Here is a 576,716-nt window from a genome sequence, read left to right on the forward strand (position 1 = left end):
AAAGGGAAAATATCTGCTCAAAACATTCTGATGAATATGGGCAAAGAAATTCTCCAGATTTTCATTGAAAAAGCCAAGAAAGGGGCGCCTGGGTGGCGCAGTCGGTTAAGCATCCGACTTCAGCCAGGTCACGATCTCGCGCTCCGTGAGTTCGAGCCCCGCGTCAGGCTCTGGGCTGATGGCTCGGAGCCTGGAGCCTGTTTCCGATTCTGTGTCTCCCTCTCTCTCTGCCCCTCCCCCGTTCATGCTCTGTCTCTCTCTGTCCCAAAAATAAATAAACGTTGGAAAAAAAAAAAAAAATTAAAAAAAAAAAGAAAAAGCCAAGAAATAACCTTCCCTTTAATTTTATCAGTGCTTTTGCCTCCAAATCCCAATAGATAATAATCTCTATTCTGAGTACGTCTACCCTAATAAACATAAAGTTTTTCTCATATTTCCATTGACCACTTTCTTCTTAATTCTTTAACTATGCCTTTTAGAACCATAGGCAGTACACTGTAGAAAGAGGGAAGCATGGCAAATGGCTTCAGGCTTGAACCTGAGATCTTTTTTTCTCATCCCTGCTCTATCATGTACCACTGGTATGGTTTTAGATCCGTCTCTTGATCTTGCCAAGCTTCAGTTATCACCTCTGTGTTCTTCCTCCAATGATTACATGGCTCAGCGCATATGAGACCATTTTATACAAGGTAAAGTAACACATTGGTAAGAGCTGGAATCTTTTTATCTCAAGAAACCAGAGCTATACTTTGCCAATCCATGCTTAATTTCCATTAAGTTTCCTCTCCCCTTGCCTGGGCAAGAGCCTGGGCAAGAGCCTGGGCAAGACCCACCTACCCTTGAATATCTTTAATCCTTATTGTTACTCTAAGCACTAGAAAGCCTTCTGTGTGCCCACCCTGTTTTATAAACTCTCACTGGACAGATAATAACGGTTTCTGGATTTTTCCTTCTGAGGCCAAAAGAAGGACAGATTATCACTGATTTGCCTTCTCCTGACAATTATAATACTTGCTAGCTCACTATGCACTGATTCTGTGCTAAGCATTGCACTAAGTGGCACGTTAGCAATATTAATCTTATTTAATTTCTCTAACAACCTGTGACAATATGACTCACAATCCTCATTTTACCAGGAAATCGAGTGATGGTCAAAGGTAGAGTTGCTGATGGAGCTCCTGATGGGGCGCTGACTTCGGCTCAGGTTGTGATCTCAGTTCCTGAGTTTGAACCTCATGTCAAGCTCTGTGCTGACAGCTCAGAGCCTAGAGCCTACTTTGAAATCTGTGTGTCCCTCTCTCTCTCTCTCTCTCTCTCTCTCAGCCCCTCCCCCACTCATGCTCTGTCTCTCAAAACTAAAATAAAACATTAAAAAAAAAAACGTATAGCTGCTGAAAAGTGGCAGGCTGCCATTTGAATCCAGGTCCTTTGCATCTACTGCTTAAACTAAACAAACCCTCTCCCCCAGGTTAACCTGATCTCACGTATTCATTTAGATTCTTAATTTTTGTTAACAATAGAAGTCAACCTCTCTTACATTAGGAACCTGGTGGAAACAGCAAACATAGACCCTGGTTTCAAAAGAGAGCAGCCGTATTTGCAAACGCCCTGATTGTCTTCCCCTGTGGCTTCTACCCCAGAACAATTGGAACATGTGTAAAATTCAAGGAGCAACATGCTGTGTCCAAAGAAGTAACAGTTTCACAAAGCAAATGCTGTTGATTTAGTAGATGATTCAGTCAATCCACTGGAAGAATAGGTGAACAACTGATTGGGCCACGAGCAAAAAATAATAACCTTGCAACAGTTTTCAGTGTAATGCTTTTCTTAAGGCTATTTTCATAAATATTGTTAAATTCTGCCAGAAGATTTTCTCTACCCACATTCCCACTGGATTATGATGTGTCATACATGTTAAAGGAAGTAAGTGCTTTAAAATTCTTTTTCATTGTATGTTACACAAAGTGCTAACACTACTAATACTCAAAAGAGACCTGTAATCTCATTAGAAGCAACAATAGCAAACTTCCGTGTCTTAATTTTATTTTCTTTCAAGTAGCATGTTGATTAGAAAAAAAAAAAATCATTGGTCGCTCTTACCTTAATATCCTTTTCACGTGGGTATATACTAAATGCTGATACGTGGAAACTTCTGCTGGCCTCTCTTCGGGCTGTCTCGGAATATTCACTTATTTTCAGAAGCAGAGAAACAGGAGCTTAAGAGGGGCAGGGGGAAAAGCACCCTTACAATGGCCTTGCCATTATTCTCTCTGTGAATGCCTAGCAATAGAAGCCCAGAGACCAAGAAACTAAGATGCCTGAGGGCACTGACCCCAGCAAGCCTTGTGTCTTTTCAGTGTGGCATTTGATCCTAGAGTCTTACTAAAAAGTGTTATCCAAGCTGAAGGTTTAGTCACCATTGTGATTAGCATACTCCAAATAATGCAAGGCTAAGAGACTTTTCTCAAAATTCTTGAGGGCAACATATTTTCATAATTAGCAATATTTAAGCCTGCATGAAAGCAGGCATGATATGGAAATCATAGTTATTAAGATTTAGACTTTTAATTCAATCCCATTTAGAAACAAGAAAAATAAAATGGAAACTAGGGTAAACCGCTCTAGCTTTTTTGATTAACACCCTTATTGCAGCCCTGGGCTGCATTCCTGAGAGTATTTCATAGTCACACCTCACTGATAAATCTAATGCTAGAGCATTCTATAGTTTCTTGTACAGATCCTGTAAGTGGGTGGAAAATGAGTTCTTAAGAGTCTACATCTTAGACAGAATTTTTCTAAGACATAGAGAAATTTCAGTCAGCTGAATCCCTTTACTCAGCTTCTGTTTCAGCCTTTGTCACCTTTCTTTTGTTGAGTAAGCAGATCTTCCTCTGTGAGCTGGGGCCAGGGCCTGTGCTTAGTCGTCTTTTAAATTCTTCAGGACCAGTCTTGCACAGGATAGGTGATCCTTAAATATATAGTGTCTGCCTTGTAGTTAAAGTAGTGGAAACTTTGACATACGTTTGAGTTCTTCCTCACATATAATGTATTCCCTTAGAGATTTTTCTTTCCAATTAGCTGAAACTCCCCAACTAAGCACAATGTTCATTTTTGAAAAACAGTCTCCAGATTTTAGCACATTCAAATACCTTTGTGTGAAACATTTTGGGAAGTTTAGATGCATATGGGTAGAAGTTTGATTGTAACTACATTTCAGTGAGTTTTTAGTGTCTGCTTTTGAGGGACAAAAAAAAAAATATATATATATATATATATATACACACACACACACATATATATATACATATGTGTATATATACACATATATATATATATATATACATATATATCCATTCAGAAAAAAAGGAACAAAGTAGGTTTTTTGTTTGTTTGTTTTGTTTGAGGCCAGTATTCCATTAGCTACCTACCTTTTAGGAACTAGGTAGAACCATAACATAATATCATTAATCTCTCACATGAAGTAATTCATTTTTTTAATGTTTATTTTTGAGAGAGAGAGAGAGAGAGAGAGAGAGAGGGAGGGGCAGAGAGAGAGGGAGACACAGAATCTGAAGAGACTCCAGGGTCTGAGCTGTCAGCACAGGGCCTGATGCAGGTCTTGAACTCAAGAATCGCGAGATCATGACCTGAGCGGAGTCGGACCCTTAACTGACTGAGCCACCCAGGTGCCCCTCACATGAAGTAATTCAAAATTCGATCATAGAACTCTATAAAAATACAAAGTCGTGAAGAGCGTGGCATTCAGCCCTCCTCTGTGCTCCACTACACTGCCCTATTTAGAGTCTAGGTAGAAAACTCCCGAATTGCTTTGTAAATACATTATCCCATCACAAATAGGATGAATTAAATAGTCATAGGTGAATAAAAATATGTTTGCTCTGACACTAATGTCTGACTTAAACATTACATTGTAAAATTAAAAATTATGCCTGGATGCCCATAATTCCCCATAAAATTGAAAAAGATGAAAAGGTTTTTGAAACAATAATTGTTTGTTTTTTATGAGAAAATATAAAATGATTTTCATAGAAATATATAAACAGAACTATGTGAATTCAATAGAAAATATTGTGTGACCATTGGGCATGACAACATTGAGATTCTACTATTCAAATTATTCTAGTAAAGTTAGTATCTTACTCAAATTTTTTAAAAATATGAAAACTCAATATTTTTACATAATTTAGTATACAGCACATGTTATACAATGTCTATGTAGTATTACGTATGTACTATATCATATCTGTATACATGTATCCATACGTAATCTACATATAGCATATAGCATATATAAATGCATATAGCATATAGCATATAGAATATATAAATAATTTAGTTTGTGTGTATATATACACACACACACACACACAGAGGGAAAGCATATGTGTGTATATATATCTCAAATAACTCTAATACAAAGTAAAGAAATAAGCATTTTAAAGAGCCAAAAGAAAATAAATACGGGAGTCATTCAGAGGTCACTTTTCATCCATTCATTCTCATAAATGTATGTGCATGTGTGTATTTGTATGGAAAGAGAGACAGAATCTCTGTGTGGAAAAGTAACTTCGTGAGTCAAATTTTCTTTCTTTGTATCTCATCACTGTATCTCTAGAACGTGACACATTTATGTGTTTATTAAATACTTGTTGAAAGCAGTTTTCAAAACTAACGTCAAGTTTTCTGAAACTTTCTCAATTCCCAAATATCACTTTTTCTACAGCAGCCAGAGGTAATTTATGTAAAATGTTAATCAGATTATGTACACTCCTGTGCGTATTAAATTCTTGTCTTCCCCATTATGTCTAAAACACACCCCAGATTCTCAGATGCTAATGATCTTACCACTTCAATCTCATCTGACACCACTCTCTTCTCTGCTTACGATGTCCCTGTCACGTTGATGTTCCTTCAGTTCTCAAACTTGTCACTTTGTCATTGAACATTTGAGGCCCCTTGCCTACAAATCTGTCTTCCCAGTCTTCCCAAGGCTGCTTTTTTCTCATGATTAATTCTCAAATTATATAGTTCCCTCGTCCCTATAAGTATCTCCTTCAAATATGTATTTTATAATTAGTTGTTCATTTACTGTTCATTTCCTTCCTACTATATATCACAATTAGCTGTTATTTCATTTATTTATTTGTTCTCTTTTAAAAAAAAGTTAAATGTTTATTCATTTCTGAGAGACAGACAGAGCATGAGCAGGGGAAGGGCAGAGAGAGAGGGAAACACAGAATCCGAAACAAGCTGCAGTCTCTGAGTTATCATCACAGAGCCCAACCTGGGGCTCAAATTCACAAATCGTGAGATCATGAGCCAAAGTCAGACACTTAACTGAATAAGCCAACCAGGTGCTCCTTGCTTATTTATTAGTTTTTAAGCATTGTCCCCCAGATGAGTCACTAAATTCCATGATGGCAAAGGAACATGTTAATCACATTCAGTTATTTTATCTCATTGCTTAGCACAATATCTAACATACAGTAGGTTCTTAAGAATTGAAATTGAGAGGCACCTGCGTGGCTCAGTCAGTTGAGCATAGGATTCTTGATTTTGGGCTCAGGTAATGATCCCAGGGTCATGGGATTGAGCCCCGTGTCAGGCTCTGTGCTGAGCATGGAGCCTGCTTGGGATTCTCTCCGTTTGCCCCTCCCTCCTGCTTGTGCTTTCTCTCTGTCAAAAAAAGAAAAAAAAATTAAAATTGAGTGAATTAAAAGTAACTTCTGAATACCCATGACTCTTTATTTGTATTTCTCTTTAAACAATTCTTTCTACTTGTGTTAGAGCTATTTGGAATATAATTGGAATATAAAGTGCTCACGTGTCCAGGGCAAGACATGCTTTTTATTTCCTTTTTTTATTATCCATAGCACAGATATGCCGTCTTCTGAGGTAGATACTGTGATATGCTACTCAGTTTCCTCTCCAGGAATAGAGAATTCATTCCCCCAACTGCTGGAAGACAGCCCACAACCATCAGCTTTCTTTGAGAATTATCTCAGCCTTGCTCAGTGCCATACCTCCTTCCGACAGTTGCCTGCAAAAAACAATCAGAGTTGAAATATGAAGACTCAGCTTCCTCAGTCTGACTAGGGATGATTCTAAATGGGATTGACTTAAGTCTTCGCTGGGACTGAAAAGCATCTCACCTTGTCTCTCAATGCACAACTATTCCCTCAACCTTATGTAAGTGTTGATCTCAGGAACACTCTCTAATAAACTTCCTTGGAAGTAATCTCCATCTCATAATCTGTTTTCCAGACAACTTGACCTGCATTATCTGCAAATATTTATTTCCCCCTTTTCCACAGTAATAGAGACCCCTTTTTTTGGCTGAATTAAGGTCACATGTCCTAGTATTCCCTGCAGTCAGTTGTGGCCATGTGACTAAGTTTAGTGGGTTATAGCAGAAATTGTGTGTCCACCTGCCAGAATGTGTCCTTAAAAATTGCATTTGCATCTTTCTTTGCCCCTTCCTCCTTCTTACTGGATGGAATATCTGGAGTTACCTTAAATCCTGAGAATAACTTGGAATCAAAATCCATGCAGGGCATAGCATTAGCATGGAGGAGTCTGGGTCCTGAACATTGTGATCTATCACTCCAGTGCTGGACTGACCATGTCCAGACTTCCTGAATAGAGAGAAAAGTAAACTTCTATCTAGTTTAAGCCATGCTTAATGGGGATTTCCAGTGATTGGTGTCCAACCCAAATACTAACTGAGTACATGACACAGAGCTTCAAACATTGTTTTGAAAGTTGAATCAATAGGGGTGCATGGGTGGTTCTGTCAGTTACGCAGTTAATTCTTGATTTCAGCTTAGGTCGTGATATCGCAGTTCATGAGTTTGAGCCCCGCATTGGGCTCTGTGCTCACAGCGTGGAGACCGCTTGAGATTCTTTCCTCTCCCTTTCTCTCTCTCTGCCCCTCCCCCACTTATACTACCGCTCTCTGTCTCTCTCTCTTTCTCAAAAATAAATAAACGTTAAATATATACAAAGAAAGTTGAATTAATAAATGAATAATTACAGAAAAGTTAATATTTTAGGCAAATTTTCACTGTGAATGTGAATAAGAAATAATGGGAGAACAGACGAAGGCAAAGATACCTTAACAATGGGACTCATTCCTTGAATGGCACCTTAACAATTTATATTTGAAGGCAGAAAAAAAAGTAATATAAAATGTTATGCTCTAGTTAAATCACCTTGAATAAGACTATAAAAAATCTATTCTCTATAGTGCCCCAATTTCCCTCTTTGCTTGAATCTTTACTATAAACATGAATTTATGTCTTCTAAGATGTATTTGGTAAGGCCTAAAAAAAGAGGGTATTTTAGACAATCCTCTAAGAGCAATACTATTAAAATTATTCAATTTCAAAGGGAATAAATCATGCTAAAAATGTTGACATTCTCTCTGCACTTGGTGAAAAACAATTGGCTCCTAAGAAACTAGTGTGCTAGTAAAATATAACAAATTTAACTTTTCATCTGACGATAGAAGAAAAAGAGAATTTGATACTACAAAATGATCTTATTTATATTAGAATTTCATTGTGATAAAATACATTATACAGGGGAGAAAAATAGTCCCGGGTGTTGACTCTGGAGCTGGAATTCAGTCAAATCTGAGTTCAATTCTTGACTCCAGCATTTATTTGCCATATGATCTTGGTGAACTTTTTCAGGTACCTATATTTCAATTTCCTTATCTCTTAAGTGGGACATACCTACTAATGCTTTCTTCACATATCGAGGCTATAATAGGTTAACTTGGATCTTCAATTTTTCCTAATTCTTGAGATCATACTACTTATTAAAAAAAATAATAATGACATTGACATAACCCATCTTTTCAACTTTGTGTCCCCAAACTCTCTCAATGGAAAAACTCATGATACCTTACATTTAAAGCATATCTGTGGAAGTGAAAAAACAATTCCACCTATGGGAAGTTGATGTCATGATATTCAATGTTAGTCAGAGATCAATCTACATCATGAAAAATTTACATGGTGGCTTGAACGTGTCAGAATTCTCAAATCCCCTCTTCCTCATACTTGAGTGACACAGGAAAGTTTGCCATCAGTTAGCATACAACTTTTGGAAAAGGAGAAGAGGGTTAATTAAAGTTGTCTCCTTCATTCAGTTCAGATTCAATAATGTACACCAGAAGATGACACAAAATCATATTTTTCTGGTATTTGATAAATGGGGTCATCAGCATCAAATCATTTTCTACATTCTCTACACCAAGTAGTTTGCTATTGAAGAGTATTTAATGAAGGAAGGCGAAACTCAACACATACACGAAAAAAAGGAGAGAGAGAGAGAGAGAGAGAGAGATGTTATCATTGATTTTGAACCAAAAAGGGAGAGAAACTTTTAATTTTTATAAAAATGTATCTACAAGCTTGAGGAAACTATATGAAGGGAAAATTGGAGGCTTTTAAGATTCCTGCTAAGTGTTCATATGACCTAAATCAAATGCTACTTTGTAAATGCATTGCAATAATGTTGGAACTAAAACCTAACACTCCCAATTGTAATATATAAAATAAATGCTTATTTGAAAGGACACTGGGCCTCCACTTATCCCCACTGGGGCCATTTTCATGTTCTATGATTTAATCACCTGTGCTGCTATTTTAATTTTCTTTTCTGTAGTGATTTCATGTAAAGTTAAAATGTATCTAGGCTATATGTATGTAAGCCAAGTCCTTTATGACTAACAACAAATAATAAAACAACAGATCTATGATTTAGGTAATAGTATAATAAATTAGTTGTATTAGTAATAATAATGATATTAATGCATTATTTTTGAGCATCTTCATTTAAAGTCACATATAGTATAGAATTCAAGATGCTTGTAATTATAATCAACATCTTAGTTCCCTAATTTAATACTAAAATATTTTAATAATAAGATGATTCAAGGTGAGACTACATGGACAGTAAAATTGCCATTAGTTTTTAGGAAGCGTCATTGTGTTTGGATATTGGTGCAAACCATTTGCAAAAAGACGTTTTGAAAAATCAGGGAAATTTGGTTATGGACTGAGTGTTAGATGAACAGGAATAATCTGATATAGTTGCATGTGATAATGGTTTTATTGTTACATAAACATATGGCTCTGTTTTTAGAAATGCAGACTAAAGTATTTGGGTGAAATGGGTAGATCTGGAATTGCTTTAAAATATTTCAGCGAAGGAGAAAAGGAATACAAAACACAATTTTATCAAAATATTTTTTTGAGTATAGGGTATGTGGGAGTTTATATTATTATTTTCTCTTTTTCAAATACATTTTTTAAAGGAAGACTGCAAAAGCAATGAAAAATTGATGGCTTGGAAATGCATTAAAGAAAAGAAATATCTTGATAATTTTTTTAAATGCTATCTATTTTGCTTACTTATATTATTGCTCTTGCAGAAAATGACTTAAACCGTGAATCCCTCCATAGGGTTTTGTGTCATGTGTCACCCTAGACCACTTGATTACCTTTATAGAATGGCATATGTGGCCACACAGCTATACGCCAATCACATCTGACCATGACTCTACCCTTGCTTACTGTGAGCAGCACGCTGGTCTCTTTGGATGGTTTTTTTGTTTTTTTGTTTTTTTTTTAATTTTTTTTTCAACGTTTATTTTTGGGACAGAGAGAGACAGAGCATGAACGGGGGAGGGGCAGAGAGAGAGGGAGACACAGAATCGGAAACAGGCTCCAGGCTCTGAGCCATCAGCCCAGAGCCTGACGCGGGGCTCGAACTCCCGGACCGCGAGATCGTGACCTGGCTGAAGTCGGACGCTTAACCGACTACGCCACCCAGGCGCCCCTCTTTGGATGGTTTTACCACAAGGCCTTTGCACAAGCTGTTTCTTTGGTCAGGAACATACTTCTCCAGATATCCACATGCTTGCCCCCTCATTCCTTTAGGTCTTTTCTTAATTGTCTCATTGAAGCTTTTCCTGATTATTTTATGTATTCACTTATTTTTAAAATTGAGGTGTCATTGACAAATAAATTTAAGGTATTTAAACTGCATGACATGATGATTTGATAGACGTATACACTGTGAACAGATTCCCTCCATCCAGTTAATTAACACTTCTATCACCTCACATATTTACCTTTTCGTTTTCGTGAGAGATTTAAGTTCCATTCTTTAGCAGTTTCAATTATGCAATACAGTGTTATTTATAGTCACATTACCCATTAGATCTGATTATTTTCTTTAAAACAGTAACACCCACCTTCCCTATCCCAATATTCTGTATCTGCTTTATTTTTCTTATATAGCACTTATTATTATATCATATACTCTATAATACACTTATAATTTTGTGTGTTGTCTGCTCCTTCTCCACAGCACTGTAAACACCATGAAGGCAGAATTTTGTTCCTGGTGTAGTCACTATAGTATTTCAAGTACTTGTTAAATAAGTTAATGGGGCAGATTTTGAAGAGAGAAGAGTAGAGATACAGCAATTGTTACATTTTCATATCTGGTTACTAGGCAAGGATTTTGGCAATGGGAGAGGGTATTGAAGGCAGAAGAGAGGTTTTGCAAATGTGGTTCATCTCAAAAGGGCCAAGAAGCACAGAAACATTCTCCTTGTTCACAAATATCTCAGACAACATTCCACACCATAAGATTCCATTTGAGTCAAAGTTATGTTTTAAAATATAAGCTCTTTGTAGAGTTAAATCTTTTATTTTTTCATACTTTATGATGAATTTCTTAGATGAGATTAAGTACAGTGACAATCAAGAAATGATGAATATTTTCATGTGACAGTGATGAATGAAGAAGTCATTTGGAACATATACCAGACAGGATGGAGCACTTTAACCACAGAGGCCTGTGGGAGACAGAGAGAACAAAGTGGAAATGGGATCCCAAGTATGTAAAATACTGGCACTTTAATCAATTTTATTTTATTATTTCTAAATCAATTTTATTTTATCTATAAATATAACCTATAAACATAAAATATATCTATAAATAGCACATATAAGATATTTATACATTATGTATGTTTTGTACAACATAATATATTAATTATGAAATAAGTATAATACCTGTAAATATCAATATATACATTTTTATAACAAAATGCTATGTTAAGAAACCGATAGCTTAAAAAACATATTTGAAATCTGAAACCAAGTCAGCAAAACTAAAAGGCAATGCATGGAATGGGACAAGATATTGGCAAATGACATATCCAATAACAGGCTAATATCCAAAATATACAAAAAACTTATAAAACTCAACACCAAAACAACCAAATAATCCAATTTAAAAATGGGCAGAAGTTAAGAATATACATTTTTCCAAAGAAGACATCCAGATGGCCAACAGACACGTGAAAAGATGCTCAGCACCACTCATCATCAGGGAATGGCTAAAATCAACAACACAGGAAACAATAGATGTCGGTGAGCATGTGGAGAAAAAGAAACCCTGGTGCACTGCTGATGGGAATGCAAACTTGTGCAGTCACTCTGGAAAATAGTATGGAGTTTGCTCAAAAAATTAAAAATAGAACTACCCTATGCTCCAACAATCACACTACTGGGTATTTACCAAAGAATACAAAAACATTAATTCAAAGGGATACATGCACCCCTATATTTATAGCAGCATTATTTACAATTACCAAGATATGGGAGCAATCCAAGTGTCCATTAATTGAAGATATGGTTTATATATGCACACAATGGAATATTACTCAGCCATGAAAAAGAAGGAAATCTTGACATTTGCAATGGCATGGGTGGAGTTAGAGAGTATAATGCAGAGTGAAATAAGTCAGAGAAATAACATGATTTCAGTCCTATGTGGAATTTAAGAAACAAAACAAATGAGCAAAGGGGAAGAAAAAGAGAGAGAGAAAGAGAAACAAATCAAGAAACAGACTAAATTATAGAGAGCAAAATGATGGCTACCAGAAGGGAAGAAGTTTGGGTGATGAGTTAAATATGTGATGGGAATTAAGGAGTGCACTTGTGATGAACACCAGGTGATATATGGAATTGTTGAATCACTATGTAGAAAAGAAGGGGGGGGGGTCTGAAACCAGAGTCATCATCCTATCTGTAAAGTGTTATTAAATATATTTAATAAATGTATTATCTCATACTTCACAGAAATATTCTTTCAAATACCTTTATTTCTTTATGGTTTTCATATTTTCTGAAATTTCACCTGAATACATGCTTGAATTGTCTTGCACCTAAATCTGAGACAAAATTTTCATCATATTTAATATTACATTTTCTGGTCAGGTACCCATTTCAACAAATATCAGAGCCAGAAACAGATCCTAAGTAAGAGAAGTTTAATAAGAAAAGAGTATAAAGAGGAAAGAGAGAAAGCAACAAGATAAGGAAAAACTGATAGATGAAGACGATCATACTCATTTAAAGGGTTTTCGTGTTTTGATTTTCTAAACTGGTTTTTGCACTAGTTAGCAGTAGGCTTGAGAAAGTAGTAGGACCTCAGTTGCCTTAGGTATAAACTAAAGAGGCCCAACTAATGATCTCTCAAGTTAGTGATGGTAAAATGTTTAACCACTGTTTTTGTAGGGGGTGAGGAGAAGCCTTGACATCAAGTTTCAACTTGAAATCAACTGTCATTTGTCAGTTTCTTGTATATAAACACTTCTGCCATAGCTACCAATATGAAGGTAGTGAATGCAAATTTGTTTTCGTTAACTGGTGAGCTGGCTCCATCACACCACTGTGGTTCTCTCCAAATCTAAATTATGTGACTCCAGTCCATATGAGCATGGGTGTATCCCAAGACTTGAGCAGCACCTCTACTTTCTGATTAATTGATTCCCTTAATGGTGCCTTTCCCTTTGAACTCTAAATAGATACTGAATATAACCAAAGTATTTTAGACTCATGTGTACAATAATTTTACTGCATGTATGCATCTGCTCTTTAAATCTAGTTTGGTTTACTTATCTCGGGAGTTAATTTTTTTTAATTTATTTTTTTTAAATTTACATCCCAGTTAGCATATAGTGCAACAATGATTTCAGGAGTAGATTCCTTAATGACCCTTACCCATTTAGCCCATCCCCCCCTCCCACAACCCCTCCAGTAACCCTCAGTTTGTTCTCCATATTTAAGAGTCTCTTATGTTTTGTCCCCCTCCCTGTTTTTATATTATTTTTGCTTTCCTTCCCTTATGTTCAACTGTTTTGTATATTAAAGTCCTGATATGAACGAAGTCATATGATATTTGTCTTTCTCTGACTAATTTCGCTTAGCATAATACCCTCTAGTTCAATCCACGTAGTTGCAAATGGCAAGATTTCATTCTTTTTGATTGTCGGTAGTACTCCACATTGTATATATGTATCACATCTTCTTTATCCATTCATCCATCGATGGATATTTGGGCTCTTTCCATACTTTGGCTATTGTTGATAGTGCTGCTATAAACATTGGGGTGCATGTGCCCCTGTGAAACAGCATATCTGTATCCCTTGGATAAATATCTAATAGTACAATTGCTGGGTCATAGGGTAATTCTATTTTTAATTTTTTGAGGAACGTCCATACTGTTTTCCAGAGTGGCTGCACCAGCTTGCATTCCCACCAGCAGTGCAAAAGAGATCCTCTTTCTCCGCATCCTCGCCAACATCTGTGGTTGCCCAAGTTGTTAATGTTAGCCATTCTGACAGGTGTGAAGTGGTATCTCATTGTGGTTTTGATTTGTATTTCCCTGATGATGAGTGATATTGAGCATTTTTTCATGTGTCAGGTGGCCATCTGGATGTCTTCTTTGGAGAAGTGTCTATTTGTATCTTTTGCCATTTCTTCACTAGTTTATTTGTTTTTTGGGGTGTTGAGTTTGATAAGTTCTTTATAGATTTTGGATACTAACCCTTTATCTGATATGTTGTTTGCAATTTTCTCCTATTTCATCAGTTACCTTTTAGTTTTGTTGACTGTTTCCTTTGCTGTGCAAAAGTTTTTATTTTGATGAGGTCCCAACAGTTCATTTTTGAACTTGCTTTTGTTTCCCTTGCCTCCAGAGTTGCTGCGGCCAAGGTCAAAGAGATTTTTGCCTGCTTTGGGAGTTGATTTTTTAAGGTAGAATGTAGAGTATGCTTATGTATCCACAAATTTAGAAATATTCTTAAGAACTTCAGGGCATAGAGTCCAAATTATTTTAATGCCAAGAAAAAAAAGGTAAAATAAATTTATTTTCTTTCATGTTTTAATTGACACATAATCATCATACAATGAATTGCACATACTTGAGATGTATAATTTGGTAAATTTGACATATGCGTGCAGCCATGAAACCAACACTTTAATCAAGATGATAAATATATCTATCATTCCCAAAACTTTCTACATACTCCTTGCAATCCGTCTCTCCCACTCTCCCCATATTTCATCCTTATGCAAACACTGATGGTATTTCTGTCACTGTAGATGAGTTTGCATTTTCTAGAATTTCATGAATAAAATTGTATTACTATTACACTATTACACTGGTTTCTTGAGCTCGGCACAATTATTTTTTTATAGTTATCCGTGTTGTTGTATGTATCAGTAGTTCATTTGTTTTTCTTGCTGAGTAGAATTTTATTCTCTGCATATACTCCAATTCATTTATCTATTTATCTGTTAATAAACACATGGATTTTTTCAAGTTTTTTAACTACTACGAGTAAAGCTGTTATGAATATTCATAAATAAATCTTTGCATGAACATATCCTTTCATTTTTCTTGGGAAGATATCTCGTATCAAATGGCCAACTCATGTGGTAGGTTTATATTTAACTTCAAAAATTTCTTTTTAATGTTTTTATTTATTTTTGAGAGAGAGAGAGAGAGCAAGCAGGGGAGGGGCAGAGAGAGAAGGAGACACAGAATCCGAAGCAGGCTCCAGGCTCCGTGCTGTCAGCACAGAGCCTAATGTGGGGCTCGCATCCACAAACCGTGAGATCATGACCTGGCTGAAGCTGGGCGCCTAACTGACTGAGCCACCCAGGCACCCCTGTATATTTAGCTTTTTAAGAAACTATCAAATAGCTGTCAGCACAGAGCCCGATGTGGGGCTCAAACTCACGAACGCTGACATCATGACCTGAGCCAAAGTCGGACACTTAACTGACCCAGGTGCCCAATTTACCATTTAAATAATATGTTTGTCTGCTCTTGATATCAGAGTAGTGGTGGTCTCACACTATGAGTTAGAAAGTATTCACATCTCTTCAATGTTCTGGATAGATGTTTGTGTAGTATAGATGTTTGTGTAGTATAGATATTATTTCTTCCTTAAATGATGGGTAAAATGCTCCAGTGAAGCCATCTGTGTCTGGGATTCCTTGTGGGAATATTTTCATCTATAATTTCATTTCAATTTCTCTAACTAATATAGAGGAATTCAGATTATCTGCTGACCTAATTTCTTCTTGAGTGGTATCTGGTTGTTGGTGTCTTTCTAAGAGTTCACTTATTTAATCTAAGTTTTGAAACTATTGGCAGGAAGTGGCTCAAAATATTTTCTTATTATCCTTCTTACAGCTATAGATTCTCTAGTATTATCTCTTCCATTACTGAAATTTATTCTTCTATTGTCTACTTCACTGATTGCACTCTAATCTTTATTACTTCCTCTCCTTTTGCTTATTCTTGGTTTTACTTGCACTTATTTTCCTAGTTTTATTTCTTTTTAATATAGGCATTTAATGCTGGAAATGTCCTTACTTTATCTGTAATTCCCAAATTTTTATATGTTATTTGTTCATTTTCATTCATTAAAGGTACTTTGAAGATCCCTTTTTGTTTCCTCTTTGACTCATGTGTTATTGAGAAGTGTATCATTTAATTTCCCAACATTTAGGGATTTTCTGGGGAAGCTTTTGGTTGTTGATTTGTAATTTAATTTTATAATATTCAGAGAACATGCTATACATGAGTTTAATTGTTTTAAAATGTATTGAGACTTGCTTTTATGGCTCAGGATATGGTCTATCTTGTTAGATGTTCAATATGCACTTGAAAATGGTGTGTGTGCAGTTGATTTTGGGTGGAGTGTTCTAAAAAGATCAATTTGGTCAAATTTATTGGTAATGTTATTTAAGTCCTTTATGTCCCTAACTGAATTTGTGTATACTTATTTTATAATTATTGAGGAAAGAGTGGTGAAGCCTATAATTATGGATTTGTCTATTATTCCTTGAAATTCTAAGATTCTAAGGCCCCAGATCTTGCCTTGTGATGTACATGCCATATTATCCTGGAGTTTTTCCTCGATGGATCTCATTTAATCAGGTGAACCTGTAAAAGGAAAAAGCGTCCAAGTAAGAGGGATTTGAAGTAGGATAGGAATTCTGTGTGAGGGAGGCTCCCTGTTCCTTGCTTTGAAGATGGTGGGGTCCAGGTACCAACATCCAGACAAGAACTGGGGACCTTAGTCTTGTGGCCACAAGAAAGTGAATTCTGCCACAATCATGTCAGCTTGGAATAGAACACTGACCTCTAGATTAGAATAGAGGTCATCTGACATTGATTTCAGCCAACTGAAGCTGAGTAGAGAACACTGTGCCCAGACTCTGACCTATGGAACTGTGCGACCTAATAGGTGTTTTAAAGTCATTAAATTTGTGGTAATTTGTGATGCATCAGAAGAAAGCTAAAACAGTGCATAAACATTTAAGATTTCTATGTCCTCATAATCAGTTGAGCCCTTCATTATTATTAAATAAACTTATTTACCACTGGTAATATTCTTTGATCTGAAACCTACTTTGTCTGATGTTAATAGAACCACTCTACATTTCTTTTGATAAATGTTAGCATAGAATATCTTTTACCATCCTTTACTTGTAAACTGTGTTTTCTATTTAATTTGGATCTACCAGAGGCAGCATGCACTTACTGTTTAATCTGATGTTGACTGTCTTTTAATTGGGATGTTTAGACCTTTACATTACTGTGACTCATCATTATATGTGATTATTATATAGTTGGATTTAAAGTTGCCATCTTGCTATTTGTCTTCTATTCAACCCATCTGTTCCTTTGTCACCACTCCAAATCCCCTTTTTTTTGCCTCTCTGACTTCTTTTGAGTTAATCAAGTGTGTTTTATGATATACTTATGATTTTTATTTGTTGGCTTATTAGCGATAACTCTTCATATTATAATTTTAGTTTCTGTAGTGTTAATAGTACCTATCTTTAACTTATCACTGCTTCCCTTTAAGGGATGTTGTTCTACTTATACTTAAGTGTAAGAACCTTACAAAAGTATTCTTCCTATTCTGCTCTTCCAGAATTTGTGCTGTTTTGCTATATATTTTTCTTCTACATATGTTATGAACCACACAATATGCCATCATTAATTTTTGAATTAATAATTATCTTTTAAAGAGATTTAAATAATAAGACAAAGAACCTTTATATTTATTCATGTGGTAACCATTTATGGTGCTCTTCATTGCTTTGTAGAGGAATTCATTTTCATCTGGTAGCATTTTCCTTCTGCTTGAAGAACTTCCTTAAAATTTGCTATAGTGCAGGTTTTCTGCTGCTGACTTCTTTCAGTTTTCATATGCGGGACAAAGCCTTATATCACTATTATTATTATTATTATTATTACTATTTTACAATTTAGTGATACATTCATTATTATTTTTGAAAGATACTTTGGCTGAGTGAGGAATTCTAATAGTCTTTTTCATTCAGTACTATAAAGATGTTACTCTAAAGTCTTCTCACTTACGTTGTTTATGACAAAAAAAAAGAAGAAAAGAAAAAGAAAAGTACTGACATCCTTATCTTTGTTCCCCTATATACAATGTATCTTTTTCTCTAGCTTCTTTTAAGAATTTTTCTTTATCACTAGTCTTAAGTGATTTGATAGTGATTTGCACTGGTGTGTTTTTTTATGTTTCAAGGGCTTGTGGCTCTTGAATCTATGGGTTTAAAGTTTTCACCAAATTAGGGGGGCAATGACCATATTTTCTTCCTCCACCTTTGAGGGTTCCAATTACACATATATCTGGCCACAGTCCGTTGATTTTTTTTTCAGTTGTTTTTCACTCTAGGTTTCATCATGGGTAATTTCTATTACTAGGTCTTCAAGGTGATTGATCTTCTTTTACAATGTCTTATCTGCCATTAATAATCCCATCCAGTGTATTTTCCATCTTGGATATTATTTGAGTTTTTTTTTTTATCTCTTCTATGTCTACACTTACCATGTTTAATTTTATTTCTACCTTACTGACCATATTGAAAAGAGTTAAAAGCATTCAATGTCCTTGCCTACTAAATCTATCTTCTGTGTCATTTCAGTGTCACTTTTAATTGATTTGTTTTTCTCCTCATTATGTGTTATATTTTCCTTTACTTTGTGTGCCTGGTAAATTTCAATAGTATATCACACATTGCGAATTTTTCCTGTTGAGCAATAGATATATTTGTATTGCTTTAAATATTAAGAACTGCTCTAGGGTATGGTTAAAATACTTGGGAATAGTGTGCTCATTTCAATTCTTGCCTTTAATTTTTCTTAGGCAGAACCAGAGGAGCATTTAGTTAAGGGCTAGGTTTTCTTGACTACTGTGGCAAGATTATTGTTGGTATTCTGGCGTCTTGTGCAGTATGTTGTTTTCCACTCTGGGTACCAAAAACAGGCACTATTCTTGGCCCTGTATGATCTCCGACATTTGTCCCCTCTACATCATCTGCATGTTCCTTTTCCTGGCTTCAGATTGTTTCTTCATACGTTTATACTCAACAGTACCCAACTAAATACTTGGGGACGGCACTCTGCAGAACTCTGAAGGTTTCTCTCTGGATAGCTCTCTTCCCAACAGTACTCTGTCATGTAAGCTCTAGCCATTTTTGCTTTCCCAGTTTCCCAATTCCATCCACTAACTTCAAAGAGAACCCACAGCTCTGTTTAGGATCCTTCCCTGTGCCATGGTCTGGGGAATTTCTGCAGGCAGTAATCTGGGACAACCACGAGGCTCACCTCAGCTGTTGCTCCTGTGTCAATAATCACTGTTGCCTGAAATCCAACGTCCAGAAAGCAATTGTTTCATATATTTTTCTGTTTTTGTAGTTGTTTCAAGCAAGAGGATAGAGCCAATCCCCGTTACTCTATCTTGGATGGAAGCAGAAGTTTGCTAGTTCAGTTTCCTTTGGGGTTTATATCTGCTTGAGAGATATAAGAAGGAAGACTTTTTTTAAAAATTTGTTTTATTTTAGGGAGACAGACAGAAAGAGGGTGCGCAAGTGGGGGAGAGGGGCAGAGGGAGAGAGGAAATCTTAAGCAGGCTCCATACTGAGTATGGTGCTTGATCCCATGACCCTGGGATCATGACCTGAGCTGAAATCAAGTCAGGTGCTTGGGGCACCTGGGTGGTTCAGTCCATTAAGCATCTGACTTGGCTTGGGTCATGAAGGATCTCACCATTCATGAGTTTGAGCCCCATGCTGAGCTCTGTGTTGAAAGCTTGGAGCCTGGAGCCTTCTTCAAATTCTGTGTCTCCTCTTTCTGCTCCACCTCTACTCACACTCTCTCTTTCTCTCTGTCTCTCAAAAATAAATAAACATAAAAAAAGAGTCAGATGCTCAACCTACCGAGCCACCAATGTGCCTCATGGCATCATTTTTTATAGTTGCTAACTTCTAAGTAGATAGTTATATAATATTTATATTTATAAAAATCTCAAAGCTATAATGCCTGTTATACAATATAAAAGAAATGACATAAGCTCTTAAAGCCAAATTAGAAATATAGCATGAATAAAACACCATATATTTCTCTCTTTTTAATGTGTTGATAGCACAGGATAAGATGATCTTATACAATTTTTTCTTGAAACCTAGCAAAGAAATTGTAGCTTTAAAGGACATGCAATTTTATTTCAAAACAGCAGATGGCAGTATCAAATTCTAGATTCACCTTACAATTTTTTTTCTTAAACTTTTTTTTTTTTTCACTCATAATGCTTGGCTTACCCTCAGAAACACAATTAGCTTTAATTCAGGAAATACAATTTACAGGCATTAATTCCTGGAAAAAAGAAAGGTTTGCAGTATCTAGAACAAAACACTTTTTTTTTTTTTTTCAGAATATCTAACTGTAGTTAAAAAGCCAGTTGATCAAATTTTAGAGGCATTGACATCAAAACAAATGAAATCAAACTCCTAATCCAATTGATTACACTAACAGCCCTGGAACACTCCACTTTAAAACTAGGATAATCTTTTCTGAGCGTCATCAGAGATTCGTGAGGGAAAAGGCTGAACTAAAGTCCATGAAAACAAGGTGGCCACCAGGAAGCCCAAGGCCTGATGGTCCTCTAGATTCTAAAGGTAAACTTAAAATTAAGATATAGAATAAATTAAAACACTGCAATTTGCCAAACTGTTCTTTTCTTTCCCCTAAGAACTATAGTCCAGGGTAGAACATATGGGGAAAGAGCTGAGGAGAAGGAGGAAAGATGGAAGAATAAATAGTTTCATTCTCACAGAAGAGAGATATTCCAGTCTGGCATAGGAAGAACAGATTTATTTCCTGTGGAATTATGCCATAAACACGACTTCTTGATAGAAGGGTTTAGTCAGCGACTTTATCCCGATGACTCCCTTATTCTTATTCTGGTCCATCCTGGAGCCGCCAAGGAGGGCCAGGGGTAGAGTCGCCAACGTCAAGAGCTCATCTGTTTCTGTGTCTATGGTGTCCCACTTTCAGCAATGCCAGTGATGTATCATTCTGTTTTGCCAAGTAGTTTGCTTAGTACAACATTCTGGAAATTTAGCCTCAAATATTCTCTTCATCTATCGTTATCCCATTTCTCCTGCTTATATCTTTTTTTTTTTTCAACGTTTATTTTTATTTTTGGGACAGAGAGAGACAGAGCATGAATGGGGGAGGGGCAGAGAGAGAGGGAGACACAGAATCAGAAACAGGCTCCAGGCTCTGAGCCATCAGCCCAGAGCCTGACGCGGGGCTCGAACTCCTGGACCGGGAGATCGTGACCTGGCTGAAGTCTTTTTTTTTTTTTTTTAATTTTTTTTTTCAACGTTTTAAATTTATTTTTGGGACAGAGAGAGACAGAGCATGAACGGGGGAGGGGCAGAGAGAGAGGGAGACACAGAATCGGAAACAGGCTCCAGGCTCTGAGCCATCAGCCCAGAGCCTGACGCGGGGCTCGAACTCACGGACCGCGAGATCGTGACCTGGCTGAAGTCGGACGCTTTACCGACTGCGCCACCCAGGCGCCCCTATCTTTCTTTTTTTTAAGTGTACTTTCCTCTCTTTTCTTTATCACTCAAAAGTGAATTATTTACCTTTTTCTCATCGCTTAGCAAAGTATTAATAATTTGGCTTTTTCCACATTTCCTACCTCATTCTTTTCAACTTATTATGCTTGTTAAAATAGATTTCGGATGTAACTTTTAATTCCATTTAATATAAACTTTTTTGCTGTTTCAGTGCATCTCTACATGTGTAACTTAGAGGAGACCCCTGCTGTGGTGTGTACAATCACTGTCGTCACTTCTCTACTGAATTGGTATAAATGTCTTGTTCAATATTTCAACCGCACTACAAACTGTGCATTTGCTACACGGATTTAGTGACTTCAAGTATAAGATTTAATTGCCTCTACCTATATTCCCGGGGTTTAAAAACAAATAGCCTTAAGTAAATCACTCACTCTCCGTTCCTGGTTGTGCAGAACTCCACGGTGTTATTATCGTGAGATGCCACGACGTTTTCAAAACAAAAACAAAAACAAAAACAAAAACAAAAACAAAAACAAAAACATGCAAATAAACCGAGACAAAGTTCGGTGATGTCTGGAGCTCAGTAAGGGCAGGACTGATACCCCTGGCGCAGCGGTGGGAGTCCTGTTAACAGTCTGTATTCCACCAAGAGGGTAAAAGGAGGCACAGGAGTAGCAGATTCAAGTGTTCACAGTGACAAGTAAGTATAGACACAAGTGAAGGAAGATTAATTTTTCTTGAAAAATACACATATATGGTGCTGTCTTTCCTATTTGCACTTTTCACGGAAATGCGGCACATTAGGGTTAGTTTCCATTTCAAAACAAAACAAAACAAAAAAAACCCAGAGAAATGAAAAATAACAATTGGTTAAATAAAGAAATAATTTCTCTCTTGTGGAGAAGTTCAGAGATAGCCAGGTGCTGGGATGGGACCTCTGTTCCAGAAAGTTTTCAAAGTCCAAAGCCACATCTAATCTACTACTCTGCCATCCTCAGTATATGTCCCAAGTCCCCAGGGTCCAAGACTGCAGTAAAAGCCTTCCCCATTATATCTGTGTTTTAGAAAGTGGAATGAAGTACTACATGGAGAATAAAAGGAGGCAAAAAGCTGTGCAACAGTTGCCTTTATTTTTTTTTTGAAGTTTTTATTTTTTTATTATTGTTTTTTTTAATATATGAAATTTATTGTCAAATTGGTTTCCATACAACACCCAGTGCTCATCCCAAAAGGTGCCCTTTAAAGGAAGGTTCCAGAAACTGTCGTATGACACTTGTGCTAACGTTTAATTGACCAAAACTCAATCTCATATCCCACCAAGCTGCAAGAGATTATAGAAAAATGTGCCTTTCCTCATTCTATCTGAATGGAGATCCATTATCCCTGAATATTTCTCGACACAGAGATCTATGCAGCCAATATCAAAAAGTCAGTATGGACACAAACCTAGTCCTTTAACTTTGAGTAGAAGTACAAATGCTGTGTTGATTGTCTCTGTTTCATTTTTGGTTGTGACAATCAAATCCAAATGAATTTGATTGAAATTAAAATAAAATAAAATGCATTATATTCTGTTGTTATGGTAACTAGAATGGTTGAAATGCATGCATTATTTTCACAGCATAAATGATACATTTCTAACCATGTATTTTAAAACAAATTGCTGTGGGATTTGCCTAACAGCCAGAGTATAAAGGAGTACTTGTTTCTTAGTTGGCAAAAATCACAGTTTTGACTAATTTGACACATTTTTAGCAGTTCTGTAATCCATTTGATTTAATTAAATTGTCAACTTGTTTTCACAATGAGTAATGGAAATAAAATTTAAAGGTCTAAATAGAAGAAAATTAAACTTGAATTTCCTGATTAAACGACTTAAAATTTTTATTTGCAATTGACTAACTGAATGAATAACTAATTTCACTGGATATGAACCATCTCAAAGAGAATATGGCCACTTGCATGTCACAAAGGATTTAAAGTAAACTACAGACTGTTCTTAGAGTTGACAAAATGTTAAAGCCCGTATATTTGGAAAATCAATATTTTGCTTATGACACGTATGTGTATGAGATGTGCATATGGATAAGTGGATATAAAGTTGTAAAGATAAGGCAAATTTTAAACTTTTGACAACAGTGGTAACTTTAATGTTTCAAAAACTTTCAAATGCATTCTTTTGACAAATGTTCTATGGTTAAGTAAAATGTTAACAGAAGAGTGAAAGATATATAGGAACTCTCTGTGCTTTATAGCTCCTCTGTAAATCTCCTATTTTTTCAAAATAAAAAATGTTTTTAAAATGTTCAGTCTTGGAATGCATTAGAAATGTTAATTCAAACCTTTATCGGTGTTACAATTAATATATTAATATTACATACAGAAAAACAGACAGTGAAAAGGTTAATTTGAATATGACTGTTGTTTTAAGCCATTCACATTCAGCCTTAACAACTTTACCTTGAGTTGGTCCATATCACTTCCCAACTCAGACACATGGTAAAGTTACGGTAAACATTTAAAAGTAAACAGGGGCACTGAGATATCAAGAATTCACCATATGTCAGGAAATGATAAATTTCCACAACCTCTTAGCACCAATGCCAGGCTGTCTTAGAGAAATCATACCTCACATTCATCAACAGTGGACTCACAGCTTTGTAAGGCAAGTGTGAAAGGAAATATTTATTTCAGTGATACTTAAAAATGTTGAAAAAATAACCTCTAATTCAGTTTTCCTCTTCACTCAAGTTTTTTTCTTACCCTTTTTTTTTTCACAATTAAAGCTACCACCATTTTTCTAGATGTCCAAGAGAAAAAATTAACTCAGAGATGTATGATTTTTGTTGCTGAAATACAGGTTTGTATTTATATTCAACCCCTCCTTTCCATCAAACCTTCCAGTTCAGCGTGCTTGTAATCTGGGCACCTGCTCCCACATACCCTGTACCTTTTATTATTATACAATTCATTCCTAGAAGCACCATTAGCTTTTTCAAGTGCACGTCAATATCTCTGTGCCTGCCCTGATGCACTCCCTCCCAGACTCCCCTCCACACACACACATATTCAAAGATTTTAGGGCTTAATACTGAGCTCCAGCATTCATTCTATTCAGTTCAATAAATCAAAAGCACGTTTTACTACAGGCTGTGGACTAAACACTTTTATTCGCAAAGAATTAAGACCAAATGCCTGCACTCGTGAAAACAGTGGGGAGTTGGCCATCCAACATTGTATTCATTCCTATTGCCCAAATTTTTAGTCTATTTTAGGAAAAATGGACACTAAGCTCTCTAGATCTGCTCTCCACACTTCTTTCTGCACTTAAAATACCTACCCTTTCTCCATTTATTTTTTTTCCAGTTATCTATAAAGATCTATTTGAAGAATCTCTATTGCAATTTTTTTTTTCTAAACCATACAGCAACAAATGATCTTCCCATTTGCTTTTAAAGAAAACTTATTGGGGCACCTGGGTGGCTCAGTCGGTTGAGCGTCCGACTTTGGCTCAGGTCATGATCTCACGGTCTGTGGGTTTGAGCCCCGCCTTGGGCTCTGTCCTGACAGCTCGGAGCCTGGAGGCTGCTTCCGATCCTGTGTCTCCCTCTCTCTGCCCCCCTGCCACTCTCATTTTCTCTCACTCTGTCTCTCAAAATTAAATAAATTAAAAAAAATTTTTAAATAAAGAAAGAAAACTTATTTACACAATGAATATGTGCCTATTAAGCTCCAGGACACAAGACATTTAGAAAATGAAGAGATGTGATTATGTAACAATTTCAACTTCTACAAATCAAAGACTGCAGAAGCAAAGTTCAATAATAGGAAATTTTGGAATTGTTTAGACACAAAGAAAGCCTTCTGGCACATGCTTAGCACATTCTATTTAATAGTAATATAATCCTTGTCTGTGTTTTTCATCCTTTACTTGAGGAAGTAAGGATATTTTTAATTTTCTTTTTTTTATAATACTTTCCATTTTATCCCACACAGCCATATAATGAATTGTTTGTTAAATGTATCATAATCTATTTACCAAACCTAACAACAGATTAAATGTAGGCAACATGCTGAGAAACAATTCTCCATAGGTCTCTTATCTCTCTCTATGTCTTATAAGCAGGTGCACTCACTGCCTTAGTTTCAGAATGTATTTCCAGAGATATTGGTATGTGGAATGCCTTAGACTATGATGAGAGTGTCTTTCTCCAGAATAAGAGCAGATTTTATAACAGTTTTTGGAAAATAGTCATAATGTTTTATTCTAGGGAAAAGGGCAGACATGTATATTCTTCATTATAAAAGATTTGGGTGTCTCAATATAAAGGTTTTCCTCCTGTATGCAAACACCCTCATGCACAGGCAACACTGTGCTGTCCCGTGGGGATTTGGGTGTGTAGTCTGGCCCCTGCTATTACTAAGGGTAAGGAACTGTCTTTCAGCTCTGACCCAGGAATCTTGGATCTTCCATAGCATTTGTGAAACTGTGGCTGGCTAGAACTTGCTGGTTGCAAGTAGCTTAAAATCTTGGACTCTTTGTAGTTCTTAACTCAGTATTTTGAAAAATGTAGAAAATTGGAATTGGGGAGAACTGAGGCACACGTCATGGTCCTCTTCTTCAGGATAGCAAAAGTCAAGAAGGACAAAAATATCAAGTACTGACAACTCTCATCCACATCTGTTAAGAGTACAATTTGATATCACCACTTTGAAAAACCAGCAATCTCTACTAAATCTGAGTATATGAATACCTTATGATCAACAATTCCATCCCAGAATGAGGATCCCCAAAGACGCTCACTTCTCTCTGGGATGTATGAGTGTTATCTTAGCAAAAGGGACTTTAAAGATGTGATTAAGGTTAAAGACCTTGAGACTGGGTGCTTATCTTGGGTTATTCAGATGTGTGTTTGGTCTATGTCTGGAGGCTCTTTGTGTTTTCCTCCCGTGCTTTAACATTCCTTGATGTTTACACCTGGCGAACGTGAAACAGAGACCATGTGCAGTTTGCTGCTGCTGCTGTTTCGCTGGCAGAGGCAGCCCTGCACGTTGGCTCAGTCTAAGTGCCTGAGAACTTTTCCTTCGGTGCGTGGCTACAGACCTTATTTGGAAATAGGGTTTGTGTAGATGCAATCAAGTTAAGATGAAGTCATGCTGTATTAGAGCGGGCCCTAAATGCAGTAACTTGTGTCTTTGTCAAAGAAAGGACAGGAGGACTTGGATACAAAGGTGTAGACACACACAGATGTGAATACAGAAGCACAAACTGGAGTGATGTATCCATAAGCCAGGGAATGACATGGGCGCAGGAGAGAATTCCTCCCCGCAGTCTTCAAGGGGTGTGTAGCCTTGTGGACACCTTAATTTCAGACCTCTAGCCTCTGGAACCAGGAGAGGATAAATGTCCGTTGCTTTAAGCCAACCAGTTTGTGGTGCTTTGTTAAGGCGGCCCTAATAAATTGATATAAGTACCCATCTCACAGGTTTTTTGAGATAGGTTGATGACATGATTTATATGGCAGTGTTTGAAAAGAACTGTCCACTGTTTCACCTAAACATTCTTATGGGACTGAGTCTTGAGGTAAGATGTATTCCTCTAAGCTACACATCTAAATAACAGATTAATCCTCCTGAGACAGAAAAAAGGAATGAGGTGGATGGGCAGAGAAATATATTACAAAATCAGTTGACTGAAGGTTTTTATACTCCTTTAGCTTTTAGTTTTTTACTTATTTATTTATTTTTAATGTTTATTTATTTTTGAGAGAGAAAGACAGGGTGTGAGCAGGGGAGGGGCAGAGAGAGAGTGAGACACAGAATCCAAAGCAGGCCCCAATGAGTTGTCAGCACAGAGCCCAATGCGGGGCTCAAACTCACAAACCATGAGATCACGACCTGAGCCACAGTCAGACAGTTAACTGACTGAGACACCCAGGTGCCCCATCAGCTTTTTATTTTTTATTCTTCACATATGAAAAGAAGGGACATCGATGTGGGGTTCGGTGTCTAAGTGGGCCCAAAGTATAGCAGTGGTTTTCTTTATCTAGATTTGGAAATTACTAGGAATAAGGCAAAAGAGAAGAAAGCAGAGAATAAATAAAAATATTACCTGCATTAGTACTGAAGCTAAGTTGGAAATTGCAGTTTAATTTAAGAAAGCAACAGGCCTACTAACTGAATCACAGAATTGGTAAATTTACTCCCTCATTCCTCAGTACCACAAAACTACAACCAGCCTCCTCCAGGGCCTGCACAGGTAAGATTTAGGGCCGAGCCCTAGGGTGTTCTGGGCTTCTGTCTATAGAAAATTCATTTAGAAATGTATTACACAACCCATCGGTGCACGAGGGGTATAGTGATTTATTGATAAAGTTGGAATGGAAAAGAGGTATATAACTTTTCTTATTGTACATTTAATGCAGGTGAAGTTTCTTCACAGTATCAGACATCACTCTTCTTGTTCAGATCCAGGAACTATGTCTCCATGCTTATGGTCAGAGGCATGGTTCTGGGTAAATTTCATATCTCCCACTTTGAGAAAAAGGTAGTAACATGTTATTCACAAGGCATCGGTTCTTCAGAATCCATTTGTATTGAACTGATATGGGTTGCCTTGCCTCTGCAGTTGCCTAATAGCATTTATTTAATGCCGCTTACAGAATTACTCATGATGTAGCATCATGGTGGATGCACCACGCTGCCTGTGAATACCAGCTTCTGAAGACTCAAGAGTTATTACTATGCTTTCTAGATGAGGATCATACAAGTCAGAGTATATAGGAAAATGTGAACAATTTTTTCTCCCCCTCACGTTAAATTTACTCTTGGGAATTTAAAAAAAAAATTTTTTTCAACGTTTATTTATTTTTTGGGACAGAGAGAGACAGAGCATGAACCGGGGGGAGGGGCAGAGAGAGAGGGAGACACAGAATCGGAAACAGGCTCCAGGCTCCGAGCCATCAGCCCAGAGCCCGACGTGGGGCTCGAACTCACGGACCGCGAGATCGTGACCTGGCTGAAGTCGGACACTTAACCGACTGCGCCACCCAGGCGCCCCTACTCTTAGGAATTTTATATCATAAACCTAGAACAACTCATCTTCCACGTCTTCTCTTAAACTCTTTATGATATAATCACTGACTCTCCAGAGTGTGATCTCACCTTGCCTCTCACACATCATCACCAATGAGGAGGACAGGGGAGGGGTGGGGGGAGGGCTAGAGACAGAGAAAGCATAGAAGCCACATTTGCACAAGAATGGCCATTTTCATCTCTAGCACCATTTAAGACCAACTTCCTGGGGCGCCTGGCTGGCTCATATGGCTGAACATTGGACTCCTGGTTTCAGCTCAGGTCATGATCTCACAGTTTCATGAGATTTAGCCCCACTTCAGGCTCTGCACTGACAATGCGGATCCTGCTTGAGATTCTCCCCCTCTCTCTGCCCCTCCTCCACTTGCACTCTCTCTGTCTCTCTCAAAATAAATAAATAAACAAAAAAAACCACGCACACACAACAGACCAACTTCCTAAGAACATGACTTTGGGCTTTACCATGTTGAGAAGCAAGAGAGGACATTGATCAGAAAGACTCAAAGGCAATGTAGAGCAATTAACTTGAAAGCCCTCAGAGCAGATACGTGCAGCTACCTCTGGCAGTTCGCCTGATGGCTGGTCTGGAGCTTGCAGAGCGAGTGGCACAATGGCTGTGGACAAAGGGACCTTCCAGCATTTCCGTTAGTGAGAATTAGTGAGAGTCAGTAGGTAGCCCAGAGCCCTGAACTGGTCTCATGTCTAACATGAGTGAGTGGTCACCCTACAAAGGCACATCAGCACAATTCTGACTGAATCTTTCTTACTAAAGAAATACTTCTCTAGCCAGTGGGAAGTGATTCATGACATGCTCTGACCATAAGGCCCCAGAACAAACCTATAGATTGAGCCCTGGGATTCTTCAGAGCATCTGGTTGACTGTACAAGTCTAAAGGGTTAGAGAGTGAAACCTCAAAAGGGAGAAGGAACTAGCCTGTGAGAATCCTATTCTAGGCTGGGAGTGCCCCTTCTGGAAAGCACTGGTTACCTGGCTGATTCCAGCACTGAAGGAAGAGAGAGTTGGAGAATTTTGAGGAAGCACTCCAAAGTATGGGCAGTGTCATGAGTAGACTTCTGTCATGAAGAAATAGGAGGAAAGCTGCTATTCCCCATGTGGTAACAGAAGAGGTTGAGCCAAGCCCAATAGTTTATCCTTCCTATTTTTACCCATTGTTTAAATGACCCCATCTTCCTAGGGCAGAGTAAGAGAGAAAGAATTCAGGAGAATTTAGGAAAAATCTCTCCTTATGGAAGCCCAAGAAATGAAGGGAAACTGTTTGACCTTAACAGTAGAAATAGCTGCCTTTTCTTCAGCCATCAAAATAAAATTCAGAAAGTTCATGCATAACTACACTCTCCTGGTAACACCTGGCTCATCATCTGAAGTGAATCTCAAAACAATATGTTTTTAAGTTTATTTATTTTGTGACAGCACGGGTGGGAGAGAGACAGAGAGAGAGGGAGAGAATCCCAAGCAAGCCTTGTGCTGTCAGCATAGAGCCTGATATGAGGCTGGAACTCTTGAACAGTGAGATCATGACCTGAGCCAAAACTAAGAGTTGAATGCTTAACCAACTGAGCCAGCCAGGCACCCCTATCCTCCACCCTTTTCAATCCTTACTCTTTTCTGATTATCTTATAAATAATGCTTAAGAAACTGGCTTACTTAAATTATAATTTCAAACTCTCTTGCTGTGGGTTTGAAGGTACAAGTGCCTCAGTTGTTCATGTTCACCCCCTATGTCAACAGAGAGTGTGGTTCATGTGAAAAGCTAGCTAATTACAACCCACTTGGACAAGGTGAAATTTTACTTCTCTGCTTTAAGTAACTTCAGTCTGATGACCGATCTCAGCCACAAACCTCCGCTGACTTGTAAGAGGAGGAAGCCTTCAAACTAAAGTTTGGAGCATTGTCATATGTTCTTGGTATATAACCTCCTCCTTCCCCCTCCCTATTTGAGATCTTTGCCACAGAGCCCATAAACAGGGATTTACAGAAAGTTCTGCCATTTTCCAGGGAACAAACTGAGGACCATGAAACTGAAATACCCAGTGCCATTTAAATATATAAATATGCACAGCAGCTCAGTGTGCTTTTCACTGGATTAACAACATGCTGTTAAACCATGGTGCTGCCAAAGGACCTGATATTTCAAAGCAGGAAACATTAGTGCTAGACAAAGAGGAGCAGTAGATCTAGGTTATGTCCATGATCCCTTTGTAAATATGTTGTCTGCTTCATTGCCTAAAGCAGAACAAAAGAACGTGGCAAAAAAGAAGAAAATTCTGGATCAGCCCAACCTAGGTCCTTCGCCCCAATGTATGCCCTTTGCTATTCTGTTTCCTCATCTGCAAAGTGTGTATCATTATTAATACCCAACACAAGTCGGATGACTGAATGAGGTTAATTAATTTAAAGCACTTAGGTCACAGCTTGAGCCATAATAGGAATCAATAAACACTTAGCATTGATGTTCACAATCTTCACTTTCATTTGGATGATGGAACGATAGTATACTTATAACTTATATATTCATAGGATCAATGTAAAGAAAAGCCAATTGTTATAAAAATAGTCCAAAGAGCTAAAATAAACTGAAAGTAAAGTAGTAAAATTTTCATTTACTTTAACTTGTGTTTATTTGACATCAGCCAAGTGACCATTTCAGTCAGTGTAATTCAGGGGTTCTCCAAGTATGGTTCAGGGGCCAGTAGCATCAGCATCATCTGGGCAGTGAGTTAGAAAGGCACATTCTAGGGACCCATTCCAGGCCTGCTGAGAACGACTGATGTGATGTAGTTGGGGGAAAATCAACCAAAGCACTTTATTTAGCATCATGCAGGGAAAAAAGAAATCTGGTATCGATAAGTACTTCCTCAACCTTTAAGTACTTATTCTTACGGAAACCAGATCTGACTATATTGTTACAAACAAAGTTTTAAGTTTTTTTCACAATGTGTTTTTCTTTTGTGATCTATGTTTAGGGAAATGCTCATCCCTGAACCCAGATATAAACTCAGGATCAGCCTGTTTTCTACTTATATGTCTCTCTTTTCACCCCCCCTGCCGCCTTCTCCCTGGACCCCACTCTCCTCCCCTGCCTCCCAGAACTCATTTTCCTGGAGCCCTGAGCTTATTCTGCTCTACCCTTCTATCCAAATATGCTGTCCAAAGCATTCCTCTTCTCTTTCCCTGTCTAAACAGCCAGAGCCTTCATTGCTACAAGAGAGCCCAGAGCAGCTCCTGAAGACAAAGTCGCCACAGGGAATGAAAGATTCTCTGTCTTAGCAGTGGTGGCTCTGTGTCCATGCTGTGCCTTCTGCCCAGACCAATATTTCTTCATCTTTTTCACATCTTCACTCCGTCTCTTCAGTAGAGTCTCTGAACTTCCTCAAGAGTCCTTCTCTAACCACTCCATTATAAAAAGCTGCTCCCCTCCCTCCAAGAATTTTCCAAGACTTCCCTCTGCTTTGTTTTTAAATTAATTCTCTCTCTATTATGTAATATTTTTTATTGAATATCCTGTCATTAGATTGTGAGCAGGCCTTTTCTTCAAAGCAATACACGCCACAACACAGGCACACAGTGAACACCACCAGCGTTCAAACGTAAAACTCTGAAATGCCCACCATTTTTTGCAAAAATAGCATATACCCAGTGCTTACTTGAGTTCACAAATATTTATTGAGTGCCTACTGCCTACCAGACATTTGGCAAAGGACTAGGTAGAAACAATAATAGGGTATGCTCCTTGCATTGGAAGAGTGTGAACTCAAGTGGTCATTGGCATAATAACAAGAGCATACACGGTAGCATGGGAATGCTAAGGCCAACTTTACAGATAAAGAAGTGTTTTCTAAGAAGGGGTGATGAGAAGCTGAATCTATTTTAAAACTGGTAAATATACTTTCAAAAGGCAATAAGCATTTATAAGTTCTATCAATATTATAAGTACCATGCTTTATTCAAATTAGTTCAGACCACATTTTCAAGAACAAAATAGATTTGTCTTATGTATGTATGTATGTATGTATGTATTTATTTATTTTAGAGAGAGAGAATGGGAGAAAGCACATGAACGAGGGAGAGAGGAACAAAAGGAGAAAGAGAGAATCCCAAGCAGGCTCCATGTTTAGCTTGTAGCCCGACCTGGGGCTCAATCCCGGGATCCTGAGACCATGACCTGAGCCAAAATCAAGAATCAGATGCCCAACCAACTGAGCTACCCAGACACCCCTATTCTTTCTTTTAAATAAAAAATTTATTGAGTTAAAAGCATTATCAAATATGTCTTGTAGCCATCTTCTACTCATAATCCCTTAACATCCTCACAAATCTCCAATACAGAAACTGGAAAGCCTTTTGACTTCCTTCTCTTTCAGTTCTAACTTGCAAACTATCTTTTAATTATATCCAATACACCTCCTATGTTTGCCAAATATATTTCCTCCCTTTAGTACCTTCTCACCACCAGTGCCTTCTCTTTAGCTGGAGTTTCAGCTTCTAGACTAGGAACCATGAATACTGACATGAACAGGACCAAGCTTTGCTTCAAGGACTCATGGTCCACAAGAACAAGTCAAACATGTAAGCCAAGGTAGCCACTTTACTGACCAAATTCACCTTGTCTGAATACAAATGTGAAGGTTTTTTTTTTCTTTATTGCCTTTAACCATACTATGTTCACTTCTTCTTTCCAATCCTTTGGTAGAATCTTGGTAGAAATAATATTTTCCTGACAAATTTCAGCTATCCAGTTATTCAGTCCAGAAGATGTTAAAGCTTCAATAGTATACCAGTTCAAAACTTCCTCTTCCTCCACAGAATGCCAAGTCTGTGGCTTACAACCTGAGGTGAGGTGAGAGTATTTGTAAATACTCTCCATTTCAGGTCCTTTAAGGATTTTCTAACAGCCACAGTTGGTGATAATATTGAATTTAACTATAGTAGCAACAGTTTAGCTATTCTAAACATGAGCAAGTTTATGTTACCCAAAGCATCATAAAACTTTCCTATGGTGTGTAAATTTTTAAGGGTGACCGATAAACTAGACTGGAGCGTTTCTAATTCTGAAAGCTTTGTATAATGGAGCGTCAATGTCAATTGGCTATGGGGCTTGAAAAAAAAGGTGTTTGGAGATGAGGAAGAGCTACTTCTTGAACCTGAGAGATGACAGCACCATGAAAATCTTACGTGGAGTCATTACTTTTGGGGGAAAAATCCTACTTTAACCACTTGAAATATCGTTCTTCTATCTTGTGAACATTCCATATTTACTGAGAAAGTTGCTGGAAGGGGCCATTTGTCATTTTGATCACTTAAAATCTAGCATTATGAATTCAGTACTGCTAGCTCCTCTGAATTCAGCATACTCTCTAGGTAGAAACTGTCTGACACTTTTTCTTGTTGGAATTCCTTATATTTTAAGTAAACACTAAGTGTTAATGCATGTCAAATCTCGTCTTGGCATTTTGAGATTTTCAACACCTGTCAGCTCTGAAAGTTAAAATCAGGTGAAAAACATGCAATAGATTAAAAATCGAAATCTCAGAGCATTGTAGATATAGTTCAATAATTTTAAAAGTTCAAATGTCTTGCCAATAAACAATAAATAATAATTTATTATTTTGTTTTATTATTTATTTAAAAAAATTAATGTTTATTCATTTTTGTGAGAGAGAGAGAGAGAGAGAGACAAAACATGAGCAGGGGAGGGGAAGGGAGAGAGGGAGACACAGAATCTGAAGCAGGCTCCAGGCTCTAAGCTGTCAGCACAGACCACGACGTGGGGGTGGAACCCACAAATTGACACACCAAGACCTGAACCAAAGTCAGACGCTTAACCAACTGAGCCACCCAGGAGTCCCTAATTTATTATTTTAAAGAACAAAAACAAAGAATGTGTGAGACAATTGAATCACTCAAGCAACAGCTTTATTAAATTACTGAAATGAGTTCAGAGAAACATAAGATATTTATATTAATATACTTGGCTGTTTCTGAAAAGGGGATGAGTCAAAAATTTCTCGACAGTTGATACTAAACAAAATTTTTGTTCAGACACAAACGAGAATTTAATTTGGTGTTCTCAATTTAAATCATGTAGTTCAATTTAGACTGTCTGCCAATTAAAAATCAAATGAATCTACTATGAGAAAGCTATTTTAGGAACTAATATAGGTGATGAAAATTATGGTTATGAATTATTGCTATGAATTTCTGATGATCACTATGTTGACCATAAACACATGTACATTCATGTTTATGTATGTATATGATGAATGCTATATGTAACTAGAATTTAAAACAACAACAACTATGCATTAGTAGGAAAAAAACTTGAACTTTTCACAGATTTTAAAAGCAAACACTTGTGAAATGAAGAAAGAAGAGAAGCTAGAGGTGGAGAAAGAGCTGGAGATAGAGGAAGGGGAGGAAAGAGAGGAGGGATATGGGAAGTACCCCTTCAATAAACAGAATGATAAATTGGCACTCTGAAAATGTTATGTAATATACAAAGTGAGACTTGCTGGCAGCTACAGGTTAGACTTGTTCTTTGTGTAGTGACTGTATTGAGTACCAACTAGGCTAGGGATACAATAATAGAAAAAGCACAGGAACTGAAGGCAGGAGATCTGGTTGAAATCTGGGCCTGACACTTAAAGCTCTCTAAGGACTCTGTTTTCTCATGCTTCAAGTGAAAAGGAGAAAGTGATTAATGATTCATATCTCAAAAGGTAATGTGAGAATTAAGTGCTATATGAAGCCATGAGCATATTACCTGCCCCAGGTTAGTGTTCAAGAAATAGTATCCCTTTTCTTTTTCACTACAAGAGATAGTGGGTTCTTAATTTTTGTACATTTTCTAGTCTGTTTTACATATAGGTATGGGAAGGCAAGAAAGTTTCTTGAGTTATTTATAAATTTATGACTTGGAGAAAATATGTTTTCAATCAAATCATCTTTGTCCACTGAGTGTGCTATACTAGCTGGTGAAGAGCGTTAGTTTGTGAGATTTGGTGTGGCAATAGTAAAATAGGATTTTATACATCTGTCTGTTTAAGCAGGATTTTCACTGTGGAATTTCAAAATGCCTTTTCTTGTTTATATTCTCCTAATTCAAATGTCTAAATTAGTTACTGAGGTATAGACTAAAGTTTACCTCTTTTGGCCTTATTGAAAGAACTACAAAAATTACATTGAAAAACATACTAGAAATATTATTGCACATTTGATTAATTCATACATTTATTATTAATTATTTTAGGTACTAAATAAGGCTAATAATCCAAAAGATTTGTTTACTGAATCTGTTTATGTTTTTACGATAAATTTTTTGTAAACTATTGTATAATTTTATTAGTTAAGAATAGTGTCAACTTTCTTTTATCCATATCACTGAGTATATAAGTAAAGTTTTATTTAGGAAGACAGGATCAATAATAGATTTTTCAATAGAGACAACCTAATATAAGAATTGTTTACATTGTGTTGAAGGGCTGAAAAAGAACCTAATGGGATAACACAGAGATTAGTAAGTATAAGAAACAGGTGTTACCCATAGGGCTTGGGCAATGAAGGTCAAAGTTTGAGTTACCAGAACCTAAAATCTCAGAGCAGGACTCCTGTCAAGTTGGTATGCACACTTCTGAGGAGAGGGTGCTGGCATCTACGGAGCTCAGAGCTGCAATCAGACCCCTGAGGAAATGAGACCCACGAGGAAGGGGCAGTGCCTGGCTGGCTGGTGCTGATCACTCAGAAGCTCAGGAGAAGAGTCCCACCTGGTTCACCTCAGGCATTTGAGGAGAGAACACTGCCTTCCTCGTCCTGGAAACCCTGAGGGCAGCAACAAGATTGTTACCGGAAATCTATGAAGCACATCATGGAGCCAATTGCTCCTACTGGCATGAAGGAAGATGGTTGGAGTCGGGTGATAACAGCCAGCAAGTAAGGATCAAATCCCTTCTCTCCTGTCTTCCACTATGTCTCTCAAGTCCTCAACTGGTAGAATCTAACAGCAGGCAAAGGAACATGGTTTGTGAATCCTAGCCCAGCACCAGTGAGGAAAGAAAGGAAAAACACACTTGGACTGAGGAGCAGTAGCTTTGTAACTGGCACAGTGATGGGTTGTAAGTTTATAAAAATCTCTCTCATCATCAGTTTTGCTCGGCACATTCACTTATTTGGATATCAGTGCGTGTTGGGTGCCTGAGTGGCTCAGTCCGTTAAGCAAACATCTGACTCTTGATTTCGGCTCAGGTCATGATCTCAAGGTCATGACAGCGAATCCCTCTTCAGGCTTCATGCTGGGCCTGGAACCTGCTTAAGATTCTCTCTCTCCCTCATTCTCTGCCCCATCCCCTGCTCACACATGTGTATGTGCGCTTTCTCCCTCTCAAAATAAAATAAAATAAAAATGTATATCAAGGTGTTTATTTTGTGATAATTCATTGACAAGGAATGGAGTATTTGGTGTTCATGAAAAGCAAATTAATATCTTAATACAAGTTTTAATGCAATGTTAATTGTCTTGATTTAGATACAGAGAACTGTCAAATTACCGTCATCTGTTCGGTTACTCAAATATGAGAATCTAGTTGTAAAATTGGCATTCATTCTGGTAAATTATTATTTTTGTATCAAAATTTGGATATTCCTTAGTAAGATATATTTTCTACTTTAGGACTCTAAAATTTAAGTAATAGTTTATTATTGTTATCATCATCATCATATCATTACATCTACTGCACAAGTACCCTGCTATGGTCTTTATTCATACAACCGTATCCTGTGTCCTGAATTGGCCCAGTGTGGAAGTCAAGCATCTCTATTTAATGTGTCCAATGGAGGAAAATGTGACAGTGATTTGATTAGGCACATATGTATTTGTTTTTAGTATACAAAGGAGACTAACCCTTAAGGTTGCCAAACTGCTTCCTGCTTGTGTAATTATCTCTATTTTCGGTGCTTCTTTTCAACACCTATGAGCCTGCATTTATTTAAAAGTTCCACTTGAATCACAATTTTATCATGGAGTATACATAGCAGGAACCAAAACACAGTCTATTGCAGTTGGAAGGACAGGAAATCTGAGGAATATACTATAAAACCAACATAGTAACCAGAGTAGTCTAATGTTTCCCAAGGGATCCATGAATCTACACCTTACTGGATGGTATCTTTCAAGTTTTATTTTTCTTTGCAGAGTGTCCAATAGTTCTGTCTTTGAAAGTGTTTCTGCCAAGATTGATAATTTCAGAACTGAGTCTGGGAAGCAAACAATCTAACATCCAGGTAAAAAGAGTGGAGAAAGATTAATACGTTTTTCACGTTTGTTCTTTTTTTTTTATTCTGTTTTTTCACCCTACAAGAATAAATGATTCTACCGGCTGGATAAATTTGTTTCATCATAGAAGATTAAGAATGATAAAATCAGTAAAGGTGGAAACTACAGGTTAGAAAGGGAAAGAATCAAAATGCCTGAATGAACCTTATTCTAATGAAAATACCAAATAGCCAAACTAGAAAGGTACAATAATATTTTGAATAATATTTTGAATCAAAGTCAAAATAACATTTGAATATTTTCACGTACACATTTGCCATTTAAGAAGCTTTGGGGGCAAATTGCCAAGTTCTAAAGATATATACTGTCAAAGTCAAAGAAGAACCCTAGTCCTCACAGGAATCGCTTGGGTGAGTAGACAGTTTCCTACAAAAGGAAACAGTGGAACCAATGTCTGTCAATCATTTGACGTCAATCATTTCTTAAGGAGTTTTAATTATCAACAACAAAATTGAATGGTTTTAAACAAGTTATTCTGAGAAATTTGTAATAAATACAAGATGCACTTGGGCCACTTCTCTTTTGCTTCTAGGTGGACTCTTTTTGTTTATTTATTTATTTTTAATGCTTATTTATTTTTGAGAAAGAGACAGAGCATGAGTGGGGGAGGAGCAGAGAGAGAGGGAGACACAGAATCTGAAGCAGGCTCCAGGCTCTGAGCTGTCAGCTCAGAGCCCGACGCAGGGCTTGAACCCATGAACTGTGAAATCATGACCTGAGCGGAAGTCAGGACTGACTGACTGATGGACTAATGGACTGAGCCACCCAGGTGCCCCTAGGTAGAATCTTTTTGATGCTTCACATTTGTCTTGGTGCTTTTTTGCCTAACTGGGAAAGTGTCTTCAACCTCGCTTCCTTTTCATCCAGTTAGTAGCTCATTCCTGTCCAGAACTAAATCCATTCTTTACTTCCACAAACACTATTTCATCATAGGTGGCATTTGTCTCAGGAGATGAGCAGTAAAATGATTTTTTCCCTTTTTTTCCACTAAAGTATGCTTTATAAGTTAAGTAGAATTAGCTATTTCACACACCATCATGGTAGTTATTTACATACGTTAGCTCTACATTTTCACAAGTTTATTAGGTAAACATAGCTAACCTTTCCTTCTTAAAGAGCAGAGGGCAAATGGAGGAAAAAGTCAACTGCAAATATCTGGGCATATTGTGCCACTTAAGAAGAAAATATGGAGACACAGGCTTCATCATTTACTACTTATGTCACATATCACATAAAGAGTAAGTGGTCTTAGCACAATATGTAATCAGAAACTTAACTTGGAAAATTACATTGCTAATTTTATGGGAAAATGCAGGAATGTTCTTACAATTGTAGTAAACAGCATAAATACCTTTCTTTGAGTGTACTGAGGATAGATCTCATTATTTTCTGAGCATAGATCTCTAGAAGTGAAATTGCTCAAATGTACAGACATTGCATGCTTTGGGTACATATTTTTAAATGATCTTTTTAGAAAAGGTAATTCTTAACAGGAGAGTCAACAGGTTATCTCATGTGGCTGACACAGTGATACTTTGTCTGTTTTCCTTTTCTTGTATGCATTTATTTCTAATAAGCTTGTGCTATTTGTGTAACAACAAAAACTAATATCTGTGTATCTTTTCAGTCAGTCCTATCATGGAAACCCACTTTGATTTTTCACATGTGTGAGAGTGTTATTTTAATCATTTAAATGTTCCCTACAGGTTAAGACAATAATCCAAGATGATTAAGGAGATTGAATTCTCATTTAATTGATTGTTGTTATAGACACAGAGAGATAAACTAAGCCATTAAACATGAGTTGCTTTTACTACCTGGCAAATCTTTTCACTGCTATTCTTTCTTCACTGCACATAACATCTACATTATGTGTATATGTGTCTATTAAAATCTTTTATCAGTATTTTAATGATCTTATGGATGTATGCTATTTCCTTACTTGAAAATTGGCTGTACACATTTGAGTAACATCAATGAGATTTTTTTTTATGTGAATTAGATTTTCCTTTTGGTGATTGTGTGAAGATGTTTGAGTGTTATTTTTCTTTGTTATATATGAACTTGAAGACATACCTGTGAAATCTCTAGCTAGATTTCCTGTAGGAATTAAAGATTTACATATTGAAGCAGATTTATTTCTGCACTGTAAATTTTGATAATGTAAAATAGAAACATAATTTATTTTTTAACCATCCTCAAATGTTTAATATCCACTGCTATCAAAAAAATCCTTCATTGTGATAATCTGATTACTCAGAATTTCTTCCTATCCTGATCTACAAACAAAAACAAAAAGAGCTTTGAGTCTAATATTTTTGTGAGGAAAATTAAGGGGAATTTATTGATTTATTTTTTTAATATAATTTATTGTCAAATTGGCTAAAATACAGTGTGTAAAGTGTGCTCTTGGTTTTTGGAGTAGATCCCCATGGTTCATTGCTTACATACAATACCCATTGCTCACGAAGGGGAATTTAAGTCAAAATGGGCTCAGCAGAGAATCCATGAGACTTAAGGAAAAATCATTGCTTACCAGAGAAGTTGATTTAAGAGGAACTCATTCATAGTACATAAATATATATGAACAATTATTGGGCTGAATATATAGACAAGCTCTTGTCTCCTTCTTGTGAAGATAATAGAAAATAAATTGAATTCAAGTGATATTTATAAAAATTAAAAATGAAAATTAATTTTAAAAGGATGATTGATTACATACATGATACAATATAATTTTCTTAGTCAAGTGGTGTTACAAATATGTATTTATTGGTGTCATTATGTTTTAATGCTAAACTGTTTATCAAGTAGCCATTAAATAATAATTTCTTCTCTGAATAATTTCCTTTTCTTAATTTCTTAATAATGTAAATTTTTAATTTTGGGTCGGATAGCAAGCTTCCAAAATATTAATGACATGCTTTTTATATACAGTTGAAGAAAAAAATAAGTTTATTTTGAGACAGAGAGAGCGAGCACTGCCCTACTGTCAGCATGGAGCTGGGCTTGAACTCACAAACCTTGAGCTCGTGACCTGAGTTGAAATCAAGAGTTGTATGCTCAACCAACTGAGCCACCCAGGGACCCTAAGAAAAATTCTTACATGCCACTTATTATTATCTACAATCAAATTATCTACAGAGGGCAATATATTAGATGCCTGTATAATTTTGATATTAGAAGAAAAACATGCTCATTTTATTAATCTGCTGTGATTTCTGTTTACAAAGCATTATAACTTCAATTCAAAACACCACACAAGACATTATAATTTTTCCTAAAATATTTTTTTTTCATCCATTTATTTTCTCCCCTGCTGAACTCAAATGCTCCTGAAAAGTAGAAGCAGGTCTGTCACTGTGTTATCAGTCTGTCCATTTTTCACTCACCTGGAACATTAGAGGCTGAGTTTATCTCAATTGGATATTCATTCTGAAGTTTTTCAGAGCTGCTGTCTCAATGAGTCTGGAAAATTTGGAAACCATTTGTTGTGTCATTTTATTTTTCTCCCATGGCAAATCAACATAATTCATACAGAGTTCTGCCACCACCCTTTTAAAGAAACCAGGTTTCAAGAACGCAAAACTGCCGATAAAAGATAGTAAATGTTAATTCTATTGCTATCACTATTATTTCTTCAGGCTGCTGAAGCAAATTCTATGAATGATGTTGCTATTGTAATCCATACACTAAGGAGAGAAAGAGATACCCTCTCTCTAACATCCCACAACCTCTCTACCTGGCTGAAAATGTTTTACTTCCCATAGTAAACCAAAGTGATTGATACGTATCAGATATCTTAGGTATGTTGTGGGTGGGACAGGAGGTTGGGGAAGGCTTAGAATAATGTTGAAACTGCTGTAGTGAAAAAGTGCTTCCAAAGGCACCTTAAAATAGGGGGACTAGGTAATAATAACAACTACTTATACTGAGAGATTCCACTGTGCTTGGTTCTTTGCTAAGAACCATATTATTTATTCCTTACAACAATCACACAACTGAGATATCCTCATTTCATAGATGAGAAAATTAGAGGTTAGAGAGATTGGATATTTGCTCTCAGTCACTGCTACTCAGTGGTAGAAACTTGGTAAGTCTCTGTGTTTAACCTGTACCTAGTACCCCTATTCTCAGAAATCTACCAGGCTCACTAGGGGTTAGTGCATTTCTTGAGCTGATTAATATGTTTTTTTCTTCTAATACTAAAACATTTGAACTTTTTAAATCCTAAAATATTTAAATATCTTTCCTATCTGGCTTCAAAGTCTGTATCTTACAATTGTGCATGTCTTTATATACTTAGCACCACAAAAACCGCAGGGATATTCAAAATGATATGCAGTTTAATTTTACCTATTTCACAGGGCACTTTCTCATGGTCACAATTTATATTTATTCTACATTTTTGAGGATATATTACAATATTACTAGATGTGATAAATTACATCATGCTAGAACAAATGTCCATTATTTTTTGCTGCCTACAGTATCATAGAAACAGTATTGTAGAAGTTGTTGATGGGGTCAAATTAGAGAATCTTCTTCAGACACTATGCTCCCTCTTCATTGTTCTTCATATCTTTTGGAGTAATTCTATTGCCCTGTCTCAAGCTCAACCCCTTTTAAAAATCCTATGCAATGTCATCCCAACTGTATCCACTAGGCTTTCCCTCCTGTGCTCACTATGAAATTAATGATTAATTTCACTGTGAAATTACAAGAGAAGCCTACCAAGATACTTTTCACACATCTGCAGAAGATGAGAAAAAGGTACTGATAGAGAGTAAGATACAAGGGACCCAAGAATCAACATTACATTGCCCCTTGTGTCCAAAGATAGTAAAGATTGTATTTTCCTCACTTAAACACATTAAATCAGCTCTTATCAGCTCTTTAGTACTTGGTCCTAAGAAGCTTCCTTATTTATCATGTCGTTCCATTTTGCAGCACAAGCTTACCACATGGTACACCTAGAAAATTAGTTGTTGTAAGGGGAAGACAAAGAGAGTCTAGGTTAACCATGCATCTCATATAATGTTAATCTCTAGTTAAATTACTGTATTAAACTCAGATAAAACAATCCTATTAAAGAGTAGCAAAATATATAGATTTCATTTATCAAAGAGAAAAGCAAACATATATGTAGTAGTTGTTAAGAAAATGTGCACATCAGTAATGTCTCCCAATAGGTTATTCTTCCATATTCTTTATGAAGTACAAGCCATTCAATGAGTTAAATTTTTTTTTCGAGTTTAAAATTTAAAGTTATACGTGTACAGTTAAAAAATTACTTAAGAGTATGCTGTCAATCAATGATGAAAAGAAAAATAATATCTCATTAACTTCCAGTTTCCTTTTTTGTCCGTGAGTAGTTCCATTTCCTTAAGAATACAAAGCTAAGGGGCACCTGGGTGGCACAGTCGGTTAAGCGTCCGACTTCAGCCAGGTCACGATCTCGCGGTCCGTGAGTTCGAGCCCCGCGTCGGGCTCTGGGCTGATGGCTCAGAGCCTGGAGCCTGTTTCCGATTCTGTGTCTCCCTCTCTCTCTGCCCCTCCCCCGTTCATGCTCTGTCTCTCTCTGTCCCAAAAATAAATAAGCATTGAAAAAAAAATTAAAAAAAAAAGAATACAAAGCTAAGAGACTATAAATAGAACATAAGCGATGTCACTATTGATATCACCAGTAATTAAGTTTATTGAATGCTTACTATGTTCAAGGCACTTTGAAGGAAGAAAAGAGGAGCAGAATATAGAATTATAACTATAATTCTAAATGACAAAAAATTGGTTTACAATTCTTTCTTTCTTTTCTCTTTCTTTCTTTCTTCCTTCTGTCCTCTCTTTTCTTCTTTCTTTCTTTCTTTCTTTCTTCCTTTTGTTATTTCTTTCTCCTTCCTTCCTTCCTTCCTTCCTTCCTTCCTTCCTTCCTTCCGTCATCTTCCCCTACAAAGAATTACCAATGTAGAAAAGGCAAAATTTCAAATATGAATGCTCTGTTTTTTAATAACTTAAGTTCTTCTTGATTTCTATGGTCAAATCCAAATTCAAAGGCTATTGGGTCCCACCTTTTTCCTCCCACCCCATACCACATCCAATCTGCAGGGTTATAGAGAGTAACTGTCAATGGAGGAGACTATTGCACCTTTTGGAACAGTTCTTGCTAGATTATCTCAGGTTTGCCACTTTCAGCCTTTACCAAAATACTTCGAGCTTCAGATTTTCTGACTATAAAAGGTACATAATAAAACTTAATTTACCACTTGTTGTGATGAAATGATACAGTACATTAGTCTTTTGTGAAGCATAAAGTATCATATAAAGGTGTTTTGGTATCATGCTGTGCTATAAGAAGCACAAAAATTTAACAACCACTCCCAAATAATTCTCTCATTGGTCTGCCATGAGACCCAAGAATATACCCCTTTGACCTAAAGCACTAGGTTCCCAGGAGGTCCCTTTTAAACTATAAATATATCATATCATATATTAAATAATTGTCATAATAGTCTACCAAGGTAACTTGCAGTGTTAGGTCACAGTGGAAAACATTATTGCAGTAATAATAAAAAAAAAGCAATAAAAGGAAACTACTGACACATGCAACAACATGAATAAACTTCACAAATATGTTGAGACAAAGAAGGGGAAAAATTTCATACTGTATGATGCAATTTTTGTGCAATTCTAAAATACGTACAACTAAAAAGAGCAAAAGGGAATTTTCTGGGGTGATGAAAATGTTCTGTCTGCAAAACAGTGTGGATTACACTAATGCATGTTTTTCAAAACTAATTATTAGGAACACCGAAGATCTGATGATTTCACTGTATGTAAATTATAATTGAATTTTTAAAAAGCCCATCTAAGTGTTATGGTGGTTATTTAAAAATAGTTCTTATAATTTTATGCATACGGGATGAAATATTTACAGATAAAAGGATATATGTAATTCTTGGGATTTAGTAAAACATGTGGGGTGGTGATGAAAAATGGGAAGTGGTTGAGCAATATAGATGAAACATGATTAGCCATGCGTTGAAAAATGGTGGCAGTTGGGTGATATTCACATGGAGTCATTTATTCTTTCTGCTTTTGTTTTTGTTTAAACATTTTCCATAATAAAAAGTTGAAAAGAGAGAGGTCATCTGCATTAATCTCATTTACAAGAGAAAACTGTGAACAGAGGACATAACTTGTTTAAAGTCTCAAAGCCAGACTGCAAACCAGCTCTTAAGTTTAACCTTTTTCTGATCCCAAGGAAGCAAAATAGCGTTTGGAAAGGCTGCTTTTAAAAAAGGCAGACCAGGGGCGCCTTGGTGGCTTAGTGGGTTAAGCGTCTGATTTCCGCTCAGGTCATGCTCTCATGGTTTGTGAGTTCAAGCCTCGCGTGGGGCTCTGTGCTGACAGCCTGGAGCCTGCTTCAGATTCTTTGTCTCCCCCCATCTCTCTGCCCCTCCCCTGCTTATGCTCTGTGTCTCTCCGTATGTCAAAAATAAATAAACGTTTAAAAATTATTAAAAAATAATGAAAAAGGCACACCAATAATGCAAGGACTTTTTTAAGCTAGTTAAATTTGCTTCCTGTTTCTCTTGGTTTCAAGGGGTTGTTTTGTAGATTTAACTGTATTTTACTCAAATTTCAGATAAAACAAAACAAAACAACAACAACAAAAAACATACAGCTAAGACTTGTTTTTCCCCCTTTCAGTGCTAAAATCATCCTCTCAATTCAGGCAAAAACAGCAAATGCATTCTGTTAGAGGGAGGAGATTGCTTCTCCATTCTGGTGTGATCCAGGAACAGCTGTTTTCCCTCCAGCTCTGAAAGAGGTGAAAATGTGTTAACCAATGCAAAAATTGTCAAGTCCGCGCGTATGTATGCGTGTCTGCGTGCGGGATGGGGTGGGTGGGGTGTCAGCTCCGAGGGCAACGTGCATCAAATCAGAAAGGTGAGCCGTGTGTGGGAGGGACCAAGAAATTGAATGTGATGGTTCGGGAGAATAAACCCCGCTAGATTTGTCTCCTCCATCAGGCACTTGAGTGTGGAAAGTAAATTCCATTTAGAGACGAAAAACCTTACGACCGCTTGATATCGACGTCTGGGGAATATTGATTCCGTATTCCACGGATGGGGGAAAAAAAAATCGGCGTCTGGCAGCCGCTGATTGGTGGACAGGAAAATGGTGACAGTGGGGTGGGAAGAGGACTCCGAGAGCCTCCTCCTGCCTCAACCTGTAACTCTTCCTTACTAGTCTCCTCTCCATCCGCCGGACCCTTTCGAGCTCACCTGACGTTAAGAGCAAGGGAAGATCTGAAGGATGTTTGAACAAAAGCATCTTAAACATTGTGTCCTACGGCCGTTAATAAAAATCACAGCGATCCCAGGGAAACGTGCTCTTCTTGGGAGGGCTTCCTGAGCCGCCTGCCTCCTTCGGTAGCCTCCCAAGAGGACGGCTCTATCTTTGGTGGTCGAGCTCCCAGGCCTCCACTCCCCCAGGCTGGCTCCTACAAGGGGGTCCAGGGAGGAACCAGAGGGGAAGGCGGAGACAGCGAAGGAGGGGGGGTGGGAAAGAGGGAGAAACATCAGCCTAACAGCTCCCGATCGCCACGAGAGTCCCCTTGATCCTGAACTGAGGCGGAAGCGCAGACTACCCCACCTCCCCACCCCCGGGCCTAGGCTGGCGTCTGGAGCCGGAGGTGCGGCCTTCCCCCCGCCCCCATCCCCATCCGAGGAGAGGAGTGAAGTGCACGCGGCTGGGAAAGCGGCGAGCGCCGGGAGAAGGGCGGGGAGAGGCGCTGACAAATCAGCTGCGGGGGCGGCGAGCGGAGGAGAAGGAGGAGGAGAGAGAGGAAGAGGAGGCAGACCGCGACGACCAGAGGGGACCCGAGCGAAGGGGTGAGAGACCCAGCGCCGAGACGAGGGGCGAGGTGTGTGCTAGCTGCAGGGCGGACCCGAGGACCGAGCCGGCCCTTGGCATCCTGGGCGCTCTCTCCCCGCCTTCCCTTCCGACCCTCTGCCTCTTTCTCTCGGATCCAATTGTGCGGGGGACGGGGAGTGGCAATTCGACGACAGGTTCGTGGGTTCGCCTCCCACGCCCCCAGCCTCTCATCACCCGGCGGCGCTGACGGCAGCCTCCTCTGGGGACCACCCGGGTCCTGGTGCCGCCTCCTCCCTTCCTGTGCGCTTCTTATCCTCCCCCTTCCCATTTAAATAACATCGGGGAATTGTTTTGAACAATTTTGTGTAAGGGGCGGGTGGGGAGGAATTGTACTTCTGAGGATCAGAGGCACTCAGGTAAGGACCAATGGATCCGAACAGGCAGCTTTGGAAATGCTGGGGGAAACCCGGGGCAGAGGAGTCGTGCGCTTCTGGGAGGGGGGAGGTGTTGCTGCAATGAGGACCCGCTGGGTCAAGTCTCTCCGAGGTGGGTCCCTATCTCTCCAGAGAGCTGGACGAAAGTAAGTTTACCTCTCGCTTCCGACTCGGCTCTTCTCATCCCCAAAGACCGAGAGGTTAGGCTGCTGCTCCGGGGTGCGCTTTTCCCCTGGGGAAACGCGAGGATGCTCGATGGAGCGCGAGGTGCCAACTTTTATTTCTCTGTTACCTTAAATCCCCCAGTCCGCCCTCTCAGCGTTCTCGGTCAAGCAAGCAAGCTGCGTTTGGCAAATGATTAAATGGAAGTGCAGGGAAGGCAGGTCAACAGGTGGTAAGGGGTTAACAGGTGCGGGTGCCTGGTGGGTGGTGAATTCAGGCGCGCGGAGAACGCCCCCTCGGGTGGCAGGCGCGAGTCAGGAGACTGTTCCCGAGTGTGCACAGGCGCCTGCTCCTGGCAGATAGCTGGGGGCGAGCGTGGATGGTCGGGTAGATTAGAACGGGTGCGGGTGGGCTCGTGGGTTGGGCCACACCCAGAGTGAGTAGTTCTCTTCCCTCCCTTCTCCGGTATCAACCAGTTAGCCCTCTTCTGGAATTCATTTTAAGACTGACTCCGACCCCATGCCTCTAGCTTCTTTTCATTTTCTTTTCCTGTGATCTTTTAACCATACTTATTTTTATTTTTTAAGATTTTTTTTTAATGTTTATTTTTGAGCGTGAGTGGGGGAGGGACAGAGAGAGAGGGAGACACAGAATCCGAAGCAGGCTGTGAGCTGTCAGCACAGAGCTCTACGCCCGCCTGGGGCTCGAACTCAGAAACCCACAAACTGTGAGATCATGGCCTCAGCGGAAGTCACAGGCTTAACAGATTGAGCCACCCAGGTGCCCCTGAACCATACTTCTAACTTGTCTTGTCGCTCTTTGGACTCTGGGAAGTTCAAAGAGGGGTTCATCTTTTCATGCAACTACACTTCGAAGATACATTAAGAACAACTAGATGATTCATCTTAATCCATGTTTGGGCAGCTAGACTTTTACTAGCCAAGATGGATGAGGAATGCTACATTTTTAATGCAAAAGCTAAAAAAAGGCTCCCCCTTCCCTACCCAGTGGTTGAAATAAGAGTATGGTTAAAAGTGTCACACACTTTTGGGAGTTATACTGATCTTTCTGTGGTTTTTACCTTGGGTGGTTCTAATTTTATTATATTCTACTCACAAGTTCTCATTGAAATTATATTTTGTGTTCTCCAGTGTAGAGTAAAGGAATTCATTAGCCATGGATGTATTCATGAAAGGACTTTCAAAGGCCAAGGAGGGAGTCGTGGCTGCTGCTGAAAAAACCAAACAGGGTGTGGCAGAAGCCGCAGGAAAGACAAAAGAGGGTGTTCTCTATGTAGGTAGGTAAACCCCAAATATCATTTTGATATTTATTTATGACTGATGGGTTATGATGATTGATGCTCTAAAGACTGGTATTTCTTTCTTGATTCATTTTTGCATCATCACTTGTCAAAAGGATAAACTGAGTCAGGGGACTGTGTGAGTAAATAAATGCGTATATTTAGAGCCAATAGTAAAAAAGTGAAGATAATTTGTTTTCTCAGCTGATTTCATTTTTTGGTGTGAATGCTTCTGTGTATAAGTGACTATGTTTCAGGAAAAGTTTTTAAAAGTCAGTCTCAAAAAACAATTAACATTTTTAAGAATTGAAATCATTCATAGACCTTTGATTTTTTATCATCATGAATAATATTGGCAAATTTTAGTGTATTCACATTTTAAAATAAGACCTTTGATATGGCCCTGGGATATGTAAAAAGAGACCTACTGTGGCCCTAAAAAGGAAAGGACAGAAAAATCTTTGGTACAGTTCATCCTTGTGACTACTTGGTAAACTGAAGATTAATTACCCCCAAAAGTGCTTGAAGCCTGCTACTAATATCTCAGAGACATTTATATAATTCATTTGTCAAATGGCACACATACTAAATAATGAGATGGGTGCTTATTTCTACTTATTCCAAATTGCCACTTAGTAGTATTCATGCAGATCCTGATGCTCTTTTTAAATTGAACGGTGCTTGGTTGAGTGTTATTTTGTAAATCCCTTCGGCTTCTTTGGGGAAGGAATAGACACACACATAGACAAACACTCGTCCACATGGACACATTTCCACAGGCACACGCTCACTTTCGGCCCATTCTGCCTCTCCCTCTTTCTCTTCTGCTCCTCCAAGCTCTTCCACATTCTCCGGTGGCAGCTGTAGCAGCAGTAGCACAGAGTATGCATAAGGTGGAGGATGAACGTATTGGGCGGCGAAGGGCGCTATGCCTGTGTCTGTGGGTGAAGGACAGATACACTGTCTCTCCAACATGGATGCACTGAAGAAGAGTTACACTTGGAATGATTTTTAAAAATGCTTCTCATGTTATTTTTTCTCATTGTCCATAAACTCTATATTGGCTTGAGTTTACTGCAAATCTTCAGTTAAATTCTTCTTTTTCTATCTTAAGACATATTTTCAGAAAATCATTGAACTAAAGAGTGTTACAAGAGGAAAAAGTGATGACTTAATTTCAAGTGGTTTTGTAAAGTGTGAATTAGATCTTTTTATTTATTTTATTTTATTTTTTATTTTTTTTAATGTTTATTTATTTTTGAGACAGAGAGAGACAGAGCATGAACGGGGGAGGGTCAGAGAGAGGGAGACACAGAATCCGAAACAGGCTCCAGGCTCTGAGCTGGCAGCACAGAGCCCGACGCGGGGCTCGAACTCACGGACCGCGAGATCATGACCTGAGCCAAAGTCGGACGCTTAACCGACTGAGCCACCCGGGCGCCCCGAATTAGATCTTTTTAGATGAAATTTGGAATACTGAATCAGTGATGTGCAGATAATCGGTATCTTTATACTTGTCCTCAGTTTTCTAAATTGTAAAAGTGTATACTTAGAAATACTTTTTGATTTTAGTTTATAATTTTGTAACTTTAAATATTTTTTACAATGCTGGTATTTACGCCATTAGTTTGTAGTGAGTCCAGAAACTACTGAGTATTCATTTAATACATTGCTCTTTGCTAGGTAATAAACACGTTTCATCATCTGGAAAACTTTGTTTTCATTGTCAACTATGAGTTTGGGCAAATAGAATGATTTTATTTCTTAGAGATTAATTCTGTTATTTACTCTGACATTATAATATAAAATTATAATTTTTTATGTCACATGTATTTTTAAACCATCTTCAGTATTTATCGTGATATTTAATATGTAGTGCATTCTATAAATTGTGTATTGGTTGTGTCCTGAAGGATAATTAAAATTTGAACTCAAACAGAGGTTTTAGGATGAAAACTGACCCTAAGGAGACACAGTATGTAGGTCAGGGGTTGGGAAACTTTTCCTGTAAAGTGCTATACAGTAACTATTTTAGGCCATAAGATTTCTGTGTGAATTAATCAACTCTGCTGTTGTGGTAATGAAAGCAGCCATAGACAATAATTAGCTGTATTCCAGTAAAATCTTACTACTGGAACAGGTGGTGAGTCGATTGGGCCCATAGACTGCAGTTTACTGAGTCCTGGAAAAGTAGAGAGAACATAGACTTGATGTCAGACAAACCTCAAATCTAGTCCAAGCTATATCATTTATTGCCTTCAGAAGACTATAAAACTTAACTACCATCTATGAGCTTTACTTTCTTCATTTGTAACAATGTGATTTAGATAAATGCAACTACCTTGCAGAGTTTTTGTGAGAATGTCATAATAAAACAAAACACATGAGTGATAAAGTACACTTAAAAAAAAGAGACTTTTTTTTTGTAGTGGTTTAGATTCACAGCAAGATTGAGAGGCAACTAGCAGAAGTTTCTCATGTACCCTTTGCCCCCACACATGCATAGCCTCTCGCATGGTCAACATCTCCCACCAGAATGGTACATTTATTAAAATTAATGAACTACACTGACACATTATGATCACCCCAACCAAATCCATAGTTTAAGATTCCCTCCTTGCGCTATACATTCTCGGGGTTTGCACAAATGCATAATGAAGTATATCCATCATTATAGTATCATCTAGATATTTTTGGTGTCTTAAAAATTGTTTGTACATCATTTATTCATCTTCCTCAATCAACCCCTGGTAACCAGTGATCTTTTTACTGTCTCCACAATTTTACTATATCCAGAATGTCATATAGCTGGTATAGAGACTGTTAAGATTGGCTTCTTTCACTTAGTAATATGCATTTAAAGTTCTTCCTTGTCTTTTCATGGCTTTATAGCTCATTTCGTTTTAGCATTAAATATTAATCCCATTGTCTGGATGTATCACAGTTCATCTGTTCACCTACTGAGGGACATCTTGGTTCCTTCCAAGTTTTGGCAGTTATGAATAAAAATTCTAGTTAAACATCCATATGTGGGCTTGAGTGGATGTAAGTTTTCAGTTCCTATGGGTAAATAGGAAGGATCACTACTGATGGACCATAGGATAAGTACAGGCTTAGTTTTATAAGGACGTAACAAATTGTCTTCCAAAGTGGCTGGACCATTTTGCATCCCACCAACAGTAAATGACAATTCTTGTTGCTCCACATCCTTGCCAGCATTTGGTGTTTCAGTCTTCTGGATTCTGACCATTCTAAGAGGCATGCAGTGGTGTCTGATAGTTTTAATTTACATTTCCCAGATGGCAACTGATGTGGAGCATCTTTTCATAAGCTTATTTGTTATCTATATATCTTCTTTGGTGGGGTATCTGTTACGTTCTTTGGTCTGGTTTTTAATCTGATTGTTTATTTTCTTACTGAGTTTTAAGAGTCCTCTATATATTTTGGATAATAGTTCCTTTTCAGACATATCTTCTGCAAATATTTTCTCTCCGTCCATAGCTTTTCTCTTGACTCTTTCCTGGAGGTGAAATTTTTAATTTTAAGGAAGTTCAGCTTATTTATTCTTTATTTCATGGGTTGTGCTTTTGGTGTTATATCTCCAAGTCATTGGCATACCCAAGGTCATGTAGGTTTTCTCCTATGTTATTCTAGGAGTTTTATAGTTTTGTTTTACAGTTAGGTCTATGATCTTTATTGCATTAACTTTTTGTAAAGAGTGTAAAGGTGGTGTCTAGACTCTTGTCCTCCCTTTCCCCTGACTCCTCTTCCTTCTCCTCCTCCTTCTTCTTCCCCTCCTTTCCCTTCCCCTCCTCCTCCTCCTACTTCTTTTGTTCCTCTTCTCCTTCTTCTCCTTGCCCCTTCTTCTCCTTTCTTTTCCTCCCTCCTCCTCTTCCTCCTCCTCCCCCTTCTTCTTCTTCTTCTTCTTCTTCCTCTTCTCCTCCTCCTCCTCCTCCTCCTCCTCCTCCTCCTTCTTCTTCTCCTCTTTCTCCTCGTCCTCCTTCTTCTTGTGCATGTGGATGTCCAGTTGTTCTAGCACCATTTGTTGAAAAGACTGTCTTTGCTTTATTGTAGTGCTTTTTTTCCTTTGTCAAAAATCAGTTGCCTATATTTATGTGGTTTTATTTATAGGCTCTCTATTCTAGTCCAATGATTTATTTGTCTACTCTCTTGCTATTATCACACTGTCTTGATTACTGTGGGTTGAAGGCAAATAGTGTCAGACCTGTGATTTTATTATTTGACTTCAATATTATCTTGGCTATTCTGGGCCTTTAGAATCTGTTGATATCTATAGTTTTTGCTCTCCACATAAACTTTAGAATCTGTTGATATCTATAAAATAACTTGGTGAGATTTTTATTAAGATTACACTGAAATAGGAGCACCTGGGTGGCTCAGTCAGTTGAGCATCCAACTTCAGCTCAGGTCATGATCTCACAGTCCATGAGTTCTAGCTCTAGCTCAGAGTCTGGGTCCTGCTTAAGATTCTCCCTCTCTCTCTGCCTCAACCCACTCGCATTCTGTCTCTGTCTCTCTCAAAACTAAATAAACATTTAAAAATTTTAAAAAATATATTGCACTGAAATATACATCAAATTTGGAAGAACTAAGATTGCATTGGACTATAGAGTAAGTTAAGAAGAACTGACATCTTGATAGTATTGAGTATTCCCATCCATGAACATGGAATATACCTCTTTTTATTTAGTCCTCTGATTTTGTTCATCAGAGCTTTTCCCTCATCCAGATCTTATATTCTATTCTTATAGAATAGATTTTATATTAGATTTTATATTCTATGAAATGTCTACCTAAGTGTTTCAGTATTTTTTGGTGCTAAGATAATTGTATCATGTTTTAAAATTTCAATTTCACTTGTTCATTGATGGTATATAGGAAAGTGGTTGACTTTTGTTTATTAACCTTCTATCTTGAAGTCTTACAATAATTGCTTCTTTGTTGTTTTTTTTTTGTCATTGTTGATTCTTTAGGATTTCCTACATAGACAATCATGTCATCTGTGAATGAAGACAGTTTTATATCTTCTTTCCCAATCTGTATACCTCTTATTTCCTTTTTGTGTCTTGTTGCACTGGCTAGGACTTCCAGTATGATGCTTGTCCTTTTCCTGATCTTAGTAGGAAAGCTCTAGTTTCTTGCTATGAAATATGATGTTAACTGTAGGTTTTTTTGGAAATATTTATCAAGTTGAGGAAGTTCCCTTGTATTTCTAGTTTACCAAAAGTTTTTAATCATACATAGATGTTGCATTTTGTCAAATGCTTTTTCTGCATCTATTGATATAATCATGTGACTTGTCTTTTTTACCCTGTTAATGTGATGAATTACTCTAATTAATTTTTGAGTATTGAACCAACTTGTGTACCTGGTGTGAATTCCACTTGGTTGTGGAGTATAATTCTTATTACATATTGTTAGATTTTATTTGTTAACATTTCATTGAGGATTTTTGTAAAGCACACTTTTATATAGGAGCCATGGTTATTATTATCAAACAAGCTGTCCAACAGAATACTTACTTTGCCGACATATTTTCTTTTCATCTTTTCATTCTTCATTACAAAACTCATCAGTAGCTAGAGTGAAATACTGGAAGTGGCTGGAGAAAGTTTTGTAATTTCAGTGTGGCTGAAGATGTTTAGCACACTGTTTTCTTAAGCCTACAGATGAAAGTAATCTTATTCCTTTATAATATATTTTTGGCAACTACCTTTTAACTAAGTGAGGAACTACCATAAGAATCAGTGTTAGTTTATGATTTTTCTTCATTTGTGATATATTTGTATACAAACATTCAATCAATATACTTCAGTTTAATAAATAACAATTATCTCAAATGGGTCCGACATTATAAGTATAGAGTCAAATTGAAAAGCAAAAAACATTCATTTTCTTTATGTAATGCCAAGTATTATAACTGTAAAGGCAAAATAATTACCTTCACAACTCTCCCAATGCCACTTTGTTCAGCAAGCAGCAATAGTCAGGAGCATGGATTAATATCAAGCTCTCAAATCACAATATGCTCCAGCTGCATCAAGTTGACAGAGTCAACATAACATGTACAATAGCAGTATATTTGAGTTCTTGCAACTCCTAGGCATTACTTTCAACCTTCTCCACTCTGTGCCTTTGTGAAGTCATGAGAGATAAGATGGGATAGTTTTGGCCACCTCAGCTCATGCAAGCCATCAGCACTGGTCTCTCTTCAATTTTCTAGTCACTTAGCCACTTGATACCTACTTTGTAGCTATAGGTTTTCAATGACAGATTACTCATCAATAAAATGTTAATTATTAATTACAGATACTAACAAACAATTGACAGCAAACCACAGGTGATTGGTTTGATATGAAGCAACTTCGTTAAGACTCTCATTTATCTTTGAATCAGGATACATTCCATGATTTAGCCCAAGGTCAAATTCTCAGCTATTACTCAGGCAGAGAGGAAAGACCACAGACCAACTGTTACACATTTATTTCAAATAGTTGTTTTTAAAAATATGGGGTACAAGGAGTGAGTAGTAGTGATAAGAAGTATTCTCTTAAATAAAAGGTGTTCTCACCTTGTATAGTTCCAGGATGCAAGAAATTTCCGACACCACAGTTAGTTGAATAATACCAGCTCCTCACAACACAGTTGGAATTTCTGTTACCATAGTACATATACTATGATTACATACATTACAAACTTTGCTCCTAGCCCTTCAGCCCACAAAATGCTACATAAACAACAGAGACCCATTATAATCCATGATCAAGTTACATCACTTCTTTCAAAGTTTTTCAGTGACTGGTCATTGTACATCTGCTATTCAGCTCATACAGACGGCAAAGCCTCTAGGTGTCTTGCTTCTCCCAGTGATAGACCCATGTGATATTTCGCAAAATGCATAGTTGAAAAAAAGAAATTGGCCACAAAATATGGAAATGCAGCAAAGAGATGAAGTGAAAATGGCTGGAGGTAAAATTTGAATAAAAAATATTTTATTTATACAACAAATAGCTGACTTTGGGAATGGTGACACTGCTACTGTTCAGGAGATGGAATAGATAGCCAGTGGAACTGATCCAAGCTGACTGAAAAAATGGAAGAAGTTGTCATGAATAAGTTGAAGATGTTACAGAGGAAGTGCTGCTGCAAAAGTACCCCATATTAGAGGAACAGTCAGAGATAGAGCGTGATGCTAAAAGGGTAACATTTTGGAAACTGATCTAAACTTACAAAGGAGTATGACAATTTAAGACTTAGGAAAGATGCTCACTCCATATAGAAAGCTATACAATGAGAAGACAGCAGCACTGTTTCAACTGCTCTTGATAAGCTTTTTTTTTTTACAAAGAAATGAAACAGTTTAATTCTCAATGTCTTAAATTACAGTAAACAAAGTAAAGATTTTGCTAGTTTTTCACTTCCCTATAAATTTATAAGTGAGTATGAGAATTTTTAATGTTTTTAAAAAAACATTTAAAGGTCATGGGACAATTGTAATGTTTACCACCAATTAATTGTCATTTTCTTCATTGATTTTTAAGACCACTTTCTACAGCTTCACCTCAGCTTATGCGTGCTCACCTTACAATCCCACAGTACTGTGCAAAGTGAACATTGACTGTAAAATATGCACGTGTACATACGCGAACACATTGACACGTCCTATGATATAGATATATATATATAGATATATATATATATATAAAACATTATCTTGTATCCTTTTATATATTTAATAACTGCACAATTTCATTTATGTGAATTTTTGATTAATGACTTGTCCTACATTTAACCTACAAATCCCTTTACAAATATTATATGAAAATAATAATAATGATTTCTTACTATTTGCTGTGTATTAAACACAGTTTTAAGAACTTTATATGTATATTTCCTTTAGTTTCATGTTAACCAACATGATGTATATTTGATTATTGTGACAAAGGTTTAAATATAAGAAATCTAAACCCAGGGCCCACATTTAAAAATTTTAATTTAATTTAATTTTTATTATTGAAATATAGTTAACATTCAATGTTACATTAGTCACAGTTGTAATAGTGATTTGACAACTCTATACATTACTCAGTTCTCACCACGGTTAAGTTCAACCATCTGTTGCCATACAATATTACTGCAATATTGTTGAGTATATTCCCTATGCTGTATTTTTCATCTCTGTGACATTTATTTTATAACTAGAAGAGGTTGTACTTTTTAATCCCTTTTACCTACTTCACCCATCTCCCACCCATCTCCCCTCTGGCATCCACCAGTTCTCTGTATTTATGAGTCCATTTCTGTTTGTTTGTTTTGTTGTTTAGATTCCACATATAAGTGAAATCATATGGTACTTGTCTTTCTCCATCTGATTTATTTCACTTAACATAATACCCTCTATTGTCCATCCATACTGTTGGAAATAGCAAGAGCTCATTCTTTTTTATGACTGAGTAGTATTCCATTATATATATATATATATATATATATATACACACACACACACACACACACACACACACACACACACACCATATTTCTTTATACATTCATCTATCAGTGGACACTTAGCTTGCCTTCATATCTTGGCTATTATAAATAATGCTACAATAAACATAGGGATGCATATGTCTTTTTGAATTAATGCTTTTGTTTTCTTCAGGTAAATATTCAGTAGTTGATTACTGAATCATATGGTATTTCCATTTTTAATTTTTTGAAGAACTTCCATATGTTTTCCAAAGTGGTTACACCAATTAATGTTCCCACCAACAGTGTCCCAAGGATTCCTTTTTCTCCACATCTTTGCCAACATTTATTTCTTTTTGATATTCACCATTCTGACCAGTGTGAGGTGATATTTCATTGTGATTTTGATTTGTACTTACGTGATGACAGTGAAGTTGAGCATCTTTTGATGTATGTGTTGGCCATCGGTATGTCTTTGGAAAAATGTCTATTCAGATCCTGTATCCATTTTTAAATTGGATTATTTGTTGTTTTTGATCTTGAGTTGTGTAAGTTCTTTATATGTGTTAGATATTAACCCCTTATCAGATATATCATTTGGAAATATCTTCTCCCATTCTGTAGGTTCCCTTTTCATTTTGCTGATAGCTTCCTTTGCTGTGCCAAAAGCTTTTTATTTTTGTGTAGTCTCAATAGTTTGTTTTTGCTTTTGTTAACTACTTCAGGATACGTATGCATAAGTATCTTGCAAGGATTGATGTCCATTTTGACTTGATTTTTGCATATTGTGTAAGAAAGTGGTTCGGTTTTACTCTTTTGCATGTAGTTTTCTCATCACCATTTATTGAAAAGACTGTGTTTTCCCATTGTATATTCTTGCCTCCTTTTTCATAGTTTAATTGGCCATGTAGAGTGGGTTTATTTCTGGGGAAAAAGTACATTCTCAACTACAATGCTATAGTTTATTTTATGTTTTATCTTCTTTGGAAATCCGTAAATATATTCAAATTGAAACTTCTTAACTACTTTGAAATTGTTTTATTAAATATGGTACTTTTCTTGACTGTTTAGCAAAATGTAAGTTTAAATGCGATACATCCAAATTTCACTTAATGCCTTATTTATATATTTTCATAAAAATATTTAGTAAACAGTGAGAACCAAGCAATGTATGGAATTGTTGAATCACTATATTGTACACCTGAAACTAATATAACACTATATGTTAACAAACAGGAATTAAGATAAAAACTTAAAAAAAAAAATGTCTTCATTGGGGGTTAAAATTTAATGGGAGACAACTTCCTGCTAGCTTTGCTTTCTTCTATTTGTTGTGTGATTACTGGATTTCCTTGTTTTAGTTTTTTTTTGTTTTGTTTTGTTTTTTTTGTTTTAACATCTAAGGATATCTTTCCATATGGGCTTCTTCAGATTGAGAATTTTTTTTATTAGTTGTATTTAAAGCTAGCTAATCAGCAATATAAGGAAAATTTAAGACTTATATATGTTTTAAATTTGCTTTTTTATAGGCTCCAAAACCAAGGAAGGTGTGGTTCATGGTGTGACAACAGGTAAGCTCCATGGGGCTTATATCCAAGAATGATATGGAAACTAGTAAGCATTAATCATTCAGAATGTAATTGTAAGCAACTACTGTGTTCATAGGAAAGCATTCTAAGGGAACATCAGCTTTGTTTAACCTTAATTCTTTATTACATATTTTTCAGTAGGTCAATATTTATTATCAATAAATAAAACACAAAATATTTCACTGTGAAAAATGATGGCTCTGAATTGACCAGATAGGTTTAATTTATGGTAGTAATAGCATTTGAATATTCTGACTAACATAACATTTTTGGCAAACTGCTGCCATAAATTACATACAGGAATTGCCATGTTTCGAAGGATTAATATAAAATTTTCTGTAGAGTATATTGAAACATTCTGATATTGAACTATACTCAGTATAATATTTCCTTGATGATTCAGAAAGCATTTCTGGAAACACCCTTGGAATGATCAGTGAAGTATTTATTGTATTTATCTCTACTTGGCATAATTTCACCAAGAATCTGAATAGGTCTATTAGAAGATTATAATAACTTAATATCAAAATGATGAAAATGATGGTGGTGATGATGAGGAGGAGGAGTATGATAGGGCTAGAAATAGAAAAAATGATAGGGGAACTGAAGTTTAATAATCTTAAGAGCCCACAGACTTGCTGTGATTCAGTTTCATGTTGTATGTATTCCAGGCTGTCTGGCAGATGCGGTAAAACAGGGTATATAATGAGAAATATAATTCATAGGATCAGAAAGCAGTAAGTGTAATAGTGTCTCAGAAATATACCATGTTCTTATTACTGAATTAAAAATGGAAGTGGGGAAAATCAAGTGGGAGTATTAGTATAGTATTGTGGTTGATCCCATAACTCTGGAGCCAGACTTCCATGGTTCAAATTTCTGCTTATCGTTTATCAGCTGTGTGATTTTCTGCAGGAATCATAACCTTTTTGTGATTTAGTTTCCTCATCTATAAAAGAATAAAGAGAATTAATGTATACAAACACCTAGAGTAATGAAGGCAAGTAGTGTGTACTATGTAAGTGTTATTTATCCTCACTGTATACTGGGTCTATTTTGAACAACATTTTTACAGATAGTGGAGAAAAATATTTCATATGACTATTTTACATATACTTTTGATAAGTAAGTGAGGGTGCAAAATTAAAACAGAACCCTTTGAAACTGTTTCTGCTAGAAGGTAAATTAAAGTATGCTGTTTGTTTTGCTGTGTTGGCAATCCAATCAATATGTAATGCCCAGAACTAAGCAAGTAAATGAACTGTATTGCCTTGTAGGGACCTGTCCATAAATATGATGTTATGAAGCATGATTTTAATACGACCTGGACAGCAGACAGTTGGAGACTACTATCTGAAGGGCACAGCTAGATTAGTGATGTTCCAGTTGGTAGTTGAAGAATCCCTGTAGTTTAGAAAGCAGATAAGCTTGTGGCCCAATTTGGAGTCTGCCATTCTCCAGAATGACAGAAAGTAAATGAGTGTGTGTGTGTGTGTGTGTGTGTGTGTGTGTGTGTGTGTTACTGAAGTTTGTACAATAAGGTAACATTTTAGCCTGCCACCTTACGTTTCCCTGATTTTATAATATTGAGAAGTTTGCATATCATGTCTTTAGCATACTGAGGAATCTAAGATAACCCATAGTAATGATGTTTTCATAATTTAGTTTAATCCAGGGTTTCTCAAATGTATTTGACCTTATTTCAATAGTTACTAGGATTGAATGAAACCAGGGTTCCACACAACACTATGGAAAATGCTGCTAAGCTGCAAGGCCATGATGATTTTGATGTGGGTAATATTTACAGCCATTGTATCAATCAACTACCCTGGCAATAGTAAGATATCAAAAATGCCATAAGTAGTCTGACCAGGAGGAATGCATTGGGATAAATCTGCAATAAATACTACCATCCTTCTCCCATATCAGGTAATGAGTAGTATTATTTAATATAAAATCCAAATTCCAAGTGTAGGGATAAATAAGATAATTACCTCAATGGTTAAGGAGAAGAATTGGTCTTAAAGCAGAGAAATGAGAAACTACTATATAGAATATAACATTATCAGCTAATGTGAAAGGAAAAATTTCCTCAAGATTCACCCCATTACTTATTTTTGCAGAAATATCGGCTTCAATAAACTTACTTAGACCAGGAGTTTTCTACCTCAGAAATTCCAAGAAAACTAAATCCCCCCAGTTAGATAATCTCATGATAAAATCTAAAAATCGCTACCTTAAACCCTAGTTTTTTTTATCTCAGTTCATTATTGTTGGAGTGGTCAACTTAATGCATTATGTTATAGAAAAATATGAGAGTGTATTTAATCTGGACTTACTGAATGACAAATCTTTGAAAGTGCTTAAAAAAAGTAAATGCTGATTGGGGCCCCTGCGTGACTGAGTCGGTTAAACGTCTTGACTCTTGATTTCTGCTCAAGTCATGATCTTATAATTTGTGAGATCCAGCCCCGCAAACAGCTTTGTGCTGGTAGTATGGAATTGGCTTGGGATTCTCTCTCTCCCCCTCTCTCTCTTCCCCTCCCCCTGCTTGCCTTCTCTCTCTCTCTCTCACTCTCAAACTAAATAAATAAACATACAAGTAAAATAAATGTTGATAAAAGCTTACTTTTTTTTCTCATGGAAGTATGGTTTAAAGAAATTCCAACTATTGGAGATTTTCTGAAGGTTTTGATTCTTAGAAACAAAAGTTTATTACATGATAATAAACACAGCCAATTTCAACATGCTATAATTTAAATTACCATATTAAAATGTTTTATGATATAAATTTATTTTCATCAAATATATAATTTGTACTGTTAAAAGCTAGGTATTCTTAACTTTATAATTGTTTTTAATAACAAGGTTTGGTTTTACTATATCTACTTGAAAAGTTGGTGCCACGTTTCCTTTCTGAAATTTTATTTTTGACTTAAATCTAATGGTTGAAGTTAATGAATAAATTACAGAATACACAACATTTCTCTTAATACATTCAAATAATTTATTGGTGTCTGCTGTGAAATAATATAAAGAGAAATAACAGGATCTCTGATTTTAATGAACTCCAAATAGACTGATGGAGGTGGATAGACATAATGGGAAGTGAATAATTCTGGCACACAGTTCAATAGCAGAGATATATCTAAAATTTTATGAGATCGCAGGAGGAGGAACAGGACACCTGTTGGGAGGAAATGTTAACATGGAATTGGACATCTGAGGTGGGTTTTAACAGCAGTTTGAATTTGCTGAGTAAATAGGGAGATATCTGAGAAGGATCAAAGCTTCTGGCCAGAGGGAACTATATTAAAGAAATTGGGAAAGACTGGCACATTTGGGGGAAAATATAAAATATTATACTATCAGTAAGTTGGGAGGAAGTATCTGTTTTGACCCTGGTTATGAGGTCTTTTCCCTTAAAAATGAATATTATTTATCAGATGAAAAATGACTAATTTGAATGTGTCTCCTTTTGTTTTGTCATCTTTTGTTGGGCATATCAAAGGAGAAACAATGTTCTTAAGAGAGGGACTTGGGGCTTAAGATCAGTGGATAATCCACTAGATAAATCAAGTCCAATGAAATCTTTTAAAATGTGTCCATTATTGCTACAGGTATGCTCTGTCATTTTGTAATGTAGCTAATTTACTTATTCTTACAATGATAAAACCTGGTGAATTATAATAAAGTACAAAGTGCATTTTACTGTGAACTTTATGTGCATTAAAAGTAAATTAATGTGTATACATATACAAAGCATGGTCTAGATATTGTAAAAATAACCTCTCACGGCTGGCAGAAAAAATACGAGTCTATAAAAAGATCAAAATTTATTCTTGTCTTTGAGATACTGTAACAAGAAAGTGTTCATTTTTCAAGCAAAATTTTCTATTGATGTTCTTGGAAAAGAAAAAAATGACAAGTTAAAGCCCATAATTCACTATTTTTAAAGGATCAACATTCTGGAAATGTTTTAAAACATGAAATCTCCAGTACAGCTTCTGACTGACACTGAAACTGAACTTTGCATTGGGAATAGCCATTATTTGTTAGGAGGCATCAACGGTATCCCTAGAAGTGGCAAAAGGCAAATATCAAGCAACATCTTCTGGGGACTCTTCCTGCTTTTAGACGCTAGGGCCATTTCAATTTTGCCACGTTGCCTAGAACTGAAGAGTAAGCATCTATCCTTACAGACCACCTTACTTCCATGACCTGCTATTTCAAAAGCCAATTGCTTTGTCCACATTGTTCAATCATTGGCTTCCTCCAATGAGTGACATGAAATCTGTACAATAATCATGTGATTAGCATATCACACCAACTTAACAGCTGACACTGTAACTCATCGAATTCCTTGGGGTGGGACTTATCTGGGGAGGATGTACACAAGCCTAAAACATAACCTCCTCCCCCCCCCAAAAGTGTCTCTATTTGCTTAGGAGAGGGCCTGAGGAAAAGTATCACTCAAAACCCCAAATTCTTGAAATCTGGGGGAAAAGCAGGAAAGAGTTTATGAGGCAAAATGAAGGCAAACGTTACATAAATGGAGATAAAAGATGCAAGATGTAGACTTTATAAGTGTTATAAGGTTTAGATGAAGAGAGATTGTTTTATTTCTCTATCAACCTTGAGATTATTAACAGAGCAGAAGATCTTGTGTTTTGTTTTTTCATAGAAATCTTCATTTAATTGAAACAAACATTTTTATTGGAGTTTCCTTTATTTGGGAATTGCATGGAGGTAATATACAAAGATTAAAACAGCAATTATATTAGATATGGCTTTAGAGAAATTTTGATATGAGATTAAGTTTTTGCTTCCAAATCTAATCCCAAACTACACTGTCTTCTCTAAATTTTTACCTTATTAAAAAATCTACTGAATCACCATATTGTATTTTGTTTTATGAAAATAAATTATAAGTTTGCTCAACAAACTTCATTTTCATACTAAACACCTAGCTCTTTTGTTGCCATTAAAATTGTTGAAAATCAATCTTTTTATTTCAAACCCTGTTTCGACGCTTGAAGTTTCATAAAAGGATTAAAATTTCTTCATAACCATACCTTGCTCTATTGTTCATTTTTTTGGGCTTAAGTTTTATTTTAATTCCAGTTAGTAAACAGACAGTGTTATATTAGTCTCAGGTGTACAATGTAGTGATTCAATAATTCCGTGCATCACCTGGGGCTCACCATGACAAGTGCACTCCTTGATCCCTGTCACCTATTTAACCCATGCCCCCCCCTTTCCCCTCTTGTGACCATCAGTTTGTCTCTATAATTAAGAGTCTGCTTCTTAATTTTTTTTTCCAACGTTTATTTATTTTTGGGACAGAGAGAGACAGAGCATGAAAGGGGGAGGGGCAGAGAGAGAGGGAGACACAGAATCGGAAACAGGCTCCAGGCTCTGAGCCATCAGCCCAGAGCCCGACGCGGGGCTCGAACTCACAGACCGCGAGATCGTGACCTGGCTGAAGTCGGACGCTTAACCGACTGCGCCACCCAGGCGCCCCAAGAGTCTGCTTCTTGATTTCTCTCTCTCTCTCTCTCTCTCTCTCTCTCTCTCTCTCTCTCTCTCTTTTCTTTCCCTTTGCTCATTTTCTTTGTTTCTTAAATTTCGCATAGGAGTGAAATCATATATTTGTCTTTCTTTAACTGACTTATTTTGCCTAGCATTATACTCTCTAGCTCCATCCATATTGTTGCACATGGCAAGATTTCATTCCTTTCTATGTCTGAATAATATTTCATCGCATATATTGCATCTTCTTTATCTATTCATCAGTCAAGGGACGCTTAGTTTGCTTCCATAATGCTACTATAATCATTGGGGTGTATGCATCTCTTTGAATTACTGTTTTTGTACTCTTTGAGTAAATATGCAATAGTGTGATTGCTGGATCATAGGGTAGTTCTATTTTTTTAACTTTTTGAGGAAACTCCATCCTGTTTTCCACAATGCCTGCACCAGTTAGCATTCCCACCAAGACTGCACAAGTTTTCCTTTTACTCCATATACTCACCATTACTTGTTTCTTGCATTGTTGATTTTAGACATTCTGACATGTATGAGATGCTATCTCCTTGTACTTTTGATTTGCATTTCTCTGATTGTAAGTGATGATGAACATGTTTTCATATGTCTGTCAGCCATCCAGATCTCTTCTTTGGGGAAATATCTGTTCATGTCTTCTGCCCATCTTTCATTTGGATTATTTGGGTGTTGGGTGTTGAGTTCTATAAGTTCTTTATATATTTTGGATACTAGCCCTTTATCAGACATGTCATCTGCAAATATCTTCTCCCTTTCTATAGGTTTCCTTTTAGTTTTGTTGATTGTTTATTTCATTTTACAGAAGTTTTTTTTTTTTTATTTTGATATATTCCCAGTGGCTTATTTTTGCTTTTGTTTCCCTTGCCTCAGGAGACATATCTAGAAAAAAGTTGCTCTGGCCAATGTCAAAGAAGTTATTGCCAGTGTTCTAGGATTTTTATGGTTTCAGGTCTCACACTGAGTCTTTAATCCATTTTTTTTTTTTTTTTTTTTTTTTTTTTTTAAATTTATTTATTTATTTATTTATTTTTTTCTGAAATTTATTGACAAATTGGTTTCCATACAACACCCAGTGCTCATCCCAAAAGGTGCCCTCCTCAATACCCATCACCCACCCTCTCCTCCCTCCCACCCCCCATCAACCCTCAGTTTGTTCTCAGTTTTTAACAGTCTCTTATGCTTTGGCTCTCTCCCTTTCTAACCTCTTTTTTTTTTTTTTTTCCTTCCCCTCCCCCATGGGTTCCTGTTAAGTTTCTCAGGATCCACATAAGAGTGAGACCATATGGTATCTGTCTTTCTCTGTATGGCTTATTTAATCCATTTTGACTTTATTTTTGTGTAAGTGGTCCAGTTTCATTCTTTTGCATTCAGTCTTCCCAATACCAATAGCTGAAGAGATTGTCTTTTTCACACTGGATATTCTTTCCTGCTTTGCCAAAGATTAATTGATCATATAGTTGTGGATTATTTTCTAGGTCTAGTCTGTTCCATTGATCTAATTGTCTATTTTTGAGCTAGTATCATATTATTTTGATCTCTATAACTTTATAATTTGAGGTCTGGAATTGTGATGCCTCCAGCTTTGCTTTTCTTTTTCAAGGTTACTCTAGCTATTTGGAGTCCATTGTGGTTCTATTCAAATTTTAGAATTGTTTGTTCTGCTTATGTGAAAAATACCATTGGTATTTTGAAGGGATCACATCACACTGCTTTGGGTAGTATAGACATTTTAAAATTGTTTGTTCTTCCAATCCAAGAGCGTGAAATGTCTTCCCATTTCCTTGTGTTGTCTTCCATTTCTTTCATCATTGTTTTATAGTTTACAGAGTACAGATCTTTCACCTCTTTGGTTAGGTTTATTCCTAGGTATCTTATTATTTCTGGCGCAATTATAAATGGGATTATTTTCTTAATTTCTCTTTCTGATGCTTCATTATTGGTATATAGAAACATAAGAGATTTCTATAGATTTATTTTGTATCCTGCAACATTACTGAATTCATTTATCAGTTCTAGTAGTCTTTTGGTGGGGCCTTTTGGATTTTCTATAAGTAGTACCATGTCATCTGTATTGTTCATTTCAGAGGGTAACATGAGCACATATGTGTTATGTGACTAGGAAGGTATGGTGAAAATGGGCATGCTCGGTGAGATTAAAGAATTGGCATTGAAATTAAAATAAATAAATAAATAATTACTTCATCTCACAATAACTGCACCTGGAATCGTTGCTTTCTGTAAACTTTCCTTAATAAAATGTTAACCAAACCTCAATTGCTCAAAGGCTTTCAACTTGTGATCATTACACTTGAAGCACATTTTAATATTTGCAGGATTACAACAACATATCTTAGCAAAGATTTAATGTTTGTCTAAACGACACTCACTTAAAAATCTCTGTAGTTTTTATTTCTTCTGACACCTCAGTTATTTATGGTATGTGTAAACACAGGTCTTTAGAAGTTAACAGCTAGTGGAAGTGAAATTATTTTAAGTCCCAGTTGTTCCACTGTCCCACTGTTAATCTGCTGTTCTGGATTTATCCCAGTGGCTGAGAAGACCAAAGAGCAAGTGACAAATGTTGGTGAGGCGGTGGTGACAGGGGTGACAGCAGTTGCACAAAAGACAGTGGAGGGAGCAGGGAGCATCGCAGCTGCCACTGGCTTTGGCAAAAAGGATCAGTTGGGCAAGGTATGGTTGCATACATTTTATGTTGCATTTGCAAAGTCTCGGGATCACAATGCATTTTCATGGAAGGCAGGAATAAGATGCTTATTTGAGGGAGGGCTGACTCACCCTCCTCTCATTAAAAAAAAAAGATCTACCTTCATGTGTGCATTCTTTTTGGAGGCATTAATCCAGATAAATGCCGTGAAAACTGTACAGTAATCATGATTGTTTCATTTTCTGGAAGAAAGTTAATGAAATGAACAAATGTAATAAATATGAAAAGAACTATGACATTTCAGAAAGAATGGGTGCTTTCACGTTAGCTATGAGTCTTGCAATCTCTCTTTGTTGAAACATAACAAATGCTTTGTGCCCAAATGACAGATTTTCAAAATGAAGATCTTTTAGTTGATTTTTTTATAATGACATCATCTCTTATTAAATGGTACATTTGCTTATCGCATAGCAGTTCATTTGCAAATACATGTTTGTGGGAACGGAGAGACTTAAATTGTATACCAACCGGAGATTGTGCTTTTGGGGTGATGTTAAAATTCTCAGAACTTTGAATGCATTTCTTGACAAATATGAGACGCTAGTAAGAATATACAAAAGATACTATGACTTTCATTTTGACAGGTAAGTGATAGAAAATGAGATGTCAACTGGAATATGAAATTTCATAAATTTCGAGACCACAGCAACAGACATTTTTGCTGTTTCTCTGACACCATGGCCTCCTTGCTACTCCTTAAACAAACCAAGAACTCCCTTGCCCTGGCTCCTCTCTCTGTCGAGAAGGCTCTTCCCCAAGATTGTATACTTGGTTCACGGCCTCATCTTCTCAGGTCTTGTTAAATGACACCTTCTCAGTGAGGCCTACCCTGTACTATTTGAGATTGGAGTCATTCTCTTCACCTCTGGTATTCCCAGTCTCCCTACTGTTTATTTTTTTCCTTTTATACCAAAGCATGTATCACCTTTAAGAATCATGAATAACTTACTTTTTTTAAAATATCTGTTGTTATTTTCTTTGTCCCCTCCTAAAATATAAGCACCATGAGGGTGGAATATATTGATTTTGGTTCACTGATATTTCACAAGTGTCTGGAATAGTACCCGACACATAGTAGATAATTAGGAATATTTATTAAGAAGGAAATAAGTAAATAAGCAAAGTGATTTTTATTTCTGTATCTAATAATTATGTGGATAGTATAGCAACTGTGGCTATTCAACTATCTGAAAGTTATAACAAAAGAGATTTTGGAATAGATATTTTGAAAAACTATAAGAAAATAGCTTTACTTGCTGGCAAATTACTCTGGGTTATTTCCACTCCATACAATGCTATGTAGCAGGCCTGCTTTGATGGATCATTAAAACATTGATATTAGAAACACAGGACTAAAAACCTGTGACAGACTGAAATTTATCACATGTATTTATATCATCTGGGAAACTTATGCTAGTTATGGAAAATCTGGGCTGGGCTTCTAGTGAAGTTCTTCAGCCTACACTGAAATGTATGGCTGGTGAAAGTAGTATTCTTTTGTGTGGATTACGCTTTTCAAATAATCATATTTCTTGTGCTAATAGTCATACAAATTTCTACTTTCAGTCTCAATTTATAATTATATTTGTAGCTTTAGTAGTTTTCAAAAGTTAGGAGGGTCTGCAGGTATTAGGACAGAAGCAATTAACCTGTTTGGTGTCCTAGACTCTTCTGCCAAATCTGATAGAAGCTGTGGACTCTCTTCTCAGAAATATACACAATGAAAGGCTTAGGGGGGTCTTGGAAGCCCATAAATAGACAGAGTCCATGATTTAGACCAATTCTCTGTGCAGATGGGGAACATGAAATCTGCAGAGGGGAAGCGAGCAGTCCAAGATCACATGGCCAATTGTAATTGATTGGATACCAGTACGGTTTTTCCCATTCACTATGTCCCTTCCCTAATCACTTACCTTCCCTTTGAGCTTTTATAGCTGACTTGTGGACAACCAGAAATAACTGGAAAAATTCTGTGCTTCAGAATATTAAAAAAACAGGGAAACATGTACCATCCGCTTCTCACCCCTACTTAAGGCCTACAGTGTAAATTGCAAATAAGGCATGAAAGTGCTTCATTTCTTAAGAAATTGGGCTTGGTTTTTACTTTTCTAAAAATATTACTATTATCTTCATACTTTAAGCAGAAATCTAAATGATATAACAAAATTAACCATTTGGAGATATTTCTCTTATGTGTACTTACAAGTTCTTCCAAGTTTTTAATATGAAAATGAAGCCATAATACCTAGAAATTGCAGTATAGTTCTATAAAAAAAATTAAACTAGAATTTAAATAGCTGATTTTCATCCCTGCTCTATCACCAACAGGCTGGATGACCTTTTGAGAATCTCCTAAAACTCTTTCTCAAATAATGAGAAACTATACCAGAAAACTGTTAAAGCCCAATTTAGCAACAATGTTCTGAGTTTCTATTATAACTCAAGAAAGATGCTAATAATCTTTCCGTTGTGGCTGTATCTATGAAATCCCCAAAATGCTAGAGAGTTTAGATAAATCATTCAATTTACTCATTATGAGATTGTGAAGTAGTGTATTTTCATCATTTAAACTCTGATCAAAATGATTCTGGTAAATGGAAATAAGCAAATTATCGAAGCTTTAACCACTTGTTAATGATTCCATCGACATACTCATTCTTCACTCAAGAAATAATGCTTGCTCACTGTATGTCAGAAAACTATACACTGTTTTTTCTCTTCATTAAGCTTACAGTCTAGTGACAAAGATTAATAATAAGCATCTAATTGCCAAATGCTATGGAGTACATAATGCTGAGTATATCCCAGCTAGTATGCAATAGGGGTAAGGAAGAACATTACAAAGGCTTCCCTGAAGAAGTGATGTTTGCACTGAGATCTAGAAAAATGGCTTGCAATTAATAAGCAAGTGGAAGTTGGAGAAAAAACATTGCAGGCAAAAGTAACAACATGAGGAAATCTCATGTGGTAGGAGGGGACTATGGACTGTAGCTGGAGCCACAGAAAATAAGGTAGAAGGAGCTGGAGAGGTGTGTGGAGGTCACATCCTGGTTGGCTGGGTTGAGAATGTTGGTCTTTATTCTAGGAATGAAGGAACCTATTAAAAAATTTTAAGCAAGGATGTCAGCTTATAATTTTGCCTGTTGAATAGATGTCTCTACCTGTCAGGCAGGAAACAGATTAACGGGAAGGAAGAGTGGAAACCAGGGACAGTTAGTGGGCTATGATGGAAAGAGGAGATGAGTGCATATTCTAAGATGTTAGTGGGGGAAGAGAAAGGAAAGGATTAATTTGAAAACTATGTTGGAGGTAATATCAACAAGATTTGGTGGTTCATTTCATGATACTGGAGGGAAGAGGGATATGATTAGCAGGACTACTGGGTTGTTGGAGTGGACTGCTGACTGTGCCATTCTGTTGGCAGTTGGTGCTTCTCTTGAATATCAAGAACACTGCAAAAGGGTGGCTATATTGATGTTTAGCCCTCATGCCCTTTGAGGGTATTTGGCTCATTACTCCCTGATTAGTGGAACAAATCTACCCCCCACCCGCCCATTTCTTTCCTCCTTCCCTCTCTCCTTCTTTTCCTCCTCTTCTCCCTTCCACCCTTCCTTCTTTTCTTTATTTCCTCCCTGTGGTGTTTTCTCTTCCTTTTTCTTTTTTTTCTTTCTTTAATCAAGAGCTCCAGTAGCTCATTTTGGTTTTTCCGGTTTTTGATAAATTTATTTCTTTGGGAATGTTTGCTTTGGTGTACTCTATCTCCTTTTGATGTTAGCAGAGAGATATAATGACAGATATGTAAGTATTATTTTCAATTTGAATTTCATATGAATGAAGCTATCCTTAGATCTAATTTCTAATTATAAGACATTAGATTAAAGGACAAATAGGATGTCTTGAATTTTAAGAATTTGCTTTATCAAATATTATTAGCTCCTCTACTGAATACATTAGAATAATACATCTACTGATCTATATTTTTACCTGTGTGCACACAAGAGGTTATAGCTACACAATTTATTTCCTAAAGCTTATTTGATTGGCATGGTAGAAAACAGGCTGCAAATGCACTGGCAGAAATACTCAATCTTTAAGTTCAAACAGAGTTATATAGACAAAATTTGTTTACTACTTCTATTGAGAACAAGTTATCTGCTGATACCAAGACTATTACAAACAAACAATCAAGTAAGAGGTTCTGTAGTACATTTATGTGTGCATTATACAGCTAGTCACTACATTGACTCCATTACAACCCCTCAACAGTGCTTTGCATGTGGTTACTGCTTAAATAAATCCTTGCTGAACAAATGAGTGTTTATTTATTGATTTCTGGAATACTCTAGAAGAGCTGGATCCTCAGTGTCCCTGAAGTCTATACTTTTGTAAAATATATATATTTTTTAATTTCTAGAGAGTGAAAGTTCTACATCTCCTATAGAGCCACTGCCTGACAAATAGTACAGCAGTCAGCTTCATTATCACATGCCATTTAGGCATTGAACTATCTGCATGGAAATTAATAGGTTTCATTCAGGAAATAAGCTTGAAATATCTATAGCCTCAGATACTTGAAATATTCAAGTTCATCTGTTTTTATTTTTCTTCAGAATCAGAGTGAAGTGCCTAAACAGTATGAAACATTTTGAAAAAAATAGATCAGATTTTAAGAATTTTTTACTGGCTCCAGCCTAGTTATCTGGAAAATATTGATTTCAAATGGATAGTAGCATGCATACTCTGTGCTCCTGCATTAATTCATAAGAAGATAGCTAACCAAGTTTGTGCTGGAGGAGTAAAACAAAGCAGGAATGAAAAATAACAGGTTTGACATAATTTATAACATTTAAATGTCCTTCTACTTAACTTTCCTTTGACTTAGCAGAGCTACGATGTCTAGCTTGATGCAGACTTATTTTTAAACACTTGAGCATTACAGACCTTCTAATCAAATAATCAGATGATGGATGTTGACATCAGCTAACTCATTTATGCTGATTTCATAAATAAGCCAAAGGTGACAGTCAATCTTTCAGATTTCTTTGAAGAAGCATATACCTATTATAGGTATAATCTTAATAGTGTATAGTTTATAACAAGGTAACAGGAGATGTCAAGATTAACAGCATCGTAATCTTAGCTTAAAGCATGTTGTAACTAAAGAAAAAACCTAATTGATCTGATTTCTTTGTTTTAACATGTCTATAATCAGTAATATTTTGCAATGTGGCATATAAAAAATCAATATTTTAAGCTCATATGAAGGTCCACTAATATTACATGAAGTCTCTCCACTTGGAAACACATCTGTTATGTTGGACTTTATATCTAATAATATTTCACTGGGTTCAGGAAGGATTAATCATGATTCCTAATGACACTTAATCTTGTAAGGTTGTGAATGGGAAGGTGCACAATAATTGTACATGAAGTTGTAAGGAACATAGGCTTATGGTTATGTTTTCATTAAAATTCAATAGCATTCATTCATTTAATGGGTACCTTGTATGTGCTGGACACTCAGTTGGACACCATGAGGAATACAGAGGTGGATAACACACGGATAGCTCCAGCCTTCAAGAAATGTGGGGTCTTGGCATAGCACTGACATATTTATCCCTGGGAAAAAGGAGCATTTCTGCTCTTTGAGACTGTGTATGTATCTGTAAAAAGTACATATCCACCATAAGGGAAAAAATGCTTGTTGATAAAAATGAGAGAGAGATCTGTACTCTCAATATATATTCTACTTTAAATTTTGTTTTTGTCAGCAGGCCATGAAATTACCTCACACACATAGAGATAACAGCCACAATATTTTAGCTGTTTAGACAGAAACATAAAAATTCTCCCACCTGAGTCTAGGACCAGTTGTTAATAATGTGTAAGGATTATAACCCCACAATAGATACATGGCTACAAATCCAATTTCAGTCTTCAAAGAACCAGTTGTGATAGTAGTTGTGTTTGTTAGAAAATGTATTATAGGAAGAGTCTGATAGAACTGCTTCGAGGCACACCAGCAAATAGCTTTAAACCATATTTCTGAAATTGGCTTATTCCCTCATAAATGCTTAATGTGAATTAAAATTCAGTGAATGCACCGTGAAAGCAATAACCATACTTTTATGGATCAGTCTTTACTGTGCATGTGGCTAACACCTATTGCAAATGTCCCTTCACCTGCAAAAAGAACATGATAATTTGGATAGTTTCATGAATCAGATACTATTATATGTAGAAAGATTTCAAGCTAAGGTGTTTTCATTTTAAAACTCTGCTACCATCTGAGCCGTATTTCCACCTCGTAATTCAATGGAAAACCTGGAAAAAGAATATTAATATGTTTCGGTGACAGGAATAAAGGTAATAGATGTATTTTTTCATTATGACATACAGTAGTCATTTCCCAAACTTCAATGGTAATCAGTTTTTTTTTGTTTCTAAAAAGTAAGAATAATTTGAATTTCTGCCCCTTCAAATACAGGCTTTTAGTTTTCCAATTTTCAGGGAGATAGTTGATGGTGTTTGCTTTATCAAAAGAAAATGGATATTTAAAAAACACAAAAATCTAGGGCAAAATATATTTACTTGAATTCAAAGGAATAGAAATAAGGTAAATGAGATGCCAATTGTGTTTTGCATGCAACTACACAATTATGGAACTAGAGTTGAATGATATATCTCATCAACCCAATTGTTCCCTGATGAGGAGAAAATAAGTAGTTTGTAAATTCAAATAGGAGGTAATTCTTTTATAAGAAATTTTATCAAAACTTTGCAAAACATTGTAATATTTAAGTTACAATGTTTTAAAATTTAAATTCAAGTTAGTTAACATACAGTGCAGTCTTGGCCTCAGGAGTAGAACCCAGTGTTTCATCATTTACATATGACACCCAGTGCTCATCCCAAAAAGTGCCCTCCTTAATGCCCATCACCCATTTAACCCTTCCCCCCACCTACTGCCCCTCCAGAAACCCTTAGTTTGTTCTCTGTATTTAAGTCTCTTATGGTTTGCCTCCCTCTCTGTTTCTATCTTATATTTTCTTCCCTTCTCCTATGTTTAACCATTGTGTTTCTTAAATTGCACATATGAGTGAAATCACATATCTGTCTTTCTCTGACTTATTTTGCTTAGCAGGATACACTCTAGTTCCATCCACATTGTTGCAAATGGCAAGTTACAATTTAAATATTCCTCTATCAGGTGATTCTAGAATCACTAAACAGATATTTTGAAAATTCTCAAGGTAGTAACTAATTCTTAATATGGCTATGGTGGTACATTAATGCAAGGAACACTGAGCTAGAAATTATGTGTTTTGAATAAATAAATAATTGAATGAATAAAACAGTTTTTAAAAAAGAATATATATTTTATCTTCCTGGTTAGAAGTAGAAACTACCTTACTTTTCCTTTGTGTTCTTCACACTAACACAACATAATAAATTTATTTGGAACTCAATTCATAAGAATGAATTCATTTGGCAGCTTTTTAAATTGTGAACTATAATGTGTGAACTGTTAATTTATGAATTTTAGAATTTAAGAATTTAAGACTAGAATTTAACTGTCTGACAAACCATAATAGCAAATTATCTCCAATTCACATACATATACACACTTTATCCTATTTAATTGTTGGAAATCCTCAAAAAAGTGGAGAATTGTCCTTTAAATATACACTGTGCTAATTTATGCCACAGGAGTTTTCTGAGTATGTACATACAGCTTTGTCTGAAGGGCCCAGTTTTTGGCCAGTAGACTGTGTATTATTTGCTATCTAGTGAAATTGGAGAAAGCACGTGCTCCAGCTACATCACTGAGTTTGAAGATTAATATAATTGTCATGAAAAGCATACAATGGCATTAAAAATACTTCATCTTCAATTTTTACCATTATGATGTATGTAAAGTAGGCACCTTAAAAAGTAATCTTCACTAAATACTAATAACTGCTTAAAGTAATAACCTTGCCCTCGTAGTCTTTCTGCAAGGGAAACTAACACTTGGGAATTTAAAACAAAAGCAGTTCACAAGTTTTCTAATTAAAGCTGCTCTATATCTGTTCTTTTGACTCCCCATGATAGCCACTGACCTTTATCTTTGTACTGGGTTTCTGATTTACCTACATCATTTGATTTGGTCATGAGTAGGAAAGGCATGGCTCAAAGCCCAGGGCATGGGCTTTAAGTCAGGGAACATGGAATTGGTCTTGTCTCTCTCCCTCTGCTGAGTGATATCATCTCACCCCTCTGAGCATGGATTGTCTCATCTGTGAAATAAAAGGGCTGGATTAAATGAAGTCAAAATGTTTTAAGTATGTTTACTGGCTTGAATTTTAGGCCAGTTTGTTCAGTTACACATTGCCAGACCTCAGAATTCATTTAACCTTTCTAAACCAAAGCTACTTGAGTGTCTGTAACTGGCCAGCCACCGCACAGAGTCTTTGTGAATGAAGTGAAATCATGCACACAAAAGATAAACATGAACTGTAACATGTTACACAGTGGGGACATTTTATTATGAAGAGGCTGTATTTTCATTGAATTGTGTTAGATATATAATTATAGGTCTCGTTTATATAAGTAAATTGTAAACACAGAAAATGTAAAAACCATTCAATGAACATCCTACTTTATTTAGCTAAATAAAATGAAGTTACATTACTATTATTTTTCCTTTGATTTCCTCAATGGGGTTCTACTAAATATTACACACATGATATAAATAGAAAGAAATAATTTAGGGAAACAGGTGTAAATGAAGTTAAAAATTTTTTTTCTTTGAAATAGAAGAAAATCCCAGAGCCCTAATATCTTATTAGGAGTAGAGGTGCTGTCTTTTCTAAATGCCTTTTTAATCCAAAGCCATGGAGAGTAGTTCTGGGCATTTAGTGGAGCTCAGGTCTGGAGCTCAGGCTGACTGAAATTGTTCTCATTCACTCTTGTTGTCTTTTTCTTAATAAGGTTGGTGTGTAGGTCCTGGGTTAGAGATATTTAGAGAGATCACCAGGACTAAGCATCTCATATCTAAATCCTATTCTTTCATAGCCATTTTCTATAAAATCTCTTGAACAAGGCAAAAGAAATGACTTTCTTCATTCCTATGAAGTTTTTGTACCAAATGCTGATGAAGCTCCCTGCTGACCTGTATAGGGACATGTCTAAGATTTGCCCGTGTATCTTCTCGGCTCCTTCCCTTATACTCAAAGGAAGGAAAGTCCATTGAAGGGAAGAAGGCCAGAGAGTTTTTCCTGAAGCTAATCTTCTATGCCAAAACTTTCTAGAATGGGAGCTTCCAGAGGAGGTACAATCCCAAGCTTATCTGACTGTGATACCTTCATGATAAGCACTAATGCTTAGTTTATAACATTTAAGGCCTTGCATTTAATGTTTAGTTATTTCCCATGTTAAGCAGACTTATTGTATAAATATTCAACCAAATGCAAGGTTTACTTGTTGCCAGAACTTAACATGAGCTCAAAGTTTCCTCTCCCCAAGTTCACCTGAAAATGAGGTGATATGTCTGCAAAGGGGGAAAGAAGGAAGGATAGGAACAACAATATCCTTGCTCTTGAATGGGTCTGGTTTTCATTTAGCACAGCTATTAATGTCCTGGGGTGACTCTCTGATGTGGTATGTGGTGTGGTCTAAATGTGCCCATCTATCCACTCCTGTTCTCCTGTCATCCCCTGCTTCTGTCATCCACACTTGGCCACCAGAGCCCATATACTCCTCTTTTTACCTGATCTGGGCTCAGGGGAAACTTAGGAACCCCTGCCACACCAGCCTCAACTCTCAGGAATCAGGGGATGTAGGTGTGAGGGGAGCAAGATTAAACTCTCCAACTTGGTATGTCAGCCCCCCATGTCTGTGTGATTATTTGCTCATACTCTATTAGCATTAGGAAAGTTATTTGGTCTTACTCTTCAGGCAGAATCCCACCAGAGAATGAGATGTGAGCTTGCCCAGCTCACAGATCTCTCCAACTTCATGAGTTGCCACTCATAGAGAAATATTCAGAGAGAAGTATTCAGAGCAAAATACAGATTCCGACACTCCACTAATACTTTCTTTCAAATCTATTTCCCTAGAAATCTCTCTCCTCTTTCTTTTTATACTTTACTGTTGGGAAAACAATGGAAAAGGGTCTGGAACTTGAACTTTTATAATTTACTTTCAGTGGCTCAACTGTGATCTTATTTCACAGCAATCCTCACACCTGTTTAAATGTGGGATAGGGAATTGCCTATTACAGCTATTACCCAAGGTTACAGTGCCTTCAGTTGGTGTTTCACATTTCTGGCAACTTTATGTGACAGATGTCCACTCAATCACCAACATGATGGTTGGAGCACAAATTGATACATATCATTCTTGAGTACATGTTGGAAATCTATATTAAAGGCACTGAAATTGTGTATATTCTTTCAATCAACAGTTTCACTTCTAAGAATTTAAATGACTATTAATTTAGGGGCACCTGGTGGCTCAGTCAGTTGAGCGTCTGACTCCTGATTTTGACTCAGGTTATGATCCCAGGGTCATGGGATTGAGCCCCACATCAGGTTCTGTGCTAAGCATGGAACCTGCTTGGGAGTCTCCCTCTTTTTCCCTCCGCTCCTTTCCCCCCAGCTTATTCTCTCTCTCTCTCTAAAATAAAATTAAAAAAAAAATCATGAATTTATTTATTTATATTTTTTGTTTATTTATTTTTGAAAGAGAGATAGAGTATGAGCAGGGGAGAACAGACAGAGAGGAAGACACAGAATCCGAAGCAAGCTCCAGGCCCTGAGCTGTGAGCACAGAGCCAAATGTGGGACTCAAACTCACAAACTGTGAGGTCATGACCTGAGCTGAAGTCGGTTGCTTGACTGACTGAGCCACCCGGGTGCCCCACTGATCACGAATTTAAATATAAGGATATTCATCTCAGCATTGATTATAATGTTAAGTTGAAGAAAATTGTTAGTAGTTTGACAATAGGGTTTTAGATAAGGTTGATAAGGCCTAAGATATGGGTGATCCATACAGTGGTATGTTGAACAGCCATTAAAATGTTGGGGTAGAAGAATAGAATACTTCATGGAGTGGAATGACGCTCTTGTTGCATTAAGTGAAAAGAACAGATTACTAAACAATATGAACAGTTTGTATAGTATTACCTATTTCTATTTAGAAACCATCTGTGCCTGGTGTACGTGTGTATAAAGACCTCAAGTAAATGCATCAGGCTCTCAGTTTTTCTCAGTGAAGCACTCTTTGCATTTCTGGTTGGATAATATTTTGCTTTGGAGAACTCTCTCATTCACAGGCATTGCCTGTGAGATGCCAGCACTATCCCTCAGGCATTACAGCAACCACAAAAAGTCCTCCCACGATGTCCTTGAGGAAACACTACAGTAGACTTTTTCTGGGTCACGGATTATAGTCATTTTATTGGCTCCCCTTGCTTACTTATATTTTCTTTAATTTCCTTTAATAAGTATGTATCAGATTCATAACAAAAGCATAATAAGTGATATTTATAATATTCCACTATATTCAACATTTATGTGACTAAACATTCTGCTGGTTTGACCATAATTAGAACTTAAAGAAGCCAATTTTCCTTCTTAGTGTCCCAGTTCTGTTTATGTTTGTTCAACGAATTAAAAAAAAAATCAGTTTCATGGGTACTTAAAAATATAGTTATACTATTAGTTATTCATCCATTCACCCATTTACTCATCCATTCATCTGGTCTGTATTTGTTAAAGTCATGCTGTGTGTGAAATGCTATGCCAGGCATCATCAGAAATATAGTGATGTACAAAACCAATTTATTGTGCTCTAGGCATTGATATCTAGCTCTTCATCATGATGAGTATATGCAGGAGTTTGCTAGTCTATTGGTTTCACAGACTGCTTGAAGATTGCTTCCCCAACCTCCTTCCGTTTAAGTTTAGAGAAAGGCTGTCTCTGAGTGAGGTATCATAGCACTCATAGTCTCTTATTATTTCTCAGATATATCTGGCTATAGTCCTTATTTCTCTTGATCCCAACTGTCAAACCAAATTAAAATACCATTTCAGCGATTGTCTTTTTATTTATCTAATAATACTGGGTACTACACCCAAATTTCAAGATAAATTTGAACAAAGATTTTTGCAGAGTAATGAGTTATACTGCCTGAATGAGTTTAATGCTTTATTTGTTCTTTCATTTTTGGCAAGTTTATCTGATCATTTGGGGCCTTACAATTTGACTTTGCAAAATTTTAATGCAAATCTTTTGGGCTCTGAGAAAGCTGTCATCATTTTATATTCATGTATACTCAGATCTCCTTAAGCTTGCAAATAAACTTTTAATGTTTTTGTTAATCTGATGACATATAGAAAGTTGTAAAAGTAGGGGCACCTGGGTGGCTCAGTCGGTTAAGCGTCCGACTCTTGATTTTGGCTCAGGTCATGATCCTGCAGTTTGTGGGTTCCAGCCCTGTGTCTGGCTCTGTGCTGGCAGTGAGGAGCCTGTTTGGGATTTTCTTTCTCCATCCCTCTCTCTCTCTGCCCGTCTCCTGTTCGCACACACACATGCACATGCTCTCACGTGTGCACTCTCTCTCTAGAAATAAATAAACAAAACAAAAGAAAAAAAAAAGAAAATTGTAAAAATATACTTTTTTTAACTGGAGTTTACTTGTCTTGGAATTAGATAAATTCATCCACAGTGTACAATTTATTTTATATATGAACAAAGGCCTTGTACATGGACTAGGAAGACCTTCATATGCTTTAGTCTTTCCTATAACCTGTGATTATCTCATTAATAGACACTGCCTTTTGGTCCTAACTAGAAGATCTGATCATCCCAAATGCCTAAAGTCATATTTTAAAATGTATTTTTGGACCTAAGAGTTTATTAAAACATAATAAGAATGACATATGTATTGAGGAGATGTAGAATTCAGTTGCAAATAGAAATTTGAAAGTAATTGATACCTTTCTAAAAAGAAACTACAAACAATGTGACTTGAGGAAGGTACTATTTTATGCTGTGAGTGGTGGGTTAGTGTTGTTGATGTGTGTATGTACATGAGGGTGGGTGCGAGGTGTGTGTGTGTGTGTGTGTGTGTGTGTGTGTGTGTGATGAAATTTATGGTAGCAATTTAGAAATCTGCTTGGTCCTTCTCAGAGTTCAGCCATTTTATAAATGCATCTACATTGATCTATCTTTGGAATCTATGAAATGGCTTTTGGCAGTACTTCCCTTAACATAATTTGGAACTTACTAGCTAGATTAGTTCTGGAAAGATTAGCCAGTGGCTGTCCACTATCTATAGAATCAAGCCCCAAGACATAATCTTGTTATTCAAGACCAATTTTGTTTGGTCTCTCTTTCTTTTTAATCAGAGATGTCACAATTGCTCGACAGAACTCTTCAGTCTAGGCAGACAAGTGTTTTCAAAATACTTTCCAGTTACCTCATCTAATATGTAGTTTTTAACTCTGCTTTACCTTCGAGAAGGCTTTTAGGCTTCCTGTCTGAATTTTACCTGGTCTAAAAAGTCCAGCTCAAGCCTCCAGAAATATAAAACAGCATTCTGTAACTGCTGAAATGTGTAGTAATTTCACCTTACTTAGTGTTCCTAGCATCTGCAGATATACTATTCATATTTGGTTGCTTAGGTGAAAACATTGAAAGAATCCTTGATTCTTTTTCTTTCACATCCTCCATCCAATTCTATAGCTAATCAGTTCACCTATATTTCAAAATATACCCCTGATCTTACCATGGCTCCTTTCTCTGTTCCACCATCCTTGGCCAGGTGTTCATCATTTCTTCACCTGGACTCCTTCCCTGGCCTCTGAAGTGACCTCCCTGCTTCTACTCACACACCCCACTCTGTTCCCTACCAGTCACAGTAATTCTTTTGAAACAAAACCCAAATCATCCCTCCCCTGCTGTCAACCATCTAGTGGCTTCCTTTCACAGACAGAATGAAATCCAAATCCTTACTGTGGTTTACAGGCCCTACATCCGGTGGCTCTCACTAAGCTCTATGTCCTTTCCCTTTTCCACTGGTGCACTGCCCTCCAGCTATGCTGACCTTCCAAGTACATTTCCAATACATAATAAATATATATAAAATGAATTTTATTCATTTAAATAGGGACTGTTTTCTTCTTCTGAAAGCAAAGGCAAATGTTATAGTCTTCTGCAAAAAAACTAAATAATCAGAAAATTTTTTTATCTTAATTTAAAAAGACAAACTTCAAGAATGTATAAAATGGCAAAGGTCATTCTCTACTTCAGATTTCTGTATGATTTTTGGTGCATATTAGTAAGTTAGCATATTATAGAATATGGGCCGATTCTAATAAAATTACTTATATCTCGCATACTTATCACAAAAGTTCTTGCTTTTCCATGCTTGTATAACAATTCTAGTTGATCCTACATGGGTATGTGAAATTAACTTTCTCCCTAAGAACAAAGTAATGTTTTTACTCGTAAGATAAATCTTGGAGATTTAAAAAACTGTTTATCACTATATATTATTCATATTCCATTAAATGTTTTCCTAGTAAGTCACATAAATTAGATTGACTGTTGGACAGATGGGCAGATCCACATGCATCCAATATTAGGCAGTTGGTGAGCATGAGATGCCAGAAAGAAGATGAGGAATATCAAGGCAGGAGGCTTCCTATTGCTCTCGAAAAAGAGGATTCTTTTGCTCCTCACTCTCCACTACATGTTTTCCTTTGAAAGTAAAGCCTTCCAAAGCAACTTTCCACACTTTCTATCTAAACACACACTCAATGTTTTCTCATGATAATTGATATGTAAATAATAAAATGGAATGTTTAGGCAGATTGATAAAGGGATTTTCCCTTCCCTCTGCCTTTTATGCAATGATGACAGCTATGAAATGTGTTTCCTCTGCAAGGAATGTGACAGTGTTCAGCTATGAGAAGATGAGAGGGAGAGAAAGGCTGCATATGGAGGAATAGTGTGTCATTTGTCACTGCCTGGATTCATCAGCCATGTGGAACTCCGGGAGGCACTGGCTGAGATACCAGTCTTCTTTATTTATTTCTTCCAGAATACGTCAGCAATACAGATTTCATTAGGAGCAGAGAAAAACATAAAAAACCAGTTAGCCTTTGTGATGGGGAGCAGTCATCTCAGAATATTGATCAAGAGTCAAAAAGAAGGCTTTTTGTAACTTATTTCATCCATAGGTTACACTGATTTATCTAGAAAATTTTAATTTCAGGACGTATCTTTGGATACAACAAATGAGGATCTGTCTAAAACTACAGATAAATTCTACCTACTGTAATGTTTGATCTGGTCGAAACCATTTTAGTTTAACAATCCCTTCTCTATAAGAGGGGATCAATGGATACCCTACAGCAAAATTATGTGTAAGGGCCCCTAGTTTCACATCCAATGCAGATTTTGCATATATTTGATCTTTCTTAATCCAAAATATATCTCTCAGATCTAGATGTCAGTGAAAATTGAGTGAGCAAAAATGCTTCAGGGCCACAGTCTTTTTCTACTTTCTGTCCCCAGATCCCTTCTAATTGATTTAGTAAAATGTGATAAGCCAGAGAGCAGACCACTGTGGCCTTTTCCATTACACCTCACAAAGGTAGAATTAATGGCCACAGTGATGGTGATCATCCTCACTTTTTATGTTCAGATAAATTTGGATATTTGCTTGGAGTTAATACTTTCTACCACAGTAAAAATTTGGGGAAATTAGTTATATAAGTCAGTGTGCCAAATTTTGTTTTGTTTATCCATTTTGAGTGGTATTAATTCAGCGCTAAATTTTCACTTAGTTATTCTCTACCCAAACTTTGAACCCATATCAGCCAAACATATAGAAAGAAATGGCTTTTGCTGCCATCATGGTTAATTCTTCTTTTATTTTGTATTTTTTGGTTAATTCTTTTAAAATTACTTTTAAAAAATTGGTAAAATATACTTTAAAATTTATATTTATTGAATGTTTTTCATGAACTTTTTTCTTTTCCTTTGAATACATGTATAATTGATTTGTGACTTACTTTTTTGTTTGTTTTCTAATTTATATTTCTAATTTTTTAATGTTTTTTAAATTACAATTCTGGTATAGTTAATATAGTGTTATATTAGTTTCAGGTGTACAATATAGTGATTCAAAAATTCCATGTATCACCCAGTGCTCATCATGACAGATTCCTTCCTTAATTTCCATCACCTATTTCACCCATCCTCCCTGCCCACCTCCCCTCTGATAACCATTAGTTTGCTCTCTATAGTTAAGAGTCTGTTTCTTGCTCTCTCTCTCTCTCTCTCTCTCTCTCTCTCTTTCTTCCCCTTTGTGCATTTGTTTTCTTAATTTCCATACGTGAGTGAAATTGTATGGTATTTGCCTTTCTCTGACAGATTTATTTCAGTTAGCATTATGCTCTCTAGCTCCACCCGTGTTGTTACAAATGGCAAGATTTTATTCTTTTTCATGTCTGAATAATATTGCATTGTGTGTATATAGCACCATCTTTTTTATCTGTTTGTCACTCAATGGACATTTGGGCTGCTTCCATATCTTGGCTATTGTTAATAATGCTGCTAAAAACATAGGAGTGCATGTGTCCCTTTGAATTGGTGTTTTTGATTCTTTGAGTACATACACCGTAATGCAATTACTGGATCATAGGGTAGTTCTATATTTAACTTTCTGAGGAGCTTCCATACTGTTTTCCACAGTGGCTGCACCAGTTTGTATTCCCACCAACATTCCGCGAGTGTTCCTTTTACTCCATATCCTCACCAACACTTGTTTCTTCTGTTGTTGATTTTAGCCATTCTGACAGGTATGAAGTCATATCTCACTGTAGTTTTGATTTGCATTTCTGATGATGAGTGATGTTGAGCATCTTTCCATGTATGTTGGCCATCTGGATGTCTTCTTTGGAGAAATGTCTATTTGTGTCTTCTGTCTATGTTTTAATTGGATTATTTGGTTTTGGGGTGTTGAATCGTATCACTTCTTTGTATATTTTGGATACTAACTCTTTATCAGATATTTCATTCGCAAATATCTTCTCCCATTCTACAGGTTGCCTTTTAGTTTTGTTGATTGTTTCCTTTGTTGTGCAGAAGCTTTTTATTTTGATAAAGTCCCAAAGGTTTACTTTTGATTATCAACTTGCTTCTCATGTTAGTTTCTATTAACTTCTGAGTTCTAATATTCTTTGCTTAATTTGTTTTCTACTTGTTTCTTTTCAGACTTTTGAAAGAAGATTTATTAGGTTTTTGGGTTCTTTTTAGAATTATATCCGTTACTTTAGGGAATGTGTGTGTGTGTGTGTGTGTGTGTGTGTGTGTGTGTGTTTAAAGTTTATTTATTTATTTTGAGAGAGAAGGAAGAGAGGAGGAACAGAAAGAAAGGAAGAGAGAATACCAAGCAGGCTCCCCATTGTTAGTGCAGAGCCTAACATGGGCTCTCTCTCACAAACCAGGAGATCATGACTGGAGCTAAAATCAAGAGTCAGATGTTTAACCAACTGAGCCACCCAGGTGCCTCTGGAATGTGTTTTAAAATATTTTAAATGCAATCACCAGTTAATACAGCATTGAAGTTTTTCTTGTTAGAGATACGTTATTTTCTCTATGCCTTACTGGAACAGAAGTTGGCATGATACTGTTACAGTGTATTTAGCTGGCGGGGAGCCTGGGTGGCTCAGTCGGTTAAGCATCCGACTTCGGCTCAGGTCATGATCTCATGGCTTGTGAGTTCGAGCCCCGTGTCGGGCTCTGTGCTGACAGCTCAGAGCCTGGAGCCTGTTTCAGATTCTGTGTCTCCCTCTCTCTCTCTGACCCTCCCCCGTTCATCCTCTGTCTCTCTCTGTCTCAAAAGTAAATAAACGTTAAAAAAAAAAAACAATGTATTTAGCTGGTATTAACTCTTCTAAGGTGCATTGTTTCTGGGAATACCATTGTTTGGCTTCACTGGGGTACATTTAACACAAGCTGATAGAGCCAGTACTTCTTTTCAGGGCCTATTACCACACAGATGTTAAAACTTGGCAATCTTTCACCTGCCTATTTCAGAATCTTTATGTAATCTCTGTTAGACACACATTTAAGTGTTTAGTTTTCTTTCTTTTTAAACGTATTTTGAATAAAGGTTGAGGTGATCTCTTAAATAGCAACCAATAGTGATTCTAACAGCAAAATAACTTAAAAGGAACCTTGTTGCAAATATAGAACATAAGTGAACCCACAAAAATTATATGAAATTATAGTTACATCACTAACTCCTTTCACATCTGATATTCAACTGATATTTGATGAATTTCCATATGGTGCCATACACTATGGTAAATTTTAGGATACAAGAATGAGTAAGAAATGCTCTTAAATCTTAGGGAAAAAGAATATAGCATCTCTGTGTAATAGTTAAGCCTGAAAAATCTCAGGAAAGCTAAGGAATAGTTTTCTCAAATCTGTTTTATACTCTAGACAGTTCAGTGTTTTCTTTTTTTTTTTTCTCCTTATCAGGCTATAATCATTACAAACCTATTAACTTCTTGGAAACCATGAAAATGAGACATACAGGATACTAAATCTGCCACAAATTTATCCTGATATTCTATCAGTCTTACTTGGTACTGAAGGTCATAAAGAGAATGAGATAGTTTTTATGTGTGTTGGTCTTTCTTGCTTGCTTGCTTTCTTGCCTTCTTTCTTTCACTGATAGAAGAAAAACAAAATCAAACAGCAATAGGAATACAGAGACAATGTCTGGAACTGATTCTTGAGTAAATAGGGATCCTACCCTTAAGAATCTCCATGTAGGGATGCCTGAGTGGCTCAGTCTGTTGAGCATACAACTTCGGCTCAGGTCATGATCTTATGGTTTGGGTTCGAGACTCACGCTGGGGTCTCTGTTGTCAGTGCAGAGCCCGCTTCAGATCCTTTGTCCCCTCCCTCTCTCCACCTCCTCCACTGGCTCTCAAAAAAAAAAAAAAAAAAAAGAAAGAAAGAAAAAGAAAAAGAAAAAAAGAATTTCCATGTAAAGATCCTATACTTACCAACTATCAACAAGCTATGAAGTAATCTATTGTATGTAGTGCAGTTTGAATTATAGTTAATTGATTTCTAGAAATGGTCCCTTTAGTTAAGGATATATAATGTAGCTTTTTCCAACTTTCCATGAAAAGTGGAATTGTACTAACTTCATTAGCTTTGTTGTCATGAACAAATTGCTTCATTGTTCAGTTACATTCTCTATAAGAAATGAGAATAATAAAATTCACATCTAAGAGATGTGATAGACTGTACATGAGATAAATATGGACCCAGAACCTGGCACAAAAAAGCTTAGTATCTATAGCCTTCAATGATTCTTTCTTTGTATTCCAAAGGAAACTTGTACCACGTTTATAGCAGTGATCAGTTGTAATGTCATTAGTTGAGTGCTTTCTTGCTAAATTGTGAGCTCTTTGGGGTAAGGGCCATCACAGATATGACCCTATATTTTATATAGTGTTTTATGATTTTCAGTTGTTTGCATAGTATCAAATACATAGCATAGTTAAATGTATATTGTTATTACAACAGTTTCATGCTAAGATGGGCAGAATGAAAGAATATATTTTTCATTTTGCAAATGCATATTCGAGGCTGAAAGGAGTCAAGTGAACAAAGGTCACATGTTTGTGAGTGGCTCCGATGGAGGAAACTGAATCCACTGACTCTAAGTTCAGTACTCTACTCTCCCGTTGAGACTATCACATATCCCAAGAATGTTTCCAATGCTGTATCACATGATTCTCAGCTATATATTTGTATACATCAGAAAAAAATGTCCTGCTACTCAATATTGCTAACAATTATCAGGTACTGATGGTCATTACTGTTGAAATCTTTACCAAATGATACATTGATATCAGTGCAAGAAAGGACGAAGAGAGGTTTATATCCTGTGCATGTCACAAATCGACTTTCTTCAGTCTCTCGTTAGACAGTGAAACTGTTAGAAAATTCTTTATATTTAACATACAACCTTTTTATAATTTCAACACATTTTCTTGTCACTGTAATTAAAAAGCAAAACTTTGGTTGTCTGATCTTTTCTTGGCTACTCGCCTGTCCATTTCAAGCTGTAAAGCCAACTGTACACCTACTAGAATGACTAACACCAAAACACTTGCACCTCCTAAGGCTAGCCAGGATGTGAAGCAATGGGAGCTCTAATTCATTACTGGTGGGGATGCAAAATGGTACAGCCACTTTGGAGGTCACTTTGGCTTCTTACAAAACTAAACATACTCTTACCGTATAATCTAGCAATCACATTCCTCAGTATTTACCCCAAAAGAGTTGAAAGTACATCCACATAGGTTTATATATGCAATGGAATACTACTTGGCAATGAGAAAGAATAAAATCATTCCATTTTCAGCAACATGGGTGGAACTGGAGGGCATTATGCTGAGTGAAATAAGTCAGTCAGAGAAAGACAAATATCATACGTTTTCATTCATATGTGGCTCTTGAAAAACTTAACAGAAGACCATGGGGGAAGAGAAGAGGAAAAAAATAGGTACAAACAGAGAGTGAGGGAGGCAAACCATAAAAGACTCTTAAATACAGAGTAAAAACTGAGGGTTGATGGGGGGTGGGGGAGAGGGGAAAGTGGGTGATGGGCATTGAGGAGGGTACCTGTTGGGATGAGCACTGGGTGTTGTATATAAGCCAATTTGACAATAAATTATAGTAAAAAAAAGGAACGTACATCCACATAAAAACTTGAACATAGATGTTCCTAGAAGCCTTATACATAATTGCCAAAAGTTGGGAGAAACCAAGATGTCTGTCAGTTGGCAAATGGATCAACTGTAGTGTATTCAAACAATGGAATATTATTTGGTGATAGAAAGAAATAAGGCATCAAGCCACAAAAATATGGAGGAAGCATAAATTCATGTTTCTAAGTCAAATAAGCAAGTCTGAAAAGTCTAAAGACTGTGTGATTTTAACTCTATGACATTCTGGAAAAAATAAAACCATGGAAAGCATAAAAAGACCAGTTGTTGCCAGAGGTTTGGGGGAAGGACAGAGGGAGAATAGGTGGAGCATGGAGCTTGTTTAGGGCAGTGAAGCTATTCTTTTTGATTCTGTGATGGTGCGTGCATGACACACAATTGTAAAACTCATAGAACTATTCAGCAGAAAGAGTGAACCCTAAAATAAATGATGGATTTTAGTTACAGTAATGTATCAGTGTTGGTTCATCAGTTTTAATGAATGTATCATATTAATGTAATATGTCAATGATAGGAAAAGTTGGGAGAAGGGGGAAAAGCTGTATATGGAAATTCTCTGTATTTTCTGTACTATTCTTCTATAAATCTAAAACTTCCCTAAAAAATAAAATCAATTTAAAACATTGTAAAGCCAGATGAACTTTAGTACCAATATAGTAGGAACCTTATTTTACATTATTTCACCTATGCAATATATATAATTATGCTTCACTTTGGTAAGACTCACCATACAAATATCTGGATTTAAGGTTTATGGGGAAATTATTTGAATTCCAAAATAATCCTTAATTGTCTTCTTCTCAACTAAGACAAATGGAGCAGTTCATGTTTCGTTTATTCACAGAAGATTGATGCACATAAGATATGCCAGGAATGCATTTAGAAACTGGGAGATGGTATACTGACAGCTCCCACACAGAACTTTAGGGCACCGTGTGGTATTTTTCTCCTTCCTCCTTCAAATTTCATTTAGCCACACATTAAACTAATACTTACTGTGGGCTTGGGATCTGGCACCTCGCCGAGTACTGACAATACTCTCTTTGCCATCAGGGTGATAGAATGTACAAATACCACGTTTACCTACAGTCTTACTTTGGTTTTTGTTTGTCTGCTTGTTTTTGTTTTTTTCTGTTTTGTTTGCACCTCAGGAGATTGTAAGTTCTTCTGTGGATAAAGACTACATTTTAGTCACCTTTGTAACCTCCATAGTATCTAGTACAATGCCTTCAAAAACAATAGGCTCCAAGACTTTGTTGACTCAGTGAATGAGTACATGAATAAATTAACAAACATCTTCATATACTTTCCTGCTTCTTACAGAGTGTGACCATTAATACTGAAACCGTCTCATTTCTTTATGATCTCAATACTTTCTTCTTGGGAATAGTGCAGTTTTATAGTTCTACCTGCTTACTGCTCTTCATTGTAAGTTTTTTTTCCTTTTTGTTAAATTTAAATTTTAGTTAGTGCAATATGGGTTTCAGGAGTAGAATTTAGTTATTTATCACTTACATACAACATCCAGTGCTCACAACAAGTGCCCTCCTTAGTACCCATCACCCATCTAGCCCATCCCCCTGTCCACTTCCCTCTGTCAACCTCAGTGTAAGTTTATATCTCTATTTCACATGAGAGTAATAAGGGCAAGAAAGCATTCTTAGTAAACTTTTGTATTCATAACGCTTTTTGTTAAATCAAAGTGTAAGAGGTAATATCGGTGTGAATCAGTGATTATTTCAAGGCTGTCTGCACAAAACATTGCCATAATTGGGGCTAATGTGGAGAAAACACCTCAATGACTATTGCTAAAGCAAATGTAATTTGCTTTGCTGTAAATATTTTGATATGAACTTATTCTGTATCAGTTATAATTCCTGCAGAAACAGATGGTACACACAAATTAGGTAATTTGTGGAGACTTCCACAAAGTGAGTAGTTATGAAGGGTTGGATGGAATTAGGATGTAATGTAGTACTTCAGGATAGTAACAGTGTACATCATTATAACCACTAGGCCTAAATGAGGAGGGGCAGGAGAGGAGTTACAGGTTCTGAGGGAGTGGGAGGAGGAAGAGAACAGGTATATGTGCGTGTGGAAGGAGAGAGAGAGAAATTGAGAGCATGAGAGAGAGAGAAGGAGAAAACATGTGAATAAGCAGAGGTTGTTTAAAGACAGCTGCCTGCCAGGATCTGTGATATTTGGTTGGACACAGATTGCTTACACTGACCTGGAAGGGAATGGATATTTGGGAAACAAACAACTTGATCCTACTTTCCTCCTTCCATTTGTTCTTCTGATGCTCCCATTGGCCAAGCACACATGGTAGCCACATTGATATAATCCTATGATATAACCTTCTCATTGCGGGAAGATGAAGGCAGCAATTTTGTTCCCAGGGGACATGTTTGGTTGTTTCAACTTTGGGAGGAAGGAGGTAGGTGCTAATGGGTTCCAGTGGGTAGAAGCCAGGCATTCTGCTAAAGTTCCTCCAACAACAAAGAAGTATCTAATTCAAAATGTCACTAGTGCCAAGGGTGAGAAACCCTGATGTAGTTCATGCAAGTTATCTTCCCAGGGCGCAGAGCAAGAGTAGAGGGAAGTGAGTTTCTAAGGAGGAAAAATGAAGAAACCAGCAAATTTCACAAAAGAAACTAATAAAAATAGCAGACATGGGAAGAGATAGGACTGAAAACATAGAAGTGTCAAATATGTGACTGCTAATCTTTTACGGAGGTTATTAAAATTCATCCTGAAGTGCATAATATTTAGCAGACCAGGTTTGTCTTTAGAGAAATAGAAATCCTTGTGAGATTTATACAAGGGTTGATTAATAAAGGGCACACACAATCATCAGATTACAGTCAGTCATGTTATGCAAATCATGGACAAGGACATAATAGAACAAAGAATTTCATGAGTATGCAGGCAATTCTCTCTTCCTTTCATTTATGTACTCTGAAACTCTATGGTGTACATTGTACAACAGCCACGTAAAACGGTAAACTTGACATTTAGACGGCTCTATATGTTTGCACATACCGAAATTCATGGTCTTTCCACTTAATGGATATTTGATTCTTTTATTTATCTCCACTTTATTTCCTAGAGCATTCTTCGACAAAAACTGTTTCTCATGCTTTTACAATTTAAGGTGTGTAGGTTACTGACTTACTCTCTGAGTTTTGCTGTTTCCTCAGCAATATCATATATTCTCATTAATGTTTATCTCTTTATATATTTCTAGTGGGCTCTCTTTCTTAATATACACTCTCATATTTCTCTTTGGCTAGTGCACATTTTACTTTAGATATCACATCATCACTTTGGTCTAAAGTTGGGCCTAATCTTTTTCTCAAACAAGGATCCCCTCCATATCAGTTATCACCTAAGACATCAGTATTTTCTCTATGACCTATGGCATAAATCTTTGGTGTATTCACAATCTCCTTCTCACATTTGGCCATAATATGATTCTAAGGATCCTTATTTTTTCCGCTTGTTCTTTTAATCTCTTTCCTGTCTCTTCCATTATGGTTTGGATAGGAGTCTTATTAACTCATGCCTACATTAGTGCATAGGCACTCAGTTCATCTATCTGTGGCTTACCTTGTCCTCCCAGTAGATTTTTAACTACCATCTGCACTGATTCATACATCATTTTCCATTCAAACATATGCAAAAGTTTGCCATCAGATCAATATTTTAGTGCTCACATTTTTTATTACGTTGTTATATCTTTTGTTCATTTTTTATTCACACATTTAAGGGTTGGCTAACATTTGAACATCCACAAAATGTAGTATGTATCATATGAAGTCTCTAATGCCAGTTCATTCATCGTCACCAGAACATATCAGGCTTTTCTATGTTCCTGTATATACTTAAAATCTTTTCTTAATTCACAAATATCTCAGGCCTATACTTTTGCTCAAGATCACAAAAATTCCTGTCATAAATCTTTATAGAACCATTTGCCTACACTACTCCTATTGAACTTGTCAGAAATGGCTGTTCATATTAATTATCTTTTCAGTGCAAAATATTTTTCCCTATCTTCATTGTAATTACTTTAGTGTTGGACTGTGATTTTTTTCCTCTTAGTTTCTCTAATAGCTAGTACAATTTCTTGCACATAATAGGTGCTCAGTGTTTCCTGTTCACCTCCTTGTCTGCACTGTCCAATATGGTAGGCACTAGACTTACATAATATTATTAATCCCTTGAAGTGTAGCTAGCCTGAATTGACATGTGGTATAAAATACACATAGGATTTCAAAAACTTGAAGAACATAAAATTTCCTAATAATTTTTATATAGATGACATGTGGATATTTTGAATGTTACATTAAATTAAGGATAATATTCAGCTGTTATTTTTAGCTTTTCTCATGTGTTACCTAGAATGTAATTTCAAATTACATATGTGACTTACCTAATAATTGTATTGGACAGTGCTGTTCTAGGCAATAATGTGCATGAGTAGTTAGTGTGCACTATAAGCATGTGATCAGACAAAATATTTCATATCCCTTGATGGCACATTATTCTTAAAGTTGATTCTGTCGTGTATGTATATAGTTAACAATGGTAATGGGAGAGAGCAGGGTAATAGCAGGTTTCCATCCTTTTTACTAACTTGTAAAGCTATACGTGATACCCCAAGTATCTGAATACTTAAGTAATTTTCATTCACTTGAAGAATTCCAAGGATGTTTATGGACCTTCATACTGCTTTTAATTTTCTGTCTCAATGAGACTTTTCCTTGAACTGAGTATATGGTATTCAAACCTATCCCTGTTTTCTGAGATTGCCTTTTTATATCACTGTGATTTCCAAAAACATTTAGGGTTGTGCACCACATGTTGCACAATTTGATTGATTGCACAATGGGTACTACATGTATCAGATGCTCATTATTCTAATATTTCAAACCCCTGGGGTGTTTATTTGAGTTTTATATAACTTGTATCCCAGATTTTGCTGTTTTTAACCTACATATTTAAAATTTTGATTAAACATTATGGAATTTCTAAGTGGCTCAGCAAAAATAACTGTCCTTCCTATGAGGAGCTATACAGTGTAGTGGTTAAGAGTATTGGATCTAGAGTCAGCGAACCTGTGTTGCCAGTCTGTGCAGTTACACACCTGCTGTAGTACTGTTTCTTCACCTGTAGAGTGATGATAACAGCAATAGATTCCAGAGTGTTGCTACAGGATTAAATGAGATTAAGCATCCACACTATATGTGATGCATAGTGAACTTTCAAAGAATGTTAGGTATCACTATTGGTATTTTAATCCTTTAAGTATCTCAGCTTCTTCTCTATCAATAAAGCTAAAGTTAATATTTCATGTAAAACTTGTAGATAAACAATGAAAAGTTTCCAAGTACAGTGCACATTTACTATTTTCTGAACATTGATTTAAAATTTAATAGGAAAAGTATAATGTAACATTTGATCTTTTATTTATTTATTTATTTAATATTTATTTATTTTACAATTCTTTTTAATGTTTATTTTTGAGAAAGAGACAGAGACTGAGTGTGAGCTGGAAAGGGGGGGCAGAGAAGGGGACACAGAATCTGAAGCAGGCTCCAGGCTCTGAGCTGTCAGCACAGAGCCCAATGTGGGGTTGGAACTCACAAACCACAAGATCGTGACCTGAGCTGAAGTCGGACGCTTAACCAACGGAGCCACTCAGGTACCCCCTGACCTTGCATTTAGAGACTATCAAATTATTTACAAGAAATTTCAAGTAAAGTTGCACAAGGTAAAATTATAGTGTGGAGTTTTCTGAGAGCATCCTAAATCTGTCTATCAGTGCTCACAAGGACCCTGTCTAATCCCTTTATTATTAATCTTGTTATTTACTAAAACATTGGTTTTATTATTATTAACTCTTTGATTATTTTCATTATTCAAACATATTAATCATGTATGTTTATAAGTTAAAAAAAAAATTTAATGTTTTTATTTATTTTTGAGACAGAGAGAGACAGAGCATGAACAAGGGAGGGGCAGAGAGAGAGGGAGACACAGAATCCAAAGCAGGCTCCAGGCTCCGAGCTGTCAGCACAGAGCCCGATGCGGGGCTTGAACTCACAGAGTGTGAGATCATGACCTGAGCCGAAGTTGGACGCCCAACCAACTGAGCCACAGGCGCCCCTCTTTATAAGTTTTAAACCTAAAAGTCTACCAAGAATAACAGGAATTGAAATACTCAGAGGAACTCTATGTTGGAAATCTATTCAATTCTGTCCTTTAAAAATTTTTGCTTGAAAATCTTACCAATCCCTGCATTATATGTAGTGCACATTTTTATTCTTTCCTAATTAAGCTGGTATAATGGAAGATAAGAACTTAGATGTAGCACCATTTATAAAAATCGCATTACAAAAGAAACAGAAGTGGTCACCTGCCAGAGGCTGGGAATTTTTATACCTGCTAAAACCTAATAAACATTTATAGAACTCTCCACCTAAAATAAGAATAATAGACATTGTTTTCAAGTGTACATAGAACTTTGCCCAAGAGAGATCACATTCTAGACTATAAAACAATTTTCAATTTATTTAATAGAGTTGAAATCATACAAAGTATCTTCTGATCACAACAGAAATAAACTAGAAATCAATAACAGAAAGATGTCTGGGAAGCCCCCAAATATTTAGAAATTAAACAATAACTTTTTAATAATTACTGACTCAAGAAAGAAATCACAAGAGACATAAGAAATTATTTTTTAACGAATAAAAATGAATAAAAAAAATTGTAGAATGCAGCCAAAAGAATACTTAGAGGAAATCTGTAGGTTTAAATCCTTATGTTAGAAGAGAAGAGGGGCGCCTGGGTGGCTCAGTCGATTGAGCGACCGACTTCAGCTCAGTTCATGATCTCACAATTTGTGAGTTCGAGCCCCACATCGGGCTCTGTGCTGACAGCTCAGAGCCTGGAGTCTGCTTTGGATTCTGTGTCTCCCTCTCTCTCTGCCCCTCTCCCGCTCATGCTCTGTCTCTCTCTGTCTCAGAAATAAATAAACATTAAAAAAAAATTTTTTAAAGAGAAGAATGGTCCAAAATTATTGGTCTAAACCTTTATCTTAATAAGGTAGAAAACTAAGAAAAATAATTAAATCTAAAGTGATAAAAGGAAATAATAGCAATAAGAGCAGAGATTAACTGTGATAGAAAACAAAATATAACTAGAAAAAGTTTTAAAAAGCCTTTTTGAAATTTTGGTAATTTTGAAATTACCAAAAGAAGTGATAGAGACCAGGTTGACTGAGAGAACACAAATTACCAATGTGAAAACTTAAAGGATGCATATTTCTACAGATCGTACAGACATTAAAGGGGTAATAACAGAATAGCTTGAGCAACTTCACGCATACAAATTCAACGACTTAGGTGCCATGGGACAAGTTATTTTGAAAATACAGTTTATCACATAATATAAGATGAAATAGAAATCTAAAATTTATCCATTGCAGGCATTGTAGTAAGTACCTTAAACCTTCCCAAACCAGAGGAAGTTGGGTGGGGAATGGGTAAAATAGGTGATGAAGATTAAAGAGTACAATTAACCTGATGAGCAGTGAGTAATGTATAGAATTGTTGAATCATGATATTGTACACATGAAATTAATATAATACTGTATGATAACTATAATGGAATTAAAAGTAAAAAAAACTCAAAAAATAAGATGTATACAGAGGGGAGAAAGTTACCTTCCCACCCAGAAAATTCCTGGTGTACATGGTTTCACTGGTGAATTACATATAATATTTGTGGAAGAAAATGACACCAGTATTAATTAAATGAGCTCTTGCAGAAAATGGAGGATTGGGAAAATTTTCCCAACTCCTTCTGTGAAGCTAGCATAATCTTAATGCCAAACCTGACAAACATACTGTGAAAAGAAAATTAAAGACAACTATCTTTTATGAATTAAAAAAAAATTAATGTTTATTTTATTTTTGAGAGAGACAGAGAGAGAGCATGCCTAAGTGAATAGGGGAGGGGAAAAGAGGGGGAGACATAGAATTCGAAGCAGGCACCAGGTTCTGAGTTGTTAGCATAGAGCCCGACGCAGGGCTCGAACCCATGGACCACGAGATCAGGACCTGAGCCAAAGTTGGACTCTTAACCGACTGAGCCACCTAGGTATCCCTCTTTTATGAATTCTAACACCATTGGAAGTAAAATTTCTGAGCAAAATTTTCACAAATCAAATTAAGCAGCATTTTTAAAAGATAATGTGTAATGACCAAGTGGAGATTATCCTATGAATGAAAGATTGAATAAATATTTAAAAATAAATTGATATAATTTATTCAACATTTGGCCATTTCAATAGATTCAGAAAAGCATGTGACCTAAAAGAACATCCATTCCTAATTTATTTTTTTTTAAGTTAGCAAAGTCAGCAAATTAGGAATAGAAGGGAATTTTCCCACTCTAATAAAGGACAATTATCAGAAACCTGACATCATATTTAAACATGGAATACTAAACACTTTCTAAGATAGAGAATAAGGCAAGGATGCTTACTTTCACCATTTCTACTTAATGAGAATATTAGGAAAAACTATATGCCAATAAATTCGACAATGTGATAGTGGGTCCATACTGTAGGTCCTAGAAATACAATAGGGCAGGAAAAAGCAATTAAAAGCATAAAAATTGGGACAGGAGAATGAAAAGTGTCTGCATTCACCAATGATCTGTTTGCGTGTGTAGGCAGTCCTAATAAATCAATAAAACAAGTGGTAAAATGGTTCAAGTTTGCAAGACAGAAAATATAAGATCAATATACAAAATCAATTGAATTTTTGTATACTAGGAAAACCAATTCAGACCTGAATTTTTTAAAATGTCATTTCTAATAGTGTCAAATAATAAACTATTTCAGAGATAAATTTAACAAAAGATATACAAAACTTCTATACTAAAGACCAAGAAATTTCCATCTGGGTTTTTATAGACATTGACAAACTAAGTTTATAATTTATAAAGATACTCGAAGGACCTAAAGTAGCCAAAACAGGCTTGAAAGAGCAAAGGATGGTATGGTGTTAGAAGAGATCCATTAACAACTTTTAGAATGTACTCTAAAGCTACAACAACCACAACTGTGTGGTATTGTGAATTTGAGCCCGGTGCCAGGCTCTCCATTGACAGTGTGGAGGCTGCTTGGGATTCTCTCTCTCTCCCTCTGCCGCTCTCCCACTGTTTCTCTCTCTCAAAAACAAGTACATTTAAAAAACATTTAAAAAAAAATTTAAAAAACATGAGTAGACATATAGCAAAAGAATGAAACTGGACCACTTTCTTATATCACACACAAAAATAAACTCAAAATGGATTAAAGACCTAAATGTAAGACCTGAATCCATAAGACTCCTAAAAGAATACATAGGCAGTAATTTCTTTGATATTGGCATTTACAATATATTTTGAGATATGCCTCCTCAGGCAAGGGAAACCAAAGCAAAATTAACTATTGGGACTACACCAAAATAAAAAGTTTTTGCACAACAAAGAAAACCATCAACAACAAGAAAAGGCAAAACACTGAATGAGAGAAGATAATCTACAAATGAACTATCCAATAAGGGGTTGATATTCAAAACAGATAAAGAATTTGTACAAGTCAACACCAAAAAATCAAATAATTTAAATAAAGCATGATCAGAGGACCCAAATAGACATTTTCCAAAGAAGACATACAGATGGCCAATAGAGAATCACTAAAATAAAAAGCACAAAACATAACAAGTGTTGGTGAGGATGTGAAGAAAAACCAACCCTTGTGCACTGTTGGGCGTAGTACAAATTGGGGGAGCCATGGTGGATAATTATATAAACATTTCTCAAAAATTTAAAAATAGGATTGCCATACGACCCAGTAATTCCACTATTGGGTATTTTCCCAGAGAAAACAGAAACACTAATTCAAAAAGAGATATGCACTCCTATGTTTATTGCAGTATTATTTATAGCAGCCAAGATATACAAGCAACTGAGTGTCCATTGATAGGTAAATAGCTAAAGGAAATAATATATATATATATATATATATATATATATATATATAAACCTTTGACAAAGAAATGACATTTTTACAGCATAAAGTTGCTGTATTTTGTGAAAGGATTATTTTAAGATTTATTTTGACATTAAAACTTCAAACTAAAGCAAAAAGTGGGGGAGATGATCTTCCTGGACATTGCTGCCTTAGTGTGCCAAATTGCCTTGACCAATCTCGGAAAGAGGTGCATGTTAAGGGGAGAATATTTTAAATTTTTTTTTCAACGTTTATTTATTTTTGGGACAGAGAGAGACAGAGCATGAATGGGCGAGGGGCAGAGAGAGAGGGAGACACAGAATCGGAAACAGGCTCCAGGCTCTGAGCCATCAGCCCAGAGCCCGACACGGGGCTCGAACTCCTGGACCGTGAGATCGTGACCTGGCTGAAGTCGGACGCTTAACTGACTGCGCCACCCAGGCGCCCCAAGGGGAGAATATTTTAAAAGAAGGAGTCTGTAACTCAGTTTTCACAGCTGTATTTACCAAAACATTGAGGTCAAATGTAAAATTGATTACAATGTGTGTTCAGCATTATCTTATTTGAAAATATGGGGAAATCTTCACTTAGAAATACATGTTTATTAAAAAAATTTAAATATACATTTTATGCCTGGAAAAAATACTCATATATGGAGATGAGTAACTTGTTCTGTGATGTTCTGCAAGACACACAAACATTTGTAATAAATTTTAACTTGATAAATGAGTGAAGTCTTGTGATATGAGTAGTCCATGAAACTGAACATCACATGATCACAACTGAGCTAATGGTTCTTGAAATTCGCTTTGATATACAAGAGCTTTGGATTACAAGCATGTTTTCAGAACAAATTATGCTCGCAATTCAAGGTTTTACTATATGTATATATATATACACACACACACATATATATATATCATTATATATATAACTCAGCCATAAAAGAGAATGAGATCTTACCACTTGCAAAAACATGGATGGATGTAGAGGGTATGATGCTAAGTGAAATAAGTCAGAGAAAGACAAATACCATATGATTTCACTCATTTGTGGAATTTAAGAAACAAGACAAACAAAAAAGGAGAAAACAAAAAGCAGATTCTTAAATATAGAGAACAAACTGGTGGTTGACAGAGGGGAGGTGGGTAGGGGAAGGATTAAATAGGTAGGAAAAATTAAGAGTATATTTATCTAGATGAGCACTGAGTAATGTGTAGAATTGAATCATTATATTGCACACCAAAACTAATATAACACTGTATGTTAATTAAACCTTGATTAAAAAAATAATAGGCCTGAAGATAAGTGAAATATTATCATAAATCCAGATATAGCCCCACTTGTATATTGTCAATTTATTTTCAGCAAAGATGAAATTCACTGGGAAAAAGAAAGTCTTTTCAACAGCCAGTGCTAGAACAACTGGATATCCATAAGGGGTGGGGTGGGGGGGAAGAATCTCTACCTTTTCCTCATACCATATGTAAAAATGTACCCTGTATGGATCACAGATTATATGTAATATAATAAAAAATTTTGTGGTATATTGTACAGTGGAATACCACATAGCAATAGAAACGGAATGAACTGATAACCTCAGCAACATGGATGAATCTCAAATGCTGAGTATAAGAATCAGGCAGAAATGAATATATACTGTAATTCTAGAACACACAGATCTCATTCCCAGAAACAAAAAGTAGATCAGTGGCTGCTGGGGGCAGGAGTTGAGTATTGATTAAGTCATCTTGGAGGCAGATGACAAGATGGTATTAGAATTACAAGAGATTAATTGGGGGCAATATCCGTGAAAGCTAAAAAAAGAGAATGGGAGCAAAATTAGGCCAGGAAAATCTTGAGACCACAATGCAGTTTCACTATCTGTGCCAAGGGAGGTAGAGGGAAGTATTGGGTAGGAAGAGCCCCTGGCTGCAGGGCAGCTCTGAGGCAGTCATGGCTTCTGACAGTGGGGTATGGAACATAGATTGGTGGTTCAATCACGCGCTGGGCAGAAATCTCCCAGCATTAGTTTCCATGCTGTTCCCGGTCTTTGGCAGGAGGCTGCCTCGGTTCATATGCAGGTGGATCCCATAGCTACTGTGGCAGGAGACTGACAGCACTGCCTGTTGCTCTTTGGCTTCTGAGTAGAGATCCAAGAGATGTACCTTCATGGCCACCACACTGGGCCAGGGCTGAGGGGCCTGGGGAGCAGGGATTAACTAGAAAAAAGCACAAAGGAGATTTGGGGGAGATCAGAAAAATACGTGAGTTCTTGATTGTGGTAATGGTTTTTTGGAATTATACAATCAAAATCAAAACTCTAGAAATAGACATTTAAACTGTGTATATCATTGAAGTAGATTAAACCTCAGTACAGTTGACTAATTTTTAAATTATAGACTTTCCTTTATATAGGAGAACAAATCTAAGAGCAACCTTCCCTCTAAAAATTAGTTGCCTAGTAATCAGCCCAGCAGGAGTTACCTTATAAAAGACTAATGAATGAAACATGATATTTAGCAAGTGGAGGTGAGGGGGGGTGGGTAGGAGGCTAGACCTGTCCTAAGTTCACAAACTTCAAAAGGTCCGCTAATAATATACATTTTGAGAAGGCCACGGTGTCTTCCCAGTATAAATTTTGGGTCCATGAAAGGTTGAGATTTTACTTCGAAGATCTATTGAGGGGTCTGGAGAAGCAAAATACGAAGGATCTCTTTGCTAGATGAGATATTTGGCTTTCAGAACATGTGGGATGAGGTCATGTTAATTACACAGTGGTGCTTTCCTATCACTGGTCACATGATGAATTGATCCTCTTTGTGCTAGGCTTGTTCCCCTTCCCATAATCTGTTGTTTTCATTTTTTTCAACTCTCTCTCTTTACCGACTTCCCTCACTCACAGTCAGTCATAAAATCTGTGATTTTATTTTGTATATACAAAATTTCTGGGATTCACCTCAGGACTTCAAAATCTCTTTGGTGGATGCTTGCGGTTGTCTCCAACTCAGCTCTATTTTTCTCTCCCTGCAGCCATCCAAATTCATGTCTCATAACTTGGAGCTGTCTGCTGCTTAACATGCAGTCAGCAGCTCTCCTTCAGGTTCAGGACAGGATCCTAGGTATTGAATTTAGGAGCCCCTCTGTGTGCCAGCTCAGGCTTTCTCTCTTACCTCATCTCTTATCTCTGCTGCCCTGCATTTTCCCCTCTGCTTGTTTTGGTGCTCCCTCAGCATGCCCTGCATAGCTTATCATCTGTGATGATACATGGTAACTTTGTTAAATGCTGTTTGCCAAAATTTGACAAGGATCTTCCTAAAGGCTAGGATCAATTGCGTTGTTCTCATTCTTAAAAACTCCTCAGCATTTTACCAAGTTGTTAAACGGAGAAGAGCCCCAAATGAAATAAGTCAATTTTTATTTAGTGGGTGGTTTCTCTTTTGCTTTACATGATTTTAATAAAAAGTAATAGTTGTGATCTTTTCTATTATGTAAAATACATAATATGAGTTTGACATAAATTTTAGGAAAAATAGAGATATTTCTTCCTAAAAGTTTTCTTTCTATAAGCTTCCTGTTTTTCCACAAGATGCAAAATAATAGAAAAAAAATGAGTTTCAATATCCATCCATGAAGTGCTATTATGACAAATAGCACTCAGGAGCTATTTGAATTCTCACCACATTTATTAGGGGCAGACTCTAATCTAGATTTTTCTGTTCTAATGTCGAGTAGTTTCATTGGAACACTATACAAAGGCTTCCAAACTGGTATTTTTTTTCTTGGATAGTGGGTTTATTTTTTTCTCTTGGATTATTTAAGAAGAGGACCTAATTTTCCTAGTGAATTCCTCCATGTGAACTTGAGCCAATTTTAGTTGTCAGCCTTCCATCCAAAGAGAGCAAGATTTACCCTGCCCTGTGGGCACTGGAGGCTGTGTCATGTGAAGTGAACAGCTGCTCTTTATCTCTATCTGCTGCTCAAGTAGCTCAGAGTCTTTCCTTAGCCCCCTCACAATAGAAATAGGAATATTTGTCCATTGCATGACCTGGTGATATTTTTAGCTATAATACTGTACGCAGTTGTAATAGATGCGGTTCCATGGGCATTACGGGCTTTTTAACAGTAGTTAAGTCCACGTTTAATAGATCAAGGAATCCCCAAATAATAATCCTGTGGTAAATGAGGTCTAGATTGTAAAATGGTAAGAACTAAACTGGCGTTAAGTTTATTATGTCCAAACTAAATAGAGGAAAATTTCATTAAAGTGCTCCTGAACTTTTATTTCTTCCTTCACAATTTCTTCTCATAGCCCAGTTAAAAAAAAAAAGCTACATTTTATGTGAAAAATACACAAAATATGTGTCTATTGAGGATAAAAATATTGGAATCAGGATGATTTCTTCCCTCTTGCTCTCCAAAGCACCCAGACTACTGACTTGGCTTTGCCTAAGTGTTTTCTCTACCTCCAACATTCCATGTCTTTTCAGGTCTTCAGAATTTGTCAGTTGGCTTGTAATAATAACTTTATAATTGCTTTCTGTAACTATACACATTCCTGCTACATCAACATAATATATTGTATTGGTCGCACCCTATCACCTCAAGGTAAGAGCCTGCCCTAAGTGACTGAGACTTGGAACATCTGTTGCATTGACTAATAGTTTTCAGGACCTCTCAGGGGCCTTTGGGAATTATGCAAAATAATGTGAGTTTGGTAGGGATGTGCAATTTGAAGGAAGTGTTCATGCCTGCTTTCAGGTTTTAATAGGTTTAAATAACACTTAAAACATTAAGAACTTTTACAGTATGGAGAATTCAAACTTCTTTTCATCATCGTCACCAACTCAGCCATCACTCTTTATCCTATTTTGAGTTCTGCAACAAAACTTTTAAGAAAACACACACAGAACCAGCTTTAAATGGTAGGATAAAAGCCTCTCTGAGGTTCTTTTCCTACACACAACTAATACTAATTCAACAAATATTTTTTCATCTCCTACTTTGTACCAGTTACTATTCTAGGTACTAGAGATACAGAGATGAAGCACACAAGATTTTGCTTTCATGGGACAATTTATAAATGAGTAAAGAAATAAAGTAACTTGGATAGGTGTAGGTGCTATAAAGAAAATAAAGCAGGGCCACCTGGGTGGCTCAGTCAGTTAAGCATCCGACTTCAGCTCAGGTCATGATCTCGTAGTTCATGGGTTTGAGCCCCATATCAAGTTCTGTACTGACAGCTCAGAGCCTGCAGCCTGCTCTTGATTCTGTGTCTCCCTCTTTCTCTGCCCCTTCCCTGCTCATGCTCTGTCTTTCTCTCCCTCTTTCCCTTGAAAATAAATAAACATTAAAAAATTTAAAAAAAGAATGTATGTTACTTTAAATAATAATATTAATAATGATAATAATACCATTTGTTGATACTATGTGGCAGGTACTATGCTACAAGTAGTCCTAAATATAACCTCAATCCTCAAAACAATATCTTGGTATTAATACCTTTAGCTTACATATAAAAAAATCGAGGTTTAAAACTTCCTTCTGATAATATGGTTACTAAGTGACAGTATAAAAATTTTGGCTTTCATTCATTAATGCAAGTTGACAGAGCTTGTCCAGCAGTGTTCTAAGATACTAACATACAGTTAAGAACAGAACAAACAAAATGCCTGCCCACAAAAAATGAGCACTTTTACAGTGGTTAGGCAAACATAAAACAAAGAAAACAAGTATAATTACATGATGTTGGATTATGATAAGAGCTATGAATGGTCTTAGGCTAGAAAAGTCAAGGAAACATTCCCCCTGAGAGCTTCCAGAGATGAACCGAGCCCTGTGAACACCTTGACTTTAACCCAGTGAGACCCCTATAAGACTTCTAACCTGCAGAACTCTAAGCTCATCAATTTGCATGGCTTTAAGCTACCAAGTTTGTGGTAATGTATTTAACAGCCACAGTGGAATAATAGTATGTCAAAATAGTTGTATCATGGAACAATAAACTGTAAATATGGCAGTACCTATGGAGTTATTGTAAATGCTAAAGAAGATAATGGATTAAAGCTCTAAGGACAGTATTTGACATAAAGTGTTGCATGCTGTAATATCATTGTCAAAGTCTAGGGGCTAAAACACTTGGCATACATGTAAGGAGATATAAGATTTTCTTGCCGAAGTAGAGTTTAGAATAGAGTATATCCTGATAGATAACAGCTATCAAATAAGAAGAAGCTGAATGTTTGTTTGGGTTAAATCTAATTTAAAAGGCAATAAGAGATCCATTGTAGGCTTTTGAGAGGAAAATGCAGGCTAAAGGATAGATTAATCTCTGACTACAGTATGTATAAAAATAAAGACATGATGGGGGCGCCTGGGTGGCGCAGTCAGTTAAGCGTCCGACTTCAACCAGGTCACGATCTCGCCGTCCGTGAGTTCGAGCCCCGTGTCAGGCTCTGGGCTGATGGCTCGGAGCCTGGAGCCTGTTTCCGATTCTGTGTCTCCCTCTCTCTCTGCCCCTCCCCCGTTCATGCTCTGTTTCTCTCTGTCCCAAAAATAAATACACGTTGAAAAAAATTTTTTTTTAAAAATAAATAAAGACATGATGGAAATACCGGGAAACTAGATTGACACACTGTATATACGTGTGACAGTGATGGCCAGGGAATTAGCATAGGAATAAAGGATATCAGAAGTAAACCAAGGAGATTGTGTTAATATGTGAGTGTCCACAGAATGATTCTCTGGCCAGATATTGGGCTGTTGTGAAGGAATTTTGTACATACTACATCACTGGATTTCACCAGGGAATAATTGACCAAGATGGGCTTAATAATCCAGGTCCACCACTAGTTTATGGTGTAGGCAAGTCACTTAAACTCATAAACCTTGTTTTCATTTGTAAATATGAGGATGTATTACAGGATCTCTAAGGTTCTTTCTAGCTGTAAAATTGTGCAACTTCCCATTGTCTCCACAGTGGGCATTTACTGTTATATCGCAATTATTCTAAATGTATGGAATGTGAGGAACATTCATTTCAAAAAAAATAAAATAAAAAATAAGCATCCAAGAAATAAACACAAATAATGTTTAGTTTCTATATGTCTTTATTTCCCTTCAAAAGTTTCCATGATACAAACAACTCAGAGGTGAAAAAGCGTCATGATGTTCTTAGCACAAGTTGGAAAATTTTGCTCTCCTGAAGCTAGAAAGCCCTTTTCATTTTGAGTGTTTTTTATTTTCCCAAATGAAAGAAATTTGGAAGGGTCAATGTCTATGTATGAGGGTAGCCAGTTCAAAATTACTTGTTTGCAAAACATTTTTACCCATAGAAACCATTGTCATGTAACATAGAAGCAAGCAATTCAGTTGTAGGTATATTTATAAAGTGCTGGAAAATTATAATCAGCATGATTTGAAACAACTGTATATCATTACTTTTGAAAGTGGTTAGAGTTAAAAACATTTCACCAGGCTAAGTAATGATGATGGGGCAGGGTAGCAAGGGGACGGGATTTGTATTGTGCTTTCTTTGTGGACAGAGAAACACATTCTTCATTTTTGTCACACTGCTAAATCACAGCCGTGCAGAATTTATTAATGTATTCTTGTGAGGCAAGGAAAAATCCACCAGAGGAAATCAACAACTTGTTCTCCTCACACCCAGAAAGCAAGATGAGAAACATATCTATCAGTGACTTTACTTTTGACCTGTGGAATAACTCCTCTTAAGAAAAACAAATTAATTCAATGGCTCTCTATTTAATCTTTTGACCTTTATTTTATGAGAGATTTTTCCATATGACATGCAGAGCTGCCCCAATTATGTCAGCATGTCCCTGAGATAGGTGAGACAGGACCACAAATATTATATAGCACAAAATCTTTAACGACAGTTATATACCAAAACATTACTTAAATTCTGTATAGTACAAATAGTACTCATTAAATCAGAAAGCATTTTATAAAATAATGAACTAAAGCACTTAGAAATATTGAATAGTAACTATTATTTTGAACTAGTTTGTGATGTTCCAACTGTCAATATTAAATTGATAACTGATGAATGTGTGTGTGTGTGTGTGTGTGTGCGCACATGCATGTGTATGTATACATATACATACACAGCAGAGGTGATATCCTAGAGGGCGGGATTCATTTACCCACATAGGGTGTTGCTGAAATTGTCCTTTCTTCATCCCATTGTCTTTAGCCATTGTTTATATGTGTTCCCATTGTTCTCCTACCATCATTTGTCACAAAGACATGGTCCTCTCCCTGCCAAGTGCTACTAGAGATCTAGGATATGGAAATTTAGACAGCTTTCACTACCTACCAAGAATGAGACCATGAATCCTGCACGTTTGCTCATGAAGACTCAGTCCCTTTCTGCAACAGCCAGGAACCCCTCTCCCCTGCCTAGAGCTTCAAGACTTCTTATCTTGCTATTGAGAACTAGGAAAACTTACTGCTGAGGACTAGGATAACTAGTACAACTAGTCACTAGTAGAGAAACCTGGGTGTTGAGAATGGACCCTTAATATTTCTTGGTTAGGTATATAGTACTGATGATACACTGTTATAGTTTTATGACAGTGAATAAGACACCCTGTTGTGGACTTGCTTTGGGAACTAAAAAACATCCTTAATGTAATTTCTGTGGAAATAAGGTCATTGTTTCAGCAAATGACTTACAAACACAGTTTTGGAGCAGACACATTCATAATTGAGCAGACAGTGCCCTAGGCAACAATGTTCTCTTTCTGTTATAATCATGTCATAATTAGTTTTCTTATATACCCTCACATGTATTGGTTATTTTTAGCCCGGTTTGGTTGTAGTATTGCAGATATTACTTTTCTGTTAATTTATCAAAGTCCTCAGTAAAATTTTATATGTAGTCCATTAATCATGAGATTTCTTATAAGATTACTTAGAATAATTAATAGATGCTGAAATTATTATATAAAATCTAATTTATTATTGCATTAAATAAAATACTGCTAACCAGCCCTGTCTTTATTCATTTGAGATAAATTTTGGCATTTATTGTGAATATTCAAGGAAGGGAATATATTTTTAGCAGGAATCTTGTATATCTCCTACACAGAAATGGAATAATTACTGAAACAACTGAGACAAAATGTTTTAGAATGTATGCAATACACTTCCTATAACCTCTTTTGTGACTGCATTTGCTTTTACCAGAAAAATCATGTTGGCTTACACATATGTGCTATAAGTAAGCAGTGTTTTAGTTTGTGATTAAAAAAAAAAGATTAAAATTTTAAGCACATAAATAAGGTCTTCTTTGTAATCTGAGTTATGCTACTGGAAAATTGGGGAAAAAATGTCATGTTCTCATGTGGCCCTTGACTTTCTGAGTCTAGGAAGATATTTCATAACGAAGGGACAAGAGAATAAATATTTTTACCTTAATCTGACTGAAAAATACACTTTTGTGTGCTTGACCCTGCTATTTAGGAAAGTAGCAAGATGCTGGTCATCAAAGGCAATTATAAGTCTAGGCAGCCAGCTCTGATTTTTCAGACAACTCAGGTATTCTTTTCAATTCAGACAGAATTTTGAGAGAAATATAAATGTTCATATTAGGTAGTCTCTCGGGGGATGTTTTTACTATCAACTTTTAAAATGTTACTTGCTAACATTTTCTTTAATGCACTATGTTAAAAATGAATTAATTCATTCATCTTCCCATGTTCTTCTTGTTTTTTCTTCTTTTTTTCATTTCCCTTTCCTCTTGCTATGGAGACACACAAACATGGGTGCCTGATGTCTGAGCAAGTTGAGGAAAGGGGTTGCCAAAGACAGCTCAACTGCAGTGTGCCCAGAGCCAAAGAAGTGGGAGAGGGAAAGGAGAGAGCCCGAGATGGTTGGTGGAAGAGGCAGCCAGAGTGATTATCATATTTGTCACACTGGACAAATAATTGAACAAACCATAAGTGCATAATAATTTTAATACTCTGGCTTGGATGTTAGAGTTGTAGCATTGTTGACTTACTGTTTGTAAGAGTTGTATAGTGTCAGTTGGATGGTGTCTTTTTGTTTTGAGGAGGTAGATATTGGGGTATTTAGGTTAATGCACTATTGTGCAGGGAAAAAAGAAATGTGTGTGTGTGTGTGTGTGTGTGTGTATACACACACACACACACACATATATACATATATACACACACACACACATATATATACATATATATATACATATATATGTATATGTATATATATATATAATTTTTATTTAAACCCAAGTTAGTTACATTATAGTGTAATAATGATTTCAGGAATAGAATTTAGTGATTCATCACTTACATATAACACCCAGTGCTCATGTCAACAAGTGCCCTCCTTAATGCCCATCACCCATTTATCCCATCACCCCACTCAACACCCCACCAGCAACCATCAGTTTGTTTTCTGTATTTACGAGTCTCTTATGGCTTGTCTCCCTCTCTGTTTTTTATATTATTTTTGCTTCCCTTCCCCTATGTTCATTTGTTTTGTTTCTTAAATTACACATGTGAGTGAAATCATATATCTGTCTTTCTCTAACTTATTTCAAATAGCATAGTACACTGTAGTTCCATCCACGTTGTTGCAAATGGCAACAATTAGTTTTGCTAATTATTTCCTTGGCTGTGCAGAAGCTTTTTATCTTGATGAGGTCCCAATAGTTTGTTTTTGCTTTTGTTTTCCTTGCCTCCAGAGATGTGTCAAGTAAGAAGTTGCTGTGTCCAAGGTTAAAGAGGTTGTTGCCTGTTTTCTCCTCTAGGATTTTGATGGCTTCCTGTCTTATGTCTAGGTCTTTCATCCAGTTTGAGTTTATTTTTGTGTATGGTGTAAGAAAGTGGTCCAGGTTCACTCTTCTGCGTATTGTTTTCCAGTTATCCCAACAGTATTTGATGAAAAGACTGTCTTTTGTCCATTGGATACTCTTTCCTGCTTTGTCAAAGATTTATTGTCTAACATTTGTGGGTCCATTTCTGGGTTCTCCATTCTGGTCCATTGATCTATGTGTCTGTTTTTTTGTGAGTACCATACTGTCTTGATGATTACAACTTTGTAATACAGCTTGAAGTCCAGAATTGTGATGCTTCTATCTTTGGTTTTCTTTTACTTTTTTTTTTTATATGAAATTTATTGTCAAATTGGTTTCCATACAACACCCAGTGCTCATCCCAACAGGTGCCCTCCTCAATACCCATCACCCACCCCCCCTCCCTCCCTCCTCCATCAACCCTCAGTTTGTTCTCAGTTTTTAAGAGTCTCTTATGGTTTGCCTCCTTCCCTCTCTGTAACTTTTTTCCCCCTTCCCCTCCCCCATGGTCTTCTGTTAAGTTTCTCAGGATCCACATAAGAGTGAAAAAAACATATGGTATCTGTCTTTCTCTGTATGACTTATTTCACTTAGCATAACACTCTCCAGTTCCATCCACATTGCTACAAAAGGCCATATTTCATTCTTCCTCATTGCCACATAGTATGCCATTGTGAATATAAACCACAATTTCTTTATCCATTCATCAGTCGATGGACATTTAGGCTCTTTCCATAATTTGGCTATTGTTGAAAGTGCTGCTATAAACATGGGGTTACAAGTGCGCCTATGTATCAGCACTCCTGTATCCCTTGGGTAAATTCCTAGCAGTGCTATTGCTGGGTCATAGGGTAGATCTATTTTTAATTTTTTGAGGAACCTCCACACTGTTTTCCAGAGCGGCCGCACCAGTTTGCATTCCCACAAACAGTGCAGGAGGGTTTCCATTTCTCCACATCCTTGCCAGCATCTATAGTTCTGATTTGTTCATTTTAGCCACTCTGACTGGTGTGAGATGGTATCTGAGTGTGGTTTTGATTTGTATTTCCCTGATGAGGAGTGACATTGAGCATCTTTTCGTGTTCCTGTTGGCATTCTGTCTGTCTTTTTTAGAGAAGTGTCTATTCATGCTTTCTGCCCATTTCTTCACTGGATTGTTTGTTTTTCGGGCATGGAGATTGGTGAGCTCTTTATAGATTTTGGATACTAGCCCTTTGTCCAATATGTCATTTGCAAATATCTTTCCCATTCTGTTGGTTGCCTTTTAGTTTTGTTGATTGTTTCCTTTGCAGTGCAGAAGCTTTTTATCTTCATGAGGTCCCAATAGTTCATTTTTGCTTTTAATTCCCTTGCTTTTGGGGATATGTCATTAAGAAATTCCTGCGGCTGAGGTCAGAGAGGTTTTTTCCTGCTTTCTCCTCTAGGGTTTTAGTGGTTTCCTGTCTCACATTCAGGTCCCTCATCCATTTTGAGTTTATTTTTGTGAATGGTGTAAGAAAGTGGTCTAGTTTCATCCTTCTTCATGTTGCTGTCCAGTTCTCCCAGCACCATTTGTTAAAGAGACTGTCTTTTTTCCATTGGATGTTCTTTCCTGCTTTGTCAAAGATGAGTTGGCCATACATTTGTGGGTCTAATTCTGGGGTTTCTATTCTATTCCATTGGTCTATGTGTCTGTTTTTGTGCCAATATCATGCTGTCTTGATGATGACAGCTTTGTAGTAGAGGCTAACGTCTGGGATTGTGATGCCTCCTTCTTTGGTCTTCTTCAAAATTATTTGGCTATTTGGGGTCTTTTGTGGTTCCATATGAATTTTAGGATTGCTTGTTCTAGCTTCGAGAAGAATGCTGGTGCAATTTTGATTGGGATTGCATTGAATGTGTAGATAGATTTGGGTAGTATTGACATTTGGACAATATTTATTCTTCCAATCCATGAGCAAGGAATGTTTTTCCATTTCTTTATATCTTCTTCAATTTCCTTCATGGGCTTTTTTATGGTTTTCAGCATACAGATCTTTTACATCTTTGGTTAGATTTATTCCTAGGTATCTCATGCTTCTTGGTGCAATTGTGAATGGGATCAGTTTTTTATTTGTCTTTCTGTTGCTTCGTTATTAGTGTATAAGAATGCAACTGATTTCTGTACATTGATTTTGTATCCTGCAACTTTGCTGAATTCATGTATCAGTTCTAGCAGACTTTTGGTGGAGTCTATCAGATTTTCCATGTATAGTATCATGTCATCTGCAAAAAGTGAAAGGTTGGCTTCATCTTTGCCAATTTTGATGCCTTTGATTTCCTTTTGTTGTCTGATTGCTGATGCTAGAACTTCCAACGCTATGTTAAACAACAGTGGTGAGAGGGGCGCCTAGGTGGCGCAGTCGGTTAAGCATCCGACTTCAGCCAGGTCACGATCTCGCGGTCCGTGAGTTCGAGCCCCGCGTCAGGCTCTGGGCTGATGGCTCGGAGCCTGGAGCCTGTTTCCGATTCTGTGTCTCCCTCTCTCTCTGCCCCTCCCCCGTTCATGCTCTGCCTCTCTCTGTCCCAAAAATAAATAAAAACGTTAAAAAAAAATTAAAAAAATAAATAAACATTAAAAAAAAAAAAACAACAGTGGTGAGAGTGGGCATCCCTGTCGTGTTCCTGATCTCAGGGAAAAAGCTCTCAGTTTTTCCTCATTGAGGATGATATTAGCTGTGGGCTTTTCATAAATGGCTTTTATGGTGGTTAAGTATGTTCCTTCTATCCTGACTTTCCCGAGGGTTTTTATTAAGAAAGGATGTTGAATTTTGTCAGATGCTTTTTCTGCATTGATTGACAGGATCATATGGTTCTTATCTTTTCTTTTATTAATGTGATGTATCACATTGAATGATTTGGGAATGCTGAACCAGCCCTGCATCCCAGGAATGAATCCCACTTGATCATGGTAAATAATTCTTTTTATATGCTGTTGAATTCGATTTGCTAGTATCTTATTGAGAATTTTTGTATCCATATTCATCAGGGATATTGGCTTGTAGTTCTCTTTTTTTGCTGGGTCTCTGTCTGGTTTAGGAATCAAAGTAATGCTGGCTTCATAGAATGAGTCTGGAAGTTTTCCTTCCCTTTCTGTTTTTTGGAACAGCTTGAGAAGGATAATTATTATCTCTGCATTAAATGTCTGGTAGAATTCCCCTGGGAAGCCATCTGGTACTGGACTCTTATTTTTGGGGAGATTTTTGACAACTGATTCAATTTCCTCACTGGTTATGGATCTGTTCCAGTTTTCCATTTCTTCCTGTTTGAGTTTTGGGAGTGCGTGGGTGTTTAGGAATTTGTCCATTCCTTCCAGGTTGTCCAGTTTGTTGGCATATAACTTTTCATAGTATTCCCTGTTAATTGCTTGTATTTCTGAGGGATTGGTTGTAATAATTCCATTTTCATTCATGATTTTTTCTATTTGGGTCATCTCCCTTTTCTTTTTGAGACACCTGGCTAGAGGTTTATCAATTTTGTTTATTTTTTCAAAAAACCAACTCTTGGTTTCATTGATCTGCTCTACAGTTTTTTTAGATTCTGTATCTGCTTATTTCTGCTCTGATCTTTATTATTTCTCTTCTTCTGCTGGGCTTAGGCTGCCTTTGCTGTTCTGCTTCTAGTTCCTTTAGGTGTGCTGTTAGATTTTGTATTTGGGAATTTTCTTGTTTCCTGAGATAGGCCTGGATTGCAATGTATTTTCCCCTCAGGACTGCCTTCGCTGCGTCCCAAAGCGTTTGGATTGTTATATTTTCATTTTCATTTGTTTCCATGTATTTTTTAATTTCTTCTCTACTTCTGGTTGACCCATTCACTCTTTAGTAGGGTGTTCTTTAACCTCCATGCTTTTGGAGGTTTTCCAGACATTTTCCTGTGGTTGATTTCAAGTTCCATAGCATTGTGGTCTGCAAGTATGCATGGTATAATCTCAATTCTTTTATACTTATGAAGGACTGTTTTGTGACCCAGTATGTGATCTATCTTGGAGAAGGTTCCATGTGCACTCGAGCAGAAAGTATATTCTGTTGCTTTGGGATGCAGAGTTCTAAATATATCTGTCAAGTCCATCTGATCCAACGTATCATTCAGGGCCCTTGTTTCTTTATTGATCCTGTGTCTAGATGATTTATCCATTGTTGGAAGTGGAGTATTAAAGTCCCCTGCAATTACCACATTCTTATCAATAAGGTTACTTATGTTTGTGATTAATTGTTTTATATATTTGGGGGCTCCCATATTTGGCACATAGACATTTATAATTGTTAGCTCTTCCTGATGTATAGGCCCTATAATTATTATATAATGCCCTTCTTCATTTCTTGTTACAGCCTTTAATTTAAAGTCTAGTTTATCTGATATAAGTATGGCTACTCCAGCTTTCTTTTGACTTCCAGTAGCATGATAGACAGCTCTCCATCCCCTCACTTTCAATCTGAAGGTGTCCTCACCTTCTAGATAGCAAATAGAGTCTCTTCTAGATAGAAAATAGATGGGTCTTGTTTTTTTATCCATTCTGATACCCTATGTCTTTTGGTTGGAGCATTTAGTCCATTGACATTCAGTGTTATTATAGAAAGATATGGATTTAGAGTCGTTGTGCTGTTTGTAGGTTTCATGCTTGTAGTGATGTCTCTGGTACTTTGTGGTCCTTGCAACATTTCACTCACAGAATCCCCCTTAAGATCTCTTGTGGGGCTGGTGTAGTGGTGATGAATTCCTTCAGTGTTTGTTTGTTTGGGAAGACCTTTATCTCTCCTTCTATTCTGAAAGACAGACTTGCCTGATAAAGGATTCTCGGCTGCATATTTTTTCTGTTTATCACATTGAAGATTTCCTGTCATTCCTTTCTGGCCTGCCAAGTTTCAGTAGAGACATCCATCACTAGTCTTATCAGTCTCCCTTTATATGTTAGAGCATGTTTATCCCTAGCTGCTTTCGGAATTTTCTCTTTATCCTTGTATTTTGCCAGTTTCACTATGATATGTCATGCAGAAGATCGATTCAAGTTACATCTGAAGGGAGTTCTCTTTGCCTCTTGGAATTCAATGCCTTTTTCCTTCCCCAGATCAGGGAAGTTCTCAGCTATGATTTGTTCAAGTACACCTTCAGTCCCTTTCTCTCTCTCTTCCTCCTCTGGAATCCTTATTATATGGATATTGTTGCGTTTCATCGCATCACTTAGTTCTCTAATTCTCCCCTCAAATCCTGTATTTTTTAATCTCTTTTTCTCAGCTTTCTCTTTTTCCATAATTTTATCTTCTAATTCACCTATTCTTTCCTCTGCCTCTTCAATCTGAGCTGTGGTTGCCTCCATTTTATTTTGCAGCTCATTTATAGCATTTTTTGGCTCCCCATGACTGTTTTAGTCCCTTGATCTCTGTAGTGATTGATTCTCTGCTGTCCTCTATAGTTTTTTCAAGCCCAGCGATTAATTTTATGACTATTATTCTAAACTCATGGTCCGTTATATTAGTTAAATTGGTTTTGACCAATTTGTTAGCTATTGCTATTTCCTGGAGTTTCTTTTGAGGAGAATTCTTCTGTTTCATCATTTTGGATAGTCCCTAGAGTGGCGTGGACCTGCAGGGCACTTCTCCTGTGCTGTCTGGAGTAACTTGTGTTGGTGGGTGGGGCTGCAGTCAGACTGGTGTGTACCTTATCTTCCCTTTTCCCAGGGGCAGGATTCACTGTGGAGTGGTGTGGCCTCTATCTGGGCTACTTGCACACTTTCAAACTTGTGGTGCTGCTTTGATGGGATCTGGCATATTGGCCGGAGTGGATCTGCAAGGTGCACAGTGGACGGAGGGGCAGGCTTAGATTGTTTTGGTGTTGGTGGTCCCCTGCAGGAGGCACCCTGCAGCACCAGGAGGGAGGCAGACCCGTCAGAGAGATGGATCCATAGAAACAAAGCTTTGAGTGTTTGCTCAGTGCAAGCAAGTTTTGTGAAGGGAACTGGTTCCCTTTGGAATTTTGACTGGAGGATGGGAGAGGGAAATGGTGCTTGCCAGTGCCTTTGTTTCCCTGCCGAGCTGAGCTCTGTATTCCAGGGCTCAACACCTCTCCCTCCAGGTGTCTTCTTGCCCTCCTGCTCTCCGAGCAGAGCTGCTGACTTTTAACATTCCAGATGTTAAGTCCCGCTAGCTGTCAGAACTCATGCAGTCCGGCCCCTCTGCTTTTGCAAGCCAGACTCAGGGGCTCTGCTTTGCCAGGTGGCTGGGCTGCCCCTCCACCGCCCACCAGTCTGTGTAGCGCGCACCGCCTCTCCACCCTTCCTACCCTCTTCCGTGGGCCTCTTGTTTACACTTGGTGGTTTTCTGGATTATTTAGGCAGATGTGGGTGGAATGCAAGTGATCAGCAGGACGCGGTGAGCCCAGCGTCCTCCTACGCCGCCATCTTCTCCCTATTTATCTGATTTTCTTTTTCAACATTACTTTGACTGATCAGAGTCTTTTCTGGTTCCATACAAATATTAGAATTGTTTGTTCTAGCTCTGTGAAGAATACTGATGTGATTTTGATAGGCATTGCATTGAATATTATGTAGATTTCTTTGGGTAGTATTGACATTTTAATAATATTTCTTCTTCCAATCCATGAGCATGGATGTTTTCCTTTTTTGTGTGTTTTCTTCAATTTCTTTCATAAAGTTTCTATAGTTTTCAATGTATAAATTTTTTCCCTCTTTTGTTAGGTTTATTCCTAGGTATTTAATGGTTTTTGTTGGGAAAAATATTTTTATGCTGGAAAAAAATCTATAGTTATGTTGCATGCCATGTATACATAGGGATATACATATGCATATGCCTATACATATATAGATACATATAGGTGTCTTAAGTATTTTGTATATGTATTTTGAGTTTTTAAAAAAGAATTTGTTTTAAAGGAATTTGTTTTTTAAAAAATTAATTTGATTTAATAGAATTTGTTTGTAAAGAAACAAACAAAAAAGAATTAATTCAGTGAATATCCATTGAACATGTGTATACTAAAAATCATGCTATGAATTTCTATAAAAATACTCAAAAACAATAAAAGTTTATTTCTCATTCGTATAAGTCCATGGTAGGTATGTTGGGCTAGGGGGTGAGTTTCCTGCACAAGGTGACTGAGGGACCCAAACTGTTCCCATTTCACAGCTTCACCATCCTCTAAGGGGACATATCTATTCCCAGTCTGAAGTAGCATACATTATTTCCTCTCTTCCCCCACTGGATATTGGACACAATTAATTCAAGACAGACTGGAAAATGCAGTAGATAGCCACATGCCCTGACAAAGAAGGAAAAACAGATTGTACTAGACAACTACCAACCTCTGATACAACCTATTATTAAGCACGTTTATAGATACATGTTGACTAGAAGGAGATTCTTTTTGTTTCACCAAACATATACTGTACAACTTTTCTTTTGTTGGAACTGAATTAAGTTTTGGGGATATCAAAATTTTATAAACAGACATAGTAATTCTTGTCAGTGAGCTCAGAAAGGATGAATATGTGTAAAAATATCCTACCTACGTAGGGCTTGTGTCATTTAAGTAAAATGAATATTCATGAGTATAATTTTTAGCAGTAAGTTTCTGTGAGATAATTAAAAAGTCATCTTTAAATGTTATGCAAAGGAGAAGATGATTTGGGTTTGGAAGTTAATAATTATAGCTAAAAACAGTTCTTAAATTTTTTAGTCTTACTTTGCTATGTTTAAACATATTTATACCTTCTAACATTCAGAAGGTAGAGACTGTGGTTTTACAATCATGACAAAAATACAACATGGTAATAATGCAAGTGCTACATTTTTTACAACCAACTAAGTCACGTTACCTGCTTTGGACTGAATTGACCATTAAGATTGATCTGGCTAAGAGTGCAGACGTGGCCAAATGTGGAGAGCCCATCTGTGTTGTAAGTTTCCTTATGCATTCTTATCCAAATGCTCCTTAAATTTTTATTAGAAATGTACTTTGGAGACCAGACACCCTCTTGGCTGGATCATCACTTTTATAACAAATGTATATGCTATTCTCACTGAGATATTTTTAGATTTGCCCTACTGGGAGTTTTTTCAAGTAATTAATATACAGCTTTTGTAGCAGCTTGAACTTGGCTTCTTGGAAATAATTCACTCTTAGCAGAATCTAGTGCCAGAAGAACATTGAAAACTTCTATGGATGTTAGCTAGCTCAGAACTTCCTTTCTTTTCTTTTCTTTTTTTTTGTTTTTGTTTTTTTATTTTTTTAATAGTTTGTCTTGAGGACAGGCCTTGTTTAGTAGAAGAAAAGTTTATTCTATTTATTATCTTCAAGTTACCTCTCTGATTTTCCTAAAGGAATCCAAGGTACTATTTTGGTAAGTAAAATTTATGAAGAAAAACCAGGTGAAATATTGACTTTGGCTTAGCTCTTACCTTCTTATAAACTTAGCCTTAAGACCCTTTTTAACTCACTTAGTTTTGATATGAATGAGAAGTTCTGCATTCAGTTTTTAGTTCCTACCAGAGTATCATACTATACTGTGACTGCTCATGGAGAAAAGACCTTAAAAATATATTTATTTCTTCTAGGTTTATTGACATATGATTGATAAAAATTGTATATAGATTATTCAGCATGATTTTTAAGGTATATAATGTAATGATTTAATATACATATATATTGTGAAATGATTACCACAGTCAAATTAACTAACACATTTGTCACCCCACATAGTTTCCATTTTCCTTTTTTATACTTGTGAGAATGCAAATATACAATACAATGTTAATACAATGCTAATAATACAGTATTATTAACCACAGTCACCATGCTTTAAATTAGATCCCTGGAACTTATTTATCTTATAACTGAAGGTTGTACCATTTAGCCAACATCTCCCCTATTCCACCAATCCCTTGGTAACCACTTTTCTACTCTGTAGTTCTATGAGTTCCATAGTTTTAGATTCCATATATAAGTGAGACCATACAGTGTTTGTCTTTTTCTAGCATATTTCACTTACCATAGTCTTCCAGATTCATCCATATGGCCACAAATGACAGGATTTCCTCCTTCCTCATGATTGAATAATATTCCATGACACATATGCACATACACACACACACACACACACACACACACACACACACACACATACATTTTCTTTAATTGTTCATTCATAACGGACACAGGTTTTACCCATATCTTGGCTATGGTGAATAGTGCTACAATGAACATGGCTGTGTAAATATTTCTCCAAGATATTGTTTTTATTTTCTTTGGATATATACACAGAATTGGGATTTCTGGATCATATGGCAGTTTTATTTTTAGTTGTTTTTTTTTTTTTTTGACTAACTTCCATACTGTTTTCCATAATGGCTGTACCAATTTATATTCCTATCAATAGTATACAAGCGTTCTTCCTTTCTCCACATCTTCATCAACACTTATAATCTCCTTCTTTTTGATAACAGACACCCAACAGGTGTGAGGTGATACTTCATTGTGGTTTTGATTTGCATTCTTCTGATAATTAGTGATGTTGAATACTTTTTTTCATATACCTGAGCCATTTGAATATCTTTTTTGGAAGAAAAATAAAAAGTTTTTTCAGGTCTTTTGTCCTTTTTGTGATTGCATTATTTGGGATTTTTTTTGGTTTTTTGTTTTATTATTTATTTATTTATTTATTTATTTATTTGCTATTGAGTTGTAGGAGACTTTCATATATTTTATATATTAACCCCTTATTAGATACATGGTTTGCAAATATTTTGTCCCATGTTATATGTTGCCTTTTCAATTTGTTGATTACTTCCTTTTTTGTATAGAAGCTTTTTATCTAGTTCCACTTATTTAGTTTTGTTTTTGTTCCTTGTTTTGATATAGCCAAAAAATCATTGCCAAGACCAATATCATGGAAATTTTTCCCTATATTTTTTTCTAGAAGTCGTACAGTTTCAAGCCTTATGTTTAAGTCTTTAATCTGTTTCAAGTTAATTTATTTGTGACTGGTATAAGATAGACGTCCAGTTTCATTTTTTTGCATGTGGATATCCAGTTTTCCTAACACCCTTATTATTAAAGAGACTATCTTTTCTCCCTTGTGTATTCTTGGAGCCTTTGTCAAAGATTATTTGACCATATTATGAGCTTAATTCCGAGTTCTTTATTCATCTATGCATCTGCTTTTTTCCCCGTACCATTCTGTTTTTATTATTATGGCTTTGTAATATGGTTTTAAACCAGGAAGTGTGATCCCTCCAGCTTTGTTCTTTCTCAACATTGCTTTGGCTGTTTGGGGTCTTTTGTGGTTCTATATGAGGTTTGGGATTATTTATTCTATTTCTGTGAAAAATGTAATTGGAATTTTGGTAAGAATTGCACAGAATCTGTAGATTGTTTTGCGTAGTATGGGCATTTGGACAATATTAATTCTTTTAATCCATGAACATAGGCTATCTTTCATTTATTTGTGTCTTCTTTAATTTATTTCATTAGCATCTGGTAGTATTTAGTGTATATATCTTTCACCTCTTTGGTTACATTTATTCTTAAATATTTTATTCTTTTTAATGCTGTTGTATATGGGATAGTTTTCTTAATTTCTTTTTTGGGTAGTTTTTTGATAGTGTATAGAAACACAACTGTTTATTATATGTTAATTTTGTATCCTTCAAATTCACTGAATTTGTTTATTGGTCCTAAGAGGTTTTTTAGTGGAGGTTTTCGGTTTTCTATATATAAAATCATCATCTTCAAATAGAAGAAATTTGTCTTCTTTTCAATTTGGGTGTCTTTTATTTATTTTCCTTGCATAACTGCTCTGGCTAGGACTTCTAGTACTATGTTGAATAGAAGTGGTGAGAGTGAGTATACTTGTCTTTTTCCTGATCTTAGGGAAAAGACTCAGCTTCTCATCACTAAGTGTGATATTAGCTATGGGCCTGTCATATATGACCTTAATTATGTTGAGGTACATTCTTTCTACACCTTGAAAAGTATATTTAAAATTAAGTATATTACAAAGCATTTGGTACACATGGCAGCATAACAACCTATTATTAACTGTGCTATAACCTATTCATCCTCCCTTTCTTTTAGCTTAAAAAAAGAATTATTTTCATCACAATTATACATACATCCACATCCAACAAACATCTGGGAAAACCACCAGTACTGCAGTTAGAATATGACATAGAGTATCCTGGTAGAGAGAGTTCTATATCTAGTGATATCTAACATAAATTTGAGTCTCAAATCTGTCCCTAACTACTGCTGTGTCTATGATCAAATCATGTGACCTCTTATCATTTCAATTTACTTATGAATAAAATGCCACTCTTTATTTATAATTTTATATATTATAAATAATGTTGTGATAAACATCCTTACATTTAAATCTTTGTTTATATCTTCATTAATTCCTTAGGAAAGACTGGAGAAATAAATTGAAGATGCATGTCTGCTGCTCAAAATATTTAAAACTCTTTATGTGCAATAAATGTAATGATATTTAGTAAATATTTCTCATTTTTAAATTTATTCAGAAAAGGACTTGCTTAAATGAAAGTATTGGACTTAGCTCTTAAAAGTGATTGAAATTCAGGGCACATTTGTTTTGAATTGAATAGATGAACAAATGAATGAGCTGATATAAATGAACAAACAGATAAAGCAGATGAATTTTAGATTGTCTATAAACAAAGATTAGGCTTTTAATTCTAAAAAGTAGTGGAGTCAAGAAAAGATAAGTTAGCTTCTTTCTTTCTTTCTTTCTTTCTTTCTTTCTTTCTTTCTTTCTTTCCCTACTTTAGTAAGGAATTGAACATGTTTGAAGCAGAAAAGTATGAAGTGGGATGTATTAAATTCATTAAGAAAAAATTGGGTACATGTAAGATTTTGGTCTAGAAAAGTTGAGGAGAATGAGATATAGAAAATAAATGGAATTTTAAAGCCAAATCTTTTAAGAAAAAAATAATCTAAAATAGATTTAGGAAACCAAGGCCAAACAAAAGATTGTATAGGAAAATACCTTTCTTTAATGATAGGCTTAAGTTCAAAGTGGCAAAAATTAGTTCAGAGTGGATTTTCCTGTTTATAATGGATTACTGTGTTTTGTTTTAAATCTGTTCAGTTGTAAATTATGGGCTAAATTAAAGTAACAAAATACTTCTTCATGAAAAAAAAGTTATCCACCTTCTTGCTTTTGTAGTAGTTTCCTGAACAAACACATACAAAGTCACTAAAAAATTAGCAGAATTGTACAAAGTCATATAACGGAGTATTTCTTTTGATGTCTATATAAGTAGCTAATCCTGTAGAAATGTTTTAGGAAATATATTCAGTATCACATAATTTAAGAGCTCTGTGACTTTTTTGTGTCATTTACCATCCCTCAATCTTTTGTGTAATATGAGAATAATATTATTTAGCAGGCAGTGTTATATGAGAATCAGATGGAAACATACATGCAAAAGCACTTTACAAGTGGTAAAACAATATATATATTTTTATTACTGTCATTAATGTTTGATAGATAAAACTTTCAGCTTCACTGAATGATCTGTATTTTCAATTCCTGGTTACACTGGTTTCCCTCTAACATTTCCTGAGATCAATGAATAAGACATTTCTCTTTTTTTTTTTTTTTTTTAATTTTTTTTTCAACGTTTATTTATTTTTGAGACAGAGAGAGACAGAGCATGAACGGGGGAGGGGCAGAGAGAGAGGGAGACACAGAATCAGAAACAGGCTCCAGGCTCTGAGCCATCAGCCCAGAGCCTGACGCGGGGCTCGAACTCCTGGACCGCGAGATCGTGACCTGGCTGAAGTCGGACGCTTAACTGACTGCGCCACCCAGGCACCCCAAGACATTTCTCTTAAATATATTGGCCACTGTCTTTCAATGAACATACTGGTACATTTTTATAGTAATGCCAAAACATAGTGAAATTTTGAAGCTCTGTATACAGGATAAATTTATGAACAAGATTAAAACTAATGAAATGAACAAATGAATTTATATGAAGCATGTCCCAAAACATTTCATCTCTAAGAGGGGGCCAATTTCAAGAAATGTCTGACTTGTTTTTCATGGACATTTCAAAATAAACATAGCTCATATGATACAGTTTTAAGGAAAGGAAAGAAAAAAAAAGCTAAGAATTTCTGGGATCCTGCCAAAAGTATAATTTGGCATTTTATCCCACCTTCTGGATGCAGTTGATCAGCACATTACATGATGCCAAGGGCACAGTGGAACTAGAAGAAAACCAGAGAATTCAGTGTTCTTGCTTTTGAAGATCAGCATGTTTTGTTAATAGCAATAGAATTCTGTCACTCCGTACTGCAAATCTATATTATAGGATTTCTGGGACCAATCTCTTTTATGTTGCTAGACTTTCACAGTCTCTGCCCACACTAACTTAGAAAAGTAAACATTTCTTGATAAATATTGGTTGATAGTCCCATTCCATATTTCTAAAAATAGTTCCTTTAAAGAGAATTTATGTATTCAGATTAAAGTGATGAAATACATATTCATGTATTTCAAATAAAATATATTGATATCTTAAAAGAAAATAATTAGATTCTTAAATTTTTGGTCAAGTAGAATGATCAATCTTAAATAAGTATCTAAGGTTTGTTCAGCTTCCACTACCTTAGGAAGGAATAACTTAAGGGAAATTTTAATAAAGACATCTCTTCATACATGTGGCAGTTTTATGTTTAGGAAATACTACCATAGGCATTTTATAAACACATATTAAATTCTTGATACCCTTGAGAAGCTTCCAAAATGTCAGGGGGGGCGCCTGGGTGGCTCAGTCGGTTAAGCGTCCGACTTCAGCTCAGTCACGATCTCACAGTCCGTGAGTTCCAGCCCCGCGTCGGGCTCTGGGCTGATGGCTCAGAGCCTGGAGCCTGCTTCCAGTTCTGTGTCTCCCTCTCTCTCTGACCCTCCCCCGTTCATGCTCTGTCTCTCTCTGTCTCAAAAATAAATAAACATTAAAAAATTTTTTTTTTAAAAATGTCAGGGAAATTTCAGACATAACTGTGATTGCAGAATCTCCAGTCTTAGCATTGGAATGGACCATAATAGGCCCTCTTCTTCAGATTCGTTTTTCAACCCAGAGTAATTAACTAATCTTCCCAAGATCACAAAGCTAGAAGGTAGTGGCATGGGCACTAGCACAAGTATTACTCTCCTAAGTGCTATATAGTCTTCCTACTACTAAGCCTTCTATGTTTTAAAAGTATCGAAGACTATCTCTGCTATTGATGTTCTTTCATTGATATATTTCGTATTTTTTGTCATTTGTTTTATATTTTTAAGCAATTGAGATACAATCCCCCTGTTCCCTATTTCCAATCCAGCTTAAGGAACTTAGGATAGATAGATGATATATAGATATAGATATAGATATAGATATAGATATAGATATAGATATAGATATACGTATACGTATACGTATACGTATACATATACATATATCATCTGCAAGATGATTGATAGTGATGCATCCCGTACAAATGTTTCTCTCCAAGTCGGGGTTTTTCTGCTGATAATAGAAATATTATGTATTATTAAGTGTACAAAAATCTTCTTCAACAAGGAATTTTCATGCCCCCCCCTTATTATAGCTATCTGAGTATTGTGGTCCCATGTTCTCCTAGTGTCTGTGTTTAAGTCTTTTTGTTCACAGGTGAAGGAAGCGTGTATATGTAATTTGTCTAAGAGATTTGGAGTGTTCATGAAAGATGGCAAAGGGTCCCTTTTTCACTGATAAAAGTAATTTAGAAAAATTATCCAAAGATCATGTCATAGACTATATGACTATAATACTATGTCAAATTTATAGTTTAAGGTATTGTAAATACAGACATTGAAAAAAGATATAGATCTCATAAAAATAATATAAGCAGTTTTTATTACCTCCCTATTATGTGGGTCAATAATTTAAAAAAAAGAAAAAAATAGTTTTCTTTGATCTAAAAAAATGTGATCTACCAAAATTTAGAAAGAAATGTGTATTTTCTCAAGTCAGCTCTCTAAAAATTTTTGAATGTGAGAATAGAAGTTTGTCCTTGAAAATTCATCACAAACTCAATCTGTATGCCTTTCCTGTTCCGTGGTGGGCTGTATCAAATAACTGGAATCTGGAGCTACCATTCTCATTCTTAAAATCTTTCTTAACATTCTGTTGATTACTGGAATAAATAATTTTTGTCTTACCTGATTCCTCTAACATCATAGTGATTACGATCTTAATGTACCCTTTGGTCAGCAGAAAATAATTTAACCACTGATGGAAGCGGTAAATTAGTCCAAGAACAATTAAAATTAAGCTTAGAATTCTAAGGAGTAAAATAATTCTAGGGAAATTTGCAGTTAAGTCATTTGTATGACACAACATGTTTGCCCACGCACGCAGAAACAACCAATTCCATATGGATATTTTTATTCACAAATAAGTAACCACATGGGATCCCACTGTTGCTTCCCAGCAGCAAGAGTATTTTTCTAAAGGTAGAAAGATATTTAAAAAAATTATGTGTTGCTTCAGCTAAAGCAGGATATTTTCCATTGTTAGTGGCTTTTAAAATTAAAACAAGTTCATGGGGCGCCTGGGTGGCGCAGTCGGTTAAGCGTCCGACTTCAGCCAGGTCACGATCTCGCGGTCCGTGAGTTCGAGCCCCGCGTCAGGCTCTGGGCTGATGGCTCAGAGCCTGGAGCCTGTTTCCGATTCTGTGTCTCCCTCTCTCTCTGCCCCTCCCCCGTTCATGCTCTGTCTCTCTCTGTCCCAAAAATAAATAAATGTTGAAAAAAAAATTTAAAAAAAAATAAAATTAAAACAAGTTCAGTATGTAGATCATTAACCTTGGGTATGTTCTTTCTCATCATGATCTTTAACCATCGGGTCTCAATTCTAAAATTTTTGTTTTCTTTGCTAGATTATACTCATTCTCACAATACTGATATGATTTCATTATATTTAAAGACAAGAAAACTGTAAAAGTAACACCTTGCACATCATTATATTTAAAGATGAATTCCTAATGAAATACTTCCCTCTGAGATTGAGAAAGGAATCAAGTGACATCTATGCTACTTGGGTAGACTAGTTCTAAGTGGTTTCTGGCTCTTTTTTTTTTTTTAAACATGTGTCTTAATTTTTTTTTTTTTTTTTTTTACCGTTTATTTATTTTTGAGACACAGAGAGACAGAGCATGAACGGGGGAGGGTCAGAGAGAGAGAGAGAGGGAGACAGAGAATCCGAAACAGGCTCCAGGCTCTGAGCTGTCAGCACAGAGCCCGACACGGGGCTTGAACTCACAGACTGCGAGATCATTACCTGAGCTGAAGTTGGACGCTTACCTGACTGAGCCACCCAGGCGCCCCTTTTTGACACGTATCTTAAGGAAAAATAATAAAGTCAGTTATTCAGCTATATTTACTTTGAGAATATGTTTATAACATAAATATTAGGAAATGTTTTCCTTTTATGTTCTTGTTTAAGAGCAAGGTATAAAGGATTTTAAAAATATCTATGGCGAGTATATATGCCTAAAGTAAAGGAAAGTTGGGTGCCAATGACATTAGGTGAAACAGTGTACTATTATCTTACTATAAAGTTATTTAACTGAAAATATGAGTACCTCTTGTTTAGGATTAAATGTCAGATACAATCAGGATTCTACCTTCACTAGGATACATAGTTTGCTTTTTCCATACGTGGTGTTGAATGATACTGAGATACGTACCTCTTTTGTGGCCACAGCTTTGTTCTAGTGCAGGCAGCTAGGCTTAGACACGCTCTTTTAGTGTGTGAAAGAGTGATACCTGGTGTGAAGCTATGGGTCCAGAGGGGTGTGACTATGAGCTCGATGCTAAACAGGAAACCATAAGACTTCAGTTGCATTCGTACAAGTTAATGAAACATATTTCACTCTTTTCCCATAACATCTTATTTATGCCAATCTTGTTACAAACTAAAACCTGTTGATCAATGTTTTGTTTTTTATTTTGCATTAGATGTAATATATACGTAATGCCTTATTATATGAGGCTCTCTATACAAAAAAGTATAATTCAATTCATCAATCACGTATTGGACCTCTATTCAACTGCCCTTAGATTTTATAATCTAATTGACAAGTGGAGATGAATTAATCCATCACTTAACCATTTAAACAAACCAATTAATAACTAATACTTAATTTCTTTAATAATCGAACTATGATAAATTAAATCAATGTGTTAATAAATGTTTTATGAGTATTATAGGCAATAACTTTGGAGAATAGTGATAGTAAAGGGTTGGTTCTCTGAAAACTAGTCACACAATAGTGGATTTTAATCAGATTCTTGAAAACTTTTAATGAGAGAAATAGTATTGAAGGCTTCAAATATTCTGATGGCAATGCATAAAAATGCTTTGAAGAGAGAAGTTAGGGGTAGGAATAAAAATTTGAAGGCTATAACAGAGTCATCTGAAATCTCAAGATTTTGGAGTGCTTATTATATAACTGTCAGTTAAATATTTAAAGGATAGTTTCTTTAAGAAAAGAAAATTCTGCTAACAATGGCTTATCCATAATAATTTTAAAATAGTATTTTCCCTAGTTTATGCAATAGATTTAGAAAGGCTTTTGAAATGATTTTCATATTACTAATTGATGGACTTTTATAAAATGATAACCTGGTAAAGTATTTTTTAAGGTCCCTGTTATAAATAATATGTGAAATATTTGTCATTGGTTCTGAGGTACTAACCACAAACTATTCTATACATTCATATGTTTCCCGAAAACTCTTTAGAAATTTTTGTCCTCTTTAACACTTGTTATCTCTGTGTTCAGGTTTGGAGTAGGGATGTATATTTCCTAATAGCAGAAAAAACAATCAGTGTCTAAGGGGTATAACATGGGTCAGAAAACCCAGTGGCACCAGAGGTCTACACTGAGGATTTACCAAAAGGTAACAAAACACATGGATAGAGATCCTTGAAAGTTCTTCCTCTGGAGTGAAAACCATGCACATACCCTCACCTTCATACACACACACACACACACACACACACACACACACACACTGGACCAGTAGGCCTCTATGAGGTAGGAAGGGATGGTCATGATAGTACAGACAAGCATTCTGAATGGCCATTTAGGAACAGGTTTCAAGTTTCCACAGGAACATGGCATGGACCCAACCTAAGCTATTATAAGTACTTGGCATTCAGAGGCAGGATTCAAAGCAGGATCTTAGGTGTACAAATTGAGGAACCTTGGACAGGGGAACTATGTCACTGAAATATGGGTTTAAAAATACCCACCCCTCTTTGGACAGGGCCTTCCATCCCATGCAGGGTTTGTATGTGTGTTGTGGGACATAGATGGCAGGGAGATGATTCTATAAGCCAGGATGTGGCCATTAGCTTATGAACAGATAAACATTAAGGAGGACTTAGATAAAAAAGCAGATGCCCCATGACCAGTGCTGTGCACTTCCATAATGAACCTAATAGAAAGGTGACTTTGTGTCCATTGTGCCCCAGATCTGATCACCAAAGAGAAGTAAATTAAGAACAGATTATGGACAGGGGCACCAGTGGCTCTGTCACTTAAGAATCGGACTCTTGGTTTTGGTTCAGGTCATGATCTCACGGTTTCATGAGTTTCAGCCCCATGTTGTGCTCTGTGCTCACAGAATGGAGCCTGCTTGGGATTCTCTCTCTCTGTCTCTCTGTCTCTCTTTCTGTCTGTCTCTGCCCCTCCCCCATTCATGCTGTCTCTTTCTCTCAAAATAAATAAACTTGAAAATAACAGATATGGACAGAGAAATAGGGAAGAGACCCATTAAACTGTGATATCTTAGACATTTTCACCTGCTTAAGTATTTAGAACCTTAAATCAACCTGGTTCTGGAATGTGAGAGAAGAATAAGCATCATGGGAAATCAGTAGGTCTGGCAATTCCAAGAATTTCAGAGAAATGCTGTGGAGTAGTTTGTTGTTTTGATTATAACTAACCTCACAATTGAGATCCCAAATACTAAATTGTTGGGGATATTTTTAATATGATCTTTTGCCTCATTTTTTTAAACATAGTTTTCAAGATTCAACATAGTTTACAAGCATAGTTTATGAGCACATGCTTCTTAACAGCTGGGACTTTTTCTCTGCATATCTCTGTGATTCCATAACAGGAGGTTTGAAAAATTTCAAACCCACTTAACCATCCAATCTTATGCAACCCATATATTCACAAAACATTTGTGGGTCACACTGTGGGTTAGAGATACAAAGATAAACAGAGGTCATGGTGTCTCAAAGTATGCAATACAATGTGATAGGTATAGTATTGAACATCTGCAGCAGCAAATCACTTCTAACTAGGCTTTTTTTTTTTTTTTGCCTTGGTACCCTTGTACCAGTCTCTCCCTTGCCTTCCTTCCCCTTCTTTTATCCAACTCTTCCCTCTACTTCAAGACTTCCTGCAGACATCGCATGCTCCAGTCAAGTCTCCCTAACTTTCTTCTTCCCAGCCTGGCTTATTATATATTCTTCCTCTCTGCTTCCGTGGCACCTGTGTTCACTGCTGTCATTGCATTACCAAGTTACTTTACTACCTTTCTGTCTCCTCCAGTTAGACTCTGAGCTCACTGAAAGCAACAACTACTACATTCACCTTTGACATTCATCCTGGACACCATGCTAAGACCCTGAGAGGGAACACCCGGAGATGAAGCTGGGAAGTAGGGTTTGCCATACAGCGAGTCACTCTTTATGTCATGTGCATCTCAACTCTAGCCGGTAGCAATATGAACACATTGACAGTGTTTCAAAAGGGGTGAGGTGAAATCACATTTCGATTTTAGAAAGAAAATTCTGAAGACATAACATAGAATTAAGGGAAGAGATTAGAAATAAAAATTCCAATTAAGAAATTTAAGCACAAGTATGGGTGAGAGATCACTGCAGGTCTGACCCAGATTTCAAATGTGGCAATGGATAAAATAGGTAGTAATTTGAGTGTGAGGGGTGAGAGGAAGGAAAAGAGAGGGGTGTGAAGAATACTAAGTGTGGAACTGTTTTTAAGGAACAAATGAAAATTTGAGTATTTGAGTTAATCTGGCCTAATACCCACTTTTGGAAAAAGTAAAATGCTTTTTTCCAAAAATGCAACTTACATTTCAGCCATGGGCTAAGAAATATACATATAAATCTTCACTTCACAACCACCTTCATATACTGGATTTGACAAAAGAGTCCAGCCGGTTCCATTGCTTCCAAACTCCATTACAATCCAAAGCTAACAAAACAAATGAATTCTACTTACCCCAAGAATCCTATATAAAAAGTTATTGCCTTTTTTTTTTCTAACCACGTCTCTAAGTATGGGTAGAACTTTTACCTATGTTTTAATAAATTTTTACTATAACCATTTATATACATCAATGTTTCAAGTAAACAAATCATTTCCCTAACTAAAAAAATTATAACTGGGTAAAAGTATTTTTTCCATAAGAAACATAGAAATGTTGTAATAAATCATTTTAGAATTAATCAATTTTTTTATAATTTAAAAAAATTGATATTTATTTTTGAGAGACAGAGACAGAGAGTGAGTAGGGGAGGGACAGAGAGAGAGGGATACTCAGAATTTGAAGCAGGCTCTAGGCTCTGAGCTGTCAGCACAGAGCCTGACGTGGGGCTCAAACTCACAAAGGGTGAGATCATGACCTGAGCTGAAGTCGGATGACATTTAACCGACTGAGCCACCCAGGTGCTCCAAAAATTAACTAAATAATTTTTAAATATTTATTATGTAAAATATGACAGGTCACTTTAAAAGTAGTACGATTAAAAAAATACTTCAGTTTCATCTGCTAGCTATTTCAGGATGTTTTTTCATATAATTTCCCATTTTATACCACTATTACAGTTTTTTTTCTTCAAATCTTCATAAGATATACTTTTGTATACCCCAGACCACCATCCTGGAATCCACACTTATATCTAAATAAACATTATTAGCTTAAGGCTATTGTTAACATAGTTGTAAGAATATGCGTGAGTTTTACCATCAAGCAAATAATTGCATTGTATTTTATGTTCAATCCGAAAATACAAAATTTATTTTCAAACCCATAGAATGCTGATAAAGAAAATGGCCAGAAGACTCTGGGCTTGATTTTTAAAAATCTGAGACCATTCGTTGGTGGATTAGTGAATACTGTACAGGAAGATGATGAATAGTAAGAATTAGTGAATACCGCATAGGCAGAACATTAAGGCTGGCTGCAGGATTCAGAGGGTCAAAGAAACAGGGATGGATGCATGATCCAGCAAAACATCCACATCTGTGCTCTTCTGTAATGTTTTTCTGAAACTTTAAAAGACAAAGAAGAAACCTTGGGAAACACTAGGTATTGACAGCTCTGGGTGTTGATGAATAAAAATGTAAATTGCAGAGCGCTGGAAACTTGCCCAGGCACCATTGTATTGGGACTGCTTTGCAGCAAGGCTGACTGACAGAGGTGAACGAAAGTGACACTTGGTTCTAGTCCCTTTTTCCTTCAGACTGCACTTGACCCCTTCCCCAGGTTACTATCTGTAGCTGTGAATCCTGAGAAAAGATGCCCATCTCATTTTCTTTCTCCCTCACCACCTATCTCAAGTTACATTGGGGAAATATTAGTTTCTTCAAGACTTTGGCCATATGTGTTCTTTTGGTGAGTCAGCTTCCTTCATATTCTTTCATCCCACAAATATTTCTGAGCTGCCATTCAGTACTTGATGCTGTAACTGTTGCAAGTGGGTTTTACAGGTTTCCTAAAGCCCACAGTTGAACAAAAAGTTTACAAATGAGAATTCTGAGTTCATTTATTCAATCATCAAATATCTACTGGACATCTGTAGTTTGTCAGAGATTGTATTAACACTAGTGAGTCAAAGATGAACATGAGAAAACCCATACTTAAAAGAAATTTCTGTTGCTAAGTTTTATAGTAGAAGTAGGTTCTGGGACCTGAGAGCACAGAGGCAGGATATGTTTCAATAGGAGCGGGGCCTTGTCTTAGGTTTGTTGGAAGCTGGAAGCTGATTTTGCAGTATAGTGGAGGATGCAGGTAGTTTATCTGGGTAGAAATCCCTATGAAGAGGGGAGAGTGTGACAGGTCAGGTGAAAAAGCCAATATAAAGCAATATTATTGAGGGCAATGGAGTCTCAAATTCTCTGTTATCTCAAGAATCATATGGACAGTTTCCCTGAGTTATCTGTTGAAGGACAAGAGAAAGAAACTCATGAACTTCTATCTCCCATCATGTGAAAGCTGCCACTAGGATATGAATTCCGTGATTTGCTGCCGGAGTCCCTCTTAGGTTTGGCACTGCAGAAGCCCCTCGGCAGAAATAAAAAAGGCACAGCATTTTAAGGCAAGATGCTGGCACAAAATAAATCAAAGCCCATGGGAAACTGCATCCAGCACTGGCTGGAATCTGAGGAGTTGGCAAAGGACTGTGAGAGTGGCACTTTTGGTGTTCCTTTTGATCTGATCTGTAGTTCTTCCTGTGTAGAGGTGAGTAAAAGCATGCTGGACAAGTGGATTAACAAATGAAGAAACATGGCAGCAAAGAGTAGCTCTTCAACTCAGGAAAAGTCAAGATGCGATGTGCTTTTCCTGACTCTGAGAGTCAGAAAGCGAATGTGTGTGAAAGAGGAAGAAGTTGAGATAAAAAGTTAGGTGGGGTGAGACCTCAGGCTGGAGAGAGTTGACTTTATCCTACAGGGGAAGAAAAGCTCCTGAAGGATTTTAAGATTTGTATTTTAGAATGGGACCTTTCTCACCAATATTGAGGTCTGACTTAGGGGCAGCAAAACTAAGGGCAGAAAGACCATTCTGATGATTGATGATGCAGAAATGAGAAAAGTATCATCTGGAACCAAAGCATGAAGCTACCTAGGATATATAATCAAGAAGATTTAACAGGTTATATATGAAGGGAGAAACAGCAAACAAGTCATTTGTTTTGTTTGTTTTTGTTTTTGTCTTTCCACTTCTTCTCTCCAAGTGTGGATGAACGCTATACACACTTATACCAGAAAGTTCTGGGCATTCATACTTGTCTCTTTGATGAGACAAGTAAGCCCTTATATATTTAAAATGCATAAACAAGTTTAAATGTTAGGAAAAACATTTAAAGCATAAAAAAATTCTCTGGAGGGGGAGAGGGGAGAGACCTTGTTTAATTTTTTTGCTGGCAATAAGGTTTGTGATTTTTGTACATGATGCTTATATCTAGACTCACATTTTGCTAACTGGAAAGTGTTTCTCTTTGTAAGTACTGCTACCACTGTTATATGTTTTAATGTTCCATTTTTTGCAAACTTAGAAATCTATGATCAAATAATCATCTCTGACAACTTTTAAAAAACATATTTAACTATGCAATCTGCATGGCTAATATGTAGAGGCACAAAAAAGAAAATCCCGTCAGATTTGGGAAAAATCTATAGTTTATTTACTTGTAATTGCAGTTCTAGCTCTGGAGAAAGGCAGCTCTTAGGTGTTCAGTACAATGAATAATACAGAGGAAGAATTATCACTAGAGTATAGTTGAAGTAGCAGTCAGTTCTCAAGCACAAAGGCCAATCCAGTAAAAATGTCCTCAGCTTCCACAGCCTCAGTTGAAACGTTGGCCTTTCTGTAAAAGATGCAAACAAACAAACAAACAAAAAACAACTGAAAAGAATCTGTTGCAATTAAAAAAAAATTTTTTTTAATGTTTATTTATTTTTGAGACAGAGAGAGACAGAGCATGAATGGAGGAGGGTCAGAGACAGAGGAAGACACAGAATCCAAAATAGGCTCCAGGCTCTGAGCTGTCAGCACAGAGCCCGACATGGGGCACGAACCCATGGACCCTGAGATCATGACCTGAGCTGAAGTCAGACGCCCAACCGACTGAGCCACCCAAGCACCCAAGAATCTGTTGCAATTTTGAAATACCTTGAAATTTTATTGGGGTGAAGCCACCTTCCCTTAAATAAGGGACAATTTGCTGGTTGTTTTCTTCCTAGGCAGATGGGACTAATGCCCTCTTTCTCTATTTAGTCTTAAAACCTCATCTGTTATCCTGTTTCAGAAAAGCAGGACACCATAAGTGGAGATGTTATGTAGGGGGGTAATCTGAAAAGGGACTGGTAAGCAAATAAGGAGATTAGTATGGACACAGGTGGTTTGGAGTGGGGGAATGATTTGAAACCAAAGAAATAATAATTAGCAGAACCTGGTGCATGGTGTGTTTGTTGCATCAGAACGCAAGAAAGAGAAAAACAGGCAGATTTTTGTCTCTAATCTTCAATGAAGTCCTGGGACTCTTTTATTATTGGGGGATAAAGATGTCCCTGAGCATTTCATGTAGAATGTTGGTCACTTGGAGATGTCATATAAACATAAATTTATACTATATACTAATTAAAAACAAAGAAATTGCCTGAAGAATTTCAAAAGAAGGTGACTCAATGATTTTTAGAACTAGTAGTGTATGATAATTCAAAACATGGAGCCTGTTGAAGAAAATGGAATCCAGAAAATGATGAGATGACCTTTTATTTGTGTCATAGTGGACTCTTTTCTATGATTGTGGGACAGACCTGGAATTAAGAAAGGATGGTCAGCTGGAAGTCAGCTACTGATGGGTGAAATCTATATTGAAGCCAGTGCTGGGTGCAACACAAATGTCATCATTATTTAATATTATTGAAATAGTAGGACTAGTTTTGATGTTTACTGCTAGTACCCGTACATTTTACTACTTAATTAATGCTTGTTAATCTTAGTTTCTACCTAATTCCTAGTAAAATAGAAGGCATAATACTAAAAAACAAAAACAAAACAACAAAAACAAATTTTGTTTTTAAGAATGTCATATTGGGGCGCCTGGGTGGCGCAGTCGGTTAAGCGTCCGACTTCAACCAGGTCACGATCTCGCGGTCGGTGAGTTCGAGCCCCGCGTCAGGCTCTGGGCTGATGGCTCAGAGCCTGGAGCCTGTTTCCGATTCTGTGTCTCCCTGTCTCTCTGCCCCTCCCCCGTTCATGCTCTCTCTCTGTCCCCAAAATAAATAAACGTTGAAAAAAAAAATTAAAAAAAAAAAAAAAGAATGTCATATTAATGTGGTGGGCAGGATAATGCTCTCTGTTCCCCCCAGCCACCCCTTATTTGATATTTATTTATTTATTTATTTATTTATTTATTTTATTTATTTTGAGAGAAAGAGCATGCGAGTGGGAGAGGAACAGAAAGAGAATCAGACCCAAGTGGGCTCCAATGCGGGCCTCAATCTCACCAACCTGTGAGATCATGACCTGAGCAGAAACCAAGAGTTGGATGCTTAACTGACTAAGCTACCCAGATGCCCCTCCCTTCCCCCCCTCTTTAACCTCTAAAAATGTCCGCATCCTAATACCTGGAAACTGAGAATATGTTGTTTTATGGAAAAGGAAAATACGGTTGCATTTGGAATTAAGTTGCTAATCAGCTTACCAAGGATTGTCCAGGTGGGGCATATGTAATCACAAGGATCCTTATAAGTGAAAGAGGCAGGAGAGAGCTTCAAGGTGATGCCACTTGGGAAAGTGTTGACCAGCCATTGCTGGCTTTCCAAGAAAAGCCATAGACCCAGAGGGGCATATGCCAAGGAATATGAGGAGACTTGGGAAGCTGAAGCAGCAAGGAAATAGTTTCTACTCTAGAACCTCCAGAAAGAAATGCAGTCCTGCGGACATCTTCACATTAGCCTGGTGAGACCCATTTCTGACTTCTTACCTCCAGAATTGTAAGAGAATGCATTTCTATTGTTTTAGCCAGTACATGTTTTGTGATTTATTATAGTGTCAATAGGAAATGAATATAATTAAAAATCCTAAAAGACAATTCAGTGGGCATAATACTAAAAGAATTTAGAAAAGATCATAACAATTTCGTTACCAGTTAGGAATTTAAAATTCATTGTTCCTTTTAAAGCACAGTCCTTTCAACTATGTAAATATCCCTTTGAATTTCATAGAAATAAGTATTATTTGATGACTTGTGAAAACACAGAATTTAAAATGTAAGTTAATGCTATTAAAAAAGAAACAGAAAGAACATAGTACACAGAAAGTCTGTCTAATGGACTTCATATCATACACCTATACCAGTGTTCATGGATTCAGAGGTGGGTTATGAAATATGATCCTCAAACAAAAATCTTAAAGGAAAAAAATACATTATTCAATGAAAACTTAATGCACCCGTTATAGGTATAATACACCTGTTATAGATGCATCTTTTGAACATCAGGCTGTATTTATTTAAAATTTTAAAGATTAAATCAATGATGGTAGTAGTTCCTAATTTAAACATCTAATCTAAGACATAGTTCTGATGTGGAACAGTTGTTTGATGTTTAAAGAAAAGACAAGGCCAAAGAAGTCCAGCTACACAGTTATACTGTGGATACTCCATAACTATTAATTAAATTTTACTGGTTATACATTAGAGGAAAATGTTTCATTTTACTGTCCTTTAAAAAGACAAAACCCAGAATTTTTACACACTGCTAAAGGAAAAAAAATCAGTATTAAGTGTATGAAAGAGGAAAAGTATCTTTTATTCACTTGCATATTTTAGAAGTAAATTTTAACTGCCCTTTATGTGAAAAAAAATAGTGAAATAGTTTAAGGAAAGTCTAAGATTTTGATTTTAAATAATCCACTTAAAATAATATTTTCCTTAAATGTTCATGCTCTCTCTTCCACCAAGTCCAGGTTTAAAAAAATAAAACCTACTTGGACTTTAAGGTGGAAGAAAAAAATTAAGTGTTTTGAAAATATCACACTTTCTTGCCTCTTTTTATTTTTAATGCAGAAAAAGAAATTGTATGGATTCAGTTTGTCCTGGGATCTCACAAGTATCAGTATTTCTCTCTCTCCTTATCTTGATAACAACTTGAAATAGGATCTCAGTAACTAAAGCAAAATTGGGCTCTGAGATTTGGTTAAAAATTATTTGGCTGGGAGCCTGTTGCTGAGGGAAGAAGTAACAAATCCTGAGCATATTTTTGGAGCCAAATGCCAAATTGTCTGTGCTTAGTATCACAGAATCAGCCTTACCCTTCAAAATGATTCCAGACCAAATGCCAGAAATGTTCTGGTTCTGGTTACAGAATTTACAAGGAGCAAGAGGCAGAATGCCACTTCTATGTGACCCTTCATGTTTTTCAGATTCAGTGTCTTTTGCTTTTTAATCCTTTACCATTCTGATTTTCTTTACATTTCATAATTTTTAAGGTGATTACTTCTATAAGAAGCACTCTGTATATGTATATATTTTAAACACTCAAAAATTGCTCAAAGTATCTTGCAGTATAAAATAGATGTGGGGGGAGACTTAAAATGTTCTTTCCCTTTGCTGCCCCACTTTAGCATCTGTATTTTTTAAATTTTCCATTGTTAACACTTAGTTTAGTGATAGTAACTGTTACCAAGGCAACTCTGTGATTCCACCCAGATAAAAACAAGTCTTTAATCTTGAGGATGAGTTTCTGTGTCTCTGAGCATAGATTCAGGATGCTTACAATTGGGCAAGTTTGTGTGTGTGTGTGTGTGTGTGTATACGTTTCTGTGTCTCTGAGCATAGATTCAGGATGCTTACAATTGGGCAAGTTTGTGTGTGTGTGTGTGTGTGTATACGTATACACACACACACACACACACACACACACATATATATATATATGTATGTGAAAAATAAAAGAGAAGCATCAAACACATCTAAACTTTTTTATCAGTTTATAGTTTTTATACATTTATAGTTATGCCTTTTTAGTCTCAGGTTATACAAATAATTATACAAAGCAATTGCTCTCTGTGTAAATATCAAGTATTTCCAACAGACTGAAGACTTTATCTTTTATTATTATTTTTTAATATATGAAATTTATTGTCAAATTGGTTTCCATACAACACCCAGTGCTCATCCCAAAAGGTGCCCTCCTCAATACCCATCACCCACCATCCCCTCCCTCCCACCCCCCATCAACCCTCAGTTTGTTCTCAGTTTTTTTTTTTTTTTTTTTTTTTTTTTATTTTTGGGACAGAGAGAGACAGAGCATGAACGGGGGAGGGGCAGAGAGAGAGGGAGACACAGAATCGGAAACAGGCTCCAGGCTCTGAGCCATCAGCCCAGAGCCTGACGCGGGGCTCGAACTCACAGACCGCGAGATCGTGACCTGGCTGAAGTCGGACGCTTAACCGACTGCGCCACCCAGGCGCCCCTGTTCTCAGTTTTTAACAGTCTCTTATGCTTTGGCTCTCTCCCACTCTAACCTCTTTTTTTTTTTCCTTCCCCTCCCCCATGGGTTTCTGTTAAGTTTCTCAGGATCCACATAAGAGTGAAACCATATGGTATCTGCCTTTCTCTGTATGGCTTATTTCACTTAGCATCACACTCTCCAGTTCCATCCACGTTGCTACAAAAGGCCATATTTCATTCTTTCTCATTGCCACGAAACAGACAGCATGGTATTGGCAGACTGAAGACTTTAATAAGGCCACTCTTGTAGCCATCTATTTGTTTACCTTATTTCTTTCTTAATCTTGCTGCTCATTTTTGCTTAAGTCTTTCAGTAAATGCTTGTGACCTCAATCTTATCCTGTGGAAATACTGGTAATGACAAAGTACATATTTCAGATTAAGGTAAAATAGAAACAGAATGCCAGTTCATGGGGAAAAATCTCCTTCTGTACTCAAATAATGCCTTTTGTTTTGTGTTTCTTAATCTTCTCTTGCTTAATCAATTGTAACCACCTTGAATATAATTTATACATTTAGGAATAATTAATACAGAATCAAAGATAATTTAAAAGTGGAGATCTATAAAGAATTAAGTGAATTACAATAAATTCTCCTCACTTTCAAAAATAGATTTGCACTCATTTTTAATTTTCACTGTATTTTGACTGGGAGCAGTACCCCTTTCATCTAAGGAATTAACAACATCACCACATTTGAGTGAGAAAAACCTTTAGTATCTTCAAGACTGAAGGTCCCACATGACTACCAAAATAATAAATTTGTCATCTACTAGTGACTAGGCACTTTAATTATACTCAAACATGCAGTAAGAATTCCTCAAGCAAATTCTTCTTTCATATTATTTTGAGATCCTGTAGGTGCTAGCATCTCATTCTGTCCAGAATCTCTAACATCTAGCATTGTGTTGGTCATAGAGCAGATATGTGCTGATGGATTGAATAAGGATATATACAAGGGACAGAATTAGCACTGTTGGAGGAGATGTAAAAAGATAAAGAGAACCTTTGGAGGGTTCATCCTCAAAGCAAAAAGTAATATCTCCTCATTTCCTGCTTAATTGCCCTTTGATTTCCACATCAAAGGGCACATGCAGCACTATACTATTTCCGTGTGTCTTGAATCTAACACCTACTCCTAGGATATACTACTAATAATACTTTTAGAAGAACTTGGGGAGACAGGCAGAGAGGAGACTATATGTAATAATTTTATAAATGTATCCCAATATTAGAAACCAGGAAAATATGGAAAATTGTGGGTCATTGAATCAAAGAAACAGTATTTTAAACTACTTTGTTTACTATGACTTGGTAGCAAATTATTATAATCACTGACTTATATTGGGCACGTAATATGTACCAGGCATTGGGTTATGGCCTTTATATGTATTATCTCATTTAATTTTCACAATAACATAGGATGTAGGCATTTTGAGAAATTAGGCAAGTTGTCTTTGTTCAAAGACTTACTAATTAGAATTCAGGAATATCCAACTCCAAATCTCATACTTTTTAACCATCATACTCGCTACATTAGCTCTCAAATTTATTTGCAACCCAAATATTAAAAGGCAAGTCATAAACTTAGAGGCACCATTGTATCTACTTACTAAGCTTTATCTTCAAGCTGTGGTTTTATTTAGTTTATAGATTAAGAAGCATAGCATATTTTTATATTATGTAACAAGAACTTATTTATATATATATATGCACCGGCATGGTTACAGATATGTCTATCTCTTATGCTGTTTCACAATGGCAGAAAATAACAAAAAATGAAACTCTATACATAGATATTAGGCCTGTGGTATCTGAAGAGAAAGAAATACCCTACAACAGAGGAAGGAAGTATGTGAAGTATTCCAGTAAACAAAGGCCCTTCAGTCACAGACTTAGGAAAATAACAACCAAAACACACTTAAAATTTCTCATGAAAAGTACATAAAAAGACCACTTTGTTTAAACAAACTATGTTCCATAACTACTTAAAATGTTCTGTCAAATACTGCAAATTTTTTTCTGAGATCTCTTCTGCCTGTTTTAGATTAATAGGACATGACATACTTTTAATTTGCTTTAATTTCTTAGATGGCAGATAGCAAACATGTTAGAACAGTGGTCTCTGGGTTGGTGTTGATGTTAGAGTTTTGCTTTCCCACTTCCCAACTATGTCATCTTGGTAAGGCACTTTGCCTCTCTCTCAACTCTTCCCAAAGAAGAACAATAGGAATACTCACCTCAAACAAAAAGCTATTAACTGTTTAGAAATATGTCTTGTACACAGTGAGCACCCAATGCATGTTGGATTTTACTATACTCTGGAAATGGAGTGTGGGATTATCAAAGTTATGTTTCTAAAATTCTCCTAAGTGACAGATTTGGAAATAATTATGGGTCTGTTTAAGAGAGATTGGCATGTGTTTTTAGGATAAGACCATTCCACTTCAGCTTCTGATGAAAGGGCATATCTGAGTTCTTACCTTTCAATGTCAGCCTTCTTGCCTCCATCCTGAGATACAGAAGCTTTGATGGGACAAGGTAGAGTTTTCATTGTCTGCAAAAAATTTCCTAAATCTTTATCTGCTTTTTTAATTTTTTTTTCAATGTTTATTTATTTTTGGGACAGAGAGAGACAGAGCATGAACGGGGGAGGGGCAGAGAGAGAGGGAGACACAGAATCGGAAACAGGCTCCAGGCTCTGAGCCATCAGCCCAGAGTCTGACGCGGGGCTCGAACTCATGGACCGCGAGATCGTGACCTGGCTGAAGTCGGACGCTTAACCGACTGCGCCACCCAGGCGCCCCACTTTATCTGCTTTTTTAAAAGTTTATTTATTTTGAGAGAGAGCACACAAGCAGGGTAGGGACAGAGAGAGGGAGAGAGAGAATCTCAAGCAGGTTCCGTCTGCATTGTCAGTGCAGAATCCCACATGGGACTCAATCCCACAAACCATGAGATCATGACCTGAGCTGAGATCAGGAGTCAGACACTTAACCGACAGAGCCACTAGGTGCCCCTACTGCAAAAAGTTTCCTAAAGGAAGTAGACACCCCCCTTCCATGTAGCCCCAGAGTCTGATCCAGCCCACTATATATATAGTGTGTGTGTGATTATATATGTATGTACTTATATATATGTAGATATATATAGATATCTATATATAGATATATAAGTTTATTTATTTTGAGAGAGGGATAGCACACAAGTGGGGTAGGGAGAGAGGGTGAGGGAGAGAGAGAGAGAGAGAGAGAGAGAGAGAGAGATAATCCCAAGCAAGCTCTGCATTGTCAGAGCAGAGCCTGATGTGGAGCTCGATCCCATGAACCACAAAATCACGACCTGAGCCAAAATCAAGAGTTGGACATTTAACTGACTGAGCCACCTAGGCACCCTTAGATATATTTTTAAGTCCAGGGAATTCTGTGTGTAGTATATTTTTACTATATGGGTCTGCAGTTTCTGGGAATAAAATATTCAAAGTCAGGAACCAGAGTCAAAGTCATAAGTTAGGTCAACACATCACCGAGTCGATTTGTGTATCACTTGCATAAAAGCCCCAATTGCTACTAACTTGACTTTCGTTCTTTATTTACAAGCTATTCAACAAGTGCCTACTATGGGCCAAGTCCTTGACTTGATCTGCCTTTTCTTATATTGTTGTCTTCTGCTGCCCCACTCTTCAAACCATAAACATACGAAGTAAAAAAAATGAAAATCTGTCTTCTCATCAAAACCATGTTTTAAACAAGCCATATTTTTTTATTGAAAATGTATATTTCATCCTAATGAAACTAGTGTTTATGGTGTACTATTCAGAAAATTTTTGTTTGTATCTGGACAAATATATTCATGTACATAATTTTGGGGGATTTTCTTATATTAATGTATTGTACCCCATTTTGCTTTTTACCTGATTCCTTGATATTGTCTTAGTTGAGTCTTGACCTAGTTGAGTATTAACCTAGTTGAACATTACGGGACTCCAGAGCCTTCTAACCTGGGCTGCCTGGTATGAAGCATGGTGGCTTATCACAGGATTTCCTATGTAAATCTAAAAAGACATATTTTAAAATCAGGTCTTCTGCTGAAGTGGTAAGGTAGAGTTATGATACCTATTTTATTTTTGCAAATAGCTAAGTGTCTTGCAGATCACATAATTTTAATTATATAGGATTTGTGTGTACATGTATTAATAAGCTATAAATCCCTTTAAGTTATAGAAGCATAGCCATGATAATTAGTTATCTAAATTTGGTAAGCATCTGTGGTGCTCTAATGTTGCTTCAGTGCAAAGTGGAGTTTTACTTAGAATGTAAGGAACCATTTAAATCCTATTTAAAAAGAAGTCTGTCAGTGGCTGAAATATATACCAATACACCGGCAAACCTGCAACCTACCTGTTCAGTCACAGCTCAGCATTCTCAGACTTCATTTTCTTTCTCTCATTTCTATAATCCAGATGTGTTGGGTAATTGGAAAATAGGAGTTCTATTGCTTAGGGGAGCAGCCATGCAGAGAGCTCAGTCCAGGCAGAGAGTGGAATTAGGGCAAGCCACTTTGTAGTGCAGAGACTGTGATGGCCCAAGTGTTGGAGGTGTAGCCATCAAAGACTCCCTCGTCCCTCCATCCAGTTGATCATGGGGGCCTAGAAATTTCACTTTCCAAATATTTTTTGATTCCATTTTTCCTCCCAAGCTTATCAACATTCATGTAGTTCAGACCTCCTCATCTCTCCCCTAGTCTCTACCTAGGCTCTTTGAAAATGCAATTGTGCATAATCCCAGCTACAACACTTCCATAATTACTTACCACACACACACACAATAAAGTCCAGACGTCTTTTTAAGGCATCCAGATACTCTATGACCTAGCTTTGTTTTCTTCACACTAATTTTCTAGCAATTGACTTCTAATGACAATGCAGACCTAGTCATGACTGCATTATAAATAAATTTGAAGCTGAAGATCCCAAAAGATGATGCAATGAAATTTTTACATTGGTACTGCAGGAAGCCTTATAGCATAATGGGTGAAAGCTTGCTCTTTACCGTTTCACATACCATTTGCCAACTATGAGACAATGGGTAAGATGCTTTAATCTTTTCCTTTTTTTTTTAAGTTTTATTTATTTATTTTGAGAGAGACAGAGAGAGTGTAGGGTGGGGGAGGGGCAAAGAGAAGGCGACTGACAGCACAGATCCCTAGTAGGGGCTCAAACTCACAAAACTGAAGTAACTCACAAGACCCAAGACGAAATCCAGAGTCAGACTCTCAACCAGCTGAGCCACCCAGGCACCACAAGATGCTTTAATTTTTACGTGCCTCAATTTCTTTCATAAAGCTTTGAGCACAGTACATGTGTTAAGTGTTGAATAAGTGTTTAGCATAACAGTGACAGATTTAGTGGTAGTGGTGGTTATTATAATGAGAAGATTATTGATTTGTGCTTGAAATAGTTTGCTGGGTGTAGATCTATGGCTATAAAACGAAGGTTAATGACAGAATGACCTGGAAAGAATTCGCTTCGGGATAATCAAAGGTAGTGATGGCAGAATAAATAAGGACACCAAAGTGTGAACCCACAATAGCAGAAAGAATGAAGCCACTGGTCTTGCCGAACTAGTGTTGGGGAACGACAGATCAAAAAAGCTATCATGTCTTTTTGGCCTCTTTTGCCAAAATGGAAATGAGAAATTTGGGACTTAAAAATTAGGGCAATTGTAGCATCTGGTTTCCAGATAATTCCTATCCCTAAAAACGATTCTATAAGAAACCCAGAGGATAAGAGGCAACTATGGATAGCATTGCATTTCAAATCATCTTCTACTTACTAAAATTATAGCTTGTTTGCAATATGAAAATAAAGTTTGTAAATTAAAAGAAAATGAGTTCCAAATTTGTGACAGGTAACATGAGGATAAAAACCTTTTAAGAGATGAATTCCATCTCTTTAGAGATCAAGTACCTGACTTACCAATGTCCAATCGTGCCTCAGCTAGTATATTTAAAATCATAATTCCAAAATGTTAATGATGCCAATTAACAGTACAGTATCTCTGGATACTACTGAAAATAATTTGTGCAATTTTACAGTTAGTAAAACTGAGAGCAAGAAATGTTAATATTCTACCTGAATGTATATGGAAATCCAATATCAATGAAATATTATCTGTTGGGACTAGAAATAAATAAGAACTCTTATAGCTTTCCATTTTCTATTTTCCTCAATGGTGCAATCCCATTGAAGATAGTTCTGCATAGTAAGGTGTGTATATTCTTTCTCTGAGGTTAAAAGAGTGAACATACTGATTTCAGCATAACTATTAAATTAGTTTATAGTTAGGTAGCAATTATATTACTAGCTTTGGCCCTGTTACCATTTTCCATTTGATTTTATACAGTGGGGTTTTTAAAAGTTGAATGCCTTTTGGTATCCATAAACTTTACTGAAAGATGTTTTTATTTGTTAGAATCCACTTATTTTTATAATCATAATTTCACTCTTACAGATTTCTTATAGGATTACTACAAATGATTTATAAAGTACTAAATTTCATTGTACATATAAATAAGCTTTCACTCATGGGAAAAAATATTGATCTGCAGTTACTGAAAAGGCTAATCAAAAATGTTATAGCTTTAAATGTTATAGAATTTATATTTTGAAAGTTAGATGTTGGGAAAAATCATGATCTGTGGGTATATTAGAAGCTACCAATAATTCTATCAATTATATAACTATCCAATACCACATTCCCTTAGTGAATAATATTAAATTTAGTAGTGAAAATATATCAATGTTCTAATCCTACATAATTCAGCTAATTTAGAGGTGATATCTAAACCCATTTAAAATTTCATGATATTTTTCGTCCAACCTTCACTTATTTACTGAATGAACTTATTGAATGCCTACAATGTATAAGGCATTGTATTTAGCCTAGCATTTACACTGTTATGTAGGTTAATCTTTGAAATATTAATGAAGATACTGACAAATAAAAGGTCTGAGGAAAGACAAAGGGTTAATTAATTTTAAAAAATGACATTTGAGCACTAGTTTTTTGTTTTTTTTTTTTTGCATGGCATAAAGTTACCACCTTTACTAAAAACATTTTTTTTAACGTTTATTTATTATTGAGAGATAGACACAGAGCGTGAGCAGGGGAGAGGTAGAGAGAGGGGAAACACAGAATCTGAAGTAGGCTCCAGGCTCTGAGCTGTCAACACACAGCCTGATGCGGGGCTCAAACTCACAAACTGCAAGATCATGACCCAAGCCAAAGTTGGTTGCTTAACCAACTGAGCCACCCAGGCGCCCCAAGTTACCACCTTTACTAAGAGTAGATGTTTCAGATTTAGGATGTAATACTAAAAAATCAAGCTCACTGAATAGCTGCTACTCTGATGACCTTGTTACATGAACACGAAGTGATGTTGTATACTGGCTACATGCTTCAGCTTCCATAATGGTTAATTTCTTCCATCCTCATTAGTGATTTTTCTGAGCTTTGGGATTTCCTATATTGTCTAGAGTATAAAAGCCTATTTATCTAAATGAAAAACAAAGACTAAGATATAACAAATGTGAATGAAATATAAATGGCTTTATCAATTTATTGTAGCAGAAAATGGATGTTTGAGAAATTAAAGCTGACGCTAGATTATATAAGTGCTTTTTAGCTAGAAAATATCCCATGTCAAGTTCTATGTACTTTGGGGTTGAGAAAGAAATAGAATTTATTTTTATGCACTGTCATCTGTTTTCTAGAAGAGCTCTCTGATGAAGGAGCACCATGTAAATATAGTAGATATGTAATTATAGGCTTTCTTGACCTAGTTCCTAAATAATAGATGTCATTTTAGGAACGAGTCTAATACTTTCCTTTTGTTCCAGACTATATTCAGACACATATCCACTCTGAATCCCAGAGTGGGACCATACTGTTCACATACCCCGTTTAGTCCTCATTCATATAACTCCTACCAAGTGGACCGTAGGATAGTGACTGGCTGTGCCTACCCAGGTTCATGGTGTTTATTATTATGGTTTCATGGGGAAAGGCAACACTTAACAGATAAAGTAGCATGAAGAAGAATAATCCACCAGACAACTGACCCATTTATTTGCCATCTCTTCCCTTCAAATGGTTTTCTTCTGAAATTGCAGCTGGCACAGGTCAAAGTCAAGTTTCAAAAGCTGTGGCTCTCCACAAACCACTATCTTCCTTGGCATAAAAGAGCTTAAGATCTTAACCATTTCCTTCCTAATGGTAGTAGTTTGTATTTTCATGTTCTGTTAATAGTATCAAATATAATTATACTAAAATATCATCAAATATGTAAAATAGGGTTAAAAGGGTAAATTAAATGGGATATCTGTGTTACCTATATATAATGAAAATGATGATAGTATGCATGTATAAAAATAACCTATTGTAGAGAAAGGGGCCGCATTATAAATAAAAACACTTAGAAAACAGCACTTTTGGGGTGGCTTAGTTGGTTAAGAATCCAACTCTTGATTTTGGCTCAGGTCATGATCTTGTGGTCCTGAGACTCATCCCTACATGGGGTTCCACTCTATGTGTGGAGCCTGCTTAAGATTTCTCTCTCTCCCTTTGCCCCTCTCCCCGAGTCATGCATATTCTCTCTAAAATAAAAAACAAGCAAACAACAACAAATACACTTTTTAAAAGAGTACAATTCAGGCATAAGTCAGGAAACATATTAATAGATGTGTCTGTAATTCGGAATGTTTCCTCTGTGTGCATGTAAGCTTTGTCTTTTTTTTTTCTCATAAATAAGAATGCCAAAGTAGATAGCATGCTTTTTTTCTATACGTGTTTCTAAATGGATTCCTCAAAAGATGGATGATTGATTAGATTCTCTTACCCTGTGAGAATATATAAAAAGTTCCAGTTAAATCAGCTGGGGCCCTTATTTATTTCCTGGGGCCCTAAATAGAGGGAACCATTCCCGATGTATGTTGTTCCAAAATTCACAAAACCAATGTGGAAGTTAGGCAAAGAAGCTGATGTAGCCCAGCGTTTGCCTGCTTGTTTGTGATTATACAAGCACGATTAATGTGTAACATATGTTTAAAACTTCTGTAATAATGGCTTTTTTTTCCACATACTGCATCATAAAAAAGACTAGATGTCAAACAAATTTGATGATGGAAGGGATATGAGTGAGAACATTAGACTAGGCAATTGAGCATTGCTGTTTTTCACCACAAATCTGTTTTATGCTTTGCTCACTTAACGCTGAATCCACTTGAACTCTGATGGCTAGATTATATTCTTTGGGATAAATTTTTATGCTCCCATATAGTGCACAGAATAGCATTGATCATCGGTTATTTTCTTGTCTTTGAAGACCTCTCTTTCATAACCATCTTAGAATGTTTTAATCATCCTTAAAGTACAGCCAAAGCCCACCATCCCTGGTAGGGTTCACATGGACAAAATGTAAAAGGGATTTTAAGTGAAGGTCATTTTAGTCCTCAGGTAATGTTAATCACATTGAAAACAAATCTGTCACTGAACAGAACTCCAAATACTAGAGCTATTTGCCAAATGTGATCTTTTAAAATAGGAGTTCTGGCAGTTAAGATGTGTGTTCTGTCACACATGAGAGCATTTGGGTCTCTGAAGATTTACATGAATGCTTAGCTGTTATTGAAACATCTCTTCATAAATGACTTACTAAATGTCTGTTTTTGCATCAGATGATGGCTTACAAGTTAATCTCTGGCTCTCAGTTACACACACACATGCATACACCCATACCCTTTCTTCCCAAATAGCTTATAAAGTGGGAGAAAAAGACTTTGATTTCTGACTGTGTGATTTGATAATATTACACAGGCTATCTGCTCATCATCTGCTGGTCACACAGGCAAAGTTTATGGTATCAATGGTACTGAAAACAATGCACATATTAGGAAATTAGCAGTCTTCCGAAATAAGTTTTATTGTAGTTTTAAAATTATCCAATGTTTTTATCTCATGCTTTATAATATTTAATAATAGAACTGACAAATTCAATTTTTAACTGAACTGTTCAGAGTAACTATCCATAGCAACCCCCTAGCACCCAAATTTCAAATCTTCTTTTCCTGCTGTAAGTAGTTTGCCTAGAATAGGTAACATGGTCAGCTCCAAAAAAATCCATATCAGGATTCATTGCATTCAAACAGAGATTGTTTTAAAGGTGATTTCATGCCAAAGCTGTCAGTGAGTCAAGCACACCTTAAAAAGTGACCTAGAACAGTGAATTCCAACCTCTCAAAACACATACCTATTGTTTTTAAAGATATCCTTGTTCTTTCCTCATACATTGCATTATGCACATATTCCTTATAGTCACAGAATGTTTATATTTCATTTCAGGATCTCTGAAATAAACATCTATATTTTAATCTTTCTCATTCCATCAAAAATGTCTCGCGTAGAGATACTTCTGCAAGTGTACATACTGTGCTTACAACACGGGGTGAAAAGAGGTAACAAACAAAACTTCCAGTGTAAATGTGTGGGAAGTGTTTGAAACTATAGACTGAAACTGTTCCAACAAGAAATACATTTGTCCAGTCCAGATTGCCTTAGCCTCCAGATAAAAAATATTTTGGGGGGCATTGTATACCTGATTTTATTAAATGGCTGGCTCTCTTTTTATATACACAGAATCTATATTTCTGGCTATCTTTGTAACTGGTGCCTAAAAGCTATTATTGAATAAATGGCTAGCAATAGGGACCAATATCTATACAAACTCACCCTTTATTTGGGTGTAATTCACTATTTTCAGGTGCTAATCGCCTCTAAGAATGACAGCTGCAATTAGTTAAATAAACCGTATGTTTACTATTAGAACATTAGGCTGTTTATAAGCCCAAATAACTAATAAAATTTCTATCTCCTATTATTACTGTTTACATTATCAGATGCTGAATTTTATGGCCTTTTCCAACTATTCCACTTAATTTTTTGCTGCTCATCTATTTGCTGAATATCAGAATAAAACCAGTTAAAGAGAGAAGGGTTTTTAAAAGCCTAGACAACTGTACTTAAAATGAAAATAAATGCCTTATTTATAAACACTTATTTTTATATTGTATATTATCTAGGCCTTTTAAAATGTATTATTCTTATAAGTCAAGGATTCCTATAACATTTATTTAGACTTGGATGATTTTTTAAAATGTCTTTTAAATTGCTTTTGAAATTATTAAAGAATATAACTCTGCATTCCACATTTATGCCCAAACATTTAATTTTAGCAATTTCGCAGGCTCCCTAGAAAACCACCATTTACTCTTCTACAATGTAAGGAATATATGACAAAGGTCATCTTTCAACTTTCTCTAAACACTTCTTTTCCATCCCCTTTTGTTAGGAATTCTGAAAGACTAAATTTTGTCTTAAGTTTCACAAAGCAATGTAGGAGAATATTTAAGCTGAAATTCTTTTAAAGCTGTTATTTTCAGGACACATTAACATTGCATGTTTTGGGGTTATACATGTAATGAAGATCCCAAACTATTGGTTAAATAAGATTTCTCATTTGTTAAATATATTTACTAATTTAAAGTTATGAAAGGTATCTAAGTGTTTATACTTTTCCCATGCTAATAATCATAAAGAGTCTTACCCAGTGGTCATATAGGATATACTTTGTGGAAGTTTTTTTTATTTGTTTGTTTGGGGTTTTTTGTATACAAAGAATTCACATATTTGCCTTCATTAGTGGAGCTGATGAAACAAAAATATAATAACGAATATATTCTGAGTTATATTTGCATTTTATGATAATTATGTTTAGAACGAACCTTTAAAATCTTCCAATAATTTACTTTACATTTGTATATTTCTAAAAGATATACTTTTTACTGTCAAAATATGTGACTTTTTAGTTCTACTCAATGTTTTTAAATGTGGGTCTACAAACAGTGCACTTAAAAAAAAAATTTTATCAAACAATAGAGGACAGTTGCCTGAGCCCCAATTGGAGACAAAATGGATGGCTGAACTTTATCACTTTAAACCCCCCACTGTTATACAACATGGCCACACAAGTGAGCACACGAACCCATCTGAGCCTCAGTGCTATAAATGTTTTAATAGTTTTCTTGAAATCTGCAAATGGAACATTCCACAGATGATGCCTCCTCCTTTGAATGTCATTATTATGTCCTTTACAAGTTAATTAATAAAAAAAAAAAAACTTAGATGTTTCATTAGCATTTGATGAAACCTTATTAAGCCTTGATATTTTGATTCTGTGGGTGAATAAAAATCCTTGGAGAAATGAAAATCTTGGAACATGTGCAAGAATATCCACAAGGTATCAAATACAGTTTTTAAAAGGTTTGCAAACATTTACTATTACTTTTAAAACGTGTTACATGTGATTTAATATAAAGTATCATATAGTTTAACTTGTTTCGAGATTAAAAAGTAAATGTTTACTTCTTTGTTTAAAATGGTAATTCTAGTGATGAGAAAAGCAATTTGCCTATTATAGCTTAGTTAAAAATAATCTTTATCAGTTACAGAATGTAGAATTACTTCATTAACTAAGGTAATATTTCAAGTAGCTAACCCTAAAAAAAAAAAAAAACGAAAAATTTCCGTGCTCTGTTCAGTTTCCACATAAACTTATTTGTTTCATCTGTGGTGGGGAGGGGTGGAATCTAGCCATGGCCATAAACTCTACCATCATCACTTTCCTCTCCAATGCATCCTACTAGATCCATAGGGAAGTAGGAGAGATAGAAGATGGTTCATGATAGTTCATCAATATCACAAGAGAGACAAAGATACTGGTAGCACACGTTGTGCTGACAGCAGCATATGCATGCCAGTGAGAGCATATCAGTATTGTCAAACCAGTTGCAATTTTTCATGGTTGAGAATCAAATGAAATGCTTAAATGTATTGAGTCATTGGACTTAGTGACTAATTACAGCTAGATTTATGGCTGTGCTAAAATAAAGCTACTTAGAAAACAGACTAAGTTCCCTGAGATACCCAGCCTGACTGATGACTCACCTTAAATTTGGAAAGCATCATTTATCCTCACTTCTTTGTTTGTCTGTTTGACGGCTTGCCAGTATCCATTAAGTAGCTGTGAGGAAAGGGAAAAGTGCTGTGTGGGTGCATGACAAGACACTGGGATTGATTTGTGGCTTTTGATAATTCCTGGATGCTTTTATCTGCTTTAGTATAGAAACAGATCTGCAACTGCTGATAATCACTGGCTGTTACTATCCCAGGCGTCACTTACTTAACCCAAGTAACTTCAAATCTGACAGCCTGAGGATAGACATGATTCCCCTCCATTGCAGAACTCCATCTGCAGGGCCTGAGCCTCCCCTCTGGCTCCCCACTGATGTACTGGAATCTCCAAGGGTATCTCACCTGTGCTTGAGAACAAGTCTGCTCACTTTTATCTGCTTTGCTTTGCTTGCTGAAATCTGCTGCCCCCAAGTTACTAAGGGAGGAATCCTTCCACTGCCACCCTGGCCAGTGACCTTGCTTCCTGTGCCCTCAATCAAAACAGTGCCTTCAGCATTTGCTGTGGTTCTCTCTCTCTTCCTCCTTAAGCTCCCTAGAACCAAGCTGGCGAACAGACTAACAGACTACTATTTACACTTTTGCACCTCTATACCAGCACTTTTATCCTCCTGAGACTACCTCCCTTTTATCATTTTTTTTTTGAACAAAGCATCATAAAATAGATACTTTGAGCACATAATGAAAATAGGAGCCTATTAGCCATTTGGATTCAGACAATGCAGTTTATGGAAACTTCATACAGGAAGGTCACATTTAAATTGAGATGGAAAGAATGAGAAGGGGCTGACTATGTGATGAGAGAGAGAAAGAGAATATGAAATTTTGGGGTGGGGTGATGGAAATGCGAGACAGAAGGCAGGACATGTGAAGGCCTTGAGAAGGGGAGAATCTGGTCGTTTTAATGGCATGAAAGGGGCCAGACTAGCTACAAGCTTTGAGAGAGAAAGGGACAGAGGCTATAGATAAAAACGACCACAGGTTGTATAAGTTATAGTAAAAAGGATTTATGTATAGACTGGTGGGAAGGCATTTAAAATTTCTACAAAGGGGATTAACATTGCCCAATTTATGTCATTTATGATAAAAAACCAAAAATGTATGAAAACAAGTTTTTTTAAAAAAAGGAACAACAAAATCGTGGTGATATTTTTGGATGCAAAATGCTTATATACCCATTTTCACAATGTAAAAATCTTTTCATATAAATGTGAACATGTTTTCATAAATTTCTTCAAAACACAAGGAATCTTGAGTTTAAGTTATTAAAGAAATCTGACTGTATTATATTTTGAAAAAAACAAACTATACTTATAACCATATCATATAAAATGCTTTATATCATAGTGAAAAGGACTACCATTCTCTTTGTGCCTTTATAAGTATATCTGTCTGTGGCATCACAACTCTCCATTTATTGAAGGTTCTCAGATCTTGACCACATTGCCATAATAGTAATGTTTTAGCTACTGTTGTTCATTTTACATAAGCCTCTTAAGAAATAGACCCAAATTGGCACAAAAACAGTAGATTATCAGTGCAAAATTTCATTGTTGTGTACTTTTTTTTTTCCAAAAAAAATGTATGTTTGGGGCATCTGGGTGGCTCAGTCAGTCAAGCATCTGACTTCAACTCAGGTCATGATCTCATGGTTTGTGGGTTTGAGCCCCACATCAGGCTCTGTGCTGACAGCTTGGACCCTGGAGCCTGCTTCAGATTCTGTGTCTCCCTCTCTCTCTCTCTCTCTTTCTCTGCCCCTCCTCCACTCTCTCTCTCCATGTCTCTGTCTCAAAAATAAATATTTAAACATTTTTTTAAAATGTATGTTTTTCATACTTTTATCACAAATTTCTTTGGCTTTAAGCAATAAAGTCCAATGCTTTTCTCTTAGAATATCTCCCTCCTCCTTTGTAAGTTTTATACTTATTCACAAAGGACTATTCCCATATCGGATGCTATTGTCTGTGGTTCTTCCTGGAGCAAGTGTTAATTAATCTCTGTGGGTGTGTATGTAGACTAGAGATGGGGGAGGGGGGAGGAGGGGCCGCTGTCAAGGGAGTTGACCTCATCTTTATAGGAGAGCAGACTGATGTTCTATATAAAAAGCTTTTGGAAAAGGAAATGGAGCAGCCACTTCCCAGGGGCTTCCCCAGTGGTCAGAATCCTTCATTGCTTTAGATACTCTGGCTTTTGTCCTTCTGAGCCCACTTGATTGGATGGGTTGCCATTGTTCTTGTTCATATTTTGGCATATTTTTACCTGTGCTCTTCAGAAAAGATGCTTGGGATAGGATAGATACATGCTTTCTCTGAAGACACCAAAGTACATAATACATTCCAAATGGAAAGGGAAATGAAAGAGAAAATATATTTAAAAAATAATTTATAGAAACACCCCATGGGATGTATGTTTTTAAAAATCCATCTAATGTTCTTGCTGAGTTCCTACTAAGTGTATTATATTGAGGAGAACTTAGATATCTAGAAAATAGTTCATACCTTTGTATATATTTACTTTTCAGTGTGAAAGTTTCCAAAGAATTCTACTTATTGAATTCAGGTAACAAATTATATTACTTGGGGAGATTATAAATAAAACATTTTCTGAGGTTTTAGGTAATCTAAAATAATATAGAATATCAAAACTAAAAGAGGAAAAAATAATTCAACAATGCTTCGGGTGAATATAGAAAATGGTTTTTCTATACTGTATTATAGTTTCAACAGTAAAAAATGTCTTTCAGACAAAAGTAGCATGAATACAAGTCAAAGATTTTATTCAACTAATTAATAAAAGAGCCAGGAAGCCGGTAAGATTGGTTCAAAGGAGAAATTGAGGAATAAAGATTCACAGAAACAGTGAGTCAAAGAAATTCTAAAATGAATTGGCTAATAGATGCAAAACTGGTTGATATTTTACTTGTCAATGAACCTTTGGAATTATGTGTTCTACTGAATGAAAGTCTGCAATTTAACATAAAACTTCAAAGTGTTTGGGCTCCAATAAAATAGTTAATTGCAAAGTCTAACAGCTCTCGCCTCTTAGATAATTTAATTGTTGGCAAGCTGTTTAAAAATATTTTAAAAATCTATAGTAATCCTTTTTCTTTGTTCCCCAGCTTTAAATTTCCTCATGAGCATAAGTGCTATAAAATTTTTAAACAATAAAGACATCCCATAGGCTCCTAAACACCTCCAAAAAGGCATTCTAGTCTATGGTATGTATGTGTACTTACACATTTGTTTGTGTATCTGTATATTAACTAAATAAGTGATGCTTAGAGACTGTTATTAATTGATTTTATAGTAGATGGTGTGGTCGAGAAAGAAAGATGGGAGAATGAAACATTATTATAATAATTACTTACCTTGTATTCAGTTTGTTTTCTTTTTCTAAATTCTTTAATAGAAGTCAGAAGGTAGCAGTTTCTGGGAAATGTGGCAAGACTTAAAAGTCATCTTCAGGAGAAACTAGAGATTTTTGAGTGGACGTTAAATGGGGAAAGTGTTTCTTCTTCAATGTCTCTTGTACTTGCGTTTGATTCATAGAAAGGTCCTCACCTGTTAAATTTTAAAGGTACCGCTGAAAGGGATACAGACTATTAATGAATCCCACTAAAATTTTGATGGTTTAGAAGATACAAATATTTTCTCATTTGCCTGGAATTCCAATCATTAATGTAAACACTGGTAGACAGATTAAACACAAGTAGCATGCTGGTATGCATGTATCCCTAAAGGTACACCCACACATATCCAGGTGTTCTTTGAAAGGCAATGTGGCCTGGTACTGGAGAGCATGGCTTCCAGAGCTCACATACTTGGTTCCATTTCCTATAAGTGGATTGAATTGGGGTAAATTAGTTATGTTTGTAGAGTGGACCTCATCTTAGTACCTACATCCTAAGATTATGGGAAATAGCCCGATGAATAACAAGTAGTAAATTGTCAAAAAATCATTAGGTACCATTATTACCTGGCCTATAGTTTCATTCTATTATCAAGGTACTTTAACTTTAAGCATTATTTATACTCATTCATTTTTTGTAATTTTGAAAAACCACTTTTTTTTCCATTTTTAAATACTTTATAATTAATGCATTCCTTTTTTATCCAGAATGGACCATCTGTAATGGTTTTGGGAGACTTCTGCAAGGAAATTGGGGCTAAGGACTAGAGGCCACTTCACTGCCTTGGATGATATAGTCACTGGGATCAAGGTCTTTGTAGAAGTGTAATCTCTCAGAAAAGCTGATTACATTTTTATTTTCCCCAGAGAAAAATTCTTTTCTCAGAGAAAGGAAATTTAATAGCCAATGAATATAAATTTTGCAATAGCAGGTAAAAAACAAAGAGTCACTTTTAATCCTAACAAATCATCCTAAGAGCTTATTTTTAAAATTCAGATTCTTATTGGTTAGCCCCCCGAAATTCTGATTTAGTAGTAAACCATCAAAGCTTAGAAATCTGCATTTATAATGAGTACCTCAGGTGATGGGCATGCATATTGGCTTTAATGTACCATAAGTGCTTATACATAAAAGGAAAATAAATTTAAAAATTTAAATTTGGCATAAACATTTAATATCAAAAATATATATTTGTACGTATTATACAACAAATCATATTATGGGGCATTAGTATCTATTTTTATTTGGATCTGAATCCTAATTTCTGCTATAAATCACCAAGGGATTGCTATTTTACACAATTTAATTCAGTTTATTTTTTAATAACTCTTGGTTTTCTGTTTTCTCCACTGGTGTCTTTATATATATTTATTCATTTTTAATTTTTTTCTTGGCATTATTTGCTAGGCAAAGAACTATAGAAGATAAAGATGAATATGATTTTATCCCTGCTCTTAGGAACTTAAAACCTCCTAGAGGACATCACCTACACCAATAATCTTATGACAGTTTATGCTGAGCTAGATCCTTGGGGAAAGCATTTAGCATGACACATAGCAAAGGGAGATTAGCTCTGACAGAGGATATCATGGAAAATTTTATAGAAGAGGTATAGTTATTCAATGATTGTTTTTACTAGGTGCATTTATTATTCTAGAATCTAAGGATATGGTAATGATGAAGACTTTAGGTCACTCTTCTTAGATACCTTCTCTTCTGGTGGGCATGAGAACTGGCCTTAGAAATAGGTAACTAAGGAAATTGGTGAGGAAACCGAAGTTCTTATCACTCAGTTTGCTTGCTTTTATTTGCGTTTTTATTTTAACACAGCACAGTGTAATAAGATATCTTCCAAATATCCATGGGTCAACTTTGGTTGACATTCCTGTAACCAAGAGCCAGGTTCTCTGATCATTACATTAATCTGGGAAGGCCCCCCCCCCCGCATCCCCAAAAGTAATGTTGTACCACTCTCACGCTAATGAATTATCAGTTTGCTTCTTGTTTCGCTAAGTTTTCACATCTTACGGTGGTGATCTAGTCTAGGTATAACTTTAGCATCTTGATCACAACAAGCACCTGATTCATATTTTTTTACTAGCTCAGTTGAAATCTGATTAGATAAGTACATTACAGGCTATAAAATGTGTGCGAAATTCATAATGACCTCCTTTAAAAAATGTGCAGAAATAAGATTAAAGCACATTCCGGAGATCTTTTTGAGAATATCTGTATATCAGAAAATTTGGCTGAGAAGCAATCTTTTTCTTAATGTATTTTTTTCTCTTCTGAAAATGAAGAACTAAAAATACTTAAAGATGCAGAACAGCAACCTGTCTCCAGTGATCCTCTCTTAATTAATGTGGTGATCTATGTGGAGAAAAGGGACAATTGCAAGAGTCCCTTAATAATTATCTAGCCAAGGGCTTCAGATAATTACAGCAGGAAGATTTTCAAGACACAAAACACTATGACAAATTTGACCTCTCATTTGATTCAGGCATTTGTTTTAAAAATCTTTTATTTCGGGGCACCGGGGTGGCTCGGTCAGTTAAGCATCCGACTTTGGCTCAGGTCGTGATCTCATGGTTCGTGGGTTTGAGCCCTGTGTCGGGCTCTATGCTGACAGCTCAGAGCCCGTAGCCTGCTTCGGATTCTGTGTGTCTCTCTCTGCCCCTCCCCTGCTCACACCGGTGTCTCTCTCTCAAAAATAAATAAAAACTTAAAAAAGTCTTTTCTTTCATGTTGATGCTTATGCTTCATAAAGTCAGCCTGATATCAGATGGATCAGGAAAGAAAGACAGTGCTTAGTTCACAGTTGGAGGATTTCAATATAGTGAACCAGTCTTTAAAAAAACCAATAGTGAGGATAAGAAGATGTAGTGGAAAGAAAATCAAGTAATGCTCCGGTAGGAATAGGGAAACGTGGAGTGGAATAATAAAACATATTCAAAATAAGAAGTATTAACTCTTGGCAAGGGAAAAAAATAGTACCAGGAAATGATATGTTCCATTTGTGTAGATGATCATTAATTAGTGTTCTTGCTGTGGGAAACATTGGAAAAAATGCTGAACCATCACATTCATGAATATTAAACCACCCATTAGCAAAACTTCCCTTTTGCTTAATTCACAATTGATAGTCCAAATAATATTCAGTTCCCCCCCCCCATTGCAATTAAATAAAAAAAAAAATTAAGCCTTTGGGTGAGTTTCTGGACTTCATAAATTCAGTCAGAAACTGCATAAAAATACTTTGTTTTTGTGAAAAGCCAGCTTGCCTTTGTGATCTTTCTAAATCTTTAAAAGGCCTTTTATCAGCCCTCTCTCTAACGTGAATAATGGCATGTTTTCTGAAAATGATAAACTCTCTGCTTGGTGTGCCTCAAGATACAGAGAATATAAACCATCCTTGGAGATTGAGCTCTCAATTCTGAATTGTCCTTTGGGAGACCAGGCAAGGACACTGCTTTGTATTAAGTGGCCCCAGTATTAAGTATAGCCAGAGGCAACACTACATTTTCTAAATACCTTATATTCTTTTAAAAATGACTGGCATGTCAATGAGATTTAAGCTGAAAAATGCATAGATGTTATATTTTCAGTTTCCCATCTCCCCCCCCCCCCCCCGAGTTATTTCCCTATTTTAGCAGCCTTTTCTCTCAGGTGCCTTGCACTCCACAGTGGTGTGTGTTCACACTAACCAAGGCAGTTGTCTTACCTGCCAGAAATAGCTGTGACATTTAAAGAGAGGACCAGACGAGAGAGCAGTCTTTAACACCCAAGGCTGAATAGCTAATAGTGAAATTGGGACATCAGTTACAGAGATTTAGGGGTAATATGATTACAGGTCCATCTTTACATGTTTTATGGAAGTGATTTCTGTTCTAAATATGATTAAAACTAACCCATGTTAATCTTGTTTATTGATTTACTTATTCATCAATACATATTGTGCTATACTGTGAAGATAATAAAACTGAGTCTAACAATTCACATCTAGACACTCACTGTATACATATTGTATAACACCTACCTGTAACTGATGTATGTGTTTGAAAGTCTTGTTTTATAGGTATGCAGATGAAATACAGATTATCTAATCTGTTAAATTATAATTTATACCTTGAAAGAAGCTTCAAGTTTCTAAACTACTGATACCCTATTGTATCATGCTGCCCTTTTTCCTGAAGTAATGTTTGTATGTTTCTTTTGATGAAGTATGTATCTAGTTGATCATTGTGGTTTTCATACTTGCTTCGAGGAACTCTGTATTCCTTTGATGTGCCTAAATACCCTGTCCCAGGCGGAGAGGAATTGATGGAACCACATCTATTTACACAGAGATTTAAAAAACTTTCTTGTGAAGAGATAGTTATATTATACTCAATAACAATTATGCTATGATAATGATACAGAAGTTTAAAATGATTGGCTTGTCGGGGTGCCAACAAAAAGAAAAAAAAAAAAAAAGAATGCCAGAACATTGGAAAAGTTAGGGCAAGAGAAGATTAAATAGTTCCCCAGACTTAAATTCCAGAGATATTAAAATTAGAAGAGGAGTATAAAATGAAGGTAAATTGGGGCACCTGTGTGGCTCAGTCGGATAAGCATCCTACTTCGGCTCAGGTCACGATCTCACGGTTCGTGAGTTAAAGCCCCGCGTCGGGCTCAGTGCTGACAGCTCAGAGCCTGGAGCCTGCTTCACATTCTGTATCTCCCTTCTCACTCATGCTCTCTCTCTCTCTCTCTCTGTCTCTCAGAAAATGAATAATGTTAACTTTTTTTAAATGAAGGTAAATTAAGCAATAAAAGTTTGTATAGGAATGTGCAAAATAAATACAATAGTCATTCAGAATAATTAAATATAGATTTATATTGCATTGTTTTTAATCTTAAAAATCAAATTTCATTTCTTCTCATTTTAAAATGTATTATGGATAGTCTCTTTTGCATATGTCAATTTTATGCCAAAGTAGCTTTTTTTCTTGTTTGCAAATGCTTGCAATTATTAAAAAATGTTGTATGATTTAGGAATTTGGGTGAATAGAAAGTGGTTTGGTATATAAATATAGTGTGTGTACATACGTATGTCTATCTATATATCTATGCTTTAGACTTGGCTTTTAGTTAATGTAACAAGTCGGGCCATTCAAATGATTTGTTTAGAAACTAGCTATGGGTCCAGAAAGTCACTCTATGACAAGAAACTGGCAGTAGAATACTGTGGTGGTTTTTCATCTATTAAATCCTATTATTGCTGTAAAACAGTTGACAATGAACTCAATCCATGTGCATAGTTCAAAAGTTAGACTAAATCCTTTGCCTGCTAAAGAAAAATCAGGATATGGTGCTGGTTGGCTCAACGAAAAAATGATACCCAGATTCCACTTGGCACTCATTACTTCTCAGCAGCTGTTTCTTTCTTTCTAATTGATATTTCATTTTTCAGAATCCATTATAAAATTTTTCTATTTAAGACCACAACACCACCATAGCAATTAAAAACATATCTTTAGCATAAGATGATGCTTTTGAAGTCAGTTTTGCTGTTAAGCATCTTTGTGACTTTAGGCAAACATGCAATCTTTGATATTCATGTTTATCATCAATAAAATGAGATGATTAACCATGAGATCATCCAATAAACATAAGCTGCTTCCCCTGCCTTTGTCACCCTTAGATCCTTCATATTTATAATCTCATTACCTATCTTTTTGTAAAAATAGAAACCATATGTTTCAGGCTCCTTTGGGTTCTCTTGTTTCCATTAAGAAATATATGTGCAGACACATGTCCTGCTTCTTCCAAAGTAAATATCCTTGTGTTCTTGACTCCATCCTTTTCTCTCTCTTTTGAGATTTTTATGTTACCAACAAAATCCCTGTCTTGTGAAACTCTATCCCTATTGAAATCATTAAAATCTCTCCATTTCTTTTGTTGTCATTATTTTTGAGAGAGAGATAGAGTGCAAGTGGGTGAGGGGCAGACAGAGAGAGAGACACAGAATCTGAAGCAAACTCCAGGCTCTGAGCTGCCAGCACAGAGCCTGATGTGGGGCTCGAACTCACAGACCATGAGATCATGACCTAAGCTGAAGTCGGATGCTTAACCAACTGAGCCACTCAGATGCCCCTCTCTGTTTCTTTAAAATAAAAACAAAGCAACAAAACAAAAAACAAAACGCAAAAGACTAGTAGTCATTGCAAATCCCATTACCCAAAAATTAATTGTCCCAACAACTTTCTCTACTCATAACTTCTCAGTTTTGTCTGCCATCCTGGCCTCCCACTGTCCTATTTATTCTTTTGTTCCCTGAAATCTGACTTCTTCAAATTTTCTGGATTATTCAACAAACCTAAATATTTAATAAACATATATGCATCTCCATTGCATAAAATACTTAGTACTAAAAGTGTACCTGTGTTCTTCTCTTATTTTCTTTTTTCAGTTTTTGAAACCGCCAGTGATAGTACCAATCTGTCAGTAAAACTATTTTCATTTAGCTTCTAAAATATTGTTTCCTGTCTGCCTTTGCTTTTACCTCTTTTTCCTGCCTTGCCTTCCAGCTAAGAAGTTTCTTCATGTGATACTGTAATGTTTTCTTTTGCTTGTCTCTTTGTCTTTTAGTTTTGTGAGCTCTGATGACTTCTATGGAGTAAATATTCAAAATATACCTATATTTCCAAAGCCTCAACTCTAATCTCATATTTTCAACATATATTTATGGAGGCACCTCAGCGTCAATATAATAAAAAGTGACTGGCATTAAAATTTACTTTGTCCTCTTTTTCTCTGTTACAACTACTAATGGTCCCCATCTTCCTAGTCAAACTCAAAACTTGTTTTTATCCCTTTTTGTTGTGTCATCTGTGCATTCAGGTAATGTGGGAGCTTAAGAGCCTCATATTTTTGTACATTTTGAAAGCGAGGCACTAGCTGCCTTCTGTTGGAGACTGTATTTCAAGGATTTTTGTAAAGTGAACAGCCTTGGAAGATAAAGATAGTTTCTTTGTCTAAAGCAAAGGGTGAGTGTGTTTATAGCCTTGGTTAGAGATAATGTACCATTCTGGAGCAAAGGAAAGACATGTTCACTGCCTACTATAAAAGATTCAGGTTCCTAGACCCTGGATTCCTCCTCTGTAAATGCAATTCACTGACTGTAGTTGTCACCTGAACTTCCCTGTAGGAATTAGGATTTAGAGAATCAACTCAAGAAAATGATACTTTGGTTACTACTGTTGTTATAGGTAAAAAAGACATTTACCTCTGACCCAGAACTCTTGTGTTTTTGGCCAGTATCTGTAAAACTGTGGGAGACTACCTTGTTAGCTTGCAAGTAGGATAAAATCTCAGACTTCTCACAGTTCTTAAATATCAGTGGCTAAATTCTGTCCATTCAACTTCTACAACATCTCACCAAGGCAATCCCTTTGCTCCATTTCCGTTCCCATTCCTCTAGTCACCAGACCACCTCTTTCCAGATTATTGCTGTGGCTAATCCACTTCATAATCCTTCCATTTAATAATAATTTCTATTAGTTGAGTAGGTTGATATTGGCAATAAGATTGCCTGTTTGATAATAATATAACATAAAATTAATGGAAGCTCTATCTCTGAATTAGATTATAGAGAAACAACATTTTCTGTTTCATAATTTATAATTTGGAGGAATTTATAGATAAATAATATAAAAGTTATCATTGGTCAATTCATTGTACAAAATAGGGTTAATTCTACATTTGTCTTCTCAAATTGTATAGCCCCTTAAACACAAATACATTGCACATTTTTGGAAACAAGTCACAGTGTTACCAACTTATTGTGACACCTCCTCTTAAATACTAATGTTGCAATATTGGTATTTGCCATTTTTTTAATAATTTCTTTTTTAATTTATATCCCAGTTAGCATATAGTGCAACAATGGTTTCAGGAGTAGATTCCTTAATGCCCCTTACCCATTTAGCCCATCCCCCTCCCCCACAACCTCTGTTCTCTATATTTGAGTCGCTTATGTTTTTGTCTCCTTCCCTGCTCTTATATTATTTTTGCTTCCCTTCCCTTATGTTTATCTGTTTTGTATCTTAAATTCCTCATCTGAGTAAAATCATATGATATTTGTCTTTCTCTAATTTAACTTAGCATAGGTATTTGCCATTTTTAAGACCTCTGTACTCTATATTTTTTCCCATGTATGTCTCTATGTCAAGGTTATAATTGACTGATATAGCTGTCTACAGTGTCATAGACACATTACTAACCCTTCTGTGAGATTGACCCAAGAGTCTACAAAAATAAGTCAATATAGGTTTTGCTTTTCTTCAATTATGAGAAGTTAGTTATTGCAAGGATAAGAGGTGCTTCTTTACCAGCATTATAAACATCAAGAAAAGTACATTGTTCTTTAAGTACTGGTGCTGTGAATATTTCTTATCCTCGGTCTTGTCTAAATATAACATTACTTGTAAGTCTTTTAACTAAAGACTTAGTTAGGACAGTGTCCTTGTAGCATTTACACTGATATATAAAAGGCAAATGCTATAGAGCTATCTCACTTGGATGTACTCAGAATATAACAACCTCAATCTACTACAAGTTTTCAGCTGCATTTCTAGGCAGCTGAGAGAAAGGAGACAAAAAGGATGACTTGTGAACCAGTTTGAGAAAGGCAAAACTCTGAGGTCCAATGGAGAGTCGCATGTAGCCAGTCAATGAAAAAGGCAAAAGCTTCAATTCTTAAAACAGTTGTTTGTTTCAATCATTCCCCCCACACAAAATCTTTATAAAAATTAGCAACAAGATGAAAATATAACAGGTAATATGTATTGAGACAATATAGGATGTACATTTATTGGGATACTTAGATCACAAAAATAAAATGCTTAGGGGCAGCTGGGTGGCTCAGTTGGTTAAGTGTCCAGCTTCAGCTCAAGTCATGTTCTCATGGTTCGTGGGTTCAAGCCCCGCATCTGGCTCTGCACTGACAGTGTGGAGTCTGCTTGAAATTCTCTTTCTCTTCTCTCCCTGCCCCACCACCACTTGTGCTCTCTCTCTCTCTCAGAATATATAAATAAACTTTAATATATATATTATATATATTAATATATAAAATCAGAAATTTAATATATATTATATATATACTTATATATAATATATATATTTAAAAATAAAATGCTTAAGACACTCCAGAACCAAGTAGATGCCTAGTAAATATTTGTATTGTTCTGACTGCACTGGTCATTATAGGCTATTTTATGTATATCATTTCATTTATTACAACAGTCTGGGACAGGTTTTATTATCATTTTCCATTTGAGACATCTCATAATCTCACAGATACCATCTACCGCTAGGTCAGTTGGCTACCAAATCCCATGCTCTTAAAAGCGCATTTTTTCCTTGTCTTCCCAACAACAAATAATATATACAATTGTTGGAGGGAGGGGACTATGACACAAAGTATTTAGAGTGATTGTGTAACCACATTTTTAGTTCCTCAAGAGTAATAAAATTAGAAATCATCCTTAATGTATAGTTTCCAACACACACACACACGCACGTGAACCCACCCCACCTACTCTTTGTAACTGTAGAGACAGTTGCAGCATCTTAAATACAGAATATTCTGTGGTTTTTTTTCTCCCTTTTATACAGAAATTTAGGAGTTTCCACTTAATAAAAGCCAAAAAGAGATATAAATAAATCAAAGAAATGAGAATGGTTGAAAATTAAATCCAGAACTCCAGAAATAATGGATGCTTTAAAAGTGATTAAAGAACACAAATAAATATTTGGTGCCTAAAGAAAGGGAAAAAAAAAGACAACATTAAACAGAGCAAAGGGTATTCACATGTGATGAGGAAATAATCTTTGATTCCCCTTCAAATTCTCTGTGGGATAAGGCAGAGTAAATAAATAAACATCATAACTAAGTGTAATATCTGCCCCATGGACTTAGCGGGCCATTATGTTTTATTATGATAACCAAAATAAATTTGGTGTAGGGGCTTGGGAGAGATTGCCATTTCCAAAGTAAAGCTAAGGAAGACAAGGCTATGACCCAGGCAGAAGCTTTATTGGTTGATCAAAAGGATTGAAGAAGGAAGCTCAAGTGATGATATTGCAAAGCATTCTAAAAAACTGTGGTTTCTGTGCCACGTATTTGGGGGAAAAATGAACAGTATTTCTGACAATTTTATCATTTTTATTCTGTTAAAAGACACTAAGGAAAAGGTTTAAACCAGAAAAATGCTATGCATTGAATTAGTAATAAGCTATTTTTCTTTATAAAAATGAATTAGCTTAGTGTTTGCAGATTTAATAGCTATATGGTTAAAAAATACATTCTATCTGGTTTTGTCCTTGTAAATACATTTCTCATAGACAAAGAGATAGGCAATTCTTTTAGTTCCTTATTTTTTTCTATTCTGATAAAAATAGGGACAAATTTCTAAGTAGTAATAGACTTCAGATATTTAATCATAAAATATTTTGTATAGTGTTTTAAACTCTTCATTTTTCGAAACTTGATTTTATCTTGTGTAAGCTCAGATTAATGTTTCGATAAGAAGTTTCTTGTTGTTTTTCAAGAATCTTGACAAATAATATTGCATAATAGCTAAGTGCTTTTGGAGCCAGACTGCCTATTTCTGTTAATTCACTGATAAAATAGAGATAATAGCAGTAACTTTCTCATAGAATTGTTTTCTAAGATCAAATAATGCTTGTGAAACTCTTGAGACAGTACCAAATATAGAGTAAGCTATAAATGAACCTTAGTTGTAAAATGGAAAATTAAGCATTTTAATATTTTACTTGAATGACCTTCTAAGGATACACCCAGGCCATTACCTTTCTTGATAATCTTTTAAGTAGATTTCCTTTTATCTTCGATCTGTTGAAACATGGATAGAGGTTTTCAGAGGAGACTTTTTCTAAGTAACCAAAAGAAAGTAATGACCGTAATAGTGTGACAAAGCTTAACAATGAGAGAATTTACAGGATAAGGTAATTGCAACACCCACAGAAAGTGACAACTGTGGGGCCTTGTTCCCAGAGTTCTTTTGTCAGTCATAGATGCTACTGTGACATATACATGGTTTATGTACACATACACTATAGGATTCCAGATACTATGGAATATAAAGATATTCCAACTTGAAGGCTGAGATCCACTTGAAGAGTTTTTCTTCCATTTCTTCAAAGCCTTTCACATGTCACTGGCCTCTGTTCCCAGTAGTAAGGAGACTCTTGGAACCTCAGATATCACATGCATCTGATTACATGTACTGTGTTGTGCTCTGGCTTTCTTAGGGCCTTTCCTAGTCTTACTTTCTTAGATGAAGAAGACACATCTTTATATTGCTCTTTAAGATTCTCCTCCTAGATTTAACATCCACTAGTCTTGAAGCTACTGTATTCACTCTGTGCTTCAGAGCCCTATTGGTCCTATCCAGTCTTTGGTGTATGAGCAGTTCATTTTGCCTGACATATTTTCTCCCAGTCAGATATTAAGACCAGTTCCCACCCCCCCCCCCCCCAAGTTTTGAAAACAAATACCTGTATCTTGGATCACTAAGATTTTGATGGCAGATTTTTTCTTTCTGGGAGCCTTTTAGCATTCCCAACATCCCTAAAATATAGAAGAAGACTCCTAATCTCTAACTCCTCATTGATTCTGTACCCAGTTGCTAGTTTTAAGACTTGCCTCCATATATCAGTGCATTTGAAAGATAAAATGGCTGCTTCTGAGCTTAACACAAGAGATCTTTCTTAGGTTGACCTACTTTTATTTTGATGTCTCATTCAATCACTATCCAAGGGGGTGTTTTTAAAATTTTAAATAATAAATTTTTTAAAAATGTGTGTGTGTGTGTGTGTGTGTGTGTGTAGTAGCATTTTTCCTTAATTGAAGAAGAGGATTAATTTTTATATGTGAAAACAAAAAATAGTTTATTCCTAGACCTCCCAATGTACATTAGTGTTTGGAACTAGGTCTATAACCAAGTTAACAGGAAAAAAAAAAGCTGGCAGTGTTGCTCTTCTGTGAAGTCTTATTAGGTGAGTCAGCTAATTACATGGCATGGTCATAAATATGGCAGTGACTGAGCTGCTTGCTATGCTTACCAAGAAGAATAAAGTTTTAAGATAGAATATTACCACTTGGCTATACAATGGAAATTTCTTCTAAAATATGATTTCACACTAATTCTTGATTTATAGAACAGTTATTTTGTAATTTATGATTCAATGTATTTAAAAATGGGTTGAGAGGTAATACTGATAAATGGCATCCAAAAAAATTCCCAAATAGGTTAATGTATTAATTTTGCACTCTCCTTCATTTTAAGCCTTTAAAAAGTCAAACTAATTTTAATTGTATCTGTTACCTTTATCTTTCTCTCTCTGAGGGGATTGCCAAGACTCAAAAATAAAAGGGCAGAAGAAAATAAATAGTATGCTAATAAATTATCCAAAGTAGGGTATAAGTGGCTTCTAAATACATATTTCTATTGAAGACTTGTTTCTCTAAAAGTATCATTTAATTAAAATATATTTGAATTTTAAAAGTTTATTTACTTTGAGAGTGAAAGAGAGTGCACAAGCAGGGGTGGGTCAGTGAGAGAGGGAGGGAGAGAATCCCAAGCAGGCTCGATGCTGTCAGCGCAGAGCCCAACACGGGGCTTGAACTCACAAACGATGAGATCATGACCTAAGCTGAAATCAAGAGTTGGTTGCTTAATTGACTGAGCCATCCAGGTGCCCCTAGATTTGCATTTTTAATCTGAAAAGATTCCCCTGTAGGTATGAACTATGTATAGTGTATAATGTGTTTACTATACACTTATGGTGTTCATCAATTTGACTGTACCCAAGTGATACAGATGGTTGATGACATAGTAATTTGTAAATTTGCTGAGACAATCTGAGTAGGTGTATAACACATGAAGAGTGTAGGTTGCTTTGCCACTAAGAAAGCCTAGCAGATGACCAGGAGCTATATCTGCCCTCAGCCTTGTTGCTAGGTTTTGTTTACCGTGGCATATGCAATTTATGATGAAAATCATGTGCTGTAGTTGCACTTTTTATTAAGAGAATTATGATGGTCTCAGGAGCTAGCCTCAGAGATAATCAGTGGTCTAATATAATACATGTGGTATGTGTGTGTTTTCCCACATCCTAAAGCATGTCTTATACAAGTGAGTAGTAAATGTTGACAGAAAAATTGTGGGCTAAAACATCTAAAGGACAACAGGATATCATATTATCAAAACTAAAATGTTCTATCTTGTTGGAAAATTAGGCCAACAGAATCTAAAATACTATATTGAAAAAGCAGTGCAAAAAATTCAAAATATTGTACTTACAGATTTGTCTCTATGGCTGTACCAGGCCTATTACCTTTTAATTCCTGCTGATGCCTTGCCCTCCCACTAACTCATTCTCTTTTACATCTATCTCACTACATAATTGAACAGATTAGTCCAATAGGCTTCAACCCCAAGGTCTCTAATGGCAAATAGCCATTAATGTTTATCCTGCCTTATTTTATGCATTCCTAAAGGTATAGCATTGAATGGACCAATTCTGTTGATCATTTTAATTCTTCCCTAGATCTAAACCATAACTATACCCTACCCTTAAAAAATAGAATTTTAATTTAACCATACATATTTGGAAAAGGGGGTAGGAGTTCATTAAGTGTCTCTTTAGCTATATTTTTTCTTTAGGTGTTGATTACACCAGAATATGTCAATTTTCATGGTTTCTCATGCACTTAATTACTAGAATGCATTTAAACACTCTTTATAGTCTGGAAACAAATATGATCATTACATCATTTTTAAATTTTCTATTCATAACATTAAGACTTAAAATACCGTGGTGTTTCTGAAGTACAAATATTGTTTTGGTTTTAAAGATTAAATAACATTGTCCAAAGTTTTTTTATTAGTATTATTCAACTTCTTTTCTTTATAAAATTCCTTATTTTTTTAAAAAGAAAGAATCTGATTTTGAATCAGATGCTCTTTGCTCTCCATTTCAAATGACATTATTAGAACACTAAGAACTGACAAAAATTTGAAAATATTGAATATATTTTAGCCTTATTTTTAAAAACGATTCTTATACCTGCCTACTTCATTTTATTAGTTTTCAATAAAATCAATGTCGCTTAGCCCTGTCTACACACATTTCATTTACTTCCTTTTTAAAAATCAAGAGTATATGATATGCACATTATTTTAACAGTCTATGTCACTTTCCTTGGAACAGGAGTTCTGAGCTTGATTTCAAATCAAGCTATATCAAATACTGGATTCTTTAAGATGGGTGCTATGTTGAACCTTTTTTCTCTCTTAAGTTGGAGTTCTTTATTTAGTTTCTTTATCATTAGGGTTACTCTGTTTTGTTTGAGCTGTTGAGTTATTTGGGGTTGGTTAACATTGTTTTACAATGCAGCAAAATAACAGTTCTACCCAAAATATCTTTCAATGTAAACACAGTGAGGAAAATGTTTAAGGCCTAGATGCCTGGCAGTGGATGAAGCCATTATTAAAAACATGATCAGGTGTTGCTTCTTAGAGTCTTTAGAACACCCTATCCATTTGCCAACAATATTCATAGGTTTCCAACTGAAAGATTTTTTAAAAAGTGGTTTTTTGATATATTCACACTGACAGCAAGTACATTGCTCTACTGCAAACCAAACGATGCTGCAGAGTTTACAAACAGTTGATGATGTGGAGTAATAATTTCCAAGGAACATATAAAACATTCGCAGGGCCCTAGAAACCTACATTGTTAACAACAACCCCAGATGATGGTAGGTTTTGCTTGAGAGGATTGTTTGCAGAAGCAATTTTCATCTCCATTGTGCATTAGAATAAATATACAAAAAACTAAAAGTCCTACAATTGAACAAAAATAGTTTTGTTATGCCAAGTATATTAACTTACATTTGTTAAAAGATAAACTGAGGCATATTAACAATTTTAAGAGTTTATTTGAACAAAAAATTAATTTGAATCAGGGATCTTCCAATTTAGCAGGTAGAAAGGACCTCGAATTGTACAAAATAAAAGACTAGTAGGCAGAAGGGAGTGGGAACAAGGAAATTAATACGTAAGTAAAAAAAAAAGGTTGGTTATGGGAAGGTTACTTTCCTTTAGGAGATGGCGGGGCATTTATCAGGCAGTGAACCTAACTAGTGTTCATCAGGAGATTCCCAAATGACTCCTTTAAGATTCCCATTTCTGGGAGAGCTGAAACTTTAATGAAATTAAGTCTTGGTTTGGTGATATGGGGCTTAGCTTAAATGACTCCATTCTGGGCCTATCTCAGTTTTGTTGTTGTTGTTTGTTATTAACCATTTCCTCCTTTTGAACAGATTCTCAACCTAATTAAGAGATTTGATATTTTAAGGCATTAGCACTACTTCCAGTTACCACTCTGGAGCTCTCATGGTTTTTGCTGAATCTCTGCATAGTACTCACAGCTCACAACGTCAAGTTCAAATTTTTTAAGTTGGTCATTTTCTTTGTTCCTGTTATGATGTTCTATTCTTAGGGAGGTCATTTGCTTGGTGGTTAGCAGCTGTTAACATGCATTTAAATCTTTTGAGAAACTACAGTGCACCGGGGAGACTACTATGATTATTATGGGCAGGATCATTCTTGATGTGTGGAGTGCACTTTACAGCCATGGTCCCCAGGACCCAAACCAATCAGACTCAAGTCAAAGGAAGACCCCTTTGAAGGGGTCACATTTTTAAGCCAATTGGATTGTTCAGTAATCTTATGTAGCTGAGTCTCAGCTTCCTCAGAAATGTTAATCTAGGTGCAGCAAGTGCTGTTGGCCACAGGAGTGGTTCCTGAAAATAGATAGCCTCAGTTATACTTATTCCTAGCCAGGGGAGTAGGGATCTGCCAAAGCTAGTAAATCTTGAATCATGTATGCCTTCTGGTAATTCCTGTTTGAGCCTGTGGCTCAGGACTGGAAGCATGACAGCCATGGAGGCTGGTAAAATGTAAGGGTCTATAGACAACTTAAGTGGTTTTATTTTCTTTACCCTTGCCTTGTCTCACTCTCATTGTATAGAGCCTGGTTGCAAAATTCTCTGGATTGGGATTGTTAACTAGAGATAGGGAAATGGACCTCTAGTGTTAGGGAGTCTGACATGACAGAGATAGGAGGTGTGAGATATGCACCTGAATTTTTATAGCTTGGAATTTGGCTGCAATGTCAGTGGTCAAGAGTCCTTGGTAGGGTTCTTTCCATGAATCTCATTTTTGCAAAAGCATTAGAGTAACACAATGATGGTCTATAAATAACAAAAGACTTTAAAATGCCCATAAAGATCTGATGACAGTTCATTATAATGGAATTGATGAGGAATCTTGATTATTTCTGTGACATACATTTTAAGATAATAGCTGGAATTATGACCTATAACATTACACCAGAACATATATTTTTTGAATTTTGTACAAATTTGAGAACACATATTTATAACATGCATCTATTTATCTCTATATAGATGTATATATAGATATATATGTATATAGATATATATGTGTGTATAAATATATATTCCTATGTCCACAAATATAATCTAAGAAGGTTTATCATCACTTAGTTAATAATGCTTAACACATAATTTAACATACCAAATAAACCTAATTGTTTTATCATCTCTCTTTTACAAGGTGAGAGACAACCTCATTGAGATTTTCCAGGGTTCCTCTAGGAATTCTCAAAATTAGTTTGAAGTTAGAATTTGATTTTAAGAAAATGTCAAAAGGTTTGATTAATTAGGATTACAAACCATTATAAAATAAGACTTAATTATCTATTTAACAAAAGTGACAAAAGATGTTAAAGGCAAATACACAGGCTACATAGTGATGGACAAAAACTTAGCTCTCTTAATAGAAGATTGGGTCTTATTAAGTAATCAAAAACCTGATTAAGTCAATGTGAAGCACAATAAGTCACTTTGGTAAGACACAAGATCTTTGCTGACCAAGCAAATGACTTAAAAAGTAAAGAGAAACCTATGTTTAAAATGTCTTATTATGAGCAGACCAATAATCTAAGGGAATTTTTTCCTTTTAACAGACAAAACCAACTTCCAGTTTTGTACCATATACTTTTGATATTAAAACTATTTTTTTTAATTAAATCCATTCTGATCTTAGCCATCATGACCACACATAAAATTCCTTCTCCAATATTCATTTTCCACAAACCTTCTACAACTTTCATGTAGCCATTCAGATGTTTTCCTCTTTCTCATTCTGAAACAATTATTTTACATTCCTTAGCAACTTTTCATATATAGTGGTTTCCTTTGATCTTTATTATTTCTAAGTAGTTTTAACAACATACATTGATTAGAATTCTTAACTCTTAGAATTCTTCATTCCTAGTGAAAACTAAGAAGTCAGCAACTGTGGGTTGTTACACCAGCATTCTGTGGGATTGAATTTATAAACCATTTAACACTATCTAGAAGCATATTCTTCTTGTAGTAAATTTTCCAATGTGGCATCTTTACTAATAGACCCAATTATCTTTAATTCCTCTGTAAAAGAAGGTTTCTCTTACTACATCTATACACTCTATTGAACTTTGCATGCAACTTCTTTTCCTAAACATGCAGGTATATGCGTAATCTAGGCGTGTTTTTCCCATGTATCTTATTACTGTAATATATTCTGGCTTGATACACTATAATAAAAACTTGGGAACAAAAATGTTTCCAAAAGTGTTCAACATTTGTTATATAACTTTTGTTGTTGTTGTTTGTTTGTTTTTGTTTTTGGTGTGGTAAAAATGAATAGAAGCTGAATTTCATATTTTACGATATGGATTATGTTTTGAAAACAAGTCCTTACTATCCATAAATATGAAATATTAATGTTATTTAACATTCAAAGCATAATTAGGCACAGTTCTAAATTGGAGTTAAAATTGAAATTTATTAAGAGATAAAGTGGCAAATATATAAGTTAAAGATAAAATTATATCTGGTAATTAAAGTGTTTCTTGTGATAATCTCTTTGGAATAGCTGCTAAATGTTTTAGTATACTTAAAAATCTACTAATACATGGAGTTGGCAAATATAGATGACATAGTCATATTCTGAAAAACATATTAGTGTTAGAGACTACTGAAATGAATTTTTTTAAATTTGTTAAGAAAAAGGACATACACAACTGATCATCAACTGATAGATGCTGTTTCTCTCCATCCATTTCTCCCCACCCAAACCTGGATAATTTCAAAGCAAATACCTAGATATCTTATTTAATAAGCAAACATTTGATTATTTAATTTCTAAAAGTTAAAGACACTTTTTTTTAATGCAAAAGCCCAATATATGATCATCCTTAAAAAGTAACTCTCTACCCAGTGTTCAGAGTTCCCTGTTTCATATTTGCTTAAATCAAGATTCAAATAAGACTAAAATAACATTCTTAAGTTGCAATTTTCTGACGCTCTCATCTACTTTAATCTATAGCTTCTTCAAAGAAGAAGCCCTTGCATTGCTTCTTCAGCCCCTTGCATTGCTGTAAATTGTCAGATCTAGTGATAGATGTGAATCCGGTTCAGATGTTTGGCAAGGATATCTTATAAGGAACACAGAACGTGTGGTTATATCTCAAGTCTTGTTAGCAGCTATTGCCAATCATTGCCTAGATTCCATGTAAAAGCATGATACTCTATTTTATCTTCTTTAGAGTATATCTAAAGAGAAAAGCTTGTACTCACCAACTATTTGTTTAACCTAAAGTATAGTTTGTACAGGAAAGGAAAATACATTCCTGATGATTTCTGAGATTACATTTTTCCTTGTCAATTCTGACTCTAATTTTTTCCATAAAATAATCTATCTCCCACCTATTCTGTGCCTTTCTCATCCCACAGCATCCTATTCTGATTACCGTGTAATAAACTTTACTGAAGATTTTGGGACACCAGGCTATGAGGGGGGAAGGTGGGACAGTGAAATCATATTGTAGCACAGGACTCCATAGAAAACAGGATGTTGAATTAACAGTCATCCTTGTCTTTAAAGGATTTTGCTTACTTATGTAGCAAGAATCATCATGGGAGTAGGCCTTTTACACTGTCACTTCATTCCTACCAGTTCCTTGACCCTCACTAATTTCCCAGGCATGTCTTTGAGGTAGATTTTTATACACACAGGTGATTCATTAGAGTAGTTTGATAGAGACAATTTTCACCTATGCTTTAACTAATATTGTGTTTCCTTCTGGGTAGACTTCTATAATATGAAAGATGCAATGGCCCCATAGAATATATATTACTGAATAAAATTCTTTGATGGGTTCAGCAATCAAATTACAAGAATTTCATTTACCAAAAATAGACTCTTAACTAGGTCTTAAAAGGATAAATTGGACATAGGGACATAACAGAAAGTCAAATTTCTCAGTTACTGAAATCTGTACTTTTCAATTAAAACATTTGAATGCCAGAACTCTCTGAGAACTTCAGAACAGTGGTTTAGAGCATAAGTCACCTGTGCCATTTTAACTCTGAGTAAATTACTAAACCTCTCTAAGACCAAGTTTCCTATGGAAGATGTGGTTGAGGATAGTTGGTCCATAGTTCTGTGAGCTGTCCCTGTTCTATGTAATACAAAAGTTATTTAAGATTTTTAGTCAGTTAAAAAATTATTCAAATATTAATGTATTCAATAATCTCATTCTCCAGAGAACAACACTTACAAAGTCCAGCAGTCAGACTTGTGAACACAATATATTTATCCCTTTAATGAGTTAAAGGTTTCTGAAAGTATAAACCCGTTCTTGTTACATGCTGATAGTTGTTGAATACCCTGGGATTCTTTTTGATTGCCTACTTTTATCTTTTCCCCTCTTTTTTCTGTTAGATAACAAAGATTCAGCTGGGTATATTTTAAAGATCTAATTGGCTTTATTAAACAATTACTGAATGGGGCAGCATCCCACCTAGCAAGTAGAGGGAGGGTCCAGGGAGATACACAAAATGAAAAGTTTTCATAGAAAAAGTGTGAGGCAAGAAGGTTATTAGCAAAAAAAAAAAAAAAAAAAAAAAAAAAAAGAATTATTTCAGGTAAGCCCACTTTCTAGGGGAAAACACAGTCTTTTTCTTTGTTTTTTTTTTATTATTTTTATTTTTTTTATCATGCATATTACTCTTCCTTTGAGGGATGGAGAGGACCCAGGTGGCAGACTGATTGGCACTGACCAGTATTCCTGACTGGTGAAAACTACATTTCTGGGGGAGGTTGAAGCTGAAATTAGAATAGGTATCAAGCCATGCTATAGGAACTTAGTCTAAGTGACACCATTTTGGGCCTGTGGTTTTCTTCATAACAATTCTTCACTTTTGAGCAGACTCTGAGCTTAACTGACAGATGTTATCAAGCTTGAAGGCATTGGCTTCTCTCTAACCTATCTCACTGAAGTTCCTACAACTTTGTTTGCTCCTCTGTGAGGCATCAATAGGCCATGACATTTTTACTTAAAGTCTGTGATATTCATAGGTCACATTTTCCAGTTGACATTTTTTAAGTTGATAATTTTTGTTGTTGTTGTTCCTTAGATGTTCCAGTCTCAGGGGGATAATTTGCTTGGTGGTTAGTAGCTGCAAACATACATTTAAAGTTTTTTGAGAGAATATAATGGACCAGGGAGATTATTATGATTACTATAAGCAGGATAATTCCCCAAATTTAGAATATACCTTGGAACCATGGTCCCCAAGACCCAAACCAATCAAAGTCAAATAAGTCAAAGAAAATGCCCATGGAAAGGCATACCTTTTTGAAGTCAAGCAGCTTGTCCTTATTTTGAGTTTTAGCTTCCTCAAAATTGTCAACCTAGACATGGCAGCTGATGTTGTTCAAAGGACAGACACCTCCTTGATCACCTAAAAGATAATCAAGAGCTCTTCTGTTATCAAGGACAACTATGGCTGGAGAGTTTAAAGACGTTTGTTGGGCTACTATTACTTTGGCAGATTTTTTAATGATTTCAAGAAGTAGGGAGACATTTTTGATTGTAGCCTCATTTATATTTATCCCTAATTGGGGAAATATAGACCTGCCAAAAGGAGTGAATCCTGAGTCACAAAAGCCTCCTGAGAAGTCCTATTTAACTCAACAATGTAAATTTAGGAGAAACAACTAATGAGATGTCTTATTTTGCTTGTGAAAAATTAGGGGCACATAATTTTCTCTTTGCCTGAAATCAAAGACGTTATTCCCTGCCTTACCAATGGCCTGAGAGATACAGATGAGGGTGTTATCTTTCTAGGCCAATACCAGAGGAGAGGAGAGGAGAGGAGAGGAGAGGAGAGGAGAGGAGAGGAGAGGAGAGGAGAGGAAAGGAAAGGAAAGGAAAGGAAAGGAAAGGAAAGGAAAGGAAAGGAAAGGAAAAGAGGAAGAAGGGGGTTTATGTTCAGTTAATGTATTAAGTCTTAATCTGGAACCCTGGCAGGAAGCCATCTACCTCAATGTCAGCTACTTCTCTTCCTTGTCAATTTGATTTAGAGGTCTCTACCATCTTTTAGTTTTGCAGCAGTGTCAGTGGTCAGAGGCACTTGTTAAGGTCCCTTTCAGTGGGGCTCAAGGGTTGTCTTCCTCTGATGACATTTTAGACCAGCCACCTGGTCTAAAGAGGGTGACTAACAGGTTCTTTTAAATTAGGATCTAGCAAACCTTCTTTATGGATGACATCCTATGGATGACAGGCTTGAGCATAAAACATTAGAGATTTACAGTAGCTGATCATACTAGCATGAAACAACAAGGGATCAGCAAAAGGCTGTATACTGATAGAATTTCAAGTTGATAAAGCTTTTGGTAAGGCTTCTAGGATTAGGCCAGTGAAGTGGATGCCTTAATCACTGGAGATAGTGGAAAGTACACATAAATGGGAAACACATTTAAGTTTTTTGTTTTTTTGCTTTTCCCGTGAGGGCATCAGACTTGGAACAAGGAAAGACTTTAATCCATCTAAAAAATGCATATACAATAATAAGAACATATTGATAACCCATACTAGGTAGCAATTTAGTGAAGTCTAGTTGCAGGTGTTTTGTTGAATTTACAACCAATATTTCTCCGTATGAAATTTTCTCATTCAGAAGCAAACTGTTGCCATGTCAGAGGACATTAAAATGGCAAAAGTCTGGCAATGAGGGGCCATTTTTGCAGGAGAATGGACTTCATCTACATGTACCACAATCCTATAAATATAAAAAAGGCTTAGTATTATTTATTTGACAGTGCTTCCATGTAAATTACATATGAAATGCCCAATTTGTTTAACAAATCTTTTGGAATATTCCAAGTTAAAAAGGCATTTAAAAAAAATAATTTGATTTTGGGGGCACCTGGGTGGCTCAGTTGATTTAGCATCTGACTACAGCTCAGGTCATGATCTCACAGTCCATGAGTTCAAGACACCTGTCAGGCTCTGTGCTGACAGCTCAGAGCCTGGAGCCTGCATCAGATTCTGTGTCTCCCTCTCTCTCTGCCCTCCCCTGCTCATGCTCTGTCTCTTTCTCTTTCTCTCAAAAATAAATAAACACTAATAAAACTAAGAAAATTAAATTAAATTTAAAAATAATTTGATTTTGGAAGTTTGTCAAAAATACCAAAAAAGGGCTTTTAAATAAAGCACTTATCCTAAATAGGATCACAGATAATTATGAAACTTAATATTTAAAAGGTAAAAAATCTTCTACAATAATTTTACTAAAACCAGACTAAAAGTCCAAGAAAACTTTCCTTTTAAAAAAGACAAAACCAAATTTTAACTTTGCACCAGCTTTTGATATTAAATCTATTTTAAAAATAATTTTTTTAATCTTAGCCAGCTTGACCATATATTAATTTTCTAAAGGTTTGCTTATAATTATTTTTTTATATTCTGATGTTGTCCTTTGTCTTTTTATCCTTAAAATAACCTCTATTTAGGACAAAATTACTTTTTTTCCACATCAACAAAAAAATGCATCTTAATTTTTCATTTATTTTATTATTTATTTATTTATGCTGAAAATGTATCCTTTCCTGGCATACAGAGATGTTTCCCCTATTTTTAGTAGTTTTAATTACAAATATTAATTAGAACTTTAACCCTTAGAAAGCTTAATTTCTAGTCAAAACTAAGAATAAGCAATTGTGAAGGGTCACATCAGCATTTTTTAAATTTTCAAATTTATGAATATATGTTAAAATTTCTAGAAGCATGTCTCTTAAAGTTTTCAAATGTAGCATTAACATTTCCAAATATCTTCTAGTTTCTCTGTAACAAGCCAAAAGTAGAAAAACCTATGTTTATTAATTAATATTTTAGTATTTTGTCTTATTTGGAAATTAGATATTTATATTGTTATGGAACCAGGCTGGAACACTGGCAGAAAAACCAGGCAAAATTTGGAGATCTTGGTGGATTGGAGATTTATTTAACACCAGCAGGCTCAGAGGAGACCGTTTCTCCAAAAATCTGAGCGCCGAATGCAAGTGGGAAGTGTAATTTATAGTTGTCAGCTTCCATATCTGTGGTGGGTTTTCTCATGTGCAGCAAACAGGGCAAGAAGAACCGGGAAGAGGGGTCTCTAAGCTAGAGACCAGAGCTTGTTTTAGTCCCCTCGGCCATCTTTGGCGCAGTACTTTATTCATTTCTCCAACATTCCCCCCTTTGAAGCCTTTAAAAAAAACTTGCCAAATACTTGCCATCAGACAGGCCTACAATACCTGTATAATTGGGCATATTCCTCTTCATGAGGTCCCCCAAATATCCTGAGGTTCCTGCACCTGCCTGGAAGTGACCTTCATTACTCATCTGGTGAGGCTTCTGGGAAATCTGTAAGCAATGTATCAGGCCAACATTTCCAAGGGGCTTTATGGCTCCATGTTTCATAAAGCCAACCTTAGTTCCTTAAAGCTATCTGGTGATATCTGAGTCTATGAATGTCACTCTGAAATATGACATTCCAGTCAAAGCCTTGGTAAAATAACCAGTATTTCCAATGGTGAACTATTACAGAATGAACAGATTCTTATTGAACTTATGCAAACAATTGTAATTGCCATGAAACAAAGAATACTCACCGAGAGTTTTTGAATTTTAGGAAGTTATGTAGAGAGAAAAGATAAATGCTTCAGTTTTCTTTTTTTTTTTTTTTTAATTTTTTTTCAACGTTTTTATTTATTTTTGGGACAGAGAGAGACAGAGCATGAACGGGGGAGGGGCAGAGAGAGAGGGAGACACAGAATTGGAAACAGGCTCCAGGCTCTGAGCCATCAGCCCAGAGCCTGACGCGGGGCTCGAACTCACGGACCGCGAGATCGTGACCTGGCTGAAGTCGGACACTTAACCGACTGTGCCACCCAGGCGCCCCAATGCTTCAGTTTTCAAATGAATGCTTTATGACATTTCTGTATATCATAGATATCTTAAAAGAAACTTTCCTTATTCTGAAAGAGGAAACATTAGAGAACCAGCAATATTTTCAACAAGAATCATAAAACTATAATCTTCTTCAGTTCATTTAATCCCATGTTCCTAATTCTTGTTCAATTTGAATGCAGCTTTTTAGTTCTGGAAATTCTTACCCATTTTAGTATCAACCTTAAAGATGTTGAATACCTGTATTTGTCCCCAAAGTCCTTTTTATAAATCTCCTTGAAGAAGAAACACGTTTTGTGAGAGAATAAGAACAATTATAAATGACAAAATCTCAGAAATAGACATTGTTAAAGATCTGATGAGAGTTCATTATGATGCAATCGACAAAGAAATTCAGTTATTTCTGTGACACATAACACTTCAAGTAATCAGAATATTAAGTGATGACATTATACCAAAACACTAAAACTTTAGGAATTGCATATATATATGGGCAGTTACAGCATTTACCTGTGCAATACAACCTAAGGTTTACCATTGTATGACAGTGCTTTTCCAAGTAACTTAGCACCCAAAATAAAAGGGCCTAATTGGCCAAAAAGACTTAATTTACCATTTAAATCCTGGGAAGTTTGTTAAAACCTTAGGAAGTTATAAGTACATCCTGAATAGGATTACAGATCATTACAAATCTTAAAACTTTATTTATTCAACCAAGGTGACAATAAAAGATCCTAAAGGTGAATGTATAGCATTATATAGTTGTTACCAAAACCTATCTCCTTTAACATAATCAAAGACCTGATAAAGATGAAACCTAAAACTTTGGTTTTCCCGGAAGACAAACCTTTGTTTGCATTGTCTTATCAAGAGCAGATCAACAGTCCAAGAAAACTTTGTCATTTGAACAGAGAGAAAAGCAGAATTTCAACCTTATACCAGTGTACTTTTAAACTTCCATTCATCTCAACCTCAGTACATCCTGAGCACACATAAAATTCCTTTCCAAAGATTTCCCTTCATGAACCTTCTACAACTTTCCGTTGCCTTCAAACTTTGTCCCAAAGCCATTTCTCTCCAAATAACCAGTCTCATATAGGACAAAATTATTTTCTTCTACCATCAACAAAAACAAATTTCCATCCCTTATATCTTTCTTACATACTTCCTACTTTCCTATATACAGGGTTGCTTTCCGTATTTCCATCAGTCTTAAATACACTTAGCAGAATTTTAACTCTTAGGAAACCTTAGTCTCCAATTGAGGACTTAGTAACCAACTGAGAGGTGTTTACACCAGAATTTTTTTAGATGGTAAATTCATGAACCAATTAAGTACAAAGCATGTTTTCCAATAGGTCCAAATAGCCTTCATTTCTCTTCAGTAAGAAGTTAAAAACACAAACCTATGTTCAGTAATCAAAGCTTTAGCAATTCATTCTATTTAGAAAAGACCTAGTTGTCCAAGGGGGGTGTACTTTACTCCTTGACCTTGAGGATGGGAGGAGGAGCCAATGGTGCCTCAGGCACTGAGGAGGGTATAGGAACCAGCTATGTAGACCACACCTACGCTGATGCAGAAACAGCAGGGGGAGGGGAAGGCAGAGGAGGAAAACCTAATTTAAAACCTTAACTCAGAGGAGCAGCCACCATGTTTTTCCACCAAAGTGGAATATCCACATCAGGCCAAAGAAGACCAGGAATTTCCCTGAAACAAATGGAGTTTCAGCAACCGCTTGGGAACATTCTTTAAAGTCCCCATCCCGAGGCAGACTAACCACAGTTGGCCCCAATTATAGCTATTAACCTGGGAAAGGAGGGAGAATCCTTCACATTATTAAGCAGAGGAACAGGGAGAGAGAGTCAGTGTCCCCTTCAGTCTGATTCTCTCTTGGCCAGACCAATAAGGTCCCCTTCTCAGTGTTCCTCCTGATATCGGCTGGGTTTTGAGGGCCCCTTCCGATTCTGACATTCATTCTTCCAGTGTCCCTTCTCTTTGCACTATGCACATTGGTCCTTTGCTAAGAGGGCTCTGGGCTTCCCCCATTTTTGTGGTTGGGGTCTTCCCGTCTTTGCAGTGTCTGTTTCTTTTAGTGCTGCTGCAAGAAGGGTGGCCTTCTTTAGTCTTCTGTTCACTTCTCTTTCGGCTGCGGCTTCTCTGTTCATAAAAACTTTATTGGCGACCACTATCAGCTGAGTGATAATCATCCCGGCAAAGCCCTCCAACTTCTGGAGTTTGCTTCTGATATCTAGGGCAGCCTGTGCCACAGAGGAGGTATTTACCACTTGTTGACTTTCTGGTGTATACACGGTATGCTTCACATAGTCTTTCATAGTAGTCTCCGGGAGTTTTGTTTTCTATGCTCTAATAAAACTACTTTTTTGTACTGAATTTAAGGTTATTGGTCTAGATAGCTAAAGTTTCCTTTAATATTTGTGGAGGAGACAATTAAGATTTGTATTTGGGGACACCTGGGTGGCTCAGTAGGTTAAGCGTCCAACTGTGGCTCAGGTCATGATCTCACGGTTCATGAGTTTGAGCCCCTTATCGGGCTGTCTGCTGTCAGAGCCAGCTTCTGATCTTCTGTCCCCCTCTCTCTCTGCCCTTCCCCACTCACGCTTGTGTGTGTTGTCTCTGTCAAAATAAATCAACATTAAAAAAAATTTTTTAAAGATTTGTATTTGTCCTTGGCAAGTCAAGTTCTAAATGGCTTTAGCCCTTGTTTTTTCTTGATAAAAATTACCTCTCTGAAATTTGCATTTTAAAGAGATGGACTAATTTCCTGGAAAAGACCAGGCAGCACACTGAACATTTACAGTTCAATAGCATAGGAAAAAAAAAAATGCAACCACTTTCTAGAATGACTTACTCTCTCAAGGCCAGGATTTTTACAATATTTATACATATTTTGAGATAAATAGGTTGTGGGATGGGCAAAAAAGATTGGTGACCTTTGAATTGCTTCTGTAATCACTTCTGATCCTGCCAAGACTAAATTCATAAAATAAGAACAGCTTTTTTTTTAAATTCCTTAAAGAATTGGGTTGCTGTGTAATGATATTAAAAGACTGACACACCCATCCACCTATGAAAATGTCTTCTTTTCCTCTGGGTACTTTGAGCTTAGCTGAGAAGGCCTAAAAGTTTTATATCAGGTTCTGAATATCAGTTTCCAATTTGGCCAAGTTTCTGATTATACAGTTAAGTCTTTTCGAATATCTTCTCAGGTTTTAGCTAGGACAAACAGTAAATATTTCTGGCAATATCAAACAACTTCATGCACCCAAGAGGAATCCTCAAAAAAGGTGTAAAAGATACAATTTTTCGATATCTGGAATTACTCCCATAGATAGCCAAAAAAAGAACTGACAATCTGAATGTCCCAGGCAGGCAGAAACTCAAACCATTTCTTAAGATGTAAAATGAAAAAAGTACAAAGAAAATACTTAGGCCTGGGAGGGAAAGAATAAAAACCTAATAGGTCTAAATTTGGACCAGAAGGGATAACATGAATTTTTTTTTTAAGGTTTTATTGTAATCACCCAGTTCTCAGATCAGCAAATTCATTCCATAACCCTCATCACCTATTCACCCCTCCCCCCCCAGGACCCTCCAGTCTGGTAACCATCAGTTTGTTCTCTATAGTTAAGTCTGTTTTTTTGTTTGTCTCTCTCTCTCTCTTTTTTCCCTTTGCTCACTTGTTTCATACATTCCACATATGAGTGAAATCATATGGTATTTGTCTTTCTCTGACTTATTTCACATAGCATAATATATTCTAGCTCCATCCATGTCCTTGCAGATGGCAAGATTTCGTTCTTTTTTGTGGCTGAATAATATTCATTATGGATGTATGTGTGTGGATATATATACATATATATGTATCATGTATATATTTATATATAAGATACATATATATTTGATATATATATATATCTCACTTATTCTTTATCCATTCATCATCTATTGATGGACACTTGGGTTATTTCCATATCTTGGCTATTGTAAATAAGGCTGCAATGAACATAGGGATGCATGTATCCCTTTGAATTAGTGTTCTTGTATTCTTTGGGTAAATACCCAGTAGTGTGATTGCTGGATCAAAAGATAGGTCCATTTTTACCTTTTTGAGGGACCTCTATACCATTTTCCACAGTGGCTACACCAGTTTACATTCCCACCATCAGTGAAAGGGTTCCTTTTCCTCCACATCCTTGCCAACACCTGTTGTTTTTTGTGTTGTCGATTTTAGCCATTCAGATAGGTGTAAGGCAATATTTCATTGTACCTTTGATTTGCATTTCCCTAATGATAACTGATCGTGAGCATCTTTTCATGTATCTGTATGTCTTCTTTGGAGAAATGTCTGTTCATGTCTTCTGCCCATTTTTCAATTGGATTATTTGTTCTTTGGGTAGTGAGTTGTATAAATTCTTCATATATTTGGGATACTAACCCTTTATCAGATACGTCTTTTGCAAATATCTTCTCCTTTTCTATAGGTTGCCTTTGAGTTTTGTTGATTGTTTTCTTTGCTGTGCAGAAGCTTTTTATTTTGATGTAGTCCCAATAGTTTATTTTTGCTTTTGTTTCCCTTGTCTTAGGGGAATTATTTAGAAAAAAAAGCTGATCTGGACGATGTCAGTGAAATTACTGCCTGTGTCTCTTCTAGGATTTTTATGATTTCAGGTCTCACATTTAGGTCTTTAATCTATTTTGAATTTTTTAATGTTTATTTATTTTTGAGAGACAGAGAACATGAGAGGGGGAAGAGCAGAGAGAGAGGGAGACAACAGAATCTGAGGCAGGCTCCAGGCTCTGAGCTGTCAGGCACAGAGCCCAATGCAGGGCTCGAACTCATGAACCATGAGATCATGACCTGAGCCGAAGTGGGATGCTCAACCGACTGAGCCACCCAGGTGCCTGGTCTTTAATCTATTTTGAGCTTATTTTTGAATATGGTAAGAGAAATTGACCCAGTTTCATTCTTTTACATGTTGCTGTCCAGTTTTCCCAACACCATTTGTTGAAGTGACTGTCTTTTTCACACTGGATATTCTTCCAGCTTTGTCAATGATTATTTGATCATTTAGTTGTGAGATTCTTTCTGGGTTTGCTGTTGTATGCATCTGTGTGTCTATTTTTGTGCCAGTAGCATACTATTTTGATTACTGCAGCTTTGTAATATAACTTGAAGTCTAGAAATATAATGCCTCCAACTTTTCTTTTTCAAAATTGCTTTGGCTATGTAAGGACTTTTGTGGTTCTATACAAATTTTAGGATTGTTCTAGTTTTGTGAAAAATGCTGCTGATATTTTGATAGGGATTGCATTAAATCCATAGATTACTTTGGGTAGTATAGACATTTTAACAATATTTGTTCTTCCAACCCATGGGCATGGAGTGTCTTTCCATTTCTTTGTCATCTTCAATTTTTTTCATTAATGTTTTTTGTTTGTTTGTTTGTTTTATTTACTTTGAACCAGTGAAAGTGTGGGAGGGGCAGAGAGAGAGGGAGATAGAGAATCCCAAGCAGGCTGTGTTCTGTCAGCGTGGAGCCCACATGGGGCTCAATCTCACGAACCATGAGATTGTGACCTGAGCCCAAATCAAGAGTTGGATGTTTTACTGATTGAGCCACCCAGGTGCCCCATCAGTGTTTTATAGTTTTCAGAGTACAGGTCTTTTACCTCTTTGGTTAGGTTTGTTCTTAGGTATATTATTATTTTTGGTACAATTGTAAATGAGATTATTTTCTTAATTTTTCTGCCGCTTCATTATTGGTGTATAGAAATGCAACAGATTTCTGTACATTGATTTTGTTTCCTGTGACTTCACTGAACTAATTTATTAGTTCTAGCAGTTTTTTGGAGGAGTCTTTTAGGTTTTCTGTATAGAATATTATGTTACCTGCAGTGAAAGTTTTACTTTTTCCTTACAATTTGGATGCTTTTTGTTTCTTTTTGTTGTCTGATTGCTGTCTCTAGGACTTCTAGTACTATGTTGAATAAAAGTGATGACAGTGGACATCCTTGTCTTGTTCTTGACCTTAAGGGAAAAGCACTGACTTTTCCCCCTTTGAAGGTGATGTTAGCTGTGGATTTTTCATATAGACGTTTATTATGTTATCTTCCTTCTAAACCTACTTTGTTGGGGGTTTTTGTAATGAATGGATGTTGTACTTTGCCACATGTTTTTTCTGATGCTATTATAATGATTATATCAACAAGACAAAGGATAAAAACCATATAATACATCATGTTGATTGACTTGTGAATATTGAAACACCCTTGCATTCCAGGAATAAACCCTACTTCATCGTGGTGTATAATTTTTTTAATGTATTGTTAGATTCAGCTTGCTAGTATTTTGTTGAGGATTTTTGCGAGATATATTGGCCTGTAGTTTTCTTTTTGTGTGTGTCCTTATCTGGTTTTGGTATCAGAGTAATGCTGGTCTCATAAAATGAGTTAGGAAGCTTTTTTTAATCTTCTATTTTTTTTTTTTAATACTTTGAGAAAAGAATAGGTAAAAGGCTTCTGTAAATGTTTGGTAGAATTTGCCTGTGAAGCTGTCTGGTCCTGGATCTTTGTTGGAAGCATTTTGATCACTGATTCAATTTCATTTTTAGTAATTGGTCTGTTCAAATTACTGTCTCCTACTCTTACAACTAAAAGAGCTAGAGAAAGAACACACAAAACCCCAAACCAATAGAAGAAAGAAAATAATAAAGATTAGAGCATAAATGAACCAAATAGAAACTAAAAAATAGAAGAGATCAATGAAACCTGGATCTGGTTCTTTGAAAAGATCAACAAAATAGATAAACCTCTAGCAAGACTTATCATGGAAAAAAAAAAAAAAAGAGGGAGGACTCAGACCAAACCAGAAATTAAAGAGGGGAAATAACAACCTATACCACAGAAATACAAAGTATTATAAAAGTATGTTATCAAAAATTATATGCCAAAAAATTGGACATCCTAGAGAAATGGACAAATGCCTATAAGCATATAACCTACCAAAACTGAATCCAGAAGAAATAGAAAATTTGAACAGACCAAAATTTTCCTAATTTTTCCTAAGAAAAATTAACTTATACTTTTTATGGTTTCTGCTTTATTCACAGAAAATTTATCAGTGTGGTATAAAACATGTTTACTAATAGGTGCAAATATTTTTGATTCCTCTGTAAAAGTGAATAAGCCTATGTTCAGTGATTAATGTGTCAGTATTTTACTTGGAAATAATTTTGATACTTAATGAATTTAACTTAACTCATCACTTAGCAAAACTTTAAAGTTTAAGGTTATCAAAAAGATTTAGGGAAATGATCTTAAAATGTCACCTAAACTTTTTTATTTAATTTATGCCTATTCAGTTTGCTTCTTAATTATGTTTAGATTTGGAACATTAGACAAATCAGCTCTATTCTAATTTTTTTTTTCCTCTGAAAAATTTTGCAACAGAGTGTGAACCTGTTTGAATAGTAAGCCTAGGCAGAATAAAAAAGTCTATGTATTATAGTCAGTGTTGATAAGTCTAAGATATGTTTATTATAATCAATGAGCAAACTGAAATTACCTTTAATACTAAAACTTTTCCCAGGTCTGGTGAAATTGACAAGCAGTTCCTTTAGTTTCTATTATATTTCTGAGATTTTTCTAAAAAATTCTTAAGTTATAAGCACTTATATTTAGGCCAATTAAACAGAGCTCTTTACAAATGTTAGTAGTACCATCCAGAGGTAGAAAATATCACATTCTATAATAGAAACACATAAACATATAATCAGAAACCTTATTGTTTAAAAATGTTTAGCCATGAGATGAGTATGATAATGCAAAACTCACAGGGGGCCCTCATTCTAAGGTAGATATGGGAGTGCCTGTAAGGTCATTAACTTGATAGACTTCTGTTTATGCTCATGTAAGGCAATTTAGAGAGAGGAATAGGATGAGTATTGAACTAAAAGAGGATAGAGGGAAGTAGTAAGAATTGTCTGAGTCTTACAGTCTTTTGCATTACTTTTTGCATCTTTTTATTCTTTTATGTTTTTTGCTATGAAATTTTCAGTGAAGCTATTTTTGGAATTTTGAAGGTTTTACTTTTAAGTACACTTTTTAAATGATCTTATCTAATTGGAACATTCCTCATAGTGGCCATTGTAATTTTATTGTTTTAAATAAAATTTTGCCATTTCTGTAGATATTCACACATTCTGGGACCATAGTTTTTAGAAATAAGCAGGTGTGCTAGAAGGTGGTGTGCTTGACTGTTTAGAAAAGGATGCCAAGTCTTTGGGTTTCTCAGAGCCAAGCTGTTATCTAAAAGGGATATGCAGGTGGGTTGGGAATCGTGCATGTTTTACAGTGTACCTTGTTGCACAGAAACGTTCTTAAAGTCAATGGCTTACCTAGTATCTAACCCACTGTGTAACCAACTTATACTAATGTGGTAGTCTTTGTATTAGGTAGTGTGCACACTAACATCTCTTAAATGTTCAACCCATGCCCACCAATTTTTGCAGGTTTTTGGTGTACAAGATTCCCTTTAGCAATTAGTTTTTATCTCATGTGCACATTAACAGGAACCAATAGTTACCAAGGAAACAAAACTGTGGACACCAGCAGGAAGCAAAAAGGATTGAACTAGCAGACCTCAGAGAATGGGGACTCTGGACTAATTCCAAATGTAACTGCCACCAGCAGTTCTTAATGTGGAATCTGAGGATAGAACCCAGGGCCAGGTTTCAGAAGTTACTGTGAACTTGCCAATAGAAGTTCCTATACACATCAACAGCATTTCCCAATGTGGACTAAACCAGCAGACTCCATTAATGGAGACTGTGGACTGTAACTGGGAAAGGATTCCAAACTGAAATTGCAGACTGAAATAAGAGCTAAGGACTAGCGTTCTGTTAGTGATCCTCCTGTCGGTCTACACTGCAAAGGAAATTAGATTGGGAGCTAGATGCAAAAAGAACAGAGATCAAACTCAGAGGAATCACCAATGGCCCTCAGAAATGGTGAAAAAGACAACGAAGTCAAAAGTGTTGGTGAGGCATTTGGCTTCTGTTTCTTATCTCAGAACGTTGTCAGAAGTTTATGTCAGTTGTCAATACTGCCACAAAATTTGTTATAAAACAAAATTCAACTGAGTAAATTTGGAGATCTAACTGGCTTTACTCAATGTTTCATGAATTAGGCAAATGGAAAGGAGTTCCATAAGCTGCAGGAAAGGAAAGTTTTTTAAAGGCAGAGAGGGAATGGCAGGAGAAGAAAAAAAAAAAAAAAAACGTTGTTTAGGCAAGATCACCCGCTTGAAGGGAACAGAAATGGTCTAATAGCAGATTACTTCTAGTGTTGACCAAAATTAGTTTGGATGGTTAAAGTTTATATTCTTGGAGGTGCTAAAACTGCAATTAGGTTAGGTATTAAGACTGGGTTTACTGACATGGGTCCTTAACATAAGTGGTTCTATTTGGGGCCTGTGGTTTTCTTTTTAACAACAGGTTTGCCTTATTTTCCTCATACTTAACTATCACTAAAAGTTACCTAAATACCAGTAGTGGATTAATGATGTCATTTGCTCTTCCCTGTTAAAAAAGGTATTATTGCCCCATTTTTTCACTGTCTATTTGGTGCTTAGAAAAACTTAAGAAACTTGCTCAACATCACAAAAGATCTAGAATCTGGGATATCAGGAAGATATGGCAGAGTAGTAAGTTCCTAAATTCACCTGGTCCCATGGACACACCAATATAACAGCTACATATGTTATATGGTATAACAAACCTTCCATAGTTAATCATAAAGCGGAGGCCACATGGAATAGTGTAGAAGGAAGACACATAATTGGGAACCAAACCCCCCAATGAGACCAATCACAAATGGGAGAGACATCACAGATAGAAGAATGGGGGGATCAGCACTGAGAAGATGAGTCCCTCATAACATTTGGCTTTGAAAACCAGCAGGGCTTAACTTAGTGAGCTTTTGCTATCAGCAGAGCTTAATTCCAGGCACTTTTAAAATCAGTAGACATAGTTCTGGGAGAGCTAGAGGGTGATAAGATACTGAGTCCCTGTCCTTAAAGAACCAGCATGGTAAATAACCAATGGGAGTAAAAACATAGAAGCACAGTTAAAAAACAAACAGACAACAAACCAAAAAACTGTTATATATTATGAAGGAGAGTTATTTATTAATCTCAGAACACGTACTGAAGGGACAGGGATCTTCAGGAGAATTATCCAAGAACAAAAGTGCCAGAAGATACCACTTATCTTCCTCCTTGCAAGACTAGATAGCTGGACACTTGCCAGAATCAATGTAAACACATCCCACCTCTCTTGTTAGCACCATGTGCCAAGTGCCCACATTCCCCTGCAGATTCACCCTATGCAACTCACCTGTGTCAACAGGGCATCCCTCCAAAGCAGCTCCTGCCCCAACACACCCTGTAAGCAGCCTCACCAAAGGCTGTTGCCATTGCAAAGTGATTCTTTCCCTGGCATGAGGAGAAGAAAAAAACATATATACCCGTAAACTCACAGTTCCTGCACCTGAGTCTTTTAGCTGGCTGTGCAGGGATAGTGCTTTGCCTTTTGGTTCACCTGCAGCCCTGGCAGACATACTGGATGCAGACATTGGGTTTGACTGACAACCTTGCCCACCATTGAAAGCCTCTCAGGGGCTCCACAGGGAGAGAATTTTGCAGTTTGGTGCATGTGCACCTGTGGCAGACAGAGAGCAGACAGCAAACCTGCCTGCTGACATGCCCTACCTAAAAGCCTGTAGCATCCTCAGACAGACTTTTCAACAGCACAGCAACCAAATACTGATTATTGCATCCACAGTGGGAAAACTGGGTCATTACAGCTGACTTGACTGAATGCAAATGCAGCTCAGCCACGACAGGAGAGTACACACGCAGCCCACATAGGAGACACCCCTGAAATGCCTAGTTCTGGTGACCAGGAGACATTGTGCTACAGGGCATCACAGGACTTCTTCATAAGGCCACTACTTCCAAGACCAAGAGACATAGCTGACCATCCTAATACATTGAAACAAACACAGAGAGTGAGACAAAATGAGCAGAGGGATATATCACAAAAGACCAAGACAGAAGCACAGCAAACAAGCTAAATGAAATAGAGATAAGCAATATGCCTAATAGAGAATTCTAAGTAATGATAATAAAGAAACTCACTGGACTTGAAAAAAGAGTAGAGAATCTCATTGAGACCATCAAAAAAAAAACAACAAACAAACCAGAAATATAAAAAAAGAACCAGGTAGAGATGAAGAACTCAATAACTGAAATTTTAAAAATACACTAGAGGGAATCAATAGAAGATTAGAAGATACAGAAAAATGAATCAGTGATCTGGAAAACAAGGTAAGGGAAAGCAAGCTAAACAGCAAAAAGAAAAATTAAAAATGAGAATAGGTTGAGGAAACTCAGCAACTTCAAGTCTAATAACATTTGCATTATAGGGATATCAGAAGGAGAATAAAGAAGGGGATAAAAATTATTTGAGAAAATAATAGCTGAAAACTTTCCTAATCTGGGAAAGAGACATTCAGATCCAGGAACACAAAGAATGACTACCATCACCAAGGAGGTCCACACCGAGGCAAAATATTAAAATGACAAGAAAATAGTGATAAACAGATAATTTTAAAAGCAGCAAGAGAAAACAATTATATACAAGAGAACCTACATAAGACTATCAGCTGATTTTTCAGCAGAAATTTTGTAGGCCAGAAGAGTGTCATAATATATCCAAAGTGCTAAAAGAAAGAAACATGCAACCAATAATACTCTATCTAGCAAGGTTATCATTCAGTATGGAAGAAGAGATAAAGAGATTCCCAGACAAAAAAAGTTGAAGGAGTTCATCATCACTAACCCAATCTTCTAAGAAACATTAAAAGGAATTCTTTTAATGGAAAGAAAAAGCCATAACTAAAAAATGAAAGTTATGGAAGAAAAATATTCATAAGTAAATGCAAACATATAATAAAGGTAGTAGATTATTTATAAAACCAGAATGGAGATTAAAACACCAAAACAGTTAAATCAATTATATTTACAAAAATCAGTCAAGGGATTCACAAACAAAAGGATATAAAATATATCACATATATAAAAACTGGGGAGTCCATGATGTAAAAATTTAGTGCTTTTAGAATGAGTTCAACTTAGCTGACCATCAACTTAATATAGCCTACTATACATATAAGATGTTATATATGAACTTAATGGTAATCACAAATAATGAACTTATAATAAATACACAAAAAAGAGAAAGGAAACCAGGCATAACACAAAAGAAAGCCATCATACCCAAAGGGAAGAGAGCAAGAGAAGAAGAAAGGAACAGAGAAGGATGACAAAAACAACCATAAAACAAATTACAAAATGGCGGTAAGTACACACCTATCAATAATTACTTTAAATGCAAATGGACTAAATACTCCAATGAAAAGACACAGGGTCACTGAATAGATAGAAAATAAGACCCATCTATATGCTGTCTATAAGATACTTACTTCAGAAGTAAAGATACATGAAAATTGAAGGTCAAGGAATGGAAAAACATTTATCGTGAAAATGTAAATGTAAAAAAAAAAAACCTGGGGCAGTAACACTTCTCAAATAAAATAAACTTTAAAACAAAGACTAGCAAGAGACAAAGAAAGGCACTATATAAAGGAAAGAGGATAAAACAATTGTAAATATCTATGCACTCCACATGGAGGCACCTACATATATAAAGCAGCTATTAACAGACATAAAAGGAGAGATTGACAGCAATGCAGTAATAATAGGGGATTTTAACATTTCATTTACATCAGGGGATAGATCATCCAGAAAGATAGTCAAGAAGGAAAAAGTGATTTTGAGCAACAGATTAGACAAGATATATATAAATATATTCTATCTAAAAACAGAAGAAAACACATTCTATTCAAGTGCTCATGAACCATTCTCCATTATGATCACATGTTAGGCCACAAAAAAACATCTCAATGAATTCAAGAAGAAAGGAATTATTTCATGTATCTTTTCTGACTATAATGGTATGAAACTAGAAATCAATTACAAGAAAAATTATGGAAAGAACACAAACACACAGAGGCTAAACAACATGCTACTAAACAATGAATGGGCCTACCAAGATCAAAGAGGAAAAATAAACAGAAAAAAATGAAAATGAAAACACAATAGTCCAAAATCTTTTGATGCAGCAAAAGAAATTTGAAGACAAAAGTTTATGGCAATATAAGCTTACTTTCAACAAGAAAAATATGAAATAAACAACACCAATCTTATACCAGAAGGGCCTATAAAAGGAAGAACCCAAAGTGAATAGAAGGAATGGAATAATAAAGATTAGAGCAGAAATAAATGAAATAAAGATTAAACAATAGTAAAGATCAATGAAACAAAGATATGGCTCTTTGTAAAGATCAACAATATTGAAAAAAGAGAGAACTCAAATAAAATTAGAAATGAAAGAGAAATAACACCACAGCAATACAAAAAAAATCATAGGTAAATATTATAAAAAATTATATGCCAAACTGGAAAACCTAAAAGTAGTAGACAAATATCTAGAAAAATATAACCTTCCAAAATGGAATCAGGAAGAAATAGAAAATTTGAATTACTAGCAATGAACTTGGATCAGTAATCAAAAACTCTCAACCAAAAATCAGGATAAGATGGATTCATGGGTGAATTCTACCAAACATTTAAAGAGTTAACAACTATTTTTCTGAAAGTGTTCAAAAGAAAAAGAAGAGAAAGAGGGGGAAGGGGGAGAAGGGGGATGGTAGAGAGCGTTGAAGAGGGGGGAGGAGGGAGAAGAGGGGCAGAAGGAGGGGGGAGGAGGAAGAAGAAGGAGAAAAGGAAAAACTTCCAAATTCATTCCATGAAGCCAAAATTACTCTGATATCAAAACCAGAGAAAGACACTGGAAAAAAAAAAAGAAAACTACAGGCCAATATATATGATGAACATAGACATAACATCCTCAATAAAATATTAGCAAAACAAATTTGATAATACATTAAAAAATCATTCACCGCAATAAATTGGAATTTATTCCAGGGATAAAAGTGTTCACTATTTGCAAATCAACCAGTATAATACATCACATTAACAAGAGGAAGGATAAAACCATATGATTATCTCAATAGATGCAAAAAAAAAAAAATAATTGACAAAGTACAACATCCACTCATGATAAAAATCCTCAACAAAGTTGGTCTAGGGAGAACATACTTCAACATAATAAAGAATATATATGAAAAACCCTCAGATAATATCATATTCAATGGAGAAAAAACAAAAGCTTTTTTCCTAAGATTAAGAACAAGACAAGGATGTCCATCCACCACTTCTATTCAACATGGTACTGTAAGTCCTAGCTGCAGTAATCAGACAAGAAAAATAAAAAGCATACAAATTTATAGGGAAGAAGTAAAACTTTCACCATTTGCAGATGACATGATGCTATATATAGAACACCCTAAAGACTCTACCAAAAAACTACTAAAACTGATAAATAAATTCAGTAAATTTGCAGGATATAAAATTAATGTACAGAAATCTGTTGCATTTCTATACACTAATAACAAAGCAGCAGAAAGAGAAATTAAGAAAAAAGTCCCATTTGCAATCACACTAAACAGGATTAAATACTTAGGAATAAACTTAACCAAGGAGAAAGACCTATACTTTGAAAGCTATAAGACATTGATGAAGAAAACTGAAGATGACACAAATAAATGGAAAGAACTCATAGAAGAATTAGTATTGTTAAAGTGTCCATAATACCCAAAGCCATCTATAGATTCAATACAATCCTTGTCAAAATACCAATGGCATTTTTCACAGGACTAGAACAAATAATTTTTAAATTCGTATAGATCTACAAAAGACCCCAAACAGCCAAAGCAATCTTGAGGAAGAATAAAGCTGGAGGTATCACAATCCCAGATTTCAAGATATACTACAAAGCTGTGGTAACAAAACAGTATGGTACTGGTACAAAAATAGACACATGGATAAAGCAAAGAGAATAAAGCACCCAGAAATAAGCCCATGCTTATGTGGTTAATTAATCTACTACAAAGGACACAAGAGTATATAGTGGAAAAAAGTCTTCAATAAATGGTATTGGGAAAACTGGATAACTATATGCAACATTATGAAACTGGACCACTTATACTATACACAAAAATCAACTCAAATCAATTAAAAACCTAAATGTGAGACCTGAAACCATAAAACTCCTAGAAGAAAACATAGGCAATAATTTCCTTGACATCAGTTGTAGAAACACTTTTTTTAGATATGTCTCCTTAGGCAACGGCACTGAAGCCAAAAAAAAAAACTTTTGAGACTACACCAAAATAAAATGCTTTTGCACAGCGAAGGAAACCATAGTCAATAAAACTGGGACACCTGGGTGGCTCTGTGGGTTAAGCATTTGACTTTGCTCACACAGTTTGTGAGTTCGAGCCCCACATCAGGCTCTGTGCTGACAGCTTGGAGTCTGGAACCTGCTTCAAATTCTGTGTTTCCCTCTGTCTCTCTCTCTCGAGAATAAATAAACAGTAAACAAACAAAACAAAACAAAAAGGAGCCTACTGAATGGGAGAAGATATTTGCAAATGCTATATCCAGTAGGGGTTAATATCCAAAATATATAAATATCTTATACAATATAAAAAAAAACTAAAACTAAAACAATACAATCAAAAAAATGCGCAAAGAACCTGAGTAGACATTTTCCAAAGAAGACATACAGATGGCCAACAGACATGTGAAAAGATGCTCAACATCAGTATTCATCAAAGAAATGCAAATCAAAACCATAATATTTATTATCTGACACCTATCAGAATGGCTAGAATCCAAAAGACAAGAAATAACAAGTGTTGGTGAGGATGTGGAGAAAAAAGAACGCTTGTGCACTGTTGATGGAAATGAAAATTGCTGCAGCCATTCTGGAAAATAATATGGAGTTTTATAAAAAAATTAAAAATAGAAATACCATATGACCCAGTATTTCCACGACTGAGTATTTACCCAAGGAAAATAACAACACTAAAACTAGTGCATAAAAAGATGTATGCACTGCTATGTTTACTGCAGCATTATTTACAATAGCCAATATATGGAAGCAACCTAAGTGTCCATGGAAAAAATGAATGTATAAAGAAGGTGTGGTGTATGTACACACACACTCAATGATATATTACCCATGAAAAAGAATGACATGTTTCCATTTGCAACAATATTGATCTAGAGGGTATAATGCTGAGTTAAGTAAGTCAGACAAGAAAAACAAATACCATATGATTTCACTCAAATGGGGAGTCTAAGAAACAAAAAAAATGAACAAAGACAGTCTCTGAAATTCAGAGAATAGGTGGTTGCCAGCAGAGAGGTGGGTGGGGCAATGGATGAAATAGGTAAAGGATTTAGAGGCACAAACTTCCATTTATAAAATGAATATGTCACTGAGATGAAAAGTATAGCATAGGGCATATAGTCAGTGAGTTTATAACATTGTTTGGTCACAGATGGTGATTACACTCGTCATAGTAAACACTGAATAATGTATAGAATTGTTGAATCATTATGTTGTACACCTGAAACTAATATAACACTATATGTTAATTATATTTCAATAAAAGAATCTAGAATCTAGAAAAGCTAAGATTTGAACTCAAGGCTTGTGATGCTACAGACCTCATAGCTAACCACTATTCAATAGAACCTGTATTCTTGGTTTGTGCTAACAGGTGAAACACTATAAAAACAATATCTTTATTCCACATTTAAAAAATAAATGGGCTTTTTGGTGTATAAAAAGGGAGGGCAGGAGAAGATGATATATAAACTCCTCAGCCCTGCTAATGTAGGCATGAGCTATAGTTTGACCTTTTCTCGTGGGCATCCATTTTTTTTTTCCTTCTGCCTTCCTGTCAGTCACTGATAAAGATAGGAAGAACTATTATTTGCACAAGACATATTTTTAAACATAACCTACATTGGCTGAGGGACTATTTGATCTCTTTGAGTAAGTCCGTTTTAGGCTCCCATTGCCCCCTCTGCTTTTTCAACTTTCAGTGAACTTTATCTTTTTATAATTACTTTACTGGAATCAATGCAAAACAACAAAAGGTATTAATGAAGGATACTAGTAGAGACATAAGTTCAAGCTGAGTTTTATGGCATCTTGTTTCTAAAGAGAGAGATGTGGTAAATTTGAGGATCATGTGTTTGGTGTGTGTGTGTGTGTGTGTGTATGTATGTATGTATATATGTATGTGTGTGTGTATATATATATATATATATATGTATGGTTTCAGTTTTGAAACTTCAGAAAACAATTTCTTTACAAATGGTTATATAAGTTAATTTACAAAAAAGTAAAAACATAACTACCCGATAAAACGTACTTTTAATATTTTGTTGGGTTTTATCTTTTTAGCTTTGTATCTGAATTATACACTGGTGATGTCTATAATATATACAATTTTGTATCTTTCTAAACATTATATCATGAATATACTATCATTTTTTCACTGCTGTCATTGATCCAGTAAAAAGAAACATATTTGGACTATAGCTTTGGACTATTTCCTGGGTAGTGAATTACTTGGGAAAAAATTCTGTACATTTTTAGGTTAATAATACACCACGATAATGTTTCTGCAAAGGTACTGCATAGTTTAGAATTCCAGCAGTAATATTAAGGAGTACCATTTTTACAACATTCTTACCATTTGGTATATAAGATATTTTCAAAGTGTGCTTAATTTTTAAAAAGTAAAAAATGGTACCTCATCATATTCCCTTGTGCTTCCCATTTAGAATGAAGAAGGAGGCCCACAGGAAGGAATTCTGGAAGATATGCCTGTTGATCCTGACAATGAGGCATACGAAATGCCTTCTGAGGTAAAACTTTATATACATACAACTCTGAAAGTAAACTTCAGGAGTTCAAGTTGGGTCTTTCTAATAAGCAGTATCAAAAATCTGTCCCTCTCAGATTTTTGTTACATTTGTTTTTATTGAAAACTCTTTACTCTCTAGAGGGATAAGTTGGCCAAATCCAGAATGTTTTGTGAAGACAACTTGAAAACTAGAAATGGTTTTTACATTTGTATTGTTTAAAAAAAAAAAGAAAAAGCTACAGAGACACTATGTTGTCCACACAAACTAATATTTGTACTTGCTTAACCTCTACAGAAAGTGTTTGGTGAACACTGCATTGGAAAATTATTTTATTAAATATGGTGTTTTTTAATTTAAATTTTAGTTAGTTGACATACAGTGCAATATTGGTTTCAGGCATAGAATTCAGTGATTCATCACTTATATGCGACACCCAGTGCTCATCACAACAAATGCCCTCCTTGATACCCATCACCTATCTAGCCCATCTCCACATCTCCACTTCATCAACCCTCAGTTCTCTATCATTAAGAGTCTCTTGTGGTTTGTTCCTCTCTCTTTTCTTTTTTGTCCTCCTCTTTCTAGAAGTTCATCTGTTTTGTATCATAATTGCCACATATGAGTGAAATCATATGGTATTTGTCTTTCTCTGATTGACTCATTTTGCTTATCACAGTACATTCTAACTCCATGTAGTTGCAAATGGCAGGATTTTATTTTTTTGATGGCTAATATTCCATTGTGTATATATACCAAATCTTCTTTATCCAGTCATCAGTCAATGGACATTTGAGCACTATCCATAGTTTGGCTATCATTGATAATGCTGCTGTAAACATTGAGGTGCATGTATCTCATTGAATCTGTAGTTTTGTATCCTTTGGGTAAATATCTAATAGTGCTATCAATGGATCCTAGAGTAGGTCTATTTTAGTTTTTTTGAGGAACCCCATATTTTTCTCCAGAGTGGCTGCATCAGTTTGCATTCCTAACAACAGTGCAAGAGGGTTGCTCTTTCTCCACATCCTTGCCAACACCTGTTGTTTCTTGTGTTGTTAATTTTAACCATTCTGACAGGTGTGAGGTGGTATCTCATTGGGGTTTTGATTTGTATTTCCCTGATGATGCATGATGTTGAGCATATTTTCATGTACCTGTTAGCCATCTGGATGTCTTCTTTGAAAAAGTGTCTATTCATGTCTTCTGCCCATTTTCTTAACTGGGTTATTTGTTTTTTGGGTATTGAGTTTGATAAGTTCTTTATAGATTTTGCATACTAATCCTTTATCTGAGATGTCATTTGTAAATATCTTTTCCCATTCTATAGGCTGAGTTTTAGTTTTGTTGATTGTTTCCTTCACTGTGTAGAAGCTTTTTATCTTGATGAAGTCCCAATAGTTCATTTTTGCTTTTGTTTCCCTTGTTTTCAACAACATGTCTTCTTACTAAGAAGTGATTCTGGTTGAGGTCAAAAAGATTGCTGCCTCAGGGCACCTGGGTGGCTCACTCGGTTAAGCATAGGACTTTGCCTCAGGTCATGATCTCATGGTTTGTGAGTTCCAGCCCAGCATTGGGCTCTGTGCTGAGAGCTTGGAGCCTGGAGCCTGCTTCAGATTCTGTGTCTCCCCTCTCTGTTTCTCTGCCCATACCCCACTTGCACTCTGTCTCTGCCTGTCTCTCAAGAATGAATAAACGTTAAAAAAAAATAATTGCTGCCTCTGTTCTTCTCTAAGATTTTGATGGTTTCCTGTCTCACATTTAGATCTTTCATCCATTTTGAATTTATTTTTGCGTATGGTGTAAGAAAGTGGTCCAGTTTCATTCTTCGGCATTTCGCTGTCCAGTTTTTCCAAATCCATTTGTTGAAGAGACTGTCTTTTTTTCCATTACTTTTTCTTGCTTTGTTGAAGATTAGTTGACCATATAGTTATGGGTTCATTTCTGTGTTTTTCTGTTTTGTTCCACTGATCCATGTGTCTGTTCTTGTGCCAGTAGCATACTGTCTTGATGACTACAGCTTTTTCTATAGCTTGACATCCAGAGTTGGGTTGCCTCCAGTTTCATTTTTCTTTTTCAGGATTGCTTTGGCTATTCGAGATCTTTTGTGGTTCCATACAAATTTTATGACTGTTAGTTTTAGTTTTATGAAAAGTGTATATTTTGATAGGGATTGCATTAAATGTGTAGATTGCTTAAGGTAGCATAGACATTTTAAAAATGCTTGTTCTTCTAATCAATGAGCATGGAATTCTTTTCCATTTCTTTGTCTCCCCTGCAGTTTCTTTTATAAGTGTTCTATAGTTTTCAGAGTACAAATCTTTCACCTCTTTAGTTACATTTATTCCTAGGTATCATATTGTTTTTCATGCATTGCAAATGGGATCAATTCCTTGATTTCTTTTTCTGCTGCTTTGTTATTAGTGTATAGAAATGCAACCAATTTCTGCATGTTGATTGTATATCCTGAAACTTTGCTGAATTCATCTCTTACTTCTAGCAAACTTTTGTGTAGTCTTTTGAATTTTCCACATAGAATATCATGTTGTCTGCAAATAATGAAAGTTTTACTTCTTCCTTGCTGATTTGGATGCCTTTCTTTCTTTTCTTTCTTTATTTTGTCTAATTGCTGAGGCTAAGACTTCCAGTGCTATGTTAGATAGTAATGGTGAGAGTGGACATCCTTGTCTTGGTTCTTACAGTAAGGGAGAGGCTCTCAGTTTTTCCCTATTGAGGATATTAGGTGTAGGTGTTTCATATATGGCCTTTATGATGTTGAGGTGTGTTCCATCTATCCCTACTTTATTGAAGGTTTTTACCAAGAATGGATGCTGAATTTTGTCAAATGTTTTTTCTGCATCTATTGACAGGATCATATGGTTCTTATCTTTTATTTTATTAATGTGGTGTATCACGTTGATTGATTTGTGAATATTTAACAGCCCTGTAGTCTGGGAATAAATTGTAATTGATCATGGTGAATAATTCTTTTAATGCACCGTTGAATTTGATTTTGCTAGTACTTTTATTAAGAATTTTTGCATCCATGTTCATCTGGGATATTGGCCTGTAATTCTCCTTTTTAGTGGGGTCTTTATCTGGTTTTGGAATCAAGGTGATACTGGCTTCATAGAATGAGTTTGGAAGCTTTCCATCCATTTTTATTTTTTGGAACAGTTTGAGGAGAATTGGTATTAACTCTTTTTTAAATGTTGGATAGAATTCCCCTGGGAAACCACTTGAGCCAGAACTCTTGTGTTGGGAGGTTTTTTTTTGTTTTGTTTTGTTTTACTATTGATCAATTTCTTTGCTGGTTATGAGTCTCTTCAAATTTTCAATTTCTTCCTGTTTCAGTTTTGGTAGTTTGTGAATTTCTAGGAATTTGTCTATTTCTTCCAGATTGCCCAGATTGTTGGCATATAATTTTTCATAGTATTCTCTTATAATTATTTGTATTTCTGTGGTAATAGTTGTGATCTCTCCCCTTTCATTCACGGTTTTATCTATTTAGGTCCTTTCTCTTTTCTTTTTGATAAGTCTGTATAGGGGGTTATCAATTTTGTCAATTCTTTCAAAGAATCAGCTCTTAGTTTCATTGATCTGTTCTTTTTGTTTGTTTGTTTCCAAATCATTTATTTCTGCTGTAGTCTCTATTATTTGCCTTCCTCTGCTGGCTGGGCTTTATTTGCCTTTCCTCTTCTAGCTCCTTTAGTTATAAGATTAGATTGTGTATTTGAGACCTTTCTTGCTTCTTGAGATAGACCTGAATTGCAATATACTTTCCTCTTAGGACTGTCTTTGCTGCATCACAAAGGGTTTGGACTGTTGTGTTTTCATTTTCATTTGCTTCCATGTATTTTTTAAAAAATTTCTTCTTTAATTTCCTGATTAACCCATTCATTCTTCAATAGGATGTTCTTTAACCTCTGTGTACTTGAGTGCTTTCCAATTTTTTTTTTTGTGGTTGACTTCAAGTTTCATAGCACTGTGATATGAAAATATGCATGCTTTAATTTTGATCTTTTTGTACTTGTTGAGGGCTGATTCATGACCAGTATGCAATCTATTCTGGAGAATGTCCCATGTGCACTCAAGAAGAATGTATATTCTGCTGCTTTAGGATGAAATATTCTGAATATATCTGTGAAGTCCATCCAGTCCTGTGTATCATTCAAAGCCATGTCTCTTTGTTGATTTTCTGCTTAAATGACCTGTCCATTGTTGTAAGTGGGGTGTTAAAGTCCCCTACTATTATTGTATGATTATCAGTGAGTTTCTTTATGGTGTTAATTGATTTATATATTTGGGTTTTCCAAGTTTGGGGTATTAATATTTACTGTTAGATCTTATTATTGGATAGATCCCATAATTATGATATAATACCCTCTTCATCTCTTATTATAGTCTCTGTTTTAAAATCTAGTTTGTCTAATATAAGTATGGCTACTTCAGCTTTCCTTTGACCTCAGTTAGCATGATAGATGGTTCTCTATCCCCTCACTTTCAATCTGCAGGTATCCTTAGGTCTAAAATGAGTTTCTTATAGGCAGCAAATAGATGGATCTTGTTTTTTTAATCCATTCTGCTACCCTATATCTTTTGGCTGGGGTATTTAGTCCATTTACATCCAGAGTGATTATTGAAAGATATGAATTTAGTGCCATTGTGTTACCTGTAGAGTTTGTGTTTCTGGTAATGCTCTCTGGTCCTTTATAGTCTTTGTTTTGTCTTTTTTTGTTTTTCTTCACTCAGAGAGTCCCCCTTAAAATTTCTTGCAGGGCTTGTTTAGTGGGCATGAACTCCTTTAGTTTTTGTTTGTCTGGGAAACTCTTTATCTCTTTTCTTATTCTGAATGACAGCCTTCCTGGATAAAGACTTCGTGGTTGCATATTTTTGCCATTCAGCAAGTTGAATATATCCTGCCACTCCTTTCTGGCCTGCCAAGTTTCAGTGGACAGATCTGCTGAGAAACTGATCTGTCTTCCCTTGAACGTTAAGACCTTTTATTCCCTTGATGCGTTCAGGATTCTTTCTTTGTGTATTTTGTGAATTTGACTATGATATACCTTGTCAATGGTAGCTTTTGTTAAGGTTAATGGAGTTCTCTGTGCTTCTTGGATTTTGATATCTGTGTCTTTCCCCAAATTAGGAAAGTTTTCAGCTATAATTTGCTTGAATAGACATTCTACCCCTTTTTCTCTCTCTTCAACTTCTGGGACTCCTCTCATACAAATGTTACTACATTTTAACAAGTCACTGAGTTCCCTAAGTCTGCCTTCATGATTCATGACATTTGTTTCCCTCTTCTTTTTAGCTTCATTATTTTCCATAATTTTATTTTCTATATCACTAATTTATACCTCTGCCTCATCTGTCCTTGCTGTCATGGCATCAATTTGGGTTTACATCTTGATTATAGTATTTTAATTTCAGTCTGACTAGATTTTAGTTCTTTTATCTCTGCAGAAAGGGATTCTCTGGTATCTTCTATGCTTTTTCAAGCCCAGGTAATATCTTTATCATCATTTTAAATTCTAGCTCAGACATCTTACTTATATCTGTATTGATTAAATCAATAGGCCATGAGTTCTAAATCCTGTTCTTTCTTTTGGGGTGAATTTCTCTGTCTCATCCTTTTGTCCAGAAAAGAAGAGAGAAATCAAAACAAAAACAGAAACAAAACATTCCCCAGAAACAAACAAAAAAACAACAAACCTAGATCCTGGGTTTATTTTTGTCTGCTTATTAAAGGAATCTAGAACCAAAAATAAAAATAATATATATGTAATATATGTGAAAATAAAAATAAAAAAGGAATTAAAAATAAGAAAGTAAATGAAAAAATAATAATTAAAAAATAAATAATCAAAATAAAGAGGAAACTAGATCCTATTTCCCCTAGAGCTGAAGCTTTGGTGCACTCTATGATTAGTAGACTTGGTGCAAGAGACTCCATGCTGCTCTTCTGGGGGAGAGGCCTGTTGTACTGATTCTCAGGCTGACTTGTTTTCCTAGAAATGTGCCTCTAAGAGGCAGAAGGATAGGGCTCCAGCCTCCACTAGGTGGTGCTTGTTTTCTCCCTGAAGGCTTTCAGAGCTGATGGGTGGGATGAATATAGCAACATCCTACTCTCTAGCCTTGGAACTGAAAGATCAGTCCCCCACTCTTCAGGGAGCCCTCACAGAAGAGTATTCAATCACTCTTCTTGTGTTCCCAGTTTCTGTCAGAACCCTGTGTTCACTCTGCTGTGTTTGAACTTTTTTATCTCAGGCACATAACTGAGTTTCAAAACTCCAAATTGTAAAGACTCCCACGACACCTGCTCTGTTCCTCTGGGGGAGGGTCTTGCTGCATTTTTTGCAAGCCCATGCTAGGAAAGCAGTCATAAGACCCCATGGCAGTTCAGAGTTTATGTCAAAGAGCAGAAAGCTGGCACCCCTGCTTGATGCCCTCAGCCCAAGTCCCAGCTCCTATGCCTGGACACAGCTCAACATATTGGTGCCTCTCAGACCCATGGGATCCTCAGACCATGGGATCCATGGGATTCTCAGGCCACACTGCCACTCCTTGGATTCTGCCCCAATTGGCCATGCAAGCACCTTTAAGCCATGCACATATGCCACTGTGAGGGACTTCTAAAAGTTCAGATTTTGTACCCCACTGCTATAATACTTTGCAGTACCCTCCATAAGCAGGTTTCCTCCCAGCCGCCATACTCACAGTTTTGTCTCCCCCAAGTCAACACCTTGCATCTCCCACCTTCTGGAAGGTGGGTGCTTTTTTACTTGTAGACTTGCCATTTTTGTTCTCTCACACCTCTGATTGATTTCTTGGGTGTTATGAATGATTTGATAATTATCTAGCTGTGTTCAAAGGATAAGACAAGCTTCTGCCATCTTAACTCCCTTCAAAAACTTACTTTCTAAAATAAATCCCCAGATGGAACTTTGTATAAATCAACTGAATGCCTAAGGAAAGTAATTATTATTGCCATACATTTCCAGAAAGATATTTTCATAGTAAAATAAAAGTTGCCCACAAAAATTATAGAGTAAACATATGAGAAATGCATGGTTTGCAACATTGACGTATTTCAATTTAGCATTTTAAACAGCTAATTTACCTATGTTAATTTGTAAATAAGTTTTTTTTTAATAGAAAATTTATCACAAGGAAAATTGAAAAATACTTTTAGATTAATGAAGCTGACACAAGAAGAAATAGAAAATCTGAATAGACCTATAACAAAGTAAAGAGACTGAATTATTGTTAAGAAAATCTACTCACAGGGGCACCTGGTGGCTCAGTCAGTTGAACGACTGAATTTGGCTCAAGTCATGATCTCATGTCATGTTTGTGGGTTCAAGCCCCATGTCAGGCACTGTGCTGACAGCTCAGAGTCTGGAGCCTGCTTCAGATTCTGTGTCTCCTTCTCTCCATACCCCTCCCCTGCTTATGCTCTGTCTCTTTTTCTCTTTTAAAAATAAACATTAAAATATTTTTCTTTTAGAAAGGAAAAATAAAATCTACCCACACACACCCACAAAAATCCCAGGACCATATAGCTTCACTGGTGAATTTTATCAAACATTTAATTAATAAGTATTAATTATAATTAATACCAATTAATTTCTCTTCCAGAAAAAAAAAGAGGAAGCAATACTCCCAAATTAATTCCATAAGGGCAATACTACACTGATGCCAAAACCAGACATCATAAGCAAAAAACATGTAGTATTCATTAAAAATTAAGTTAAAACTAGTAGTAGTTAGGTTAGATATTGGCATTAGTAAAAGACATACTGATAATCCCATTTATAGAAATTGAAATTAACTTGTTTTTTTTGCTTAGATTTTTACCAATAATTTTGAGTATTTTTAAGTTCAGCACAATGCTAAACACTATAGAAAATACAAGAAGGTTAATTGGTAGTACCAGGACACAAGTAGTCCATCCTAATAAGTTTGATAAAAACAAATACAAATTTACTGTTTCATTTATTCATGATGATTCCTTTAACAGACATTGACTGTCTTCTATATATCAGGCATCACAGAGGCAAAATATGGAAGATACACAAAAAAGTATAATATTTTACAGAATCTGTTTAGAGTCATCGGGAGTTTTATACAAGAGTTGGTGTTGATTGGTGTCGTAGGGGATGGGAGATAATGATGGCCAAAATGAAAGGAAGATATTCTAGAACAGGTAATATTGGAAGCAAGGCATGTCTGAGCATGTATAAGGATATGTTTGAGGAACAGTGAATAATTAAACAGGATTTCAGTTTAGGGAACAGAGAGAATTGTGACAGATTAAGACTGCAGAGATGAGTCAACGACAAATTGTAGAATACTAGAAGAACCTTCGCATTTAAGTATGTACTGTATTCAGAAAGCAACTTGAATTATTGAAGGTACATTTATTTGTTTTAAAGCAGGATCTTGATTCAAGTTATTCTTTAGGAGGACTATTCTGAGCACTTTAGTTAAGGCCTTTAATATTTTTATTGTGGATGTTATCTACATATTGTTTGGGGAGAGGGGGATTTAGAATAAAAGTAATAACTGAAGCCAAGGATGAAGAAAAGATTTTCAAAACATCACTTGCCTTAATGTCTTTGTCTCCCTTTAAGAATTAGAACATTTTAGCCCTGGAAGAGGATTTTAGGCCACTTGATTTGGCTCTCATAACTTACAGTTGAGGAAACTGGGAGCAAGATAGATCACCTAACTTGTTCTATACGATTAGAACATATGATTATTGGGGCGCCTGGGTGGCTCGGTTGGCTGAGCATCTGACTTTGGCTCAGGTCATGATCCCACAGGTTGCGGGTTTGAGCCCTGCATTGGGCTCTGTGCTGACAGCTCAGAGCCTAGAGCCTGCTTCGGATTCCTTCTCACTCTGCCTTCCCCCCCTCACACTTTGTCTGTGTCTCTCTCAAAAATAAATAAGCATTAAAAAAAAAAATACCATATGATTGTTAAATAGCATCTGGATACCCTAACTCTGAGCAGCAAAATTCACTTTTATATTTGACAGGAAGACAAAACTGTTACAGAATAAGATCATATTGTGTATAACTGAATAGTTGCAGAACCTTTATTCAAGGTGGTGATCCATGTCCTATCTCATTCACCCTAAATCCTTGATTCCTGATGACTAATATTAACACTGCATGTTTTCTTTTTGGTTTTCTTCATATTAGGAAGGGTATCAAGACTATGAACCCGAAGCATAAGAAATACTTTTACTCGCAGTTTCTTGAGATCTACTGAGAGATGTTCCATTCTGTACAAGTACTCAGTTCCAACGTGCCCAGTCATGATATTTTTCTCAAAGTTTTTACAGTGTATTTTAAACTCTTCCATCAGCAGTGATTGAAATTATCTGTACCTGCCCTTACTCAGCATTTCAGTGCTTCCCTCTCACTGAAGTGAATATATGGTAGCAGGGTCTTTGTGTGCTGTGTGGATATTGTGGCTTCAAATCTAAAAGTTAAATTAAAACACCTAAGTGACTACCACTTATTTCTAAATCTTCACTATTTTTTTGTTGCTGTTCTTGAGAAGTTGTGATTTATTGTCATATATTATAAGATTTCTAGGTGTCTTTTAATGATTCTGTCTAAAAATAATGATGTATTGTGAAATTTGTTAATATATACAATACTTAAAAATATGTGAGCATGAAACTATGCACCTATAAATATTAACTATAAAATTTTACTGTTTTGTGATGTGTTTTATTAACTTATGTTTATATATAAATGGTGAAAATTAAAATGTCTCATTACAAAGATCTTATTTTTAATCCCATCTCATTTTAAATAATAAAATCATGCTTATAACGATGTGAACTGAGAACTCCCACAATTAAAGTTCTTGACAGCCATTTGAAGGAGAAGGAATTTTGGAAGAGTTAAGCAGACAAGATGGAACATTAACCCTACTCTGGGAATTCACTGAAGCAACACTACCCAAAGTATGTTCTGATGTGCAGTGGTTTCTTGAGAAGCTATACAGAAAAAATGGGTTCCACCGAACAGTGATTTTAAGAAATAATTTTGACTGTCTGCTTCAGATATTAATAAAACATATTAGTACATTAAGACTCTGAGAGAATCTGGTTAACTTTGTTTAACCCAGCATTTTATTTTTATTATTTCTAAAATCAAACCTTCCTATCACTCACCCTAGGAAATGCCTTTAAACATTTCTGGGAACTACCAGACCATTACCTTAAGAAATGTCCATTTAAGTGGATAAATTCCTAGAAATGATATCTTTCAAAACTAAATCAGGACGAAGTAGAAAATTTGAAAAAAAAAAAAAAAAAGATTACTAGCAATGAAATTGAATTAATAATCAAAGAACTCCCAACAAACAAAAGTATGGGACCAGTTAGCATCACAGGGGAATTCTACCAAATATTTAACGAAAAGCTAATAACTGTTCTTCTCAAAGTATTCCAAAAAATAGAAGAGAAAGGAAATCTCAGATCATTCTGGAAGGCCAGCATTACTCATTTCTCAATTTACAGTTGTACCAAAAAGAATAAAATACCTAGAAATAAATTTAACTGAAGAGATGAAAGACTGTAATCTGAAAACTTTAAGTCACTGGAGGAAAAAAATTAAACACTATACAAATAAAATTAAACACTGCACAAATAAATGGAAAGATATATTGTGCTCATGAATTGAAAGAATTAATATTTTTAAAATTTCCATACCACCCAAAGCCATCTACAGATTTAATTCCTATCAAAATGCCAATGGCATTTTTCGCAGAACTAGAACAAAGAATCCTAAAATGTTTATGGAACACAAATGATCCTTAATAGCCAAAGCAATCCTGAGAAATAACAAAAATGCTGAAGGTATAATGCTCCCTGACTTCAAGCCACATTACAAAACTATAATAATAACAGTGATATGATATGGCACAAAAACAGACCAGTGGACTAGAATAGAGAGCCCAGAAATAAACGTATGATTATATGGTCAATTAAACTAAGAGAAAGGAGGCAAAAATATACAATGGGGAAAAGACTGTCTCTTTACTAAATAGTGTCAAGAAAACTAGACCACTATCTTAAACATATACAAAGAGAAATTCAAAATGAACTAAAGACTTAATATAAGACCTGAAACCATGAAAGTTCTAGAAGTAAACGTAGGCGGTAACTTCCCTGACACTGATCTTAGCAATATATTTTTGGGTCACTTTCCTCACACAAGGGCAAGAAAAGCAAAAATAAACTATTGGGACTACACAAAAATAAAAAGCTTTTGCACAGTGAAGGAAACCATCAACAAAATAAAAAGGCAGCCTAGTGAATGGGAGAAGATACTTGCAAATGATATATCTGATAAGGGGCTAATACCCAAAATATATAAAGAACTTCTTCAATAAAAAAAAGCAAAACAGTTCAATAAGAAAATGGGCAGAGTACCTGAATAAACATTTTCCAAAGAAGACATACAGATGGCCAACAGACAAATGAAAAGATGTTCAACATCACTCATCATCAAGGAAACGTAAATCAAAAGCACAATGAGATATTACCTGACTCCTGTCAATGGTTAACAATAAAAAAGACAAGAAATAAGTGTTGGCAAGGATGTTGAGAAAAATGAACACTTGTGCACTGTTGGTGGGAATGAAAATTAGTACAGCCAGTCTGGAAAACAGTGTAGAGTTTCCTCACGAAATTAAAAATGGAAGTACAATATGACTTAGTAATTCCACTACTGGGTATTTACCCAAAGCGGGGGGGGGGGGGGGAGGAGAAAAAAGAAAACCTCCAATTCAAAAAGATATATGCACTTCTATGTTTATTATAGCATTATTTACAATGTCCAAGATATGCAAGCTTTCCAAGTCTCCTTTAATAGATGAATAGATAAGATGTGGTATATGGGATATTAGTTATAAAAAGATGAGATCTTTTTGTGTCAACACTGATGGACCTAGAGGGTGTTATGCTAAGTGAAATAAGAGAAAGACAAATATGATCTGATTTTACTTATATGTGGAATCTAAAAAACAAAACAAATGAAGAAACAACAACAACAAAAACAAAAACCAGACTCTTAAATACAGAAAACAAACTGGTGGTTGCCTGAGGCGAGGTGGGTAAGAGAATGGGTGAAGTAGGTAAAGGAGATTATGAGGTACAAACTTTCAGTTACAAGACGAGTCATGCAGATTAAAAGTACAGCATAAGAGATAATTAATGAGAAAAATATTGATTCTCTAGGTGTATAAAAATCTTATGACTTTTGAATTCTGCTACATATATGAGTCTCAGGATACTTTTTTAAGCAAAGGTTTTCTATTTAGGAAAGATTCATTAACTCCCTAGGGGTGCCGATAGTAAATTTGACTATGAAAACCCTATATGAATTAGTTGAAAAACTATTTGGTTTACCTTTTTAGTTATTCAGGAGAAAAATAGCAGTTACTTTTTAAAGTCACCAGTACAAAGTATATTTTTAAGTAAGAAGATTCTAGAGGTGCTAGGCAGTTTTTATGTGATTGTGAGTAATTTGATGTATATTGGGCATTGGCAAGGAAAGAGAAAGGAATGACTGTAATGACTCTAAGCATGATCACCATAGAAACTTCCATTTTTGCCTAATTGGAAAGGGACCTCTGTGACTGTTAAACCGCCTATGTGGTCTTAAATTGGAAAGAAGTGATGTCTCGTGTTTGATTTCAACACATTAATGAGCATTTTTAATTAGAACAACATGAAAAATTAAAATATATTTGTTCAAAAAGCATTCTAGTACTAATATACACCAGTGGTGGTTATCTTGTACCAAGCACTTAAGCAAAAAGTTGTATAAGACACACAAGCCTTTTCAGAAAGCTTATCTCCTAGCCACTGCTGAGGCATCCATCTGAGAAGTGGTCTGAACGTTAGACTGGTTCTAGGTTTATTTTGCAGATACCATTCCCTCAAGTTTGAGTTCTTCAGCCTTATATGACTCTATGGGGACTTTAACAAAACAAGTCAGGGTGGGCTTTGGCACCCAAATGACAACATAACAATCCAATATATGATTTGGCCTTATAAGTTGGATTGTTATCAAAATCTCCCCCTTATGAGATGCAAAATATGTTTTCTCATCTTTTTGGCTCATGGTGTAGGCAACTATTGGATTAAACACACACATATCTCATGGACAACCATCAATTTTCAGAGATAGTGCTGTCTACATCCGTACTGAGGAAGAAAAGCACACTTTTCTAACAGCAAACTCTAAAGACTCCTCTGTCCATTGTACTGACATTACTCTGTTTTATCCAGGATGTCATCTCACTGTATTCTTTGTCTTGGGCAGGAGGGCAATGGGGGTGGCATTTCCCTGTGAGTTCTGCCCTGGCATTGGAAGAGGAAATATTTTTTTTATTACTGTGTCAAATATAAATTTAAGTCATTTATCAATATTAGCTCATTTAATTCTCAAAACAACCCTAAGAAGTTCCATTATTATCCTCATTTTCTACATGAGCAAATTGAGGTTCCTGCAGGCTAAGTAACTTTCTCATAGCCACATGGCTAATAAGTCACAAAGCCAGGAATCCCAGTTATTATAGGGCCAGAGTCTGTGTTCTCAGCCCCTAGCCCACATTGTCTCTGAGAGTAAGAACATACAGCTGTGTGAGAGAACCCAGCTGTGTGAGAGAAGTTTAGGGACTGGAGTAGTGGCCTTGGTTTTCTACATATAATTATTAGAATATTCCTATTTTTCTTCAGATGTCTATGTCCAGAATAAGTGATACTCATATATATATATGGAGATATACTTCTAAGAGAAAGTAGTGAGACCCTGATTTCCCTGATTGACATTTCCTTGTAATTAAGTGTGCATATCCTGACGATAGAACTAAGTTATTTATTTTAGTAGAAAATAAAAATGTTAATATAGTAAAAAGCAGTCCTCAGTAAGGTACACTTTGTCATTTTTTCTGTTGAATCACAGGCCCTTACCTTCTGTCAAATGGCATATACATATGCCACACACAAAGTATACATATATATCATGTAAGTAGTATTTTCAATGATACATACTTAGGAATATAATGCCTGAATTTATAAATAAACTAGAAAGGGCAAGCATTAAGAATTTGTATTTTTAAATGTGGACACCTTAACATTTCAGAATGCTTTGAGTTTCTAGGTATATTTTTTTGATACAGTAATATTGCATTTAATATTTGAGTAAGCCTAGATTTACATAATCCAAAAGGAATAGAATAGATGTAATGCAAACTATTTCAAAATATAATATTAGTTCTGATGTTTCTTGTATAATTATCTAAGATTTCCTTTAATGTTTCTTTGTTGCTACAACACTATCTTTGATTATTTTAAGTCCAATAGCACAGATGGTGTATTGGAAGTAGTTAAAAAAATGTTTCTTCAAAAAGTGGGAGTTTGAGCCTCTAATAAGTTTTGCTGATATAATATACTTCTCAAGTCAGGTGGGATTGCATAGGGGATTACCAAAGTTGTCCTGCAACTAGAAGTTAATATACTGGGATTGCTTCTCCTATGAACCCTATGAAAATTTATCCTCAATTTCCATTAAAGGTCAATGACCAGAAATTCCCACTGTTTCTATGGCAACACAGCAAGATATGGTGCCTTGGAAATGTGCTGCATTTCAATTAGGTTCCTCTAGGGCTTCCTAACTGCCTTTTGTAGGTAAACTAAATACCAGGTTGCCCTATATCTTGCAGTGAGATGAAAGCTAACCCATGTCTGCAAATGTCAAAGCTAAGCTTGGCTCCAGTAAAGTCAGATCTAAACAAATAATAGTAGCAAGTCTATGTGTTTACCTTAGAAAAGAATATAATACCTTTTACCTAGAATAGTCGAGGATGTTTGCTTAATTAAGCTGGCAGGAGTAGTAGGAAGAATATTGGATTTAAAACCATTCTAGGCAGGCTTTCAGTTATGTCACTTCCTACCTTTTCTACTTTGAGCAAGTTACTTAATCTCTCAGTGCCTCTATCTCCTTGTCTGTAAAAAACATAATAATACTGCCTCAGAGCATTGTCATATGGATTAAATGAGTTCATATAAGTAGAATACTTAGAAATATGCCTAGCCCAAGATCAATGACTTAGTGATGCTATTAGGAGTAGTAATACCAGTAGTATGGTAGCAGTAGTAGGGTATAGAAATAAGAAATATTTAAAATATTCAGATATAGTTAGTAAGAAATATTTAGCCAAAGTAATAGCCAAAGTAATCTCAAGAAAGAAGAACAAAGCTGGAGGCATCACACTTCCTGATTTCAAATTGTATTACAAAACTACAGCAATCCAATCAGTATGATATTGCATTAAAACAACATAGATCAACGGAACAGAATAGAGAGCCCAGAAATAAACCCATGCCTACATATGGTCAACTAATTTGCAATAAAGGAGTCAAGAAAATAAACTGGGCAAAGGACAGCGTTTTCAACAGCCACATGCAAAAGAATGAAACTGGACCAATACCTTACACTATACATAAAAATGAACTCAAAATATATTAAAGACTTAAGTGTAAGACTGGAAACCATAAGACTTCTAGAAGGAAACATACACTATACGCTGTTTGACATCAGTCTTGACAATGATTTTTTTGGATCTGACACCAAAAGCAAAGGTAACATATGCAAAAATAAACAAGTGGGACTGCATAAAACTAAAACGTTTCTGTACAGCAAAGGAAACCATTAACAAAGTGAAAAGGCAACCTAATGAATGGGAGAAAACATTTGCGAATCCTGTATCTGATAAAGGGTTAATATCCAAAATATATAAAGAACTCACACAATTCAAAAACAATATGATTAAAACTGGGCAGAGGATCTGAATAGACATTTTTATAAAGAAGACAAACAGATGGCCAACAGCTACATGAAAAAGTGTTCCACATCACTAATTATCAGGGAAATCAGCCACAATGAGATATCACCTCACACCTGTGACAATGGCTATTATCAAAAATACAAGAGATAACAAACATTGGAGAAGATGGGGAGAAACGAAAATCCTTGTGCACCGTTGGTGGGATGTAAATTGGTGTGGTCACTATGGAAAATAATGTGACGTTTCCTCAAAAAAATTAAAAATAGAACTACCATATGATCCAGCAATTCCACTTCTAAGTATTTATCTGAAGGAATTAAGCACTATCTTAAAAAGATATAAGCATTCCATGTTCATTGCAAGATTATTTACAATAGCCAAGGTATGGAAGCAACCTACATGTCCCTGAATGGATGAATGGATACAGAAAATGTGGTGTGATATGTATATATAGTGGAATATTATTCAGCCACAAAAAAGAAGTAGATCTTGCCATTTGAGATAACTGGGTATTATGCTAAGTGAAATAAGACAGATAAAGATAAATATTGTATGATCTCATTTAAACATAGAATCTAAAATAGTGGAATTTATAGATGCAGAAAATAGGTGAGTGGAGGGGGAGGGTATAAAGGTGGAAAAGGTAGTCAAAAAATATAAACTCCCAGCTATAAAATGAGTAAGTCATGAATAAGGATGTAATATACGCTATGGTGACTATAGTGAATAATATTATATATTTGAAAATTACTAAAAGAGTAGATCTTAAAAATTTTCATCACAAGAAATAAAATCTGTAACTATGTGGTAATGGATATTAACTAGGTCTATTGTAATAATTTTGCAATATATGCAAATATTAAATCATTATGTTGTACCCCTGAAACTAATGTTATGTGTTAATTATATCCCACAAATAAATTTATATTTGTATTAATCAAGATTAGGATGATGTAGAAACACTTAGGAGACTTGAACAGAGGCTATTTACTAATAGCTACGGGAGCATTTTAATGGTTTAATAACCAGTATGGATACTAGTAGACTAGTAACTAGCACCAAAATACATCAGGCAAGTAAGAGGTAAATATGCACCAAAACCATAAATACTAGCTTTACAGAACACAACTATCTTTAGATTCAGCTATACTCACCAAGCCACAGTATCTTCGTATTGAAGTGATACATTTTGCTGTTCAATTTATACAATATGTTCACTGATTTTGGTTCTGATCACCAGAAAAAAGGAGAAGCATATATAAAATTAAAACACACTGGTCCAAAACAGGTTATCATCAACCACAAGGGGGAAAACGGCAATTGAATCCCCATCCATTTCCCAAATCTCATCCATTCCCTAATATCTTTCCCCAAACACCTGCCATTTGGTAGGTTCATCTTGGGCCCAAAAGAGGCAACATTTTACATGACAACTTCTGCATTACACTAGAAGCAACAGAAATACCAGCAATCAAATGGTTCCAGGAAAAGTACTGTTTCTCTTTATGTCTTTAGTCAGTCCCTGGATATCATTGCTGCAAAAAGAGCAAGTGAGCTGGTAAAATATTGTCAGATCATCCTCTGTAGCAAATACTAAACGTCAATCAGTAGGACCATGCACGCTTGTCCTTTTACCCTCGGGACTGTTTGGCACAGACTAGGAAACTAAATTATAGTAGCAGAAAAGTATTATTCAGTACTGTATTTCCCAACAAAAACCAACCCTTGTGGTAAAAATAACCGAAGACTAAATCCAGACAGATGAGCATCTAGAACATATTATTTGTGATGTGAGACCTCCCCCTAATCTCTATGGAAATGGTTAAGACAAGTTTTGAGAGGCTGCCAAACATTTGTAATTCAGCAGGACCGACTCCTACTGTTGAAGATGAAGTGCCATGTTGAATGGAGAGAAGTCTGGCAAGTTGTTTTGGCAAACGTCCCCAGCAATAAGCCATGGGTACCCCTGGTGGCTTATACCAAACTTTTAGCTACGACATTTGCCTGAAAATTATGAGCAACAGTGTAAAACTGAGATAAAGACCTGTTTCATAAATTTTAAAATCTCATCTGAACCAGAAGAAAATGCCTGATTTAAAGCAATTGTAAATTATGTCTTGTTAATAACTGATCCTGAGCTCTATCACAGCAATGTTTAGATATAAAATACAGTGGATACTCACTGCCATTCTAATAAGAATGCCATTCTAATAAGAAGTTTGGCACAACTCAAAGTTATGTCCACGAACAGCTCTGGAAATCAATATTAAGGAGTTTTGATCTGGCTGTTTTGTTACCGCCCACGGGGAGGATAGACATTCTAATGCTACACTCTGTTGGCTTTTCACTATCAGCCTGAGTTCCAGGCCATTAGACATAGCTTTCAGTCATCGTTTTCATGCCAACAATTCCTGGATGCACCAGAAGTAGTTCGTTCAAAGTAATTCTTTCTGGAATAAAAAGGATTTTCACATAATAGACACCTTTTTATAGATGATAACTCATATTGACAGTTTGTAATTGACTTGAATTCCTCGAGCTGTTTCTTTACTGACAAACCTTCCCATCCTTACTCCCACACAACACCCATCACCAGTTTAATACAGACCAATCTATAATGTTGCATATTTAACTGTGGAATACATTCAATATGAAGGTGTTGATGTTGTAATCTTTTAACACTTAATATCTGTATAATGTTTCTGACTCTGAATGCATTTACCATTTATATCAAATATACCTTCAACAAAGTCAGACAAGAATTACAACAAACAAACAAATCACCAAACCAATGAACAAAAAACCCATCACAGTGAATTGTAAAATAAGGCTGATATTTTTTAAGTGACAAATTTTTTATAGAGAGTTGATAAATAAATCTACTGAGAATATGGTGTGGAATAATATATTTAAGCCCTACACTGACATCTAAGTTTGTTGGTAGCACTATCTGAAAGGGAAACACAAAGACTGTATAATTTTCAGTGTCTGAAGAAGGAAGATATTTTGTTGATGGAGGTGGTTAGTATCGTTATTTTGCAGAGGAATAGAAAAGTCCTTTTATTTTTTCCTGTTTTTATATCCAGTAGAAATTTATCCCCAAACAACTATTTTAAAAACAAAACACAGCAAATGGAACCCTTCAAAATCATAACTCCTGGTAGTCAGAGACATACTTATAACCAGAATCATTGCTGAAGAAGAAATAGTGAAAGTCCTAGGCCATCCTAAGGATGGGTGGCTGGGAAAATTATACTGTCCTCCTCTTCAAAGCAGGCCCACATTATGGGCAGAACAGACAGGGACAGATGTTTCAGTTTATCATCTCTTCTAGGTTTCTAAAAGCAGTGAGCCAAAGTCCCAAGCACTGCCTACTCAGTGACAGAATTAAAAGCATTACTTTTCCTCGAGGAGAAGGCCCTGTGAGGTGATCCATACAAATTAGGAAGGCATCTCATGATATTCAGGTATAACAGGCTCAGATACTTGTAGTATAGGACATTATTGGGAGGAACAACATTGTGAAATTTACTCATGTACAGAAAGAAGGAAATGCTGGGAAGAAGTCTAGATAGAGAGGCAATAGGGAGATAACTGTACAACAAATGACAAGAAGCCAGGAACATGCATGTGAGATACAATACTAAGAATATAGGAACAAGAACTGTTTGTCCGGACAGCAAAAGGAAAGTCTGATAGCAGGCAGCTGCATTCCCTCCACCCCAAGCCAGGAACCTAGCAGTAGAATTCCAGAGCTTTCGATACATTGGCAATATTAGGGTCAGGCTACAGACCAAAAGACCAGGGTTTTGAATAGATTAACAAAAAGCTCTACTTAAAGTGCCTTATCAGCCTAGATAGCCCAAAATGTCAGCCTTGACTGAGAGGCACTTGGCAAAATACTAAGCAAAGTTCTTACCATGGTTTCGATACTCAGAAAAATTTAAAAATTTTAAGAATTAGTGTTGAGAATCTTATGTAGAAGCAAATGATGTCATATATATCTTAGGCTGAGGTAAAGCAGAAGTATGAAAAATGTCATTTTCCCATGTATTTGGGCCTACAATCTCTATGATACAATGCATATTTTAGTTCATTTTTTGTTTTGTTTTCTTGCAGGGAAGAATCAAAGCCCCCAACATATAAATTCCAAGGACCAGATTAATTGGCATTGTGCTTTCTGAAAATCCTCAAAGTACACATTTGAAAAAGTTTAAATTCCTGGCTAGAACCTTGACGGCATTTGTGTTTCCTGGGGTTATCTAGTTAGTTTCCTTTTTGGTGGATGCCTTCATCTTGTTAAGTTCATACAGGAGTTGTGATTAGGTTTATTGTAGTGAAATTCCCCCACATGACAGCAAAGAGAAAGAACTGTTCAAAAACAGTCTAGATTGTTAAAAGGTACAAAAACAAGGAGTGAGACCAGCTCAAGATTTAGAATCCAATGCAGATGTAGGAAGAAAAATCAATCTCCATAGTTCTGAACGTCAGTCTATCAATGAAGGCTGACAGCTTTTCTCGGAAGATTAATTCTACCTTTCCTCCCCCATTAGCTCCTCCCAGTAGTAGAGAAGCCCTGCCCACCATGACCACAAAGTTATGGGCTAAGGCTCAGAAAACTATCTAATTTTGTAATTGTCCAATTCCTTTATTTTATATAAAGAAGCAAACACCCAAGATTGTATGGTCTTGCCATTTTGGACAGAATTAAACTTTCAACCAATAAAATATTGCAGTGAAAGCTAATAAAGGTGAATTCTACCCTAATTCATAGCAATACTCTAAAACATAATTTCTAGAAAGCATAAAAATATTAACACTAAAAATCCTCCAACATACACTGGAAGCATAATAATGCTCCCATATGGTGATAATTATTCGTACAACAGATTCCGGATTTACTATTTCCTGGTCCTTGGAGCCACTGTATCCATTCCTGCCCCCATACTTTCCTTATTGCTTAAGAGGAAAAAATGTAATCCTTAAGTAATTTCTTTAAAAAGTATAGTAAATTTGGGGCGCCTGGGTGGCTCAGTCGGTTAAGCGGCCGACTTCGGCTCAGGTCATGATGTCGCGGTCCGTGAGTTCGAGCCCCGCGACGGGATCTGTGATGACAGCTCAGAGCCTGGAGCCTGTTTCAGATTCTGTGTCTCCCTCTCTCTGACCCTCCCCCATTCATGCTCTGTCTCTCTCTGTCTCAAAAATAAATAAACGTTAAAAAAAAGTATAGTAAATTTATATACAAATATACAAGAAAATAAACATAAATTTTTGTGTCTGAATTTTAAACACAAAAATAAGAACTAAATATACACGTAAAGAATGACCCATATACTCATACAAATGTTATCTTATCAGGTTCTTTACTGAACATATTCTCAGGCCCTTATAGTCCAGTTCCAGGTTGAATCTTGCAGACAGTAAATATCTGAATGAATGAATCAAGCTATTAGATGTTATTCCTAAACATAAAATATCTTGTCCTGGATATATTAAGATTGAGATAGAAAGAAACTCTTTTGTACATTCACTAAATGTGAAAACATGATTAAAATTTGTTATTTCATTCAGGTGTAAAATTAATATAAGTATGGCATGGATAAACTTTCAAGTGCCTACCATCAAGTAGAGTGACATTTACTTTTGAAATGCTACTTCTCTGTCCTTTAAACCATGACCAAGTTACCTTGATCCTTTAAATAAAGGGACTTTAGGTCACTGAAAAAAAAAAAGGTAAGTGCTTATCTTTAGGAAAAGAAAAACTCAGTCATTTCAGGACACCATCAGCTTAAAAGGAGGCAGCACTTTTTTGGGACTATGTTTGACATTTTCCACATATTTCAAGAAGGTCTTAGTGATCTAAAATTGTAGCAGATGGAATAGCAGCAGGTGTGAACTCAGCAAATATACAAGAGATAAGATTCTAAACTAGGCCAGTCACTTAAGGCCTTTGACAATTGAGGACTAGAAAAGATATCAAAGGATATCAAAGACAGTGGATAGACTAGAAAATACATCAAATAGTGTGAGTGTGTGTGTGTGTGTGTGTGTAATGCATTAAAATTTATAAATTTTTTTATGACATGCCATGGATCTAGATCCTAGTACAGAGACAATAAGCATGGGAAAACAGAGGTAAGAGATACCAAAGTAAAAAGAGGAAACTTATTCCTAACTACTATGTAAACTAACTCAATTACTGTACTTTTAACCTTAGGCAAATGCTTCTCTAAAGGCAAAATCTTATTTATTTTGAAAAGTTCATCCCAGATACTTGTTCTATCAGTTATTTTGAAATTGTCCAAAAAATGAAAACATATTGACTATTTTTAAATCAGAATCTTTGGGTTCAAGTCTTACCTCTACCACATTCTAGCTATGACATCCTAGGAAACATCTTAGTCCCTCTGAAAATAACATGTAAATTGGAAATAATGGAACTCACATACTTTGTTGTAAAGATTAAATAAAATCTACTATAATTAATTACTCTTAACATCTAGTATTTCTTCATTTCCATTTTCTCATCTTCAGTGTTGAGTCAAAATTTTAAAAGATGGAATATAATTAAAATGTTATAGATATTATTCAAATAAATATGAATTACAAATAAATATATCTGTTTGGGTTTAATGCATAGTAATTCCTTACATTACTATGGTGAATATTATAAAGAGGGGGAAAAACACTTTGAACAATAAGAGCTTAGGGCAGAAGAAACAGAAAGAAAAATGTTTTACATACATTCCAACTTTGTTATCAGTGTAAAATTACTTTTCTATACATTATGTTGGAGAGAACTGGGTAATTTCCAAAAAGCCTTTTGATTCAGTAAGAAACACATAAACAAAGAAACTTAAATTAAATTGCAAAGTAAAATCTTATTGTTTACTTACATCATCCTAACTTATGTAGAGGAAAAAGAAAAATGACAGAAAACTATAAATACTCCATCCTTAGACATACATTTGAAATAGACTGCACACTACCCAAATATAGTATGCATTTTGTACTTTTGGCTGTAATAGAGCACAGAAATGTTTTACAAGCTGTTAAACTGACTAAATATTATGCTTGTGAGTATCAGTAATATAAATTCAGTAAGGAAATTCTAATATATCTTTAAACTTTATCCACTAAAGAAATACATTTAAAATTTTGTATTCTAAATACTGTATTTCAGAATATATACAAGGGGGGTGGAAATAATGCTTGGCTTTCTTGTTCTTGGTTATCTGATAAATGCCTCTATCTTTCCACTTGCAGGTGATTCATAAGGGCAGTGACAAGGGCAAAGGCACACATTATATCACGTAAAGGGCAGGAGTAAAATTGCAAAACTTCAGTTATCAAGAGCTGACTAATCTTCATAGTAGCAGTTCCAAAAGGGAGGTTTAATTTGTGAGTGAACTAAGAGGTTCAAGTACCAATGGTAGGTTTTAACAATCACCGTTAAATATATGCCAAAATTTGAATTTTATATAAAATTTAATATACACATATATGTGTAGCTTTTTCTGGATAAAAATATTTATGACCGTCTACTTCTAAAGTGTATGTGACTCAGGAGAGGTTAAGAAATTAAATAAGGATGCCTGGGTAGCTCATTCTGTTGAGTGTCCGATGCTTGATTTTGGCTCAGGTCATGATCTCACAGTTGTGAGGTTGAGCCCTGTGTTGAGCTCCATGCTGGGCATGAAGTCTGCTTAAGATTCTCTATCTCCTCTCCCTCAGCCCCTCCCCACTCAAAACAAACAAACAAAAATAATAAAAGTGCATTTCCTGCCCAAATATTCAGTGATAGATAATCAAGGAAAAATTTTATAATACAATTCAAATCAACCAAGTTTTAGTGAGAAAAATAGCAACTGTGACTTTGACATCATGCTATTTTCCAACAACCAAATAACCATAGTTTTGAACAACTGGGTAAGCTGACTGCTAGGTCCCAATTGATGAGTAATTCTTTGCATATTCTTTAATTATCTGGGTAAATGACCTTTGAAAAGTATATTGCCTGGCTCTGTCGTCACTGGATCCTTACTTCTTCCTCCCTAACTGGTCACTAGGTGAACAGGAAAAACAACAACAACAACAACAAAAATCCAACACATCAGAAGAGCTAAAGACAGGGCAGAAAAAAAACAAAAAAACAAAACAAACAAAAAGACCTTTTTATCAGCAAGCTGCACATGTTAGAGTCATTGGGGAAATTTAAAATGTGATAAGTATAGCCAAGAGCTAGATTTTTTTGCTACAGAATTACCAGAATTTGAAGTTTAGTCCATTGGAAACCTATGTCAAAAACAAACCAAACCGAAAAGAAAAACTCTGCTGATTAAACTTGAAGAGGGGGGCGCCTGGGTGGCGCAGTCGGTTAAGCGTCAGACTTCAGCCAGGTCACGATCTCGCGGGTCAGTGAGTTCGAGCCCCGCGTCGGGCTCTGGGCTGATGGCTCAGAGCCTGGAGCCTGTTTCCGATTCTGTGTCTCCCTCTCTCTCTGCCCCTCCCCCGTTCATACTCTGTCTCTCTCTGTCCCAAAAATAAATAAACGTTGGAAAAAAAAATTAAAAAAAAAAAACTTGAAGAGGAGTGGATCTACATTGTCATACTTCCTAAGACTCAAACATTCTGTGTAACTGCTTCTAGTGTTACAAAGACCTATAGGACTGATGTCCCTTGTGAATGAGTTGGAAACACATTTTACTTCTACAAGAATCACAGCTGTAACCTAAAGAAAGAAAATAAGAGTGCAGATCATCCTTTTTTCCTACCTATTTTTATGAGCTGTTCAATTATATCCACAAACACCATTTAAGCTGACAACTGGCATTTTTCTTTTATTCCCTCTGCTCATACTAATGTTTTTAAGCTTCCATGTTCTCCTCTAGTTGCACCATCTTGTTTTTGCCTGCATCTGTTCTTCATTAGCCTCCCAGGGCGGTAAGTTTTTACACAACAATATTTATGGAGCACCCATGATGAGCACGAGACTGAATATCCATTTAGGAAAATTGCTTTCAAGACTCACAAAGCTAACGATCTTACAAGAGAGCAAAGGACAAAAATAGCTGCTACTTTATCCAACAAGAGTAAGATGAATTTTTTGATAAGTGGCTTTTTTGTGTGTGCAGTAATGAGATAGGGATTCACTTCCTTGATTTCTCATTCATAAAAGGCTATTTTGATATTACCTAAGGTTTGCTTTGGAAGCTATTACTTCTCATTTGTAAAATGGCAAGCAGCTTTACATTTAAAAAATAATTACAAATGTTTTTAGAAAATCTTCATTGTTAAAAAGCTGTATGTTACACATATAATATTATTTAAAATGCTGAGCTGATTATTATTACACTGTGTCCTTTAATAGCAACCTTTATACTGCTGTTATTAGATAGGATATTGAACTACAAAAACATTTATGTGGTATATTAGAAATGTACTGAAATGAGGTAAGGATATAGTTGTCCAAAAATATAATAAATGAATTGATTTAAATTCATTAGATACTGACTGAATACTTTCTGTATACTTAGATTAAGGGCATATTCTGTCAATAATTTTATTGCAATAAACTGTAATATTAAATTTGGACTTTGTAGTATGGATATCCTTGGAATTTTGTTTCATTGTTGTTAATGTAAGCATTCTAATTTGAGTACAAAATTTTGGAGAGAAGTATCTGTCATACATTTGTCAGGAGGTAGGAGAAATGTAAAGGGGGACATTAATATTTACAATGCAAAAATAGATGCAAACACATGATAAATACAGTTTAAATATATTACTTGAGATATATTTGTTTGCAAGTAACAGACACCAAACAGAGGTAGATTAAACAAATAAACATACTTTTAGGAAGATACTGCCACATCTCACACAAGCTAAGCTAGAGCTGAAGTAGGTCTCAGGTAAAGCAGATATTCTTTCAGAATATCTGAGCAGGTTCTTTCTGTGGGAGTTCATAGGCCTCAGGGTATTGCCATCAATAAAACTCAACTACTAGAAGCTCCTAGTCTCTGTGTCTCTCATTCCAGCTTCCTAAATCACTGGGATCAGGCAATGGTCACTGGTTACATGAGGTGTCCACCTCAGACCCAATCAACCACAGCAGGCCTATAGAATAGCCATGACTGGTGGAGACCCCCTTCTGTATCAGTTTCCAAAGGTAGAGAATAGTTGTCATCTAGACACTAAGCCAAAAGATGTTTCTTAAAACCAAAAAGAAAAGAGTGTGATAGTTTACCAAATTCCATTTTAATGATAATTAAAGTTGATGATTATACTTTTAAGAATATCTGTTCAGCAGTTATGGGCAGAATATTTCCTAGCTCAGCAACACAACTAAAATGTGTGTTCAGTCTTCCTTTGTAGTACACAGAGAGATACAGTATAAAATGAATTCAATTTTATTCATATAAGTAAACACTCAGATTTTTAAAACCCAGCTCAATAAGCTTTAATTTTTCTCTTTGTGCCTTCCAAAATCTTAGATGTGAAATGCAATCATTCAACTCTATTAAATTTTATAGAAAGTTGAAAACCTAATGGTATGAAAAAAGAATATGGTGACTTTTTTATACACTAATGTGTATATAAAGTAATATGTGGGTGTGCTAAATTTTAAGAAATAAGCTGTGGTGGGGGGACAGTGCCTGGATGGCTCAGTTGGTTAAGTGTCTGACTCTTGATTTCAACTCAGGTCGTGATTTTACAGTTTGTGAGACTGAGCCCCACAACCAGCTCTCTGCTGGCAGCGCAGAGCCTTCTTGGGATTCTCTCTCTACCTTTCTCTCTCTTCTCTGCTCCTCTCCTGCTCACATGCTTGCTCACTCACTCTCTCAATAAATAAATAAATAAGCCAGCAAGCAAGCAAGCAAAAAAAAAGAAAAGAAAAAGCTAGGGTTCCCTTTTAAACATTACAAAATACTAGAGTTTCTGATTGCTCTTAGATTAAAGGATGTTACTCTATTACTGAATGTACTTGATGGAGTTAGTGAAGAAGTTGTTTTTGTTTTGTTTTGTTACTTGCTTTCCAAGAAATAATAATACCACAGCCTCATGTGTTTTTAGCATTCAGAATTTACCAAAAACTTCAGTGGCTATACAAGTAGCACATAAATAAGCAATGAACAACAACAACCAACCCAGCAACAAAAACACTGAGTTCTTTGAATAGTTACATAATCTGCCCTTGGTTTTTAAACAACACAAATCTGCCCATTCTACCGTGGCATAATGAGATGACCAATAGAAATCATGGGTGATTCCTTATGATTACTATAGGTGAAGAAAGCTGATTTCAGTGGCTTGTGAAAGACTTCCACGGTCAAAAATAGCTGGATTTGTTTTCTCCCCTCTGATAATAACCAAGCACTTAACTCCTTTAATGAAATCCTTTTGTTGGATCATGAGAGTGAAGAATGGAAAGCAGGAAATTGCAAGATGAAGAGACAGACTCTCTTTGTCTGAGCAGCTGACTGCTGGGCCAGAGCAACATCGGGGGGGCTCAAGCCAAAACAGAAATGACAAAAAAATACAACAGACTGCTTTGTACATTCAGTGGCATGTTAGATTCAGGGCCAGATACTAGCAGTGAACGGACGACAGGAACCAAGCATGGATGTCTGTGAGGAGATGAAAGCCTTGCTGTTTTGCGCACTGGCAAATGACATGCATGGGAACACCAGGGATTTTTCACGAAGTTCCATCTTTCTTGTCCTGCCTTTCATCAAAGAAGGAAATCAATTAAATTGGGAGCCCTTGACCTTCACCCTCAAGGATGCAAATTGGCAAGAATGGCATTGCCTCTGTGAGAGCATGCCAAGCCGCCTAGAAAGGAATTGCACTGGGAATGAATAGCAAAGATTTCTGGCAATATAGATGAGGGAGGGTGTGAAAACAGATTCCATTACGTTCCACAGGTTAAGGCAGCTTTACTAGAATTTTGACACAGTTGATTCTAAAATTAACCTAGAACTATTACTAGGTCTGTCAAGAATCCTAGTGCCTACTTCTAATAAGCTTGAGCAACAGCTATGGCCTAGAGCTCTCTGGATCATACCCCAACACATCAAGTTGTCCTGGCTAGGCCAGTTTTAGATCAGTGGAAACCACTAGCTTAGTTGCAATCTATGTCTTATTGTGAATCAGAGGCATTCCAGTAGATAGAATCAAATTCCAATACAAGCTATTAAAATTAGCCTTATTCTATTTGCAATATATTAAAAAGTAATAAGTGATTAGACTTAGTGAAAATCCTCACACAGGTCCAAAAACATCTAATATTTACATATTTAATAGAGTAATTGCTCTTTGCTGAAGTAGGGGCTTGTAACTCAGTTTGAATTTTGTTTACTGGAAAAGGCATCAAGTAAAAAGATAGAATGAAGTTTGATGCAATTGGTTGTTATTAAACTTTATTCAGTTGAAATGGATGAAACGCCAGAAAAGAGAAATGTACAGGCTGGTACAACATATCAGGCTTTTGGAAGGTTCAGTGGAAGTACTAATTATAAGGACAATGGAATCAGATAGCTCTTGCTGAGCATAATTGATGCATTGGAGAAAGACACTGAATGCCTAAAGGAAATTTCACAAATCAAAAGCACAATGTGAAATTCAGCCTCTAAGGCTGCATATAAAGTAACTTTTATCATTTACAGTCTACAACAGAGAAAGTAGAGGATCCCAGCCAATAGCAGATCTCCAAGGGTTGAAATCTCAACTACATAAAGTCAAGGCTTTAGTTGTATAGAGGTGGAACTCTGAGACATGAGAAGGCCATGTAAGTAGAGAATATCAAAGCCTCAGATCCCCTTCAACACCCTGGGTCTATAGGAATTTTCTGCCCCTCTCTGTTAGAGGAAGAATCAAAGGGTTCTAGTTTCCCCTTGCATAAAGACAATGCATCATCCTCTAGATTGTACCCCATGCTGCCAAAAGAACATAATCCCACATCCCCTCCTAGCCACCAAATCAAGATGTAGCATCAAGACACAGCAGAGCATGGCCAGTCAAGTGCTGGGACTAGAGGAGAAGAAATGGCTATATCCTGAAAAAGCTGCATGATTTAGGCAACATGTGCTAGCAGAAGCCTAGAAATTATGTATGGGGCTGGATTCTGAAGGTGGCAGACCATGGAGTTGCAAGTGGGGAAGGGAGGTGGGGGTGTGGATGAAACAGAAGGTTGTATAATTAAGAGTTTACTGACAGCAATATCCTCCCATAGTACAGGATCTCCTAATCTGGCAAGGACCTCAGAAGATGGTGCTGGTATACTGATTTTTCAGTATGCTAATTAGAGGGTTCTAATTCTAACTTGGTTGACACTTAGAAGTTTGGAGAGAACACTGACCCACAGTATGTAAAATAGAAATGGAGTAACTGCAGTAGCAGATAGTGAAAGCAGGAATGCTAGATCGGTATCTACAGGAGTTAGAAAATCTACTAGCTGACCATGTTTCATCGGTGGAGTTGGAAGATACTTCTACCAAAATGATAAATTATGCCAGTGAGAGGAGAGCATTAAAACCACTATCAGTGGTTACTTTTCCTCTAGAAGAAAACAGTAGGAGATTCTGTTATAATTGGGCTCAATTGTAGAACTGGGAATTTTAGAATCCCAGAATAATAGATGCCAGGTAGTGGCACTTAACTGTCAGAAATAAAATAAACTCAACATTAGGCTGTTAGAATGAATGCAATGAGCTGCAAGGTTGGTATGGCAAACAGAGGACCTGAACCACAAGGTACCATGGAAACGGTTGATAAACCACAGTTTCCCTAGGGGTAATCTAGATGGGCAACCAACAAGGGTGTTGTTCAATCCATATAATCAAAAGAAATCAAGAAAGGAGATTAAGGGCACCAGGCCCAATAAAATATTCAAATGCTTGCTCAGATTTCAGATCTAAGCCATTTTGCAGATCTGAAATATTGACTAAAGTCCTCAGGAGAGAAAGGGCCCTGCAAGACTCTAAAATTGGGAGAATATGTAGAAAAATTACCCCTACAGGCCTCAGAGAGATAGACATTTACTCAAGTAACCATATAATAATGAGGAAAAGGGAATACAAAAATATTTCAAAGAAGGTTAGTCACGGGGCCTGAGTTAATGTGATCATCAGTAATGTGAAGAATATAATAAAGGTAATACTCTCTGAGGTTCAGTTTATAGGGAATTCACTGGGTTCCCAGACCATCCAATGTTTAGTTCTCTGGAACCTGGTCCTGAATAAATGGTTTTTCTTAGGATTCCCACATAAATTCCTTCTCCTAATTCATAGATTATGTTGTTGTGAGAAAGGCCACATGGAAGCATCTAAAACTGACATCATCACACCCCAACCCCATTGGTCAAGTCGGTAAATCAAAAACAATGTTGCATGTTGGAGGGAATGGCAGTGATTAGTGCCACATTTAAAGGTTCAAAGGACAGGAATGATGGCCCCCATTATATTCCAGATTAATTCACTAGTCCAGTAGATGAATTCTGTTTGCTGTGTAGGATATGGATAATTAACATGGGCTCAGATACATGGTGTGTGGCCATTGATCTAACTAATGTTTTCATTTCTATTCCTATTAAGAAGGAGGATAAAAAACAAAGTTGTAGAAATATGGAACAGACAGAAATATACTTTTATGGTCTTGCCCTAGGGCTACATTAACCCTCCTACCATCTTTTATAATATATTTGGAAGTGATCTGGACTGTCTGAATATTTATAGAATAGCACATGTGAGTATACTTTGTGGGTAATATCATGTTAATGGAACTGGCTGAGCAAGAAGTCACAAATATGTGAGAAGTTTTGATTAAATGCACAAACTACAGAGGATAGGAGACAGACCTTATGAAGAATCAGGGTCCAATACATTGGTAAAGTTTTGAGGGGCTCAATGACCTGGGTCATGCTGGATGTCCCCTACAAAACTATTGCATCTCACACCTAAGAGGATTTTGGTGTCATGCAAGCTAAGAAGATAGCACTTTTGAGTCTGTGGCAGAATATCCCACTGGTGGGAATAGTGCCCTGACCTTCAGTAGATGGCACGAAGCTGCCAAACTGGAATGGAATCCAGGGAAGAAAGGTACCCTGCAGCAAGTCCAAGCTGATATGAAAGCAGTTCTACAACTAGGGCCATTGTCATGTGAAACTACTATTTTCACATTTCTGCATGGTCCAGGTTAAAGTAAAGGATGGTTTAAAGGATGGTTGAATAACAACTCTAAAGACAGATATCCCCTGGAGCCATTTGTTTATATTCCAAAGTGGTGTAGAAAAAAACCTAGAGATGATTTCTTCTCCTCCCCGGAGAAGGTTTGTTTATATCCCAGAGCAAAAGTCTCTTCTGGAGAGGAAGAAGGCAGATGTGCCATGATTTCAGAGTTCCTCTTCTATATCGCAACCTCTGTATGTGCCAAGTAATATCTGTCCCTCACTGTGTGGCTCAAAGGGGAATTAGAGCCCTGCGAAAATGCTCGGTGAATAAACTGTCTTATCCAGAGGCCTGCAGTTTTTGTTAGTAGCTAGATTGGTAGAAGAAAGACCAGCTAACTCATTAACTTCACAGTAGAATAACATCTCAGATCCTTCACAGTTTCAGACTTAAAAATGTGACCCATCATTTGGGGTGGAAAAAAATATGTTTTATGCAATTTCTGGCAAGTCCTAGTTGGAATTACACAGCATAAATCCTAAAGATTTTGGAACTAGAGAATACTACCTACCTACAGCAGAGAATTAAACACCATTAAAAACAAAACACACAAAACACACACACACACACACACACACACACACACACACACACACACACACACACACTGGGTTGGTTTTTAGCCCCAACAGAGATGCAGATTGTATAGCTGGCTGGCATGAGCCACAAAATATCATAAAATTGTAGTAAGGAAACAGAAGACTAAGTCTAAAGTTCCAGTGAAGAGCACAGAGTGGGCAATGCTGCCTCTCAACCCCGAGAGATAAGAGAACATGTAGCTCTGCTTGAAAGAAGAAGAGGTTAATCAAGGTCTTCTAGGGAAAACAAAATTTATTTAAATCCAAATTATGCACAAAATATTTTGTAAAGAGTTTTGGGATCTGAAGTCCATTACTAATGGAATTGGAGACTCAGGGAAGGAGTGTAGGAGGAATAGAAGAGGGTGTATGGGTCAAGAAACAGAAACATACAGTGGTATTGATATGAGATAAGACAAAGCACCACTTACCCAAGAATCTACACTTAAATAATGGTTGAAAAAATAAGAATGGGAATAAGATTGATCTTAGGTCCCAAAGATCAGTGCATGATAATGAATGACAGGCATTTGGTCAATGAGATAGTTCATTTTATGTGTCATCTTGACTGACTGAAGGGATGTCCAGATAGCTGGTAAAACATTATTTCTGGGAGTGTCTATGAGAGTGTTTCCAGAAGAGATTAGCATTTGAATCAGACTGAGTAAAGAAGATTCACCTTCCCCAAAGTGTCTGGCATTATCCAATTCTTTGAGGACCCAAAAAAGAATAAAAAAGGTCAAGGAAGAGTAAATTCTTGTTCTCTTTTTTTGAGCTGGAACATCCATCTTTTCCTGTCTTCAGACATTGAAGATACTGGTTCTCTGACCTTCAGACTCTGGGACTTACACCAGCAGCCCTCTAGCTTTCAGGCCTCTGGCCTCAGATAGGGAATTTACATCACTGAGTACCCTGGTTCTCTGGCCAGTGAACTCGGTCAGAATTATACCACCAGCTTTCCCGGTCCTCCAGCTTGCTAATGGCAGACCATGGGACTTCTCATTCCCATAATGGAGATAATAAATAATCCCCTCTCATAATATCCACAAAAAGTATTTTATATTAACTATATATATCCTATCAGCTCTGTTCCTCTGGAGAACCCTAACTAATACAATCAGCTTGGGACTTAACAGTCACCAGAATGCAAGGCTGAGCATTAACAGCCTCACAACAGAATGAGGCAATTTTTAAATGGCCAGCGACTGACAGCAGTGACAAGAACATTGGAGGCAGGCATTCCTCTTCTCCCTGAGATGGATAGGAACCCAGCTGGGTATTCTTTTTCCCAACCTGACTGTTTTCAGAAAGAATTAATGAAACTCTAGAAGACTGCCAGGCCCTCAGTTCCCTTTTAAGAACAAATGATTGTCTTGAGCCAGCGTGAGAAAAGCAAACAAACCTCAATTGACTAGACACATTGCTAAAGTAACTATATTTAGGTGAAACTGCAGAGGCCAGTGCAGATGATAATGAAACTAACCCAAGAGATTCTTGGGGAGGCTTGAGAGGTCACACAAAGGTGCATAGAGAGGCCAACGTCAGTTGCCCTCATGCTGTATTCTCAATGATACTAGATTATTCTCCTAGGTCTCCCTGAAGCCCATTCTGCTAGAAGATTCCATGTCTGAGGATGGAGCATATACTAACACTCTCAACCCTATTTCCCCATGTGTCCACCCTCATTGTAAAGAAACTGGGTGGCATTTTTCTTATTAGTAAAAGTAATTATGCCATAAGAGCTAACATTTTCTGAAAGCTTAAAATATGCCAAATGCTAGGCTGTGTTTTTTTTAAGCTTTATCTTCTTCTATACTTAAAGATTTGTTTGGTCCTATTATTAATCTTATTGTCATATAAAGGAAACCAAGGGACAAGGAGGTTAAATAATCACATATATGGTAAATTGCGCAACTTGATTTCAAACTCAGGTGGGTGACCTCAGAGCCTGTGCACTGCAACCACTAACCATGTTGCACTGTGTTTTTCCTTTCACTGTTTATTTCCATTTTCACTTGGGAATCTCTCTGTTAGGACAGGTGAATGTGTCTAGTGCAGTCAAATATTATGTTTGCTCACGTAGAAATAAATAAAATTGCAAGATAGAGGTAACCAAAAGAAGATAACTGGTTAATGTGAATTGAGCCAATTCATTTAGAAGACAAACAATTTTTTGTTCAGAAGGGCAGAAAGTAGAGAACAATTAACTATCATACTTTAAACCTATAAAATAGAGCACAGGTCAGATGCCACCTTGAACACGTTTAGCCAAGTTGTAAAAACATGCAAGTCTGTTTTGGTACCATAGATACAAAACTTAAATTTCAATTCTAGATTTTATGTTCAATAAAAAATGGAACATTTGTCACATATATGCATTTTTTCATATATCAATTTCCATGAACTTTATTTGTCAAATATCATTTATATTTAGATCTCTAGGAAGGAAGTGATTAAAGGACAGATTTACAAGTAGGTTTTATCCTGCATTAACTCCTTCTCCTTCCCCATCCTTGAAACCTAGCCACTATTGTTGTGAGGATTCCCAGGCTATAAGGAGATGCCAAGTGTAAGTGTTCCAGCTGCTAATTGAGTATATATGACAAGGCTGACAGGTAAATAAATGGGCACACACTCAGATGATACCAGTCCCCAGGCTACAAGGCTCTTCTCTGAGTGTAAAACCTATCTTCTCATCTTTCAGTTCTCTAATTAAATGTTACTCCCTCACAGAGGTTTTTTTGAACTCTCATATTTAATTAAATTGCCCTTTTATACATTATCATAATACTTTGTGGATTCCCTCCGTGATGCATATGGAATAGAAGTATAGATCTATTTCTATAGTTATTCATTAAAAATTCTGTGCTCCCCACGGTAAAGAGGTCAGGAGGGGTTCTTTTTTGGTTTGCCCTGTGTCCCTAGTGTTGTAATTCAAATACTTAGGAGACATTCAATACATATTTGTTATGTAAATCAATTGTTATTCCAATTACTCCAATATTACTTCTAAGGAGCTGAGGCACCAATGTTCTGAGAATTCCTAGATGCTCAGAAAGACGATTGTGTTTGTTGCCCTAGGAGATTGAAAGGGTAATGGTAGAAGACTGAACAGCCCAATTTTCCATTTTGCATTCCTATTTTAGTTAAGCATATGTATGTTTGTTTGTTACATAAGGAAGTACCTCATCTGAGCAGATTTTATTGTAAACTCTTCTTCTTCCTTTGGAACATACAAATGACTTCTTTTAAAATGACCTTGCTTCTTTCTCTGCTGTGCTCTAACATCATTTATCATTCAGAGAATGAAGCTATGGTATAAAAGATGAAAAAAAAAAAAAGGAGGGAGTCCAGAAGACAAATTTAATTGTAACTAAATGGATGATGGGCTGGGTGACCTAGACCTGGATAGGTTTCAAAATTTCCTACATATGTGGCTCTGCAAAGCTGGAAAAGCCAAGGCTTCCTGATGGAAACAGATGCACATATATAGGCAGCTATATGTGTGGTGCAACTTAATGCCATGCAAAGTAGTGATAAAGACCTTGGAGATCTTTCCCAGGGGAAGCATGTTATAGTAGAAAGAAAAAGGGCTGTGATGTCAACAGAACCTGAACCGGACTCTTTTACTACTTAGCTGGGCCTCATTTCCAAAGGGGCCTAATGAAATTAGAATTAAATGAAATAATGCATATAAAACACAATATACATTAAGCTCTCAAAAATTTTAATCCTTTTGTCTGATAAATATTAAAGAATCAAATTTATAACAAGCTGTATGTATCTTAACTGAATCAATATAAATATTCTGGCTGTAATATTGTACTATATTTTCACAAGTTGTTAACCTTTGGACGAAACTAAGTAAAGAGGAAATGGGATGGCTCTGTGTTGCTTACAGTTCATGTGAATCTATTATTTTAAAACAAAAAGTTTAATTTTAAAAAGTCTAGTGAGAAGGAGAACCTCAGTTCATACAGTGCCAGAGCTGATAGAATCTTTAAAAAATTCAATTTTGGGGGAGAGCCTGGGTGGCTCAGTTAATTAAGCGTGCTACTTAGGCTCAGGTCATGGACTGGTGGTTCATGAGTTTGAGCCCCACTCAGGCTCTGTGCTGACAGCTCAGAGCCTAGAGCCTGCTTCGGATTCTGTGTCTCCCTCTCTCTCTGCCCCTCCCCTGCTCGTGTGTGTCTGTCTCTCTCAAAAATAAATAACAAAAAAAAATTTAATTTTTTACTCACCATTATTTAACAAATTATATAAATGAGTCATTCCACAAGTGTAAGTGTAAAGAAGCTCAATGCTGTTAAGTGACAGGCAACATGTAGCTAGTTATTGATCAAGTCAGAAAAAAATGTTGTGTCCTAGTTCCCAGTTGGTTTTATTACCCAAATATAAGTAGATTTTTGAAGAGGAGTCCTTGACATCTAAGTATGCTTTATTGTTCTAACTCTGGGGTTGCTGTATTTGTATCTATAGACTTTTATAGAGATGACTATTTTTTATGAACAATCTTTATGATTCTTAATATAGAATTTCATGAAATCACTTTATGTTATACATTAGGAAAGAATCTTTTGGCAAATAACCTTGAAATCTCGGAAACAACTTTGAATAACTTGTTTAATAAGATTTCTGGTGTCCATTTTCTGTTGCTGCTTTTAGACAGAAATGCCTTTCAGCGGTTATATGCATTGAGTCTTACCAGCTACAGGACAAGAATAATGCTATAGCCAGTAACATATCCATTCTCTTATTTGTTGAAATATAATGAATGGGAAAAATTCAACATTACAAATAGAACACATTGGATGTACTAATTTAAACACTTAACTTGAAACATCATTTAGGGCTAAGAAGGGCTTTGGGTAGTATGTCTTAGCATACCCCAGACATCCCCCCTCTCAAAAGGCCCTATTTCTTTGGCTGTCTTTAATATTGTCATTGTTTTTATTCCTATTGGTTACATCTGGATATAAACATCTCAGAAAAGGGTGTTTGGTTACCACCAGTGTTTTAGATTGCTTCCCAACAGAAGACTAGCTGAAACTAACATCCATCCTAAGGTTATAAAACACAGGATAATTAAATTTTGTTGGAGGACACATTAAACCATGGTAAGGAAGGGCTGGTCTTTATGGACCATTACGATGGGACCTAATGCAGTAACACATCTTAGTTAAGGGTAGAGGGTGGTAGAGGGCAGTAAATCAAAATGGGGAGAGAAATATTGAAAAGGTTTCAGAGAAGAACATCTTAGAAATACATCCTACTATTTTACTATTATTATTACTATTTACTATTACTAAGTACATTACTACTATTTTATTGTCATATATATAGTAAAATAAAATTCTTCAAAAGTGTTACGTGTGAGTCTCATAAAAAATACTAAAATTATTAAAATTAATATTAAAGTGATGGGATGGGGAGGTACAGGATATAAATGTCTTCCCATAAAAATTATTTGTATTATTAAAAGAGAATTGGCTATATTTTTTTAATGCACTGTAAGCTCTGATGTTATAATGAAATCTCTTTTTTTCCACTACTTGACTTAAGGTTCCAGCTAGAATAATATAAGTATACTCTTCAATTCTATAAAAACAATTATTCAAATTTCTTTTCTGTTATTTTGGCTATCTATTAAAATAGCCCTACATAAGTGGGTATGTCACCCTGAGCCCTCAAGAGAAGAATCAGGCTTAAAGCAAACAGCATAAATCAGTCTGACATGAAAAACTACATAGTAGTTCATTCTGCTGCCATTTTGGTATAGCTACAATCAAGCCATTGCTTGAATTCTATTTGAATTTACTGTCTTTGGCACTGCATTAGAAAACATGAAAGCATTCTTTAACATTTTCTTTCAAGTATATGCAATTCCTTATTACTGAGAATGCCACATCTAAATGAAACAATGTGTGAGGACAAATGATGCATGAAACTCATAATATCTTAGTATATGTGGCAATGTTTACCTAATATATTTCTCTGATATGGAGGAAATCTCTACCATGGTGAAAAAATACTTAAGGCATTGCTTTCAGCACTACTTGGTTTCTATAAACCTTTTTTTTTTTTAATCATAAATGGATTAAACCTCTAATGCTACAGAAAAAAAGCAAAACATGATAGTCTTTGTTAACCTTTACTCCATCTAAGGTTGACCATTAAATCATTATAAAAGTTTACTGGGTATTCTTAAAAGTCTACAATACCCACAGATCTTACATGCAAGCATGCACACGCACACACACACACACACACACACACACACACACACTATAGCATACTATTCACATTATTTTGTGACTTACTTTTTTACCCAACAGTCTATACACATTAGATAAATTGTTATCGGTGATATTTAGGGTATTTCCAATTGCTATTAAAAACATAATGGGATGAGTATCCTTTTACATATTTTTGTATATATGTAAAAATATGATTATGGTAGAGTTTCCTAAAAACATAATGCACTTAATTCATTTTTAACTTTTTAGATATTGCCATATCTCTCTCCAAAGAGGCTAGAAAACATTTACACTCCCATCAGTAGTCAATGAAGATCCATTTTCTTCCACCTCAATTTAAATCTTATAGACCACTTCTGCCCAATAGAATCTTCTGTAATTATGGACATTAGAATGTTCTATAATTATGGACATGTCTTATATCCATGCTAATACAGTAGCCATTAGTTACACATCACAGTTAAACACTTAAAATTTAGCACCAAAATTAAGGAATCAAATCTTAAGTTTCATTTAAATTATTTTTAAATTTAAAAAGCCACATGTGCCTAGTGTCTACATATTGAACAGTGCGGTTATACACTGTTCAATATGAGATGAGATCTGATTTAATTTTACTTTCTTGTTTATTCACAAAGTTGATCATCTTTCACACTTTTAAAGTGGTTTGTCGCTTAAACTTGTTTATCTGATAAATTTTGTATACTGTGCTATTTTTCTATTGTATTGTCCTCATCATGATTTGTAAGCAATATTTCTATTGTATGTTTATTTCTACTGGATATTTATTAACGTTTAGTCTACTATATAGATTATAAATCTTTGTTCCAAGTTTTTATTTATTCACATATATTTTGCACAGTAGGTACTATCATGAATTACACATTTTCTTTTCCAGTATAGTATCTCACTGCTAATGACTTGCATATATGACTATTGTGTTTTGTATATTTATTTTGTATCTTGTCACTTCATTTAACTATGAGTATTTTTGGTAATTTCATTAAAATTATATTCTACTAACTTATTTTCTCATTTTGTCTTTTTTTCTCACTCATCTCCCTCTGGGAATCCCAATTTGTATATGGTGTCTCACATGTCTCTGTTTCTACTCATTTATTTTATTTCTTTTCTGTTTTTAGAATAGATCATCTCAAAAGATCTGTCTTAAATTCCACTTATTCTTTCTTCTGCCATTTCAAATCTTTCATTGAGTCCCTCCAGTAAATTTTTTATCAGTTATTGAGTGAAATATTTCTACTTAATTCTTCTTTTCGCTTATTTCTATTTCTATTCTTAGTTTGAGATATAATTCTCATACTTTCCTCTAATTCTTTATATATGCTAACCTTTAGTTCTTAAAGATATTTGTAACGCTGATTTATAATCTTTGTCTACTAAGTCTCAGGTCTGGCTCTTCTTCAGGGGCAGTTCTATTGACTTGTTTCCTCTGTATATACAGTGGATACTTTATTGCAAAGACAGACATTTAAAATAACTAATTTTAGCAACTCTGGAAATCAGATGAAAATTACATGTCTTTCACTTTCCAAGGTTGTTGGTATTGTTGTTTGTTATTGGATAGTTATCTTTGTATGGCTTTCCTTTTGTTTGTGACTTTCCTGAACTAATTCAGTTAATCTGAATTAGTTAATCCCTGTTATATGCAGCCACTTAAGTACTTGTTTTGTTAGTTTAGTCATAAACTAATGATTAGACAGATTTTCTTAAATGTTTTGGACAACTAAGTCTCACACACTTTGTAAGGCTCTTTGTGTTAATGTTTTGGCACATCTTCAACACCCAAGCAGACAATTTACAACTCTGCCTTAACCTTCAATTATTGTTTATGCAGACTCAAAGTCAACCATAGGTGAGAAACAGCCCTCTCAGCTGTTTCTTAGATGTGATCACAGTCCTGCACATGTATCTAGCCTTTTAAATTATCAGGAGATATAGCTAACTTTCCTAACACAGAGAAACAGACACAGAGAGTTGGACACAGGAATATGTCCCAAATAAAAGAAAAAAACCACAGCAAGAGACCTAAGCAAAATGGATATAAGATGCCTGATAGAGAATTTAAATTAATGATCATAAAGATGCTCACTGGACTTGAGAAAAGAATGGAGCACAAGAGTGAGACCCTTAACAAAGCAAGCAGAGATGAAGAACACAATAATTAAAATTTAAAATGCACTAAATAAATAGCAGGCTAAAGGAAGCAGAAAAATGAATCACTGACCTCGAGGACGGAGAAATGTAAAGTAATTAAGCTGAGCAGATGTGAGAAAAACATTATGCAAAATGGGAATAGGGAACTCGGTAGCTCCATCAAGTGTAATAACACTTGCATGATAGGTATCCCAGAAGAATAAAAGGGAAAAGGGGGTCAGGAAATTTATTTAAAGAAATAATAGCTGAAAACTTTTCTAATCTGCAGAAGAAAACAGATATCCAGATCCAAGAGGAAAGAAATACCCAAATGAAATCAACCCAAGGAGGTCCACACCAAGACACATAGTAAATAAAATTGGCAGAAAGAGAATTTTAAAAGCAGCAAGAGAAAAAAAACACAGTTATATGCAAGGAAAGCCTCATAAGGCTATCAGTAGATTTTTCAGCATAAACTTAGCAGGTCAGAAGGGGATGGCATGATATATTCAAAGTGCTGAATGGGAAAAATCTGCAGCCAAGAATTCTCCATCCAGCAAGGCTATCATTCAGTTTAGAAGGAGAGATAAAGAGTTTCTCAGACAAACAAAAGCTGACGGAGTTCATGACCATGAAACCATCCCTGCAAGAACTGTTAAAGGGGACTCTTTGAGTGGAAAGGAAAGACCATAAGTAAGAGTGAGGAAAGTAGGAAACAGGAAAGCAGTAAAAATAAATTTATCTTAAAAAATCAGTCAAGGGATTCACAAAATGAAAAAAATGTAAAATATGACACCATATACCTAAACTATGGAGGAGAGAAAGAATAAAGAATAGTTCAAACTTAAGTCACCATCTATTTAATACATACTGCCATATGCAGATGTTATGCACAAAGCTAATGGTAACCACAAATAAAAAACCAGTAATGGATATGCAAAAAACAAAGAGAAAGAAACCCAAATGTATTGCTAAAGAAAGCCAGCAAACTGAAAGAGAGGAAGAGAAGAAAGGATTGGAGAAGAACTACAGAAGCAACCACAAAACAAATAACAAAATGGCAATAAATACATGTTTATCAATAATTACTTTGAATGTAAATGGACTAAATGCTCCAATCAAAAGACATAGGGTGATGTAATGGATAAAAATACAAAATCCATCTATATGCTGCCTACAAGAGACTCATTTCAGCCCTAAAGACACATGCAGATTGAAAGTGAGGAGATGGAGAAACATTTACCATGAAAATGGATGTCAAAAGAAAGCCAGAATAGCAATACTTAAATCAGACAAAACAGATTTTTTTTGAGAGAGTGTGTGCACGCACATGAGTGGGGGAGGGGTAGAGGAGAGGGAGAGACAGAATCTTAAGCAGGCTCCATGCCCATCACAGAGCCCAACACACGGCTCAGTCTCACCACTGTGAGATCATGACTGAAGCCGAAATCAAGAATCTGATGCTTAACCACTTAGGGCCCCCAAGGCTTTAAAACAAAGAATGTAACAAGAGACAAAGAAGGACACTGTATAATAATAATGGGGATAATCCAAGAAGAAGATATAAAAATTGTAAATATTTATGCACCCAACATGAATGCACCCAAATACATTTAAAAAAGTTCATAACAAAAAGGAACTAATCTCTAGTAATAGAATAATAAATAGTAGGAGACTTTAACACCACACTTATATCAATGGACAGATCATCCAAACAGAAAATCAACAAGGGCACAATGGTTTGAATGACACACTGGACTGCTGGATTTAACAGATACATTCAGGAAATTCCACCCTAAGACAACAGAATAAACATACTTTTCAAGTGTACAAGGAACATTCTTCAGAAAAGACCACATATCAGGTCATGAAACAAGTCTCAACAAATTTAAAAAGATGAAAGTCTTACCATGCATCTTTTCTGACCATAATACACTATGAAACCAGAAATCAACCATAAGAAAAATATATGAAAAGAGCACAAATACATGGAAGCTAAACAACATCTTCCTAAACAATAAATAGGTCAACCAAGAAATCAAAGAAGAAATAGAAAACTTTAAGGAAATAAATGAAAATGAAAATACAATGGTCCAAAATCTTTTCAATGCAACAAAAGTGGTTCTAAGAGAGAAGTTTATAACAATACAGAGCTACCTCAAGAAACAAGAAAAATCTCAGGCTCACCTTACACTTAAAGGAGCTAGAACAACAACAAACAATACACAAAAACAGCAGAAGGAAAGAAATAATAAAGATTAGACAAGAAGTAAATGACATAGAAAGTAAAAAGCAATAGAACGAATCAATGAAACCAGGAACTGGTTCTTTGAAAAGATCAACAAAATTGAACCTCTAGCCAGACATACCAACAGTGAGAGAGAGAGAGCAAGAGAGACAGTGAGAGAGAGAGCGAGCGAGAGGGAGAGCGAGAGGGAGAGCGAGAAGGACCAACTAAACAAAATAATGAACAAAAGAGGATAAATAACAAACAAAAACTGTAGCAGAATATTGTGAAAACCTATATGCCAACAAATTGGACAACTTAGAAGAAATGCATAAATTCCTCGAAACATATAGACTGCCAAAATTGAAGCAGGAAGAAACAGAAAATTTGAACAGACTGATTACCAACAATGAAATTGAATCAGTAAGAAAAAAAATAAAACCTCCCAACAAACAAAAGTGTAGGCCTAGTCAACTTCACAGGCGAATTCTAGCTAACATTTAAAGAAGAGTTAATACCTGTTCTTCTCAAAATTTTCCAAAAAAAAAAAAAATAGAAGGGGAAGGAAAACTTCAAAATTCATTCTATGAATCCAGCATTACCCTGATATCAAAACCAGATAAAGACACTACAAAAAAGGAAAACTACTGGCCAATATCTCTGATGAACACAGATGTAAAAATCCTCAATAAAATATTAGCAACCTGAATCTAGCAATGCATTAAAAAATTCATTCACCAAGATCGAGTGGGGTTTATACCTGGGAATACAAAGGTGATTCAATAATTGCCAATCAATCAAGGTGATATATCATATCAATAAGAGAAAGGATACAAACTGTATGATCATTTCAATAAATTCAGAAATAGCATTTGACAAAGTACAATGTCCACTCATGATAAAGCCCTCAACAAAGCACGTTTAGAGAGAACATACCTCCATAATAAAGGCATTATATGAAACATCCACCACTAACGTCATCCTCAGTGGGGAAAAACAGAGCTTTTGCCCTAAAGTCAGGAACAAGACAAGGATGTCCACCCACACCACTTTTATTCAACATAGCACTGGAATCCCTAGCTCCAGCAATCAGACAACAAAAAGAAATAAAAGGCATCCAAATTGGTAAGGAAGAAGTAAATCTTTCACTATTTGCAGATAACATGATACTATATAGAGAAAACCCTAAAGACTCCACCAAAAACTAGTAGAACTGATAAATTCAGTAAAGCAGGAGGATACAAAATCAATGTACAGAAATCTCTTGAATTTCTAAACACTAATAATGAAGCAGCAGAAAGAGAAATTAAGAAAACAGTTTCATTTACAATTGGACCAAAAATAATCAAATACCTAGGAATAAATCTAACCAAAGAGGTGAAAGACCGGTACTCTGAAAACTATAAAGCACTGATGAAAGAACTTGAAGATAACACAACGAAATGGTAAGACATTCCATGCTCATAGATTAGAAGAACAAAGATCATTAAAATGTCTATGCCAGCCAAAGGAATCTACAGATTTAATGTAATCCCTATCAAAATGCCAACAGCATTTTTCACAGGACTATAACAAATTATCCTAAAGTTTGTATGGAATCACAGAAGACTCCAAATAGCCAAAGTAATCCTGTAAAAGAAAAACAAAACCGCAGGTACCACAATTCCAGACTTCAATTATATCACAAAGCTGTAGTAATCAAAAGAGTATGGTACTTGCACAAAAATAGACACATAGATCAACAGAACAGAATAGAGAGCCCAGAAATAAACCCAGAATTATATGGTCAATTAATCTTTGACAAAGGAGGCAAGAATATGCAATGGGAAAAATATAGTGTCTTCAACAAATGGTGTTGGGAAAACTGGACAGCTACATGCAAAAGAATGAAATTGGACCATTTTCTTACAACATACACAAAAATCAACACAAAATGGATCAAGGATGTAAATGTGAGAGCTGATACCATAAAAATCCTAGAAAAGAGCACAGGCAGGGATTTTTGACACTGGTCATAGCAACATCCTTCTAGATAAGTCTCTTTAGGCAAGAGACACAAAAGCAAATATAAACTCTTGGAACTACATCAAAATAGAATGCTTCTGCACAGCAGAGGAAACAATCAACACAATGAAAAGACAACATAGTAATGAGAGAAGATATTTACAAATGACATATCCAATAAAGGATTAGTATCCAAAATATATAAGGAACTTATAAGACTCAACACCAATTAACAAATAATCTAATTTAAAAAGGGGCAGAAGACAAGAGCAGACATTTCTCCAAAAAAGACACACAAATGGCCAACAGAAACATGAAAAGATGCTCAACATCACTCATCATCAAGAAAATCAAATCAAAACCACAATGAGATATCACTTTGCACCTGTAAGAATAGCTAAAATTAAAAACTCAAAAACTCAAAAAAATGTTGTGAAGAAACAACAAATGTTGGCAAATGCACTGCTGGTGGGTATGCTATGGTGCAGCCACTGTCGAAGATGGTATGGAGCCTCCTCAAAAAATTAAAAATAGAACTACCCTGCAACCCAGGCATCATACTACTGGGTCTCTACCCAGTGAATACAAAAAACGAATACTAATTTGAAGGGATATATGCACCTTTATGTTTATTGCAGCATTTTTTACAATAGCCCAACTATAGAAGCAGCCCAATTGTCTATTGATAGATGAATGGATAAAGAAGATGTGGTATACATACAATGTAATACTATTCAACCATAAAGAAAAATGAAATCTTGCCATTTGCAATGACAAGAGAAATAAGCCACTCAAAGAAAGATAAATGCCATATAGTTTCACTCATATGTGGAATTTAAGAAACAAAACAAACAAACAAAGAAAAAAAAAGAAACAAATCAAAAATCAGACTCTTAACTATAGAGAATAAATAGATGGTTACCAGAGGGGAGGAGGATGGGGGATGGATGAAATAGAATTAAAAGCACACTTATCTTGATGAGAACTGAGTAATATATGAAACTGTTGAATCACTATATTGTATACCTAAAATTAATATAACACAGTATGTTAACTACCCTGGAATTTAAAACAAATAAATTTCTTTGTCAACTTTCTATGAGCTCCATATTTGTCGACTTTCTATGAGCTCCATATCTTCATCTCAGGAAGTCGTGATTTGAAATAACTGTCAATGATTGTTTTAGACACATACCCTGTGGATATGGCTAGATAAGCATAAAGTATGGAGTTTTTCAGACAGCTTCTATAAAGAAAGTTCTGAGCCCCTGTTCCCCCCTCCAATGACTTCTATGTTAGTGGTTTCACAGCTACCATGGTTGCAGTTGCAAGTCTGTTTGTTTTTAATGCTACCACAGAAATGGTGAGATGGGAATGAGAATAAGACATGTAAATATCATAAAGTTCACACTTTTTACCAAGATTCAATGGTTTTTCTAAAATAAACTTCTGGGGCGCCTGGGTGGCTCAGTCGGTTAAGCGTCCGACTTCAGCTCAGGTTGTGAGTTTGAGCCCCATGTCTGGCTCTGTGCTGACAGCTCAGAGTCTGGAGCCTGCTTAAGTTATTTTTAACTCCTCTGTGGTTACCTCTGTGTCTCCCTCTCTCTCTGCCCCTCCCCTGCTCGCACTATGTCTCTCTTTCTCTCTCAAAAATAAATAAACAATAAAATTTTTTTAAATAAATTTCTTCTAACTGTTGAATGTTTTTAGTTAGCTTCCAGGTTTCTAAAAAAATTTAATTTTGATAATTTTTCCCGTTGTTTCTACTTCTTTTATGAAGGAATGGTCTTGGAGGGCTTTACTTCACCATTCTGTCAATGTTTCTCCCTCTTCCTTTCATTTTAAACTTTTTTTTTACATATTTATTTTTGAGAGAGAGAGACAGACAGACAGACAGAGGGTGAGTGGGAGAGGGGCAGAAAGAGAGGCAGATAAAGAATCCCAGGCAGGCTCCAGGCTCCAAGCTGTCAGCATGAAGCGTGATACAGGGCTCAAACCCACAAACTGCAAGATTATGACCTGAGCTGAATTCAGATGCTTAACCGACTGAGCCACCCAGGCGCCCCATCCTTCTTCCTTTCATTTTTTTTTGTTTTTTTTTAACAATTATAGAAGAAGGTGAGGAAGGTTATATATAACATGTATATATAATATATACATGTTATATGTAACATGTATATATTATATATAATATATATACACAATAATAATGAAAATATGTATACTAGGCAGTGTTTATATTCAACAAAATAAAATTCAAGGTGAAAACATTAATGGCACCAACTGGACATCCATGTGCTAAAAAACAAATCCAGACACAGACCTTACACCTTTCACAAAAATAAACTTAAAATGGATTATGACGTAAATGTTGTTAAACACAAAACTGTAAAACCTGTAGAACATAAATAGGAGAAAACTTAGATGATGTTGATGGAATTTAGATACAATATCAAAGGTATGATCCATAAAAAAAAATCACTGATGAGCTAGATTTCATTAAAATAAAAAATTTCTGCTCTGTGAAGGATGTTGTCAAGAGAATGAAAAGATAAGCTACAGACTGGGAGAAAATAGTTGCCAAAGACATATTTAATATAGGACTGATATCCAAAATATACAAAGAACTCTTAAAACTCAAAAATACATAAACAAACAACAAAATAAATAATGAGCCAAAGACCCTAATAGATACTTCACTAAAGAAAATATGCAGATAGCAAGTATGCATCTGAAAAAGTGCTCCACATCATGTATTATCAATCAAGGAAATGTAAATTAAAATGAGATACCACAACACACCTGTTAGAATGACTAAAATCCTGATTGCTGACACCACCAAATTCTGATGAAGATATGGAGCAACAGGAACTCTCATTTATTGCTGGTGGGAACGTAAAATAATACAGCCACTTTGGAAGACAATTTGGTCATTTCTTATAAAATATCATATTTTTATAATGTAATCCTGTAATTGTGCTTGTTGGCGTTTAGTCAAAGGAGCTGAAAACTTATGTCCATACAAAAATCTACACACAAGTATTTATAGCATCTTTATGTTTAGTTTTGTAACTTGATAACAACCCAGGTACCCTCCAATGGTAAATGATAAAGATGTACATCTAAACAATAAAATACTATTCAGTATTTAAAAAAAGGAAGGAAGGAAGGAAGGGTGGGGAGGGAGGGAAAGAGCTATCAAGCCATGAAAAGACAGGGAAGTACCTTAAATGCATATTACCAAGTGAAAGAAGCCAATCTGAAAAATCTACATATGGTGTGATTCTAACTATGTGACATGTTGGAAAAGACACAACTAGGGAGATAGTAAAAATGTCAGTGGTTGCTAGAGTTTGGGAAGGAGGAGGGATGAATGGGTAGACCATGGAGGATTTTTAGAGAAGTGAAAATACTCTGTATGATACTATAATGATATATACATATCATTCTACATTTGGTCAAACTCATGGGAGGTACAACCAAGAGTGAACCATGATGTAAACCATGGCTTTAGGATGACAATTATGTGTCAATGTAGGTTCATCAATTATCACAAATATATCTCTCTGGTGGGGATATTGATGATGGGGAGGCTTTGTAAGTGAGGAGGCAAGGAGTACATGGGAACTTTCTGCACTTTTGTCTCAATTTTGCTGTGAATCTAAAGCTGATAACAAGAAGTCTTTAAGTATGAAAAAATATTAATGGCTAAAATAGGTATTTTATTTTGATGACATATGAAGTAATTATGGTGTTTGTGTTGTAAAAAACATGCTTTTGAAATCGAAAGATGTAGAGGGAGAAATAAAGCCATAATGGTCAAGGCTTTAACATACTACTCTTAGAAATAATTATACATAGCCTAACTTTATATAGTATTGTAGTTTAATATTATAACTAGGTTTCAGAAATCTTTACATCTTGGGACGCCTGAGTGGCTCAATCAGTTAAGCATCCAACTTTAGCTCAGGTCATGATCTCCAGGTTCAAAAGTTTGAGTCCCACATCAGGCTCACTGCTGTCAGCAGGGAGCTCACTTCAGATCCTCTGTCCCCCTCTCTCTCTGCTCCTCCCAACTTACACTGTCAGATCCTCTGTCCCCCTCTCTCTCTCTGCTCCTCCCCTACTTGCACTCTGTCTCTCAAAAATAAAACATTAAAAAAATCTAACTTAAAAAAAGAAATCTTTACATCTGACAAAAATTATAATTTACAGTCTTTTTAAAAGTCTTATAGAACAATTACAAAAATCTTTTTGACTACGAAGAAAATCTCTAAAAATTATCCTAAGTAGAATTTCAATGCATTGCATTTTCTGAGCACAATAAATCTCTAGTTTAATGGGGGAAAAAGACAGAGAAAGTAGTAAAATAAATGTACCTAATTTGAAACAAACAAAAAAGCACTTTTCTAAATAACTTGTAGGTTAAAGACAAAATCAAAACTGAAAAAAAAAAGATTTTCAAAGATATGACATTTTATCTTTTCAAATAGCTACTATTCTTTTTTGGATACATTAATTTGTTGAAATTCTCTAAGGATACAAATTTCAAACAAAACCTTTCTTTTTATACCTCCTCTTTCTTAAAAGCAGATTTTGACAGTACAATATTATAACATCCATAATCACATTTCCCAGAGGCAACTGCTTTTTCCACTTCAATTTTGTGCTATGCTGATGGCTATCTCCTTAACTGTGAATAAACTATTTATATCTCTATTTTGTGGATTAACAATTTTAGACATTGTCTATTGTCTCTTTTCAAAAGATCAGGATTTGCTCACATTACTCGTCATGTCTTTTTTATCTTTGTCATTTTACACTAGATATTTTATTTTTAACTCCTCTGTGGTTACCTTAGTATTTTTTTTTTTTTTGATAGAGAGAGAGAGAAAGAGAGAGAGAGAGAGAGGGAGGGAGAATCCCAAGCAGGCTCCACTCCCAGTGTGGAACCCAACACAGGACTCAATCCCACAACCTGGGATCATGACCTGAGCAGAAATCAAAGTCAGACACTCGGCCAATTATCCACTCTGGCGTTCCTTAAATAATATCTCTAAGCTTATGTTTGTTATGACAATATATGACTTTAGACCAGGAGCTCAAGTACCCACTATGTAATGAGAGGATATCATTGACCCTACAGCTTAATTTTCTTCTTGTCTCAAGCTTCCATGTAGACACTTTCATTATTATGTCAAAAGGATAATAATATTACATTTAATTTCTCTGTGCTTAGTCATAAGTTTGATCAAATTGTTTAAAACTAACAAACTGTATTTTCATTATATCTATGTATTGGTGACTCCTGAATCAAGTACTGTATTAGATTTACCCTTTATTTTTGATAGGCATAATGCATGGACCCCTGCGACTCTGAAACATCAAGTTCAAATAGATTCTTTACTCTTATATTTCTTTGACATCTCAAAATCATGCCACGTTTTAACTTTAATATTACGACCATTTTTTTGTGCAGCTTTTGATATTTTTCCTGGTATTTTTTAATTATCCTCCTTTTTGTTGTTAACAAAAAAATATATTTTTTGCAACATATCCTCAAAAGTATCAAGTCTTTTAGAGACCTTTGACTATAAATTATAATTGGTTGTGTTTTTCTTTCGGGCAATTGAGTTTTTGCAAATTTTTGGTGATCGTTTCTTTTTCTTCATTATAAAGGAAGAACTAATATGATTAATATTGGTGTTGGCAGAGGGTTTTATGGTCCTTATGTACATATGTTTCTTTATGGGTCTTCTTTCTTAAAAAATAAAAAAAAACATACAATCTCTGGACTGCATAAGGAAGGCTTATGAATTTTAGGTTTTTGTTTTAGAACACTCATGGGCAGCTCTAAGCCAGGCACACTGACCCTCACCTCACCCCCCAATAAAACGATTTGTATTTGTTTCTGCCATCTTGGGAACTGCTAATTGGGCACCTCTTTAAATTAAATTTTGGGTTGAACTTTTTTGAGTCCCACAGGCATTGTGGATTCAAAATTCTATTCCATGCCTCTATTGTCTAGCTTCTGATTACTCTGCTCAATTTTTAACATCATGTGTCATTTAAATGTGACTCTTAAAAAGAGTAAAAACTTATGTTTTTTGTCTTTGAAAGAGGAACTTATCTAATCAATATGTTTAAACTTTTTGCTGCCATCTTGTTGTTCATGTTCTTGAATGTTTTTCTAAAAAAAAACTTTTCTGTGTTTAATCTAACTTCGTTACTTCTTTCTCTCTAATGAATTGTAAATTCTATATCTTATTTTTATTATTCTGTTAGTTATCCTTAAATTTTGAACAAAGTATTTCAATCCATTTTTCCTCAATGCCAATAATTGATCATTTGAATTTCGATACATTATTAAAATTGTTTATTACATTGTGGATCATCTGTTTTATGAATTCTCTTTTGAGAATTACATTAAATTTTGGAGTAGCATCCTCAATAATTATTTAGTTAACTGAACATTTTTCTGGCCTTTTTGCTCATCGTTACTTCTTGAATCCAAAACTTTCCTCTTCCTTGGTTGTAGTTATCTTTTTTCTGATATTGTGTTCTCTAACCAAGTGTATGGGTGCCATCACTAGCTAAATAATGGCTGCAGAAATACAATCATGCTCCAGTCTTACTTAAAAGTCAACTATAAACCCTACATAGGCTCTTAATGCTTGTCTGTAATCATACTACATTTTCCTATTCTATTCATTCCTATATTCCTATATATGTGTGCTATCCAATGAAGTAGCCACTATCCACATGTAGGCATTTAAATTTAAACTTAACTAAAATTAAAGTAAAAAAAAAATATTGTTCCCAGCTTCACTAGCTATGGCTAGTGTCCAATCACCATATGGTGATAGTGGCCACACAACTAAAATGAATAATGGTCCCCCCAACATTATGTCCGCACCTAATCCTCAGAACCTGTGACTATGTTACCCTACAAGGCAAAAGGGGCTTTACAGATGTGATTAAATTGACACTGAGATTAGCCTGCATTTATACCGGTGGGCTCAATATAATCAGAAGGATCCTTAAAATTGGAAGCAGGAGGCAGAGGAAAAGATCAGGGTAATGAGATCTGGGAGGAATCAACAAGCCTCACTGGCTTAGAAATTTCATGAAGGGAGCAAAGCCAAAGAATGCAGGTGATTTCTAGAAGCTAGGACAGGTGCATTCTCTATTAAAGCCTCCAGGAAGGAATTTTATTCTGTCCACACCTTGATTTTATCCCAGTGAAACTGTGCTGGACTTCTGACCTACAGAACTTCAGGATACTAAGTCTGTGTTGACTAAGCCACCAAATTTGAGGTTAAGTTGTTATGGTAGAAATATAAGAACAACACAGCTTCCATATCAGATAGTGCAGACAGAAAAATATTTCTATCATTTCAGAAAGTTGCTTTGGACAGCATTGATTTATACAAATTTAAATAATCGAAGTTGTGGTAAATGGAACTCTCATTCACTTCCTGTAGTCTTCTATTTTTTTACATATGCTCATTTGTTTGAGCATAGCATGCCCAAAACTGAATTCCTGATTTCCTCCATTGTAGTCTTACTTACATAGTTCTCACTTTAGTTATTGGATATTATACAATTTTTAATTTATCAGAAAAAACAGGAATCATTTTTATTTCTCTCATAACATTTGTAGAACCTATCAGGAATGTTGTTCACCCTACCTACAAAATATATCTTGAATGCAATGGTTTTTGTCACTTCCATTACTACCATTCTCTTTCAAACAACCATCATCTTTAGTCTTGAGTACTGTAATAGTCCACTCTATTAGTCAAGGTCCAATGGAATAAGAAAACCTACTTTGGGGTATTAATAGAAGCCAATTAGTTACAAAAAATCTTAGAATATCTGTAAGAACAAGCAAAAGAGTTTAATTAATCCAGGTGATAGTTATTACAGACAGCTGCTACCCCACCCCTAAAGTTAGTTTTGTTTTTTTTTTTTTTTTAATTTTTTTTTAACGTTTATTTATTTTTGAGACAGAGAGAGGCAGAGCATGAACGGGGGAGGGTCAGAGAGAGGGAGACACAGAATCTGAAACAGGCTCCAGGCTCTGAGCTGTCAGCACAGAGCCCGACGCGGGGCTCGAACTCACGGACCGCGAGATCATGACCTGAGCCGAAGTCGGCCGCTTAACCGACTGAGCCACCCAGGCGCCCCTAAAGTTAGTTTTATTGGAACCCAAGATCCAAGACTACCCAAATAAAGTGGCTACCAGAGCGGTCTGCCCAGCAAGGACTAGACAAAGGAATATGTGCAACAGACACTAGAAGCGCAAACCAGAACCAATTAAGAGAGGGAGCAGTACCCTAGTTCTTCTTTCTTTCTGCCTTTAAATTCATGACAGTGTTTCTCTTTATTCAAATTTAGCTTTGAAACCTGTTAGCATCATAACCTGGGAAGTCTACTTCTCAAGGATTAGACTTCTAATATATAAATCTGATCAGAGGAGGTACCATGAATGGATTTGAAAAAAAAGAACATATTTCCTAATTTGGCCCCCAGCTTCCATTATATAGCTATCTATCCACTACCACTCTCCAACACACATGTTCTATTCCAACAGAGTAGGCAAAGTGATCCTATTATAAATAAAAACAAATCATTTCAGTCTGCCGCTCACAATTCTGTAATTGGCTTCTCATATCTCAGAATAAAAGTCAAACTCATTATTGTAGCCTACAACTTCTTTATGACCTGCTCCTTCCCTGCCCTTTGCCTCTTTGACCTATTCTTCTCATTTCTCCCCCGCAACTCAAATTTCTCCAGCCGCAGTAATCAGCTGGCTGTTCCTAGAGGACATGAATCTCTCCTAACTTGACCTTTCTAACAGCTGAGATTCTCTTCCCCTGATATCCTCATCTGCTTCAAAATATCATATTTTCAGGCTGAAGAGTGATCCTTGGTTATTAGAGCTATGTGATTAGAACAGTGAACATTACTACATTGTAAAAGAACAGAACTGAGAGTTCTGTGTAGTGCCCACTGCTTTTACTGATGCTATTGACTCCTTTATTATATTAAACTATACTAACTTAACTCACCTTTGTTGTTTTCTTCTCTGATTTGATATCTCATAAAAAAACATTACATTATTAACAAGGTAATAACTGTAAAAGGAATTGAACAAGCAAATGAAAATTCAGATGTCACCTCAGAACATTTTTGTTGTTGATGTTGTTCAATACAGTTCATTTCATGGTTCAATTCAGCACAGTATCTTGCTTGAACAAAATAATAGAGGAGAATGCAGTAGACTAAAGCAACAATTTCATTATTATACCAAAAACAAGTGCTATCTGAATGAATCATAGATTTGACAGATTTTCAACATGAAGAAGCTAATCTAGTAGAACAGTCTTGATTGTCTGTAGGTCTTTCTCATCTCTTTCTCTTGTCTCAAGGAAATTTTTATTAAATGCTGCCTGAAGCATACAATTGCATGCTGCTACATTTTAGAAATATCTTGTTTTTTCCTCAATAAAACAAACAACAAAAACAATACACGATTTAGAAGTACAATCTGCCGACAAAGCAGAGATTAATGTGTATATACTTCTCTGCCTCATGCCTGCCCCACACCACACCATATGAGCAATCCCTTACCTGAATGCAATATTAGCTAAATTGCCGCCCTCGATCAAGATCAGTTTTTCCAGTGTTGATCTGCAATCAATCTTCCTGGCCAACGGCAAACATGGCACTTTGCAAAAGTGATCACAATCCTCGCTACTTTCTGTATCCGTGCCCTTTTCAATGTGATTTTCAGCTCTTCCCCTTAAAAGGTAGAGGTTATTTTCTCATCTGTATACCTGCCCTGGCCTAGTGAAGAGAATGTGGTAGGAGTGACGGTGTGCCGTTTCCAAGCCGACATCTCCTGAGGCTTTGCATGTAACCATATATTTCAGAACTCTGCCACTACCGTGTGTGCAAGACCAGGCTAAAGTCTGCTGAAGGTGAGAGACGTCCAAATGAAGACAGAAACTGTCCCAGCTGAGTCAATCCTGGACAACCAGCCCCCAATCAACCCAATAGCAGACCACTCACACATAATTAGCCTAGAAAAACCATGCAGTTGATCGCAGCCCAAATTGTTAACCTGAAGATATGTGAGCTGAATGAATAGTTGTTGTTGTAAGCCTCTGTGGGGATTGATTGGTACATGGCAGCTGTTAGGTAGTCTTTTTTTTTACTGGCAAATGAAAAAAAAAAAGTTCCCGATTTCATCTCAAATTATAAGTTGGCTTTTAATTGGAAGAAGAAGCAATTCTCTTTTAGGTACCACAAATTATAAAAAAACAAACAACAACAACAACAACAAAAAACCAAAAAACAACTTGTTATTGCCCCACAGTGTCTCCTCACTAGACCATGACTCTACATGAAGGTGGCTGTCAAGAAGTCACCCCAGTGGCGGTAGAGGGAGTCCATCCCCATAGAGCAGAGTTGCTGTTGGAGCAGAACTATTACTGCCAAAGCCGCTGAGGCCATGAGGACCAAATCTCCAAAGTTAATCATTGTAACAGCTAACCTTTGCTTGATTGAATCATCTCTTCTGTGAAAAAGGAGGCTAAAATCCTTCACACACAATTGAAGGAAGAATTAAAACTGAAGAAAGAATTCATAAATCAAACACCAGAGCGAGGGCTCAGCTAATTTGGCAATACTGAGTAGGGAGGGAAGTCACTTCAACACAGTCCTCAGACCTGAATATAATTGTTGTCGTGGCTACAACTTGGGGAAGGGTAGGAGAACCATCCTGATACATTCTGCCAAAAAATGGACTGTGTGAATTTAAATCTCAGTAGCAAAAGCCTAAGTAGAAAGCAGACAAAAATAATGAAATAAGATATGAAAAACAGAATTAACAATCTTCATCTAAAAGAATTTCTGTGCAGAAAAATTTTTTGCCATGTACTTCCTCAAGTCTGATGGATTCACCTCTGCCCTAATAAGTGACCACAAATCCATTACTTGCCTCCCCCCCCCCCCCAGGCTCTTTTCTGTCTCTTCCTAATTTATCATTAGATTTTCAGGTTAAATGCTGATTTTTTTTTTTCTTCGGGAGAGACTTTGGCCTTTTTAAATTAATTTCTGATAGTGAAACTATTCTATGAGTATAATTCCATTTGAACAAACGAGCTAAATAAGATCCTTTTAAAAAACTTCAAGAAAGCTCCACCCACCGACTTCCTGTTATGTATTACAGGTCAGGAGTGTGTCACGTGAACTTTCACAGTTTAAAAAGCAATTGACGGGGCGCCTGGGTGGCTCAGTCGGTTAAGCGTCCGACTTCGGCTCAGGTCATGATCTCGCGGTCTGTGAGTTTGAGCCCCGCATCGGGCTCTGTGCTGACCGCTCAGAGCCTAGAGCCTGTTTCAGATTCTGTGTCTCCCTCTCTCTCTGACCCTCCCCCGTTCATGCTCTGTCTCAAAAATAAATAAACGTTAAAAAATAAAAATAAAAAAAAATAAAGGAAGGATTGATTCTTTCCGAAGGGTCATTCTTATAAAAAAAAAAATAAAAATAAATAAATAAATAAAAAATAAAAAGCAATTGACTTTCTCTAGCAAGGTGGTATAAATCCATTATGTAATATAAAAATAGCAACACTGATCATTAAACTATAGGAAAATAAAATAAATGAATATATACATACATGCTTGTGTTTGTGTGTGTGTGTGTGTGTGTGTTTAGCATGGTTCCCTATGATAGATAAAAATTGCCTCAGTTTAGGTCTCATCATGGCTATTAGTCTTAGGCATTTATAGTTCACTTTTATACTATTGTATCAAGTGAAAAATCTTTTTTTAAGGAAAACATATCATTACCTCACATAGGTCTTGCTAATTTTGCAATATGCTAAATTGGACTTTTGCCTTTTAAATTAATGTACTTCAAAATAAAATTAGAATCAAATGATGAAACTAAGAATCTTAGAAGTCATTTGGTGAACATCACATCATTTGGTGAACGTCACACCAATCAGTCTCCATCAAGAGGCTGAAAGTCTGAGATCAGGGTGCTACCAGGGTTGGGTTCTGATGATGGCCCTCTTCTGGAAAAGAAAAGTTGCAGACTATTGATGTATCATTTTATCCTCACATACCAGAAAGCAGAGAGCCTGAGCAAGCTCCTGAGTCTTGTCTCATAAGGTCACTAATCTCATTAATGAGAGCTTCACTTCTTGATCCAATTACCTCCCAAAGTCCCCACCTCCTAATACTATCACATTGGGGGTTAGGATTTTCACATAGGAATTAGAGGGATGATACAAATATTATGTCCATAACACAGTGTTTCTTGGAACACTTCTATTATTTGTTCACTATCTCTTATAACGTTTTTGTCCTGGTCTTCGCTTTAATGGCTGTAATCAGTTTTCATGCCTTCTTTGCCAGGAATGTAAAATTGTTTCACTATTATTATAATTTATGTCTTCCATTAGAATCTGTGGGGGTGCCTGGGTGGCTCAGTTGGTTAAGCATCCGACTCTTGGTTTCAGCTCAGGTCATGATCTCATGGTTCGTGAGTTCAAGCCCCACATCGGGTTTCACGCTGACAATGTGGAGCCTGCTTGGGATTCTCTCTCCCCATCTCTCTATGCCCCTCTCCTGCTCACTCTCTCTGTCTCTCTAAAATAAATAAATAAACCTAAAAAAAAATTTAGAATCTGTGAAACTTTGGCAGGATAACTTACTAATTTTCAAGAAGACTGAAGTTACATACACTTTTCAGTTCTTAACACAGAAATCAGAAAGTGGTTGCCTTCAGGAAGGAAAACATTTAAGTGGAAAGAAGCACAAGGTAACTTTCTGTGTGAAAGAAATGATCTATTTCTCACTTTGGGTGCGTACACAATTGCCAAAGGTGAACACTTAAAAAACATTTACTGTAACTTATAAATTTTAGTCAATGATAAAAAATAAAATTTAAAAATAAAAATTAATTAATTGAAAGCTTATAATTTATAAACTTATTTTAAAACAGATACAAATAAATTAACAAACTTAATTTTTCAAAGTTTCTAAAAATGCTATACTAAATGTCATTATATCAATTCCTTTTTCTGAAAATTTTAAAAGTTATTAGGAATATTATCACCATTGATACACAATTTTTAAGTGACAAAAATTAAATAAATATTTATGAATAGTTGGAAAGCAGCAGTTACCAAATTAATTAAATGAATGGCAACTCAGAGGGATAAAAATATCAGTTTTCAACCTTGAGAAAATTAAAAATAAAGAAAAAATCCTGAAAGATACCAAAAGAAAGCATCTTATCTGTAAGGGAACAAAGATAAGAATAACACTGGATGTCTCAGAAACTATACATTCAAGAAGAGAATAGAGTAAAAATTTAAAGTGTTGAGAGAAAAAAACTTCAATTTATAATTCTTTACTCTGAAAAATTATCCTTCAAAAGTAAAGGAAAAATAAAGATTTTATCAGAAAACAAAACTTGAGAGAATTTGTTGCCAGCAGACCTTTTAGGAAATGGTTAAAAAAAAAATTCCTGGGGCGCCTGGGTGGCGCAGTCGGTTAAGCGTCCGACTTCAGCCAGGTCACGATCTTGCGGTCCGTGAGTTCGAGCCCCGCGTCAGGCTCAGGGCTGATGGCTCAGAGCCTGGAGCCTGTTTCCGATTCTGTGTCGCCCTCTCTCTCTGCCCCTCCCCCGTTCATGCTCTGTCTCTCTCTGTCCCCAAAATAAATAAACGTTGAAAAAAAAATTTAAAAAAAATTCCTTAGAAAGAAACAAAATGATACGTCAGAAACTTGAATATATAAAAATAAAGGAAAAGCACTGGAGAAGTGAAATTAAAATGAAACCTTTTATTTTTCTTAGTCTTAATCAATCCAACAGACAATACTTTCCTCAAAATAATAATAGCAACAATATATTTGATTATGTATGCATATGTATATGTGTGTGTGTGCATGTGTGTCATGCACAGTCTAATGTATATTTATACAGAAGTAAATTAATGACATCAATGATATGAGAGATGGGAGGGAGGAATTAGGATTATGTTGTTATTATAATGGACTTGCACCACCCATGAAGTAGTATAGTGTGATCTGAGGTGGACTTGGATTAGTAGTAAATGCATATTGCAAACTTTAGAGTAACTAAGGCTAACTAAGGAAAAAAGAAAAAGAATACAAATTACTAATAGCAAAAATGAAAGACGAAATATCACTACAGATCCCATGGACATTAAAAGGAGAATAAAGGAATACCAAGAACAACCCATAGATATGATAACCTGGACAAAATGGGCCAGTTCCTTGAATGGCATAATCTTCCAATACTCACACAATAATAACTAAGCAATCTAATAGGCCTATATCTATTTAAAATTGATTTAATCATTAATAACCTTCCAAAACAAAAAGCACCAGGCCTGGATGGGTTCATTGATGTATTCTACCAAACATTTAAGGAAGAAATTATATCAATTCTCTATAATCTCTTTCAGAAAATAGAAGATAAAGGAATACTTCCTAGCTCATTCTATAAGGCTACCATTACCCTAATATCCAAACCAGACAAAGCCATTACAAGAAAAGGAAACTACAGACCAATATGTCTCATGAACATAGGTGCAAACCTCAATAAAATATTAGCAAATTGGATCCAACAATTTATAAAAAACTTATCCACCATGTCCAAGTAACGTTTACTTTATGTATATAAGGCTGGTTCAATATTTGAAAATCAGTTAATACAATCCATTATATTTATAAGCTAAAGAAGAATAGCCGACATGATCATATCACTAAGTGCAGAAAAAAGATGACAAAATCTAAAACCCATTCATGATAAAAACTCTGAGTAAATTAGGAGTAGAAGGAAAGGTCCTCAACTTGATAGAGAATATCTACAATCAAACAAGCCAACAAACCAATAAAACAACTTAATGGTGAGAAACTTGAAGCTTACCCACACAGAGTAGGAAAAAGGCAGAGATGTCCTCTCTCACCACTGCTTTTCAATATCTTTCTGAATGTTATGGTTAGTACAAAAAAAGAAAAAAGAAAATTAAATCAAAAGTATACAGATTAGGAAGAAAGAAACAAAACTGTCATTACAGATTACATGATCATTTATGTGGAAAACTGGATAGAACTGACGAATACACACCCATATCATCCTATACACTATTGATAAACAAGTGAAATTTGAAATTAAAAAGTAATACCATTTATATTAGCATCAAAAAAAGAAATACTTAGGTATAAATTAAACAAATTATGTACATGATATATATGAGGAAAATACTGCATATTTGATCAAATCAAAGATATAAATAAATGTAGAGATGTTTTGTGTTTATGGATAAGAAGAATCAGTATTGTCAATATGTCAGTTTTTCCCCACCTGATATATCGGTTCAATTTGTTCCCAATTAAATTCCTAGCATGTTATTTTGTGGATATCAACAAACTGATTTCAAATTTCATATGAAGAGGCAAAAATCAAAATAGCCAACACAATACTGAAAGAGAACAAAATTGAAGAACTAACACTATCAGACTTAAAGACCTACTATATAGCTATATTAATCAAGACAGTGGTATTGGCAAAAAGAACAGACAAATAAATCAATGGAACAGAATAGAGAGCCTAAAGATAGAACTACATAAATATAGTCAACTGATCTTTGCCAAAGGAGCAAAGGCAGTACAATGAAGCAAAAATAGTCTTTTTAACAAATGGTGCTGGATCAAGTGGACAACTACATTCAGAACGAGAAAGAGGAGGACCATTTCAACACAGAGTTTACACCATTTCCAAAAATATTAACTCAAAACAAAACAAATCTGAAATATAAATAAAACTATAAAACTCCTACGGGATAACAAGAAAAAATGTAGATAACCTACAGAATGGAAATGACTTTTAGATACAACACAGAAGGCATGATCCATAAAAGCAAGGATCAATGAGCTGGGATTAATTAAAATTAAAATTTTCTGCTCTTCAAAAGACAGTTAAGAGAATAAAAAGATAAGCCACAGATTGGGAGAAAATGTTTGCAAAAAAAAAAAAAGGTAAAAGACTGTGACTTAAAATATATAAAAAGACTTTAAAAATCAACAATAACAAAACAACCTAATTTAAAAGGCAAAGACAGCAACATACACCTCACCAGAGAAATACACACGTAACAAATAAGCATCCAAAAGATAATTTACATCACATATCATCAGAGAAATGCAAGTTAAAACAACAATTAGATATCACTACACAAGTATCAGAATGGCCAAAACTGTGAACCCTGACACAGCAAATATCATTGAAGATGTGATGCAGCAGGAACTTTCATTCATTGCTAGTGGGAATGCAAAAAGTTACAGCCATTTTGGAAGACAGTTTGGCAGTTTCTTACCAAACTGAACATGTTTTTACCATGTAATGCAGCAATTGCCCTCTTTGGTATTTACCAAAGTTGAAAACATGTCCACACAAAAACCTCCACATGGATGTTTTTAGCAACTATATTTAAAGTTGACAAAACTTGGTGGGGCACCTGGGTGACTCAGTTGGTTAAGCATCCGACTTCGGCTCGGGTCATGATCTCCCAGTTTGTGAGTTCGAGCCCTACATCGGGCTCTGTGCTGCTGACAACTTGAAGCCTGGAGCCTGCTTTGGATTCTGTGTCTCCCTCTCTCTCTGACCCATCCTCTGCTCATGCTCTGTCTCTCTCTCTCTCTCAAAAATAAACATTTAAAGAAGAAATAAAAAAATAAAGTGGCCAAAACTTGGAATCAACCAAGATACTCCTTAATAGGTTAATGGATAAATAAACTCTGGTATATCTAGACAATGGAATATTATTTAGTGCTTAAAAAGAAATGAGCTATCAAGTCATGAAAAGACAGAGAGAAATCTTAAATGCATATTCCTAAGTGAAGAAAGCCAATCTGAAAAGAATTCACACTTTATGATTCCAACCATTCTAGAAAAGCCAAATCTATGAAGAAAATAAAAATGTCCATGATTGCCAGGGCTTTGGGGGGAAGGAAGAATGAAAGAGCAGAGAACAGAGGATTTTTAGGGAAGTGAAAATATTCTTGATACTGTAATGGTGGATATATGTCATTGTGGATTTGTCCAAAACCATAGAATGTATAACACTAAGAGTGAACTCTGTAAAACTATGGACTTTTGGTAATATCAATGTAGGTTCATTGATGGCAATAAGTGTACCACTCTGGTGGGAGGAATTTTGATAATGGGCAAGGACTATGCAAGGCAGGGAGCATATGAGGAACCTCTCTATCTTCCTCCCAGTTTTTCTGTAAACTTGAAATTGCTTTAAAATTATGTATATTAAAAATTTGTAATTGAGCAACTATCTTCTTTGAATGAGATAGAGTCTAGATTAATAGATAAAATGCATACACAAAACAGGACATTAAAGAAGCCTGAGACATCATAGAACCAGAGTTAGTGAAATCTGAAGAAATATATAAATACAAAATATTTAGGAAGGTAGAGATGGGCTAGAGATTGGATGTTTAAAGTAGGAAAATAATAACTTCATTATAAGTATAATTTAAATTGTCCCAAACAAATTTTAAAATGGTGTATTATAAAGATGCTTTTGAGCATTTTAGAAATGGGTGATTCCATGAAACCAATGTATGTTCATTCCGTCAGTCAAAGCACATCCAGCCAATTTGAATTTCTCTTTAATCTAGGCCAGTCATTTTCAAGTGATAGTTTCTAATCTATTTCACAATTTTTTCAATAAAAGAAAACAGGAGAAAATACTGGAGTGTACTGCATGTGATCAAGGATAGTATTGTTTTGTGAAACTTGTATTTCCATTTTATATATATACATACATACATATATATATATATATATATGTTTCTGCTTCACAGTATAAGATACATTACTTTTTAAAAATTTTTTTAATGTTTACTTATTCTTGAGAGAGAGAGACAGAGTGCGAGTGGGGGAGGGGCAGAGAGAGAGGGACACACAGAATCCTAAGCAGGCTCCAGGCTCTGAGCTGTCAGCACAGAGCCCAAGGCGGGGCCTGAACCCACGAACCTGGAGATCATGACCTGAGCTAAAGTCAGACGCTTAACTGACTGAGCCCACACGCACCCCTGTTTCTTATTTTACGTACAAGTTCCAGAAATATTTAAAAGCTACTATTCTAGTTAAGTTTATATAGTATTTGAATAGGAAAGTGCTAGAAGAAGGTAGCTACTATAACTGATTTGTTCCACATACTAGCTTGAGATACAAACTGTTGTTTTTCATATGTAAAAACTAAATGACTCTGAACTTTCCGTCAGTAGTGGTATCTCATTTATCTTGTCTACAATTGCCTAAAAATAACAGGATGCAGCATTTACTTTATCCAAGGTATTTGTCCTTGTTAGCATCATCCCACTAACAGCTGCAAAGGATCTGATTGGCCATTTGCCTGGAGGGAAGAATTCTTAGCTTGTTTGTGTTATGTTCTCAAGGATGTGTGATATTGCTGTGAGACAAGGGTGGTTGACTGATCAGCACAGTGACTGAATGAGGCAGAAACTACCTCTGCTGGTCTGGCAGTGGTTTCTCTTTTTAGGGTGATAGTGAAAATGCTTCTCTTCCCCAGAGTTCCAGTAAGCAACGGTCACTCCATGCCACCCAAACCATGAGCTCTCTGTGTTAGATCATGTCACAGATACAGCATTTTTTGTTCTCTTCCACATAGACATCCAGTTTCTTTATGCAGGTGGATAGTGATGGAGATGTTCGATGGTCTATGCCATCCACATGCTGTGCTCAGAAACATCCTTTTCCTATTATCTCAGGGAGAAGGTGCTACTTTTCTAATGTCCAAAGAATCAATCTCACTAATTATTTTATGATGCTGGAAGTTAGACATGACCTAGGATTTTCACCATGGGGGTGTCAGGAGGTAGCCCAGAGACTTGGTGACAGTGTTGCTCACTCTGGCTTGTCTTCAGTGTCAAGGCCACCTCAACCCCCAACACTAAAACCATTCTTCCAGTATTCCTCCAGCCTCCAGGACCTGGATCCATAGAACGTCCTTTCCTCTGCTCCCTGCTTCAAGAAAAGCAAGCTCCACCGCATTTCCAGTCACATAATTTTTGGCAAGTGGGACACACTCTTTTACACATTCATCTGAAGTGTTTTGGGCTGCTGAGGCTTTACCTTTGCTATTTAGTCATACCCCTAACTTTCTGCACTCTAAGAGATTTTTCTATACCTGGAAGCAGGATATTTTGCTGAGTCTTTTCTCAGTCCTCAAATTACCCAGATTTGAGGTTGAACCCTGAATCTATTACTTCAAAGCTATGAGGGTATATAACTTTGGGAAGCTTGCTTAGCTACTCTGAACTTCAAGTAAGGTTATTTATGTTTAAATGCTAAAACCATAGCAGATACTCCCAAACTATGAATTACTTTTATCTTGTCTTTTGTCATCCAAAGGTAAACACATGGTAGAATCTCACTAACTAGTTGATTTGCCTTATTCCATTAAAAGAAAGAAAGAAAAAAACTTTTCCCAGTTAATAATTGATGTTAGGATTGGGATACCATCTGTCACTGGGAAATTACCATTTTGGTAGGAAGAACGTCAATCAAGGAATTATCTTTAAATTATTGGTAACAGTGAGGTCGTCAAAGGTTAATTTGGGAGTGGAAAGGGAGGCAGTTGGATAGAAATATGTCATGTTTTATGAAAGGTTCAATAAGAATGTGTATGCTTATGAAGGAAAAAAAACCCAAATGTACTGTGCTTTGAAGAGTGACAGGAATAAATTATTCTAGTAAGAATGACAATTACTAAAAATATCAATCCTGGCTGTGATTGCTATATTTCTGCCTGATCCTCTGAAAATGCTTTTTATTTATTTATTTTTAAACAGATGGCCATTTTAATTTACCGGGTGAGTTGTCACAGCTATCACCTTTCTGGATTTCCTCCCAAATTAAAGCTATTCCAATGTAATAAAGGAGAGCAATACAGTCTGTTGAATTATGTTCTCATGTCTCTCCTGAAAACTCTATAATGGAGGATCATATGGCCTCTCATGACCTTAAGGTAGAGAGGGGTAAAATGAGTTGTTGGCATTGTCTGCATTATGTATCTGGTGGCAGTAGCCAGAGCTAGTCTTATGCACAGATGAGGTATGCAGCTTTGTAGTAGTAGTAATCCTCTGTATTAGAATTAAGGGTACAACTGGAAGGAATGTATTTTCCCAATACTATATAATGCAGATCAAAATAGCATTAGTTCTCATAGGGCCTGTGAAGAAATTCAGGTCCATTTCCCTCAGTTTTTGTGGATTAAAAAAAAAAAAAACTTCCAAGAAAAAATTGTTTTTCAGCTTCACAAATCTTTTTACCATAGGCTTCTAGGGTACCTGAAATTCCTCTTTTAAAGATTACTTGCACATCATAAGGATCTTTAGTTAAAATGCAAACAGCCCCACTAGGCATAATATAATGACTGTTATCCTCCAACACCTGTAAAGATTTTCCCTCAATGGGATTATTAAAATAATACACAAAAGACAAGCAATTGTGATGACAGGAGGCTAAGTATATGTGTGAATGGCAGCATGAGTATTCTAGGAACTTGGCAGAGTGGGTCTGAGAAAGGAAGTTGTTTGGGTTGAAAAAGCAAAGCCCAAATCAAACTTTTTCTATCTTATCATTATATCTGGCCTCTGTCCTGAATGTAGAAAAAACTTAAAATTTGGATTATATAATAAGAAGATGTAATAATGCTGCTTCAAGGACCTCAAGAGGAATGGGCTTATTAATATTTCAAGTCTAATCTCAGACTTCCTGAGACTTTAAGGAGGAGGAGGAGTCTAAGACCACTGGATGCAGAAACCCTTTCTTTGCCTATAGGTCTTTCACCTGTTCTAACCAACTTTTATGCCTGACCAAGTGATCTGCTGATGGGTGCATACTTAAGAGAGAAACCAGGAAACCCACCAACCTCACAGCCAGTCCTTCTCATTGTATTCCTGCTTCCTCTCCAGAGTCTCCCATTCTCTGCCCTCCAGGAAGTGCCTTTTTAGTAAGGAGTCTCTGACTTCCCCCACCCCTGCCGAAAAAACGTAAAGATCCCTGGTTTAAATAACTATCTCAAGCAACCACATCTCCTGGATAAAAGCTACTTTTATAATAAAGTCTTATTCTAAGCAGAGCTGCCACTCACACCTGAACATTACAGTTTCCTTAAATACAGCTTGCTTTGTCCCCACCCAGGTGAGGATAAGCAAAACAAACCCTAGGCAAAGTAGTCATGTCTGCAAAGCTCATCTTCCAGGTTTGTCCCTGGTCGCTCTTCCCTGTTTACCTGCCTTCCAGCCAGCTTTTCTCTTTCATATGTCAAATACTCATGAAAGTCTCAACTTCCTTCACATACAGTGTGTACGTTGGAACAGAAAATACTGCATTTCTTCCTCTTTGACACCCCAGAATCTGTAAATTTCTCCCAGACCTTTTCCACCTGTTAGTCTGTTTATCATATTCCATTTGATCCAGTTTGGTTGTCAGTCTAAAGGAGCTCCCTTTCTGTAATTCCCATATCTTTCTCCAGGATCATCAACCTAAAACAATATCATCTGCCTGCTCTGCTCCCACCATTATTATATAACAGACACAAGAAGAGTAACCTAGAGTTTAGTTCTTACTCTTTGGTTTGCCGTAGTTATATTTTTTAGAGAATGATAATTAGTGTCTCTGGGCTTCAGTTATCTCATTTGTAAAATGGGTAAAAATGCCTATCTCATAACAGTGTTGTGGAGATTAATACATTAACATATATAAAGCAACCTCAGCTAAATAGTTGACAGTCTAGTCTTCAAGACAAATTAGCTCTTAAATGAAGAAAAATAATTTCCAGTCACTGCCTTTCATCAATGACAGGTTTCTTTTGCAGTGTAGGGGATGTTATGCATACATTATATTTTTTAGATATTTTTACACATTTCCGGTAAGTTTTTATCATATCATATTACTTCATCTAGAACTCAGTAGATGTCTAGAAAATTATGGATGTTTCCTGATTTCCACACAGAGTTATTCATTCCTTTCTTTGTTCACTTATTGAACTTTGTTCACATTATTATTATTGCCATTCCTACAACACTATACTATTAAAGTATTAATATGAGAATATAACTCAATTCTACCTTAAACTGAGAGTTCTTTTTTTTTTAAAAAATTTTTTTCCAATGTTTTTATTTATTTTTGGGACAGAGAGAGACAGAGCATGAACGGGGGAGGGGCAGAGAGAGAGGGAGACACAGAATCAGAAACAGGCTCCAGGCTCTGAGCCATCAGCCCAGAGCCTGACGCGGGGCTCGAACTCCCAGACCGCGAGATCATGACCTGGCTGAAGTCGGACGCTTAACGACTGCACCACCCAGGCGCCCCAAACTGAGAGTTCTTAAGGAGAAGAATTGTGATTTAATCACTTTCGGATTTCCAGTGTCCATTTTCCCTAATGGGTAAATAGATGTTTAATAAGCATTTGTTAAATTGATGAATATATTATTTAATACCTTCTGGGATGATTGAAAGTGAATGTATCATATTATGCCAATTATACTTGCATAGATAAAGGAATTTTCTTTTTTATGTATAATATGCAGGGTTATTTCCTAAGCTAAAGCATAAAATCTTTCTTATGGAAGGAAAGAAACAAAAATTCTATTTAAATGGCATAATGTAGTATATAATATTATGGATTTTGTAGACAGACTTCTACCTTTTTTTTAAATTTTTTTAATGTTTATTTTTGACAGAGAGAGACACAGAGCATGAGCGGAGGAGGGGCAGAGAGGGAAGGAGACACAGAATCTGAAGCAGGCTCCAGGCTCTGAACTGACAGCACAGAGCCCAATGCGGGGCTGGACTCACAGACCGTGAGATCATGACCTGAGCTGAAGTCGGAAGCTCAACCAAGCCACCCAGGTGCCCCCAAGACTTCTTCCTTTTAATGGTTATGTTACCTAATCAAGTTACTTGACTTCTCTATGTCTTAGAATACTAATTTCTAAAATGGAAATAATACTGATATCATAATGTTATTAAAAATAATAACACATAACTAATACAATTATTACCTACAGTTATTGTATGAGTAACATTTTCAATGTCTTCAGTCATATTGGTAGTTTATATTTTCCTGAAGTTTTATCCATTTCATTTAGATTGTCAAACTAATCACTAAAAATTATGTCAGTTCCTTTGTATGAAAACACGTGAATATGTGTCAATAGTTATACCCTCTTCCTTATTCCTAATGTTTGATCCATTGTCCTTTTTCTTTTATCACATTATCCAATGGTTATCTACTTTATCTTTAAGGTAATTAGCATTGTTTTTTATTGATCAGACCATTTTTGGTTTAGTTTGTTTTCCTTGTATACCTATCAATTTCTTTCTTCTTACATTATGTGAGTTTAATGTACTCTTTTAACTCATTGGTTCATTTAATGTTAAACATTTTTATTAATAAGTGTATTTTTGGCTAGTGTATTTTACATCTTAATAACATTGAATCTTCCAATCCATGAACATGGTCTATCTATCCCCTTATTTAGGTTTCCATTTCTTTCAGCAATGTTTTGTATTTTCTGTGTATAAGTATTGTACATATTTTATTAAATTTTGATCCTAATGTAGACAAGTTTCTTTATAATTTTATTTTACAATTATTCTTTCTTTTTCTTTTTAATTTTTAGTTTAATATATTGTATTAACAGAAAATACTGATATAATTTCTGCTTTGGAGAATTTCTTAGTGAATTAACATATGGTCAATTTTACAAATATCCCTTGGATACTTTAAAAGGAAAGGTTCTCTTGGTTGGGTACAAAGTTTAAGATATGGCTATAAATAAACCTTTATGATTTCTTTATTCAATCTTTAATTTTTAAATTTATTTTTATGTATTTAACTTGTTGATTTCTGAGAAAAATATGTTTATGTTCTCCATTAAAACTGAGAATTTATTGAATTATCTTTACATTTATATCATAGTTTTCTTAATTTCTCTTGATGATATATTTGGTGTCAAAGACTTTTATATTTGCTGTCAAAGATGTCATACATTCTTTTGTATGTTACTTATACCACTACTTCTACTGTTCTTGCTGCCTTTGCTGATTCTGAGATTTCTATTTCATCTCTTTATTTTCAGCCTTTTAATTCTTTTTGTATTCAGTATGTCTCCTGCAAACACCTTGTGGTTGTATATTTTATCTCTTACCAAATGTGATTAACCCTCTTTTTAATAGAGTAATTTGTTGAACACTTATTATGGGAAGTGATACATTTAGAATTATTTCTGTATTTTATTTTTTATTTTATAAATTTTTACGAATTTTTTTATTCACCATGTTTTTTGCCGTTTCTTTGTCTTACTATTTGTACAGCTTATTGGAATAATTGTGTTTCTGCGGTCATGTTTTTCTATCAGTTTATAAACTAATCTATTTTGTATTCTTTTGTGTGACCATTTTAATTCTTTTTTTTAATGTTTATTTATTTATCTTGAGAGAGAGAGAGAGAGTGAGTGTGAATAGGGAAGCGGCAGAGAAAGAGGGAAAGAGAGAGAATCCCAAGCAGGGTCTATACCATCAGTGCAGAGCCCATTGTGGGGCTCAAACCCATGAACCGTGAGATCACGACCTGAGCTAAAACCAAGTCAGACACTTACCTGACTGAGCCACTCAGGTGCCCATCATTTTAATTCTTAATTTAAAAAAATGCCATTAATAAATGTACAATTAATATTGGCTCCAACTATACCAGAAGCCTTATTGTATCTGTACTTTCCTTCACTATGTTCCCAAAGTACTACCTGAAGGCATTTTGAATTTAAATTTGAAAATGTTACTAATTTGTTCATAATTCCATTAAGACTTGAATATTGTTGTTGATTTTTTTTATTATCACTGTTTCTTGCCTTCCATCTCATCTTTCCTAGAATTTCTTCCTTTTTCTGGAATAAATCCTCAAATAATAGTTTCAAAAAGGATCTAATGGTAATGTGTTAATGAGGACTGTCTTTGTCTGCTAGTAAGATACATATGTAACAATAGCTTAGACAAATAGGGATTTATTTGTGTTTTGTAACTAGAATACTGGATATAGGTGGCTGATAGCTTCGTACAGGGCTATATAATAATAGACCAACAGCTCTACCACTTTCTTTTCCTCGTGATTATAGAAAAGTTACTGCCTCAGGCCTCAATGCAAACCTTCTAGTAGGAAAGACAGAAAAAGAAAACAATGGAATTTTCGTCAAGAAATTTTAAAAAAATAATAAAACAACCTTTTTCATGAACCCTATGACAAAATCCCTTATCATTAGCCAGAATTATATAATGTGAGCAAACTTAGCTGTAATTAGGCTATGGGAAAAGCGGATGTAAAAGAAGGGATGGGTTCACCAAAAAACATTTGATCTAAAAGGCTAACTTTTAGAAGACTTATATGATTGAACAAAAATTTTTTTGTCTTCAATTTGATAATTTTTGGGGGAGAGGGGTTATAGTATTTAGCTTCAAATTATATCTTTTCAATACTTTGAAGATATTATTTTATTTTATTTCTCCCACACAGTGTTGTTGAGGAGTAGACCATTGCTATTTTTGTTTCCTTGTAAGTAACTTGTCTGTTTGTTGATAGTAATGGCCATTCTGGAAGCTTTTGATTCCTTATTATTATTATTATTATTATTATTAGATGTTTTGGTTTGAATTTGAATTATATCTCCCCAAAATATATGTTTAAGTCCTAACCCCTAGTATCTGTGAATGTGACCTTTTTGGGAAATAGGGTTTTTGTAGATGTCGTCAAGTTAAGATGAGGTCATAAAGCATTAAGGGTGGGCCCTAATCCAATTACTGACTTCCTCATAATAGGAGATAAATTTGGACACAGACAGATACAGGGAGAATACCCTGTGATGACAGAGGCAGAGATTAGAGTGATGTGTCTACCTGCCAAATAATGCTATGGATTGATTGCCATCAATCATGAGAAACTAGGAAAAGGCAAGGAAAAATCCTCTCCTGCAGCCTTTAAACAGAACAAGTCTTGGCTGATACTTTGGTTTAAGACTTCTAGTCTTCAGGAGCATATGTCAACATAATAAAGGCCATATATAAAAAACCTACAGTTAACACTACACTCATTGAAGAAAAACTGAAAGCTTTTCTTCTAAGATCAGGAAGAAGACAAGGATGTCCACTCTTATCACTTTTATTCAACATAGTAAGGGATGTTCTAACCATAGCAATCATATAAGAAACAGAAATAGGAGACATCCATATCAGTAAGGAAGAAATTAACCTCATTATTTGCAGATGGCATGATATCATACATATAAAACCCTAAAGACTCCACCAAAAAAAAATGTATTTATTACTTTTAGTCAAGTTGCAAGGTATAAAATTAACACCCCCAAAATGGTAACATTTCTGTATACTAGCAACAAAGTAGCAGAAAGAAAAATTAAGAAAATAATTCCATTTATCATTGCCCACCAAAAGAATTAAAATACCTAGGAATAAACTCAACTGAAGAGGTGAAAGACAAGACCTGTACTCTAAAAACTATGAAATACTGATGAAAGAAATTGAAGATAACAGAAATGGGAAGACATTCCATACTCATGAATTAGAAGAATATTTTTTAAATGTCCATACTACCCAAAGAAATCAACAGATTTAATGCAATCCCTAGCAAAATACCAACAGCATTTTTCACAGAGCTAAGACAAATAATACTAAAATTTGCGTGGAACCACAAAAGACCCCTAACAGCCAAAGCCATTTTAAATAAGAAGACCAAAGCTAGAGGTATTACAATCCTGCATTTCAAGAAACACCAAAGCTGTAGTAATCAAAACAGTATGGTACTGGCACAAAAGTAGAACATCAATTAATAGAACAGAATAGAGAACCCAGAAATAAACCCAGAATTATATGGCCAATTACTCTTTGACAAAGGAGGCAAGAATATGCAATGAGAAAAAGACAGTCTCTTCAACAAATGGTGCCGAGGCATGCAAAAGAATGAAACTGGATCCCTTTCTTACACAATACACAAAAGTAATTCAAAATGGATTGAAGACCTAAAGACAAGACCTGAACCATAAAAATCATAGACAAGAACATATGCAATAATTTCTATGACATCGGCCATAGCAACATTTTTCTAGACATATCTCCTGAGGCAAGGGAAACAAAAGCAAAAATAAACTATTGGGACTACATCAAAATAAAATGCTTTTGTACAGCAAACAAAACCATCAACAAAACAAGAAAGCAATCTACTTAATGGGGGAAGATATTTTCCAATAATACATTTTATAAAGGGTTAATATCCAGAACATATAAAAAGAACTTATACAACTCAACACCAAAAAACAATTAATTAATTAGTTAATTAATTAATAATTAATAAAAAAATTTTAAAAAGAAAACAAATAATCCAAAAAACAGAATCAAACCTATAAACAGAGAATTACTGATCATTGCCAGAGGGAAGGGGGTAGGGGGATGAGTAAGATGGGTGAAGGGTAGTGGGAGATACAGGCTTCTAATTATGAAATGAATAAGTCATGAGAACAAAAGGTACAGCATAGGTAATATCTAACCTATTGTCAAAAGCCATTCTTGTTTTACAGGTTTGTGCTTCATAAATATATTTTCTTTTTGTTACATCAATAGAATTGCCAGCAGCATACGGAGTGAATGTGTGTGTTCAGTCAGTCATTATGAGTCAGGGCACTGGTGGTTTTTAATCTACTTATTTACTTGAGTTTATATTTTTTCCAATCAGGTCTTTCAAGCCATATTGGTATTAAAAGATTTTCTGTTAATTTTTTGACTTTGTCCAGGATGCAAAATTTGTGGCTGGTTCTGAATATAAACAGGTATTTCTTCCCTCTACAGGAGAATTATTAATTGATTTCATGCAAGCTTAAATTTAAAAATTCTCATGTATATCAGAAATAGAGGTTGTATAGTATTGGAATCATATTCCCAACCTAAGAATAATTCCTTAATATCCTTTAGTGTGCTCAGGTTTAAATTATCTTTATGTTCCAAGCTACTCATGTATATCAATGAAAGCCCTTAAATTTAGGAGACAGCTAATCTGTCTTTAGTAAAACTGCCAATTTTAAAAACTGCCGATGGTTTTCCAAATGCCACAAGTAGTCCAGTTAGATTTTTCTGGTTCCTAGAAACAGACTCCAAAATGTACAATTATAATACCTCCAGTATTATTTCTTAAGGTAAATTTAGTGCTAAAGAAAGATTCTCTATTTGCACTTATGCAGCCAGATAGTCTTAAATATGTGTAGCACAAAGCATCTCAATGATCCTCTGCTTAATTATCAGGAGTCAACTAAAACAAATGTAAAATGAACATGAGACTAAGGATTTCAAAAGTAAAAAGAAGCAAGCAATATATAAAAGAATATGAGATTTTTTTTCATTGTTATTCCATTTTGTTTGATATATTTTTTAAAGAAAACAGTTTTTCACGGATCTCCAATATATGAGCTCTAGGTAAATACTTGATATCTCTTAAAACTTCAGAAGCAGAGCCTAAGAACAAAAGGAATTAATAAATTTGTAGTGAAATGATACTTTTTATTTTTGTTTTTCTTTAGTATCATTTTACATTTTGTGATACTCTAGTCATTCAGAAAATACAAAGAATAATATAAGGACTATCTATGTACCAACCACCCACATTCAACAAATGTTAACATTCTAGCATATTTACTTCATATCTTTTTGTCTTTTTTAAAATATTTAAAAAATGTGTATTTATTTTGGAGAGAGAGAGCATGAGCATGCGGGAGAGGGGCAGAGAGAGACAAAGACACAGAATCCCAAGCAGTCTCCAGGTTCTGAGCTGTCAGTACAGAGCCTGACACGGGGCTTGAACTCATGAGCTGTGAGATCATGACCTGAGCCGAAGTTAGACACTTAACTCACTGAGCCACCCAGGAGTCCCCTTTTTGTCATTTAATGTGCAAAAGGTTAAGATATAATGTAAAACCCCTATTTCACTTCTTGCTTTCTGATACCCTCCCTACCTAGAGACAGTCACTATTCTGAGAGAGTCATTTCCTTCCATTTCCAATTTTTCTTACTATGCATTTGTATGGTTTTATTTTCCCTGTTTATCCATTTTTTGCCTGTTTTTCCTGTGATGTGCAAAGTTATTCCTTATCTTCCTCCTAAATCAAACAAGGATCTTGGCTTTACCTGCCTCCTCCCACCCAAACAATCTGTTCTTATTGACAAATATTTTAGTTTCATCTTTTTAGCCCCTATATATTTATTGTAATCAATAGTTAAATAAATTTGTCAACATTTTTTACCAATTTTCATGCTTCCTGTTTTTTTCATGCTTCCTATTCTTTTTTTTTTTTTTCTGGATTTTTTCTTCTTTCTACAGTACATCTTTGAATAGTTCTTTCTGGAAAAAGATGATTAGTAATTTTTATTTATTTTTACTTATTTATTTATTTTTTTTGCTTTCTGTGTCTGAAATTATATTATCCCTTCTCTTTTGAATATATCCTAGGTGAACAATTAGCTTACCTCAGCTCTTTATTGGTAAAGTATTACTGTCTTCTGGCTTGCTTTTCTGCTCTTGAGAAGTCTACCTGTAGTCTGATTATGGTTCTTGTATGGGAATCTGTCTTTCTTCTGTGGTAGATTTCAAGTGTTTTTTTCTTTATTTTTGATTATCCTAGTTTCAATAGAATGTATCTAGCTGTAGATACATTTTTAATTTTCTTGCTTAGCACTCAAAGTTAACTGCCAAGATTAAGTCTCTTAGTTTTATTAAAATCTGAAATATTACAGTTTTGAATACTTCTTCTCCCTCTTTCTAAAACCAAAATAAATGTTTTATTACTGAAATTTAATGCAATGGCTGTCTTTAAAATTTTTTCTCACATGGTTAGGAATATTGATTTGCAGGTAATATTGACCGTAATTCTCCATTTCAGCCCCACCCCTCCTGCCTAGAGATTTTATACCCAGTAACCTGTACAATACTGGTGAATTTGAGTGTGTGTGGCACTGTGATGTTGACCACACCTCAGAGTAGCCATTGAGCCAGGAGACCCTTTGGCTCAGGTCTTGACAAGGAGGCTTCCTGCTTCCTTCTCCTCAGGCCACAGCTGCAGGGGCAAGCCACAGCTTTGTTGAAATTTCTTCCATTTGAATGGAAATCTTTGGTTTCAGGCAGTGAACAGAGTTCTGTCCTCCATCTACAGGATGTGCATTTAGTTTCCATTATCCCAAAGTGTCAAATTTCCTAAAGCATCCACTTGCTTCTGGCCCCAAAGCCTTGTGGGCCTGCAAGTTCTACCTTATTTATCACTTTGTGTTTCAGTTTCATTTCTGGTCAACAAAAATACTTGTCATGTTTCTGAAAATAGCTAAGCCATAATAGGCTACTGACTTAATTTTGGCTAGGGTCATGGTCTCATGGATTGTGGTATCGAGGACAGCAACAGGCTCTGTGCTGAGGGTATGGAGCCTGTTTGGGATTCTCTCCCTCTCAACCTGCTCCTCCCCTGCTCACAATCTCTGTCTCTGTCTCTGTCTCTGTCTCTCTCAAAATGGGTAAATAAACATTAAAAAATGATAATTTACATTTGAAAAAATCTTCAAATTAATATTTTTAAATTTCTCATGTCCTTACATCATTATTTGAAAAATATACCAAGTCCCAGAAGTGTGTTTGTTCTTTCTTAAGTGAGGAAAGCTCTGTTTATTTTATGTCTTTTTGTGATATTTGAATGCAAATCAATTGGGGGACACTCACAATAAAATGTGAAGGAGTCCACTTATTTTCATATTCAGCAATTAATTGCTTATTTTCATGAGAATGAAAGTTTTACTCACTGAAATAAATAGTGCCATCTACTGGCTGAAGTTCTGTCATTAGATACACTCAAGTAAAACGAGGGTTGACAGGAACTCACATCGCACCTAATCTGATTCCTTGCTTTCACCTTCATATAATGGCTCAGTGAAGAGCTAGAAATAGAACTCTGATCTAAAACACTTAGTTGTTTCAGTTCAATAATGGCACCATCTTTCTAATGACTGAGACTATGGGACCTTGGAAGTAGCCATATTTGAACAGGTAAACAAGAATTTTTCATAGCACATTAGCTTTCTCTAATTCTTTAAAAATTATTTTCTTTATTGAAAAAAAATCTATTTTGAAATGTAATAAATTAAATATACTGAGTAGTATTTAGTATTATTTCAGCATAAGGGGGCACCTGGGTGGCTCAGTCTACCTAGTGGCAGACTCTTGATTTTGGCTCAGGTCATGATCCCAGGATCATGGGATTGGACCTCACATCTGGCTGGCACTTTACAGTGCCAGAGCCTACTTGGGATTCTCTCCCTCCCTCTCCCTCTGCCCCTCCTCTGCTCCAGCTCTCTCTCTCAAAAAGAAAAGAAGAAACACTTTAGCTTCTGGAATAAGGTGGCAGGATAGAATGATTGGTATGTTTAGCATATTCATGATAAAATGACTTGCCCCTTCTCAAAGGCTGGGGGTCAGTCAGGCTGCTTGGTGTCTGTGTCTACTTGAGGCTAGCTGTAAGTGAGAGGGAGGCAGCAGGTAGCAGGGATCAAAGCAGGAACTGATAAATACTAATAGAAAGAAAACAACTAAGTTAGATGGCAACGACATATCCCAAACAAAATCTTGGTATATAGGTTAATGTGTCAGAGTTTTAAAATACAATGATAATTTCCTATAAAATTTATGTCAGTAAATAGTTATTTACAAAATAGGTTTATTATTTCTCACTTGAATTTTATTTAAGCCAGGAGACTCAAATCCCACCTCTTGATAATTACAGGGATCTGTAGCCTCTAAAGACAGTTATCACTGTTTACTAAATCCTAAGATTATGGGAGACCTTAATATTTTAGTTCATTGATAATATAATTTCTCGTCAATATATCCCTTATTACAATCTCCACATATAATCAGCTACCTAGAGTCATAACCATAAGATTGATTAGCAATCAGCAAAATAAATCTAATTAGAGAATTTTGAAGACCCAATTTTTTTTTAAGCTAAGTGTTTTAAATCTCATATTTCTAATAAGGCAAATCCTAATTTTATTTTCAAAATTATTTAAGACAGCAAAATTATATACTAATTTTAAAGAAAAAATTAAAAAGCTTTCTTAGTCCAAGATCAGCCAAAACAAAACCAAAACCATAACTTATGAGTTGCTCGAAGAGATAGAAAATGAGGGTCAGAACAATCAGACTTGATTTTCTCATCCAAGAGAGAAAATCTCCCGAGTATTAGAGACTGAGGCTGGGTGATCAACACCACAGAATTTTGCAGGAACTTGGAGATGACATCTGACTGAGCCTCATACACCTACAGTTCATGCCCAGATATTTGCTACCTAAGCCAGGGAGCCCCCACAGACACTTGAAGTAAAACGTTTGTCCAGAAAAACATTAACTCAAGTGGTATAAGCTGTTGCTGTCACTAGTCAAGATAAACAATCAGCATGATTGTCCAGATTCTTCATTAAAATCAAACATTTTCCATATGGCGATGGAGCACTTTGGCCAACAGAATGGAAGCACCACAGCTTCTGGAGATAAATGTAATAATCACAAACACTAATGTTGAAATTATAAATGTGAAATGGTAAAGAGGTAAGCCTTTCCTCAAGTAATATGTATCAATGTGTCAGCTATGGAAAACCAATGAGAAATCTCTTAATTGATGGCTTTCCAATTTTTCTTCAACTGAAATGAAAAATAAAAGTTAATGGACCCAAATGTAGAAGTCTGATTCCTACAGGGCCCTATTAGCTTTCTTATCCCACATGACCACAATCTTATGAGAAACACATCCAACTGCTCTGTATGTTTTTAAACAAAATGATGTGGAAATCCAAATACAAACCAGTTATATTCCTGGAAGAATATTTAATTTCTTAATAGCCTGTATTTTTACATTTTACTTTTGAACATGTATGTATTCTTGTTTAAAAACTGCCATTTGAGGAAAAAAGTTGTCTACTAAGTGTTTTCATATATAACATATATGAAGTCCATATTATTATATATATCATATATAGTATCATATAGAATGACAGTGAACAATATTTTATTTCAAATTTTGAAAATAATATTCATTTTTGGATATTTTTGGTTGTACTTAGTTATCAAGATTTCTAAAAAGAGAGGAGGTGTTTTTAAAATTCTATCACCATAGAAGGGTATAAAATTGAGACCAATAATCCTACCACTAAAATTTTTTATTTTATATTGATAGATTAGAACTAAGACAAAAGCACACACACGAAAAGATAAACTATTTCTTTTATTCCAAAACTATTCAGGAAAATAAATACTTAAAGAGAAAATGTTCTACAATGTCTGGCTGTGGTAGTTTATTTGGAAATTATTTTTTTAGAGAAAAATTCATGAGTTTTATAAATATAACTGTGTAAAATAGTTAAATGTTTAGATATTTGTGATGAAATAATGATAATACATACATTCAAAGCTAAAAAAAATACCTGGAATTTACAAGTTGTGGTGTTTCTTTTTTGTTTTAAGTCTATTTTGATTTATTTTGAGAGAGAGAGAGACAGGGTCAGAGAGAGAGAGGAAGAGGGAGAATCCCAAGCAGGCTCCACACTATCAGTACAGAGCCCAGTTGCAGGGCTGGAACTCACATACCTCAGGTTCATGACCTCATCCAAAGTCCAAAGTAGGATGCTTAGCTTAATTGACTGAGCCACCCAGGTATACTGTTTGTTTGTTTGTTTGTTTGTTTGTTTGTTTGTTGTGTTGGGGAGAGGTTGTTTTCTAGAATAGATTCTGTTGATAATGAATGTCTAATACAAATGTAACAATTGCTTTCCAGATATTTCATTAGGTAATATTTTTTTTCATTTACTTTTGGATCTTTCTCCCATTGTCTTATTATCTCTTCCTTTCTGACTGATTTTATGGTTGTGCTGGAATAAGCAAGGACCTGGAACACATCACTTGCATTTCTTACTATCAAGCTAATTACAGACACATTAAAGATACTAAGTCCTTGTCTTCATTTCAGTACTTAAGCAGTGTATCAAGAGAACCTAAGTACTGTGGACAATGGAGAGGTCTGGCCTTGGCCAAATAAATATGACACAAGATATAAACTAAGACTAGATGGTGTTTAGACTGTTAAATTATTTTGATTTTAGGACTTAATTTTAAATGTTTATAGATTCATTTAAACATGTTATTATCCTATTAGAGTGGAAGTCACATTCTCACGTGACTATGAGTAGGTCAGAGGGCAAGATCTGGAGCACAAATTCAGGGTTTCTAATGGATTTGCACCAGATGTGCCTAAAGCCATGTACAGAGAAGTGGTTCCACTCACTCTGGATTGAGCTTCTCAAAGCACATTGTTCTGCCTGTGAAGCAATGACCACCAAGCATTGCTATCATACTGATCCGTGTCAAGATAGCATTGAAAACAGTTCTGGTCAATGATCAGAGTGAATATCACCTTTTTAAATATTCCATGGTCAAGCTACTCCAAAAAAGCAAGTGTCAAACAGTAATTACTTAGAATTGTGTTTAAAACATGACTGTCAGGGAATTTAATAAATTGTCCAAATAATGGTTCCATGAGAATTGATAGTAAAAGATTTTAAAAATACTACTTGAGAACTGAAAATAATTATTTTTTTCCCTTTCAGAATGAAAATGTAATGATGTTGTTCAGAATTTTTAAAAAAGCTTCAATTTCTCATTATTGAAGTTATAGTAGGTTAATTCTACAACTTTACTGTAATACTTTTTAAAAACCTTAAAATGACTTCAAAAGAAAAAAATAGTACATAGTAAGTAAACTAAAAGGGATGAAACATTCAAGTAATATACATTGGCCTCAGGGTACATATATAGATGTATATTCATTGTTTAATGAGTCAATCAACAAATATTTTCAAGTTCCTAGTGTTATGTCAAGGAGTGCTACTTGTCCAAGTGACTTTTCGATATTCTGCCTTGCAACAGTACCACTCAGTTCTCATGGTGATTAGGGGGGACAACCACCAGAAGATGAATGTAATTTAGGGATGTGTCCAAGTTTGGTTCTGGCCTCTGGATTTGGCCCAACTCTAACATTAAGATTCATCTTTGGTCTTATCTTCTGAAAGCCCAAACAGACAAATGTCTGCTGCAGTGTTATTTCTGGAATAGTCAGTAGGTGTATGATCAAATAGATTACCATCTATATCTAAGCAAGTAACATGATATGAACAAGAAACAAGGACATACACTTCTGATGCATCGTTAATGTCTCATTATTCACTTGCAAATATAGGTAACTTGGAGTGAAAATATATTTATAATAAAGTTCTATTGGTTAATTTAAAGTATGAATATATATTACAGTAATAAAATAGAGTAATAATTAGTGATGGTTGTGCAAGCTGTGAATTATATTTATATAAAGCTTTTTAACAACTTTCAACTGTGAAATAAATAGGGAAATAGATTTAATAGATTGACCTTTATGAATGTTAACAGAAAATGTATTCCAAAGATAAATTTTAGGAAGAGCGCTGTGTTCTTTTGGAGCCAACAAACTGCTCTAAGTAATTTAATTACCAATAAATAAAAAATAAAGACTAGATCATAGTATGTTTCTATCTTTGTAGAAGTGTTTGGGGACTAGTATATGTAACACTAAATAAAACAACCTCTAAGAACTGTATTTAATGTTCAATTATTTAATTCTCATTTTAACCATAGCATTTCAATAAAAAGTTCTATTTGGTAGTCCTGTAGTCTTAGAAAAGTTGATTTAACAGATGGGATACCAACTTGGCCTCCTTTGTTTATCACATGTGACAGGTGGCAACAGTATCATAAGCAGGAATCTAAGGAAAATGAACGAAAATATTCTTTACATCAATTTGCACCCCAAGTGTGGTGTGGGAACTGGAAGAAACAGTCTTGGACTTCATGGTGATGAGATATTCTTGTTTCTGTACTATTAAGCCAAACAATTAGTTATTAAAATAATTGACCTATATATTAAAATTTCAGAATTATTCTTTTATTCTATATGTTCATTCTAGAAGACAATAGACTGCTTTGGCCAAACACTGATTTTTGACACTTAGACATTTGACCTCTTTGTTAAAGTGTGTGCATCACATATGTGTGTGTGTATGCATATATGTGTACACATGCATATATATATAAGTATATATATATATATATATACACACACATATATATAATTATCTTTGGGGAAAATAGTTTTTAACTATGACAAAATATAGAATAATTGGAAATTCAGAAGAATTTTTAAAAAATACAGCATATTCCTACATTCCTACAAAAACATAGTATATAATTTTAGTTTTTTTTTCCCCATAAGTATAATTCACATGTACATGCACATATACACACACAAACACGTTCACTCTTTTGGGGTTATGTAGATAAAAATTCTAAAATGCTGAGGGGATACTTGTTTTAATTCTTCAGGGTATTTTTACTTTTTGTGAATAATTCTTTTACATTGTTAAAAATACATCTCTGTATTTGTTTACTAAATTGTCTGGAAAATTTATATATTTTTATATGAGTATCTCTTTACACTGCTGCCCTGAATGGGGAAAATGACAAATTTTCTTTTCATATTTTAGAGTGAGAGTGAGTATAATTGGGGGAGAGGGGCAAAGGGAGAAAGAGAGGCAGAGAGAGAGAATCTTAAGCAGGCTCCATACTCAGCACTTGGTACCAAACTGACCTAGAAAAAGCTGGATAGATATTTGATCTTGTGAGTATTTTCTATTGTTCTGTATGATTAAGATGAAATATATCACATTTGCATAAACATAAACATATTCATATACAGGAACAATTTAGTTTATATTTTGACTTTAATAATATACTCAATCAACCTTTGCTGCCATAAAATCAATTATGAATTAATATTCATGTTTTTCTTAAATATTTTATATTAAGAGGAACATGGTTATTTCTCTTCTTTCAAGTTCAGTTTCTAGCATTGTTTCTTCTGAAGTTAAGGTCTATTAATGAACATAGAGATAGATGTAAGAGGTTCACAAGAGAGCCATCTTGTTTTGTCTTGTTTTGTCCTCAGAGGCTAAAATTTAATGTCTACTCTCATTATGGATATCACACCTAATCTACTTCCTAATGACTTTTTTTTTTAACCAAGCTGTAATTATGTTCTCTGTATCAGTATCTAGTGATAAAAGGCCAGGTACAATTACCACACTGAGAGGGGCAAGCTCTGTACATTTTTAAGGTAATGTGTTCCCCTTAATTTCTGCCCAAACACCCAGAAATTGATTGGTTCTGAGATATCTTAGTTTCAATGGAAATCCATAATTTTGAATGAACTTTGTATTCCCTCTGTGATTTATTACCTGCCTGTGGTATTTGGGGTTTTTTAGCCAGAGAGAATTTACAGAGATTTGTACAACTTTGTGTATCAATTTATTTTTCATTTCAGTCAAAGCTTTAAGTAGTACAACTATTTCTAGGGTTATTTAAGATTATTTTTATTCTTCCAATTCTGAAAATCTCTAATTGTCTAGCCTCTTCTTTACATGTATACTTTACGAATAGTATTCATTAAAATGGCATTTGAAAACAACAGCAGAAGAAAATACTTTATAGAAAAATCTTAAGTAGTGAACAATAAAATAATTAGCCTGGATTGATTTACTTTGGTTTTAATTGTTATATATCATTCAAATTAAATGCTTTCTGTTTAATTATTCTAATCTGACTGAATTCAGGAAGAGAAAAAAAGAATTTAAGAAATCAAATGAATGGTAAAATCAACTTACTAAGCTTGATGTAGTTTAAAAAAGAATAAATAGAGGGACACCTGGGTGGCTCAGTTGGTTAAGTGTCTGACTCTTGGTTTCCACTCAGATCATGATCTCACGGTTTGTGAGTTTGTGCCCCGCATCTGGCAGTGCAGAAACTGCTTGGAATTCTCTAGCTCTCCCTCCCCCTCTCTTCCACTCCCCTGCTCAAGATCTGTCTCTCTCTCTCTCTCTCTTTCTCTCAAAATAAATAAATAAACTAAAAAAATAATAATATAATTTAATCATAATCAGTGGAATTTGATAATGAATAGATATTGACAAGCTCTCAAATTCATAGAATCCAACTACAAAACAAAAGCTACACTCCTCTCTTCACTGTTTTGCCTAAGGTACTTTTTTGAGTAGGCTGAAGCACCATCAATAAAACAAGTTTAATCTCTCTACTTAGATCTAATCATTCCCTTCTTTGTAAATTACAGACTTCTGAAGAGGTCTCTGTGTGGGCTATAGAAAATGCTTTTATACCTTTGTGTGTGTGCTTCTTGTTAGGTGTGCATTTCTAGAAGTCACCTTGTATTTTTAGGAGTTGTATAAGTACCTTGAATGCAGGTGAATCAAAGAACTTCTCCCAGTAACAAGAATTATATATATCTTTGGGAATCACCCTATTAAATATTTGATAATTCTAATCATTATAAAGTGTTGTTATAACGAGTTGAATTGTCTCTCCCTGTAGGATTTACTTAGAGACCTTGTTTTTGTTATTATTTTTGTTTTCTTGAGACAATACGCAAAACCCTAAACTCATTGGACATGGGTTATTTCATATGCAATTATTGAGGCAGTCAATGACATTTCCCTACCCTATATCCCTCTTCTACATGTTAAGTAAGTATCTCATCCCCATTTATCCCAAACTGAAATCATGGAGCATGGTTTTAATAATTTTAGAACCTCTTGGTTTTTCTCCATTAAAAGAAATTATGTAGGTCCAGATTACTTGGAAAAATGGTTCTCAAAAGTGAAATACTATGTGTTTGAACACATAAAGCCAGACCCCTGTAGTTCTAGAAACTTTATTTCCTAAAGGGAATGATCTGCTAGTTACATGTTTACATGTAAAATCTGACTGTATACTTACAGCAACATTGGGGAAGAAAAGCTATCTTCCACGTGAAGTTAACAGGTGCTGTACACATACACAACACATATACATAATTTGTTCTTTGATCAGATTAGCTTGGAAAACTTCCGGTTAACTCAAGTGCCGGCAAATTTAAATCTAAAAGGCTTTTAAGGGGCGCCTGGGTGGCGCAGTCAGTTAAGCATCCGACTTCAGCCAGGTCACGATCTCGCAGTCCGTGAGTTCGAGCCCCGCGTCGGGCTCTGGGCTGATGGCTCAGAGCCTGGAGCCTGTTTCCGATTCTGTGTCTCCCTCTCTCTCTGCCCCTCCCCCGTTCATGCTCTGTCTCTCTCTGTCCCAAAAATAAATAAACGTTGAAAAAATAAATAAATAAAAAAATAAAATAAAAGGCTTTTAAATAGAACACATCAGTAATTTTAACGTGCTACTGTGCCTGATGACTCCCTTAGGGATAACATGCGTAGTGTTTCCCAAACATTTTTGACACCAGATCCCTTTTAACAGCATGTCTTGCAGTGCATATTTTGAATTAGAATATTGTTACTCTTTGGAGCACGAAAAATTATGGGAGGCACACAGCCATCTGAAAGGTGAAACTGAAGTTAGTCATGCAACACAAATCTGACTAATTATCATGGAAGATTCCTATTTTTTAGTCCTAAATGCTGAACTGAATAGAAGTCTAGGATTTGTCAACAGAGTATGGTATTGGGCAGTTGGTTCCTGGAAAATGAGTCAAAAGATGGCATTCTCCAAGTGCAGACAAGTTAAGAGCTAGAGGTGACTTTAATTCTCCAAGAGGAAACTTTGGCTCTGTACGTACAAAGCGCCATGAACTCATTCAGGATAGAAAGCTCTTTTTAGCTTTGGGACAACCTGTAAACTGAGGCAGAGTTTGGGCCTTGGCTGGAATCTTGTGAGTGAAACTGTTTCTATATTTCTTGAAGTCTCTGATAATTTCTCTTGTGTTTTAGTGTTCAGTACAATCTCTGAAAATTCCAACCAGGCTCAATTTTGTAACGCACATACAAAACAGTTTTGTCTTTGCTAGTACTGGAGGAGAGCAATGCACACTAGCATTCAACTTTATGATGGACCCATATTAAGTGGCTGAATTCTGACAAAAAGGCAAAATGTACTGACAAGTTTATAAGGTCTGTTTTATCAGATGCCCTTCCCCATGTGGAGACCCTCATTTATTACTAGCTGCTAAAATCTGAAAGATTCTGCATGCATTAGTGGAAATGATTTTCTTACAAACTGTTAGTTCAGTCACGCATTACTTATCTCCTCCCCCCCCCTTTTTTTTTTGTCTGAGGGAGCCGCATTACCTATTGATTTGCCTTGAGCTGATAATTAAAGAAAACAACAAATCTTTCTTTTTATTCTATTTTCTTTACCTCTGTTTGCTATTTAGTTATCTTTACCTTTGGAACCCAAACCAAGAATTTATATTGATTGCTTTTAAATGCAATTTTAAGGATTTAGGCCAATCTTCTGATCTTTCTCCTTATTATTTCACCCAGCTTCTCTCCTCCAGTATAATGTTTTACATCCACAATTTTATCTGCAAATGTGATAAGTATCCTAATTCTTTATTCAAAGAATAAAATGTAACAGACTGGGATCAATCTAAGTGTCACAAGCACTTTATTTTCTCCTTAATTACATTAATATCTAGCCTGTGTTTCTTGGTATATCCCTAAGGATATCTTGAGATACCTTGTCAAATATCTCATCAATTGCAGATACACAAGGGAAACAAGAGCAAGCCACACATTTACTAATTGGGTAATATTTCTTAAAAATATTAAGATAATTTAAATGTCATAGTACTATTATCTTTTGCTTCTTAACAATTTTTTGGTGGAGCTCAGAAAAAAAAATAATCCAATAGTTATTGGCTTTCAGACCTTATCAAAATTATTTAAATATCCTGGGCTTCAGTTTCTTCATTTTTAAGTAAGGGATCAATCAAAATTATACATTTAACATATCTGGCAAAATCCCGGAACTTAGATTTTCTGCAAAGATAGGTTTTCTTACCAAAGTCACTATAATTACCTTGATGATATAAAGTATCTTTCTTAAAGATGTGCTGCTTTCCTGACTATTAAATGACATCAATGTAAATTCTAAGTATTGTATGAACAGAGATTAAAGTGAAATAGATACATTTATCAACTGATCAGTAGAAATCTGCACTTTGAATTTAGAAGTATAACACAGAGTAACATTCAAAATAATGTTATACAGTTAAAAAGAATTAAATGCCTACCATATATTTCACCCTCCATTAATATAGGGGACAGGGGAAAAAAAGATTCAAATCTAAGATTTAAAGTATGGCCCTTTTTAAAAAGTACACCACAATCTAGTAAAGAGAACTTATCGAAAGCAAATAATTACAACTCAGTAAGCTGAGTTCTTCAAAAGTAGGTTGTGCTGAGAATTTGAGGAGTAAAAAAAAAAAAATGGCTCAGTTAACTGTCCCCAAAATACTCAGAGAATTCAGAGAAGAGGCATTTTTGCTGTTTTATATAGCAAGTGGAAGTTTTAAAGGGAATAACATTTCTTGCTTAGGAAATGGTGAAGGGTTTAGTGTGGCTACAACATATGGCTGAATTGGACTCTCCAAAAAATTAAGCTCAATATGTTTTTGTGAACTTTATATATATGTTTACAACTTTAGGGCTTTTTTCTATAGGTGCCCTTGATTTAGAGAAAAAATACACAGTCAAGAAGCATTTAGGAGAAATAATGACATAAACTTTGGTACTAATTATTTTTGAACAATGAAAGAAGATCAGTGTGAATTTATATTTCTGGTGACTAAACAGATAATAGTAAAATAGAGTTATGAAATGATGCAAGAGTAGCAAATTGGAGGTATATGTGGAGCTTGAGCTATTCAAGAAAATAACAAATTGTCCAATATTCAGCAGCCATGTGTCAATGAAGCCCCTGTGCTCATAAGAGACTATAGCTATAGATTCAAATTTTATATACCATTTGCATCACTTGTCATTTTATTTTGATTATATAAGTCATATACATTATGGAAAACATAAAATGTATGCAATAAAAAATAAAAGTTCCTCCTAATCCTACCATCTGTTAATAATTACAGGGATAATTTAGGCTTATGTCCTCCCAAAATTGGAGTTATAATGTTTATTCTTTCTTCACTTTATATGATAAGCATATTTCCATGCCCTTACATATTAATTTAAAAATAGTTAAATGGGGTTGCCTGGGTGGTGCAGTCAGCTGAGCATTTATTTGACTCTTGATTTCGGCTCAGGTCTCAGGTATGGGATCACGCCCTGTGTCAGTCTCTGAGCTGAGCATGGAGTTTGCTTAGGATTCTCTCTCTCTCTCTCTCTCTCTCTCTTTCTGCCTCTCCCCCACTCACTCTCTGTCTCTAACTACACAAACATGTAAAAAATGAAATAAAAACAGTTAAATGCTATATTGTATTATATAGACAGATCTTAGAATTATTTAATTCCATACTACTAGATATTTTAGGCATTTCATTTGTTACAGTAAAATATTGTTTTTTTTACTGTCTTTTTCATAAATATCTGCACACATTTCTGATTTTCCCCTATTAACTACATTTCTAGCAGTGAAGTTAATTTAACAAAATATATAAAAATTTAAGGAGAAAAACAGAGAGTTTCTAATTGCCCTCCAGAAAGTTGGTCCCATTTTGCATTTACTTTCCCAAGCAGTAAGACCCATTTCAGTGGATTTAATTGTAACTGTAAAGTTGAATTTCATGTTTCCTAATTGACTCTATCTTTGAAAACAAGATGCTTATGACTGATCCTGAAAAGGGAACGCATGGCCATGTAGTAATAGCCTCTATTTTTATAATTATGTTAACACTAAAAACAGATTTCTCTTAGAAAACCCTTTTGAGTCAAGAAAAATGTTGCTATGGCTTGGAGCTACTAACCCAAATCGGGGATATTTACTGGTTTACCACGTGGGTGTGAGTCAGTGAGAAAGTGAGAGATACAAAGAGATACAAAAATACCATTTGGGGCGCCTGGGTGACGCAGTCGGTTAAGCGTCCGACTTCAGCCAGGTCACGATCTCACAGTCTGTGAGTTCGAGTCCCGCGTCAGGCTCTGGGCTGATGGCTCAGAGCCTGGAGCCTGTTTCCCATTCTGTGTCTCCCTCTCTCTCTGCCCCTCCCCCGTTCATGCTCTGTCTCTCTCTGTCCCAAAAATAAATAAACGTTGAAAAAAAAATTTTTTTTTAAAAATACCATTTATCAGGACACTGTTATTTTAAAGATAAAAGGATAGACGTGAAATATAATAATGTTAATAATTTAATTATTCTTAACTTTATTTTTCAAAGAAATTCCACAAATTGTTGAGTAGGCAAAGCTGAAAAGATAGTAAGTTTTTAAATAGAAGAATTTTCATAATAATACCTGAATATAATAGATTAGGAAACAAATGTTAAACGTGATATTTGAATTTCAAGAGAGTTTAGAAATTTTATACTAAGCAACTACTAATACAAAATTTTGTGCCTTAAGTGAATTTATTCCCTTATCACATTGAATTTTATACTGTGTCTGACTTTAATAAATTTACTTATTTTTTTGAATGTTTGTAATTGTGATATCTAAATTTAAGGGAAGGACTGATGTAACTCTCCTGTATTTGCAACGGGTATTTATCTTGAATTACAGGATTGCAAATATTTTGTTATCAGGCTGCTGGATGACTCAAGCCCTAGGGAGATGCTGGCCATTTGTACAAATTAGAGAAATTATTACCAGAAATAATAAAAAGGGTATGTACATGATGTAAGACTGTGTTGTCATTGATTCATTTCTCTTGAGACTTTTAATTTGTTAAGAAATTGTGAAGTTTTCTTTGTTGTTTTTTTTAAAGATTCCAGTTCATTTTTTAATCAGAATTAATGCCTTATCTGTTTTCATTCAATGTATCAAAGTAAACACTGAGCAAGAAACTTTATGGCAAAACAGTTTATTTATTTTTATTACCTTTATGTGATTTTATTTTTAACTTACATCCCCAAAGTTAAAGAGAAATCTAACTGGACCACTTAGTATCAATGAAAAAATTTAAAAACAATATAAAGGTTTAATAAAGTAGTTACGATAGAAAGAGTCACAGTCTAAGTACGTATCATTTATTGGGCACTCCGTGGCATTTAGAAGCTAAGCCAAATATATACCAAAGTCACATAGTTAATAGTGAATCTGAGGCTTGGATTTTGAGTTTTTCTTACCTCAAAGCCCATGCAACAGCCATGAAGTCAGAGTAGGATTAACTAACTGGTAACTGAAGGACTGGACTGGGAACTATGTTGATCCCAAATGAAAGGCTTGGGACTGCCAGGAACCAAGCATCTCCCCAAGGCATCCAGCCCCTCACCATGTTAAAAGAAAGCCAGAAAGGGTCAGAGAATCAGTCCAAGTAATCAGAATACTTTCTTACAGAATTTCTTATTTAGTTTAGCTTTCTGATCTACCTTTTACTTCACTGCCAATTTCTATCCAAATTGATCTGCCTTCCACCCCTGCTTTTGTACCTGACTCATACTTTCATTTGCCCCCATCAGCTATATTCTGTACACCTGCCCTTATCTCTGGACTATCTTGAGTTACCTGGACTATAATACTGAGTCCTAGTGCTGTTCACAGAGTTCAGGAGTTTGGATTATTTTATAATACCTCTATTATTTTTTTTTTTAATGAAGAATCTCCTAAAAATGAGAATTTAGCTCTTGCTGCTTTCCCATGTAGAGGCTCTCTTCTCCTAGGCATTGTTAATTAAAACAGGGATTCCAGGGTTAGGAGTGGCAATAAAGCAACTGAGAATCCTTCTTCTGAATTCTGATCAGCAACAGAATGAGTCCCTTTTAGAATTATCACTTAACTTTTCAATTACCCCACAGAATTTTACATTTGTTTTGTCAGAAATCAAAGAATTGGGTGAAAGTAAAGTCAGTAAATATCTCTATGGTGATTAATGAAGGGGAAACATAATATAGTCTGAAAATCAAAAGACCTAGTTTTTAGTCTTACTACAGAGCAATTTTAATTCAGACACACAACTTATGTAAGTTGTTAATGTCATTTGAGAAATAAAGGAAGTAAGTGATCCCTAAAGTATTTAACGGTCATAATAGTGTATAACAATATGATTCCAACGAGCAAAAGGGGAATCTAAAGATTACAAGTATACAGGAGTGGGCTTATTAACCAGGCCTCTAGTGAAGTAAGTGCACCAAGTTAATATAACAAGATGGTATACTTATAACTAGATCAATGTTATTTCATTTACTCCTGAAGTTTCAACTTGGCATTATGAAATTGTTTTTGTAGTCCTAATAACTGAGCCTAGAAAATATTAAGAAATGTTAGCAAAGTTCTCTTAATGTTCTTGGTGGAAAAATCTATGAATAGAAAATGTTTTAAGGAGTCTCAAACTTGAGTCCCAAGCACAGTTGATCACACATGATCTCATTTATGAATTTAAGCAGTTTAAGATGGACCTTTTATTGATTAGAAGCATAAATTTGATTATGCAAATTTAACTCTTTTTTATAAAAACAAAATTACCATAAAATACAAATGTAAATGACAAACTACAGTATGTTTTAGAATATATACCGCAAATAATTTAACAAAAAATAAACACTGAACATATATATGAAATGCTAGTTCATAAAATACCTGGTTCATAAAATACCTTCAATTCATTACCAACTGAAAAAATGAAAATTTTAAATAAAAATATACGATATTTTCTCAGTTTGGAAAAATTTTAAAACCCTGGTAATATTAGGCCTTAGTAAGGATGTGAGAATACTCATATTTTCATATCCTGTTGGAAGTAATGTAACTTGATACCACTTTTCTGGTAGACATTTTGATATGTATTATTCTGCCTGAATTGGCATTGTATCTGAATTAGGAATTTCACTTCTAGAACACTATCTAAATTTATATTTTTTTGCTACAGTATTAGCTATCATCTGGAAAATGTGGGGAAAGAAAACAGCTAAAAATATGGGTTAGTTAACTATTCGTGATATATTAGAATACTAGGAACATAGAAAAAAAGCCTGATGATATAGTTTTATATTTATTGATATTAAATATTATGAAATATTGTTAAATAAAAATCAAGTTTATTATTATACATCATTGTTATTACTACTAGTATTTTTTATTTTTTTAATTAAAAAAAAATTTTTTAACGTTTATTTATTTTTGAGACAGAGAGAGACAGAGCATGAACGGGGGAGGGTCAGAGAGAGAGGGAGACACAGAATCTGAAACAGGCTCCAGGCTCTGAGCTGTCAGCACAGAGCCCGACGTGGGGCTCGAACTCACGGACCCCGAGATCATGACCTGAGCCGAAGTCGGACGCTTAACCGACTGAGCCACCCAGGCGCCCCACTACTAGTATTTTTTAAATTTATTTTAATGTTTACTTTTGAGAGAGAAAGAGAGACAAAGCATGAGTGGGGGAGGGGCAGAGAGAGAGAGAGAGATACTGAATCTGAAACAGACAGGCTCCAGGCTCTGTGCTGTCAGCACAGAACCTGACAAGGGGCTCAAACTCAGGAATCATGAGATCATGACCTGAGCCAAAATCAAGAGTCATAACACTTAAGGCATCCCACAACGTTGTAAGATTTTAAATCAAAGGACTCTGCTAAATCATGTCTGGATTTCTGAAACTGAGATAATTAAATGTGTTGTTCTAAGCTGCTAACTTTGTGCTAATTTGTTACACTGAAATAGATATAAATGCATTTGTGAAATAAATTAATATGTCCAAGTTTCCCATCTGTAAAGTAAGAAAAAATAAAAATAATTACATTATGGACTTTTGTCAGGATTAAATAAAACACCTGAATGACTGTCATGCAGTAAGTGCTCAATAAATATTTGTCATTATAATGGGGTGGATAAAATTTTTTCTGTACTTGATTTCTATCTGAAATGTCTAGAGCTGTCATCTCAGGGGAATGGAGATAAAGTCAAAAGTAGAATAATAGGCATCACACTCCCTGATTCCAAACTATTTCACAAAGCTATGGTAATCAAAACGACATAGTACTGGCACAAAAACAGATACATAGATCAACTGAACAAAATAGAGATTCTAGAAATAAACCCACCTATATACGGTCAATTAATTTATGACAAAGGAGCCAAGAATATATAATGGGGAGGGAACAGTCCCTTCAATAAATGGTGATGGGAAAACTGCCCAGCCACATGCAAAAGGATGAAACTGGACCACTATCTTATACAACACTCAAAAATTAACACAAAATGGATTAAAGTCTTGAATGTAAGATCTTAAACGATGAAATAGTAGAAGAAAACATAGGCCATAACTTCCTTGACATCAGTCTTGGTGATGAATGTTTTTGGATCTGACACCAAAAGCAAAGGCAACTAAAGCAAACATCAACAAGTAGGACTACATCAAACTAAAAACCTTCTGCACAGTGAAGGAAACCATCAGCAAAATGAAAAGGTGACCTACTAAATGAGAGAACATATTTGCAAATCATATATCCCATAAGAAGTTAATATCCAAAATATACAAAGAGCTTACACAGCTTAAAAACAAATAAAAACAGCCCTATTAAAAAATGAGCAGAATGCTTGAAGAGACATTTTTCCCAAAAAGACATACAGATGGTTGACAGACACATAAAAACATGTTTACCATCATTAATCATTACAGAAATGCAAATCAATACCATAAAGAGACATCACTTCATACCTGTCAGATTAGCTATGCTCTGAACTACAGGAACCTCAGGAATCACTTCATACCTGTCAGATTAGCTATGCTCTGAACTACATGAACCTCAGGAATCCACCTTATCTCACCAAACCTCAATAATCAATGGGAGCAACTATATTGCCTTGCAGGTAGAACTGAATCAAATAAACTATGTAAGCACTTAGCGCAGTTTCTAATTCAGAACTAGCACTCAATAAAGAGCAGCAAATCTTCTCTTGCTTTCTTGAATGTCTTTGACAAAAAAAGGTTTTGTAATTCTGGAGCTCACAGCTTTCAAAAATATCCAATGGAGAAGTGGGACCATATTATTATGTATCTTTCATTATGGACTTAGAGCTGAAGTACCCTCTTGCCCTTTCTTGGTGGCCTATTTTTTGCACCTAGCACACATCTTTCCCCTATAAGATAGGGCCTCTTTGGGTCAGTTTGTCACCATCCAATATGATGTCAACTCATCTTAGTTGCAGGTGGCTTTCTGTATAGCCAATCTTAGTGACTTAAAGTAAATAGACAAACACAGTAAGTCCCAGTTTGAAGACTATATATTAGTTCTGTGGTTTACCCTGGTGTGACAACAAAAACATTGCCTTTGGGCTTAAGATTTCACATCTATAAAAATGGATTATATCCATCTCAAAGAATTTTGGAGAGAACTAAATGATATAAAATGCTATGCTCATAAAATAGTTGTTCAATGAATGACATCGGTTGCTTAGTTGTTAATGTCAATATTATCATGATTGCCATTATTTTTATAGCCACAGAGCTTAAAAAGGTCCAGAACAATGTTTGCATGTGACTGAAGGAATGTATGTAGTCTTACTGCTGCTCAAGTAGTGTCATCTGGATCTCTGAGGGCGAGCAACATTTTCTACTAAAAACATGAATTTCTATATTGGTAGCATTCATAGAACATATGGATGGTTTCAAATGGCATCTACTTGTAGCTTCTGATGACAATGCAACTCAGCCATGTAGCTGAGTGTAGTGGTGAGTGCTTAAAAATGCAGCTGGTTTGGCCTCTTTAAATAAAAAAAAGGCAAGAAAAAAGTGGAAAACAGATTTATTTATAAACCTTCCTACACAGACACAAGGTGCAGTTTTGTTTTTGTGACACACCAGCAACTCTTTAAATATTTATTGTCAACCTGGGAATTCATGTGTAGACTGAAGGCATATTTAGGCCTTTAATATGCCATCTCAGCAGAGCCTGCTTAAGGCTGCCCATCTGGAAGATGAAACTTTAGAACCAATTTTAAAATATTTTTTTATGGACATACAAAACTGTTTCTAGCTGATTTTTACCATGACATATGAAAGCAAACCTCGGGCTTTTTTATTTGAGAGTTAACATTTAAACCAGAAAGACAATTTATTTCCAGAACACCTATAGCAAACTCCTGTATAGTGAAGCCTAATTTAAATTCAGTTCTATAAAGCCAACTGGAGAACAATGTATGAATCAAAGTGGAGAGATATATTTTCTTTTTTGACACCAAAAGCAGTAAAAAAGTATAGTTAAAATTTTATTCTCATTTCTTCTCTTTAGACTTAATGGATTGGTTTAATGTGTTGAGTCTCTGCCAATTGAGAAAAATTGCTCAGAATTTTACCAAATACATTTCCAAATGAATGAGACAATATTACATTTCTCTTTGAATTACTGTTTTACCAATTTTTAAAATTCTTTAAAAAGAAGTTATGCTTATTATAGAATCTCAAATGCCATAGGACTCATCAGAACTCGTATATTCCTTTTAGTCTTTCACAAACACATCTCCTGTAATTTGAAGGGTTAGTCTTCCTTCCCTCCCCTATCCCTTCCTTCTCTAACTCCAATCATCTCCTTCCTCACCCCCTTCCTTCTTTCCTACTTCCTTTCCTCTTCTTTCTTGGATTTCTATTAGCTAGTAATATTGATGTGAAAGTGTGAACAATGTCTAAATATTTAACCCCCTTTCCTCCCTCAATAGTTCAAATTATATTCTTCCAGGGGCGCCTGGGTGGCTCAGTCGGTTAAGCGTCCGACTTCAGCTCAGGTCACAATCTCGCGGTCCGTGAGTTCGAGCCCCGCGTCGGGCTCTGGGCTGATGGCTCAGAGCCTGGAGCCTGCTTCCCATTCTGTGTCTCCCTCTCTCTCTGTCCCTCCCCCATTCATATTCTGTCTCTCTCTGTCTCAAAAATAAATAAACGTTAAAAAAATTAAAAAAAAATTTATATACTTCCAGAAGCTATGTTTAGATGATTTCTCTACAAAATTTTCCAAAAATGTTGTACAATATTTAATATGAGGTTAGGAGACATTTATGGAAGGTGGGGGAAGAGGAGAGGAAAAAAGAATGAGAGTAGAAGCAAGAACAAGACTAGACTGAGACAGAAATATAGAGACAGGGAGGGAGAAATAGAGAGACAGAGACTGAGAGAGAGAGATCATAAAAGTTCCAATAGGGACATTTAGGTCACTGACAAAATCCCAACCACATCTCAGAGCACAATCACAACGTTTAAGTGGCCACCACCACCTTCATACTAATGAACAAAATTAGTCCCACTAAAATGATTTTCAATAATCTGAATTTTTAAAAAGCAGTTTGACTTGCTTCAAAATCATCTTTTCAAGAATTGAGAAGAAACATGTAACATAGCTCTCTCTCAGTCCTTGGGATGTTACTTTCTTAAAGTTAATACTGGAATCAAGCCACCAATATTATTTAATAAAATTCACGGTGGTAATAATAGATGGCTGGAATGTTGCTCTTAATGTTATCTCTTTTTTAAATGAGGTCTGATGTTACTAGAACAAAGAACAGGAGCTGATTTTCCTGTTTGCAATATCTAGTTGCAGATGTGTACAGCCTCCCTATGTACTTGGCAGTTAGAGTGATTACTCAGGAGAAGTGAGTAAAAATGGGTCTCCGTTCAACTATTACCCCAGCTTTCACATAGTTTAAAAACATTGGCCATCATTAGCAGAACTCCTCATAGTCCTCTGTGCCACATAGTCCTATGTGCATTTCATAGTCCTGAAATGCATTTGCAATTGGAGAACCATATAGATAGGCAATTATTATCCTTACTGGGGAAGAAATTACCGGGAAAACTATTTTCCTAGAGGTTACATGGCTAGATTCCTCCTTCACTGCATTTCTTGAAAGAAAATGTGTTTGCAGTATGTCTCAAGTCTTTTATTCCCATCATTGTTCTTATTCTTTTTTTTTTTCATTTTAAAATATAAAATGGTGCACTGTAGTTCAATGTTTTCTAATGATTCTTCAGGCATTACTACAAAGCTGTATAAATTAGTGTCTATCTTAAAAGTTGTGAGCTATTATAAACTTTGTAGACCACTTCTCATTGGACTGAGTCTCCTAGTACATAGGACAAGTCCACCCATTTACTGCAGGACAGTTTCTAGAGATTTGTGAGTTTTCCTAAGTAGATCCAATTTACATGTATAAGAAATACACTTCTATAATGTTTAAGCTACTATTTTATTGGGTTTTTTGCTTTATTCATCTGATTCTAACTCTGATTCATCTGGTTATCAGGAATAAACACAAATAGTTTCTACCTTGATTCTAACACTTGGTTTGTGTCTTGAACTAGATTTTTAGCCAAGTAGAGTTTGTATTAGGGGTAGGCAGGTTGTTGTAACTATGGAGATATAGAGACACATTTTAGGCAAAATAAACGCTGTTCAAATGTACTGTAAGTACACTCAGACTCAAATCACTGAGGCTTGCCAAGAAAGCATCCGATAAGGGATTGCAGTGGTATGTCTACTCTCCCCAATTCTCCATCTTGCACTGTGTCACAGAAGGCTGACCTCCACGACCTGGATCAACAAGTTCCTTTGCCTTCAGGCTTCTGGTTGGGTTTAGTCAATGGAAGCACCAGTAGAACATCAGAGTAAAGAAAGAGAGTGAGGTCAACATATTTATTCACTCGTTTTTGTTTTTGTTTTTGTTTTCCTTTATGCAGGTTGGCTACATCTAGGAGGCCCTCTCTCTTTGGGGTCTATTGACTGCTCTGTTTCTTTTGTTCCTTTAAACCTAGGGGTGGTAACAGCATCCTGTTACTAGCCCAAAGGAAATCTTGTGATTTCCCTCCATATCGCCAATACTCCTATAAATGGTCTCTTTATTCAATGTTCCTCAAACAACTTCAATTTCAATATGTATTTTGTTTCATTTCCTGATCGGACTCTGACCAATAGAGTTCTACTTGCTTTGTTTTCCTAATGTAGAGTACTTATTAGAAACAATAGGAGCAAGCTACTGGGTAAAAGTACTTATATTTCAAAATACCTGGGGAGATTTTTGTAAACACAGCAAGAATTTTTTGAAAATGACTGAAATCGCCACAAGAAAATTGTGAGAATTCTTATTCTTTGGGTTCTTTCTCTGTTGGTGTGTGCCCAGTGCCAAATGCACACTATAAGGGAGTGTCACTTTATCGTGTTGGAGGTCTTATTGTTGAGTTTCTGCTAATCTCACTGTTTAGTTTTTTTCAAGAAATAAATCTTTTTTTCCCCCAAGAAATAAATCTTAACCAAATAATTTCTACAGAGACTTCCTTGCTCCCATCTTTTACTCTCTCTTCTAATCCACCTGTTCTGTAAATTGTTTGCTGTCTAAAACTTTCCTTGTTAACCCCTGAAATGACTTTCTTCTTTTTGTTCAGAACAGTAGCCATATTTCTCTTTGTCTCCTCTACCATGTTTACCATGTTGCTGGAGAGAAGGGAAGGATTTTCTTCTTTCTCTTTTTTTTTAATTTTAAGTAGGCTCCACACCCAACGTGAGGCTCAAACTCATGACCCTGAGATCAAGAGTCCGATGCTCTACTAACTGAGCCAGCTATGCACCCCAGCATTTTCTTCTTTTATTTTAGGAAGGGTCATTAGATTCTTGCAATCAGATTTGAAAAGAGACTTTCTATTGCACCACACTCCACAGTTCTCATGATCACCATTTAGAGGCTCCAAAAGCTCTGACAGTAGCTCTGACAGAGGTAAGTTAGGGTTATATTATATACATATACAATGGTGCTGATGCATGAGAGCGTACATGAAATACACTGGTTACATGTAGTGTCAAAGAAATACACAGGTTACATGTAGCTAAAGATGAAAATAAACATGAGGAGTCATAGAAGATGAAGATAAAGAGATAGGAAGGTGCTTTCAGGAGTATACCTGACTTATGAGTAATTTTTTTACTAAAGTTAAGCAGTAGACATCCAAGTCAGGAAACTTGTTGATGGAAGAGGAGCTTCACACATTTACAGGAATTCATATACAGCAACATATTAAACAAAAAGGATGGACAATAATCCAAATAGTTATTGAAATATTGAGAACCTACTATGTGCCAGAAATGATGAGGAAATTTCCCAACTTGACTTGTTCTGCCATTGTACAGTTTCTTTTAATCTTTAAAACCCTTGAAAATTCCTTTTCTGTATCTATTAACAGATGTTGGCTTTATTTCTCCATACTTTTATTTCAAATTATTTTGATGAAGTGTTGCAATTTCTTTTGAAAAAACAAATCAGCACTGAAAGCCTTATTTCCTTTCTTCTCTTCTCATTTTGTCAGGTAGTTCTTATTGTTGTCTCAGGATGGGTATGCCAGTACCAAACTACTGTGCATAAACAGCAATGTCCAGAGGTGGGACAAAGGAGAAAGGGGATCAAATCTTTGTGTGCCCTTTGAAGATCTAAAAAAATCTTTTTCAGAATTGCCAGCTATCTTCTCCTCATGTCCCATTGACCTGCATTAGGTTACATGGTACTCCTTAATCAATCATTGTGAATAGGCAATGGGATTACCAAAACTGGCTTAATCAATACATAATTATCCAATAAACATAATTGTGTTATCAAGATTTCGGCATGGGCAGGGGCCAGTCTTCCCTGAAACAAGCCTTCACATGCAGGAATAGTGACAACTGGGAGCCCCGGGGGGGGGGGGGGGGCGTGGAGGGGGGGAAGAATTCCATCAGTAAGAAGAGGGAAAAATAGCTATTAAGTAGACAATCACCAATGTCTGTGTGAGTGACTGAAAATCTAAAAGACCATGAAAATGTAAAGGACTATGCTTGAGAAAATAAAACACTAGCAGAAGTAGCAAGATTTCAAGTAATAATTGGGTAGGGGGAAAAATGTTTTTCCTGGATAGTTCCCTAGAGCTCTCTATTTAAGTAGCATGTTATCTTTTTTGGTAGAAAGAAAGAAGATGGTGGCTAGGGAATATTTATGTCCCACATCAAAGAAGAATTGAATTTATTTTTTATTTAATTATTTGTCAGGAAAGATATTCTGCAACTCATCCAAATACGGGTCAAAGTATAATCCAATTTTCCCACTGAGCTCATTGACAAATTCTTATCTTAACAAGATTAAGACTTTAAAGCAGAAACTCCTCTGATGTTTCAAAAGGCAATAGCTTTTTACTGATTTTTTTGCACATTTGACCATTTCTTGTCTTGTTAAGTTGCCATTTGTTCTTTAAAAACCTTTATCATTTGTACATTCTCAGTCTTTTTCCTTTCAGAGGCAATGGAGCTTTCTATTCGCCCTTTAGCTGAAAGGCCAGAGTGGCTGTCTCCTTGGATATGTGAAACTATATTATGAAAAATCTCTAAGATACTGTAAATATTATAAGGAAAATGTGTAGTGTAGAGCTTCCTAACAGCACAACCATGAATCCTAAGTCTAAATTCAGGAGTATAGTATAGTATAGTATAGTATAGTATAGTATACTGTAAGTACAAGATATAGAGGAAGATCATACATATAAGTTGAAAAGGTCATAAATAATAGAAGTGAAACAAATGCATCACCAAAGTAGTAATTAGTAAGTTATTATACATAACTTGCAGGGAAACTAAAGGGATTCCATGAAAAAAACTGTTTTTTTTCTTCCTTTTCCTACTTCTTTTCTTGCTTGGAACACAACCCTGCCCTGTACACATGGCTTATAGTTAGTAAGGAGGTATGTTCCCCTTGTAAAGGTCAAGGAGTTAATGATTTCTTTGGAGTCCTCCAGCACAATAGAATACACCTAAGGAGTGATCAGGCAAGTCCTTCATGTATGTTTTCCAAGACCACTGACTCCAGACACCTTGACACTAAGACCCATGGCTCCAGGGTAGCTTTTGGAGGACACCTGAGCAGTCAGTCTTGTTTCAACCAGTTGCTGGATGCCTGAGAGGACATGTACACCAGACTCCAATGAAAGATGAGGCCCATTCTCCTTTCTTTTCTGAGTCTTCCAGATACTCTGTTGGTATCTCCCCTCTCTAGATCTTCAATTAACTGTTTTCACTTCCTTCCAGCTCATGTTTGATTTCCATCCTCCTCGAAGCTAATGACCCTCATGGCTGATCCTGCAGGATGCCCCTCTGCAGCTAGCCTGCATCACATACACCAAAAGACAATTTGCAAGTTGGGACCACTTAAGCCATAACATGGGATAAAGTTCAGTGGTTTATTATTATTAAGCAGTTGATACAGTGAGAAAGCAGTGACAGTTTATTCTTCACAGGGATTGGTTATAATATCAAAATTTTCTTAAATGATAGGGAATTGTTTAGTGGTTACCTCCTATCAGTTTTAGATAACCAGTTCAAGTTTTGTTTATAATGTCCAGAGGCATAAGTAAGAAATAATCCAGGTTAAGTTAGTTGTGCAAAGTAAACTAAGTTGAGTTTTATTTGTACACCTAAACTGGTTTTGTCTACTTGAGTAATTCTCAAGACTGGTCTTTGCTTTTTATTTTAACAGAGAATAGTATACTGTAAGTAGAGAAAGATCCTATATATATAAGCATGAACTTATACTTTCATCCAAAAAAGTAAATATCTTGTCTTCCTTCATTATCTTTTGGTGAGTGGCATGTGAGAAGATCAACCGTCTCAAAGATTTCCCAAAAGCCTTTGTGGTGTGTGTATCAGTCATTTTATAGATCCATCTCCAAATAAGGAAGCCTGGGTTCTCTGGAGACCTGGCCCAGTTCTAAAAGGAAAGCTTAAAGTAGCCTGTCTGCTTAGGATTAGAGGTTATCTAATATTAGCTTCTGTCTGATGAAAAACAAATTGCCCTATCCATTAATCACGACATAACAGACTGACCTCAGAATGCAGAAAGGATTTTAAATTAGTGATAGTTGTATTTGAGGGGAATACACAATTGCATTTCATCCATATTAATCAAGTTTTCAAATGTGATTAAATGATCCTTTTCAATTTTTCCAGAAGAATCTGGTTTTTAAATCTTTTGATTTTATTGGAAGTTTGAGAAAATGTGAATGATTGTGTGGACTGTAGTTACAGATGGTCCCCCACTTACGATGGTTTGACTTATGATTTTTCAACTTGACGATGGTGCATGAGACATATGCATGCAGTAGAAACCATACTTTGAATTTTTATCTTTCCCTGGGCTGGTGATATGTGGTGGATACTCTATCATGATGCTGGGCAACAGCAGGGAACCAACCGCAGCCCCCGTTCAGCCACACGGTCATGAGAGTAAACATTGATACAGTCAGAACCATTCTGTATCCACACAACCAATCTGTTTCACTTTCACTTTCACTTTTCAATTTCACTACAGTTTTAAATAAATCACATGAGATATTCAACACTTCATTATGAAATTGGCTTTGTATTGAATGCCATTGCCCAAATGTAGACTAGTATAAGTGTTCTAAGTGGTTTAAGGTAGGCTAGGCTAAGCTGTAATGTTCTGTAAGTTAGGTATATTGAATGCATTTTGACTTATGATATTTTCAACTTATGATAGGCCTAAACAGGAAGCAACCTCATCATAAGTAGAGGAAGATCTGTATTGTAATATCAGTAGGTGGCAAAAATATGAGTGCTACCCACAATATAAGGAAATGTCTCTGTTCCTAATCAGAAATAACCCTTTTGCCCCAGAAAAAGTATATTTGGGGGAAAAAATAGGGCCTGAAAAGATGTTTTGGTCTGTTAGCTGGGACCTGAAGATTGGTGAAAGATAGTAGTAATTTGGTTAAGTGTGTGCATCTAAGTAAGACTGTCTGGGTTAAAATACCAGCTCTAAAATTTTTTGACTGTATGATTTTGAAAGATTTTTAAAAGTCTGTATACTTTAGTTTCCTGTCTGAAAATTTATAATGACAGAATTGGGTGACTGTGATCATTAAATTAGAAGTATAGATAAAGTACTTTGGGAGCACATGACTTAGCGTTAAGTATTATATCACGTCCGCCTTCAAGTCTAAGAATTTCCTTCCAACTTAGTTTTTATAATTTCTAATAGAGATATTTTGACTCAGAAAGTGCTTTACATTTCCTGCTTGGTACAGCCATGTGTTTATTGTTTTACATGAAATAGAAAGCAGTGGATTAGCCCCATTCAATCAGTAAGGTCCTGGTAAGAGACAGACCCTGTATTTGACAGTAAGTAGAAAGGAGAGAAAACACAAAAGAAACCAAATAAGCACTCTATGTGCATAGAGTTTACATTGCAGTTTGATCAATACAATCAATACACATGAAAACAATAGACAATGAACTAGAATTATAATTTATGAATACTTTATAGCTCTATTTCACCTCCTCATTGAAACAATGCCCCATAGAGTTAATGAGGTTGAAACTAGTAGAAAGTTTAAAGCTTGTTCCCAGAGAACTGTTTCCTTCAAATCTAATTGTGTATTTTCAAATCCATTAGCTGTCTCTACAGAAGCTTGAACTCAAAGTCAACTGATATGGTTTCAACCTATGAACAAGCAAGGCCCTGCATTTTAAGACCTCAATGAGTTTGTACTGGCTCAGCTCTCAGAGCATGCCTATAGCTCCTTCTCCTTGTCCTCAGATAAGATCCTCCTGTCGGGGGCTGAACATCTTTTTGATGTTAAGTCTTCACTCCAAAGTGAACATGGGATGTATGTTACATATATGTTTGCTTAATATGCATGCTCCATCTGCCCTCATGAATAGTCATAAGTACCCCTGTGCTTTTCAACAATATGCATGTAATCTCAACCCCTATTATTATAAAAAACTTATTCTCTCTCCCTTGGGGGGAGGCAGATTTTAGGCTTGCCTCCCATCTCTTCATTTGGCTGCCCCTCGAATAAACTTCTCTGCTACAAACTTGATATCTTAGATTGGCTTTGCTGTGTATCAGGCAGATAGACTTGGGTTCAGTTACACTATGATCTAAAAATTATCTGTTAGTGTCTGTCTGCCCCTGAGATTAAAAGTTTATTGAGGGCTGGTATGAGGTCCTGCTTCTCAGAGGTCTAGGTATAGAACCTTGTGCTCTGTAAGCAGTGAGTGTTTGAAAATAAAGGAACTTTGTAGTCAGAGAGACATTCACAGACACAGTGGAAAGAATGCTGGAGTAAAAAGGAAAGGAACTGAGATTCCTGAGTTTGTCTTTCTCACTAAGTATCTATAAAGCTGAAACTCAGTTTCTCCACCTATAAAATGAAAGAATCAGCCTAGGTTAGTGACATGTTAATGTGTGTGTGTTTTCTTTTTTTTTTTTTAAGTAGGGTAAAAACATTCTGCATATGAAATCTTATGAGTAAACAGGTAAGAGCAGAAAACCACAGCCTTCGTGTTGCAAAACCACAAACTTCCATAGTGTTTCAAAGAAGACCACCTGCATAAATCATTGTTTTATCTGAGTCCTGAAGGACAAATGGAAGTTAACCAGGAGAAGAGTTTGAAAATGAGAGAAGATTGTTCCAAAAGCTAGATAGAGCATAGAACTGAAATCCATTAACTCTGGTTGAATTCAAGAGTGTAAAGAGGGAGTGGAAAGAAAAGGCGCCTAAGAAAGTAAGCAATGCCAGAATATCAAGATCCATAAAAATCATGTTAAGAATATTGGATTTTATCCTTAAGGCAGTGGGTATCCATTAAAGGGATTTAAATAAGACAGTGATCTCAAATTTGCTCGTCAGAAAACTTACTCTGGTTATAGTGCAGAGAAGGAATTTGAGAGAAGCGGGATTAAGGCAAGGATGTCATTTAGGAGATTATTTCGATAAGTAAGAGAAGATGGTCATTTAAACCAAACACTCCCTTGGTTCTCTTGCCTGTTTTCTACTCATCTATAGCATTGATACTACAATACCGGCTAAATCTAATTCTTTGTCAACTCCATACCTGTACCTAAGACATTAAATATGACTGGGGATAAATATACATCTAAGCTAACTGCTCTCCTTTTAAATTCATGAAAAAAGCTGCCAATAGGCTATTAAAATGCTGCCTAGAAATCACATTCTTTATCTTTCAGGTCCCTTCACCCTCTCATTGTCCTAAGGAAAAAAAAAATTTTTTTCTTCTTTCTTCCCTTTCTTCAAACTCTCAACACCTCCTTCTCCATTCTCATTCTCAGCTTATGATCTTTCTTCTTACTTCACCAAGAAACTGAAACAGAGGGAATCTTCCATAGATTTCTGCCACTACATCTAACCACCTACCTGCTACTGTCCTTTTTTCTGTCTAGTAACTAGAGTTGTTTTCCATGGTCCTATCCAAAGCCAATCCCTCTGGTAGACTCTGTCTCTTCTCATTTCCTTTAGAACATAATTTAGCAATTCTCCCCTGTCTCATTCCTCATTAACTTTTCATTTTTACTAAATCATTTTTATCATCATTCAAATATAGTGTTATTTCTTCCATATTAGAGAAATCTTTTCATGACTCCACTTTCTTTGCCAGTTACCACTCTGATTTCTCGGCTCTTTTTTGCAGAAAATTCCTTGAAATACTTGTCTATTATTTCTATTCCCAATTTTTCATATCTGCTTTTCTTATAAACTCACTCTAATCAGGCTTTTACTCTCACCATGTCACTAAAATCACCATTATCAACGTCATTAATGACTTCTTCATTGTTTCTCAGTTATTGGTGTTGTTCTCACCTAATTTATCAGTAAAACTTGAGTCAGTTAATCATTATCTCCTTTCAGAAAAAATAAATATTATTAACTTGGCTTATAGAATAACACATTCTCTTGATTGGTCCATACTGGTATCCTTTTTTGATTCTTCCTTCTCACTCACTTAATATTAAAGCACTTCAGTGCTCAAATCCTGGGCCTCCTCTCTCCTGTATCTATACTCCCTTGTGGTTGTACCCAATCCAATGAGTTTAAATCCTCCATAAGTAGACAACTCCAAAATGTATATCTTCAGCCCAGTTATTTCTTAAGAATTTAACGGCTGAAACAAACACAGTATCTCATCAACTGGCTACAGTAATTGATTTAGGGGTAAGGATGCAAAATAAACTCAATAAATGAACTGTAGGACCTGTTCTGGGAATTCTGGTGCATGAATTCACGTATTTTCCACTGGGTATATGAATTTGGGGCTTAAAACTAAATCAACATTTGCCAGAAGCCTACTCCATGTCTATGTTTGGAACCAAAATAAAAAGAAACCAGATCCTAAAGATGGATCTTGATGATCTTGTTTGAAATCTGGATGAAGTCCTAACTCAAGCCAGATTTGCTCTTGGAATATTCAGTTCCATGAGTATAAATTCCCTTTTGAGTTGGGATTTCTGTTGCTTGAAAACACATGCATTCTATTTGATACACATACATTTTCTGTGAGTTATATATTATTATCTCTATATAAGAGGAAAAACCATGCTAAGATGCCTACATGATTTTCCCAAAGTCATTCATAAAGTAAGTGTTGCCACCAAGACCTGATCCAGATAGTCAAACTTAGGACTTCAAGTGTATAACTCCCTGTGAATAGGAGTTTGAAGATATTGGAATTTCACATTCTATGTGATGTACCCTTTTAAAGTGTGTGTGTGTGTGTGTGTGTGTGTGTGTGTGTGTGTGTGTGGTGGGGGGTGTGTGTATACTCTCACTGTAACCACAGCATTAGAACATTAAACAGATGGTCATATTTCTTTTTTATTTATTTTTTTTTAATTTTTTTTTCAACGTTTATTTATTTTTGAGACAGAGAGAGACAGAGCTTGAACGGGGGAGGGGCAGAGAGAGAGGGAGACACAGAATCGGAAACAGGCTCCAGGCTCTGAGCCATCAGCCCAGAGCCTGACGCGGGGCTCGAACTCCCAGACTGCAAGATCGTGACTTGGCTGAAGTCGGACGCTTAACCGACTGCGCCACCCAGGCGCCCCAGATGGTCATATTTCTTAAGAAAATACCAAAGAGTTGATTCTCATTCATTATTTAGCTTAATTTACATTGAAATATCCTAGTAACAAAATCAACTTTACTCTTTGATCTATGTCCTCAATTTTAATTTTGTTCTTCACAGAAGAATGGACACTAATCACCAATACGGGTTTTGTGTTCTTATATTTTCAGATATGCAGGCAATGACCAAGAATCTGGTTTCATAATGTCCAAGTTTTTATGGATAGATTTATCTTCTTACCCTTCAACTGATGTGAGCATTAGTGAAGAGGTCATTAAAATGAGCACAGAGCAAAGAATCCAGGAAACCTGGGATTATGCACTGATTCTTTATTTCTAGTGTGTGACATCATGCAAGTTCTTTAGTGCACTGGAGCCCTTTCTCCTCAGTAAAGTGTGTATCACAGACATCTATCTTACAGGAGTGTGGTGATGATTAAGTGAGATAACAAACACTTGATATATCATGCACCCTAAACAAATCAGAGTATTTTTACTATTTGCTTTTCAAAATTCTATAGGAATATAAATCTCTATATTAGCAAAGAAGATTCCCAAGCACCATTTTGTAGCACATTTATTTCAATAAATGTTTATTTTAACAAATGATATGGTTCATCACAAGAATTATCCTACCCCCAATACTTTTTAATTAAACATTAGTCCTGTTGACAGAAAATTAATTAGAGTGTGTTTTGGATGTTGAGCCATGAAGAATGGCTCAGAAAAGTCCTAGACAGAAAGAGAAGTCAGTCTGGCGTTCAAAAGTGTCCAGATATAAAACAAGAATGGATTTGCAAAATTGCCTCCATTGGCATTATGTGGATGCGCCTTGACCATTCTGTAGCTGAAAAAATCCACTCCAGACCTTGCACTACAGAGAATTCAATTTGACATTGTTTAATATCCTATGGGGTGAATGGGAAACTTATTGCATCTGCTATCTTATCTCAGAATGGGAGTGTTTTTCTTTAAGAATTCTCAGAAGGGAGTCATTCTTTGATAATTGAACTCCCTGTGGTGTTGGTCAAGTGGAAACAGTACTCAGAGGCTTCAAAGAAATGAAAGCTTAGAAAACAGAACAGAAGCTTTTCTGGCAGTGATGAGAAGAGGCATCTCTTTGACCTTTTAAATAATGAAAACCAATAGTTTAAAGAAAGCTCAGGCAGAAAACCCAGAACAGAGGATAGAGGAACAAAATTTCCCACCCCAAATTGTTTCTCTTTAGCATGTGGATTATTTTAGGTTGGTTTTTATGTTTTTGTTTTTGTTTTGTTTTTGTTGTTTTTTTGTTTTGTTTTGTATTTTTTTTGAGAGAGAGGGAGAGCACATGCAGAGAAGAAGGGCAGAGAGTGAGACAGAAAGAATCTTAGCAGGCTCTATACACAGCACAGAGCTCTACATGGGGCTCGATCCCACAGCCCCGGGATCATGACCTGAGTCAAAATCAATAGTCAGATGTTCAACAAAATGAGCCACCCAGGCCATGCCTATGTTGATTATTTTTAAGAAACGGAAGGCACAAGGACTTTTGACCTTCCCTCTGTCTGAAAATATTTAGTTCCAGGATGGGAGCTATTATTATAGAAAACTACATTAGAACTTAGCAAGTTCTGTTTATTAAAATTCATTTCTATGTCCCATTGTTTCTGTATGGTCCAGCAAATATTTTTTTTTATCTTCCTTTGAATTGTGAATTGATTCCCGTGAATTGATTTCCTTCCCTTTGAAGTCTGTCACCCTTACCCTGTTCTCCTTAGTTCAGGATGACATAGATATCTCATTTTGTCAGACTGTCTTTGGAATCTCTCATGTTTGTGTGAATTCCTAATATGTACATAATTACAAGTGTTTTCCTCTAGCCAGACTTTTCAAAAAGAGAGAGGGAGTGTGTGTGTTCCCAAATAAATAAAATCAGAAATGTAAGAGAAGTTACAACTGATACAACAGAAATGTAAAGGATTCTAAGAGACTAGTATGAAAAATTATCCACCAAAAAATTGGACAACCTAAAAAAAAGGATACATTCCAGGAAACACACACTTCCAAGACTGAATCATAAAGAAGTAGATCTAAGTAGACCAATCACAAATAATGAAATTGAATCAGTAATTTAAAAACTCCTTAAAAACAAAAGCCCAGCACCAGATGGCTTCATAGCTGAATTCTATCAAACATTAAAGGATAGTGAGTATTCATTCTTCTCCAATTATTCAAAAAGGGAGAAGGAAAGCTTCCAGATTCATTTTTACAAGACCAGCATTACTCTGATACCAAAACCAGAAAAGGATACCACCAAAAAAAAAAAAAAAAAGAAAAAAAAAAAAGAAAAAAAGAAAAAAAAGAAAGAAAAATTGCAGGCCTATATCCCTGATAAATATACATGCAATAATTCTCAACAAAATATTAGTAAACCAAATTCAACGGTATATTAAAAGTGTTATGCATCACAATCAAGTGAGAGGGATGCAAAATGGTTTAACATGGGCAAATCCACCAATGTGGATTTGTTAACAAAACAAAGGATAAAAATCTTGTGATCATCTCAATAGATGCAGGAAAAACATTTGACAAAGTTCAACATCTATTTATGCAAAAACTTTCAACAAAGTGGATATAGAAGAAATGTTCATCAACATGATAAAGGCCATATATGAGAAACCTACACTTGGTCTCATAACAGTAAAAAGTGAAACAGTTTCCACTAAGATCAGGAACAAGGCAAGGATGCCTACTCTCACTACTTTTATTCAACATAGTATTGGAAGTCCTAGCCAGAGAAATTAGGCAAGAAAAGGAAATAAAGTCACCTAAATCAGAAAGGATGAAGTAAAACTGTCACTATTTGCAGATGGCATGCTAATAAATATAGAAAATCCTAAAGACTCCACCAGAAAACCATTAGAATAAATGAATTCAGTAAAGTTGCAGGATACAACATCAACAGAAATCAGTTTCACTTGTATACACTAATAATGAGCTATCAGAGAAATTAAGAAAATAATTTCATTTACAATTGCATCAAAAAGAATAAAATACCTAGAAATAAACTTAAATAGATGAAAGACTGTACTATGAAAACTATAAGTCATCGAGGAAAGAAATAGAAGATGACACAAATAAATGGATTAAAAAAAATCAATATTGTTAAAATGTCTACAATTACCCAAAGCAGTCTATGGATTCAACATAATCCCCATCAAAACACCAATTAATTTTCAAAGAACTAGAACAAAGAATCCTAAAATTTACAGGAAACCACAAAAGACCCTGAATAGCCAAAGCAATCTTGAGAAATAAGAACAGAGCTGGAGGTTCTGTTCTTTGATTTCAAACTATATTATAAAGCTGTAGTGATAAAAACAGCATGGTACTGGCACAAAAACAGACACAGATCAGTGGAATGGAATATAGAGTCTAGAAATAAGTCCATACATATATGGTCAATTAATCTATGACAAAAGAGGCAACAATATACAATGGAGAAAAGACAGTCTCCTCAACCAATAGTGTTGCAAAAACTGAATAGCCACATGCAAAATAATTAAACTGGACCACTATCTTACAGCATATAAGCATACAGCATATAAAAATAAATTCAAAATGGATTAAAGACTTCAATGTAAGACTTGAAGCCATAAAACCCCTAGAAGAAAACATCGACAGTAAACTCTTGACATTGGACCTAGCAATATCTTTTTTGGACCACACTTCTCAGACAAGAGCAACAAAAGTTAAATAAGTAGAACTATATCAAACAAAAAGCTTCTGCACAGCAAAGGAAACCATCAACAAAACAAATAGGCAATCAACTGAATGGAAGAAGATTTCTGCAAATCATATATCCAATAAAAGGCTAATAGAAAGATAAAATATAAAAGAACTTAATACAACTTAATATCAAAAAGCAAATATTGGATTTAAAAATGGGTAGAGGACTTAAATAGACTTTTCTAAAGAAGACATACAGATGGCCAATGGGCATATGGAAAGATGCTCAACATCACTGATCATCAGGGAAATGCAATCAAAATCAATATCACCACATACCTGTCATATTAAGTACTATCAAAAAGACAAAAATAACAAGTGTTGGTGAGGATGTAGAGAAATAGGAACTCCCATGCACGGTTGGTAGAAATGTCAATTGGTGCAACCATTGTGGAAAACAGTATGGAAGTTCCTCAAAACATTAAAAATAGAACTATCTTTGCCTAATTTTTCTTACAACCAAAATTGACTTGCAGTTCTTCAAACGAAAAATAATGTCATTTTAGTCCTTTGTACTCCTAAGAAGGATACCAGATACCTGCATTTTACTTCCTAATTTTAACATGATGGTGGAGAAAAGAGAGTTTAAGAATAAAATGCAACCCACTTCTTGGGTTCTCAGCCCCAGGTGCTAATTTAAAGAAAAGTAAGCATAAATTTTGAAGAAAAAAAATCAGGATTGCATGGCAATTATAAATAATAGTCTCTACCTAGTGCTAGAATGGAATCAGAGTCACCCAGAAGAGTTACAAATTTTTCTTCTGCTGAATAAGTGTGAGAAAATTGCATAAATCTCAATGGTTTTGTTTACCTGGGATTAAAAATATATTTCATTAGGTTGCTACTACAATTAGGTTTTTCACAACTAAACCAGTTACCCATGATGTCAAAACATTAATCTTATGTGTTTTATTATATGTGGAGACATCCTGAATCTTATTAGGATTATTCTAACAGAAACAAAGTTTTACTTTTATGGGTTTACTTCTATTTTCTCCTCTGTTTATACTCTTCTTGTTTAAGGCAGAAATAAGAGAAGCATTCCCATTCCTGCCATATAATAACATGTTACATTTTAATATCCCTTTGGAATGCTGTGGTCCCATCAGGAGCAGTGGTTTGGCATTCGTGAAGGCCTGTAAGAGCCTGCACTATTTGAAGAACAGTAAATTGTGTTTTCGTCCAATTATCTGAAAGTAGATGAAATATTTAGCAACTGATCTGATGAAAGCTGCTGTTCCTAATAACCACAACTCCCAAGAGAAAGACCGTGCTCTGGTCTCTATTGCTAAGGAATTTCATCAGTGTCAGAGCAATATCAATCAACCAACTTCAAAATAGCTATTGAATGATAAGGCATCATCATAAGCAATAGTCGTAATATATGTGTATATACATATATGTATATATGTGTATATATAAATGTATATATGTGTGTGTGTATGTGTGTGTATATATATATATATATATATATATATATATATATATATATATATATATATTTAACTTGGCTCACTATGAACAGCATCTCCTGTTAGGCAACAGGGCTACAAAATGGCTCAATAATCTCATATTTAGTTATAATAACCTCATTTATACTTGTAATGGTAAAGCCCCTGCCAGAAAACTATGAAACTTTCTGAAAGGTTTTCTCTTTTCTTTATATGTTTCTAAGTTGATTTTTCAAGGCAGCCACTATCAACTTTATAGGAAAATTAAATAGCAAGAAAGATATTCTTATAAGTACCTTTCCAGGACTACTATACACTGGTTCCATAAAGGGAAGCAACAAAGCTGGGACTTTAGACATTTTGCCACCATGAGATAGAGAATAGAATGAATATCCAGCAACAAAATAATAGTTCATGGTATTTGCACTTATTGTATTTATGTCATCAAATTACATACATTTACCTGAAGATAGTTAATCACCGTTTACATATTAAGGTAAATGTATGACTCACATCAGCTTGAACAGGGCAAAAAATAGCCATTAAAAATTGCACTGGGACTAAAATCAGAGATATTTAACCACCCATTTAACACATGCCAGGAATAAGAGGCAGGGTGAACAGTCATATTCTTCTTTATAATGCAAAATCCAATACAAAAGCTAATTTTACTTTTCGTCACCCAGAAAACAGTACTATATTCCCTTCACATTGGTAAGCACACACCAAGCATTCAAATCAGCAATTGGCCCCATCTGATTGTGGAGAGCACAATTTGCTGCAGCTAATAAGAAAAACCTGCAGCCAAACCCCCAGCTACCCAAAAGGAACACATGCTTTTTTAGGTGGCATCAATCTAGTAATTATTTAACCTTTGTTAGTTAAGGTATCTCTTGAACTTGGAAAATTAGAATGAATTCTGTTCTATTCATAAATATTCCCAAGTGTTTTAAGATGATAGATAAATAGGAATAATAATAGCTAACACTCCTTGAGCATTTACCATGAGGGAAGTACTTTACATACATTATCTCATTTCATCCTCACCACAAACCTATGAGGTAGGTAACCTCATTAAGCATATTAAGCTTAGCTAACTTCATTAGGTCTTATAGCTAATAAGTGATAGAGATGTAAACTCAGTGCCAAACTTTTCAAAGCCTGCCTCTTCTGCCTCAGAAATCTGCTTCTATGAGTAGGAAATCAAGTATGTTCCAAGTAGGAAAAGTGATTTTGTTCCAGGAATTCTGCTCTAGCATTTAGATTAAGTCCACTATTTTTAGAGAATAAGCCCTTAAAACTCAAACAAGGTACCTGGAATGGATAATAGTTTAATCCATCTTAACCAATGAACCTATGCTCTGAGAAGAGGCAAATGTCTTAAGTAGGAAAGAGCGGAGACAGGAAGTGTCCTAAGAATGTCAACTCCTGAACAGGACATTCAGAAGAGGATTGGCCTGGATAGACAGAAGTCATGGACTTGAAGTAAAAGTAGAAGATAAAAAAAGATATAGGAGATGAGAATAGGAGGCAGCAGATGAAACATGGCAGGAAGGTGGAAGGTTAAAATCAACCTTAGGGTTTTCTTTGGAATACATACTTTCCATGGAACAGTTAAAGATATAACCTCACCACTTGGTATCCCATTCTTGGACAAAAAAAAAAAAAAAAAAGGACTTGTAGAATTCCAATCCATTGTTTTGTTTTGGAATACAGAATTCATACTTGAAATGAATTCTGCCTTGAATATTAAAATCTTGAAGGGAGAAAGAGAAAGCATGACATTTGGTAATTACTTATTAAGTTGTTTAATTAAAAAATCATTAAAATTATTCCAACTTATGAAAAATAATATCTCATAAGTTTTCCTAAACAAAATATGAAAAAGTTCAATGAAAGCAATTTTTTAAAAATGTTTATTTATTTAAGAGAGAGAGTGTACCACACATGTGCTTGCACACATGGGGGAGGGGCAGAGAAAGAGAGGGAGAGAGAGAATCCCAAGCAGGCTCTGCACTGTCAATACAGAGCCTGATTTGGGGTTTGATCCCAGGAACTGTGAGATCATGACCTAAGCCAAAGTCAAAAGTCAGCCACTTAACTGACTGAGCCACCCAAGTACCCTGGAAGCAATCTTTTCCATTTTCAACTCCTTTTACCCACATGAAGACAATGTATTCTTTTCATACGGGAGCAGTCCATGACCATTTTATTATACAATGAAATGAATTGACTTATATCTCATTAGCACTCTTTCATAAATTGGCTTTCTGACCAACTCAACTGTTTTTTACATTAATGTTGATATTCAGACTGTGTGAAGCAGAGTGACAAAAGCTGGATCACATCTCCACTGCAGTATTATCTTTTGTTAAATTTATTTTTGCAAAATGGCTTTTATTTATTTTTTTTTAATATATGAAATTTATTGACAAATTGGTTTCCATACAACACCCAGTGCTCATCCCAAAAGGTGCCCTCCTCAATACCCATCACCCACCCTCTCCTCCCTCCCACCCCCCATCATCCCTCAGTTTGTTCTCAGTTTTCAACAGTCTCTTATGCTTTGGCTCTCTCCCACTCTAACCTCTTTTTTTTTTTTTCCTTCCCCTCCCCCATGGGTTCCTGTTAAGTTTCTCAGGATCCACATAAGAGTGAAACCATATGGTATCTGTCTTTCTCTGTATGGCTTATTTCACTTAGCATCACACTCTCCAGTTCCATCCACGTTGCTACAAAAGGCCATATTTCATTTTTTCTCATTGCCACGTAGTATTCCATTGTGTATATAAACCACATTTTCTTTATCCATTCATCAGTTGATGGACATTTAGGCTCTTTCCATGATTTGGCTATTGTTGAGAGTGCTGCTATGAACATTGGGGTACAAGTGGCCCTATGCATCAGTACTCCTGTATCCCTTGGATAAATTCCTAGCAGTGCTATTGCAAAGGCAAGGGAATTAAAAGCAAAAGTGAATTACTGGGACCTTATGAAGATAAAAAGCTTCTGCACAGCAAAGGAAACAACCAACAAAACTAAAAGGCAACCAACGGAATGGGAAAAGATATTCGCAAATGACATATCAGACAAAGGGCTAGTATCCAAAATCTATAAAGAGCTCACCAAACTCCACACCCGAAAAACAAATAACCCAGTGAAGAAATGGGCAGAAAACATGAATAGACACTTTTCTAAAGAAGACATCCGGATGGCCAACAGGCACATGAAAAGATGTTCAGCGTCGCTCCTTATCAGGGAAATACAAATCAAAACCACACTCAGGTATCACCTCACGCCAGTCAGAGTGGCTAAAATGGCTTTTAAAGTAGTTTATATTGAAACATATTGTTAATCCAACTGCCTCACTAGTTTAATTTTCAATATGAGAAAGTCCTCTGAATTATCCATACAGCTTCCATCATAGTGTTGTCCTATAATGAATTAAAGATTATATACAATAAAACATCTTGAATATATGGGTACAAGCTTCCTATTCTGGATAAGAAAAATTAAGCAGATAGAATTGTATTCATTCTTCAAATTAAAACTATAACTTCATTTCTGTTGAGAAATGTAAAATATGACCACATGGTATAATGGGAAGAGCTTAGACTTTGATTTTATACAAATGCAGTTTCAAAATAAGCCTGTGTCAGCTAACAGATGTATTGAGAAGTGAACTCAAGAGTATGTACTCATAAGCAACTATCCATTCTCCCACCTATGCTTCAAATCCTCTTATTGGGCTAGTTCTTTCCCTGTCTTTGGATTTTAGTCTCTTTTAGTTCTATTTCACAAAAGCAGTGTCATTTTAATATGAACACGCAATCCTTGAAATAATGAAAACACTTCTGTAGTGAAGAATTAATCTTATCCAGAGAGAAGTATGGCCTTTTCTGCTGGCTCATGGGAGATAAATTCTAAACCTTTGGAATTTCTCAGAGGGTAGGAGTGTCTTTAACATTCATGGTGGGTCCTTGGACCACACCTTATAATTTATGTTAATGCAATGACTGTGTGGGTTGGGCAATATCAATAGTCTTAAGATGAGGTCTGGCCACACCAGAAAAACAACCATGTGATGAAAAGGTTGGAACTTTTAGCCAGATGACTTCCAAGAGGGATGAGGCTAGAGATCCAGTTCAACCATGCAGGCCATGATTCAATCAATCCTGCCTAAACAATGAACCTTCAATAAGGTCTCTGGACACCAAAGTCAAGTGAGCCTCCTGGATTTCAATACTCTATATGCTTATTACCACACATTACTAATGCCAAGGGAATAACATGCCCCGTAGACATGACCATTTCAAGTTTGTAACTTTCAGTTCCATGTCTTCCCTTTGCATTTCTTCTTTGGCTGGTTCTAATTTGTATTCTTTTGTTATAATAAAACTATAATCTAATGTATGGTACTTTCCTGCGTTTTGTAAATTGTTCTAATAAATTATTAAACCTTGGGGAGTCCATGAGGACCTCCCCATTTGTAGCCAGCTGGTTGGAAGTGACGGTGGCCCTGGGGACCCTTGAAATTGCAGCTGGTGTTAGAAGTGAAAACAGTCTTGTGAGGAGTTCCCTCTGATTTTGCAGGTAAATTAACTCCTTACGGTTGTTGCCAGAGTCTAGAGTAGACTTGCCCATCTAAAGAACTGTTCCTTAATCACCTTAACCTCCACTTTGGCTTCACCGCTGGTAACACCAAATTCTTATTCCATTTAGTTATCTGTTTCCTCAGCTTATTATTCCTTCAGGCTTATAAGCTGGAAGTGTAAGACTGGGGATTTCCCATAGGAAGAACTTCTCTCTTTACCCTGCCAGCTTCAGCCCCATTTATTAGCCACCATTTCCACTCAGTTGTCCTAGAAGAAGAGTGAATTCAAGTTTGTTTTGCATATTGTTATCTGGCGTTGGGATTCTCAGCAATTTTTTTGGTCTGGCTTACAGATATTGATTTAGCCTCTGGAGTGCTATATTACTTTGCCCCTCTGGATGACCTTTCTGGGTAGAGTCTTCACTTGGCTTAAGGTAAAGACAAATGTCTTCCTCACTCTCCTTATTTATTATTGTTGAAAAAGCTTCTCTCTCAACAGATCCACTTCTACTCTTGTATAAGCTGATGCTGAGAGAACTCATTGTACATAATGAAATCTCGTGGCATGTCTGGCATATTGTGTTTTTATTTTTAAGCTTGTTTTCCTAGGGGGTATCCTTGTATCAGTGTAACTTAGTGGTAAACCAATGATCAATCAGAAAATTTTCTTAAATGCCTTGCTGTTATATTTCCTACCCTTTGTGAAGGGGATCTGTATGTAAAGACATGCTTTGGAACTTCAATCAAAACCTGTAATGTAAGGATTTTTTTTTGTATATATATAATCCATTCAACCTATTTTTAGTGTTGCTTTACTTTTATCTCCCTACTTAAAATTCTGTTATACTGAACATAAAATCAATACCTTTAGACACATTTGAATTATTGAAGTTCGAGGAATCCTGCGTGCTCTCATCAATGGTGTCAAAGATGTTTTATCACTCTTGTGGAAGACAGATGGCCAAACTGATTTTGAAAAATTCACCTTTAGATTGCCTCGAAATATATGGATATATTAATCTATAAGAGTTTAAAGCAGATATGTAAACTTATAAAGGGTTCAGAATAAAAAATAAACCAGCCTAGCATTTGGCCTAAAACAAGTCCTAGTTATTTTACAAATGATCATGGGCAAAGTAATGGAAAAAACTACTGGCCTTGCAGCTGAGAAGTCAGATGGTTACCCAGGTCTCATGCTGTCAAGAGACATACCGAGAGATGTTGGCTGAAGTGGAATTAGAGATAACTAGGAGCAAGACCTTCAAACACGGCCTCTCACCCAGATATGCACTCTCTACATCAGAACACGTACATTCTTGCCTTAGCTTCCGTGTTATGGCTTTTCATGCCAACCAGGTCTCTAGAATGTTCAATGCATCTCTCCCTTTTTCACTTTCCCCCTCAGGATTTAGACATTTTTTTTATTGATATGCTGAGTCCAACCACATTTACCTACCACCCATGTAATTGCTTCCTTTTATCTTTAAATCCTCTAGCCCAACCACTTATTAATTTAAAAATTATGTATATCCCATAGAACAGATACTATCTGAGCTTCAGCTTTCTACCAGTGAATGAATTCTCTTAAGGCTGCTCACCCATTCTCCTGGGATGTTGGTGGACTCTCTAATTGCATCAGGATTTAGTGTTACCATAGAGGTTCATGGAATGCTTGCTATTACAAGGGTATACTTAACAGTTTTATCTTCTTTCACCTCTTGTATTTATTCCTGATGATGTAAAAAATGTATTAAAATTTTATTTACACTCTAATCTCAGGCATATAATTAAAAAATGACCAAACCTGTGAACAAGCAGTTACTAGTAGTTGAGAAAATGCAGATTACAATAATAACAGCAATCACAGCTCACCCATCAGACTGCTAGAAATGAAATAAATATAATCATCTCACTACTGGCAGGGATGTAGGGAAAAAGATGGAAATGTGAATAGTTGTGGGCTTGTTGGAAAGCCATCTGGCAGTGTCAATTAAAAATTTACAAGGTACATGTCTGTAAACCCAGCAATCCCACTCCTGGGAAATTACCCCATAGAAATAAGAGCATCGGTGAATAAGATTATATACACAAGGATGATTATTTCACATTTATCATGGCAAAAAGCTGAGACAAAGAGAAGCCATTTATGAGCAACATAGATCATGACACATTTCTATCATAGGGTATTCTACTGCCATATTTGGGGGAGCACTAGAGAGCCACCAAATAAAGTATAAATACTTCAAGAAAAACATCAAGTTGAAGAAACAACTTATCTAATATGATCCCACTTTCGTAAAACAAACTGTGACTAAAGGAAACCCTGTATGCATGTATTATTTTGAGCATGAAGATGCCCATGGAAAGTTACACATGAAGTTTATAACATGGATCACCTAGAGGTGGCACAAAAGGCTAGAAAAGAAAAGGAAAGGAAGAGAGAAGTTTAGGGGAAAAAAAACTAACTTGAAAAGATAAGTGCTAATACAAAATAATATATTTTGTGTGTATGTTTCTGTGTGTGCACATGCGTGGGCATAGAAAGATGCACTAAAGGAAAAGATCGCTAAGCAGTAAATAGGGTTTTCTCATGGTAGGGTGATTTCTGGTAATTTTTACTATATCTGTTTAGTTTTTTTTTTTTTAATTTTGACTCATTAAATGTTTATATAAGTTACATAATATATAAAACATTTCCCTTGTGAAAAGGAATGTCGGTGATTATTAAAATCATTTTCCATATCTGTTCTGTACAAATTGCTCCCACACCATTTTTTTTAAAAGTAGTCAATAAATCTAAACTGATTTACCGATGGCCTATATGTACGCTTTGTTGCAGATTGCCTCTCTCCTCAGTCTGGTTGTCAATAGTACTTGCTCATTTCCCTGGCCCTCTCTGTGTGTTCTTGAACCTCTACCTCTGGTTGCAGATCTGCCAGATTGAATCTCTAACTAAGAGACCTAACTCTTGCTTCATCATTTATAATGTGGCTTGCTACCTATACCAGCTGTAATTTTACATGATAAAGCTACCATCTAGCTGTCACATTGAATTTCTAGACAAATTTTCTCAAAATGAATATTATTATATTCTTATTTTTCTCTGTAATGTTGTCTACCACCTCAGCAGTAGACTCATGTTTTTCATTCCCCTTGACATGGATATTGCATTCAACTAAGTGAATCTGAAGCACCTAGAGACAAGGAAGAGTCTATGAATGAAAATTCACTGGTATTTTGGGGAAACAGGGAGTTCACTCAATTAAAAAAAAGTTCCAATGGAAATATGGTTTTCATTATCAAGAATGCAATAAAAGGATTTCATTAGAAGATAAAAAGAAAGTTACACCAGATTATCGCTGATTTCCTTTTCACTTTTGTGAAATTTTGTGAGTTCTGCTTACTGATTTACACATGTGGTTATTTATTTCAAAGGCTGGTTGGGTCAACTCATATCCTTTTTACAAGTACTGGAGTTTAGATCAGATGATCCATATGAGATTACAGCATATATATCTCATTCTTCTCTCTGCTCCTCCTGTTTGTGTTCCATATCTCAAAAAAAAAAATGCTTAAAAGCAAGTTGGCCAGGACTTGCTTTTGTTTTTTGGTGGATCCCTCCTTGTTTTTGGCTTTCATACTGTCCCACACCATTGAAGGTCATTTCTGAATATCTGGCCACAGTGTATATTATAGGAAACACATATCTGTAATCATGAAAAGAGCTTCATATCTTAATATTTTCTTCATTTTTTATTTCAATGCCTAAAATCTGAGCTCAAATTCACAGAAGTAAAACTATGCTGTTAATCTTCCTAATTATTCTTTTGGAAACCTCCCTTTCTTACTTAGCTTTTCAGAATCAAAGTAAATTCTCATTGCAAAGACAACATTGGGCAACACATACGGTCTCCCAAAATTTCCTCCAAAAATATCCTTATTAGCTTCTTGAAAATTATCTTTGTTCCTTTCAACACTAGCCCCCTTCATCCCCAAATTTGTAATGTCTTTCTCTGAGGAAGGTGTAGGCCAAAAAGAAAAATGTGACCTCCGATACCCTTGTCCAATCTTTCCCTTTGAATGTTGCCTAAGTTGTTCTGAGTTTTATAATGGATTATCATTCTCCATATGTGTGTGTCTGTCTCTGTCTCTCTCAATCTCTTCCTTATAATACCCCTTTTTTATCTTTTCACTTTCTCTCATTTCTGTACCTACTTTGGTTTCTTATGACTGAATCCTCCAAGAAGGGTTTTTGAGAGGTTGGACCTAAGTGCAGAAACCACATTGTATTACATTTGACCTGTTGCTTCCTGGGAGTTTTTCTTCTTCATTTCTTTTTAAAGTATCACCTTAACTGTATGGTTAGCAATTTCCAAATTGTTGTTCTTCTACAATCCCAGTACTATACTCCCTAGCAACCCTTTCATAGTCTCTATCTACTAAGTAAATAGTGACTCTACTTGATCAGTTATGCACATGACATACTTCTTTGGAACCAATCTGTACCAACTCCTTTATTCCAGTATAGTCATGCTTTTAATTTCCTAACACTTGGATTAATATTATTATTAATATTGTTAGTAATGGCCCATTAAATTCACTTAATTCATTAAGGGATAATGAAAAATACAATTTTATGCCTTATGTTGCTCTATAAGCTGTGATTTAATGGAATACATTCCAGGTGTTAGAAAACTGGTGAATTAGAAGAAGAGAAGAATTTTATGTAGACATTTCCCATCAGGAGGGAAGATCGTATCCAAAGAGATAATATCCTAAAGATGTAAGGTGTGAATAAAAAGGGAAAAAAAGTTGAGGAAGTTCTGGATTTAATAAAAATTAAAATGCTTCATATATTGAAAAAAATAAATAAAATAAAATTTAATTATCAAAAGAAAAAAATTAAAATGCTTCTATTAGACCCTAGGGTTGAAGCTTGAATAAAGGGAGGGATTTATAGGAGCACCTGGGTGGCTCAGTTGGTTGAGAGTCTGACTTTGACTCAGGTCATGATCTCATGACCATGAGTTTGAGCCCGTGGCAGGCTCTATGCTGACAGCTCAGAGCCTGGAGCCAGCTTTGGATTCTGTGTCTCCTCTCTCTGCCCCTCCCCCACTTGTACTCTGTCTCTCTCAAGAATAAATAAACATTAAAAAATTAAAAAAAAAGAGGGAGTTACAAAATAGTTTATGTCAAAGATAGTCTATGAGGTTATGAAATCATAGTAAATGTGTCTAAGTAAGATTCTTTTAAAAAGGGGTGGGATCCTATCCCAAATCCATTAATTAAAATGAAATGTGAAGAACTTAAAACTTTGAGGTGCTTATTGAGCATCACTTGCCCATGAGCAGCCAGCTCTTAGTACAATTTATCATCCTTTGCTCTTATGAAATACTTAGACATACTTTTATTTGAACTTACAGCAGTATCCAATTATTTCTATATCTGGAAAAGCACATAGCATGAAAGACAATTTTCAAAGCCAAGAACATGAAATAGACACAGTTCAGTTTAAATGGAGGTGGCCTTTTTTTTTTCCTTCATCTCTATAGATGAAGAAATATATAAATATGGGGAGGAAAGAGACTCACTATAAGGGGGAGAAGGAAAAAGTAATTTGGGGAAATTGCTGGGAAAACTATTGTAGCTAAAAAAAGTTTAAATAAGTCAAAAAAACTTCTTTACTGAGTTCGAAAATCTCTCACGGACTCCACATACCTGTTCAGTTAATTCAGACTAGCTCACAGTGTTTAACTGTGCCTTTATCAGCCTTTTACAATGGCTATTATAAAAAATCATTAAGATATATGTGCTTATAAAATTTTACAGAACTAAACAAAAGGACAGAAATCAAGCAAAAAATTATTATAGACAAGAATAGCCAACAGAGGACATCTAGTGGTGGTCAAGAGTAGTGCTATGTTCTTCTCCAGTATGTTTTGTGTTTCACAATTACACAAGAGAGGTCAACTGTAAGAAATTGTCAGATGCCTGCTTTCTATGTCACTTTCAACTGAGAAAGAGGTGCCACAAACAGTGAATCCAATTAATAAAATAAAATTTAAAAACTACTGTTTGATTTCTATTTGAGAATTTGTCTTAAACCATTTAAAAATGTAGTCTGATAGACAACAAAATTGTATTATAAACATAAAATTGCTTAGAGATTAGAACTTAATTGTTTCCACCCTAGAAGAAATGATAATCATGTGACATGAAAGAAGTGTTAGATAATGCTACAGTGGCAGTCATGTGTAAGTCAACTTACACAATGCTGTATGTCAATTGTATCTCCAATAAATTTTTAAAAGTATAGTCTGGGTGGGAAGTTGTAAAGCGGAACCTGTAATCACACAATAGATAGTTCTATGAAAAACAAACTTGCCTGTTCTTTAAGTGTCAGATTAATGTCAAGTATTTTTTTTAAACGGCAAATGCACTCAATAATTCCATAAAACAATGATGTCATTGTTATTACATATCATTGTGCCTATCATGAAGCTAGACACCATGCTGGGTACTGGGAGCACAGAATGAGTCTAATTCTAAGCATTAAATTACATACACACTCATGAACTCATCTGTGGACATCCAATATGTCCACAAATCCTTTTATAGTTCATCTCCCAAATGCTGGAGCCTAATTCCCCTCCCCTTGAATACGACTTAGTGACTGACTTCTAATGAATAGAGACTGGTGATAGTGAACGGCTGATCTCCCAGATTATGTCATAAAAGGCATTATAGCCTTCAACGGGCACTCTCTCTCAGATCATTCATTCTGGGGCAAGCCTGCTGCCATGTCATAAAAAAACTTACGCAGACCTATGAAAAAGCCCTTATGGTAAGGAACTGAGCCCTCCAGCCAACAGCCATGTGAGTGAGCCATGTTGGAAGATCTTCTCTCCCCAGTCAAGCCTTGCGATGACTTCAGCTCCACTCAACATCCTGACTACAACCTCATTAGAGATCCTGAACCAGATCATTCAGCTAAGCTGCACCAGGATTCTTGCCCACACAAGCTTTGAAATAATAAGCATTATAATTTTGAGCCTCTAAATCTAGAAATAGATTACTAAAACACCATCCTTCAAGCCATCTCCTTCTTGGCTCATGACCTAATCCAGAACTTGTGGACAATAATGCAGATGCAGAATTATTATTTTCTCTTTAGAGGTATGAGTATTTTTCTACCTCCATCCCTGCCATAAGATGGAAATCTCAATACTCACCCTCTCTCTAGACCTCCTTCTGCCTGACGGTGTTATTGTTAAAAGGCCTAGTTGCCATTTGAAGTCTACACAGCTCTTTTAACTAGTGTGTTCAGTCTTTATAGTTTAAGAAAGCAAACTTGGACAATCGCTGAACATAGCTTCCTCACAATTCTTTCTGCTCTTTTCTATAGCTTTGGTCAAAGTACACACCTTCCCCCAAGCCAGGATAAACTATTGTAGATGACTGTACTCACTACAACTCCTGATTAGCAGGCATAACTCAAAAATCCAGAACGCAAAGAAAGAGGCTCAGGGTTTTACTTTTTTCACATAAACATAAGGACTCTTTTCAATGCAACCACAAGAAGCTTTAGTCTCCCAAAGTAATTATAAACACCAAAATTATTAATGGCTCTGGATTAAAAAGACAAAAACAGTGCAGTGGAATTCAGGAATATATTGAATGTGAAAAGTCCTCTATAAAGTACTTTACACATTGTAGTTGTTGTTGTGGTTGTTGTTTTATTATATCGAGCCACCCATGAACACATACAAATCACTTAAGAAATGGTCAGATTCCTAGGTCTAAGAGACTTGTGACATTGCCAAATCTGTCTGTTCTCTCAGCACAGTGGAAGTGTAACACGATATGTGAAAACTGCAGAAAGCTGCATTTTCCGGAAGCTACCACCTAGCTAACAAAACCAGGGGCAAGTTGCTTGTCTTCAAAGGCCAGTTTCCTCATCTAGAAAATGGGTAAATGAGTTAGAGAACTTTAAAATAGCTCCTTGGGTGCTAGTAACTGTAAAATAACACTTGTGGTTAAATGGCAAAGGAAGAATTTTAAAAGTCAGAAAAATAGTCAGCATATATTTTTACCTACTCTATTAAGGAAATAATTTTTACTCTGCATTCATTTCATTTGAAACGGTAAGTGTGAAAATGTTCTTACATATCTGTTTTGATAAGTAGCCAGATGGTGTCTAAAGATACATTTTCTTTGTAGTTTAATGCAATTGAAATGAGTTCTCTAGTCACCTCTTGAAGCCTATGGAGCTTTAAAATCAATCATTTAGAATATGAAGATCCTAGTGAGGCTATTAAACTCTATGACTTTTAAATGTTAAAATCACCAAAGCACCTTTAATTTTACTGGTAATGACATATACAACCTTTTATACTGGATATTAAGTATTCATATTAAATCATAATAAATATTCATGCTGAACCATAAGCCACCTGATATTGCAAATGGTCATTTATGTTGTCATTTATGTACCAGTGTCAGTTCTGGTAGGATAATGTTTATAATTTATTAAGCAATATGTCACAAGAAAATGTCCATTTCCACACTATTTCCATATTAGTAGCAATGAATGTTGCCAGGGCATGGTGGAATATAAATTATTTCTCAGTTTGAACATGATGCTACTACAATAAAATGCCCATGGCTAAAAAAGTCATTAACATGCACTATAGAACAAGCTTGTCACACATAATACACACAGACACACACGCGCACACACACACACACACACACAATTAGGATATTTGGTAGTGCAGACAAAAAGAAATAAAAAAAATAAAAAGCAGTAAACATCAAAGCTGAAGGTCCTCTGATTTATAGCAAGCACAGCAGGGATGCATGGAAGTCTCACAATGAGATGCATGGAGAAAGGTTGGCTCCTTCATAGTAAGCCAAAGACTTTCCCTTTATCTACAAGGGAGCAAGGTTCAAAGCCAGGTCAGCCAGGGAAACTTGGAACTTAAGGGAACTAGAAAACAGAGATCTTTTGGAAATAGCTATTGCTTCCAATGGATAACTATGTGCCTAATAAAAATGGAAGGCCTTGTTAATTTTATTTAACTGTTAATCACCAGATGTTCTGAGCCATATGGAAAAAAATTTAATTTAATGTTTTCAGAGCAGTGATGTGTGTGTGGGGTGTGGTAGGATTTGTGTTTGTGATTGTGTGTGTGTGTATGCATGTGTGTAAGTGCAATACAATCAGATATTTAGATCCTCAGAAAAGGAATTTGTTTTATCAGGTCTTTTATCTCAACAGGAGAGAAGGCAGCATTGTGATATTTGTGATAATATCACCCTAGCACTATACAATATTTTTTAGTTTATAATATATTTTTACAGGTACTATTTTATCTAGTTTTTAACAACAATGCTATTATAACTAGTTTATTACAGAAGAAACTCAGATCCAGAGAGCACTGAGTCACAAAGTTCATAAGTACAAGATCAATGCTTAAAACCAGGAGATCCATACTCTCCACCAAAGTCCATAAGAAAATGTGGAGAAAAGGCATATAATGTGGAGAAAAGGCATATAATTGAAATAATTTTCTTGGTGCTTGAGAAAACTGTATTAGGTTATTTCTTATCAATGTTCATTTAAATTATTCATCTTCATAATTAATTAATTGATTTTAATTCATCTTCTTAATCTTGTCCCCCCTCATTGTCACTCTCTAAAGGCTGAAAATATGGGGGCGCCTGGGTGGCACAGTCGGTTAAGCGTCCAACTTCAGCCAGGTCACGATCTCGCGGTCCGTGAGTTCGAGCCCCGCGTCAGGCTCTGGGCTGATGGCTCAGAGCCTGGAGCCTGTTTCCGATTCTGTGTCTCCCTGTCTCTCTGCCCCTCCCCCGTTCATGCTCTGTCTCTCTCTCTGTCCCAAAAATAAACGTTGAAAAAAAAATTTAAAAAAATTAAAAAATAAAAAAATAAAGGCTGAAAATATGGCCCATATATTCACTCAACAAAATTCTTGGTATCTATTATATGTCTGGAATAGACACTGATAATATGTCTATGAAGAAAAACAAAAAACAAAACACCTGACTTCAGGTCACATTTGTTTAAAGTCTGCTAAAGGAAAGAGTCAAATACTTTTGGTATTTGGGCACTCAGAATACCTCTAACTCTCCCCAAAGATGGCAAGAACAAAGGCAAATATGTTAAGAAATCCTGGGTACCATGGGTATAAAACAGTCTGTGACATCCTGTGTTTAAAACTAAAGTTTAATGTGGGTTCTTATGTTCTTATTCATATTCTCATTTTATTTCTCCACCTCCACCTTTTTATTTTTTCTTTCTTTTACCTTTCCCAACCAATCAACATCACTGTTCTATCTCATCTGTCCGAAGTAAGTATATGTTCAGTGATCCAGGCTTTAGGAGACCAAATCTCCCTGAGTGAAGCTTCTTCTTTGGAAGGCCTCTAGAGGTGACACCTGCATCTGAAAGGGATTTGATGGTGTTTCTTGTGGAGGAAGTCAGTGTCTCATACTGATAAGGATTGAGATTCCTTTCTAAGTCTGAATCTCTATTGTTGAATCTCTATTGTTGAATCTCTCTAAGTCTGAATCTCTATTGTTGAATCTCTATTGTCCCTAATGCCAAACTGTAGGGACAGTTGCATGTATGGGTACCTTTCCATAGAGTGCACAGAAATCTTAGTTTAAAATCTGAATGAGTCCAATATGTTGATTTCAAACCCGAATCCTCACCTGCCCAGACTGGTTTAAAATTTAACTTCAACCACTTTACTATAATGACCCTGATGGTTTTATCTGTTAGCAAGACATTCCAAAGACTCCAACCATAAAGCATCTGTACTAGTTACCTCAGAAACTCCCATTGTGCCATTGTTGTCCACCCTCTGCAGGTCTGCGGCTCTCATCCTTGTGAAGAACAAATGAATCTTTGGGAAACCATACAGCCATTCCTTACTCAGGATCTACGCCACACTTACAGGTACTGAAAAGGAGATTTTGCCATCTCCAGTCTCAGAGGCTCACTCTTTTCCTGAAAGAGATTCTCCTTCTTTTGAGTTTTGCTTTAATATGCCCTTCTCTTCTCACCTTCAGAAGCCTACCACAATCTCCTCAGAGGGCTTAGACTCCAAAAATTAAAAGCCACGATATGATGTGCCCTTCATTCTTGCATGTACATTCTGTTTTCTTCCATGCCACAGACCTCCCCTCACACAAGGGAGCCATGGTGTCTGCTAGTTGTTTGAAGGCAGGTTATGGAAATAAGGAAATACAGAAAGAAAAATGTAAATCATCGTTTTGGAAATTACCTTACTTCATTAGTCTTGGCAGAGGTAGAGACGGACAGAGTTTGCACCTCAGAATGCTAGTGTGTCATGATCTTCACGGGCTACAATCTGCATGGAGTGAGTTAGATCTGGTTTTGATGGGGAAAGGGAGTTCTAAGGTCACAGGCAGATTTTAGGCTGGTGGTTGTGTTGGCTGTTGGAGGGCAGAACAGTTTCCTTGATGCAAACCCAATGGTTTTCCCTTCATATTTTAGTTTTATCCAGAGCTGAGAACCAAGTTCAGAGGGTCACTTGGGTCATATCATGGCAAAGGACAGGTAGCCACAGTGAGGTGTGAGCTGACATCATGGGAGACTAAGAGAGAAAGAGCAAGGTTTTTGATAAAAGCCCATGGCATAAGTCAATGCACCTCCTTTGCTATCTGAAGGTTCAGGCTTCAGACATATCAATAGACACAGGATAAAAGGCTTTAGTTAGTTAGTTAGTTAGTTTTTTGTGATTGCAATACCCTAAAATGATTTTATTGGAGGAAGAATGAAAATATCTGTAAAATAATATTCATTTTAAATATCAGAGACCCTTAATTTTCAAATAATAAGTTTAAACAACATATTAGATTTAAACTACTTGTAAATCATCGTCTTTAGAAGTAGCAACACCTCTTCACCCTTGTTTCCTCCTCTAGAGGAAATTTTTAGCATTAGGCTGCCTAGCTCGACCATAACTTTTGCATCTTTAATCTTTCTCTGCTTTTTGCTTGGTTTAATAAATATCCTTGCAAAAGAGGAAAATGGGAGAGGGAAGTTATAATTTATTTATGTTAAATGTTTTTTTCCCCCTTAGGATTTTCTTCCTCTTTCTTTCTTTCTTTCTTTCTTTCTTTCTTTCTTTCTTTCTTTCCTTCCTTCCTTCCTTCCTTCCTTTTTAAATTTAAATACAAGTTAGTCAACATATAGTGTAATAATGATTTCAGGAATAGAATTTAATGATTCATCACTTACATATAACACCTAGTGTTCATCCCAAGAAAGTGTCCTCCTTAATGCCCCTTGACCATTTAGCCCATCCCCCCACCCAAAACCCCTCCAGCCACCCTCAGTTTGTTCTCTGTATTTAAGAGTCTCTTATGGTTTATCTCCCTCCCTGTTTTTATATTATTTTTTCTTCCCTTCCCTTATGTTCATCTGTTTTGTATCTTAAATTCCACATATGAGTGAAGTCATATGATATTTGTCTTTCTCTAACCGATTTGTTTCACTTAGCATAATACACTCTAGTTCCATCCACGTTGTTGCAAATGGCAAGATTTCATTCTTTTTGATTGTCAAGTAATATTCCATTGTGTGTGTAAATATATATATGTGTGTGTGTGTGTGTGTGTGTGTGTGTGTGTGTGTACCACATCTTCTTTATCCATTCATTAATTGATTGACATTTGGGCTCTTTCCATAGTTTGGCTATTGTCAATAGTGCTACTATAAACATTGTGTGTGTCCCTTCAAAACGGTACTCCTGTATCCTTTGGGTAAATACCTAGTAGTGCAACTAGTGGGTTTTAGGGTAGCTCTATTTTTAATTTTTTGAGGAACCTCCATACTGTTTTCTAGAGTGGCTTTAAAATTCATTTGGATTTAGAAAAATAATAAGAGAAGAACACGACATGGCAATTTCAAAATAAAAGAAAAGCCAAAAACTTGGCTTTTTTTTATTTGTTCCCCACAAAAGACATGTAGTTGAGTGCATAAGCTATGCCCTAAGTAGAGCCTCCATATGGAGACGGCTAAAGAGAAAATTTAACCTTCAGGAAAGCTTAGATATTTGAGTATATACTGCCATAAATACTTCAGTTTTTTCCACAAGGTGGTAATGCTTGGATGCTGCTTTCCAAAGAAGCCCAGTTATATGAGAATTGACTTTCAAATCTCTTCTCTAAATACATGTACGACTCAATGAGTGGTTTGACCAAATAAGGTTTAAGTTTATAGGTAGTAGACTCCAAATAAATGGCAAAAATTGAATGTCCTGATGAAGCTAAAATAACAAAGCTTTGACTTTTCTTTCAGTTCTCTTTCTATTTACTGATTTCTTCAACTAATATGGGCAGCAAGCATTGGTGGTCTAGTGATAAGTATAGCTGCTTTCTAAATAATATGGGTTAAGCTTAATGTATTAGTTAGCTATAGCTGCCATAACAAAAATGCTACAGACTGGGCGGCTTAAACAACAAGAATCTATTTTCTTCCAGTTCTAGACTCTGGAAGTCCAAGATCAAGATGTCGTCAAGGTTTGTTTCGGTGAGGACACTTCACTTTTCCTGACTTGGAGAAACCCACCTTCTGTCTGTGTCCTCACATGGTCTCTTCTATGTATGTGGCATGGGGAGAAAGAGCAATCTCTTATGTCTCTTCCTTTTCTTATAAAGACATCAGTCCTGAGGTGCCTGGTGGGCTCAGTTTCTAGAGCACCCAATTCCTGATGTTGAGGTCATGAGTTTGAGCCCCACGCAAGATGTACAGATTACTTAAAAAATAAAATCTTACTGAAAAAATGCATCAGTCTTATTGGACTTGGGGCCCATCCTTATGACCTTAATTAACCTTCATTACCTCCCTAAAGTCCCGATCTTCAATATATAGTCAAATATGGGATTAGGGCTCAACATATGAATTTTGAGGGAATGAACACAATCTAGTCCATAACACTCAATATGAGTTTTATTAAAATGTTTTTAGACTTTGGGAATATCACTTCAGCTTTGACAATGCTATTTTCTTAAGGAAGTGGTAGTTAAGTAAGCTACATAGAAAAATCTGGTTCTGAGTTGTGTGGTAACCTCTTGACCCTGTAGAATTTTAAGTTTATTTATTTTTGAGATACAGAGAGGGAGGGGAAGAGAGGGGAACAGATGAACTGAAGCAGGCTCTGTGATGACAGCAGAGAGCCCAATGTGAGTCTCAAACTCACAAACCATGAGATCATGACCTGAGCTGGAGCAGGATGCTTAACCGACTGAGCCACCAGGTGCCCCTAGAATTTTAAACTTAAGATTCATTAAACATTTAGAATAAGTTTTATCTACCATTAGAAGTGACTCAAGCTTCACCAACAAGTAGAAGGTGGTCTAGGTATAGATGCTAAAGAAGGAACCAAAATTGACCCTTTGACTTGGAAAGAAGAAAGACTTGTTGTACATATTTTAAAATTCTAATTTCTGAGTAAAAGTAGTTTGAAGGACTTTTATTATGTGGGAGCAAATATTTAATTATAATATGAAGGGGGGTTGGTGTGATTATGTGTAGGTGTCAGCAAATTGGAGGCTTTGAATTATTTGACAAATGGTGAAAATAGCAAAATGTTTGAGCGCATGAACTCAGGGACCAGACTGCTCCGATTCAAAATCTGTTCTCCACTAACAGCTTGTGTTAAACTACTTAAACATTGTGTCCCTCAGTTTCTTTATCTATAAAATGGGAGCCATAATATTAGCTACTTCATAAATTTGAGGTGAAAATTCAATGAGTTAAAACATGTAAAATTCTGAAGCTTCTCTCTGGCAATACTAACTGTTCAACAAATTTTAACTTCTATTACTATTTGAGTATCATATGAAATATGAAAATGATGATATGAATTCTATGGAAACTCTTCATTGCAAATACAACCATAACTGCTGAAAATAAAATGTTTAAATACGATTTTAAGTCTCTAAATTATCCTAAGGGCATATAGAAAATGAAAACATTCAGTTAAAAAAAATCTATTAGATCTCTGTAAGAACAGTCAGAACGTGTACATTTCAGCCATGACGTCAACTTCAAAATGGAAGTTCCACTTACATGGCTGTGGCCAAGAAATGGAAATTCCTTCCCCCCAACTCCCACTCCAGGTTGTGGTGTCTCCCAGAGGGGGTCAGGCTGCCAGCATTTATCCCCTCCAGCTCTCTGTATTATTTCATTTTATTTTTTAATGTTTGTTCATTTTTGAGACAGAGGCAGACAGACAGAGCACAAGCAGGAGAGAGGCGGGGGGGGGGGCACAGAATCTGAAGCAAGCTCCAGGCTCTGAGCTGCCAAGCCCCACACAGGATTTGAACCCACAGACCTAGAGATTATGACCTGAGCCAAAGCCAGATGCTTAACTGACCAAACCACCCAGGTGCCCCCAGCTCTGTGTTTTAAAGGCTGAATCCAGGCAAGTGCAGAAAAGAGGTCAAGGATTGCCTTCTGCTACTCAGCCCTCACTTGTAGGTCAGAGGCTCTACCCCAGATGCAGAAGGCTGAGAATACTGGGACCCCATTGATCTTGCTCCAGCAAACATGTAGGGCAGAGATTTCACTGTAAGAAAATCCCCACTTAATACCCTGCTCATAAAGCAGGCACACCACTCTAAGAGAAATGACCACTGACCCTGCTTCCACATCCAGAATAATGGTGTAGGGATTTTGCTGAGGGGCAAGGCAGAATATAAAAGCAGAGAGTTCTGAAGCTGTCCCCATGGGAACTCAGTTTATTTGGAACAGAGTATGAAGAAGTTCAAATCTAAATATATCATCAAGATTAATGAAGATTTTGATGATAAACAATTAAGAGGAGGCTGGTAGCTCCATGAGAGCAATGAATTAAACTGTAGACCAATGGAAGTTCTCCAGAGATAACTAGGATAAAAATTATTAAGGAGAGCCCCACCCCACCCCAGGGTTAGAATAAACCACATAGACTGGCCTCAGACTATCCTGTAAAGGGGACTGAGTTTAAATAGATCAGAGTGTACGGGGCACCTGGGTGGCGCAGTCGGTTAAGCGTCCGACTTCAGCCAGGTCACGATCTCGCGGTCCGGGAGTTCGAGCCCCGCGTCAGGCTCTGGGCTGATGGCTCAGAGCCTGGAGCCTGTTTCCGATTCTGTGTCTCTCTCTCTCTCTGCCCCTCCCCCGTTCATGCTCTGTCTCTCTCTGTCCCAAAAATAAATAAACGTTGAAAAAAAAATTAAAAAAAAAAATAGATCAGAGTGTAGAGTAATTCATGCCAGGAACATTGTCAAGAACAATAGAGCAAATAGCATGAAACTGGTAGAGGCTAACAGCTGGTTGTGATACCAACAGGGACAAAGACCTTAACAACAATATCAAGGGAAGAGACAGTAAAAAGAGGCCAAATCATGGTCGTCCCTGGATGATTGGGAGCGTACCCAAGACTGCATTCTCCAAGCTGAATACTTGAGGGGAAACAGACTTCACTACAATGGTTCAGCCAAATCAGTAAAATATTAAGCAAGCAAATAACAAAAGGCCTCAGAAAAAAAGGTATCAGTTTCCAGAATTGTTATATTATCTAAAAATTTCACTTTTCAACAACAAAAAATAATAAAAGACATGCGAAGGAACAGGAAAGAATGATCTATAAGTAGGGGGAAAAGCAGTCAACATCTGCCTTTGACAGGGTCCAGATGTCCAACTTAGCAACCAAAGACTTTTGAGTAGCTATTACTCATATGTTCAAAGAACTAGGGGTGCCTGGGTGGCTCAGTCAGTTGAGTGTTCAACTTCGGCTCAGGTCATGATCTCACGGTCCGTGAGTTCGAGCCCCATGTCGGGCTCTGTGCTGACAGCTCAGAGCCTGGAGCCTGCTTCAGATTCTGTGTCGCCCTCTCTCTCTGACCCTCCCCCATTCATGCTCTGTCTCTCTCTGTCTCAAAAATAAATTAAAAAAATTTAAAAAAATTAAAAAAAATAGCTAAAGGAAACAATGCTTAAATAAGTAAAGGAAGGTATAATGACAAGTACGTAACTAAAATGAAAATTTTATTAGAACTTGAAAGGGCTGACAGAAAAGAATCAGCAAAGTTGAAGAACCAAACTTGAAGAATAGAGGAAAAAATAATAAAAAAAAAAATTTAACAGTCTGAGAAAATTAGAGGACAGTCTCAAGTGTACCACCGTTTGTGCAATAAGAGTATTGGGAGAGAGAAGAGAATGACAGAAGCAGAAAATATTTAAAGAAATAATGGCTGAAAATTTCACAAGTTTAAGGAAAAACATTAACCTACACATCCAAACACTCAATGACCTAATGCAAAAGATTTACATCCAGACATATCATAGTGATAATGTTCAGAAGCAGAGAGAAAGAAAAAATCCTGAAAGCAATAAGAGAAAAAGACTCATCCCATACAAGGGAGCCCCTGTAAATTAAAAGCTGAGACTTCACATCAGAAACAATGGAGGTCAGAAAGCAATGGGATAACACATTCAAAGAGCTGAAATAAAAATAAATAAATAAAACTATCATCCAAGTATCTTGTATCTAGCAAAACTATCATTCAGAAATAAAGGCAAAATAAAGTCGTTTCCCTATAAACAAAAACTGAGAAAATTTGTTTCTAATAGACTCAATCTACCATCTAAATTCTTAGAAAGTCATGAACTATCAAAAATGATTTAAGAAATTATAAAAATCTGATAAGATCGATAATAAGTAAAAAGTTGAATTAGTAATAAGACTTTCCATGAAAAGAAATTCAAATCTAGATGACACGGCTGATAAATTTTACCAAATATTTAAAGAAGAATTCTTTTCAAACTGTTCCAAACAATAGAAAAGGGAACACTTCTCAACTCATTCTATGATGCCAGTATTACCCTGATGCCAATGCCAATACCAATACCAAAGGCATCACAAGAAAACTATAGACCAAAACAGGTATCCCCAACTTTTTTCAAGTTCTCATTATGTAATTTTGCTTTTGCAAAAGACCTAAATTTGTGCCTATTTTTGCTAACTGAAAGAAATCCAAAGAAGAATTTTGCTTTTATGAAAAAAAAAGGTGAAAAGCAAAAATAGCATTCAGCTTTTGTTTTGCAGCAAGCCATTCCTTATGGAGGCAGCATGCACACAGAGCAGTAAGCATTCCATAACCAAGCTCCCACCCTAGAACTACACTCAGCATCTTAGAGTAAAGCTGTTATAGTTCTTGACTGTGTCTGTGAGCATCTATCTGTGCTTTATCTCAATTTATTGTGTGTATCAGTTACCAAAATGTTTCCTAAGGTATCAGAAAAGCCTAACAAAGGTTACTTTTCAGGTCCAAGAATGCTCAAAATTTTTCTACATAAATTAATTGCTTATCTGCTTTATGCCATTTCAGCTTCTGAAAGATTTCTTAGGAATGCTCTACTTTCAGAAAGTGGGAGAAATCTGCACTTCTTACGAATATAGGTGTAAAAATCCTCCACAAAATACTAGCCAACTAAACCCAACAATTTATCCAAGCTTGGTTTAACAATAAAAAATCAATTAATAAACCATAGCAATAGAATGAAGGACAAAAACCACATGGTCTTCTCAATAGACATGGAAAAAGCATTTGACAAAATTCAACACCCTCTCATGATAAAAGCAATCAACAAACTAGGAATAAAAGGGAACTTCCTCAACATGAAAAAGTCTCCAGTGCCTGGGATGAGCCAGGGCCCACAGTAGCCTCAGGATGGAATGCTTAATTTAGCCCAGGATTCCTGTAGGTCCATTGCTCTTCAGACTATTGTCAGGGTATTGTCCAACTCTACCACCACCACCATAATGTATGAGGTTGACCATATAGTCATCCAAAGACCCTGGGGCCTAATTTTGGAAGGGTGACCTGGTGATAACTCTCACTAGTCAGCATTGGATTTCTTTCATGCTGTCACACAAGATTAGGCTGTTGGAATAGCACTAAATTGCCTATATTGAGTGAATCTCACTCACAACACACACTGAACAACTAGGGCTCACAGCTACTAAAGGACCACTATGATCTTTGCACTTGAGCCATATATGTAGGTCCAAGGGTTAGCTCTCACTATTCTACTTCAACTGTTGTTGACCGCAGCCTCCTTCTCCAGTTTACAGCACCCAAGGACAGTGGTGGTAGCAGTAGATTTCCTTTACCAAGAGCTCCCTAATTCTGGTACCCAGGGCAGATGTCTCATCCTCTTTGCAGGCTTCTTGCCACATATCAGGCTATCCTTCAAGTTTGCCTGCCCCCATCTTTCAAGACAATTACCCTATAAGGCCAATCAACCTTCAGATTGATATCGTTTCTTGCTTATAATCAATGTGGTGATATGTGCTCTCTCCAGTCAGCTTTAAGCTATACCAGAGAAAGGAAAAACATTTCTCGAGTGACAGTTCTTGTTCAATCCATAGGCCCTTTTCCTGTGTTCCCCCATTGGTGGCATAATGTGTAAGGCAGGAGTGCAATCAATATTTGGAGAGATCACATTCTAGGATTGTTGTGATTATTGTTCTAGAGAAGACCTGGTTCTGCATTTATGCTATAAAATTATAAACAGTAATTTTAATATGACAAGGAAACAAGTTTTTATTTACATTTTCCTTGACACCCTGGGTAAGATTTGCATGTGTGCAATGAATCAATGAAGTGCAGTAACAACCTTTGAGTTGTTGAAAGCCAGTATTCACTAGCAGTTCCACAGTGAGAGAAAACTTCCCTGAATTTCTCAATATTCTTGTAAAGAAACCTAGCCTCTTGATAGTTTTCGTAGGATATGAGAATTATATCTCTAGCCATCTGTCTGGTTAAATGCTCTGATACAGCCTAGAGGAGGTCCCTATATTAAGCCCCAGGGTACAAGGAAAACTGAAGGCTATCTCTCTAAGTATTTAGATTTCAAGGAGGAATGAGGCCCTGAAATATGAAAATATCCTTACATTGGAAAAGCAGAGACATAAGGACTGACTCTTGGAGAGATTTTTATTTATACACCAAAGGTTGGAGTTAGGATTCAATCCCATTTATTTTTGGAGGAATAGGAGGAGGGGGAGAGGGAAGGGAGAAGGGGGGAGGAAATTTTCTTACCTCATAAGCAGAGAAATATTTTTTCCTGATTTCTCACCTATGGAGTATCCAGCTCCTCATGCAGGACAGGGTGATCTAGCTCTCATGTCACCCCAGGGGTCAGCCCTGGGACAGAGGACCAAGAGGCTTGCTAAGTGAATGGTTAAGAGAAAAGTATGCAGTAACCATAAACAGAATAAGCAATGTAGTGGGTAGATTAGAATTTTAAGTGAAATATGCAGGAAAGGACTCGCTGAGGTTGCATTGGAGTGAAGACCTGAAGGGGGTGAGAGAGCCATGCATTCTGATATCTGGAGGGACAACATTCTCAACATAGGGAAAAATGAAAGCAAATCCTCTGAAGCTTGAGTGTATCTGGCATTTTTTGAGGAAAAACAAGACCAATGTTGTTGGAAAAGAAAAGAAGGAGCAGGAAATAGTAGGAGAAGGGACCAGAAAGGTATCTGGGGCTAGAACTTCCAGGGCCTGTAGGCCATGCTGTTAAGATACAGAAGAACTAGTATTCACCATTTATGGAAGCCATGAATAATACTGACAATTACCTCGGTAAAATTATTGCAACCAAACACAGTAATTATTATTATTACGGTGGTAATGGATTATTACAAATTAATTCATAATAAAAGTAACAGCTTAGGAAGAAATATTGAAGAGCTATTGTAGCTTTTATAAAATCTCTTAGTTATGGATATTAAATGATTCTGCTATTGATGATCATATGATATGGGGACATGCCACACACAGCCATAAAAATGACTTGCACTGTGTGAACAGAAAAAAGTACTTTCTAAAATTATCTAAAAATCATACAAAAATCATGCCAAAAATAGGGGTAAAGATCATCATGCATAAGCTATGTGCTCTATTTTCTCATGATATGAAAGAGAGAGAGAGGGGGAGAGAGATTCTAAGAATTATCTTTCCCAGAATAGTAATTACCTATGAGGGAAAAGACGTGTTGAGAGGGGAATAGCTGTCATAGTGTGTTTTGTATCTCTCTGTACAACTTAAAAGTTCTATTTCTATACTTTTGTAGCTTTTTAATAACAGCAAGCGTTATCTAATGGGAAAATGATATTTTCCTATTTCGTTTTACTCTTTGTACCTACTGTATTTTTAAGGGAATAAGTGTTAACATTATAAAAAAATTCTGCAGTCTTAGTATGAGTATTTTATGAGCAATAACACTATAAAACTTTTCAGAACGTTTTAAATAAAGGCAAACGTTTCAACAAACTAGTCTTTAGGCAACTTCCTGGATTCCCAAGAAATGGCAGAACTGACAGAGCAAATGAGGATGGATCTAGAATTAGAGTGCTATGTATGGGGCACTTGGGTGGCTTAGTGGGTTAAGTATCCAACTCTTGATTTTGGCTCAAGTCATGATTTCAGGGCTGTTGAGATCAACCCCTGTGTTGGGTTCTTCACTACCAGCACAGAGCTTGCTTGGGAGTCTGTCTCTCCCTCTCTCTCTCTCTCTCTCTCTCTGTCTGCCCCCTCCCTCTCAAAATAAATAAAAAGTGCTATGTATATTTTAAAAACGAATATCTTTCCTAAAACAAATCTTCTAATAGCTCAAATTGCTGGAACATAGCATGGGCGTTTTAATTTGTTCTAACAATATAATAGTATTTCAAGTTCCATAGTGGTTCGTATTGCTTGTACTCATTATTGCATCAGGAAAGAAATCACTTAATGTCTGTTAGCTTCAGTTTCTCATCTGAAAAATGGACATAATCATGCCTACCTTTCAGAACTGTACAGAGTCTCCAAAACATGTCTGTAAAGTAGCTGACATACCACCTAGCACAAGGTGCTCAACAGATTGTAAGCAAATTAATGTCAGAGTTTAGGTGATCACCTGAGTTCACAGCTTTTTAGTGACCATGCCAGAAGTGGAATTGCTAACTGAGTGTTTTCTGTTATGCCATGAGTATGAGTCTAGGCACTGAGCTCTGGGCCTCTTACCTGCTCAAAATGTCTCATGCTGGTTCATGAGGGCCAACTGTGAGCAATACTTCTCAACTCTTCATTTGGTGACATTATATTGAAAATTTAAAATTGACCATGATGGGTATATTTATGCCACAAAAATCAACAAATGCTACAAATCAAGGATTTTGTTTATAAGAGAGCCAGTTATTAAATATTCACCAGCATACCACTAGTCTAGGCTTGTAGATCTGGCACTAGGGGCACAGATAGCATCTATTGTTTGGCTCACTATCATAAATGTGATGTAGACATCTCTTTGAGAGGCTACTAAGATTTTCAAGATTTTCAGTGTGTATTTAATTACCTTGGGGCAACTTCTAAACTAGGTGATTCTTACTCTATAAGTCATTAGACATCTTTTTTAAGAATCTTAGAGTATTTGTTTTCTGAATGTTGCCTTTCCCCACATTTCCTGAAAACGGAATAAAAGGCTTAAATCAGGGCACTCTTTTTTTTTTTCCATCTCTTTTCTGTTGCCAGTTCAGTGAAGCTTCCTCCCCAGGCAGAATTAATCGTTCAGGCTTCTGTGCTCCCTAGCATTTTGCTCAAACTGTTAATATTGCACTTATCACATTGTATTACTGTCAGATTTTTCCTGCTTCTTTTCTTGGCACTATCGTGAGCTGCTCAAAGATCTCTCATTCATGTTATTACCATTAGCACCTAAAATGCTACCTGGCTCACAGTAGGGCACTCAGTAACAGCATATTGAGTTCAGTTGAGCTGGCTTACAAGAAAATAGAAGGAGCCACCTTATTTTGATAGAAATCCGTCAATTAAAAGAGGGCTACAATTTTGAAAGCTAATGACAAATTATTTTTCTAGGTCACAAAATATTTAAATAGTTCCTTCTACAATGAAATTAAAATGACACAAGAGATGTAATAGAGAAGGAAATGATAGAACAGTGAAATTTTTGTCAAAAAGGTACAGAGGCAGTGCGCCCGAGCTCTTTATGTGTTACCAAGAGCCTTAGTGTTTTAAAACTACTGGCCTGAAGAGACTCTAGCTTTTTTGTAAAATGAGGATAATCATACCAACCATACCTAAAACCCAAGGCTTTTGTGAGAATTAAATCAGAAAAATGTTTCTGAAAGTTCCTTAAAAACCATAACACCCCAAACAAATACAAGGTATTATTCTATCTGCAGAGACTTACTTTGTAGAAAATCTGGAAATTTCTATAACTCTGGGCTCTTCTCAGAGTTTCAGTATTGCCTTTAGAAGCTTGTCTCCCCATGCCAAGATAAACACTCACCCAGAGTTATCACTGAATGAACCTAGTGTCCTAACTTCCTTTTGGGTTTTGCTATTTAAAAAGCATCTGAATCTGATCTGTAGTATCATACTAACTAGTTGGGACTGCCATCTAGTGACTTCCATAAACCAATCAGCTAACTCCAAAGAAATTTAGCTATCCAGATATTTAAACAAATCAATGCATAAATATCCCATTTTTCCAAAAGTGACATTTGTCTCTCATTTACATGAATTTTGTGTGTGTGAGAGAAAGCTACTATTGAAAATAGTTTTAAAAATAACATACTACTAATACCTTGTTGCCTAGCTGCTTTGCAGCATTATAGCATTATTTTATTATTAATATTATTATTAATTTTGCACTGTCTTAACTATTTCTGTCAGGTACTTAAATCTTGATATCCATATTAGTAGCATTTCTTTTTCTGCCTCAAGAGAGAAATTATTGTGGATCACGGGTAGAATTATTCTGGATTTATTCACACATTGCCAGTATGTCTTGACCCCCAATGACAGTGATCAAGCAGCTGGAATCTGAACAAACAACGCTGCATCCTGATTTCTCTGACACGTCCTCCTCTTGCCTAAGGAGCCCTGACCTAAGAAATGGAGTGGGGCTTTGTACCATGTCATGTGAAGTGCCATCTAAGGTCAATGTGTCATCAATGGCTTACATAATTATACCAGGATTCAGCCTGTGATGTGGGGCTTGCAGCCCACATGTTACTTAAGGCATGTGGCTTAGGAAAAGATTCCTGAGAGAGCTACTAATGAGAAAAGCAAACATCTGTTTGCCTCATCTGGAGTCTACTTTTTTTTTTTTCAATATATGAAGTTTATTGTCAAATTGGTTTCCATACAACACCCAGTGCTCATCCCAAAAGGTGCCCTCCTCAATACCCATCATCCAACCCCCCCTCCCTCCCACCCCCCATCAACCCTCAGTTTGTTCTCAGTTTTTAAGAGTCTCTTATGCTTTGGCTCTCTTCCACTCTAACCTCTTTTTTTATTTTCCTTCCCCTCCCCCATGGGTTTCTGTTAAGTTTCTCAGGATCCACATAAGAGTGAAACCATATGGTATCTGTCTTTCTCTATATGGCTTATTTCACTTTGCATTACACTCTCCAGTTCCATCCATGTTGCTACAAAGGGCCATATTTCGTTCTTTCTCATTGCCATGTAGTACTCCATTGTGTATATAAACCACAATTTCTTTATCCATTCAACAGTTGATGGACATTTAGGTTCTTTCCATAATTTGGCTATTGTTGAGAGTACTGCTATAAACATTGGGGTACAAGTGCCCCTATGCATCAGTACTCCTGTATCCCTTGGGTAAATTCCTAGCAGTGCTATTGCTGGGTCATAGGGTAGGTCTATTTTTAATTTTCTGAGGAACCTCCACTCTGTTTTCCAGAGTGGCTGCACCAATTTGCATTCCCACCAACAGTGCCAAGAGGGTTCCCGTTTCTCCACATCCTCGCCAGCATCTATAGTCTCCTGATTTGTTCATTTTGGCCACTCTGACTGGCGTGAGGTGATATCTGAGTGTGGTTTTGATTTGTATTTCCCTGATGAGGAGCGATGTTGAGCATCTTTTCATGTGCCTGTTGGCCATCCGGATGTCTTCTTTAGAGAAGTGTCTATTCATGTTTTCTGCCCATTTCTTCACTGGGTTATTTGTTTTTCGGGTGTGGAGTTTGGTGAGGAGTCTACTTTTTTTTCAAATGTTTATTTATTTTTGAGAGAGAGAGAGAGAGAGAGGCAGAGAGACAGAGAGAGAGAGACAGAGACAGAGCATGAATGGGGGTTCGGGGACAGAGAGAGTTGGAGACACAGAATACCCAAACAGGCTTCAGGCTCTGAGCTGTCAGCACAGAGTCTGACATGGGGCTCAAACTAATGAGCCATGAGATCATGACCTGAGCTGAAGTTGGATACTTGAACAACTGAGCCACCCAGGTGCCCCAATATGGACTTTTAATCTCACTTTTCTTATATCATGTTTTTACCCAGTGATCACTTTATTGCATGATTTTTTCATTACCACCAATGTTTCTAAATGTAGCATTGTATCATTTCCTATGTTTTAAAAGAATAAGTTAAAAAAATTAAAAAGAAAACCTGGATTACCAAAATGCTTAAGGGATTGTGCTTTGTTTTTTTTTGTTTTGTTTTGTTTTTTGTTTTTTGTTTTTTCTACTCTGATTTGCCCAAGAAAATCAGATCCCTCTCTCTTGTGGGCTAGTAGCACTGTGTCTTACTGTCCGGAAGTATTTATTACAATAGTAATTAATTTTGGCCAAACATTTGAAACATCTGCAACCCTGCTAGAATGAAGGCAATTTACCAGCAGGGATGCATGGCATCTGCCTTGGCCGTGTTTTCCTCCCCAGAGCCTAGCACAGTGTCCCCCTGTGTAAGTAGGCACTCTCAGAGAAATTTATTGAATGTAAAATAAATGACCCAATGTCTAAAGATTAGTCTTAAAATTATGTCTTCTGTACCTTATCTCTGTAGATTATAAACCATGCACAAAAAGTCTATCTCTACCACTTTTCTAAACCTTAGCTCTATTATCTTAGCTTTTTCATTAATGAGCTATTAAACCTTGGTCTTGTCAAGTGATCCCTTTGTGCTCAATTCCCTCATTTGTGAAATCAGAACGTTTCAGAAAACAGTGATAATTTTTTTAATTTCTTTCTTCATTTAATTATGTTTTATTTCTTTTTTAGAGCATATTGCCTTGGTCAGAACTAAAAGAACAATGTTAAACAACAGTGAGGGTGGAAGAAGGAGACCCTGGGTTTTTAAAGGCCTATGTGAAAGGCCATTTGAAGTACACCAGTGTTTCCCAATATGTGTTGTTCGAGTTCTTTTTGAGGAGTGTCTTCCAGAATACTCCAAACTCTTAAAGTCTAAGATCAAAATGAACAAAACTGGATAGAGAAAAAGCATAGTTCCTTTTAAACAAGCTGCTATTTTAATACTTTAAAATTGAATCTTGAATTATAATGCAGCAATAAAATCATCTGAGTGCAGGCAATTAGTTGAAAAGGAGAGATGATCACATAGCCTTCTGAGGTAATAATTTGCAGGAAAGCCCATAGATTCAATGTTTTAAGTACTCTTTTCATATTTGATCAATGTAATCTTCTTGTTCATTTTAATGATGATGTTAACATTAGGCTGTCTGAATCCTTTGATTTACTGCTAATTGTCAATTTCCAAGCCGTGCTCAGCAGATGCTCATGCCTGCATTCATAGATATAATTATATGAACCATCTTTTTAGCAGTCAAGGCCATAGATTTAAAATGTAGGTAAAATAGTAGCTTTGGGAAATAATTATTTTCAAAATCCAGGGTTTCTTTTTATGATTAACAAAAATCTATCTAACAATGTATAGATGAATGCTTTCCTTTCTAGAACCACTCTTAATTTGTTTCTTCCATATGCTTTTTGGTATTTTCCAAATGTTCTACAAAGGGCTCATAAACTTTAAAGAATGTTCTCTTTGTAAACTGCTTCACAAGGGAGGCCATTTCTCCTCAGCAACCCCTCCAATCACTCACCACTTCCAGGAAATTAATGAGACTCAAATTCCTTCATAGAACAACCACCCTGGTCATTGCTTAATGGGCACATATACAAAGTGGCTGTGGCTCAAAGGGAGAGGCCAAACTGCCAACAGCAAAGATTAAAATTGAGCCTCTGATGTAGAACCTTTCCCAAGGTTACCAGAAGGGTGAGATTGGCTCTTTCAATCAGGGAGGAAGCAACCATTTTTGTCACAGGAATGGAAATATATTCCTCATACAAATTTATTTTCTGTGCTCAAAATGTCTCTGCTACAACTGGAATTTGTGGCATTCCTTATTCATCATTACAGCTTCTCATATAATAGAACTTCTGACCAAGGAAATAATTTTATGGTGAAGGATGTACAGAAATGTGTCTTGCCCATAGGATTACCGGCTATAGACAAAAAAGAGGCAGAGCAAGATAGCCAACTAGGAGGTCCCAGACCTTGTTCTCCACTAAAAACTATGACCTAACCACTTCTAGAATAAAAAGAACTCTGGAAAAGTTCAGAGTCCAGGTTAGAAATTGCAACAAACCAGTGGGGCAAAAGAACTAAGGATAACTATATACAAGAGAGTGGGAAAAAATAGTTGCACGTTATCCCTTCCCCCAGGCACAGCTCAGTAGTAAGAAGAATCCTTTCAGCTTTGATTTCCCCCTTGGGGAAAAGCAGTATAGGAAGACACCAGCAGTACTCCCACTGCCAGGGACCAGATTCTTTGCTGCTAAGGAACCCCACAGTCTTCACCAGTAACAGCCCCCAGCTTCTGGAGCCACCAGGAGCTCAAACTGCCACATCTCTCCAGAGCTGCAGATATTGTATGTCCTCCCTAACTGCCACCACCGGGCACCACCTCTCAGCTGACACTGCTAAGTACCCTTAGTACCACCACATACCCCTGGACTTGGAAGCCCCAAATCCAATTGCCCACGTGCCCACATATGCTTCTGGAACCAGGTGTTACCATGCCCCACCTCCCAGAACTGGTACCCATACATTCTCCTAAATCCAGCACTCACTGGACCTGGGTGCCTCCTGGATGGGTGCCACTGCACACCCCATCCTAGACGGCAGCCTCATGCCCACCCACAGATAAAACTCCTTCCCTACTGAATCCGGTATGTAAAGGCTATGAGGAAGTCACTGCTTCTTCTAGTGAGCAGACACCAATCAAGGCTACAAAGAACACAAAAAGTTGGGAAGAAAGACAACCCAGAAGGAAGACAATAAAATTTCACTAACAAACTCCTGAATGTGGAAATCTATGAATTGCCTGACAAATAATTCAAAAATAATTATTTTAAAGAAGTTTAGTGAGCTTCCAAAGAATACAGACAACTCACTGAAACCTGAAAAATAATACACAAAGTTCAACATTAAGATAGAAATCATAAAAAAAAATATTTTCTGATAAGCACTCTCTTTCTGACTTGAAGATAGTCACCTTCTTGTTATGTCTTAACATGGCCCTTCTTCTGTGTATGTGCTGAGAGAAAAAGAAACTCTCCCATGCCTCTTCCTCCTCTTATAAAAACATCAGTCCTATAGATTAGGGCCCTACCCTTATGACCTCCTTAACATTAATGACCTCCTTAAAGGCCCTCTTTCCAAATAGAGTCAGACAGGAGGTTAAAACTTTAATGTATAAATTTTAGGGGAACATAATTTCATGCCATAACATTTTTCCCCCAACCCTCCCACCACCAACAAATTTGTGTACTTCTCACATGCAGAATACATTCACCATGAACCAATAGCTCCAAAAAATCTTCATAAAACCCGGCATCAATACTAACTCAAAATATCATCTACATCTCCTCTAAATCATGTATGGGTAAGACTTAAATTGTGCTTTATCCTGAGACACAATACCTCTCCAACTGTGAACTCATGAAACCAGACATATTAGGTACTTCCAAAACACAGTGCTGGGACAAGAACAGGATAGACATCCTCATTGCAAATAAGAGAAATAGGAAATTAAAAAGGGGGGATGTGTCTCAAGAAGGCCCATAACCCAGCAAGACAAATTCCAGTAGATTTTTTTTTTTCCCCAATAGATCTTAAGACTCGAGAATAATCATCTTTGGTTCAATGGTTTGCCTTCCAGGCCCACTGGGGCGGCAGTCTCACCAGCATGGCTTTGAGACAGTGGCCCCACCTCACCTCATCTCTGCAGCATAGCCTGGCTACTGACACCAAGGAAGTGGGCCCACCCTATGAAATTAAGAAGAAAGAAGCCTTGTATACATGGACTTGTGGATGTGAGTGGCAGCCTTGATTATCTCTGAAATGTCTTTATATACGTCATTTTCTCCCTTTCCTACAGGATATGGCATGCTCACAGCTGGATAACTCTATTGTTCCATGTGTGAAACCCCTGAAGTCTAAAAGCCTTCCTTTATTTCAACTGATCTCTGTCCCTTTCAATGCAAACTAGTAGCGTCTGTATTGGTGTAATCGCATCTTTATTTCTGGCTTCTGCTGAGATTGTTGATTAAAATTATGTGGCTCAGTCAGTTAGGCATCCGACTGGCTCAGGTCATGATCTCACATTTTGTGGGTTCAACCCCCGCGTCAGGCTCTTTGCTGACAGCTCAGAGCCTAGAGCCTGCTTTGGATTCTGTGTCTCCCTCTCTCTCTGCTTTTACCCCACTCATACTCTTGTCTCTCTCTGTCCCTCAAAAATAAAGAAACGTTAAAATTTTTTTTTAATTATGCACAATCTCTTTATGAGGTGATTGCCCAGGCACACTGGACAGTGATGTTCTCTCCAGAAAATACTTTCTCATTTTTTGCCATATGCATAGACTGAGAATTTTCCAAATCTTCAATTGTGGTTACTTTTTACTTAGCAGTTCTTTCCATTTCTTGCTCTCCTCTCACACTTTACTATAAGCATTAAAGAGAAACCAGGGGATAAGTTCAGCAATTTGCTTACAAACCTTTTCAACTAAATATTTATCACTCATAGGGCTAAAGACAAAGGAATTGTACCCAAGCACTGTACTTGAGTTCAAATTATGTTAATAATTCTGAAATCACAGTACACATATAATGGAAATGAACACTTAAGAAAATGAATGGCAATAGTGGGAGCCAGGTTTCTCATGGCTGGAGTAGGAGGAGGCAATGGGAGAAGACTATATTGATTCACATGGTAATGAATTAAAGTTCTCAACATCAATATGAATTCATGGTTAGCTTGCTATAGATACACATTCTTACATATAACAATATTTATGAACATGTCTCCTTAAAAAAAAAACAACAGGTCTAAAATGGAGTCACTTTTGCTAAGCCCCACCAAGACTTAATACCTAACCTAACTTCACTTTCAGCCTTTCTCAATAATAGAATTTTAAAACAATTAGTCTGGAATTTCTTGACCAGTACTAGTGAGGAAATCTACATGATAAAACCCCCTGCCTTTCCTTAAAGGAAGGTAACTTTCCCTGAAATAATGCACTCTTTTAACTTCCTTGTCCTATCCTCCTGCCTATAAACCTTTCCTTTTGTGCAACTCGTCTGAGCTCCTTCTATTTGCTAGATAGGATGCTGCTCAATTCATCAATTACTGAATAAAACCAATTAGATCCTCAAACTTACTCAGTTGATTTTTTTTTAATAGTATACACACAGGTTAGTATATGCACACATATTCTGCCCTGTCAGCGAAGAGGACCTAAAAGAAATGACATCTCACTAGCAATAAGCAAATCTAGTATCTACATCTTGGTTTCTGATACTATTTTCAAATAAAGAAAATTCAAAGAAAATTTCTCCTTGGAGAAATGGCTGATTTTAAGACTGGGGCAGAAAACACACTGGGTGAGCCTTGAAGCAACTGGTAAGTAAAATTGTATTGGATTATAACCCAAAGTATAAAATAAATATCCATAAGTCCATATAGGTATAAATGATTGGCTACGTAAATGGGTGGAAAGAGACAAATCACCGTGCAGAGTAATTAAAAATAATTTATATAGGTACTTTACCAGATGCTTCACTCTCAAGAAGGGGAGGAAAATTATCCACTCTTGACATGTGTGCTGTATACTTCCTTCCAAAGGCTGCAGTCTGAAAATAGTAGAAAAGAATAACTTTACATTGGAGAAGCCTAACAAGCACTACTTCAGCCAGATGATCAAAGTTGACATCAATCGTGATAAGTCATGTGAGTATGAGTTATCCTTGATAAGATATGATGAGAATCGTACTTTATCTGTTGTCTTCCTCACAAAAGCCTCAATACCAGTCTAGTAGTAAAAGACAAATTCCATCTGAAGAACATTCTGCAAAATATCAGACCAGTACTCCTGACAACTGTCAAGGTTATCAAAAACAAGACAAGTCACTAAAACTGTCATAGCCAAGAGGAGTCTAAGGGGACATGATGATGAAATGTAATGTGGTATCCTGGATGGGATTCTGGAATAGACAAAAAGTCAGTAAGTAAAAACTAATGAAATCTGAATAAAGTATGGACTTTAGTTAATGATAATGTATCAGTAGTGCTTTTTAATTATGACTAATGATCCAGACTAATATAAAATATTAATAATATAATTATTATGTTCTTATATTTATATTCAAATATAATATTTAAATAATATAAAATATTAATAATAGAGGAAACAGAGTATGAGGTATGCGGGAACTCTGTAGTATCTTTGAAATGTTTTTGTAACTCTAAAACAGTTCCAAAATTTAAAAAGTTCATTTAAAATAATCAATTAAATCCCTTCTCTCAAAATAAAAATATGTCTACCACAAACAGTTCAGTTAAAAAAAGCAGACTTAAAAAGATATTACAATAAACAATAATGATAGTAATAATTAAAATTTTCCATCAAATCCTTTTCAGATATTTATGAATGACTAGAAATTCCCAGAAATACCTTTGTCAGAGGCTTGCAATTCTGCAGCTGCCTTGCTGCATAAACTCAAACCTCTGTCAAGCTGGATAAATTTTTACTCTAGATTAACATTTTACTCTAGATTAATTCACTTATGTATCCATCTTTAAGTGACTTTGTGTATCTCATTATCTATACTAATTGTAAGATTTAGGACATTTTAAAAATTTATGCTCTAAGATCATCCATAATGTGCTATAATTCACTACTTATCATTATAAATGGTGAAAATAAAAACCTGTGTGGCTTGAATTGGTGCCCATCCTCCTTTGTCATAGGAGTCATGTCTGTCTTGTTAACACATCTGTACACACATCTGTGCACCTCTTGTAAATTTTGGTTAGTACTTTGAATGTTAGCCACATGGAATGTTAACTCCACAATGAATAAGAGATCCCTAACTCCATCAGGTCAAAATTCAATGTCCCTCCAAATGCTAAATTTTTGCTAGGTGGAGGCAGCCCTCCCAGTAGGGCATAAAGCACTAAGTCATTTATAAAGCCACATGGTCACTTAAATCTTTTGGGAGACAGAGTAGGAAGATGAATAAATAAATTAAACATAAAAATTTCAGTACTAGGCCTCCCCGAGACTGGAATAACTTGAAGACATAAAAATTTTTCTTACTCAAATTTTTACTTTTAGAATTCCAGTTTTCTCAGAAAACTATAATTTGATGAAAACGTGTTATTTGGTGACATAGCTATACATAGCATTTCATCAAATAGCAAAAGTAATCATAAATAGAAGTATAAAATTATGAAGAGATAACAATTTTATTTTTGTGATTACCAAGAAGGAAGCAAAGATTATGCACAATAAAAGAAATAATATAAGACATGTGTACAGTATAACAAACAGAATGGAGCTTACTCAACTGTAGTAATAATTTAGAAATGATATAAAGATGAACATGAACTTAATAATTACATACATTAAGATGACAATTTAAAAAACGGGCTTACATATACTAATGAGGGGCTTTTCTCATAATGCTTAGAGATGATTGATCAGCCTGCTCATTTGGGAAGGGGAAGAAGATAATTCAAAAGTGAGATAACCTATCCTCCATAGAGTCAAAGATCACAATTATGAACAAACCAGAGGGTTTTTTTCGTAGGGAACAATTAGCCCAGCTCTCTGAGACTTAGTCTTCACATTCAGGAATTTTAAGAATTGTTGCAATATTCAACAATTAAACAAGAAGCTTATCTTGCGCTCAAACAATTGTTTGAATTTGACAGTTTTTATTTTATTTGTTACTCCAAACTGGTTGTATATAAATTCATGAAAGCTAAATTTCTCAATTATGTCAAAACCATTTGGCATTATATTAGGCAATTCCTTGAGTGTTAATTTCTGCCTTTCTCAGACATTCCTTCTCCAGGTGCTGCCCTGACTTTTTCAACTAAGGCCAGTTAGATGAGCCATGCATAGAAGGCTTAGCTCCACTGGCTGGTGGGGTCTTGGTTAATTTTTGTTGCACTTAACCACCAAGGGTTAGTGCCTCATTTTCCACTAAACCTCAGGGTTTCTGTTAAACCCTTTCTTCTTATGCTCAGGATTCAACTTTTGTTGTTGTTTTCTGATCTGTACTCCGGTCTCCACCATTGGGATTTGATTGGTATCTCTGTCATAAGTTAATTAGAAAGCTTTATCCTGCACGTAAGAGATTCTTCCTCAGACTTGTACTACACATAATAACCTGTAAGAACTTGGTTATGCAGTAGGTTAAAACTGCTGTGACCAGTAGAGAAGAAAACTATGGTACTAACTTAGTTTGTCTCCTAAAATAGCAGTCTGCAATCCAAGTCTTAAATGGCGTGGATGGGTCAGGTTTGGAGTATATCAGTGTCAACATCTGAAACTCTGGCAAGGTGGGAAGAAAACTGGGAGTGGCCTGATTTAAAAGAGAAGAGCAAAAGAAGCAATGCTATTTGAGTCATGGCAGTGTAGCTCTACCTTATTTGAAGCAAAACCCTAGTGAGTAATAGGGATTAGAGCTACTTTGCACTTTGTTCAGAAGTGTTCCTTTGACTTCAATACCATTCTGAGACTGGACTGCATGGTTCATGACTTTAGAAGTATTGTAGTTGTTTATTTGACAGTCAAACTTTATTTTCCCAAAGAAATTATCCTTATTTGATTCTTCAGCAATGCTACTTTAGTTCACATGGCAGACAGTAAATGGTAAAGATACTTTCTGTGCACCAAAAGTTATGTTCTTTCCATAATATAGAGTTCTTGCCAGGATGCAGTGGCTAGGATAGGGACTACAGTCTCCAACCAATCTTGTGTCCAGATATGTCCATGTGACCTATTCTTAACTAGGATAATGTCATTTTACACCCGAGACTTGATTTAAAATTCATTATATATGTGTATATATATATATATATATATATATATATATATATATATATATATAGCAGCCTGTGGGAACCAGACTAGGTTCACAAAAGAAGAATAGAGAGGCATTTAAGCTGAACTCTCCACAACATACTCTAGGTTACCAATGAAAACAGGCCACAATAAAAATCTCTTCCAGGCAATTATTCAAGATACTCTCTCACATTTGATTCCCAAATCAGTAACTGAAATCATTTTCATAGCATCAGCCTCCTAGTTCCATCTTGCTAGATCTTACTCTGTGGCTATTCACTCCTACTGGCTTCTTTGGTACCCCAAGATAGCATTCTCCTTTTAGGACTCAGATATTTCCCTGTTCTGAATTCTCTGTCCTATGAAAGAATGAAACCAGTATCTGTATCTTTTTCTAAGAACAGAGTAAATGTGGAGGACAGAGAATTTAAAAGCTTTGATACAAGAAAATGATATTCTAGAATATACTGGCATTACTCCCAGAGAAAAAGATCAGCATAATTTTACAAGTTAACAATTGGAATCTAGGCTTTTGAAGAAATTAGTAATTAACATCAGAAAGCCACTTCCTTTCCTAGATTGGAGAAACAAAGGGATGAGTTTGTTTATCAGATACCAAAGTGTAGGGTCAAATGACAGTAGCTGTAACCACAGCAGGCCCAAACAGAGGGAGCAGGAAACAATGAGGAGATACAGCCACTGCTAGAGAAGCTCCTCTAGGTAGGGAGGGAAGAAAAAAATAGCCTAGTTGGTTCTTCCTTAGTTGCCCTCCAATCTCCATCAGTACTTCTAATTGGCCAAATCCAGCAGGAAGGCATCTGCTAGCATGGAGATCACTTAGTTTCCCTTCAAGTCTTTCTACTTAATAAGCTGGAGTCATTTAACACAAGAGATTGCAGTTCTCTTTAAACCATCAAAATAATAAAATTAGTCTGTTCATATAAAGGACTAGCTGCCTGTATTGGAAAGATATCAAATTATTTTTAGTTTGAATATCATAAATTATTGGGTAAACATATACAGTGAGAGTAATTGAGGAGTAGACTTCAAGGTGTCTAGAAGTTCTTTTGATTTAATTCTAAAAATTTCATGAAGGAAAAAATTATATTTTTCTTTCCTAAAGTACAGTAAGAAATAGTACTTATGCAGCACTTATAAATGCATTCTTTAAAATTTTTCTTAAGTTACTGTACCTCATCTAAAACTAGCTATGTGACATTTAAATTGTATTTATTCTGATGAAAATATTTGCAATAATTTAAAGAGGATCATTATTATGTAGAAAAAACAATAATCTTACTGAATTTCATTTAAAGTGATCTTTCAATAATCCCCTTAATTCTGAGAGGTGAGGACACAACTCTGTAGGAAGACCCTAATGAGTAGAGCCCTTAGGAAATTGGTAGAAAGAGGAAACCACTGCCCTCTAAAATTCCGCCTCAAATGCCAGTCTTACGGAATAGAGATAGAGTTGCAACATACAAGAGGTCACAGTTGAAAAAAGAAAATCACAGAACATAAAGGAAACAAGCCACCATGTATAAGAGTCAGCAGAAAATTATAAACAACAAACCTAAAACCACAAAGACATCTGATATTGTTATGTTTCGATACTGAATACAAAATAAGTGTGTTTACTATGTGAGAAGCAAGTTAAAAAAAACTGAAATCATTAGAAGAAAGAAAATTAGATATTGAATCTACACTCCATCTTAACCTAGAAGCTTTGACGTTATCGGTTGAAAGCTTAGAAATAATTCCATCTACACTGCAGAAAACTCAAAAAGTTCAGAACTAATATCAGGAAATAAAGTCACAGAGAAACAAAGAGATGGAAAATAATAAGAGATTATGAGACACAGAGAATCATAGTAGAAGGTCCAATCAACCTTTAAGTGGAATTTTAAAAGAACATATTGGAAACAATGTAAAAGGATAAATATGGAAGAAATAATGCTAAAAAATTATTATTAAAAAATCTTCATATAGAGGTATAAAATCCCAAGCAGGGTAAGAAAAATCTAAATCTTGATACACTGTTCTGCAGCCATATAAAATGTAAAAAATAAAATATTAAAACCATTGAGAGGAAAAGTTACATTACCTACAGGGAAACAGCAGTTAGATCAAAACTGATTCCTCAACATCAGCAAAACAATCAGAGAACAAATAAATCCACATATCAACAATCATAACAGACATAGGTACGATGACTTTCCAGTTAAAAGACTGGATATAAGTTAAATAAATAAGCAAACAAATAAATTCAGCTATGTGTTTATAAAAAATATGTACAACATAAGAACACAGGTAGTTTGAAATTAAAACTACAATTGAAAATAGTTGATATACCTATATTATTGTATTAGGGTTCTCCATAGAAACAGAACCAATAGGATATATAGAGAAGTAGATAGATATATGAAATCCATTATAGGAATGATTTGTGCAGTTATGGAGGTCAAGAAGTCCTACAATCTGCTGTCTGCAAGCCAGAGAACGAGGAAAACTCATAGCATAATTCAGTCTGAGTACAAAGGCCTGAGAAGCAGGAGTAGATGGGTTTCCCAGCTCAAGAAGAAAGAATAAGAATTTATCTTTCCTTTGCCATTTGGTTCCATTCTAGCTTCCCATGGATTGAATGATGCCCACTTACATTGGTGAGGGTAGAACTTGTTACTGGTCTATTGAATCAAATGCTAATCTCTTCCAGAAACACCCATACAGACATAGCCAGAAACAGAGAAACACTCATACAGACATAGCCAGAAATAATGTTTTAGCAGCTATCTGAACCTCCTTTATCCTAGTCTAGTTGATATATAAAGTTAACCGTCATAGTTACTATTAAAACACTCACAAAGATATAAGAGAAAATAGACATTAATATTGAAAGCAGTGCCAAAGAATGAGTCACTGTAACAGAATTTTCAGTTCATCAGGCAAAAATTAAAAAAAAAAAGAAAGAAAGAAAAATTAAAGTCATTATGTACCTAATAACCTAGATTCAAAAACTGAAAAATCAACCAATCCATTGTCATATTTGTACATTTTACCATCCTCATTCTTGACATATACAGATATAGAACTCTGTACACAATAACTATGGATTCCCACAGTATCTTCAAATTTATTTTTGAAACATTTATAAAAACCAAGCAGATATGAGAATAACAACAGCAACAAAAAAGGCTTAAAATTTTTCAAATAACATATATAATATAAAACATGGGGGGAGAGGATTCTTATAATCTGTATGTTATAATCTATACAATACAAATCATATGAGAGAGTGGTAGAAATATAACTTTGTAAAAGTACTTTGAAAGTAATTTGATCAATTTGAAGATAAACATGTTTCATGACCCAACAATTCCCCTCCTAGGTATACTTTTATTTATATGTAGCAGAAAACTTGTATAGAATGTTTATAGTATTATCTGTAATATCAAGAAAACTAGAAAGAACCCAAATATCAATTGGCAAATGAATGGAGTGCAGTATAGTTACACAATGGGATACTATATAGCAGTGAAATAAATAACTCATAATCATAAAAATCCAAATGTATGAATATCAGAAACATGTTGAGTGAATAAAGAAATATCAGAAAAATACATAGAGTATGACAAAGTTCATAAGAAGCAAAATAAAGCATTAAATTCTTTTAGGAGATACATATATGGAATAGAGATAGAAAAAGTTAAAATAATAAATATAAATTCCTGGTAAGAAATTTCTGGACTGGGGGTTCACAGGGGTTGTGATATAGGAAGTAAGTACAAGGACCTAGATCAGTATGGTGAATGCTCTATTTCTTATGTTGAGTGTTGGTTTTTCTAGGGTTTAATTATTAATCTTTACATTACATACTTGTCAAACATAAACTTTTATATACAAAATATTTCATAATTTTGACCAGAATGCAATATATGCAACTGCCACTTAGCACATAAAAAGATGTTCAATATCATTAGTCCTCAAGGAAATGCCAGCCCAAACCACAATGGGATACCACTTCACAACTATTTAGATGGCTATTATTAAAAAAAGAAAGAAAGAAAAGAGAAAAAAAAAAGGAAAGAAAGGAAGGGGAAAGAGCTAGTGTTGGTGAGGATGTGGAGACATTGGTACTTTCATGTATAGCTGGTGGGAATGTAAAATGTTGCAGTCCCTATGGAAAATAGTTTGGCAGTTCTTTAAAAAGTTAAACATAGAATTACCATATAATTTAGCAATTTTACTCCTAGGTATAGGTATACCTAAAAGAATTGAAAGCAGAGATTCAAACATCAAGTTGTATACCAATGTTCATAGCAGCTTTATTTACAATAGCCCAAAGGTGGAAACAACCTAAGTGTTCATGAACAGAAGTATGAATAAACAAAATGTGATATATACAATAGGATATTATTCAGTCATAAAAAGGAATAAACTTCCAATATATGTTATAACATAGATGAACTTGAAAACATGCTAAGTGAAATAAGCCAGACAAAGAAGGACAAATATTACATGGATTCAACTTATATGAGTACCTAGAATAGGCAAATTCACAGAGACAGAAAGTAAATAAGTAAACAGGAACTAAGGGAAGGAGGAAATGGGGCATTATTGTTTAATGGGTACAGAGTTTCTGGGTTAATGAAAAAGTTGTCGACATGGATGGCACTTATGGTTGCACAACATAGTAAATGTACTAAACACCACTGAATTGTACACTTAAAATTAGTTTAAATGGTAAATTTTAGGGGTGCCTGGGTGGCTCAGTTGGTTGAGTGTCCGACTTCAGCTCAGGTCATGATCTCACAGTCTGTGAGTTTGAGCCCCGCGTCGGGCTCTGTGCTGACAGCTCAGAGCCCGGGGCCTGTTTCAGATTCTGTGTCTCCCTCTCTCTCTGACCCTCCCCCATTTCATGCTCTGTCTCTCTGTGTCTCAAAAATAAATAAACGTTAAAAAAATTTTTAAAAAATAAATGGTAAATTTTATGTTATATATATTTAAACACAATGAAAGATTCTTCATTAAAAAAAAAGAATTATTCAGATCCAAAATATTGACAAGGAACAATCTCTCAGACATATTAAGTTAAAAAAAAGCAACATGTGGAATGGTGTATATAGACAATTGTACGGCTCTTAGAGAAAAAAGTGGGAGCTTCCTACACACATCTGCACATACATGCACACAAAGATATGTATACAGAGAGATTTTCTGGAAAGACACCCAAGAAACTGATAACTATGGTTTTCTATGAAGTGAGAGATAGGGTGGAAGAGTGATTTACATTAGATTTTTAATTTACTTACCACATATGCATCATCTTATTAAAAATAAAATAGATTTGAAAATAGAGACTTTTAGTCAATAGAATAGTAGGTATTTTGGAAAAATTAAACTTTTAGAAATGCACATGATTGATTGGATAGGTAAAAACCAGAGTTACAATACTATTTGACTGATTATTTTACTATTGTAAACATGTGACAGTTGGCATCTAAACAAAAACTCTGTCATTGGAAAAGAAATTGAGAAATATAAATATTGATTTAATAGGTATGAAGGATAAAGAATAAATGAAAATACAGAGATAAATTTCGGGGTCTGGTTGACTAAGAAATTGACAATCCCTTAATTATGATGAATAAATAATAAAGAAAATTCTCTGCATGTATAGATTCATTCCTCAAACATTTATCAAGCACCTATGTTGTGCTTCCAGACATCGGGCCAGCACTGGAACACAGAGTTGAGCAAACACATCTCCTACTATGGAGACACAGTTTTGTAGGGAAGACAAATGTGACTAGAAAATTACAGTGTAATAAAATAAATGCTGTGATGTCTTACCAATCGATGTAGAGAGAACACAGAGTAAGGGGGAATGATAAGAGCTTTCAAAGAGGGGTTACAATCTGAACACCAATCTGAGGGAGGATCTAGAACCACCCTAGACAAGGACAGAACTATCAAGTGTATGAAATGGGTTTGCATTTTTCAGAAGTGATGAGAACTTCACGGGTCTGGAGAGCAGAGTGTCATGTGGATAAGAGTGTAGGGAAGTGTTAAGTCTCCCAGATCCCCAAAACCAACACATGCAAAATGATAGTCCATGAGTTATCCACAAAAACCTGCTGCTCTTGCTAACTCAATAATTTGGTTTTAGGCATCACAGTCCCAAGCATATTCACTTGTGATTTATAGTTTTGATTATTTTGTGTTCTATGCCTTGCCAGCTTCCTCCCTAAGTTATATATATATATATATATATATATATATATATATATATATATACATTTTCTTCACTGAGGCCTTAAAGTCCTACTTGTTAAGTTTGGGGAAAGGAGGAGGTGATGAGTAAGAATAATCATGATTCTGTCTTTATGTTTCCAAGCAGCCTGAGGAAGAGGGAGGTTTTAGAGAAGATGGTGGGGACTTTTCAAAAATACATCCTTGAAGACCTCAGTCTTTCATAAGTTCTTATTAAGAGCTGTTGGGGGTGCTTGTCCAGGCACCCAACTACAGTGGTGAGAATGTCTGTGGAGTTCTCAGTCTGCTACCTCAGTGACAAGGCTGCAAAATGACATTACTCAAGTAATGAAATCAATACTCAGGTGAGGCATCAGTAAGTGATTGAGAGAATTAGCAGAGACATAGGAAAATACACTCGGTAGAGGATCACTTTGTGCAGCAAAAGTATTTTATTGTATCTGACGTGAAAATGTTTGAAAATGTTAATTTCCACAATTCTCAGCCTTCTTTTTTCCTCTCTCACCCTCTTCTTTTCTTTCTCTGTAGGGCAAACAGCATGCACTGACAGACAATAGAAATCAGCAAACATATTTATGACAAAGACCTAGTTGTTATAAGTACTGTCTTATGGGTGATAACAATAAAAATAATATTGATAATGGATAATATTTGAGAATGTACGGTGTTCTAAGTGTTTATTATGGTTTGGTTTGCTTTGGTTTTGCTTCACTACAAACCTTCAAGGTAGGTATCATTGTTACACCTATTTTTAGAGATGAGAAAACTGAGACATGAAAAGGTTGAATAAATTGCCCACGGTCACACAGCTAATAATGACAGAGCTGGGATTTGAACTAGAACAGTCTGGCTCCTGAACTGTTAAATGTGACACTATGAAACTCTTGAGTGACATCTGTTACTCTGAGCTAGCAAAGGAAACATGGGTATAGCCTCAAGAACCTTATTACAGAGAATTTTAATTGGTGAACAAATTTGTAGCGATGGGATCATACAGAGTCTATTACAATGGCCAAGATATTTATCTCCTAGATTGACCATTGAGATACTAGCTTTCAATATTCTTTCGTAACTTTATAAATTAATTGCCTTTGCACATAAAATCTCTGAAGTTAAAACTTTTTTATGAGGATCTTGGATATGCTACATTTTTATAATTAGAATTGAAATATACTAAGTATTTTTATAAAGAAACAGAAAATAAAATTTGGAAACAAATAATTCCCATGTTTTTGCTTATAAGACTCTATAAGTTATATTATGTCTTATCAAACCATAATACCATAAAACCATAGAAACCAAAATTGAAAAATCTTAGCTCTTCTTTTGCTTATCCTTTCTGCAATTGCTGTCATTATTTTTGGTTAATGGTCGAAAGGCAGCAGTAATCTCAGACTTTTAAATTTGTGGAAATCTGGGAAATAACTGCATACATTTACAAATGATACATTTTAATCTTTTTACACTTTTCTTCTCAGTATTTTTTTTTCTTTTCAAAAGGCCTTTATCCCTTTATGTTCGCTTGTTAGACACGAAGGTCTTTCAGTGTTTCAAAAATGCCACATGTCATGACGACATTTTATAAATGGCACATTTGCTCCCGTGACTGCATTTAGCAAAATACCCTCTTAGTGCAGTTCATGATTCTCACCAACGCTGACTGAGAAAGGGATGCTGTCATCAAAAGGTATTCATTATATTTCAAGAAGGCAATATTAAGTCAAAGGAAGGAGACCCATTTCATGACAATTTACACAAAGGAGAATGTCCTTGGAGACGGATGGCAGAGATTTGTAAAATGTATGCTATAATTAAAATTGTAACCACGGGTTCATGATTTTCTACAGATACCACGAGCTACATTAATTGACTAGGTGGAATTTCAAATGAGCAAAGTACTATAATCAAGATGAGGAGGGTTATAATTAAATGTGCTTGCTGGTAAGGGTCACCAAGTGAGACAAAAGTAGATTCTATTGGCTGTTGCTGTCCTTCAAATGATTTAGAGCAAAATTATGATGTAGCAACTTAAGCTAAAATATTGTCTTTAGTGATTTATTAGTTCAGAATCATAAAGGCATAAGGTGTGATGAACATAGGTAAGTGTGTAACATATGAAATTTAAACCACTCTTAAAAGGAGAAACACAGTGGAGAATTTTTTATATATGTAAACACATAAAATCTAACACATAATTCCCTATATATGATATATATTTTATAAAATATGTTTGTCATTAATATACATATTTATATTAAAATATATATAATATTAAAAGAAAAATTTTGTTCTATATATACTTAAATCCTAACCCACTGCTCCACTGGGAATATCGATGAATGAAAAATGTCAGTGTTCATGAGGGTAAGTACTCTTCCTTCTGTCACTTCATTTTTTTTTTCTTCCCTTTTAGTAAGAGGAGAGTATGTTGGAGAAAAGCCAAAATGTTCAGAGCTATTCTCACTATTTAATGGCTTTAAAGCTCCAAGTTTCAAGCAAATCTTTTCAAGAGCCCTTGGCTGAACTCATAATAGATGTTGATTCAAAGGAAGTGACAAAAGCTTGCCTAGTTGCCAAAAGTGTTTTTGTGGAAAACACGAAGAAGGCAAAGGAGGTGGAGAGTAAAATAGTATTCTCTATTCCAAGGCTAAATACAGGTAACCTTTGAACAGCATGGGGGTTAGAGACACCACGCCCCTTCCCCAGTAAAAAACCCACGTATAATTTTGACTCTCCAAAAACTTAAAAACTAATACCTACTGTTAACTTGAAGTCTCACCAATAGCATAAACAGTCAATTAACACATATTTTGTGTGTTAGATGTATCATACACTGTGTTCTTACAATAAAGTAAGCTAGAGAAAAGAAAATGTTATTAAGAAAAGTGTAAGGAAGAGAAAATACATTCAGAGTACTGGACTATATTTATCAAAAATATCTGCATATAAGTGGACCTTCACGATTCAAACCCACATTGTTGGGTGACTGTAGTCACAATTTTAAGTCTAAGAGAAAAGACTTATGAAATGTTTTTCTTTTTTATAGCTTCTTCTTTCCTCAAAACAACTTAAATGCATTTTAAATGTTGTCTTCGTCTTAATTCAGCACTTTTTGCAATTCCTTTATATTTTCTGCCTCTCTAATCTACTAGAAAGTAAACTACATGAAGGTTTGGATGATCTTACCTTGCTCACTGTGGAACTGGATGTAGATAGCAAGTGCTTGTATTAGAATACTGTTCCCCTTCATGTCTGTTCAGCCTCAACCTGTATTCCAGCCACAGGGGTCAATCAGCTTTCCCATCTGCAATTTGACAAGGCCTCACATTGGCCAGTACCACACACCCTCCTGACTCAGGACTTCCCTGCACCAAGAATGCAGCTGGAGGCACTGGCCTCCATCTTGGAGGAAACTCTTGGATGAATTAGAAGAACTCTCACAAGAGGGAGGACTTGAGGTCTGCAAGGAGTGGACCTTACCCAAAACTTTTCTGTACCACTTTTTATCCATTTATCTACCTCTTGTTCCAGCCCCTGTTCCATTCAAGAACCAAAATGATGAAGGTTTAACTTGCCAGTACTCACCTAGATCAGTACTACATATTTTGCCATTCCTACATGAAGGCCCTTCTAATGCTACAGTATGACTTCCCCAGGTGAACCCACTCAACCTAGCAGAAGCTACTGATGCACAAGCCAGAAGTGTGAGTTATTTAAATTTTTTTTTAATTTATAAATTTTTATTTATTTTTGAGAGAGAGACAGAATGAGTGGGGGAGGGGGCAGAGAGAGAGAGGGAGACACAGAAGTAGGCTCCAAAGTAGGCTCCAGGCTGTGAGCGGTCAGCACAGAGCCCAGTGTGGGGCTCGAACTCATGAGCTGTGAGATCATGACCTGAGCTGAAATCGGATGCTTAACTGATTGAGCCACCCAGGCACCCCAGAAGTGTGAGTTATTTAAACCTGTGGGGTAACCGCTGGCCAATGGAAGGCAGAATTCCATAGATAAATGTGTCTTCCTTTAATCCCTGGAGTGTAGAGTCCTGAGAAATATACATAAGTTTCCTCAAATTATCCCAGAGGGTTAAGCATTGGTTACCAGCAATGAGAGCCACCTTGATACTGCTCTCTTATTTCACTCCACTAATTCCTCATTTCTGCCGTCTAGCTGGGCTCACTTCTAAATAAATTACTGAATGCATACTTTCATCTCAGATTCTGACTTGGGGCCAACCCAAGTTAGGAAAGAGATCAACATATATTCTTTGAATGAACAAACAAACAAGTAAATATTGGTAATTCGGCACCTTCCCCATTCAGTTCTTTTTCTTTTTTTTTCTTTTTTTTTTTTTTTTACTTTCTCTTCTCAACATTAAATGTTGGTACTATCCAGACTTTGAACTTTCACTCTCTTTCCTTTTATGCAAATAAAATTCCCCTGAGCAGTCCCAATACACATCAAGGCTATGGCTAATCTCCATTCTGACAATTAGCTCTTGCCAGGTGCAGAAACTCCAGAACTGTGCATGTGTCAGTGTGCACATCAGCATATAGTGAATGCTGTAACTCTGTAGAGTATTCCCTACTGTTTTTCCACTTGAATACCCCATAACCATTTTAAACTCAATATATCCAAAGAAGAAATCATTGTCTTTCTCATAAAATCTACCCCTTTTCTGGGTTTCCATACACTCAAACCCACAAGTCAGAAGTTGGAATCTTTTTTTGATTCTGATCCATCACTACCATAACCAATTAGATACAAAATCCTATATACTAAGATATTTAAGAAGTCCATTCTATCTCTTAAATATAATGTAAATTTCTCCCCAATTAACATTTCACTACTTCCTTAAATTGAATGCTTATACTGCTACAACAACATTATAACCAGTTTCTCCAATTTCATTCTCACACCTGTATTTTGAAGATGTAGTGATTTTCCTAAAATTCTTATAATTTCCTTGTTTTAACTTCTTAGCAGTATCTCATGGCCTTTAGCTTAAAGGTGAAATTTCTTAACAAAGGTCCTTTATCATATAGGTCTTCCCTATTTCTCTCATTCTTTATCTTGTCCCTACACATACATTTTGTATCAATCATACAGAGCTCCCGAACAAGCCATGTTCTTTTCTACCTCTGTGTCTTTATACATCAGGGGTGCTTTTTCTAGAATAGCTTTTTTTCTCTTGTCCACCCATCTGATTATCTGTCATCATTCAAAAAGCAACTCCAGTCTTACTTCCTCTTAAAAATAAAATAAAATCTTTAAAAATAAAATCTTTCACCAATTTACCTCACATCTTCTCAATACCAAGGCTTAATTAAATATTATTGCTTTAAAAAAATTTTAAGTTTATTTATTTATTTTGAGAGATAGAGAGAAACAGTGCAAATGGGCAAGGGGCAGAGAGACTGGGAGAGAAAAAGACTCCCAAGCGGGCTCCTCACTGCCAGCGCAGAGCCCAATGCAGGGCTCAAATTCATGAAGCTGCGAGGTCATGACCTGAGTGGAAACCAAGAGTTGGATGCTTAACCAACTGAGCCACCCAGGCACCCCTGGATATTACTCCTTATCACACTCTTTTTTTAGTTCTTTACCATTCAATGTCTTCTTCTCTGATAGCATTATTTTAAGTATATTAGCTATTGGTTTTCTTAATTTTCTTTTACACAATATGCATCTTTAGGTTAGGAACTTAACTTTATATTTTTGAGATACATTGGAGTGTCTGAATATAACTCCTCAATTAATGCTGCCAAATAATATAATCAATATCAATAGAGACTATTCATTGTGTAATAACATTTTCAAAAGTATACTCTAAGAAAGGCATTATTTCCCACCATTTTTTGGAAAAGAAAAATGAAATTTAGAGAAAGTGAGAGACTCCTTCAAGTACACAGCTAGGCAATAGAAAATAGCAAAATTTTGCAAACCTTTGTCCCTATCATTATAAGGCCCATATCCTTACTCTATGCCACATCATCCTCCAAGGCCCAAATCAATTGTGTATGGAGAAGAAAGAGTCAGTATTATGAGAGGTAACTGAAGAAAAAACAAAATCCAAATCAAGCTACCACAAATATCTTTTTATTTCTACTCATATTTTTGTTGTTACTTTCCTGCTAGTTTATATTATTTAGACGAGAAAATAGATTCCTACTTCTTTTAACAAGCCACCTTAAGAACAGAATCTTCTACTGACAAAACCAAAAATTCATCAAGTCCTACTTTGCCTTAGTTATTTTCTTCCAAACTTTGGATGATCAATAAATGACTTGACTGGAAAAGCAACTATTTCCTTTTCATATCCACTAGTCTTCATATTTGACAAATCAAAAAGAAATGAATCAAACAATTTGTTAAACATCAAAGAAAACAGGATCTTATACAAATAAAAACAAAGACACATTTTTAACATTAGAATAGATCTTCTTTGTCAAACTGGTTAATGTAAGAACAGCTATTTTTTTCCTATTATTTTATTTTAGAGCAAGAGTTTTGTTTTAGGCCAAAAGTGCTATTTGTTTTTGACACTCTTTTGTCTCCTCTTGTTTTCCAGATATATAGACATTTAAAGCCTTTTGTCAGGCAATGCAAACAGTGGAGACATTCACCAAAACAAAGTGAAAAGGAATAATGTGACATTTATTTCCCTACTCTATAGATTTGCTTAGAATTATACTGTGGGAAAAAATTCTTCACATATATATTATATTCTAGATGAAGATATGAATTCTGAAATGTTTAAGGATGAAGTGTACTGATAAAGTGAATTGCCTTGAAAGCATAAAAAATTATTTGATATATTTATGGAAGATGAATAAGATGACTGGATATTTGATAAATAATTATAGCAAACTGAATAATCCTTTCAGTTTTTTTCTGTATTTTGGATAAAATTTATTTAAAAATGTGAAAAAAATCAATGGAAAAATATAATTGATCCTATGCACAATCTCTGGACTTAAAGTCAGTTTTCAGAGCCAGAACTCATTGGCTGAAAGAAAATTCTGGGATTCTGTGAGAAAATATCGTATTTAAAAACAACTTTTTTTAAAATGTTTATTTTTGAGAGAGAGTGAAAGCAGGGGAAAGGAAGGCAGGGAGGGAGACACAGAATCCGAAGCAGGCTCCAGGCTCTGAGCTGTCAGCACAGAGCCCGATGTGGAGCTAGAACCCACAAACTGTGAGATCATGACCTGAGCCCAAGTCAGACGCCCAACCAACTGAGCCACCCAGGCACCCCAGGAAACATCATATTAAACTACGACAAGTATGTTCACTAGTAATTTCCCCATCCTTCTCTAAATGGAACTACAGCCATTTTCTTCATTAACCACCTATTGGTAGAAGAGAATTTCTCCAAATGTTGAAAGTTAGGTATATATCGATATATTGTCATTGATATTTGGAGGTCTAGGGTGCCATCTTCATCTCTCTAATAGAATATGTAAAGATGCTATCTAGGTAATAAATGTTCTCTTAAAGTAGGTTCAACTCACAGTTGTGGTCACACCCAATAGTTATTTCTCATTCTCTAAATGTGTAATTGTATTAGACTTGGTTGGTAATTGGTAGAAGCCCCATATTAGTTCCTTGAACTGTGGTATAAGAGAAATAATAAGGAAAAGACCAAGTGGAAGCTACCGAAACTGCCCCTTTACCTCTGGCCAAGATAGTAAATATAATAAATCACGAGCAATAACATATTATCAAATGAATCAAAGAGATTAGTGCCACACTAAAGGCATAAACTATGATGGGGTATTGGTCTTCATCATATTCAACTCAATTCAAAAGTCTGGCCCCTACAAAAATTAAATAAATACAGAAAACTAGCTGACTAGGAGCCCACATTTCAGCTTCTGTGTCAGATATGGCATCTATGCTAGACCAAATTAACACAGCTCCAGTATGTATTATGTAGCCACTGATTTGCTGAATGCCTTCTTGTCCATCCTTACCAGTAAGGAGGATCAGAAACAGTTTATACTTATATAAGATAGACAACAGTATGCATGTATTATCTTACCCTTAAATTTTCCTGTTCTTCTCCGAAGTATAGTCCAGAGTGACTTGAGCCATATCAACATTCTACAGCTACTATATCTATGACATTATGTTAATTTGGTTAAAATGTAAATTGGCAGCTCAGGTAAGATAAATCTGCTCCAAAGGTTGAATAGCACAACCTACAAAGACTCAAGGTCATGCCTCATCAGTGAAGTTTTCAATCATCCAGTAGTCTGTGACATGCTGTGTTATTCCTCCAAGGTAAAGGAGGAATTTTTGTAAGTATTTTTTAAATGTTTATTTATTTATTTTGAGGGGGGGGAGGGGAAAGGTGGAGAGAGAGAAAGAGAGAGAGAGAGAGAGAGAGAGAGAGAGAGAGAGAGAGAGAATCCAAAGTAGGCCCAACACTGTCAGAGCACAACACAGCACTGGGCTTGAACTAACAAACCATGAGATCATGACCTGAACAGAAATCAAGAGTCAGATGCTTAACTGACTGAGTCACCCAGGTGCCCCAGGAGGAATTTTTTTGTATCTCAGATTTTCTAGCACAAAGAGAGACATATAATATCTGGTTTACATTTTCAGACTTTGAAAATAGCAGCTTCTGAAAACAGAGGAACTGTACTCTGACCTATTTATTGAATGACAAAGAAGCCTAGCTTTGACTGGAGCCCAGAAGAGGTAAGATCCCTCAGTAGTTTCAGGGTGTGATTCAAGTAGGTCTGTCCCTTGAAATAACCAGGATAAGAAAAGAATACATGTGGTGTTTATAGTAAGACCAAGTATCAGAAGATTCTGAGGGTTCTGAAGAAGTGCTATGTTATCTAGAGCACAGAAAGGATAGAGTCTTCAAAAAAAATGGTATTGAAAAAACTGGATAGTTGTAAAATAATGAAATTGGGCCTCTGACCCACACCATAGATAAAAACCAATTCAAAATAAACTAAAGACTTAAAATTTACAACATGAAATCATGAAACTACTATAAGAAACATGAGCAAAAAGCTTCATGACATAGGTCCCAGTAATGGTTTCATGGATGTGACATGAAAAGCACAGGCAAAAAGAGCGAAAGTAGATGAGCTGGACCAACTCAAACTAAAAATATTCTGCTCACTAAAGGAAACAATTGACAAAATGAAAAAGCAACCTGTAGGTTGGGAGAAAATATCTTCAAACTATATATCTGATAAAAGAGTAGTATCTATAATATATAAAGAATTTCTACAACCCAACAGCAAAAAACAACCCAATTTAAAAATGGGCAAAGGATTTTAATAGACATTTCTTCAAAGAAGACATACAAATGGCCAACAGGTATATGAAAGGATGCTCAACATCACTAATTATTACAGAAATGCAAATCAAAACCACAATGAACTATTACTTCACACCTGTGAGGATGACTATTATACACACACACACACACACACACACACACACACACACACACACAATCAATTTTTGAGAGGATGTGGAGAAATTGGAACCATTGTACACTGTTGGTAGTCATTTGGGCATTATGGAAAAAACTAGCAATGTTTCTCAAAAAATTAAAAATAGAACTACCAGATGATCCTGCAATCCCACTTTTGAGTATTTGTCCAAAAGAGTTGAAATCAGGACCTCAAAGCTATATTAGCATTCATATGTTCATTGCTGCAACATAATAGCCAAGATATGAAAACTTAAATGTCATTCAACAGATGAATGGATAAGAAAAATTGTGGTATATATGTATAATGTCATACTATACTACTCAGGCTTTAAAAAAGAAGGAAATTCTGCAATATCTGACAATATGGATGAACCTTAAGGACATTATGCTAAGTGATATAAGTCACAGAAAGACAAATACTGCATAATATCACTTAATATCAAGTATCTAAAATAGTCAAATTCATAGAATCACGAGTAGAATGGTGGCTGTGAGGGGCTGGGAGGGAAGCGGAGGGGAAATTAGTAATTCTAATCAATGAGCATTACTTTCAGTTAAGCAAGATCAACAAGATCTAGAGATCTACTTTACAACAGTATACTTATAGTCAACAATAATGTATACTGAAAAATTTGTAAAGAGGTTAGATTCATGTTGTGTTTTTATTATAGTAAAATAAAATTTAAAAAAAAATTATCCGATAGGTGTGCCTAGGTGGCTCAGTCGGTTGAGCATCTGACTTCAGCTCAGGCCATGATCTCACTGCTTGTGAGTTCAAGCCCTGTGTCGGGCTCTGGGCTGACAGCTCAGAGCCTGGAGCCTGTTTCCAATTCTGTGTCTCCCTCTCTCTCTGCCCCTCTCCTGTTCACGCTCTCTTTCTCTCAAAAATAAACTTTAAAAAAAATTTTTTTAATTATCAGATAAATGGCTGTTAAATGGGTTTAATCCCACATTTGCCTAATTTTAAATTCTATGCCCTTTCCATTAAAAATACTGGTCCCCTGAAAATTATTTTGATTGCAGAAGAGTCTTACCAAAATCTGATCTGCATGGGGATATGTGAATTGTATAAAATGTTGAAAGAGATAACATGAGTTTGGCCATGTATTTATCTATCTTCAACATATGAAAATATATCCAGTGTACAAGAGCTTCGCATTCCCTAGGGAAGATTTATTGTTGTTACTGTTTTGCTTTGTGTTTTAATTTTATGATATAGAAGTATTTGTCAAGTCTTAACAATTCCTGGACATTTTTTCCTTTAAAACTACCAAATTTCATAATTTTTTATTTGCTATGAAATCATTAAGGCCTATAATTTTGTTTACTCAGCAGGAAGGGGTACCCTAGGCAAAGGAAATGCATGCTTTAGTCATTAATCATTACATATTTTACTATAAATGAAGAATTAGGATTCTATGTTAGTCATTGTTGTCTCATAAATTTATTTTATGAATGAGATTTTGAAGGCCTTTTTAATAATTTCTCAACCTATAACACAGAGGACCAGCAACTGAGTGACAGAGGTACCATATAAACCAAACCTCCCTGCAGGTGTTTGCTATGAATTCTTTAACTTTCACTAATTCAAGTTGAATCTTATTTCATTGATGATCCACTTAATTACCTCAATTGATAGGCATATAATTCTTCCCCCCCAAAATCAGTGTTTGGTAACTGGAGGTAATCAAGTATAATTCATGACTCTATTAAAGTGGGAGTGACTAAAATGAGACAAATCAGAAACATTAATCAATAAGGCTAATGTATTTCAGACCACCAACTAAGACTTTCAATATGTATCCAAATCAATGGAAAAGTAGTATAAAGAGTTTTGTTATAAAATTCTTTACTATTGAAATACTGTGATTAGTAAAATCAAAGAAGATAGAGTGAATGGGACTGAAAACACACTAAAAAAATTCAAGTTTAAGGCTTATATTTACTCTTAATTGATGTGAAAGCACAGATAAGATCATGGGCAGGGTCAGACTCATCAAAATGACTGGTGTTCTGAAATTTCCAGTACCCCAAATGACAGGGAAAATCACAGGACATCTGGAGTGCCACATAATCATTAGCTTTATGATCTTGGTTGTAGCTCTACCTCTCTGAGGGTCAGTTTTTAAATCTCTAAATGGGGATAGAGTACTTATCTCTCAGGGATTTTTAAGGATTAAAGAAGATCATCCGTATGTCTATTGTGACAGAGTTACATTTCGCCCTAGCACACAGCTAAATTCTATTTTCCAGCCTCCCCTACAGTTAGGTAGGGCCAAAGGATTAAATTCGGAGCAATGGGGTGTTGGTGGAAATGATGTGTGCCATTTCCAATAGCAGCTCCTAAAATGTCCTCTACAATCCAAATTCTGTCTCCCATGTGCTTAGATGACCTCAGGACATTAAAGAGAATGGAGTATTTATCAGACTTGACCCCTAAATTAATGGACTTCCAGAAGACCCTCATTAGACAATGAAGTGAACGTAAATTAAATATGATTATGGCTATGGTTGTACATTGTTGTTTTTTCTTTTTCCATTATTAACTAGTCACATAAAGTTAAAGGGAAATCTATCTGACAACACAAATGCCATTTGATCTGGTTTAATTTATCTATTTAACAAGATTAATTGAATCCATATGTGCCCAAAACGGCTCTAGAAATTAGGAAAAGAATGGTAAATTCAACATAGTCCACACTCTTATATAGCAAATATTCTATTGAGTGAAACAATAAACAGGCAAATTTACACACACACACACACACACACACACACACACACATTATATACATAATATGTATTATTTAGAAGTTATATGAAGAAAAATATAATTGTATAAGAGAATATAGTATGATAGGGGACTATTTTAACAAGGCATTCTGGAAAGTTTCTTTGGGATACGAACTGAAGTATGAATGTAGAGAATAAACCACTCCAAGAAGAAGAAATTGCAGACGCAAAGGCCTGGATGGCACAGTTTGAAAATCTCAGGGAAGTAAAACTAGAGGCCAGAGGGTAAGAGCTAGAGTGGTAGGAAGTGAAGCCACAGACTTATCATTTATATGTATCATAACATGTATATTGATAATATATATAATGTATATATTTATGCCATATAATATAGTTATAATATATACAGATAATAATATATACAGATGGATCCATTTGTAATATATATGTCCAATATCCTATATATGTACATATGTATGTGTGTGTGTATCCAGATCACGTAACAACAAGGTCATAACAGGGGTTTGGGTTTTTTTATTTTTAAGTTTATTTGTTTTGAGAGAGAGAGCACAAGCATGGGAGAGACAGAGAGAGAGGGAGGAAGAGAGAATCCCAAGCAGGCTCCACATTGTCAGCCCAGAGCCTAATGTGGGGCTCGAACTCACAAACTGTGAGGGTGACCTGAGCCAAAACCAAGAATCAGACGCTTAACCAACTGAGCCACTCAGGTACCCCGGGTTTTTGTGTGAAACCTGATGGAACTATGTAAGAGTTAAGACAGGAGATAATATGGCTTACCATTTTAAAAAGTAACTAGCAACTTTGACTACTGTGCAGAGAACAGACTGTAGAGTGCAAGAGTGGAACCATGAAGAACTGTCAGGAGGCCACTGAGATAATGCACATGAGAAGGGATGCTGCCCGTGAATAGTGTGTTGGTGGTATAGGTGGTGTGAAGTGAAGGGCTTGTAATTCATTGCAAAGGTGCAGATTGCTGGTGTGTTGAAAAGATGTCAAGTGTGGCTCCAAGGTGCGATGCGTGAAACGGAGTTAAAACTGGTGCCATTTGTTGAGAAGGAATATACCATGAAAAAGATGATTTTGGAGTGGTCACAGGGAAGAATCAAGGATTTGGTACATATTAAGTTTTACCAGTAAAATGTCTATTGTTTACTCTAATACCCCAATTGTCTTAAGAAAAAAAAGGAAGTTTGAAAAAATTAGGCTGCTCCAAAGACCTTTCCCCAGTGGCACTATGGGCATCCAGGAGAAGGCCTACTTTTATCACTATAGCAGCTTTGAAGGAGGCCAGGACGTGAGTTCCTGTATTGGATACCTCCTATACCCTACCTCACCTCCTCTCGGCCCAATTTATATTCCAACCTTTGCTTCTGCAACTAGCTTTGTGTACTGTGACCTGATGGTTATCAGCACCTCTCTCATGCCCAGCTGTATTGCTCTGGGTTTCCCTGAGGTTTCAGTGAGGGACTGATATGAATGGATCTGGATGTATAAAGAAGCTAACACTCCATGGGACAACCACCAAACAAAAAAGGATGAGAACTGGTAGATAAATGTTTCCTCCTTCATCCAGGTGGGAAATTCTAAGGCTCTTTCCAGCAGTTCCCTAGAACTTTGTGGCAGGACCAAACTCCAAGAACCAGTATCAGTAACCTATTTATATGCCTGGCCTTTTTTCTTTCTCTATTGTACTATCTCCAGTCCCTTAGTCCATCTCCCTGGGATCATTTTCCAAATAAACCATCTCATGTGAAAAAAAAAAAAGCGTATCTTCTGTATGGGATGCTGGAATGAGATCACTCACTCATCACATAAAAGAGGAAGGTCTCAGGATGTAATAATTTGTTTCATTAACTGTCTGCTATTGTGTCTTTTTCAGGAATTGTTGTCAGATACTACCCTAAAAGCTTTGTGATGGACTGAACTCGAGTGTAACCTCGTGGTGCTAACTATGAACAGAATCAAGAGACTCTTATACCTTCCCTCACATCTTCCTGGCTGCCCTGCTTTCATTCCAGCCATTCTGGGGCAACCAGCACAGAGCAGATACAACCTGACAGCGCCTTGACCCAGCTACGCCTCCTGCCTCTTGCTTTCTCACTCAGACCTCTCTAACTAAACCTTGAAGGACTCCATGCAGTAGTGGTCTGAGACTTCAGATGATCAGATCTGCCAGATTCTGTGTAAAATAGAATCAGGAAGAGCTAAATGGTGTCCTGAGGCTCATTCCTGGTTAATTGGGTAATTGATTTTGAAATGCAATTTGATGTTGATACACAATAATTTCAGCACCCAGGTGCTTTTTCAGCAACAATTTCAGCTAATCAGAAACTATTTTAGTTAAAACTAATGTTTTCCATATTTTGAGCCAATGATGGAGTGGGAAGTGTTAAAGGAATATAGCTTAACTAAAGACCATTATGCTTTGCATATATAGATACTACTAGTTTAAAAAATTTTTTTTAATATTTATTTATTTTTGAGAGACATGGAGCACAAGTGGGGGAGGGGGAGAGAGAGAGGGAGACACAGAATCCAAAGCAGGCCCGAGGTTCCAAGCTTTCAGCACAAAGCCTGACGCGGGGTTCAACCCCACAAACTGCGAGATCATGACCTGCACCATAGTTGGATGCTTAATCAACCAACCCCCAAAAGCCCCAATACTACTAGTTTTAAATAGATATAGATGTCTAGAGTAATGAAATGCAAACTGACCTAAAAGAGTATCTGAATTCATAGTAGTGTTTGATTAGTATATATTTTCTCAATAAATGGGTACTAAATATACAACTACTATCACGGAGAAATGGTGCATAATTTTTTCTTAATGTTAAGAATGACTCATAATGCTCAGAAATATCAAGAGCTATTGTGCCAGAGGATGGAGTTTGCCAGAAATTTTACTCATGAATAATGTAAGGAGAAGTACAAATTGAAGATAACAGGCTAATTCTCCCTGTTAAAAATAATGTAACAGACTTATCTTCACTTCTTAGAGCATTTACTTTAGATAACTTGTAATTGTATTTACTTCCCCCTCTCTTAAATTGTGTAAGTCTCTTTGAAAAATAGGACTTTTGACTGCTTTAGGACACAAGGCTGTGTTACTCAAGGATCTGAGAACAGTCTCTTTGAAATATAAACATCAAAGGAGATAATACTCCCATCTCCCAGTTTCTGTGGGAGGGTAGGAGTGTAATTTCAGTGCCCTTGCTTCGAGTTGCAAAACTACCTCCTACCATAAAGACATGAGAAGTTTAGGGGTGCCTGGGTGGCGCAGTCAGTTAAGCGTCCGACTTCAGCCAGGTCACGATCTCGCGGTCCGTGAGTTTGAGCCCCACGTCCGGCTCTGGGCTGATGGCTCAGAGCCTGGAGCCTGTTTCCGATTCTGTGTCTCCCTCTCTCTCTGCCCCTCCCCCGTTCATGCTCTGTCTCTCTCTGTCCCAAAAATAAATAAACGTTGAAAAAGAAATTAAAAAAAAAAAGACATGAGAAGTTTATTTTTCTTCTGGATAAAGTCAATTTGTTACCATAAGATGGTCACCCCAATTATGAGATGAATTTAGAATTAACTGTGTGACAAATGGTGCTGTCATGTCCTCTTACCTGAACATTAGGTGTCATTTATCTTGAGAATGTAATGGGTCCTATCTGCTTAACTCTATAAAAGGGAGAGATTTCTGTCTTTGGAATATCTCAGTGAGTTGTTGCCTGTGATGTGCATCATATTCTCATGTTTATTCAATCATAAAACTGTTTTCTTGACTGCCTTTGTGGAAAGGTTTTACAGGTTGGGAGATCTTGTTTTTAATTATATTTTCCCAATAGTAAAGAAGAAAATTACTCTTTCAGTGGACCCAACATTTATCAGGCCAACACGGAAATGAGCAATACAGCAGATTCCATTACAGAATATCTACCCTTTCTCCCTCATCCCTGAGGTATCTTAAACAAACCTGAACCCTATAATCACTGCTCACATGTGTAATGGTAGCTCTGTGTTACCCATGGACCTTCCACCTCCTTTTCTGAATATAATGAGGCTGCTAAAAACATTTCCTCACATGATTACTCTTTAATTTTTCCTTCTTCAGACCTTTTTTGGTCATTGTCAGTTCTTCAGATTTCCCCCCACTGAAAGCTGGCTTCAATCTGAGCATTCATCCTAAGCAGCTATGCTCAGCACCTGCTTGTCCCTTCTCATTATCTTTTACTGCAGTCCCAAATTACAGCCACTGTTCAGAAATTCTCACCCTCATGCTTCAGAAATAACGTCATTTCAGAGTTTTTCCTTTACTCCGTTTTCAGATTAAGAATAATTTATACATTGAAAGAGATGCTATATGCTTGTAATAGCATTTTTCTTTCAAGGATGGTAGAAGGTCCAAGGTAATTCCACTATGCCTGGGGCAATCTTTTTGTATCAACAAGCCAGGACTACATTTCAGTTGGCAATTATCAGTGTGCCTACTGACTTAGTCTCGAGTTCTAGCCACCCTGTTTCCAAACTGTCACCAGTACTGTGGTATCCCAGGCACAAAATGTCATAACACTGGTAGAAGGATCTTACACAGCACACAGTATGGTAGGTGATGTTCATTAGCAATGTACTTATTTCCCAAATGTGATTCTCAGACTAAAGTAACACCCAGAACATCAGCTTGTTTAATTGGACTGTTCTGTTAGGCAGTGACTCAATCACATAAGGAAGAAATAACATGTGCTCTTTCAGAATTCACTGACATCTCAGTCACACCATTCCACAGTGATTTAAATGGAGCTTACAGCTGTTTTGTGCTCAAAAAATATCTCTTAATTTTGATGGAAGTCCCTGTTGACAGTCTCATCAGGAACACTGCATACCCTTTTCTGCTATTAGCAACAATTTTAACAGAGTTACCCATCACATATGTCTTTTCACTTTAAGACAATACATCTAAAGTTATGGTTCCTCTTTTGGCTTTCCATAATACAGGAAAAAAATTCCATACACAGATTACTACAACATTTTGAACTTTTTTATCAGTGATTCTTTGACTAGTGATAACAACTCCATGGCTCCTTATAATATACTCTGGTACAGAGCAAAGGAAAGCCATCATTTTCTTTTACCTGGAGATTTTTAGGGCAGCCATACACCAGGATGGATGATCAGGCTCTTAGCAATGATGCTACCCAATAAATATCTGGATTCACTGAACCGATTTGAAGTCAACGCAACAAAACTGTTGTAAGAAATCATCCCTTGTGAGGGGCGCCTGGGTGGCGCAGTCGGTTAAGCGTCCGACTTCAGCCAGGTCACGATCTCGCGGTCCGTGAGTTCGAGCCCCGCGTCGGGCTCTGGGCTGATGGCTCAGAGCCTGGAGCCTGTTTCCGATTCTGTGTCTCCCTCTCTCTGCCCCTCCCCCGTTCATGCTCTGTCTCTCTCTGTCTCAAAAATAAAAAAAAATAAAATAAAAAAATAAAAAGAAATCATCCCTTGTGGAGAAATTAGAACTCTTGTGCAGTGTTGGTGGGAATGTAAAATGGTACAGCTGCCATGGAAAACATTATAGAAGTTGCTCAAAATATTAAAAACAGAACCACCACATGATCCAACAATTCCACTTCTTGTTATTTATACAGAAAAACTGAAGAAAAAATATTGAGATCTGCACTGCTATGTTTATTGCAGTGTTGATCACAATAGCCAAGTTGTGGAAGTAACCTAAGTGTCCACCTATAAATGAATGGATAAACAACATGTGGTGTATACATACAATGGGATATTGTTCAGCCATAAAATAGGGAAATCCTGTCATATGCTATAAGATGAATGAATCTTGAGGATGTGTTGTTAAGTGAAATAAGCCAGTTATAGCGGGACAAGTACTCTGTGATTGTACTTATATGAGGTATCTAAAGGGGTTAAATTCATTGAAGCAGAAGATAGAATGGTGTTGCCAAGAGCTGGGATGGAGGAGAAATGGGGGGTTGCTATTCAATGTGTATAAAGTTTCAGTTATGGAAGATGAAAAAGTTCTAGAGATCTGCTTTGCAACATTGTTCTTATAATTAACAATACAGTGATATACACTTTAAATTTTTGGTAAGAGCATAGAGCTCAAGTCATGTGTTTTTTACCACAATAGAAAGAGAGGGAGGGATGAAAAAGGAAGGGAGGGAGGAAGCAAAGAGAAGGATAGAGAGAGAAAGGAGGGAACAAATGAATGAACAAAGGGAGGGAGAAAGACAGACTGGCTCATCTTTGTGGCCACTATAGTCAAAGCATAATTGTCAAAATGATGAGGTCTGAGTTATGACCTCTAATCTCACACACAATACTGTAGCTACCAATGATAGCACATTTCTCACCTCTGTTCATGTTCTATGAGCATCAGAGTGGTCATAAATGGCAACTCTCACACTAAATAAATATATTTAATGGTATACTTTAGTTGGTAAGTTTGTATGATCAACCCTGATATGTCTACATTTAATTGGACTTAGGTAACGTGATGACTCAATCATAAAGGGAAAAATAACATGGGGATTTTCATAGTGAACATAGACAGCAGTTTCTATTAGCTGTTCCCAAGTCAGTTAAAATACATTCCTGTTAACTTGTACTAAGTTGGGGGTTTTTGTTTGTTTGTTTTTAATTTATAAGTTGATTTTTTGGGAAAAAAAATCATTGATCTTTTCAAATGCTGTTGCGCATAGGTTGTACCAAAGTTTGGATTCTGGAATGGGTACTAGCCAAATATGGTGTTACTGTGGCTTCAGCTGAATATGAACTCATGTATGATCAACGGATATGTGATTATGTAGGAAACCTTCATTCACAGTCATTTTAATGTCATTAATGATATGAATAAGATACAATGGACACTGTGGTACATCACTGAGGCATTCATTCTTCCTGAAGCCAGGAGAACGGACTGATGAGGTGCATCGCTGAGTCCTTCCCCATGAGTTGGCCTCCCACTGAAGGAAACTGCCTTATCCAACCCCCTCCCTGATCCTTCCCCAGAGATCCTGGTCTATGATGTATGTTATGTTGTTTTAGAATTATTATTTTTCCTATTTATGAACATTTTTAAACATATAGAAAGATTTAAAAAAACATTACAGTAACACTGTATGTAACACTATGTACCTATCACCTAGCTTCTACCATTTACATTTTACTATACTTGCTTTTTCCGATACGTATCTATCCATGTTGGATTTATTATGAACATCTGAATATTTAATTTAAAATATTGGTAATCAACGTAAAGTGTAAGGTTGCAATGAAAACCTACCTCACCAAAACCAGGCTACATGTTATTAAGATATTTTAAACTACCTTATCTTGCACTTATTTAAGATGTTCAACTTAGATAGAATTAAAACCATCACATGTTCAAAGGCTACTTGAGCAAAGAAAGCAAGTTCATTACATACTTTGCAGATATAGCAAAAACTAATGGTTGCTTGCAAAGTTCTCTTCTGCTGAAACCTGGGGAAGAAATCAAACCAATACATCATGAGATGTATTTCTTACATGCTACCTGATGGACAGACCCTCCTATCACTCCATCATTCCTCTCCAGGAGTACTTGTCAGTGAGAGACAGAAACCTGAGTGGCAGATAGAAATTCAAGAACAATTTCACTATCCTGAAAGCCAGTCATATTTTTCTATTGCCAAAATTTTCATCCCAGGTTTAAGGACACATTTTTTTCAAGAGGTTTTGTGAAGCAGACAATGACTGTAAAAATAATTAGATATAAAAATATAAGTGAGATTCACAATTGCAAGACTGTTTCTGAAAATATTCAGGAAGTATCTTGTTCAGTGTTGATACAGAGCTTCAGTTTGTGGGGTCACATCATCAACATCGCTTTATCATCACCCTCTAGTCCAGAAGCCAAAGAGGTGGGAAACTTAGTTACAGTTTGGCAGGGGTACTGGGGGGTGGGTATTAATAACTTGGTCACATTATTACATCAGCTGTACCCTAGATTGTAGGAGTTAAACAAAGGAAGTTGCTCCTCCACTAATCTCAGCTGAAAATGAAAGTCTATTTAGTCTAACATGCAATATAATTACCGTAGGAGAAAATATACCAGCCACCAATGCTGAAAAATACTTCTGCTCTATAATGTCAAGCTTCCAAAAGCGATTACTAAAATTATAAAGAAAATCTCAAGAGCTAAACTTTATTTAGTAACATTTCAGATTTGTTTTGCATTTGACATGTTTTTCTATATTATGATACCCATCTTGGCCAACTGTTGATTTTAACATTTGAACATTCAACATTCAGTCAAAATGTGTATTCACTACATCTCCAGTGAACTTGATAGACTGTTTTTCCTTTGTTAAGGTGCCAGATTTTTATGTTGTTGGAAAAAAAATATGTCCTATACGTTTATATTTTAAAATTATATAATGCTCTTAGAGAATTCTTTCCATTTCAGAATCTTCAAGTACCTTTAAAAAGCAGTATTAAATTCATTCTCACAATTATCTCTTTTGGAATTAGTATAAGCTCCCATAAAATTAGAAATAAAAAAACCCAGATTTTGTTTTATTATTTAGAATATATACATGGATTTCAGAGCTTGTATGGAGTGATTTTTGGTTTCAAAATTTTTACTAAAATAGTGTGGTTCTACTTTTTGTGGACTGCATTATCTTATATAAAGTTCCATTTTTGTATTTTCTTAGTACGACAAAAAGTCAAAAGTTAAATTTTGAATGTATGGCTTTACTAATTAAATATCTGATACTCATTAAGGGTGGTCAGAAGACAAGGAGTGAAATGCAGAGCCTGTGTGAAAGAAATGGAGCATCTATGCAGTGGGAAGGATGCTGTGAGAGCTGGGTGCACAATGAGCCCAGACTCACTCCCATATTAGGAGCAGGTGCACATTTGAGCAGCTTATGTCCATTTTTAAGGCTGTTATTAGAAACAGCTGGACAAATATTTCACGAATCTCAGGAAATAAACTGGAAGAGAATGGTTGATAGGAGTAAATAATACAGAGGGCAAAGGGTATTTGACTCAAGTATGGACATAAGGAAATTTGCCAGTTTAAACAGGAAACAGAAAGGAAAGGTCAAGCTTCCTGACATGAAGCAAGACTCTGTTTAACAAAATGAGGCTCATCTTCCAAGCGAAAATGGGATTAGTAGGTAAAGAGCTAGCAGATCTTAAGTGTAACCATTTTATTGACCCAGAGGGAGGTCACAACTTCTAACTACATTTGATAGCTGACTTTCAAAGGAGTTGTTCATACTGAAGTTTGTAAAAATGGTTTAAAGAAAGTGTTTGCAGGGTGCCTGGGTGGCTCAGTCGGTTGAGCGTTCGACTTTGGCTCAGGTCATGATCTCACGGTTGACAAGTTGGAGCCCTGCATCGGGCTCTGTGCTGACAGCTCAGAGCCTGGAGCCTGCTTCAGATCCTCTGTCTCCCTCTCTCTCTGCCCTTCCCCCATTCATGCTCTGTCTCTCACTGTCTCAAAAATAAATATAAAACATTAAAAAATTTTTTTAAAAAAAGAGTTTCATTTCATTATAATGTGGGTGCCCACACAGAGGATTCAGTACACAAAATGTTCTTTAGTTTTTAGTAGTTAATGAAAGGAAGACTATCCTTACCCTTGAGATAATGTAGATGTAACCTCTTCTCTAAGTATATTGGCTCTTTAAAAATAATAATAATGTGGACTTCTTTCTACTCTGTATAAAAGAAACCTGAACTTTTAATTTATTTATTTTTTATTTTTTTTTAACATGTATTCATTTTTGAAAGACAGAGAGAGACAGAGTGAGAATGGGGGAGGAGCAGTGAGAGAGGGAGACACAGAATTCCAAGCAGGCTCCAGGCTCCAAACTGTCAGCACAGAGCCCAATGCAGGGCTTGAACGCACAGACCACAAGATAATGACTTGAGCTGACATCTGCTGCTTAACTGACTGAGCCACCCAGGTGCCCCACTTTTAATTTCTTATTAAGAACCAAACAAGCAAGTGGAATTCTTTTGAGTTCTGTATTGTGGTACAATTACACTTTCTCTTAGTAGCTTTCTTGTAGTGAATCTTGGCTCACAATTTGTTTTAAGAGAGGTAATGATTTCAGCTGAAGTTTCACCAATAACCTTGCTTAGCTACATGACTGGAGTGTGAAAAGGCAGGAGCATTTCTAGCAGTCCAGATATCAAATGTGGGTGTCACCTTGGTAGCACAAATCTCAAGGCATCGCTAAGACCCCAAGAGGAAAATCCTTCTCTGTGGGGAGCATTCACCATTGTCAGAGCAGATGTAATTAGGAATGCTAAGAGTATTTAGTCCCAGAGATTTTGGCTTGCCTGAACAAAACACGTGTTAGCTTTTGTTGGTTCCACATTTTGCCAATTTTCTCACTTTGTTACAGCTATTTTAATCTGTTCACTTTTCAAATGCTATGCCTGCCTCTGCCACCACAAGTGAAGAAAAAAAATACAATTCTCTTAAACGCTGATAGATCCAAGAACTGATGCACAGTTTAGACATTGACTGCCCAAGAGGTATAATTTTGAAGATAGTGGCAAAACCTCTCCCAAAGCCCAACTTAGATCACTGCCATATTGTTTGAAATTATACCCATTTAAGGCTTCATTGGATGGAAGAATTCAAACAGATCTTGTAGTGTATGTCTGTCTTTCAGAAAGGAAATTGTGTGAACCTTTAATGTTCAATGACAAAACCTGTTCCAAGAAAGGTCAACATTTTTGTTTCAGATAAGCTGTTTATTTCCATGTTTGGAAAGAACTGAGCCAAAAAACAGAATGGAAAATGGAATGAATCCCTAGTCCTTCTTGTGATTTGGGTTTATTCCAAGTATTTTCTTATATTGCAAAACATCAGACATAGTAATATTCAAGTATGATCACATAAACACAGCATTCAGCAAAAATATTAGAAAATTATATGCCGTTACAAAGAACCTTAATCTACTTCTTCAGTTCATTAATGAAGACCTGTGAAATCTTTTAAATTCCTTTTATATGAATGTGACATAGAAATATAGGAATAGCAGTGTTTATTACCCAGTGCTACCTCTCCTTGGATATCTGTAGGCAAACACAGAACTTACAATTAGATTTACTTGCCAGTAAATTTATTCTATATATACCGGCCCAAAGACTGTGTGCCCTCAGTGCGCCTATATGTGTGTATGTTCACATGTTCCTATGTGTACATTTTCATGCCTGTGGAAAATTCTGCATCGAGAGTGGTATATATATCTACATTTCGTTATTTACTGAGTTACGCTGATAACTCTAGATGATCTATCAGAAGTAACTTTGGCTACTTCACAATCACACTTCACATCTTCTCTGTCATCCATCTGTGAAAAACCCAAAATGACTTAACGTCAACCTTGAGAAAAATTAAGAAATCATGTCATGATTAAACCAAGGATTTAAAATCTAGTTGGCATGCTCTGTTCAAACCTTTTTTTTTTCTTTTTTCCTATTTAATTCACATGGGATTCTTCCCCTTAATGTGAAGTACTGTCTATGTATCTGCTGCTCAGCATAAAATAATTTGTTCTCTTACTCTGGGAATATGAGACTATGAGCAGTAAAGGAAGCCTGGATGAATGCTGGTTTGAATGTAAGCTCTGCCTCTATCAGCCATGGGAGCTTGGCCAATAACTTCTCTGTGTTTCAGTTTCCCTATCTCCAAAATGTGGAAAATAATATCTACCTCATAGTGTCGTATAAAGATGAAACAACAGAATATATGCATCTTGCTTAGCATAGTACCTGGGACACACTGGGAGGCAATATTAGCGTGGAGTGGCTAAGGGTACTCCCTTGGGAGCCAGACTCTGCCACTCCTAGCTCAGTGATTCAGGGCAAGTTACCTGATACTCTGTGCCACACTTTCCTCATCTGTAGTAGTGTGGATATGATAATAACACCCAACATGCTGGTTGGATTAAACAAGACACTTAAAATAATTTTATAATAGTAGCTGTTAATACCATATCAATGGTTAATATTAATATATGTTACAAAAAGTGCAATTTTATTTTTATGAGGAAAAAGTATTTTTTTTTTAATTTTTTGTTTAACATTTATTTAGTATTGAGAGACAGACAGAGCATAAACATGGCAGGGGCTGAGAGAGGGGGAGACACAGAATCTGAAGCAAGCTCCAGGCTCTGAGCTGTCAGCTGACAGAGCCAGACATGGGGCTCCGACTCACGAACTGAGAGATCATGACCTGAGCTGAAGTCAGTCGATTAACCGACTGAGCTACCCAGGCCCCCCGGAAAAAGTATTTTATTTTTTTATTATTTTTTAAATTTTTTTAATGCTTATTTTTGAGAGAGAGAGAGACAGAGTGCAAGCAGGGGAGGGCCAGAGAGAGAGAGAGAGAGAGAGACACAGACTCCGAAGCAGGCTCCAGGCTCCGAGCTTTCAGCACAGAGCCCGACGCGGGGCTCAAACTCACAAACTGTGAGATCAAGACCTGAGCCGAAGTCAGACGCCCAACTGACTGAGCCACCCAGGCGCCCCACCAGAAAAAGTATTTTAAAAAAATAGAAGCAAAAAAGCAAAATATCCGTTGGAAATGGCATACGCTCCACGACTTTCACCTCACCGCCAGCCTTGCCTTCACAGATGGGGGACTGACCAAAGTTTAACCACCGTGGGAGAAAACAAGGGCTGCTGTGTGGCAGGCCCTGCTTCTCTCCCTGGTAGCTGCCTCCTAGAGATGCCTCTTTCAGAGCTTCTTCGAAGAAACAATAATGCAGACAAAAGGACTAGATTAGTTCTGCCCTGTGGGAAGGAGGGTCTTTCCTGCGTCTCAGTTTTCATCTTCGTTGTGGACCCATGTCAGCCTTTGCAGATCATTTTTAATCCAGTTCCAGGCTCGTCCTTTCTCCTGGTCTATGCCCCAAATTCCCCCAACCCAAGGCTGGCAGCCAGAATGCCTCACCTTGTAGTTGTTGCTCAGCCAAAGGTTTTCTGCCAAAATGAAAAACAACTAACTGCTACAGCCAGTGAGAATGTTCCTGACCAAGTAACACCCTGCAGTCCGACAACGGAGGTCAGGCAATTCAGATTTGGAAACTAAAGTTGCAACATGAGTACAAGTGAGTAATTTACACACAAAGGCAGGAGTCCCATTTGTAGACAAAAATAAAAAATTATATAATGAAACAATTGTCTGTAATGGAAGAATTAATTTGAGATTTTAATTCAGAAAAACCAGTTTTCTATGTACCATGTGATCAACATATGCACAGAAAATCTCCAGAAGGACATGCATATATCAACATGGTAACAGTAACTGTCTCTGGGTAGTAAAGTCATAAACTATTTCCTCTAAATCTCTGTTTCTATATCTGTGAAAATGTGTGATTCTTTTATAACATAACATTAAAATTAAATTAGTATTAGAGATAGCCAGCCTCGAAGATGGTCCCCAATGATCCCCACCTCCTGGTATTGACACCCTTTTGTTATTCCTTCCTACATTGTGCCATTGTTGGTCTGTGTGACCAATAGGATATGACAGAGGTGACGGTACATCACTCTCAAGATGAGGTTATAACAGATGCTGGCTTCTGTCTTGGGTTTTCTCTGCCCCCCTCCCCCCACCATCACTTGCTCTGAGGAAAGCCATTGCCATGTCATAAATACATGACCTACTTGGCAAGGAATGCCAACCTCCAGCTAACAGCCAGTAAGGAACTGAGGCCTGTTAACAACCCATGAATAAGCTTAGAAGTGGATCTTCCAGCCTCAGCAGAGCCAAGAGACATCTGCTGCTCCTATGGAAAGTTCCATACAACTATGGAAAGCTGTAATCTCACAAGAGACCCTGAACCAGAACCAGCCACGTTCTTCACGCTCTCAGATTCTTGAGCCTCAGAAACTAGGTGATAATGAATATTTGTTATTTTAAGCAGTTATATTTAGGGGTAATTTATTACTCAGACACAGTTAACTATTTTTTTCTATAATATTGAAGATAAAGACAAATAAACTGATGGAAAAAATGTATTTTTTCTTTAAGGTGGCTTGCACACTTTTCCAAGGAGGGGACAGGGGGTTTAAGCATTATTAACCTTTATCCATAAAGACTTCCAAAGCGAAATATCTGATTGATATGAGGACTTCAGAACTCCTTCTTCAATTTTGTTCAGATCTGTGAAGAGGGAATATTTCCTAGCACACATTATATCTGGACTGATAGGAAACCTGAGGTAAAGTGAATCTAAGTGTGGGAAAGAACCCTTAAGGCTAAAGTAATTTTGTACCAACTTGGGAATTTTATAAAAATAGCCTATGGCTATAATTTTATTAAAAACTAGACTAAAGGAGCAAATCCAAATGGAAAGCATTGAGTTATTACTTTCCTGCTCTGACAGCACAAAGATATCATTCTAGATCTGGAAGGGCCCTGGGGCTCTCTGCTCACTAAATTGTACCTATGAAGAGGCTGACTGAACATGGCGCTTTATGCAATACTGACACTTTACCAAAACTTGTCTGGAAGGTGAAGGCTTTGTGTTTTTGTTTTTGTTTTTTAAATGATTCTTATTCCTTGAGGAAATAATAGAAATAATCTGCCAGGTCTTTTTATGTCTCTATCCTGGATACCTTTCCAAATAGGCCCCAGCTTCCTTTTAAAGCATACAACAGATGAGATGATTTGTGTCTTTCAATTTGTTCTTACTCATTTGGCTATTTCTAGCTCCTCATCTCTTGGGAAATGTAAAAAAAAAAAAAAAAAAGAAAGAAAAAAAAAAAAAGAACAGAAATTGAGAATGACCAAATCTTTTCATTCTATATGAATGACCATGCACAGATGTAACCAGGATGTCTGGAAGCTATTCTTGTCAGATGGTTGTATAAGTACATAAACACCCTCACAGTCACTCAGGTAGCAGCATCAGAGCCACAGTGGGCGCCCTGTCAAAATTTCACCTGTCAAGGCATTGCCTTCTTGAATTTTCCTCTTGAATGCTTAATCAAAAATTCTTTTTATTCTTTTTTCCCCAATTGCTTCATCAGTATATATATTTTTAACTTTTTAAATGTTTAATTTATTTTTGAGGGGGGGAGGGGCAGAGAGAGACACACACAGAATCCCAAGTAGGCTCCAGGTTCTGAGCTGTCAGCACAGAGCCCTAAGGGGGGCTCAAACTCGACAACCGCGAGATCATGACCTGAGATGAAGTCAGACGCTCAACTGACTGAGCCACCCAGGCACCCCATCCATCATCAGTACATTTCTTACACCCTTCTTTTATTCTGCCTTTTACTAATGGTGTTTGTATATTTGTCTTTATTACACACAGATGGACTAGCAGTAATTGTTCTAGACACTGGCAATACAATGATAAGGGATGCATGGTTCCTCAGCCAGAGCTAAGAGGACTCAACAGGGATCATCACAATCCTCAAGAAAAACCCTTCTCTTTCCCTATCCCATTTTAAAATACTGCCTGTGTCACCCCATAACAGCCAAAGAGATCAGTATCTAGAAGGAGACTATAACTAGAACCTATTATTCTTCAACATTATCTTTCCTTGCAAAAAAAAAAAATCACACAGACTACCCTCATATTTACAACCTTCCTCCTTAGACACGGGAACTCCTAGTCTTCCAGCCTTTCCTTCCGCATTGCCCCTTAGCCATCCAACCTCTCAGCAGGCTGCCCTTCACCTGCACTGTGTCTTCTAAGATGACATCCACAAAAGAGCTTGCATCATCAAGTTCTTTGAATGTCCCTGTAGCCTTCTGTGTCTTTGAAACCAGGCTATGCCTCAAGGACACTACCTTCCCTGCAGGCCTTGGATGTGGAGCATTTTGGTTCTCCCTCTTCCCACATCACACTAGGCCTAAGTAGGGTTGGCAGCGTCTTTGCTTCCCATCATGGCTTCCAGATCAATGTTCTTGCCATAAAAAGAAAAAGAAAAAAAAAAAACACCACATACTTGAAGTACATGTCATCATTATACCAACTTTCATTTCCACAGGTGTCTACTACTCTCTGCCTGCTCACTCCCTTTTCATTGACGATTTTAGCACTTGGCTTCAAGTGCTTATTCCTACAGAATTCCTGTCATTGCTCCTGGTAGTTTAACATCTATGTAGATGTTTCGTCTGCACTTCTAGCTCTTCAAATCCTCAATTCTTTTCATCTCTTATACCCAATGTCTTATGCTTCACTCTCAGCCACTTATGTCCATGGTTTATATCCTTAACCAGAGGGCTGGCCTATGGCCTACAGCCATGTCTAGCCCACTAGCTGTTTTTGTCCAGCCTGCAAACTAAGGATGGATTTTATATTTGTAAGTGGAACACACCCATGTTCGCTTTTTTTTTTATTGTCTGTGACTGTTTTCCTATTACAATGGCAGAGTGAGTCGTTGAGACAGAGACCCCACAGCCTGCAAAGCTGAAAATGTTTATCATCCGGCCCTTTGCTTAAGGTTTGCTGACCCTTGCCCTACACTTTCGTATTACTAATAACTGCAACACCTTCAAAATCTCATTTTCAAAAGTCCCCCTCTTTGACAGCTCCCTCAGCTCTTTCAGGTTTGCTTGAACAATCTTTAACCACCCAACCTACTGATGCTGTCATCACTTTTTCTCCACCTCACTTCTCTCATTTCTCGGATTGGATTCCAAATCATCAGCACACTTTCTCCCCTGCACATAGCCTCAGCTTCCATGTCCCTTTTTCTATCATTCCAGCTTCTTATGACTGTAACCAAATCGTTGGTTAAGTTCAACTATCTGCCTATTCTGTGCCTGCCCCCGAGCAGGTGAATGTGGCTGCAGCCATAGCAGCAGCAATGGGGCCTTGATAAACATACATCGGATATCCCCAGTGGCCATCCAGTCCCCTCTGTACTCCAGAGGAGTATCATGAAAATAGGCGTCCTTGACACTCCAGTCAAATACCCATGAGGGATTATTCAGAGCTCTCATATATTAATGGGTGATGCATCACCATGTTAGTCTTGCTTTCCCTTCAACTCTGTTTTATCATGGATTTACCTTGACCTCATCTTTTACAGCTCCAAAGACTTTTTGGTTCCAGCTTGCCTGCAGCTATGTTTTCACGTATGTTTTTTGTGCATATTTACTCCATATCCTTTCGACAGCATCTTCAGTTTACTTCCAAGTGGATAGTGACCAAAATAATGATTCAAATGTATATCTGGAAATTTCCAGGATATTTGAAAAGGATATTGAAAAAGGTGCCGCCTATTTAAATTGTGAAGGAAACAGGATTATAGAAATTGTGGCATATTTAAATTTGGAGGATGAATATATTTCAATGGTATCACTGTAGCTTGGTGTGTGTTTATGTAAACTGATTTGGAGGTAATATCAGAAGCCCAAATTTGAGTCCTACATTAAATGCACTTCCTGGACCTTTATGGTAAAACTGGCTGTGTACCTGGAAGACATTTAACATTTCAGTTTTCTCCTATGTGCAGTGAGAGCATTTGCTTAGCTACTTCTAAGGGCCCTTCCTATGTTAAAATTCTATTATTCTGAGATCTACTCCTATTCTTCTCATATTCCATTGAAGTAAAAGCCTTTGGTCCGTTAGCCAACTTCATCTCTTATTGAACAAGAGTGGTCCTGTGTTCTCAAGTCTGATCTAAATAGCTCTTAAAGAGAAATCAAAAAATTTTTTGAGACTCTTGAGTCCTGATTGACTGAGACCTTTACATCCTAACAATAGCTATTTGATATAGTCACTGGATAAAGCAATGGCTCTTCCATTGATGTGTCCAAGTGTCTGCGAGTTCAGCCAACCAAAAAATCCATTTGGTTGAGTAGTCTTAGTACTGAACAAGGTTTCATCCCAAAGGAATACATCTTATTGTAAGTTAAGAGAAAATGTTGGGTAATCTTTAAAAAAAATCTTTGTGGATCCAAATGCTTCAGCTGATAACTTGGCAGGGGGCGGGGAAGTAGTTTAAATAGATCTATGTTTTTTAAAAGTGAATTCTATAAGATCTCAAACAAAAGCAGCAGTTTGAGGGAATAAGCTACACGTCAATGGTGCAGTAAAAATAAATGCTGATATTAGTTCTGTATTTCACAAGAATCCTCATAGTCAAAGAAATGGAAATATACATTTTAAGTGAACTTACCTGTACTTAGGCAAAACTTTTTATCTTAATAGCTATGAAAGCATAAGATAAAATCAAGTCATGATTCTGAACTATTAGTCAAATGCCTTAGGAAAAGTTGAAACTTTATGGCAAAGGGAGTTCTATGTTTCAGGCAGGAAATGTATAAATGAGGCCAAAAAAATCCCAAACAGAATTTTTAAATATCTATATGATGAAGAGTTATATTTACAAGGCTTTTGATGTTTTCAAAGTGTCTGAATATCACTTTTTAATGGTTAGTTGATATTATTAGCATCTAGCCCTGTGTCTTGCTCCAAAAGTCCAAAAGGTATATTGAGAAGATCATGAAAATTTAAACTATCCTTAATGAGTTATATAAGATGAGTTTCTACTTTTTTTTTTTTTTTTGGTCACACTAACTCTTTTTTATTCTTAAACATCTCTCCTCTGAAATTTTTCTAATCCTATTTCCCCTGGCAGGTTAATCACTAGCATTCTGTTTTTATTTTAAACAGAAAACTGGTATACTTTGACATTCATGTTTTAATTATTTGCATATCTGTCTCCTTCACAATGCTCTTTTGTTCATTTCTGTGTCCCTAATACCAAGCATGGAGCCTGGCATACATAAGAACCTAATAAATCATCTTGAACTAGTGAGAAAACTGAGGCCCAGAAAGAGGCTGTTTCCACAGATCATACACCTAGTTAATGACAGTGCTTTTGCTAGAATTCCATGACCTTCACATGATAATCTTTACATGATTCATAAATATTTAAGAATTTGATGAACCAACAGGTTAATAAGGCAATGATTCCTAGGAACTTCCCATTGCACTGTTCTGATAAAAAAATCAATAGAGCATGTCTCATTTTTTTTTTCTAACCAGTCTTCTGACTACTTGGTTTTAATGATGAAATAAGATTAAGATACACAACAACAGGGGTGCCTGGGTGACTCAGTCATTTAAGCGTCCGACTTCTGATTTCAGACCATCATGATCCAATTATCATGATCATCCAATGATGGGACATGATCATGATCAGGTCATGATTTCATGGTCGTGAGATCGAGCCCCACATCAGGCTCTGTCGTGGGCATGGACCCTGTTTGGGATCCTTCCTCTCTCTCTGCACCCCCTCTCAAAGTAAATAAACTTTAAAAAAAAAAAAAAAATATATATATATATATATACACACAACATCAAAGGGACCAGATATTTCACATACATTTATTATTTTGGTTTCATAGATACAAAATCTATATCAATCATATAAACTAATTTTAATCTGTTAATAAATATCTGTTAGAGGGGCACTTGGATGACTCAGTCTATTAAGCATCCGACCTTGGCTCAGGTCATGATCTTGTGGTTTGCGAGTTTGAGCCCCACATCGGGCTCTGTGCTGACAGCTCAGAGCCTAGAGTCTGCTTCAGATTCTGTGTCTCCTTCTCTCTCTGCCCTTCCCCTGCTGAGGCTCTGTCTCTCCCTCTCTCTGTCTCTCAAAAATAAACATTTAAAAATTTTTTTTAATCTGTTGGATCACTAATAATTTAAGCCAATGATCTGAGAGACAACTTTCTTACCAAGTTGAATATGTATCCTAGCAACACAGTTATCTAAGAGTGTTTGTTTGAAAATTAATCTTGGACATGGGTCAGTCAATGTGTCACAGATGTTTAGGGAAAATTGAATGGTTTTTTCTCTTGTTTTGAAAGCACAGGGGTAAACTTTTTATTGACTTGGACAATGCAGAACTTCCCATTTTACCTCAAGAATCATAGTATGCTTTGGATATATCATTTCTCCAAAGCAAAATAAGAAACCTCTGCCCTTAGATAAACACAAGTCTTATTTTCTCATGTCAACCAGATATCTGTACTTATATCACCTTACCAAAGAGGCTTTTTCTGATATGTTTGAAAACAAGACCCCATACAATTTATTTCTGGGCCGCAGGGGTGGTGCAATATTTGCAAATAAGTCAATGTGATACATCACATCAATAAGAGATTATTTCAATAGATGCAGAAAAAGCATTTGACAAAGTACAACATTCATTCTTGATAAAAATCCTCAACAAAGTAGGCTTTAGAGGAACATTACTCAATATCATAAAGGCCATATATGAAAAACCCATAGCTAACTTCATAGTCAATGGGAAAAAAAAACTGAGAACTTTTCCCCTAAGGTCAGGAAAAAGACAGGGATATCCACTCTCACCCCTTGTATGCAACATAGTACTAGAATTCCTAGCTACAGCAATCAGACAACAACAACAACAACAGGCATCCAAGTTGGTATGGAAGAAGTAAGACTTTCACTATTTGCAGATGACATGATACTGTACTACATAGAGAAAACCTGAAAGTCTCAACCAAAAAACTGCTAGAACTGATAAACTAATTCAGCAAATTTTCAGGATACATAATCAGTGTACAGAAATTTGTTGCATTTCTATAAACCAATAATGAAGCAACAGAAAGAAAAATTAAGAAAACAATCCTATTTATAATTGTACCAAAAATGATAAGATACCTAGGAATAAGCCTAACCAAAGAGGTGAAAGACCTGTACTCTGAAAACTATAAGACACTGATGAAATAAACTGAAGACGACACAAATGGAAAGATATCCCATGCTCATGCACTAGAAGAACCAATATTGTTCAAATGTCTATATTACCACAAGCAATCTATACAGTTAATGCAATCCCTATCAAAATACCAACAGCATTTTTCAAAGAATTAGAACAAATAATCCTAAAAATTCTATGGAAACCACAGAAAACCCCAAATGGCCAAGGCAATCTTGGGAAAAGAAAAAAAAAAAGTCAAGCTGGAGGCATCACAATTCCTGACTTCAAATTATGTTACAGAGCTGTAGTAATCAAAACAATATCATACTGGCACAAAAATAGGCACATAGATCAATAGAACAGAGTAGAAAACCCAGAAACAAACCCACAATTATTTGGTCAATTAATCTTCGACAGAGGTAAGTATATCCAGTGGGATAAAGACAGTCTTTTCAACAAATGGTGGAGAAAAATGGACAGCAACATGTAAAAGAATGAAACTGGACCATTTTCTTACACCAAACACAAAAATAAATTCAAAATGGATCAAAGACCTAAATGTGAGATCAGAAACCATAAAAATCCTAGAAGAGAACGTAGGCAGTAACTTCTCTGACATTGGCTGTAACAATTTTTTTTCTAAGCAGGTCTCCTGAGGCAAAGGAAAGAAAAACAAAAATGAACTATTGGGATTACATCAAAATAAAAAGCTTCTGCACAGCAAAGGAAACAATCAACAAAACTCAAAGGCAACCTACTCAATGCAAGAAGATATTTGCAAATGACATATCTGATAAAGGGTTAAGATCCAAAATATGTAAAGAATTTATACAACTCAACATCCAAAAATCAAATAATCCAATTTAAAAATGGGCAGAGGACATGAACAGACATTTCTCCAAAGACATCCAGATGGCCCACAGGCACATGAAAAGATGCTCATCATGACTCACCATCAGGGAAATGCAAATCAAAACTACAATGAGATGTCACCTTATACTTGTCAGAATGGCTAAAATCAACAACACAAACCAAAACAGATGTTAGAGGGGATGTGGAGAAAAAGGAACACTTGTGCACTGTTCATGGGAAGGCAAACTGGTGTAGTCACTATAGAAAACAGTATGGAGCTTCCTCAAAAAGTTAAAAATAAAACTACCCTATGATCTAACAATCACACTACTGGTTATTTAAACAAAGAACACTAATTCAAAGGGATACAACATGTATTTTTATAGCACTGTTATTTAACCATAGCCAAGATATGGAAGCAGCCCAAGTGTCCACTTATGGATAAATGGATAAAAAAGCAGTGGTTGTGTATACATACACACACACACACACACACACACACACACACACACACCAAAAAATATTATTTAACCATAAAAAAGGAATGAAATCTTGCCATTTGCAATACATGGATGAAGCTAGAGAGCATAATGCTAAGTGAAATAAGTCAGTCAGAGAAAGACAAATATCATATGATTTCACTCATATGTGGAATTTAAGAAACGAAACAAATGAGCAAAGGGAAAAAAGAGAAAAACCAAGAAACACACTCTTAACTATATAGAGAACAGACTGATAATTACCAGAAGGGAGAGATGGGTGAAATAGGTGATGGGGATGAAGGAGTACACTTGTGGAGATGAGCACTGAAAGATGTATGAAGTGTTGAATCACTAAATTGTACACCTAAAACTAATATAACACTGTGTATTCACTAGCTGTAATTAAAATAAAAACTTACATGATTTGTTTTGTTTTTTGTTTTTTTGAGAAAGAGAGAGAGTGAGTGGCAGAGGGGCAGAGAGAGAAGGGGATAGAAAATCCTAAGCGGACTCTTCTTTGACAGCAGTAAGCCCGATGCAGGCTTGAACTCACACTGTGAGATCATGACCTGCACTGAAGTCGGACACTCAACCAACTGAGCCACCCAAGTGGCTCTAAAATAAAAACTTAAAAAAGAAGAATAAATGGAATGATTTAGAATAAAATAACTAAATTAAATAGGACCCCATTCTGGTTTTCTTCCTTTGTCCCCAACCCTGCTTTTCCTGTACCTATTATCACCTGATATAGTGTATGCTTACTTTCTCCATTTCTTGTTACTGCATATGTACTATGTATATATAATGTGTATGGGCCATACACATTTCACACATTTAATACTTTTTTAGTAACAAGTGATCAATATCATAGATACATCAGAAATCCTACTTTGAGTAAAATTTAAGATTTTAAGATTTAAGATTTAATAAGGCTAAAGATTTAAGATTTAATAAGGATATTGTAGGCCATATGGTATGATTTATTTCATGAGATCAATGACAATAGGTAATTAATTACACACTTCATGCTCAAGGCACTGAGTGAAATAAATACATGCATAAACTCATGATACTTATAGCAATTCTAGAAAGTGGATCTTACTATATTTTATTGATTTAAAGATATACTTTTTTCACATTTCTGCTTTTATTATCTATATGCTATCAAAATTTAAATCAGAATAACTATCACTTCAAACATTTTAGAAGTTATGTGAGTTTGGAAAATATAAGAAGGAAAGGAATTGAAGAGAATATCTTTGTTTAAATAAAATAATAAATTACCATGTTTACCACTGTGTAACTTTTAACAAAAATCTCAAAAATGAAAAAATAAATTTGCCAATAACATAGTTTGTAGCACAGAGACCGATGTGGGGCTTGACCCCACAAACTGCGGGATCATGACCTGAGCTGAAATCAAAAGTCAAATGTTCAACCAACTGAGCCACACAGGCGTCCCTTCATAGTTTGTAGTTTTTTCTCTGTCTTTTCAGGAAAAAAAGTGTTCATGATTCTCCAAAAAGAAAAACCACATTCCACACCACCTGCATCATGTATAATATGTGAAACATTATTTGTCCAGTGCTCATGTGAGACTCAGCTGTGCAGAGTGACTCGAACAACTAGATCATGGATCCCGAGTGTATCATCCAAGGCGAGAAGGTCAAAACTATGGACATAGACATGGATAATTTCTAAGCAGGAGTCAAAAGTTAAATTTCTGAAATCCAAAGCGAGTAAGGGTAAAAGACAGGGAGTTGCTGTCCAAATAGCTACACAAGGCAGAGAACATGGTTAGAATCAAAGATGGAGTTCAGTGTGGGGAGGGCCAGAATGGGCAAGGGGTCAAAGCAGAATCTGCCAATATACATGGTGGCCTGAATTCAGGGTTTAAATCAAACTAAAAACAGAAGAAATTAGTCGTAACTGGAGAGGAGTTTAAATTTGGGCAATAGAGCAAAAGCACTAAGCATGAGTAATTTTTAATTGTAGGACACAGCTGTGTGCCCCACAACTTCTGTTCTTTGGAACAGATATGCCTTTGAGATACAGTCCACTGTACGGGGAGGCGATATTGGTGATTTCACTTGGGTGGGTCCTCCTGGAGCACTAATAATTCTAAGAGCCAATATCTGCCTAATTAAACAGATAAAATTCAAGATCCACTGAGACACACTTATGGATATTGAGCATAATCTTTGGTGCATATTTTTTTATAAAGAAATAGTCATGTTAACACATGTTAGCACAATGCACCCAAATGACAGACTACCATGTGCCCCATAATCCAAGGGGATGACATTCTGTCAAGGCTTTTCTCATAACAGCCCTGCATTTATGACACAGCACTAGAGGAAGGCCATTTGCAGCTACAACCCCCATTGCTTTGTAGGCTAGTCATTCAATTTCCAAATAGAGCTGCCTCAAAAAAAAAAAAAAAGCCAATTTGTAAGGTTTAAGTGATAAGATTAAAATGATACACCTAGACTTATTAATTCATGAATATGAGCACTGTCTTCTAACACAAAAGTATCTTAATGGACCTAATCTACACTGGGCAACCCCTATCAGACACTTATATTGAGCATGAATAAATGTTTATGAAAAACTGCTCAAAGTTTTTATGTGTTTTGTATTTTTTTAAAAAAGAGAATTTAATGATCAACAATGATGATTGATGCAGAAAATTCAGCCTCCAACATGAATATTTTAGCCTGACATATCTCTATTCACTAGATAGATATGGCTTATCTGCACTACTTTAAGAGGACAACACTGAGCCAGAATGAAGATTGTTGCTGCAGCATTTGCAATGTTCACTATAGTTTTAAACTGTTGTTTGGGATATCACTAGTTACTGACTGTAGCTAACCTTTATTAAATGCTTAATATTCATCAGTGTTTTCTTTTTAAGTTTATTTATATGTTTTGAGAGAGAGAGAGAGAGAGAGAGAGAGAGAGAGAGAGAGAGCGCACACGTAATTGAGGGAGGGGCAGACAGAGGGGGAAAGAGAGAATCCCAAGCAGTTTCCATGCTATTAGCATGGAGCCTGATGCCAGGATTGAACCCATGAACCATGAGATTATGACCTCAGCCGAAACCGAAAGTGGGATGCTTAACCCACTGAGCCACCCAGGTGCCCCCACCAGTGTTTTTTTTTTTTTAAGAGATTGATGTATTTTGTCTTGTTTAACCCATACAACAACCTTCTGAAGTGGTATTATTTTTAATCATTTTACAGGTAAGGAAAAAAGGACTTATGGATGTTACATAAGTTACCCAAGGAGACACAATTACACAGGAACAACAGAAAAGTGCCTCTTTTAGGGAAAAGAGTATGGAGGGCTTGGGTAGTGGGTGGGAAGTGGAAGTTTGCTTACCATAGCATTTCTTACTGTAAATGAATAAATCAGAATTAATGGCGGTGTATCCATTTCCTCAAACTTGAATAACATAAGCCCACTTGGGAAAGATGGATCAGTCCCTAGTGCACATATCAAACTCCAAATATGATAAATTCACCAAATAAATGTATTTGTATCTATGTAACAGGGCTCTTCAACCCAGTGACCTCTGCTCTGTTTAACAGTAATTGTACAACTTTGCTGGGAGAAGAATCAATCCAGAGATGAGTTCTTTTAAAAACCAGTTGTTGGGGGAGGGGAAGGGGGCTCCTGGGTGGTTCAGTTGGTGAAGCATGTGACTTCAGCTCCACTCATGATCTTATGGTTCATGGGTTCGAGCTCCACATCTGGCTCTGTGCTGACAGCTTAGAGCCTAGAGCCTGCTTTGAATTTTGTGTCTCCCTCTCTCTCTGCCCTTCCCCTGCTTGTGCTCTCTCTCTGCCTCTCAAATAAATAAAAGCATTTAAAAAATAATTTAAAAAAAAGTTGTTTCTTGCTGCCAAGGCATACCTGCCATAATCTAATATTCCATACATCTTTTAAGAATTCAAAAGGAGGGGCGCCTGGGTGGCGCAGTCGGTTAAGCGTCCGACTTCAGCCAGGTCACGATCTCGCGGTCCGTGAGTTCGAGCCCCGCGTCAGGCTCTGGGCTGATGGCTCAGAGCCTGGAGCCTGTTTCCGATTCTGTGTCTCCCTCTCTCTCTGCCCCTCCCCCGTTCATGCTCTGTCTCTCTCTGTCCCAAAAATAAATAAATGTTGAAAAAAAAAATTTATTAAAAAAAAAAAAAGAATTCAAAAGCAAATAACTGTAAACAGAACTTAAATAATACAAAACAGAAAACGCTGTTAAATATATCTAATGTATGAAATAAAACTCTTCCTTTAGCTAATACTAGGCATACATTTATATATTGGTATATTGGTATATCAGTAGCTACTGAAACTTCAATAATTGTGCTCTTAAGAAAAGAACTATTACCTGGTGCCATGATCTTGGGTTCTGATACCATTCTCCAATAGAAAGAACCAGGGCTCTTCAGAGAAATGGCTGACTCTAGAGCTGGGGCCAGAAGCACCTTCGGGTGCCAGAAAGTAAGGCAGTGCTCAGAGAACAGAAGGATGGGGTCTGTCAAGGGAACCAAGGTGAAAGAGCTCCTAATGGCCAAAGCTGGAACAATTTAAGCAACAAAATAAATACCTGGTATTAGATGATAATCTAAAACATAAAATAGAGATCCCAAGTCTATACTGATATAAATAAATGATGTAATAAAGTAAGCAAATGAGGAAGAAGAGACAATTCTTTATTTTTTCTAAAGTTTATTTATTTATTTTGAGGGAGAGAGAGAAAATGGAGGAGGCCAGAGAGACAGGGAGAGAGAAAATTGTAAGCAGGCTCCATGCTGTCAACACAGAGCCTGATGCAGGGCTTGATCCCATGAACCATGAGCCGAAATTAAGAGGTGGACGCTTAATCCACTGAGCCACCCAGGTGCCCCAAGACCACCCTTTCTTACAGAAGAATCTCTTGTAATTTACATGGATTCTCACTTTTCCAGCAAGTGGAGCTCACATTGCCCCCCTGCCCCACCCCACATTTGAGTGTGGGCTACAAGAGTGACTTGCTTCCAAAGAAGAGAGAAACTACAGCAGAGACAAGGAGGAACTTCAAAGTAGGGAAAGCTGGCAAGCATTGCCTTGGCCAGGTAATTAAGATTAACACCATATTAATAAATGATGGTGAAGGCATGTAGCCTTGCTCTGATGTGATGAGAATTCAGCTCCCTCGTCTTTTTCCCAAAACCTATAACCCCAGGCTAATCATGACAAAGACATTAGACAAACCCACATCGAGGCAACACTCTACAAAATATTCTCCCCAAACTGCCACATTCGTAAAGAACTAGGAAAGATGGAGAACCTGAGGAGACTGACACGTGATGACTAAAGGTAATGCAGTGTCCTGCAGGGACATCCTGGAATAGATAGTGCATATTAGGGAAAAAAATTAGTGAAATCCATATAAGTCTGGAGTTCAGATAATAGTAATATACCAATGTTGTTTCCTTAGTGTGACAAAGGTACCATAGTAATATAGAACATTAACAATCAGAGAAATTGGTGAAAGGGTATATATACTAGAACTCTCTGTACTACCTTTGCAACTTCTCTGTAATCAAAAGGTATTCTAACATTAGAAGTTTATTTTTTTATTTTTTTATTACGTTTCTTTATTTTTGAGAGGCAGAGAAAGAGCACGAGTGGGGGACGGGCATAGGGAAAGGGAGACACCGAATCCAAAGCAGGCTCCAGGCTCTGAGCTGCCAGCACAGAGCCTGACGTGGGGCTCAAACCCATGAACAGCGAGATCATGACCTGAGCCAAAGCTGGACACTCAACTGACTGAGCCACCCAGGTGCCCCCAGAAGTTTATTTTTAAAAAGAGAACTATTGCTTTCTTCACACTGTGCCATTCTTAAAAGGTATACAATGAAAAATCTTGTATCGGATGCATTCTGACATTTCTAATTGTTCAAGGTGGTAAGTCACCTTGAAAAGACTGCATTCAGATTGAGCAACCTAACAATTCAATTATATGCCACAAACCATCTGCACTTGGGATGTTGTGAGACACAAGCTCTCTGGCCTCAATTATAATAGCAGGATCCTCTTTTGATCTGACTCCTTTGTTTGTAGTAAAGGCTAAAGCCTGGTAGTAAAAATAAATAAACAGTAAATGAAGAAAAACAAGATCAATAAAACAATCATGTCATTACAGGTACTCAGCTGAGTCTGGAAGAAAACGAACAAGGAATGTTTTGAGAAGTTGCCTCATAAGAAGAAGGATCCGGATGGGAAGTTATTTATTCATTAAATAACCTATTCAGTAAAAGTCTATTGCTCGCCTTTGATGAGCTAGCTAATCTAGAAACAGGGAGAAAGGACAGAGCTCCTGTGCTTCTCATGGAAGTCACAATCTGGGGAAAAGACTGACAAGGAAAGGGAAAATTTAAATGCACTGAGAAGTGCTAAAGCCTTTTCCCTCCAATGTTTGTACTTTATAAAATATGTTGGATGCTGTCTCAACATACCACCTCACTCTGCACCATCAGTGGTTACAAATTCAGGGGCCATTCCAGATTGGGAGCAAAAATAATTTTCAGATTAAAAGCTACCTCAAAAAAACTGTATCTTTTTTTTTTTTTTTAGAAAGCCATTACTTAATGGTAATTTCTCTGTCTCTTCCAAATATTCCCCTTGCTACCACCATCCAGTCTTTTGTTATTGAACCATTTCATGCCCACTTATGAATAAGTCACCATCGTGAACTACTAGTATAGGCTTATCCTTGAAAGGAGACTTCTGATTCCCAAAGATCTATAAATGCAACCTCTAAGTGTAGAATATGTTTTTACAAGTGCCATGCGGATTTCTTATCTCCTTTGCCTAGTAATCTGTGCAAAACATGTTACCTGATGACTCCTGACCTGACCAGTAAACCATGGCACCATTTGGGATTTCTTTTGTAATCAATTTTATTGAGGAATAAAATATGCTCGCCTTAAGTGCACATTTCAACAAGTTTTGACAAATGAATATAACCACCAATGATAAAGATATCATTGAGAAAGATATTAAATTTTCTCATCACTCCAAAATTTCCTTCATCCCCCACCCTCAGCTCAACCCAGCCCAATCATTGTCTTAATTCACATAGTCCCGGACACAGGTGCCAAGATAGGATTAGCCATGAAGGAGATTTAGGGGAAATAATGTGAAGGATATAGGAGAGAGGACTCAGGGTGTGGAGAGCCTGCAGAGCAATGCAGCTCTGACACCTGTAAAAGAAAAGTGGAATGCCGGAAGAGGGGGTAAAAAGAGATTCTTAGACTGTAAAGTGCAATTCCAAGAAAGCTTTGGCCAGCCAGAGGTGTCCTCAGGCAATCTCCCATTGGAGAAGGCCTGTGTCTCTTAGGAATGGACTGAATCCAGATCTCCTCTGTGCTCAGCCATTGACTGGGGATAGTATTTCATGTACGATGTGACACAGTTTGTTTATCTACTCACCTACTCCTATATCCTGTCACTTGATGCATTATTTCTAGTTTGGGGCTATTATAAATAAAGCTGCTATGAAAATTTCTGTATAATTGTGTAAACATATGCTTTCATTTTCTTCTAAATATTTATTTTATTTATTTTGAGAGAAAGAGGGAGAGAGAGAGAGAGAAAGAGCAGGGGAGGGGCAAGAGGGGAAAAGAGAGAATCCCAAGGAGGTTCCATGCTGTTAGCACAGAGCACATTGCGGGGCTCGAACTCACGACCATGAGATCATGACCTGAGCCAAAATTGAGTCAGACCCTTTACCAACCAAGTCACCCAGGTGCCCCATATACTTTCATTTCTGTTAGGTAAACACACAAGAATAGGATTGCTGGGTCATATGGTATGTGTAGTTTAACTTTAGAAAAACTGGCCAAACTTTTTTCCCAAGTATCTGAGTCATATATTTCACAAGATTTCCAGTTTCCAGTTGCCCACACCCTCTCCAACACATGGTATTGTCAGTCTTTTCCAGTGTAGCCCTTCTAGTGGGTGTGTAAAGATGTCTCATTGTGGTTTTCATTTGCCTTTCTCTGATGACCAGTGATGAGAAGCATCTGTTCATGGGTTTATTGGCCCCCCCCCCTAAGTTTCCCCAGAGTTTCATCCCATTAGAGCATCTGCTCAAAAATCATTTCAATCAGGTGCAGGTGTAAATGAGGTTACTGGGCGTAATCTATTAAGTATAGCTCCTGATGTGTCAGCGTTCCCTACTGAGGGAAGAATAGTAAAATAATCTAAAAAATATAATAACCTCAAGAAGGTTGGAAACCATGTAAGCCATTGTTTCAAAATATATATATATATATATACAAAATACTTTTATATGTATTTACATATGTCTATATAAATATACATATATATTTTTCCTTCATTTAACTTCATGTCACCAAGCTAACACACGTTGTCAGTTTATAATTGCATTCAGTGCTAAAAACAATTCCAATAACAGGGACTTAAAATACATATTCTTCTTACAAAACAGAAGTAAACATTTAACGACATTGGTTCAAGAATATTAGTGCTGAAGTACCTGAGATTTTTCTCACCTTTTCTTCAAGGTCCCAAGACGGATGCTCTGGCCTCAGCCATTCCATCCCATTTCCGGAAGGCAGAAAGAGGAAGTGAAGAGGAACAACAGTATGGCTCCCAGCTGGGGCAGCCCTTTAAGAGTTGTCCTGGAAACCCCACCCACTGACTTGTGATTGTATCTCATTAGCCATCTAATTGTAGAGAGGCTTGGAAATGTGAATTTAAACTGGGCATGTTATTGTGACCAAAAATAAACAAAGGTCTGTTACTCAGTAAGGACAGAGTGGAGACTAAGTAAGCAGCTGGGAACCTGCAGTCTTCTTCCCCTCACACTTGAGGGTCCTAAAAAAATTACCTCCGGGGTGCCTGGGTAGCTCAGTCGGTTGAGCATTGGATTTCAGCTCAGGTCATGATCTCACGGGTTCGTGCGTTTGAATCCCACAGGCTCTGTGCTGACAGCTCAGAGCCTGGAGCCTGCTTCGGATTCTGTGTCTCCCTCTCTCTCTGTCCCTCCCCCGCTCATACTCTGTCTCACTTTGTCCCTCAAAAATAAATAAACATAAAAAAATACCTTAAATTACTGTTCTCTATTTAATCACTTTTAATTCATGCTTAATACATCTAGCTTCTGTCATGTAACTTCTCTTTTTCTATATTTAATTTTTTCAGTCTATTGTATCCTTTCTGGAGTATTTATCTATAATTAAATCCCTTCTTTTAAAAATGTCTTCCTTGCTTTATAGAAAATTATGCTGATGACCCACCCATTGTCAGGCTACTCCTCAGCCTCCTATCTTAACTCTTTGCCCCTCTTCTCTTCTTATTTCTATACATTCTCACTGGCAATTATCATTCACACCTGTGGCATCAATTTTAACATAATCTGTCTCCCCCCACCGCCATTGGTTCTTCTTAGCCTCAGATTTGAATTACAAATCACCTACGAGATACCTCCTTGAACTGCCGACAATCTGCTAGATTCTTCTATCTGGATATCTTACAAGAAAATCAAATTCTAGATTTTCAAATTGAACTTGTCCCCTTTCCTTTCTTTCACCCCAAATCTCCCATAGCTTCTATCCCAGCCAATGTTACAGAATGAATAAAGATAAGGAGCAAAAGACACATCCAAAAAATTATAAATCCCCTATTATGACTCAGAATCAACATTAAAATATTTTTATGCCCCATCTCATTTAATTTTCACCATAACCCTGTAAGAAAGGTACTTTAGTGTATGCATTTTATAGTTGCAGAAACTGAGACTTAGAAAAGAATGATTAAAACCAGAGAGTTAATAAATGATATTCTTTCTTAGTCGAGTCCAAAATCATTACACTAGGCTGTTTCTCTCTCTTCCCACCCCCCCCCCCATTAAGATATTTAATATAACTTTCCTATGTATCTAACTGCCTAGGGAAAGTGACTCCTACCTCAACCTTCACAAAATTCAGCAAAGTGTACCTTATAAATAAGTTTAAATACTCATATCCCACAGCCATTGATTTTAATGCAGGATCTTAGCATTTCTTGTCCACACTAACACAGATACTTCTAAAAGTCTTCTTACCAGTGTTACCAGATTTTCCTTTCTTCATTCTCACAAAAAAAAGATACTTGCAAAATTGAATTCTGACCATGTCAGTACTTTGATCATATTCCTCCAGTGACATTTTATTATACATAAAATAAAGGCCAGGTCCTCAATCTGATAAATAGCCTGTCATAGCTGAGCCAATGTCTCCTTCTCCCCATCACCTCACATTTGTCCTATGCTTCAGCCATGAGGTAGTACTTGATGATTCACTATCTTTGCATATCCCTTCCCTTCAGTCTGTCTTGACAACTCCTTTTCCTTCTTTGGCATTTGGATCTCATATCATACTCTCTTGGAGACTTCTGGCTCTTCCACACAAATGTATTTCTCTCTCTGTATCTCTGTCTCTCTCTGTCTCTCATGAACCATGGTACTCTACTATATATCCCAATACCTAAACAAGAATGAGACAATCAACTCTGATCTGACCTCTCTGAGGTCAACAACTGTGTCTCTCTAAAAGTCTATGAATTTAGTGCCTGAAATAGTACCTGTTGCTAGAACCTCACAGTCAAGTATGAGACATGTTAAAAAATATGTAACAGAGTAAACTATGTCTTACCACAGGATGGACTCAAGATATCATATTAACATAGATGTTATTTATCTGTATCTTGTGTTATGCTGTTTCTTCTCCTTCCTCACAATAAGCAAAAAGAATGAAATAGGTTAACTTAGGTTTTGTAAGATGTTAGTGACATGAGAAAGAGACTAACTAGTATTACATCCTCTAAACAGCCAGTGAAAAGCAATGGATGTGTTTTACATGTACAGGACTTCCCTCTTTCCTCATTCTACAACACATGGTATACCTGCTCCTGACTCTCATAATATTAGTTCGCTTTGCCAAAGTAACAACAGCTCCAAGTTTCAATAAGTTATTACCACAAATGTTTCTTGCTCATAGATGTTAAATTTAACTACATCTCAACTCCAGGCAAGGCACTGCTCAGTTGGTCTTCTCATTCCAGGACCCAGGATAAAACAGTCACCATCTGAGACTTGTTAAAATAGCCCAAGAGCAAGCTGCTCCACATAATTGCGTCCCATGACTCTGCCACCTCTACTCACATGTACCTCAGCAAATCACATGGCCAAGGCTGCTGATGAGGCACTAAGAGTCAAATGGCAATGGCAATGAGATATAAGCCTCTTACAAGACAGGAAATGATTGCTAACAATAAGGCAACCTACCTCACTAAGTTATTTGTTTTTTAATTTTGTTTGTTTGTTTTTTGTAAACAGCACACAGCAGTGGAAAGAGGACTCATCAGAAGTCATGAGGCAAAAACATTTGTCTCTGCTCTTGTCCATCTCATTCAACTTCACTAAGATTCAGTTTCCTCATTGATAAAATGAAAGGATTGGGCTAGATTATCTGAAAGGTATCTTCTAGTCTGAATTATGTAACCAAATTATTTTATTTTATTTATCTTAATTTATTTATTGTAGGGAGAGAGCACACATATGAGTGACAGACAGGAGCCGAGGCAGAGGAGGAGAGAGAAAGAGACAGAGAGAGGGAGAGCGAGGGAGAGAGAATCTTAACCATGTTCCACGTTCACCACAGAGCCCAACACGGGTTTGATTCCACGACCCTGAGATCATGACCTGAGTTGAAATCAAGAATTGAATGCTCAACCGACTGAGTCACCCAGGTGTTTTATGTGACTAAATATTTTAGATGGAATGTAAAGCAAACATAAGAAGATTATGAAGAAACATTACTTCCCAGTAGGCCACTCAAGTTTTGTGTCACATTATCTCATTCTATCAAGTCACAATTTTTAAGGCCTGGTTCAAACACATTATATCACAGATGTAAATCCTTTTATACTTTATTGTGGGATTATTTTTTTTTCTGTCACACGTTAGAAGAACCACTTTGCTTATCTCCCATCTGACAAATATGTTAGCCATACGTGCTCATATCTCTTAAGAGTTTTTTCAGTTGCAAATAACAGGTATTATAAATACATTGTTGTACACAACAAAGATGATTTATTAGTTAACATACCTACAAAGTCTAGAGGAGGGCCGGCTTCAGGTATGCCTGATTTGATGACTAAATGATTTTACCAAGAATCTTTATCTCAAGACTGACTCCTCTTGTGGTTACAAGACAGTTGCCAGTTGCAACTGAAATAACGGATGCTTTTCCTTCTAGTGCAAGAGGAGAGCGCTTACCATCCCAATGATCCACTAAAATTTCTGGGCTATCCTCTGAGTGGATCAACTTTTGTCCAATTCCCTGAACCAATAACCAGTCAGAAAGAGAATATAACTTGCTCTTTAGTTTCTGCCCACGCAGATCCCCATGCCTTTACTCAATGGAGAAGGGGTAGAGGGAATACTGGAGCCATAACTGATCGAGCCTATAACATAAGTCAAAACTTTAATAAGGATATTTTAATTATTGCTTTGTAATTAAAATATTTAGTGAGGATATTTGCTTTGTAAACTTTATCAATATTGAGTAATATATCACTATCTTATAGAGAAGAATAAAAAATCCACCATATTTACATATCCACGAACATATTTTTATGCTCTAATAGGAGATATGATAACTAATTCTAATCTGGATTTTGTAAACTTCCAGTGTTTTTTTTTGTTTTTTGGTTTTTTTTGTTTTTTTTTTTTACTAAAAGTACCTATTTGAGTAAATTTAAATTATCTAATTTGTAGAAGCACCTAAAAGTCTTTCTGGAAAAAAAAAAAAGTTTCTCTATAAATGATTAAATATTTGTGAGGGAAAAATATAAATCCACTGTATTACCCCCAGAAATTTCTGTTTATTCTTTTAGCTTGCATTTAAGATCTTAAATAGCATAAACTATTTTGCTAGATTAACTCTTTTATTGACATAAACAGAAGATTCTTGTTTTTGTGGAAATAGGAGACCACTACATTTGAGGAGGAGGAGCCCAAGATTAAAACTATACAGCACACCACAAGTGCCAATCCCTTTCTGGTTTATTTTTATCTCATTAAATAACTTCCTCTTATTTCTCAGGAAAGTAGACCATATGGGCGGTGTGTGGAAGAACTAAACAGGAGGGATGTTTTTGGCTTCTGGAGAATCAGGTCTTACAGATGTGGCTTGAGTCTTTTGTATGAAATACCGGAAATTCCTAGAGCATTGGCCACACTTATTCCAAAGGAAATGCCAAAATGTATTTCACACCCAATGTAAGAGATTTTTGGATTATCTGCTTTTGTTCCTCTCCAATAGCTTGGAAAATTGAGTCAACTGCATGTGAACTTCTTATTCACAGCTAGACAGAATATAGCCTCCTCTGAATTATTCATGCTAATTATGGAGAAGGAAAAAAAATCATGAATAAATTAAATCCACAGATGAACAAAAATATCTGTATTTCCATGGCATATTGGATTTATCACTGAAATAGGATATTTAACAGTATATTGTGTTTATAATGTTTTGTCTATTAAGACTTGGAATTTGGGGGGCACCCAGTGATTAGCAATGGAAGCACACACTAGAACCACAGAAATCAAAAATCACAGTTGGTCATCTGAAAAAATTTAGTGTTTTATGGAAAACAGATAAGAATATTAAGGTTTACAAAACAGTAAGACAATTGCATAGGGACACAAGGGCCGAGAGAGAAGGAGCTTGCAGGAACCAAGATATTTAAGAATAGATAACATATAAGTTGAATGTTAAAGAATGAGTTATCTAGCTGATAAGGAAGGCATACTGAAATAAGGAAACCTCAGAGCTTGCAAAAAAACAAACATTTCCGTTGAGTTTTGTACAGCTCTGAGTAGCATGGAAGTCTAGGGGCTTGGCTGTTGCCACAGCCTTAACTGGTATCACAAGAAGTTATGGCAGTTAGAGGACGCCTGGATGTCTCAGTCAGTTAAGTGGCCAACTCTTGATTTCGGCTCAGGGGAAGAGAAAGAACCTCAGGGTTCATGTTGGATTCTGTGCTGACAGTGCGGAAGCTGTTTGGGATTCTCTCCATTACTCTCTGCACCTCCCCAACTCACTAAATAAATAAATAGATAAATATTTTTAAAAAGTTATGGCAGTTAAGATTAAAGTGTTATGCAAAGAACCAAAGCTTCTGAGGACTTACTTTTTAAAGTGTAGATTACTGGATGCCACACCTGATCGATAAATAGGAATACTAGCATTGGTCCCAAGAATCTGCACTGTTAACAAATTAACCAGATATTTCAAATGTTCACTAAAATTTGACAATTTGTTCTATGACATTTTAATAACCTAGGAAGTCTTAAGAGATGCAAATTCCTGGGCCCATCAAGACATTGACCTCAGTCATCATTATTTTTTTCGTGGTTTCCCAGGTGATTCTAATGTACCAACAAGTTTGAACATCACTTGTCTGAAGGAATGATCAGTCCATTGTTTTTCTTACCTTTTTGTTGACACATCTCTGCAATGACATTTAAGACCAAAAAGTCATAGTTTTTTCTGTAGGTACTAAAACCCATTTCTACTAGTGCCATTGTAATGACAATCTGGTTTTTGTGTTTGTGTTTGCCAAAACTTTGAAACCAACCTTGCAATCTAGTACAACCACCTAATTATGTCTTTATCTAAAACACAATCAGGATAACTGAGAGAATATTAGGGGAAAAAAAATCTTTAGGAAGAAAGTATCTGGAAATCTCAAGTGCTGTGTATTGAGATTAAGAAATGATCAAAGAGCTCTGTTTCAGGTGGCTCCAGAACCTTAGTTTCATTAATATATTTTGACAGTCTTTCTATACATGTGAATACGCCAACTAATTTGTGGGTTTTCAAGTATACATCAAGTGGATTTTCAAACGCACTTTGAGACCACTTTTTATTTGTTATAATTTAGGAAAAACACAGTGGTTTTTTCCAGTTTTACTGAGATATAATTGAAATAACATTGTATGAGTTTAAGGTGTACAACATAATGATTGGACATACGGATATATTCTGAAATGGTTACCAAAATATGTTTAGTCAAAATTCATCACCTCACATAGTTACAATTTGTTTTTCTTGTGACGAGAAATGTTAAGGTCTACTCTCTTAGCAACTTTCAAATATACAATAGAGTATTGTTCACTGTAGTTGTCATGCTGGACATTATATCCCCAGGATTTCTTTATTTTATAAGTAGAAATTTGTGCTTTTTGATTACCTCCACCCCTGGCAACCACCAATCTGTTCTCTTTTTCTATGAATTCATATTTTTAGATTCCACATATACAGTATTCATCTTTCTCTCTCTGACTTATTTCACTTAGCATAATGCTCTCAAGATCACTCCATGTTGTCATAAATAGCAGGAATCCCTTCATTTTTATGACTGAATAATATTTTCTTATTATAAATATACATATTAGAAAAAATAACTATAATATTTAATAATATTTTTGTGTTTTCCCACATACATTTTATATATATATATATATATATATATATATATATATATAGCTATGTATATAGTTGTTTCCATGTCTTGGCTACTGTAAATAACACTGCAATAAACACAGGGATGTAGCTATCTCTTCAAGGTAGTAATTTCATTTCCCTCAGATATATATCCAGAAGTAGAATTGCTGGATCATATGGTATATCTATTTTTAATTTTTTGAGGAAACTCCATACTGTTTTTCATAGTGGCTGCACCAATTTACATTCCCACCAACAGCATACAAGTGTTCCCTTTACTCCATATTCTCATCAACATTTGTTATCCCTTGTTTTTTTGATGATAGTCATTCTAACAGGTGTGAGGTGATATCTCATTTTGGTTTTGACTTATGTCTCCTTGATGCTTAGTGATGTTGAGCACCTTTTCATATACCTCTTGGTCATTTGCATGTGTTCTTTGGAAAAATGTCCATTCAGTTCCTCTGAACATTTTTTATTGGATTGTTTTTTGCTATTGAGTTGTACAAGTGCTTTATAAATTTTGCATACTGACCCCTTATTAGGTATATGACTTGCAATATATTCTACCATTCTTGCCTTCCATTCTGTTGATGGTTTCCTTTGTTGTGCAGAGGTATTTTTATCTCACTTGTTCATTTGCTTGTTTTTCCTAATACCTGTTAGAGGCAATAACTCCTTATTTTCCTCAGATAACACCATTATAGGGAGGTACTATTTATTTGTTTGTTTGTTTGTTATTTTGCATGGCTCTTTTCAGTTTATTGCTCAAAGGAGTTACACTAGTCCAAGTTAAAAGCAGACCCCAAATGGTTATATTGGGTTATATATGTTAATGGTTATATAATGGTTATATAATATAATGGTTACATTATACTTACATTATACAAGCTGTGAGGTTTTTAAACTTGTGGGAGAAAAAACAAAAACAAAAACAAAAAAACTTGTGACAAGGAACAGAAGGGAAATTCTATTCATTGCAAGGAAATCTCCTTTAAGCTTCAGTGAGCCAAAAGCACCCAAAACCTATGAACCTTCAGCTGATCGTCCTTAGCCAGTCCAATCTCTATGAGGAACTGATATATGCTCTTGCACTGGTCACCCTGTAAGGGAATTACTTCTCCATATTCTGAATGCTCAATTACAGTACCATTGCAGACAAATTTCTTAAACGCCTTCACCAGTTTCTTTTTATCATAATCATCAGCGATTCCTTGGAGAGTAATAAGGATCTTCCTGCCATTTCTCTGTTGAATTCTTACATGGATATTATCCTCAGTGCCAACAGAAGCAGATCATCACCCTTATTTGCATAAGCAAAAGAATCCAAAGAGTGAAGGTTCTGGATGGCAGACATATGATATGATTCCTTTTCCTTGGTGGAAAGGGCCTGTGGAAGGCAACAGCTAGAGAAGGCTGGTGGGGGCATGGTGATTCGGGAAGCTAGGGGACTCGGGGGGTGGGTAAAGGGGGTGCTGAGTTCTCAGCAGTGGCTCCGTGACTGGGGCCAGGAAGGTACTTTTTAAATAGATGCTGACCCCTCAAACCTGTACTGCACAGTCACTACCTGTTTGGCAGTACATCTTCCCAGTGTTAAAGGACAAAGGAGGCAGTCAGTTACTGACTTAATTTCCAGCTGTACCAGAAGGTAGAAAGAAGCTAAAACTAGTCTGTACTTGTTTTGGATAGACAATGGTGAGAAAGATAAGGACATCGAGAAGATGGGTGTAAGAGGATGATTCCACTTATTTGTTGGCTGAAATAATGGAAGTACCAGAGCTTTTAACACTAATGGGAGATGAGGGGAAGAGAAAGAAAAAAACAATAAATTACACTTTATTTATTTATTTATTTATTTGCTGAAGATAGTTCCCAGCTGTTTGGAGTCTGGGGCCAGTGTTGTTTACCATGGAAACTTAGTTTGCTGAATAAAACAAACACTAAGGTCATGCCTGATTTTGTGTGTGGTAAGTAGTGAAACCACCGCCCTTCCCCACAGTGTTCTCTCCAAACTATTTCTACATAATGGCAGGAAGTGAAAAGGAAAGTGTGCAATCCAACCTAAAGTGTCTCTTTTATCACTTTCCTAACAATGTCTTCAGGCCAGATACGAGCATTCAATACATTTTGTCCAGTGTAATGCATCTAGTAAAATGCTGTTTTGTTGTTGGCCTGTAGCATCAGTATCACCAAAAGCATTCATGATATAGCACAAGGTATTATATACAGGAAGTCAAATACATTTACTCATTGTTTTTATAAGGTTAAAAATCAAAGTCAATTGATTGCATGGATGGGGCAGGTAAACACAAGGTGAACCCGTGACATTTTGCCGCACCAGGAAGTAAGGAAGTACTAAAAGGGGGAGGGGAGGGATGGTAGATGTTAAAGGAACAAAGGAGCCAACCTGAAAGATCACAATGATCAAAGCTAGAACAATTTGAATAATAAAAATAATTAATGTAGTATTGGATTGTAATCTAAAGTATAAAATAAATATCTATGAGCTATATGGATGTAAACAAATGGAGGAAAAGAGACAAATCTCCTTTAAAGAAGAATTTCTCATAATTTATATAGATGCCCTCCCTCCCCTCTAGAAAGTAGAGTTTAATTCCCCTATCCTTTGAATGTGGGGTGGACTTAGTCACTTGCTTCCAAAGACTAGAATAGGGAAAAGGAAAAATAACTTTACCATGGAAAAACGTGACAAACATTACCTTGACCAGATGATCAGTGTTAAAATCATTGGTGATAAATCATGTTAATAGCATGTGTGCCCTGATATGATATGATGAGAATAACATTTCTTCATGTGGTATTCTTCCCCAAAATTCATGACCTCACTTCAGTCATGAGAAAGACATCAGACAAACCCAAATTCAGGATATTCTATAAAATACCTAACCAATACACCTTAAAATCATCAAAGTCATGAAAAACAAGAAAAGACTGAGAAACTGTCACAAGACCAGAGAAGACTAAAGGAAATATGATGACAAAGTACTATATGGTATTTTATCTGAGTTGAGTCCTAGAGAAAAAGGCATTGGTGGAAAAACCAGTGAAATCCTGCAATTCAAATTAATAGTAAATCACCAGCATTGGCTTCTTAGTTTTGACAAATATGCCCTGGTTATGTAAGATGTTAATGATAGGAGAAACTAGGTGAACGGTTTATGGGACTCTCCATGCTATCTTTGCAATTTTTCTGAAAATCTAAAACTATTCCAAAATTTAAAAAAACTATATTGAAAGACAAGTCAACATTTAAAAGCATATGGGATGAAACTATCCCAATGCATGTATTTGACACATAATGTGCAGGCAATTTAAAAAATTGTTGTGGGGTGGCTGGATAGCTTGGTCAGTTGTGTCCAACTCTTGATTTTGGCTCAGGTCATGATCTCATGGTTCATGGGATGGAACCCTGAGTGGGACTGTGTGCTGACAATGGGGAGCCTGCTTAGGATTCTCTCTTTTTCTCTCTCTCTGCCCCTTCCCATCCACCGTTCTCTCTCTCTCTCTCTCAAAATAATAATATTTTTTTTAATTTGTGTGAATTAGGTGTACTTTAGAAGGAAAATGCCAAGGACATATTAGGATAGTTGTATGCATGTAATTTAAAGTGGTTCCGCTTTTTTGTGACAATTCAGGAAGCCTTCTTATATCAGCTTTCTTCTTTTTCCTAATGCAAACAAATAAAAGATTAATATCACTTAAGTGCTTTCAAGGGTAAATTTCTTCCAAGCAATACCGAACCTGACACCATTACACAACAGGATAAAAACTTCAAAGATTTATTCACCTAATATCTATTATTAGATCCCAAATTCACCTGTGGTAGATTACTTTTTCTGTTAATTCATAGTGTTTGACATTCTTTCTCTTCAGCTGGTATGTGCTTTAGTTCCAGATGAGGTCCTGCAGCCTCATTAACTGCTTCTGTTTCCCTTTCTTGGCCATCACTGCCTTTTCTTTATCCTGTTGCTTAGAGAGGGAACAGAAGAATTTTGAGGAGAGCTTTATTTCCATCACAAATTGTATAAAACTTGATCATTGTTGGATAGCGTTCAAGTTACTCTGACCTCTTTAGTCTTGCTTCTAAGTCAGTGTGGGTTTTTTTTGTTTGTTTTTTTTTAAATAATTTTATTTATTTTTGAGACAGGGAGAGACAGAGCATGAGCAGGGGAGGGGCAGAGAGAGAGGGAGACACAGAATCCGAAGCAGGCTCCAGGCTCTGAGCTGTCAGCACAGAGCCTGATGTGGAGCTCAAACTCACAGACTGTGAGATCATGACCTGAACCAAAGTCGGACACTCAACCAACTGAGCCACCCAGGTGCCCCTAAGTCAGTGTTTCTTAAGGAGTAGTGTGAAGATCACCTGCCTCAGAGTCACCTGGGATGTTGACTCCTGGGCCAGACGTACTGACTGGGGTGGGGCCCAGAATCCAATTCGAACACTGGTCCCAGGTGACTTTTTTTGTCCACCATTCTGAAAGGTCACACCTCTCAGGACATCCCAAAGGAACTTTCACTTTTAGTTTTAGCTTCCTTTTATGGAAGACCTTGAGACATTTTTAAAGATTCCTAACTCCAAGTGAAAACTGAGGTGCTCCACAATTCAGAGGCTGAGAAAGCTTTGCTCTCAACTCTTTTTGTAGGAAGAATCTATTAGTCCCATAATAAAAGACTCATAAAAATAAAACGTCTCGTGACTGTGTCTCAATCTCAGCATTTCTAAGGGTGTGTTAAGCCCTCTTCTAAGACACAGATATAAAAGACTACATTGACGAGTGTTCTTATACATCTAAACACTGTTTCCATATATGTGCTTCCTTATTTTTAATGAATTTCTTGCCAGTTTTCTAGACTAATGATATAGTATTGAGCGTCACATATATAATATAAATAGAGAACTAAGCTAAACTTTGGTGAAGAATATATCACTTAGCTGACATTACTTGGTTTAAAAATTCCCTGAAAAGACATTCATTTTCTCAAAGTTAGCATAATTTGAAGTGTTTGTGCTTTATATTTGTTCTACTTTTTTTTGATAGCTAAATTTCCATTGTTTGCCTCATTGTGACATAACATTCTCATTTTCTTCTCATTTCATTTAAAACAGCCAAGTTGTCTTTCATGTTAATTAGCTTTAAACAAGAAAAAATATCTCTGTGCATGTAATAACCAACTCCAAATAGGCATTATTTCATTAACTTCACGCTTTAGAGACATGGTGGCTGCTTATTAAAGTATAGCAGAGCTGGTATAAATTAAATCTCAATGGGTCATTCATTAACAAGGCAGTTTAAAGTGCCCTGGAAAGCCAGATCCTTTGGCTAAATTTAGTGGTATTTTTCCCATAAAATTTACCCAATGTTGCTCTTGTAGTTCAAACACAAAACCATTTTAATTGATTTCTAAAATCCTTTTCTCAAAAATAATAACTTAAAAGGAAGAGATTAATGCTGATTAAACCATATGACAAAACAAATCTAAAACATCAGCCCTGATGTTTCTAACCAAAGGCTATTAAGGCCTGTACATATGTTTTTCTGCACAGACTCATTATTTCCTAAGAAAATAATATGCAAAAAGCCGATGATGGCCATTGAAATATTATATTTAATTATTTCATAGACATTAATTATTTTAAAGCAAGTAATTCATTTCCTTAATATTTTGAACCCTACAGTAACACAATCTTAACCAGTTTACAATGCTTAATAAAGCATTGTAGACAGAACTCTTTGTATTCAAAAAAACTTTGTAGTATTTTTTTTTCCTGCTAGAAGATATGTGTGTTTGCATGGTATTTGGCTCTGTTTCAGTAAACATATGGGGGAAGCCTTCCAGTTATAAAACATATAGAAATCTAGTAATGACATTTTGAGTAAAAATCCTTCCCATCCATTCACTCAGCAAAAATTTTCTCAACCCTTTCCATATGCCAGGCACTGTACCAAAATCTCTTTGAGAACAAATGTAAATAAGGCAGATATGCCCCCTGCCCTTATGAAGCTTGGAAACTAGTGTCATTATTTTATTCCTAAAACAAATGACTAAAATGTGATTTTTTTGGTCATTTTTATGCTAGTTGGGTTTACCTTATATTAATCAATAAGATTTTATAGTACCTAATAATTACTGTTTCAACAACACACACACAAGACACAGACACACACACACACACACACATATACATAAAACTCACAGAATTTTAAATATGGTAGAAACTTAAGGCATACATTATACATGAAATAATTTGTGATCAAGGCATTAAGAGTTTTACAGAATTTGTGATCACTGCATTTATGACATAATTCAGTCAACTATGTAACAAAATTAGAAAACATAAAAGTACCTGACAGGATTCAAATTCTGTGATACAAACCGCACTCTTCCTAAAATTAGAGGAAAGTTTTTTTTTTTTTTTTTGGAAAAGTCTTTATAGACTGATAAATCCTAGCTTAGAAGGTTCATGACATTTTTCTTCCCAAATAAATAAGTACATAATAAATAGGCAGAGGAGAGAAGGCTATCTCTTTTACTCTCCTATAAAAGTATTCTATGATTGTTACCATTCAGAAAATTATAAATGTAAATTAATTAAAAAGGGAGTTTTGAGTAATTCATAACAATCCCAGAAAGCAGTTTTTCATTGTGAGATTAAAATGTATACAAACATATTAACATTTAGAGTTTAGCCATTTTACTACCTAGTGAATAAATTCAGGAATAACCTAGAAACTGCTTGGTTTCTCCCAACTTTTAGTTCAGTTCAACCTTTCCATTCACCATTACAAAGTTAGTAATGGATTCCTATTGGTCTCCTAGGAAACTACAATATAGAGAGGATTGAAAATGGTGATAATCTTGTTTCCCATAAACCTGTAAACAGGAGATAAATTGAATAGAGAAAGCACCAATGCAGTCACTGTCCCATTGGAAACAACAGGTTTAAAATTACCTTCAAAAAGTCTCTTCAAAAACAGAGCATATTGTTTTACAGTAGAAAAAAAAAGGAAACGCAAAAATCTGAAGAATTCTCTGGAGGTACCTGGATAAAAGAGGAAGGAAATAGAACATGAAGTATAATGATATACATTTATTACAAATTCAGGAAGTATTTTTTTTCCTTGTCTGGCTTAAAAATTAGAATTACAACCTTGCAATTTTGCCCATATTACCTTGTCTTTATTACACAGTGAGACAATTTTATTCGGCAGTACAATATAAGCAACTTTCCAAAAGGTTTAATGAAAACAAAATCTCAGCAGTAGCATTTTTGTATTTCACTGAATGGTTTTGGAAATATCCAGAACTATCACTTTATTAAAATCTGTGAGTTAACTTAAGTGTGTAAAAGTTTCAGTTTCCGATTTTCCAAATTTGAAGTTATAAAATGGAAAAAAACAAAAACAAAAACAAAAAACCCTTTGACCAAAAAGGAGGAGCATCAGAAGGAGGAGGAGACAAGAGCAAAGTGTTGGCAACCATGTTGGAATTTTAGCATGGTTCATTCTGATCATTAGAAGATCTAAGTAAAAGTTAGGAGTAGGGAAGGAGCAGGAAAAGCAAATATGCAAATATTAGCAGATTGGAAAGATAGCAAAAATAAGTTTTAATTAGTTTACAATTTAGGTCAAAATGAATTCCTATACAGATAGCTTTTGTAACACTAATTGTCTGTAAGATATAAATTCCCACTTGGTTATATTCAGTTAAATACATTATTACATACCTTCTATAGTCCTCTGTCTTACACTGCTAATATCCATTTCTACATATACTAAAACTAAGGCCCTTCAGGCCCACAGCATGCTGTGTATTTCCCTCATGCTTCCCATATCCTCCCACCTCTAGTAGAGAATCGATAAATGCTCCAAAGAGAGAAGTAAAATAGGGTAGGAATGGGATTGACTTTCTTAAAGACTGAGTTGGGAGGTACATTTTCAGCCTTCAATTCTTTACTTCTACTAATAGAGTCATGAGGCTTAGCACAAGCTACCCCAAAATAGGCACCTTGGAATACCGAACATTTTAAGCTGAAGAAATGTAAGAAAATAATAGAAGCAAGAAGGTCATTCTGCCCTTCCCTCTGCCCTTCTCCTCAGAAACAGGTCATAAAACCCTCATGTGAGAGGGCCCCCCATACCCGGAGGAAAGGAACATTCTTATCTCGGAAGACCAAGGAACACCAAGGCCAATCTGAACAAATAGGCCCTACTAAGTTTCCTCTAATTTACTACACTTACCTCATATTCTGATCTGTCATATTTCCTACGGGACTGTCCACTTATCATCAAACCTAGCATAAATATACTCAAGTTCAACTGTTTCTTTGGGTCTGCACTTCCCTATGGAGGCTTCCATGAAACTTACATGAAGTCAGTGTGTATGCTTTCCTCCTGTAAACCTACCTTTGTCAGTTTAACTTCCAGATCCAGGTCAGAGACCCTAAGAGGATCAAGGGAAAATTTCCCCCCTACACAGAAGATATATGTTCATATCTTCCAAAGTTGGGTTTTTTACATGGCTTTCTCATTAAATAGCTTTAAAACTAGAAAAGTCTTAAAAGTAGTTCTTAAGAGAGCTATGAAGAAGGTTTAAGAGTTTAAAAGGAAATTTTAAAATCTATTTAGGTTTGTTAAAATTCCTTTGACAGAATTTCTTTAAAATGAAGAAAGTAAAGGGAAATGGGATAATGTAGTGTGCATAGGCTTTCCCAAGAATAAAAATGACTCTTCAAAGAGAAAGTTTTATGTCCTACATATTTTATTAGCGACCAGTTCAAATTGCTATGTGAAAGATGAAGCACGAATGAGCTACCTCTCAGTTGCCCTGTTATTCCAAAAACTGTATGGCCTATCAGCACCTACCATATCTCATTCTTACCATGAGATGGCCATCCTGGCTGGATGATGAGCCAGAAACGGAAGGACTGTGGGGAATTTATGACTAATTTAATTCACAGATACCAAATCATTAGTTTTGTACAATGTCAATATTTTTTACAGAAAAAAAGGGGACTTTAAGAAATGATAAAGCTAAGTAATATTAATAACAATCATGCACATACATATAATGCTTCACAATTTATAAATTAATTTTATAAGCATCTCTCATATGATCATCAGTACAAATCACCAAAGCAGACACACAGTTATTATCGCCTTTACTTGATAGCAAAAGGAACTCTGACTTAGAAAAGGTTTAACTTAATATACTTAAATGTTTAACTATAGGTACATCAAATCATACATAGAGGAACTACTCATTCACCTCTTAGAGATTCCATTTATAAACTACATGGTGTGGGGTGCCTGGGTAGCTCAGTCGGTTGAGCGTCCGACTTCAGCTCAGGTCATGATCTCACAGTCCGTGAGTTCGAGCCCCGCGTCAGGCCCTGTGCTGACAGCTCCGAGCCCAGAGCCTGTTTCAGATTCTGTGTCTCCCTCTCTCTCTGACCCTCCCCTGCTCATGCTCTGTCTCTCTCTGTCTCAAAAATAAATAAACATTAAAAAAAATTTTTTTTAAATAAAATAAACTACATGGTGATCTTTTGATGGATTAGAACCCATGTTTTATGCTATATAAGGTACCTCATACTTTTGATACATTTAGTGATGTGAAGGAAAAGAATTCAGTGATCAAACTGGAACTCCAATAATAGCAATGTCTGTGTTTGTGGGTTCTACTTTGTTTAAGGTGTAACTTAACTTTTTTTAGTATAACTAAAAAAATAAAGAAGTCAAAATACTTCAATAGGAACATTTGGTATGCATTTTAAGGTCAAACCTTAAACTCACTATTAAGTAGCTATGGAATTTGTTGTTAACACTGTTATCAGGAATTGCCAGTAAACCTGTAAGCTTCATCCAGAACTAGTACAATAGGTGATACATTTCCTTTTAACAAAGGGAAACGAGAAACATATTTTACTATTGCTATGACCAAATATTCTACTAGTAAATGTCAAAGAATGGGAACACTTGTTTGGAAAGATGGAAGGTCATCCCTTTGAAAGAAGAGATTGGATAACTACACTGGAAAGTCTGCTCCTTAAATTTCTTCTTATAAACCCCAGTTAAGCACCCCTTCCCCTTAGAAGACAGATAAAATGGTAATATTCTTACCCTTTTCTGTATTGGTCTTTACACATTTTGTAAACACATGTAGAAGCTTATGTTTCACATGTGTATTTCAAAAGTAATTATCTGCTTTGAAAGGTGAATCCAATGTTATTTCAACATGCGTACAGATTTTGTAGTTTAGTCATGACGGTCCCATTGGGACCATTTTTTCCCCAAAAGTCATAGGCCTTTGGGTCACGGATAGCTTTCCTTTCTTTTCCTTCCTGCCCTTGTCAAGATCCAAACACCAGCGGGGAATAAAATCAGCAGGACGCTTGGCAGCCAACTTCAAAAAGGCCACCTCTTCACTAATGAGGCATTGAGAAGAGAGAGCCACAGACTCTAATAAAATTCTGCTCTGAAATCTGTGATGCTTCCAGGTACATTTTCCACTAGCATCAGATGAAAGTAAGGAAATATATAAAATCACGAAAAATAATATAATAGAAATGTCATAGCCAAGTGTAACCACAACATAGAGACACAGCTTTGAAATGTATTTAGCTTGATACAATTAGTACTCGAATGTTTTAAGACACTTGAAATTTTATACCATGCTGAGCATTATTTTCATTTTCCAAGAAGTTGTTTTGAAAATCAAAAGAAAATCATTTTCTGGCCTAAACATTTATTACTAGCAAGATAAAAACATTTCCTTAATTGAAATAGAAATCTGAATGATCTGAAGTCCCACCAAAAGATGCAGACAAAGGCCCTGGTGAGACTCCACTGTGAGCATAGAGACCAGAGTGGAAAGAGGATCAAAATTCCGTACTGTCACGTGAGCACCTTCCTGTGGGTAGAACACAGATCAATTCAGATCAAAACTAAAATTAAATCATGCATAAGCCTGTGGCAACCCTGTTGTAGGGAAGCAAAGGTAATAAAGAACATTCTTTTATAGTCTTTCCTCTAGCATAAAATATCATGATTGTATATTTATTCTACAACTCTAGCTCAATAGGAATTATTAGCCAGGTGGCTTAAAATTTCAAACCTGGGTCCAGATGGTTTAAATGTGGAGCAGAGGATTTTGTGTGTTGTCCTCATGAAGATTTAGACACGTGGACTCATCTGGAGGACTAGTGGAGCTGACCAAGAACCCACCTGCACAGCCTCCATGGAAAGGTTTCATCATCTGGCTTTGGAGCAGAGATAGCACTCAGAATTTTCCTCACTTGGTTGTCTAGTCAAAACCACATGGTCTCCTAGAAAAGTCATTAAGAGAGAATTCCTACAAGAAAAAGAAATGAATTTTATAGAGAAAATGTTGCGACACACTAGGAACACAATGCTGGAGTGATTTGAGACCAAAGTAAGGTGCTCAGGGCTAAACTAAATACATCTTTCCTGGAGCACTGCACACAGACTCCCAAAGGGACTATGTGGGTATTTGAAATACTCAGAAAAAAAACCCAAAACGCATTATTTTAAACAGGGTCCTTGCACTTTATAGGATATTACTGAAAAAAAAAAAAAACCCTGGAGGAAACTGAACGAGATATAAGGATGAGATAGTTTTATTCATTTTCATATTTGGGTGGTTGTTTCACATTTGGATATTGGATGGTTATGTAGGAGACACACATCTTTGTTTATATGAAATACACACTAACGTACACAGCTTAATGAAACATTAGATGAACAAGTTAGTCTCAAATGGTTGAGGAAAATAAGAGTTCTTTGTCTTAAACTTGCCACTTTTTTATAAATTTGTAAGTTTGAGATTGCTTTTCAAATTATATATATGCCTACCTACGTGTGTGTGTGTGTGTGTGTGTGTGTGTGTGTGTTTGTGTGTGTATCTCCATGACCTAGCCTAGACCTACTATCCCAGCTATTTTACTCATTATTCCCTTCATAAATCCTGTACCCTAGTTTGTTTGGCTTCTTGACTATTCTAATATATCATGTTGTAGACTTTGTCACTGATGTGACTTTGCTCAGTTACTTCCACCCTAAAAGCTGTTCAGAAAAAAATCTGCCTGTCACATTCTACTCATCCTTGAAAGCATCTCCTGAATGACATCTCTTCCATGAAACATTCTATCAGAGCCTAGTCTAATGCCTCAAATAGATAGTGTTCAAAATACATCTAGTGAAAAGAATTAATCACCTATGACTGGAATAGTTAAAGATAAGACCATAGAAATTGTACATGATCTGGACCTTTCAAGATCAGCATAAATCCACAGTGCAAAGGTAGATAAAGACTTAACTTTTATTCCACAAACAGGAATAAAGAAGAAGATTTTAGGGGCGCCTGGGTGGCTCAGTCGGTTAAGCGGCCGACTTCGGCTCAGGTCATGATCTCGCGGTCCGTGAGTTCGAGCCCCGCGTCGGGCTCTGTGCTGCCAGCTCAGAGCCTGGAGCCTGTTTCGGATTCTGTGTCTCCCTCTCTCTGACCTTCCCCTGTTCATGCTCTGTCTCCCCCTGTCTCAAAAATAAATAAAATGTTAAAAAAATTAAAAAAAAAAAACAAAAAAAAAAGAAGAAGATTTTAAAAGGAGGTATAAAGTGGTTATTTGAAGGTAGATTTGAGAACATACTTTAATGATGTATGAGAAGGAGCGTAGAAAAGATTCAGATCATGGTAATTGGCAGAATAGAAACCTAGCCCTGCTGTATTTAGGGACTGGGTATTAATTTTGAAAGCTAATGAAGCCAAGGAGAAATGAAGAGATTTTCATATGAAAGCTGTTAAACAAAGCAGGACAAGATCCTTTTTCAATAAGAAGAATGTGTCCATATTTTATTGTGTTCAATTGCCTGAAGTGACACAGTGTTGGGTCACAGGAAAAGACTAGTGATAATCCTAAAACACTGCAATGGGAAGAACAGCCAAAAAAGAATCACATATTCTGGCTATATATTTCCTAAACCATTTTTCTGGAAAATGATGCTCTAAATTAAGGATATATTGTTAGTCATAGTCACAGGAGACCAAACACATAACTGCTAAAGAGAAAAAGTGTTCCGGCTTCTCCTTGAATTTCCTAATAAAACTTAAAAGGCGATAACACATAATTCCAATGTATCCAGAATATTTAATCATAGGACTACCAAGAATAGTGCAGACATTACTGATTGCTACTTTAATATGAATTCCAGCTTTTAAGAGATGACTTCCTCATGGAAAAAAAAAGTGATTTCAGTTTCTGAAGGAAAATATTGGAATACTGCCATTTTGTAAGACTCAGCAGTTTGGCAGATGAAGGTCTCACTCACAAAACAAAAAGAAGCTACTTCATCATCAAACAAAATTACCAGCATGAAACATCTGTCATGTCACCCTTAACCCTGCACTCTTTCTATGATGTTTTAGGAGGTTTGGCATTTCTATTAAGCTGTGGATCACCTTGTTTTTTAACACTCTCACTTCACTAACAATTTCACTGCAATACCAAAGAAACAAATCTCACAAGAGCCTTACAAAGGAATGCATTTTTATAAGGATTTCCTGAGTACAATATGTTGAAATTGCTGCCCAAAAGCTTGGCATTTCTCCATTCATTTATGCCATACTATTTTCCTGTTTCTAGACTTTCCCACAGACTGATACCCTGTTTTCCTTGCTAGAGCTTTCTTTTTTCTTACAGCAGTCTCCTGACACTAGTGTGACTTGAGTAGAAGACTCTCAACATATCTTTTGACCCTGAAATTCTGTTATCTAAGAGTATTGCATTGTAAGGCTCCAGTCCCTTTAGCCTTTCCCTTACAACACCCCATATTAAACTCATTAAGCCAAAAAAAATCATGTGACCATTTTCTGCAAATTATCATTCCCTTGGGGTGCTTTTCCAGAGACGAATTAAAAGGAAAAAGGCTCATTTGCACTCTAGGAACAAATAATAATGGCTTATAATGACCATGACAATAAACACCAGCCCATAGGGTATAGGGCTTAGAATAAATCAGGGGGGTGCCTAATGTGAAACAGGCAGTGGTCCTAATAGGTAGTGGGCAGGGGTACTAATGAGAAATGCAATGATTCTGTCATGCTTTCCCATGAATTTGTGGTGTGCTTTCTGTTGTACTGATTTTTAGTGAGCTTTAAGAAATGTCTCTTCCATGCACATGCTCATGTTCTCTTAGCTTTCAATTTGGAGATCACTAGATGTTATGGAGGAAGATCAAGAGGAAGAAAATTACATCTGAAATGTGTGAAGAAGGCAAATATCAGTCTATTTTAGTCTATTTGAGTGAGTATACTAAGCCTGAGAGATTAATATTGTCGTCGGGAGGGTTGTTGTGAGCACTCAACCAATTGTAGTACATCTCTTTCTGCATAAAATATTTCCTGGATTCTGAGTGGTATAGTAGATAATGTTTCATATTTATGAAGCTAATGATAGCATTTCATCCTGTCAATTCTTACATAAGGAAAGAATAGCATTCTTTGATCTATACATTGGAATATCTAAAGCCAGATGTGTCTATACAAAGAAAGAAGTCACAAATCATGTTGCTGAAACAGTCTTTTGGAAAAAGAGCAAACTGACTTGAAAGCAAATTTTAACATTTTAAATAACCAATTAGAAACTAGTATTGGAAATTAGCTGTTTGGTTAAGTCCAGTTATGTGTTCTTTAAAGCAATGATAGTTTTGTTATGTTGGGAGAAAAAAAATCTTCAGTAAATTGGTTCCTTGATATTTAGAGTTGGATATTAAAAGAAGTTGAATAAAAAAAATATTGTCTGCAATTCACAGAGCTGAGTACACTGTATTGAATTTGCTGTACTTCTAATTATTAGCAAGTTTTTATTTTTAGTTACTCCCAACAAAATTAGCTAAGACAGTAAATAATAGTTTATTTGTAGCAAGTGTTTCAAAGCTAATGAGAATTATTAAAGATAATTTTTATCACATGCCTTCCCTGCAAAGCCAGTAGATTAATAACTAAATAGGGATGTTACCCACAGCTTGGCTGCCAGGAAGAATTATATAAACTAATTAACAAAGACCTTGGAGGAAAGTGGTCTCATTTACAATCTTGATAAAAAGGCCGTGAGAAAAGATACCACAAAGGAAAAGATAGATTCTTCTATGTATTAAGTATCCTTTCTTTATAATAAAATATATCATAAGTGAAATAAAGAGGAAAAAGCTAATGAAATATTTTCAGGAAAAGACATAATATCAAAAAGAAAAAAAATTGAGCACATGTAAGGAAAAATTAGCAAACAAATAAATGGAAAAATTAAAATTAGAAATTAAAAATTTGAAAGCATGTTATATCTAGTAAGTGTGCAAAATGAAAAATAAGGTGATTATTTATATTGGTGATATATATACATAAATTGATAAACATTTTAGAAATCACTTTTACTATGTGTTCCAAAAATTATATAAATCTTAGTATCATTGGATGGAATACTCTCACTCCGAGGGAATATTCTTAAGGATTATCTAAAAGAAAAGATACCTATACTCACTGCAGAATTATTTACTGAAGACCCCCTCTCCAAAAAAACCTAGATATTTAGCAATAGGAAATGATTAATTAAATTTTGGCCTATCAACTTGATAGAAGAGTATTAGACAATAATAAAAATACATGTGAGAATTCTACAGCATCATATAATGAATATTAAGTGAAAATGGCTTTCAAAAAAACTGCATAGCTGTCAAAAATAAAAAGGAATGTGGAAAAAGAAAAAAATCATTAAAAGCAGAAATATTGCTAATTCTGTATCTAATTTTTATCTATAGTGTGTTCTCACTTATGTGGGGAGAGGTGAAAGATTGCTCGAGTTTCTGTTGGAATTCAGTAATTTCAAGATAGTAAAATATAAGCTCTTCTAACTAAACTTGCACTGCAATTTGTTTCCAAAACAACATTCTTCCATTATGTATATATTCAATAAAATGTTTGATCAGTGCTGTTGATTCAGGCAGATGAGTTTTGACAGGATGTTTTCCTGAAATAATTGACAAAAGGGTTTGGGTCTGGTGCAGGTCAAGGACAGCAAAAAAGGCAATACAGACAGGACCAAGAGCTGTTCTAATCAGAAATCATCTCAAATGCTTAGTGAGGAGAAATTGATATTGATCTCAAAGTGCTTAGTGAGGAGAAATTGATACTGATACCAGAACTTTCCTCCATATCCTTTGTAATTTTACCCTAATAATTTTATCCTATATAATATCCTTTATAATTTTACATTTATGATTAGGTATAAAAATTGCTGCATGAATTCATTAGAATGCAAGCTCAGTCTCCCTGCATAGATCCTTTGATTGTTTTCATAGAGTCCCAAGTTAATGATTTGTCTAAATAGTATACATAAACATCCAAACCAACTATTAGAGCAAAAGTCAAATGCTAAAAGCCTGGAGGCTTAACCTAGTTTATAGATTTGTGTTTGGGTGGGCACAGACTGACAAAAATTCGAATTGGAATGTCTTACAATGGAGCAACCAGTCTGGACCAATCTGTACATTTTTGTTATCTTCCCGGTTCCCAAAGACATTGGAGCTGACACACTTGACACCTATTTTAGAGTTTTAGGACTGAGAACTAGTGGGAAAATGAACTAGTGATCTAAAAAGTCTTGCGAATAGGTCCTTTATAGGAATGCTCCGGGCCCTCTAATTCATGGATAGCTCAATTTTTCCTGGGGCTGTGGCTGCTGAGTAGGACTTCCTCAAAGCAATGTGGTTGCCAAGGCTGGGGAGGTGGGATTGCCTCACCCCTGTCTTTTCTTTCCTCAGCCCAGGAGGCTGAGATATTTTGGGATCAAACTATTAGTGCAAGGTTGGAATTGGTCCGCCTTCGCTAAATTGAGAAAGCAGCTGTGGGGCTCTCATCCTGTTTCTCTGCCTCCTACTGACAGAGGCCGCTCTGGCAACCCTCAATTGACTATTAGGTAGTAATATTCAGACAAGATGATGTTGGCATTATTGATAGTATATGGAGAGTCCTCTACCCCTGTTTAAAAGAAAAATACAGTTATTTGGCATATATTGCAATTAGGCATGCATTTCATTTAACACCTTTCACCTGAGAATCTCAGAAGTTTATGGAAATTCCTAGTTAACTTTTTATCCTTAGAGACTGCAGACCACACATAAAAATTATAAATGGAATTTCAAGATGTGACAGGAAAGGATAGAATAATAAAAAGAAATAAAATACATTGTCCTCTCAGAGGCTTTAAATCTGTCCAATAGTAGGAAACATTGCACTTAGTAGATAAAGGCATCAGGGGGGAAAAGATTTACGATAAAGAAAGTTTTCTCACTCTAACATATTTTCACAAATAAATTCAAATAATACTTGATCACATCTGTGTACTAAGCGTGGCTGTTACTCAGGCATCTTTAACTTTTTGGTGACATCTACTGTCCAAAATAGGAAATGCTATGGACTCATTCCATCCTCAGTATTTAGAATTTATTTCATTTTTTTTTAATTTTTGTATTTACAAGGCTACAACTTCTTTGATACTTCCATTTAATACAAGTAGACCTCATTAAAAGATTTAAAAGCTATTTAAATAATTTCTATATGCGTTGCTTCATGGAGCCATAAAAATATTGGTCTGTGCTGTCAAATCCTAATTTTTAGTATATAATTTAAAGATGTCATTTCAGTTTAAAGACTTTATTAAGCCTCTGTTCAAATATTAGAAAAATATTGAAGTGAATATTTAAATGCATTTTTTCATATTTAAAGAAAACCACTTCTGAGGGCTGTTTACAATATTATTGATATTATAATAGTAGTATATACAGTAGAATCCCAATTTAAAATTGTTTTTAATATTCTATTTATTTTTGAGACAGAGAGAGACAGAATGAGCGGGGAAGGGGCAGGGAGAGAGGGAGACACAGAATCCAAAGCAGGCTCCAGGCTCTGAGCTGACAGCACAGAGCCCGACGCACGGCTTGAACCCACAAACCAGGAGATCATGACCTGAACTGAAGTCAGACGCTTAACCAACTGAGCCACGCAGGTGCCCCAGTAGAATCACAATTTTAAAGGAAATCAAAGTTCCTAATCACTTGTCACCCTGACTTTCTATTTCTTATTCTAGCTATAAAAAATAAATTATCTGTTATTTACCAGGAAATAAGTATCATTTATACTCCTAATTATGCTCCACCTATTTCCCAGTTGATGGTTTGCAAAGACTTAAACACTTCATTTCATAAGTAATGATCATAACTGGAAAATTTTTTCAGAGGCATCTGGTACTGCAACAGCAAGGTAAACAATTTTTTTTTTAATTGGGTATCTCTTATATACAGGCATTGTGCTAGAAGCTTTCAACAGTGTAACAAGTGATCAAATGGGATAGTTCCCAAAGAATACCTCAAAATAGGAGGGTCTCAGGTTCTATAACACAACCTACTTCCATCCACTCCGGTAAGAAGGGAGAAGATATTTCCCTAATTGACCATGGTTCTCCCATTCTTAGAAGAAAAAAAAAAAATACCTTGCTCTTTTTAATCCAGTGAACAGTCATTTCGAGTTTACTACATGGTAAAAACCAGATATGGTAGAAGTAAACAAACCTAGAGTCTCCTGTAACATTACATGGGTTTAAAGTATCAAGTAATTCCTATCAAGCTTTAAAGTATCAAGTAATTCCTTCTCCATTGTGATTTGTTTTCCAGGCCTCAGTATCCTTTTTTAAATTAGTTACCCCAAAGCCCAATGATCTGCTTGAGAAAAATAACCCATGTCAATTAATCGATTAATTTGTCATTTTTATAATTATAATAATTTAATAATTACATATATAATAATTAATTATTGTGTATTTATTGTCAAGGTTGGCTTTCCCTGTACCCAATAAAATATATGCTATTTTTTCAAGGGTTTACAGCCTACAAAAGGTAGGCATCAACATTTCAAATCAAAATAGAATACCCTAAGAGATGAATGAGACACACAGCAATGAGATGAGGATTAAGTAAAAAGGCAAGAGTACTTCCAGCTGAGGGAATCAGGAAAGATTTATGGCAAAAGTGATGCATTTGATCAAATATGAGGAGTGTGTGCATCTTCAAAGTGGCAGTGTGGGTAGTCTAGGAAAGGAGGAATATGAGAGCAGGGTCTTCAAGGAGGCAGGAAGGCCTGGACACATGTGACACTGAGCGGCTCAGGATGTCTGCTAACTGGAAGCAAGTAGGAAACAAACAGAAGCTGAGATGTCTCACAAAGGCCCTGCCTTGCAAACTAGGGTTTGAATATTTTTACCAGGACAGTGGAGTTCCTTACTCCAGATCCTTAGATCATAGAAGGGGAATATCTTCAAATATGAGTTTCAAGTCAACTTCCTTTTAGCTTCATCTCAAAGCTGTTGCTCTGGGTTGGGTTTATTCTTTCTTTACTTTTGATTTCTTCCTGACTTTAGACCAAGGTCACTGACAAGTTATTATCTCTAGATCTATCACATCTGATCAGTTTATGCTTTTTTTTTAAGTTTATTTATTTATTTTGAGAGAGAGAGAGAGAGAGAGAGAGAGAGAGAGAGAGAGAGAATCCCAAGCAGGCTACACACTGTCAGCATAGAGCCCGACATGGACCTCGAAACCATGAACCATGGGATCATGACCTGAGCCAAAATCAAGATTCAGAAACTTAACCAACTGAGCCACCCAGGTGCCCCTATGCTTTTGATTTAAAAAAAAAAGAAAAAAAATCTTTGTTTCCCCTATTTCCTCTAAAAGTTACAAATAACAACCAACCACTATTTTGCCCTGGAAAATTGTTTTTATGCTTCACTAAAAATTGTTAAATACTTTTTTTTTAAGTCTATTTATTTATTTTGAGAGAGACAGGGAGAGCGAGCAAGGGAGGGGCAGGGAGGGAGGAGGAGGGAGAATCCCAAGCAGGCTCCATACTGCCAGCACAGAGCCGGACACAGGGGTTGAACTCACAAACCGACTTAACCGACTGAGCCACTCAGGAGCCCCCCAAAATTGTTAAATACTTTTGATTTTCCTCTCTAAGTGTATTTTATCATATTTGGCCCTAGACTTTCGCTTAGCACCTCTAGTAAGTAAAGGAGTATTCTGGGAACACATCCATTATCTTCCCCGACCACAGGAGGTAGGAAAGTGACAGTAAAGAAAAGGCAGGTATGGGAGACAGTTTCACTCAACTTTCTTGCTCTCACCTGCCTTCCAAAACACCCTCGGTTTAGTTTCTGTTAAAGTTCAAAATAACCCTTTCTGTGACTTGTCAATAAGATACGTAAACAGCATATTTGAAATGCCTAATATATAAGTACAAAATATTCAGAGCTAATTAAATTCAGTTGGCGTGACTGCAAATCATAAATATATGCATATTATTTGAAATTCTGCCTAGAATTTAATTTTCACCCTAATTCTAGAAATAACTAAACATTTTTCTACTAGGTTAAGTTGGGGGTTCTCAATTCTACCCTAAGAAAGTACAATTTTGAGTTCCAGTCTGTGAGTTTATAATTTTTTTTAATCATGTATCATTACTCTTCCACAACCTTAGCATATTGGTAAAATTAAATCATCATCTTTTCTTTTAGTTCATAGTCGCAGTCTAACTTCATACAACATATAGAAGAAAAATAGGACAAATTCAACTGACAGAAAATTTCTATACTAATTTTTATATGCATTTCTATGCTAATTTTCTGTACTGATTTTTTAGTATAATTTTTATACTAACTTTTTTAGTATAAAATATAAAGATATACTAATTTTTTTATTTCAGCTCAAACTTACAGTTCTCTCTATAATACACTTATAACCACCCCATCTCTCTCTCTCTCTCCCTCTCTCTCTTTCTCTCTCTCTCTGTCTAAACTGCATGAAACTGGTTTTCCTCATGTGCTTGGCTCTCCCTTAGACAACATTGTCAGGACTTCCACGTATCGACAGCTCAGTTTACACCTAAATGAAATGACTTAACAATGACCGTGTTATTTTTTGTCCAAATCCAGACACTTTTTTTTTCAACGTTTATTTATTTTTGGGACAGAGAGAGACAGAGCATGAACGGGGGAGGGGCAGAGAGAGAGGGAGACACAGAATCGGAAACACGCTCCAGGCTCTGAGCCATCAGCCCAGAGCCCAACGCGGGGCTCGAACTCACGGACCGCGAGATAGTGACCTGGCTGAAGTCGGACGCTTAACCGACTGCGCCACCCAGGTGCCCCAAGACACTTTTGAGAATGAAAACAAATTTTACATCATTCTCAAAAGTATATAATTTTTTTCCTAAAATTAAAAATTAAATATCTGTGTTAACTAAAAATTTTAAAACTTTATATTCACTATCTGAATATTAGAAGGTAACAAGCAAAATAAATACTCTTGGTACATATTCATAATTTGAAATGTTTTTTAATGTTTATTTATCTATTTTTTTTTTAATTTTTTTATAACGTTTATTTATTTTTGGGACAGAGAGAGAGAGCATGAACGGGGGAGGGGCAGAGAGAGAGGGAGACACAGAATCGGAAGCAGGCTCCAGGCTCTGAGCCATCAGCCCAGAGCCTGAGGCGGGGCTCGAACTCACGGACTGTGAGATCGTGACCTGAGCCGAAGTCAGACGCTCAACCGACTGAGCCACCCAGGCGCCCCTATTTATTTATTTTTAAGAGGAAAAGAGAGAGAGCACACAAATGGTGAAGGGGCAGAGAGAGAGGAGCCACAGCTCCAAGCTGTGAGCGCAGAGCCCGATATGGGGCTCAAACCCACAAACCATGATATCATGACCCAAGCTGAAGTCAGATGCTCAACTGACTAAGTCACCCAGGTGCCCCATATTTTTTAAATGTGTTTCATAGTGATATCTGTCTCTAATACAATATGCTCTAAATTTCTCTGAAAAGTATACTTTAATACAATTTTATTGTTTTTACAATTTAAAATTATAAATGTTTTGCCAAAATCTTTTTAAATGATATATAATGGTTAATAAAGTTGAAGTTGATATATTCACTCAACTCTTCTTTGTGGGTATAATTAAGAAAATGCCTTCTATGCAGATGCTAAGCTACTTGAGAATTTTCAGAGTAAATTCTGCTAAACAGCTGCATTGTCATATAGTCTTATATTGTTCCCAATAGATTTTTCCTCACGATAATAATAACTGCAACAGGAGCCAATAATGGCAAAGGTTTAAGTCTTATTTGGAACACTGATAAACTAAAATCACAATTTGCGAAGTAGACAACTATGATAACATTTTAGATTTTATGTCTCACAAACTAATGGTATTATCAGATGAAGACAGTGGGAGATCAGAGGCCATCCTGATAGGACTTTGCTCAGTGTTTTTAAGAAAAATACAGTGTTTCCAGTCAGAGATGGAACCTAAAAGCTGGAATCAGTATTCCAGGTAATAAAACCAAGAAAATTGAGCCTTCTGATGTTGTTTAGAAGCATGGTTCCACAATCACAAGTCCCGATTTTTATTTCAAGGACACCAAAGCTGTCCCTATTATTGCTTTAATTTTAAAATGTTCAGGGGCACCTGGGTGGCTCAGTCAGTTAAGCTAAGGACTTCAGCTCAGGTCATGATCTCACGTTTCGTGAGTTCAAGCCCCGCATCAGACTCTCCACTGACAGCTTGGAGCCTGCAGCGTGCTTTGGAGTCTATGTTTTCCTCTGTCTCTGCCCCTCCCCTTCTCATGCTCTGTCTCTCTCTGTCTCAAAAATAAATAAACATTTAAAAAGGTTTTTAAAATAATAAATAAATAAATAAAAATGTTCGAAGACATCCTACCCTACAACCACTCTAAGTGCCCTACAACAGTATCACATTACAGTGGAATTCACAGTTTATTAAAAATAAGTTAAAAAGCTTTAATTGAAATATTTAACAAATAGAGATTTTTAAAAAGACCTTCAACTTTTGAAACTTTTGGAGAATTATAATGAATGTACCAGAGCTTACAAACAGGAAGACACTGAAATGAATCCTTACAAACGCAAGGGACAAATCGAAGACATAAGTGATGGGAATTCCACTGGCATAAAAATTCAGTTTTGAAATTTTATACTTGCACTTCAAAATGCCTCAGCTTGTGAGAAAATTTATGACAAAACTAAAGAGGGAGAAATATTCAAAAACAACCCAAAACAGGGACAATATATTACATCGGTTTTGTCTAGTTAGAGTATTTGGTGAAGAAAGGTACCATGAAGGGGGTCCTAAAGCATACCTGTGAATGGATTTAGGTAGAAACATCTGCACATTTCAAGATGAACAAAATTAGAATTCAGAAAACCCTTTGTGTGTTAGAATTTGTTCTAAACTTACCAAGTACACAATTCTGTGTATCGGGGTCTGCTGTGCAGCAACCGTGTGACTTTGAATATTACCCTCTAAAATCCACTTTTCCCCTTCCGTAGAATAGGCATAGTAATAGTACATACTGCACAGGTCTTTGTGAGGCATAAAGAATGTTATGGATGTAATGGGCTTATCAGAGTGCCTAGCATACAGTAGGTACTCAGTAAATGTCAGCTGCTATTGTCTCGCTACTATCATCATCACCCTCAGCATCATCTCTTTTCCTTTAACTCTAAAGAGGAAGACAGTTTGGGTCAAGCTGTAGACTTATATTTAAACAGCATATATATCTTGATGCCACAATGAGAATAAATGTGGGTAAGAACCACTTACTGATCAGATTATAATTTAGAGGTATGGAAAGCACAGATAAGTTTTGACCCTCCTTTTTAAATAAAAATCTTAATTATTTCAAACTCTTTTTGAAATGCCAGATGTGTGTCCCCTTACTATAGGGGATAGAAGATAATTGGTGTCTACCTTTATGATGAGATTTAGCTTCAATAGATACTAGTTCCACCATGTATTTCAGAAATAGTAGCTAAAGATGAATTGTTCTAGAACTCAATGCATAAACTTTGGAAGACATCCTCCAGAATGTGTTTGATTTACTTTATTTTTTTTTATTTTTTATTTTTTTAATTTTTTTTAATGTGTATTTATTTTTGAGATAGAGAGAGACAGAGCATGAATGGGGGAGGGGCAGAGAGAGAGGGAGACACAGAATCGGAAGCAGGCTCCAGGCTCTGAGCCATCAGCCCAGAGACTGAGGCGGGGCTCGAACTCACGGACCGTGAGATTGTGACCTGAGCTGAAGTTGGACGCTTAACGGACTGAGCCACCCAGGCGTCCCTAGAATGTGTTTGATTTATAATCAATAACCATACATAACAAAAATACCCACTTCTTTCCACGTATGTGCATTTTGGTACAACTTTATCCTATAAGGTCCATCAGGAAGCTATATTGCTTGAAATCAAATATTCCAGACTAAAATTATTGAGATTTCATGATCAAATGGGTCATTAAGGATATCTGCTTTAGGAACCATTCTTTACAGTGCAAAAAGAAATCTTTGTAACAAAATTAATTTTGTATCCTTATTTGCATTGATCACCAGGAAGCTTAGATCTCAACCTGAGGCCTATCATTAATCATTTAAAATACCAGGGGTGCCTGGGTGGCTCAGTTGGTTAAGCATCCAACTTCAGCTCAGGTCATGATCTCGTGGCTCGTGAGTTCAAGCTCCAAATTGGGCTATGTGCTGACAGCTTATTGCCTGGAATCTGCTTTGAATTCTGTGCCTCCCTCTCTCCACCTCTCCCCTCCCCTTCTCTCTCTCTCTCTCTGTCTCTCAAAAATAAACATTAAAAATATTTTAAATAATTAAAAAAACACACAAAAGATGAGTTGTGATAAGGATATGGAGAAAAGGGAATCCTTGTACACTGTTGGTGGAAATGTTAACTGGTACAGCCATTATGGAAAACAGTATGAAGGTTCTTCAAAAAATTAAAAACATTACCACCATATGCAATCTCACTTCTCGGTACATATCCAAAGCAATTGAAACCAGAATCTTGAAGAAATACCTATATTCATATACTCATTGACTCACTATTCACAATAGTCAAGATGTGTAAACAACCTAAATGTCCATTAACAAATGAATAGATAAAGAAAATACGGTATATACATACAATGGAATATTAATCAGCCTTCAAAAAGAAAGAAATCCTACCATTTTCAACAACATGGAATAGACCTGGACATTATGCTGAGTGAATTAAGCCAAACAAAAAAAGATGAATATTGCATGATCTCATTTATATGTGGAATCTAAAATAGTCAAACTTATAGAATGATGGTTGCCAGGGTCTGGAGGCAGGGAGAAATGAGGAGGTATTGGTCAAAGGATACAAAGTTTCAGTTATATAAAATAATTAAGTTCTGGAGAGTTACTATTCAGCACATAATCCCTACAGCTAACAATACTATATTGTATACTTCAAATATTCTAAGAGGGTAGATCTATGTTAAGTGTCCCTTCCGCCACCACCACCCTCACCACCACCACAATGTTAATAATAATAATAATAATAATAAATAATGGAGGAGGGAGGAAACTTTTTGAGGTGATGGATATGTCTATGGGTCTGATGGTAGTGATGGTTTCATGGGTATATACATATCTCCAAACTCATTGAGTTGTATATATTAAATATATATGGCTTTTTACATGTCAAGAGAGTATCTGGACGGTCGAGTGATTATGTGGTGTTATTAATGCATGACAGTAAAGAAATAGCTTCTGTAGAAAGGAATAATTTGATAAGTGAGCCATGGAATACAATTATATTAAAGTAAATTGAAAATGGAATCATATTTTTTACTCTATATTTAGGCATTTAATTATTTTTCTAGCAGATAAATAACAACTGGGGTTGTTTTTCTGAAGATACAAATACAAATAATATCACCATTTGTTATTAAGACTCTGCAGCTATCCTTAATCTAAAGATAAATATATCCATATGTCCTTCCACTAAAAAATAACTGTACAAAATCATAACTGAACATATTGCCATTATTGTTGGTTGAGTTTGCCTTTAATTTTATTTATTTGAATATGTAATACAAATACAAATATAATATGAATTTTGAAAGTTCCAAAATTTAAAAGAGGTAAAAATGTATACATGAAAAGTTGTTCTTACTCCTCCTCTACCTTTCATCTACTCGAAACCCCCTACCCCTGCCAAATCATGAAAAACTACTCTTATCATTTTTTTATTCTTCCAGAGGTCTTCAGAGAATGTAAAATCATGTGCATATGCTTTTTTCTTTCTTTCTTTCTTTCTTTCTTTCTTTCTCTCTCTTTTTTTTTTTTTTTGCAGAAAAGAAGCAAGCCATACCCATGATTTTACCCTTTGCTATTTTCTTTTAAATATATATAGAGAGAGACTTAGTATAACTACTAAGTTATACTTAGTAACTTATACTTAGAGACTTAGTATAACTACTTCATATAACTACATACAGATCCCCTACGTTCTTATTATAGCTACTTAGTATTACATTCTTGTAATACTTGTAAGCATATTATTTTTTCACAATATAAATATTTGAAATTTTTAAAGATTTTTCCAAAAACTTTATATAAATATTATCAATTTGTATTCCCACTAGCCTGCTATTTTTTTTACATGTGTCAATATGATTTGTGAAGAACAATATCATAGTGATAGTACTGTCTTATTGTGAGTGAAACTGGGCATCTTTTTATGATTAAGATCCATTTGCATTTTCTGCTAATTGTCTTTTTATATCATTTTCCCTTTTTCTATTGGATAGATTATCCTTTCCTTACTGATTTTTTAAAATCTCTTTTTATATTAGAAAAACTATGGACACCTGCATGGCTCAGTTGGTTAAGCATCCAACTTTGGCTCAGGTCATGATCTCACAGCTGTGAGTTCAAGCCCCATGTCAGGCTCTGTGCTGACAGTTCGGAGCCTGGAGACTGCTTCGGATTCTGTGTCTCCCTCTCGCTCTGCCCCTCCCCCACTTACAGTCTGTCTCTCTCTCAAAAATGAATAAACTTAAAAAAAAAAAAAAAAGAAAAGGAGAAAGAAAAACTAGATCATTAAATGTAATGGGTTGCAGATATTTCTTCCAGCTGGTCATTTCTCTTCAAGAGGTTTACTTGAAGAAATTTTACTATTGCTTTTGTTTTATGTGCTTGAGTTTATCAATCTTTTATTTTATATATTCTAAGTTTTATATCATACATAGGTACACTTCCTCTCTGAGATTACATAAAAATTCATAATTTCTTGCAGTGGCGATTGATTACAGCCCTGTTGTTGAGTCTTCACTGGTTCTGGAACACTTTCCAACTATTTTTGAGACGGGGATTTTGCCTGTCAACTGGTTTTATTAAAGAAGAAATTTGCGTTAGATTTTCTTTTCATTGTTGCCTTCTTGTGATTTCTAAGAAGTGAAGGGGGAAATTACTGACAATATGTTTCCATTTTTAAACTGAAAATCATTGTTTTTTTTTATTTTATTTTACCCAATTTATTTCTATAAGTCAAGTCAAATTCTTTGTAGAATGACATTACAAATGCATAAACACAATTATTGTGATATATAAGCAATGAAGTTTTTGCTGTTGCTTATCACTCAGTTTCCTTTGAAATGCATGTTTTTTTTTAATTGTTTTCATTTAAGATGACTGTCCTTGTAAGATTAGGTTATCAGACAATAATGTGTAAATTTATGCACAAACTTTTGCATATAATTAATTTCAGGAGCTTCAGAGAGCTCTTCAGAACTCCTAATGCCTATCATGACCTATTTTGAAATTCAGAGATAAGCTGAATATAAGAGTCTCAGACTCAAAATGCACAATAATTTATGTTGAAGGAGAAAAACTTTCTTTTGTTGTTACCACTAAGGTTTGGAGATTAGGGGCACCTGGGTGGCTCAGTCAGTTAAGTTCTGGTCATGATCTCAGAGTTCATGGGTTCGAGCCCCATGTCAGCCTCTGACAGCTCAGAGCCTGGAGGCTGCTTTGGATTCTGTGTCTCCTTCTCTTTCGGCCCCTTCCCCACTTGCACTCTGTCCCTCTCTGTCTCTCAAAAATGAATAAACATTTAAAAAAAAATTTTTAATGTGGAGATTAATATGCCAAACAAGATGGGACTTACTTTAACAATCCATAACAAATACTATTAAAATTGTTACTTATTTTAAAATGATCGTGGAATATATGATTCAACATAAGATCTTACTGTTTCAAAGTATGAATGTGAATGGACTTACTAAGTATATACTCAACACAGTTTTGAATAAATTATCGAGTTTTTTTCAAAATCTTTCGTTCAAGTAGCAAATCTATTGACAACTAAATTCCTTTATAGAAAAAGTCTAGTTAGACTGTTGAGAATATAAATTAGTTAATGTTGTAGAAGGTAAACTTTAGATACAAAAGATAACAGCATGTTGAAATGGAGCTTCATCTGCTCCAGTTTTAAGTCAGGCCCAAAGGCAAAACAGAACCATTAATGCTACCTACCCTCCAGTTTAGGGTAGCTTGTTAAATCATCTATGTAAGAATTACGAAGTAAGCAGTCAAAAAATATTTTTGCACTTGTTGACTTACTACCTAATTTACTGTTATATAATAAGCTAAATAAATCTAATAAAAGAAAGAGAGAATTACTTTAGGTTAAATTATCCAAAAATAGTAGAGCCCCCCTCCCACCTTGGGTAAGGAAGAAAGTGCTTCTTCCTCACACTAAGGCTACTGGATGGAACAACCAAGCTACTGCTGAGAGAATCGAACGTTTGCCTACTAAAGTTTGGAAAACCTTAATATCCAGTGTTTGCCTCCCACTTGAAAATTCCAAAGTAAAAGTCTGAATCTGGGTCTGTAGAATGAAAAGGAAAGACTGTATTTGCCAGTAGTGGTAGGTCAGAAAGACGTGATTCCTTCCTATGTTTGGCTGTTGGTCTTAGAGGAAAGAGGCACACAAGGATCATTTTAGAGGAAAACTCCTCTTCAAGAGGGTTTGCTCCCAGGAACAAGGAGCTTTAGCAAGAAGAGGTTGAGAGTGTGCTGTCCAATGAAGAAGCAGTTGGAGACAGGGCATGTAGGGAAAAACTACTGGAGAAACTTTCCTCACAGCATAAGAGGTGAATTTTTCTGTTTTTCGCAAAGGGAGAATATCAAAGAAACACACAAAAATATTTAAGGAGAAAAAGAATGAACACTGAAAATCTGCCATACTCAGAGGGCACCAAAGACCAAGTTACAGCCACTTCTCATAAGTAAGATTTTGTTCATGCCTCCTTTGCTCTCTCCAGAACCAACTCAAGAACTTGCAGTGGCAGCCTATGGGCAAAGTGATGATGAGAAGGGTTGGAATATATGGAGAGATGGAGAAGAGGCCATATTCACTTCCCCTGATGTGATGGTTAATTTTATGTGCCCACTTGACTGGGCTAAGGAATGCCCAGATAGCTGATAAGCATTATTTCTAGGTGTGTCCATGAGGCTGTTTCCAGAACAGATTAGCATTTGAAAGAGACTAAGTAAATTTCACTCTCACCAATTCAGGTGGGCATCATCCCATCCACTGAGGGCCTGAATAGAGCAAAAAGCCAGAGAAAGGGTGAATTTGTTCTTTGCTCTATCTGGGACATCTATCTTCTCCTGCCTTTGGACATCAGACTTTTAGACTCAGACCTGGACTTACACTATTGGGCTCCTCAATCTTTAGACCTTTGCACTCAGACTGATTTGCGTCACTGGTTTTCCTCATTCTTCAGCTTGCAGGTGGCAGATGGCAGGATTTCTAGGCCTCCATGATTACATGTGCCAATTCCTATAATAAATCTTCTCATCTATATCCATGTCTGCATCTACATCTCTGTTCTGTTTTTTTAGAGAATTCTAATACACCTGCCAAAGGATTCCTAAGTTGAAGGCTTAAATCTAAATGAAGCACAGAAATTGGATCACTACTGATGGAATGGGAAAAGATATTTTCAAATGACATATCAGATGAAGGGCTAGTATCCAAAATCTATAAAGAAATCACCAAACTCCACACCCAAAGAACAAATAATCCAGTGAAGAAATGGGCAGAAGAGATGAATAGACACTTTTCCAAAGAAGACATCCATATGGCAAACAAATACATGAAAAGATACTCAACGTCACTCATCATCAGGAAAACACAAATCAAAGCCACACTGAGATACTACCTCACACTGGTCAGAGTGGCTAAAATGAATACATCAGGAGACTATAGATTCTGGCAACGATATAGAGAAATGGGAACCCTCTTGCACTGTTGGTGGGAATGCAAACTGGTGCAGCCGCTCTGGAAAACAGTGTGGAGGGTTCTCAAAAAATTAAAAATAGAATTACCCTATAACCCACTAATAGCACTGCTACATGTACCCCAATGTTCATAGCAGCAATTTCAACAATAGCCAAATTATGGAAAGAGCCTAAATGTCCACCAACTGATGAATGGATAAAGAGGATGTGGTTTATATATACAATGGAATACTACTTGGCAATGAGAAAGAATGAAATCTGGCCATTTGCAGCAATGCAGATGGAACTGGAGGGTATTATACTAAGTGAAATAAGTCAGTCAGAGAAAGACAGATACCATATGTTATCATTCATATGTAGATCTTGAGAAACTTAACAGAAGAACATGGTGGAGGAGAAGGTTTAAAAAAATGTTACAAACAGAGAAGGAGGGAGGCAAACCATAAGAGACTCTTAAATACAAAGAACAAACTGAAGGTTGATGGAGGGGTAGGGGAGAGGGGAAAGTGGGTGATGGGTATTGAGGAGAGCACTTGTTGGGATGTGTACTGGGTGTTGTATGGAAGCCAATTTGACAATAAATTATATTTTAAAAAAAGAAATTAGATCACTAAAAGAGACAGAGCATCTCATTTGCAATACTGAGTTCTTATGGATGACTACAATTTAGTGAAATCAACAGAATCTTTTTTTCCAAAACATAGGATATAGTATATATGTGTTTTATTTAATTCCTCTTTACCCAGTTGGTAAGGGAGAGATTCCTACTCTATGGTTATGAAGATGGCTGAACACACAACACCTGGCACTGGACAGATAAGATTGATGACAGTTTGAGGACATCACATGCCATGCAGGGCCACATGGGGGTTGCACTTGGGACAAATGAGCAAGCATTGTACAGGAGGATGTAATTGGTTTGTCTGAATAATTCTTTGGGATGACAGGTAACTGAAGCCTGCTGCTCAGGGATAAGCAACCACTGTGCCTGGTTCCTGTGCTAGGAGGGTTGCTTGACTAGGGGTCCCTATCTGTCAGAGGGGGAGGGGAACTTGTGGCTAGCCTGTTCACAGCTCTCCCAGTTTTAAGGTCTCTCTAGCTGTAATAAATTGAATGGTTGGGAGTAGGGCATGGTCAGAGACAGGTAGACAATTAAGAGGCTATCAGTGTGTCTAGAAGAGTGAAATGCAGCAAAAGAAATTCTGGGAATAGAGAGATATGGGTGGATCTCAGAAACATTAAGTAGAAAACAACAATAACAACAACAACAACGACAACAACAATTAAGTTTTCTGGATTTAGCAACCAGATAAATGATCACGTCTTTCATTATAGCAGGGAAACTCATATAAGCACAATTCAAAACTGGAATGCTCGATTCATAAAATTATAAGTTAATCATATGGTACAAGGATGAGAGTCATTTATATGTATTAATTCCACTTCCCATGTTTATAGATTATTAAAAGCTAAAGCACAGTGGAACCAATATCTAGGTAACACGAATTGATGAACAAACATTTTCAATACACCTAATAGAAAAGATAGCACTCTCAAAGATTTTTTACTAGTTGGGTATATTGAGACCAAACTCATAAAAGAACTAATAGTACATTGTGGTATTTGCTAAGCACCAAATGGTCAAAACAGAAAATAAGTCTTGTAAAAGTATCCAAAAATGTCTATGAATACTAGTGGAAACTTTCAAAATCCAAAATTTACTTTTTTAAAAAACTTGTTGTCAAGTTAGCTAACATACAGTATATACAGTGTGCTCTTGTCTTCAGGAGAGGTTCCCATGATTCATCACATATAATATCCAGTGCTCATCCCAACAAGAGCCCTCCTCAATGCCCATCACCCATTTTCCCCACCCCTGACCCCCCACGCCTATCAACCTTCAATTTGTTCTCTGTATTTAAGAGTCTCTTATGGTTTGCCTCCCTCTCTATTTGTATCTTATTTTTCCTTCCCTTCCCTTATGGTCTTCTGTTAAGTTTGTCAAATCTTACATATGAGTGAAGTCATATATCTGTCTTTCTCTGACTGACTTATTTCACTTAGCATAATACCCTCCAATTCCATCCACATTTTTGCAAAAGGCAAAATTTCATTCTTTTTCATCACTGAGTAGTATTCCATGGTATGTATATATGTGTGTGTGTGTATGTATATATATATATATATATATATATATATATATATATATATATATATGTATACCACATCTTCTTTATCAAGTCATCAATCAATAGATATCTGGGCTCTTTCCATACTTTGGCTATTGTTGGTAGTGTTGTTATAAACATTGGGGTACATGTGCCCCTATGAATCAACACTCCTGTATCCTTTGGATAAATTTCTAGTAATGCTATTGCTGGGTCATAGGGTAATTCTATTTTTAACTTTTTGAGAACCTTCCACACTATTTTCCAAAGCGACTGCACCAGTTTGCATTCCCACCAACAGTGAAAGAGGTTTCCCCTTTCTCCACATCCTCACCAACATCTGTTGTTTCCTGAGTTGTTAATTTTAGCTACTCTGACCAGTGTGGTTTTGATTTGTATTTTCCTAATGATGAACAATTTTGAGCATCTTTTCATGTCAAAACACAAAATTTAAAATGTCATCTTTTAATCTAGAAGTTCTGCTTCTAGGAATTTATGCTAGGGAAATAGTGAAGAAACTATGAATATGTATGCATATAATGGTACTCTTTGCATTTTAACAGTGAAAACTTAGCTATCGTCACTATTAACATCAAAACCAGATTAGTTATATAATAACAGCACAGCTATACAATAGAATATTATACCATCATTAAAAAATAATAAAGTAGAACTGAGGTATTACTAAATAAAAGACATAGACAATATATTATTATCTCAAAAAACAGTTCATGGGAGAGTGTAATGACATGGTAATATCTCTAACTATCTGTATAAGGAATTCTTAAAAGAATTACCCAACAGATTAACAACAGTTAACCTTTGAGAATGTGAAATTGCAGAGGTACTTTCACTTCTTCTCTACCATTTGAAATTTTAGAATGATAATATGTGTAAAAGATAAAACATATTATGAAATGACTTCCGTCGTTGTCCTATGAGGAGCTTGCTGGACCACTCTTTTTCAGAGAGAAGGCCAAATGGCATGGAAACTCTTCTATGGTTGCATCCTGACTCCTACCACTGAATGCCTTCCATTCCCAGCACCCAGAATTTAAACTAATATACTTACCACTTTGATGGGTTCACTGTTTGACCAACTCATGACTACTTACTGTTCATTTTTCTAGTTTTAAATAATAATAAATACAATTGGGCCATTTCAGAAAACCCAAATATAGGGCTTTTCTATTTCTATTAAGGTCAAACATTCTCTCAACAACCCAAATTCAAAATTACAAAACCAGGTTTCATTTTTTCTTTGCTTTCTACATCAAATCTTTAACAAAGTCACCCATATTCTCCCACTCCTTTCTACTCTTTATAATAGGTGTCAGTAAACTTTTTCTATAAAGGGCCAGATAGTAAATACTTGAGCAAAACAACACACTTAGATCTTAAATGCACTTTGCTAAGTGAAAGAAGTCATACATAAAAAGGCTCATTCTGTACCCTTCCGTTTATATGGCAGTCCGAAAAAGGCAAAACAATAGGGACAAAAAAGCAGATTAGTGGTTGCCAATGACAAAGGAGTAATGGGAGGACTTGAATAAATAAGCAACAAAAGGGAATGTGGGACTGAGAAAACTGTTCTATGTGGAACTGTAGTGGTAGATACATGACTCATTGCATTTGTCAAAATTCAAAACCTGTACATCACAAAGAGTGCATTTCGCCACATTAATTTTTTTTAAAAAATCAAATAGGATGTAGGGAAGGATGGAATGCAGACTGTAGCAAATCTAGCTGTATTACAAATGAATTGCATAATTACAGAAAGGAGCTGACCTAAGTAGCTTTGGCAGTTACCACTTTTTAAATTATTTTTATATGTTTATTTATTTTTGAGAGAGTGAGAGAGAGACAGACAGCGTGAACAGGGTAGGGGCAGAGAGAGAGAGGGAGACACAGAATCCAAAGCAGGCTTTAGGCTCCCAGCTGTCAGCACAGAGCCCTATGTGGGGCTCAAACCCACAAGTCACAAGATCTACTGAGCCACCCAGGCACCCCTGGCAAACAGTTACTTAACCCGATACTTTAAAGCTACAGACAAAAAGAAATGTACACAGCCCTCTGCTCTAGCTTAGGGGTTGGCAAAATATTTCAGTAAAGGGCCAGGTAGTAAGTTTGTTAAGCTTTGCCCACCATAAGTCTCTCTCACAACTACTCCACCCTGCCATTGGAACACAGAAGCAGCCATAGACAATACAATATGAGCATGGTTATGTTCTAATAAAACAATTTATAAAAAACAGGTGTCTGGTCAGATTGGGTTTATGAGCTGTAGTGTGACAATCCCTGCCACAGTTGATAAGTTTGTTACTCACAGGGGTATAAGAAGTTCAGAAAGTTCTCTTTTTTTATGCTAGGGCTGAACCAATAAGTAAATACATCATAGAAATTAAAAATTGGGTTTCTCACTATTGAAGAAAGAAGTTACAAATAAGGAAAGGATAGATGCTAGAGTGAAACATGTGGTACCAGAATGGAGATGGAGGTATTGAAAGGATTCATGATTTTTTTCTACAAATATCAGACAGAAATAAATAGATTTGCTTATAGGCATAAACTAGGGTACATATACATATTTCCTAGTTCAATCCAGTACCACGTACTGGAAGAAATGCTACCTCAGAAGAAATGAACTTGGTTTCCAAATACTATTTCTTAATAAAAGGAAAATTGGTTTACCCCAGGGCTTGGCAGAGAAAACATAAGATGATCCTGGAACAGTTTGTGATAGCAGAAAGAAGGAAGTGCTTATGAATAAGTAATAAAAGATCAATACATACTGAAAGGACACAGGAGACAACCCCAAAAAAGCTCCCAATAGCAAAAATTAGGACAATTTGAGAAACAAAAAAAAGTAATGACAGTATCGGATTGTAACCCGAAGAATGAGATCAATATCAATCCAATATAAGCAAATGAATGAATGAATGAATGAATGAATGAATGAATGAATACGGGAGAAGGGACAAGTCTTCCTTACAGAAGATTTCCAATTAAAAATATAGAGAGGATAGGGAAAATAGTAAACCACAGTAATACTTCCCTCAAGCAGGATCCAATGATGAATACTAAAATTAATGGGTAAAATTTAAGCAGAAGTAGGATTTTGCCCAGTCACAAGATATCTCTCTCCAAATATTTAGTAATTACAAAGGGAAAACTAGCAACTTCACAATGGACAAACCTGGCAGATGTCAAGTGATTAAGGTTAACATCATCAATAATAAGACATATCAACATCATCTACCCCTGATATGATGCTTAATGCATTAATTAAGGCACGCCATCCCTGAATTATTCTTCTCAATGATGCAGAGCTTCAATATGATCAAGAAAAAAACCAAATGGAGAAAATTCTATAAAATAACTCGCCTATACTCTTCGAAAGTGTCAAGATTGTAAAAAAAAAAAACAAGGAAAGACTGAGAAATCATCTCAGATTTTAACAAACTGAAGTCTCATGGCAACTATATGCAGTGTGAGATTCTGTACTGGATTCTGGTACAAAGATACCGGAGTCCAGCTCCAGCAGGTCCAGGGGTTCCCAAAGGATGAAAGGTGTCGGCGAAAAAGTGAACATAAAACAAAACTAAAATAAAAACAAAAAATAAAAATGGACACAGACAACAGCAGTGTGTTGAACTGGCTGATTTATTGTAGCAAACGTGGCATTATATTTGCTAGTGGTTTCCTCGTAGCATACATCATCTATGTTTTTCTAACATTACCTAATTTTGAAAATGTTCCTATGTGTAAACAACCTTTAAGAAATAGCATGGCGATTTCTTGTAAAGTTCCCGCATACCCTTTGATTATTGATTAATTTCTTTCATTGTTTTTATTATGTATCTATGTTTATCTATAATCTATAAAGTATTTGCTTTGCTGTTTTCATGAAAGGTCATTTATCTCTCAACACCTCAAGTGGAACAGTTACAGGGACATGACCTCTTAGTTGTTTCCCTGAACCATTCGTGGTTTTGAAGAACAAAAGTGTTCTCCTGGGTCCTAGGTGTCAAGAAGGGGGCCAAGGGGGTCTTAGAAACCCACGCCTTATGCATTCTCAGAGAGACAATGCACCTAGGAACCAATGAACCATCTCTACTTTAACCGACTAGGTTCAATCATCATCTGGAATGCCTCCTGGGGGCCAAGTGGGCCTAGGGGTTAGAGTGACCTGTGTCCATAGATACACTCCTTAGTTACCAGAGTGGGGCTTTCAAATCCATGTCTCTCCTTTGTTGGCCGCCTTTGCTGGCAAATGCATGAGGCTATCCTTCCTGTAAGTAGAGGAGTCTCCATAGGGGATAGCAAAGGCTAAATGTAAGGCTGCACAATTTCTTGCAGAAACTTATTTTCTTTCCTAATGGTTCTTTTCCCAGAGGGCCTGTCGAGGGCAATTCCCCAACAGACAATACCCCAGGTAATTTTAAGACCAAACTACCTAAAAGCGGGAGTACAAGAAGCTTCACTGTTGGTGGGCCACCTTACAGTCACCAATCCGTCTACAGCCCGGGCCTTGCCATTCAAGCTGGGATAGCTTGGCTTCCAGCACAAAGAAGTGGGGTGGGGGGCAGTAGTGTGAAAACTGGTAGAATTCAAAGAGATTCTATAGTTTCATTAATATCATCATACCAAGATTAATTTCCCAGGTTTGATCATTTTTTTTCCTTGATCATGTAAAATATTGGCATAAGGCTAAGCTGGGTGACCAGTACATGGAAGCTTTTTGTAGTATTTTTGCAACTCTTCTATAAGTCTAAATTTACCTCAAAAGTATAAAAACATTAAGGCTGAAAATTTATTCATTGAATTCTAACTATATGCTAAGTATAGAATTAAAATCTAAGATTATTAAAAACATCACTCTGGTCTATAAATGTCTTATGCAATCAAAATTGTATTTAAGATACTACCTTATAGATAAGATAATTTTTAAGTGAAATTCACTTGTCATTATGAGGGTAAAAGGAGGATATACAACCCCTTTGGGGTCCAGTTCTAAAGCAGTTAGATAGAAGAACATCAAATGTAATGGTCTATCTCCCCTAGTATTGCATGACAGAAGTCTCAGGCCTCTATGAGAAGCCCAACATTTGACTTTACACCCAACTTGGCACAGAACCAATAACAACATCAATGCAGGGAGGTCTGAGCTAGATAAGTCTAAATAAATACCATAGATCTCCATGTGCTGTACATATGGATAGAGGAGTGTCCACATGATCTGAGATACAGAGTACTGAGAGGACCAATGGGCCAACAAAGGTTTGAAGGTCATGGCTAAAATACTCCAGGATTTCAACACTGACTGGAACCATTGATTTCCAAGTAGGTGCCAGCACTGGTCAGGGACTAGATAAGACACCACACTTTGCAGAAAACCAGCAAGGATTCACGTAACTCAATATGCCTCCCAAGCCCACCCCTACATCTCTCCTATGCCCACAAGCTCAAGTAAGTTTCCTCAAAACTCAGAAATTACCTGGAATTAGAGCAGGGGGAAGAAAAGGAAATTTTAAAGACTGGAAACTAACACCAAAAAGCCGGAAACAAGCCAAAGAGATTATTTGTGCTGGAAGAGATTTAAAGATGATTACTTTATATTCTAAAGTGTGGTATTTTATAGAAGATAAGTCACATTTTATTTGCATATGTGAGAATCAATTACTAAATTAGTGCATCTGTTTACTTTTATGTATTATTACACCAAAAATTCTATGGAAACTGGAACTGCATCTTTTTTTATCCTTGTATGCCTAGCATTATAATAAGTATTTGACAAATATTTGTCATATGAATGAATAAATGAATGAGGTTACTGCCCTGGAACTCAAAATGTGGAAAGGCAAGCAGACATGTAAATAGATACTTAAAATAAACCTAAATAGAAGATACAATACTACCCAATGACCTCTGCCTGTTACAGGAAAAAAAGGCTTCAGAGGTATAGATCTTAAAGAATTCACGGGAGTTTGATAATGATCTTCTGAACTACAAAGAACTTAGAAACTTTCTTGATGTTAAAACCATTGATTTTATACTTAATATTTTCTCTGTGCCCCAGCACAATAACAGGAATTCAGTAAATGTATTGATTTGACTTGAGTTTCAGCTTACAATCCATTAGTTAAAAGAAATTGCCATTTCCTGAAATATATTTCCAATTGATGATGTTAGATGGAATACTTTTTTTAAGCTAAATTGATCACTACAGGGGTCTCATGTAATTAATGACATTTATTTATGAAACGACTCACCATGGGATTAAATCAAATAATGATCATGAATAAACATACATCTACTCTCACCAGAATCTGACCATACTGGTACAGGTCACACGTGCAGCCTCCAGAACACTGATAAATTTTTGTTCTATGGTATTTTGTATGAATACAATCCAAACTAAGACAGTTGAACTATTTGCCTTTTTTTATTATTGAATTGTAAAGGTTCTTTATATATTCTGGATATGAGTCTTTTATCAGGTATATGATTTGCTAATATTTTCTCCCATTATGGGAGTTGTCATTTCACCTTCTTGATTTATTTCCTCTGAAACATAAACATTTTCAACTTTGGTAACATCTGTGTACCTTTTATTTTTTGGTTACTTGTGCTTTTGATGTTATATCTAACATTGCCTAAACCAAGGTCACAAAGATTTATCCCTATGTTGACTTCTAAGAGTTGTTTGTTTTTTAATCATTAAAACAAGCTTTTTTTATTATTTAATTTTTGAGAAACGGCACAAGCAGGGGAGGGACAGACAGAGGGGAGACACAAAATCCAAAGCAGGCTCCAGGCTCTGGGCTGTCAGCACAGAGCCCAATGCAGGGCTTGAACTCACGAACCATGAGATCGTGACCTGAACCAAAGTCAGACACTTAACCTACTGAGCCAGCTAGATGCCCCTAAAACAGTTTTTAAAAGGTGTTTTGCTCAAAGCTGTGTTTATTGGTTTTCCACACTGCCATTGTTGATTTGTGAGATTTCATAAGGTAATTATTGCCAGTTCCCTGATCACAGTTATAATAAGCTTCAAGAGAAAGGGATTGTTATGTCAATATATACTATTTTACAAATATTTCAAAGTTCAGAGACTATCTCTAAAATAAATGTTTGGAGATTCCTTTTTTAAAGTTACCTATGGTATTCCTTTTCTTTATTTTATTTTATTTTATTTTTTTGATTCACATCCAAATTAGTTAGCATATAGTGCAGCAATGATTTCAGGAGTAGATTCCTTAATGATCCTTACCCGTTTAGCCCATGCGACCCCCCCACCACACCTCCAGTCACCCTCTGTTTGTTCTCCATATTTAAGAGTCTCTTATGTTTTGCCCTCCTCCCTGTTTTTATATTATTTTTGCTTCCCTTCCTTTATGTTCATCCGTTCTGTGTCTTAAAGTCTTCATATGAGTGAAGTCATATGATATTCGTCTTTCTCTGGCTAATTTCGCTTAGCATAATACCCGCTAGTTCCATCCACGTAGTTGCAAATGGCAAGATTTCATTCTTTTGGATTGCTGAGTAATACTCCATTGTGTATGTATATATATATATATATATATATATATATATATACATATATATACATATATATATACATGTATATGTACATATGTACATATACATATATATGTGTGTGTGTGTATATATATATATACCACATCTTCTTTATCCATTCATCCATCCATGGACATTTGGGCTCCTTCCATACTTTGGCTATTGTTGATAGTGCTGCTACTGCTATAAACATTGGGTTTCATGTGCCCCTTCGAAACAGCACACCTGTATCCCTTGGATAAATACCTAGTAGTGCAATTGCTGGGTCATAGGGTAGTTATATTTTTAAATTTTTTTAATGTTTATTATTTATTTTTGAGAGAGAGAGAGAAACAGAGTGCTAGTGGGGATGGGGCAGAGACAGAGGGAGACACAGAATCCGAAGCAGGCTCTGGGATCCAAGCTGTCAGCACAGAGCCTGATGCAGGGCTTGACCTCATGGACAGAGAAATTAAAGACCTGAGCCGAAGTTGGCCGTTTAACCGACTGAGCTATCTGGGGGCCCCTACTTTTAATTTTTTGAGGAATCTCCATGCTGTTTTCCAGAGTGGCTGCACCAGTTTGCATTCCCATCAGCAATGCAAAAGAGATCCTCTTTCTCTGCATCCTCGCCAACATCTGTTGTTGCCTGAGTTGTTAATGTTAGCCATTCTGACAGGTGTAAGGTGGTATCTCATTGTGGTTTTGATTTGTATTTTCCTGATGATGAGTGATGTTGAGCAGTTTTTCATGTGTTGGTTCGCCATCTGGATGTCTTTGGAGAAGTGTCTGTTCATGTCTTTTGCCCATTTCTTCACTGGATTATTTGCTTTTTGGGTGTCGAGTTTGATAAGTTCTTTACAGATTTTGGATACTAACCCTTTATCTGATATTTCATTTGCAAATATCTTCTCCCATTCCATCAGTTGCCTTTTAGTTTTGCGGATTGTTTCCTTCACAGTGTAGAAGCTTTTTATTTTGATGATGTCCCAATAGTTCATTTTTGCTTTTGTTTCCTTTGCCTCTGGAGACATGTTGAGTAAGAAGTTGCTGCAACTAAGATCAAAAAGGTTTTGTCTGTTTTCTCCTTGAGGATTTTGATGGCTTCCTGTCTTACATTTAGGTCTTTCATCCATTTTGAGTTTATTTTTGTGTATGGTGTAAGAAAATGGTCCAGGCTCATTGTTCTGTATGTGACTGTCCAGTTTTCCCAGCACCACTTGCTGAAGAGACTGTCTTTATTCCATTAGATATTCTTTCCTGCTTTGTCAAAGATTAGTTGGCCATATGTTCGTGGGTCCATTTCTGGGTTCTCTATTCTGTTCCACTGATCTTTGGGTCTGTTTTTGTGCCAGAAGACTCATGATTTTTAAAAGCATCAATTATACAAACTGAAAACACATGACGAGTTGAATTTTTGTAGCTCTCTTAAGCTTCTCATTTCAATGGAACTTTTAAAACATTAACTAGTGTTTGATAAAAGGTTGACAGAAACATATGAATTAAACTTCTAAATACACAGGATTTTTTTAATTTGCAGAAAACATGGTAATTGCTAAATTATAATTTTGACCTATAACATTAGACATTGAATAAACCTAAAATGGAACTAAATTAATTTAAGGTAAAGAAAGTAAATGTAGAGATATGAAACTTTAAAAATACTTAAGTAGTATTTCTAAACAAACAAAAAGTAAATTATTTATACACATAATGTGAACAACTAGAGAATGACTTAATACCTTTAACTTTTTCAATCTAAAAAAAAAAAGGTAAAGCCCTGACTCTTATCTACAAGAAACTTATGAATAATATTTATTCTAAATATTCTATATATTCTTCTTTATAAAACTGAGGTATGGAGAAATTATAAAACAGTAAGTTATTTACACTGCTATATGTTATTAGAGTAAAGTATGTGGAACTAACCACACTGAGGCAAAAGAATAAGATATTGTGTCATACTTGCCAGTAAATCCTAAAGGATCCTTCTAAGCCACAAAGACTATTTCCATAAGCATTAATTGTATGTTACAATTAATATACTTACTTGGTTGGACCTTTTTAAGAGTAAATGTGTGTGGGGGAGTAGATTAAAAGTAAAAAGAAAGATAAATGCTTGTGTTGAAAATACAACACAATGCTTTTTTTGCATTTTTTTTTGTCAAAAGCTTTTTTTGCATCTCGATATGATCATGTGATTTTTCTTTTTAGCTTATTGATGTGATGGATTGTGGTAATTGATTTTTGGATGTTAAAATAGCCTTGTATACCTGGGCTAATGCCACTTGGTCATGGTATATAATTCCTTTTATACATTGTTGGATTCAATTTGCTAATATTTTGTTGAAGACTTGGCATCTATGTTCATGAGAAATAGTAATCTATAGGGTTTATTTCTAGTAATGCCTTTGTCAGATTTTTATATTTAGGGTAATTCTGGCCTTACAGAATGAATTAGGAAGTATTCCCCCTGCTTCTATATTCTGGAAGAGATTATAGAGAAACTGGAACAAATTATTTAAGTGTTTGTTAGAATTCACTAGTAGACCCAAGTGGGCCTCGTGTTTTCTATTTTATTTTTTTATTTTATTTTTTTTAATTTTAACGTTTATTTATTCTGAGAGACTGAGACACAGACACAGAGCATGAGCAGGGGAGGGATAGAGAGAGGGGGAGACATAGAATCCGAAGCAGGCTCCAGGCTCTGAGCTGTCAGCACAGAGCCCGATGCGGGGCTCAAACTCACAAACTGCAAAATCATGACCTGAGCTGAAGTTGGTCGCTTACCCGACTGAGCCACCCAGTAAAGTTTTCTACTTTAGAATAATGTTAAATATTTATTTGATCTCTTTAGTACACAAGGACAATTCAGATTTACCATTTCTTCTTGAGTTTTGGCAGATTGTGTCTTTCAAGAAATTTGTCCATTTCATCTAACTTATCAAATTTGTGGGCACTGAGTTGTTCATAGTATTCCTTTTTGAATCCTTTTAACATCCATGGGACCTGTAGTGATGTCCCTTCTGTCATTTCTGTATTAGCATTTATTGCTCTCCACTTGTCCAAACAAACTCTCCACTTAAAATAATCTCTGGGATGTCCTTCTATCTCAGACCAGGCTAATGTTTTCTTAGAGCCTCCTTACCTTGCTGATCTTTAAATTTGGAGCGCCCTTGGAGGTCTCTGACCTCCTATCTTTTATCTACACCTATTCTCAAAATAACATCTTTTAGTCTCAATTTTTAAATGCCATGTAGTTGCAAATGACTCCAATATGACCTCTGGCCTTGAATCTTTTGCTAAACTCCAGATTTTTATATCTGACTCTTGACTAGACATTTCTGCTTGAGTGTCTAATAGGCTTCTCAAACCCAACATTTTCTAAAGGGATTTCTTTGTTTAAGTAGAAGCAGCAGCCTGCCCACGCTCTCCCCCAAAAAAATTTTCCCCAGTTTTCCACCTTGTGGTATATGGCAACTCTATTTCCTATTCTTTATAGTTTCTTAGGCCAAAACATTGGAATAAATCTTTACACTTCTTTTCCTCCCACCTCATCTTAGTAAATTCTGTTGGCACTGTTTCTTCTCTTTTTTTTTCCTGTTGGCACTATCTTCTAAATAAACCCAGGTTTCAGACACTCATCAAACATCTCTACCACATTTGTTCAGTCACAATCATTAATCATTGGGACTACTGCAAGAAGCACCTAACTAGGCTCGCTGCCATTATTCTTTGCCCCCTCTGTTCTATTTTCAATGTAGCAGCTAGATTGATCATCCAAACATAAGCCAAATCATGTTGCTCTTCTTCTTATACCATACAAAGCCATCACAGTTTATTCAGAGACATTCCAAGGCCCATACAATAGTCTCCTGTTTGTACCACACCCTGAACAAGGCCCTAACCTATTCCCCCTCCAACCTGGATTCCCTTTGTTCACTTCTTCACTCACTCCATTCTACAATTCTTTCTTCAAGTCAAAATCCAAATTTCTCACCATCGTCTGTCTCCCCGTTCCCCTGAGTTTGTCTTCTAGTGTTCTCCTTGCTTGACTCCCTCACTTGGCTTGCCATATTTACCTTATTGCTCTTCCTCAAACAGCAAAAGAAAGTTGCATAGTACTCATTAAGTATTAACTGTCTCTCTTTCTTCCTGTTTTCTTCCCACTTCATATCCCTCTCTTTTCCCTTTCTCTCATCCTTTACTCATGGATGCTACTATGTCTTAAATAACAAGTTCATACATAAATAATAGAAATATTTGATTTTGAAAAAAAAACTCTCTCCAAACATGGAATTACAAAAATAATTCTTTGGTATGAGATAGTTAACATTTCCTGCTCTGCCTGGACTGCTCTTTCACCAGAAAGCTGCAAATTTTACTTCTAATCCCTTCAGGTGTCTGCTCAAATACTACTTGATCAGCAAGACCATTTTTGATGATCCTGTGCAAAATAACAACCCCGTCATCACTCTTTACCTTTCTCTATAGGAATTAATACCATCTGAATATGTATTTGTTTATTTCCTGTCCGTTGCTTGAGAAAGTGGTACTTCAGCTGATACATGAGTAGGAATAGACAGCAAATAATGGGAAGAAGACATTCAGGCAGAAGGATCAGAAAGTGTAAGACTCTGGATCTAGAAAAGGCAGATGTGGGAAATATCTGCATTGTAAAAGGAACATGTCAGTCATAAAAGGACTTTGCATCTTATCTCAAGCACAATGAAAGACTTAAGGAGTAGGATGATATTATTAGATTTTTATTTTGAGAAGGTGACTTTAGCTAGTTGGAAGAGGAGATGGATTCAAGGGAGGCTAAGCAGGTGTAAGAAAGTCAGTGAGTGGCTCGGAATGACTGATGTAGGTGTGAGATGTGGCAGCTTCTGGTATTTGTCTTCTGTAGTATTAACTATGAATCTGTTATAGCCTCTGGGTCCAAATTTCTCCTTCTACTAATTTTGAGAATGGTATGTTTTTCCTTGGTTTGATAGTAGCCATATATAATATCTTAAAGTACAGAATTAACATTTCTACAAATATATGATTTTTTTCCTATTTAAGTATACAAACACTAAACTGCTAAAACAATGTTTGTTTGTTTGTTTGTTTGTTCTTTCAATCAACTGAGATTTTGGATATGGGGTGTAGGCAGGAAACTTGTACCAGGATCCCTTTAAGAACATGAACTGCCACTGCAAAGAGAAACCAGTACAAATAGAAAGGGAAAAGATAGCATAGATTTTAAATTGCATGCATTTTGCTATGAATTTATTCAAGTCTGCAGTCCACAAAGGGAACAATTTTCTCTTACAGGATAATGACGTCCATGAGATGGAGCTGTAATGGGATATTTCTGTGATGAAACAAATAATTGTAAATGTTTCCATTCTTTTTTTTTAATAAATGAAAGTGACAAAATAATACCCTATGTCCTTGATCATTCCATCTCTCTTGCTTTAACTGGCAGTTCCTGTAATATGCACAGATTCTACTTGCTGCTTTCAAACTTGCATGTGCCTCTTTCAACTATCTGAATTCGATATTAGTCTGTCATGTTTTAAAACCATAAAATGGGCTATAGAACATCTATGAGGAACTACTTTATAATAACTGAACCAGTAACTGCCTCATCTGGTAAATGATTCCATATGGTTAGGATCTTAGCACGTGACCTTAAGTCAAGGTTGTTTTGATTTAGCAAGAGATTAGTTGAATTTTTGCTTTATCCCTTGTCTATTTTTACGTGTTGAAATTATCACTACACATAAAAGGCCCATTATAGGTAACAGTTAAGGCATGAAAAATTCTGAGAAATAAAGTTTTTTGCTTTACTGAGTCTGTGTGCATGTGTGTGTGTGTGTGTGTGTGTGTGTGGTAAATGTCTTTACCAGTTATAGTCTTTCATTCCATACTTAAAAAGGAAACTCAAGGGGCGCCTGGGTGGCGCAGTCGGTTAAGCGTCTGACTTCAGCCAGGTCACGATCTCGCGGTCCGTGAGTTCGAGCCCCGCGTCGGGCTCTGGGCTGATGGCTCAGAGCCTGGAGCCTGTTTCCGATTCTGTGTCTCCCTCTCTCTCTGCCCCTCCCCCGTTCATGCTCTGTCTCTCTCTGTCCCAAAAATAAATAAACGTTGAAAAAAAATTAAAAAAAAAAAAGGAAACTCAGGGCACCTGGGTGGCTCGGATGGTTAAGAGTCCAACTCTTAGTTTTGGCTCATGTTCTCATCTTGTGGTTTGTGGGCTCAAGCCACCTCAGGTTCTGTGTTCACAGTGAAAAGCCTGCTTGGGATTCTCTCTCCCTCCCTCTTCCTGCCCTCCCACACTCTCTCTTTCTCCTCTTCTCAAAACAAGTAACTTAAATTTCATATAGTCGTGGAAAAGCTAACTGTGGACTTAAACTCAGTGTATGTATTACCAAGCTGTGAAGTTAGAACACAACATAATTGACTTAGCTGCTAAAACTACACTGACCAGAATTTAGTCTTTTTTAAAATATAAATTGTATGGTAGACTTTAAAACTATGCTGTGTGCTATCCCAAGGGAGACGAAAAGGGTACCCGCTCCCTCAACTGCTCATCCAGAGCTATTTACCCAACAGTTACCTGCTTTGTCATAATGGTTTTCAGGTAAAATTTTATTTGAAAAATATATTCTACAGATTTAAATAATCTAGAATTATTTGGAAGATTAGATGGGATCATTTATATAAAGGAAAGTTGCACAGTACTAAGTAAATATTAACTCTCTCTTCCTTCTTTTTTCCTTCCCATTCCACATCCCTCTCTTTTCCCCTTTCTCTCATCCTTTATTCATGAATGCTGCCATATCCCACATATTAAGTTTCATATAAACAAAATAGAGAAATATAAATATTTGATATTGAAAAAAACTCCCTAAACTTGGCAAAAATCCTTTGCTATGATATAGTTTACAGATTACATTCCCCATAAATAATATATAGAAAAAATGTCTGATCACTTGATAAAAGTGGCTATAAAAATCAGTGGTTACTAGATTAGACTTTCATATCAAAATATGACAATAGAATTATGAATATGCAATCTTGATCTTGAACTTTCTTTTAATCATAAAAAACATTTATTGACAAGGGATACCATTGATGACAAATTACTGAAAAGAAAGACAGGATATAAATACTGTGTATGTGTCAGTTCTTTGACCTGTCAGCCTTCATTCTCCTCAATATTATTCATGTTATCTTACGATTTGTGGTGTTCACCAACTATTAGGGAAGATAAGAGAGCACAGATCCTCTCCTTTCTTCTTGTATTGGTGAGGGATGGACACATGACTGAAGGTAAGCCACTGGAAGCTCACCCTGGCACTTAGACTCTGGGTGTCTGACATAAGAACATGTCATGACAGTTAGATATCAGGGCATCTCAACGGCCATTATGAGGTCCCAGCATGGCTGGTGATTGCACCTGGACCTGACCCATCCTGCAGTGTAACCATGGGGAGTCTTGCTGGTTAATCTTCATGTCCCTTAGATACTGTTCATTCACCCTGTCTTATCCCTCAGATCCCGGGTGAATCTGTGGGGTCCATTTCATTCCAATAAACCGTCCTTCTTTTTCATACTTTTTTCTCCCCCTGTGAGATAACCATACTTAGTTTCTGTTGTTTGGCATTAATATGCTTGATACAGAAATTGGGACTAAGAGTAGGGTTAACATTAAGAGACTCTAAAATATGGTCTTAGCTCAAAGAGGCTGAGTAGAGGACAAAGAGACACCTTTATTCAGTGGTTAGAAGTTGCAATTTTTGTCAGACAGTAGTGAAGTAATAATCATGTATGTTTTTCTGTACCCTGAGAGCAAGATCATGTACATTTTGAGACTTTAGCATTAAGGAAGTTTGGAGGAAAGAATGCTAACTATTTTTTATGGCTTTCAATAAGTTCTTACATAAAAGAGATAAGATAGTTTTGATAGTGTCATCTGAAAGCAGAGAGAAGAAAATAAGACCTTGCTTAGAGAAATACTACCATTGATTTCTATTGAGTTGCCTGAGAATCAAGTACCTGGAACCTGGAAAGACTGGAAAAGCAGTTGTCTACTGTAAGTCAGAGTGCCAGCGGAGGAAAGGGGAGAGCAATTTAGGATGTAGTTGTGGCTCAGGAGAATACTGTTGCTTCCTGTCCCCCATGCAGGCCTCTGCTAATTAGCTCCTATTGGTAAGAAAAGAAAAAGACTAATCATTCCCCTTGAGAAGCCACTCACACACAGTCTGCTTGGAAATAGGATTTTAATAGCACTTTCTTGCCTCAGCTTATTGATTCAAATTGTCCCAAAATAAAAAAGGAAGGAAAGAAGAAAGAAAGAAAGAAAGAAAGAAAGAAAGAAAGAAAAGGAAAGAGAAAGTGGGAGAAAGAAAGAGAGGAAGGAAGAAAGAAAGAATCACTTTAAGGGCTTATTATACCATAGATCAGATAATATTGCTGGGCCCTGACCCCCAGATTTTCTGAACAAAGAAGAGAAATGGAGGCTTATTACCAAAGAAATTTTGAAGGCAAGAACTGGACTTCAAGATTGCAACTTATCCAGATCGCTGACTTTGGCTGCTGGACTATGAAACAAATAGCCTGGAAGACTCTAAACTCTAATTGAGCTTTATTTCCAATTAAATTTCAAGCCTGTGATTTCCTAGGCCCTGAATATAATCCCTAAGCTCCTTAACTCACAGCAGTTGGAGATGAACCTCTAAGCAGCATAGGGACACGGGTGATACACTATTGGATTGTAACCTCCTCAGGAGCTCCCTGGGTGTAATCTGAAACTGGTCCCCATGCATGGAAGGCAGGGAGAGACCAAAGGAAGATACATGCCACTCCAGGTGGCAGTTTTAATAAACAAAGGGAACTTACATACATGAGACTTGACTTGGCCACAAGTGGATCCGTGCAGCCGCCCACCAAATCTTTATAGTTTACATAGAGACCTTAACTAGCTTCATTCATATATACCATGCAGATGTTCTAAACACCACATCACTATCACCAGATCAAGGCTATGTCCTTGGAGTAGCCTCTGGAAGTGGAAAAAGCAAGCAGAACTCACATTTCAAGGACAAGAGAGAAGATAGGTAGCCTCTGATCATGTTTATTGCTTACCACAGTAAAGGAAACCATTTCCTTGATAGTAGCATTTCAGAATAACAAGGTCAAAGACAGGATATTTATTACGATTTAGTTCTTGTTCATTGTACCTGGAAATAGTTCAGTGTGAGCACCATATGGGGATTGGGCCAAGTTTGTTATTAATAGTTTAGGATCAGCAGATGTAGCAAGGGGAAAGTTTTGAAGCAAACAGTCTAATGACCACAGTTGAATGATCTATTGAGACACCTTGGAAAGAGCAAGTTAAAAAAAGTTTTTTGCCACTTCATCTTCTAGGCAAGAATCTTCCAGAATAATGTGGATAGTCTGTCAAATGTAAGTCATATTAATGTAGATAGTAAGCTGTGTGATATATAGGATTTTGATTCCTACCAAAGCTTCTAGAATTTCAGTCAGTAACTAGATCAGTCTGGGTTGTGTTTTTTGAGATGAGGTATATGCAATCCATGTCAGCTGGATCATGTTGAGAGTATGTATGGCTATTAGGTACCATAAGGAGTAGTAGACAAGGGTGGGCATTTGTGTCTGTCTCCAGAACCCATTCCCCTTTTACCAATAGTGCCTGATTTCCATTTGGGATCTATGTGGTTGTAGGGAAGCTGACTCTTCTCCTGGAGTTCTGTGGAGGATATGACAATAACTAAGTGATTAGCACATTTTATTTCCTTTACAGTGACAGACAGGTCCTCATGCAGATTGGTTAAGATGTATGATCGAAATCTCTCTCATCAGAATGGATCTTGGAACACTTGTGGAGAATGCTCCATCAAAAGCATTCTCTCAGGGTCTGATAGTGGATGTGAGCTATGACAAGAGCTGCCGCCATTTTGCTAGCCTGAGGGAAGCTAGTGTAAGGACAATGGCAACAACTCAGAGAAAAGGACAAAGCAGAGGGAAACCCTGAAGAATATAAAGCACACCTTTGACTCCTGGATTTCCCCCAAATTCTCAGTGTTTTAGATTCCTTTCTCAGTATTACTAAGGACAAAGAAACAACATCCAAATCAGATTTTTTTGCTTTGCTTTCCTCTTCCTCGTCTTTTTTCAGTTCCCTCCTCCAGCATGAGAAAGACCTTCTACTTCTTCCTATCAAATGGGAATTGCCCTGACATCAGAAACTCCTTTATAATCTACTGAATCTCTTATCATAAAATGCTATGATATGAGTCATATGCAGGTGTCTTGATATATGAAAGGAAAGTATTAGAACTCAAGAAAACTTTTCTTTCTCTAAATGTGCTCAAGGCAATTATTTTCCCAGGTGCTCAAAAATATCTAATTTGACATTCAAAACTAAGTAATGATTTCTTTATGTTAGGTGCTATCTACTCTCACCCCCAAGCAATTGAAGTCTAATCAATGCAGAGATACTTAGGACAATATCATTTATGGGGATTGAAACTAGATTACTTCATTTTGAAAATATCTCTGTTATGGACATAAACCGAAGTCTCACTACATGATCAGGAAATTTAATCTTCCTCTTTCCAGTGGTGACAACCAAAAATGTCTTCAGACATTATCAAAATTGCCCCAATAGAGAACCATAACCACTGTTCTCAGGTCTCAGGTTAAATGTCACATCTTCTCTGGCACCTTCTCACACACATACACTTGTGCTATTTGTCAGAGCACTCATTCTAATTTGTAATAAAAATTATTTGGATGATTATTTACTCTTAATCGTGTCCACTAGACTGTAAATTTGCTGACAGCAGAGACTGAGTTTTCCTTTCTTTTTTAAATCACTATTTACTAAGCAAATCTTTTCTATAAAAATAATTGTGTTAATATTTATTAGCAAGCATATGCTTGCTAAATAAATTAATTAAGATTTAGCTAAATAGAAGCAACTGAATGGCACAGTCAGTTAAGCATCCAACTCTTGATTTCAGCTCAGTTCATTATCTCATGGCCATGAGATTGAGCTCTGCATCTGCCCCTGCACTGGGCATGGAGAATGCTTGAGATTCTCTCTCTCCCTCTCCCTCTGCTCCTTCTCCACTGGTGTATGCTCTCACTCTCTCTCTCAAACAACAACAACAACAACAACAACAACAACAACAACAAAGAAATAAAGAAAAATATAGCTAAACAAAAAACACAAAGGCGTTAAATGTCTGGTAGTTTCAAACCTGAACTCACTCCCTTCTCTTATTTTGGGAACAATGTATAATTGTTAAGAGACAAAGAAAGAGGAAAGGAAAGAAGAAAAGGAAGGAGAAGGGGAGAAATTGAGGAAGAGGCAAAAGCAAGAGCATCAGTGAAGGTTGTGATCCCATAGAACTCAGTGTTGCTAGAATAAATAACATTATTGAGAAGCTAGACTACTATGGTCTATATGCATAGTAGTCCTATATGCAGGAATGAATATGGTTGCATATTGAAACAGATATTTGTTTGCAAGAGTCTGACTTTCCTAAGGTTAGAAATCTGTTGAATCAAATGTAAAACTATCTCTAGTTTCTCCTGCCTTCTTGTTCCTGATATTTGCAGCTATTCTCTGTGAAGTTTTGACCCTATCAATAGCTACCCTTAGCGTTTCTGACATCTCTCTAACTTTCCTCTAATTGTAAAAATGATTAAACAATGACTGATATCATCACACTGTTCCAGAAAATATGTTTTGTTGTCTGGTATTGCATATAGATCAGCTCAGGACAGTTCTCAGAATACCAAGAGATGCTCCAGAACTTGCCCACAAAGACACAACAATTTCTGTCAGCCATGCTATAGTTTCTAGTCAATAAGGGAAACTGAACCCTTGAAAATAGCATTTAGAAAATGACAAATGTGGAGTCATCAGGTTTACTGATTTCAACCTATATCACAAAGCTATAATAATCAAAACAGTATAGTACTGGCATAAAAACAGGCACCTAGACCAATGGAACAGAATTGAGAACTCAGAAAGAAATCCACACATATATGGTCAACTAATCTTTGATAAGGGCACCAAAAACACACAGTAGGGAGTGGATAATTCCTTCAATAAATGGTTTTGGGAAAACTGGATATCCACATGCAAATGAATGAAATTGGACCCTTATATTGCACACAAAAATTAACCTAAAATTGAGTATAGACTTAAGTGTAATATCTATGCAATTAAACTCCTAGAAGAAAACAGGGAAAAACTGCTTGGCATTGGGCTTGGAAATGGTTTTTTGTATATGACACCACATATATGAGCAACAAAAGTAAGCAAGTGGGACTACACCAAACTAAAAAGATTCTGCACAACAAAGGAAACAATCAACAAAGTGGAAAGGCAACCTACAGAATGGAAGAAAACATTTGCAAGTCATATGTCTGATCAGAGGTTAACATCCAAAATATATAAAGTTCAAGAGCAAAAATCCCCAAATAATCTGATTTTAAAAATGGGCAAAGGACCTGAATAGATGTTTATTCAAAGAAGACACACAAGTGGTTAATAGGCATATGAAGAGGTGCTCACAACCTCACTAAACATCAAGGAAATACAAATCAAAACCACAATAAGATAATACCTTACACCTGTTAGGATGGTTACTATCAAAAAGACAAGTTATAACAAGTGTTGGAGAGCATGTGGAGAAAAGGAAACCCTTATATACTGCTGGTGAAATGTAAATTGGTCCAGCCATTATTAAAGTATCACAAATGGTATTGAAGTATCACAAAAAATTTAAAATAGAACTACTATATGATCCAACAATCCCACAATTTTTACAGTGGGTAAATACACAAAGGAAATAAGGTCAGTATCTTAAACACATATCTAAAATCCCATGTTCATTGACACATTATTCACAATGCAACAACGTGGGTGAACCTGGAGGACATTATGCTATGTGAAACAAGCCAGATAGAAAAGATAAATACTATATGATCTCACTTATGGGTGAAATCTAAAGAAGTTGAATTCTTAGAGAGCAGAATGAGGGTTGTGAGGGGTAAGGAATGGGAGAGATGTTGGTTAAAGGGTACAAATTTTCAGTTGTAAGATGAATAAGTTCTGAGGGCACCTGGGTGGCTCAGTCAGTTAAGCATCCAACTCTTCATTTTGGCTCAGGTTGTGATCTCAGGGTTGTGGGATCAAGCCCCATGTGGGGCTCTGTGCTGAGCATGGAGCCTGCTTAAGATTCTTTCTCTCTTCCTCTGCCCCTTCCCCACTCGTGCTCCCTCTCTCTCTCTCAAAAATAAAAAATAAAAAATTAATTAGTTAAAAGATGAATAAGTTCTGGAGTCTAATATACAGCATGGTGATGATAGTTAATAATACTACGTTGTATGCTTGAAATTTACTGAGAATAGATCTTAGGTGTTCTCACCATTAAAAAAATTTGGCAACTATGTGAGGTGATGGATATGTTAATTAGTTTGATTGTGGGAATCATTTCACAATGTATATGCATATCAAGTCATGGCATACACTTTAAATACGTACAATTTTTATTTTGGCAATTATATTTCAATAAAGCTAGGGGGACAAAATTTAAAAAAATGACAAATGTAATGTTTGGGCATGAGTACATGAGAACTTTGGGCATGAGTACAAGAAATGCAGAATAAAACTATTAAAGAAAATCCAGAGATAACCTCTCCTTCTATGTGTATATGACTATACTTTTAAGAGATGTTTTATTATTATAAGTGCCTAAACATTACATGATTTTTTTTTACTCGCTTCCAGACTACTGCTTATATTCCTGTCAGATTCAAATCTTTGTTGTTTTTAAAATATAGAATGATGCCTGTGATTAAATCTCAGACAGATCAGAGACAATAAGGAATGTAAATACTATATATGGTACCTTTAAAAAATCTAGAGAAAAATTAAGAGACTTTTATTAATGTTATTCTCAAATACAGTAGTATCAAGTTGAACATTAAAAAGGAGTCAGAACCAAACAAGAAATCCCAAAGAACTGAGCTGCTTTCAAGTCTGCTCACTCAGGCTTTTAAATTCAAATGATGGATTAGACAAGTTTCCACATCTATACTCCCTCACTCCATCCTTACCCTCTCACACTACCCTCCAGCTGCATAATTCCCACAAATAACGCTTTTTTCTTATTTTTTTTAAGTTTATTTTATTTATTTTGAGAGAGAGAGAGAGCATGTACGGGGAGAGGGGCAGAAAGACAGGGAAAGAGAGAATCCCAAGCAGGTTCTGCAGCGTCAGCACAGAGCCCAAAGCAGGACTCCATCTCAGGAACCATGAAATCATGACCTAAGCCGAAATCAAGAATTGGGCGCTTAACAAACCGAGCCACCCAGGCTCCCCTCCCACAAATAATGCTTTTAAAGTACATTATTTTCTTTCATCTACTTAAGGCCTTGTACATTGTTGGTAAAATCTGTTGTGATGGAAAAGCTGGATCATCCAAGATATTTTCCTGATTTCCAAACTAGAGATCTTTTGAGTTTAATTAATTGAAGCTGGTGTCAAACATTTTATTTGATTGTCGTTAACTTGAGGATAACTCAACTTCACTCCATTAGAAAACACTCAGGTTCATAAAAGAATCATAGTTTAGGTCAATGAATAATTCTTCCTTGAGATTACTCAAAATAATTAGGATATTATTATTCATTTTCAAGGATTGAAATCGTTTGTCAACCTTTTTTTTTCAAGTTTTATATTTTTACTTAGTTAAAAAAATTTTTTTAACATTTATTTATTTATTTTTTGAGAGACAGAGACAGTGTGCGAGCAGGGGAGGGGCAGAGAGAGAGGGAAACACAGGATCCTTAACATTCTCCAGGCTCTGAGCTGTCAGCACAGAGCCCAGTGCGGGGCTCAAACCTATGAACCATAAGATCATAACCTGAGCCGAAGTTGGATGCTTAACCGACTGAGCCACCCAGGCGCCCCTAAATACACCTTTTTCATTATATCTGAGACTTCTATATACAAAGGCTCATTTGGTTATAATTGTCTCTTTCCTCTTTTCTCTATTTGAAAATGAATAATTTCTTTTATCTAGCTTGTACATGAAATTTCACACATAAGTAATTATCCCCCCCCCACAAGTATTTTGTTGTTGTTGTTAAGGTTTAATATTAATTAAAAGATTACTGGCTTCAGTTTCCTTAAGCCATTCATTCTAATAGTCAATTATGAAAGTAAACTCAAAATGCAAATATCTTAAACTCTATTGATAAGAAACTGAACACATCAAAGATTAGGTACAACAGGATCTTTGTAGAGCAATGCTTTTATCTGTTTATTCTTTTGCAAATGTATTTACCTTAGCCGTCTTATTTAAATTTTGTTTTCAGCCATTAGATTTTTGAGTTTTCTTTTTGGCCACTAGAGGTCTACCACACCTGTCTTCAAAACATCTTGGCCTTTGTCAGAGTTATACTGTTTCTGGACCTGCCTGGATATGTTTATCATTTATCTATCTTTTCATTCATTGAATTTCTTGGCATGTGCTTATCACTGCTCTGTGCAGTCATGGTGCAACTTTCAAAAGAGGAGGAAATTGTGAGTTTCTTTTATCTGCCTCTTTCCCTATCTTCCCTTGTATACAAGACTCTCAGCCTCCGCCTCCCCATGTTCTTGTTCTATCAGGCACCTTTCATCCTCTCTACCTTTAACCTTTGCATCTCTTGCTCATTCTCACCCATTAGCATTTCACTTTTGGAATGAGCCTCACATTCTAAAATCCTTCTTCCTTCTGATCTATCTCTGACTGCTTCTCTAGGGCTTACCACCCACTCATGGACAAGTTCTCATGGGTCATCTGTGTTCCCAGGGTCACCTCCCATTCTCCTCTTGCTGTAGTTGGGCTCCATCAAAGCTGCACTAAAAAAACCAATGACATCATGATGCTTCCTCTTTTTCCCCACATGGAATCATTTACGGATTCCTGAGATCCTACTGCTATAATTCTTCCAGAATCCGACTGTTCTCTTCCTTGCGTCACCCTTGGTCAGGCCCAAATCATTTCTCATCTAAACTACACCCACAACCTCTAACTGGTCTCATGGCATCTGTCTTGTTTGCTCCCAAATTCTCTATCTTCATGCCAGAGTGATCTTACTAACGCACATCAAATAATGTTTCTGCCCTGCTAAGACCTTTCCACCAGTCCCTGAACCTTCGGGAGAATCCCACATCCCTGAAAATACAAAGGTGGCCTGTCCCACCTCTGATTTCCTCTTCCCTACACCTCTCACCACCTCTTCCCCCAGACCTTCACCACACAAACTTCTAGTTTTCTCGTCCTTTGATCACCATTGATTTTTGCAGCCCTCTTTTCTTCTCTATTGAATTTCATCCTTTAGAATACTTTCTTCAAGAGCCCATGGGTAATAAACATTTAGTCTTTGTATATCCTGGGAGTGGCTTTCTTTCATCTTCTGAGTGATAACTTCTCTGAGAACACAGTTCTAGCCCGCTGCTTATTTTCCCACACTCCTTTGAAGATAAGATTCTAATGTTTTCCATCGTATTGTTAGAGAGAACTCTGCTGCTATCCAGTTGTTATTCCTTGGTAAATAACCCATTTTTCTTTACTACTTCCTTTTAAAAATTTTTCCTTGTTGCTCAGCTATTTCATTCTCATTCATGTGTGTGATTTACTAATTAGAACACAGTATGGGTTTTACATCTGAGGGCTTCATTAACTTTATTCTGGAAAAATCTGAGCTTTTATCTTTCCCCCATTCTTTCCATTCACCCTACCATTCACCATTTCACTCTACCTAAACATACGTAGAAGTTGATCCTTTATCCTCCCCATCTCTCACTTTCTCATGCTGCATTTTCATCTCTGCATCGTTCACTCTGTTGTATTCTGAGCAAGCATCTCACATCCATCTTCCAACTCATTTTCTTTTTTACTCTGCTATTTCTATGCTGTTGCTTACACTCATCTCTCCAAGAATCCTTCTTGAAACTTAAACCTGAATTAAGTTTTCTTTCTCTGCTTACTATGGCTCCATATACAAGTCAACACATAATACATTTTATTCTGTATTTTAATTACCTACTATTTTAATCTCTCCAGTTTCAAACTCTATTTTGTTTGCAAGCATATCTTTATATGCTCTGAACTTGAGGTTGTGCCTGGAGCATAAGAGGCATTTTGTAAACATTGATTAAACATTTCCCATCTTTAGCCTCAATATGCATACAAGTCTGGAGCTACTGATAGTCTATTTTCACTCTTCATCTACTTATACTTCTTACCCAGTAGATTCTGTAAGGGTAAGAGCAATATTTATTTTGTGCACTATTTTATACCAAGCACATAACAAACACCCAAATGTGCTTTCTTCATGATGTGTTTCTCATTACCTTGAAGAAAACTAAAGGAGTGATTTGCAATTTGAAAACATTTGCAACACTATTAGAGTTGAGGGGCCATTGAAAGATTGCCATTTTAAGAGCATAGCCCATGGGGCGCCTAGGTAGCACCCAGATGCCATGGAGTGCCTGGGTAGCTCAGTTGGTTAAGCATCCAACTTCAGCTCAAGTCATGATCTCACAGTTTGTGGGTTTGAGCCCTGCGTTGGGCTCTGTGCTGACAGCTGAGAGCCTGGGGCCTGCTTCAGATTCTGTGTCTCCCTCTCTCTCTGCCCCTCCCCCGCTCACTCTCTGTCTCTCAAATTGAATAAATGTTAAAAAAAAACAAATAAAGCATAGCCTTCTCCTGACTTTCCCATGACAGCTAATGGTTCCCATGACAGCTACCCCATTATAAACCCATCTCAGTTTTATATTTTGAGTAATTCTTTCTATTCCAAGCACTTTGACTGACTTTCATCTCTATGTGTTTACTGAAAGCAAAATTAACAATTCCAAATATCTGAGATATATTACTTTTAACCAAAATCATTTTTTTTCAACAGAGGAAAAATATAAATATCATTAGGAGACAATGCTTCTTTCCCATTCCCAGTGTTTTCTTCCATATGTGAAACCTCTCTCCATCCTTTCACCAATCCTTAACTGCCCCACCTCCAAGAAGGAAAGTCATTTGTGAATTTGGTAGGGGAAAATGTATGGATAGCTCAGTTCCTCCCTCTTTTCTTATTCTGGGGAGTGGGGATACTTCTTTGCTTCTCTGGGAACCCATTCTGCTCTTGTTGGGAAATATTGGCTATGGGCCAATACTGCAATATATTCATTCATTCATTCAAAAAGTACCTATTGTGCATCTATAATGTGCTAGGCCCTGAGAGTACATCAGTGAACATAATAGTCAAAATCCCTAATGTCATGAAGTTCACATTCTAGTAGAGGAGGCAGGGAGAAATAAAGATAATAATAAGTAAGTGCTACTACAGGGGGGTGGAGGGTCAGGTGGGAAAGAAGATTAAAGGATTGGAAGCGTCCAGCAGGAGTGTGGGTAAGATAAAGGGCAGCCTCATTGAGAACATAACATTGAGTTGAAAAAACAGTGAAAAACAATGAAAAAAACATAACATTGAGTTCAACAAAGAGTTGAAAAAAAGAAAGAGTAGGCCCTGGAGATATCTGGGAGAAGAGGAAAAAGCTCTGAGGCAGGAAGAGTGAGGAGGTCAGTGGGGCTGAAGAAGGACTAGAGGGAAGGATAGGGAGGTCACAAAGGTCAAAGAGGTGATGTGGAGAAGGAAGCAGGTCATGCAGAGCAGTGGAGGCTGTAGTAAGGATCTGAGCTTTCATTCAGAGTAATGAGGGCTACCATTGAAGGATTTCAGCAGAGTAACAACCTTACCTGACTTGTGTAAGGATTGTTCATGCAGCTGTGTTGGTAATGACCCTGATGTGTGTGTTGCAGCAGGAGCAGTACAGAAGCAGCGAAACCAATTGGAAGATTTTAGCTATAATCAAAGTGAGAGGTGATGTGCCCTGGAAAAGGGGGCACAAATAGTAATAAATTGTCAGACTCTGGATATATTTTTCAGGTTGAGCCAAGAAGAATTCCTGATGCGCTGGTAGTTGGATATGATAGCCTGTGCTATTAACTACTTTCCAGGGTAACTGTCTTTTAGAAAATACTGACTAAGCCTGGTAAAGCCCATCAGTGACCTCTGCCTCTGTGGATATCATATTTTCATAATTTAAAATGGAGGTTTGGCAGTTCAAGTTACTCCCAGTGTTACTGGGAAGTGAAGTCTGGGCCAGAAGGACTCATTTCGACATATCACTTGGTAGAAAAACTAAATTAAAATCTTTGCTCTCCAGTATTAATAAACACTTTTTAGATTATGTCATGTGTATATATAAAACATATAGTTTTAAAAGGAAAATTTATTGATAAGTTGACATCCAGCCTCATATCCAGAGTAACTGAAAAAAGGATAGCTCCTATGTATCGCGCCTGCAGTCCACTAAAAGGAACAATGCCTCTGACATTTTGTGAATTTCTGTTAAATTTTAATCTTTATATGTTGTCCAAAGTACCAGGAAAATGCATCATGCCCTCCTATTTATAGTCTTTGACATAGAAGGCAAAACGAGGATTAGCCCACTAGATAAGAATATATTAAAAGGTTGCTTTTAAAAATGTACAGGCCATTTAAATAAAATACAACTTGAACTCAACACATGAATGACAGTTCCAACAGTTCGAACAAGATTATGAAATAAAACTTCCACAGACTTTTCTTCAAAGACTATCAATTTGCTCATACTCTGCTATCTACGGGAAAGTTGTAAAACTGTCAATTTACCAATGTAAATAATAAAGTATTTAACCAACCATCTATCTTTTTCTTAATTATTACTCAGATGTAAGAAGGTAACAAGGCAAAAGGCAGCATTGTCTTCCCAGTACTATCATGGACTTTTGTTGGGAACAAAAGGAACATGCTAATTTTACCTATTTGCATAAGCTTATCAAAATTAGAACATGAAGAAACATAACCTACAGTCACAAACATGTGCAAATAGTGTGCTCTCTCCTCCCAATGGCACTGCCATCATGCAATTTAACATGTGGTTTCCTTTCATCTGCTACCATTCTGTGTTTGAAGAAACATCCAAGCAACAAGGCATGAATAACCTTTATTCCTACCTTCAGAGGCAAAGGTAACAAAGTAGATGTCAGCATCTTCTTAGCCCAACAGGAAGAATGTCAGGAACCCGCTTTTACAACAAAGTAATCTGAGGATTTTTCATTCAGAGATTCTATTGTTTTTTCCACTGCCATCTGTAACAAAACAGGGAAATGAGCTTTTAAAAAAATCAATGTTAAATGTAAACAAATCATTTGGGCTCCACTCGGCTCCATAGTGTTTTATGTTTACTTTACAGATGTAACCTTTCCAGGCATTGGCCAATTCCAGTGTGATAAATAAAATTATCTTTAAAATTGGACTATGACGTCACCACAAACATGGTATGATGGAAACAAAGATAGAGTCAGTGTCCATTTATCCAGAATGATAGGAAAATGGATAATTGACTGGTCTCATTAGGTAAGAATTATTGTACATAAATTAGCAATTTTCCAAGAAATAGAGTCAAAATAGGATATATTTAAATGATACTAATCCAAGTGAGTCCGTTTGGTTCACAATAATAATTATGCCATACTAATAATTACAAATATTAATTTAGGCTCTTAGATACTGAGTTGAATCACTGTTAGCTTTCTATTTGACCTGAAAGTTGTTAATTTCAACAAATTGAAATTGCCATGTGATTACATCATTATTTGTTTTTCTCATAAGAGGTATACAAAGGTACAGTTTTATAACTCTTGTAATATTTTTTTATTTTTTATTTTTTAAATTTATTTATTTGAGAGAGAGAGAGCACATGGGCAGAGGGAGGGGCAGAGAGAGGGAGAGCGAGAATCCCAGGCAGACTCTGCTATGTCAGTGCAGGGTCAGATGTGGGGCTCAATCTGACAAACCATGGGATCATGACCTGAGCCAAAATCAAGTCAGACACTTAACCGACTGAGCCACCCAGGCACCCTAGGTGTATTAACTTTTTAAATATTTTATTTCAGAGAAATAGGAAGAAAGGACAGAAAACCACTATAAATGATAAGCCTCATATAGGAATAATAGAGAAAAAGGCAAATGTTTTTTTATGTTACTTTTAATTACTAATCACATAATATAAATAAAAATCATGGTTTAAAATATTAAAATTCTATGGTTGAAGTTGTAAAAAATTATTTAAGCTGTATACCCTTGTCCTACACTCGTTTTTATATTATAACAAAAATAAGCTTTCTAATCAGAAAGATTGAATTTGGAGCACAATAAATCTGAATACAAAATATCCTGGAAATATTTTATCCTGTTTTTGATACTGACCAGGAAACAGCTTATGCTTTTCAAATCCAAAGATCAACCTTACCTTTCTTTTGTGCATATTAAAGTTTCAAAATTTGTATTCAACACAGAATGGTGTTTTAATATGAACCAAAAGCTCTCTGCTCATCTGGGATTTTACTGTCTCCTAAGCAGCAAGAACATCCTGTTTTTTTTTCTCATCCTTGAAGGGTCTATAGCTTCCCAGGAATGCAGGCATTTTGGGGGACGACATAACCCAGAGAACTCTAGTGGGAAGAAAAGGCTGAGGAGATTCCAGCACCTGATACATGCCTGCCCTCTAGGCATCGCAGGCATGAACATGGGGAAAATACAGTGTGAACCTGTAGAGGACACCGTATCTCCTCAGATTCCTTCTGACCCTCTTTCCCAGCATTCACCATCTTCTGGTTGCTGTGCTAACAGGTGAACCTATGTCTTTGAGAGTCTCTTCCTTGTATGCTGAGTTACCTAGCCTGCAAGTGCCTGGTATGTTAGATCCCCCATCACACAGACTACCAGGTCTACCCGTACCCAATGACTGATTCCTAGAAGGATACAAAATCCCAGCTCCTTCGCCTCTACATAAGACAATCTCTAAAATGTAATTTATACCTCAGAGCTCCCCATGGGCTGCATCTGGAGCTACACCTGCTTGGCTTCTTTCCCTCTTTCCCCTCACTTGTTTCTCCAGAGAGCGCTTCTATATAGATCACTCACACCTGATTCTTTAAAGTTCTACCTCAGGGACAGCTTGATCTACCACAGATGCAAAGCTCAGTATCCAAGACTCACAACCACAGTATCTCAGTTTAGGCAAATAGGTATCCAGGACAGAGAATAAATGCACAAATAGGGAATTTGGAGCAGGTGCCATTCAGAATGAGGATCTGGAAACAAAAGTCATCATCAGTAAATTCTAATGGCTACTATCAAAAAAGATTGATATTCAAGGGCAGAACTCAATTCTCCTGGGGGAGAATGGGACTTTGGCAAGTTATAAGAATAAAGATATGGGAAGAGAGACCAATACAGAGGCCCAGTTATAGAGGGTGTGGCAAACTTTTAATTTCTTTCATGCTTCTTTTTTTTTTTTTTGTCATTTCATCATTCTTTCCTCTCTGCCACCTCTATAATGGGTACATAACTCTATTATTGTAATTATCATCCAATGTTATTTTTGATGTTTCATCTGTTTTTTCTTTATAGATTATGATGAGGCTGGGTATGTCTTACCATTTTATCCCTAAAATCTGTCATGACATCAAAAGCACCTATCATGAATTGACAGGAATGGACCCTAGAACAGTTCAGAATCCCAATTACATGACAAGGGTGAAGATCAAAAGCTCATTGGAGTTTTTCAAATAGATCCCATTCAAGCTGGGCTGGCAAATAGGATCAAGGCTAGTAGCTGAGGACTAAGGGGCACACATAAGGGGATAAAAAAAGATGTTAACCATGATGGGGCAAAGAACCAGACTGGGTTGGAAAAGCATTTCTTTCTAGGTTCTTGCCTTTCATAGCCCCAAATTGAGGAACTGTATAAATATCTGGTTTTGTTCTTCTACACATGAAAGATCAGATTTCTTTTATGTATACACACACACACACACACACACACACACAGTATATACATAAACTATAAATATCCTATCAAGTAAACAGTTATCCTTTGTTTCCTTTTTCCTTTTGCTTCTGCAGCTTGGTGTTATTACATTTGTTGGATGGTTAAAGAAATGAAGTTTAAATCCTATTTGCTACCCAGTTCTATTAAATAATTTATTAAAGAATTCCTATTACCAATTTAAATAATGATTATAAATTATTTGTGCATTTTTCCCTATAACTTTAGGAAATAGATTTTTGTTTAAGAATCCTGTTTGTGAGGTGCCTGGGTGGTGCAGTCGGTTAAGCGTCCGACTTCAGCCAGGTCACGATCTCGCGGTCCGTGAGTTCGAGCCCCGCGTCAGGCTCTGGGCTGATGGCTCAGAGCCTGGAGCCTGTTTCCGATTCTGTGTCTCCCTCTCTCTCTGCCCCTCGCCCGTTCATGCTCTGTCTCTCTCTGTCCCAAAAAATAAATAAACGTTGAAAAAAAATTAAAAAAAAAAAAAAGAATCCTGTTTGTGTTTTTGGTACCTTGATTCATAAGATTATAACCAGTTTATCAATGTACTAAAAAAGTTAACCCCATTGAATTGCACTTAGTCTGTACCCCAGTTCAACAAATGTGGAAAAAAAATGATTATAGTTCATTCAGATTTCTGTTTTACAAACTCACTGCATTGGGAAGGATGATAGGGTAAGACCTCAACTGTTCATTTTATGGTGTAATTGTCAATTCAAAAGGTAGACTCTGGGAGAGATTTAGTTTTCTTTTTTTCACTGTCATGATTCCTATTCTCAACATTACAACCTCTCAATGTTAAAAGGTATAGTACAGGGGTGTCTGGGTGGCTGAGTCTGAACAAGCATGAGACTCTTGATCTCAGCTCAGGTCATGATCTCATGGTTTGTGGATTCAAGCCCAGCATCGGGCTCTGAACCGACAGCATGGAGCCTGCTTGGTATTCCCTCTCTCCCTCTCTCTTTGCCCCTCCCTCAAGTGCATGCACATACTCTGTCTTTCAAATAAAATTGAAAAAATGAAATTTCAATAAAATTGAAAACAAAAAGAAAGTTGAAAAATAAATAAATAAACAAACAAATAAATAAAAGATATAGTGCAAACAAGTAACATGTAATACGACACTCATTCCCATGACTCAAAAATGATTCATCTTGAAATACTTGAAGCTTGACATACATTCTGAGACAACTGTATCCAATCTGTGTTTTAACCATTTATCCCATTTCTCCCAGCCAAAAGGGGACCCATCTTTCATCCTGAATAGGTTCAACCCTTTCTTTCATATTTGGGAAGTGCTAGTGAATTGGAATCTTCCCATGGTGCTAGCTTTAGCTCACCCCTAACACTCATGCCATGTCCACATTTGTTATTCCTTCTCTTCTCATTATCTTAGTATTTGCTCTTCCTCTCCTCCACCATAATGAGTGTACTAGTTTAGTGTTTCATTGTCTTTCTTTGGAGTTATTTCCATACCATTCTTACCAGAATTCTCATTGACAACCTACTCCTGATACAGCCACCAAACTTAATTTCCTAAAACACAATTATATCATGTTATATCCACTGAAGGACTTTCAGTGCTTCACCATTGATTTTTTTTTCAAATGCTTAGTTATTTTTGAAAGAGAGAGAGACAGAGTGCAAGTGGGAAAAGGCCAAAGAGAGGGAGACACAGAATCCAAAGCAGGTTCCAAGTTCCAAGCTGTCAGCACAGAGCCTGATGCAGGGTTCGAACTCATGAACTATTAGATCATGATCTGAGCCAAAGTTGGATGCTTAACCAACTGAGCCACCTAGGTGCCCCCCCACCATTGCTTTTTGTTACAATAAGTATGTTGGCACCTTTCTTAGTAATTTAAGCTATAGCTTTCCCTGAATACTGCTCTCACAATAGACCACTTCCCCAGGCAGTATCTAAAACAGCAAACATTTCTACCCCTCTTTGGCTTTATTTATTCCCACAATACTCTCTACCAATCAGATTCCTATTCATCCCTCAGTGTCCTTTCAAATGCCATCTTCTGCATTAAACGCTCTTCTCTGAGTTTTCTAATCAGAATTCATTACATATTTCATGGGCATCCTAAATTTTAATCATCTTAAGTGTCAGAACAGTGTCTTAATCAATCCTGTCTTGATTACCAAATACTTGAAACAATCTGGCCCATAAAACATTTTCAGTTAATGTTTCTTTGAGTTAGAGTTTTCTGAGTCTTGGTCTTGGGAAATCATAAGATCCAACTCATAGTTTCCAGTCTGATCTTCTTTAAATCTAAACTTCAGACTATTGTTAGATTGACTAATCTAAGATGTATATGACCTTGTCATTCTGATCATTAAAATGTTTCAACAAACCTTTGTCATTCATTTAAGTCATCCAGTAAACATTCTTGGAGGACCTAGTATATGATGGACACTGGGAATAAAAAAGTAAAACAAATGGACATCATCCCTGTCTTCATGGATATTACAGTCTAGTACAAGATCCAGTTAAAAAACACACGGTTGTGATGTGCCTAGGTGGCTCAGTCTCAAGCTTCTGACTCTTGATTTCAGCTCAGCTCACAATCTCATGATTGAGTTCATGAGCTTGAGCCCTGTCAGGGCACATAAAGGCTCTACGGGCAGCAGGAGCCAGCTTGTGATCAGAACCTGCTTGGGATTTTCTCTCTGCCCCTCCGCTGCTTGTGCACACACACTCTTTCTTTCTTTCTCTCTCAATATAAATAAATAAACCTAAAATACACACAAACACACACACACACACACACACACACATTTGTACACACAAAGTATAAATTAGCCTAACTACTTAGAAGAAAGTACAAGAGGTACAAAAGAGAACAAAAAAAGATCTGAACTGATTGTATTTATTTTTCAATCTTCAGCGTCTTACAAAATTGCCAGTTACTGCCAAAGTTTATTACAAGTATGTTGAATGAAAGAGAATTCTTCCTGCTTTGTTGTTACACAGCAACAAACAAATGTGGGTAAAACTGTCGAGAGGTCTATTTATCTTACTCAGTTTATCCTTTTAGTTCATCAGAGGTGAAAAATCTTCAACACTGCTCATATGGGTACAAATAAATAGGTTTTCTATGCAACAAGTCCTTACGTTTTTATGTAAATTTCAAAATTTAAATATATGAGGGAAATACAAGACAGGTAAGCCAGAGATAAATGACAAGAGAAGATAGAAAAGAATAATAAAAATGAGTGGGGGGAAATATAAGCAGAATTATAAGAAAAGAAGAAAATTAGAGTAGACATACAAGAAAGTTTCTTCTACCTATCTTCACACATATTAAAATCCTTACCAAGTACCTGGGATTTTTTCATGTTCTTCTGCCAACACAAGAGTTAAATTGAATCCCATGTTATAAAATTGTTAAAATAGACAAGATTGTTTATATTTTGTTTTTTTTTATTATAGATACCATAACCATGTCTTTAGCTTCCTTTAGAGATTAGATAAATAGCTAGGGAAGTGTTTTACCAAAAATTTTTTGTGAGCCATATAGTCACTAATGAAACTCCTCAAGTTCACTTTGTAGTGTGAAAAAAATCTATAGACTACATACATAAACAAATGGGTACGTCTGTGCTTTATTAAACTTTTATTTGCAAAAACAAGCATCCTCACTGTGGCTGTAATTTGCCAAGCCCTTTCTTAGAGAACATTTGTTCTACTGAATACATACATACACACACCTCTGTGGAAAAGGCCATGTGTATATTTGGGTTATATAATGTGCCTTTTATGTGACCAAGGGTATATATTATTCTAGGATTTAGTCTGCATTAAATTATGTATAAAATATGATACGTATTTTAATTATGTTGTAATCTTCATCCTTTACTTTTTCTGAGACATTATCTGATTGATATATATACTAATCTTTTTATGATCCTCAAATTTTGGTAGTCTATGATTTTTTAATAATTATTTTTTATAATAATATGACCTCAATACACATAGTAAATTTGATATATTTGCGTGTGCATGTGTTTTATTCAAACTAAGCACTTCCCTCCCACTATAACTCTATAACTTCAACTATTAATGTTATTTTGCAGAAATAAGTCCAGCCACCTAATCCTTTAAATTTATTGTTTTTATCATTGAGAGTTATATCCAAAAGATAGACCGATAGCAATCTTTTTCCTTATAGAAATGTACTGCTGAGTGATTACTATGTCCCCTTTCCAAGAGAGAGTGTAGACATTCCCAGGAGAATTACTTTAATGGGAAATGTTTTATGCCTTTTTTGAAGGTAGAAAATTTTAAGAAAAAAATACATTTAATTGTCTGAAGAAGGGCAATGTCTGACCCATTTTCTTATGCTTTATAGGTTTCCCACAACTCAGCAGATGACCCCTTTATGTTCTTTTTACTCAGTTTTGTATGCAGTTTCCATGAGTTAGTTCCCATGGCCCTTTCACTGGTTTACATGGCAGCACTAGAGGCTAAGCAAAGAAACTTGAATGGTAGGAAAGATGACTGGATATTTACAGAACGTAAGCCGAAATTGTGCTCTTCAGAAAAAGGAAAGGGAGTTCTGTTTTCCCATTTACAGAAACAGGCACGAAGCCAAATTAATTTCTTCTAAAATTGAAGTTTGTGTTACATGGTCATTAAGTCTGAGCTCACAGAAATGAAGTTGACAGCTAAATTATAGGCAAAAGTCACTGTTAAGTACTGATCTCATAGCCTTTACTCACCAATCTATGTAGGAGGCTATTTCTGTGTTTGATGTGTTAATCTGATCCTGCCGGCTCTACCCAGGTGGAACTCCAGATGAAGACTGAGAAATCAATGGAGGAGTTGTACACAGATGGAAAGGTAGGAAAGCAGGATGGGGCTTAGGGCCAGACAGCAGGTTTGAATTGAGCCTTTGATAGTATATCAATTAAGCCTGACTAGCATGACAGCCAACAACTTTCTTGTCCTAAATTTGTAGATTGAGCTATGTGTCCTATAACCACAAAATGAAAGAGTACAGGCAGCCTGTTCTTCAGGTATGGCAAATAACTGGTTGGTCAAGTTAAATTTTAGATCTCTCTCTAGGTATATATACAAACAGTGTAGCCTGGTAATCTCTAAATTTAGCAATCGGACTAAACGTATTACTATTACTGCAGTTTTAAAATCTTATTTCCGCTTGCATTCTTAGCAAGAATATCAGATAAGATTTAGCAATGCCAGCTAAATCTGAATTTTAGCTAAATAATGAAAAGTACCCCCTGCAATAGTTGGGACATAGTTATACTAAGAAATAATTCAATTTTTGTCTGAAACTTAAATTTAACCAGGTATCTTGCATTTTATCTGGAAGCTCTAATTCATAGTAAAGCATGGAAGATAGAAATGGGTGAAATTTCATTTTGGTATACATATTATTGGACGGAGAAATTGACACTAAGTCTTTCATGCTATGGTTCATTATTGATTGAACAAAATCAGTTTATTTTCTCTTACATAGACATACATAAATGATTCAGAATTTTTGGGGAAGTCTCATCTGAAATAGTAAAATATTTTAAAGCAAATGATACAATTTGAGGAAAGGAATCTGACAGAATTTACTCAATCTCCAGGGACTCAAAAATATTTATTCAAAGAATTATGCAACAAATTGTCCGTTGTCATACAGTTGGCATGGATGTTAATTAATTCTAATTAAGGCTAATAGAGTAGTGACTTTATTCCCTTGAAGTAAACGGATAATTGTCATTTAAAGCCTTTTGAGGGTTGGACCGCAACATAGAAAGAAAGAAATAACTACAGATACTTAGACAAAGATCAAAAGAAAAAAAACTCTCTCCTCGAAATTAACACAAGACAATAATAACAATAGTAGCTAACATTTTATTGAACGCATACTATTGTTCACATATTTTGCATCATCTCTTTTTGCCTTTTAATCTTCACAGTATTCCTATGAGAAAGATATTCCTACTGTCTCTGTTTCACAGATAAGGGAAATTGGGGTTTAAGACTAATTAAGATGATTCACACAGAGGCAGGACAGTCCTTAATCCACATTTCACTAATAGCATAAAATTTCATGCTCCTAGACATTAAGTAATATCAACCTTACAAGCAAAACACCTATCTGATGTATATTTGAAAATTAAAAATAGGTTAGAATAAAATAATAAATAACCTAAGGTTGAAAGACTCAGAAATCAAGCATAAAAAGTAATCAAAAAGACAAATTAAGAATCTATCCATCTGTTTGATTACTCTGACTGCAAGGTAGCTAGAATCTTGTCCTAGGGAAGGGAAGGATGCTCCTGTGCATTTTATAGAAGCTACCAAAGTGAATCAGATACACCCTCCTAGTGGAGACCATTGGTTTGAACAGATGCACCCTACTAATAGATACAAGTGATTCATTAGCCCGCCATATGTTGGGAATATTAATTGAGACACAGGGTTGAATGTGATGGGGATGGCAGTGTTGTCATTAATTACCACTATGAAAATTGGCTTCCAATTTGGGTGGCTACCAAGTATTCATTGGGCATGGATAGAGCACGTTAGCAAAACATCCTTTTGCAAAAATAGAACACTTTATTAAAGTTGCTAATGGCTTAGTCGGCTATACAGTGTAAGGAGGAAATAAAAATTTGAATATACAAGAGGATCAAGATAGCAAAGAAATAAACATCTAAATTTAGCAGTATACCTTTTATAAAGTGTTGAATTGCTTTGAAATTAAAACTTTAGTGCCACGGGGCGCCTGGGTGGCGCAGTCGGTTAAACGTTCGACTTCAGCCAGGTCATGATCTCGCGGTCCGTGAGTTCGAGCCCCGCGTTAGGCTCTGGGCTGATGGCTCGGAGCCTGGAGCCTGTTTCCGATTCTGTGTCTCCCTCTCTCTCTGCCCCTCCCCCGTTCATGCTCTGTCTCTCTCTGTCCCAAAAATAAATAAAAAAAAAAAAAGAAAGAAAAGAAAAAGAAAAAAAAAAAAAACTTTAGTGCCTTGTATGATTTTTAGCTCCCAAGACTTAGGAACTCACAAAAAAACCCTTCCCTTCCACTCCTGGATTCAAAACCAACTGAAAGACAGAGAGATCACAGAGATAGATATTAAAATATAGGTGTTTTTATAATAATTTCCTGATTGGAAGGCATGACTTGTCTTAGACTTACAGCCACAACAAGCCTCCTCTACTTCACTCCTGAATTAGAGAAATGTTCCCAGCAAGAAACAGGCTGCTCTGGATAATCATAGTTCTGACCTTGCAGGTTGATAACACAATGGAGTAAGGAATTCATACTTCCTGCAGGCAAGCTGGATCCAAAAAGTAAAGAGAGGAGAAAAGACAAAGTGACACATTCTAAGCTGTTTTTCCAAGTTCACTCCATAGATAAGCCCCTCCTCTCCTCTGGGGAGCAGATGCTTTGAGGGGCTTGGAAGAGGCCAGGAGTGTTATTCAAGCTGAAAAGGAATGGAAAAATATAAAACACAGACGTTTCTCTATCCTGTGCAATTTGAAGACTCAGTTGCTGAAGCTACTCAGCAACTTCTAAGAGTTCCAAAGACTTCTGGAAATTTTGGAATCAAGATTTTATAGTACTTTGAATGTAGTAATAAAAATAGCCACTATCCTTAATGCTTATCATATGTTAGGAACTGTCTAAACACTTTATTTATATATATATTAATGTAATCCTTCCAATTATCCTGAGGGAGATTCTAATATGATCCACATTTTACAATGGCGGAAACTGAGGTACAGAACAGTTGAAAATAATCTTACATACTTTTGCTGGTGGTTTCTTTACTGTTAGTCTCCTTACCTTCTACCTGTGCTAGATCAGAACCACAGGAAAATTTAGCACACCTGGCTGTATTTTTTCTCCAGGCGATAAGCCTTCATTTGGATCCTGTCCCCAAATATTGTATTCTGTGTAGGATTGGATAAACCTAAGGCCTTCTCTAAATTGAACAATTTATTTCTCTTGTCCTTGTATCTATTTCCCCATAGATGCTCCAACTGCTAAAACTTCCCTCAATAGAGAGGCTATATATCTGCCTTCTTTCTAGTCTTTCTGCATTAGTCAGTCTAACTTTTTTAGATTTCTTCTTCTCCATAAACATTTGCTCTGTAAGTCTCTCAAGTGAACTGAGCGCAGCAGGGAATATAAAGCCAGCACTTCTCTGTCTACCGTGCAGGACCCCATTCCCAGTGTGGTTAGCATTAAGGCCCAGCTACTTGGGAAGTAACCCACCTGTCCTTCCACTGGCTTTGAGGCTCTAAATGCACACATCAATTTGCTTCCTGAACTTTTTTTCTCTCTGTCCTACTTGTTTTGTTCAAGTCTCTATTGTTTGCACTTTGCCATCTGTTGTCCCCGACACCAACTTTGGTTTTTGGTTTTTCTTTCTTGGTTTGGCCCATTCCTATCTGCATAATGCTCAGACTTATAACCTAGTCTTTCCTTCTAGACCAGTGCTTTTCAACTGCAGTCCTCAAACTACTAGTAGGTATAGCCAGAATTTTAAAATGTAGAATATAGGGGTATCTGAGTGGCTCAGTTGGTTAAGTGTCTGACTCTTGATCTTTGCTCAGGTCATGATCTTGTCATGATCTTGTCATTGTCATGGTATCAAGCCTTATGCTGACCATGGAGCCTGCTTGGGATTCTCTCTCTCCCTCTCTCTCTGCCCCTCCCCAGCTCATGCATGCATGCTCTCTCTCTCTCAAAATAAACTTTAAAAAAAATAAAATAAAATGTAAAATATAATTAAGTGTAGTAATGTATAACAGAATACAATTCCCATTATAATTATGAGGTTTATGGGCTTTTTTTTCCAGTTGTGTGTGTGTGTGTGTGTGTGTGTGTGTGTGTGTTACAGACAGCAAGACCAGAGAGAAGTAGGTTGGCCTAATGAGACTATATTCAGGCAGAGGAGGATGGACGTATGATGAAGGTACAGAAGAAAGTCCAGGGCAATATTCTTTTTACACATTAGAAAGAAATGGAAATCATGAAGGTACATGTCCCAAAATATAGTTGAGGGTATAAAGGCAAAGCTACTGAGATATAAAGATACTGAATTGCAGAAGAAGGACTGTGGGTCCCAAAGGCCTCTAACTTCATGTAAAAGGATTTAGGTCATCTGTTAGAAGCACTGAGTATAAGTAGGGGATTTTGAAAAAGTCCGAGGTAGCTAACTTCCAAACTAGTAGCAATTTAAGAAGTCATCAGGGGCTGAATTTTTAGAAGGCTTGCTGAATAAGAGCAAACGCTCATTTGAAATTAGTACACTTCTTCATCTGTGCTAGCAACCTTGGGAAAAAAAAACTGAGAAAGTGGTAGCTCAGGATTGGCCGCAAGAGGATGTGGCAAAAAAAAAAAAAAAAAAGGCTGAGGTATAGGTGAGGGAGTCTAGCACGCTGGGTGGCAGGTGCCATTATCAAAAGTTTGCTTTATGCTAGGGATAATAGCACTGAAAACACTGTCCATCAGGTGCAGGCTGGGTATCTGTCCATGATGAGATGAAAGAGGGAATCGTAGGAAGACAATGACAGCATTTCTTGAGACTGATATATTCATTGCATATTAATAAATAGGATGGCTGAGGCAAGTCAGGTACAGGTTTGAGTATTCTTATTTAAATTTCTGAGCTCTGGTCTTCCCTAAATAAGTTGACTATTAAATGTCAGACTCAGAATTCCAAACCAACTTAGGTGATGGAGGAGAATGGGTGATTAGAGGTAGAAATAATTCTGAAACATAAATTCCTCTCCCTCCATTCTATAGTAGTTCATCAATCTGCTTTCTGCTTTCTGCTACATTACAATAGATTGATAATTGATTAATAAAAGTCTTTTTAGTGAATGCAAAGTGGCATTGATTAAATCTTGAAAAATGAAAACAAAATCAGCTTGTTCATTATTATTGTTTTGTGTTCCTATTACCTATTGCTGTGTGAGAAGCTCCAAACCTTATCGACTTAAAATTATTTACTTTGTTCCTAAATATGCAGTTTAGGCAAGGCTCAGTGGTGACATCTTAATTGACTCTACTATACTCAGCCTCAGTTGGAGTGGCTCCAAGGATGGGATCTGGAATCATCTAAAGATTTCATTACTCTCATGTTTGTCAGTCAGTGCTGGCTGTTGATGGGGACCTTAGCTGGGATTGTCTACCAAAGCAGCTACACATGGCCTCTCTATGTGGCCTGAGCTTCCTCCCAACAGGGTGGCTGAATTCTTAGGGCAAGTATCCTGAGAGAGACAGAGACAGAGAGAGAGAGAGAGAGAGAGAGAGAGAGAGAACACCAGGGAGAAGCTGTAGCACTTCTTATGACTGAGCCTCAGAAACATCACTTCACTGGGGCAGTCACAGATATCTGCCCCAAGTCCCAGGGAGAAAAGAAGAGGAGAGGAGAGGAGAGGAGAGGAGAGGAGAGGAGAGGAGAGGAGAAGAGGAGAAGAGAAGACATGCTAAATCTCTTGTACCACATTCTTTTTATCTGGGCATTCATAAAAGATTGCCAAGTTTCCAAGAAAAGAAAAATAGACTCTTCTTCTGGATGGGGAATGGCAAATTGCTAGAACATCTGGTCCTGGGCATATTGCTTTGGTCATTTTTGGAAAAGTTTGCCACATTTAGCAAACTTTTTTTCGAAAATAGTAAAGTATGAAAAGTAAGACTCAATTTCATTTAGTTACAAAGAAAAGAAAATCTGAAAGCTTTTTCAAGTAGAAGCAGAGAACTAGGAATTGTTACCCAAACCAGAGATTTCCTGAGGTTTTGCGTCAATGGGAATTTTATTCTAGCAGTCAAAGGTATAGTTTGACCCTAGAACTTTATGAGTGCATCTCAGCACAGACTCTGAGGATATAAGTAAAATGCTCTTCTGCTTGTGGCTTATTTTAGAAATAAGTAACGGATGAATCACTAAATAGCTTATGGTTATGTTTTTATTGATTTATGACTCACCATGTGCTCCTATCTCTCAGGCAAAAATAATGTCTTTCCATGTAGGTGATTTGCTCTATTAGACATGGGGGAAAAGAGTTCTTTGCTTTATGTTTTACTCTGACAAGGTAATGGCTCTTGTCCTGCTCTTGAGAAGTGACTAAGATGCCCAGTTGGGGAAAAGCATTAACTTTTCAAGCTATATAAGTTCCATTTATAAAATTATGTCTACTCAGGCATTATTTTCTGAAAGACTTAATGCTCTTTCTCAGCATAAAAATTTACTGCTAAGATCCAGGCCTCCCTGTATACACGGGATGCCACAAAAGGGAGATCATAGATCCATTCTGGGAAGTTGTGCTAAGGATCAAGGAAAGGGGGCAGATGACTTCTCAAGTGCTTAAGCATTTTTCTTCACTGTCAAAAACACAGAATGATCTCCTACATTTCATGGCTTTGTAGTTTTATTCACACCATTTCCTCCCTTCTGAGAGAGCCCTTCTTCCACCACAACCATCATCACCTCCAGGAATCCACCAAAAGCCTCTCCATGCTTCTCCAACATTATAATTACTGGAAGTCTATCAGCATCAGCTCAATGTCAGATTTAATTACTTATTTTTAAATTCAGTATCACATTTTATATGTCGTCTCTATTTGTATTGTTGGTACTTAGTACAATATGTTGAATTATTCTTTTGGGGGGGTTGGAAGACTTTTTTTAATGTTAGATTCATAATATAGATGTTTTAGAATGGTAGCACACTGATAGAAGAAATTTTCATTCACAGTACTTTTACATGTGATTTTGGCAATGGTTGTAGGTTTTTTATATCAATAGTATTGTCACAGGGGAATCATAAAATTGGAATACAAAGAAAAGTTTGGTAGTTGTGTCTTGAATTATTTTCTATATCCTTTCCTGTTGGAGACACTGATAACCTTTGTTCCTTTGGTGCCCAACATAAGGTCTGCCAGATAGAACTGGGATTTCCAGTGCTAACTAGCTTTATGTTAGAATCGGCAAGGGCACTTTTTAAAAATGCCATCCTCTGGAACTCACCCCACACCAATTAAACAGAATCTCTGAGGGAAGAACCCAGGTATCAGGGCATTAGGATTTTTTAAAAAGTTTTCTTGCATAATCCAGTGGTCAGCCAAGGTGAAGAACCACCAACATAGAGGCTATCCAATGATGACTTTCTGAATGAGGTTTGTCTATTGAGTGCTGACTTCACACTATAGACCCTTGAATCAGCATTCTGCAAAAATGCAAGTACTTTCCTTCTTCCTGAGCTAGAATAAGTAGGAATTTCATATACAAATGCATTTAAACTCTACACAAAGAGCTTTCTACCAAAATTACTTATACAAAAGAGTACAAAAATTTAGGTAATAATATAACCTGACACATAAGAATAAATTTAAAATATTCCAGATGTTATCATGGCCAACACGAGGCTAATTATAAGACATAATAATCCAGGCATAGTTTCCAAACTATGCTCAGGGAAAATGTTTAAGCCAAATTCCATGTTTTGTATATTTTTCTATAACTCAAATATGCCATAACCATGACTTAACATATTGGTGATTATTAACACATTAAGATATGTTGGTAGTTAAAATTAGTTTTGTGGTGCTTCTGTGATACCTATGCATGTATACATGTACATACACACACACACACACACACACACACACACGTTTTCTTGGAAATCAGACCTACCCACATCTGCTCACATAAAGCTATTTAAGAGAGTTCATTACTAAAGCATATGTGTGCTACTCTCAACCATATGCTGACAAGATTTAGGAACACTGGCTTAGAAAATGTACTTCTAGCCAAAAAAAAAAAAATCAGTTGTAAAACAAGCAAGTGACATATATATTATTGCATATATCACACTGCAATAATATAATGTCATCAATAATTTAATACTTTTACATTTTAGGTAAAATGACTTTCGCATTTATTACAGGGAATGCAAGCATTATTAAATATTATTGGTAATACAATTTTGACACAAACATGCCCAAATTCTGCTTTTTCAAGCTTCCAGATCAATGTGATAGAAAAGTATCTAATATTTTACAGTGATTTGTTATTTTTAACAATGATCATTTACCCTTTACAACTATTTATTTCTATGAATCTATTATATGAAACTAAAAGTGCATTAAGTAAATTGTATGTCGATGCTGATAAAGTGCAACGATTCTCATCTGTAACCATAGATTTTATTAGTAAATGTGTTTTAATAAATGAGCTGCATTAATTTCAGTAATTGAGTTTATTATAAGCAAATGCATACATGAACTTGCATATTACCATTTGTTAACAAAATAAAATTTATATAAGTATTTCAGATTAATTTTCTTAGAGAGGTGGAAGATTAAAATGTTTTAAAAGAAAAAAAAACTTGAAAATCCACTGATTTAAGAGACTGGAATTAAGTGTCTCTCAAATCTTTGCTCTCCTTTCCATCCTCATCATGGAAGCTTCGCTTCTATTCAACATTATCTCTCACCTACACTATTCCAATAACCCTTTAAATGCTCCCTTGTCTCTAGTATGACCACCAGAATTCCTGCTTTCTGTTGCCAGCTGAGTAGTCTTTCTAAAACCTTGATGTGATCATGTCACTCTACTGATTATAAACCTTTAGTGTTTCTGCACGGCCTATAAGTCAGGTCTGAACTCAGCGTGGCATACAAGACCCTTCAAGTTTCCTTTTCCAGATTGCCTTCAGACCCTAACCCCGGCATTCATCGCGGCTGGCCTTCACCTCATAGAACTCCACTACCACATCACCATGATTGACACCGGCTGTTCATCTACCCAGAATGTTTTTAGCCCTCCTCTTTCTTCCTTAGGAAGAAACACAAACTCATTCTTCAAAACCCTTATTAAGTGCCACTTCTTCTGTGAGGCTTTCCCTGCTCTCCTCTTAAACCCCTTATTTATGAGTCTGTTTCCCTTGCTAGACATGAACTCCTTAGGAGCTGAGATTGGACTCTATATAACTCAATTTACCATAGTAACTCCAGAAAATTATACATTTCTTAATATATAGTAAGTACTTAGTATCAGTTAAAGCATGCTACATCATAATTCTCAAAAGCTCTACCACCAACATTATGTGGGTTATTTAAAAATCAATTCTCAGTATAAAACAGACCTAAATTTCTGTAATGGTCCTCGACACAATTACAAGTCTAATATTACTGGATACTACATAGGGCTCCCAAGAAATTAGACACAAGCCAGAAGTAACTGCTTTCTGCTTTTCAAACACACACAGTTATTATAATGAGAAATATGTTTGCTAAGTGGATCCTGCTAGAAGAATCAAATTACCAGATTGAGACTCTAAGTGTTCATTTGGTATCTCAATAAAGTTCTATAGTTTGTTTGGAACTGTGTTTTCCCAGAAAAATCAAATGTCCTTCTTAGTAAGATATAGTTTTGTTTTGTTTTGTTTTGTTTTCAGATAAATCTCAGGGAGCATGAGAAAAGCCCATGCCATGTATATCAGCACCAAAATCCATGTTTCAAATGAAAACTAATTGAAGTTCCTTCAAGCCTATTATGTTGCAAGTAAAACGTTTGTCAGTTGCTCATTGTGTAATCCTCAAGACTTTGGATTTTTGTGCGGGGGTGGGGGGTAGTGGGAGCTGTTCCTTGCTTGGCCATATTCTCTTTGGTATATGTTCTAAGGTCATTTTTTTTAGAGATTTTAGTTCAGTTAGTGAACCCCTACGTCAGCTAATTGGGAAAGGTAACAATAATAACACATTAAGGGCCTGCACCCACATCAGCTAATTCAATCAATAATTCTCATGTCCTCTCCAGAGGCAAGAGTGGGAGTGACAAGGAACTGAATTCAGCATTCCTCATTACCCATTAGGAATAGGGTTTGGCCTCAAAATATCTCAAGTTTGGCTTGACTCTAAGGGCTCTTAGGTTTAGATGCTATTTTCCTGGGACCTGAGCAGCTTTGTAGTTCAGCATATGACACTACTGTAAAAGGCTCCTGAAAGCATCACTGGGGAGTTTAGAAACCAAACATTGTGTTCACCAGAATCTACCTTACAAAGGAATAGGTATAATAAAAGTAACACTGCAGAAAGCCGTTTGAGGGGATTGATGCAGGAACCCTGCCCCCCTCCAGTAAATGAGCATGCTGGAATAACAGATTATTTCAGAAGGCTGTGCCAAATGAGCTGCAGGGATTCATTTTGGTACCCAGGGGATTAGGCATTAGCATAGCCTTCCAGGGGACTTCTCTGCCCTTTGCTGGAGCAAACTTGGAGTACCTGAGAAATCCCTGTGGGGGCATATGGCTACGTAGGAGGAATATGGTGCTGAGCAAGTTACTTAACTTCTCATTCATTGCCTTTACTTTCTTATCTGAAAATAGCAGAACATTCTGCACTGGTATGTTGAGAAAGTTAAGTGAATCAACACACATAAAATACATAGAACAGTGTCTGGCACAAGTAAGAGTTCAATTAATCATGCTTACCTAAAAAAAATTTCAAGAATATTCTTTCAAAAGAGCGTCAAATTAATCTCTAGCCAGAGATGCCCATAAGCCCCTATGTTTACTTAACGTTGTCTTTGGGATCATTGCCACTTCTATTGTATTCTACATTTTTTAGACCTGAAGGACAAAGTAACTATGAATAAATTGCATAGATCACAAATCTAGAAATAAAATTAAATGTACACCTTTTCTTGGAGAAAGTCAGCTAATTACGGTTAAATATAGGGCAAAAGGATTTCTTCTTGAGAATACATTCCTCCCCCTCAACTTTTTTTTCCTTCTGGAAAATACAGTCCTAAAGGACCTATTAAATTCTGAGGTACTGATTTTAAAATGTCTGCTTATTCTTTTAATTCTTTCAGCAGAATCTTTACCAACACAAGTCCCTTTCTGACAGCAACCTAAGCTGAGCTCTGTAGCACGGGCAGCAGGCATCTCTGACTTTGGGACTCTGTGTCTTTGGCGTCTCTGTCACTCAGAAGACACACAACACAAACATACTCTCCATTTGTAACATTATAACAGCAAAGCCATGCTGGCTATAGAGTCATCCAGTGATGTAAATGGAAAAAACAGTTGCAAAAATAGGCTCTTGGCGAGTAAGATAAACTAGTCTCAGCAGTGACTTTGCAAAAGTTGAGAATACATCTACAAAACAAGATTATCTGTCTCTTGCTTTACAGAATGCAGTATAGTTTTCTTTCCACTATTTAGAAAGATCTTCAAGAGCAAGATGAAGTAGATATTTGGGATATAGTTGGATATTTTATTTAAAAATAAAAATACAGCACTATTGCCTGGCAGGTATTGGATTTATGCTGAATATACCATAGGGAACAAAATAGATATGGATCCTAACTAACTTCATGGAACTTAATTTAAGCATGGAGTTTGACTTAGTGTGAGTAAGAATTACCCAGAAAGTTTACTTAAAATGTAGGCTCTCAGGACTTGGATTCTGATTTTGATAATCTGGGGGGAGCCCTGAAATCTCTATTTTTCACACATGCCCCCACATGATTCTGGTGCATATCATCCAAGAACCACACACTAAGAACACTGGAGTAGTGAATATTCCAGGAAAATCTTGTTAAGAAATTAGTTTGGAAGAGAAGATGGCAGCATAGGATGCCGCTGGGCTCACCTCGTCCTGCTGATTGCTTAGATTCCACCCACATCTACCTAAATAACCCAGAAAACCGCCAGAAGACTAGCAGAACAGATTCTCTGGAGCCAAGCGTAGACAAGTGGCCCACGGAAGAGGGTAGGAAGGGCAGAGAGGCAGTGCACACTACATGGACTGGCAGGAGGGAGCCAGGGCGGCAGAGGGGCAGCCCGCCCCGCAAGGCAGAATCCCCGAGTATGGCTTGCAAAAGCGGAGGGGCCAGATGGAGTGTGTTCTGACAGCCATTGGGACTTAACATCTGGAATGTTAGAATCAACAGCTCTGCTCAGAGAGTGAGAGGGCTGGAGGACAATGGGAGGGAGAGTTGTTGAGCCCCGTAGGACAGAGCTCAACTTGTCGGGGAAAAAGGCGCTGGGAAGTGCCAACTCCCTCTCCCATCCCCAGCCAAAATCCCAAAGGGAACCAGTTCCCATCACTCAACTTGCTTGCACTGCACAAACACCCAATGCTGTGCTTCTGTGGATCCATCCCTCTGACAGGTCTGCCTCCTTCCTGGTGCTACAGGGCCGCTCCTGCAGAGGACCCCAGATGGCAAAGTGAGCTAAGCCTGCCCCCTCCACCCCTGTGCACCTTGAAGATCCACCCCGGCTAATATGCCAGATCCCATCAAAGCAGCACCACAAGCCTGGCAGTGTGCAAGTAGCCCAGACAGGGGCCACACCACTCCACAGTGAGTCCTGCCCCTGGGAGAGGGGTAGATAAGGTATACACCAGTCTGACAGCAGCCCCGCCCACCAACACAAGTTACTCCAGACAGCACAGGGGAAGTGCCCTGCAGTTCCACGCCACCCCAGGGACTATCCAAAATGACGAAATGGAAGAATTCTCCTCAAAAGAAACTCCTGGAAGTAGCGACATCTAACAAATCGGTCAAAAACGATTTAAGCAATATAATGGAACAAGAATTTAGAATAATAGTCATAAAATTAATCATTGGGCTTGAAAAAACTATAGAGGACAGCAGAGAATCTATTGATACAGAGATCAAGGGACTAAGAAATAGTCATGAGGAGCTAAAAAAAATGCTATGAATTAGGTGCAAAATAAAATGGAGGCGACCACATCTTGAATTGAAGAGGCAGATGAAGAGAATAGGTGAATTAGAAGATAAAATTATGGAAAAAGAGGAAGCTGAGAAAAAGACAGATAAAAAAATCCAGGAGTATGAGGGGAGAATTAGAGAACTAAGTGATGCAATCAAATGCAACAATATCCATACAATAGGAATTCCAGAAGAGAAAGAGAAAGAGAAAGGGGCTGAAAGTGTACTTGAACAAATCATAGCTGAGAACTTCCCTGATCTGGGGAAGGAAAAAGACATTGAAATCCAAGAGGCACAGAGAACTCCCTTCAGATGTAACTTGAATCGATCTTCTGCACGACATATCATAGTGAAACTGGCAAAATACAAGGATAAAGAGAAAATTCTGAAAGCAGCTAGGGATAAACATGCTCTAACATATAAAGGGAGACCGATAAGACTAGTGACAGACCTATCTACTAAAACTTGGCAAGCCAGAAAGGAATGGCAGGAAATCTTCAATGTTATGAACAGAAAAATGTGCGGCTAAGAATCCTTTATCAGGCAAGTCTGTCTTTCAGAATAGAAGGAGAGATAAAGGTCTTCCCAAACAAACAAAAACTGAAGGAATTCATCACCACTAAACCAGCCCTACAAGAGATCCTAAGGGGGATTCTGTGAGTGAAATGTTGTAAGGACCACAAAGTACCAGAGACATCATTACAAGCATGAAACCTACAGACAGCACAACGACTCTAAATCCATATCTTTCTATAATAACACTGAATGTCAATGGACTAAATGCTCCAACCAAAAGACATAGGGTATCAGAATGGATAAAAAAAGCAAGACCCATCTATTTGCTGTCTACAAGAGACTGATTTTAGACCTGAGGACACCTTCAGATTGAAAGTGAGGGGATGGGGAACTGTCTATCATGCTACTGGAAGTCAAAAGAAAGCTGGAGTAGCCATACTTCTATTAGACAAACTAGACTTTAAATTAAAGGCTGTCACAAGAGATGAAGAAGGGCATTATATAATGATTACAGGGTCTATCCATCAGGAAGAGCTAACAGTTATAAATGTCTATGTGCCAAATATTGGAGCCCCCAAATATATAAAACAATTAATCACAAACATAAGCAACCTTATTGATAAGAATGTGGTAATTGCAGGGGACTTTAATACTCCACTTACAACAATTGATAGATCATCTAGACACAGGAGCAATAAAGAAACAAGGGCCCTGAATGATACATTGGAACAGATGGACTTGACAGATATATTCAGAATTCTGCATCCCAAAGCAACAGAATACACTTTCTTCTCGAGTACACATGGAACGTTCTCCAAGATAGATCACATACTGGGTCACAAAACAGCCCTTCATAAGTATAAAAGAATTGAGATCATACCATGCACACAGACCACAATGCTATGAAACTTGAAATTAACCACAGGAAAAAGTCTGGAAAACCTCCAAAAGCATGGAGGTTAAAGAACAGACTACTAAAGAATGAATGGGTCAACCAGGCAATTACAGAAGAAATTTAAAAATATATGGAAACAAATGAAAATGAAAATACAACAATCCAAATGCTTTGGGATGCAGCGAAGGCAGTCCTGAGAGGAAAATACATTGCAATCCAGGCCTATCTCAAGAAACAAGAAAAATCCCAAATACAAAATCTAACAGCACACCTAAAGGAACTAGAAGCAGAACAGCAAAGACAGCCTAAACCCAGCAGAAGAAGAGAAATAATAAAGATCAGAGCAGAAATAAACAATATAGAATCTAAAAAAACTGTAGAGCAGATCAATGAAACCAAGAGTTAGTTTTTGAAAAAAATAAATGAAATTAATTAACCTCTAGCCAGGCTACTCAAAAAGAAAAGGGAGATGACCCAAATAGATAAAATCATGAATGAAAATTGAATTATTACAACCAACCCCTCAGAAATACAAGCAATTATCAGGATTACTATGAAAAGTTATATGCCAACAAACTGGACAACCTGGAAGGAATGGACAAATTCCTAAGCACCCACACACTTCCAAACTCAAACAGGAGGAAATAGAAAACTTGAACCGACCCATAACCAGCGAAGAAATGGAATCAGTTATCAAAAATCTCCCAACAAATAAGAGTCCAGGACCAGATGGCTTCCCTGGGGAATTCTACCAGACGTTTAAAGCAGAGATAATACCTATCCTTCTCAAGCTGTTCCAAAAAATAGAAAGGGAAGGAAAACTTCCAGACTCATTCTATGAAGCCAGCATTACTTTGATTCCTAAACCAGACAGAGACCCAGAAAAAAAAGAGAACTACAGGCCAATATCCCTGATGAATATGGATGCAAAAATTCTCAATAAGATACTAGCAAATCGAATTCAACAGTATATAAAAAGAATTATCTGCCATGATCAAGTGGGATTCATTCCTGGGCTGCAGGGCTGGTTCAACATTCGCAAATTAATCAATGTGATACATCACATAATAAAAGAAAAGATAAGAACCATATGATCCTGTCTATCGATGCAGAAAAACCATTTGACAAAATTCAGCATCCTTTCTTAATAAAAACCCTCGAGAAAGTTGGGAGAGAAGGAACATACTTAAACATCATAAAAGGCATTCATGAAAATCCCACAGCTAATATCCTCCTCAATGGGGAAAAACTGAGAGCTTTCCCCCTGAGATCAGGAACACGACAGGGATGTCCACTCTCACCGCTGTTGTTTAACATAGCGTTGGAAATTCTAGCATCAGCAAGCAGACAACAAAAGGAAATCAAAGACATCAAAATTGGCAAAGATGAATTCAAACTTTCACTTTTTGCAGATGACATGGTATTATACAAGGAAAACCCAATAGACCACACCAAAAGTCTCTTAGAACTGATACATGAATTCAGCAAAGTCACAGGATACGAAATCAATGTACAGAAATCAGTTGCATTCTTATACACTAATAATGAAGCAACAGAAAGACAAATAAAGAAACTGATCCCATTCACAATTGCACCAAAAGGCATAAAATACCTACGAATAAATCTAACCAAAGATGTAAAAGATCTGTATGCTGAAAACTATAGAAAGCTTATGAAGGAAATTGAAGAAGATATAAAGAAATGGAAAAACATTCCATGCTCATGGATTGGAATAATAAATATTGTTAAAATGTCAATACTACCCAAAGTGATCTACACATTCAATGCAATCCCAATCAAAACTGCACCAGCATTCTTCTCGAAACTAGAACAAGCAATCCTAAAATTTGTATGGAACCACAAAAGACCCAGAATAGCCAAAGTAATTTGGAAGAAGAAGACCAAAGTGGGAGGCATCATAATCCCAGACTTTAGCCTCTACTACAAAGCTGTAATCATCAAGATAGCATGGTATTGGCACAAAAGCAGACACATAGACCAATGGAATAGAATAGAAACCCCAGAACTAGACCCACAAAAGTATGGCCAACTAATCTTTGACAAAGCAGGAAAGAATATCCAATGGAAAAAAGACAGTCTCTTTAACAAATGATTTTGGGAGAACTGGACAGCAACATGCAGAAGAATGAAACTAGACCACTCTCTTACACCATTCACAAAAATAAATTAAAAATGGATGAAGGACCTGAGTGTGAGACAGGAAACCATCAAAACCCTAGAGGAGAAAGCAGGAAAAGACCTCTCTGACCTCAGCTGCAGCAATTTCTTACTTGACACATCCCCAAAGGCAAGGGAATTAAAAGCAAAAATGAACTACTGGGATCTTATGAAGATAAAAACTTCTGCACTGCAAAGGAAACAATCAACAAAACTAAAAGGCAACCAATGGAATGGGAAAAGATATTTGTAAATGAGATATCGGACAAAGGGCTAGTATCCAAAATCTATAAGGAGCTCACCAAACTCCATACCCAAAAAACAAATAATCCAGTGAAGAAATGGGCAGAAGACATGAATAGACACTTCTCTAAAGAAGACATCCGGATGGCCAACAGGCACATGAAAAGATGCTCAACGTCGCTCCTCATCAGGGAAATACAAATCAAAACCACACTCAGATACCACCTCATGCCAGTCAGAGTGGCTAAAAGGAACAAATCAGGAGACTACAAATACTGGCAAGGATGGAGAAATGGGAACCCTTTTGCACTGTTGGTGCAAATGAAAACTGGTGCAGCCGGTCTGGAAAACAGTGTGGAGGTTCATCAAACAATTAGAAATAGATCTACCCTATGACCCAGCAATAACACTGCTAGGAATTTACCCAAGGGATACAGGAGTGCTGATGTATAGGGGCACTTGTACCCCAATGTTTATAGCAGCACTTTCAACAATAGCCAAATTATGGAAAGAGCCTAAATGTCCATCAACTGACGAATGGATAAAGAAATTGTGGTTTATATATACAATGGAATACTACTTGGCAATGAGAAAGAATGAAATAGAGTCTTTTGCAGCAATGTGGATGGAACTGGAGGGTATGCTAAGTGAAGTAAGTCAGGCAGAGAAAGACAGATACCATATGTTTTCACTCATATGTGGATCCTGAGAAACTTAACAGAAGACCATGGGGGAGGGGAAGGGAAGAAAAAAAAAGAGGTTATAGAGGGAGGGAACCAAAACATAAGAGACTCTTAAAAACTGAGAATAAACTGAGGGTTGATGTTGGGGGTGGGGGGTGGGGGGTGGGGGGTGGGGGGGGTGGGTGATGGGCATTGAGGAGGGCTCCTGTTGGAATGAGCACTGGTGTTGTATGGAAACCAATTCAACAATAAATTTAATATTAAAAAAAAAGAAACAAGTTTGTTATTAACATTTTCCGTAGTAGTAATTTATGACGAAGGGACACAGAAGACGTGCGCCTGCCTTCCACATAACGTTGCAGGCACAGTAAAGTGTGTCTGTAAATGGAAGGCAGGATTCCACTTCACAGGGAAGTTTGCGTCAGACGCAAGCTGTGTGGTTATTTAGGCTCTTCCAGGCACTCGGTCTTCCAGCTGTAACCACGTCTCTCAGGACTCCGCAGTCTGTGTTCAGCCTCTTTCCCAAGCCCCTCTGCTACTCATCCAGCTGTGCAGCGAGCAAGCCAACTGAGTCAACAGGAGCTATATTTACCACAAGTGAAAGACTATCAATAGCAGCAGGGGATTCTGACATCTGGCAGCAGCAGATGATTAAGAAGGACATTTGGTAAATCAAAGTAGGGGAAGCTCAGGGAAGACAGCTGCTTTGTGAGATCAGGATTAAACCAAGCTGGTTAGGGAGAGAACTGTCCCAAATAAGAGCCGACTTGCCTGACGGTTTGCAAAACTGCTTCTTAATTCCCTGAGGGGTTCATCCTTACAGATGAATAAGTATGCAAAGCAACTTGTGTGACTGGATACTATTTTATATAAATAAGTACCATGTAAAATGGCATATCCATTCATAGATTATGTGTGTCTGCCTGAAGATTAAGAAGAAACATTTCTTAGCGGTGCAGAGAAATTCTGAATAGCTTTCATCAGTAAGTTTTCTGGTGAGAATTTTAATTTCTTTATCCTGTTGGGGCAGCTGCATAAACAAATAATATGCCCAACAGCGGTGTGATTTTTAGTAAGGCAAGGAAAGTAGCCTTCTCAATTTTTTGCTTAAACACATCTATCTAAAGGACCCTTCCAGGAAACATAGATCCCTATGTAATCATCCACTTTCGGTTAATATCTTGATGTCTCCGTTTCAAATGCTGATGGTACCTTCTATATTTGGGAGGTCAAGCAGCACAAAATGGGGAAAAGGTCTGCGGTTGAAGATCAGGAAGGGAAAAAAAAAACTTGCGTGTCAAGAAGACAGAAAATTGACACCACAGAAGTCACTAAGCAGGTTTCGGAAACCCAGTTGGTAGAGTTGAGCAGGAAATGTAACCACTGGCAATGGGTAAAGGGAGAAAGTTCAGTGTTTCCTGACATGACCTTAGGCTCTTTGTCATTAGGGTTTGCCTATACTTCATTCCCCCATTTATTCATTTCATTCCATGAGTATGTATTTCCCTGAAATGCCCACTGTGCTCTGTCCAGTGCTCAGTGCCGGGTATATCCAAGTGAGCAAAATGATGAACCCCCACACCCCGCCCTGCTTTACTTGCATTCCTCAAGATGAGCAGACTGTGCTAGACGATTCTCAGTTTAGGAGCATGAGCACAGTAGAACTGTGATGCGACAGTCCCTGAAATATGACCTGTTCAACTATCATACCTTTTGTCTTTGTGCTAATTACCAAGCATTCATTTTCATGAGTTGCACTAAAACACATCCATTTAAAAAAAAAAAAAAGCAGATTAGAGCCATTAAATAATTATGAAACAATTTAGTACAGCTTCAAGTACTTTAACTAAGGATATTTTATACCCTCAAAGACTGTTTCAATCTGAGTTTTCCCATTATCCAAATCATCTCCTGACAGACTGTTACTTAGTCATTAGTGAAGAATATTAAACCTTCTAATGCCACTAATGTGGCAATAATGTTGAACTAATACATTATAAAACATTCTAAAATGTCAGTGATAGATAATTTTTAAACATATGCTATGCAAGAGTGCTTATTTATTTTAAAGTTTGTCTCATCAGTGATGTTTCTTAACCAATTTAAACAGTTCAGATATTCTTTCTTAAGTCTTGTTCACTTACTTTCATTGTTGCCTTCTATTGATGGAATTATTTTCAAAGTTACCCCAGTAAAAAGGATGCAGAGATCTAGAAAGCCACCTATTTTTTATCTCCATACATATTGTTTAAATTCTCTACTATCCTAATTCTCAGATATTAACAATAACAATTACTATTGGCTAAGTGACAAAAACTTGCCAGGTGTTATGCTAAATCTTACATAAGCATTTACTCAAATAATATACCATATATTACATACAGCAGTCTGTAAGGTAGGCTTTATTCCACTTTCATGGTAAACTAAGGCTTAGAGAGGTGGGGTGTGCATAGTCAGTGAGTCAGAGTGACAGATCTGAGCTAGGAGACAAGACTCCTAAGTTTATCGCCTCCACCCCACTCCACCATACCATCACTGTATTAAAGTTTTCTGCTAGTTCTCGAAGACATGAGTAGTTTTTCTAAGTGTTCCAAAACTATAAGGAAAATAAGAACAAGTATTCTCTGTTTACCATCTGTAGAAATAGACATAGATTTGGGTGATCAATTTGCTCATTTTAGTATTCAAATTATTTATATGTGATGGGATTAAAATACGGCATGTTGGCACATTGAATATTTGAAACTGAAGGAATTTGAGAAAACAGCAGAAGCAAGCAGGTCACTCTAACCTTCTCTCCAAAACCCCTCACCCCTTCTGCTCTGAAATAACTCATAAAGCCTTCACATGAGAGGTGCCCTCCCTATATGGAGAGAAAAAGAATGTCCTTGTCTCCAGAGGTAAAGTCACGCTGAAAAGGATCCAAACAGGCCTTGCTAAGTTTCCCCAATTTACCACACTTACTCATATTCCTTAACCTATCATATCCCTCCATTACCACCCATTGTCCATCAAACCCAGCATAAGAATACCCAGATCTAACTGTTTCTTTGGGCCGTTATTCCTGATGAAGGCTCCAATGTCACATAAAACCTGTATTAAATAACCTGTGCACTTTTCTCCTGTTAATCTGTCTTTGTCAGTTTCATTTTCAGACTCGGCCAGGAACCCAAAGAGGGTGGAGACAAACTTTTTCCTCCCCTATATATGCTGACTTATTCTTTGGCTATGTGGTCTGTCAAATTCTCTCAGAAAATAAAGATGTTTTAAGTTCACATGATTTAAAAACACAAAGCTTTTTCAGTTCAGAATTTTTTTCTTTCTGTTATTGTATGAGTTATTGCTTCCCCTCCACCTGTTCTTTCTTCTCCTTTTAAACTTGCTATCATTTGCATATTAAACTGGATCTAGCTACCTTAACTCCTTATCTTTTAAGTCATTATTCCCATGTATTTTTGTTCCATATTGTGTGGTTGTATACCAATTTGATTTTACAGATTATTAATTTAACACAGCAAGATTCTTCCTCTTTTCATTTCCTCTGTTGTTTTTTAATTACATATTCATTCAAAAAACAGCAATGGAGCATCTACAGTCTTCCTGGCACTGGTCCAGGCTCTTGGGGTCTATGAATGAATAAAACAGATAACTGTCCCTACCTATGCAAAGGCATAATTTAGTGGGGAAAGACAGACATCAACAATAAGCATGATAATTAAGTTAATTATATAACATTTTAGAAAGTGATAAGTGCTATGGAAGACAAGGAAAAATTTAAGTAGGGTAAGGAAGATTAAGAATACATGAAGGTGGGAACAGATGGCTGTATTAAAGTAGAGGCCTACCCTGCCTCAGCGAGAATGAGGTTTGAGTGAGGACATGAAGGAGGTGGGTACTTATTTACACTAATATATGGAAGAAGGGCTTTCTAGGCAAGAAGAACAACTGAACTGACCTTGACCTTAAAGTGGCAGAATGTCTGCTTTGGATACTGATATAGCTGGAGCAGAGTGAGTGATGGGCAGTGTAATAGAAAATAAAGTCAGAAATAATTGGGGAGTGGCGCCTGGGTGGCTCAGTCAGTTGAATATCTGACTCTTGATTTCAGTACATGATCTTGCAGTTGTGAGATCCAGCCCACCTCTGGCTCAGTGCTGACAGCATAGAGCCTGCTTGGGTCTCTCTCTCTCTCTCTCTCTCTCTCTCTGTCTCTCTGCCCCTTCCCCGCTTGTGCTTTCTCTTCTGTCTCAAATTAAATAAATAAAACTAAAAAAAAATAATAATAACAGGAGAGAGTGGCATATATCATCTAAGACTTTGTAGTTACCTCTGGTAGCTTCTATCCTCAGTGAAATGTGGATACTGAGGATTTTGAGCAAAGGAGTCATATGACATAACAAATCTTTTAATGGGCTCATTCTGTCTACTCTGTTGATGACAAGCTCCAAGAGTCAAGTATTGAAAGAGGGAGACCCATAGTAAGGGTATTTCAGGAATTCAAGTGAAAGATAATGATAACTAGGACCAGAGTAGTGATATTGGTGAAGGGGAGACATGAATATAGAATGAAGATAGAACTCACACAAACTCCTGGCAGACAAACTATGGAGTGCATGAGAGCAAGAGAGGAATCAAGCATGACTCCAAGGTTTTTGGCCCAAACTATTAGAAAAATGAAGTTAACTGAGATGTGGAAGTCTGTGGGTATTTGGGGTAAGAACAAGAATTCAATTTTTTATATGCTGATTTTAAAATGTCTATTAAACATCTAAATGGAGATGTCAAGTTGGCCATTGAATATTAATGTTAGTTTTCTATTGCTGCCATATCAAATTACCACAAACTTAGTCATTTAAAAAAACACATCTATTATCTTACAATTCTTTAGTTGAGACGTCCAACACAAGTCTTACTGGGCTAACATCAAAGTGTGGCAGGGATGCATTTCTTTGTGTAGGCTCTAAGAATCAGTTTCCTGGGGGTACCTGGGTAGCTCAGTCGGTTAAGCATCTGACTTCAGCTCAGGTCATGATCTCACAGCTCATGGGTTCAAGCCCCACATTGGGATCTGTGCTGACACCTCAGAGCCTGGAGTCTGCTTCAGATTCTGTGTCTCCCTCTCTCTCTGCCCCTCCCTTGATATCTCTCTCTCTCTCTCAAAAATAAATAAACATTTAAAAAAAATCAGTTTCCTGCTAATCTGTTGTTGGCAGAATTCAGTCCCTTGCAGTTGCAGGACTGAGATCCTTGTTTGCTTTCTGGCTGTTATATGATGGCCAGTCCCCATTTCTAGAGGCCATTCATGTTCCGTGGTTTAGTTCTCCCTTTCTCTATCGCCAAAGTCAGCAAGGGTGGGTTAAGTCCTGACTCTTCAAATCTCTTCTTCTCCCCCCTCTGTCTTCCCCATATCTCTGACTCACTTTCTCTGCTTTCCTCTTCAACTTTTAAGGCCTCATGTGATTAGATTCAACCCACCTGAATAATCCAAGATACTCTCCCCATCTCAAGGTCCTTAATCTTAATCACATCCACAAAGTCCCTTTTACTATGTAAGCCAACATATTTACAGATTTGGAGATTACAGTATGAACATCATTGACTGACCATTATTCTGCCTACAGAATGTATTTCCTTACTTAGGTAAAGTCTGGAATTCAAGGGAGAGATTTAGGCAGATGATGTAAATTTGGCGGTAGTAGGCATACAAATGAGTCACATAGAGTTAGTTTAGATAAAGAGACAAAGGTTAGAACTCTGGGAGAAGAGAGGAATCCATCAAAAGAGAAAAAAGAAGTTAATGAGGTAGAAGGATAAACAAGACAGTATTATTTTCTGGAAGTTAAGTGAAGACATGTTTTTTGATTCTGGAAAATTCTATTTGTTTTCTCTCAGTAATCTTACCTCCTTTGTAATTTTCATTCACTTGGCATAGTGTGCTTCTGTTACTATTGTTAATTCTGTTTTACTAGCAGTTCTCTATTCTGATGTTTTTTGTCTTCTAAACTCCTTAAAAAAATCTCTGCTGGGGCACCTGGGTGGCTCAGTCAGTTAAGCATCTGACTCCTGATTTCAGCTCAAGTCATGATCTCACGGTTCATGAATGTAAGCCCCACATTAGGCACTGAGATTTCAGCGAGGAGCCTGCTTGGGATTCTCTCTCTCTCCCTCTGCCCCTCTGGTGCTCTTTCTCTCAAAAATAAGTAAGTTTTCTTTGGGGAGGGACCAACATGGTGGAGAAGTAGGGGAATCCTAAGTTCCTTCATGTCTCAAACATAGCAGTGTTGAGGCCAAAAGACTTTGAACTCCAAGAGTCTGGACAACAACCTGATGGGCCATAGGGCTACTTCAATGCCATAGGGCAAATCAAAGCACATCTGGCAGAGAGTTCAAAACATCACTATGAGTAGGGAGATAAAATAACCAAAATTACAACAAAAGAGAGCAAGTAACACTCTCCAAAAAACATCTCCTGAAGGCCCAGGCCCTGGACAGTGTATCACCCCTCTCTAATATACTAGTGTTCACAGGTGCAGGGCACATAACAAGCTTTTAAAACAGATAAGGGACAGAAAACTAGCCAAAATGAAACAGAATAATTCTCCTCAAAAGAAATGGCAGCTAAAGAATCAATCAAAAAATACATACACAATATAACTGAACAAGAATTTAGAATAATAATCATAAGATTAATCTCTGAGTTTGCAAAAGCATAAAAGACAGCAGAGAATCTATTGCTGCAGAGATAAAGGAATTAAAAAATAGGATGAATCCAAAAAATGCTGTAAATGAAGTGCAAAATAAACTAGAGGTGGTGACAGCCAGGATTGAAGAGGCAGAGTTAAATAGAAGATAAAATTATGTGAAGATTATGTGAAATAGAAGATTAAATTATGGAAAAAGAGAAAGAAAAAGAGAGAGAAAAAAATTCTGGAACACAAGGGGAGAATTAGAGAACTAAGTGATTCAATGAAACAGAACAATATCTGTATTATAGGAGTTCCAGGAGAAGAAGAAACAGAGAAAGAGGCTGAAGGTGTACTTGAACAAATCATAGCTGAGAACTTCCCTGATCTGGGTAAACAGACATTGAAATCCAGGAGGCACAGAGAACTCCCTTTAGATGTAACTTGAACCAATCTTCTGCAAGGCATATCATAGTGAAACTGAAAAAACACAAAGATAAAAAGAGAATTCTGAAAGAAGCTAGGGATAAATGGGCCTTAGACTACAAGGGTAGACACATAAGGGTAGTAGCAGACCTATCTACTGAAACTTGGCAGACCAGAAAGAAGTGGCAGGAAATGTTCAATGTGCTGAATAGGAAAAAATATGCAGCCAAGAATCCTTTATCCAGCAAGTCTGTCATTCAAAATAGAAGGAGAGGTAAAGGTTTTCCCAGGCAAACAAACTGAAGGAATTCATCACCACTAAAACAGCCCTACAAAAGATCCTAAGGGGGACTCTGTAAGTGGAATGTTACAAAGACCACTAAAGGAACAGAGACATCACAAGTGTGAAGACTACACATAACACAATAACTCTAAATCCATATCTTTCAGTAATAACACTGAATGTCAATGGACTAAATGCTCCAATCAAAAGACGTAGGGCATCAGAATGGATTAAAAAACAAGACCCATCTATTTTCTGAGACCCATTACAAAAGACCCATTTTAGACCTGAGGACACCTTCAGATTGAAAGTGTGGGGATGGAGAACCATCTGTCATGCTACTGAAAGTCAAAAGAAAGCTGGAGTAGCCATACTTATATCAGACAAACTAGATTTTAAACTAAAGACTGTAATAAGAGATAAAGAAGGGCATTATATTATAATTGTGGGATCTATACATCAAGAAGAGCTAACAATTACAAATGTTTATGCACCAAATTCGAAGCACCCAAATATATAAAGCAATTAATCACAAACATAAGCAATCGTACTGGTAAGAATGTAGTAATTGCAGAGGACTTTAATACTCCACTTATCACAATGGACAGATCATTGTTTCAATAAAGAAACAATGGCCCTGAATTATACAGTGGACCAGATGGACTTGAAAGATATATTCAGAACTTTTCATCCTAAAGCAGCAGAATGCTACATTCTTCTCAAGTGCACACAGAACATTCTCCAAGATAGATCACATACTGGGTCACAAAATAACCCTCAATAAATATAAAAGAACTGAGATCATACCATGCACACTTTCAGATAACAATGCTATGAAACATGAAATCGACCACAGGAAAAAGCTTGGAAAACCTCCAAATGCATGGAGGTTACAGAACATCCTACTAAAGAATTAATGGATCAACCAGGCAATTAGAGAAGAAATTAAAAAATATATGTAAACAAATGAAAATGAAAACACAACAAACCAAACCCTTTGGGATGCAGCAAAGGCAGTACTAAGAGGAAAATACATTGCAATCCAGGCCTATCTCAAGAAACAAGAAAAATCCCAACTACAAAATCTAACAGCACACGTAAAGGAACTAGAAGCAGAACAACAAAGAAACTCCAAAGCCAGTAGAAGAAGAGAAATAATAAAGACCAGAGCAGAAATACAGAATCCGAAAACAGTAGAACAGATCAGTGAAACTAAGAGTTCATTTTTTGAAAAAATAAACAAATTGATAAACTCCCAGCCAGACTTGTCAAAAAGAAAAGAGAGAGGAAACAAATAGATAAAATAATGAATGAAAATGGATTCATCACAACCAATCCCTCAGAAATACAAGCAATTATCAGAGAAAACTATGAAAAATTATATGCCAACAAACTGGACAACCTGGACGAAATGGACAAATTCCTAGACAGCCATACACTACCAAAACTCAAACGGGAAAAAATAGAAAATTTGAACAGACCCATAACTAGTGAAGAAATTGAATCACTAATCAAAAATCTCCCAACAAATAAGAGTCCTGGGCCAGATGGCTTCCCAGGGGAATTCTACCAAACATTTAAAGCAGAGTTAATACCTATCCTTCTCAAGCTGTTTCAAAAAATAGAAATGGAAGGAAAACTTTCAGAGGCATTCTATGAAGCCAGCATTACCTTGATTCCCAAACCAGATAGAGACCCCACACACAAAAAAGAAGAATTACAGGCCAATATCCCTGATGAACATGAATGCAAAAATTCTCAATAAGATACTAGCAAATTGAATTCAACAGCATATAAAAAGAATTATTCACCATGATCAAGTGGGATTCATTCCTGGGCTGCAGGGCTGGTTCAATATTCACAAATCAATGTGATACATCACATTAATGAAAGAAAAGATAAGAATCATATGATCCTGTCAATAGATGCAGAAAAAGTATTTGACAAAATACAGCATCCTTTCTTAATAAAAACCCTTGAGAAAGTCAGGATACAAGGAACATACTTAACCATCATAAAAGCCACATATGAAAAGCCCACAGCTAATATCATCCTCAATGGGGAAAAACTGAGAGCTTTCCCCCTGAGATCAGGAACATGTCAGCGATGTCCACTCCCACCACTCTTGTTTAACATAGTGTTGAAAGTCCTAGCATCAGCAATCAGACAACAAAAGGAAATCAAAGGCATCAAAATTGGCAAAGAAGAAGTCAAACTTTCACTTTTTGCAGATGATGTGATACTCTACATGGAAAACCTGAAAGACTACACCAAAAGACTGCTAGAACTGATACACAAATTCAGCAAAGTCACAGGGTACACAATCAATGTACAGAAATTGGTTACATATTTATACATCAATAATGAAGCAACAGAAAGACAAATAAAGAAACTGATCCCGTTCACAATTGCAACCAAGAACCATAAAATACATAAGAATAAACCTAACCAAAGATGTAAAAGATTTGTGTGCTGAAAACTATAGAAAACTTATGAAGGAAATTGAAGAAGACACAAAGAAATGGAAAAACATTCTATGCTCATGGATTGGTAGAATAAATATTGTTAAAATGTCAGTACTACCCAAAGCAATCTACACATTCAATGCAATCCCAATCAAAAATTGCACTGGCGTTCTTCTCAAAGCTAGAACAAACAATCTTAAAATTTGTATAGAACCACAAAAGATCCTGAAGAGCCAAAGTAATATTGAAGAAGAAAACCAAAGCAGGAGTCATCACAATCCCAGACTTCAGCCTCTACTATAAATCTGTGGTCACCAAGAAAGTATGGTATTGGCACAAAAACAGACACATAGACCAATGGAATAGAATAGACAACTCAAAATTGGACCCACAAGTGTATGGCCAACTAGTCTTTGACAAAGCAGGAAAGAGTATCCAATGGAAAAAAAGACAGTATCTTTACCAGATGGTGCTGGGAGAACTGGGCAGCAACATGTAGAAGAATGAAACTAGACCACTTTCTTACACCATACACAAAAGTAAACTCAAAATGGAAGAAAGATCTAAATGTGAGATGGGAAACCATCAGAACCCTAGAGGAGAAAGCAGGCAACAACCTCTTTGACCTCATCCACAGCAATTTCTTGCTTGACACATCTCCAAAAGCAAGGGACTTAAAAGCAAAAATGAACTATTGGCACTTCATGAAGATAAAAGTCTTCTGCACTGCAAATGAAACAATCAACAAAACTAAAAGTCAACCGATGGAATGGGAAAAGATATTTGCAAATGACATATCGGATAAAGGGCTGGTATCCAAAATCTATAAAGAACTTACCAAACTCCACACCCGAAAAATAAATAATCCAGTGAAGAAATGCACAGAAGACATAAATAGACACTTTTCCAAAGAAGACATCCAGATGGCTAACAGACACATGAAAAGATGCTCAACATCACTCATCATCAGGGAAATACAAATCAAAATCACACTGACATACCACCTCACACCAGTCAAAGTGACTAAAATGAACAACTCAGGACACTACTAGTTGCTGGCGAGGATGCGGAGAAACGGAAATCCTCTTGTACTGTTGGTGGGAATGCAAACTGGTTCAGCTGCTCTGGAAAACAGTGTGGAAGTTCTTCAAAAAATTAAAAATAGAACTACCTTACAACTCAGCAATAGCAGTACTAGGAATTTATCAAAGGGATACAGGAGTGCTGATGCATAGGGGCACATGTACCCCCAATGTTTATAGCAGCACTTTCAACAATACCCAAATTATGGAAAGAGCCTAAATGTCCATGAACTGATGAATGGATAAAGAAGATGTGGTTAATATACACATGAAATACTACTTGGCAATGAGAAAGAATGAAATCTGGCCATTTGCAGCAACATGGATGGAACTGGAAGGTATTATGCCGAATTAAACAAGTCAGTCAGAGAAAAACAGATATCATATGTTTTCACTCATATGTGGATCTTGAGAAACTTAACAGAAGACCATGGGGGAAGGGAAGGGAAAACAAATAGGTACAGAGAGGGAAGGAGGCTAACCATAAGAGACTCTTAAATACAGAGAACAAACTGAGGGTGGACGGTGGCATGAGGTAAAGGGGAAAGTAGGTGATGAGGATTGAGGAGGGCACTTGTTGGGATGAGCACTGGGTGTTGTATGTAAGCAATGAACCACAAGAATCTACCTCAAAAACTAAGAGCACACTTCACACATTGTATGTTAGCCAATTTGACTATCCCAACACGGTTATCTCAGCATCTATGCAGACCAATCCAGAAATGGATTTGCAAATAATTCAGTTAAAACAGAAGTTTATTTTCCAGTGGGAAGATAAGCCAGCAAACTGAGGTTTTCCTTGAGGTATGAAGTTGATTTTCAACTTCCCTAGGTATGAGGAGACAATGGGATGAGTTCTCATCGAACCCTGTGAAATGGGACCAGTTTAACTCAACAATGCAAATGACTCCCAGCATTTCTAGGATCATCAAGCCCTTCCCCAAGGATGTTGATGTTAGAGTGATAATTCTGTTCTGAGTTCAGAAGTGAATTAAGTCACCTATTTGCTAAGTATCCCTCCTGGAAGGTGAGTCACCTTTGCCCCAGATTCTGCTGGAAAGGCAAACCTCCACCAAAGTTCATCAGTTCTTATTATCTCCTTCATGTTGATGAGGGATCATAAGGCAAGTTAAGGACACAAGCTAGCACAACCCTCTCACCCCCCTTGTGGGATATGTGTGACATTCCTCAGGCACTCCTGGCCTGCCCAAGAAACAAAGGAAAGGACAGAAACAAATGGTTAAACAGATAGATTCTCCATCAGTTTACAAATATCTTAGTAATATTACAAGAAAAGGGCAATCTTATCAATATCCTGATCTCTAGGAACTCCCTATTATCTTAATGATAATGCTTTGCTAGAGGGTAAAACAAGTTTGGCCTGACAATAGCTAGGCCTCCAGTCATCTGTGAGTCTCCTTTAGCAAATGGAAATATCCCTTTAAGAAACTTCCTCTTGACTTTACCTCCCCCAACTCCACTCTGTACAACCCCAGCGCAGCTCTTTCTGCCCATGGGTCCTGTCCTCATGCTTTAATCAAATCACCTTTTTGCACCAAAGATGTCTTCAACAATTCTTTCTTGGCCATTGGCTCTGAACCCCCACTACCATTCCAAAACCCCATAAATTTCATAAACAATTTGGCAGGGATTTTAAAAGGAAAAGAGATTATAGATAAGTAGGCAGGTTGCCATTCACCTTGCAGTTTAAAATAACACCTTTTCTGCTCTCATTAAAATGTTCAAAAAGCTTCATGCTCCAGCATAAAAATCGTATTATACCTGAAAAAAATTTGTAGGGAATTTTTTTCTTTACAATGGTCCTCAGACCAATCTCAGAATTCAAACCACAGAGGAGTGAATCAAGGGACATCTAGTTCTGGTCAAATACTGGGATGCCCGAGAAAGGACTTTCTAGTCACCTAGGTCCAGAAGAAGCTCTCAGCTACACCCCAGGCTTTTCTCTGTTCTTGAATATGGTTAGCAGGCAGACACTTCAGAGTGTCCCAAAATAATGAATTAGGACTGAAAACGGCAAAGGAGTCTTCTCAGAGGAGGGAAAATTACTCCTTCTTCCCATTTGAATAAGTTTCTGCATTCTTTCCTATTAAAACAAACAAACAAAAAACTACTTTATTTCCTCAATTGTACCAGTTTAGATTCTTTCCATCAATCCCAGTCTCACGGTGATTCCCAGAAAACTGGGCAGATCCAAGTTTTGTTAGGTCTGAAGCCAATACAATAAGACAAAGAATTGGGCTTTTTAAGAAAAAGAATACAAATTTATAAATGCAAAATTAAGGTAAAAGTTAATATTTATTTAGAATGAAAAATATATAAAATGAATTACTGGGAGCATGGAGATCTAGACCCTTATCTTCTATAACCTCTTTAAGGCATTTTACCAGAAATGCTTATATGGAAATTTTTCCCGGTGGCACTCTGAGTTCCCCTCCTTCTGTAACCAGAATCTAGAGCATTCTATAACTCCAAGTACCTGCAGTACTCAAAACTTTAAATTTCACCTTAAATCTTCCTTTACAATTTGTGATTGTTTCTGGCCCAATTTACCCCATAAATCTTTGTATTGAGAAGCCATTTTCTACCTTGGGGTTTACTATTGCTAGAAAGTTCGTTCTATAGAACTGCTTTAAGTGATTTTAAGTTATTTCTTCTTGATTTTTCTTGATCAATAGGTTATTAATACCCAGTTGAAAGAACATATGGGGTTAAACACTCCATAGCTTTATAATTTTCAAGACTTTGTGCGTGCATGTGGGGTTACTCACCAACCCATATGAGCAACTTAAGGGCAGATTTATCTCTGAATTTCTATAACCAAACCAACTGCCTGGCATATATGTTAATTTTTTTTTAATAAATAGTTGAAGGGCTGATTATTCACTGTATATTTCTTGTTGCCTTACATAATTAGAAAATCACAAAGAATTGAAATGATAGAACAGACACAATTTAGAATAGCCTGATGAAATTCCATTTAAGAGAAATAAGTAGTAATCCGTGGCAGACTTTTCTTCATCATTTAAGTGAAGAGTTAAAGTAACTTCTTCCTAAAGTTTGCCTATTATTAAAATTAACATCATCACATGATTTTTACTCAATGTTTTTTTTTTCAGCAAACAGAAAATAAATTGATGTCTTTTTCAATCTCTTCACTTTGGTTTCTTGTACCAGTGATTTCCTTAACTAAAAGGTATAGCCTTTTATCATAATTGGATCATTGTACTGTCATTTTGCTTTTCATATATTTACATCTTTTATATACTTCCACAATATGGCAAAATATTATTGAAGTCAGTTTTTGTTTGTGTTTTTTTTGGGGGGGTGGCAGGGAGGGAAGTGAAAGCTACTAATTTATACCATGATTTCCACTTTGCAGGTATTCAAAAAAAAGGTTAAAATTACTTTTATCTCTCCTTTACACAGGAGCCAGTTCTCTTCATTTAAGCAGCACCTCAAAGAAAAAAATCTATAAGGGCCAGACAGGTGATATAACTGAACTATGTGGACAAGGTGTCTGTGAGTAGTGAAATGGCATGTTCTTTCTAAACAGGATGGATGGCTGCTATTTAGTTCCAACTCCACAGGAATACAACCCCATAGTATGTACATTCCACATCTTCCAGCTTTCCATGAGAAGCCAGAAATATGTTAGTTCTTGCTTGTAATTTCAGCTTTGTTAATGTATAATTAACATACAAACTTGTAAGATAATTAAAGCCTGCACATTGGTATCAGGATCAAGATGGCAGAGTAGGCAGCTCCTGAGTTATCTTTCTCCCCTGGGCACACCAAAGCTGCAACTGCATATACAGCAAGTCTCTGTAACAATGACCCAGTAACTAGAAAAATATCTCCTCCACAGCCAAAGATTTACAGAAAAAGCCACATTGAGAAGAGCAGAAGGGGCAGAGGTGCAGCTGCACTTGTAGGCACAGTGACCCACACAAGGAAGGGATTTCACAGGCATGGAAGTCCTCCCTAAGGAGTGACGTGCTAAAGTCCTATATCAGGCACCCCTTGCCCTGGGTTTCTATATCAGGAAGATGAGTCCCCCTATCACAAAGCTTTGAAAATACCCACTTAACTCCAGAGCTTTGAAAAATCAATGACGATTAACTCCAAGAGAGACAGAGAGATATAGGAAACCAATACTTTTCCCTTAAAGTACCCACACACAAACACTCTCTCCTTTACACAGCACAGAGGCAGTTTGAAAAGTGCTTGGGGTATATGTAAAGATTTGTTGACTAATTCTAAGGCATCTGCAGAAGGGGCAGAGGTCTGTAGGAACTTTCTAGAGAAATGGAAGCACTAGTGGAAAACATTTTTCTTGCCCTCCTGCCTAGCTAACCTGACACAGGCAGGTGCCAGTTCTGACACTCCTCACTGCCTTGCTAGCAACACCCAACCCACGCTGGCATTCCCCTGCTGACCAGCCCTATCCAACCCACCCACTTCAGCAGGCACCCCCTAAACCACTTGAAGCCCCACCCACCAGCATGCCTATGACAGTTACCACCCAAGGGTGCCTGGGTAGCATAGTCGGTTAAGCATCCGACTTCAGCTCAGGTCATGATCTCATGGTCCGTGGGTTCAAGCCCTGCATCAGTCTCTGTGCTGACAGCTCAGAGTCTGGAGCCTGTTTTGCATTGTGTCTCCCTCTCTCTCTCTCTCTGCACCCCCTCTGCTCATGCTTTGTCTCTGTCTCTCAAAAAATAAATGTTAAAAAAAAATTAAAAACAAAACCAAAAACAAAAACAGTTACCACCCAGACACAAAAAGAGGGCACATGTAGTCCACACATGGGATATACCTAGAACACTTGGTTCTGGGGGCCAGGTGGGATTGCACTTCTAGGCCCCATAGGATACCTTATACATAAGGCCACTCCTTCAACAGCAGGAGACATAGATGATCTACCTAACATATAGAAACAAACACAGAGATTGGGGTGTTTGGGTGACTCAGTCGGTTAAGCGTCCCACTTCGACTCAGGTCATGATCTCACGGCTCGTGGGTTCAAGCCCCGCATTGGGCTCTGTGCTGACAGCTCAGAGCCTGGAGCCTGTTTCAGATTCTGTGTCTCCCTCTCTCTCTGCCCTCCCCAGTCGTGCTTTGTCTCTCTCTCAAAAATAAATACACATTTAAAAAAAATTTTTTTAAGTAATACTCCACTTGGCAAGGTTATCATTCAGAATTGTAAGAAAGATAAAGAGTTTCCTACACAGACATAAGTTAAAAGAGCTCATCATCATAAAACCAGCCTTTCAAGAAATGTTAAAGGAACTTCTTTAAGCAGAAAGGAAAAGGCCATAACCAGTAAGAAAAGAAAATTAATAACAAGATAGCCAAGATATAGAAGAAATCTAAATGTTCATTGGTAGATGAATGTATAAAGAATATGTGACATATATATATATGTGTGTGTGTGTGTGTGTGTGTGTGTTATTGGAGTATTTATGCTAATCTAATACTTACGTATAGCTGTATATATGCTATCAGAATATTTTTGCTAAATGAAATATCCAGACAAAGAAAGACAAATATTGCAGGATATTATTTACATGTGGATTCTAAAAAAGAAAAAAAAAGTCAAAAGTAGAGAAACAGAGAATAGAAAAGTGGTTTCCAGCAACTGGGGGTTGTGGTGAAGAGGGAGAGGTTGGTAAAAGGGTATAAACCTTTAACCATAAGATGAATAAGATCTGTGGATTTAATGTATAACATGTGTGACTATAGTTGATAACACTGTTTTATATATTTAAAATTTGCTAAGGGAATAGAACTTAAATGTTCTCATCAAAAAAAAGAAATTATATATGTATATATATATATATATATATAATTATTAATTAACTACATGAGGGAAATCTTTCACATACATGTAATCACCATGAGATGATGATGATGATGATGGTGGTTATACTTAAGCAAATGGAATCTACTAGCTTATAAAATTAAAGGGAGTATATCTGTCTTTAGAGATAGCTTGATACAGAGCTCAAGAGAGATCAGAAAGAGGTCAGCTTTCTTGGTGTCAGTATTCGCTTCATCCTGAGGCCCCAGTGGCAGTGAGATAGCTAGAGGCTCTTGCAGATTCCTATAGCACTGGAAATTGAGAGTTTTACAGAAATCTCGTTTCCTCTTGAGGTACCATGCATCTGCCCTTGCCCAACCTGTGTGTCCAGAACACTATAGTTTGTCTGTTCAGAACTAACTCACTTGCTCTACCCTGGGGCCCAAAGGTGGAGTTCAGGAGTCCACATCACAAAAGTGAAGAGGGAATGTGTTGGGAAGACAGTTGTAGATTTCCCACAGGGAAACCAGAGTATAGTTACTACTAGAGTGAAAACAAAAACACCCGGTGGACCACCATGTGCTCAGCACTTCCTGTGCTATGTTATGGTCACTTACGTTTATCTCTTTCTCTAACACCATGGTGAGCTGTTTGAGAAGAAGCATGTGTCCTGAATCTTTTTATATCTGAGATCTACTCAGTGTGCTAGATGATACAATGCCTGCACCAAGTCAGATCTATAAATATTTGTTGATTTCAATTCTTGAATACTGCACATACATGCATAAGTTTAGAGGGGCACATACACCAACACTGGTAATTACAGTATGTTCAAATTTTTCACAAGGCATCAAACTCTTTCTTAAAGTTTGACTGAAAGACTGTTCTCACACTACATCTACTTCAGTTGCTTCTTCTGTAATATCTTTGGTTTGTCTTAATATTTATTATTTCTACTATGAATTCATCCTTACTTATTTTCTCAGTCATATATTTCAGCCTACATTTAATTTATCACTTCCTAAGTGTTCTAATCCCTTCAAGTCTTCTCAAAGTGTGCTCTATGGAAGAACGGCATCAGCATCATCTGGGAGCTTGTAAGAAAAGTAGAACATCAGATCCCACCCCAGACTTGCTTGAACCATATTGGCATTATTTTTTTAATTTGCACTGTAGTTGACATACAATATTATATTAGTTTCAGGAGTACAACATAGTGATACAACACTTATATACATTGCAAAATGATCACCACAAGAAGTTTAGTTACCATTTGTAATCATACAAAGTTATTACAATATTATTGGCCATATTCCCTATGCTATGCTTTACAACTATGTGGATAATTTACAATTTACTTATCTTATAACTGGAAGCTTGTACCTCTTAACCTCCTTCACCTATTTTGCCCATGCCCCTATCCACCTCCCCTCTGGCAACCACCAGCTTGTTCTCTGTATTTATAAGCCTATTTCTGTTTTGTTTTTTAGATTCCACGTATAAGTGAAATCATATGGTATTTGTCTTTCTCTAACTTATTTCACTTTTAATACCCTTTAAATCCATTCATGTTGCCTCAAATGGCAAGATTTCATTCTTTTCTTGTGGCTAAGTATTATTCTGTTGTATATACGCCACATCTTTGTCCATTTATCTATCGGTGGACATTTGGGTTGCTTCCATATGTTGGCTACTGTGAATAATGCTGCAGTGAACATAGGGGTGTGTATATCTTTTCAATATCCTGTTTTCATTTTCTTTGGATATATATCCAGAAGTGGGATTACATATAGAGATTGGTGGATCATGGTTTTTGTTGTTTTTTTTTTCTTTTTTTTTTTTTTTCAATCTTGGAGTTCAATTTAGTTTGTAGTTCAATTTAGCAAACCACCACCACCACCCCCCAAAAACTTGCAAACCTAACAAAATACATCAGTGGATTTAGGTTGTCCACAGCTTCCAGTGTGTGACATCCAGTTTGACAATCACAATTTTCTTAATACTGGAGGAAATTAAAAATTCATTTTTGTTTTATTTTTCTGAAAGAAATTTAAAAAAATAACCCCTATACTTTGAGAGTTCAGGGTCCTATGAATAACAGAATGGAATTATCTCAGGATATGAGAATATAGAGATTGAAATTTGAAGGATTATTAAAGGGGAAAAAGTGGCATAAACCCAGAAAAGAATTGTTTCCCTAGACTGAGAGACACCACGGAGGCAAATTTCCAAATGGCAGAGCCTAGAGCCCTTCTATTATCTCCAGAGTCCTATTATTTCTAGAAGATGACACAGTTGGCTGCATGGATACATGGATGTCCATGAAATGAACACCAAAAAAGTAGAACAACGTATTTTCAGATGCACTGTATAAACTTGACCACCATCATTTCAGTGGTTACCATTATGGGCTTCAATCTAGAGCCCAGTTCCTAATTTTCATTGATTATAAAAGTGGCAAGGACTTCTAGTCATTTTCTATGCCCCTGTCCTACTTACATGGTTATAGGATTTTGAGTGAGGCACTCAGCCAATAACTACATTCCCAAATTCCCCTGCAACTAGATGTGGCCATGTGACCATTTTCTATTGAAGCAGAAATAATGTGTACAACCTTAAGGACATACCCACAAAAGGAGGTGGCCTCTTCTCTTTCTTTCCCTAAAATGGAATGTGGGCAGTAAACCATCTTGGATCAAGAACTGAAAACCTTGAGTTGACAAAAGCAAGTCAAAACACAGAAGGCAATCCCACTAACCCCTGGCCACCTGGCCAGAATTTAATGTGAGAAAATAAATGTTTTTAACTTGTATAAGGCGCTGAATTTATAGCTGCCTTTGTCACTTTAGACTAATTTACACATAACGAATTCAAGAAGCCCTGGAGTTTTTATAAAGATCCCAAAGAATACATCAAACCTCATAAAAAAAAAAAAAAGAATAAATGACTGAAAAAAAGGAAAGTCTATGCTTAAGAAATTCAAGGGCCAAGGGGAGTTGGTATCAGATTTAATTTTATTTAGAAAAATGTATGTACATACCCAAAGTAGGGAATTATTCATGCTGATTACCTGTTTTTGCCACTGAAAGAAGAAATAACACTGAATGTCTTGGCAGTTCTAGTCTTGAAGCATTTTCTTCTATAATCCACCTGGGCTAAGATCTGAGTACTTTGAGATGCTGCCCATGAAGATATTGGAAACTTTCCATAATGGATCTATTCCTACCCTCAAAGAAAGTATCATATATTTATTTATAGTAACTTGTTTTGATGACTAGTACTGACTATGATTTGTGCTTTGATTACTTTGGACAGGGGCCTGAAATTTTTATGACAACAAACGTTTAAAAGAAAATAATTTATTGTCTCTCAATAGCAAATTTAGGTACATGAATTTTTTTATCCACCACTTCATCATACTTGACGGTTTTTTATTCTTCTTTTCAAAATTAGACTCAAAGTTTTTTTATTTAATAGATTGATGAAATAAGGATGTAAGAAAATAAGTAGAAACCCAATTTGGTGAAAGAACATGGTAAGGAATGAGATCATATATATTTATGACAGCTTCAGCTTATTATTAGATGTATCATTTATGATAACAAGCCTCAAAGGTACAATTAACCCAAACATAATATTAGAATGAACATCAACAATCCCTTTAAATTATTATATAACTCTTAACAGAACCAAATATATTGCAGGGAGTTTTGTTATTGTTGCTCTAAAGCCCAGGGAACATTTCCTTTTATGGAAGAATAAAATCCAAGGTCTATTTCCTTGTCTGAGAGGTCTTTTAGCCTGCATAAGGATAAACAAAAAATCAGGCAGTTCCTATACTTTAACAAATATGTAAATGAATGTTCAAAGCTATTTGCTGAGCATGATTAAATATAATAAGTAATCTATATCAAAACATTTTCATCAGTTGAGATTGTATCCTGCATTACTTGGACTTCTTCCATCCCTGTGGTCTGGGGCAGTCTTTCATAACACACATCTTTCCCAGGACACCCTCTTTCACATCTGTGGAATAAATGAATGAGTGAAGGGAAGAATAAATGAACACCAGCCGAAATTCCCATCAAGTTGAAATATAGGGTATCTACCTATAACAACTTAATTTACTTGAATCATTTTGTTTGTCTATATTCTTAGTAAAATTTCCCTTCAAAATAGGGAGGCCATTTGAAGGTTTGCCAGGGTAAGTGTTAGATATTGCCACACTTTGGTTCATAGAGATATGTCACTGGGCATAACTAGGCTTTCCCTAACCTGGGAAATACATGGAAAGCTAAAATATATATTGAGAGAGAAAATCATGGAACATATTATGTATATAACACATAACTGGGCATTTCCTGAACTGGAAAATACCTGGAAGGCTGCCAATATAGCCCTGAAGCAATAGAGTTCAGGGCAATATAGAGCAACACTGTCCAATAGTGGTGTGAGCCACAAATGCAAATTACATATGTCATTTTAAATTGTCTAGTAGCCACACTAAAAAAATAAATAAAAATAAATAAGTGAAATTAATTTTAATGATTTATTTTATTTAGCTGAATATATCCTAATTGTTACACTTCAGTATGTAATCAAGAACAAAATTATTAATGAGATCTTTTATATTTTCACAAACTAAGTCTTCAAAACCTGGAGTGTATTTTACAATTAAACTACTATTCAATCTAGACTAGGTGTACCCAAAGTGCTCCATAGACTCATGAGGCCAGTGGCCACCATCCTGAGCAGCATAGACAGACTTCAGAACTTTTCCTTTTATTCTGAGTGATGTCCTTTTCAGAGAGTGGATGAGAAACATAATCCTCATTTTTGGATCTTTGTTTTATGAAAAGTATTATTGATATCTAAAATATTAGACACCAAGCACTCCAAAGTAGAATAGAAATTATTTGGAAGTTGTGCATATGTTAATGCTGCATAACTCTTAAAACTCAAAACCCAGAGGAAGTAAACTATGTAAAATGCAAACCTACAAACTGCTGTGATTAAAATTTGCAGAACTGACTCACTTAATCCCATGTTTCTTAATTTCATTATCTGCAGACAGGCTCTATTCTTGACTTTTGAATCTGTAACTCTGAACTTTCTGCAGATCACACAGGAGAATGAATATACCTTTGAAACCAAATAGACTTACACTTGACTTTTGTAAAATGGAGGTAGTAACACCTAGGTTGAGAGTATTTTCATATCAACCACACTAATATAGGTCAATTACTTTTTTCCCTTCCCCAATCTATTGCAATTTGTTCTTATTGCCTTTCATTTGCTCCCCTTGAATTGACTATCACCCATCACCAATCCTAACTCCCCTTCTTGCGCATTTGTATGCTTTCAGACCTTGTTCAGGGCCCCTTGGGTTATCAGCAGATTCAGGCCTAGACTGTGCTACCACCACACCCCTCATCACACAGGGTTATTTCCTCCAGCTCTCCAGGATAATGGACAAGACAAAAATCACATGTTAAGGGACAATTATCCAATTTCTACCTTATATACACCGTTTCCTTATTTTTCTCACTCTTGTGGCTTATTCTTTGTCAATATTTCACTTCCCATTAGCACCCGTCTCACTGGGGAGCATAGAATGAAAAGTAGTGAACACGAAGGAGTCTGCTTTAGGATTAACAAGATCATTTAAAAATACTATAGCATAAAGGATGCTTTAGCTGTTAAGAAAAGTAATTGCGGTAGAGCGATGGTTCAGAAATGTGCCACATGGGCAGAGGCGGGGGTGGAAATCAAACGATTTGTGAGAAAAGACTGAACAGGGGCACAGGCCAGCAGAGGAGTCATCACCACAGGCCTATAAAGGGAATCCGCATAAGAAAGTCTGAGTGTCAGAAGGAACAATTCTCACATCTTCAATCATCCCAATTAAGGCTTCAAACACTCTGCATGACAGAAATTTGTGTTCAGTGTGTGTGTGCATGCCATGTATGTGTGTGTTTTAAAGTTGGGGTAGGGAGAGAATTTGTCAATTATATATAGTATTCTAGGAGTAAATGTTAAATGTACTGTTTTAAGTTAAAGATATTAATATAAATCTAAGGTTAAAAAGTTCCATGTAAAATTGCAAATATTTCTAGGATTTCAAATAGGGTAAGTCTTTCATATTTCAAGGAAAGAAATAAGTTGACCATTAACATTGATAGTAAATAAGTGACTGAAAAAAAGTCATTCTGGCCTGTGATTTATTTAATGAAGTGTTTACTGAATGTTGGAAGACTAAACAGGGCTTACCATTGGAAAGCTTGGAGTCAAGCCAGGGGGAACAAATCTCACCGATATAGAACAATTCACAGGCAATAACATTAAGTTTAAAAAAGAAAGCAAATTTGTGCATTGCATATAATTTCTAGTTTAATTTTTCCTACTTTGCACCAAGCTTAGATTGAGAAAATCTAAGTTTTAGTTTTAGTACTGACTCTGCCAGTTCCTAGCTATACAATTTACATAACATTTCTGAGCCCACTTTCTATGTTATACAAGCTGGGAGATTATACAATCTCTTTTTTCAGTTCTTGTCAACTGTAACATTCTGAAATTCCAATTCTATTTACCAAAATGGTGTCCTATGGCTTACATTTTAAAAAATACACGAGAATAACAACAAAAAAACTTTTAAAAAATTTTTTGAGGAGTGCCTGGGTGGCTCAGTCAGTTGAACATCAGACTCCAGCTTAGATCATGATCTCACAGTTCATGATTTTGAGCCCCACATCAGGCTCTTTGCTATTACTGCAGAGCCTGCTTCAGATTCTCTGTCTACCTCTTTTTCTGCCCCTCCCCTGCTCTCTCTCTCTCTCAAAAATGAATAAACATTTTAAAAGACGAAATATTTGATACAAAATAAAATTCCAGGATGGGGACAGCAGACTCTAATTTATTAAAGAAATTAGAAATATTAAGCATCAAAATCTTCAAATTTATTTTTGAAGCCAAAACCAACACAAAAAGAAAATGGGTTCTAGCTTCCATTGTATAATAAAAGGCAGTTTCTCCTTTACATGGAAAAACTCAAAGAAACATTTTGTATGAGATACTTTTATTTATGATGGCATCACTCTCAATAAATTCAATACCAGCATTATAGAAAATACAGTTACTTCTCACTATTGTCATGTTTATGTGAAATCTCTATATATAAAAGTTCAGAGAAACTATTCATGACAACCTGTCTGACTTTTGGGTTATTGGTCCAGAAAGAGAGCTTATCGCTTGGATTTTTGCAAACAACAGAACAAGGAAAATGATTTGACTACCAGTAATTGATACATAAAGAAACAACTCTTGTCACATTTTCATTTCTCAAATTTCTTTTCCTCTAAAAAGGTTTTTTGAGTTAACTTGACTTAAAAAAAAATCCCTATCTACATTTTTGGTTAGGATTGGCAATAGCTTCCAATGGTTTCAGTTTTTATGGAATATATGGCATTGGATGACAGACTGGTCATATTCTAGTTTCCTCATGCTCTATAAATAGCTACGGAGGAAGGATATAAGAGAGAGAAGCTATTTATATACATTGAGAATGGAGCACCTCCTGGTTTTCATGACTGTCCTCTCTCAGGATATGTTAACCCTTGTGCTAAAAAAGTGTTGGGTTTCAGCTCAGTCTGTATAAAAGTGTGTCCTCTCTGATAAAAGAATCTGATTCAAGGCAGGTATGAGAAGGAAAGTAGCTATACAATACTGAATTGGAGTATTTGGTACTGGCAAAGCTCATGATAAAAACTTTTTATTTTTATTTTTTTGCTTCATGCTTACTCTAATCTTACAATCAATATGAAAACATAAGTATGAGACAAAAGCCAAAGTCAGTGTTCATGAATCTTTTCAGTTGAAAAGACTTTCTGCTCCTATCCTGAACAGAGAGAGAGCCAAAGGAACATCTAAGAGTTGGGAGAAGGCCAGATATTAGGTGTAATTGAATGGCTGATGAGGAGTTTGGGTTGTAAGCCAAAAATACAAAATGAAAAGTGCTTTCCATGCTTCTTAAAAGTGTAACAATCCAAAATGCATTGACATCCCAAATTATGTCTTCCTCTGAATCATTCAAAAATTTAATCAATACAATTTAGTCTTCTCTACCCAGTTAACTTATCTCCAGATGTCTTATTTTCCAGTATTGACATGAAAAAGAACACACTATATCTTTAGATGTTTTGTTTCAATACATGCAGCAGAGATGAAAGAATGCCCAATCACTTCTTTTTTTTTCAGTATTCCTATTTAACATCTCTCCCAGACTGTTTTCCTACCTCATGAAGCACCCCATTCACTGATTCGACTGCTTTTTCACTATCACCCCTGTCATAAGCTCACTTCCTTCATTAGCTAGAGTTTAGATTTCATGGTCCATCATTAAATTATCTATTGCTACAATCTTAACTATTTCTCCCATTTCTCTTGGCAACATATTCTCTTGGCAAAACCCCAGTTCTAATTAAATTCAACTAATACACTTAATCTCAGCCTGCAACCTATCTCTCTTGGGAAAAAACACACACTCTTACTGACTTTGAATGCACAGTGTGGCCACAAAACTCAAAGGGGCATACAACACTGCTCAGCAATGGGATTTGTCATATGACTCTTCAAAATGACCATTTCATGCATTGCTATCTTCAGTCCTCCTATATCCATCTCCTCTAGCCTTCTCTCGGTTAGCAACTTTGCCTCATAATTACCAAAAATTAGGACTATCAGACAATATCTCATGCATCTTTACAATGTGAAATAACCAGCCTACCCATATCTGTACCTTCATATGAATATGAAAGAAGCATCCCTTGGGTTATCCAAGGCCAATTTGTGCACTTGTGCTCCACAGCTCTCTCCTTTTGCTTTCAAGGACTCTGTTACTGTAATTACTTTCTTTTTATCCTGCATTGATTTCTGCTTCTCTGGTGAATTATGACCATTTATCTAAAACATGTTGAGTGTTTCCTTTCTTTAATAAAATAAATCCTTTCTTGAACCCCTTCCTATTCCAGCTTCCATTCTATTTCTCAGCTTGCATTCACAGCACAGGCTCTTCCTTAAAGAGTGGTCAATACCCACTCCCTTCCACATCTTCTTTCTTTCTTTCCACCTCATATTCTTTCATCATCTTTTCTGTCCCATTAGTTCACTATATCTGCACTAATCAAGGTTACTAATGACCTCCATATTGTCACATCCAGTGGTTACCTTTTTGTTCTTACCAGATGTTCTCATGAGCATTTGGTACATTGACCATTCTCTTATTTTTCTGGTTTTCCTCTCACTTCACAGCTCACTCCTAAGTCCCCCATCTATGTCCTGATAAACTTCAGAAGTTGACATTGCACAAGACCATATCTGGATCCCTCCTGTTCTCTATCTAAATATTCTTCCTTTATGTGTTTTCTCAAACCCAATACTTTAGATCTCATCTATTTGTGACAATTCCCAAAATTAGTTATCTAGCCTTAGTCTCTTTCTGAAACTATAGGTTTATACATCCAACTTCCACTCAATATCTCCATGAAGCTTTCTTTCTTTATTTTTTTAATGTTATTTTTTATTTTTTAAAATTTACATCCAAATTAGTTAGCATATAGTGAAGCAATGATTTCAGGAGTAGATTCCTTAATGCCCCTTCCTCATTTAGTCCATCCCCCCTCCCACAACCCCTCCAACAACCCTCAGTTTGTTCTCCATATTTATGAGTCTCTTCTCTTTTGTCCCCCTCCCTGTTTTTATATTATTTTTGTTTCCCTTCCCTTATGTTCATCTGTTTTGTCTCTTAAAGTCCTCATATGAATGAAGTCATATGATTTTTGTCTTTCTCTCACTGACTAATTTCACTTAGCATAATACCCTCCAGTTCCATCCACGTAGTTGCAAATGGCAAGATTTCATTCTTTTTGATTGCCGAGTAGTACTCCATTGTATATATATATACATTTTCTTTATCCATTCATCCAGCAATGGACATTTGGGCTCTTGCCATACTTTGACTATTGTTGATAGTGCTGCTATAAACATTGGGGTGCCTGTCTCCCTTCAACAGCACACCTGTATCCTGTGGATAAATGCCTAGTAGTGCAGTTGCTTGGCCATAGGGTAGTTCTATTTTCAGTTTTTTGAGGAACCTCCATACTGTTTTCCAGAGTGGCTGCGCCAGCTTGCATTGCCACCAACAATGCAAAAGAGATCCTCTTTCTCCACATCCTTGCCAACATCTGTTGTTGCCTGAATTGTTAAAGTTAGCCATTCTGACAGGTGTAAGGTGGTATCTCATTGTGATTTTGATTTGTATTTTCCTGATGATGAGTGATGTTGAGCATTTTTTCATGTGTTGATTGGCCATCTGGATGTCTTCTTTGGGGAAGTGTCTATTCATGTCTTTTGCCCATTTATTCACTGGATTATTTGTTTTTTGGGTGTTGAGTTTGAGAAGTTCTTTGTAGATTTTGGATACTGACCCTTTATCTGATATGTCATTTGCAAATATCTTCTCCCATTCCATCAGTTGCCTTTTAGTTTTGCTGATTGTTTACTTCATGGTGCAGAAACTTTTTATTTTGATGAGGTCCCAGTAGTTCATGTTTGGTTTTGTTTCCCTTGCCTCCAGAGACATGTTGAGTAAGAAGTTGCTGCAGGCAAGATCAAAGAGGTTTTTGCCTGCTTTTTCCTCGAGGATTTTGATGGCTTCCTGTCTTACATTGAGGTCTTTCATCCATTTTGAGTTTATTTTTGTGTATGGTGTAACAAAGTGTCCAGGTTCATTCTTCTGCATGTTGCTGTCCAGTTTTCCCAGCACCACTTGCTGAAGAGACTGTCTTTATGTCATTGGATATTCTTTCCTGCTTTGTCAAGACTAGTTGGCCATACGTTTGTGGGTTCATTTGTGGGTTCTCTATTCTGTTCCATGGATCTGAATGTCTGTTCTTGTGCCAGTACCATATTGTCTTGATGATTACAGCTTTATAGTATAGCTTGAAGTCTGGGATTGTGATGCCTCCTGCTTCGGTTTTCTTTTTCAAGATCGCTTTGGCTATTCGGGGTCATTTCTGATTCCATACAAATTTTAGGATTATTTGGTCTAGCTCTGTGAAGAATGCTGGTGTTACTTTGATAGGGATTGCATTGAGTATGTAGATTGCTTTGGGTAGTATCGACATTTTAACAATATTTGTTCTTCCTATCCAGGAGCATGGAATCTTTTTCATTTCTTTATGTCTTCTTCAATTTCTTCCATAAGCTTTCTATAGTTTTCAGTGTATAGATTTTTCACCTCTTTGGTTAGATTTATTCCTAGGTATTTCATGGTTTTTGGTGCAACTGTAAATGGGATCGATTCCTTGATTTCTCTTTCTGTCACTTCATTGTTGGTATATAGGAATGCAACCGATTTCTGTGCATTGATTTTATATCCTGCAACTTTGCTGAATTCATGGATCAGTTCTAGCGGTTTTTTGGTGGAATCTTTTGGGTTTTCTATATAGAGTATCATGTCATCTGAAAAGAGTGAAAGTTTGACCTCCTCCTGGTTGATTTGGATGCCTTTTATTTCTTTGTGTTGTCTGATTGCAAAGGCTAAGACTTCCAATACTGTGTTGAATAACAGTGGTGAGAGTGGATATCCCTGTCTTGTTCCTGACCTTAGGGGGAAAGCTGTCAGTTTTTCCCCATTGAGGATTATATTAGCATTGGGTAGTTCATATATGGCTTTTATGATCTCGAGTTATGCTCCTTCTATCCCTACTTTCTTGACGGTTTTTATAAAGAAAGTTGCTGTATTTTGTCAAATGCTTTCTCTGCATCTATTGAGAGGATCATATGGTTTTTGTCCTTTCTTTTATTGATGTGATGAATCACATTAATTGTTTTGCAGATATTGAACCAGCCCTGCATCCCAGGTATAAATCCCACTTGGTCGTGGTGAATAATTTTTTTAACGTATTGTTAGATCCAGTTGACTAATACCTTGTTGAGGATTTTTGCATCCATGTTCATCAGGGAAATTGGTCTATAGTTCTCCTTTTTAGTTGGGGTCTCTGTCTGGTTTTGGAATCAAGGTAATGCTGGCTTCATAGAAAGAGTTTGGAAGTTTTCCTTCCATTTCTATTTTTTGGAACAGTTTCAAGAGAATAAGTGTTAACTCTTCCTTAAATATTTGGTAGAATTCCCCTGGAAAGCCATCTGGCCCTGGACTCTTGTTTTTTGGCAGATTTTTGATTACTAATTCTATTTCCTTACTGGTTATGGGTCTGTTCAAATTTTCTATTTCTTCCTGTTTCAGTTTTGGTAGCATGTATGTTTCTAGGAATTTATCCATTTCTTCCAGATTGCCCATTTTATTGGCATATAATTGCTCATAATATTCTCTTATTGTTGTTTTTATTTCTGTTGTGTTGGTTGTGATCTCTCCTCTTTCATTCTTGATTTTACTTATTTGGGTCCTTTCATTTTTCTTCTTGATCAAACTGGCTAGTGGTTTATCGATTTTGTTCATTCTTTCAAAGAACCAGCTTCTGGTTTCATTGATCTGTTCTGTTTTTTTCCATTTTGATAACATTAATTTCTGCTCTAATCTTTATTATTTCCTGTCTTCTGCTGGTTTGGGGTTTTATTTGCTGGTCTTTTTCCAGCTCCTTAAGGCATAAGGTTAGGTCGTGTATCTGAGATCTTTCTTCCTTCTTTAGGAAGGCCTGGATTGCTATATACTTTCTCTTATGACTGGCTTTGCTGCATCCCAGAGGTTTGGGGTTGTGGTGCTATCATTTTCATTGACTTCCATATACTTTAACTTCTTCTTTAACTGCTTGGTTAGCCCATTCATTCTTTAGCAGGATGTTCTTCAGTCTCCAAAAGTATTTGTTACCTTTCCAAATTTTTTCTTGTGGTTGATGTAGAGTTTCATAGCATTGCGGTTTGAAAATATCTAATCTAATGGGGGTCCTCTGTGCTTCCTGGATTTTGATGTCTGTGTCTTTCCCCAGGTTAGGAAAGTTTTCCACTATGATTTGCTCACATAACCCTTCTACCCGTTTTTCTCTCTCTTCCTCCTCTGGGTCCCCTATGATTCTGATGTTGTTCCTTTTTAATGAGTCACTGATTTCTCTAATTTTTAAATCGTGCTCTTTTGCCTTAATCTCCCTCCTTTTATCTGCTTCATTATTCTCTATAAGTTTGTCCTCTATATTGTTGATTCTCTGTTTTGCCTTGTCCATCCTTGCCGCTGCTGCATCCATCTGTGATTGCAGCTCAGTTATAGCATTTTTAATTTCATTCTGGCTATTTTTTATTTCTTTTATCTCTGCAGAAAGGGATAATTCTAATCTATTTTCAACTCCAGCTAGTATTCTTATTATCGTGATTCTAAATTCTGGGTCAGACATCTTGCTTGTATCTGTGCTGGTTAAATCCCTGGCTGTTGTTTCTTTATGCTCTTTCTTTTGGGGTGAATTCCTTCATTTTTTCATTTTGAAGGGAGAAAAGGAATTAATGAGGTAGAAAAATTGAAATTTAAAAAATTAATATAAAAAATATTAAGATTAAAAATTAAACACACACACACACACACACAAATCAAATAGATGATGCTTGATCCTAGGTGTGTTCTGTTCTGGGTGTTGAAAGTGGTTTGACAGATTAGAGGAAAAAAAAAGGAAATTGAGAATTTGAAAAAATGAATACACTAAAGTAGACTAAAATGAGATGACGTGGGTAAAATAGAATTTGAAAAAATATACACAAAAGTAGAGAATATAGCAGAAAAAATTAAGGAAAAATATTTTTAATAAAAAATAAAAAGAAAAATGTTTTTTAGTTTTCTGTATTTAAGAAAAAGAAAAGAAATGAAAAAGAGAAAAAAACATACAAAAAAAGAAAAAAGAAAAGAAAAGAAAAGAAAAAAGAAATCGTTTGAAAATTTGAAAAAGTGAATGCACTGTAGTAGACTAAAATAAAATGATGGGAGTAAGATATAATTTTTAAAATTTACATAAAAGCAAAAAATATAGTAGTAAAAATTAAATAAAAATATTTTTAAAAGAAATTGAAAGTAAAAATGAAGTTTTTCTCTTTCTGCATTCAAGAAAAAGAAGAGAAATGAAACAGAAAAAAAGAAAAAGAAAGAAAAAAAGGAAATTGTAAATTTGAAAAGGTGAGTACACTGAAGTAGACTAAAATAAAATGATGAAAGTAAAGTAGAATTTGAAAAAATTTACACAAAAGTAAAAAATATAGTATAATTTAAAGACAGAAATTTTTAGAAAAGAATTGTAAAAGAGAAAAAGGAAAAAGAGAAAGAAAAAAATTGAATAAATGAGCCTGCTAACAGATTGAAGTAGGACTGAAATTGTTTCATTTTCCCCTAGAGGTCAGTCCATGTAGCTGTTTATAGTCCATAAATTAAGCCAGCAGTGAGGCTTGTGTTCTTGAAGAGCAAAGTTGGCCCAGTTGGGCGGGCTCGGTGTAACAGCTCTGCTCTCCACTGGATGGCACCTGCTAGCCTACTGGGGTGGATTGTTGTAGTGCTCATAGGTGTGTATGCGCATGCACAGGATCGGTGAAAATGGTGCCACCCAGCTACCCAGTGTGTTCTCCTGGATCAGCAATTGTGCACCAGTCCTCTGTCTTCAGCTCTCGTCCATGTCTGCTTTTCCACTCTCCGTAACCAGGCCCTAGGCAATACCTGTCTCCCAAGTTTTGTCTCAGTTGCAGCTGTTTTCCCTGGCCCCTTACTTCTGAAGGACTGCGGCTTTGACCCGATCTGCCCCTCTGCAGGAGGGTCTCACCAAGCAATGGCTGAATGAGCAATGGCCGAATGTCAGCTACACCCAGGAATGCCCAATGGACCCTGCTGTTGCCAGTGCCCTGAGACTGCGGCCAGGTGCCAGCCCTCCCCCCCAAAAAGTTCACAAGACAGTGTAGCATCAGCATCTCAGGGATTGTGGAAAATCACAACACACATCTGGCACCAGGCTTCACTGTCAATGACTTTGCCCCAGCACCAGCAAGTGTGGCTGCTTCCAGGATCTGCTGGGACCAGGTGGCTTCAACAGTCTCTACCAAATGTCCTTCCAGCAGTGGAACCGCTTTTCCCTGTGTGTCCCAAGAACCACCCGGGCCCTACTCTATTCCTGGGGATTCATCTTTCCCACCAGAGCACCGCCAGGTACCGAGCTGCAGAGTTGCAGCCTTTGCGCTCCCCTTGTTTACAGTCTTAATGGAATTTAAACCCTCTCCTTTCTCCTTTCTCCTTTCTCCCTTTTTAGTTTAGTCCCTGCAGCTATTTCTAATTTTCCACTTTCTCTCCAGCTGCTTTTGGGGAGAGGTGCTTTTCCTGTATGCTCCCCCACTCCCCAGTCTCCATCCACTCTCCACCCGCAAAAGGGGTTCCCTACGTTTCATGGATTCTTGCTCCCCAAGTTCAGCTCTCCGTGCCATGTACCTGCTGAATTCTGTTGTTTGGGTTGTGCATATTGTTGTGTTAATCTTCCAATCAGTTTTCTAGGTGTATAGGATGGTTCAGTGTTGGTCTGGCTGTATTTCATGGACACAAGACACAAAAAAAGCTTCCATGCTGTTCCACCATCTTGGCTCCTCCCCCCCATGAGGCTTTCTAATAAACATCTCAAAATTGATTTGGAAAAAGAGAACAATTCAATAGTTTTTCACAAACTTGCTTCACTCTCAATTTTTCCCCATTAAATTACATAACAATCCACCCAATTGCTTAAGTCAAAAATCTAGGCATTATCCTTCATAATCTACATTTAACCCATCAAGGCTTGTTGACTCCACCTCCAAGACTTATCCCAAGGCATCCACTTCTTTCCATATTCACTGTATTCATCCTATATCCTCTAACTGGTCCCTTGCTTTTTCTTTTACTCCTCTACAATTCTTCACATAGTAGTCAGAAGGGGTTTGAAATGTAAATCAAATAATGTCACTTCCTTCCTTTAAAATCTCTAGTGGCTTCCCATCACTCTAAAGTAATTCCAAACTCTTCAGCCACCTTATAAGTAACCTAGCCCCTTCCTACTCCTGTGACCTCTCAGAATCCCCTTTCCCTCATTCACTGCACCTACCACCACTAGCCTTTCTTGAACACCTTTAAGTGCATTTCTAGCCATAGGACACTTGCATTCATTCTGCCTAACTGAAAAGCTTTGTCTCTGATCTCTTCATACTTACTTTTTCTTTTTCTTTCAGATAATATAACTCCTTTAGAGCCATTCTACTACTTACTCAAAAGCAGGCCCCCAGTCCCCTATTTTAATTTCTTGCATTATGCTTGTTCTTACCATGTTTTTCTTTCTTTCTTTCTTTCTTTCTTTCTTTCTTCTTTTCTTTTTCTCTTTCTTTCTCTTTCTTTTCTTTTATTTCTTGCTTAATACATTTATCTGCTTTTCTATTAGTTGTCTTCCCACTACCACCAATAGAATCTCAATCCCACAAATGAGGAATCTTACCTTTCTGTTCTCAGCTTTATCCTTAGCATCTAGAACAGTGCCTGTTTGACACAAAGTCAGTGCTCCATAAATATTTTTAATGTATGAATAATTGAATGTTTCAGGTACATCCATGTTTGAATTAAAATTTGTCAGGAAATTTAGATCTAGAGCATTTCATTATAGTTTTAAAAGAAAAATAATCTTTTTCTGATTTCCTAAATGTATGACATCAGAAAGTTAATCATTGGCCAGTTTTATTGTTGAGAAGGATGAGAATAGCAGGCTTGAGTTTATAGGTCAGTTTTATAACACTCTAAGGTACAGTTTCTAGAACCAGCATATGATTCAGGATTTGCATATATTTCAGGGAAATGTAAAACCATTACAGTCTATGAAAGTCAAGTTGACTATCTACCTAGTTGCCATGGTTAAAAGATACTTTACTTGGGCAATGTCTACTTCTGGACCAGTGGGAGTAACATGGCCCAGACTTATCCTCTCATCCGAATCAACATTAAAGAATAGCCAAAGTATATAAAAACAATGTTCTATATACACATAGAACATCAAGGAGTGCAGTATAATGATTCCTGAGAGTCAGAAAATGAAGTAAGCCCTATAGTTGCTTCAGCTGATAACCTAGAGGGAATTTTCAGCCTGTGGGGTAGGGAGAGGGAATTTAAGTAAAGCTCAGTGGTCTCCCTTGAGTTGAAGAGATGGACTCAAGGGTCAGAAGTGATCATGGTGGCTAGTGTTCACACAGCAGAGTACAGGAAAGGAGACTGCTGCCCAGAAAGAGGAAGAGAAATAGAAAGATACAGTGATGGAGATATAGATAGAAGATAGATAGATAGATAGATAGATAGATAAAGAGAAAAAGAGAGATCTCTAGGTATCTGTTAAGGGTTCTGCTCAAGTCTTAGGCTAAATACTGACCAACACATGTGTGCAAAGAAATCTGGGAAAACTATTATATGAAAGGGGGAGTAGAGGGACAATCCTGAGGTTCACTCAGGGCTGCAATTTGTGTTTGCACTGAGTCACAGCTGAAGTCAGATAGTGTAGAGTCATCACCAAAAGAGAGACCACAGTAGCATCCAGGAATACAAAGATCTGATTTATATCAGACTTACTTTGTGATGTATACTTGTTTTATCAAAATAGCCCTATAAGCTAGCTGTTATTATAAACGTCATTTTACAGTGGTCTGTGTACCATTGTTCTGTGTACCATTACACAGAACATTGGTCTGTGTACCATTACAATGGTCTGTGACCATTGTTCAAGGTCACAGAGCTAACAACCAATAAAGCTAAGATTCAAAATCACGTACATCTAGGATCAGAACCTAGACCTTGAGACAATAGATTATACCATATCTTGCTAGAAGAAGCCATAGTCATAGGAATTTAAATGACGAACAGACTGGAATGATGGACTAAACTGAACAGAGGTTTCTTGGGGTAAGGTTCTAGGAGCATACCTGCCTCTCCTGCTGCATGTGGTTTGTTTAAAGCAACTATATTTACAAACCATTACCTGACAAAGTAACGCCTGAGCCTATTTTCTCAGAGTATCATATAGTAATCAAGACAATGTAGCTCTTACTTTTCAGTAGGGCTATTCTTAACCCAGTGACTCTTCATGATGATAATTATAGTAGCTCCTATCTTATTGAGTACTTATTATGTGCCAAGACCTGTGATTCACTTATACAAAATAGACTAAAATCTTATGGTATTTCTCAGGATTTTGTGTGTGTGTGTTTATGTGCATCTCCAATTGACATGGTTGAATTATCATAGTTAATTAAAATAGTTCTTCCTTATGGCCAGTGGAAAATTACTGCCAGCACAAATTACACACTAAAATCAATATATGCAAAATTATAGTTTTCAACATTACATCATAGGCTTATAAATTTACCACAGATAATGCAATTATACTCTTCCACAAGAAGCATGGCTTCTGAACTAGAATTTGGGATATTTATCTCTGTAATACAGCATTCTACTGGATGATAGAAATGTGAAAAGAAAAACAAAAGGAAGAATGTTTTATATTTTAGGCCTAACATAACTTCATGATATATGATGATAAGTTTATAAGTTTATATAAACATCATAAGTTTATGATAAGTTTATATAAACATTTCCCTATTTTAATAAATTGACAGAAATTAATTTTGTGATAGACCGAGTCCACAAATATTTCACATAAAATAACCTATTTAGAAGTCAAAGTGCCACCATCCTCACAGGAGTTAGCAGATGCTATACACTCTAGCCTTTCTATCTCTTATTGCCATTTCTTTCTAAGTCCCCTGTCCTCTGTCAAATTATTGCCATTTTTTTCCTATTCTTCCCAGAGGCTGCCAGTGATTGATGTGAAGGTTACTAGTGTCTGTATGGTGGCCATTGTTTCCATATTATTGCTCAAAAGGCCTAGAGAATGCCTCTTTTACATTACCCTTTTTACCTGGCCCCAAGAGAGTACTGCCTTGTTCTCTGTTTGTCTCAGAGACTTTAAGGAAATCGTTGTCTTGTTTTATTTTTCCCATTGAACTTCACTGTCAGGACTCGGGTGGTAGACATCCCTGGGTTTGTGTTGGGGAATCAAGAGATGTGTGTAACATAAGGGACAAGAAGAAAGGAGCAAACACTCTGATGACCCCACCATACGAGTCCATGAACCTTTCATGAATTCAACATCTTCTTTGGGATAAGTTTCTTTCTAGGAGTGTCCTCACACTCACAGAACAGAATTCTGGAATATCTGTCTCCACCCCCCACCAGATACTGCCTACACATGCCTAAATTCTACAATGAATCTATATCATCTAGAAACAAAGGCAACTTACCTACATTTAATCACAAAGCATTTTTCCAACAGCTGTTACATATTTAGCTAGTTCAAAGAATCATGGAAACTACAAATAGAGAAAAATGTATATGCTAGATATTGTCTTCTCCAACTTTGGCCAAGAAAGATTAAATGTCTATTTTGTTTTATAGCTTTTCTGCAATACACTGGAATAGCTAAACAGTAAAGATACATATAACATTGTTTAAATCAAGATTCAATTGATGTTCATTACAAACACTGATCTTTCCCAGGGACCATCCATGTTGTTCTGCAGCCAGTCACATGAGACACTGAGAGCCACAGCATTCTTTCAAATGAGACCTTCATTTAGTCATCATTGATAAATCAAAGGATTCATTTTACCATGATTTCTGCAACATTTTCTTATTCTCAACTGCTGGTGTTTCTTATTTCTCATCAAGATTCTGCTCTGACTCTATGTTTGCTTTTGTCTTATACACTGCCTCTGATTAAATCACCTACTTTCATGGTTTCTGTTGCTACTTGGCTTCAGATGGTGGTCAAATCTGCATTTCTAACTCTCTCCTCCACTGCTGCCTTATTTTGTCCTAGAAGCTTTCATATTTCTGCCCTGCCATCATTCAGTCTGAACCAAACCAAGCTTGTCTTCCAGCTTTAACAACCAAACTTCTGAATTTCCCTGACTGTGTCAGTAATGCTGTCAGTGTCTCAAGCTACTATCCTAGGAGTCAGGGTGAATAATCTGATTCAGTGTATTTTCTTCCTTCCTCAAAAAGCAGTTAAATTCTATAGATTATTCTTTAGGTTTGTTTCTGTATTTGTCCTCTTCTTTCAGTTCACATTTTCACCATTCCAATCTGTCTCCTCATAATTTCACAGCTAACTTTCTTCTATTGTCTCCAAAATGAATACTCTAACACCCTCCCTCACCATCTCATCAACCTAATAGCCCACTGCCAAATCAGTCTTCCTAAAACCTGCTTCCCCTCTACCATTACTGAGGAGGGAAAGAAAGGAAACTAATTTTATTGAGCAGCTAATCATGATTTGGGCACTTTACATGTTCCTAAAGTCCTCTCACCCAATACCAAGTGGTAGGTATTAGAGCTGGTATTTTACAGATGAAGTGAGGGTCAGATAAGTTAACACCCTGCTCAAGATCACCCACAGCTAGTCATCAGTGCAGCTGATAGTTGAGCCTATGTTATCTCAATTCCATCCTGCTCACTCTATAACTTTCAACTGTTCCTCATTATCTAGTACACTGTTTGTTAAATTTTTATGTTTTGACTATAGTGTACAAGGAACTACATGGGAAACAAAGATCAGCAAGGGCAATCTTTCCTTCAGGAGCTTATAGTCTAGGAGAAAAGATAACATATGAAGATAACTAAAAAATTAATCTATTTTGTTCCTGTTGTATCTCCAACATCCAAAATAGTTCTGTGTTGGTTTCCTAACTCTGACATAACAGAGTGCCACTAAGGAGGGAGCTTAAAACAGCAAAACTTTATTCTCTCACAGTTCTGGAAGCTAGGGTCAAAATCAAGATGTCAGCAGAGTAGGTTCCTTCTGGAGGCTCTAAGAAAAAATCCATTGCATGTATCTCTCCTAGCTTATGCATTTCTTTGCTCGTAGCTGCAATGCTCCAATCTCTGTATCTCGGTGTCTCTATGTTCCCAAATGTCACTCTCCTTATAAGGATACCAGTCACTGGATTTAGGGTTCTATCTTAATCCATACGACTGCACCTTTACATTGGCAAAGATCCTGTTTCCAAATAAGGTCACATTCACAGGTTACAAGTGAACTTGAATTTTGGGGAGGTACTACTCAGCTACCTTGTTACAGTATCTAACACAGAGTATCTACTCAAATATTTTTTGAATAAAGAAAGAGTATGAACTTGGAAGTGCTAAAAGAGAGGTAGGATTTTTTTTTAAATCACGTTGGTATATTTAGCACTGGGTTATATTTATATTGGTATATAGCACTGGGTGTTATATATAAGTGACGAATCACTAAATTCTACTCCTGACTAGCTTTTGAAGCTCTCCATAAAGAATTTTTAACCCTATAAATTCAATCTTATTTCTTACTACACTGCAACATAAGACTTATTTGTCAATTTTTTTCTAATTTCTTCCCTGACTCTCGTATTCCCATTCCTGATTCCCCAATTATATACATGGATGACTTATTCTTGCTTACTCAAGTTCATTTGCTTATGCTGTTTCTTTACCTTAGATACTGACTTCTTCCTCTTCAGCAACTTACCTCCTATTCAATTTTGAATACTAAGGTCTGAATGTGTCCCTCCAAAATACAAATTAAAACCATGATAAGATGCTACCTCACACTTATCAGAATGGCTAAAATTAACAACACAGGAAACAACAGGTGTTGGCAAGAATGCAGAGAAAGGAGAACACTCTTACACTGTTGGTGGGAACACAAACTGGTATAGCCACTCTGGAAAAACACTATGGAGGTTCCTCAAAAAGTTAAAAATAGAACTACCCTACAACCCAGCAATTGCACTACTAGAAATTTACCCAAAGGATACATAAATGCAGATTCAAAGGGGTACCTTCACCCCAATATTTATAGCAGCATTATCAACAATAGCCAAACTATGGAAAGAGCCCAAGTGTTCATCAACTGATGAAGTGATAAAGAAGATGTGGTATATATATATATATATATATATATATATCTGTGTGTGTGTACATACATACAGTGGAATACTATTTAGCCATCAAAAAGAATGAAATCTTGCCATTTGCAACACATGGATGGAGCTAGAGTATATTCTCCCAAGTGAAATAAGTCAGTCAGAGAAAGACAGATACCATATGATTTTACTCATATGTGAAACTTAAGAAACAAAACAGATGAACATATGGGAAGGGGGAAAAAAGATAGAGAGGGAAACAAACCATAAGAGACTCTTAACAATAGAGAACAAACTGAGGGTTGATAGAGGGAGGTGGGTGGGGGATGGGATAAGTAGGTGATGGGTGTTATGAAGATACTTGTTAGGATGAGCACTGGGTGTTATATGTAAGTGACGAATCACTAAATTCTACTCCTGAAACCAGTATTGCATTATATATTAACTAACTAGAATTTAAATAAAAATTTTAAAAAGAAAAAAAATGAATATGTCCTTCCAAAGTTCATATGTTGAACCGAACCCTGAAAGATGAGGTATTAGGAGGTAGGTCTTTGGGAGGCGATTAGGTCATGAAGATGAGTTCCTCATTAGTGGGTTTATTTAGTGCCTTATAAAAGAGGCTCCAGAGAGATCCCCACCCTCTTCCACTACATGAAGACACAGTGAGGTGCCAGTTAAATGTACAGTCATGTAATTCAATGTATATTAAGTATAGTTGACCCTTGATCAACACGAATTTGAAGTGTGCAAGTTCAATTATACATGGAATGTTTTATAAGTACAGTATAGTACTGTAAGTGTATTTTCTATTCCATATGTTTTATTAATAACATTCTATTTTCTCTAGCTTACTTTTCTGTAAGAATACAGTATATAATACATATAACGTGCAAAATATGTGTTAATTGACTATTTATGTTATTGGTAGGGCTTCTTGTCAACCATAGGTTATTTGTAGTTAAGTTTTTGGGCAGTCAAAAGTTATACTCACATTTTCTACTCTATGTTGGGGGAGGGGGTCAGTGCCCCTAATCCCTGTGCTGTTCAATGGCCAACTGAAATTCAATTCTCTCAATAACTGTATAAGTCTATTATCCCTATTTTACAAAGAAGGAAACTGAGGCAAAATAAGGGTAAGTGCTTTTCCCAGTGTCCATAACTATTAGGCTGGTAGTAAAACCCAGGCATTCTGGTTCTAGATTTCATGCTCTTAACCATTATGTTTTCTTTGTATTGATATAATAATACTAATTATCATTATAATTTTATAGCATATAAAATATATACTTATACTTTATATAAGTATAGTCCATTCAAAACTACCCAGAAAATGTTTCAGCATCATTGATATGGATGAATGGACAGAAAAGTCAAAGAACGTACTTTCAGGCAGGATGGATTTCTATCTAAAATAGTGAGTTTCTTTTCAAGAAAGTACATACAAATAAGTCTAATAATGACTGAAATCATACCTGAAGTTAAGGCTCCATTTTATTTCTCTCACCCTGGTCCTCTAAAATCTGTGATAATTATGTAAATACCTGGCTTTTTTGGTATATTTATAAGAAAAGCTTCGTTGGCCATGTCTTCAATGAACAATTCTGCTCTAAGCTTTGGTAATATCCTCCGCCATATTTGTAGGAAATTAGCACATGACACAAATAAAACCCATACCCATGTGGGGCAGTTAACATGCCACCATTTCATCTTCTTAACCTGATTGTTTTTAGTCACAAACAGGATTCAGGATGAGACACTAGAGCAGATCTGGTACATCTATCATTGCTTCTGGAAAAATCTTCAAAGTGCATGCATTTATAGTAGGACCGAAACTGTGCCTCCATAGGGTTAATAAGGTTGAAACTAGCACAAAGTTTAAAAGTTGTTTTTCAGAGCACTGCTGCCCCCAAATCAGCTATTGTGCTTGTCAAACCCCACTAATAAATCCACTAGCTGCCTCTGCAGAAGCCTGGATTCAAGGTCAGCTGATATGGCCCCAGTCTGTGAACTATCAGGGCCCTGCATTCCTTTGACCCTATCCAGTTTATACCAGCTCTTGGAGCATGTCCATAGCCCTTTCTCCTTGTCCTAAGATAACTTCTTCACATCAGGGACTGAATTTTGCTTTGTTCTGATATTGTCTCCACTCCAAAGTGAACATGGGCTATATGTTACATATATATTTGCTCAATGAGCATGCCCCATCTGTCCTCATGAACAGTAGTGTTTTCCTGCCCTTTTCATCAATATTTATGTAATTTCAACTGCTATGATTATTTAAAAACAACAACAACCTATTCTCTCCCACTTCAGGGAGGCAGATTTGAGGCTTGTACTCCCATATTCTTGTTTGACTACCTTTCCAATAAACTCTTTGTTTGCTACAAACCTGTCTGTGATTGGCTTTGTTATGCATCAGGCAGATGGACTTGGGTTCAGTTACCAGACAATTTTTAACACCTTCAATACTACATATGTTGTTTATTAAAACTTGAGGTGGCAGAGACCTGATGCTATGGATGCCAGAGTTTGAGTAAATCCAGAAAGTGTAACACTTCTGAATCTTCATCCTTCTTTTGTAGGTATTCAACATAACATGTTTTCCTCGATAAAAAATAGCCTTGATCTACTCAATATTTTTCTAATAGATATCCTATTTTGTTGTTGCTGTTTCCAGATAACTGTGAGGTCCCTGAAGCAGTTTTCTGTATGATTCCTACATATAAGCAAGGCTACATTTGGTACATGACATAAGGTGCTGGGAATGTAGACATGGTCTATTTAAGGATGTTTTAAACCATGGAATAATCAAGCAAACAAAACCCCTTGATAAAATAACAGTGGGAATTGAGAGGGGCCTTTAGAATTCATGGTAAAAGTTAGGTAAATCTCTCTTTCTCTAAATCAGGCATGGACAAGGTTGTTGTCTAGCTCTCTTGGCATGGTATAGGTGATGTTCTCATTAAAATCAAAGGATTTTCTCACAATATAGCTGTTTGGGGTTGAATTTTGTTCCCTCCAAAGTTGTTGAAGTCCTACCCCCATGCCTGTGAAAGTGACATTATTTGTAGATGATCAAGTTAAGATGAAGTTGTTACAGTGGACCCTAATCCAATAAGACTTATAAAAAGGGGAAATTTGGGCACAAAGATAGACATGCAGAGAGATGGAAGGTGACATGGAGAAGAAGGAAGAAGATTGCCATTTATCCAATGGAGCCCCAAAGAGTGCCAGCAAACCCCCAGATACTGGGAGAGAGGGATGGGGTACATTCTCCTTGGCAACCCTCAGAAAGAACTGAGTCTGTTGACATCCTTAACTGCAGACTTCTAGCTTCCAGAATTATGAGACAATGAATCTGTCTTGTTTGAGCCGCCTAGTTGTACTTCATTATGGCAGCCCCAGGAAACTAACACAGAAGACTCATACACCCTATAACTTCAGGCCCTAGGTGGCTACAGCTATCAGAGGATAAGTTCTGGCAGCAGTAACAGGACACAGACTATTTAGAAAACAAAGGGGCTATTTACCACAGGAAAAAAACATGATTTTCTTAACCTTATATTCATGCAAGTCATGGCTCTGCCCCCAATTTCAGGAGGGAGAACAATTTTCCATGGTTATCATTTAATGAACACATAACTTCATTTAATACTTGCCGTGTATCCCACACTCATTTAAGAAATATGTAAAAAGAGAGAATAAAGTCCTATCTTTAAGGAGTTTATAATTAGTTGGGGATAGGCAAGACACTAACCAAATTAAAAATAAATAAAAAGTGATGTCTAATAGATTTCTAAATTAAACAGTGTAAGGGTCTGTAAATTCAATGTTAATATAAAAATGTCATAGGAAGACTGTCTTTTTAAATTATGTATTTAATATGTGCAAGCATAATATGTGATACTTCAAAAGAGACATAAACTTTTAAAATCAGCTTTGTTTTGAAGGTTTTAGTTACTTGATCTCCCCACTCTCAATCTCCAACAACCTGGCTATGATTGTGATTTGGTGTCCACATAATCTAAATATCTACATATGGTATCTAGAGAGGTGTCCAGACTCTGGACTTAAACCAGCTAATAAGAAGGCTTAATTGAAAACAAATAAAACTATGATGTAGAATGTGAATTATGTGTGGTTTTCTTCTTTCCAGTTAACTTATTCTAGTATATATTATTATATACTAATTACCATAAAATATATATTAAAGCACAAATACTACCTTCACTATAAGTTCCTTAATGGCAGAGGATGTGTCTTACTCCAGTTTAGGATCTAGAGCTTTCAGGGGCGCCCAGGTGGCTCAATCAGTTGGGTGTTCGACTTCCACTCAGGTCATGATCTCATGGTTCATGGGTTCGAGTCCTACATTAGGCTCTGTGTTGATAGGTCAGAGCCTGGAGCCTGCTTTGGATTCTGTGTCTCCCTCTCTCTCCCCCTCCCCCACTCATGTGTGCACTCTCTCTCTTTCTCTCTCTCTCTCTCTCTCTCTCTCTCAAAAATAGGTAAACATTAAAAAAAAATAGTAACTAGAGCTTTCAAAAACATTGGTTCAATAAACAAACAAAAGAATAAATGGGTGTCTGATAATACCTCTTCACAAAGAAATGTATTTTTACTCCTAACCACTTGTTCTGGTACAATATACCTTACCTTCCTCTTGTGTTGATTAATTTCTATTGATTCTCTGGTGTATGGCCAACACTGCCCTTGTCTTAGACCATTAAGAGTTGGGTTATTGATTCCCTGCATCAGGATTCTTGTAACTATTTGCAGAACATTCTAAGTTTCTGCCAATGTGCCTGTTCAAAGTTCACTCTACGTGCCGAACTAATTATATTGTGAGAGAAACTCTGTTACTTAAAGTATGTTCTACATCAAAGTTTGTTTCTTTTTTGGTTTTGGGATTTTTTGGTAACTGCAAGTTAATTCCCATCAAAAGGTCAAGAAATTAACCCAGTGGGTTGAGACCAGCTATTTTGGAAAGGATAGTAAGGAGGGCAGAAAGAACAGAAAGTAAAGGAAGGGAAGGAAAAAGTGTATCTACGGTATGGATAAGTATTACCTTATAGAACTTGTGTTTCTTACTTAGTAGGACCATAGTAAAAAATAAAAAAATAAAAAGTCTTTTTTGAAAACCACTGTCTACTACCAATCTCCATCAATAACTTTTGGCTATCGAATAACTTTTAATATTTGCATGACCCCATAATTTAGATTATTTGAATTCATTGAGCATATGTCTAGCTTTTCCTGAATCCTGCTCACTTTGTAGAAATGGCACTTAAATGTCTATCTTTTTTGGCAAAAATGATTTCCAGAATATGGCTACTTTTAGAATGATCTCCTGAGTTGCCCAGGTCACCCACGTCGATTAGCTCAGGTTATTTGCTGTGTAATTTTTAATAGATGAGCAACACTAGCTCGGAGTAAGTATATTGTGTTAGACCACCTCTCCCCTTGAGCATGGCCTAGCCAGCCTCCACTTGCTGTCATCTGGGCTCAGAAGTCTGAGCACTTGCAGCATCCTATGAACTGCGAAGTGCCTACTGATCAGATAATACATTCAGCATTATGTGCCAAAACTCTACAAACTAAATGTTCTCAAGATTAGGATGTCCCTGCTAGAAACAAACAAAAGATTCTTCTGAGCTCCCAACAGGAAAGTGGTCCCAAATCAGTTGGAATGTGATCAGTTTATGTAATAAGATGCCTTAAAGATGTGACTCTTAAAGTTCCCAATGGGAAGCTCAAGACTGGGGCCAAATGATTGGTGACATGTCAAGGACTCTGGCTCACAAATCTGTTTCTGCAAAAGACAAAGACATTTATTTTTGTTTGCTAGGTTGGGGTGGGGGCGGGGGGACCTTGGATCCTGGCATTGAAGACAATCCTCCCCGCTAACCTAGATCTGTAGAATGATGTGCTCCTTAAATAATTTGAAAATAAAAATAATACTCTCAACCAGTTTTCCTAATACAAAGATGGTATTAAATAAAACAAAAAGATTTAAATAAAAGATCAATGTGACCTCTCTGTGTGGTGAATAGAGACTCAGCATCCCTCTACCCCCATGCCTATTCAGAACTCACTGCTATTTACTGCTATCTTTTCCATTCATCAATTCAAAATAAATGTTCAAAGCACATATGTGTGCATAGTGCTAAGGGCTCTAATCTGATCTCAAGGGTCTTACTCTCCAGTATGGGACACAGATATTAAATTAGTTAACCACTATATATACATATACATATAATTATATTATATATATATATATATATATATGTATGTATATAAAATACAAATAGATACCAAGAAAGAGGAACAAACCATGGTACTACAAAAAATGTAATAGCAAGGGAGATGAGTTACTGTGAATTAAGTCAAGATAGATTATGTTTAACCCAAGACTAAATGATAAGAAGAAGCCATCTATATAAAGGCAGAGGGAGCCTTCCAGTCAGGTTAGGGGTTGCTTTCAGGCAAGGAAGAGTTTGGCTGGATAGACACTAAAGAAGACACTGCACAAACAGATGGGACAGAGAGAACAGTGGGGAGGGTGGGGAGAGGAAACTGGGGGTATAAGTAAGAGGTGGTGAGAAAGCTGGATTTTATTCTAGGTGCAATAAGAAACCATTAAAGGGTTTTTAGCAGAAAAAGAACATGCTAAGATGGAAATTTAGTATGTATTGGATATAGAGACAAATGACCAAGAAGGCCCACAGGGATTCCACTTCGGGGCAGTTTCAATCTTCAGATGAAAGATGATGTGATTGGGACCAGGGCTGTGGTTGAGGAAATGGGCAGATGACGGAAAGTAGACTGACTAAACTCTGTGATGGATTATATTTAGAAGAAGAAAGTGGTAGAGGGATCAAGAATGACTCCAAAGATTGTGATTTCCATGTGTTTGTGGATAATTTTTGGTGTTTATTCAGATAGGAAAGCCTAGGGGAATAACTGGCTGTGGGGAAAAGATTAAGAGTTTTCTTTGGGAGTGGCTACTTGAGATGCCCAAGAAACTTCCAATGGACCTGAAAAGTCGAATTTGGACAGCAGGAAGAAACTCTAGAAGCACCTCTGCTATGATCATTCTTATGTTTCTGCTGCCTCATATAGTGGCCTGGAGTCCCACCTTCCAAATAGGGACATGTGGTCAGCTAAAGGATACTTGATATTTTCTTTAATCAAATTGCATGCACTCTCTTGCATTTAATTTAGCAACTCCAAGATGAATTGCTGCCAGTCAAATTTTTATCCAGATAATGAACTGTATTTATTGCTTCCACATCTGCTTCCTTCCTTCCTGTAAGCAGTAAAGTTACCACAAGGTAGAACAATAGGTCATATCTAAACTAGGAAGCAGCTGGTATTGGTTGCCCCAATAGTGAGAACTCTGAGATGGGAAAATGATACTTTTAAAAAAGTCAGAGAGGACTAATATTTAAGGTAAGAGTGCATCTCTTTTTCCAGAGATGCTTTTCAAGAGATATCAGTCAGTCAACATTAAGAAGAAAGCAGGAATTATGAGCTGTGTGGTTGATACGAGGTCAAGGCAATCAAGAACGGAGCTACCTGGCACACTTCAGAACTCCCCAGTGAGCCAGACTATGTTAACATCTAGGAACATCTGTTCTCTCTCTCCAAAGCACAATGTGTCTTTTTTACAGTGGGACAATAAAGCATTTGGATATCTTGGTGGCTTCAAACTTGCATTTGACTTATTGCCAAGTAGAAACATTCAATGCATACTGTACTTAACTCTTGCCATGACCCTATGTTTGTCACTCCCATTTTATGCTAAATACATTGAGGCTCAAGTTGAGAGGTGTGTCAGAAGTTACAGATCTAGTGAAGAGCAGAGGTAGAATTTAATCCAGCTTGATCTGATTTTTATACCAGTGTTACTAAAGAGAATGTGCCTCAAGTGAGCTGAGTAGAAAACTGAGTAGAAAACTGAGTAGAATAAGATCATTAATCAATGACTTTACTATGGTTTACCATTTTAGTAGCCACTTATATAACTTTGTTTTAATAATAATTTCTACCTTACACTCACTAAAAATATGCCACAAATATTATTTTAAAATTCACAAAGTTTACATACATAAAAAATTATGTCCAATGCTCAAAATGCAAAGTCAAGGGTATATATACATAGAATATGTACTTTAATTAGGTGATAGCAGGGGCACCTGGGTGGCTCAATTGGTTAAGCATCCGACTCTTGATTTTGGCTCAGGTCATGATCTCACAGTTTGTGAGATTGAGCCCCATGTTGGGCTCTGTGCTGACATAGGATTCTCTCTCTCCCCCTCTCTCTGCCCCTCCCTTGCTCACTGTCTTTCTCAAAATAAATAAACATTTTCTTTAATTAAGTGATGGCAGTGCCTTTGACATCTACAGTGAAGAATAAAATGTATACACTACTCATGTTTTTAGGACTGTAGGAAATTTAACACTTTTTTTTTCCAATAAATAAAAATTTCATGAAGATAGAACTAAAGAAATTTCAAGATTATACCTCCAGGCAGTTTATGTATCTGTCCAATTGTTCTATTTACCATTTCTTAAGCTCACAATATACTTGAATGCATTTGCTTTTACTCAAGCTATTTCTTCTCCCTATAAGGCCCATGGTCTTCTTTTACTTTATAACTCCAGGTACCAAAATCCCACCCATCCACAGCGACTGTTCAAATGCAACTTCTCCCATAAGCATTTCTAGTAATAACAGAAATAGAAGAACATTTCCATTATTTTTTTACCTTCCCATAACACTTTGTATTGTATGTGTCTTGACTGTTCTCTCTAATTCTAAAGCCTCTTCTTTGAGCAGAAGTAGTATGTTATGGATCTTTGTGTCCAACCCCTTTTGTGTAAATTTTAGGCATACTTCACCTCAGAGGGGTCTCAAAGAGTTCAGCATATGAAATTTTCTCATAAGAGCTTGAACCATTCTAAATGTTAGAATACACAGCAGGATTTTTCCAGAAATACTCTCAGATTCTCATTGGAACTAGTATCATTGCTCTCCTGCAGAAGTAATATAGCCTTGAGTCTCCTAAGTCATCCCAATTTAAGTTTAACTTGCTCTGTCATTATTTCTTAGATAAATAACTTTCAGAACAAGGCTCATCAAGGACTCAGAGAATCTCCTTTAGAATTATAGAAAGACCTATGAAGACATAACCAGAATATAAAAGGCGTCCAGTTTCCACTGTTTATCTTTAGAACTATTCCCCTTTCTCTGCTATTCCTATTTCCTTTTTTAAAAAGATCAAAGGCAAAATAAATTGGCAGATTATTTAGTAAAATAGATATAAGATAGTAAAAAAATGGCTATAGAAACAACCACTCCAACTTGATAAAATCATCACTAAGAATTTGACAAAATTCTCTATGTAAATTATAAATAATTAAATAAAATGGACCACATTCTTGGTAGCAAAATGAAATTTAATTCAAGCCTTACTCATGAGATAGAGTCGTAGGTAAAGATCCTTGAAGGCTAATATCCTTGGGCAGAAAGAAAGCAGGAGCAGAGTCCTGACCCTAGAGATATGCATATCTAGTGGTAACAGCACACCCAGAATTGGTGAGCACCTCGGGACTTCATGACATTGCCAGTGGAGAGGAAAACTAAGTGGAGAATGGTAATGGAAAGAACTAGAAGCATCTGGGATAACAGTAACCACTAAAATTCAATGAGCACTTACTGTGTACCAGACATTGGGTTAAGGGCTTTATTTGCATTGTTTCATTTAATTCCCACGACACTTCACAAAAGAGGTCCTATTTCCATTCCTCTCCTGTAATTAAAGAGAATAAAGTTTAGAAAGTTTATGTGACTCTCCTAAGGTCAGCATCTACCAAGTGGTGGCAACTGAGCTAGGTCCGGTGCACAAGGAAGTTGCCCTGCAATTAAAATCATTATGTCTAGTCAGGATCAATTAGGATGGCAAATACCTAAGTTAGTTTCTCCACAAGAACAGTCCTCAAACTGAAAGAGGATTAGGATGGTAACAGGTTCTCAGGGGGTCTGTGTGGTACAAAACCCAGTTTCCTGAGAATGCAAGTACTCAATGGGTTTCTAAGGAGCAAGCTGTGCAGTCCGAGATTCCTCAGTAGGTTCAATTTTGAACAAGGAACTGGAAGATGGAACAAAAGAATTATGCCTCATGCATCATCTCTTTGGCCCACCTACCATTTTAGCTGTAGCTGAGATGACTAATCCTTGTGCCTGCTGCCAAGATCCCACTTCATGTGCTCACTGTGTCTTTCCACTTTGCTATCTTGGAACTTTTCTTCAAGCCACAGGAGCTCAACCAGTCTGCTCACTCAGGGTGGCCCAGATGTTCAGAGAGTTACTGTCTCCAGGGATAGCCCTCAAATCAGTTGGGACAGAGACTGTCCCAGCCTCCTATTGTAAGGAGCTACCATCCTGAGGCTAATTCCCAAGGTTCCTCAGAAGCCCCAGAGAGCCTGAGCCCCAGTTTCTCATAGCAAGAAGGAGCTCAACGGTATACCCTGAGCTTTCTACCCTGTCCACTTCTTTGTACCTCACTTCTGCCTCCTAGGATCACTTCTGGTGCAGTAACTGCACAAGAGTTCTTAACAGGATCAGCTTTGGGGAAAACCAATACTAAGACACAGGGCCAACTAGAAAACCAAGGGAGAAAATATGCCTTGAACTCTGGGTGGACATGATAGGCAAAGGGAGAAAGGGTTGCAGCATGGTAGGTGCTGCCGTGTAGGTACCAAGCAACCATCACCTCTCCCTTCAACTATAACACTTGCTGTCTAACTCGTCTCTCTATTTCCCCCCTGACAATTTATTCTCCTCACAGAAGCCTGAGTGACCCTTTAAAATGTAACATGAACTTATTACTCCCTCAAACTCCTCCAAAGCCTTCCAATCCCAAGTGGAATAAAATCCCGAGTCTTTACCATGCCCTACAGGCATGTTATGATCTGGCTCCCAGATGTTTCTAAGCTCACCTTCTGCTCTGCTCTCAAATCTTGCAAGCTGGGAGAGATTTTCCCCATTGTCCTTTTTCAAATTAACAATTTTTCCATTCCTATCATATCCATCCCTCTCCTTCCTTACACTCCACATAGCATTTGTCAACATCTGACTTTATATAATATGCAGCCAATTCTTACCATTTATGGCAGGTATGCTCTATAACATCACTGTGAATGCTGAATTGGGGAATACTGAGCCACTGCTCCTAAGGGAAATATAGGGTCAGGTTCCTGCAAGCCTCCAGACATATTTTCACCACCTAATCAATATACAACCATGTTTTCTTTATTTCTGTTTAAAGACACCTTATTTAATATGTATTGTTGATTCATTTACACTGAACTCACAGCCAACAGCCATATAACTCACACCTGAACAAAGCTTAGCAAATACACATATTTTCTCCATAAGACACATCAAAGCTCTCTTGAGTTTAGGAAAACTAGATAGTACTTCAGCACTACCACTGGGAGCCATTGGAAACAACAAAATCACCCAAGAAACCCCTATACAAAAATGTAAAAAATGCAGCATGAGACAGACCACAAAAGGACATTTGTTTATAGTATGAGAGGAAAATAAGAAGAGTGTGACCTTTGAATTCAGCTGGGTATGTGCACGTAAGCTAACTAAAATTTTTTATCACTCTGCACATGTCTGAGAATGACTGCAAAAGTGCCACAAGTATTGATTTGGGAGCTTACAAATATATTTTAGCAAGCAGGCAAATTCACAAATATAGAACTGTAAATAATGAAGATTGACTATATTTGTTCATGTTGTATTATTTCATCGATCTTTTCTTCTTAATATGTAAGCTCTAAAACAAAGAAGATCTTTTGTATTTATTTTCCTACTTTGCTTCAGCATCTAGACCACTATTGTCAGGAGAAATGTAATGTGAGCCACAAATGTGAATAATTAATTTTCATAATATATTAATTTACCACAATGTATCTAAGATATTATTTCAACATCTAATCAATAGAAGAATATTAATGTGATATCTTGCATTCTTTTGTTTGTTGTTCCACATCTTTTTAGTCCAGCATATATTTTATACTTATAGCATACTTCAATTTTGCCTAGCCACATTTCAAGGGCTCAATAGCTACCTGTTGCCAGGGACCACCATATTAGACAGCTTAGGTCTAGAACAATGACTGGCACATGGTAAGTCTCCAATAAGCACTACTGAGTGAATTCCTTCATCCTTCGCTTTCTGTATCCCAGACACTGTACCAAGAAGTTTACATGCGTTAATCACTTAATTCACACAACTGCCCTTTTGTTAAGATGTTTGACGATGAGAGAAACCACATGGCTCTGGAAGCATTTCACATTTGGCTACATATAGCGTGCATGTTTTACCTTTTTAAGGCCCAGGTAATGCTAATTAATATAGTTATTATATGCCTAAGTGATTAAGCACACTGTCACCCCAGAGCCTGTCCATCAGCTGTCCTTATAACTTGCCAGAGATTCCCTGGGAAGGCTGGTGGAACTGCCGATGGGGCTTTGGAGCATGAAGCGTCACTCATCTTGTTATTGTTACTGACAATCTGAAAGGTTTGGCACTATTGCTAGGAGCAGTGTCAAAAAAGGCATCGTTATCCTTTGAAACCACATGGCACATAGTTAAGATTGAAGAAGCTATGGTGTGAATATGAAATATAGATCCTTCACCCCTCATTTTCCTATTGTGTGAAAGAAATGTTGCTATTTTTTCTCATCTGTGAGGCAAACGTTACTGCACTTTTACACCAACTTATGCAGGAAAAAATACTGCATGACACCTATTGAAAAGCAATGTAATAATCAATTCATAATATTTACCTTCTTGAGATTCCAAAAAGGACTTAGGTGGCTTAATCAATTAGTAAGAACAGCTCATGACTGATTAGCACAATTTATTCTTTCCTGCCCAAATTCTGCACCTATAAAAATCTGCAAAGAGGTAATTTGCTAAAGAACAAAAAAATGGCGATGAGAGAAGGATAATCAGTCAAAGCAGTCGTAGAATAATAAAGCTTATTTTGATTCTGTAAAAACTGAGGAGCCCTTAGTATCAGAATATAAACTGCAAATCATGTTTTCAGTATTCTTGAAGCCAGACTGTGATAACAGCCAATGTTGCACGATTGTATCCCCTCAGCTTGCAGTGTTTTACCCACTCACTTATACAGAAGGTAATTTGGACATGCCAGCACATGAAGAGGGCATCAGAAGCCATACTTCTGCAACGCAGGCCACTCTAGATCAGTAAGTGTGCTCCCTACATCATATATACCTACAGGAATAGAGCTTTTAAATAGAAAACAATCAGCACTTTTTTTTTTCTAATCCACTTATTGTCTCTGGGCTTTTGTTGTTGTTGTTCTTTAGTCTCTGAATGTGGAACTCACAAGAAATAACCATCCATGCGCATCTTATATCATCCCAGAGTAATTAGAGATGAACCACATACTTCCATTAAGGTTTAAAATACTCTAACATGATGAGAGAAAATGCCTCCGTCTTCTCCAAGAGGGTTGTAATGTTTGAGGGAAATTCATAAGAAACAAATGACTGGGGTGGCTTCTCTCTCAATGCAAATGTGAGGTATGCATTAGAAGCAGTAGCACTGAGAAAAAGAATTTATCCAGTATCAATTGCATGTTGATTCTCTTGATTCTGAAAAGTTCTCAGTAGCACACTAAAAATGAACCCCATGGAAGTTGTTTTAAAAACTTGAATTTTTATCAGGTAGAAAAATAGATGGTATAATGCGACCTGCAGTTCAATTGACAATTTTAGTCAGGAGACAGGCTGTAGAACAGGGTCCCAATAGGAGGAAGAAGATTGTTCTTTCAAAAGTCAGATAGTGAAGATGAAAAGGAAGGACAGGCTAGCATGGCCTCGGGCTATAGGGAAGCCAAAAAGGGAAATGAAAAGAAATAGCCCTAGAGGATGCAGCTTTGGCTGCAGAGTGACTAGCTGTATTGGCTACTTGACAGAATGCCCAATCTGTATTCCCTAATATGAAATGATGTTGGTGATATTCCTCACTCGGTAATTTGTGTTCTAATATTTTTCACCTCGAAAGACCTTCTATAATATCTTTCCTCAGTTCTATCTGTCAAAGTTATTATGTTCACTGAGATGGTTGATTATGTGTCAACCTGACTGGGCAAAGGCACGCACAGATAGCTGATAAAACATTATTTCTTCATGTGTCTGTGAGGGTGTCATCCATCAGAAGATATCAGCATTTGAATCCATAGACTGAGTAAAGATTGCCCTCACCAATGTGAGTGGGCATCATCTAATCCGCTGAGATCCTGAATAGAACAAAAAAACAGGAAGGATGAATTTGCTCTCTCTGCATGAGCCAAGGCATCTATCTACTTCTGCCCTTGGACCTCTGCACTCCCACTATCAGACCAAGACTTACATCACCAGCCCCCCAAGTTCTCAGGCCTTCAGATTTGAGTTGAATCACACCACTGGCTTTCCTACAGGTCCAGCTTGCAGACAGCAGAATGTGGGACTTAACTTCCATAACCACGTGAGTCATTTCTTACAATATATCTCTTATACCTATGTGTCTATATATGTATATCCTATTGGTTCTGTTTCTCTGGAGAACTCTAATGAATACAGTCATCATGCACATAGTTAAGATTGAAGAAGCTATGGTGTGAATATGAAATATAGATCCTTCACAGAAAGACTTCCATTCATTTAATCACCCATCATTTACTGAACACATATTTTTTTTTAAATGCTGACTATGTGCTGGGCACCGTACTAGGTAATTTGTACACCTAACAAAGCTCTTGACATCCTGGAACTTTATATCTAACTGGGAAAGATAAATATTAAATAAGACAACATATAAATAACATAATTTCAGATGATGAAAAAGCAGAGTAAAGATTTGGAGTCAGATGGGGAAATCTTGGGTGCAGTGAGACTAGCTGACATTATCTTGAATTCCCTAGAACCCTTGAGGCCTCCCACTGCACTGTAGCATGTGCCAGGTCTCGTCTGATCTAACTAGTATGTGAATATCTTGAATGTCTGTGCCAAGCCTAAGAAAATGGTGATACAAAGTAGCAGTAAGATGTACAGCAAAACAGATTTATGGTACATCGTCTGGGAGTGGGACAAGACATGGTAAGGGACCAGAGATCAACTGTGGTGGGTTATTCTAATCAGGGCAATCAAGGGAGGTTTCTGAAATATCAGTACTTAAGCAGAAGCCTTATGGGGCAAAGCTCTGGAGGAAAAGTGTTATAAGCAAAGGGAAGAATCTGAGCCCAGGTAGAGTTTTGGGTATTCAAGAGACTATAAGAAAGTCAGTGTGCTTAGAATATGGTAAGCAAGGATGATTAGTCAAGGAGATGAGGTCAGAAGGTTGGCAGCAGCATATCACACAGGATCCTGTAGATCATGGTAAGAAGTTAATGGTTTATTTTTAATGCAGTGGAATGTCATTGGAAGGCATTATACTGGGAGTAAGCTGAGGTGATTCAAAATTGTTAAACTTCTCAGAGGAAGACAACACAAAAGGAAGTCATAACCAACAATCAGGTCTCTGTTTCAGGTTGACACAGGCCTGGAAGGAGAGGAAATTAAAACAGGAGCAGGAAGGCTATATAAAAACAAGAGTAGAGAGGATTCAAAGGTTATCTGAAACAGGTAACCCAGGTGAAGCAAAAGGACAGTACTATGGACCAGACATGCTTATGCAAGAATGTGTAGTGCTCAGGTAAAATGATGGATTATCAACATGATAGAGCCTGCTGAGCCCTATCCAACCTACAGATCATTACTCTTGCTGCTTTTTCTGGGAAAAAAATGACACCTCCAGAGGAGACTTAGAAAAATTTCTTTAGTAACTATGATTGATAGCTTGGGTTCAGAAACTGGAATGTCTAAGTGAAAAGTATTGATTTTCTTACTGCCCCTCTGCAGTAGCTACGGTGGTATTTCCTTGGATCTTCCTTCAAGAGAGCCTGCTGCAAGTTTCTCTCTGGCTCCCAAGCCTTTAGGGCCCACTGCAGAGTCCACTCTCTCCTCAGATCACTGCCAGCCAATGGCATGCATATTGGGGGCACCTAGGCTTGGCAGTTTCTACCCAGTGAGGAAGTCCTCTAACAGCAACCTCCACTGGGCTGGCCAATTCACACTTGGACCGGCACCTCCATCAGTACCTCTTTCTACCCAATCCTCTCCTTTCACAGCATTCAGACCCAGCTTGCCTTCTGAAGCAATCACTTCTGGCCCCTCTCCTCTTAACCATGCAGAGGCATTATATGCAATAAATCTTTGTATTCCTACCTCCATCTTGACATCTGCTTCCCAAAGGACCTGAACTGACACAGAGACTGACAAGGTTCTACTAAACACTAGAAATGGAAGAGTGGAAAAGAAAGAAAAACATGTTTCCCATGGGCAGAAATGTGGCCTCATGGTGAAAAACCCACATGCCCTGTCTTCAACACCAGTATTGTGTTCTCCTTGACACAATTATACACAATTACACACACCAACAGGACAGAAGTTACAATGAGCTACAACGACTTTCAGATAATATATGTTTGATGCCTTCAGGGCCATATGAGAAGGCAGGACCTCTTATGGAAGCAAGAAGTAATCCATAGTGAGAAAAAGACTTAAAACGAAGACAATGGAGAAAAGAAACCAAATTAAAATGAGAAAATAACTTTTTTAAATCCCCAAATACAATGGGAAATTTTAAATCTGTTCTGGTGGCAATCAAGAAACAATGTTAAATGTTGGGGCACCTATATGGCTCAGTTGGCTAAGTATTTTACTCTTGATTTTGGCTCAGGTCATGATCTCACAGTTTGTGAGTTCGAGCCCTAAGTCAGGCTCTGCGCTGAAAGCGAGAAGCCTGCTAGGGACTCTCTCTCTCCCTCCTTCTCTGCCCCTCTCCCACTTGTGCATACACGTGCGCTCTTTCTCTCTCTCTCTCTCTCTCTCTCTCTCTCTCTCTCTCAAAATAAATAAATAAACTTTAAAAAAGTAAAACAAAAAAAGAAAAAAATTAAATGTGGTAATTGAATAAACAACACTAAGAACCAACTTAACAGGAAAAGTAAGATGATTGGAGGGAAAAGTAGAGATAGAGAGCCAACCTACAAATTTTGGGTGTTACTGAAGAATAAATATGAACAAATGGAAATGTAACAATAATAAATAGAGAAGAATTTTGCTAAATCAAACAGAAGTGTGAGAAGGTACAAGGAAAGGTTCCATTGTGTCTCATGAAAAAGCAATTTTAAAGTAGATATATTATGGCAATAATAATTGCAAAGATAAAAAAAAGTCAACAACCACCAAAGGAGAAAAAACATCTACCTACAAAGGCACAAAAACAAATCTGGCCTCAGCCTACTTATTTGCAACATTGAACATAATGAAGAAATTCCACATTGTCTCTCTCAGTTGCTTTCCTTAGTCCCTAGCTTGCTGGTCATATTCAAATGTGTGTAATGCTCTAATTACCACGCTCAGACCAAAACTAACCAAAGCCACTTGGATCCCTCTAATCCACGGTGTTCCTTGGGGTTCTTACTATAATTGCCACACTAGGAAACCACTCAGCTTCCCTAGAGTGTCACTCCCCAGAGCTGCCCCTGAGTAGCTCTGTTTTCACCAAAGCCATCAGGCCACTAACTACTTCTGTCACCCAAACCTACCAGAAATAAAACATCAACAGAAAAATACTCCATTCCTATATAAGAAAAGTAAGATTAATATATTTAGTAGACCCTCAAATTTGGAAGAATGACGAAAGAAGGAAATGAGATAACTAAAAATAAAAATAAAAATAATAATAATAATAATAATAAATACATGTAGTAGCTAGCCAACTGTTTCATAAAATATAATTACTCTTACTAGTAATGAAATAAACTGGGGCACCTGTGTAGCTCATTTGGTTGAGCATCTGACTTTGGTTCAGGTCATGATCTCGTGGCTCGTGAGTTCAAGCTCTGCATTGGGCTCTGTGCTGTCAGAGCAGAGCCTACTTCGGATCTTCTGTCCCCCTCTCTCTCTCTGCCCCTCCCAAGCTCTCTTTCTCTCAAAAATAAATACACATTAAAAAAATAAAATAAACTTACATCAGGTAGAAATTGTGTTTCTTTCTGTAGTTTTTAATGATGGAAAGGAATATGCTATGCATTCTCAAGACTGTTCTTGGAAATGGATTTTGTGCCAAATTTTTAAAATAATTTGGTTTCATTCATCACCATTTCACTTAATAATTCTACTTCTAGCAATCACATCCAATGAAATAATGTGAAATACAAGCCAATATTTACCATAAAGATGCTCACTGCTAAGTTATTTATCATAAAAAAAATGGAAGCAACGTCAACATCCAAAATAAAGAAAACTTTAAGTAAATAATCGTTTATAGTTACAAGGGAGTAGTGCACAGCCTTTAAAATAATATTCATAAGAAGTTTAAATAACAAGGAGATCCTTTAATATTATAATCTGACGTTAAGAGAGACAGCAGGATGTAAAGCTACTTAGATGCCTATCTATATGTAGGTATGTGTGTTTGTATATGAATACCTGCATGTATTTTATCAATGATCATTCATCTTAACTATAGAAAAAATCTACAGAATGTTATCTAATATAAGAATATAGCAGACTTTCTTGTTTCCAAATTTTTACGCTTTTCTGTACTTTCAAACTATTTGAAAAAAAATGTTAATGTTTATTTATTTTTCATGGAGAGAGAGAGAGACAGAGCGTGAGCAGGGAAGGGGCAAAGACAGATGGAGACACAGAATCCATAGCAGGCTCCAGGCTCTGAGCTGTCAGCACAGAGCCCAACACACGGTTCAAACCCATAAGCTGCAAGATCATGACCTGAGCTGAAGTCAGGTGCTTACCCAACTGAGCCACCCAGGCGCCCCTACTTTCAAGCTATTTTAAAAGAAGAATATGCTCATTCTATAATCAAAAATTATAAATCGCCACTTATTTATTGTATAAGGTTCTTGGATATTTTGAAAATGGTAGTATTGAGAAAATACTTATCAACTAAAGGTTGCAACTGGTTACCTGTGAGTCAAATTTGGACTACATATCTGATTTCGTTTGGTCCATTATGTGTTTTTGTACATTATTTTGTCACCAACATTGAAACGTAAGGAAACTTCATGTAAAAAATCCAGACATCTGGACTACTAGGAAAGTCAGAAGATCTCATAATTCTGGACCCACATTCCCTTGGAGCAGCAATGGCTGGAGGTGAGCAGCAGCTGGGTTTTTTAGGTGAGGCATGAGCTTTCCTCACCCAGCCTGCTTCTCCCATTCACATCATTTTCCCTGATCCTCATAAGCATTTGCCTTTGCTAGGAGTACTTTAGAAATATAAAACTCTATTAATACCACATTACTTTCCATAGTGAATGCCACCTCCCCGCCAGAGACCACTGAGCTCAGCTGTTTGGCAGTCTGGAGTGGAACACATTAACGCCCGCAAGGGCTTTGTGGTAGAACAGGTGCACTCTCCCCATCTCAACACTTCCAAACTGCTCTGCCGTCTGTCTTTCCTCTCCGCTGTCTGCACTGGTTACACATCATCAACAGCCGGTTCTAACATGTGCCTAAGTCGCTACCATCACGGCTGGCTTCTGTCACTCTGCTTCTTCTGCCACTTTATGTTCTTCGTTTTCTATTTCTTAAATTTCAATTTCTCCTGAAATGGTTTTCAATTATTACATCATCAGACTTTTATATATTTATATTTATATACAGTTATATTTTTATGTAACTAGGCTTTGATAGATGTCCCCAGCCCATTGAAACACTTTTTCCTTCATACAAGACTGTCCAATTACAGTTTATTTATTCATTCATTCAACAAATAGCAAAGTGATAGTGTTTAGAGATAGCAGGGATCAAACAGACACGCTCCTACTGTCCCCATGTCTGGTGCAGTCATATGTTAGAGAGACAGACGACTAAGAAGTGACCAAGTAAGATCACTTCAGAGAGTGTTACATGCTATTAAAACAAAATAAATTGTGATACGTTAACAACTAAAGGGCTATTTTATATTGACTGGATAAGGAAGGTCTCTCAGAGGTAGTGACTTTTGGGCTGAATGACAAGAAGCAGTAAGTCAGAAGAACTGGAAGAAGGGTATTGCAGGATGTGAGAAGAGCCATTCCGCAGGCACTAAAATGGGAAGATGCCTGGCAAGTCAGAGTAGCAGGAAGGCAAAGTGGCAAGCCCAGTATAGTTCGAGAAGGTGGAGATTTGCAGGCACTGCTAAAGAATTTAGCTTTTCTTCTAAATGCAATAGGAAGCTGCTGGAGGGTTTGCAGGGAGGCCACTGAGGAAGCAGGCTGTTGCAATAGTTCCAGTGGGAGATTATGGTGGTTTGGGCCAGGGTACTTGTAATAGGATTCATAAAGTTATCTTTAGATTTTTCTCAAATACAGTCATTTTTCTCTGGGTCCTCTGTTGCTGTTGAGTTGCTTCAGAAGAGATTTTTTTCCCTAGTTATATAGACATAAGTGTATAATTAGTCTGGAAGTCAGTTATGGAAGAGTGGGTTTTGAAGAGCTCATGTTTCACTGTACTTGAGGGAATAAATTACTGCATTTTCTTGACTCTAACATGTCATTTATTGAAGATGAGCCATTATGTTAGGTACCACTAACAAAAAAAAAATGTTCCCAGTAAACTGTGACACATAGGTTTTTTACCATATAAAATTTTTGTTTCACACATATTGAAAGGATTCTTTCAGCAGTATTTAGACATAATGTTTTAGTTGTCTTTTCTGCACATGCAATAAATTTTCATTGTAAAGCTAAAGCATATTGTGCTATTTTTGAAAAGATGTTAAACAACAATTGAAAGCAATATGTGTGATGCCAATAATACACATAACTCAAATAAAGTGGCCATGACAATACGTGAAGCTATTTCCTTATTCTTGTATTTAAAGGCAATGACAACCTTGTCCTAACTGCTCCCTGGCCAACAATCACAGTTGGAAGACATTATCATTTGTAACACACCCTGGTTTTAGAGATGCTAAAATATATATAAAATGTGCATCTTATAGCTGATGATGTAAAGTAGTAATAGGAAATTTTTTTAGTAAGCAAAAATATAAATAGGGCTAGAGTTGAACTTCTTGATTTATTGCTGTCCTACTCTGCAATTTGTCTTTCCATTAATCAGAAAACTTGCCCACACCACAAATTCCACATACACACACACACACACACACACACACACACACACACAGAGGCTTATATGCATGCCCATAAACACATACATTAGTATCATAAAGGGTTCTAAAAATGTGATTTTAATTAAAAACCCCAGTTTTTCTTCTTCCTCACTTAGTTCAATATCTAGTTGGGCCCCTAACTCAATGTTTCACCCTGCCATTTCTCTTTGCATATGTTCTTTTGAAAGTTGTTCAGGCTTATCAGCTGAGTTCTCCACCCTGTTACCACGTTCAGCAGGGAGGACAGATGGCCCGTGCAGTCTTGATGTGTCCCATCTTTTGGGTCACTCTCATGTCTTTGTCCTTGTAGAGAGAGGAGAGATTCTTGGTGGTGTCAGTACAACAGAGTATCTTTACTGGGCCAAAACTGACACCACTCTCCTCTTTTCTCCACTAACTTCTCTTGAAAAACAAACCTCCTTAATTTCTAAAGAATTCAACATTTTCATGGGATTCAGGATATCTATGCAATAAATATTCAACCCCTTCCACTACTAAAGAATGGACATAGAACAGTGTACCTGGTCTATGAATTCAGGGTGAAAGAGATCAGTGCAAGAGAAATTCAAGAGTTGCTGAAAGAGAAATCACTAAAAGTACAATGAAAATTTAATATTGTAGGATGGAAATCAGGAGGAAAAGATGATTTGTGGTGCTTAGGAGGCTTACCTTCATCACTCCCTGCCTCTGGTTGCTGGGGCAGTTAGTTTACTTGATGGCAAGAAAATAATTATTGTTTAAAAGAAAATTAAAGAGGGGTGCCTGGGTGACTCAGCTGGTTAAGTGTTCAACTCTCAATTTTGGCTCAGGTCATGATCCCAGTGTCATGGGATCAACCCCATATCAGGCTTCACATTGGGTGTGGAGCCTGCTTGAGATTATCTCCCTCTCTCCCTCTGCCCCTCTCCCCTCCTTGTGTTATCTCTCTCTCTCTGTCTCTCTCTCTCTTTAAAATAATTAAACTAAATTAAATTAACTTAAATTAAATTAAATTAAAGAAATAATTATATCACTGGTAGCCCAAGCAAGGATTCTGTTTGCTTGTTTGTTTGTCTATTGTGGTAAGGGGTTCTTCTAAAAGACCTAGACATAATGAGGGGAAAGTTCTCTCTATTTGTGAAAGAGAAGTTAGCTGAACAAAGGAGACCCATAAGTGGTCAGCAAGAAACTCTACAAAGCAGACTCAGTGCATCTGAGAACACTGGTGTGTACTTCGGGTTGAACTGTGTCCCCTTCAAAGACATGTTTGAGTCCTAACCCTCCATACCTATGATCGTGACCTTATTTGGAAATTGAGTCTTTGAAAATATAATCAAGTTGATATCATATTGGATTAGGTGTCTTTTTAAGACTGGTGTCTTTTTAAGAAGAGGGCAATTTGGACACAGGCTCAGAGAGAACACCATGTGACTCAAGAGGTAGAAATAGGATGAATGCATCTATAAATTAAGGCCAAGGATTCCTAGCAACCACCAGAGCTTTCAGAAAGAGCATAGCCCAACTGACACTTTGATTTTGAACTTCTAGCCTCCAGAATTGTGAGACAATTTCTGTTGTTTTAAACCATCTGTGTGGAAATTTGTTATGGCAACTCTAGGCAACTAATATAGAATATAAAGAAAGTTCTTTGCTCCAGGGTAGGAACCCCCAATGAGCATGGGTGGCACAGACAAACCACCTGAGCAGATCACCTAAGCAAGGCAGCAGCAGCTCTTCCCATGTGGTCCAGAGGAGGTGGGCAGCTATTGTGAACAGTCACCCTAGCAGGGGCAAAACTACAACAAACGTGGAGCAGTGGAGTTGAAAAGCAACAGGGGACGCCTTTAAATCCTTGGTTAATGACTTCTTACTTCTTATTTCCAGAGAGTGAACCTTGTGGACCACCTAATTTACTTTATATTCCTTCCTTTACACATTGCTATCTATTGTAGCCCAAACTTTTTACTTAGCAAGCCCCAAATTGTAACATTATTTTTCTCTCTCTTCTTCTAAACTATAAATTCCATAAAGCAAATGTCACCTCCATCTTGTCCATTATTGATCTCCAACACACAGGAAAAGTTTTGAAAATTAGTATGTTCTCAAAAGGTATTTCTTGAATAAATCAATAAATGAATGAAGACATCTATCACTTTGCGGGGATTTGAGAGCGACAAAATAAAAAAAAATAGCACTTTTGTCCTATGTCTTGGCAGGTAGAGTCCTATTAGTTCACAATATAATGGAAACTGGAAGATATTGGCTAATTCTGACCAATCTAGATGCTCCAACCATTCCTGGAATATGAGTTAATCTGACACCAGACTTTCAGAAGGACATGTACAAATGGATAATAATTAGCAGTTAGTGCTAACACAGAATGATGCCATGGGATGTCACAAAGAAAAGAAAAATCTTTTGAAGAATAAGATATTTGGGACCATGATAATTAACTCCAAATATTTAAAGGCTGTTCACATAGAAGATGCAATTGCTTTGTTTTTTTTTGATTGGCTTGGGTTGGGTTTGGTTTAGATTTGGTTTGTGTTGGGGAAGACATGACCACCAGTTCACCTGTGAGCTGGAGCTGGGCACTCAGAAGCTCCTTACCCCCTCTCCTGTCCTTAGAATGTGGGTTCTCTTACCTTTCCCGCTCCCAGAGGCTGCTCCAAAAACAGAGCCTTGAGGCAGTGATGTAGTGTTGAGAACACCTGCAAGGTATACATGAGTGAATCCAATTAAGGTCTCTTTAAAAACTTTCAAGATTTGGTAGACAGGCATGGGGATCCATCCAACTTGTTGCTGCCCAAGACAAGCCTGGTAGTAAGTTCTTTTGCTTATTAAACCAGCAGTCTACCAACCTAGAGTGGCTTGCCTCTTTCTTTGGTTTCTCTCTGACCTCTGCATGCTGGTTTCAGATTACACCTGGGAAGCTCCTGAGAGGGTGGTGAACCAACATTTTTTCGTTTTGTTTTGTTTTGTTTTGTTTTCCAGTTTTCTCAGTGTGCAAAACAGGTATCAATGAGTAGAACTTATAAGGAAGCAGACTTTGGAAGAATTTTCAAGCAGCTAAATGTAATTACTGAAGTGTGTGTGTCATTAGAGGTGTATCACTTGAAGCTAAATAATCTCTTGTTAAGGGTAATGCAGAAAGGATTTAAGTATCCCATGAGAGTGAGATGGAGATTGGACTCAATAGTTTCAGAAGCCCTTTCCAATCTTATGAATTTATACTTCTGTAAAGCTAGATCTACAAATAAGTTCTCTGACTATTCCTGGGTTATTTTATTAAAAAGTACAAATGGAATCCTGGTGGGTTTTTTTTTTGTTTTTGATTGTTTGTTTGTTTGTTTTATATCATATCTGCTTTTAAACCATTAGAATTTAGTATAAGTCAATACCATTTTTTTAGTACTACTCTACTCCTGTACTTGTAAAAATTTGATTATTTGCCTCTAGTGATATAATTTTAATGGAGTTCTTTTGCACTGTGCTGTTTTATTGATAAACATGAGGTACTTACAAAGCACAAAGTACTTCAAGTTTATTTTAGAGAGGTCAGGAAGTAATCTATTTAATAAATGAAGCTACACTGTAGTTTAATGACTTATGAACGTGGCTTAGCAAGTATTAAGTGGGGCTAGAATTAGAATCTGTGTCTGCAGATCTACTATACATTGCAAGGATTCTTTGCTTGGAAAGAAGAGAGCTTGGTTTACTGACTTGCCAATTTCAAGGGTGCACCAAAATGAGCCCTTCAAGACTCAAGACTTTCTTGAGACTTCAAGAAGGGTAAAACATTTTAATTTGCCAATTTTAAGAGAGCATATCTGGATGATCTTGAAAGTAAACCTGTCACTTGGCAAAAAAATAAAATCAAGATGTTCTGAGAAATGATGAAATTCCCTCTACTGCAAACCAGAATAACAGAATAAAAGTGATGAATGTCCTAATTATCTTGAAATGGAGTAAATAAGACTTTAAAAAAATATAATGATTTAGGTTACGTTTTTAGTCTGCATCCACATTTTAATTCTTGGATGGAGTACAGCTTATATAACCATGCAGCACTTGCTGGAGAGTAGACTATAGAAATAGGTATAATGTCACTTGGAAGTTTTGACATTTAAGACTAGCTATTGTTTAGAAGAAAATTTTTTCCTCTATCCTTCATGATTCTTCTGGCTGATCTAAGAATTAAATTGGCATGAGACAGATTAGCAGGAGAAAATCAAATTTAATTATTTACATATGAAAAATCCACATACACAGGACAGATTCCAAAGACAGGTGTATATGTCATCCTAAACTAAGAGGACAAGGGTTGGGGTCTAGGATTTCAAAGGCGAAGAAAGCAATTCACAGGAAGATGAGAAAAGCAATTCACTAGTAAATGTTAAATAAATGTTTGCTAGGCCATTCAGAAACAAGAGGACCTAGGGCACTTCGATCAAACAGGCCTTACTAGGTTCTTCCATGTCTACCATACCTAGTTCATATGATACAATAGTTATCTATGGTGATAGCTCCCTTCCTGGAGCAAGTCTTCTACCTAAATTCTTTTAGGCAGTCAGCAGGGAGGCAAAAAGAAAAACCTCCTGACCCTTCTGTTTTTTAAAAATAATCAGCCTGAAATAATTCACGTGACAAAGAGATGCATTTTGGGGTAGCACGTTTTGCTCCATTACATTATAAACATAAATCATTGCTGAGTTTTCTCTACATGTTTCAGCTCCCATTTAGTTGAAAAGGGACTCAAATCCTCTTCACGGAAATGTGCTTGCAGGTGAGCATATAAACAATTGTATGGTGCACAAAAGTTCACAGTGCCATACTGATGGGTGACAGAAAGAAAATATGTAAAAAGCCATCCACAAAATCTACACTTACAACAGTGTTAATTCTTGAATCATATCCTGGAGATCTTTTCACCTCAAACAAAAGTCCCCCTGGTTATTTACAGATTCCGATATTTGAAGCGCTATCAGTAGAGAATCCTTTCCCTAACAGAGACACCCCCCTCAATGCTTGTTTTTAATAACCACCATGAAATAATTGTGATGTCACTCCTACCCCAGTCAGCAAAGCCGCCAAATCCATTATTTGAGTAGTGCGTTTCAAACAAAATTAAACCTTAGTAATTCAAAGTGATTTATCACGTAGAAACAATGCTGAACATAAGTGAAATACTCTCATATCCAACAGCAGTGTGGGCTATCGCAGTCACATGAGCTTTCTAGTAAGAACCGTAGCAAGACCCAGGTGACTGGGACACAAAAGGTTATTTTGTTGTCGTCATTTCCTAAATGAGTTCCTTAGCTACATGTGATTCTCATAGGGCCACACAGTAAATCTTTGGGGTTGGAACGATGACTGATAAGCCTGCTGAGTCATATTTGTGTTTATTTCAAAAGCAATTATAATGATTTATACTTAGAGAATATAATAAAGAGAGACTCTCTCAGTTTGCCATCCCCCACAACCATAAATTTTAATTGCTTGTTATTATTTTGATTCAAAGGGCAATAAAGAACCTACGTATTTTCTCAAAGCTCAGCATACACATCAAAATCTAAAGTAACATGTTAAAATATTCTCGGAGGCAAATCTTTGTTCTGAATACACAATTCAATAATGCGATTAGGTCAAGTTAATTTGCTAGCTGCAAGCTCAGAAGCAAGACCTTTAGTTTTAAATAGTAGAGATGCTTTTTATGTGAATACTAAGCTATTAGATCTGTTTAAATTTTTGTTTGGATTAAAAGTGATTTAAAAAAAAAACCTTCCCTTTTCCCTGAGCCATTTATACTTGATGTAGCAGATAAATATATTTCATTCATTTACAGAACATTATTGAACAACTGTTATTTCTACAAAATTATTCTACTTACAGTTTTAAGGATGAAATTATAAGCACCGTTGAGGTATTCACAAGTCTAAATACAAGAGAAGTAAGAAATTCTAGAATCAAGACATTTGTATTGTCCTATAGGAGCACAAAACAGAAGAAATGTGCCAAAGACAGGCTGAAAATGGAATTAATCATGCCCAAGTCTCCATTCAAAGCCTTTTACTTGAGGTGCTACTCTGGGTATCCTATTCCAGAAACTCTTGGTGTTATTGTGGTCTTAGTCAGCTCAGGCTGCCATAACAAAATACCAAAAACTGTGTAGCTTAAACAACAGAAATGTATTTCTCACAGTTCCAAAAGCTGGGAAGTCCAAGGTCAAGGTGCTAGAAAGGTTGGTTTCATTCCAAGACTTCTTCTCTTGGCTTATAGTCAGCTGCCTTCTTGCTGTGTGCTCATAATGGAGAGAGGAAGTTCTGCTATCTTTTCCTCCTGTTATAAAGACATTACTCCCATCATGGGGCCTCCACACTCATGAATTTATCTAAACTAATTACCTTCCAAAGACTCTAACTCCTAATACCATCACGTTAGGGATTAGGGCTTCATCATATGAATTTGGATGGTACATATTCAGTCCATAACAATTGGCGTATCACATGGGCATTACAAGTTGGAAAGAAGCTAGCAAAAATACTGCATTAAAATTAAAAAAACTGACACTAATGTCTCAGTTTAGTCTGGGGAATAAAGAGATGATATCTGGAATGTGGTGCAAAAAAAATAGCATATTAGTAAATTGAAAATAAAAAGTGAAAAATTTTGGAACATTTACCTAAATACTTTAGAAGAATAAATCTTATTTTGGGAAAAAGTGATTTTAATCATTCAACCATAAAAAATACTTATTGTTCTGAGTTCTATGGAAAATATAGTCAAGTATATGACATGGTTTTTCAGTGCAAGAACTTATCTCATTTGCTTCTAATCATAGCACACAACACAATATAAGAGATGTATTGCTCCATTCTAAATTCTCGACTCAACACTTCTGGTTCAAGATGCCTGGCTTTATCTTTCTTACTTCAAAAAATCCCATTGAAATAACATAAAAACAAATCCTCAGCAATCCTGTCAAGCCAGGAAATGTGTCATCAGCACACCAGAACAGAAAAGCATTTCTGATGAGAATAAACTGATGAAAAAATGCAACAGAGCTGAATCATGAAGTAATACTAAGTTCAGAGGGAATAGGGCTAGAAAAAAGTTATGCCTTGTTGGCTATTCCAGTCTCCTGTTTCCAGAAGCAAACTTCAAGCAACTGCCTTTCACAAGTGGAACCCTTCAAAAATGGGAGCCCAGGGATGGAGAAGGACAGAGCTCTAGGTGACCTATTGCATCCAGAAAGGACACAAAACCTCTGCACATCGAAGATACCCAGCAAACATTTCCTAAAAGAAAGCCAACCGGGCCACATTTTTGCTACTTGTACACACACTCACACACATACATGCATACACACAGGAGTGAGCTCACATTGTCTTGAGTCTTTATTTGCTGCCAAGACAACAGAAACTTTCATTTGCACACTGAAATATTCTCCTGCTGCCAACAGCAATCTAAAATATCAACTATAGATATAACAGACAATGAATTTTAAGCAATCATTTGAAGAAAATCAACAACATAAAAGCTAATAAAATCGATAAACAAAAGAAACAAATGTCCCAAGCAACCAAGGAGCATTTGAAAATAAGCACAACTAGTAACTTCTAAAAGATTCAAAAGGATAACTCATCCATTAAGAATGAGGCTGCTAAGAAAAAGAAATTACTAAAACAATCAATAGGCGAGATGAATAGAAAATGAAACGCAGCTGAAAAATCAATCCTAGATATTGCTTTCGAATGCCATGCAAATAGGTAAAGAAATAAAAGCTAAATGATCAAAAGTATGAGAGAAGAGGAGGGGATAAGGTATAGAGTATAGATCTATGAACTCCAACATCCATCGACAAAGTGCTTCAGTGCAGAAGCACAGAAGGTATAGAGAGGTGGAGGAGAGAATAGGGAAAAACTTTTAAAAATGCTAAAATACCCTATTCTTCAAAAAAATGCTCTAGTTTATAGTTTGAATGGCCCCAACAACTCCGGTCAAAAAGTAAATCAGGCTGATCCCCAAATTTGTATAAACAAGTAAAGGGCTAAAAAGTAGGTAGGCAAACAAAATAGTTTGCCTTCTCAGATAGCAAGATATAATACACCTGAGTGGTTCCATGAAGGAACGACAGACAAGGCTATGGGACCTAGTATAGAGCACAGAAACAGGGAGATAGTTGCCTTTAGGAAAACTTGGTACACAACTACCGCATTAACGATCAGTGAAGCAGAAATGGACTAAGTAATAAATGGTGCTGGGACTACTGACTAGCAATATGAGAATAGGATCCCTGTCTCACTTCTTGCAAAGATAAAATCATTCCCATGAAAATTAAAGATTTAAATGTGAAAATCAAAACTTAGAACTTATAAAAGTACATTGGGATTAATATATGTTAATGAGGATATAAAAAACAGAATTTTTAAGGAAAAATTTATTTAGGTTAATTCTATTAACTTAACAAAAGAGGAACAAAATTCAGTTATAAAAGTAATATAGGGGTGCCTGGTGGCTGAGTTAGTTAAGCATCTGACTTCAGTTCAGATCATGATCTCCTAGTTTCTAGCCCTGCGTCAGGCTCTGTGCTGACAGCTCAGAGCCTGGAGCCTGCTTCGGATTCAGTGTCTCCCTCTCTCGCTGCCCTCCCCTTCTCACACTCTGTCTCTGTCTCTGTCTCTCAAAAATAAACATTAAAAAAATTTTTAAGTAATATTGTATAGTATAGTCATGACATAATGACACACGCACACACACATATATATCTTATAATATATTACACACACATGTAAATCTATGAAAGTTCTCTAGAGAAACATATGAAACTATTGCCACCAGAGGTGTCTGATTGAGAGGGGTAAAACGGCAAATAGCAAAAGCAACTTTAACATTTGACTCCATGTGTTTCTATTTTTTTTTAATATAAATGTATGACTTTGAAGTTTTTTTTAACATTTATTTATTTTTGAGAGACAGAGACAGGCAGAGCATGAGCAGAAGAGAGGGAGAGAGAGAGGGAGACACAGAATTCTAAGCAAGCTCCAGGCTCTGAGCTGTTTGTTAGCACAGAGCCCGACACGGGGCTTGAACCCGCGAACTGCAAGACCATGACCTGAGCTGAAGTCGGACGCTCAACCTACTGAGCCACCCAGGCGCCCCGAAGTATTTTCTAATTAAAGATTATGAAACTTTCAAAATACAAATTTCATGCATTGATTATTTGTAATAAACGAACGCATGTGTCATGGGCTTCATATTTTGAAGTCCCAAACCTCAGTCCCTCAGAATGTAACCTTAATTGGAGATAAGTTCTTTAAAGAGGTGATCAAGTTAAAATGAGTTCATTAGGATGGGCTCCTAATCCAATATGACTGGTGTTTTTATAAGGATTCAAAGAGACAGCAGGGATGGGCATGCACACAGGAAAGACCATATGGGGTCACAGTGAGAAGAAAGCTACCAACAAACCAAGGAGAGGGGCCTTAGAAGAAATAACCTCTGCTGGCTCCTTGATCTTGGACTTCTAGCCTCCAGAACTGTGAGAAAATTAAGTTCTGTTTAAATCATCCAGTCTGTGGTATTTTGTTATGGCAGCCAGAGCAAACTAATACACACTCTTAAGATTTCATTTGTCTTTTCCCATGCAGACATAATCTTAACAGATTAGTGGGAGAACAGTATGTGGGAGAATTTTAATGAAGCACTGAGGCTCGGTCTGGTTTGACCCTGTGACCTATTATTTACATTTCTTTCCTTGGATATAGTTAACTGGGCAAAGAAATGTCTTCCAAGGCAATACCAATAAGCGCTAAACTTTACTTGCAATATACTAACTGCAGTACATAAATTATCTCATTTATTCCTCACAATAACCTCTTGTACTTGGTACAAATTTTTTGTAAGTTTGTTTATTTTGAAAGAGAGACAGAGAAAGTGTCCACGTGTGTGAGTGGAGGAGGGGCAGAGAGAGAGGGAGAGAGAGAGAATCCAAAGCAGCCTCCACTTGGGAGGCTCTCTGCTCTGTCAGCACAGAGCCCAACAGGTGAGAGGCTCCATCTCATGAGCCATGAGATTACGACCTGAGCCAAAATCAAGAGTTGGGCGCTTAACCGACTGAGCCACCCAGGCATCCTTGTAATAGGTACAAATTTTATTCCCATTTAAAGACATAAACAAGAACACTAAGCTTAGAGAGATTAGGTGGGGTTGGAATCCAACCCAGCAGCCTGGCTCTAGGACTTGCTTTTTTAACTACTGCCCTCTGTAGCCTCCAGATTCCAAATCACATCTCTGCATCTACCCCCAGCCCGGACATACCTCTTCTATATTGTGTCTGCTGCCTTGGGAGCAGTTAGATATATTCAAGATCATATCAGTGTGTTATTAAATCACTTAAACCCTCAAATTTAATAGACTCTAGCAAAATTCAGAGTGAACTGGCCACTCATGATATTACTAATTTGCTCACTGTACCAGTAATAAATATTCCTTTGAATAGACTACATGTTATTGAGTTAAGACACTCTGTCAATTGTTATTTTGGTATTCTTTTCTTTTATTGACTACTCCGCAGCCATACTTCATTCAGAGTGACAGTAAGTACTACCTTACTTGTCTCTTTTGTTACAGAGCATCAATATTGATCTTTTTCCTAGCTCAACACTCTTAATGTAATTGAATACTTGCTGCTAGTCTTGACTAAAAGCATAAATGATGATAAGATATTAAATTCCAGAAAGTCATGAATTTTGGAAAAGATAAAAAATTTATTAGATTTAAAAGATATTAGTTTGAGGAGTTTTTCTTTCTCTCCGTTGAACTATCATCAGTCTCTTTCTTCCATTTTTATATTCTTCTATGTTAAGGGAAGAAAGAAGAGGTCTGTCTAGCATTTGTTCCTGTACCGTCTTTCTGCCAACTAGCTTCTCATCCATATCATATGCTCTGGTTACCTGTTTTGTTCTTTGGGGCCACAGATCATTCACTGATGGACCTGCTTTGAATTCTGAGCTACCATATAGACTTTCTGGCTGGACATCAGTAAAGAGGTAAATATGAGAGGTAAATATGAGCCTCATTTTTCTAAGTGACATACCTCTTAGTTGTCCACATCACCATCAGAATTTTATGGTGTACTGGAATGTATTAATTTGAATATAGAAAAGGAAAGAGGGAAACATTTTAAACTATATTCACAAACATGTGAATTTACTTTCTCCTTAGTAAATGGATGCCCAAGAGACAGGCATCAAAAAAAAAGTTGGCCTTTTACATTTGGTGTTTAGAATACCCAGTTATTCTCCACTGTCCTCAAGTTTTCACAGCATTAGAAAGAATGTCAGATAACGTGCAAGTCTCCCATCTATGATGATGAAACTCAGTCCCTGCCTCAAGGTTAGTTTTGCTTATAATATGCTCCTATCATCAGACAGTTCATGGAAATAGATTTCTGCAACAACAAATTTCCCAGCATTGTGATTATTTAGTCCAGACTAACTCTGGGCTGAGAAGAGGAAGTTCTTTTTAGACAGGCCAGAGGGCTTTGGCACACTTGAGTGTAAAGTGAGGAATCAAGGTTTTCCCTGGACTTCTAGGAGCATCAGTTTAATCAGACACAACTCTTCCAAAGACAAACATTCATTCCTCTGGAGAGTCCAGTGTAGGACTGGGATATGGGACTGGACTTCCCATATCTAGGAAGAACAGCACTTTTCTAAATGCAACATGATCTGCACAGGCCTCCCACACAATAAAGATCAGGCTGCATATAGTTAAAAGAAGATGCCAGTCCTGTCCACCCTTCTCAGCTTTTGGGTGGTTTAGAAAATAGCACAACTGCAAAACCATACAGCCACTGGTGCCTGGAAAAAGCAGTGCTGGTATTTCCAACTGCTCTGTGCCTTAGGACTGTTCACATTTTCCTGCTATTCTCTGTAATGGAATGAAGACTTAATAGTTATGAGTCTCCCAAGAACACCCAGGTTGACAAGAAGAGGGTGGTCCTTTCTTCTAGGGAGAGAAATAACAATGGCTTTTTCCTATCTTTCTGGTGTATAAAAGATGGGTGCTTTGGTTAGTTTTAAATGACTGGTTTTGTCTGTGTTAGGATATATTCATAAATTATTTAATGGGCTTTTAATCTTGAATGATCTCAAGCTTATTTTACTAATTCCTCAGGTTTATGAACAATCTAGAATTAAGACAAATTTTCAAAATATTGTTTTGTATACACAAATACCTCTCTATGGAGTACAAATTAAAGTATGAGTTTTGCTCAAGTAATTTCTTTCCTTACATTGATATTATCAAAGAAAATAGAATAATGACCTAGTAACTGAATTGCATTGCTTTTTAGAGAAAGAGATGTTTGTGGTTTTCTATTTGAAAATCTCTGTTGTCTGCTCTTCCCTCTGAATTAATGTACTTTCTTAGCTTTATTATTACACAGAAGACTTCTTGTTAAAAATGGTATTGATATATATTCAATTTATAATGTATGATATTTTTAGAGATGATTAGAAATGTGTGTTTCAGAACAAGTTATTTACATATTTAAGAAGAGCTGAGGCTTCTAAGCATACCACTGTTATTTTACAAATAAAGAAGATAATTCAGCATGGAGGACAAATTCTCCAGAACTTGAAGATTCTCCTGATTGAGCCAAATGACCTAGAAAGCAGATAGGAACATGAGTAAGCCCCATAAGGGCAGGAATCACTCTTCTGCTTACTGATGTACTCCAATTGCCTAGGACAGGCCTGAGTTGGTTAGCAATAAATACTTGTTAGATGATTCAATTTATTAAAGGTAAATATTTTCTTTATTTAAATGCTTATGTATTTATTTTGAGAGAGAAGAAGAGAGAGACAGAACAAGTGGGGGAGGGGCAGAGAGAGGGAGGGAGAGAGAGAGAATCCCAAGCAGGCTCCACACTGTCTGCGCAGAGTCTGATGCAGGACTCAAATTCACAAAACTGTGAAATCACGACCTGAGCTAGAGTTTGTTGCTTAACCACCTGACCCACCCACGTGCCCCAAGGGTAAGTATTTTAAATTTATATGTAGAGAACCAAACTGAAATGATTTGCCATTTAGCTTTCATACTATATTATCTAGGTCTCTGTCTTTTGTTCTTCTTACACACAATTAGGACAAATATCACAATGCTGGAGGTTGCTCCTTGGGTAGAAGGAACAATTATAAAATCAGAAAAATTGGGGACACTGTGGATTTAAAGGGTTGATCTAGGGGCTTTAAAATTTTTCATGTCTTGCATTTCTGACATTTTTAATTCAACATTCACTAAATAATTATTGAATACTCACTGTGTATCGAGCACAGTTTTAGGCACTGAAAATATAACAATGAATAGCACGAATGAAGATTCTTCTTCCATTCAATTGGGATGGAGAAGAGAGATACAGATGAGGAAACATAAGGAAGAATAGAAAAATTGATTAATTGATCGGCTGATTTCAGATAGTGGTAAATGCCAGAAAGTACATTTTAGGTGGAAGAGGCGGGTGTGCTAAGAGTGACAGGTGGGGGGCATGCACATATGTGAAAGGGAAGCCACGAGAACTTCTTGAGGAGGTGATCTAAGAGCTAAGATCTGAATGATAAGATGAACTCAGGGGTGCAGAGATATGGGAAATGTTTTGCATGAAGAGAGAGAGAGAGTAACTTCAAAGTCTCCTAGACAGATAAAGTCTTGGCAGGTTCAAGGATCAGATCTTATGCTAGAACAAGCCAGTAAAGATGAAGTAGTAGGGAATGAGATCAGAAAGGAACGGCATGCTGCCATTGAAATACCGTATTCCCAGTGTATTGGGAAGCCACCGAACACTTTAAAACAGAAAAGTAACACAAGATGACACTTTTAAGAAGATCATATTAGTTGTTCTTTCTTTGTTTTTGCTGTTGGTGCTGTATCTTTTGCCTAGAAAATCTTTAGCTCTAGGAGCACAAAGAGACGAGATCAAGACCCAGAAGAAAAGAAGTACTCAGAAAGGACACTTAGAGTGCTCTACTAGTTTAGAATTCTCAAGGATCACTAAGAGTGCTTGTTCATGATTCTTTAGGGCAACCAACCCAGTTCATCATTAGAGGAAAATAGCAGGAACTGGGTGAAGGTACTCTATCCGGAAAACAACTGGACCCTTACTAGAATTGGATGTCTGATGAAAAGTTTTCTGATGTTCCTTTAAAAGGAAGAGACAGAGAGACAGAATATATGAACATCAAGGATATGTGCTCAACAGTGTCTGGGTTCAGTCTGACCTGATGCTTTAAGCAGGGCCTCACATTAAAGCACCACATTTATTCAATGACTCAGTCTCCTAACCTGCCCCATGCCTTCCATATTTCAATCCTTGTCCTAATTCTCTTCACAGCTATGATTACAGTCCTCATTGCCCATTAAGCCCTTGCTTCTCCTCCTTCAATCATTGCAAGTCTTATCTCTCATGGTTACCGGTCTTTAATTCTGGCTTTTGCGTCTCTCTTACAGCAACACGCAAAAAAAGCTACAGTGGATAATGAGCACCCTGACTCTCCCCAGTTCTTCCTTCTCTGGCAATACTTAGGCTGACTTTTCTGATCTTTATAATTGAGGGGAGACCCAAAAAAAGACATTTCGCACATACAATAAGGGATTGCTTTCCTTTAAAACTGTACCCATTTCATTCTGCAACTGTGGTGGCAAGAAATTCAACCTGGCTTTCTGCTCTCCCCCTAAAAATAAAGAGGGCTGAATATGTTCACTGCAGAATTCCACTCTCTCACGAGATATGATCTAAAAGAATATTGCCTGAGCATATGGCTTCAAGAGAAGTTGGCAAGTTTCCTGGACATCACAGGCAGACAGCCAGGCTAAACTGTGGCATGTTATCCTTACCTGTAGGGCACACTGGGCAACAGCATATCTAAATAGCCAGTCAGGTCAAGGGTCCAAGCTGCCCACCACTAAATTTAAAAAGGAGCTAGTGCAAACAGAGAAACATCTATTGCCCACAGCCAAGCATGGGGCCTGAGAAGTGGTATGGGCTGGGGCCCAGAGAAGCTATCGTCCTTACTGTATCTACCAGGGGCCTGCACATATCCAAGGAGACAGCCCAGCCTGCCTGGAAAGAAGGAACTGATCGTGTCCATTCCTTCACTCCTTAACCCCTCAACATCATTCCTTCGTCAGAGAGAGGGAGTTAGAATGTCAGTGCTGGCAGTCTGGAATTACTATACTTAAAGAATAAACACAGGCTACTGATTTGATGATAGTGCTGAGACAGATTCTTAGACCCACTTCCATACATGCTTTCTAACCTGGATGTTTCACCCTTTCAGGTATAAATGCAATAGTTTCCATTATGTTCCCAGGCCATCCAACCTCTTTGTTCTAAGAGGGCAATGAGCTGGGTTGGCTGTAACTATTAAAATTGTTTCAATTATCATTGTTATTACAACAGTCATACATGTTTTAATAGGAATTTTAATAAAAAAAATTATTGCATGTTTACTTGTATTATTGCATGTTTCACCATCTGAAAGCTAATTCTCTTTTAAAAACCAGTGTCTACGCCTCTTGTAGCATTTTACCAATCAAATTTATAGAACTTCTGTCCCACTTCACCTGTAGGCAGGCAGGTCTGAGGGTGGCCCATCTGTAAGAATGTTCTACACAGTGCCTCACAGAAAGAAGGTACTCAAGTAAATAGTTACTGAATACATTTGAAGGAAGAGAGGTTTCTTTATAATGCTGAGGAGAGAGGAACATCTCTCCTTCCAGATGGGTATTTGGTGGTAATATCCAAGAATGTACTATTCGAAATACCCTTTGTCCCAACCTCTTCTGCCCTCAGGATTACTAGTGCTCCACTTCCCAAACAGTCATACTGACTCTGATTTCTCTGCTCAGATCTGTCCTCCAGACTGCCAACAGGATGTTATTTCTCACATGTAAAATTTATCATGTAATTATCCTTCCTAAAATAGTTTTGCCCTCATCAGGAATAAAAGCCAAATTTCTTTGTCTATGCACAGGTTCTTAGGGACCCTTCTCTCACACTTCTCACAAGCCACACCAAACTACTGTCATTTTCAAGTTCAGTGCTGCTTACTTCTGCACATGCTATTTGTCTTCCCTGAGATATCTCTTCTTCTTTTGTGCCTGGACAACACCTAGTCTCTCTTCAAGGCTGTTTAAGCAGTCAGCTGTCCCCAGAGATGTCTGTGAATTTGTCTGCCCAGAAGTATGTAATCACTGAAAGCACAACCCTTGGTTCACTCCTCTGATGTACTATGTTGTGCACAGTCATTAAGAAGCCAGCTGGAAAACCAAACTGCTTGCAGTGGAATTCTAGCTACCACTTGCTGTGTAAGCTGTGTGACCCTGGGCAAGTTACCTAACTGCTTGATGTTCCAGTTTATTCACTTATGAAACAAACCTAGAAGATAGCTGGTAGAAAAAGCAGAAGATAGTTGGGAAAGTTAAATGAGCTGATACATGTAAAGCGCCTGATACCATATATGTTCAATAAATGATGGTTATTATTACTATTAAGTGCACTTTATATTGGGCATAGCATTCATGAAGTTTACAATTCATAAGTGCAGAGCTTGATGAATTTTCTTATAGTGAAACACACCTGCATATCCACTCAGATAAAAAGAAACAGAACCTCACCAGCACTCTGAAAACCTCCTTTATGGCCCCTACTCATTACCCAACCCTTCAAGGTTTCCACAATGCTGACTTCAATCAGCATAGGTTGGTTTTGTTTATTTTTAACTGTAAAGTAGTATGGTACAATATGTAATTTTGTGTCTGGCTTCATTCACTCAACACTGTGCTTGAGTGATCTACTCACTTTGGTACATACCATGTAGCAATAACCCATTCATTTTCATTACTGTAGAGTAATGCATAATATTCTGTTTTCTGAATACATCCTCAGCTTAATTTTTTATTCTAATGACTTTTCTGTGTGTGTGTGTGTGTGCGTGTGTTTTAAAACACCCACATGAGATCTACCGTTGTTGTTAACTTTAAGCAGTGTTGTATAGCAGATCGCTAGAACTTTTACACCTTGCACAACTCAAATTTTATACACATGAAACATCAACTCCCCACTTCTCTCAAACCGCAGTCCTTGGCAACCACCATTTACTTTATTTTTCTATGAGTTTCAGTACTTCATATATCTCATATAAATGGAATCATGCAGTATTTGTCTTTCTGTGACTGATTGCATTTAGCATAATGTCCTCAAGATTCATCCATGTTGTCACATATGACAGGATTTCCTTCTTTTTAAAGAATGATCAATATTTCCTTATGTGTATATATCACATTTTCTTTATCCATTCATCTATTGATGGGCTTTTAGGTTGCTTCCACATCTTGGCTATTGTGAATAGTGCTGCAATAACCATGGGAGTGCAATGAACATTTGACAAATGCCCAGAAGTGGGATTTCTGGATCATATGGACAGTAGTTCTACTTTTTAATTTTTTGAGAAAACTTCCTACTGTTTCTCATAGTGGCCATTTTACATTCTCATTGACAATGCAAAAGGGTTTTAATTTCTCTACATTTTCACCAACACTTACAATTTTGTTTCTTTTTAATGATAGCCATCCTAACAAGTATGAGGTGATAGCTCATTGTGGTCTTGATTGCATTTCCTAATGATTAATGACATTGAGCACCTTTTCATGTTCCTATTGTCCATTTGTAAGTCTTCTGTGGAGAAAAATGTCTATTTGAGTCCTTTTCCCACTTTTTAATTGGGTTATTTGCTTTTTGCTATTGAATTGTAGAATTTCTTTCTATATTGCATTAACCCCTTATCATGAGATAGGTGGTTTGCAACTATTTTCTATCATTCTGTATGTTGCCTTTTCATTTTGTTAATTATTTCTTTGGCCGTGCAGAAGTTTTGAGTTTATTTTTACTTTTGTTGCTTGTGCTTCTGGAATCATATCCAGGAAATCACTGTCAACACTGATCTCGTGAGATTTTCCTCTATGTTTTCTTCTGGTAAGTTTACAATGTCTTACATTAACAGGTCTTACATTTAAATCTTTAATCCAGTTTGAGTGATTTTTGTATATGGTATAAGATAGGTCTATTTTCATTCTTTTCCATGTAGATGTTCAGTTTTCCCAGCACCATTTACTGAAGAGACTCTCCTCTCCCCCTGCTGTATTCTTCATCTGTATTCTTCATTCTACTTTTGATGAACAATTGGTTCATTTCTAGTTGTTTCTGTTTTTGTTTTTTTTTTTCTACTGGTGGTGGTGGTGGTGACTATAATGAGTATTAATATTAACATTCTTGTGCAAGTCATTTGGTAAACATGTATACATTTAACTTGTTTAGAAGTAGAATTGCAGGGTCTTTGGGTATTGTATGATTAGCTTTAATAACTGCCAGTTTTTTCAAATCATTCTTCACTGACACTTGGTATTGTCAATTTTTTGCTTAACTTTAGTTTTCTCATACATGTATTTTACTGTTATTTTAATTTGCATTTCCATGGTGACTAGTAATGCTGATTACATCTGCAAATGTGTATTGGTCTTTTGGATATTTTCTTTTGTGAAGTGCCTATTCAAGTGTTTTGCCCATTTATAATTATGTTTTCTGGGGTACTTTTCCTTATTGATGTATAAGTACTCTGGATATAATTCTTTACCAAATATATGTATTACAAATATTTAATCCTACTCTGTGGTTTGCTCCCTTACTGGTATCTTTTAGTGAACCAAAATTCTTAATTTTAGTGAAGTCCAATTTATCAGGCTTTTCCTTTATGTCTAATGCTTTTTGATGTCTGGTTTATAAAATCTTTTCCTGCCCAATGTAATGAAAATATTCACCTATGTTGTTTTCTAGAAGTTATTGCTTTAATTTTCACATATAAATCTACAATCCCTCTGGAATATTTTTTTTTAATATGTTGTGAGATGGTCAGTTAAATAGCCATTAACCCAGCACCACTTTTTAAAAAATCCTTCTCCCCATTATACTTCTATCATTATCATATCATAGTCACTATCATTAGCATTAGCATCAATATTACCATTTGTTTATAAATGGGTCTTCTTCACCAAACCATAAGCATCTTTGAATAAGATTGTGTTTTCTTCACCATTTTATCTGTATACATAAAACAGCTGCCAGTTAAGAGTTTATGTTCAATAAATGTTTATTTAATAATTATGCCCATGTCAGTCTATAATGTGGGTAGAGGTACTGTAAGAAAGCACATGATTATTTTCAGAGTTCAGCCATTCTGTCTTAGAATATTATATGAAAAGGTATTAACTGAATATGGAGGGCAGTGAGTCAGTATTGTAGCTCTACAGAGAGCTGCTGAAATACTGGCAATAGGTTGATGTTCTTTTGATTTTTCTCTACATTCTGGTGAGTTTGATGTGGATTCTCAGAAATACCATCAAATGGATTTTAAGAACATTTAAAAAATGAAATAAAGAATTCTAAAAGCCAGTATCAGTTAATTGAGAACAAGTCATGATAATAAATTCAGTTGCTCTTTTGTAGCATATTTAGCTTGATAGAGTAGGAAAATGTAGTTTATATATTTGAGAAATGCATCTGGTAAGCCCTCTCATGATACCCCAGTGACATCTACCCCAGTGACATGATACCCCAGTGACAGAAACCCTGACTTTTTAACTTTTTAACTGCTTGGCACCTAATACACCATAATAAATCACTGTTAGTGAATGACTTATAATGGAGTTAGGAAGATTCTTATACAGCAGAATGTCTTTGCTGAACATGAACTTGTACTCAAAATCTGACTGTATTTGATGACCTGGTAGTCTCGTCTCTTCATGTGATTTGATGATGTACAGAGCTCTTATTTGGGGTTGAAATAGAATAGAGAAGTTTGAAAGCCTGAGAAGAAAGATGAGGAGAACAGGGCTGGGTATGACGAGAGATGGCTTAAATCTACCTCTTTCTGGATTGAGGTCAGGATTTCAGTTCTGATGATGAGAGGGGGCAGAAAGTTTACAGATGTCTTTATAAAGGCCACTTGAGGCTATGGGCACAAACATTACTGCATTAGGTCCAGGTGAACAGTTCTCTCCAACTTTGCCGTAGCTTGCTGAGGGGCAGGCAGCTATGGGCTCAGAGGAGTAACCTTGGGACATTCTCACAGAGAACACAGGCGATAGGTTGTGGTGATTGACTCATTAAGAACATAAACCATTTCTCCTGGATACAAGTGACACATCCTGACATCCTAGAAATAAATAGGGGTGACTTTGACAGGAAATTGAAGAAGTCCTTCAGTATCAAAGATAGAGCCTAAGTCACTGTAACTTGGAAGTTAAGACTTCATTGTAACAGGTTGGTGAGACCGGTGGGAATTCCAGAACCCATAAGCACTAGATGACCATGTAGAAAACTTTAATTTATTGACATCTAATCAATCGCAAAATCTTTGTATACAATATTTTATTTAAACTTTTTAACAATCCAACTAAGTTTCATTAGCAATAAATTTAGTCCTTTTTGTCTATTTTTCTGGAAAAAAAACTTGGAAATATATGTGCCAACTATATTTCAATCAAAACAAAACAAAAGAGGGGCGCCAGGGTGGCTTAATAGGTTAAGCGTCCAATTCTTCATTTCAACTTAGGTCATGATCTCATGGTTTGTGGGTTCAAGCCCAACATCAGGCTCTATGCTGTTGGCATAGAGCCTGCTTGGGGTTTTCTCTCCCTCTCTCTCTCTGTCCCTCCCAAGCTCTCTCTCTCTCTCCCCCTCTCTCAAAATAAAATGAAATAAAATGAAATAAAATAAAATAAAATAAAATACCTTGGAAACATCTGTAAAGTTATTGATTTTTTAATCTCATTTGAATTTTCATTAGAATTATTTTCACATATGTATTTGAGATAAAATATCATCGTGATACTCAATTCCCTCATAATTAGAACATGTGTCTCCAAATATTCCAAAGGCATATTGTCTACCTATTTATAAAAAAATAGTTTACTTCCTGTAATCCCTGCAATCCTTGATAAGGTTATTTCTAACTTATTTTGTGTATTTTGCTAATACTATTAATGAGCTCGTTTTTTCATTATATTTTCTAAATGAGAATTGCTGGAATATCACAGTTATTATTAAACACTTTCCATAAATACCATTTTACTGAAATTTTTAAAATTACAATACTTTTTTTTTAGTTTAGTCACATACATTGTCTAGGTATATCTTCACATATGCAGATAATAATGTTGTCTTCACTTTTCCAAAATGTATGTACAGCTTATTTCTAGTTCAATCTTATTACATTAACCAGAACTTACAGAACATTGTTACATGATAATGTGGTTGTGGGCAGAATTATCTATTTTTAAACCCTTCCATGTGGCAAAATGGAAATAATTTAAGTGGCTCCTAACTCACTTATAAATTAAATTGAAAACCAGAAGAGAAATAACCCTAAGGGAAGAATGGAAGGTGGGAGGGAAACAGCATATTCACGAACCTACGTATGGGAAACTGAGAAGGAAGACAGGAAAAAAGCTGTGGTCTGGTAATGTTCTCATGAAATGAGTATACCAGACCCCTTCCCTGAAACCAGATCTTGAGAGACAGAAGTAAAGAATGAATGAGAGAGATGCCTGGGTGGCTCAGTTGGTTAAGCCTCCAACTCTTAGTTTCGGTTCAGGTCATGATCTCATGGTTCTGTGACTTTGAGCCCCACATCAGGCTCTGCACTGCTTGGGATTTTCTCTCTCTCTCTCTCTCTCTCTCTCTCTCTCTGTCCCTCTCTCTCTCTCTCTCTCTCTCAGAATATATAAAAACTTTAATTTTTTTTTTAATGAATTAGAATGTTATAGTGTTGTGAATGGGAGATAAAGGCAAGGCAACAGGTGCCAAGAAAGAAGAGAGTGGATTATATAAAACAAATTTTGTCTTCTTCATGCTTTCACTTGGGACCAAGCTTGAAAACTCACATGGCATCTTGTATGGTGCTAGTTTTCAATGTTAGCCAGAGTAACGAGTTCACATATTTGATCTCTCTGTTCCTATTTTGAAGTAAGATCAAAATTTTATTGTCACCATCTTAGAAATGATCAACATAATTCGTTCTGGGAAGGGGATGGACAGTTTTTTCTGAGGATTTTTTCATAAGAATAAAAATTATGCTTAGAGTCAAAGCAACAAATAATTGAGAGAGGTGGAATGAGGTTTTTCCACAAGGACAGCTTGAATTTTTTAAATAGAATCAATGTATTGGCAGAATTTACGGAAGAGGAGAGTTCATTAGAATGGAGTACACGATCTTATTGAGATAGACTTTCATAATAGATGTCAAACTTGCAGATAAAATCTGCACCTTAGATTTCTTTAGCTTCTGACAGAGGGAAAGCTCTAAAGATTGAGGAAGATGCTTCCCACAATAACACACCTCTGGCTGATGACGGAAACCTCTTCTTTACATAAAGATGTCATTTTCTCGTCAGATGTTTTCCTTTCTGAGAATTAAATTTTATGAAACAGGGGGTGGGGTGTCAAGAGCAGTGAGTGGAAAGAGAATGTCTTTTGGAAGCGAAACATCAGCTTGAATCATGGCCTATCCCTTATTATACTTAATAGTTCAGGCAAGTAACTTGAAATTCTGCAAACCTCAGAAATCAAACCCTCCATATAATAGAATAGTATAAAGTTGAAGCAATGTATATAGATTGCATGACCTGATACTGACACCCTTAAAGAAAATCAAAAGAATTGGTTCTCCTTTATTGTTATTTATGTAACATTTTTCAATAGGTTCTTACTTTAATATTTGTACTTTAAAAAAAAAATCTTTGTTCACTGTCTTCTCCTTATTAGCCAGAAGTATCCATCGCCTCAGAGAAGTTTAATGTCTTTATAGCTGAGATACAAGCATAAAGAAAAAGTTATGTCCGTTTCTGGACTTCCAGAACAGTCACTTACATCCGTCTCTGGACTTTACATTGTAACATCTGAGCCCTTTTTTTTTTTTAATGTGGTTTCATGCCCAATGTGGGGCTTGAATTCAGGACCCTGAGATTAAGAATCTCATGTTCTGGGGCTCCTGGGTGGCTCAGTCGGTTAAGTGTCTGACTCTCAATTTCAGCTCAGGTCACGAACCTGTGGTCTGGTAATGTTCTCATGAAATGAGAACACGGTTCTCATGGTTCTCATGGTTCTCATGGTTGGTGGGTTCGATCCCCATGTCTGGCTCCACACTGGCAGCATGGAGCCTGCTTGGGATTCTCTCTCTCTCTCCTTCTCTGTCTGCCACTCCTCTGCTTGCTCTCTCTCTCTCAAAACAAATAAACTTTATTTTGATAATAAGAAAATTAATAAAAAATTATTAAGGTGGTAAATTAAAAGAAGAAAAAGAATCTCATGGTCTATCAGCTGAGCCCACCAGGCACCTCTGGGCCTTTTTGATTAAAAAAAGGGGGGGGGATATTATAAATCCCAAAAGCTTCTCTTTACATATCAAGGATCAAAGGCTTGAAGGCCAGAGCATAGTGTTTTTAATGTGAGCCACCGGCCAGGAAAGATTCAGGATATAGTACAAGTGCATACCCTACAGTCAGGAGATTATAAGAGCTGAAACATATGCATTTTGTATTCCAAGAACTTTACATATGTTAAGTCACTCATCCACATAACAATCTTTGTACAAAGAAACTGATGCTCAGAGAGGTTAAGTAACTTATCCAAAGTCACACAGTTTGTAACTGACGGCTCTGGTATTTGATCCCATGCGATTTGGCTCCAGTCTGTGCTCTTGTTTATTGCACCATGGAGCCACACAAGCTCATCCAAGCACGGGAAGAGGTACTTGGAGGGTACTGGTAGGAACAATCTGAAATCCAAACACTTAAAGATGGCTTCACAGTGTATCTGCATGGCTCCACCACTATCCCTGCCACACCCACGCCAACACTGGAGCAGTAGACACGTTGGCATGAAATGTTTTCAGAAAGAGGACTTGCAGAGCAGCATCCCCACGTGGAGGTGGGAGACCAGGGCACAGGCTCCCAGGCTGAGCTCCTCTGAGAAGGCCTTTCTTGAGAATGGTCCAAAAGCACAAAGCACCTAAGAAGCCTCCCCCAGCTGATGCAGAAAGCCACCAGGCGATGTCCCCTGGCACCAGGGAGGGAGCCCTGCGGTTGGATCCGCTCTACCTGCATGCCCTTCCCCGGGTACCCCTGTTCCTGCTGACTGGGCTCAGCCCATGGCCGCCTTCCATAAGCAGTAGCTTTCCTTAAATGAAAACAAACAAACAAACAAACAAACAGGACTTGTAGTAGAAGGTAGGACACTTCTGTTTTCCGTATCTTACTTAAATGCTCCTGCATGCCCTTCGGGTATCACATACTCCCAGAATTCAGAAATGGGAGGAGGTGTGCTGAAATGCGCATGCTCAGGTCACACTGGTGTGGCGAGCGCTAGGGTCTGGACAACGGAAATGCAGAGTTGACTTCCCCGCTCTGGAATCCGGGTCCCTATTGGGCCAGCTTACAATGTTCAACACTCAAGGGGCGTAAGGACAGCCAGATAAGGTGTATAGGAAACCCTGAAGCTTGTAGGATTTGGGGAGCCCTTGAGAGAAAAGAAAACAAGGTGAAAAATACAATGCTAAGAATGAAGTGAATATTTCTTTAAATATTTGGGAAAAGAAAATAAGTTCTTTTTTTTCCCCCGATAGTTGGAAAGCATAAATCATATGGCTTCACACACAGTTGTACCTGCTGTTTGTGCCTGTACCTTACAAACACAGGAATTCTAAGTTCTATTTTGCATAATTTTCATCATAAAACTATATATATATATATATATATATATATGTGTGTGTGTGTCATATTTATAATGTATATGCTGCATTATTGAGTGTATTTCTGATCTGGAAAATTTCTATGTCAAGTTGTCAATGAGTAATAAATACTCTGCTTACAATTTTACCCCTCTGGTAACTGGAAGAATCTTCCCTAGGCTTTTTCCCAAGCTGTTTTCTCCTCTACTCCCCACATATTTCTGATGCCAGGCATCGTAGGCACTATATCCTGACACCACCCCAACTCTGTATGGTTTTGAGTTGGTACAGCAGGTGATAAGAATATTTCTAGAAGCCATTTCTACCCAACGTTGACCAGCATAGAATTTAACTATTCATAGAAGTGACTGTAAACCACATGAATATGTCACATTAATACAAACTGAATGTATCCTCATCTAGACTTCCCCTTAGATCCACAAAACCGCTATAGCCACTCCAAAGCTACTTTAAATTTTTTTTTTCAACGTTTATTTATTTTTGGGACAGAGAGAGACAGAGCATGAACGGGGGAGGGGCAGAGAGAGAGGGAGACACAGAATCGGAAACAGGCTCCAGGCTCTGAGCCATCAGCCCAGAGCCTGATGCGGGGCTCGAACTCACGGACCGCCAGATCGTGACCTGGCTGAAGTCGGACGCTTAACCGACTGCGCCACCCAGGCGCCCCTCCAAAGCTACTTTATACAAGGGAAAGTTTGGTGGAATGGAAATCAAGATGCAAGCAACAATGGTCTTTAATTGCTATTAAAATATTTTACTTCTACAAATGTTACAAAATCTATGACGATGTAAAACCCATCACTGCATCCCCTTCCAAGGGCTCAGAAGAACTCTGCCAATGAGAAGTCCTGGAGTTTAAGCTTCGTGAACTGTACAGTAAATCCAAAACCTAGGGCGACACCAAGGGAGACAGGAGGATGTCAGAACAAGGACCAGTGGCCTTCCCTGGGAATCTAGATCCCATCCTGGGGGCAGGGAGGGGAGCAGCAACACTGACTTACCCTGGAAAAGAGGAAAATTTCAACTGAAAGTGACCAAGAAAACAAGAAAGGGCAGCTTCAAGTACTCCCCAGTTCCTGACAAGATTGGGATATTCATGGGCAAGTTGAGTTCAGTCACAGAAAATAAAATTTAATTTCTGCATTTCTAAGCAGTGTTTTTAAATATAAACCCCAGGACGTATGAGAAGAAAATGACAGAAACAGAGAAGAGCCAAAGAATTTAACCCTCTGTCCTAAAAGGATTGTGAGTTAATATGAAATGCTAAAATAAGGAACAGATAACAGCTTGGATGGCTTTAAGTAACTTTATGTGGTAACCTCTAAATCCCCAAGGTTTTGAGTGAGTTTGACAGAGACACGGACCAAGAAAGGGTTTATTGTTTCTTGGTTTGAATGTGATGCTGACTTGTGATTGTTCCAGGTTGAGAACACCACCTGGTGACTGGCAAGGACCCTTCGAAGTTCACCCTTCTCTCACCAGGAAGAGTGATGGACACAGCTGGAACAAATTACCCCACCAAAAAATAATGCAAAGTAATAAATTCAGTCAGTCCCTATTACGAGCTAATTTGTATTCCTCCAAAATTCATATGTTGAACTCTTAACCACCAACCTCAGAATGTGACTGTATTTGGAGATAAGACTTTTATTTATTTTTTTAAGTTTATTTTATTTCATTTTATTTTTCTTGAGAGAGAGAGAGAGAATGATCGGGAAGGGAGAGAGGGAGAGGGAGAGGGAGAGGGAGAGGGAGAGGGAGAGGGAGAGGGAGAGGGAGAGGGAGAGGGAGAGGGAGAGGGAGAGGGAGAGGGAGAGAGAGAGAGAGAGAGAGAGAGAGAGAGTCCCAAGCAGGCTACAGTGTGGGGCTCGATCTCACCAACCTTGAGATCATGACCTGAGCTGAAATCAAGAGTCAGATATTTGACTGAGCCACCCAGGTGCCCCCTGGAGATAGAGCTATCAAAGAGGTAATTAAGTTAAAATGAGGGCAGGTGAGTGGGCCCTAATCCAATATGGCTGGTATCCTTATAAAATGAGGAGATTAGGCCACAGACAACATAGAGGGAGGATCATGTGAGGACACGGTGAGAAGTCAGCTGTCTGTGAGCCAAGGAGAAAGACCTCAGAAAATACTAACCCTACTTAAACTTTGATCTTGGACTTCCAGCCTCCAGAAGAACAGTGAGAAAATTAATTTTCATTCCTTAAGCCACCCAGTCTGTAGTTATTTGTTATCACAGCACCAGCAAACGAATACAATCCCTGACTGAATTCTGAGTAGAGTGGAGGGTGCCCTTCATGCTCATAGATGACCATGATATTCATGGAAGTTTTAAAAAATAGTTTCACACTTATATCCACCATCTGTATCAAATCTTTCTCTCATATTTACCAAACCCTTCTGGGCACAGATGAGCCATTTTAAGGGGGAAAATGTCCTAAAAACTGATGTTGCAATAGGACCTATACCCCTGCTAGGTCCTGTCTTAAGCACGGAGTGTGGATCCCAGGGACTAGTGATAATTCCTATGTAAGAATTATCCCTTTTCAGTGATTTCTCTTGATTTCTCTGGGAATTCAATATTTCTCTGGAATCTAATATTTTTATCTTTGAAGTAAATTGCCGAGCCTATATTTGGGATGGGTTTTCTTCTATTTGTTAAAAAAATGTGTGCTGTGTAGGACTGTGTTTTATATAAAATATCAACACTTCACTTTATAGCCAAAAAGAGTTGTCAGCATTTGAGGATGAGCACATATTTTAAACATCCTAAATCTTGTATTTTGCAAGCTTTTGTGTAACATGAAGCCTCCTTACCTAGTAGAGAGTTATAATTTAAGCACAGGTAGTAGGACCATGCTGTCTATATGTGCCATGGCAACCATGAAGATTCATACTGGAAAAAAACCTACCAGGTCAGGCTAGCTGTCAGGGCCTGCTGTGTTTCCCCTGCATGAGTTTCTCCTGTTTCACAAAACAGGGAAGAATGGCCTCCCAAAGGAGCCCACATCCTAATCCCCAGGACCTGTGAATATGTCAGTTAAAATGGTAAAAGGGACTCTGCAGATGTGATTAAGTTAAGAATCTTCAGATGGGGAAATTATCCTGGGTTATCAGGTAGTAGGATATGATCACAAGGTCCTTATAAGTGAAAGAAGGAGGCAAAAGACAAGTAAGAGATGTGACCATGGGGGGGGGGGGGGGGCGGAGAGAGAGGCAGAGATTTGAAAATGCTACAGTTTTAACTTTGAAGATGGAGGAAGAAGCCACAAGCCAGAAAACACAGCTGGAAATGGCAAGGAAATAGATTTTCACATAGAGCTTCCTAAAGGAACGCAGCCCTGCAGACTCATTTTGCACTTCTTACCTCCTGAACTGTAAAATAATAAACTTGTGCTGTTTGAAGTCACTAAATTTGTGGCAATTTGTTATAGCAATAATAGAAAACTAATACTCATTGTATACTGTAAGATCCCCCGGTGAGCCCAACCCTTTTCCTGGTCCTGAAAACGACATGTAAAACACCAGGAAATGTATGAAGATTCTCAGTTCCATTCTCTAGTGGAACGTGAATTAAATTGTGCCCTCAGTGTGACCCATTAAAAGGTTCATTGGAAAGAAACACTATGATGTCTGTAGCCCTTGAATCCACACACTTCCTACCCCGTCCTCTTCCTCCCCTAATTTTTGTGGGCCTCTTGTGAACACTGAGCTACCTTGACTCCCATTGGTCCTATCTGGACCCAGGTCCCTAGGTTTCAGAACCATGACTGCCATAACTTGTGTAAACCTAGCCACAAAGCACACTGCGGAGGAGGGGCCCATATTTACTTAGAGCAGGGTCTGGAAAAAAAAAAAAGAACAGAGAAGCTAAACCCTTTGGGGGAAGAATCAACATCTTAAGCCACAAAGCTGAACTTCTTAAGGTCTGTTCTAGTGGAAAGACATAAACAATTATTTCTTTGAGTGCTCAATTTGTGTCAGGAACTTTACATGCATCTTATTTAATGCTCATGGCAATGTCGATGAGGGGATATTTTATTAGCCTCATTTTACACATGAGGAAACTGAGGGTTCAGGAACATAATTACTTTGCCTAACGTTACACAGCTGGGACTTGAGCCCAGGCAATCTAACTGGGAACATTTGCAGAGACTTCCAGCCAGCAATGCAGTAAGGTCTTGGGAGGATTTGTTTCAAGGCTACACAAGTAATCCTGTCAGCAGTTATCGCCTCCTAGGGGAAGGAAGCTTTAAAAAGCTAAGTGAAGAGAGGGTGAGAGTTTTAGGGCCCCAGCTAATGGGCGGGAGTCCAGGACAGGGCTCTCTTCCAAGAGAAGCAAAGAACAAAGGCAGAAGAGGAAACAGCAGAGAGGCCATTTCCAATAGGACCTGGAGCAGAGTGAAGCTTTAATCCTACGCTCACCTGGAGACCCAGGTAAACTAAGTTCCCGATGTGACCAAGGGGTGAGGGGTTGAGGAAGCAGCAAACTTCTTAAGATCTCAAGTACAAGAGAGAAAGAAGGTCCCCCTATATTTTCAGTGCTATTTTCATGGACATGAGGCACAAGAGGGCTGAAGCTTTTGGTGTTTGACCACTTTTTTGTTGGCCAAAGGAAAGAGCTAGGATAGGACAAGGTGGATAAGGAGGTATATTATGTAGTGGTGATGAGGGTGGGTAATGGAGCCCCTCTGCCTGGGTTCAAACTCTCCCCTGCTGCTTACTAGCTGTGAGACCTTGAGCAAGTCACTTCATTTCTCTGGCCTCAGTTTCTGGACTGCAAAATATAGGGGTAATCTAGAACCTACCTGATAAAGCTTTTGAAGGATTAAAGGAGTAAATACATAGAACATGTTTACAACTGTATACGACACGTAATAAGCCTGCACTAAATGTTGTCTATTATTACCTGCCCCTTGGAATGTTTCTTTTTACTT

General features: G+C 36.4%; 1 protein-coding gene, 3 long non-coding RNA genes and 1 pseudogene across 8 annotated transcripts; 1 reads left to right on the forward strand and 4 right to left on the reverse strand.

The window, feature by feature from the left end:
* Positions 1-46,531: 46,531 nt before the first annotated feature.
* On the forward strand, positions 46,532-205,652 carry SNCA (synuclein alpha). Of its 3 annotated transcripts, none has more exons than XM_047857418.1 (6): positions 46,532-46,656; positions 48,387-48,532; positions 58,555-58,596; positions 66,728-66,870; positions 195,843-195,926; positions 205,133-205,652. In XM_047857418.1, exons 2-6 carry the CDS (start codon positions 48,412-48,414, stop codon positions 205,163-205,165), a joined length of 423 nt encoding a protein of 140 aa, XP_047713374.1. In that variant the 5' UTR covers positions 46,532-46,656; positions 48,387-48,411; the 3' UTR covers positions 205,166-205,652. The 3 variants fall into 3 exon arrangements, with proteins under 3 accessions (XP_047713374.1, XP_047713372.1, XP_047713373.1); XM_047857416.1 differs by having other exon boundaries at positions 46,579-46,688; XM_047857417.1 differs by lacking the exon at positions 46,532-46,656 and adding an exon at positions 46,679-46,833.
* Positions 132,168-398,278, reverse strand: LOC125164590 (uncharacterized). 3 transcript variants are annotated; one of them, XR_007151818.1, is made up of 8 exons: positions 398,184-398,278; positions 342,186-342,267; positions 153,451-153,643; positions 150,060-150,135; positions 140,912-141,052; positions 139,482-139,555; positions 137,266-137,350; positions 132,168-132,346 (listed from the first exon to the last, which is right to left on the reverse strand). It is a non-coding gene; the product is annotated as an uncharacterized LOC125164590 (long non-coding RNA). The 3 variants fall into 3 exon arrangements; XR_007151816.1 differs by lacking the exon at positions 137,266-137,350; XR_007151817.1 differs by lacking the exons at positions 137,266-137,350; positions 342,186-342,267; positions 398,184-398,278 and adding an exon at positions 164,347-164,532.
* LOC125164592 (uncharacterized) lies at positions 174,078-255,279 on the reverse strand. Its single transcript, XR_007151819.1, has 4 exons — positions 255,226-255,279; positions 177,279-177,387; positions 174,333-174,442; positions 174,078-174,157 (listed from the first exon to the last, which is right to left on the reverse strand). It is a non-coding gene; the product is annotated as an uncharacterized LOC125164592 (long non-coding RNA).
* Positions 398,279-402,589: 4,311 nt separating the features above from the next.
* Positions 402,590-402,945, reverse strand: LOC125164837 (eukaryotic translation initiation factor 1-like; annotated as a pseudogene).
* Positions 402,946-405,209: 2,264 nt separating this feature from the next.
* LOC125164969 (uncharacterized) lies at positions 405,210-425,067 on the reverse strand. The gene is made up of 5 exons (XR_007151882.1): positions 424,992-425,067; positions 412,835-412,961; positions 408,562-408,651; positions 405,427-405,578; positions 405,210-405,276 (listed from the first exon to the last, which is right to left on the reverse strand). It is a non-coding gene; the product is annotated as an uncharacterized LOC125164969 (long non-coding RNA).
* Positions 425,068-576,716: the final 151,649 nt, after the last annotated feature.

This window comes from Prionailurus viverrinus, chromosome B1, assembly GCF_022837055.1.
Source record: "Prionailurus viverrinus isolate Anna chromosome B1, UM_Priviv_1.0, whole genome shotgun sequence".
In the NCBI taxonomy this organism is placed as follows: Eukaryota; Metazoa; Chordata; class Mammalia; order Carnivora; family Felidae; genus Prionailurus; species Prionailurus viverrinus.

Excerpts from the sequence above, each read along its gene's own strand:
- SNCA (XM_047857418.1), top strand. The coding sequence starts at position 48,412 with ATGGATGTATTCATGAAAGGACTTTCAAAGGCCAAGGAGGGAGTCGTG. Across the intron at positions 66,871-195,842 it reads AAAAGGATCAGTTGGGCAAG|AATGAAGAAGGAGGCCCACA; the intron begins GTATGGTTGCAT and ends CTTCCCATTTAG. Across the intron at positions 195,927-205,132 it reads CATACGAAATGCCTTCTGAG|GAAGGGTATCAAGACTATGA; the intron begins GTAAAACTTTAT and ends TCTTCATATTAG.